Source organism: Ovis canadensis, chromosome 3, assembly GCF_042477335.2.
Source record: "Ovis canadensis isolate MfBH-ARS-UI-01 breed Bighorn chromosome 3, ARS-UI_OviCan_v2, whole genome shotgun sequence".
Taxonomy (NCBI): domain Eukaryota; kingdom Metazoa; phylum Chordata; class Mammalia; order Artiodactyla; family Bovidae; genus Ovis; species Ovis canadensis.
In genome coordinates, this window is record NC_091247.1 from 122,085,339 (window position 1) to 122,512,370 (window position 427,032).

The window sequence follows — 427,032 nt, forward strand, 5'->3', positions numbered from 1 at the left end:
CCTTGTTGATACAGTAAGCAGAAAACGTCTGTTCACATTAGTATACATGTCTGTGTGTGCTGCTCAATTCAAATATTTTTCTTATTTTATTTCTTAGCTTGTCAATTTTTTTCTTTTTCCATTTTCTTAGTGGTACTTTCACAGTGTGCCTATCAGAAGAAATAATTTGACAAGCTTTAACTTACCTGTCCCTACCTTTAAGGTTGTAGTATAATTAATATACTCTGGGATTTGGGGTTCCACTTAAAAAAATTGTTTTCATTAATAAAACAAACCTCTTATTCATGTCAGTTTTAAGAGATGAATCTGCATAAACTACTCATATATTCTATTCAATGAAGTTGGGAAAAAAAAAAAGAAACAGACCTGTACCCTAAGGCTCTGATACTCAAAAGGAGAACAGAGGCTCTCAATGGGAGTTGGGAGGTCACTGAGCTTTTTCTAGGCTGTTAATTACCATACAGTGTTTCAAGATTAACATTCACAGGACACACAAAATAACACGAGTGAAATCTAGATCTCTCAACAATTTCTTCATGTTAACCTATTGAGAACGTGTGTGGTCACAATACATAGAGAATAAGCAGGACTCTGATCAGAGGGCCTGGAGCCCAGGTGGATTAGGATTCACATCTATGCTAATATTGCCAGGTAGGCTCTCTGTCATCATTTTACATTTTGGTCCCTGTATGAAAGTGCTCATCTGATGGGCGAGGACATGCTGAAATCTGACTCAGCTTCCTCAAGCCGGGTCATGAACCCTCCATGATAAGAGGCTGTTTCTGCACAGAAGATGAAATTCCTTTTTGTTTGCACAAAGGCACCGGCCTCTTGCCAAACCAAACACTCATCTTTGGGACTGCATCTTTCTAGAGGGAGGGGCCTGTTTCTAATAACTCCTGAGGTAAGAAAAGGGAGGCATTTTCTAATCCATCCATCAGACATTGTGCCTTTTTCTAATATACCTGCCATTCAGTTCAGTTCAGTTCAGTCACTCAGTCATGCCCGACTCTCTGTGACCCCATGAATCGCAGCACGCCAGGCCTCCCTATCATCACCAACTCCCAGAGTCCACCCAGACCCATGTCCATTGAGTCGGTGATGCCATCCAACCATCTTATCCTCTGTTGTCCCCTTCTCCTCCCGCCTTCAATCTTTCCCAGCATCAGGGTCTTTTTTAATGAGTCAGTTCTTCACATCAGGTGGCCGAAGTACTGGAGTTTCAGCTTCAACATCAGTCCTTACAGTGAACACCCAGGACTGATCTCCTTTAGGATGGACTGGTTTGATCTCCTTGCAGTCCAAGGGACTCTCAAGAGTCTTCTCCAACACCACAGTTCAAAAGCATCAATTCTTCAGCGCTCAGCCTTCTTTATAGTCCAACTCTACTTGCCATTAGTAGGCACTTTTTGATAATTTGCACAAAGGTTAGCATCTCTCTGTTCCCAGCTTTCATTTCTTTCTAATTAAGTCTTAAAAATGGCTATATTGCTTGAAATGAAATCTTGCCTCTAGATCTTTGGGGGAAAAAAAAATTCAGAGTTTTTCACTAATGACTGCTAATTTGAAGGCTTGAAGTTCTGGCTAAAATATTATATTATTAGTTTATCAAAAATGTTATCTATTACCAAAAATACAGAGGTTAGCAAACCTTGAGAAGATGTAAAGAAAATTATGTCTCCTGAAAAGTATGGAATTTAAGTTTCCCGCCTTCTCAAATTTATTTTGTGTCAAAATTATGTGTCTGTTTTTTCTATTAAAACTGTAAACATATATAAATACATTTTAGTTTGTAACCCAATTTAATAGTTCTATATGTAAGTAAACTGTGGCGGATTCATGTTGATGTATGGCAAAACCAATACAATATTGTAAAGTAATTAACCTCCAATTAAATAAATTTATATTTTAAAAAATCCTTACCATCAGTGTCAGTGGCTCCATTATTTAATTCTTATGTTTGATTTATTTCTTGGCTGTTTAATTTCAATCTCCAAGTTATTTTTCTCAAGTACATGGATTGTATATCTTCCAACTTTTTACTCACAGGGTATTTATGACAGCTAAGATCTTGGGCTCGCAGACAAAGTACAAATTCCAATACTAACACCTTCTTTTCCTGTGATTCTAAGTAAATTTAACAATTTTGCACTTCATATTTTTCAAATTTCTTACTGGGCTAGTGTAAGGCTAATGGAACTAATGTTCGCAATGTACTTATTATCTTTTAAAAAGGATTTGTATATTAGCTGAGTATAAAAGTTAGAGGTTATAGTTTGCTTTCAAACTGTAAGTATTGTTTTACTGCATTTAGACATTGAGTGTTGCAAAAGAAACATTTGGTTCTAGCTGATATTTTGTTCTATCATGTTTCTTTCCTTTTTTCTTTTGAATGATTGCATATGAAAATTTTCCTTCAAGTTTTGAATTTTGATAATGTGAAAATGTACATAGGCATGATTTGTTGGTATTCTTTTGGATGTTTTGAAATCCTCCAGTATTCACAGAATCCTTTTCTAAAATTCACAAGAAGTATTTCTTCTACTGCTGGTATATTTTTATTTGTTATGCTTAACTTTAATCTGGTTTTATATTCAGGAATATGAATTATGTGTATGCTGTTTCTCTTACACTTGTGACATTCCTCTCATATGTCATAATCTATTTCTGTTTTTGCTCTCCATAACTGTAGAGGTTTTCAGGCTTTTCTTCCATAGTAGTTACTCATACTTGCTGTGCTTCCATCACCATGGATTATAATTCTATGAATACATTTTTAGTCTCCTTGCATTTATTCTTATCAAATTCCCCTTTTAACCTCCTTTAATGTTCAGGTTGTTTTCTATTTATACCACACCATTATTTTCCTCTCAATACTTTTCTCTATATTTCTGTGAAAATCATGTCTTTGCAAGCTTTAGAGAAAACCCAAACTTCCCTGATTTTTTTTTTCCTGAATTTTGCAACAGGGTGCTTGCACTCACGAGTCTGTTCTTCCTGTCATTATTTCTTACAATGGTATTCTTTGAAATATTTTTTCATAGTTCTCATAGCTTATTTTCATGTCACTTTTGCTGTTTAATAAACAGCAAATAAATTATATGGATTGCCCTTTGTTGTTGCTTAGTCACCAAGTCATGTCCGACTCTTGCGACCCCATGGACTGTAGCCCGCCAGGCTCCTCTGTCCATGGGATTTTTCCAGGCAAGAATACTCCAGTGGGTTGCCATTTCCTTCTCCAGAGGATCTTCCCAGCCCAGGGATAGAACCTGTGGTTCCCGCATTGGCAGGCAGATTCTTTATCACTGGGCTACCAGGGAAGCTCCATGGATTGCTCTCTATTACCACTTGAGGAATAGCGAAAATTTTCTTCTCCTATTTCCAGCTAAGTCAAATACAATTTCACTTCCCATGTTCTAGCTGGTATTTCCTAATATTTCTCAACTGTGCAGAAGTGACAACTCTTCCTTATATACTTTCATGCTTTTCTGATTGCTCAAATTATCAAAATTCGTGAAAAGCTACAATTTTATTCTTTCACAACAACTGTTTTTGTTGTTGGCCATTGTTCTTCATCTATGCTGTTTATTTTGTGATGGCCACCCATAAAATACTGATAGAATCTGTTGCTTCTTGAGAGCTACTATGTCTGAATACGTATAGAAAGACCAGAGAGACAGTTAAAGGAACTTTAACTACTTTTGAAAGATGCAGTTTTGTAATAATATGGCTCCTGAACAGTGTTTGGTATTTATAGATCTCAAAACCCTAAGTTTAGGCATAGGAAATGGGAGAGATGTAAGTTATTTCCTTTCCTTTCTCCTGGGAGATGTTGGTCTATCTATAATAACAGAATTTCTTCTGAAATCAATTTTGTTCTGTTAAACAATTTCAGTTTGTGAATTTTTGTTTTTATATTTTTGTTTCTTCCCTGTTTAGAGAAACATTAGTCAGGGATACATTAAAGTGCTGGTGAGACACCATTTTAAACTTGAAGATCCATTTAAATATTTTTTATAGTGCCCCAAATTTGGAAACACCTTAAATAATCTACAATACAGTTTGGATTTTGTTTTATAAGTTATGTGATATCCATAAATTGGATTATTATGCATAATTCAAGGCTATATTTTCATAAATTCTTTACTGAAGCAGCATGTTTTGTGAACAAATACAATATATAAAAGATAATTTCAATCTTTCTGAAAAGATATATATGCATTGCACAAATGATATCTTGGGAAGAAACAGATAAGTATGTTGAACACTCATTATCTTGGGCTGATGGCATTATGGGTAAATTTAAGGAAAATTATGGTAAATTTTCCATGTATACAGAGATATATACATCTTTTTTATACATCTGCATGCCAAAAATTTATACAAAATATATGCTTCTCTTTAAAAACAAGTGTTTCTTTGGGGATTAAAAAATAGATTTATTTCTAAAGGAAAAAGTGAAATCTTAGAAAAACAACTTTGGTAGATAGGATGAAAAAATAAAAATTACCCCAAAGAATAAATTTTATTACTTAAGCAGCGCATAAAGAATTCTACTCATTCTTTGCACTTTTCTTTAGAATTAGGCATTTTGAATAATATAAACCCCAAACAAATATTGTAACACTTAATAGAAGAGAAAAATTGAAAACTGGTTTGTTAAAGGAGTAAAGGAGTCTCTACTCTAATTCATGTGGAATTTGTGGCCCATATTTTAAAAGAATGATGTTTATTTATATTAAAAGAGAAACTCCCACCAGCCTTTCAAGATTTACTAATGTGGTAATTGCTCCTCTTCACTTAAGAATTAGAAAACACTGAGGAGGACCACTGCTTATGTCTATCATTGTCAAAAAATGACCATATTCAGCAGCTTGATTTTGGCTAAAATAGCAGGCATAGCCTGTGTGTTTATGTGCCACATGAAATTGGAACAGAACACTGCATTTTCTCCTCATCTGTGATGAACACTTATTTTTTGTGTCCTTCCTTTCCTGGATTGGAACTATACCATAATCATATACAATACTTTTTGCACTCAGATCTTATCACTGATTATACTTTAGCACAGTACAACCTCAGAAAGCAAACAGCAACTTTACACAAAATGTTTATACAATTTTGAAAAGATGTCTTAAGGAAATAAACTGACTATAATATTAAGTTAAAAAACACTTAGCCCAATATATAATTATTCAATTAGGAGAATAGTACAATAAAGTCAACATTTAGAAAATGATTTCCTAACTTTAGAAAGTACATAGGATATACATGTCTTGGACTTGTACTAAAGGTAGTACCTAAATGTCTGTACTTTTTTAGTTATATTCATTTCCTTGGCCTAGCCACAGCTGCTCTAAATTATATCAAATAAGGCAAAATTAATTATTTAGTCAATGAGCAAGGAGATCCTAAAGCTCTTTTTGTGATTAATGGTTAGGAGAACAGACTCCAGCATAGACTGGGTAAATTCCAGTGATGTTATTTACTAATCTGGGAGCACGAGCAATGGCATGAGTGCCAATCCAGTAGATTCCTTCAAAGAATTTAAGATAACCAGACTCTGAGGTGGGCGAGAGAGAATGAAATGCTGGGACTTGAATGCATTAGTCTCTGCTTCCCTTTCTCTGCCAGCTTCATCTCTCCCAGGTTGCACCCAAGGTTGTTCCACATGCAACTTTGATAACTGCATACAGCCTTGACCACACAGCTTTGGTGAAATGGTCTTTATTATGTTTGTTGACAAGGATAAATGGACATCTGCCTCTGAGCTCTAGTTAGGAAATCCTGTGCAATGATTGGTCAGGCTTGCTTATCAACCCGTTGATTACATTGACCACTGGGTGTGAATTAGCTTTCTATTGCCAAGAAATGAATTACCAGAAATTTGGTGGCTTGAAGCAGAATATTTATTAACTGACAGTTTCGGAGGGTCTGGAGTCTGGACAGGGTTTACCTGGGCATTCTGCTCAGGATCTCACCAGGCTGAAATTAAGTTTTTAGTTGGAGCTGTGATCCATCATGTGAGGTTTAGGGGCCTCTTCTTCCAGGCTCATTCAGGCTGTTGGCAGAAATTAAGTTCCCTGTGATTGCAGAAAACTGGGGCCTGTTTTCTTGCTGGCTGAGGCCTGGGGCACACTCTCAGCTATTGGAGGTGCCGCTATGCTCTATCACTTGGCCTTCTCACATCTCTGCTGCTTACTTAAGAGCCAGCAGGAGACTCCCTCTTTGTTCTGCTAAAATCAAGTCTTGTATAATGCAACACAGTCGTGGAAGTGACTGTTACAGGTCCCATCAACCAACAGGGGAGGGGGATAGTAGAAGATGTGACGACCTGGATCTGAGAATATTAGGTGTCTTCCTAGAATTCTGCTTACAGCAAGGCTTAGAGTATTATGCTTGGACCAGCCAGGATCGCTGGTCATCTCTATGAACTTACAGAGCTCTGTCATCCTCTACTCTCCTAGAAAGAGGGGCTAATTTATCCAGCTTAGAAGATTTAAGTAAGGATGCCTTTATGTTGGTCATTAATTTTTTTCTCAACTTTTTCAAAGTGTAAGGATAATGGACCTTCTCCTTTGGATAAAAAGCCCTTGCAGTAAGTCAGGATTTTACTGTGTGTGTCCTTTCCTTTCCCTCCATCTAAGATACTTTCTTCATCAAAGCTTCTCAGTAAAAGTTTACTGAACTGAATTCATTACATATATTAAATGTGTTGATAATCTCATTTGGAAATAAATTCCCACCCATCCTGGCATGCTTGTTAACAAATCTAGTAGGAAAGCCATAAACTTCATGAACCAGACTTCTGAACTACTTCACAACCACCCCCATCCTGGAGATGAAGATCCTTGTTTAGTTCCATTCCTCAACATGACATTTTCATTGTTTAGTCCACACAAATGGATATAGAGAAATATAAATTTTAATCTTGGCCAAAAACTCTTTATTGAACATAACATTTTCATTCAAAGTAAATTAATTTGGATTGTTTTGGATAATTAAATATTTTCATAAAAATAATGACTTTTCATATTGTATAAGTGAATATGCTAAAAGAGAATATAATAATTTAAGGAAATTTTATAATGTAGAAAAGACCAATCCTAGTTATAGAACTAAAAAGCTGATTTTTTTGGCATCACATTTAAGAAATCAAATACAGATGAAAAATGCTACTAATCCATCTTTTATTTTCTTTCTCTTTTAACTCATGCCAGCAAAATAAAGCTTATGAATTCTATAGCAATAATGTCTTTCCATTAAATAGTGATAGAAATATGGTTCACTTTGATTACATATCAGCTTATTAAAAGTGTTATTTTTGTGAGAAAGTTTGAGTAAAATCTGTTCTTTGAAAGCGGAAACTTAAAAAAATCTATTAAGAACAGGAGACATGAGATAAGGAAAGACAAAAAATAGTGCCAATAGTACTAATTTTTCCAGTTCAGAAGATTTAAAGAAAAATGTTTTTTTATGTTGATCTTTAATTTTTAAGTATGGTTCCATTTAAATATTAACACAGTACACATTTCTACAGTCTGGAATGGAATAGATTTTGGCCACTCTAAAGGTTAACACATACTTTAAAAAACAAAATTCAACTGAGCAAATTTTAAAGGTCTTATTGGCTTTACTTATGAATGCATGAAAGGAGCAGTACCCAATCTAGCAGACAGAAAGGAGCTCCAAGAAGCTGCATAAAATGGAAGATTCTTCTGGACAAAAGGAATCAGGAACAAGGAGATGACACTAGACAAAAAACAGATTGTGATGACAAGGGCCCTTTCCTTTTGGTGATGGCAGGGGTCTAGATGACGTAACTAGTGCCAATCAGGTGAGTCCTGATCCATGGATTTAAGATTCTATTTCTGGGGAAGATGAAACCACAATTAAGTATCAATTTGGTGATGTGCAGCGTAACATAAGTGACTCCATTTGGGGCCTGTTGTTTTGTTTTTAACAACATTTAGAAAGATTATCATGAACATTGCAAAGGGCTCGGAAGACAGAGTTCAAGACAAAACCAGAAGTTTACAGTAATATTATAGATCATGCATGAGTTTTCCCCAGAGTGTCATGACTCACGTCAAAACTTCTATTTGCTTTTTCCAAAAAACATTTTTAATGTTTACAATGTAGTAAATCCCGTGTCACCTAGAAAAAGGAGGTAGTAGAGTTTCATAATATTACTTCAACATGTATTTATTCAAAAAATATATATTGAGTGTCTACCTTGTAAGGTATTATGATTGACTCCATAGATAGTATGAAGATCAATGAAATATAAATCTTACCTTCAGGGAGATTACAGTTTGTAGCGGTGCCAAAATGTCCACAGATAACTGTATAAAAATATAATTCAGTGAATCATCCATTAGAGGCATTAAGTGCCAGAGAAGTAGAGAGAAGGGGATAGGACTCTTGTAAAGAGTACCTAGGAAAAGTTTCATGAAAATGGTAATGTAGAAGGGAACTTTTAAGGGAAAATACAGAGAACTGAAAATGCTTATAAAGTGAACAGAAAATGTTTCTGGAAGACTTCAATGGGCCGAGTAAGGAATGAGGAATGCTGAGGAGCCGTCACAGTCATTTTGATGGGAAATCAATATTAGAACTGACTTTTAGGAAGATTAATCTTAAGACAGTTGAAAATGGATTAAAGTAGGGATGGTAAAGAATCTGCTTGCAATGCAGGAGAGCTGGGTTCAATCCCTGGGTTAGGAAGATCCCCTGGAGAAGGGAATGGGCTTGGAGAATCCCATAAACAGAGGAGCCTGGCAGGCTACATCTATGGGGTGAACAAATAGTTGGATAAGACTGAGCTACCAAAAAGATAAGAGGCACGTTAAAACTGTCTCTTGTTATGTTAATAAGGTAATTTGGGGACCTAAGTATGGGACTGATTGTCAGAAAATCAGACATGTGATTAGATGGTTTGCTGACTTTCAAGCCTGCCCCCAACCTCTGGAGAGGGGAGGAGAGCTGAGGTTAAATCAATGGCCAATGATATAATCAATCATGCCTATGTAATGGAGCCTCCATAAAAACCTCAAAAGTCAGGGCTTGCAGAGCTTCTGGACTGGTGAACACCTGGAGATTTGGGGAGACTAGGTGACTCCAAGAGTGCATGGAAGCTCCACGCCCCTTCCCACATGCTTTACCCTATGCATCTCTTCAGTCTGGTTTCTCCTAAATTATACCCTTTTATAGGCTCAGACGGTCGTCTGTCTGCAATGAAGGAGACCCGAGTTTGATCCCTGGGTTGGGAAGATCCCCTGGAGAAGGAAATGGCAACCCGTTCCAGTATTCTTGCCTGGAGAATCCCATAGATGGAGGAGCCTGCCAGGCTACAGTCCATGGGGTCTCAAGGAGTCAGATACGACTGAGCGACTTGGCTTTCAGTAATCTAATGAGTAAACAGGTTTCCCGAGTTCTGTGAGCCACTCTAGCAAATCAGTTGAACTCAAGGAAGGGTCTGTGGCAACCGCCAATCTGTAATCGGTTGGTCAGAGCACAGTTAACAGCTGGGCTTATGAGTGCCATCTGGGGGTGGGGGGGTCAGTCTTATAGGACTAAACCCTCAAGCCGTGGAATCTGATGCTACTTCTGAGTAGATAGTGTCAGAATGGTTGAATTGTAGGACACCCAGCTGGTATCCCAAGGTTTGCTTGGTGTTATGGGGATGTGTCCCCCTTACTGCTGCTAACACACACACACTTACACACCTCACATGTTGGAATTCGATTCAGGAACCCGAAAGATTAGATGGCAGAGAAAGAGGGTCTGGATTTAGATAGTAATAGCCAGGAGGAGTAAGTTTATGCACAGACTCAGAGTACACAACACTCAGCCGCTCCTTCAGTAGAACTGAAGCTCCACGAGGGAAGGACTAACCACATGTGTTGCTGGTCCTCAGTGCTTCAGTTCAGTTCAGTTGCTCAGTCGTGTCCGACTCTTTGCGACCCCATGAATCGCAGCCTGCCAGGCCTCCCTGTCCACCACCAACTCCTGGAGTTCACTAAGACTCACGTCCTTCGAGTCCGTGATGCCATCCAGCCATCTCATCCTCTGTCGTCCCCTTCTCCTCCTGCCCCCAATCCCTCCCAGCATCAGAGTCTTTTCCAATGAGTGAGCTCTTCGCATGAGGTGGCCAAAGTACTGGAGTTTCAGCTTCAGCATCATTCCTTCCAAAGAAATCCCAGGGCTGATCTCCTTCAGAATGGGCTGGTTGGATCTCCTTGCAGTCCAAAGGACTCTCAAGAGTCTTCTCCAACACCACAGTTCAAAAGCATCAGTTCTTCAGTGCTCAGCTTTCTTCATAGTCCAACTCTCACATCCATATATGACTACTGGAAAAACCATAGCCTTGACTAGACGGACCTTAGCCGGCAAAGTAATGTCTCTGCTTTTGAATATGCTATCTAGGTTGGTCATAACTTTTCTTCCACGGAGTGAGGGTCTTTTCATTTCATAGCTGCAGTCACCATTTGCAGTGATTTTGGAGCCCCCCAAAATAAAGTCTGACACTGTTTCCACTGTTTCCCCATCTATTTCCCATGGAGTGATGGGACCAGATGCCATGATCTTCATTTTCTGAATGTTGAGCTAAGCCAAGTTTTTCACTCTCCTCTTTCACTTTCATCAAGAGGCTTTTGAGTCCCTCTTCACTTTCTGCCATAAGGGTGGTGTCATCTGCATATCTGAGGTTATTGATATTTCTCCCAGAAATCTTGATTCCAGCTTGTGCTTCTTCCAGCCCAGTGTTTCTCATGATGTACTCTGCATAGAAGTTAAATAAGCAGGGTGACAATATACAGCCTTGATGTACTCCTTTTCCTATGTGGAACCAGTCTGTTGTTCCATGTCCAGTTCTAACTGTTGCTTCCTGACTTGCATATAGGTTTCTCAAGAGGCAGGTCAGGCGGTCTGGTATTCCCATCTCTTTCAGAATTTTCCACAGTTTATTGTGATCCACACAGTCAGCACTCAGTATTTTCGACTAAATGAATGACTGGAATTCAAACACGAGGAAGGGGAGGGTATTGCGTTTACTTCTATGTGTATCATGTTTTTTTCTCTATACCTAGGTTCCTAGGCCAAATGAAAAGATAAGGCAGGAAAAAGGCCACACTACCTGATAGGATAACCCTTCAGGAAGGAGAACTTATTAGGAAAGCCCACTGGTTAACTTGCTACCAAGTTTATTGACCTACCAGAGTTGTTGTTGTCAGTTGGTGTTGTTAAGTTGCTTAGTTGTGTGTGACTCTGCGACTCCATGGACTGCAGTACGCCAGGCTTCCCTGCCCATCACCAACTCCTGGAGCCTACCCAACCTCATGTCCATTGAGTTGGTGATGTCATCCAACCATCTCATCCTCTGTTTTCCCTTTCTTCTCCTGCCCTAAATCTTTCCCAGCATCAGGGTCTTTTCCAATGAGTCAGCTCTTCACATCAAGTGGCCAAAGTATTGGAGCTTCAGCTTCAGTTCTTCCAATGAATATTCAGGACTGATTTCCTTTAGGATGGACTGGTTGGATCTCCTTGCAGTCCAAGGGACTCTCAAGAATCTTCTCCAACACCACAGTTCAAAAGCCTCAATTCTTCTGTGCTCAGCCTTCTCTATGGTCCAACTGTCACATCCATACATGACCACTGGAAAAACTATAGCTTTGACTAGATGGAACTTTGTCAGCAAAGCAATGTCTATGCTTTTTAATACACTGCTTAGGTTTGTCATAGAATTTCTTCCAAGGAGCAAGCGTCTTTTAATTTTATGATTGCACCATCTGCAGTGATTTTGGAACCCAAGAAAATAAACTGTCACTCTTTCCCTCGTTTCCCCATCTATATGCCATGAAGTGATGGGACTGGATACCATGATCTTAGTTTTTTGAGTGTTGGGTTTTAAGCCAGCTTTTTCACTCTCCTCTTTCACCTTCATCAAGAGGCTATTTCATTTCTCTTTGCTTTCTGCCATAAAGGTAGTATCATCTGCATATCTGAGGTAATTGATTTGATTCCAGCTTGTGCTTCATCCAACCCAGCATTTTGCATGATGTGCTCTGCATATAAATTAAATAAGCAGGGTGATAATATATAGCCTTTATATACTCCTTTCCCAATTTTCAATCAGTCTGTTGTTCCATGTACGGTTCTAACTGTTGCTTCTTTACCTGCATACACGTTTCTCAGGAGGCAGGTGAGGAGGTCTAGTATTCCTATCTGTTTAGGAATCTTCCACAGTTTGTGGTGATCCACACAGTCAAAGACCTAGTGGAGAGACTGATGTAACCACAAAAGGTGATAGTGTTTTTGATGGCTGCTTATTTAAAATGCAATTGTTTGCCTAGCAAATGTGTGATAAAAAAATATTGAAACAGATACACTTTATTTAATTCACTTGATGTGTTTTTATGTATTTTTAGCAATTTCCTGATTTTTAGCAATTTGATTGCGGGAATAGAGAGGAAGTTATCATCCTAAACATGTTTTAGAAGAAGAACCAAAAGGATTTTTGAGTTCTTAGGTAGTAAGGGAAAGAATCTCAGCATGTAGAGTTGGTGATTTTTTTTTTTTTTTTTGGTTGGCTTCCCTCTGCACAGGAAAGGCTGGGAGAAGGCAGATCATGAATTTAGTTTTGGAAAGATGGTTCTGAGTTGCCTATGGTGGACAGCTAGGTGTAAATGGTCAATGCAGACCAGTATATAGTTAGTGCTCTGAAGCGCTGGAAAGAAATGAGATCCAAGATGGAATGACTGGGAGTCTGAATATGGCTGAAAATCATAAAAGGGAATGAAATAACTTCAACTCTCGGAAGGTGAGACAGGGTGGGAATCGGGAGTGCTAGAACATGCACTTAGACCAACATCTTTTAGAGAAACAGAATACAAAGACACTGTAAGGGTCTAAATCAATTAATTAATTAATGCAGGGATGGGGCAAATATTAACATTAAGACACAAAAAGGCCACAAATCAACGGCCATTTCTGAGGTGCCAAGAGCAAAATCAGGATACTGTGTATAATCCTTGCACACACAGCCACCGAGGGTGTGTGCAGACCACCAAAGCCACCCTTCCATTGGCCCCACCGACCTGCCCTCACCTTCTTTTATGAAACCAACTCTTCCCACTCCCCCGCCAGGAATGGGCAAGGGCACCTGTTTCTTGCTCTCACTTCTTCCAGGTGCAGCAAGAGTCCCAGTAAAGCCGTGTCTGAATTCTTCATCTGGCCTCTTACCAATTTCTACTGATTATGAGACAGGCTGGGACCTGAAATCTGGGACCTGAGACCCTTTGCTCCAGTGCTTGCACATGGACAAATGTCTCCTTGTGCAACAAAATACGAAAAAACTCATAAGGAACTAGAAATAACCGTATGCATGTGCAGTTGGGAAAAAACATAAACAACGAGGTGTACACACACACACACACACACACACACACACACACACAATTCCACTTCTGAGGACTCAGGAGCAAAAGCAGGGCATCCACAGGGCACTACATATGCACCCAGCAAAGCGAGGAGCAGACCACCTAAGCCACCCCTGTCCTGACCCCTAGACCCTCGCCCCATGTAGGGAGCCAGCTCGCCTGACTTAGGGAGGGAGCAAGCAAGGACACCTGTTACTTGTTTTCTCCCCCTCCTGTTGCAACACAGGTGCCAATAAAGCCTTGTCTGAATTTCTTATCTGGCTTTTTATCAGTTTCTACTGATTAAGAAGTCCAAGAACCCTGGCTGGTAACAATTATAGAGTTTAAGGACCCTACTAGTAACAAAGGCATCTTGTGTTTTAGTCACTTTCGAGTTGGACTCTTCGCAACCCTATGGACTGCAGGCTGCCAGGCTCCTCAGTCCCTGAGATGCTCCAGGCAAGAATACTGGAGTGCCTATCCATTCCCTTCTCCAGGGGATCTTCCCCACCCAGGGACGGAACCTGGGTCTCCCACATTCTGGGCAGTCTTTACCATTTGAGCCACCAGGGAAGCCGGAAGACATCATGGGTCAAGACAATTTTTAAGTTGCAAATTTTAAGGGTGACTTGGCTAAGATGATAGAGGAACCAGGAGAGAGTGATGTCAGGAAAGCTAACTGAGAAGACCTCAGCATGGAGGAAGGGCTCCAGCAACACTGTAAAAACCAAACAAGCAAACAGCTCACACAACTGTTAACAATGAAGGAAGGTGGCTTCATACAAAGCCCAACGATGAACTTAAAACTGGGATTTTTTTCACAGTCAAGGCCAACTGACTTGTTTTTCCTGAGAGGCCAATCGTGTTCTTCTTCACCGCCCTACACTTTACTCCCTTTTTCCACGTAGTGTAAGTCTCCTTCAGAAATCGCTGATTTGAGGGACTCACTTCCCACTCCTTTTCCCCTCCCCCCTACTTGCTATTTCCTTGGCGACCATCACTTAACTAACCCAAGGAGAGAGAGGGCGTTGCCCGAGGGAACAGAATCCACCGGAGCAGCCGCTGAGAGAGCTGGAGAGGAGCGAGGGCTGGCTGAGCGGAGAGAAGCGCGGAGCAGGCGCCAGGTGGGGGCGATGGGCGGCTCCGCACCTCCCGGACCGGGTCTCTGGGGCGCAGCACGTGTCGCGCGAAACTTGCAAGGCGCGGGCTACGCGGCGGGGGCTCAAGGTCTGGGTGGTGTCGGGGCTGCGGGCGCACCTTGGCACCCGCAGGTTCCTCCTCTGAGCACCCATCGCGCTTTGGCTCCCAGGTCTCAGATCTTTTTCCTTTCTCCACCAGTCTAACCATTCTTGAAATCCCCGTGTTTTCCTTTAAACTCTGTTCTCTCCTCCTTTGTTCAAAAGTTCCGGAATATTGCTAAAACGGCGCGCCTCGGGGCTGCTGCTATTTTTTTCTTCACTTTGGGAGCAACCGCTGAAACTTAAGGGCTGAATTTGAGTGGGGGTTGGGGCTTCTGTCCTGGAGAAGGAAACGGCAACCCACTCCAGTATTCATGCTTGGAGAATTCCATGGACAGAGGAGCCTGGTGGGCTACAGTCCATGCGGTCGCAAAGAGTCGGACACGACTGAGCAATTAACACTGGGGCCTCTGTGGTGGCCCAGACGGTAAAGAATCCGTTTACAGTGCAGGAGACCCAGGTTGGATCCCCGGGTCAGGTAGATCCCCTGGAGAAGGAACTGGCAACCCACTCCAGTACTCTTGCCTGGAGAATCCCATGGGGTCGCAAGAGAGTCCGACGTGACGACTAACATACTTTTTGGCCTTGAACAGGCAGCTGGGAGCGATATTTGCACTTTGGTGTTTTTGTATAGCACACAAACCTTCAAAATTCTACTTGACTGCTTAGATTTGGGGGAGAGGGGGGTTAATAACACAGCCCCGCCAAGGGAACGCTTATAACAGCTTGCTGAGAAAAACGAAGAGGGCTAAAGCTTTGCAGTTTTGTGGACGAACCTGTGAATTGAATGATTAGGTATTTTTTAACCAGGCTGCATTTTATCTGAGGTGGACACCTGCTTAAGATTTAAGAACACCTAGAGAGGATTTTGTAGGAAGAAACCTGCTTTGAAAGAACGGGCTTTACAGAGCTTTAAGATTGATCCTGGGGACCTATTTGCTATTAATGGTATTTCTCAGTTTTAGACATGTGTAGTTCTTGAAAAAAAAAAAAAAAAGTGTTTTTGTTTTTCTTTTTCTCTTTATACCTCAAGTTGAATGTGAGAGTTAAGTCCCCAGTGATTAAGGTTCCTGGGAAAAGTTACACAAGCTTTTTGGATCAATGCATTTTTAAAACAAAAGAAATTGATTACTAAATTGTTCTTCCAATTTGTTTCAATTTCATCCACAGTATTTGAAATATTTTTCAAAAAGATGGTATAATTTTAGAATGTGAGAAATTACTTCCAGCAAAGTAGCAGTGTGTAGGTGTTCTAGATTTTCATTAATTAAGCTTAAATACTTTCACACAATGCAATGTAATTTTTGTATAATTGCCTGATAATTCGTTTGATTGCTAACACCTCCTTTGTATTAAATTATGGCAGCTCCTAAAAGAAAATTGTTTGGCTCTTTGTCATTTGTTGAAAAGTATTGATGTATCTAGTTTTCTTGGGTGGACAATATCATGAAGCACTTACTTATCAGTGCCTTAATGTTTGGTTGAATGAGCAGTCTAAATCGTAGAGACCTGACTTTAAAGTGATACATGCACAACCTAAGGAATGTTCAGTAGTTTAATTTTGAAGCTAAAAATATGCATGTTTGAGCTGAATATACTTTTGCAGATGGAGAAATCAATTATTCTACTGCTCTGCCTACAATATGTTGTTAAGGTAAGACATTTTTTAATGTACCCTTTTTGGAATAACTAAATGGGCTTCCCTGGTGGCTCAGAGGTTAAAGCGCCTGCCTCCAATGCGGGAGACCCGGGTTCAATCCCTGGGTTGGGAAGATCCCCTGGAGAAGGAAATGGTAACCCACTCCAGTATTCTTGCCTGGAAAATCCCATGGATGGAGAGGCCTGGTAGGCTACAGTCCATGGGGTCGCAAAGAGTCGGACACGACTGAGCAACTTCACTTACTAATGGGCAAGGAGTTATTGCATTGAGTCTATCTATTTTGGAAAATAGAATATAAGAGAAATAACACTAAATATTAGATTTAGTACCTAAGAAAAAATGTCTGCTAGGTTGCTCTGCAAAGATATGCATATTGGTGGCAGCTGTTTTCACTGCTTGCAGATTGTTTGGGGGGAATAATCACTGCAGGAGGAGAGATCAGAACTTGGTAAAAGACCCAGTAATAGTGAAACATTTTAAAGTTGTTTTGGGTAGGAAGTTTGAATATATCATTCTCTTGAGAGTTGAATTCTTATTTGTCATCTAGGGAACATAAAGGTCTCTGATAACGTGGTCTGGCTGTTTTGCCTCAATTGCTAATATTTTCTTTACCTACAAATGAACCAAGGTTTTGAAATTAGAGTCAGGTATTTTGCACTCAAACTTAGGTTCATTCTAAGTGTTGTCAAGAATCTGTTATCATCAAGGCGCACAGTTTGACGGGCTAAGACGGTGTGCTGGGACCTTGTTTCTTTATCCCCGTTGACCCCGGAATCACCGAGTTTCCTACTGTGTTTGTGTGTTAGTTGCTCAGTCGTGTCCAACTCTTTGCAACCCCATGGACTGGAGCCCACCAGGCTCCTCTGTCCATGAAAATTTCCAGGCACGACCACTGGAGTAGGTTGCCATTTCCTATTCTATGGGATCTTCCTAACCCCAGGATCCAGTACGCATCTCCTGCATCAGCAGGCGGTTTCTTTACCACAAGCCACCTGGGAAGCCCATGGTGTTTCCTAACATGCATCTAAAATTTGCCTGCTTTTATTCGACTTGCCTTTCTTTTACTTATTATTGTAGTTGATTTACAGAGTTGTGTTAGTTCCTTCTGTACAGCAAAGTGAATTGTTTCTACGTATATCCACTCTTTTTTTAAGATTCTTTTCCCATATAGGTCTTTACAGAGTGTTGAGTAGAGTTTCATGTGCTGTATAATAGGACCTTATTAGTTACCTGATGTATATATGCCAATCTCAACCTTCCAATTTATCCCTCCCCAACCTTTCCCCCTTGTAACCATAAACTTGTTTTCTACATCTGTGACTCTTATTACCGTTTTGTAGATAAGTTCATTTATATCATTCTTTTTTTGATTCCACATATAAGCGATATTCATACAATATCATCTTTCTCTGACTTCCTTAACTTAGTATGATAATCTCTACGTCCATCCATGTTGCTGCAAATGGCATTAGTTTGTTCTTTTTTTAGTGTTTACTTGCCTTTAAGTTTTTTCCCAAACTGTGCTTATAAATAGTGTATCCAATGGACGTTGTTTAATTCATGTGTAGAAATTATTTCTAAAATATTTTTAAATTATAATTTGGTATAGTCTAGGTTTCATTTTTGTAAATTTGCTTATGAAACAATAACCCAGAATGCATTTTAATTTTTCTTCAGCATTATTATTCTTTCTCATTTCAGATCTCAAGAAGTTTCCACTATATACCAAAGGATAAACAAACAACAGTTTTTATTGAATGGGATGAATTTCCTAAGGGAGGAAGTCCTGAATTTTATTTTTTAAAATACCAACTTGTTAATAATTTTGCTCAAGAAGTAAGGCATCTTTTATTTCATGGGTCTGATAAAAGTGAGCATAGTAAATTTGTTATAACTAAATGCCTCATCATAAATAGGAATTTAATAGCTATTGCAATTTCTTATTTTAATTTTACTAATATATATAATTCTAGCATTTTATGAAATATCTTTAATAACTAGGTCAAAATAGTATTTGACTATTTCATTAGAATGTTTATGAATTTGCCTTTATAGAATTTATATACTACACAGTATTTAAAAAATAATATTTTATATAAAAATAATTTATATATGTTTGCATTTCATATTGGAAAAACTGCTATGAAGATATACAGCAGTCAAACTTCTAATTATAATGTATCTTACATAGTTAATAAACATTTCTTAGGCAAATAAATCTCCTTATTTACAGAATGTTAAAAAGATTCTTGCAGAACCACAAAAGTTTCCAAAATCAATACTAACACTAGAAGAAAATGAAGATTATCACATCGTTATACAGTCTGTAAAATATGGACAAATTTTAAGTGAAAAGTCATTTCAAACTCGTAAGTAGTGTGTATGTGTTGTTCAGCTATCTTACCTAATCTTGAAAGGAAAAATGTTTTATTACCAGATAATTTGAATTTTACAATGATGAACAGATAGGTAATGGTAATCAAAAAAATCACATCATGATAGTATTTTGTTTGGTTATAATTTAGTTTTCAAAATTTAAAGGAAATTGAAGCTAAAGTAAGAATACAGTTTTCAGTTTTGGCATTTAATGTGTGCCAAAATGGTAGATAGGTATAGTGTAGATTGACACATAATCCAGATTATCCTTAAACTATAATGTGGACTGTAGTCTGCTGTAATTCATTCATTCTAAATAGAGTACCAGAAACTCCCATATAATCCAGGAAACATTTTATAGTTGGATCAAGTTTTTCCATCATGGTGAATCTTTGGTAATTCAACATACCTTGTGTTTCTTTCCGTTTTATTTGAAACTGTGCTAATTATTTGCCCTGATCTTTTAGGTGGAGTATCAGCTAGAAATATTGAAACAGTAGCAACAAGTACGAGTGTTTCTTTTAACTGGAGTGTGCTATCTTCCAATGACATTTTGGTGTCAATATTGCTTAATAATTCTTCACAAGTTATGCAGAATGTCATGTTTTATGAGTGGGATGACTTGAAACCTGCCACCTTATATGTTTTTACACTTGAATTTAAACAATTGCATTTGGATTTTATAAATATACTTCAGAGATTGGATATTCAAATTGAAACAGGTATGTAGATATTTATTAATTTATATATTTATTATGTATCTTGTAGATAAATTGGTAGCCTTTAAAAAGTGATTCAGTCAAGTATTAACCAGTGTAAACTACTTGTAAATGAACTAGCATAGTCCTCTTTTTCTAACTATATTATTCCAATATTTGATTTATTGAACAAGCCAGATTTAGCTGGTAAAGATAATTTTTATTCCACCACTTCTTTTAAACTGAACCAAGTGGGTGCTCTTTCCTTTAACTCTGACAATGGTTCATATAGATTTTCCAGGAGATACTGGAGGACAGAGGAGCCTGGAGTGTTGTAGTCCATGGGGTTGCAGAGAGTTGGACGTGACTTAGTGTCGAACAACATATAGAGTCCATGAATTTTTGGGTAACTTCAATATATCAATGAATGGTCTCATTTCCAGATATTAAATTATCATTAAAATATAGTATAACATAGAAATATTTCATTAGCACACCCAGAATGCAGTGGACCCTCATAAATAACAAAAGGTGAAAAGTACAGCTCGGCAGACTTAGAGTGCTAACTACCAACTCCTCTAGTCTCAAGTTATTGTTCAGAAACATAGCATCAAATTGGATGCCGGGACACTTAGAGAGATTCTAGTCCACATGGTTGCTTTATGGTATGTCAATGGATTGTAGCTCTAAGAAGCAAATTCTTTTAAGAATCTGTGTCAAATAAATCTATCTTTCCTGAAGGAGGAAAAATATATATAAAATTTTCATTTTATTTGAAGTTTCTCCATTACTCATCCCCGATCAGACCTGACCTAAATTTGAAATACTGCAAGGGGGAGCTGAATGTGTTCAACTTTTGGTGTCTTCCTATTTCCTGTTCCTTCTCTCACATGGTAGGAAAAGATTTGAGGACAGAGTCCTAGGTGGCTAATAGGGGCAATGCGCTTTCTGTGATGAGCTAAGAGTCCCATTTCAATACCCTGTACAGGAACAATAAGTGGATCACAATATCTGTTAAAATAAATCTTGTTAGTAAAAAGACAATAAGGTAGTTAAAGCATTTCCTCTCATACTTCTTCCCCAAGGAAAACAAGACAACAGTTCAAAATATCCTTTACAGAGTGAACCAAGTCAGAAAAAGAAAAAAATATATAACACATATATATGAAATCTAGAAAAATGGTTCTGATGACGAACCTGTTTGTAGGGTAGGAATCAGGCATAGAGAGTGGATTTGTGGCCATGGAGGGAGAGGGTGGGATGAACTGAGAGCGGCACTGACGTATACACACAAGCACGTGGGAAATAGATGGTGGGAAGCTGCTGCATAGCTCAGGGAGCTCGGCTCAGTGCTCTGCCATGACCTAGAGGGGCAACATGAGGGGGATGGGAGGGAGCTATGAGAGGGAGGGGAAATGTGTGTGTATGTGTATATGTGTGTGTGTGTATATATTTATCTGATTCAGATTGTTTTACAGTAGAAACTAACTCAGCATTGCAAAACAATTATACTCCAATTAAAAAAAATCCTTTTTATATCTTCCTAATATGTTGGGTTGGTCACTGATGCTTCATCAGCATCAGCATGGTTTTACTCTGAACAGGATGATATTTTCCTGTCTCTCTGTGGCATGTAATCTTCGAGAAAGGACTAAATGGCCAGCCATTCCAGTTTTTTTTTTTTCTTTATCTGGAAAGTGAACCCATTTGAAATCAAATGACAAAGAGCAGAATTCATAGCAAGCATGATGTCTTGTGTATGTGTGCGTGTATGCCGAGTCATGTCTGACTCTCTGCGACCCCATGGACCATAGCCTGCCAGCCTCTGTTCCATGGAATTTCCTAGGCAAGATTGCTGGAGTGGGTTGCCATTTCCTACTCCAGGAGAGTCCTCTAAATTTAAAAAAAAGCCTGTAATTTACTTAAAAAGTTCTCTAGCAGTATAAGAGTAAAGGAAAGGAAGGGTAACCTAAAGTAATTTAGAAAGAAAAATATTTGTGGTTTTGCGTTAAGTTGTAATTGGGCAGTACTTCTGTATAATTAATTCTTAAAGCTACTTAAAACTATTTTAGTTGGTAACAATTCACTTACTACTAGAATAAAGCAGCTTTAGCACTTTTATTGGTTTAGGAGAAATATAGGGAAAGTGCACAGTTAATACTATGAGGTTTTTAGAGTTAACCTCTGTAGATGTTAAATAGAGTTATGAAATGTTATATTGCTGAATCCATCTTTAACAAAAACATTTTTCTTTTGGTAGGTTCATGTTCACAAGGATGGGTAGCATTAAAAAATAGCTGTTACAGAATCAGCAAAGAGAGTAAGCCATGGAATATAGCCCAGCAATACTGTAAGCTATCCTTAAGTTCTGCACATCTGGTGGATATAAAAAATGAGGAGGAAAAAAAATTTGTATTTTCACATCTCAGGTCAAAGAATCAAATAATAATATGGACTGGTCTTAACGACTTTAAGGTCAGTAGATATAAAGAATATGTATTGTGATAAAATTGTTTTTACCTATGTTCATTCATTCATCTATTTCTTCTTACCTTAATTCAGTAAATATATATATATATATATTTTAATTTTTTTTTTTACTTTACAATACTGTATTGGTTTTGCCATACATCAGCATGAATCCGCCACGGGTGTAAATAAATATTTACTGAGTACTTCTTATAACCAGGGGATTCCCTGGTGGCTCAGACAGTAAAGAATCCACCTGCAATGTGGGAGACTTGGGTTCAATCCCTGGGTTGGGAGATCCACTGGAGTGGAACCCCCTCCAGTATTCTGGCCTGGAGAATTCTGTGTTCTATATAGTCCATGGGGTCGCAAAGAGTTGGACATGACTGAGCAACTTTCACTTCACTTCCTATAAGCCTGACACTGTTTCTCTTTATTTTTCCATTATCTTTCTTTTTTTAGAGTATTTATAGGTTCACAGCAAAATTGAAGGAAAGACAGAGATTACCCATGTACCCTCCACCTCCAGACACACATTGCCTCCCCCATTAGGAGCATCACCAACCAGGATGGTAATCTGTTACAACCCAGGAGCCTGTGTTGATACATCATCATCACTCAAAGCCTAGGGTTTCCATCATGGTTCAGCCTTGGTTTCATTCATTCTATGGGTTTGGATAAATATAATATGTACCCATCATTTTAGTATGGTACAGAGTATTTTCATTGTCCTAAAAACCCTCTTTTCTCTGTCTATTCATTTCTTCCCCACCTCCTCCAATCTCTTTTGTAGGCATTCATTTCTTTATCTAATTTTTTTTTTAATTTTGATTTTTCCCAGACCCCGTATTGAGTACGAGTGATCTTATTCATTTCTTATTTTTTTCCCACCTGAACCAGTTCTCAAATGTTCATCTAGCCCACTTTCCTCTTATGAGGTTCAGTTCAGTTTAGTTGCTTAGTCATGTCCGACTCTCTGTGACCCCATGGACTGAACACGCCAGGCCTCCCTGTCCATCACCAACTCCGGGAGTCTACCCAAAGTCATGTCCATCGAGTTGGTGATGCCATCCAATCATCTTATCCTCTGTCATCCCCTTCTCCTCCTGCCATCAGTCTTTCTCAACATCAGGGTCTTTTCAAGAGAGTCAGCTCTTCACATCAGCTGGCCAAAGTATTAAGGAGTTTCAGCTTCAACATCAGTCCTTCCAGTGAACACCCAGAACTGATGATCTTTAGGATGGACTGGTTGGCTCTCCTTGCAGTCCAAGGGACTCTCAAGAGTCTTCTCCAACACCACAGTTCAAAAAGTTTCAGACATCTATCTAGTTTTCTTCTGCTTATTTTTCCCTTTTGAAGTTTTCCACAGACACCTCAATATTGCCAAAACTGACTTTTCACATCCTTCCCATCAAACCTGCTCCACTTCCTCTCTTTCTTACCTCTGTGAACAATGCAATCATATGAACCTGAAAACTTGGAGGTCTCCATTTCACTTCTTTCACTGTAGACATCCAGGTTTTAGAGTTCAGTTTTACTAAAAGAGATACAGAACAATCTGAAAATTTTAGTCAATACCGGTGAGATAAGGAGTGAGTGACATTTTTCTCCAAACATTCCTAACCCTGTGGAATAGCTCATGAAATCTCATTTTGGTTAAAGTTTTGTAGGAAAGCTTGAGACCTAACACTACCTTTGTCTAACCTGTGTTTTCTTCTTGGTGTTCCATTTATTTTTATTTCCTGCCACTCTGTTCTCCATGAGATACTCTGATCTCTCGTGACCCAAGGCAAATTCGATCAGTTTTGATACCAGTTTTTCTTTAGAAGTTTGTGTAAGCTTGGGTGAAACTATTGGCAGTCTTTAAGTACATTTTCATCATTCCGTTAATGAGATTTATTTATCTTTTAATGGGCAGTGAAGGGAATTCTAATAAAGATTCCTCAAACCACAGTTCATCTCAGAAGTCCTCCTTCCAGTGTGCTAGTCTCTTTCCAGTAGGCCAGTTATATATGTAATTTCTTTCCTGCTTCTAGGTTGGTGGTACTGAACTGTTTAAATTAGAATGCTTTCTTCCAATAGTTAGGTTACTGGTTTTTGCTATGAAGTTAGATCATACACCCATGAGAGGCAAAGTGAGGCTCTCAAGGCATCCTTGTGATGGTTATGAATTTTTCTAAAGTGTCTAAGATACAGATTCTGCTTTAAGATACTTAAAAATAATTTGGAAAGTGAGTGAAACATCAAAGTAACTATTAAAAAAAAAACTTCCTTTGTAATAATAGCTGAGTCCTATAATATCTCCTAAGTGCTAAGTATAGTTCTATGTGATTTACTTGTGTGACAGAGGAAATTAGCACACCTGTCTGATCTTAACCACTATATTCTACAACCTTTCAAGCTGTTCTCTTGAGGTTGACATCAGAGTTAACTTCTGGGTCAATCCTTGTGATAGACTGAGAAAGTCATCACCCCTTTAAGTAAAGCCATGCTAAGTAAGTGTGAGTTTGTTATTGGATGTCATAGAAAAAGATTGATTCATCATTACATCCTAGTTTCCAAATGGGACTTGGCCACTCAATAGGAACTTAATGAAAGATTAATAAGTTCTATATTCTACTTTTGGAAGGATTACATATGTAATTCTCATTGAGTTCTTGCAACAGCCTTATGAATAGGCAATGTAATTATTCTCATTTTATAGATAAGGAAAATGAAATAACAGAAATATCCTGGGTCACGTAGCTAACAAATGGCCATGCCAGACCTCAAACCTGTATCTGTTTGACCAACATTCATGCCCTAATTGTCTGACCATACTGCCTCTGAGCCTCTGTCTGTTTTCAAAATGGCAGTACAATATATACAATACAGCAGGCTCTTTAAGGAAATTATATTCCTCCATTCTACTTGATGGAATTGGAATGTACTTAAAAATCTCGTTAGAATATCTGAAGGGAGCAGATCTTTTCAGTTTTCATCCATGCCACTAGCTTGGCACTGTGCTTGATGCTGGGGATGGCGTCATAATCACAGTATGGACATAGTCTTAGTTTTCGTAGAACTCATGGTCTCTAGGAATTATATTTGATTTTGAGCCACTGTTCTGTGCCTGGTCTTTGGCATTCATACTCTAAACCTGTTGACTGCCATGCAGAGTGGTCCTGATTAGCTCCATTGCACTGGTGAGAATATTTCATTTCTAAGAGGTTAGCAGTTGTCTGTTACTTAGATAGTAAGTGGCAAAACTGTTGATTAGAATCCAGGTATATTTTTGTCAAAGCTTCTACTTTCCCTACTACCCCTTTCAAGGAGAGTAGCCACTACCTAAAGACAGATTTATTACTTGTGAAAGTTGAGGTTGATGCTACTCACTACTGACATCCTTACCAGAATGGTAATAGAAACCTCTTCTGATGCTTAAGACTTATGTGATGACTTGAATCAAAATAATCTCTGAAGAATAAAGGGTCTGTGCCTGGCATTGTTTTGAGCACTTCGCATGCACTGCCTGTAATGCTCACAACAAATTAGATGTAGTTTCTATCACTACACCTATTTTCCAGACGAGAAAACAGAGGTTTAATGCAAAAATTTATTCTCCTGAAGACATGGCTAATGAATGGATGAAAATGAACTCTGCCTCCAGCTCAGAATCTTTATCATGAAAGAAATCTGCAAGAAAATATGAAACTGGTTGATTTAACAATCTTAGAAAATTTTATAATATAGATATCTAATAAAAATCTTTAAATACACATATTTGAAATGTGACTTTTCCTTTAAATTGGCTTAATTTGTACATCTTATTACAGAAAGAAGGTCATCTCACATGGACAGATGGATCATCTTTTGACCTTAAGGAAAATGAAATACTTTCTTTTCCACTACTACCCAAGAATGAAACAGATTGCTACATTTTACAGCAAAATTCAACTGGATCAAACTATTTCTTTACAGGATTTTTCTGTTATGTTCCGTTGCCATATATTTGTGAATATGAAGGTAATTATTTTTTTAGTGTTTGTCTATTCATGCATCTTCTTTTATTACTTTAAAGATAGAATTATAATTTCTAATAAAAATAGTGCTCTTCTATTTCTTTCAGCACCTTCTCTGCAGGAAAACCTTTTGTTCTATGTAAAGGATGTTGGAACAACTGAAGTTGTGTTTAGTTGGAATAATTTGAGTGCTTGGAATAATTTGAATAAGTGGCTGAAACTTGGGTATAAAATTATCATTAAATATTATTTAGATTGTACAGAAGAGCAACATTTTGAAAGCATGCCCCCAGATACTACAGAGAAAGCAATTACACAATTGTATCCTGGCCGTGTTTACAGATTTTTATTCTCTGCAATAAATGAATGGGAGGCAAAAACTACTTTAAGTCCAGTATTCACTGTTGAAACACGTAAGTCACAAGATATCTGAAAGTATAATTTTTCAAATATTTAATATCATCATTAGCATGTAATTCCTGAGGGCCTGCTATTTTCTTATAAGATTCTGAGAAATATCTCTTTAACCATTTAAAATTACAATGAATCTGTTTATGTGTTTGGCTTTCCTATTAAACTATACACCCAGAAGGGCAGGAACTATATCTTATTTACAGTAGTGAGACTGGTTCCCAGTTCACAGTAGGTAATAAGTTTGGGGGAAGCTGAATTTTTGATGTGCTAAAGCAGGAGATAAACAGACATGCATCCTGGATTATAAGGGACTTACAATGGAGAGAATTAGTAAGGAATAAAATTAAATGCAAACAAAATTGTATAGAGAAGTGTAATTACCCAAATTCCCAGTCCATGGTACATTTAATAAATGCTTTTTAGCATTCAGAGGGTGAGTGACAGGGGCAGAATTATGGAAGGGATAGGCTTAGATTCAAACTTGAAGGAAGAAAAGCACATCGTGAGCAAAAGTGTGCTGATGTGAATTTGCAGGAAAAGAACAGTGTGGACCGACTGGAGACCTTCGGGCATGAGGGTAATAGTGGTTTGAGCAGTGGGTAGCATCAGATTCGGGCATGCTAGCAGTCTCTGTTTTAGATGGTTGGACTTGACCTTAGAAACACGGGAAATCCATGAAGACTATGGTTTCTAAGTCTTGTTTTACCTTTTCCAAGTACTTTAGTGCATTATTTTATAGTCTGTGTCTCAGCATTTGGAGTAGCTGTAGTGAAATGAGAAAACTGAGCTTCAGAAAGGAGTACATTGACTAGACTAACATGGCTTGTTAAGCCACGCAAGAATCCAGGCACCCAGATGGTCTTCTTTTAACTGTTGAACTATTGCTTCTAAAGAAAGAATCAAAAAGAATGTGTGTGCATGTTTCTGTGTTGGGAGGGTAGGGAACGGATACAGGTTTGAGGCTGATAATTGCAAGGCGCCACTTTAGGAAAACTAATATGGAGGGATTAACTGGGGAAATAACTGGCACCGGATGAAACAATCTGGAGTTGGGAAATATTTCTGTAAGAGGATGAATGCCTGAGTTCCAGTGATGTTAGGGATGAAGAATGAATAATATGAAGTCCCCGCCCTCTTGTCGCAAGGCAGAAATAAAAGACATAACATGATGACTGAGTGTCAGAAGTAGCATTTTGGTGACGCTTGTAATAAAATTGCATAGTAGTGTGTGTCAAACACTTTTGACAAGTGCTTTACTTTCCACATTTTATTTAATCTTCATAATTACTACTATAATACCCATTTTATATTAAAAAAAAAACCTGAGGCTCAGAAAGAATAAGTAATTCACTCAGGAAGTTGGAGATATAAATTGGAAGTGTCAGGGCTCAAATCTAATTTTCCTTTTCTCTCCAAATTTAGAGTATCATGGAAGTACTGAGAAGTAAGAGGTTACTCTCCCAAACCGTATTACTAGTATAATGTCTTTTTTTTTTTGGTTTCTTCTCATCTACTAGGTCCATTATCACCCCAAAATGTCACAGTTACTCATGTGACCCCAACGGAAATATTTTTACACTGGGATGCTCCAGATCCTGTATCTTTTGACCATTATCTTGTGGTTATTTTGGATGCTGAAAATGCTAAATCAGAAGTGTTTGTTGAAAAACCCAACACATCCAAAACAATTGGAAATCTCAAATTTTTCCATCATTATCTGATCTATCTATTCAGTGTGGCAGAAAGAGGAACTCTAAGCTTCTTTGAGAAACCTATTTCAGCCGTTACAGGTATGGGCACATTTTGCTTTTTGATCAGTACAAACTGCATACTTTGAAATACTGTTTTGCTGAAATTTAATTGTGTTGATCCTTCATTAGTGTCTAGATGTTGAATCATGATTCTAAGCATGGATTCTAAATACTAAATTAACTTAGATTTAAATGAACTCCTTAAATATCTGCATTTTTCCTACCAGAGTTCCTAGAAGGAATATTTCTTACCATAGCCTTTGTTGGAAAATAAATTATCCTAAAAGATGAAGATTAGTTACCCAGTTCTCTTTGATAGCTTCAGACCCAGCAAGTAGGTCTGCACATTTAATCATGCTCTTTTCCTATGCAATGTTATGCGTTGACCTCTAGGGAGCAGTGTCACTCCAGGACTTTTGGTGAAGACGGTTCTAAACTACACTCACCTTGGCATAGCAGTTTTTGAATCATCGTCTAGAACATAATCATTAAAGTAACCTATCTTTTAATTAAGCATTCTGTTTACCCCTAAAGTCAGTCTTTTTTGAAAGGAGAAAACTCGATTCATGAAAGCACATAACTCAGCACACTGTATTGTCTGTGCAATGTGTAGTTAACACGTTTACATGCAAGGTTCTTTGAAATTTCACCAGCTAAAATTTAAACACGAGAACTGAAGGAGGAGGAATGGAAAGCCTGCATGGGCACAGCCACAGATTAACCTTCTCATCCTTGGGAATACTTGGGATTCTTTGACAATGACAATGATGATTATTTGTAAAGCAAATAATAAAATATATCATTTCATGCTTACTGAATGCAAATACTTAAGATACATGCATTCAGTGTTGCAAATCCTAATCAGAAGTATTTTTCCAGTTGGATACTGGAGAACAGATGTGTTCTTATCCCCAAGCTCAGACAAAGCATGTCAATTGATACATGCTTGATTGAGTTCCTGACACTTTAGGAAGATGCTTTCATTTTTAACTGACAGGCAGACTAGGAGGATTTCTCACAGATTGATTAATTTTTAAATCACATTAAAATCTTCCGTGGGATGTACCTATTTGTGCAGTAGACGGACAGGAGAAAGGTACATGTGAGCCTGCACATTTAATTGTGTGACTTGCCATATATGTTGACTCTAAACTGACATAGCAGTGCATGTTTAAGGATTTAGTAATCCAATGCTCTTTTACTTTCCTATGGTTGAAGCAATATTCCTTTTTTTCCCCATTCATTATTTACTCAATAGATTATGTTTTAGTGTTAGGAATTGCATTGGAGGCTAGAAATGCAAAGATGAATAAGACTAGGATCTACCTTCAGAGGACTTACATGTTAATGGAGTGAGACAAATTTTTTAAAATAATGATTGTGTGTTATAATTGCTATGAAGGCTTATGCTGTTGATACTATAGGAGCATAGAGAGAAATCTGTTAACTCAGACCGGGGTACAAGGATAACCGTGAGACTCTTTGTGGAGGAGTGATACACTGAGTCATGAGGGGAGGTGAGAGTGAGCCGAGCAGGAGTGGGGATCCAGAAGCGTGCTGCGAGGAGGGCAAGCAGCATGTGAACAGATGGAGAGGACTGGAGTAGAGGCATCCACCTAGCTCTTGCTGGGAGAGCCAGAGGAGGCTTTTTGAAGACTGGCAACTGAACATTAGGAAATGATGAGTAGATTGGCATGGCTAGAGTACAGGGGGCATATATCGAGGGTCTGGAAAATGTAAGCCAAGCACTCAACAGGAAGAGACTTGATGGAGTACATTTTATTCATTAAAATTTAACTGTTTTGGGTTAATGGAGTCTTTGAAAATGTGGAAAAAAATAATGGACTTTCTCCCATAAAAATGCACAGGCATGTATAGAAAACTCTTTGAGTAACTATAGGACTATAACAGACTCCTAAGTTTTGTAGGGGTGTGTGTAAGAAAAAATATCTGAAATTGTTTCACCGTGGAATCTTTTGAATGGTTTTTCTAATGGAACTATTCTGAACTTTCCTGATAATTTAATATGATCGATTTCAACACCTAGAGTCAAGCTAGCTTCAGTTTTGTGAAATGAAGTTACTATGAAATGAATAGACCCAGAATATTTTCCTAAGAAATTAAAATGTGTTTGATTTTGTTGATTAGGAACTTAACTTCAAAACATATTGAAAATCAACTTATAGTTTCTGAAAACAAAATGACTATGAAAATCACGGAGAGTTCTTTTTAAAATTATTTTTTAATTGAAGGATAATTGTTTGACAGAATTTTGTTTTCAGTCAGACATCAACATGAATCAGCCATAGGTGTACGTACATCCCCTCCCTCTTGAACCTCCCTCATATTTCCCTCCCCATCCCACCCCTCTAGGTTGATACAGAGCCCCCGTTTGAGTTCCCTGAGACATACAGCAAATTCCCATTGGCTATCCCTTTTACATATGGTAATGTAAATTTCCATACTCTCTCCATACATCACACCTCTCCTCCCCTCTTCCCGTGTCTGTAAGTCTGTTCTCTGTTTCTCTTTGCCTTACAAATAAATTCTTCAGTACCATATTCCTAGATTCCATATATATGCATTAGTATATGATATTTATCTTCTCTTTCTGACTTACTTCTCTCTGTATAATAGGCTCTAGGTTCATCCACCTCATTAGAACAGACTCAAATGTGTTCCTTTTTATGGCCGAGTAATATTCCATTGTGTGTGTGTACCACAAATTCTTTATCCATTCATCTGTTGATGGACATCTAGATTGCTTCCATGTTCTAGATATTGTAAATAGTGCTACAAGGAGCAGTGGGGCACATGTGTCTTTTTCAATTTTTATTTCCTCAGGGTATATGCCTAGGAGTGGGATTGCTGGGTCATATGGTGGTTTTATTCCTAGTTTTTTAAGGAATCTCCATATCGTCTTCCATAGTGGTGGGATCAATTTACATTCTCACCAACAGTGCAAGAGGGTTCCCTTTTCTCCACACCCTTTTCAGCATTTATTGTTTATAGACGTTTTGATGATGGCCATTCTGACTGGTGTGAGGTGATATCTCATTGTAGTTTTTGATCTGCATTTCTCTAGTAATGAGCAGTATTGAGCATCTTTTCCTGTGTTTGTTAGCCATCTGTATGTTTTCTTTGGAGAAATGTCTGTTTAGGTCTTTTTCCCACTTTTTGATTGGGTTGTTTTTCTGGTATTGAGTTGTTTGAGCTGCTTTTATATTTTGGAAATAAATCCTTCATCAGTTGTTTCATTTGCTATTATTTTCTCCCATTCTGCGCGTTGTCTTTTTACCTTATTTATAGTTTCCTTTGCTGTGCAAAAGCTTTTAAGTTTAACTAGGTCCTGCTTGTTTACTGTTGTTTTTTATTTCCATTACTTTAGGAGCTGGGTCATAGAGGATCTTGTTTTGATTATGTCGTTGAGTGTTCTGCCTATGTTTTCCTCTAAAAGTTTTATAGTTTCTGGTCTTACATTTAGGTCTTTAATCCATTTTGATTTTATCTTTGTGTATGGTGTTAGAAAGTGTTCTATTTCATTCTTTTACTTATCAGTTCAGTTCAGTCGCTCAGTCATGTCCGACTCTTTGCGACCTCATGAATCGCAGCACGCCAGGCCTCCCTGTCCATCACCAACTCCCGGAGTTCACTCAGATTCACGTCCATCGAGTCAGTGATGCCATCCCGCCATCTAATCCTCTGTCATCCCCTTCTTCTCCTGCCCCCAATCCCTCCCAGCATCAGAGTCTTTTCCAATGAGTCAACTCTTCGCATGAGGTGGCCAAAGTATTGGAGTTTCAGCTTCAGCATCATTCCTTCCAAAAAAAAATCCCAGGGCTGACCTCCTTCAGGATGGACTGTTTGGATCTCTCCCAGCACCATTTATCGAAAAGGCTATCTTTGCCCCATTGTATATTCTTGCCTCCTTTGTCAAAAATAAGGTACCCATAGATGTGTGGGTTTATGTCTGGACTTTCTATTTGTTCCATTGGTTTATAGTTCTGTTTTTGTGTCAGTACTGCACTGTCTTGATGACTATAGCTTTGTAGTATAATCTGAAGTCAGGAAGGATGATTCCTCCAGCTCCATTCTTTCTCAAGACTGCTTTGGCTGTTCGGGGTCTTTTTGTGTATGAATTGTGAAATTTTGTGTTCTTCTGTGAAGAATGCCGTTGGTAATTTGATAGGGATCACATCGAATCTGTAGATTGCCTTTGGTAGTATTGTCATTTTCACAATATTGATTCTTCCTACCCAGAAACATGGACTATCTCTCCATCTGCTTATGTCATCTTTGATTTCTTTCATCAGTGTCTTATAATGTTCTGTATACAGTTATTTTTTCTCCTTAAGTAGGTCTATTCCTATATATTTTATTCTTTTTGTTGCAGTGGTGAGTGCAATTGGAAAATCATGGAGAATCCTTTAAAAATTATTTAAGGTAAAGCTTCTCTGATAGCTCAGTCAGTAAGCTCATCTGCCTGCAGTGCAGGAGACCTGGGTTCAATCCCTGGGTTGAGAAGATTCCCTGGAGAAGGAAATGGCAACCCACTCCAGTATTCTCACCTGGAAAATCCTATGTACAGAGGAGCCTGGTGGGCTACAGTCTGTGGGGTTGCAAGAGTCAGACTAAACCACCAAACCAAGATAAAGCTATTGAACAGTTTAAAAGTGCGTAATTATCCTTACATATATGAACTAATTATTGATCATTGTAGCTGAGAACTATCAAAAGTTTAGAGGAGGCTTGTAACATAAGACAATGAGATTAAAAGGAAGGCATTACAATTTCCAGAGAATAGTAGTGAAAACTGTAAGGCATGATATTCAAATAAATTGTGTAAGAAGATAAACTAGTGTCTTTTGTTTGGTTATTACAAAAATAGTCAAGAACATTCTCCAATACTTGAATAGTAATAGCAAAGACACATTTTTTTCCCCTAAAATTTAGTCCTTTTCAAGACACGGTGACATGATTTGTTTACTTTGAACATGAATTAATACTAAATTGATATATTTTTACTCAACAGCATGAGTAATAACAGAAAATAAACTAAAATGTATGTATTTCTCAAAGGTATTAATCCACCTCAGAAAATTTGTGTAAAACCTGAAGATGTGGATGAAGACAGTATAACTCTCCAGTGGGAACCCTCGCAAGATAGCCATGAGGTCTACATTCAAATCAGATCCATAGCAAATACAGGAGAAATCAGGAAGCTTTTTGTAAAGGATGCTAATAGTTGCAAGATTGATCACTTAATCCCTGGAATGACATACGACATTGGAATGGCAACAGTAATGAATGGGAACTTGAGCGAGCTGGTAACTATTCAACAAACTCTAAGTGAGAATCGGATACTTTTCATTTCTTACCAGATATTTCCTGATTTGGGGGTATTATAAAATAGTTTCTGATAGATTTCTCTGGTAGCAGGTTTTACCTTTTTAAGTAGATTGTTGGGGTATTTCAGGATCTGGAGCAATTTCCATCCATTGTATCTCGCAAATGTCCCATGTTTGAATAAAGGAAGCACTGTTTATGTTTAGGAACTTCATCCCAAAGTCACACTGTCTAGGTTTGAATCTGAGTTCAGCTATTTCACTAATCCTGGGCAATGCATTCAACCTGTTTATGCCTCAGTTTCCAAATTTGTAAAGTGAAAGAAACTAATAGTGTAGGTTTCATGGGTTTTCCTGAGAATAACTGATTTAATAAATATAAGGACATAGAACAATGCCTGACATATAGGCACTGTTTGTAATTTTTATTGTCTCCTCAGAGGCATGCTATAGCATGCCAGAAGGAAATATTGACAGTGTATAAAAGGTTTAGGACCCCAAAATTTTTCATTTTTCAAATGAAATTAATTCAATGAACAATAATTATTAAAAATGTAATAAGGAAGAAAGAAAAGGAAAAAAGTAAATACATTAAATAATATTCATAGATATTTGTAAATTGTGATAAACCTTAAGGAAAGCAGAAAAATTAAGTCAATGAGAGTGTTAACTGAAAAAAAAAGCCCAACATAAGAGCAGTGAGTTGCAGTTTTATTCAGGGATCTTGGTGAGGACTGCAGCCTGGGAGACAGCCTCTCAGAGAGCTTAGAGGAACTTGCTCCAAAGAGGCAGGGGGAGGGGCCAGTATGCAGGTGATTTTGGCTAAGGGACCTATGCAATCAAGCATATGTCATGGTGGAAGATTACTACTAGTCACAAGGAACAGATATCTCAGTTAATGATTTTAGTGCTTTTCCAAGTGTGGGAAGATGTAAGAATATGGGGTCATTAAAATTTTTCCTGAAGCACATCCAGCTGTTTAAGGGCCTGTTTTGCCTGTTTTCACAAAGCGTAATGTGCTTCATTCTGTCCTTCACCCTGAAGTCCTTTCGGGGTGTGTTGTAGGTCAGCAAGGGCAGTGACTAATGACTTACTGTTCCCTTGCTAGAAGACACGCCATGACACACCTTGTCTACGAGAGGAACTGAAGAGGGATGGAGGGGCTGCTGTAGATGGACTGTAATAGGGGTTGCATTTGATGGAGGCTTAAATGATCAGGAGGAGCCAGAGCAGAACAAGGAGGAGGAAGGGTACTTGAGAAAAGAACAACTGTCATAAAGAATGTGAAACAAAGACAGACCTGGTGTCTGAGAACAGAAAGGCCAGGATAAGGAAGAGGGAGAGGGTTAGTAGGACATGATACTGAATGAGGATTCAGGGGTCAGAGCACAGGGAGCCTGCGGGCTGTGCTTTTGAGTTTGTTCTGAGGGCAGTGGAAAGTCATTGAGGGGGTTTATGCAGCAGAGGTGACAGGGTGAGGTCACCTTGTCACAAAAATGTCCTTCTGATATGGGCAAAGAATGATTTGTTTAGGGGCGAGAATGGAACTGGGAAACTGGTTCCAGGGGGTTGTAGAGTCTAGGCAAAAGATTATAGTGAGCAAGGTGGGGAAGTGCAGCTGGAAAGTCGTAGCCATGTTTTACGATATGAAAGTCCAAGCTTTCATGCTGGAGTGCTTATGATCAGTAAGTGAAAGTCACTCAGTCATGTCGGAGTCTTTGCCACCCCGTGGATGGTAGCCCGCCAGGCTCCTCTGTCCTTGGGATTCTCCAGGCAAGAATATTGGAGTGGGTAGCCATTCCCTTCTCCAGGGGATCTTCCCAACCTTGAGATCAAACCCTGATCTCCTGCATTGCAGGTGGATTCTTTACCATGAGTTACCAGGGAAGCTCCTGATCATGAGCAGAGGAAGGGAGAAACTGGGTGTTTGACTTGACTAATTTAGATGAATAGTGATGACTCTGAGAAAGGAAAGATCGCTGGACCTCACAGGCCTGTTAGCTAACAATAAGGGTAGTCTGGTGGGAAAAATGAATTAATTAAAAGAAAATAATGTGTTAGCAGTGTCTACATTCAGCCAGCATGAAATCTTCCTGTTTTATCTTTCAAAGACTAAACTGAAATTTATTTCCATAGTTCCATACTTAAATTTTTGAGAAAAACTACCTAAAGATAATTATCATAGAAAAGTTATGAAAAAGAAGACAATTTGATAATTAAGCAAGATATATTGCCAAAAAATCTATTTTATATCTACTAAACAACTCAACATAAATTTATATGCAGAATGGAAGTATAAAACTAAAACGTGTAGATAAGAAATGTACTGTTGTCTTAGAGCCACCAGTCATTACCAGAATGGGATTAGATTTTCCCCATATTGTCTCTGGGCCTAAGGTTTTGCTCCCTAAGATTTAGGTCACTGAATGTATTTTTAAACTGATTTTCACCTGTAAAGTCCTATTCTTGTTTGACTCTGGGGAACTTAGCCTATTTCAACCCATTTACCATCTAAAAACAAATCTTACCATCCTTTTCAGATAGTCAGTTCCTTTGAAATCTTATTTAGATTTCTATCTTCAGGTGCCAACATAGACATAGACTCTGCTTAATTCAGATACTTATTGATAAAGTCAGTATCTAGCATGAATGCTGAAACGTGGATTAACATATATAAATCTGAGGAAGGCTAATAGAATTTTAGGGCTTAAAGTTGAACTGTTTTAAAGTTCAAAAACAGATCTTCTGGCCAGTGCAGCAAGGATATACCATTCTTCTGATCATTGTGTAATGCACCTCTATAATCTCTGTCTAGCTTGGAGCAGTGTCTGTTACTCCAGAGTGTCACAAAGCAGATCTGCTCATTGATCCACGTGAAAGGCCATCATGTTTGGAAACGCCCGTTAGGTGCTCGTGATGTCTATATTTTCTCTCCTTCAAATACTCCACTGTTTCTTCCTTTTTTAAGAAAGACGTTATTTCTTTGGCTCTCTGGGTCTTCACTGCTGGGGGTGCTTTGACTGTGATGGGTGGGGACTACTGCTGAGCTGCAGTACACGGGGCTTCTCATTGTGATGGCTGCTCTTGTTGAGGAGCGCCGGTTCTGGAGCGCTCAGGCTTCAGTAGTTGCGGTTCCCCAGCTCTAGAGCACAGCCTCGATAGCTGGGCAGCACAGGCTTAGCTGCTCCATGGCATGTGAGATCTTCTCAGCCCAGGGATTGATCCCTTGTCTCTTGCATTTGCAGGCGGATTCTTAAGCTCTGAGCCACTAGGGAAGCCCTCCAATCCGGTTGGTCTTTCTATTCAGTTCTTAAACTTTATAATCAACTTTTGGCATCACCTGATTATTTATCATTCATCATTGTCGCTTGTGTCAAGATGAGCAAATATTAATCTATCCCAAGGTACATAGGTAGACATTCTCTCCTTGTATTCATTTAACAAATAATTACTGATAATTACTCTTCATTGGATTGGCCAAAAATGTTCATTTGGGTGCTCTCAATCTTATGGAAAAACCCAAATGAACTTTTTGGCCAGCCTGATATTATATCCTGTCTCTCTTTCTTCCATACACTTTGAGGCAGTCAAGCATAGAGGGACTTTTACCTTTTAATGAGCTTCTACATGTTACATGTAGAAAAAAATTAATTTGGACATTGCTTTTTCCTTTGACCCTTCTCTCTCCATCTGTCTATGTTATCTCAAAAGCAACTGTTGATAATGAAACTTGATCTCTGGTTACTAGTGTGCACCTGATCTATCAAATGTGCCCTTTGGGAGAAGGCTGTGCTTACGACAGCGGACCTTGGAACCAGATTACCTGGGTTAGAATCACAGCTCCACAAGACCAGTTCATGTCCTTTGGAAAGTCATTCAATCTTTCTGGCCCTCAGTTTTCTTCTCCCTAAAATGGGAGTGATGATAATCTTACCTACGTTATGCAGTTAATATAATTGAAAGGCTCAGACACCAAGCAAACACTCTGAGAGTCTTGGTGATTGTTACCGTTTTTATCTCTCTGCAGGAGCAGAGTGGCGGCACTGAGGAGCTTTGGCCGTCTGTAATGGGGAGTAAAGTTGTTCTAGCTGTTTGTGCATCTCTTTTTGTCAGAGCAATTAGTGAACCCATTTTTCTTGAAAGGAGAGCTGTAAGAGAGCTGGTGTTTGAGTTTTCTTTTTTTCCTCTCACAAAAGAATAAATTTTAAGAAAGACTGGGCATCTCTGAGGGTTCATTCTAACCAACCTATGGTAAAAGCCTTTGAATTTGGCCTGGTTTAGTTTATCTCATATTGAAAAAACCTCATACAGCCCTTAGGTTGCCACTTACTCTGAAGATGATTTTGCAGGAAAATAGGTTAGGATAGAGGTCCTGGTCACAGAGGTTGGAATCCAACTCATTGGAATCCAACACAGAGGTGGAATCCACTCGTTGGAATCTACCAGAAATGCCAATGCCTTTCTTTTTGTTTTTTTTTTTTTAAAGTGTAACCTTCTCCCATTCGAGGTTTCAGAAGTTTGCGGTATAGTTATGAAGAGAAGAAATAGCTGTATCCTGTTCTACACCTTTCCAGCCTTGGTGCCCCTGTGCTTTAACATATCACTTGTTAATACTGTTGGCTACCTCTGCCTGGACAAATGGAATTGATGTAAAGCTTCACACTTACCCACTGGAGGGAGTGTTTCCAGCTGTATCCTTTCAGAGCCTACAGTAAACGAGGCCTATTTGAAGCACTGACCCTCCCTAGAAAATGTTTTCAGTACCCAAGAAGCTGGAAGTGATTGTTTCCATGAGTATATCAGTCATTTCCAAATCCAAGATATTTAATTTCTGTTCAAAGTATCTTTAGACGTGTTCACAGATCACTGCCCATAGATTCAGATGGGCTGGAAGCTTGCGGGATATCATGCTAGTCTTGGAAAAGTCCTATTTACTGTGAGAGCTTTCCAAGCTGTAAGGAATTTAGAGAGGAAACCCACCAAAGATGTTAGTAATGACAGAAGAAGAAAAGTAAATACAACTGGAAAAAGAAAAACAGTAAAAGTGCCTTGAAACCCAGTAATATTCTCTATGGAGTGTGTTATGATTAGTATAGTGAATATTTCCTGATAACCACCAGGAACAGAAGAAGAAAGTTCTATTATTACAGCTGAATGAATTGATGGGAGATAGTGCACAGATTTTATGTTCTGTGTTTCTAATTATAGATGTGTGTTTAAATCCTTTTGGACGGTCCTGTCTCTGGGTAAAGTCAGATATTTAACAGTGACTTAGAACAAGTTCCATTGCATCAAACCAGATGTCACCAAAAAAAAAAAAAAAAAAAAAAACCAAACTGAAAAGAGAAGGCCATCTACTTATTCTCTGGAGAGGAAAAGCAAAAACTTTTTAGAATGTATATTTGAGAAGATATCTGTTTGGAAGACAGACAGACCTAAGTATATACTGGACAGTATCCCAATAATCTAAAAATAGAATTGAAATTAAAATTGATCTGAGGAAAAATAATGTGGATAGAAATTGTCTAAAATTTTAATCTGCTCTAAGTAGCACAATAAAGCTCTTTTACAGACGTCAGAGAGAAAATAAAATGTGAATGAATCCTTCCACCAAAAGTTTGCCAGAACCACGTTCCTAAAAATGAAATGTCTGCCCAAAATCCCTGTGCGGACAGAATAGCCTGACCTCTGGGGCATGGGCTTCCCTGGCGGCTCAGCTGGTAAAGAATCCGCCTGCACCACGGGAGACTTGGGTTCATTCTCTGGGTTGGGAAGATCCCCTGGAGAAGGGAAAGGCTACCCACTCCAGTATTCTGGCCTGGAGAATTCCATGGACTCTATAGTCCATGGGGTCCCAAAGAGTCGGACACAACTGAGTCGCTTTCACCAGAGCATGGCAGGCAGAGCCTCTCGTGGACAGTGATCAGCCTCGAACCTTGCCCGCTCCCTGTTGCTCAAACACACCCTGTGCTTGAACCACCCTGAGTGGCCTGGCTGTGCCTGAGCAGTTTAGAAGAAACCAGGGCACAGCGTGACTAAGAGACTTGCTAAAGACTAGTAACTGGAAGCTCGTTGCCAAGGACTAGTGATAAGAGCTGGAAGAGCTCGGTGTTCCCTGGATACGCGATGATGCCGTTTCCCCAGGCCTTGCTGATGGTTGCTCTTGGTCGGGGATTCCCTCCTGACTGCCTCCCTGTGCCCTGCACATTCCTTCTGGGAGACTTGCTCTGTCCTGTAAGACAGACACAACGTTGTCCTCGACTCTGCAAAGCCCTCCCCAGAGCTGTTAGTTCTGCTAGAGTTCCCTCTCTGTTCTCAGCAGCCTTTGTTCATGTCCCTCTAACCATGCGGGACTCTAGTTAGGGATCTGCTTGTATTTCTTAAATAATGACAACTTTCATGATATTTGGGTGATTCTTTTAGAACTGGACAAACACCATCCTAAGGATGAGACTAAATGTCTGAATCACGTAGCACACAAATGAATAGTATACTTAGGCTCACCTGTAGGTGCATAGGAGCACGCAAGTTCCGAGTTTGAGAATTATATGAAGGCAGGAATCTGGCCTTATTTACTTTCTTTGAGCAATCCTTCTGGTATGTAGGTTTTCAAAAGTATTTTCTTAATAAATAGATAAGAAGGTAAAAAACAGGTCGATCTCAGATTTTTATGTTGTTTTAGACTATTAATGAGAATCAAAAAATGAAAGTTACTTAGGTCCTTTCAATATATATGTATATGTGATCTGTCAGAATATCCTCTTTGTTTCTCTGTCCAATGCTAGCCTAGTAAATGTAAGTTGACTACATAAGCATTTAATTGTTTCACAAATTCTAGAACATGTTAGAGAAATATGGAAATTTTAAGACCATGCTAATTATAAATATCTCTCTTTATCTTTCAGAGCCCAAACCAGTTCAGATTGTTATTCCTTATGAAAGCCACAGTACCTCTGTAACCTTATTTGTTCAGATGCCTGATATTGGGGTGTTTGATGGCATACATATTGCAAGTGACCGAGGCCCAAACGTAACCAGGCTTTTGAAACAAGACAACAAAATAACTGTTGACAATTTAACCCCAGGCACAGAATATAATTTCTTTGTTTCTACAGTCAGTGGGACTAAATTAAGTAATATATATTATGTACCTGCAGTAAAAACATGTAAGTATTTTAGGAGTTGCCTAAGGTGCTTATCGATTTTGCTTTTGTGTGCCATTTCAAATTAATACTCTGTGTTTACTGTAATGCAATCAATTTCAAAGATTCTTTAAAACAATTGCAAAAACCTCATTACTGAGCCTGATCTGTAATTCCCGAGTATATAGATAGAGCTAACCTTGTTTAAAATTGAGAAGTTACAAAGTTTTTCTTATCTATTACCAAAAAACCACATATGCATATTAATTGGAACTTTCAGTGACTTAATCCAAGAGTGAGGAATGTGAGTAATTTTTAGGCAAATTATGAAAACTAGACCATACTTTGTGAGTCTGGGAGCCCTGATGGTGTCTCTTAAAACGCATGATAGGTGTACATTTATCATGTACACTTATCGCGTACACTCCCCATACTGCCGTTTGTCTGAAAAAAGCTAGTGCATATTTTCTTCATCTCTTTGAATATTTTAAATTATTATGTAGAATATGTGTACATACAAATACTTTATATTTTGAGATTCACATTGATTTTGATTTAAGTCACTCAAAATTCTACAGATATTAATTTTGAACATTTGGAATACTTGAAATTTGACCCCACCATAGTCTAATCCCAGGACCCAAGCCTGCTCAGGCTCCAGGGATGGGATGGCAGCCCAGCTCAGGGAGGTTGGAGGGATAAACATGGCTTTTTTTCCTTTTCTTTAATTTTATGCCGGTAGTGGGTTGGAGCAATATTGTGCTTGTTTTCAGTGTACAGCCTCCTGGTTCAGGGATGATATGTATGGGTATATCATAGCTATTCTCTTTTGGATTCTTTTGTCTCGGAAGTTATTACAGAAGCTCGAGCAGAGTTCCAAGTGCTGAACATTAGTTCTTTGTGGATGAATGGATGATGGATGGGCGGAAAGAACAAAAATAATCCTTGTGGATTATATATTACAGATACAGATTTCTGTGGATATGTTAGTCCACACACACCTAATTCATTCTTGGCCCTTCAGTTTGTTTGTTTGTGTTTTTTTTTTGAACTATATGTTTGAATTCTCAGAGTTTCTTTTTGTGTTGTAAATTAGTTCGTATGTATCTTTTTTTGTTTTGCCTAGAGGGGACACCATATGCTATTGTCTGCTGTGTGGCTGACTTCACTTAGTGTCTTCCTCCAAGGTCCATCCCTGTGGCTACCGGTGGCATCATTTCATGTGTTTTTGTGGCTGAGCAATAGTCCACTGTATGCACACATCGCGTCTTCTCTGAGCTTGAATGGGGTGGTGGGCATTTTGCTGGTTCTGTGTGTTGGCTGTTGTAAGTAGTGCCGCAGTGAATGTTGGGGTGCATGTGTCTTATTGAATTATGGTTTTCTTGGGATATAGGCCCAGGTGTGGGAATGTCAAATGCTAGGCTTAGCTCTTGTTTTTTGTCTTTTATAGTGACTGTGACAATACATATACCCACCAATAGTATATGTGGGTTCCCTTTCCTCCAGGCTTTCTCCTTCATTTATTGTTTGTAAACTTGTGAGGACAGCTATTCTGACTGGTGGGATTTGATTTCTCATTGTAATTTTGATTGGCATTCCTGTAATAATTAGGGATGCTGAGCATCTTGTCCTTTGGTAGTTTGGGTTGTTTTTCTTTCTTCCTTAAATGGAGTGAGGAAATTTTGCCTGTTGTGATTGGCTTTGTAAAAGTCGGTAGTGTTTGGAATTTATTTCTGTAATATCTGCCCCAGGACATTTCCTGAGGGCAGCTGGCATTAGCAGCCACCCAGACCCTGTAATTGGAAGCGGAAGTGTTAGTCTCAGTCGTGTCCAACTCTTTGCGACCCTGTGGATTGTAGCCTAACAGGTTCCCCTGTCCATGAAATTCTCCAGGCAAGAATACTGGAGTAGGCTGTTGTTCCCTTCTCCAGGGGATCTTCCCAACCGAGGGATCAAACTCTTGGTCTCCTGAATTGCAGCCAGATTCTTTATCATCTGAGCCACCAGGGATTGGAGGTTCCAGTAAGCACTGGTTGTCAAGTTGTAGTTACAGAGAGTGTCCACAAGGCGACAGCATAGCCTTAGGGAAAATCCTGGGCTGTAAATTAGAGCAAACACCCAAGGGCTTATGTCTCACTACTTCTTCTAAAGCTTCAACCCCTTATACGGACTAATCCCAACCTGGACCACATCACCCTGCAGAGGATGCTTAGCTGCCTGAGTTTAGGAGGCTGCACTCTCAGGAAGGAAGCTTGAGCTGGGAACCCAGGCACCAAGAGATGTGGAGGCTAGGTGACTTTTCCAAGGTCCCCAAGGCCAGGGGGTCAGGCCACCATCCTTTGGGTGCGCTGTGGACTCTGGTCCCAGCCAGAGCATACCATCCAGGTTTAAGAGAAGACTGAACTAAAGACACCCTGCCTGACTGTCTTGACCTCCACACAGTCCAGCCTTGGGACCCAAGCCTGCTCAGGCTCCAGGGTATAAGATAGCAGCCCAAGTCAGGGAGGTCAGAGGGGATAAACTAGGCATGGCTTTTTTTTTTTTCTTCTTCTTTTCCTTTTCTTTAATTTCAGGCTGATGGTATATTGGAGTATAGTTGATTTCTAATATGCTTCTCGTTAGTGTACAGCCTCCTGGTTCAGTTATGGTGTGTGGACCAGGTCAGTTCATGTGTGTGAACACATACAAACAGCAGACCTATTCATTTGGATTCTGTTGCCGTAGAGTTATTGCAGAAGCTTGAGCCGAGTTCCCTGTGCTGAACGGCAGGTCCTTGGGGATGGAAGGAATGACGATAACCCCTGTGGATTATCTATTACAGATACACATTTCCCGTGTGTGTGTTAGTCATGCATGCACGTGTGTGTGTGTGCTCACTTGCTTCAGCCATGTCCACCTCTTTGCGATCCTGTGGCTATAGGCCTCCAGGCTCCTCTGTCCATGGGATTCTCCAGGCAAGAATACTAGAGTGGGTTGCCATGCCCTCCTCCAGGGGATCTTCCCGACCCAGGGAACGAACCCCCATCTCCTGCTTTGGCACTTGGATTCTTTACCACTGAGCCACTGGAGGCCTCCATATGTCAGTCCTGACCTCCTAATTCATCCCTGCCCTTTACTTTTTTTTTTTTTACTTTACAATACTGTATTGGTCTTGCCATACATCAACATGAATCCGCCACGAGTGTACATGAGTTCCCAATCCTGAATGCTCAATTCTCAGAATCTCTTAAAATTAGTTTATTTGTATCTCCTTTTCCATTTTGCCTAGATGGAACATCATATGTCTCCCGATGTGGCTGACTTCACTTAGCAGGGTCCATCCCTGTGGCTGCCAGTGGCATCACTTCATGTGTTTCTTTGTGGCTGAGCAGTAGTCCACTGTATGCACACACCACGTCTTCTGTGAGCTTGAATGGGGTGGTGGGCATTTTGCTGGTTCTGTGTGTTGGCTGTTGTAAGTAGTGCTGTCGTGAATGTTGGGGTTAATGTGTCTTTTTCAAGTATGGTGGTCTTGGGATATAGACCCAGGTGTAGGAACGTCACATCCTAGGCTGAGCTTTCTTCATTTTTTGCTTTTTTTTGGCTTTCAGAAACTGTTCTTTATAGTGACTGTACCAATGCATTTTCCACAGTGTATGTGGGTCCCTCTCCTCCGGGGCTTCCATGGCAGCTCAGGGGTAAAGAATCCATCTACTGATACAGGAGACACAGGTTTGATCCCTGGGTGGGGAAGGTCCCCTGGAAGAGCAAATGGCAACCCACTCCAGTATTCTTATCTGGAAAATCCCATGGAGAGAGGAGCCTGGTGGGCTACGGTTCATAAGGTTGCAAAGAGTTGGACATGACTGAGCACATACATGTGTCCACTTGATGTAGAAATTGATGGCAAGTAATAATGAATGCCATACAAAAATTGCATGGTGTCCTAAAATCATTACATTTCTGACTGTAAATGTAAATAAGTGTCAAGGTTCTTAATGTATGCTTTTCCTGAGTAATCAGGAAATCATCTTCACATACGTTATTATACCATATTGTATTATGTATCTTTTCCCCCAAAATTGTAATCCTTACATTATTGTTTAAACTCAATTTTTGCACAAAATAATCTCAAGCTGATGTCATAAGTCATGTATTCTAATAGCATTTTAACATAACTATAATCAGCTCAGATATATGTTTATATTTTACTTTTACTTGTAATATTTGTGTACTTTTTATACTTATATTCTCTGCTTCTTATGAATCATTGTGGGCAACATTCTGTTTTACAGTTCTTGTCTCTAAAAATAAGTAATACTTGATCCTCTAACTATATCAATATTATTATATCAGTAGCAGAAATACCAGTATATAAGACAATACTCTAAAGCTGACATTTTTCACTTTTTTAAAAATAATTGTTTTCCTTTATGCTAGATGAAATCTTTAATTGGGAAAATGAACACTAAAATTCATCAGATAAAATTTGTTTTTAACTTCAGCTAATATTTGGTACAAAGAAATTCTTTTACTTCTTTGTCTAGCCCTCATATTTCTATCTCTGTTGTGTTTTAGTAGTTTCAGAAAGCTTTAATTTCATTTTCCTCCTTTGAATATTGTGCATTTGCTCCCATCAATTTGCTTTCACCTAGTTTTTGCTGTAGCATCAGAGTTAACTGCATGTAATGCTGTTTCCAGTGACTCTGACTACAATTGATTATCAAATTTTATAAGCTGTTAAATGGATAAACAACTATTTTTAATTAGGATAGAGATAATTCATTAATAAACTACATTGTCCTTTTTTGTGTGTGTGTGTTGTGCTTTTTACTCTCTTTGAAGGGACAATTAAAAGAAAAAGCTGGTTAGAAAACATCCAGGAGCAATTTAGTGTTTTCTGTGTTTTGCGTAGGTCTGGAAGCACCATCAAATATCCATGAGGGCAAAGTTACGGACTCTTCCATTGAGATTCTCTGGAGTCGAGCTGATGGGAATTTTCAGCATTATGAAATCACATGCGTAAACTGTGCTGCTGGTTTCATGGTACGTTATACGGGACTCTCAGAGGAATCAAACTTTCATGCTGAAACCAAGATTACTCATGCTTACATCAGATCAGATGGTCTGGTGTGCTACAGTCCATGAGGTCACAGAGTTGGACACGACAACATGTTGGACAGTAACATTAAATAACCCCCAAACTTTTCTCTTTTTTGCTTGTGTTTGCTTGTGGAATATTTCTTAAATGAACACTTGGTAAATTATTCTTTTGGATTGTCAGGTCCAGAAGGTATCTCAAGAAGCTGCAATATTCTCTAACCTGGATCCTGCCACGGTGTACACCTTTTCAATTCGCACTGAAAAAGAAGGTTTTAAAGACAGTTCTCCCTACATAAAAGAAATACAGACAGGTACAGCTTGTATAAACATTTTTGATATTATTTTAATGTTCAATTAAAAATTTCCACTTTTCAAAAATAATTAATCAGAAGGATTCCATAAAAGTGCTTTGTGGTATATATTATTTTCTTTTTTAAAGAAAAATTTATTTAGCTAGGTTTCATTGACTTCATTTTATAAGTTTCAATGTTCAAATATTCATTTGGTTCTTATAGAGAAGAATTAGTAAATAGTTCATTCTTTACAAATTTTCTCTATGGGCAGGCAGTATTGCCTCTTGTCTCTTTTTCTACTTCCCCTTGTATGAATTAGCACAGCCTCTTTTGTTATGTGTATTTCCAGACAGTAGAGTTGCTAACTGCCTGGGTTCTGGCCGGAGTCTCCCTTTGTGATTTAATGTTTGCATTGTTCAGTTAAACAGACAATGGAGTGTGCCATTTCCCCAGTGTTAGCAACTTATTCCCAGTGGCAGATGGTGACTTACTCCATGGTAGTCAAATAAAGGGTAATTGGAAAGGGTACGTGCACGTTTTCAAAGCTAGGTGAAGTAAGATTGTCAACTATTCAACTAAAATAACTATTTTAGTTATTCTTGACACTGATGGCATGGGAAGATTGATTTATGTGTTTAGAAACTGGTCACATCTGGTGTTCTTGTATTATAATAATAAAGAACAGACATGAGAGAGAATATCTTGGCAGTTTTTTTTACTTTCCCACACGTGGAAGAATTTTAAAGGAGAAATAAAATATATATTATATACTATATTAACATTTTTCTTCAGAAAAATAAGGGAAGCATTTCATATTTAGATGGCAATGAACTTTCCTGTTGACTGACCTTGTTACTATTTGGTATTTAACTAGAATGATGCCTTGAAAATCTTTATAAACATTTCTGAGGTTGGTGGTTACACTAAAGCAAGATATCACCTCTTTCTACATTATAGAGGCAGGGTAGATACTGAGTACAACACTGCTGGGGTACATATAAGTTCTGCTTCAAAGTTTAAAATGATTCTTCCTGGTTTTTTTTTTTTTTTTTTTCACTCTCTTGACTTTTAACTTCTCATATCTACCAGGAGGAATAAAGGAAATATCTCGGTTACCTTCAGAGTTGGCAAAGTCAAAGAAATCCAAAACAGTTTTAAAATAGGTGCTCTGTATGGTAGAAAATGTTATTTTATGTGTATGTTTTAAATGATATAGCCCCAAGTGCGGTTGAATTTGTGAATCATAGTAGGAATTCAAATGCAGTAACCATTAGTTGGCCTTCAGCCAGAAGTCTTCTGGATGGATATATTATTTCAATATCCAGTGAAAGCTTAATGAAAGAAGAAATCCTGCCTTCCACAAAAAGGTATGAAAACATTAAAAAGAGATTATGTTAAGTTACATGAAACACAAAATTAACATTTTATATGTGCTTTTAGAAAGTTGTTTTAGTAGCATAGTATAAATAGAATTTATAAGAGTTTGCAGGACAACTTTTTGGACTGTAGTGTGATTAGAATAACTAAATCTGATGTACAGTGCCATATTATGTACATGGATAGATAGTAATGAATTAATTCAGGATATCATCATGCTTGTATGCATGACATATACACTTTTTGACTTAAATTTCTCCACTTAAGAAGCTATGATTTCCAAATAGCCATTCGTGTTTAAGCATATAAAATTGTGCCCATAATAGAAAATTTAAAAAAATATATATAAAATTCCAAATATTTCTGAGCTAAATATCTTAATGGGTGATTTTTCTTTAATGTGTAGGACATTCACATTTAACAGACTTTCTCCGGGGACTGATTTTTTAATCAGCATTATAGCTACTAAGGGACTAAAGAGAAGCCACCCTACTGTCCTCATGGTTAGCACTTGTAAGTTCATTTGATATTTGATTAACTTTTCATGGGTTAAGGGAAAATAAGGGAAATTGTTGCACTTAAAGTCAATAACTAGTTGTGTGTGTGTACAGGCTCAGTTGTGTCTGACTCTGCGACTCCATGGGCAGCAGCCCACCAGGCTCCCTCCTGTCCATGGAATTTTTCAGGCAAGAATATTGGAGTGGGTTGCCATTTCCTTCTCCAGGGGGTCTTCCCAATCCAGGAATCAAATCTATGGCTCTTGCATCTTCTGTATTGGCAGACAGATTCTTTACCACTGGCGCCACCTGGGAAACCCCACTATCTAGTTAACCATCAATTAAAATAGAAGTGGTTTATGACACTATGGCTTGAAGAGATGGGGCATTTCGCTTTGGTGGAGAATGCCTGAATTATAGTCCTTTCTTTAATCATTTATTGTGACCTTGGGCAAAACTATGAAGTTCTCACCTAAACAATGAGAATAATTATTCCTGGTTGGGTATAAACTCTTGTTACTAAAATCAAATGCAAAGCTTTTTGTGAGAAGTTCAGAGTACTCTAAAACCCTAAGGTATTGTCGTCATGAAATACTTAATATTTCTCTAATATTTTGACTATATTATTAACGTTTTATGAGAAATGAAGCACTGAAACCAGAAGAACTAGATGGTGGTGTCTTTTCATTTGCATGTGTTGGATTCAGTTTGCATCCTCTGACCTTGTTAACATCGCTTGCATGTCTGCCTGCCCTGAACATACGCGGATGTTCCAAAGCGCTCTGTTACTTGTGGGTCACAGTCACGTGGATGTGGGCTCAAGCATGAGAGGAGGCTTCATATCAGGGTTTGCAGTGTGGAGGAAGGGAAAACACTGGAAAATGCAGCAACAGTCGAAACAATTCTGGAAAATAATCCAAAAAAGTCTGTGAGCACTATCGTACCCCAGCACGGTGACTGTGCTGCGCTAAGTTTCTTCAGTCGTGTCTGACTCTATGCGACCCTATGAACCCTAGCCCACCAGTTTCCCTGTCCATGGGATTCTCTGGGCAAGAATCCTGGCACAGATTGCCCTTCCCTTCTCCAGGGGATCTTCCTGATCCAGGGGTCGAACCAGCGTGTCATATCTAACCTGCATTGGTAGGCAGGTTCTTTACCCCTAGTGCTACCTGGGAAGGCCAGGTGCTTAAGTTACTGTGTTTAATCTCCCTGGGTGACCTAACCTGTAGGTTAAGGCTCAGAGGTGTGAGATTTAACCCAGGTATCTAACTCAGATGGAGACGACACTCTGCTGCCCCTCACAAAGATCATCCTAGCACATCAGAAATAGATGAGAAAAGGCATTAAAAAAAAAAAAAAAAAGCCTTGTATCGTTCCGTCTCAGGGAAAGCATCTTAGGTCGCTGCTTAGCTTTGTTTGTGTCATTACCGTAGTTACTCTCACCATTGCTGTTGTCTTCCTTGTCATCACTCTGGTTATCACAGAGTGCTTGTCCTTTGTCCCGAGCTTTGCGAAGCAGTTTCTGTGCTATTTGTCACCTAGTTCTCAATCACGACCTTCACAACCTTCATTCTACCAATCATGTTAAGATGCATTTTTCTTTTTTTACAGAGGAGGAAACTGAGGCTTACAGAATTTCAGTAGCTTGTATAGGATGATAGAACTTCGAACCCACATTTCCCTGACATCACACCCTGTCCTTGTAACCACTCTGCTTTAGTGGAAAGGCCACTCTGACACAGGAAGGACCCTGACTCTCCCGTTCTTGGCTCTTTGGCTTTGTATCACTATTCTACTTGGACCTCAAGCTTGTTTCTACCCTGAGATTAACAGTACATTCTGCGTTATAAGAGGTTTTTGCTTTGGCTATGTTTTCCCAAACAAATCTGGCAACCTTCCTCCCGTCCCCACACTCTCACCACTTTACAATTTGACTTTTATCTTCCACTGTCAATTAATATTTTTTGGTCTTTTTATGCCTCTCGTTTTTTGCAAGCCACCTCAAATCCATTTGGAAGCAGATGGAATATTAATAATGATATGAAAGAAACCTAGATATATCATGGGAATATGGGGGGATGGTAAATGGTTATTGATAATTCCAGCTGAAAGGGAATATGTATAACAGAAAGATAGAGTAAAAAGGATTGTCAATCAGTGACACAGGTTTAAATTTACCACTGATTGAATTCATATAAACTTAAATCTATAAATAAGAAAAAAATTCCTATAAAATTTGAATTTTAGAGATGAGATTATTCCAGTAAAATTTTAGCATTATATTTCTTCCAGTTAAGGGAAGAAATGCCACACTTCAGTTTGAAATATAAATTAGAAGTAGGGACGTACTACTGATTTGAAAAATGAGTTTCTAGAATCTCCTCAGATAAAATGTTTAAAGGAAAAAGGAGTTTGGAAACTTAAGCGGGTTAGATATATCTCTTAATTTATGCAGTGCATAAAATCTCAGTTAAAAATCTCACTTCTAATAATTTCATACTGAATTCTGCTATGAGAAAAATAAATATGAAATCCATATAATTTTATTGTGAAAAAAGGCTTTCTAGAAAATTTTTTCCTCTTCCACCATTGTAGAGATGAGGAGACTGAGACTCTCACATAGTGCCAAAGCTGATTAGAAAACCCTGATTACCCTGCCTCTCTTCCACAGTGTGAGGGTCAGGGTTATCAGTCCAGTGTAGATAACATGATGATAGAAATGTTTGCTTGTTTCTTTGTTTTTAAGATTTCTTTTCATATTTTACTTCCTTGTCCTAGATCCAGACCCACCGTCAGATTTACTGATTTTGGGGCAAGAAGAAAACACAATATATTTGTCTTGGAAACTCCCACAGGGTGGTTTTGAGAAGTTTCAGGTAAAGTTGCTGTCATGCATGATTTCACTCTTTTTTGTCCTTCCTTTTACAAATTATGATGCCTCTCCTTTACTGGAAACTTATTTTCCTCCAAAATAAGTTTTCTTTTTGTTGCTTTATAAGTACCAAGTTGTCATGGGAGTTTGTGAGATTTGAGTAAAAGCTGGCGCTTGACTTTAAATGTTTGGGTTTTCCAGTGGAGACAGATGCGTGTATGTGTGGTGCACGGTTGTGAGTAAAGGAATGATGGTGCTGAAGGACAGCGCTTCCGTGACAGCCGCGGTCACAGCAAAGATTCCAGAGGTTAGAGCTGGGTGGTGTGCTACAATCTTCCTTTCAGCTCCATCCTGCAGATGTGGTTGAGTGGAGACTTGCAGCCCAGGGGGTAGGAGAGAAAGAGGCACAAAGAAGCTGCTTTTTAATTGTCTGTGATATAAATGCGTGCATTTTTTTGTTGCTCTTTGTGGTAAATAATGTAACCTGGCATCAAGTGAGGATATATTATATACACCCTACATCCTGCATTGTATGGTTTTCAGGGTGAGTAAGCTTCTGGAGATAGCATTATTTTTTTTTGTTTGTTTTAAATTTATTTATTTATTTAAAAAAATTATTTATGTGACTGCTCCAGGTCGTTAATCTTCATTATGGCATGTGGGATCTTTAGAAGCAGCTTGTGAACGCTCAGCTGCAGCATGTGAATTCCTGTTGCGCCATGTGGAATCCAGTCCCCTGACCAGGGATTGAACCCAGCCCCCAACTTGCACTGGGGGCTCAGTGTCTTAGCCGCTGGACCGCCAAGAAAGTCCTTGGGGATATCACTGTTGCTTTGTAATCTATGGGGGCAAACAAATTTTCCACACTTTCATAGTAGTGGGAGATGGTGATTTTAGTTATAAAAGAACAGAAAACAAAATAGTTAAGAAATTTATCATATTAATGAAAGAGTGCCTCATGGAGACAAAGGCAAAGACTATAACTGGGTGTTTGGAAAAATCAGAATCAGATATTTAAGGCCGTTGAGACCACTGGGATTGTTTTCTTAATGTCTGTCTTCTACTTTCTGCTCATTAGCCTTAATTTATTTTCACTTATTTTTCCTGATAACCAACTTTCTCTGGTAAGCAATCCATATGATGAGTGGAAGAATGCCATGCACAACTTCTGAGCATAAATGGTATATTATGAGCCACAGAAAAGACAGATGCTCTCTAAATTCCCAAGGAAGGGACTGTGATTATTCCAAATATTAGACACCCAGTCCAGTTTCAGTCAACTGTTGTTGCAGGCCCCATGTCGTGTGAAAATGGTAGCTCTGGATCTGTGGATGGTGGGGGTTAGAGAGTCATTAGAATTTGAGCAGGTACAACAAAAGGTGTTTCCTGAAAGTGAAGAGCAATATAGAATTTAATAATTTATAGAATCAATATGTCTAAAAGGAACCAGAGCAGTAAAATTGCCAGACACTTGAACTAATTAGTACATCTGAGTTTTATATCCGAGTATGAATTCCTTAACAATTACAGTTCATAATGAGAAACAAGATAATAGTTATTATATGATAGACATAAAAAGAATCCATATTTATTTATTTATAGTAGCTGGTACTAAAGACAAAGAGGGCAGAATGTAGTGGGCAGAATAATGACCTTCCAAAGATCCAGCCTAATTCACAGAACCTGAAATATATTATATTACATGGTAAAGGGGAAGCAGATGGAATTAAATTGGCTAATTAGCAGGTTTTAAAATAGAGAGATTATAGAGAGTCTGGATCCAGATGGTGGAGTAGGAAGACCCTGAGCTCACCTCCTCCCATAGACATGCAAAAACTACTACATATAGAATAACTATCTCTGAGAGTCACGTAATGACTAGCAGAACAGATTTTCTGCAATTAAGGAGATAAAGAGTAGGCCACATTGAGATGGGTAGGAGGGGCAGAGATGCAGTCTAGTTAGAACCCACATACCCTGTGCAGTAACCCACAAGTGGGGAGTACTGTCCCAACCACAGAGGTCCCCCTTGAGGAGTGAGGGGCCTGAGCCCCATGGAAGGCTCCCCAGCCTGGGGGACATGCATGGGTAGAAGAGCCACATGACATCTGCCTTTGAAACCAGCAGGGCTTATATCTGGGAAATCCAGAAGCCTGTGGAATATCGAGACCCTTCTCTTGAAGAGCTCTCACACAAACTCACTGATTCTGAGTCCCAGGGAAGAGGCAGTAGCTTGAAAAACAGCTAGGTCATAAGAGAAGATTCGTTGACTAGTATTAGGGTGTGTGCTGGAAGGGCAGGGATCTGGTGGAACTTTCCTTGGGAATGGAAGTACTGGTAGGTGCAGCTCTTTTTTTCCCCCTAAACTCTCCTTCCACCTAGCTGGGCAGGTGCTGGCAGACACCATTTCTATCACTCTCAGTCAACCTAACCAACACCATGTGCTCTGCCCCAGTATTCCCGGAGGGTCAGTCTGCTCATCCATCAACCACGGCTAGATTCTCCAAAGTGACTCCTAACCTGTTCCATATAGCAGGTGGATCTGAACGGCCCCAGTGCCCCTCCTAAGCAACCCCTGCCTGCGGGATCAGTTTTGTACAACAGTATACTTGCAGCAGTTGCAACTGGGCCTCACAGCTAGTCACACTGGGAACTGGTCCCACCCACCAGTGGACCTGCAGTGAGCATGGCCCAACCACAAAAGGAGGGGATGCACAGCTCACATGGAGGATACTCCAGGGGCATCTGGCTCTGGTGACCTGGGAGGACTGTGCCACTGAGCATCACAAAAAACCTTCTAAATAAAGCCACTGTTTCAAGATTGGAAGATGTGACTATATATCTGATTGCTGTTGTTCAGTCACTAAGTCGTGTCCAGCTCTTTGCTACCCCATGAACTGCAGCACACCAGACTTCCCTGTCCTTTTCTATCTTCAGAAGTTTGCTCAAACTCATGTCCATTGAGTCAGTGATGCCATCCAACCATCTCATCCTCTGTTGCCCTCTTCTCTTGCCCTCAATCTTTCCCAGATCAGGGTCTTTTCCAGTGAGTGGGCTCTTGGCTTCAGGTTGCCAAAGTATTAGAGCTTCAGCATTGGTCTTTCCAATGAATATTTAGAGTTGATTTCCTTTAGGATTGACTGGTTTGACTTTTTTGCTGTCCAAGGGATTCTCTAACACCACAATTCAGAAGCATCAATCCTATTTGCTAGGTAAAGCTAATAAATAGAAACAAACAGCTAGGAAATCTTGGGGGACAATGGCAAACCTTGCAAATGAAGGAACAAGACAAGACTTCAGAATAGTAATTCAATGAAATGGAGACAGACAGTTTAACAAAAGGGCGTTGAAAGTAATAGTCATAAAGATGTGCACTGAACTGAGAAGAACTGATGGATACAGTGATAAATTGAACACAGAGGTAGAAAATGTAAAGAACTGGTAAGAAGTAAAGACTGCAATGACTGAAATCTAAAATACACTGGAGAGAATCAACAGTGCATTAGAGGATACAGAAGAATGGGTCAGCAGTCTGAAAGACAGGGTAGCAGAAATCACCCACTCAGGACATAAAGGGATTTTTTTAAAATGAGGGTAACTTAAAGAATGTCTGAAACCAGTATTTACTTTTTTCAAGGGGTCCCAGTAGGAGAGAGAAAGTTCCAGGAGACCTATTTGGAGAAGTTAGGGCTGACAAAAAATTTAACCTGGTAAAGGAACCAAGTCTAGAAAACACAGACACCCAATCAAGATGAACTTGAAGAGACTCACATCAAGACACATTGTAATTAACATGTCAGAAGTTAGAAATATAAAAGCAGCAAGAGAAAAACTTAAAAGGGAGCCCTCCTTTCAACTGATTAATTTTTAGCAGAAACTTTATAGGCCAAAAGGGACTGCATGATATATTAAAATTACTGAAAGTAAAAAAAAAAAAGAAAAAACTTACAACCAATAATACATTATTTGGCCAAGGTTATTAATCAGAAATTAGGAAAGATAAAAAGTTTCCCAAACAAGCAAAAGCTAAGGAAATTTATCACCGCTAAAGTAGCCTTACAGACATCAGTGGTAGTCCAGTGGTTTAAGAATCTTCTTGCCAGTGGAGGGTACGTGGGTTCGATCCCTGGTCCAGAAAGATTCCACATGCCATGGGGCAACTAAGCCTCTCCCTTGTCATACAGCCATTGAGTGCTCTTTCTTAAAAGTATTAATAAAATATCATTCCTTTGCTTAAGACTTTCTTTACCGTGGCTTACTAGGCTCTGCCTGTCCCTGGTGACCTCACTATAGCTCTTCCATTCTTTCCCATCTCAGGAAAGGACCATGTCCTAAAATCACTTGCTCAGTGATCTTTGATTCTTCCCATTCCCTCATCCCTCAGTCTAGCAGTGGGTTCTGCCACTTCTACCTATGAAATGGATCCTTAATGTGTCCAGCTCTCTTTATTTCCATTATACCACCCTCGTCCTCATTTCTTACTGAGATCAACAGCCTAGGTGACAGATGACAGTCTCTTACCTCCTCTTTTTTTTTTTTTTTCTTTTAAGATGTGTGTGTGTGAGTGCTCAGTCATGTTTGACTCCATGGACTGTAGTCTGCCAGGCTCCCCTGTCCAGGGGATCCTCTAGGCAAGAATACTGGAGTGGGTTGCCATATCATTCTCCAGGAGATCTCTCCAACCCAGGGATCGAACCCATGTCTCTTGGGTCTCCTGCATTGGCAGGTGGACTCTTTACCACTGCAACACCTGCGAAGCCCCCCACCTGTTTTTTTAAATTAATTTATTTAATTGGAGGCTAATTACTTTATAATATTGTATTGGTTTTGCCATATATTGACATGAATCAGCCATGGGTGTACATGTGTTCCCCATCCTGAAACCCCCTCCCACATCCCTCCTCATCCCATCCCTCAGGGTCACCCCAAGCACCAGCCCTGAGCACCCTGTCTCATGCATCAAACCTGGACTGGCGATCTGTTTCACATATGATAATATACATGTTTCAATGCTATTCTCTCAAATCATCCCACCCTCGCCTTCTCCCACAGAATTCAATGGACTGTTCTGTACATCTGTGTCTCTTTTGCTGTCGTGTATATAGGGTCATTGTTACCATCTTTCTAAATTCCATATATATGCGTTAGTATACTGTATTGGTGTTTCTCTTTATGACTTACTTCACTCTGTATAATAGGCTCCAGTTTCATCCACCTCATTAGAACTGATTCAAATGCATTTTTTTAAATAGCTGAGTAATAATATTCCATTGTGTATATGTACTACAGCTTTCTTATCCATTCGTCTGCTGATGGACGTCTAAGTTGCTTCCATGTCCTGGCTATTGTAAACAGTGCTGTGATGAACATTGGGGTACAGGTATCTCTTTCATTTCCAGTTTCCTCGGTGTGTTTGTCCAGCAGTGGGATTGCTGGGTCATATGGCAGTTCTATTTCCAGCTTTTTAAGGAATCTCCACACTGTTCTCCATAGTGGCTGTCCTAGTTTGCATTCCCACCAACAGTGTAAGAGGGTTCCCTTTTCTCCATACCCTCTCCAGCATTTATTGCCTGTAGACTTTTGGATCGCAGCCATTCTGACTAGTGTGAGATGGTACCCCATTGTGGTTTTGATTTGCATTTCAATGATAATGAGTGATGCTGAGCATCTTTTCATGTGTTTCTTAGCCATCTGTATGTCTTCTTTGGAGAAATGTCTGTTTAGTTCTTTGGCCCATTTTTTGATTGGGTCGTTTATTTTTCTGGAATTGAGCTGCAGGAGTTGCTTGTATATTTTTGAGATTAATCCTTTGTCAGTTGCTTCATTTGCTATTATTTTCTCCCGTTCTGAAGGCTGTCTTTCCCCCTGCTTATGGTTTCCTTCATCATGCAAAAGCTTTTAAGTTTAATTAGGTCCCATTTGTTTATCTTTGCTTTTATTTCCATTATTCTAGGAAGTGGGTCATAGAGGATCCTGTGTGATTTATGTCAGAGAATGTTTTGCCTATGTTTTCTTCTAGGAGTTTTATAGTTTCTGGTCTTAAATTTAGATCTTTAATCCATTTTGAGTTTATTTTTGCGTATGGTGTTAGAAAGTGTTCTAGTTTAATTCTTTTCCAAATGGTTGACAGTTTCCCCAGCACCACTTGTTAAAGAGATTGTCTTTTACCCATTGTATATTCTGGCCTCCTTTGTCAAAGGTGTCCATCAGTTCAGTCCAGTCACTCAGTCATGTCCGACTCTTTGTGACCACATGACAGCATGCCAGGCCTCCCTGTCCGTCACCAACTCCCAGAGTTCACTCAGACTCAAGTCCATCGAGTCAGTGATGTCATCCTCTGTCGTCTCCTTCTCCTCCTGCCCCCAATCCCTCCCAGCATCAGAGTCTTTTCCAATGAGTCAACTCTTTGCATGAGGTGGCCAAAGTACTGGAGTTTCAGCTTTAGCATCATTCCTTCCAAAGAACACCCAAGACTGAACTCCTTCAGAATGGACTGGTTGGATCTCCTTGCAGTCCAAGGGACTCTCAAGAGTCTTCTCCAACACCACAGTTCAAAAGCATCAATTCTTTGGTGCTCAGCTTTCTTCACAGTCCAACTCTCACATCCATACATGACCACTGGAAAAACCATAGCCTTGACTAGACAGACCTTTGTTGGCAAAGTAATGTCTCTGCTTTTCAATACGCTATCTAGGTTGGTTGTAACTTTTCTTCCAAGGCGTAAGAGTCTTTTAATTTCATGGCTGTAGTCACCATCTGCAGTGATTTTAAAGCCCAGAAAAATAAGGTCTGACACTGTTTCCCCATCTATTTCCCATGAAGTGATGGGACCAGATGCCATGATCTTCGTTTTCTGAAATTTGAGTTTTAAGCCAACTTTTTCACTCTCCATTTTCACTTTCATCAAGAGGCTTTTTAGTTCCTCTTCACTTTCTGCCATAAGGGTGGTGTCATCTGCATATCTGAGGTTATTGATATTTCTCCTGGAAATCTTGATTCCAGCTTGTGCTTCTTCCAGCCCAGCGTTTCACATGATGTACTCTTCATAGCAGTTAAATAAGCAGGGTGACAATATACAGCCTTGACGTACTCCTTTAACTATTTGGAACCAGTCTGTTGTTCCATGTCTAGTTCTAACTGTTGCTTCCTGACCTGCATATAGGTTTCTCAAGAGGCAAATCAGGTGGCCTGGTATTCCCATCTCTTTCAGAATTTTCCAGTTTATTGTGATCCACATAGTCGAAGGCTTTGGCATAGTCAATAAAGCAGAAATAGATGTTTTTCTGGAACTCTCTTGCTTTTTCCATGATCCAGCAGATGTTGGCAATTTGATCTCTGGTTCCTCTGCCTTTTCTAAAACCAGCTTGAACATCTGGAAGTTCATGTATTGCTGAAGCCTGGCTTGGAGAATTTTGATGTGCATGGATTTCTATTTTGCTCCATTGAGCTATATTTCTGTCTTTGTGCCAGTACCATACTGCCTTGATGACTGTAGCTTTGTAGTATAGCCTGAAGTCAGGCAGGTTGATTCCTCCAGTTCCATTCTTCTTTCTCAAAATTGCTTTGGCTATTCGAGGTTTTGTATGTCCATACAAATTGTGAAATTATTTGTTCTAGTTCTCTGAAAAATGCCATTGGAAACGTGATAGGGATTGCATTGAATGTACAGATTGCTTTGGGTGGTATACTCATTTTCACTATATTGATTTTTCTGATCTATGAACATGGTATATTTCTCCATCTATTTGTGTTATTTTTTATTTCTTTCATTAGCATTTTATAGTTTTCTTTATATAGATCTTTTATTTCTTTAGCTAAATTTATTCCTAAGTATTTTATTCTTTTCATTGCAATGGTGAATGGAATTTTTCCCTTAATTTCTATGATTTCTCATGGTTAGTATATAGGAATGCAAGTGATTTCTGTATGTTAATTTTATATCCTGCAACTTTACTATATTCATTGATTAGCTCTAGTAATTTTCTGGTGGAGTCTTTAGGGTTTTCTATGTAGGGGATCATGTCATCTGCAAACAGTTTTATTTCTTCTTTTCCAATCTGGATTCGTTTTATTTCTTTTTCTTCTCTGATTGCTGTGGCTAATACTTCTAAAACTATGTTGAATAGTAGTGGTGAGAGTGGGCACCCTTGTCTTGTTCCTGACTTTAGGGGAAATGCTTTCAACTTTTCACCATTGAGGATAATGTTTACTGTGGGTTTGTTATATATGACTTTTATTATCTTGAGGTATGTTCCTTCTATGCCTGCTTTCTGGAGGGTTTTTATCATAAATGGATGTTGAATTTTGTCAAAGGCTTTCTTTGCAACTATTGAGATAATCATATGGTTTTTATCTTTCAATTTGTTACTGTGGTATATCACATTGATTGATTTTGTGGCCTTTAAATAATCCTTGCATCCCTGGGATAAAGTCCACTTGGTCATGATGTATGATCTTTTTAATATGTTGTTTAATATGTTCTAGAATTTTGTTGAGGATTTTTGCATGTTGAGGATTTTTCTATGTTCATCAGTGATATTGGCCTGTAGGTTTCTTTTTTTGTGGCATCTTTGGTTTTCCTAAGGGTGATGGTGGCCTCATAGAATGAGTTTGAAAGTTTACCTTCCTCTGCAATTTTCTGGAAGAGTTTGAGTAGGATAGGTGTTAGCTCTTCTCTAAAGTTTTGGTAGAATTAAGCTGTGAGGCCATCTGGTCAAGGGCTTTTGTTTGCTGGACGATTTCTGATTACAGTTTCAATTTCTGTGCTTGTGATGGGTCTGTTAAGATTTTTATTTCTTCCTGGTTCAGTTTTGGAAAGTTGTACTTATCTAAAAACTTGTCCATTTCTTCCCAGTTGTCCATTTTATTGGCATATAGTTGCTGATTGTCATCTTTTATGATCATTTGTATTTTTGTGTTATCTCTTGTGATTTCTCCATTTTCACTTCTGATTTTGTTGATTTGATTCATCTCCCTTTTTTTCTTGATGAGTCTGGCTAATGGTTTGTCTATTTTATTTATCTTTTCAAAGAACCAGCTTTTAGCTTTGTTGATTTTTGCTATGGTCTCCTTTGTTTCTTTTTCACTTATTTCTGCCCTAATTTGTATGATTTTTTTCCTTCTACTAACCCTTGGGTTGTTAATTTCTTCCTTTCCTAGTTGCTTTAGGTGTAGAGTTAGGTTATATATTTGATTTTTCTCTTGTTTCTTGAGATAAGCTTATATTGCTATGACCCTTCCCCTTACCACTGCTTTTTCTCAGTCCCATAGGCTTTGGGTTGTTGTGTTTTCATTTTCATTTGTTTCTGTGTATATTTTGATTTCTTCTGTAATTTGTTAGTTATTCAGAACTGTGTTGTTTAGCCTTCATATGTTTGTATTTTTAATAGTTTTTTTCCTGTAGTTGATATCTAATCTTACCACCTTCTGATTAGAAAAGATGTTTGGAATGATTTCAACTTTTTTGAATTTAGCAAGGCTGGATTTATGGCCCAGGATGTGATCTATCCTGGAGAATGTTCCGTGTGCACTTGAGAAAAAGGTGAAATTCATTGTTTTGGGGTGAAATGTCCTATAGATATCAATTAGGTCTAACTGGTCCATTGTATCATTTAAAGTTTGTGTTTCCTTGTTAACTTTCTGTTTAGTTGATCTATCCATAGGTGTGAGTGGGGTATTAAAGTCTCCCACTATTATTGTGCTATTGTTAATTTCCCTTTCATACTTGTTAGCATTTGTCTTAGATATTGTGGTGCTCCTATGTTGAGTGCATATATATTTATAATTGTTATATCTTCTTGGATTTATCCTTTGATCATTATGTAGTGTCCTTTTTTGTCTCTTTTCACAGCCTTTGTTTTAAAGTCTATTTTATCTGATACGGGTATTGCTACTCCTGCTTTCTTTTGGTCTCCATTTGTGTGAAATATCTTTTTCCAGCCTTTCACTTTCCATCTGTATGTGTGCCTTGTTTTGAGGTGGGTCTCTTGTAGACAGCATATATAGGGGTCTTGTTTTTGTATCCATTCAGCCAGCCTTTGTCTTTTGATTGGGGCATTCAGACTATTTACATTTAAGGTAATTATTGATAAGTGTGATCCCGTTGTCATTTACTTTGTTGTTTTGGGTTTGAGTTTATACACTTTTTCTGTGTTTCATGTCTAGAGAAGATCCTTTAGCATTTGTTGAAGAGCTGGTTTGATGGTGCTGAATTCTCTCAGCTTTTGCTTGTCTGTAAAGCTTTTGATTTCTCCTTCATATTTGAATGAGATTCTTGCTGGGTACAGTAATCTGGGTTGTAGGGTTTTCACTTTCATCACTTTAAGTATGCCCTGCCATTCCCTTCTGGCTTGAAGAGTTTCTATTGAAAGATCGGCTGTTATCCTTATGGGAATCCCCTTGTGTGTTATTTGTTGTCTTTCCCTTGCTGCTTTTAATATTTGTTCTTTGTGTTTGATCTTTGTTAGTTTGATTAATATGTGTCTTGGGTGTTTTGCATTGGGTTTATCCTGTTTGGGACTCTGGGTTTTTTGGACTTGGGTGGCTATTTCCTTCCCCATTTTCAGGAAGTTTTCAAATATTATCTCCTCAAGTGTTTTCTTGTGGGCTTTCTTTTTGTCTTCTTCTGGGACTCCTGTGATTCGAATGTTGGGGCGTTTGACATTGTCCCAGAAATCTCTGAGGTTGTCCTCATTTCTTTTAATTCTTTTTCCTCTCTGCTTCATTTATTTCTACCATTCTATCTTCCACCTCACTTATCCTATCTTCTGCCTCAGTTATTCTACTGTTGGTTCCCTCCTGAATGTTTTTGATCTCAGTTATTGCATTATTCATTATTGATTGACTCTTATTTATTTCTTCTAGGTCCTTGTTAAACATTTCTTGCATCTTCTCAGTCCTTGTCTCCAGACTATTTATCTGTAACTCTATTCTGTTTGCAAGATTTGGATCATTTTTATTATCATTATTCTGAATTCTTTTTTAGGTAGACTCCGTATCTCCTCCTCTGGTTTGGTTTGAGTGGGCATTTATCATGTTCCTTTATCTGCTGAATATTTCTCTGCCTTTTCATCTTGTTTAGATTTCTGTGTTTTGGGTGGCCTTTCTGTATGCTGGAAGTTTGTGGTTCCTCTTTATTGTGGAGGTTCCTCCCTGTGGGTGGGGTTGGACAAGTGGCTTGTCAAGGTTTCCTGGTTAGGAAAGCTTGCATCAGTGTTCTGGTAGGTGGAGCTGAATCTCTTCTCTCTGGGGTGCAATGAAGTGTCTAGTAGTGAGTTTCGAGGTGTCTCTGGGTTTGGTGTGACTTTGGGCAGCCTGTGTGTTAATGCTCAGGGCTATGTTCCTGTGTTGCTGGAGAATCAGCATGGTATGTCTTGCTCTGGAACTTGTTGACTCTTGGGTGGAGCTTGGTTTCAGTGTAGGTATGGGGGCTTTTGGATGAGCTTTTGTCGATTAATGTTCCTTGGAATCAGGAATTTTCTGGTGTTCTCAAGTTTTGGACTTAAGCCTCCTGCCTCTGGTTTGCAGTCTTAGTCTTACGGTAGCCTCAAAACTTCTCCATCCATACAGCACAGAATATGAAACATCTAGGTTAATAGAAAGAAGATTCTCCACAGTGAGGTACATCCAGAGAGGTTCACAGAGTTATGTGGAGAAGAGAAGAGGGAGGAGAGAGATAGAGGTGACCAGGAGAAGAGGGGGAATCAAAAGGGGAGAGAGCAATGTAGCCAGTAATGTATTCCCTATGTGTTCTTCACATTCTGGAACACTTAGAGAGGTTCACAGAGTTACATAGAGAAGAGAAGTGGGAGGAGAGAGATGGGGGTGACCAGGAGGAGAAGATGGGGAGTCAAAAGGAGAGAGACAGATCCAGCTAGTAATCAGTTCCCTAAGTGTTCTCCATAGCCCGGAACACACAGAGAGATTCACAGAGTTGGGTAGAGAAGAGAAGTGGGAGGGAGGAGCTAGAGGTGACCTGGGGGAGAAAAAGGAGAGTCAAAAGGGGGAGAGGGCAATGAAGCCAGTAATCACACTCCTAAGTAAAAGTGGGTACTGAGACTGGATTCTTAAAGGTACAAAATTGATAAAAAAAAATACCAAAGAGCAAAGATTAAAAATCTAGAGTAAAGGTTAGAGTCTCAAAAATGCAATATTAAAAAAACAAAATCACAAAATTATAAGAAGTATATATGAAATTTGCTTAAAAAATACGGTCTTTTTTTTTGCAATGTTATAAAAATGAAAATTAAAGGAGTAATAAAGGACTCAATTTTTTTTTAATTAAAACAATCATAATAGTAAAGTATATCTTGGAATTTCTCTGGAGCTGTTGCAGCAGTGTGGGGTCAGTTCAGTTTCAGATAGTTCCTGTTTCCAGCTTATACTTCTTCTCAAGGTTTATAGGCCCCTTCCAATGTAGTCGGTACTAACTACAGGGTTTTAATCTGTTTTACCTATTACTTCCAGAGCAGTTCCCTCTGTTTATTTTGGCTTCTTCTGTTTGCAAGTTTCTTCAGTGTCTAATTTCCGCCCTGACACAGGGGGCCGAAGGTGGTCACTTATTAAAGCTCACTTATTCAGTTTGCTGTGGAGAGGGAGGAACACTACAAATAAATATCACTGGCCTGTATGGGGAGTGCTTGCAGTGTCTGGGCCACACTGGGTTTGCCTCAGCTCATGATGTGTGTGCTTTCCCGGTCTACATTGCTCAGGTTCCACGTTGCTGTGCAGGTGAACTGTCTGAGGCAGGCCCTGGGTTGTCTGCACTTCCCAGGTCTAAGCTACTCAGGTTCAGGTTCTCAGGTACTCCACAAAGGCACAGACTCTGTTGGGCCTGCATTATGCCCTTCGCAGGTCCGAGCAGCTCAGGCAACCAGGTGCTTGGCGAGTGCACTCTCCCCAGGTGGGCAGTGCGTCTTATCACCTCTCTGGTCCCAGCTGCTTGGTTTCCTGGGTGCAGAGTGGGAGTGCTTCCTCAGATGTGCTGTGTATCTCCTTGGGGAGCTGATCTCTTCGGGCGACCCTCCTGCGGGATGTCAACCATCCAGGATCGAAGCAAGACTTGGTTAGCAACTGGGAGCCTGCTCACAGTTTGGTGGAGGATGCCATCTCTGGGGCCAAGATTGCCCCTTCTGACTCTGGCTGTTGCCCACCTGCCTCTTTGTCTCCAGCGGGGGAAGGGGCCTGTCTGTAGCCGGCTAGCTCTTCTTTGATATTCGCTCAGTCCTTTGTTCTGTGAGCGGGCTGGCAGTGCCTTAGGTTAGAGCTTTCCATGGGAAAGTTCTGTCTCTCTCTTTCTCTTTTATTTTTTTCTCTCTCTCTCTGGCTATCCCACAGTTTTGGTTGCTATCTCACCTTAGCTCCCTCAGATTGCCCTCAGGGCTTTCAGGCTCTGTCCTTACTGTAAGCATGCAACCAGTGCCTCCCTGTTCAGCTCCCGCTTGCTGGTGGTGGACACGAACATCTGGGCTACTTATCTACTGGCAGTTGTGGTTAGGCATGGAATCTGTGGGTTTTATTTATTTATTTATTTTTCTTCCCCGTTATGTTGCCCTCTGAGATTCCAAAACTCCCCACAGACCCGCCGGTTAGAGAGTTTCGTAGTGTTTGGAAAATTCTGCTCTTTCACAACTCCCTTTCCAGGGTGGGTCTCCGTCCCTAACTCTTTTGTCTCTCTTTCTATCTTTTATATTTTGTCTTATCCCTTTGAAGACAATGGGCTTCCTTTCTGGGTGCCTGGTGTCCTCCATCAGCATTCAGAAGTTGTTTTGTGGAATTTGCTCAGCATTCAAACGATCTTTTGATGAATTTGTGGGGGAGATAGTGGTGGTCTCCCCGTCCTATTCCTCCATCATCTTATTAAGATATATGTGTTTAATTAAAAATTATTTACTTATTTTTGGCTGCGCTGGGTCTGTCTTCACTGCTCCAAGTGGGGGCTACTCTAGCTGAGGGTACAGGCTTCTCATTGTGGTGGCTTCTCTTGTTGTGGAGCCTGGGGCATAAGCTCTAGGTGCACGGGCTGAGGAGTTGTGGCTTGCAGGCTCTAGAGCATAAGCTCGGTAGTTTTGACGCACAGGCTCAGCTGTTCTAACACATGGTCTCAGTTGGTCCATGGCATGTGGAATCTCCCAGGACTAGGGATCGAACCCATGTCCCCTGCATTGGCAGGCAAATGCCTAACCACTAGACCCCAGGGAAGTCCTCTGTCTCTGTTCTTGATTTCCATATTATCTACTTTGCACATAGTGGCCAGAGAGAATGCAGGTGACAGAGATACAGTGTCTCTCATTGATTTAACAATCTCCTTTAGATTTCCATCACCCATCACTTAAAGTCTAAACTTTATGTGTTTATGTAGCCTTAAAGTGGTCTCCAAGAGCTCACCTGATTGGACCTTCATCTAATTATGCTTCCTGCTTGGTTTCTATGCTGGTAGCATATTGGGCTCTCTTTCTAGTTCCTTTAGCATGCCATGCACATCCCTGCTGCAGAATTTTTGTACTTGATATTCATTTTGCATGGGTATTTCGCCTTCAGTTTTGGTCGACTTTTTTCTATCATTGGATTCTCAGCTCCAGAATCATTTGTTGACTATAAGAAAAATGCACAATGTTAGAGTTGTGAGTTTCAGTTTTATTCAGAGAATTTATGAGAGCTATAGCTTAGGAAATAGCCTCTCCATAGGTCTGAGGGAACTGTTGTGGGGAAGTAGGGGAGAAGCCCTAATATATAACTTAGGGATAAGAAATACGTGCAGTCAAGCATACATCTCAGTAAAAGGTCACTGCTAGTCCCAGGACACAGATATACCAGTTAATGATTTTAGAATGATTTCTATGTATGGAAAAATGTAAGAATCTGGGTTCATAAAAATTCTTCCTGAGATATACATCTAACTTTCTGATGGGCTTGTTTATCCAAAGCACAGAATGCCTCATCTTGTTTTGCATCCCGAATTCCTTTCAGGGTGCGCTGTAGGTTAATAGCTGCAGTGGCTAATGACTTAATCCTTGTAGAACTAAACTGTGAGCAATTCTTTGTTTTATATTCTCATCTACTTGCTTGATTACCTACTCTAAATAAAACCACTCTTTGTTTCCTCTGAGATGTAGCTGATTATTTCATTCATTTGTTTATTGAGTTGATTGTTGTTAGGTGTCACCCTTAGAGTGTAACTTCCCTACAATGGGAAGCCTTTTTTGTCTTGTTTACTGTAAAATACCTAGTACTGAGAATAATGCTTTCCCTGTAATAGATGATCAATACATATTTAGTATATAAATAAAACTTTGTATAACAGTGTTACCATATATCAGTGGTCCCCAATCTTTCTGGCACCAGGGACCAATTTCACAGAAGAAAATTTTTCCACTGACTGGGGATAGGGGGTAGTTTTAGGATGATGCAGGTAATTATGTATGTATTATGTACATCATGTAACAAAGGCATTATATTTATTGTGCACTTTATTTTTAATTAATGCTGCCCCTGATCTGGAGGAGGTACTAGTCCATGGCCTGGAGGTTGGTACCCCTGCCATATATGATTGGGGTTTTGGAGGAGGAGTATCAATATTGAACACGGTTATCAGCAAAGGGTAGAACTTGAGATGAACTTTTGGGAACGGGTAAGATTCAGACTCACTGAAAAGAGAAGAGGATATTTTACATGAGCAAGTCTAGGGGAACATTCTATTTGTCATTTGTAAATGTCATTCAATGATTGGGGTGTCTTGAGCTATAAATGATTCATGAAAAATTCTATCCTTTCTGGAATGATTTAATTCATTCCTATACTTAGTATAGGTATTTCCTAGAGAAAATTCTAGGTATCTATAATATTAATTGTAGAATATGCACATTTTTTACCCTTATCTGTTTGTCCTAATTCTCATATTTCAAGGCAAATGGCTAAAAAGATGATCTTTTCTTGGGTTGGCTGAGGCCATAAAATTATTTGTTGTCAGATAAAATATATACTCCTAGAATTGCTTTTTGCTATTTTTATATGAACGCTTTTTTTGAGATTGTAATTTATGTATGAAGTAAAACTTATTTTAAAAAATCATGTTAATCTTCTGGATTCAGATTATATTTATTAACTATATTAACTATCTCTAATAGTTATTCTAGTCTTTCTCTACCAATGAGATTATTTGTTAAATTTTAATGCCTTAAGCAACAGTATCCTGGTTGCTTAGCAAAGTGTACATGCATAATTGGGATCATTTTCCTAATCATTTAAAATTAATCATTTCAAGTCTTCGATTCTGCTTTAAAAGTTGAAATAAAAGAACAAATTGCATTTTCTTCAGTTGGTTTCTATTAGATACACGGAGCCCACATAGTTGGAACTCGACAAACCTCTATTTTACAAATTTATTTTTAAAATTTTCATAATTTTATCTTGATCACTGCAATTGATTTCTTTTCCTTTCAGTCCTTCATTAATGCCTTGCTCTGATTCTTTGTACGTCGGAGTTTACCATTTCATCAAGGTTGTATTCTTCCTCTGCTACATGGTACTTTCTCCTACCATCCTTTTTCATATCAGAATTTCTCAGCATTCTGTTCACTTTTCCTATCTTACCATATGCCAGACAAACAAGGCAATTGCCAGTGACACCTTATAAATCAATAAGCAGTGATATGCTTCTAGACCTCATGATTATCTTTCTTCAGTAACTAAATACTCTTCCCACAAGACAGCGATAAACATGTCTGCCCAGGAAATTTGTTTCTGTGACGCTTACCACAAACAAGTGGTTTTTAAAGGAGAATATAATTAAAATTATAAAATGAATGTGATTACTTTCATTTAGATGTATCTTTCTTTTACACCTTGAAATATGGAGTAAAGAAGAGGAAAGTTTATTATAAGTAGCTTTGAATGAATTTTAAAAAATCCCCCAAATATTGGGACTATCAGATCAGTCCACTGAAAATTTCTAAAGGCAATGCCAATTCTGAAAGTTTTAATGAATAATTGGCTATACTGGAAGATGGTTATAATGAAAGATAAACTGACATGGAACTTGACACATCATTGGGTCAACAAAAATTGAAGTGCTTCCTCTATGCCAGGTGTTTATTTTTGTTGTTTTCTCTCTTGCTGTTTTTTTTTTTTTCCACTACTCCCTTGACTAACACTGACTGACTTCCATTGATACCTGTTTAGCAGCCCTTAAAATACAGTCTCTCTCCTGGGACACATATGTGAGTTCTTTGTGAGGGAGGTGGGGATTACCCACACTACCCACGTCCTTGACATGACAGACCCAGGTCCAGCTCTATCTTTTCCAGCCCTTCTCAGTTCTTCCCTCTTGTATTATATCCCACTACCTTTTGCTGCTTGGGTGTGTTTGCACAGAGGTGAAACTTCTTGGGTGAGGTACTGGTAAGTTGGTTCAAGTCTGATCACTCCATGTCGTCATACTTGACCCACGGGAGACTGTGGCATCTTTGTCAGGGCAAAGGTGGGTGCACAGATTACTGTCCGCTCTTACCAGTTTCCTTTTTCTCTGGGCAACCAGACACATGAGTGGGAAGCTGGCTGCCTCTTACCTTCCAACTAGACTGTCAGTCTCTCCAGCAGACATCCTCCATGCATGGTTACGATACCCACAGGGCCCTCCTCATTTAGCTGGACTGTGGGCAGAGGCACCCCCTTTCCATCCCTTAGGCAGCCAGGAGAAAGCCATGGCATCTTCCTAGGGTCAGAAAGTTGGGACTTCAGCAACATCTGCCTTCACTTCCTCTAGTCTTCTGCTTACCTGGAGTTGGGAGAACAGTTCAGTTCAGTTCAGTCGCTCAGTCGTGTCCAACTCTTTGCGACCCCATGAATTGCAGCACGCCAGGCCTCCCTGCCATTACCAACTCCCAGAGTTCACTCAGACTCATGCCCATTGAGTCCATGATGCCATCCAGCCATCTCATCCTCTGTTGTCCCCTTCTCCTCCTGCCCCCAACCCCTCCCAGCATCAGAGTCTTCCAATGAGTCAACTCTTCACATGAGGTGGCCAAAGTACAGGAGTTTCAGCTTTAGCATCATTCCTTCCAAAGAACACCCAGGGCTGATCTCCTTCAGAATGGATTGGTTGGATCTCCTTGCAGTCCAGGGGATTCTCAAGAGTCTTCTCCAACATCACAGTTTAAAAGCATCAAGTCATTGGTGCTCAGCTTTCTTCACAGTCCAGCTCTCACATCCATACATGACCACAGGAAAAACCATAGCCTTGACTAGACAGACCTTTGTTGGCAAAGTAATGTCTCTGCTTTTCAATATGCTGTCTAGGTTGGTCATAACTTTCCTTCCAAGGAGTAAGCATCTTTTAATTTCATGGCTGTAGTCACCATCTGCAGTGATTTTGGAGCCCCCCAGAATAAAGTCTGACACTGTTTCCTCATCTATTTCCCATGAAGTGATGGGACCAGATGCCATGATCTTCGTTTTCTGAATGTTGAGCTTTAAGCCAACTTTTTCACTCTCCACTTTTACTTTCATCAAGAGGCATTTTAGTTCCTCTTTACTTTCTGCCATGAGGGTGGTGTCATCTACATATCAGGTTATTGATAACAGGCATTTATGAAATGTTACAGAACAGTTTTTGTTTTCAGGTGAACCAACAGGTAAAGTCTCACTCATATCTATTATATTATGCATGTATATATGTATGCTGCTGCTGCTGCTAAGTCACTTCAGTCGTGTCCAACTCCGTGCGACCCATAGACAGCAGCCCATCAGGCTCTGCCATCCCTGGGATTCTCCAGGCAAGAGTACTGGAGTGGGGTGCCATTGCCTTCTCCGATATATATATATATATATATAAATAAATCATGTGTTTGTATACACACACATATATATATATACACACATACACACCTGTATGTGAAATTTAGAAACATTTGGAGGCTACTGGTCTTTTAGTATATAAACTCCTATGTTGGTTCACTAACATTATTGCTATGTGAATGTCACTAAGTTATCCAGCCTCAACTACCTCCACATTACTTCTTGGTGAAGATAGGAAGTATTATAACTCCTCTCTTGCAGTATTAATTTATGTGATGTGATTAGTGTGGAGTTCATGACAGATCCTTTTTAAATCATGAAAAATATGAATTTATCTCTTTCTCTAGATATCCTATTGTATGACATCTAGAAGGGAAAAACTATTCCAAGTAATTGTATATACCAACAAAACCAAAGTCAAAAATCTGACTCCAGGTGTGGACTACGTGTTCCACGTGAAGACGGTTAGAGGCAAAGATTACAGCGTATCTGTAATGAAAAATGTGGCTACAAGTAAGGAAATATCAGAAATAAAATTTTTCTTTATAGTTTTATGATAACTGAAAGTATTTTGACCCCAGATAATTAAAGCTATTTTTAAACATAAAGCTTGATAATGAAGGAATAATGATGATCATGATATGATTAAGAAGCTCTCAAAAATATGTGAACTTAAATTCTTTGTCTAAATTTATTGGGAACTACATAGTTTCTTAATAATCTGAAGCAAACATGTATATATATGTATATATGTATCATGTATGCCACATATATGGAATATATGTATATATATACACATATGTGCAATATAACATGTCATAATGTTATAAATACAGCTCATTTTCTATTGAGATAGGGGTTTGATAAAGAGGAAAACTTTTTTTTCCTTCCTTGATGTTTATAAATTCATTGTAAATAACTTTCATATTGTTTTTGAGTGGGGAGGAGTGGTAGTATACGTCACCAACAGTTCTTGTGAAAATCTATGATGCTTACAGGGTCTCTTCTCGGTAAACAAATGATAATGCAAGAAACAATATTACTTTACCAGATGAACTGATTAACAATGCAGCAATATAGAAATGCTGAAAACGTTGGAATTGGAAGAACCACATTTGAAAATGCCCTTACTTCTGACCTTCACTGCCTCTTTAAGTTACTCTATTTCATCTTCATCCAATATCTAGCTATCTGCTAGATGGTAGCTAACAAACCCGTAACTGTATCATATAAGGACACTTTTGAACACACAGGAGGCACAATTCTAGAGGAATGCCTATTGATGATGATCCATGATTTGACTAAGGAAAGATATTTGGGAGCTAGAGTCACTTAAAACTCATGTTTATATAATAGCCTATTTCTCTATTTGCAGAGCTGAGCATGTAAGACATTATACTTGAATAAATTCAAGGATTATTACATAGATTTAAAAATGATACTATTTATGTTTGCTTTATTTTTTCATATATGTACGCAGTTTTTGCTTATATATATATATTTGCCTTTTCAATAGAACCATCCAGAATTTGTGGCTTAACCTTGAAAGCTGTGAATACTTCTTCTGCACATTTAAGGTGGAATCCAACAGAGACCAATTTCACTCATTACAAGATTTATATATCAAACAGAACATTTGCAGAAGAATATCTTATTTGGGGCGTGATGACTGAGCACACAGTTACAGATCTGACTCCTGGTGGAATATATAACATCACAATATACAGAGTGAGAGGAAATGTTGAAGGGTCTGGCACATTTATCAGAGTCATTGCAGGTATATTTACAAATTCCTTTTGATATTTAAAAACTTCACATTTTGCATATTGTGCTGCTTAAGATAAAATTTCATTTCTTTGAAATTTGAAATTTTACAATGTATAGAATATTTCAGAGGGTAAAAAATACTCACTGTATTCTAAGGATTTGGGGGATAATATATGTAAGATATAAATTGGATAACAGAGTTTTGGCACATAGTCAGTACTCAATAAATAATGCCTAATACTATATACAGTATCACATCAAATGAGAGGTCCAGCTAGTAGAATTAGATGGTTGATTTGGATATCATCCATTCTCCTACAACTGTATTCTTTGTCTTTAATATTCTACTATATACTATACATATGAAAAATCACAGTCTTAGGGTGTGCGGAGAGGAGTAAAGATTATGAGCATGGAAATACATATAGTATAAGTCAAATTAAGAGGTGAAGCAATGGAAGTATTTCAGTCTTATTGTGGTTGCACAGCAAGGGAATGATTACCTTTACTGAATGGATGGAAAAGTCTCTCCAGGGCTGCAAAAAGATAAGGAGTTTCCTAAACAAACTAGAGGGCGTGTGGGGTGTGTGGAAAGGAGGATTCCGAGAGAGGGAACAGTCTGCTCAAAATTATGGAGGTGTAAATAATATGGTGTGTTTGTGGAATGTTAGCAATTCAGCATTGCAACATTTTGTTTCTATATGAGAAGAGACCAAAATCCTATTCTGAGTAATTTAAAGCATCATTTTTTATATCCAAATGAAGTTGTTAAACCTATTAATATTTAAATTTTCTTAAGAGAACAAGATTGCAGTAATAACTAATGAATAACTAATGAGACTATATTTAAATGATCTTTAAGGCTATGATATGACAGGTAATCCAAAGCAGACACATGATGATAACTCAGTCTGTAGACGTTTGTTACGTGGATGTCACACTGTGTTGGTTTCCTGTGGTTCTGTAACAAATTGCCACAAGCTTTGTGGCTTAAAATAACCCAAATTGACTGTGTCAGAGTTCTATAGGTCATAAGTCTGACATGGTTTCTAATTAGGCTAAAATCAAGATATTGGGGGGACTCTAGGGGAGAGTCCTTTTCTTTGATCATTCAGGTTATTTGGAGAATTCTGTTCTTGTGGCTGTAGGACTGAGGTTGCTACTGCTGAGTCACTTCAGTCATGTCCGACTCTGTGCAACCCCATAGATAGCAGCCCACCAGGCTCCCCCGTCCCTGGGATTCTCCAGGCAAGAATACTGGAGTGGGTTGCCGTTTCCCTCTCCAATGCATGAAAGTGAAAAGTGAAAGTGAAGTTGCTCAGTCGTGTCAGACTCTTGGCAACCCCATGGACTGGAGCCCACCAGGTTCCTCCGTCCTTGGGATTTTCCAGGCAAGAGTACTGGAGTGGGGTGTCATTGCCTTCTCCAAGGACTGAGGTTACACACAGGTTAAACCTTGCTGGCTGTCAGCTGAGATCTGATCCCCTTCTAGTGAATATCTCATTCCTTGGCTTGTGACCTTCTTCCTCTATCTTCAAAGACAATAAAACAGAATTGGGTTGCATTCATGCTTCAACTCTTTCAATTTTTACTGTTACATCAGACTCTTCTGCCTTCCTCTCCCACTTTTAAGGGCCTTATGATTAGATTGGGCCCACCTAGATAAACTAGATTGCTCTCCTTGTTTTAAGGTTCATATTCTTAATTCCATCTGCAAAGTCCGTTTTGCCTGTAATGTAATATATTCACAGGTTCCAGGGTTTAAGTTGTGGGCATCCTTGAAGGGGGCATTATTCTATGTATCTTATATTACTATTATTCTCCTAAATGTGATATTCGTGTGATAATGAAAACAGGCAGAGTTTGCAATTCATATACCAACCACATTCCTGTATTTGACACTTGTTAGCTGAGTACTACTGGGCAAGTTACTTAGGATTAAAGTTGTTGATCTCTGAGATGCCTTATGACTTTTAAATTTTTTATTACATTTTAACTTTTATATTATGTATATAATAACATTTCTTAAAAAGTGCATGTGTTAAATGATGTGTTGAATGTCTTTTTATGATAGGTAAAGTATATAATCAAACACATTAACACTGGACCCACTGGTGAAGTTTCAGTGAGTCTATGACAAGGTTTCTTAATTTCTGTGCTGTTGACATTTTGGGCTGGCTGATTCTCTCTTATGGGAATCTGTCCTGTACATTTTAGGATGTTTAGAAGAGTCCCTGACCTCTACCCACTAGATACCAGTAGGGTCCTCTTAATTGTGGTAATCAAGGAATAATTAACTATGACAACCAAATATTTTTCCTAGCAATCCCCAGAAGTCCAGAAAGTTGGCTTAAAGCTTACTCCTTGGAAGGAAAGTTATGACTAACCTAGACAGCATATTAAAAAGCAGAGATATTATTTTGCCAGCAGTGGTCTGTCTAGTCAAGGCTTTGGTTTTTCCAGTAGTCATGTATGGATGTGAGAGTTGGACTGTGAAGAAAGCTGAGCACCAAAGAATTGATGCTTTTGAACTGTGGTGTTGGAGAAGACTCTTGAGTCCCATGGACTGCAAGGAGATCCAACCAGTCCATTCTAAAGGAGATCAGTCCTGGTTGTTTTTTGGAAGGAATGATGCTAAAGCTGAAACTCCAGTACTTTGGCCACCTCATGCGAAGAGTTGACTCGTTGGAAAAGTCTCTGATGCTGGGAGGGATTGAGGGCAGGAGGAGAAGGGGATGACAGAGGATGAGATGGCTGGATGGCATCACCGACTCAATAGACGTGAATCTGAGTGAACTCCAGGAGTTGGTGATGGACAGGGAGGCCTGGCGTGCTGCAATTCACAGGGTCGCAAAGAGTCAGACACGACTGAGCGACTGAACTGAACTGAATGATAGTATCTCCTTATGATTTGTTTTTGCTGTTACATAAAACATAAAACAATCAGAGTACAAGATTAGAACAGTGCATAGTGTGTCATAAACTTGATACGAATTGCTTCTTACTACTCTGCATATCTGACATTTCCTTGGTCAGAACATATATTGTGCCCTGTGTTGTGTTAATCACTCAGCCGTGTCTGTCTCTTGGCGACCCCACAGACTGTAGACTGCCAGGCTTCTCTGTCCATGGAATTCTCCAGGGAAGAACACTGGAGTGGATTGCCATTCCCTTCTCCAGAGAAACTTCCCAACCCAGGGATTGTACCCTGGTCTCCTGCCTAACAGGCAGATTCTTTACCATTTGAGCTATATTATGCCCAACCTATGATAAATTATTAAAAGACTTCAATGTGATGTTGAAAGTTTATCATATACAGTGTTGGTACACGGGAAGTATAAATAAAAGTTAATAATAATGGTGTGTTTTTAAGTCTTCACTTTTTCTTTTAAAATATCTGTCCACTGTAGGCTTTGTTTCCTTAGCACTGTTCTGATAGGCTTGTGTGACTCTTTATGGGTATCTCAAGGTATGTACCATTGTGCTCTCATTTCGTATACACTCTTTAAAGAATCAAAATCTACTGAGGCTTGTCCTTGCTTTTCTATTTGGAATAGAAGCTTGCTTTTCTATTTGGAATCTCTTCTTACTCTCCGTCTCAAAGGTTAATCCACCACAGTTTGTATCAGAACTTAGTATGTGGTCCTTTTAACTCTTTTGAACTCTTTTCCTATATAGACATCATAGGATCATACTTGTGTTTTTTCTCAGCTTCTCAAAATGCAGTTGAGGTAAATTTACTGAAATACCAAAGGGAAAAGTTGAGAGATGCTTTAGAACTGCACTGTCCAGTATGCAGTGATTAGCAACACATAACTATTGAGCCTTGAAATGGGGCTAGTCCAAATTCAGATGGGCTCTAAGTGTGAGAGACACATGGGATTTCAAAGACTTGGTATGAAAAAAAGTGACTATCTCATTAATAATTTCCTATTGATTATATGTGAAATGATATTTTTTGAAATTTTGTGTTCAGTTCATTCGCTCAGTCGTATCTGACTCTTTGTGACCCCATGAATCGCAGCACACCAGGCCTCCCTATCCATCACCAACTCCTGGAGTTCACTCAAACTCACATCCATCGAGTCGGTGATGCCATCCAGCCATCTCATCCTGTCATCCCCTTCTCCTCCTGCCCCCAATCCCTCCCAGCATCAGAGTCTTTTCAAATGAGTCAGCTCTTTGCATGAAGTGGCCAAAGTACTGGAGTTTGAGCTTTAGCATCAGTCCTTCCAAAGAACACCCAAGACTGATCTCCTTCAGAATGGACTGGTTGGATCTCCTTGCAGTCCAAGGGACTCTCAAGAGTCTTCTCCAACACCACAGTTCAAAAGCATCAATTCTTTGGTGCTCAGCTTTCTTCACAGTCCGAGTCTCACATCCTAGATAAAAAATATTTTAAAAATTAACTTTACTCTTTTCTTTTTACTTGTTTAATGTGGTTTATATTATATTTTTATCAGAGTGCTGCTTTAGAGAAGCACAAGTCACATATCTAAACTTATTTAAGACTGAGTTAACCTGCAATAAAGGAAGCTGTTTCATGTAAAAAAGGAATTATTTGACAAAATGGTTTGATCACTGACATCTATTAAATTCTAGGGATTTAGGGTACTAAGGATTAATTTTTGGAAAATTCTGGTCTAAAAAATTAACTAGGCCTAGAATTACTCTTGCTAGCCCTAATTAAATTGAATGCAATGTGAGATATACATATATATATAAAACTCAAAGATATATATGATATATATGATATCTATTAACTGAACATAATGTGAGATATATATAAAACTCAAAGATATATATAAGATATATATAAGATACATATATATAACTCAAAAGCTACCACACAATTTGATTTTATTGGTTAGTAACAATTAAATTGAGAATGATGTTTTTCTTCATATTTTTCTACCTTTTCAGAGGTTAAATTCCATGAAATACAAATGATGGACTTATTATGGGATCTGTTTCATTAATTGAATCTTTCAGTTCTTATCCAGAAAGCTCCACTCTCACAATGACTTAAGTATCACTTCATCTCTACTCCCTTTTCCTGAGAGCAAGCCTCCCTCCTCTCAGTTCAGAACGACAGTATCCTACTAACTGGCTTCATGCTGCCACTTTTGCCTCTCACCAGTTTATATCCCATCTTCCAGGGAAATCTTTTAAAATTAAAAATAAGTCAGATTGACTTTCTGCTTAAAAATTTTCAATGTTTTCCATTGCATTTAAGGGAAAAAAAAAAAAACCCTAAAATTTTATTGCGGCATGCATGACCATCAGGCTGTTCTTTTTTAAATGATCCCACAACTCAGGCTGGTTTTCCTCAGTCATTTTATTTTCTGTCCATTTGCAGGGCGTCTATTCACTTTGCTTTGAGAGGCCTTTATGAAACTGTCCTGAAGCTTTCAGGCCTTCCCTTTTTTATCAGATTGGAAGATAGCCAGACAAATATATTCTTCCTCCTCTTAGTGAGACAGACTTCATCCTTGGCCAAGAGTTCTTCAGTGTGTAATTGTAGACCTTCCAGGAAACTACATCCTCTCTCCGTCACCGCTGTCTTAGTAAACTGCCCTTCACTTCTATATTCATTTTCCTTTCGAAGTCTCATCCCAGCTCTTTTTCTAGTTTCTTAAGACTTCTTAAATGTTAGATACTTTTTTAGGACTCTTGAAGAAATAGTATTAGCCCTCACAATCAGTAAGTGTGAGTAGTGGTTGGATGTCTGTCACGTTAAACTTTTGTCTGTTTTAACATGGACTGGTGAGGAGAATAAAGGCCTTTTCTCTCAGGCATGAGAATACAGAGGACATAGGTCTGTGTGCAGAATCATCCAGGAAAAATGCCAGCAGCTATGCCTACGAAGAAATTATGCCCATCACAAACTGGGTATTTCTCTGATCACCTTAGAAAGCACATCTTTCACCTTAGATAAGCCATATTTCTAAAGAGTTATTATGAAACTGTGGTGCTCACTGCATAGGCAGCTTGGAGGTGATGCCTAGAGAATGTTTGTGTCTTTGAGGATGTTATGTGAAAATTAATTGATCAATATTATCTTCAATCATTGGGCTTCCCACGTGGCACTAGTGGTAAAGAACCCACCTGCCAATTCAGGTAGAAGAGACACAGGTTTGATCCCTGGGTCGAGAAGATCCCCTGGGGGAGGGCACAGCAATCCACTCCAGTATTCTTGCCTCGGGAATCCCATGGACAGAGGAGCCTGGTGGGCTACAGTCCATAAGGTCACACAGAGCTGGACATGACTGAAGCGACTTAGCATGCACTAGTGAGATGGTTTTATTATAACCATTAAAGAAATTTTTCAAAGGAGATAAAGAAAAACCATTCTAAAAAAAATCCCCCCCCAATACACTAGGAAATGGCCCTTAAAGGTTTGTATTTTATGCAATGTGCCTTATCAGTTATATTAGGAAATGTGCAATTCATTTTTTAAATATATAGATTTTCAAATCACTTCTGGTGGAAAACGGAGTGTTAAAATGATAAACGGATTTCGAGGAAGAGTTCCAGACTCCTTTCTTTTGGAAATGGTGTTAGAGTGGATCTGTATCAGGATGTTTTTCACATGCTTTGCTTCACAATCTCCCTCCCCTTATATTGTTTGACTGGAATCTGTACTAAAGATAAGAGTGCAAACCTGATTCACTGGCAACCAATCCAAAGAACTTTATGCGGAAAACTCCCTGCAAGTAGGTACAGGCAGCATAAACAAAACTTTGGAAATAGTGAAAGAAAAGGTAGAAAAAAATATGGTTGCAATGGCTAGGACAATTACTAGTTATTGTTTAAAAATTATCTTGTTTTCATTTCCAATATGAAAACTTTTCTTTTAAAGAAACACCTAACTAAATATTCATCAGAAATGCTCATCTTTTAAAATGTTTGGCATATTTTGTTATTTTTTTGAATTATTTTCTGTTTGATAAATATCCAGGTAATTGCGTAAGTATTTTGTACCTACTTGTTTTTAAAATGATTTGATTTTTTACTTAGAACATAAGCTTTAAAAAACAATCTGGTCAGCCAACAGATTTTAGTAGATAAGGAATATCCCAGAAACAGATACATAAGTTGATATATTATTTCTGATAATTAAACTTAAAACTAGATATTTTAAAAGATATACGTGCCTAACACCTGCAGAGGTTTAGTGAGAATGTAAAGGCTCTGACACTTTCTAACAGTGTGGTTGTTTTAAAACTTGGCCCTTAAACCTTTGATTTTCCTTTTTCCTTTGAAAGTTTAGGAGAATAACTCTATTCTAAACCTCTATTTTTCAATACCAGAACCGGAAAGACCCAGGAAACTTACAGCTTTCAATATTTCTGCACATGCCTTTTCTCTGCACTGGAGCCTACCCTCTGGCCACGTGGACAGGTTTCATGTGGATCTTGTTCCTGACAGTGGCTTTGTTACTATCAGCGATCTTGGAGGTGGAGAATATCAGGTATTGTTTTCATTATCATACTTGGCCAAGCCAACTTGTATTTTATATTTAGCCCAAGTAGGAAAGTTCTTTATGAAACTCATCCACCATGAAAACGTCCTTCTTTGAGCCTCTTTAAAAGCATAAGATGAAGACAAAAACACTGATGCCGAATTGATGAGTGTAAGTTTCAGTGTTGGTGGACTGTTACCTTAGCAATGTCTGGTTTTTCTTTTTTTTTTAAGTCTACCCTGAACCTACAGCCAACCATCCAAGGGTTCATGAATAATTTAACAAAGAAAGGGCAGAGCTATTGAGTAATCCAGGCTCATTAATTGTGCACTTGCCAGGAGGATCTGTCTTTAAATCATTAATGCAGGCAACATTTCTCTCTAGAGCCATCAATGTGATTCGACTGCCTGAAAAATGTGATAATGATGGGTTTTCTTGTCATTTTTCTTTTACTTTTTATTGGAACTTCAGAGACACAGGTATCTTGCACACACTCTTAAATGCCAGGGCTAATCAATGGACTATATAGATTTCTTAGGACTCTTAAATAGTTGTGACAGTGAATTGGGATTGCTAGAAATACTGATTTAGTCTTTGATAATGTAGTATGTTTTGTAAGTTTTGACTGCATGTTATTTGGTAAATATTTCTGCCATAGCAAATGTATATTTTTACAATAATAGGAAACACATTGTGATAAATAGTACAGAGTTATGCAGTAAAGTGCTAACTTTACTTTTTTAATTGTGATAGATTTATTGTTTGAGCTTTCCTGCATTTCAGAATTTTTAACACAGTCGTCTGTTTTTGGTGTTTTAGGTTGATGTTTCTAATGCTGTTCCTGGTACACGGTACAACATTACCATCTCTTCAATTTCTGCTACAACATATAGCTCGCCTGTTAGCAGAACAGTGACGACAAATGTGACAAGTAAGTATATGTTTTCCATTTTCTTTCTTTCTTTTTTTTTTTACAAAGTATTTGGGCCCTTTATAAATCTATTGGATGGGACTATTTGCATTGGCAATATGTACACTGAATGCATGAAAACAGTTGAGTAATTAAAGCAAAATGGAAACTTAAGAAAGTGATCTGTTTAGAACCTGCATTCTGCTGGTTCTTTATCTTCCTTTACTTTCAAAGAGCAAAGATAATTTTTCCATACTTGTTGTGAAATGGTCAGAGACACTGTTAATGGTAATAGTTTAATACAAAACCATGAAAATAAACTCACTATACTTGCTCCAAAAGAATTACTCAGTTTGTAAGGCTGGTTCTTGTTTCCTTAGTGTTTATGTATAAGCCTTGCATCAACTGAGTGTTTATAAAAAAATGATTTGGCATTAAAACTGTATTTGGCATGTAGTATTTAGTAGCATTCCATTTTTCACATTCTTATAAAAGAATGTTTTTGGTATTCCCCATAGCATTTAATCATTTTTTACTCTTGGTAGCAAAGCTCTAGGGAAGATAAACTTACACTTACGAGACACTTAGTCTTTGGGAACTTTAAAAGTCTACAGTTTGTAAATATTTTTCTTACATATGTTTGTGAAAATACAATAATTGATTGACCTTATAACAACATGCATTTTTGGAAAAATAGAACCAGGGCCTCCAGTCTTCCTGGCGGGGGAAAGAGTCGGATCTGCTGGGATTCTTCTGTCTTGGAACACACCACCTAATCCAAATGGGAGAATTATATCTTACATTGTAAAATATAAGGAAGTTTGTCCATGGATGCAGGCAACATATACACAAGTTAGAACGAAACCAGATAGTCTGGAAGTTCTTCTTACTAATCTTAATCCTGGAACAACATATGAAATCAAGGTAATTATTTTGTAAATAGTATTAAAATATTTCATTCATTTTAAAAGTGAAGGAGCTTTATCCCAACAGGTCAAGCTTTTGCAGCAAGAGACTTGAAGAATGATCATCTGAATCATGTCCTCATTGCCCATCTGGGCTTTTAAAATTTAAACAGATGTTATAAGCTTTGTGTGTGTGAGTATTTATATAATGTATCTATTTTAGAAAGCATTAGTTTGGTGACTTTAAAAAAATAAAGTTTAATAGGTTTTACAAGCACATATACTCTACTTTTAAATCAAATTTTTAGTTAGCTTTGTTATTTTTCTCTTAATCTGCTTATATTTCCATGTTATTGTAATTTGGGATAATGGTTTGAAGGTTTCTGAAGAACCAGTTTCTCAAAGAACAACGAATTCAAATTGGTTCCATTCAACAAATATTTCCTGGATGCATATGACCTCTTTTATGTTTACAAAGAATTTATGCCTTTACAGCACTAAATATACGAAATCTAAGAACACTTTATTAAAATATTAAAGAATAGCATGCAAAAAGCAGTCTTTTGTTAGTTAGGCCATGGGAAAATGTTTACAGTTAAGAGATGTGGTGATGCTAGTGGTAAAAAAAATCTGCCTGCCTATGTAGGAGACACAAGGCGGACTGCAGTCCATGGGATCACCAAAAGTTGGATACGACAGAGCAATACACACACGCGCGGTATCTCCAGGGGATAGGAAAGAATACAGGCATTTTCTCATTCCTCCCTATTTTCAGTATAACGTCAATATGTTCTTTAGTCTCGACTCAAGAGAAAAGCTGTGTAAATATGTGATCATACATAGCTGAGATGACCATCTAAATGGAAGAAATGATAAGAAAGAGACACTTGCCTGTTTTTAAAATCTAATTGCAAGTATGCCCATTTGCAGAATCAAAATCATAATAACAGGAGAGTAGGCATACCAAGAGTAGGCACCCCCCAAATATTAAAGAAAAATACAGGCTTTTACTTATGCAGTGGTAAAAATCACAGATTTGATGGCTATTTCTCTGCAGTAACATGAGTTAAAGAGTAGGCAACCTTTTTCTAACTGATACCTGAGAATTATTTGGCACAGATATTTTCTATCATAAGCTCACATATTAAGTCAAATTAATTTATACGTTAAGATATACTATTCAAAATAATAAAGATTATCTTTTAATGTGATATAAGAAGCTGCTACTGATAGAAAGGTAATTTAGCCAACCTCATTCTGCTTAGATCTATTTTTACAGAATTTAAATTTTTATTCCTTTGAATTCTCTTATTTCAGGACTATAGGGAAGCCCCTATTCTCTTTTTCACCCCACACTTTATTAACCACTGTTGTAACTTTTATTCTGTTCGAATATATGTTAGCCATTGCAGAATTTCAAAGGGCATTTGACATGGTGCATTTGATACCTTCAGATGTCAATATCAAATCTACATGATATGGGGAAAATCCTGTTTAGTATTTTACATGTGTTATTTCATTTAGTATTCAGAATAATCTTATGACATAGATATATTGTTTCCATTTTAAAGTAAAGGAAAATAAGGTAAGCTTTTTATCTGAGAATTGGTAGAGCTGCAATTTAAACCAAGGCTGTCTGATTCCAGTTATAGCATTTGTAAAAGCTTAAGAATTCTCATTTATGACAGTTTCTCTGTCTGTTCTAGTGTATTTGACTAGCTATTTCAAGCCAGAATAGTTTCTATCTTTTAAATTCTAGAATATTTAGTCTAAATGATTACCTATTTATTTTTAAAATTTGCCTAATTAGATTGTAAACTCTAAAGTCAGACACTGTGTTTATGGTCTCATGTTCATTACAGAAATAATCATGGTGTCTTAGAGTGAATATAGTAGAAAGAAACTGAGCTTTAGAAATAAACACAACTTCAACTGAATTCTGATACTGCCACTTAGTCCTGTGACATGGGGCAAGTTACTTGACCTCTCTCAACCAGTTTTCTCATATGTAAAATATTGACAATAATTCCTTGTATTTTGATTATGTGGATAAAATGAGATATGTAAAATCCCTAGTCATTCTCTGAGTATACAGAAGGTGCTTTATAAATAGTAACTGAAATTGTTATCGCTACTAATAGACATTAAATTTGATTATTAATTTCTCTATCAGGAATCTGAGAAATCTGTTGATTAAGGCTATGTTGCAAATATTCACTTAAGGGAAATGGAAATACTGAATAGCTCTATATTTGCTTCTGCTTCGAGAGTATTGTTAAGAATTAGAGGGGAAAGTATCTTTATTGTTTATCTAATGGACGAATCAAAGTTTTATTATTTCAGACTCTGTTCAATTAGAGTATAAAGCTTGTGTAATTTTTGTGGTCTGTTCTAGGTTGCTGCAGAAAACAGTGCTGGCATTGGAGTGTTTAGTGACCCATTTCTCTTCCAAACTGCAGAAAGTGGTAATTTTCCTAAATCATTTATTCTGAATTAACTTAGTTAAGAGTTTTCATCATTTAAAATAAATAGGGATATAAACAAAATCTGGCACTAAAATGCATACAATTTTCAACAGCATGGTCATTAAATTACTTTTAGAGTCTTCTTGGATAGTGAATTTATTAATTAAAACATATATTATTCTTTCTGATGGTAAAAACACTAAGTGTTATCTGAGAAAACTTAAAAATACCTCATAATACAAAAAAAAAAGAAAGTTATCCATGGCCCTGTTATATAAAAACATACATTTCTGGCTGATCCTTCTTCTCCTATGAATATGTCTTTGTGACTATATATTAGTGAAAACAGGCTTGTGCCATTTGTGCAAATTTGCACCCTGCATTTTAAAATCAAATAATAAGTATTTTTATGACATTAGAGTTTTGGAAACATGGATTGTAATGGTTATCATATTATTCCATACCTTGCAGTCATTACCAAACCAACTTAAGCTACTTCCATTTTCCCAGTGACTGAGAAGAAATATATGACGTTATCCTTGATTGTAATCAATCAGTTCAGTCTAGTTCAGTTCAGTTGCTCAGTCATGTCCACTCTTCACGACCCCATGAATTGCAGCACACCAAGCCTCCCTGTCCATCACCAACTCCCGGAGTTCACTCAGACTCACATCCATCGAGTCAGTGATGCCATCCAGCCATCTCATCCTCTGTCGTCCCCTTCTCCTCCTGACCCCAATCCCTCCCAGCATCAAAGTCTTTTCCAATGAGTCAACTCTTTGCATGAGGTGGCCAAAGTACAGAGCTTCAGCATCAGCATCATTCCTTCCAAAGAAATCCCAGGGCTGATCTCCTTCAGAATGGACCAGTTGGATTTCCTTGCAGTCCAAGGGACTCTCAAGAGTCTTCTCCAGCACCACAGTTCAAAAGCATCAATTTCTTTGGCTCTCAGCCTTCTTCACAGTCCAACTCTCACATCCATACATGACCACTGGAGAAACCATAGCCTTGACTAGACGGACCTTAGTCGGCAAAGTAATGTCTCTGCTTTTGAATATGCTATCTAGGTTGGTCATAACTTTCCTTCCAAGGAGTAAGTGTCTTTTAATTTCATGGCTGCAGTCACCATCTGCAGTGATTTTGGAGCCCCCCAAAATAAAGTCTGACACTGTTTCCACTGTTTCTCCATCTATTTCCCATGGAGTAATAGGACCGGATGCCATGATCTTCGTTTTCTGAATGTTGAGCTTTAATACAACTTTTTCACTCTCCTCTTTTACTTTCATTAAGAGGCTTTTTAGTTTCTCTTCACTTCTGCCATAAGGGTGGTGTCATCAGTAGTACTGTATAATCAATCAATAGTACTGTATAATCTATCAAGAAGTCCTTCCAGAATTATATCAAAATATATCCTGAATCTCACCCCTCTTGTTAATCACCCTGTATAATCTATCATCATTTCTTGCCTGATCATTTGAAAGCCTCTACTTTGGTTTTCCTATTTCTAGCTTACCTGCCTATAGTCTACTCCCCCCACAAGAGTCACATCATCTTTTGAAGCAGAAGCTAGACTACCGTTATTTCTCTCTTCCCAACATGGCTCCTGTCTCATTCAGAGCAAGAACCTAAGTCCTTCCCATGACCTACAGTGCTCTGGGTGCCCTCAACCCTCGCTGAATCATCTCTCTCTATTCTCCGTCTCCCTCCATCCGCTCCAGTCACAATGAGCTTCCACCTTAGGGTCTTTTCTCTTGCTGCTCCTCCTGCCTGGAGCACTCCTTCACTAAATTATCCACAGGCGCTTCCTCAGTGGCTCAGCAGATAAAGAGCCTGCCTGCAGGGCAGGAGACACAGGTTTAATCCCTGGGTCGGGAAGATTCCCTGGAGGAGGAAGATGGCAACCCACTTTGCAAAGAGTCAGATGTGGCTAAGCAAATATCCACAGAACTCTCTCCCCAGCTGATGCACATCTCACTTTACCTTTCCTGACTACACCTTCTGAAATAACCCCTATTTCCTGCGATCCATCTTTATTGCCAACAAATTAATTTTTCTCCATTTGAATAGCTTGATGTATAACACATTTACTTGCTTTTTATTGCATATATTAGCCTAGTAGAATATAACATTTGTGATAAAAATAAGCTGTTATGGAATGGAGGTAATTTAGTTAGTAATTTGGCTGTTTATTCATAACAGCAAACAGAACCAATAAATAGAAAAAACAGTTAGTAAATAATGGCATCTCCAATCAGTAGCAAATATTTTTAGTGAAGTTTATCTTCTAGTGGGATAAGATAAACAAATGGGTTACTAAGTAATAGACTGAAGTGTTACTTGCTCAGTCGTGTACAACTCTGCAACTCCATGGACTGTAGCCCACCAGGCTCCTCTGTCCATGAAATTCTCCAGGCAAGAATATTGGAGTGGGTTGCCATTCCCTTCTCCAGAGGATCTTCCCGACCCAGGGATCGAACCCAGGTCTCCTGCATTGCAGGCAGATTCTTTAAACCATCTGAGCCGCCAGGGAAGCCCAAGAAATAGACTAGAGAAGTGCTATAAAAAGTTTCTATAATTTTATATAACTATAAATATTTTGTATATTTAAACATAAAAATCTTCCAGCAGTTCATTGCCAAAGGGATAAACTGAAATGGACCCTGTTTATCTCGGGAGGATTATGCAGTTGTCAGTGTTAAAAGAAGCACGTGACAAGCTTTATGTCCAGTTCTTATCTGAGACCCCATTGAGAGAAACGGGTGAATACACGCTCTATGCCGTCCGAAGAATGAAGGGAAAATTCTAGAGTTTATTTAAAATTAGAAAGTAATGATTCTTGAAATCTTTTACTGATATTGAACCTACTTGTATTCAGATTATTACCACAACTGAAAATTGAGAAAGTTATTATTTTTAAGATTAAATATTCATTAGGATATGAAAGACAGTTTATGACTTACACTTTTAGGGAAAATAATTGGAATAATTTTTGGATGACTTAACAAATAGTTTGGTCTTTTTTAAAAACACTCATCTTGGTAAAGCCTGGTACATTATGAGTTCAGATTATGATTCCAACTTGACAGCATTTTGAACTTTATATATTTTATATTCTGCTAACTGACATAATTTCTAGAGTCATTTTCTCTCTCAGCAAATTATGATTGGGACAAACTAAAACTCTAGGTTGGCAATAAACCTGGAACAGGAGTTTCATTCTGTTTATGACTTGCTGTGTTTTCTTGGAGAAATTACATAATCACATAATCACTCTTACCTTATCATTTAAAAAAATGTTGAGGTTAAAATGTAAATCTAAGTTTAGTTAGATCAGTTTTGTCCAATTTTTTCCCCCAAAGCCTCCTTTTAATTATTTATGTTACACAGAGCTCAAATTTAATGAAAAATTATGTGGAATAAATAAATTGCATTTATAATGATTAAGCCAGAAATAATTTCTCTCTCCATGAATAAAAATACTCCTGAAGTATTCCAATAGAGTTAGCCCAAAATACCATTCTAAGCTGATATTACATCCACGAGTACAAAATCTCAGCTTTTTAGAAATATCCCTTGTAGCTTCATTTTTAACTTGATGGATCCTTAGTAATATAGGAAAATTCTTTATAGTAGTCTCTGTATTTTTATTTAGAAAGATTTTTTTCTGGTTCAGGAAAATGTATGTTTTGTAGAGTGTACCTTTTGAAAAGTTTTAGTTAGTTTCACATACTTGTATATTTACTTGTTTAGCTATGACCTTATCTGAAATATGATGTGACTTTATAAATAGAATTTTTTGATCCTTTAGTATCATATCTTTACTTGGAGCAAGATGGATAAATTCCCTCTATAAAAATCAAGAGATGATGGGATTTTGGTACCTAAAAGTCCAGAGGTAGAAACTAGAATATTTAAAGTACAGGAAGACCTGTCAGCTACAAAAAAGAGCCAGAATTAGTCTTCAGACACCATCAAGTCAAAAAAAGAAAACATAGATTTTACTGGGGCAAAAATAATGTAAAGTTAATATGAAAACTTCTTTTTCACGAAATGTTTTTTTAACAGATTTAATTAATTTTTATCTATTATATTGAGTTTGCTTTAAAAGGTGTTTTGAAATCATACTTTGGAATTTATAAAGTTTGGTTACCTTATAAATTCAAATTTCTCTACACTTGAGCAGATTCTCATGATTGCTAAGGCCGATTTGGAAATGTGCCAGCTTGTATGCAGTCTGTTATTAATATAAACTTCAGGCATTTTTACAAAATTTACATACTTTAGACAAAGAAATTTAAAACAATGATTAATATTAATGGCAAAGGCTTTGGTTCTTATAATTCTATAGCATCAGATATTTGACAGACTTTTTGTTTTATTATATTTTATCTGCCTGAAAGAAATTTTAGTGCTAAATCTTTAGGGTTAGAGACTTATCTTGTCATTGTCCTTCTTAAGCTTTAATTCCATTGATAAATTCCCTTGAAGAAAAAAATTTCTATCCATTATGTCATCCATTATTAATGATTAGTCATCATCCCAAATTGTTATTATTTTGCTGTTGTTAAAATGTAGCTATTGTCAAGTTTCTTATTTACTACTCTTTAATTCATATCATTCACATACACCTCTCCTTCCCAGGGCCTAACTGTCTTATATAATTTATATGGCTTTCATTTTCAGATCACATCTTCATATTCCTCTCTACAGTGTACACCTAAACTCTAGTTATTTGATTTCTTAATACTAGGCATGTTTTATCTCAAACATCTTGTATTTTTTTTTCTTTTGGCAGTGACTTGCATGGTTGTTTTATATTCTAAAGGACATTGATTATTTACTTTGTCAGTTTCCCACAGCTAACCTTGAATTAACAGTCGTTCCAATTAAAATAGCCCACAGCTTATTATTATGCAGATTACTAATATTTAATAACAAGGTGTCATGAGTTCTGATGAAAGTTGATTTTGAGGGTGTATAAAGGTTAAAATATAATAATCACAACCAGTTGGTGGTATCACTTTATATTAGACACTGGTTATTTACTTACACTCCAGAAATGTGATTTTTGTGCAAATGGTTAGATAATTGTTTGAATTTGCCACTTCTTCATTATCTAAGAATTTGCTACTTCTTCATTATCTAAGGAAATTACATAATTCCAAAGTATATCAGATGCTAAGATAATCATTATTCAAATTTGTATAACCACAAACAACTATTGATTGAATATTTTTCAGACTTATTTGAAATAGTTTATTGATGGATTTATTGACTTATTAATCCTGAAAAAAGCTTATTTGCCTCTTAAACACAAGTCTGTGGGCCCAATTTCTGGTTTGTTATTTTAGGCAAAATCAATTCAAAAAGTATACCCAAATATATATTTTAAGAAGTATTACCCAAATAGATTTTATCCAATGTATTACATATTTAATTTTATATAACATGGGAATTATAACATCCCCAAATTATATAAATGTCATTCTAAGTTGTATAACAATATTTTTCTTCTCCTTCAATCCCTTACACGTCCCCAGCTCCAGGAAAAGTGGTGAATCTCACCGTCGAGGCCTTTAACTATTCAGCAGTAAACCTGATTTGGTATTTACCTCGGCAACCAAATGGCAAAATTACCAGCTTCAAGATTAGCGTTAAACATGCCAGAAGTGGGATAGTTGTGAAGGATGTTTCAATCAGAGTAGAGGACATTTTGACTGGGAAGCTGCCAGAATGTAATGTAAGTCTCATGGAACATTTTCTATGTCTCAAAAATTTTAGGTAAGTTACATTTTGGAACTCCCGGCATCTGGATACTATGTATTTCTCTGAGCCACCAGGGAAGCTTGACTATGTATTTTACCAAAGTGATTATTAGCTATTTGATTACTTATAGTATCGTATTATATACCCTTGACTATAGTCAAGGTAAAATCAGAGAAGAGTTTCAGAATTCAACAGTGAGATATAAACATCCCTTAGGGAGCTCTGGAAAGACTTGATAGGTATAGCATTTGTGATGGGCCTTGGAATAAGTAGGTGATTGTATGAGGGTGGAGGATACTTTATAAGCCTTAAAGTAGGAAAGCATAGGATATCATTGGGAAAAAGAGAATACTTCCATGTGACAGGATAGGAAGGGAACAAAATAGTAAAGTTTAAATTTGTGGAATTAGATTGTTTTTGTTGTATATTATCTTTAGTGAAGAATTTGTTACTACTCTAAGCACTAATGTGAAATCCTTGGAAGTACTGTAATTATGCTTTTTTAAAATTAATTTTGGTGATCACTGTGATACTATTGATGAAAAGACAGGAAAAATTACTTTTTTAAAAAATGCTTTAAGTTAATGGGAGTCACAAATATTTTTAATTTAGATATATTTCTAATATACATAAACACATACCCACACGTTCTTTTGGTGTTATCTTTTGAATATTTATGGGGAAAAATGATCATAATAGTAAGACAGTGATGTATATTTGAAATTTCACCAAAGGGGGAAAAATTTTATCTTTTTGGCTCTTAAATTTTTATTGTGGATTTAAACATTTTTTAATAATCATTTTGCTGTAGTTATACCTTTATTCAAAGTCACATGAAATCCTATTTATAAGAAAGATTAAGGTATAAATAAACATATTCTATTCTGAAACTGTGGACAATGGTATTAACCATATAACTGTAGATAATAAATGGGTATAATTAAAATCTAGCAGATTTGTCTGTAGCTATGATGAGTAGTACACGCACAAAATAATATTTGTAATATAAAGAAAAAAATGAATCACACTTATCTTTACCAAGTGATACATTATTTTCCCATTTATGCTTCTTTTATTTACTAGGAGAATAATGAATCTTTTTTATGGAGTACAACCAGCCCTTCGCCAACCCTGGGGAGAGTCACGCCTCCACCGCGCACGACGTATTCATCTAGCGCGTTGTCACAGAGTAAGACTAGCTCTGTGTGGAAAGAGCCTATCGGTTTTGTAGTGACACATTTGAGACCTTATACGACGTATCTTTTTGAAGTTTCTGCTGTTACAACCGAAGCAGGTTATGTTGATAGTGCGATTGTCAGAACACCGGAATCAGGTATGCGGGTTTTTTTTTTTTTCCGGTAGGAAAAAAAGTTAAATTATTCATAGAATAATCTTTCTTTCTTTTTGTTTTATTCATGTAGATCTTTTTGTTAAAGATCTTCCGTCTCTTTCAGTAACTTTTTTCTCCCTAATAACGGATAATAGGCATGCCATTTGGAGCATCTTCAATTTCAATACTCTTTTAAGATACTGACATAAGCACCTAAAAGAAGAAAGGAGATTTGAAAGAAAAGATTCTTGAGCTAATAACCATGCTCTGAAGATCAGCTCTTATGATTCTGTGACCTCAGGAATTTTTAATAATTGCCTCTGTTCGTCTACATTTTACATTATCATCTGATGATGACTTCTCTCACTGATATTGCTGTTACCAGATGTGGAGATAACATCTGCAGTAGCAGAAATATCATGTGATTAACATTCAGTATCAGATAAAAACAGTAGTTAGAAAATGCCTACCTACCTGCATCTTCTCTGTACTGCAGTTTCTTTATGTGATGAATGGAGACATCATCATTGTGGGTATGGTGTTAGTACTAAATGAGCATTATTAGATATTACTACTGCTAAATTCTAAGTACATACTGCTAGGTATAGTATTTGTATAATTAATTATATTATGTAGGCTGTGCTGTGCTTAGTGGCCCAGTTGTGTCCGACTCTTTGCAACCCCATGAACTGTAGCCTGCCAGGCTCCTCTGCCCATGGGGATTCTCCAGACAAGAATACTGGAGTGGGTTGCCATGCCCTCCTCCAGGGAATCTTCCCAACCCAGGGATCCAACCCAGGTCTCCCACACTGTGGGTGGATTCTTTACCGTCTGAGCCACCAAAGAAGCTGAAGAATACTGGGGTGGGTAGCCTAGCCTTTCTTGAGGGGATTTTCCTGACCCAGGAGTGGAACTGGGGTCTCCTGCATTGCAGGCGGATTCTTACCAGCTGAGATACTGTTATATCACTGTATTACACACTGTAAGACAAAATATAGAGTAGCAGACATTCAGTTATAGTAATTTTTAGGTTACTGGGCATTATTCCTGGTAGGGTAATTTCACTAAAGCATAGTATTTTTTTCTGATGACTTAGGTGTTAGGTCTTATCATTTCATTACATGTAAGTGTGAAGGTTTTTTACCTTGATTTAAGTAAAAATCTCTGAATAAGACCATTTACTCTTCCATACTCCTTACTTCTCATTATGAAAAAAAGAAATAATTTCATGAGAGTCACACAAAGTGAAATTTGGTTGACAAGTTTGTTTCAAAAAATATTTGGAATGTTTTGTGTCAGTTAAAGATGTTTTAAAATATTAGATACATGTATGAAAAATAGACCTCAATGGACATGAATTGGAGCAAACTCCAGAAGACAGTGAAGGACAGGGAAGCCTGGCGTGCTGCAGTCCATGGGGTCACAAAGAGTCCAATATGACTGAGTGACTGAACAACAACAAATTAAAAACAGACTTTTAAACATCATTATTATTTTTATGTCACCAATATTACATTGGAAGGTAGGTTATAAATTTCCTTTCAGAACCAAATACAGATATTGATAGAAGTAAAATCACTGCCAGTACATTCTGAAGGCTGAGTTACTACTTTGGCCCTTCCCCCTGTGTACAGCAGAGGGAAAGTGTTTATCAAGCCAGATGCTCAGGGCTTGTTGTTGCAATACATATTAATATATATGCTTCAGGACAACGTAACTGTACAAAGAACTGCATAGCAATGAAACACCCTGTGCAGTCATGTACAACATTAAATAAAAATAGTAATGGTTACAAGTAAGGAGTTTAATGATCCACCATTTATTTGCATTCTTCAATTATAGCCTATTTTTTCTTTAAGTTGAAAAAATGCTTTGATGTATGATATTTTATTTTTTCTCTGATTTTGTATTTTCTGTATATAATGTGCTTTTAATTCATTTTTTCCCCTATAATTTTAGTGCCTGAAGGACCACCACAAAACTGTTTAACAGGCAACATTACAGGGAAGTCCTTTGCAATATCATGGGACCCACCAACTGTAGTAACAGGAAAATTTAGTTACAGAGTTGAATTATATGGGCCATCAGGTAAGTCTTAATCAATTTTATGTTTATCTTTTGGAGTAAGAATTGTATAAAATATTTTACTATTTTCAAACTTTTTAAAAAGTATTGAACTATTTTTAAAAGACCCTTAGCAATGTTGAAACTCTTAAAACTTTTGTTTAAAGCTGTAAATAAGGATGGTAAAGCCTTGTCCATGTTCCATATTTCATGACAAAGGGCTGAAAGAATGAGAGAGAATCCTTCAAGAAGACAAACATTAGAGGAGATACATTTTTTCAAATATTTGATCAGGAGGACCTTGATTTGCTCTGATTGCAAATGTATTTATGAAGCAAAATGGGCCTCAGTTATATTAAATCAGATTTCTGCTTAGAACAGAGAAACCATTTCAAATAATTGGAGGTCTCTAAAAATAATATGAGCAACTTTATAGTGTAGTGAGGTCACATCTTTATGAAGAAGCAAGAGCTGGACATCTACTTGTCAGATATTTTGAGAGCTTCAAAAACTATACTAGTGGAAGTTAAGTAAGCTCTATAATTCTTAATCCAAGATTTTATGGTTCTATGAAAGAAATTTATTTCAAATAGTAATGCAATAACATAAACGCACATATTGTCATTTATTTGAAAGAATGGAAAAATAGACAAAGGTCCAAATTAATCATTTTGAAATTTCTAGGACTCTGTCATGAATCACATGAGTAACCTTTATTTCTCATCCCTGAGTACCTTCAGTTCAGTTCAGTTGTTCAGTCATGTCTGACTCTTTGTGATCTCATGGACTGCAGCACGCCAGGCCTCCCTGTCCATCACCAACTCATGAGTTTACTCAAACTCATGTCCATTGAGTCAGTGATGCCATCCAACCATCTCATCCTCTGTTGTCTCCTTCTCCTCCCGCCTTCAATCTTATCTAGCATCAGGGTCTTTTCCAATGAGTCGATTCTTTGCATCAGTTGGCCAAACTATTGGAGCTTGAGCTTTAGCATCAGTCCTTCTAATGAATATTCAGGTTGATTTCCTTTAGGATTGACTGGTTTGATCTCCTTGAAGTCTAAGGGACTCTCAAGAATCTTTCCAACATTACAGTTCAAAGACATCAATTATTCGGCCCTCAGCTTTCTTTATGGTCCAACTCTCACATCCATACATCACTACTGGAAAAACCATAGCTTTGACTAGATGGACCTTTGTTGGCAAAGTTTTGCTTTTCAATATGCTGTCTAGGTTTGTCATAGCTTTTCTTCCAAGGAGCAAGTGTCTTAATTTCATGGCTGCAGTCACTATTTGCAATGATTTTGGAGCCCAAGAAAATAAAGTCTGTCACTGTTTCCATTGTTTCCCCATCTATTTACCATAAAGTGATGGGACTGGATGCCATGATCTTAGTTTTCTGAATGTTGAGTTTTAAGTGAGCTTTTTAACTCTCCTCTTTCACGTTCATTAAGAGGCTCTTTAGTTCCTCTTCACTTTCTGTCGTAAGAGTGGTGTCGTCTGCATATCTGAGGTTATTGATATTTCTCCTGGCAATCTTGATTCCAGCTTGTGCTGCATCCAGCCCAGCATTTTGCATGATGTACTCTGCATATAACTTAAATAAGCAGCATGACAATATACAGTATTTAGGCTCCTAAAGTTCTGAAATGTTTCAGACCTAAAAATATGATAGTCCTTTTCTCCCCTCTCTGCTCAATACACAGACACACATGGATACCCAGATACACCTCTTCTATTTGGTGTTATTTTTGAAAAATTTGACAAGGTACTCTTTCATCTGTGAGGCTAAAAACTCAAGAAGGTTTATCTACTAATTATTGACTTTAGCAACATAGAAGTCATTAGCAATAGTCTCAGACAGGGGAAGGAGGAACAAGGAGAACACATATCATACCTGACCACCTAGTCACTTGAGGGCTCTGGGGGAAAAGGAATCAATCTGTCACCATCCTTGAGAAAGATCTACAGGGAACAGAATCAATGGTCTCCGGGGAGAGCTAGGCTTCAGTTACAGCAAGAAGGGGGAAAAGCTATTCAGAAATAAAGTTGAGGATTTAAGGAATTTTGATGATGGCCCAGTTAAGAAATTTTGCTCAGAAACTAAACTACAGAACATTTCTAAATATATTTTTTAAAATTTGAGTATGAAACACTGTCATTGTTTTTATATCGGTAAAACCTAACATATACCTTTAAAATATGCCAAAAAAATTGACAGTTCAATAGGGCTTTATATTATATATAAGTGATTTATATAAAAGTAATTTTAAACACGAAATATTTCTGGTTTTTTTTTTTTCCATCTTGGTAAAATTGACACTGGTGCAATTCTAAGCTAAATGTTTAACATATATTCACTTTTAAAATTGTAATAGTGGATGTCAGTGCATAGGTTAACACTTCAGTTCCTCTATACTTAATGTAAGAATGAGTACATGCTTGAAGAATACATAATCCATAGTTATGTTTTGCTTGTTGTAGGTCGGATTTTAGATAACAGCACTAAGGACCTTAAGTTTGCATTCACTAATCTAACACCATTTACGGTATATGACGTTTATGTTGCGGCTGAAACCAGTGCAGGGATTGGACCTAAGTCAAATATTTCAGTATTCACTCCTCCAGAAGGTAAGAACATCTCCTCTAGTGTGTGAATGAGAACTTTATTGAATACGTTAAACATTGCATTAGAAACTATTTGGTTGATATTTATCTAATTCATGTTATTTCCTTATCAGATAACTATCTAGTACATTCTGAACATGTGTTCCTCAGAACACTATACCCATAGCAGGCCTCATGATAAGACGGATCAAAGATCAAGTGAGCCTCACAGCAAACATTGCCTGCTGTGTCAGCCTGCATCTTCACGATGAGTACTACTGGCAAAATCTCAAGACTAAATACATTTAACATGACTTAAACCCCATGATTTATTGTATATTCTGTTTTTCCACAAAATAATGTTCAGAGAAATCCATACATCCCACAATGCCGATGGTGCTGTTGCCCTCAGTCACTGAGTCATGTCCAGCTCTTTGCGACCCGATGGACGGCAGCTTCTCTGTCCTTCACTGTCTCCTGGAGTTTGCTCAAATTCATGTCTGTTGAGTCGGTGATGCTATTTATAATCAAAAGAATATTCTAAGCAATTGAGGATTCCTGGAAGGCACATAATATAAATTTATCAGAATAGACAAATTATTTTCAAAATTTCTCCTGAAGAAACTTGTTATTTGTATATGTTAAATACCACAGTCCAAACACTGTAATGTTTAAAACATGTTACCATGCCATTTCACAACCTGTTTTCTGGGCCCGCACCAAATTTGCTCAATGCCTTTATATATTGTACTTGTTTAGGAGAATTCAACAATTTTTTTTTACAATCACACTAACACTTGATAAAACAGATTTTGTTTGTGTGGTAGCTAACATTCAGTAAGTCGTGAGTTAAACACACGTGTGCACACGAACACGTGCATACACACGCACAAACACGGTTGGGCATACCTTCATCAGATAAATCATTCAAGTGTTTGGCCATGAGAGGGCAGCAACTATTAGGGAATTTTGTACTTCTCCCCCATTTCAAAGAATGACCCTTGAGAATATTTTGCTATTGAAAGAATGTAAAATTTATGTTCGGAGAAGGCAATGGCAACCCACTCCAGTACTCTTGCCTGGAAAATCCAATGGACAGAGGAGCCTGGTGGGCTTCAGTCCATGGTGTCGCTAAGAGTCGGATAGGACTGAGCGTCTTCACTTTCACTTTTCACTTTTATGCATTGGAGAAGGAAATGGCAACCCACTCCAGTGTTCTTGCCTGGAGAATCCCAGGGACGGGGGAGCCTAGTGGGCTGCCGTCTATGGGGTCGCACAGAGTCGGACACGACTGAAGCGACTTAGCAGAAGCAGAAGCAGAAAATTTATGTTACATCGATTTCAAATGAAAATAGTAATGTGTACATGGTTTCAATACACAGATTAAAGAGAAGCACCGTATATAAAATAAACAAAAAATAATAAGTATTTTTATTTTTTTCATACCAAAATTTCTCTTTTGCATTTATAGCAGAAGAGTCTTAGCATGTATGGCTTCCCCCTTAGACCTGAAATTTCTCCACTTCTACCTAAACCTGCTCTTAGGAATTTTCAAGAAATCTAGACAGATTTATGTATGCTTGCAAAACACAAGATGCCAGCAACGTGGCCTTTATCAGACTTAGAGCGCTTGAATCTGGTCTTTTCTCAACCAACCCAATTGACCAATTTCTATTCTCATGTTGTATAAATAAATAAATTTAATCTTATTTCAAATCAAGCTGATTTTGGTGCTCCTAACCTGAATCCACAATTTAAAATGATTGTTTTATTGTCATCATTCTTGGCCTACAGCATTTGACCAAAACAGGGAACTAGATAATATAATGTGTGTGTGTGTGTTAGATGTCAAGTCATGTCCAATTCTATGCAACCCCAAGGACTGTAGCCCATCAGGATCCTGTGTCCATGGGATTTCCCAGGCAGTAATACTGGAGTGGGTTGCCATTCCTTTCTCCAGGGGATCTTCCTGACCCAGGAATTGAATCTGAGTCTCCTGCATTGCAGGCAGATTCTTTGCCGCCTGAGCCACCACGCGAGCCCAGATAATACACTGCCACATACAATTCCATTTTGTTTAGGATGTCACTTAAACATTTATTTCCCTTTCTTTATGTCTTTAGTTTTTAATTTACAAAATAATAAATATAATATTTAAGGACATTGTTCAACATACTTCACATGGGTTGTTTTTGATGCCAAGTTATTTTGAATAGATGACTCTATGGTGCCCTGTATACCCCATGATTTGCCTCAGTTTTGTCTTACTGCCTCCTGAACTGCTCATCGCCTGCTCACCACATCCAAGTGGCTCTCAGAACCCACTGGGAACTAAGGTGGCCTTCGTTGCTGTAAGGGCAAGCATGGCATGGTTCTTTCCTCTGCATGTCTGCTTCCTCTGTGCAGTTCTCAAGGAATAGTTCAGCCAAAGGGGTCTCAGTGAAACACTGGGGCAAACGCAGTGAACGTAGACTCTGACACACTAATTAATCCTGGTCCCACTGATTAAAAATTTGCCATAAAGGAACCTTTAAGCTGTATGAGAACAATCAAATAACTCATTAGAACATACACACTTTGAGTTATAATTGATACTTTAATTTTCTAGTATTCTTTTTATTCATTAACAGGTTCTTCGTATCCTAGTTACTCAATTTTCCTCTTCATATTTAAAAAATAGGCTGTAGTCTAATTAGGAAATCAATTAGGGCCAGCTTTTAAATTAATATATTTTAAAGCAACCTAGTTTCTAACAAATCTCCAGATATTCATAGAAAAATGAATTTATTTCTTATAGAAAATATGTGTTATCACATTATAACAGGGCTGATTTCATTAATACTGAGAATGATATGGTCTATTGTCTATCAAAGAAAATCAACATGATGTTGTGAAAGCTGTTATCCTATGTTTTTCATAATGTTTCTGCATATCCCTTAATATTTTACTGAGCAGATTTCTACTTAGGCATGAAGAGATGGTTTTGGAAAAAATGATGATAATCTCCAATGTTACAAAATATCATAGCTGCCATTCCAAAATGAAACAATCTGCTGAATATAGCACTGACAACAGATTTCTGCTTGTTATTTTTACGTGGGTTAAAAAAATCTTAAGTAAATTTTGCTGCTTCAAAATCCCCTAAATCTTCTCTATGACTAGTGTCAAATGTCTTTTAAGGAAGTTTACATCATGTCTTAAAAGCAAAAAAAGTATTGAAATCCATCTTTGCTCCCCCATAAATAGACTATTGAAGTGAAAACTTGTCCTCAGTAATTTCAATTTGCTATTTTCTGCAACTAGTAACATCTTTGTAGGGAGATCACTGAAGAAACTGTCAACTTTGTATTTTTCAGGATTCTCCATGATTTTTATTTTTCAAATTTTCAGATTCAGTAGATTTTTACAAAATTTACTTCCAATGGAAGTTTAATTTGCTAGATAAGGGCAAAAATTATTTTAATGTATTTTCTTTACCCCAATGCCATTTGTCTCCATTGTTTCCTAGGAGTTGTTTCTTTTAATTGGAGGATAATTACTTTACAAAATTGAGGTGGTTTTTGCCATACATCTACGTAAATAACCCAAAGGTATACTCCTAATCATTTGGAATGTATATATATATATATATATATATATATATATATATATTTTTTACCAATTATATGTATACTGTTTCCTGTTTATTAGTAAAATTTATAGATGTATTGACCTGAGAATGATTCATAGGTCATCCTCATAGACAACACCTTCAGAATTAATGCTGAACCATGAATAACTGCCTTGTGTGTTTGATTTTCTTTAGTTAATTTGGTATCAATATTAAAGGAGTTTGATCTAATCCACACTTCTCTGGTTTCCCCATAAGAATTTGTGGTGTAACATATCGAGTGTCTTTCCAAAGACAAGATACAATGCTGTCTCCTTCATTTCCTTTATCCCCTAAGCTTTTTCTTCTTTCATAAAAAAGAGATAGCCTTACAGTTGTTCTTACAAAAGTTTGGGGTACATTTTTAGGGTAATAGAGAACCATTTAACTTTGGATTGTGATTGTTAGGCATTAGTGTTATGGGGCAATACTTATTAAGTTATATTGAAAACTATAAATTAGAAGATAAACAATGTCTATTATTTTTAGGTTTGGCTAACAGAATAAGAGAGAGTACAATTTAAATATACTGTAGTGGATAATTTTTGTTGCATCAAATGGTACTGACCATTTCAGTTATTTTATAGTAGGTGGAGTTTAGTTATCTGATGACTCTGATCAATATAGTTTTTAAACTGGCTTCTTCAGTTGAGATTCTACATGAGTTCAAATTAGGTGGGAAAATGCCAGATCTCTTCTTTGATTTATATTATGCAGTACTGACTAAGACTTCATCTACATAGTGAAGTCCCTCAGTTGTGTCCGGCTCTTTGAGACCCCATGGACTGTAGCCTTCCAGGCTCCTCTGTCCATGGGATTTTCCAGGCAATATACTGGAGTGAATTGCCATTTCCTTCTCCAGGGGATCTTCCCAACCCAGGGATTGAACCCAGGTCTCTTGCACTGTAGACAGACGCTTTACCATCTGAGCCACCAGGGAAGTCCTAGCAACCCCAAAAAATGTCAAAGGAAGGTGGAATGGAGCTTTGCCATTTAAATAGCTGTGTTGTTTTCATACTCTGTGGTTAATTGGAAAGGTTCTCTACTCTTGAATGATGTAAATATGATAAATATGAAAGAAACGTAAGTTTAGCAACAAGGTATGGTAATAAAACTTATATAAGAGGTGACCTATACAAAGGCTTTGTATCTGTTTTCTTCCTCCCTCTATCCTTAAGTGCCTAGAACAGTGACCATATGATGAATCCTGAGTCTGTTGAATGACAAATGAATAAATCATTTATTGTGGGGCCTGGTAGGCTGCAGTCGATGAGGTCACTAAGAGTCGGTCGGACACAACTGAGCGACTTCACTTTCACTTTTCACTTTCATGCATTGGAGAAGGAAATGGCAACCCACTCCAGTGTTCTTGCCTGGAGAATCCCAGGGACAGGGGAGTCTGGTGGGCTGCTGTCTATAGGGTCACACAGAGTCGGACACGACTGAAGCGACTTAGCAGCAGCAGCAGTTTAGAGCTCTTCCTCCACCTTTCAAAGATTAAATTGTTTTTCCTTCAGATTAGAATACATGTGGGGAAATCAAGGTAATGAATTATCCTTCTGTATAGAGATACACCGAAATGATTTTAGCAAAGGAGATTGAAAGAATTGACAAGTTATGAGTGTACCCATGTAACATTTATCTCTTAATTTTGAGCACAGGTTTTACCCATACTGGACGCTGGAGACTGGACTGCAATAATCAAATAATAGGCTTCTAATCCAGAGTTCAGCTATCTAGTCATTCACTAGTCGACAAACAGTTAGAAATATTTACACTATTAAAATATCTAAGGAGTTTTTTTGTACTGATTACTTTATAGAGACCAAAAAACCCAACTCTTAATCTCTAAGATGAAGTACTACATGATTATGCTAACTTCATGTTTAACTTAAGCTTAATTAGGTTCATTAATTATAAATAATATTTATGGGAGTTAAGACATTAATTCCTTTCTGTTATCTTAAAGAAGAATAGAATCATTCTTCATTTGTATTTTACCCTTAATATGTCTTTCTTCCAACTGGAGTTTGCTAAATCTGTGAAATATTTTACCTTAGGGAAATAAATTTAATGTATGACCACATCCTAATCATAAAGAACAGTATTTTTATGCCACATTTTCTCTTTCTTCAGCCAACATATTATAAAGTCTTTTGAACCATTTATTCCTTGTTGTAATCTTGTATAGTGATAGGAAAGATTTAATGACACCCATTGTATAGATGGGGAGACGAAATGTGGAGGGAGGAATTGGCTATTTATAATCACACAATGAAATATAAGCTAAAAGTGGACAAGTGCCCAAAGTAGAAATTTTCTTGGTTGATTGGTCCTGTTGCACTGGGAGTTTTCCTAGTAGTTGCTCTTGATGACATACATACATTTATTTTATGTATTTATTTAGTAATTTGATGCTTTTATTCATTACAAAATGATCACTACTTGGTGACTTTCTAACGAATTTAAGTAGTTGGTGCCTTATCTAAAACCAATTGTTTTTCCTTCTTTTTCTTTACTTCTGCAAAGAGTAAGGGCATCTGAAATTTGAGATTCACATAATTTATAAAATCAGCAGACAAAATCAATTAGTTTTTCAAACAAATTAAAAATTGTCTAATAGAGTTTACCAGCTACATGTAATTGCATTCAGAGTATTCCAGATATTATCTTTTGGTAGGTTTTTATTTCAACTGGGAATTCATCAGTCATAAACAACTTTCCCTGGAAAGTTATTTTTATAAATTAATTTGTTCTGAACAAATGTTATGGCATTTTGATTTGGGAAAATTATGTTATTCTGTTTCTTGTGTACATGTGGAGAGCAATATATAGAAATTTAACATTAGTTATCTGTGTTTTTAAAGGATCTGATACAAATCCAATTGTTAATAAATCAGTAAATTGTTTTAGTCTGTTTTCTAACAGAATTGCTTATATGTCTTGAGTCATGAGCTGACTTCAGGAATTTTTAGAAATTTGAGAATGTATTTTTAAAGTTCCCTCCTCCTCTTCTCTTTTTTAGTTCCAGGTGCAGTATTTGATTTGCAGGTTGCAGAAGTAGAAGCCACAGAAATAAGAATTACTTGGAAGAAACCACGACAACCCAATGGAATCATTAACCAATATCGAGTGAGAGTGTTAGTTTCTGAGACAAGAGTGATTTTAGAAGATACTCTGCTCATCGGAAAAGATGAGGTACTGCCCTTGAATTTCTTATTGTGTTGAGCCCTTCATACCTGGTTTTGGCCCAGATAACTTGGGAGATTTGCCAACATGCAAACATAAAATATTTGACAAGCTTCAAAGTACAAAGTGAAGTAAATTTAGCTATGCTGATAATCTAGCTCATCATATTTCAATTGCAGACATTTATTATTAGCTAAGAGCTATTATTCTTTTTCTGCATATGAAAAATGTTAATTGGGCAATTAAGCGGGACTAAAGGTACTTCCATAAGTGAATGTTATTATGGTAATAAAGTTAATGAATTGTTTGGAAACTCCTGTTAAGATTTAAATACTCCTCCTAAGGTTGTGCTTGCAATTTGGAATAGTTGCCAAAGAAAGACACAATAACTTGAGTAACTGTTGTTGACAAATGGCTTTGACCCCCTTAGTCTTAGGAAGCCAGATTTCTCAAAGCTACCTCATTTAAAAACAAGCAATATGCATTTGACTAAAGAAATCAAATAAATAAGAGATGAAATCATTTCATAAATATAAAATAAGAGGACAGTGTTTGCTTCTAGTCACACTGGAAGCCTTCTTTCCCCACTTTGTTTCTATTTGAAAGTGTTGTGTTGGCCAAAATGTTTGATTGTGATTTTCTGTAAGATGCTATAGAAAAATCCAAATGAACATTTTTGCCAACCCAATATAGGCAGCACTAATTTTTCCTTCAGTGTCTTCATTTACCTCATCTAGACAGCTGTTCACCTGGGAAATCCTTCTAAGACTTTAAACTGATTGTATCCAGATATTGGTGGTTCCTGGGGCTCACAAAAAATACATCTAAGTGATGTATTTTAAGACCAGTGAGTGTAGCACACACTGCAACTTGGAGGCCCTACCTGCTGGTTATTCAGCAATTAGGTTCCACTTGTTTGGTCCAGAATCATTACTTTCTCTAGCTGTGCTCTTGTTTTTCTCCACATATATTGTCCATTCTATTCCTAGTCCCAGACTTCCTCCGTTTCTGATACCCACCTGAAAGTTACCTTCAGTTCAGCCACTCAGTCGTGTCTGACTCTTTGCGACCCCATGAGTCGCAGCATGCCAGGCCTCCCTGTCCATCACCAACTTCCGGAGTCCACCCAAACCCATGTCCATCAAGTCGGTAATGCCATCCAGCCATCTCATCCTCTGTCGTACCCTTTTTCTCCTGCCCCCAATTCCTCCCAGCATCAGGGTCTTTTCCAGGGAGTCAACTCTTCGCATGAGGTGGCCAAAGTACTGGAGTTTCAGCTTTAGCATCAGTCCTTCCAAAGATATCCCAGGGCTGATCTCCTCTAGAATGGACTGGTTGGATCTCCTTGCAGTCCAAGGGACTCTCAAGAGTCTTCTCCAACACCACAGTTCAGAAGCATCAATTCTTCGGCCCTCAGCCTTCTTCACAGTCCAACTCTCACATCTATACATGACCACTGGAAAAACCATAGCCTTGATTAGACGGACCTTTGTTGGCAAAGTAATGTCTCTGCTTTTGAATATGCCATCTAGGTTGGTCACAGCTTTCCTCCCAAGGAGTAAGTGTCTTTTAATTTCATGGATGCAGTCACCATCTGCAGTGATTTTGGAGCCCCCAAAATAAAGTCTGCCACTGTTTCCACTGTTTCCCCATCTATTTCCCATGAGGTGATGGGACCAGATGCCAAGATCTTCGTTTTCTGAATGCTGAGCTTTAAGGCAACTTTTTCACTACTTTACTATGTGCTTAGTGCATTCTGGCCAACCAGGACTCATTAGTACAAGTTGTTTGCCCTCTGGCCCAGGGTTAGAGTTTAATCCAATGTTGACTCCATTCCTCTTGTGTAAAAGATGCTGACTTATGCTTTCTCTGATACTTCAGTCGACAGCTCAGGCACAGGGCAAAAGCTTATCCCTCTGCTCCTGCTGGATGGCCTTAAGTTAGATACTTTACTTTTTTAGGATTGTGTGGCAGGTCTCCCACTTCTGCTAATGACATGTATTGAATGATAAGCCACGCCTCTTTTTCTCTTGAAACTAAGAGATTCAGGAAAGACTTCTTATGATATGATCCACAACCCCTGTGACATAATAGAGATCACATGAGCTTTGGTCTATACAAATCTGGGTTTACATTCGCAATTTGGTCACTTAGTGTGTTTCACTGGAGGAGGCAATGGCACCCCACTCCAGTACTCTTGCCTGGAAACTCCCATGGATGGAGGAGCCTGGTAGGCTACGGTCCATGGGGTCGTTAAGGGTCAGACACGACTGTGCAACTTCTTTTTCACTTTTCACTTTCATGCATTGGAAAAGGAAATGGCAAGCCACTCCAGTGTTCTTGCCTGGGGAATCCCAGGGACGGGGGAGCCTGGTGGGCTATCGTCTATGGGGTCGCACAGAGTCGGACACGACTGAAGCGACTTAGCAGCAGCAGCAACAGCAGCAGCAGTGTGTTTTACAGCAGAGAGGTTAAGTGCATGGACCTAGGAGACAGAATGCTGGGTTTAAACCTTGGTTTTGCCCTTACTGATAACCTTGGAAGAGTATACCTGACCTCTCTGAACTTGCTTCCTCTTTAAGATAGGGACTCTAAGAGTCTATATAACACCGAGTTGTTAGTGAGGATTTAATGGATTAATGTGGGAGGAGCTTAGAACTCTGCCTGGTGTATGGTAAGGCTGGTGACCTGAATAATTGTGACCTGTTGTAATTATTAATCACGGCATTGGACCTTTCACCTTCATTGGGACACAATATTAGTTTCCTTCAGTATCAATAAAAGGAGACATTATACTTTATTTCTGTGCTTGTATATTTCTTCATTCGATCAGGCCCATTGTTGATATTTCTGCTTTCCTGTGTGATTGGTGTTTGGGTTTGCCTTTCAGGAGGTTGACGTAGGGAGACACGTGGCAGAAGCTCTAAGTCCCAATGAGCCAGTGTCCTACCCTGACTCTGCCGTTTCCTCGCTCTATGACCTTGAGTCAACTTTTGGAGACTTGCTGCCCTCATTTGTAAAGTTGAGCTTATATGCCTGCCTTCTATTGATGGGTATGATGAGGAATAAAGGAGATAAAACCTCTGGCTTAGTATGTATCCTTTTCCTTGACCTTGGTGTAGGATAAGGAATTTTCTATTCACTCTTTAACTTCTCAGAATATAGCCTCCACACCGTATCCTAAGAATTTTCGAAATCCTTGAAGTCTTGATGGAAGTCACCAGTGACCTCTTACGTGTCAAATAAGGCAGATATATGTTTTTAACTGTCCTCATCTTCCCTGTGTCCTCCAAAATCCATTCCTTTACCTCCACCTCTCCAGCTTTTGACACAACCGTTTTCTCCCTAGTACTTGCTCTACCGTCATATACTGCAAATTTGCAAAAAAAAAAAAAAATTGGCCTTGTAGTATGAAAAATGACTGAATTAAGAGAGCTAGCTCTTTTACTATTTTCTAGCTCCTTCCTGATGAGGGTATTCCAGAGTGTTCTGTCTTCATCCACGTTAGAGTTTCAGTCACTGCTTCCTGTTTGTATGACTCTTTCACCTCGTTTTCCATGATGATGTTTCTGACACTCTGCTTCCCTAATTACAATCATCTGTGGGGAAGTTGTGCCAGGACTCATCACATTTAAAGTCATCTACCCCCATAAAACAACAAAACCATCTTTTTTGAGATAATAGGACTTGGTTCTTGATTGGAAAGAGGAGACAGATGATAGAAGTCCTGGGACAGTGATAGGGACCTGTTAGTTTTCCTACGTGACAGAAGAAGAAAGTCTGTAAGGGTAATTGATACTTTTAATGATCAATAACAAGGTCAGGAGAGAGACTGAGTTGAAACCCAGATAGGAAATAACAGGCATAGAATTCCCTATCCCCTTGGATTGGTCACAACACAGATCTCTGATCTGAGAGTCATTGTTGAAGCCTTTGGGAGGCTTTAGTGGCATTTTTATATGTCTGATGTCACTCTTTTTGGATAATGACACCATTATCTTGTCTTCATGAAGGCTTAGAATCTTGGAATTACCTCTGACTTTGGTTATACTTAGCATTTAATAGCCACTCAATGTTAAGGCCAGTTCAAAGTGTAACCTTCTTACCTCTATATTCCATTCTTGTGTCCTCACTCCAACTCAGGATTGCCTGGACTATTTTTGTTAGCTTACTACACTAGTAGTTTTCCATTGTATAACAGTTTGCCACAAGCTTAAAACAATTCACATTCATCATCTCGCAGTTTCTGTGGGTCAGGAATCCAGACAGCTTGTGTAGGTTCCCTGCTTAGGGTCTCATAAGGCTTCAGTTAAGGGTCTTTCCTTCCTATGTTGCCATATGGATGCTTACCTGGGGAAGAATCTACTTCTTGACTGACTTAGATTTTTGGCAGATTTAATTTCCTTTTGATTATAAAACTGAGGGCCTTGGATCCTTGCTGGCCCTTTGGCTAGAGACTATCCTTAGCTCCAGCTCACAGGGGTCCCCCACCGTTTCTTGCCACAGAAATTCCCCAACATGGCCCTCCACTTCATCAAGCCAGCAAGGACAGTCTGATGTAACCGTGGGAGTGACATCCCATTGCCTTTCCCTTAGTCCATTGGTTGGATGAAAATCACACTTCCCACACAAGAGGAAGGGATTATATAAAAGCATGAACAGCAGGAGGTAGGGATGGTAGAAGGATCATGAGAGAGGCATTGCTCTGCAGTCTGTGGGTTACAATCCATCCTGATTAAAGTATTAATGCATTTAAACTATAAAAGTAAATAAAAAAATGAGACTGGACTTGGAACATGAATATGCATCTATTTTAGTAATTAATGCTTTCCTATTGCAGCAGAAAGTCAGTTGATACTGTCTAAAATAAGTGACTCTTTGCAACACCATGGACTATACCGTCCATGGATTCTCCAGGCCAGAATACTGGAGTGGGTAGCCTTTCCCGTCTCCAGGGGATCTTCCCAACCCAGGGATCAAACCCAGGTCTCCCACATTGCGGGCAGATTCGTTACCAGCTGAGCCACAAGGGAAGCCTCAGTGACCCTTAATGGAAAAGTAAAACATATTATCTAGTGATTTTAGAAGTAACACCATAAGAACTGAAACAGAAATGATTAAAGGTGTTGCTTCCAGCAAATATACAAATATTGAATCATTATGTTGCACACTGGAAAGTTAATATGATGTTATATGTTGATTATATCTTAGTTAAAAATAAACAGTTGATTTCAAAATCTCAAAAAAATGTTTCTTCTAGAGAGTAAGACTTGCAGTTGGAAAGCTACAGACAGGAAAATATTATTTTCATTGAAAATCCTTCATCATCTCTTGTATTGTTAGCTACCTGCATACATCATGATGATGACACTTTTTTTTTTTCAGTCAACAAATCTTTACTGTTATCCCAAAAGTTAGAATGTAGAATACATATATTATGACAAAAATTATACTTTTTAAAAAGTATTAAAATATAATCCTATGCTAGGTTTGCTCTGATATCATTACCCTTATTGAAATTTTTTCCAGTGACCTCTCATGACTTGTTTGTTTCTTAATAGACAGGAGTTATTTAAGCATGCTGAAATATGTATAGGATTTTACTCTCATTATTTAAACACATATTTGAAAAAAAAACTGAAAATTTAATCTCAGGGTTTGAGGACTTTTATTTCAACTTCCAAGCTTATATATGAAGGTAATCAATAACATAATCCAGCTTCTGCTAAAATATTTGATCAACTATCCACGACCATGTAGTCAGCTCCTGTTCTATAAGCTTTAAGCCATGCTTCTTTGTGGTCTCACAGGCATACATTTATTAGGTAGCTGTAAAGTTCCAGGTACTATGACAGGTCCAGAACATACATAAATAAGAACCTACCATGTTCTTTAACAGTTTTGAACCGAAGTATTTGTTCTCTAGTGTTTACCAGTTTATCCCATTTCTTCTCTTCAGACCCACACGGTAGCTTAGAGTAGCTTAGAGTCTGGAATTTGCAACCAGGGAAATATATTACAGTCTTACCTCTGCTGTGACTAGTTTTATGAACTTGAACAGCTGACTGTAAAATGGAGATGATAATACCTTTTTCTTTGGGATATAATTAAGTGATCACACGGGTAAAAATATTTATCACTGTACTTGACACAAAGTAGCTTTTTTCACTTTCATGCATTGGAGAAGGAAATGGCAACCCACTCCAGTGTTCTTGCCTGGAGAATCCCAGGGACAGGGGAGCCTGGTGGGCTACTGTCTATGGGGTTGCACAGAGTCAGACACGACCGAAGCGACTTAGCAGCAGCAGCAGCAGCAGCTTTAGTGTTGGTGTCTCCATTAGTAGTAATAATATACAATGATTTAACTTTTAATCATTTGAAAATAATGGTCATGATTTCCCTAAGGCTTAATATCCTCAGTTTTTCATCAGTCATTCATATGATTGATTACTCTCCTGTGTATTTATTTTCCAGTTTATCAATGAGCTTCTTTCTCAGCTGAACACTATGTTCCACATATAGTTTAACGGAAGCCAAATTGAGCAGAATTATTTTCTCCTTTAGCATGAATTTTATGCTTCTATCAATGCAAAGAATAAAATTAATTTATTTGGGAGACTTATTCCACCTAGATGAAAGTATAAAAAATCCTAAAGTCCACTCTTCATTAATTGCTCCCTAGTTGAATTTCATACTCGGATCTCATTCTGTACTTCTGTACTTGTTTTTCAGATCAAATCCTGAGGGATTTTCTCCCCAAAGACATCTTGCTATATAGTGTCACAAATTTCTGAGATTTTTATAGATACATCCTTTCATCCAACATATTTCTCAAGTATATAAATGTTTGTCAGTGGTGAACATAAGAACGCAAGCCAAATGCTTGGCCAGTGGCTCCAGAATGAGGCTGAGAACAAGACTCGAAAGTAGTATAGGAATTCTAGAGATGTTTACTTTATTGAGCATTAGGAACATAGACAGAATCAAGCCTTAAGGATTTGTCACCCAAATAAGTGCAGAATGATACAGTTTCCATTAAAAGGCTTCCAAACATATACTAATTATAAAATTCTTTTTACCACTGGTTGAAAATAGTACAAATCATGTTATAGTTTATAATAAAATATGGAAGCATTTCTTAAGAATAAGTCAACGTTTTCATTAAACCAATTGAGTAGACTTCCAGAAAATGTAAATTGATAGATATAGTAAAGTTTTTGAAAATACAGTCATGTTAGCTATAATAAAGACTGTTACATGTAGAATCAGGTTGGTTTATTCAGGTGGATTAGGAACTGAACTCTGAAGACTTCTAATTCTTTCATATCAATTCCAAAGATTCCTAGGTAGCATATGAGAAGGCTTTCATGTTGATGAATTGTGACATTGCCTGACTCAGTTGTTCTCGATTGAGGGCAGTTTTGCTCTCCAGGAGACATTTCGCGATCTCTGAAGTTTTCATTGTCACCACAGGGAATATGTTTCTAGTGGGTAGGGACCAGGCAGGCTGGTCCCTACAATGCCCTGCACAGCTCCCTATGACAAAAAAATTCTCAAACATGGAATGTCATTAGTGCTGGGGTTGAGAATACTAGACTAACTCAATGAGGCCAAACTTGGGGGAGTTGTGATAGGCCTTTATTTCCTTCTCTATCAGTCATTTCCATTCCTATTTCTCAGCCACTTCTCATTATTTTCTTAAGTTCTGATTCTTTCCTATCATTTTTTCTTTTTTAAAAAAAATTTTTATTTTTACTTTATTTTGCTTTACAATACTGTATTGGTTTTGCCATACATTGACATGAATCCGCCATGGGTGTACATGTGTTCCCAATCCTGAACCCTCCTCCCACCTCCCACCCTATATCATCTCTCTGGGTCATCCCCGTGCACCAGCCCCAAGCATCCTGAATCCTGTATCGAACATAGACTTGGCGATTCGTTTCTTACATGATAGTATACATGTTTCAATGCCATTTTTTCTTTAATTTATTAATCATTTTTTCTTTAAATTATTTCTTTTTCATCCTTTGAAAAACCTAATCCCTGTTTTAAAGAGGCAAAGTGTAAGAAATATTCACAATGTGGCACACTTGGTGATAATTAGTAACATCCTGGATTTTTACAAAACCAGTTCAAATTTATAAATACAAATCACTTATAGTTAAGGAGGGTCCTTCCAGTGTATTTGGAAGAAGTTCAGATAGTCAAAATTTCTCAGTCACCTCTTAGGCTGGAACAGTAATTTGTCAACAGAGATGCTTAACTTAGTTAATTGATGGGATACTATAGCTTAACTCTCAAAAATGTATCTGATGTTGGTATAAAATATTGTGAGATTTAACGCAAAATCATAGTTCAGGGGAAATTCTTTGTGTTACCCCCTTGTACCCTCTGTAGTGCTTTGCACACTGGCTTCTCAAAGGGTGGTTGATTGATAGTGGAAACAGCTGTGTGGTTCAGGCATAAACTATTGACTGGAATACCAGAGCATCTCTGAATTATGTGTTTGTGATTCATGCCTTCTCTGATTTCCCAGTGGAAGTAAAGTTGAAGTGGGCCTTGGAAGGTGGAAGATCTTTAGTTTGTTCCAAGTATGGTTCCTTACCCAGAGTGATTTATCATAATATTTTTGAAGTAAATATTACTGATATCTCCCTGCTTTTCATCATGATACTTCCCTGCGTAAAGAAATAAGGTTTCGATAATTTTATCTTATAAATATAATTTGGAGAATTAAATATATCTTTGCATCTTTTCTTGATTTATTTCTCAGAAAAGTTAATGTTCAAATGATCTGCCTTTGTAACTAGTTAAGTAAGCAGCCTAAAAATTCCTTGCCTTCCTGATATTTTTCTGAGCACCTACTTTAAAAAAAAAACAAAAAACTAAATGCTTTATGTTCATAAGGAATTAAAAGCCTGTTTTGGGCTCAACTCAAAAAATAATTAAAAGATAGGTGTATCAAAATTTATAAATAAAATCTATATTTTGAATTAATTAGAAATTCTGAGGTTGCAAGAACATTGATTTGGAAGGAACAGAGTGATCATCTTCTTTGAAAAAAATCTTCCAGAAAAAAAAGGGCTTGGAGGTGAGTCTTGAAGAAATTGACCAAAAAAAGAGTAGTTCTTAAAACATTGTCTTTTTCCCCCCAATACTTCATTTTGGAAAATTTTTAAACTGGTATAAATGAAAGAAAAAAGAGTATAATGTGTATCCGTTAACCTATCACCTGGATTCTATAATTATCAACATGCTGTCTTTGTTGCCATCTCTCATTTTTGCTGTTGATGCAGGCGTGTTTTAAAATAAATTCCAGAGTTCATATATTTTTGCTCTTACATGCCTAACTAAGTATGGATTCCTAAAAAATACTGAAATTCTAATTCATTATGTAATTCCATTATCACAATCAACACAATTATTAATATTGTCTTGGTATCATCTAAACCTAGATTATTTTCAGATTTTTTCATTTTGTCTCAATCTGTTATGCTGTGTGGAAAGAATGGAGAGAGTTCTCTTGTTGTCCTAACGTAAAACTCTACTGTATATACTTGTACGCTCATGATGTTTTATTTCATGTCATTATTTGCTACTTTGGTGGACTTGATTCATGTGAGGTACATTACGGCATCTTGGAACAATCACAATTACCTAAAATATTCCTTAGGCCCAGAGCTTTACATAGGTCTGTCTTGAACTGTTTGAAAACTATTGCCATCTAATTTTGTTCATGTCTGTAACTTCATTTGATTAAAAGTTATTATTATTGACATATACCCAGTAGGCATGCAGGCTGCTCACACCTGGTGTACAAATGAGGACGTATATTGGCAAAGCAAACACATTTTAATAAGGCAGTAGGCTTAAACAACTTATTATTGGGTGGTAAGCAGCTAAAATATTTTAGTCATGAAACTTTGCATGAGGATGGCTATTTTTTTAGACCATTTTTAAGTCAGAAATAAATTATTTCCTTTTTTGCACTACACAGTATAGAGTTTTAAGATACGGAATTGATCATAATGGGCTACAATGATGCAGGATTTTAATAGTTTCAGAATGAAAATTTGGAGTGTAAGGGAGACAGTAGTCGTGGAAATAATATTGTCTTTAAAAAATTTATCATTCCAAAATTATTAGTTGTTGAAACTAGTACTTGATTGCAGCCATTATTAAATGTAACCATCGCTGTCTTTGCAAATATCTGTTTTCAGGTTCAGTATATAAACCCCATGGCTCCAGAAACTGTGAGCATAGTAGAGTCAATGGCAGGATTATTTGAGGGTTCAGCAGAGATGTCTTCTGATCTGTATTCACTTGCTTCAGTTATATATAACAGTCATCCACAAAATTACTTTCCTGTGAGGGGCAGAGTTGAAGACCAGCCTTCAACATTTGGTAGGTACATTTTTTTTGCTCTGTGTGAAATGTATTTAAACCACCAGTACTAGCTAGCACAGATATGAACCTTAGCTCAGAGTTCAACCCAATTATTAATGGTCCATGGGCTAGAGTCAGTTTTTTTTTCTTCAACTGTTGGATAACCTCATGCGGCAAATGGAAATGCCACACAGGCAGGAGCTGGCCCCTCCTAACCCATCTGACCTTCCTCCAGAGAAAGTAGCACCCTAGAGTCTCCAGCCAAGCTGCAGAGACAATCAGTTATTACAGTTGCCAAAGCAGGTGTGATGGGAAAGGATTAACATATCTTCAAATCATTCACAGGCCTCACACTCTCTGCAGCTTTTGACTAATAGGTTTTCAAATGTCACTGAAGGTAAATAGGTCAGAAAGTTACAACTCTAGTGCACGGGGTGATCAACAGGTGGAGGTGACCCCAATGACGTGGTGATGTCATTAGTGTATATACTTACTACTCAGGGTCAAGGGATCTTATTGTTTCTATAAGGAGAATGTCATATATAGTGAATTAAAAATATTTGGTTAGAAGAAGCAGATCTAAATTATCTCTGTTTTTTCTAAAATGCTAAGTGAGAAAAAAGGGTTTCTCTTGTTGTTTCTTCTCTAATTTGATATTTGTTCCCTTCCAAATTAAAATTTGTTATATTGATGGTGGAATTTGGCAAAAGTATCACATTGCATTCAATATGTGCTTATTTCATTTACTGACATGTTTTTCCTGGGCAAAGAAGACAATTTTTAGAAGACACTAAAAATTAAGAGGCCCATAATTTCTGATACGGATATTTTTTAAAATACTTCGTTTGGCCTAAGCACTAATTATCACTGTTGGAAGTGCACAGTCTAAGTTTAAAAAAAAAAAACTAGCTTATTTTTTGAAATAGGGATTTTTTTGAAATCCTTGTTCAGATATATTTATGTGGCAGTTTTATAAGTATGCTTGTTAAATCATTAATGGATTTAGCAAATGTGTGGTGAGTTTTGAGTCCAAATAAAATCTTATTTCCATGATTTTTATATCATAATTCAGCACTGACTTATAATATTTCAATTTGATATCATTGCACAGTTGTTTTTTAGGAAAAGAATTCCTAACCTGTCTTTTTTAGAAAGTTATATTTTCTCAAAACACTAATCTTTTATTCTGGGATAGTGTATAACAACTAGCAAAACTATATTATGAGCACAAAATGTCTATATATGTTATTGGAGTACATTCAGTATATTTATTATTATCTGTCTACCTTTCATATAAGGGATTACATGGAGAGATTAATGGATAGTGTGAAATTGGGTTTAAAATTTCACTGTGGAAGCAAAATGATTTTGATCACAAAGCCAAACACTTGTTAAATTTTTTAAAAACTGATTTCAAATAGGAACTTCAAGGAATCAGTATATCACTGACATTGCTGCTGAACAGCTGTCCTACGTTATCAGGAGACTTGTACCTTTCACTGAGCACATGATTAGTGTATCTGCTTTCACCATCATGGGAGAAGGACCACCAACGGTTCTCAATGTTAGGACGCTTGAGCAAGGTAAGAATATATTTCCTTTGAAATAGCTGCCTGCAGATATTGCTCTGGTACATTGTAATACTTTTCATTCATATTAATTTTTCATTCTTCTTCTCAAGTGCCAAGCTCCATTCAAGTTATAAACTATAAAAATATTAGTTCTTCATCTATTTTGTTATATTGGGATCCTCCAGAATATCCTAATGGGAAAATAACTCATTATACAATTTATGCAATGGAACTGGATACAAACAGAGCATTCCAGATGACTGCTATAGATAACAACTTTCTCATAACAGGTAGAACAGAATTTTGTTTTGACATTCTTATTCTGATGGAAAATGCACATCTCTCTATGCCATTAAACACTGCGGGGTACATGTTGCATCACTGCAAATTTTGTTGTGCTATGCTCCCACGGATATCTTTAAAAATACTTGCAGAAATAACTTCATTAAATGTTGTTTTTCTTTCACTATATTTATCTGCAAATAAAGTCATCAGACCGCAGGTATCCTAAGAATATACTTGACCTACGGAATTTTATGCCTGATGCATCAAAATAACTCAGTATTGAAGGCTTGATTGACTGAATGTGACCATCGGCTGAAGTAATTGAGCTGACGTGGTGTTTGTGCCAAATCAGCTACATTCCTTGCAGTGTGCCAAAAATTGCTTCTTCAGTCTCAGACCACTGCCTTGATATTTTAGGAGAGAACTAAAACCTCATCAAGATGGAAGGCTCCTATACCAAGGAAGTTTGGGAGATTGGGATTATAGGAGACTGATTTAGAGAACCAGTCTCCCAGATAAGTTATTTTCACTAGCCTTGATGTTAAACGGCACTAATCCAGGAATAGTATTCTAGGGACTTGGAACAAATGGCCTATTTTCCTTACAGGGTTAAAGAAATACACAAGATATAAAATGAGAGTGGCTGCCTCAACCACTGTTGGAGAAAGTTCTTTGTCCGAAGCAAATGACATCTTCGTGAGAACTCCAGAAGATGGTAAGAATGTTCGGTGCAGTTTTAATAAAAAGAAGCAAGTGGTGCTGCATGCTTACTGTCATCTCCCTCATGCTGCTTTAGCGTCTGAAGCAATAAACATGAAAAAACACACATATTGGTTTTTTTCCCCCAGAACCAGAATCGTCACCTCAAGATGTCGAAGTTACTGATGTTACTGCTAGTGAAATAAGTTTGAAGTGGTCACCACCTGAGAAACCCAACGGCATTATTGTTGCCTATGAAGTGCTCTACAGAAACGTAAATACCTTATTCATGAAGAACACCTCAACAACAAACATAATTTTAAGAGACTTAAAACCTTACTCCCTCTATAACATTTCTGTAAGGTCATATACCAGATTTGGCCATGGCGATCAGTTATCTTCTATACTTTCTGTGAGGACTTCTGAGACTGGTAAGTTTTTTTCCCCATACATATTAATGAAGTAAACATGGCCGATAATTGTCATATTGTTTTATATTTTACATAACCGGAAGTCTGTCATTCTGTTCTGTATAATCCAGGAATTTATATGATCTTTGTGGGAAGGTGTGAGAAAAGACTTGCTGTGTAAATTTTTAAAATCTGATTTACATATAAGGGATTAAAAGTCAGTGTGTTTTTTTTTTCCCAAAGGATGTATCTTGAGAAATCAGAAGTCCTTTCAGTGTACCTATAAATTAGGTTGCTTTGAAACTAGGAAATAGCAGAGACACATTCATAAGAATAGAATCCTATACTATATATAATCTATATAAATTCTGTATACATCCATATGCATCTATCTATAGATATATCTATATTTATACATGTGTATGTATAAATGTGTGTGTGTGTTAGTTGCTCAGTTGTGTCTGACTCTGCGACTCCATGGACTGTAGCCCCGCAGGCTCCTCTGTCCAAGGGATTCTCCAGGCAAGAGTACTGGAGTGGGTTGCCATTTCCTTCTCCAGGGGATCTTCCCGACCCAGGGTTCGAACCCACATTTCCTGCATTGCAGGTGGATTCTTTACTGTCTGAGCCACACATGTAAAGATGTAAGTAGATATATATCTATAGATGTATAATCCAGGTATCCTGGATTTCAGGCAGCCTCTTTGCCATCTGAGCCACCTGAGAGGCCCATAGATGTATATAGACTTAATACATGTAAATTCTATACATCTGTCTATGTATGTGTGTATATCTGTATACATTCTTGAGTATATATATATAGACAGAGGTGTAGAGTCTGAGCACAGAAAGGACATGCCTGGGAAGCCTTACAGGGGAGGTAGCATTTGACCTTAATCTTAAAGAATCAGGTGGAATGGACATTATATAGGTGGTTGTGGCCAGGTGTGTATCCCATATAAATGAAATAATATAAGCAAAGAATTAATTGTGTTTCAGTTTCAGTGTACAAGAGCAAATAGCACAAAGTAAGACATTTGATGATCTTAGTGCATGGTTTATATTTTGCTTATAAACACATATTGGAGCATCACTTTTAGGCCAACTCTGTAGCACATGCCTAGAATTAAAACTAAATGTAAATTACTGTTTTATCCCCACATTTAAAAAAAATAAATATTTGTTGACTAGCTACTGGTTGACGATTGGAGTCACTGTTCCTATACATCATAATTGGCTAAATATCAGCAATTTCTTATGGTTCATCCAGATGCTGTTGGTGAGGCCCTGTCTCTGACCTTTGAGGAATCAGGGATCTAGTAAACCAGCTTACCTTTGGGCAAAAGTACTCTCTTGAGACTGGTCACAGAAATTAATAAAATACATTGATATACAATTGACCATAGAGGATGACGCAGATGGTAAAGAATCCATCTGCAGTGCAGGAGATCTGAGTTCGATCCCTAGGTTGGGAAGATCCCCTGGTGAAGGGAATGGCAACCCACTCCAGTATTCTTGCCTGGAGAATTTCACAGAGGAGTCTGGGGGGCTACAGCCCATGGGGTCACAAAGAGTCAGACACAACTGAGCGACTGACACTTTTTTTTCCACTTTTCATTCTCTTGAGACTGTCACATGAATTAATAAAATGAAATGACATAAAACTGTCCGTAGGGGATGACAACAGTTGTAATGGCATGAATGAGTAATGAAAATAGTGTTTTTTAAAAATCATCATAAATTATATATTATGGTGCAAAATAATTGTTATTATATATATTAGCATGCTTCATTGCTTTTATAAATGTATGGAAAATAAGTATTTTTGAGAAAAGTCTCTACCTGGTTTCATTTTACACCATGTAAGGAAAGAAGCATATTTTAAGTACCTGCAGCATATTCTTCTATTGACTTTCACAAAATTTGTCTTTTTAATTCTACAATAAAGCAATAAGGTATTATTATCTGCATTCCTAATGAAAAACTGAGGTCTGCGAGGTTCATCCATTCAACAACTATTCAGCAAATAATTTATAGTATAGAAACCTTTCCCTGGGCTCTATTAGCACTGCAAAAGAAAGTGAATTCCCACCCTCCTAAAGTTGATATTAATGACTGGGTGTTTCACAGGCAATGGAATCTGCATCAGTGACTTTTCCTCTAGATCATGTTTAATACAATTGAACCACCAATTGGAGTTCCTTTTGCAACAGAGGTAGCTAGAATTTTAAACACCATCTCAAGGTGTCATTTGAAGCAGGATGTATTCAGGAGCAACTGTTTACTCCCAGGGATCAATGTTCTTGTTAAATGCAATCAATACACCCTCTACTCTTACTCTAGAGATCAAGATCCCACTTTTCAATACTGTTTCATGAGAAACTGAGAGCTGTGCTCACTCAGCTAACTAAATAAGCCAACTACAGCTAATTAATAGTGTTATGCTGCTAGTTACAAATAGGAGTAAATTATTTGTTCAGATGTTTTATCTTGATTGGGGAATTAGAGTTTATAATGCTTGAAAGTAAAATCCTGATGTGTCAAGCAGGAAAAATCAGTATAGGATTGATCGTGTGTGTGTGTTTTAAGTATAGAATGTGCAGTTAGTAAAAAAATGAGATTAGTTTATATTTTCTCACACTTAGGGCACAATAAGCACATAAAGAACTTTAAGTTCCCATACAGATTACCCTTTGATGATCTATATATGTATATTTTCTTTCCTTTCTTTTTTTAAGATATAATTTTCTTTACAGTAAGCCTTAACCACTGCCTTGAGTAAGTCTGAATTGGGGCAGTAACTACTAGGCGATTGTAACTTAGTTGTTGATCAAAACTTTGTGTGGGACTGTATAAATTTATTCATGTTAATGAAAGGCATTTTATTACTTTCTCTATGTGACATTAAAACTATCTATGCCAAACAATAATCTTCTGGCATACCCAAGATAACGTCCCACTAGTTTAGGATGATCATGAACTAAATTATTTAGTTTTAGTTTTTAATAGCTCTAGCTTATTCCAACTGATATAATAATTATTTTTCATTCATGAGTTATCCATTTTACGTGATACTTCTACAATTAGAAGCACTATGCTATTTCAGAAAAATTTAAATATGTGATTACTCTCCAAAATCACCAAGTCATTAAATCTATCTTGCTTTATTTTCCCTGAAGATCTAGCATGGGTTATCCCCTAAGGAGAAATGAACAAAAACGCATAGGATGTCAGCCTGGGGTCAGGGCTGCATATTTATATCCTGACTACTGGTCGTAGGCAGGTAAATCCACGGGGACGAGTTAGCAAATTCCAATGAGAATTTTTCAAAATCCCAAGTTCTACTGATTTATAAAGTTCAAGTATAGCATCACTAATTCCTTTTTTCCCTTGCAATTAAAGAGCTATTCAATTCAATCTTACTTTCCTTAGTGGTAAGTTTCTCCTTTGTTTTAAATATGTTCTGTACCACCTTGAGCATAGGTTTTCATTCACTGAACAGACTTTTTATGGATTCCATATCACATACTACCACTGAACTAGGCACTATAGTTACAGCAGTAAATAAGGCAGGATTTCTGTCTTTCTGGAACTTAACATTCTCAAAGGGTCAGAGAAGACAAGCCAGTAAACAAATAATATATATGATTTTTGATACTGGCAAATTCCTTGAAAAAAAAAATATCAGGGAAAGAAAAGAGAGTTATGGAAGAATGAGCAGGCAATTTGAGATGGAAGACTGAGAAAAGGCCTCTCCAAGGAGGTTATATTTGCCTAGAGATATTAATAATGTGTGAGATTTACTTAGATGAGGATAAGGAAGAAAATGTTCCAGAGGAGGAATAGCAATAACCAAGTTCCTGAAGAGGGAAGGCGCTTGGTGTGTCTGAGGGAGAGGAGACCATGTCTCTCATTTGAGCAGTGTGAGCTATGGGATAGAATTCGCAGATGAGGGAGAGAGAGGCAGAGGTGGGTCACACCTTCGTGGGCCCCATACTAAGGTATGTGATGTTTAATTTCAGTGTGAAGCTATTGGAGAATTAGGCGATGATAATTTGGTATGTTTTAAAAGATTTCTTCTGAATATATTGGATGTGGGAATAAAGAGGAAACTCAAGATTTACTGTCAGGTTTTTGGCCTAAGCATCTTGGTGAATGAGGTGCCATTTATTGAAATGAGGAAGTCTGGGGAGGAGATCAGGTTGGAGAAATCTTAGGAGTTCATGTTTTGAACATGTTTGAAATACTCAAGTGCCTGTCATGAAGGCAATTGGGCATATATGTTTAAAACTCACAGAAAGGATCCAGGGTTGAATATACAGTCTTAAAGCATCACCATATGTTGGGTGTTCAGAGCCAAGGATGAGGTAAAGTCACATGAGGGTAAGTGCAGAGAGAGTTGAAAAGAAGCATACTGCTGTGTCCTCGGGTAACAGGACACGGAGACTTTGGGAAGTCAAGGAGGAGCCAGTCAAGGACTGAGCAGGAGTGGCCAGTGAGGTCGGGGGAAAGTCAGGAGAAGGTCATGTCTTGGAAGTCTAATGAAGAGATATTTTAAATTAGAAGCAACTTGTTTCCTACGTCAAGTGCTGCTGACAGTGAAGTGTGGTTTAGTCACTAAGTCATGTCTGACTCTTGCTACCCCATGGACTGTAGCCTGATGGGCTCCTCTGTCCATGAGATTTCCCAGCCAAGAATACTGGAGCGGGTGGCCATTTCCTTCTCCAGAGGATCTTCCTGATCCAGGGAATGAACTTGCGTCTCCTGCATTGCAGGTGGTCTCCAGCATTGCAAGCAGATTCTTTACCACTGAGTCACCAGGGAAGCTCCTGACGGTGAAGTGATAGCACACAGTTGATTAGTGGTTTGGCAAGATGAAGGTCATTGATGACACCATAAGAGTACGTTTCCTGGTTAAAAATGAGGAGAAAATGCCCAACTGAAGTGGGATTAAAAGAGCATGATAGGCAAGAAACTGGAGAAAATGGGTAAAGGCAAGGTTTGAGAAATGTGGATATAGAATGGAGGACAGAATAGAGCAATAACTGATGTGTGTTCACGTGTATATGATGTGTGTGTGTGTGTGTGTGTGTGTGTGTGTGCTGTGCTCAGTCAGCCAGTCGTGTCTGACTCTTTGCGACTCCATAGACTATAGCCCACCAGGCTCCTCACTCCACGGGATTCTCCAGGCAGGAATACTGGAGTGGATTGCCCTGCTCTCCTCCAGGGGATCTTCCCAACCCAGGGATCAAACCAGGGTCTGCTTGCAGGTGGATTCTTTACCTGCTGAGCTACCAGGGAAGCCCCATACAATGTATGTGTCATGATAGAAATAATTCAGTGATGAGAGAAAAACTGAAAATACAACAGAGAGGAAAAAACGTCAAGTCTAAAGTCTAACTAGGTAGATGGAATGGAATTTAGTGCAGAAATGGACTAGGTTTTAGATAAGAAGGCAGTTGAAGATGAGTGGTAGGAAAACATATAGTCTTCTTTGACTGTTTTTATTTTCTTGATGAAATTAGAAGCAGGTTTATCAGGTTTGAATAAAGAGAGGGAGGAGATACTGGATGTTTGTGGAGAAAGAAGATGGTGAAAACAAGCATAACAGTAGAAGACTGAATTAACTGAAAAATAGATAGGCTGCCGAGTGATGGAAAAAGATTGAGATTTGAAGTTATAAATTAAAGTAAGGCTAGTCAGCATGGAGTGGTATTTTATTCAGACATGTTCACCTGTTGCATTGCGGATGTAGACTAGCCCTGAGTTCAGTTTAAACAACATTGAAATTTTGCCAGAAAAGTAAGATAGAAAAAGGAGTTGGTGGAGATTTCTAGGGAGTGACTCTAGTGATAGACTGTCTGAGCTGAGTAAGCAGGGAGCTGAGGATGTTAAGCATGGTGATGGACAGTAAAGACTTGATGAGTGTCAGTGACTTGTTGAACTGACAGTGTAGTGGTTGGTCAGCTGGAGACGTAGAGAGTTGCCAAAGAGAGGAATATTGGCAGTTATTGGTAATGAAGGCCTCAGGCGTTGCCATGAAGGCTGCTGATTAGAGGGAGGCGGAGGAAAAAAATATTGGAATTGTGGAGCTCAAGGAATATAGAGTCTAGGGAGTTACACAGGTTATTTCCATGATCCAACCAGTCCATTCTGCAGATCAGCCCTGGGATTTCTTTGGAAGGAATGATGCTAAAGCTGAAACTCCAGTACTTTGGCCACCTCATCCGACGAGTTGACTCATTGGAAAAGACTCTGATGCTGGGAGGGATTGGGGGCAGGAGAAGAAGGGGACGACAGAGGATGAGATGGCTGGATGGCATCCGTGACTTGATGGACGTGAGTCTGAGTGAACTCCGGGAGTTGGTGATGGACAGGGAGGCCTGGTGTGCTGCGATTCATGGGGTCACAAAGAGTCAGACACGACTGAATGACTGAACTGAACTGACATCTCACAGTGGTAGAGAGGAGGTCAGTTGTCAGGTGACTGAAATTTTAAGATGTTTGGAGAAATGGCAGAGAACCACTGGATGATTGTCTTACAAGAGGGGTAACACCTAGAGTTTTTCAGGAAGAGGAAAGAACAAACCTTGATACGGAAAGGTCTCTAGGCCCTATGGTTCCAGAGATGATGAGAGAAAAACAAATAGCTGCCAACCCAAGAGTGTTATGTTGTAGTATTTTCAAGTAGTTTTAAGATTTCACTTAGGGCCAGAAGGTTAAGGAAGCAGAATACTTGTTGAGGATTTTTGTCAATTTAATGCATTGGTTTAGGAAGACACTAGGGAAGATTTTGAGTTGGGAAGGGATTGTAGGATTATATTGTTATATCAAGCTGTGCATCGAATTAAAGTTCTTCCCAAAGTTTTGGAAATGTCAGCATTTTTATGGAAGTTTTTCCTGTTAAGTCTGCCTTAGATGCAATACACTCTATAACAGGTAACAGTGGGGGTGAGGGGTACTTTTCCATATTTTTAAGGATCTGAATTTTCTTTATTAAATTTTTAGTAGCATATTTATATCCATTGTATTTAGAATACCAGTAAAAAGGTTGAATTCTTTCTCTTGAAGGAAAAGAACTTGCAGTGGCATTATGAGTATTGGTAATAATAATATATATATCTAATTTATATTGTTTAAACCTCGTTAATCATTATTGTTCTATGAAGGCAATTTTAAACCATTATCTTTCCAACTATGGTCTTTCATCTCCTGCAAGTATTTTTCTGTGTAAATGCATTGCTTACAGTTTCAGCTAGTGAGGTTGCACTGATGGCTTTCTCTCTGTTTCTGACTGGCTGACTATGTTGGTATTTTGCTCTTGTTAATTTTTCTGCGTAGAGAATTCCAGTAGTTTTTCAATCGGTATCACTTTTCTGTCTAATTGTGACCTAAGTTGAAGTTGAGTTTCTTCAGAGAAAATGTGTGTTTGCTTCTGCTAATTGCTTTCGAGTAAGGGCAACTTGGTATTACAAATTCATTTTAATTTCTATTCTGAAGTAGAGGTCTTTTCAGGTTATATTTGTTGTTCAGTTGCTCAGTTGTGTCCAACTCTTTGCGACCCTGTGGGCTATAGCATACCAGGCTTCCCTGTCCATCACCAACTCCCAGAGCTTGCTCAAACTGATGTCCATTGAGTTGGTGATGCCGTCCAACCATCTCATTCTCTGTTGTCCCCTTTCCTCCTGTCTTCAATCTTTCCCAGCATCAGGATCTTTTCCAACAAGTTGGCCCTTCACATCAGGTGGCCAAAGTCTTGGAGCTTCAGCTTCAGCATCAGTCCTTCCAATGAATATTCAGGGCTAATTTCCTTTAAGACTTACTGGTTCCATCTTGCTGTCCAAGGGACTCTCAGGAGTGTTTTCCAGCACTACAGTTTGAAGGCCTCAATTCTTTGGCTCTCATGTGTTTTTGGGCTTCACTTGTAGCTTAGTTGGTAAAGCATTTGCAATGGTAAATGTAAACAGTCTGCAGTAGGTAAAGAATCTCCTGCAATACAGGAGACCTGGGTTTGATTCCTGGGTCAGGAAGATCCTCTGAAGAAGGAAATGGCAACCCCTTCCAGTATTCTTGCCTGGAGAATCCCATGGACAGAGGAACCTGACAGACTACAGTCCATAGGGTTGCAAGAATCAGACATGACCTAGCAACTAAATACCACCACCATCCTTTTTTATCGTATAGCTCTTGCACCTATACACGACTATTGGAAAAACCATAGCTTTGACTATATAGATCTTTGTCGGCAAAGTAATGTCTGTGCTTTTTAATATGCTGTCTAGATTATAACTTTTCTTCCAAAGACCAAGCGTCTTTCAATTTCATGGCTACAGTCACCATCCCCAGTGATTTTGGACCCCAAGAAAATAAAGTCTATCACTGTTTCCCTCGTTTCCTCATCTATTTGCCATGAAGTGATGCGACCAGATGCCATGATCTTCATTTTTTGAATGCCGAGTTGTAAGCCAGCTTTTTCACTCTCCTTTTTCACCTTCATCAAGAGGAACTTTAATTCTTCTTTGCTTTCTGCCATTAGGGTGGTGTCAAATGAATATCTGAGATTATTAATATTTCTCCTGGCAGTCTTGGTTCCAGCTTGTGTTCATCCAGCCCAGCGTTTCACATGATGTACTCTGCACCAAAGTTAAATAAGCAGGGTGACATTATACAACTTTGACATACTCTTCCCAATTTTGAATCAGTCCATTGTTCCATGTTGGTTCTAAGTGATTATATATGTTCCATGGATCTGGGCCACGTACGCTCATAGGGATAGGCTTACAGTTTCAACAGTGCAGAGGTTTTTTTTTTTTTTTCCTATTCCACCTCTCCATCCAGAGGCATGATGAGGAAAAAAGTTACTTTTCTGTCCTCTTTTTCTTGGTAGGTTTCCTTTTCACACCTTGTTCTGTGAGAGCGAGCATACCGCATCACACAAGTCTAGGGAGAACCACTCAGGTTCTCTTCAACTCTGCTGAAGAATTCAAAGTGCCCCCAGAATTGGCCCATATCGTGGGTCTTGTTGAAATTGCATTCTTTGGGGATCCAACACTTGATGCAGGGATATTTTTTACCCTTCTCCTGGCCCAGGGTTTTACCTTCTTTTTCTGGCTCTTCACACAGCAGTTAATACAGAAACTCAAAGTCACCAGAATTGACCATTACCCTGTAAGTCAGAGCAGGCTTTAGTTCCAGCTTTCATATCAGGACGCCTATTTTTACTGTGTTTTTTGTTTGTTTTATTTATTTATTTTTTTGTATTTGTTTTTGGTCCACCATAGATTTCTGACTTCTTTGCCAGCTCTGCAATTCCTTACAAGAAAAAGCTTAACCTTATGTAAAGTTTTACTCCTTTTAATTATAATGAGCATTCATTTAGTGTAGCTTTTCCACTATCCAGTTTTCTAGAATCGGAATCCCACATGTAGTATTAGTAGTTGATTATATGTAGAGAACCATTTTGTGGCCATTACATTCAATATAATAAAGGCATTAGTAGGTACAGGAAACTGGTGTTTTATTTACTGATAAATTGTATCCTTGGGCTTCCCTGATGGCTCAATGGGTAAAGAAACCACCTGCAATGCAAGAGAAGCAAGAAATGCAGGTCTGATCCCTGGGTCATGTAGATCCCCTAGAGAAGAAAATGGCAATCCATCCAGTATTCTTGCCTGGAAAATCCCGCGAACAGAGAAGCCTGGCGGGCTACAGTTTGGGAGGTCACAAAGAGTTGGACAAGACTGACTAAGCACGCACATCCTTGCTGCTGCTGCTAAATTGCTTCAGTTGTGTCCGACTCTGTGTGACCCCATAGACGGCAGCCCACCAGGCTCCGCTGTCCCTGGGATCCTCCAGGCAAGAACACTGAAGCGGGTTGCCATTTCCTTCTCCAATGTATGAAAGAGAAAAGTGAAAGTGAAGTCGCTCAGTCGTGTCCGACTCCTAGCGACCCCATGGACTGGAACCCACCAGGCTCCTCTGTCCATGGATTTTCCAGGCAAGAGTACTGGAGTGGGGTGCAGGAGACAGTTTTGTTACCAGGTTACTATATCTTTTCCTATTGTCTAGCAGAGGATCCTTGCCTTATCATAGATCATATTGTATATCAAAACTAATCTATTAACCATTTAGATGTTGTTATTAATGAAAGACAGAATAAATTTTTGAGTGTTTTCAAGTTCCCCTTCTTGTATAGTTAGCCTGTACCTGTGGGCCCTGAATCCACAGATTCAACCAATTGTGCACTGAAAGTATTTGAAAAAAAGTTGCAGAAAAAATGTTCTAAAAAGCAAAACTTAAATTTCCTGCATGCTGACAGGCAACTATTTACATAGCATTTCCATTGTATTTATAATTATTTGCATAGTATTTCCACTGTATTAGGTATTATAAATAATCTAGAGATGATTTAAAGTATACAGGAGGATGTCATTAGGTTCTATACAAATACTGTGCAATTATATATAAGGGACTTGAGCATACTTGGTGTTTGGTATCCATGAAGGGGGTCGGGGCATGGGGGCCCTGAAACCATTTCCCTGCATGTCCTTTGGGACCACTGTATCTGCATGTTCTGCTCAGTAAGACAGTTTGGTATAGTCTCAAGTATTTTGATAAAAAATATCATCCAATAAACTTTATTCTGTAGAGTTGCAGTATGAATTTTCTTCGAGATGAAAATTTTCTTGCACAGTTGCAAGTGCTATAATATACCCATATTTTTCTATGTTTAGGATATTTATTATAATTGCATTCTAGTGAATGTTCTGATATGTGTGTGTGTGTGTGTGTGTGTGTGTGTGTGTGTATGGGCTTTCCTGGTGGGTCAGTGGTAAGAATCCCCCTACAGTGCAGGAGCCACAGGAGATGCAGGCTCGATCCCTGGGTGGGAAGATCCCCTGGAGGAGGGCATGGCTACCCACTCTAGTATTCTTGCCTGGAGAATCCCTTGGACAGAGGAGCCTGGCAGGCTACAGTCCCTGGGCCACAAAGAGTCAGACATGACTGAAGTGACTTGACAAGTGTGTATATGTATGTGTATCCTAGACCACTGGGGTGAAAACATCAGCAGAATACATTATTAGCGTAGAATTGTTTATGCTGTGTGTATACATATATATAAAAATTTTTTTTTCAGTGCCTGATAGTGCACCAGAAAATATTACTTACAAAAATATTTCCTCTGGAGAGATTGAGCTGTCATTCTTCCCTCCAAGTAGTCCCAATGGAATTATACAAAAATATACAATTTATCTAATGAAAAGTAATGGAAATGAGGAAAGAACGATAAATACACCTTCTTTGATCCAGAATATTAAAGGTAAAAAAATATAATGTTGGATATTTACGTTTATTTTGACTGAGTGACCACAGATCGTTGGCTTATTGTTGTAAGTAAGTGTGAAGTGTAGTTTTATGCAGAGTGGACAGTTCTGGCTCTTTGGTTCAACAAGGTAGGAGTCTATTGCAGATCACATGAAAAAAGATTCAGTTCTTTTCCACATTTTCCTATATTGTTCTGTCTTCATAATAGGAGTTACTGTTCCAAGAACTACATTTTCACTTAGTTTTCACTTTTGGAAGGTTGTTAAGATACATTTCATAGTTTTTTTTTTTCCTGCATATAATTAAAGGTTATTTTGTAAGTCTTATCTATCTTATTTCTATTTAGGACTGAAGAAGTACACGCAGTATACAATTGAGGTGTCAGCTAGTACACTCAAAGGTGAAGGGATTCGGAGTGCACCCGTAAATGTGCTGACTGAAGAAGATGGTAAATACAGCAGTGAAGAGTTGATAAATTTTTAATCTGTCACATTTCAAAAAACATGTATATAAAATGAAGATATAGTGTAAGAATTCTCCTTGCCTTGAGTAGCACTTATGTGCTGCATCAGCTTTATATGGAGATTTCATTGTCATGGTTTAAAAGAAGCTTGCAAAGTCATATTTATGTTTAGTAAAATCAGGTATAAAATGCATTTTTTTATTCTTAAGTCATTCATATTCTGTAAAAAATCAGTAATTGTTTTTTCCATGGGAATTTTTAAGGCTAAAATTTTGGTGCAAATAGCTTGAACATCAATCTGGGTATGTTATGACCATGTTTTTCACTTTTAACATTCACAAAAATAGACATTTAATAAGTTTTGTAGTAGATTCTGTTATGTCAACCTGCAGCATTTTTTAAATTTATTTTTTATTGAAGGATAAAATGTTGCTTTACAGAATGTTGTTGTTTTCTGTCAAACCTCAACATGAATCAGCCATAAGTATACAGATATCTCCTCCCTTTTGAACCTCCCTCCCATCTCCCACCCCATCCCACCTGTCTAGGTTGATACAGAGCCCCTGTTTGAGTTTCCTGAGCCATACGACAAATTCCCATTGGCTATCTATTTACATACAGTAATGTAAGTTTCCATGTTACTCTCTCCATACATCTCATCCTCTCCCCCCCTCTACCCATGTCCGTAGTCTGTTCTCTGTTTCTCCATTGCTGCCCTGGAAATAAGTTCTTCAGTACCATTCTTCTAAATTCCATATATATGTGTTAGAATATTTACCTTTCTCTTTCTGACTCACTTCACTCTGTATAATAGGTTCTTGGTTCATCCACTTCATCAGAACTGAATCAAATGCATTCCTTTTTATGGCTGAATAATACATACCACAACTTCTTTATCCATTCATCTGTCGATGGAAATCTAGGCTGCCTCCATGTTAAGCTATTGTAAATACTGCTGCAAGGAACAATGGGATACTTGTGTCTTTTTCAATTTTGGTTTCCCTCAGGGTATATGACCAGGAATGGGATTGCTGGGTCATATGGTGGCTTTATTCCTAGTTTTTAAAGGAGTCTCCATACCATCTTCCATACTGGCTGTATCAATTTACATTCCCACCAACAGTGCAAGGGTGTTCCCTTTTCTCCACACCTTCTCCAGCATTTATTGTTTGTAGACTTTTTGATGATGGCCGTTCTGACCAGTGTGAGTTGATTTTGTAGTTTGTGGTTTTGATTTGCATTTCTCTAATAATGAGTGATGTTGAGTATCTTTTCATGTGTTTGTTAGCCATGTTTGTTTGTTTCATATGTTTTCTTTGGAGAAAAGTATGTTTAGTTCTTTCCCCCACTTTTTGATTGGATTGGTTGTTTTTCTGGCATTGAGTTGTATGAGCTGCTTGTATATTTGGAAATTAATCCTTTGTCAGTTGTTTCATTTGCTATTATTTTCTCCCATTCTTAGAGTTGTCTTTTCACCTTGGTTATAGCTTCCTTTGCTTCACAAAAGCTTCTAAGTTTAATCAAGTCTCACTTGTTTACTTTTGTTTTTATTTCCATTACTCTAGGAGGTGGGTCATAGAGGATCTTGCTTTGATTTATGTTGTTGAGTGTTCTGCTTATGTTTTCCTCTAAAAGTTTTATAGTTTCTGGTCTTACATTTAGGTCTTTCATCTATTTTGAGTTTATCTTTGTGTATGGTGTTAGGAAGTATTCTATTTCACTCTTTTACATGTAGCTGTCCACTTTTCCCAGCACCATTTATTGAAGAGGCTGTCTTTGCCATATTGTATATTCTTGGCCCCTTTGTCAAAAATAAGGTACCCATAGATGCATGGGTTTATTTTGGGGCTTTCTATCTTGTTCCATTGTTCTATATTTCTGTTTTTGTATCAATGCCGTACTGTCTTGATGAATGTAGCTTTGTAGTATAACCTGAAGTCAGGAAGGTTGATTCCTTCAACTTGATTCTTCTTTCTCAAGACTGCTTTGGCTATTTGGGGTCTTTTGTGTTTCCATATGAATTGTGAAATTTTTTGTTCTAGTTCTATGAAAAATGGCATTGGTAATTTGATAGGGATTGCACTGAATCTGTAGAGTGTGTTTGGTAGTATAGTTATTTTCACAGTATTGATTCTTCCTACCCAGGAACATGAAATATCTCTCCATTTGTTTATGTCATCTTTGGTTTCTTTCATTCATGTCTTATAATTTTCTGTGCACATTTCTTTTGTCTCCTTATGTAAGTTTATTCCTAGATATTTAATTCTTTTGGTTGCAATGGTGAAGGTACTTGATTCCTTAATTTCTCTTCCTGATTTTTCAATGTTTATTGAAATGCAAGTGATTTCTGTGTATTGATTTTGTATCCTGCAACTTTGCTAAATTCAATGAATAGCTCTAGTAATTTTCTAATGCTATCTTTAGGGTTTTCTATGTATAGTATCATGTCATCTGCAAACAATGAGAGCTTTACTTCTTCTTTTCCAATCTGGATTCCTTTTATTTCTTTTTCTTTTCTGATTGCTGTAGCTAGGACTTCCAAAACTATGTTGAATAATAGTGGTGAAAGTGGACACCTTTGTCTTGTTCCTGATCTTAGGGGGAATGCTTTTGGTTTTTTGCCATTGAGAATAATGTTTGCTGTAGGCTTATCATCTATGGACTTTACTATGTTGAGGTCGGTTCCTTCTATGCACATTTTTGAAGAGTTTTAATCATAAATGAGTGCTGAATTTTGTCAAAGACTTTTCTGCATCTATTGAGATTAGTATATAATTTTTCTCTTTCAATTTTTTAATATGGTGTATCACATTGATTTGCATATATTGAAGAATCCTTACATCCCTGGAATAAATCCAGCTTCATCATGGTGTATGAGCTTTTTGATACATTGCTGAATTTTGTTTGTTAAAATTGTGTTGTGGATTTTTGCACCTATGTTCATCAGTGATATTGGCCTGTAGTTTTCTTTTTTGTGTTGTCTTTGTCTGGTTTTGGTATCAGGGTGATGGTGGCCTCGTAGAATAAATTTGGTAGTGTTCCTCCCTCTGCAATTTTTTGAAAGAGTTTTAAAAGAATAGGCATTAGCTCTTCTCTGAATGTTTGATAGAATTCTCCTGTTAAGCCATCTAGTCCTGGGCTTGTGATTTTTCAGAGATTTTGGATCACAGCTTCAATTTCAGTGCTTGTGATTGGGTTGTTCATAATTTCTTCTTCTTGGTTCAGTCTTGTAATATTGAACTTTTCTAAGGATCTATCCATTTCTTCTAGGTTATCCATTTTATTGCCTTATAGGTGTTCATAATAGTCTCTTATAATCCTTTGTATTTCTGCGTTGTCTGTTGTAACCTCTTCTTTTTCATTTCTAATTTTGTTGCTTCTTCTCTCTTTGTTCTTGATGAGTCTGGCTAGAGGTTTGTCAATTTTGTTTATCTTCTCAAAGAACCAGCTTTTATTTTTATTTATCTTTACTATTGTTTCTTTCATTTCATTTCATTTCTGCTCATAAATAAATTTATCTTTCCTTCTATTAATTTTTTTTGTTGTTCTTTTTCCTGTTGTGTTAGCTGTAAAGTTAGGTTGTCTGCCCAATGTTTTTCTTGTTTCTTGAGGTGGGATTGTCTTGCTATAAACTTCCCTCTTAGAACTGCTTTTGCTGCATCCCTTAGGTTTTGAGTTGTCATGTTTTCATCATTATTTATTTCTAGAAATTTTTTAATTTCCTTTTTGATATCTTCAGTAACCTGTTGGTGATTATGTGTTGAAATGTGTTATTTAATCTCCATGTGTTTGTATTTCTTACACTTTTTTTCTTGTAATTGATATCCAGTCTCATAGCATTGTGTTTGGAGAAGATGCTTGATACAATTTCAGTTTTCTTAAATTTACTGAGGTTTGATTTGTGACCCAAGATGTGGTCTATCCTGGGGAATGTTCCCTGTGCACTTAAGAAGAAGGTGTATTCTTCTGCATTTGGATGGAATGTCCTGAAGATATCAGTGAGATCCATCTCATCAAATGTATCATTTAAGACATGTGTTTCCTTATTAATTTTCTGTTTTGATGATCTGTCCATTGGTGTGAGTGGGGTGTTAAAGTCTCCTACTATTATTGTGTTACTGTCAATTTCTCCTTTTATGTCTGTCAGAGTTTGTCTTATGCATTGAGGTGCTCCTATGTTGGGTGCATAGATATTTACAATTGTTACGTCTTCCTCTTGGATTGATCCCTTGATCATTATGTAGTGTCCTTCCTTATCTCTTGTAATATTCTTTATTTTAAGGTCTGTTTTGTCTGACATGAGGATTGCTACTCCAGCTTTCTTTTGCTTCCCATTTGCATGAAATATATTTTTCCATCCTCTCACTTTCAGTCTCTATGTGTCTTTAGGTCTGAAGTGGGTTTCTTGTAGACAGTTCATATATATGGGTCTTGTTTTTGTATCCATTCAGCTAGTCTGTGTCTTTTTGTTGGAGCATTAATCCATTTACATTTAAAGTAATTATTGATATATATGTTCCTATTGCCATTTTCTTAATTGTTTGGAGTTGATTTTGTAGATCTTTTTTCTTCTCTTGTACTTCTTGACTATATAAGTCCCTTTAACATTGTTGTAAAGCTGGTTTGGTGGTAGTGAATTCTCTTGCTTGTCTGAAAAGCTTTTTATATTTCCATCAATTTTGAATGAGATCCTTGCTGGGTAGATTTTTCCCTTTCAGTACTTTAAATATATCCTGCCATTCCCTTCTGGCCTGCAGAGTTTCTGCTGAAAGATCAGCTGTTAAGCATATGGGGTTTCCCTTATATGTTACTTGTTGCTTCTCCCTTGCTGATTTTAATACTCTTTCTTTGTATTTAGTGTTTGTTAGTTTGGTTAGTATGTGTCTTGGCGTGTTTCTCCTTGGGTTTATCCTGTATGGGACTCTGTGCCTCTTGGACTTGAGTGACTATTTATTTTTCCATATTGAGGAAACTTTCAACTATAATCTCTTCAAAATTTTTCCATATCCTTCCGGAACCCCTGTAGTTTAAATGTTGGTGCATTTGATATTGTCCCAGAGTTCTCTGGACTATCCTCAGTTCTTTTCATTCTTTTTACTTTGTCCTGCTCTTTAGAAGTTATTTCCAACATTTTATCTTCCAGTTCACTGATTCTTTCTTCTGCTTCAGATATTCTGCTATTGATTCCTTCTAGAGTATTTTTAATTTCAGTAATTGTGTTGTTTGTATGTTTATTCTTTAATTCTTCTTCTTGTTAATTGATTCTTGCATTTTCCACATTTTGTTTTCAAAGTTTTTTATCATCTTAATATAATTATTCTGAATTCTTTTTCAGGTAGTTTGTCTATTTCCTCTTTATTTGGACTTCTGTGTTTCTAGTTTGTTCCTTCATTTGTGTAGTATTTCTCTGCCTTTTCATTTTTTTTTTTAACTTTTTGTGTTTGAGGTCTCCTTTTCCCAGTCTTCAAGGTTGAATTCTTTCTTCCTTGTGGTTTCTGCCCTCGGGTGGTTTGTGTAGGGTGAGATTTGTGCTGAGTTTTTGTTTGTTTGTTTTTCCTCTGATGAGCAAAGCTGAGCGAGGTGGTAATCCTGTCTCCTAATGATTGGGTTTGTATTTTTGTTTTGTTTATCCTTTAGATGAGGTGCCCTGCACAGGGCGCTACTGGTGGTTGGGTGATGCTGGGTCTTGTATTCAAGTGGTTTCCTCTGTGTGAGTTCTCACTATTTGATACTCCCTGCAGTTAATTCTCTGGTAGCCTAGGGTCTTGGAGTCAGTACTCCCACTCCAAAGGCTCAGGACTTGATCTCTGGTCAGGAACGAAGATTCCACAAGTGGTTTGTTATGGCATTAAGTGAGATTAAAACAAATATCCAAAAATGAGAAACCAAAGTGAACCCCAGGAAAATGGCAGTTACAAAATCAGCCAAATAATACTTAAAATAATGGAATATATACATATACATATGAACCCAAATCAAATAGTAGATTGACCCAATGAACAAAGGAAATAAAAAATTATATTTACCTGTTAAGAACAAAACTAACTAAAGCACAAACTGGAAAACAAAACTAAAGCAAGGTGCCAAGTGGGGAATAAAGCAATGAAAAGAAAACAAACAAATATGTTGAGAGGAAAGGAAAGAAAGAAAAGAAAGAATAGATATGCAAAGTTAAATAGAAGTAGATGAAGATTTATATACATTAAAGATTAACTGCAAGGGGAAAAGAGCAGTAAGGAAGGCAAACAAAGGAATAAATGTTGAAAAAATAATAATGTTTGAAAAATTGAAAATTAAAATTATAAAGAAAAAAAAGAAATAAAAAAGAAAAAAGAAAAATTCCATAGAACTGCAAAAGTCCAATGTAGAGGCAGAGGTTTATAACAACAATAAAAAGTGTGACTGAATATACACATGTACATATATACCCATAAGCAAAATCAAAACAGTCCAACAAAAATAAAGTACAATAGATTGACCTGGTGAACAAAGGCAAGCAAAAGTTATATCTACCAGAATAAAACTAACTAAAGCACAAACTGAAAAACAAAACTGAAGCAAGGTGCCAGTTGAGGAATAAAGCAATGAAAATAAAACTAACAAATATGTTAAGAGGAAAGGAAAGAAAGAACAGATATGAAAAGTTAAATAGATAGAGATAAAGGTTTATATACATTAAAGATTAACTGCAAGGGGAAAAGAACAGTAGGAAAAGCAAACAAAGGAATAAATGTAGAAAAATATAATAAGTTTAAAAAATTAAAATTAAAAAAGAGAAAAATTCCATAGAACTACAAAAGCCCAATGTAGGGGCAGAGGTTTATAACAACTAAAAAATGTGACTGAGAAGGAAAAAAAAAGCTCAAAAGCTTAATTAGATTTCATATTGCCAATAAAATCAACAACTACAACAGAGGGGGGGTAAAAAGAAAAAAAAAAGTTCCAAAAGAATCTACAGAAGAAGTCAAAACATAAGAATAATAAGTCTTTTTCTTGAGTCCCTGCTGTCAGAGTCCTTTCCCTCGCTGGGAGTCACAGCCCATCTCACCTCCCTAGGATGCCCTCCAACACTGTGCTGAACTCTGGACCTGCTGTGGGGGCAGCTCAGATTCTAATCCGGTCCACCTTCTGTGTGTTCTTGCCTCCAGTGTCCACAGCTATCAGAGCTAGGGCGTTTTCTTTTGTCGGAGCTCTCAATGACCTTTTATATATTCCATAGACCCATAGTCTGCCAGTGGACTATGTGGATTTAATCTGCAGCTTTTACAGATGCTGGGAAGGTTTTGGGTCTTCTTCCTTAGCCACATTGCCCCTGGGTTTCAATTGTGGTTTTATTTCCACCTCTGCGTGTGGGTCGTCCACTGGGGTTTGCTCCTGTGGCTGCCCTGGATGGCTTAGGTTTGCCCCTGTGAGGGCCAGGCATGAGGTGGTGCAGCTGCTTGGATCACTGGGGCTCTGGCAGCACCAGGTACTCAGTGGGGTTGGCGGCTAGGGCAGCAGGAAATACAGTGCTCTAGAAGGGTATGGTGACCAGTATTGGCCAGTACGCTCCAGTATTCTTGCCTGGAGAGCCCCCTCTCTGATAGAGAAGCCTGGCAGGCCACAGCCTACCAGGGTCGCAAAGAGTTGGACATGAATGAAGCAATGCTGTGTGCATAGAGGCAAGACATTTTTTTGTCTGTGGCAGTTTTGCCCAAGTGAGAGTTGCGTGTGAAGGTGGTGCAGCTCCTTTCCTTGCAGGGACCCAGGTGATGCCAAGTGTGCAGGTGCACAAACTGCCTCTGCTGCAGGAGTTACGGCCCTGTCAGCATCTTTCTTCAAGCTTCTTGTAGCTGGTGATCGGAAGGCCTCTTTGGTCTGTGTTTCTCCGTACCCCACCTGTTCAGGCACTTGGAGGGCTCCCTTGCCTGGGTCCTTCTCTGTTGTTAGGTGCGTCCGGCACATAGAAGGGCCCCTCTGGCTGGGGTCCTGCTCTGTAGATCAGTGCATCAGTCACTTAAAGGGCCCCTCTGGCTGGGGTCCTACTCCGTAGTTCAGTGCATCAGGCGTTTGATGGGCCAGCCTCTCTATTGTTCAGCTGTTGATGCTGTTGTGTGGGGGGAGAGAGGCCATGGTGACGGCTCCACCCCCTGCATTGCCTTGCTTCCATGGCTGCCTGGCTTTCCTCCACAGACATTTCCCACCACAATCTTCTCCCTCACATCCCCTCGATCCACCTCTCTGCAGTCAACAGCCGCCCTCTTCCTGAGATTGCTCCACACTCCCTAATAGACTCCAGCTCCCAGCCGCTGTGCTTTCCAGGAGACCAGCATTCCTATAAGGGGTGTATGGCTGCCGCAGATCAGCTGTTTCACTCTCAGCCGTAAATGTTTCTTCTCTGACTCAGACAGTTGTCCCACTGTGGGGATCAGACCCTGGCTTCAGTTCCCCCACCTGCCGAGAGCAGGTCCAATCCTACTAACACGCCTGTTTTTCCCCCTAGTTCCTTCACCCTACCAAGTTTTGCATGGTTCTATATGTTATTTTCCACTGGTCAGGTACTCCTGTCTGCTCTTAGCTGGCATTCTACATGGACTTCTGTGTCTGACGGTGTGTTCCTGATGTATGCATGGAGACAGATGTACTCCACATCCACCTGCTCCTCTGCCATCTTGTTCTCTCCTTAAGTTGCTTTCTAATCTGTGGCTTTTAAAAGCAAAAACATCCCGGGAGAACAGAACTCATAACCTTTATCCTGTGCCAGGTATATTACATACATGTGTCATTTCATGCCCAGGGCAACCTTTACGGAGTCCAAGCTCGTTCTGCTCACTACACAATAAGTCAATGAATCCGAGACAAGGTGTTGGGATCAGGAAGGGCCTGCAGCATTTTTTATGTTATTAAGATTAGCTTGCTAATGAGTTCAGGCAATTTACCGGATTTCTCTCCATAATTTGCCAAGATGCTATTCCTGAATGTTGATAGCCTTCATTTTCAACTTTTAAGCTCACCTTTCTTCACTTGAATAAAATCAACTTTACTACTGAGACCACTTTACAATGCTGCTTCCCAAAGCTGTAGACATATTATCATGCTAAAAAGAAAATTACTTTTGAGAGATGCATTTTGGATTTGGATTTGCCTTTTATGTTTTTTACATTGTATATTTTGAGAATATTCTTCTTCTGCAAAAGTCAGTCCCATTGCCAGGAGGAGTAGTTCTGGATGTAACATGTGTTTGTAGAGTACCTTTTTTCACCCTCTCAAGCTTTCCCCATCTACCCATTGAATTGTGCTTTGTGGATGTTCAGATTACAGACATTCACCCGGCACCCCACTTTCTGTGTCTTCTGATGGGTTAGTCTTCCTTAGTCATTGCCTCTGCTTCCTTTGCTTGTTTCTTCAGCAGAACTTACCTGTCCAAATTTTCATTTTTTCATAGTTAGATTTTTCTTGCTCTCAAAGTGAAAATTTACCAAATAAATGAATTTTCCCCATGGGACAGTGGTTAAAGACGGCTAGGGTAGAAGGTTAGATTGTCTTCTTAGATAATGTCTCAGAAAGATGTACTAGATTATTTTAGCAATGCTCTATAGATATAGTACCCACTTCTTAATTTCTAATCTAATTAAATAGCCCATGTAGTAAGAATTTGAGGTTGTTTATGAAGGAAGCTAGACCAGGAGACAACATATGTTATTATTTTGAGCAGTCAGAGTTTATTACTGCTTACATCAATAGTTTCAAATTATACCTGGGCTGTTCAAAATACAAAGTCATGGTAAACATCCATCTAAGTCCTTGGCTCAGTCATTGACATAATTGCTAACAAACAGGGTAAAGAACAAAACCCCCTTATAGCAAAATTACAGCAAACCTAGAATGGATAAAGGCCTCAGAAGTTTGGCTTATTGTTGGGTATTAGGAACTCCTTATCTTCTTTAGAAGAGATCTAAATTTGACAAATGTGTAGACAAATGATTTTTATAATTATAATTACTGGTATAAGTGTTCATCATCACACACAAAAAGAATTTTAGCTGTTCTGAGGTGTCCAGGAAAATGTAGCAGATTCAGTGATGTTTAAGCTCTGACCTGAAGCAAGGGATTCCCTGGTGGCTCAGATGGTAAAGCATCTGCCTGCAATGTGGAAGACCCTGGTTCAGTCCCCGGGTCAGGAAGATCCCCTGGAGAAGGAAATGGCACCCCACTCCAGTACTCTTGCCTAGAAAATTCCATGGATGGAGGAGCCTGGTGGGCTACAGTCCCTGGGGTCGCAAAGAGTCAGACAGGACTGAGCGACTTTGCCTTCGCCTGAAGCAAGATAAGTAGAGGGAGGGTTAGGGATAGGAATGATCCTGCCTAGCAGAGAAAGTAAAAGCCTTACGAAGACCCTTCTTACCTATACTCCTATCTCTGTCGTGATGAGTTGGATAGATTGCAAAAGACATTGCATTTATTTATTCCAATTTTTCCAATGTCACTTTTTAAAATCACATTTCTGAAATGAAAGTGAAAGTCACTCAGTTCTGTCCAACTCTCCATGGTATTCTCCAGACCAGAATACTGATCTGGGTAGCCATTCCCTTCTCCAGGGGATCTTCCTAACCCAGGGATTGAACCCAGGTCTCCCTCATTGCAGGCAGATTCTTTACCAGTTGAGCCACAAGGGAAGCCCAAGAATACTGGAGTGGATAGCCTATCCCTTCTCCAGTAGATCTTCCCAACCCAGGAACTGAACTGGGGTCTTCTGCATTACAGGCGGATTATCAACTGAGCTGTTCCTGAAGAATGTAAAAGTAATGTTGACAAATGTTAAAATTTTACAAAGTTAAAACTTTGTCTGATATAGTAGATATGCAGTATTTTACTTAAAAAGGCATGTTAATCACTTTTTTTAGTAATAAAAAGTTTGAAATAAAAAGAAACTACTCAAGAATATATTGAAGATTAAGTATAAAACACCAAGAACTGATATTCTGCGTAAACATCTTAAAGCATAAAGCATATTATCAAAGACAAATGCTTAGTTACAACATACAGTGTTCTGTATCAGTGCTAGTTTTGATTAAAATTCTTTTTTTCCAATAATAAACAAAAGTTTTGCAGTGATATTTAGAAAAATATTACAGTTTTTTGTTTTAACAAATGAAAGAATTACCTCAGTTAGAGGTAATTCATATCTTGGGAAACAAACACCTCCATGTGATATATGGATTCTGTGATAATCAGGTTTGATAGCATTTTTATTGTTGTGCCAGCAAGAATAGCAACTGAAAGTATAAATACAGCTGCTACTGTTATTTTGTGAAACTTATTTCATAAAGCTTTTCTCTGCTCAATAAACTCTTTTTGGAAAAATTGTTATTATCAAAATAATAAAAACACATGTATGCGTACCCCTACACTATAGTTGGGGTAGTCAGAAGGAGAATATAATAATTCAAGCAGCATCTTCAAATTACTGGAAAAAAGTGATCTGTACAATACTAATCTATAAATTAAAACTGTTTAAAGAACTCTGAACTAATTCTCAGAATTTCTACTAGGTGTGACTTCAGTTTCTATGTATAACTAAAACAGTGATCAAAATTGTAGTAATTTATACCCCTTTACATGCAAAAAATGTTAATATTTTAAAACATCACTCTGCTATTATGTAGCAACTGTGTAATGGCATTCTAAATGTTTTATCTAAGTTGAAATATATACTTGATAATTAGTTTACAGTAATTTTTTAGTGTTTAAGGTATTTTTTAATGCAGAATGGCTGAAATATTTGAATCCTTACACTCTTCTAGCACAATTAGAAATAGGCCCTGAAATGTCTATATACTTGTTTATGTACTACATTGGTACTTCCTTTGTCGACAATTCAATTTTGAAGATTGAGTGAACAGATTTTGATGCTGTTTTGCAGTTTAATGACACAAATGAAATTGAGGAGTATTGTTTTCATTTGTGAGGTCAGTCAGTTGCTTCACAATGCTACGCTTATCACTTTACCACTTCTTGGATGTGTGATTTTTTTTTTCCCCCAATTCTTTTTACTGTTTGGGGAGCTCTTTTATTGTATATTTACTCACCCCAGTAGTTTTACTTTTATTAGAGGATGATAATTTACCAAGATATACTTGAATGGTAGGTGAATCACACTGTCATAACCCTTGTTCTTTTTTTCTCATGAAATATTTTTTTCCATTGAATCACAGAAACAGATGTTCTAACACCACCATGCAAAATCTTTTATCATCTCATTTTGAAAGTAAACAGCCTCTCCAGCCCATGGAGAAAGGCCCTGTACCCAATTCATTTACCAGAAAGTTCAAAATAAAACTTTTGTGCATTTCTATTTTAGCTGCTGCTTATGTATGTTTAATAAAATATTAATACATTATCTTATATCCTAACTTTTCAGCTCCTGATTCTCCCCCACAAGACTTCTCTGTAAAACAGTTGTCTGGTGTCATGGTGAAGTTGTCATGGCAACCACCCCTGGAGCCAAATGGAATTATCCTCTATTACACAGTTTATGTCTGGTAAGAATTTTTTTCTTTTTTGGAAATAGTTCTGAGAACAAGTATTAATCTGTAACATAATAGGAATGCAGTTTTAAAATTTCAGATAGTGAAGCTACATTAGAAATCTGATTATTAATAGGCTAGTTCATATCCTTTTATTAAGAAACAACTTTTTCCCCATATTATGTGGAGGTCCAAGCATAGTCAAATAATGTGAATTTTGTAATCAAAACAAAATAAATGTATTATGTATAATTACACTAGAATCCTGCTCGTCAGCATCATGGACTGCTCATGTGACTCCAACTATAACTATATGTGAAAAGCTTTCAGAATATCACTCCAGTATTCTCTATGCCACTCTCCTTTTAAGTTTCCTTCAGCAGAATATTTTAAACTAAAATTTAACTCAAAGATATTTCTCCAGAACTCTATTATTTAAGGTCAATTGTCCATTGAAATGTAAGCAGTGTAGTTATTTTTTTTCTGATCACTTTTACCCTACTTGCCTATTTATGAGTCAGTTGTGAAAAAAGACATAATCCTATAATGCTTCTCATCAATTAACAACATGGTATTAATATATTGTTTCATGGAAACTCAATAGATTAGAAGCCCTACTTTGATCTATTATAAATCCTGGTAAAAGGATTCACAAGTGATATAACATATTTCCTAATGTGTTAAATATTTCAACTTTGAAAATGCAATTTATATAATGCTTTATATAAACATTTCTTCTTTTATATTTCTTACTGGGAAGGTCCAGCATTGAGTGAAAGGCTATGTATGATGTTTTTAAGAAGTCTACTCTTCTCTTTCCTAAATTAAGACTCCCCCCCACCCCCAGTCCCTCTTTAAACCCTTTGCACACTGCCCCTTAGGACTACCCTTCCTGTATTCTTCATTGCCTGATTCCAATCCCTTTGCTTACTCTTTGGCAAAATTAGGAGTGGCATGAGGGATGATGATGGGAGGAGTAGCAGTGACACAGGCGACCATTCCCCTCTATCACCCTATTCCTTCATTTATCAGTTCAGGGTTTCATTTCTTCATTCAGTAATACTGATAGAGTAGCTATGTACCTGTGAACAAGACACACACAAGACCCCTGCCCTCAAGGAGCTTACATTCTAAGAGATAATTGGATTATATACCCATAAATAAACAAAAGAGAAGGAATCAGGGGAAAGAGGGTTACCTTTGATAGAAAGCTTCCAAAAGAATATATGCCCAAAGAAAAGGTCAAAAGAATAGACGGCCTTTACTTGTGATCTGAGCAAGAAGGAGCTTCTTGTCAGGTCAGGATCTGCAGGAGAAAGAAATATCAAGTGCTTAGGGTCTGTGAGGAAACACATTCGTTTTGAAAACCATAGAGAAGGTGAGTGTTGCCACAGATGGAGAGACAGAGGAGAGTTATACTGGAGAGTAGGAGGCTGGCAAAGGTCAGGAGCTACACCATCATAAGGATTTGGTTTTCATTTCAGTTGTAAGGGGAATTATTAAAGCACAATTGTTGAAGCATTATTCAGGCACTTTGGGTACTTTATGCAGAAAGAACTGTAGGGGGAAAAGTGCTAGCAGGGATATTAGGTGGGAGATTATTTTAGTAATCTGGGCTATGGATGGTCCAGGGATGGAGGAGAGAAGTGGCAGCTTTTTATTACACTTAGGAAGAAAAGTTGCTTGGACCCAGTGATGGATTGATTGGCTATGGGAATAAAATGAAACAGAAATCAATGGAATCTTATGGATTTTTGAATCAAAGGTAATACTCAGAGATTTATGACTCTGTTTTGCTGAGTTAGAAAAAAAATTGAAAGTGAAAAAAAGTTAATGAGAATCAAGACTTTTCTGGTTGGGTTTCGGGTCCTGCTCTGATAAACAGTATCATTACTCTGTATAGTGATCATGCTGTGTGAGTTCAACTCCCCGGTAGTACTTTTTTCTCTCTTCTTTCAGGGGGTGTCCCATTTCTGTCTCACTTCCTAAGGATTGTAGGTATAGGAGAGACCACGAAAAGTAGGATGAGGGGATCTCAAGTTTGGGATATCGTGACTTATCTCATTTGACTGTTGGGAACCATTCTGGGACTCCCTCCCCAACCCCCTGCCATCATAGCTTCCATTTTCAAGGTTTTTATTTTCTGTTTTAGCCTTGATCCAACCTCAGATTTATTCTAGTGCTCTGGATCTCTTAGCATGTCTGTCTCAACCCTCAGGTAGCTATATGCTCTGTTGTTTTCTCTGAATCAGTCTGTAGTGTGCAGGACTGGACGGTGGCTTCCGCACTGTTCCTTAGCTCCAGTGGTCTGCTGGAAGAGCCCTTAGATCTTACCGGACATAAGTGTTAATAATCACTGAACCTAACTACTGAACTAGGCATAAGTAATGCCATACTGAAGACATTTCCTCTCCATCCTAAGAAGGAGAAGCTCTATGCTGGCACTTCCTTTACAAATTATTCATTTGTCTTCACCACCTACCCTCAACTTATCTTCCTTGCTGGCTCAGATAGTAAAGAATCTGCCTGCGATGCAGGAGATCCACGTTCAGTCCTGGGTCAGGAAGATACCCTGGAGAACGGAATGGCTACCCACTCCAGTATTCTTGCCTGGAAAATCGCCATGGACAGAGGAGCCTGGCGGGCTATGGAGTCACAGAGTTGGACACAGCTGAGCGACTAACATTTTCACTTTCACTTTCACACTCAAGATTCCAAGGCAGCTTTGTCCTGTTCTTTCTTTCACTTTTTCTTAGTAGTGCAAAACGTTTTCTTTTCTTTTTGACTGCATGTAATTCTTCCTTTCTACACCATGAATTATTATAAAACTTTATGGCCTTTATTCATGCTGGACTGACTCTTACTGTGTAAAGAGAACATAGAAAATGCTTTTTCCTCAATAGAACTTGGCTTTATTTCTCTTTCTCTCTCTCACACACACCACACATAGGGAGGAGGCAAGTGTGAAAGAAGAGGCAGAGAGATTAAGATCCTGTCTGCTTCAAGATCTGGTTTGTTCATCGCTGTGTTGGAACAGGAAACTACCTGGCTCATAATTGAGACTAAATCACCAGATGAATGGATGACTGAATGCAGAGTATATTTTAAGAGTTAAAAATTTAGCAGAGATTTATTATGTTTTCATTCTGGCATAAAAGTAGTGATGCTTTTCCAAACAGTGGACACCTTCTGTTGACTAGAGTTAGGTCTTATAAAGAAAGAACAAAAAAGGAAAAACATCTTAACATGTTTAAGAATATCATCTGTAATAGACTGAAAGATATAAATGGTAATGAAGTATCTAAGATATTTTTAAATTTCCAGCATCTTCTTACCTAAGCTGGAAGCTTTAGCCTCTGTAGTTAAAGGGATATCATGATCCAGGGTCCTTTTTTATCACTGTTATTAATCAGTAATGGTTTCGGGGGGCTTTCCTGATGGCTCAGACAGTAAAGCATCTGCCTGCAATGTGGGAGACCCGGGTTCAATCCCCTGGGTTGGGAAGATCCCTTGGAGAAGGAAATGGCAACCCACTCCAGTATTCTTGGCTGAAAAATCCCATGGATCGAGGAGCCTGGTAGGTGACAGTCCATGGTTTTGTAAAGAATCGGACATGACTGAATGACTTCACTTTCTTTAATGGTTTTTTGGAACTCTTGCCATATCAGTTTAACTGGGGAGGGTAGAAGGAATGTATCGTGAGACCATGAGCACATTCTGAGTGGAGAAACATAGGTTTGAGTGGTGACTCCGTCACTAAATTATCCGTGGTGTTCTCTTAAAGTACTGTGTAAGTGGTCTCTATTTTTATTAGCAGAGTTCCTGTTTCAGGGGTTCATATTTCTCTCACAATACTCAATTTCCATTATTTTCGTTCTTTCACTAACTACCAAATTCTTTTTAAAAAACAACATCTTTCTGAAGGAAGCAAGCTGTTCCATCTCATGAGTTATGAAGAATGTCCAAGTAGATTTTTTGTGTTGAAACATATGATGAAGGCTGAGGAGCCAACTGAAGGCAGCGATGTAGTCCCCACACGAGAAGGTGAAAGCCTGGTTTAGGACGATATTGAAAAGTGCTAAGACAAATGCGGAGATTGATGCTTCACAGAAATCTCTAATGACAGCGCTCAGAGACCATTACAGAATCTGACAAGTGATTATGGGAGAAAACAGGAAGAGGCTGAATGCCTTAAGAGGCTTTAGCCTGGATAACTGGGGACTTGCTTCAACACTAGGGCTTCCCAGGCGGCACTAGTGGTAAAGAATCCACCTGCCGATGCAGGAAGCTCAAGAGAAGTTCAGCCCCTGGGTTGGGAAGATCCCCTGGAGTAGGGAATGGCACCCCACTCCAGTATTCTTGCCTGGAAAATTTAAAAAAACACATCTTTGGATATTTGCTATTTTCAATGTGCCTGCAAATTGCAGGTTACCTACTATATTTGCTATACCGGTGACTTCTTTGTCATGAATATTTCTTTACAAAATAGCTCATGAGGGTTATTGTGCAATCACTTTATAACCACTACTATGCGAGTCATATTTGATCTGTAGATAGTGTGTTCAGAAATCTTCTTTAGCACATTACATTTTAAAATTATGTGTTCTTCTAAGTAACACTTTTTCCTCAGTTATATTGGTAAATTATATTTATACATTTTCAAATGAGAAACAGTCCTTTCATTCCTAGGGCAACCACCATTAGATAAATGCATTTCTACTAGAGCCCTCTGAGTGTGTTCTTTTAATATACTTTGGATTGAAGTGTGGTATTATAGTAAACTGATTTATACAACATATTTATTTTATAGTTGAGTTCAACTTGGATTTGTTTAGCAATTTTATTTATATAATGTCAGTAAAATTTAACAGTAGTTTTCTTCCTTGTTCATAAAACTTTTCAGTGAATGGTCCATAAGATAGAGCTAAAAGACTGGAATGAAAATGATGTTGAAAATTCTAGCTTATACACAGACCTTGGCTTTTAAACTTTTCTCAGTTTTCCTGGCCTGAAGAATTTGTGTTCATTCTTAGGGGTTGAAATCTTTCTCCTCCAGCTGAAGTACAGTCCCTCATCTTGTCTTCTGGATCCTAATTCCTTATGTTGGCTTCAAGAGGATGGTTTGTAAGTGTATAAATGAGCTTCAACTTCATTCTCCATAGTGGCTTTTTCTTCTAATTTTATAAGTGTGTCTTTTCTGCTAAAGGCAAACAAGCAAGACAAAGTCAAACCAAATCAAATGAAATCAACCAGCTAAGCAAATGTTGAGAGTAGGAGTAAGAGTAACAATAAATGAATACCCCACTGAGACTCAGACTTTCTCTGAGATTCTAGAAAAGCTTTAGGATCATAGATGTGTAGCTCTTTATGCCATGCTAGTTTGATAATTGTTAACCTGGTGATACAATTCAGCTGTGTAAAGATTCTAGAGTAAATGCAACGTAGAAGACCAGTGTCCTTCGAGTGGGAAAATGAGTGAAATTGCTGGTTCATGTGAGGGGGAAAAGTATTTGAGAGAGTCAAGTAAACGCATTGAAATTCTCTATTTTGGGGAAAGGCATCTGGTGAGTGAAAAGACTGATGTAGAATATTTAGATAATAGCAGATTAAAGTTTTATATTAAGTTCATAGGGATATATAGGAATAGATGTTTCATTAGGCTAGGTTGCCCGCATGGAACAAAATATCAAATTATGAAATTTAGAATTAAGACCATGATCTTTCAAAGAGTCTCAAACTTTGTCTAGGAAACCATTCATGTTCACAGTTGGGAAAATAGGGAATTTTGTTTAAATATTTCCATATGGTGTTGGTATTCATGATCCCTCATAAGTAATTGTTGCTTGGTATAGTCTTGATGTGATAAGAAATGAGCAAAGGAATTGGTAAAAAAGAGCAAAGAAACTGCTCTTAAGCTCTAGAATTTCCTTTATGCCCTGATGTCAAAAGGTGGCCTGTCTTTTGAAAAGAAGTGTAAATTACCTAGGAAATAACTTTGTGTTAAATCTCCATTAATTTCATCTCAAGACATTTTCTTGTTACCAATGAGTGCAGATGAATAGAAATTTATTCAGAATAATTTCAGTCATTAAATCTTTTGATTTCTCATTCAAAAAGGCTTTAAAAATGTTCTAATTTATATTCTAGTTTATAGAATTTATATTCTAGTTTATAGAATTGAATCAGTAACGTGATAGCACTCAACACTCTCAAGAGGTTTTGTTTTGTGTTTTGTTTTGTTTTCCCCTCAGTGTGAAAATCTGCACTGTGTGAGAGGTTTGGCTGATTTTCTAAGTATTGTGTGCCATTTATGTTCCTGCCATTTCCATGTAGTTTATGACTTTGGACACCTAAGAGTTAGACCTGCCCTGCCAAATGAGCCTTCTTGCTTCCTCGCCCCATCCCACTCAACTCCTTATTCTCTTAAATCTTACTAACTCGCTCTCGAGCAAACATTTCTGCAGCTCTGGGGGCGGTGATTTATCCTGCTGTTCTTCTCTTTGGTCCCAATTAATTTCTTCACTCCTCTTTCTTTTTGTTCTTTGCTTTTAGCTAATAGGGGGGAAACTATTGTTATTAATGAATTTGTTGTTTACTTACTGCTTTCTCTATTTGGAGGGTAGGGCCTGTCCCTTTCTCATTTGCAACTAACATCATTCCTGACATAAAATAGGTGCTCACTAAGTCTTGTTGAATATTGATTATATATATATACTATTACTAAATATGGAAAGGATGGGGAATATGTGATTCCCCTTATGAAGATATCTCTTCTTTTGGAACACTATCTAAAAGAAAAATGTCTCCCTAACTCTTTAACATATGCTATTTTCCATTTAAGGGACTAAAAGTATATAAAAGAAAATTTGTAAGTAAATTATTCCAAAATTAGGACTGCAAATGACCAATAAGAAGATAATTCTTTTTCACTCATGGTCATAGATGTGCAAATTAAATGTTTCTGGTCAGTTGAACTTGCAGAAATTAAGATTACTATCCAGACTAGTGGTGAGTTTGCACACTTGTTGCTGTGACTCCAAATCATAATGATTTATCATTAAAAATTTTTTTTTCTGAAAACTTAAACATGCCTTGATTCCAAGGCTCTCTTTTTTTTATAGTTTTTTATTTTTTTAATTTTAAAATCTTTTATTCTTACATGTGTTCCCAAACATGCACCCCCCTCCCACCTCCCTCCCCATAACATCTCTGTGAGTCATCCCCATGCACCAGCCCCAAGCATGCTGTATCCTGTGTCAGACATAGACTGGCGATTCAATTCTTACATGATAGTATACATGTTAGAATGCCATTCTCCCAAATCATCCCACCCTCTCCCTCTCCCTCTGAGTCCAAAAGTCCGTTATACACATCTATGTCTCTTTTCCTGTCTTGCATACAGGGTCGTCATTGCCTTCTTTCTAAATTCCATATATATGTGTTAGTATACTGTATTGGTGTTTTTCTTTCTGGCTTACTTCACTCTGTATAATCGGCTCCAGTTTCATCCATCTCATCAGAACTGATTCAAATGAATTCTTTTTAACGGCTGAGTAATACTCCATTGTGTATATGTACCACAGCTTTCTTATCCATTCATCTGCTGATGGACATCTAGGTTGTTTCCATGTCCTGGCTATTATAAACAGTGCTGCGATGAACATTGGGGTACATGTGTCTCTTTCAATTCTGGTTTCCTCGGTGTGTATGCCCAGCTGTGGGATTGCTGGGTCATAAGGTAGTTCTATTTGCAATTTTTTAAGGAATCTCCACACTGTTCTCCATAGTGGCTGTACTAGTTTGCATTCCCACCAACAGTGTAGGAGGGTTCCCTTTTCTCCACACCCTCTCCAGCATTTATTGCTTGCAGAGTTTTGGATCGCAGCCATTCTGACTGGTGTGAAGTGATACCTCATTGTGGTTTTGATTTGCATTTCTCTGATAATGAGTGATGTTGAGCATCTTTTCATGTGTTTGTCAGCCATCTGTATGTCTTCTTTGGAGAAATGTCTATTTAATTCTTTGGCCCATTTTTTGATTGGGTCGTTTATTTTTCTGGAATTGAGCTGCATAAGTTGCTTGTATATTTTTGAGATTAGTTGTTTGTCAGTTGCTTCATTTGCTATTATTTTCTCCCATTCAGAAGGCTGTCTTTTCACCTTGCTTATATTTTCCTTTGTTGTGCAAGAGCTTTTAATTTTAATTAGATCCCATTTGTTTATTTTTGCTTTTATTTCCAGCATTCTGGGAGGTGGATCATAGAGGATCCTGCTGTGATTTATGTCGGAGAGTGTTTTGCCTATGTTCTCCTCTAGGAGTTTTATAGTTTCTGGTCTTACATTTAGATCTTTAATCCATTTTGAGTTTATTTTTGTGTGCGGTGTTAGAAAGTGATCTAGTTTCATTCTTTTACAAGTGGTTGACCAGTTTTCCCAGCACCACTTGTTAAAGAGATTGTCTTTACTCCATTGTATATTCTTGCCTCCTTTGTCAAAGATAAGGTGTCCATATGTGTGTGGATTTATCTCTGGGCTTTCTATTTTGTTCCATTGATCTATATGTCTGTCTTTGTGCCAGTACCATACTGTTTTGATGACTGTGGCTTTGTAGTAGAGCCTGAAGTCAGGCAAGTTGATTCCTCCAGTTCCATTCTTATTTCTCAAGATTGCTTTGGCAATTCTAGGTTTTTTGTATTTCCATACAAATCTTGAAATTATTTGTTCTAGTTCTGTGAAAAATATGGCTGGTAGCTTGATAGGGATTGCATTGAATTTGTAAATTGCTTTGGGTAGTATACTCATTTTCACTATATTGATTCTTCCGATCCATGAACATGGTATATTTCTCCATCTATTAGTGTCCTCTTTGATTTCTTTCATCAGTGTTTTATAGTTTTCTATATATAGGTCTTTAGTTTCTTTAGGTAGATATATTCCTAAGTATTTTATTCTTTTCGTTGCAATGGTGAATGGAATTGTTTCCTTAATTTCTTTTTCTACTTTCTCATTATTAGTGTATAGGAATGCAAGGGATTTCTGTGTGTTTAAAAATTTTTTTTAAAAACCCATCTGGTTCAATCACACTATTTGGAATTTAACCTGTAGAAATAAAAGTACTATTATGGAAAGATATTTAAATAAGAATGATTGCTGCATCATTGTCAGTAATAACTAAAGAGAAAAGGAGAGAAACAGCCTAAATGATAATTTATAGAGGGAAGGCTGAAGAACTATGATATATCCAAATTAAGCAACTTAGAAAAAAAAATTATGTAGATTATTATTCTTAACATAAGTGAAAAATCAAGATATATAATGCTGTTGTTTAGTCACTAAGTTGTCTGACTCTTTGCGACCCCATGGACTGTAGCCCATCAGGCTCCTCTTGTCCATGGTATTTCCCAGGAAAGAATACTGGAGTGGGCTGACATTTGCTTCTCCAGTGGTTTTTCCCAACGCAGGGACTGAACTCGTGTCTCCTGCATTGGCAGGCAGATTCTTTACTACTGAGCCACCAGGAAAGCCTTATATAAAACATACTTTTATAAATGGAAATAAAATATTTTTAAACTAATAAGAACAAAGCAGGTTTTTAAACTAAACAAGTTAAAACCAGGAGAAAAACATGATTGTAGCAGCATCAAAGTTGGGTTTCTCACGCATGGGATGGAGTGACCCTCTGAACTGTAGGATTGTTCATGAGATGGCTGTTCAGAGAGCAGAGAGCTCAGGCTTCGGCCCAGAGGTTTCCATGTGTTTCCTCCAGCCTGGCAACAGCATAAGAGCAAAGAGGGTGAAGCCAGATCCTTGGGAACAGTATCCATTTTCTCTTCTTTTCCTACTTCTGGTTCTCAGTGTAATAGCAAGCCATTTCTTATGAACTCAAGATACATTCTGAACTTGTATCAGTAGTTGAAGCTCCCACTGAAGTTTATTCTCAGATATTTTCCTACCATAGTTATTCAAATATCAGCCACAATTAACTTCAAAAGAAACAAACAAGCCCCAAACAGAAGACTTTTCAGTACCTGAGAAATTTTTGTTAGCACTGTTTTGTCTCTGGAGATAAGTTAGAGTAGATGTGTATACCATATCTGTATATGCTAACTGAGATGGACTACTGACTTTGTTATTCAGATAATTTATAAAGACTGCCTTCTTTTTTACTGAAATACCGAGATATTTAAGACAAAATTTATGCTTAACCTGCATTTTCCAAGTAATTGCCTTGATTCTGTATTATTTATGGAACATAATTGGGGTTTTCCTTATTGTGGTGGTGGTTTAGTCGCCAAGCTGTGTCCAACTCTTGAGACCCCATGGACTATAGGCCACCAGGCTCCTCTGTCCATGGGATTTCCCAGGCAAGAATATGGGAATGGGTTGCCATTTCTTTCTCCAGGGGATCGTCCCAACCCAGGGATTGAACCCAGATCTCCTGCATTGCTGGGGGATTCTTTACTGACTGAGCCACCTGGAAAGTCCTTTATATATTGTAGGCAAATACTTATCTACAGTATTTTGCTTGAAGATCAGGGCAAGAAGGTAGTCACATAGGGCAGCAGATATTTTTAAAAATATGCTGGAAGAGAAATTTTTTAAATAGACAATGCAATTAGGTTGCTTTAGCTAATTTCATAGCTTTAGATATCTGAACTAGATTAGCTATATTGTAATATTCTAATGATCTAGGAGTCTGGAATTGGGTTAAGTTTCTACAACAAGGCATCTTTCTCAGACTAATAGCCTAACAGCTATAGCATTAAGTTTTAAAAGATATTCTGTAGTCTCAGCAAAGTCAAAGAGAGAACTCAGTTCTCCCTGTGGCTTCTGGAAAAGAATGATGAAACTGTTTCAAATCACTAAATAGCTTGGCTAATCCTGCCTGTCTCCAATTGCATATTCTGAATCCATAATTCTCACTACGGTAAGCTTTCCAACAATTTTCAGATAACCATACTTGTATTTACAGTGAATTGATGCTTTTGTAATGGTAAAACTATGGCTGAAATGTCTCTCTGTGTATACCCTTAATTCACTTAAAATCTTTTATTCCCCTTAATGATTCAGGATTCATTTATTTTAGTGGTAGAGAAACAAAAGCATTTTATGTTCAGAGGGAATATCCATTTACCTCTTGGATGCCTTGTGTTTCTAAAGAAGAAAAAAGACATTACATTACATGAGATATGTATCTTTTCTGTGATATTAATCATATTTCCTTATCTAAATCCTTTAATAATTAATTGTATTTCCCTTAAAAATATAAATTTGTTCTTAAAGTTCACAGTTTTCAGTACAATTATATACATATTCTTTAGCTTAGATTCTAATCTATATCCAGTTCTATGGAATCTGAAGTAACATATCTGAAATGAACTGTAGTACCGTATTACTTAGCAACAGTATGCTCTTCAGACATTTCCCCCCTCTCCTGGGACTTTGGTACTTACTCGAAGAGTGTGAATCAATATTTACTTTATTTTCCAAAGTAATATTTGAGATACATTTAAGATTTTAGCTGAGTAAGATATATAAGCTCTACTTTTTGTTTTCTTATTATGTTTTACATTCATTATTTTAAATCTTGCTTCTAATTAAAGAATAACCCATACTCATTATTTTAGATATAGCTATTCAGATATTTTTGTTTATTTGAATTGGGTCTGAAATCAATGTTATTGTTATACAATATTTATAAAATGGATTTGATAGATATACTATATGAATAAAATTATGCCTACACTTCAAAAGAACAAATATTTATTTCAACAACTAAAACACTGGTATGAAAAGGATGCTATAAATACTTTGAATACACAGAATTCCCAGAGATCTATTAGAATCAGTCTAAGCAAATTCTAATATGAACATCCTATTAATACTTCTTTGAACTACTGAATATACTTGAAAGCAAAGGAAGCTTATGTATTGAATTATTCTGAAACATTCTTTTCAGCATTTCAGGATAAGTAGTATCTTTATCCTATTAGTCTGGATTAATAAATATGCATAAATGTTGCTTATTTTTAATGTACTTGCACTGAAAATATATATATAATGTTTAAAGGTCAGTTGTACAGACAATTTTTTTTCCTCTTAGGGACAGATCATCATTAAAAACTGTTAATGTAACTGAAACATCATTAGAGTTTTCAGATTTGGACCACAACGTTGAATATCATGCTTATGTAACAGCTAGTACCAGATTTGGTGATGGGGAAAAGAGAAGCAATATCATCAACTTCCGAACACCTGAGGGAGGTGAGTTCTTCTGGATGTAGCTCAAGTAAAAGAATATTCTATTCAGAAAACACACATTAAATATAGAGATGTCTTATTAAGCCTAATATCTGTCATAAGTTACACGCAAAATTGCTTTCTGGTCCCTCTAGCTCTGTGAAGTTGGGAAAGTTAGTTAATCTCTCTGTGCCTCAACTTCCCGTTTGTATGCATACGGTGTATCACCTACCTTAGGGTCCTTTTGAAGAGTAAATGAATTTATATTTGTAAATGCACTCAGCACAAAACTCAACGCTTAGCACTTAGTGTGCTTCTTTTTTTTTTTTTTTATTAATTTATTGTTTACTTTATCTTCAGCTGTGCGGGGTCTTCACTGCTGTGCCCGGGCTTTCTCTAGTTTCAGGGAGTGGAGGCTACTCTCTAGCTGTGGTATGTGGGCTGCTCACTGTTCTCACTGTGGAGCTTGGGTTCTGTCAGGCTCCGCAGACATGGTGCATGGCCTTAGTTACCCTGCAATGCGTGGAATCTTCCTGGACCAGGGATTGAACCCATGTCCTCTGCATTGGCAGGCAAATTCTTAACCACTGGACCACCAGGGAGGTCCTAGGGTTTGTTTTTTTTTTTTTCATGAAACAAAATAAAATACATGAAGTCAGCTCTGTGCCTTTGTCCCCCATTATTCAGTTTCAAAATGCTGAGTTAAACTAGAATTTCGTAGTATGCATTCTGTATTGGAAACTTGTCATATGTTCTTTTCAAATCCAAGGCATTGGCTTGATTTGGAACTGGGATAGTGTTTTATGGAGAAGAAATCCATTTGTCCTCTGCTTGGATATTCCTGTGGTAGAATGTTAATGGGGATGGCCGAATGAGCTTTACGGATTTCATTTCTGGCTTCTAATTAGATATTCTTAATTTTTAACAGTCATAACTTAGACATAGATAACATTTAGAACAGTTCAGACATTGTTTGGAGACACAGGTACACTTTTGTGTTCAACTGTTTGTTTTTTAGCACCAAGTGATCCTCCCAAAGATGTTCATTATTCAAACCTCAGTTCTTCATCAATACTTCTTTTATGGACACCTCCTTCAAAACCTAATGGGATTATACAATATTATTCTGTTTATTACAGAAATACTTCAGGTACTTTCATCCAGGTAAGACCCGAGTTTTCTCCTATTTCTTTATTTACATCTCTCAGCTCTGTTGATAAAGACTTGGCATAGTAGAAAATGTCTCTTATCTTACATTGAGAATTATGTATAGACATTTTTATAAAACTCCCATTGACATAGAAAAATGTGGAGAAATAAATATATTTTAATCTGTCTGTCTATGCATGCAGACATGCACTCAAACACACACACGTCTCTGGATCAGCTTCAAATGTGTTACCAGCAATGAAGCTGCCACCTTTTAAACATTCTGTATAGAAATGGGCTCTCAGTGCTGTTTCTCCAGAGAATTGATGGTTTCACTTACCCTCAATTGTTTTTCAGCTAAAAAGAATTCCCCTTTTGTTTGTATATAATAGTTTGCATGCTTGGATGTGTTTGTGTATTTTTCTTCAAGTCTAAAATTTTTCCATTGTTAGTAGGAGGGGGTTATCCTCATCATCGTTATCACTTAGTATCAGAGGTAATGAAAGTACCAAAATGCACTTATTAAACTTGTGATATTCAAGGTTGTAGGGCTGAATAATTTTCAGATGGATACATTCTGAAATACGAACAACAATAGTTATTACAATAGCTGAAGTGCCTTTCACTTAGAGAAATATTTTTAGTTTTTCAGCCGGATTCCTTTACTTCTCCAAAATAACTATTTCACTCTAGCATTTGAAAAGAATAAAACTCTGGACAGTTGTGACTGAATCAGGAATCGGAGAGTTGGAATATAATTTGGAAAACACTGATATAGAAGAAATAATGGCCATTTACAGAATATGTACCTTACTACTAGGAACTGTTGACTGAATGTTGATTATTACTCTGACCACTATTAAGTCATTGTATCCTTTTTAGTAGAAGGAGAATAGAGAGGAGTCTTATTATTTTTAAGTTGCCTAATTCAATTTGTGATTACTAACCCAAGTTTAGCCACTAGAGTTAGTTCTTGTGAGCAGAAGCCTCTCTAAAGCATGACTTGCTTTGATGCAGTTTAGGCTAGTGGTCAGCACAGAATTCTGCATGCTGTCTTAGGCCTTACCCAGCAATGAGTAAAAGACAGTCCAGAGGTTGGTTGGATTTTAATATTCTGCTCCAGGCCTTGTAAGAGTGAGGCTGCATAAGAAAGGACAATCTGTTTGTTTAACTCTGTACATCAAACAATTTTTGCTGCTTCTTTTTGTTCTACTCTATTTGGGGAAGGAAAATGGAAATTTAATGTGCATTTTTTCCCAGTTTGTTTGTAAATTTAATAATTTGTTATTATGTCATCAGGCCATTCAAATTGCAGATTTTTTTTTCATGCATTTAACCAATATTCAGTATTCAAAATTCAGTAGTTCTGAACCTTTAGCAAAGATTTTGTCTCTACTACAGTTTACTTCACGGCTTGTGTCTGATTCTGTTTTGGCTCTCTTTGTCCACATCTTAAGTAATCAAGGGCAAAAGTTTAACTATAATTTCAAGGTGATTTTATGAACTTTCTTATTCAAACCTGAGTATATAATATGATCCCATTTACGACTCATTGTCTTAGAAAATGTAATCTTTTATTAAGTTATCTTAAGAATGCTTTTAAGTATGACAGCTGCAAGAAGGCACAGGCTAATGATGTCAAAACATTTCTAATATTCCTTGAAGTTCATCTGTGCTTTAATTTATTTCTAAAATTAGTTAAATATAGCATAAAAATCTTCACTACTTAATTTTCTATTTTGGAATGGTAGAGTAGAAGAAATCATCAAAATGAAAATTACGTAGCAGGATAGATATATAGCTGTTTTCTTCCTTCTCTTCTTCCCACAGAACTTTGTAGTATCCCTTATGCATGACACATCATAGTCTACTTTCTATTCCTGGTGTCTGCTACTTGTCCTAGCTCCCTTACCCCATACTAGATAATGTGAAGAAAAGGACTGTGTGTGACTCTTGTCTTTCCATTCCCTGATATCCTCTGCTACTGTATCATAATGCTCAATAAATGTTTAATCACAGAACATAAAAATAATTATAGCAGATCAATGTTGTTTTCAGTAATTGGTTATGATTTGGAACACTTGAGTTGGTTGTGAAGTGATCTGTCCTTCTTCAGACTTTGTGGAGTTTAAGCTCCTTGCTGCAACTGGGCAATCCATCTTGTACCTCCTCCAATTGTGGTCCATTGTGTTTCATATTAACTCTTCTCCATTTTAACAATTACCCACTTTTGTCCCCTCAGTGTGCCTGACACAGTGTCTTTTATTCAGTTCAGTTCAGGTGCTCAGTTGTGTCCGACTCTTTGCGACCTCGTGAATCACAGCACGCCAGGCCTCCCTGTCCATCAACAACTCCCGGAGTTCACTCAGACTCATGTCCGTTGAGTCAGTGATGCCATCCAGCCATCTCATCCTCTGTCATCCCCTTCTCCTACTCCCAATCCCTCCCAGCATCAGTCTTTTCCAGTGAGTCAACTCTTGGCATGAGGTGGCCAAAGTACTGGAGTTTCAGCTTCAGCATCATTCCCTCCAGAGAAATCCCAGGGCTGATCTCCTTTAGGATGGACTGACTGGATCTCCTTGCAGTCCAAGGGACTCTCAAGAGTTTTCTCCAGTACCACAGTTCACAAGCACCAATTCTTCGGCGCTCAGCCTTCTTCTCACAACTCTCACATCCATACATGACCACTGGAAAAACCATAGTCCTGACTAGACGGACCTTTGTTGGCAAAGTAATGTCTCTGCTTTTGAATATGCTATCTAGCTTGGTCATAACTTTTCTTCCAAGGAGTAAGCTTCTTTTAATTTCATGGCTGCAGTCACCATCTGCAGTGATTATGGAGCCCCCCAAAATAAAGTCTGACACTGTTTCCACTGTTTCCCTGTCTATTTCCCATGAAGTGATGGGACCAGATGCCATGATTTTCGTTTTCTGAATGCTGAGCTTTAAGCCAACTTTTTCACTCTCCTCTTTCACTTTCATCAAGAGGCTTTTGAGTTCCTCTTCACTTTCTGCCATAAGGGTGGTGTCGTCTGCATATCTGAGGTTATTGATATTTCTTCCAGCAATCTTGATTCCAGCTTGCCCTTCCTCCAGCCCAGTGTTTCACATGATGTACTCTGCATAGAAGTTAAATAAGCAGGGTGACAATATACAGCCTTGATGTACTCCTTTTCCTATTTGGAACCAGTCTGTTGTTCCATGTCCAGTTCTAACTGTTGCTTCCTGACCTGAATATAGGTTTCTCAAGAGGCAGGTCAGGTGCTCTGGTATCCCCATCTCTTTCAGAATTTCCCACAGTGTGTTGTGATCCACACAGTCAAAGGCTTTGGCATAGTCAATCAAGCAGAAATAGATGTTTTTCTGGAATTCTCTTGCTTTTTCGAAGATCCAGCGGATGTTGGCAATTTGATCTCTGGTTCCTCTGCCTTTTCTAAAACCAGCTTGAACATCAGGGAGTTCACGGTTCACGTATTGCTAAAGCCTGGCTTGGAGAATTTTGAGCATTACTTTACTAGCATGTGAGATGAGTGCAATTGTGCGGTAGTTTGAGCATTCTTTGGCATTGTCTTTCTTTGGGACTGGAATGAAAGCTGACCCTTTCCAGTCTGGTGGCCACTGCTGAGTTTTCCAAATTTGCTGGCATATTGAGTGCAGCACTTTCACAGCATCATCTTTCAGGATTTGAAACAGCTCAACTGGAATTCCATCACCTCCACTAGCTTTGTTCGTAGTGATGCTTTCTAAGGCCCACTTGACCTCACATTCCAGGATGTCTGCCTCTAGGTGAGTGATCACACTATCGTGATTATCTTGGTCATAAAGATCTTTTCTGTACAGTTCTTCTGTGTATTCTTGCCACCTCTTCTTAATATCTTCTGCTTCTGTTAGATCCGTGCCATTTCTGTCCTTTATCGAGCCCATCTTTGCATGAAATGTTCCCTTGGTATCTCTCATTTTCTTGAAGAGATCTTTAGTCTTTCCCATTCTGTTCTGTTCCTCTATTTCTTTGCACTGATCGCTGAAGAAGGCTTTCTTATCTCTTCTTGCTATCTTTGGAACTCTGCATTCAGATGCTTATTTCCTTTTCTCCTTTGCTTTTTGCTTCTCTTCTTTTCTCACTTATTTGTAAGTCCTCCTCAGACAGCCATTTTGCTTTTTTGCATTTCTTTTCCATGAGGATGGTCTTGATCCCTGTCTCCTGTACAATGTCACGAACCTCCATCCATAATTCATCAGGCACTCCATCAGATCTAGACCCTTAAATCTATTTCTCACTTCCACTGTATAATCATAAGGGATTTGACTTAGGTCATACCTGAATGGTCTAGCGGTTTTCCCTACTTTCTTCAATTTCAATCTGAATTTGGTAATAAGGAGTTCATGATCTGAGCCACAGTCAGCTCCGGGTCTTGTTTTTGTTGACTGTATAGAGCTTCTCCATCTTTGGCTGCAAAGAATATAATCAACCTGATTTCAGTGTTGACCATCTGGAGATGTCCATGTGTAGAGTCTTCTCTTGTGTTGTTGGAAGAGAGTGTTTTCTATGACCAGTGCATTTTCTTGGCAAAACTCTATTAGTTTTTTTTTTATTAAAATGTGATAAATAAGTACTGGTTTGATTAATCAAGTTTGAGAAGTTTTTACTAAATACCTTCCAACTGTATTTATATTCTCAAACAATAAGCCTTAATTAGATCATTTGAGCCACAAGGCTTTCCCACCGCCCCTCCCCCTTCAAAATAAATAGATGAATGGGATAATCATCTGGATAACTGATCTGGTTCTAAATGTATTACATGTCTGTGCATGTTTACTCACACTCAGCATAAATAAATTCTGGTGATTCAGAGTAATTCGTTACTTAATTGTCATCAGGGTCATACATAATCAGAGTAAATTTTATAGCAAAAAAAATAGAAAGGCTCCATTAATATTTTAAGAGATGGATTATATGAGCCAGTTATACCATCTGTAAAGTATATGTGTTGGAAGATATTAAAGTTCCCAGATCATATTTTGTGTAAGATTAATAATGTCTTATCTTGTCTATTACTTTATAAGTCACCACAAAATGGAAGTAGATCTTTTATGACACTCACTGTCTCACTTCTGTCAAAGAACCACAGGACTTTGCGGAATTTAGTTGGTTGATACATCACGGAGCCATGCTAACTATAAATTTTAGTCGAATTGATCATCCTATGTTATTAATTTGAAATAGCCTTTTACTATTTATTACGTTTCTTTTATCATGTGCCAGAGATGGTGGTGTTTTATTTGCCTCATATAATCTAATCTTCAAAAGCCCTCTGTGAAGGCTTTTGAAGAGGTTCTTCCCATTTCACAGTTAGAGGATGACAAGTTTTGTGATCAGATGATTTATCTAGAACTTCTCTCCAAACTGAATACAGGTCTTTGGACTCTAAGGACTTTGTACAGATTGGAATGATTCAGATTTCTCTGTATAGAATTATATTATTATAAAATTATTCATACTTAATTCATATTTAATTACACACATGACTTTTTAAAAAGCCTATTTTTCTTTATTTTAGAGTTGATTTTGACCATGTTTTGTATTTAAAATTTGGTAAAGGGGGCAATGATTACAATTCCTTAATTATCATAAAATGGCTTGGAACAAATATAACTAGAAGTCAGGCAAGAGAATTTAAGATTTTTTCTTAGCTCATGTGAGAGTGTATCCAACTGCTTTCCTGTTTCTCTACATGAGTACAGAAAAAGAAAGGAAAAAGGGAAGGAAAAAGAAAAGAAAAAGAAATTATAACCATTTGAACTCATAGAGGTGAAGACTTTCATAATTCCTACATTGTTGATAGGAAGGAAAAAAAATTTTATAATATTCCCAAATTTGTTTAAAAATATATAGCCAAATTTTGAAAAATACTTGAATGTTTTGTAAGGGAACTATACTGATCAGCACATTGTAGCATTTTCAGTTCACTACTGGACCTTCCCCACTGCCAGCTAAGCTTGGAGCTTTAACTCTTTGCTAATCTGTGTATCATTTTAATAAAACTGCTACCACTGATTCCTCTTTTAGTACAAATATATTTCCAGTTTAATTATTGTGATAAAAAATTCTATGTTGATTTTCCTCAAAAATTAACATATTAAAACAATGAGGCAACCAATCTATGATACTTTGAAATGCTTATATATACTAAAAATATATATTCTGAACAATTAAAAACAATGTGTTTATTTTTCAGAATTTTACACTCCATGAAGTAACCAATGACTTTGACAATATGACTGTATCTGCAATAATAGATAAACTGGCAATATTCAGCTACTATACAGTTTGGGTAACAGCAAGTACTTCAGTTGGAAATGGGAATAAAAGCAGTGGCATAGTTCACGTATACACAGATCAAGACAGTATGTAAATGAAAAGCATTTGTTAATCTTTAATAGGATTAAATTTAAAACTTTATAATTTTTCAGAATCTTTTTCTATTTGTATGTATTGGTGCTAAAATCTATATTTTATTTAGGCACATTTAACTAGTCAGAGAAATTTGAAAATGCATTAATATAGCTGTAAACCTATTACAACAGTAACAACCTTTTCTATTCATGGAAACTGCTACCATCCATTTATAAAAATTCTGTCACCTTTATTGCTTCAAAAGATATCACAGCCATTGCTTCTGGACGTGAAAAATACTGTTGCATGTGTGGACAGATTTTCCAATACTTCATATCCATTTGCTCTAGAAATGACATTGTTCCTCTCTCTAGGAACTGGCTTTCTTTTCAGTCTTTGAACTCACAAAGGACTTTATGCAGCATTTTGTTCTTATTGTGTTTAAGACTAATATGCCTCAAATACCTTTTTTTTTTTTTAACTCTGACAGTTTCCTTTTCTGTGGATTCTGCAGAATCCTGTTTGTGCGGAGTATTCAGAAAACTATAATGATTGAAGCTCTTGTATTTTAGGTTTCTGTCTGAGAATACAGTGATGCATGGATCACTACCCACTTCTTCTTGTGGTTTTTCCTATGGTCCATTTATTTTTAAAAGGCTAGTCTCTTATTGAGAAACGATATTGACCTAAATTGCTGCTGAGAGTAAAATTTCATGTTTATTATTTGAAGATTATAAATTGACAGACACTTTAAGTATGAAGAGTGAATGCTTTCGCCATTATTCGGAATAATCTTTCAAATTGGTTACTCACTGATGAGCAGTGTAGCTATGATAGAATATGCAGAATATATAAGTTTGGGGGAGTTTTAGCTAAAATGTTTAGAGCAGTATGCGGTCAACATCATTTCAGGCATTCTTTAAATGGAGATCTCTCCCAAGATTTTCACCAACCTATAATGATTTATCAGTCAATATTATAGCACCATAAATAATAAACTCTGTGTACTATTCCTGGTGAGAGGTCCTAGGTGACTTCACATGTACAATAAGGATAATCTCCAGAAGAAAGAAATTAAAAATCTGAGTATACATGTATATATACACACTCATAGTCTCATATATATAATTTCCATCACATACTCAAAATCTACACAGACTCATAATACCTGTTTTGTAGGGAAAGAAAAGCCAAGAGAGTATTGTATAAAACAATTCACACATATTAGAGATGACAAGGTTTACCTTGAATGATTTGAACATGATTTTAATGTAATTATTTAGAAGGTATTTTGTAGTAGATGATGTTACCACGTGTGGATCTAAACACTGTGGAAGCTGGTGACGTAGTTGCCCTTTCAACAATGAGCCTCTGGTTTGTGAATTTACTTAAATTTTACCTAGGGTGACTGATGATTTTTATATTTTGCACATTACCTATCATAGTACCTGAAGGAGTTGTTGGAAACCTGACTTACGAGTCCATTTCGTCAACTGCAATAAATGTAAGCTGGGGCCCTCCGTCTCAACCAAACGGTCTAGTGTTCTACTATGTTTCTTTGAGCTCACAGCAGACTCCTCGCCACGTGAGACCACCTCTAGTTACATATGAGAGAAGCATGTATTTTGATAATCTGGAAAAATATACTGACTATATCTTAAAAGTCACTCCATCAACAGAAAAGGGATTCTCTGATACATATACTGCCCAACTACACATCCGAACTGAAGAAGATGGTAGGCTGGACCCTTTTATTGCCTATTACGCAGATAGTTGGTGTTCTCTTATTTATATTGCTTTCTGCTAGAAAATGTTATTCTTATCACTACATAGATTCTGTTTGTTCTTAAGTAATTAGCCTTTCAATAAACGCAATAAGGTTTATAGTTTCTTAAAATAATTACCTGTTGATAAAATTAAGTCCCATTTTTAATGAAGCCTCTTCTTTTTGATACTAATTCACTTTTGTTTCATTTAATATTCTTTTTTTCTTTTATAGTCCCAGAAACTTCACCAATAATCAACACTTTTAAAAACCTTTCCTCTACCTCAGTTCTTTTATCATGGGATCCCCCAGTAAAACCAAATGGTGCAATAATAAGTTATGATTTAACTTTACAAGGACCAAGTGAGAATTATTCTTTTGTTACTTCTGATAACTATGTAATACTGGAAGAGCTTTCACCATTTACATTATATAGTTTTTTTGCTGCAGCAAGAACTATAAAAGGACTCGGTCCTTCCAGTGTTCTTTTCTTTTACACAGATGAGTCAGGTAAGCCAGAATCCATGTTTCTTCCAATGATTTTACTGTTGCAGCACTTGCTGTCTCTTTCTAAGGAAAAGCATGGAAAATGAAAGGAGATTTGATTGTCTATTTGTAACAGGCTGACAACTATTCATCTGCTTTGCTGAACATTTTAAATTTGAGTTTCAGAACAAATTGTTCTGTTGAAAGCTACTTTGGAACTTCTGAGTTCCAAGTACAAAGCATCGCGACTTATGCTCTTTATTTCTGCAATTAAAATATGATCAGTTTACAAATCTTTCTTAACTAGTGTCTTCCAGAAGCTAGAGTCGCGATGATGTTTTTCTGCTAAAAATGTTATGAATGTAAGTTTTGTAATGTGTTTTCCTGCAGTGCCTTTAGCACCTCCTCAAAATTTGACTTTAGTCAACTATACTTCAGACCTTGTATGGCTGAAATGGAGTCCAAGTCCTGTTCCAGGCGGTATTGTTAAAATATATAGTTTAAAAATTCATGAACATGAAACTGATACTATATTTTATAAGGTAGGTTGATTATAACACTGTATGTTTATTTCAAAAACTTAGAAATTCTTGTAAAATATTTTGACATGCGGGGGGAAATAGACTGTTTTAAATAACACAAAAGCCATCTTTAAAAAAAAAAATCTCTTTGGTTTCCCGCAATTTAAGGATGCTTGAGGAAAAGACAGCCAACATTTGTCAGATATGGAAGTAAAGTACTTTCTAGAGCATTTTAATAGAATTTAAAGTTTTTAGATATCTGCAAGTTAAGAAATAATTACACCATTTTGTTAATGCTGCAAAAGTATACAGTACATTTTTTCAGACTATTTATAACCTGTTATTGTCTCAAGTGTAATATATGTCTGCAGTCATCCCCCTAAAGCTGCAAGGGTTACATTCCAGGACTGCCAATGCATGTCTGAGACCAAGAATAGTACTAAACCTCTATGTACTGTTTTTTCTTATACATCCATAGCTGTGATCAGTAAGAGATTAACAACCATAACTAACAACAAAATTTAAAAAATTATAATAAACTGTACTAAGAGTTAGGTGAATGTCTCTATCTCTCAAAACATCTTCTTTTACAAATTTAACACCTTTTCCATCTTAACTGAGCATTTATCATACACTATGGCCATAACTTTTCCAGTTTGAGATACAACAGCAGAACTTGTACAGTTTTTTCCCTTCTTCCCCAATTCACAGCATTTCATAGAAGCTTCGTTTTTACCACAAATCTTGGCAGCCTCAGCATACGACGTTTTTTCTTTCCTTATTAAGTCGAGAACTTTCATCTATTCACTTAAAGGAAGCACTTGATGGCTTCTCTTTGGCATCTCTGAATCGCCAGCATCACTACGCTTGTACTTTGGGGCCATTATTAAGTAAAATAAGGGTGTATTGAGCACAAGACTGTGCTACCCCACAGTTGATCTGATAACCAAAAAGCCCGTGGACTAGCAGGCAGGAAACGCTGGACACAGGGATAATTCACACCCAGGGCAAGATGAAGCAGGATGCCTGGAGACTGCATCACACGACTTAGACCAGCTCACAATGTACAAGTTATGAATTGTCTATCTCTTGAATTTTCCATTTAGTGTCTTGAATTACTTTGACTTTGAGCTTGACTGCAGGTAACTGAAACTGTAGAAAGTGAAACCATAACTAAGGGGAAACTACCAAGTGTTAAAAGAAGTACCAAGTGAATATTTTAAACCTTTTCAGAGATGTGTTTATCCTGGACTTCTAGTAACCTTCCCAGATATAGTATAATTTCACACTAATTGGTCTTTTAAGATATATCATTATTCTTTTCCTTCAATGCTAATTCATTTCCATTCTAAACACCCTTTCGCTCCTCCATTTTTAGGTTTCAGAATCAATGAAAAATACCCAAAGAATTAATGTAACAAAGGATCTCAAATATACCTGTATGATTTATAGCACTTAATTGCCAAAATATATTGTAACAGACTAGCATTCATTTGAGAAAGTGTTCTTATTTTTTTCCCCAAAGGCAAATGAAGTACTGGAATGCTTTTCAGTTACAGCATGGAGGATGCAAAAATCCTGCATAAACATCGTCCCCAGTATAATATGCATTATAATTTATTGCGGATGGTAAATTATTTTTATAGCATGTGTAGCTTACAAAGTGAATAACCAAAAAATCAAAAGCAGTGAGTAATACTATGGCATGAGGAATAATGATTTTTATTATCTTTAAATAAGGAATATGGCCATTCCTAGGATAAACACGTATGAATATTGAAGCGTGGATATATATGTGTGATCTTTCCCTCAGAGCAGAGATGTCTACCATCAACACCATTAGCATAGTCATGAACTAAGGACTCTGGCATCAAATTACTGGTTGGAGTAATTTGCAATAATTTCCAAATGGTTGCAACCCTGCCTTCAAGACTTACTGTGCTGCCTTAGGGCAGTTCCTTAACTTCTTATGACTCAGTTTCCTCAAGTGCAAAATGGGATTTGTAAAGAAGCAGCCATTAAAAATTGAGGCTTGTAAGAGGAAAATCTATATCAAACATTTAAATCAATCCCCAGTCTGTGAAAAACACGTTACCTATTGTTCTTTTTGTCATTGTTTGCAAAAGAATGAATTTCACTCAGCATTGTAATAACACTAACCCTGAAATGACAGTGCTTCTTTACCTGAATATGAGAATAAGTTATATTCTAAGATTTTTAACATCTGTTTTCTCAATAGAAATGCTCCCATTGAAATTTCTCTATAAATATGTTTATATTATAAACATGATATTGCTACCATGAAGTATTAAATATATCCTTTTTGAGGTGGAAAGAGCAGTTTTCCTTTAAAATCTGCTACTGCTTTTAGTTATTCCTTTCTGCGTCTGTTTCATCTCCTACGAACGCTCATAGCCTTAGTATCTTTCCCATCCCTCTGTATGTGCCCTTTGCCAGCGTCTTTCCTTTCCCAGCGTCTAGCACATCTGCTTTCCTCCCGCTGTGTGGCTTTCTTTCTGAGTGTGGTGTCCTGTTTTCCGTTCTGTTTTCAGCTCCCTCTGTGCCCCACACAGCAGTTTCTTTTCTCTCTTTTCTCTCTTACCTTCCCAGGGATATGTGTGTCTATGGAGGCATGATAACTCTTGGACCGCTCCAAATGTTCCTGCCATCCCAGTCAGGTCACTCACACATCCTGAAAGAGAAAGTTCTGCTAAAACTATGTTTGAAAATATTCCTTACTGATGTCTCCCTTTTATAGTTTAATTTGTCAGTCTGTCTACTATCCAATAAGCTACTCACACTTTTTATTATAATATCTTGAGTTCAATCATTTCTCTGTGTACTCATTCACCCCTTCTAACCCAAGTCAAAATTCATCTGCTTGTGTTTAATTTTTTTCTCTGTATACAGTTGTTGGTAGATTTTCCTAATGAATATAACAGTTCCTGGATGACAGGGACCACATCTTATATATCTTTATAATCTCCTGGTTATCTAACCATGAGCTTTGTAAATAGTAATTAAGAAACAATGAAAGAAAATTGTATAAGACAGTGAATTCATAAAGGATATCAATAACTTGTAAGAGATTAATTTAAAATATGATTCTAACTATGAGTGCCCTGAGAGTGAGTATTCTTGCTAAATTTCTGCCACTGAAATGTTTAATGTATAAGTCAAACTGTTTTATATTTTGGATCAGATATAATACAGTATTCTTAAAATTATACCACATAAGAGGTTGTCTTTTTTCCCCCATAGGATAACTTTTAATCTTAAGTGCTCCTTCTGTTAGGACAATCCTCTTTGAATGAAGTTTGTTTTTGATGGTTAAATTTTCTGGGAGAAACCATATCCTTTTTTGTACATCTGTGATAACGGTTTTGTTCATTTTTTTCATTTTCCTAAAAGATTGCATAAAATTAGAAATTTAGGAATTGTCTGGGAAGAACTTGTAATTCTGAAGCTTAGCTTCATAGGAGCAGAGGTTCTGTTTCATGCACTGCTGTGTTCTCAGTGCCTAGCATATAACAGCTGATGAATAAATTAATTTACAAATGGAATGTTACTGAGAACTAAAAAATGAATTTTGGTGAATTTAAGAAAAATAAAGTACCACTGACTGCTCATAAGTTGGATTCCAATTGAGGACTTTAATTTTAGCAAATTTAAAGGAAGTAATCATATGTAATTCTAAGTAAAAATCAGAGAGACAAAGTAAAAACAAAATACTTCAGCTTTAAAAAACAATGGCAATTATGAGTTTCTTCAGTGTTGATGAGTGTCCAGTTCATCCTTGTGCCATCAGCTGAGCATACCCTGGGGCATACACTAAAACTGTTTAATTCTTGAATTTTTAACTAAAAATACCCATGCTTATTAAATCATAGGTTAAACACAGAAGACATAATTTTATGAATTAAAAATATTTCTTCCAATTATAAATAAGTTTTTTGATGATGCATTGTGACTAAGAGATGTTTTTTTTTTTTTCCTGCTTTTCAGAATATCTCAGGTTTTCAAACTGAAGCCAAGCTTGTTGGACTGGAACCAGTCAGCACCTATTCCATCAGCATAACTGCCTTTACTAAAGTTGGAAACGGCAATCAATATAGTAATGTAGTAAAATTCACAACTCAAGAATCAGGTTAGACATGGTTTTCGGATGCTGAAATGTTTGATTTTGTATATAACACTTTCCCCTTTCCTTTCTCAGTTTACATGACTAAGTATCAATATTTAATTGTTCACTCAAAGAAGCTGAATTTTAGTGCTTTCAGGCTAGACTGGGTCTTGTTGCTGCAATCAAATACATTTATGCATGTTTTTTCATTTTGGACCAAGGAAGTTGAAATAAAAGACCAGTTTAGGAGCAAAGTATACTACTCGATATATATGAAAATTACCTAATTCCTAGTACTACCTGAGATTGCTGGGAGTGGGAAAAAAAGAGAAAAGCCATTAATCACTTTTAACTGGTTGATTCATATTTTCATGAAAACAATCTATGATTTTTTTGTATATTGTACAAAATAGTATCACAATAAATACAACAATGTATATTGTGACATTTGAAGAGTACTAGTCAGTATGTAAGCTTGTATTGCTCCATAGTTCATCTGTGACATGTGGTAGGGCTATGAAGACTATGAAATACCATTGGCCTAATTAAACAACTTACCTGTGTGTCGTGACATGCCATAGCTCGATTTTGTGTGTTGAATAGTGTTCATATAGAACTGATTTAAAGATTTAATACTTTTCCTTCTCTCAACTGGAAGCACATGTTTTTAAAGGCATCTCTTCCTCACTCTCTATTTTTTTTTTAGTTGATTAAGCACTTGATTCTGTGCTAGTCATTTCTTCCCTGTAGGTCTGGATGCATTTAGTGAATCCCTAAATTGAAATTGTAGACCACTCACTGATAATCATTTCACATTAATTTGTGAATATGTGATACTTTGTTTTCATGGCATGCCCCTAAGACATGCTTAGTAAATAGTATTTATAGTGGATAAAAGTGCACGTTCTGAAATCAGTGTCTGGATTTGAATCCAAGCTCTGCAGCTTACTAGTAAAACCTTGGCAAAGGCATATGACTCCTGAGCCTCTATATCTTTAACCAAAAAGAACATATTTTAGCAGTAGCCACCCATAGCTGTTATGAAAAAATATTTGAAGAGATCCATATAAAGCACTTATTAGAGTGTTGGACACACAAGTACTCAAAAAATTTTACTGAATTCAACTATTCCCATAATTCAGATGAAGAAGCCATGATTCAGGCAGTGAGATGAAAAGGGCTGAGAAAATTAGTGAAAACACTGAACTGGAACATCAGCCTCTGACCTCTAGTGAAAAGTAGACGTGGCTGCAGGAAATGTGGGTCATGAATTAGTGACTCTATGGGAAACGCTGAACCCGTAAGGAAAAAAGAAACATTTGAACCATTTACACACATAGTACACTGATAAAGATTTGAGGCTAATCTTGTAGACAGTGTTCTGTAAACCTATAAATATATTTTACCAGTGAAATAAAATAATTCCATAAAACACTATGGCCTGATTGGTTAAATAAAATTTCCAACTTGAAGTGTTATAATATCTGCTGGTGAATGAATTGTTTTTAGGTTTATAGAGTCAGTAAAATGGATGCTCATAAAATCTAGGTTTATAATCTAAACTTAAGCACATTATCAACTGTCTCTTGTTCATTTACTTTTGAAAATAATGGTATATGTTTTTGAAAATAAGAAAGCAAATAATTAAACATATGTAACTGCCAGAACCTTGGATCAACAGAGGAATCATCTTTTCTTTAAGTGCCACACACCCTCCCTAAGTTATTCTCCTTTAGTTCTGATGCCTTTATCTTACAGAGGATGAAGGATTTGTAAAGATAAGACAGAAATTTAGGTGAGAGGAGAGAACTGTAGGCAAGTCAAATATGACTTGAATGTTCTTTAAATAAATCTGCTTCCGCATAATGATAGGTTTTTTCTTTTTACTGCTTGTTGTTTGTAATCCACAAACTGACGATATGCAAATTTTCTTTATAGCATCCTCTTTTTATTGTAACAAGATAAGCTATGCCAACATGAGGGGACATTTAGATAATCAGATATTTCCCTAGAAGTACCCACTCTCTGGGTCCCTTTGGTGGGCCTGGGGTAGTTCTCTTTAACTCAGAGAAGGCAATGGCACCCCACTCCAGTACTCTTGCCTGGAAAATCCCATGGATGGAGAAGCCTGGTGGGCTGTAGATCTGCCAAATATAGTGCTTACTTCCAAGTAAATTCAAGGAAGTTCTAGAAAAAACTGGGATTGAATTAAAAACTGGGGCTGGTTTCCATCTTCAGTCTTTTTTTTTTTTTTTGGTAAGTACTGAGGGATCAGGTCTTCACGATTTTTACAAAAAAGTCATCTGAATATATAAGCAAAGTCCCAAATTTAGTTACATGTTCCTAGTACTGTTAGGCCACATAGGTGAGGCGCCTGCATCTACATCTATGTGTGCGTGCTTAGTTGTTCAGTCACTTCGGGCTCTTTGCGACCCTATGGACTGCAGCCCGCCAGGCCCCGCTGTCTGTGGGATCTTCCCATGGCAAGAATACTGGAGTGGGTTGCCATTTCCTTCTCCAGGGGATCTTCCTGACCCAGGGATGGAATTCACATCTCCTGCCTTGCAGGCAGATTCTTTACCCACTAAGCCACCTGGGGTGTTTTGCATTAGAAAGTTCCATCATAAAGTATGGCTAAGACTGCTCCTTCCCATTAAAAGATGAATCAGGCAGGCTTCAACCACTGCCTGAACTTGAAGCTGGCTATCCAGTTGCTTCTGAGTATTTGAGGTTGTGTTGATGTTGGGCCTAGGAGAATATTCAGTGGTGGATTCAGTATTGTAGGAATTAACATAGTTACATAGAAAATGGCCCATTTGATTCAGTCCATGTTAAGAAGTTTCTGAGCACATGTTGAAGGGCTCAGATGGTAAAGAATCTGCCTGCAGTGTGGGAGACCTGGGTTTGATCCCTGGGTGGGGAAGATCCCCTGGAGAAGGGAATGGCTATCCACTCCAGTATTCTTGCCTGGAGAATTCCATGGACAGAGAAGCCTGGAGGGCCACAGTCCATAGGGTTGCAAAGAGCTGGACATGGCTAAATGGCTAACACACTTTAAAGGTTGATATGTTACGTTTTCATTCTGTCTCTACTCCTAAACATGATTTTATCTAGCAATCCCATAATTAAATCATTTATCTGTTACATGTGTATAAATTTTAACTTTGGGCATTTGCTTATCTCTTAAGTTCCAGATGTTGTACAAAACATACAGTGTACGGCAACTAGCTGGCAGTCAGCTTCAGTGAAGTGGGATCCACCCAAAAAAGCAAACGGAATAATTACACATTATACGATAACAGTTGAAAGGAATGCTACAGACGTCTCTCCCCAAGATCACATGTATACATTCATGAAACTTCTTGCCAATACCTCTTATGTCTTTGAAATAAGAGCTTCAACCTCAGCTGGTGAAGGTAATGAAATGACCTGCAACGTCAGCATGCCACCTGAGACAGGTAACTAATGTGTAACAAGGAATTGACCTGAAAAAGGGAACTAGCCTTCAACACATAACTGTTCCTGGACTGTGTTTTACGTTTGTCAATAACATTTGTCATCTTTAGAGCATATTTGCCCAAAACTATATAAGAAATATTAAAAAACAGAACACATACTTTTTTATCCCACATATACGTAAGGACCAGCTGTGTGGTGCATTGAACCACCTCCACAGCAATGGGAGATTGAAAGGAGGGAAAAAGAGAAAATCTTTTGTGTTTTATAAGTATGTAGTTCTTATTATATAAACACCAAACATTGAATTATGTCTTATCATAATTTAAAATGGGGGATAAATATATAATGTCTTTTTTAAATGGATTTTTGTGGCATTCTTAATGCTTCCCTGAATTCCACAGTTGCAGTGTCAGCTCATTTTTTTCTATTTCCTTCTCTTTATAACAGCCTTCATCTTTATATTATTGGGATAAAGAAATCTAGGTCACTAAGCTCTAGTTTTCAAAGAAGAGAACTCTCACCCTCCCTAACAGTGATCCATCCTCTATCATAATCTCTTTCATCTTCTACCATCTCTAATGATTAGACTTCTTCGTATCAATGAAAGCCCGATTCCTTCCTGGTGATACCACTTCCCTGGAGGTCCTCCCTAGTGGGGACCTTGGGGGTTCACATAATTGTTGACCTCTGGCACATCTAGATCCTTTCTTGGAAATGTCTTTTAGCCCTTTCCTCCTTTTGAAATCAGCATCACCCAGTTTCCTTGACTTTTCTGTCTTCGAGGCTATACACTGCAGAGCTTCAGGACACAGTGTGACTTCTCTCTGATTTCAGCATCCAGGTCAGCCTCCTTTTCTTCTCATCCTTTAAAGAAACATTTCTTGAGACTTCAGGGTTTTCCCTGTTCATCTCAAAATATGTCATCGTGACTCACCTTCCAGGAGATGCCCTACTCTAAATGGACCTCACTGTTTGTTTTCACTGGATGCTGGCTGATGAACAGTGCTGGAGAAAAATGTAAATGGTTCTACCTGGCTGAGCTATTTTCTAACTCTCCCAACTGCCCTACAATCTGATATACGGTGTGTATATCCCTTGTTTACACTTCATCAATTTTCCATAGTAAAATTCTGCTCTTACTCAGAATATAATCTACCCCCATTATCATCCATCTTTAACGTTCTTATTCATTTTACTAATAGCATCAAAGATTTTGATTTTCTTTCCTTCAAAATTTACCCATATCTTTATTTATATCTCAAAATATCCTCCCTTGGGGATGTCACTGCCTTTCTGTTTTCAGGAATCTAGCTGCTCATTTTTGTTTCAAACTCATGTCTCCTCTAAAACGTAGCTCCATCAATTTGATCTACTTTCTCATACACTTTGTTTTCTTTCTCACTCTTTTGTGTGCATACACACACACCAACAACCCCACCAATTGTTAGAAAATTTCAACTGAGGCCCTGGTTGGTATATCAGCCCTAACTATATTCCAAGTGGAATTCATGAAATGTGGATTCTCCTTTTCTCCCTCACTTTTCTGTACCTGTTCTTTATAATCAATTGGGGACAAAGCCTCATATTTTTATGTGATTCTTTTTCCCACCTCTCCTACACATAATCAGGACTTATCAATTCAGTTTTTGCCATTTGCCCCTTCTTCTTCAACTTGACTGTCCCCATTTAATTTCAGACTTGCTGCTTCCTATAATAATACCCTAAAGTGGCCTTATCACCCATACTTATCCAGCCTGCTCATCAGGACCATCTTTCCTCCCACTTACTTTGATTGAATTGGCTCAGTATACAATCTAGAACCTTTATGTGCTGGCTGTTGAATTTTGTTTCCTAAAGGATAAGAATTAAATGTACAGATTTTAAGAATCTGAAGCACAGAGGTGGTAATGAAAATTGATGTGTGTAAGAGATGGCTCAGAATACTCCAAAAGTTTTACTTACTCTTGTATACAAGTCTTTAATGATATGCTAAGTATTAAGACTCAGAGAAGGCAATGGCACCCCACTCCAGTACTCTTGCCTGGAAAATCCCATGGACAGAGGAACCTGGTGGGCTGCAGTCCACGAGGTCGCAAAGAGTTGGACATGACTGAGCGACTTCACTTTCACTTTTCACTTTCATGCATTAGAGAAGGAAATGGCAACCCACTCCCGTGTTCTTGCCTGGAGAATCCCAGGGAGGGAGGAGCCTGGTGGGCTGCCGTCAATGGGGTCGCACAGACTCGGACACGACTGAAGCGATTCAGTAGCAGCAGCAGCAGCATTAAAACTACAGATTCCTGGACATCACCCTAGACTTGGCTGAATCTCTCAAGAGATGAAGCCTAACAATCTATACTTTTAAGCATCTCTCTGATGACTTTGTAAATTTGGGAGTGACTGGACCGGAAGACCTAGGGATTTTGATGGCAGGCGATATGTAGCAGAGAGGACAGGCAAACAGTGTCAGAGAGATCCAGAAAGGGGAGGCAGGTGTTTCCTCAGTGGGTGGGCAGCAGATCATCACCATACAGAGCCTGAGAGAAGGAAACATGTTCACAGCCAGGCAGGCGGTCTCCACCAGGGTGGTCTCGTACCAGGTAAAATGGTCCTGATCGTTGGGCGGGAGGTGGGTCTGAGATAAAGGGCAGCAAAAGACAGGACAGAAATTCTGAGATAAATGAGAGGTCTGAGACTCAGAAAACAAGACAGAGGACTCATTATTATTATTGATCCCACTGGTACTCCAGGTGGCTGTGCAGTCACAGGAATGAAGCAGAAGTGCAATGAAAAGAGACACACAATCAAAGTATGTACACTTGATGTAGAGCCGCCTGAACTTAAGGATGGGTCTTTGTACAAAAAGAAATCCTTTAATTAAAGATTTCAATTAGATTTTAACTCAGGATTAGAAGACCACATGAATGGAGGTTGCTGGAATTCTAAACCAATGAATTAGGCAGGTATTAGACATATTGTACTAAGTATTCTGTGCTCCCTCCCTTGTCATTAAAGATAGTGTTTCTCAAAGTTTGGACTTCCAACTCCCTGCATCAGGACACACCTGTACATCCCTGAGGCCCCTACTCTAGACCTATGGGATCAGAGTTTAGAAAATAAAATTCACAAATCTTCGTTTAAACAAGATAGGTGGGTGAGACAGTGCTGAAATTTGAGAACCATTCTATTCCACTGTATATGTATACTCTTTGCTTGTGGAGACTGTCTTACTTGTCTTTGTTTTACTAACAGTTCAGAGCAGAGAGACATGGGCATTCTAGGCACTCAGATTTTTGTAAAAGAAAGAAATGAATTGTGTTCTCATGAAATTCATGATTTTCTATAAAGGTTTTACTCCAGTCTGATACATTATGTCCACATTTCCATCAGGCAAAAGTATAGATATTTTCTCCACAGTAAATGTGAAAGTTTCTTTCAATTAAGGAGAGTCATTCATGTGAAATATGAGTATTGCTGCTTCAAAAATATTTAAATAATTTGTCTTTGAAATTAATTTCCAGATCTAATATGTAATTGTATTTATGATTACAATTTTTATGAGGTAAATAATTTACTTTTATCTGGGTTCACATGAATTGTTTGTAGATGAGACATTAGTAAGAACTCGAGATTCATTGTTCAGAATGGAAGCAGTTTTATAGCTGTTGCAAACTTCTAATTTATGGTGGTCTAAGATTAGTCACAGTGTAAAATCAGCTCTGAGTCATTGGCTTTGTACTTATTTTTGACATGAAGTAAAATCAAATTTGCCTCACACCCTTGTTGCCTAGTGTTTGACCTTAACATTCCTTCCAGAGATTATTGGGTAATTTTCTCAGTGTAAACTTGGTGATATCTGGGCACAGTTAAACATGCTTCATGATGATTGAATTTATGAGCAGATTAGTGTTCAGTGTCTAAACTGGTTCCATTGTCACAGTCAAACATGTTGAAATAGGGCATATATAGATGAAGGCAGCCAAACCTGGTGATTTTAACAGTGTTTTGTGTCCGAGTATGTTATATTTACCAATAAAAATATTATAGCAAGTTTATGTGGATACAAGACTTAACTTTTAAAATCTCAAATTGGTTCAAAATGCTTACTCTTCTCCATATTAGCTTCAAATCTTAGTAAATATGGTTATTTACTATTGAGTTTGAAAAGTTCTTTTTGCTGGAAGTTAGTTTTACAGTTTGGATTTATTCAAAGGTCTTCCAAGTTCAGTAATTTAGAATCCAAGAGGAAAAGAAGTTATATTCCTTGGATGCCCAAAACTTAGTAGAGTTCAGTTCAGTCACTCAGTCGTGTCCGACTCTTTGCAACCCCATGAATCGCAGCACGCCAGGCCTCCCTGTCCATCATCATCCTCGGTTGTTCCCTTCTCCTCCTGCCCCCAATCCCTCCCAGCATCAGAGTCTTTTCCAATGAATCAACTCTTCGCATGAGGTGGCCAAAGTACTGGAGTTTCAGCTTCAGCATCATTCCCTCCAAAGAAATCCCAGAGTTGATCGCCTTCAGAATGGACTGGTTGGATCTCCTTGCAGTTCAAAGGACTCTCAAGAGTCTTCTCCAACACCACAGTTCAAAAGCATCAATTCTTCGGCGCTCAGCCTTCTTTACAGTCCAACTCTCACATCCATACACGACCACAGGAAAAACCATAGCCTTGACTAGACGGACCTTAGTCGGCAAAGTAATGTCTCTGCTTTTGAATATGCTATCTAGGTTGGTCATAACTTTTCTTCCAAGGAGTAAGAGTCTTTTAATTTCATGGCTGCAGTCACCATCTGCGGTGATTTTGGAGCCCAAAAACATAAAGTCTGACACTGTTCCCACTGTTTCCCCGTCGAATTCCCATGAATTGATGGGACCGGATGCCATGATCTTCATTTTCTGAATGTTGAGCTTTAAGCCAACTTTTTCACTCTCCTCTTTCACTTTCATCAAGAGGCTCTTTAGCTCCTCTTCACTTTCTGCCATAAGGGTGGTGTCATCTGCATGGAAAGTGAAATATGCAGTTGTGGTTTTCAGGGTGTTCTTTTCAGCAGTGATTTATTTTTTTGTTTCCCTTTTAAAATTGTGTTTGTTTATTTTGGTCTGTGCTGGGTCTTTGCTGCTGTCCCTGGGCTACCTCTAGTTGCAGTGGGCAAGGACATCTCTTCTTGTGGAGACAGGCTCTAGGACGTGTAGGCTTCAGTATTTTCCATGCATGGGCTTATTTGGCCCACAGCATGTGGGATCTTCCTGGACCAGGGATCGAACCCATGTTCCCTGTGTTGGCAGGTGGATTTTTTACCACTGGGCCACCAAGGAAGTCTCAGCAGTGATTTCTTTACTAGTTTTTAATAGTAGGTATTAGGTAGGAAACTTATGACCAATCTAGATAGCATATTGAAAAGCAGAGACATTCCTTTGCCCACAAAGGTCCGTCTAGTCAAGGCTATGTTTTTTCCAGTGGTCATATATGGATGTGAGAGTTAGACTGTGAAGAAAGCTGAGCGCTGAAGAATTGATGCTTTTGAACTGTGATGTTGGAGAAGACTCTTGAGAGTCCCTTGGACTGCGAGGAGATCCAACCAGTCCATCCTAAAGGAGATCAGTCCTAGGTGTTCTTTGGAAGGACTGATGCTGAAGCTGAAACTCCAATACTTTGGCCACCTCATGCGAAGAGTTTACTCATTGGAAAGGACCCTGATGGGAGGGATTGGAGGCAGGAGGAGAAGGGGACAACAGAGGATGAGATGGCTGGATGGCATCACTAACTCGATGGATGTGAGTTTGAGTGAACTCCAGGAGTTGATGATGGACAGGGAGGCCTGGCGTGCTGCAATTCATGGGGTCGCAAAGAGTCAGACACGACTGAGCGACTGAACTGAACTGATTAGTTACCTAGAGGAAGTCCACTGAGCTTTCACATATTTAAGTGGATCAGCATTGAATAGGAAAGTTAAATTTCCCTGTTTTCCCCTTCTATTCTTGGTTCTTTCAAATATCCCTGTACTGCTTAATAGCATACATGTGAACTGTCTGTCCCCTTACGCAATGCCATGACCACCATTCACCTAAGAACTCTTTAAGAAATGTGTTTTTATTTACTTTCTTTGGTAGCTTATTTTGTGGATTTCTCTGAGCAGTGTCAAGATGACTGAGAAAAGTGTGATTATGACTAAATCTGACTTCCATTTACCAGCTTTTTTAAAAAGTGAAATATTTATACAATAGAGAAGAAATCAGACCATTCTTAAGTACCAGTTAGTAGAGTGAATGTGGGTGGTAAAAGTGTTGCAAATTAATGTACTAATTCAAAAGTTTACTTTTTCCATTATCTGCATCCCATTGACGTCACTCTCCTCAGATGAGGTGAGAAGTCAAACATGCAGGGAAATTGTGTGATCCTGTTTGTTCTTAAGCAAGTGAATTGCCACATTCTACTTACCAGTCAGTAATTGCAGAAAGCACAAAAGCCATTATAATTGCTTGTCACAGATCAAAGAGAAATAGCTACTATTATTGCTACTTTAATTGAAGTTCAAATGCTTTACAATATATTTCATACAGACCTAAATAGGATTCAGTTCAGTTCAGTTGCTCAGTCATGTCCAACTCTTTGCAACCCCATGAACTGCAGCACGCCAGGCCTTCCTGTCCATCACCAACTCCCAGGGTCCACCCAAACTCATGTTCATTGTGTCAGTGATGCCATCCAATCATCTCATCCTCTGCATCCCCTTCTCCTCCTGCCTTTGATCTTTCCCAGCATCAGGGTCTTTTCCAATGAGTCAACTCTTCACATCAGGTGGCCAAAGTATTGGAGTTTCAGCTTCAACATCAGTCCTTCCAGTGAACACCCGGGACTGATCTCCTTTAGGATGGACTGGTTGGATCTCCTTGCAGTCCAAGGGACTCTCAAGAGTCTTCTCCAACACCACGGTTCAAAAGCATCAATTCTTTGGTGCTCAGCTTTCTTTATGTTCCAAATCTCACATCCATACATGACTACTGGAAAAACCCTAGACAGACAAGGGGGAAAAACCCCTTGACTGACAGACCTTTGTTGACAAAGTAATGTCTCTGTTTTTTAATATGCTGTCTAGGTTGGTCATAACTTTCCTTCCAAGGAGTAAGCATCTTTTAATTTCATGGCTGCAGTCACCATCGGCAGTGATTTTGGAGCCCAGAAAACTAAGGTCAGCCACTGTTCTACTATTTACTCATCTATTTGCCACGAAGTGATGGGATCTGGTGCCATGATCTTAGTTTTCTGAATGTTGAGCTTTAAGCCAACCTTTTCACTTTCCTCTTTCACTTTCATCAAGAGGCTCTTTAGTAGTTCTTCACTTTCTGCCATAAGGGTGGTGTCATCTGCATATCTGATATGTTATTGTTATGTCTCCTGGCAGCCTTGATTCCAGCTTGTGTTTCTTCCAGCCCAGCATTTCTCATGATGTACTCTGCATATAAGTTAAATAAGCAGGGTGACAATATACAGCCTTGACGTACTCCTTTACCTATTTGGAACCAATCTGTTGTTCCATGTCCAGTTCTAACTGTTGCTTCCTGACCTGCATACAGGTTTCTCAAGAGGCAGTTCAGGTAGTCTGGTATTCCCATCTCTTTCAGAATTTTCCACAGTTTATTGTGATCCACACAGTCAAAGGCTTTGGCGTAGCCAATAAAGAAGAAATAGATGTTTTTCTGGAACTCTCTTGCTTTATCGATGATCCAGCAGATGTTGGCAATTTGATCTCTGGTTCCTCTGCCTTTTCTAAATATGATACTTTCCTTAAAAGTGAGCATGAGATGAAAAGTATCCTTTATACTTGTGGTGTGTTGGATATTTGACCAATATATTACTGATTTAATGCTTACTATGCCCAGGCTTCCCTCATAGCTCAGTCGATAAAGAATCTGACACAGTGCAGGAGACCCCGGTTTGATTTCTGGGTTAGGAAAATCCCCTGAAGAAGGAAATGACAACCTACTCCATATTCTTGCCTGGAGAATCCCATGGATAGAGGAGCCTGGCAGGCTATAGTCCATGAGGTTACAAGAGTCAGACATGACTTAGCATCTAAACCACCACCACCACCATGCCCAGGCTCTGTGTTTGTGGTTCAAGACCTGTTTGAATCCCAAATGGAATTGGTGATCTCAAATCTGTAGGTCCAAATAACTCTGCTGCTGATAAGTCACTTCAGTCGTGTCCTACTCTGTGTGACCCCATAGAACGCAGCCCACCAGGCTCCCCCGTCCCTGGGCTTCTCCATGCAAGAGCACTGGAGTGGGTTGCCATTTCCTTCTCCAATGCATGAAAGTGAAAAGTGAAAGTGAAGTCACTCAGTCGTCTCCGACTCTTAGCGACCCCATGGACTGCAGCCTGCCAGGCTCCTCCATCCATGGTAGTTTCCAGGCAAGAGTACTGGAGTGGGTCGCCAGTGCCTTCTCTGCCAAATAACTCTACCATATTGTAAAAACACATTTAGTAAATATACAGCAATTAAACACAAACCTTCAATTGTATGGGTTGAGTTGTGTGGACTGAAGAATCAAATAGGAATTCAGGAGAAGCACATTTTATTGAGGGTTGTAATGAAAAAGTGGAACAGCAATTGGATATTACTTGTTGGTAGCTTCAAAACTGCTTTATAGGAGAAGTTTAGATGCTGTAACCTAGTTAGAAGATGATGAAATGTTTTTTAATTTTAGAATTGCATAATCAGGTACTAATCTAATGTTTACTTAGGTTGCCTGATATAGATCAATAAACTAGCTAACTTTTCTAAATATTCTTTATTGTTGCTCCTCAGTATGCTTGAGAAATTGTCAGTTGTACATATCAAAAAAAATTCTTTTAATTAAAGCAGTCTTAGATGGTGGAGTTTAGGGAGATCTGAAGTAGAATAAAGGATTGTAACACAAGGGATCAGGCTGAGATGGAAGCCTATATAGACAGTGTTGTATTGAAGAGGAGAAGAAGTAAGATCAAATAACTCAAGTGGACCTTACTCTGCTTTGTGTAATCGTAGCAGAAGTTTGAATTCAATATTATGGAAAAATGGGAACTTTACTAAATTTAGAGTAGGAAGCAACATACATTGACTCTGAAAACAGTGATGCTTTTTTGGCCATTTCCTAAACACTGCAGTAATCTCTTTAGACAGAGAAAGATTTGTTCATTACAAATAACTTATTGAATCTCCAAAATCATGAAGAATAACATTCACAATCATTTTAATGGCCCATAAGGTCCTTTTACAACCCAGTATTCTCTTTCTTTTGAACTGTGGTATTGGAGAAGACTCTTGAGAATCCATTAGACTGCAAGGAGATCCAACCAGTCCATTCTAAAAGAGATCAGTCCTGGGTATTCATTGGAAGGACTGATGCTGAAGCTGAAACTCCAATACTTTGGCCACCTCATGTGAAGATTTGACTCACTGGAAAAGGCCCTGATGCTGGGAGGGATTGAGGGCAAGAGGAAAAGGGGCGACAGAGGGTGAGATGGCTGGATGGCATCACCGACTCGATGGACATGAGTTTGAGTGAACTCCAGGAGTTGGTAATGGACAGAGAGGCCTGGCATGCTGCAATTCATGGGGTCTCAGAGTTGGACACGACTGAGTGACTGAACTGAACTGATTCTCTTCCTAAGTAATGCATGTGTCTCCCCCTTCATCTTTTGAAGGTGAAAGTGAAAGTTGCTCAGTCGTGTTCAACTGTTTGCAACCCCATGGACTATACGGTCCATGGAATTCTCCATGCCAGAATACTGGAGTGGGTAGCCTTTCCCTTCCTCAGGGGATCTTCCCAACCCAGGGATCTAATCCAAGTCTCCCGCAATGCAGGTGGATTCTTTACCAGCTGAGCCACAAAGGAAGCCCAAGAAAGCTGGAGTGGATAGCCTATCCCTTCTCCAGTGGATCTTCCTGACCCAGGGATCGAACCAGGGTCTCCTGCATTGCAGGCAGATTCTTTACCAACTGACCTATGAGGGAAGCCCCTCATCTTTTGAAATTTACCCTCAGATGCTACAGCTTCAAAGAGGACCTGACATACTTATGATTGCACCTCTTCCCAGCTAGAATTTTCTGTGCTCTCCTGCTTCACTTTGTATGTGCCATTGTCTATGGGTGTCTGTCCTCACTACACTGCATGCCCCATGAGAACAAGAATTTTCCTTTGTGCAGTTCACATGTATTTTCAGTGCCCGGAAATGTGTCTGGCATATAGGGATACTCAATAACTATGTATTGTGAAAGAATGAATAAAACAATCAATATATAGGCCTAGAAGAGAGAGAGAGACGTGGTGAATACTCAATATCCATACTTTAGGTGCCTTAAGCAGAAAATTTCAGCCACAAAATATTTTTAGAAAATTATGTGGTAGATCTTTACGAAAGGCATGTCTTCTGTGATATATTTTTAGTTTAGCTTTTTATTTTGAGATAGTTATAGATTCACATGCATATATGAAAAAATAATATAGAGAAATCCCATGTTTCCTTTATTTAGTTTCTCCCAATGGGAAAATCTCATAAAACTATAGTACAGTATCACAGTTACCTTATTTATATCAATGCAATCAATATAGGGAATATTTCAATGAGGATAATTTTTCCTGTTGCCTTTTTATGGCCACACTTAACTCCTGTCTACCTTCCTTGTCCTTCTCATCTTAACCCTCAGACAACTACTAATTTCTTCTCTATTTTCTGTAATATTGTCATTTCAAGAATGCTATATAAAATTATTTTGTAATGATTCATATGTTCATGTAATTTTCTTTGTCGGATTGTTAATATGGTGGATTACATTGATTGATTTTCTAATACTGAACAAGCCTTTGGTCTTTGGAGTCAACCCCACTTGATTTTGGTGTACTTTTTTCTTTATTACTAATTTCTTTTTGCTAATAGTTTAAGAATTTTTGCATCTATATTCAAGAGGGATATTGATCTGTAGAACTGTGGAGGTTTTTTTTTTTTTTTCACTGTCTTTGTTTAGTTTGGGTATCAGGTGGTATCAGTTAGCCTCATGGAATGAGTTTGGGAATATTGCTTCCTCTGTAGTTTTTGGAATAAGTGTTAACTCGTCCCTAAATATTTGATAGAATTCTCCTGTGAAGCCATCTGATCCTGGACTTTTATTTGTTGGGAGTTTTTTAAAATTACAGTTTCCATTTCAGTATTTGTAATTGAAAAAGTTTTAGTCACTCAATTGTGTCTGACTTAGTTGCTCAGTCATGTCTGACTCTTTGAGAGCCCATCGACTTACCCACCAGGCTCCTCTGTCTATGGAAATCTCCAGGCAAGAACACTGGAATGGGTAGTATTCCCTTATCCAGGGGATCTTCCTGACTGAGGAATTGAACCCAGGTCTCCTGCATTGGACGGAGGAGCCTGGAAGGCTGCAGTCCATGGGGTCGATGAGGGTCTGAGGTCACTGAGTGACTTCACTTTCACTTTTCACTTTCATGCATTGGAGAAGGAAATGGTAACTCACTCCAGCGTTCTTGCCTGGAGAATCCCAGGGACGGGGGAGGCTGGTGGGCTGCCATCTATGGGGTCGCACAGAGTCGGACACGACTGAAGTGACTTAGCAGCAGCAGCAGCTCCTGCATTGCAGGGAGATTCTTTACCATTTCAGCCACCAGGGAAGCCCACTTGTGATTAATCTGTTCTTATATTCTATTTCTTCCTGATTCAGTCTTGAAAGATTGTACCTTTCTAAGAATTTGTACATTTCTCCCAGGTTGACCGTTTTATTGGCGTGTGGTTGCTTGTAGTAGTCTCTCATGATCCTTTGTATTTCTATGTTGTCCATTTAACTTCCCCTTTTTTGTTTCTAATTTTATTGATCTGAGTCCTCTCCCTTTATTTGTGTGATCCATCTCACTGTCTTTGTCTAGTTTCAGTATCAGGGAATACTAGCTTAATAATGGACGAGGAAATGGCAACCCATTCCAGTACTCTTGCCTGGAAAATCCCATGGACGGAGGAGCCTGGTGAGCTGCAGTCCATGGGGTCGCTAAGAGTCGGACACGACTGAGCGACTTCACTTTCACGTTTCACTTTCAAGCATTGGAGAAGGAAATGGCAGCCCACTCCAGTGTTCTTGCCTGGAGAATCCCAGGCACGGGGGAGCCTGGTGGGCTACCGTCTATGGAGTCGCACAGAGTCGGACACGACTGAAGCAACTTAGCAGCAGCAGCTTAATAATACAAACCTCTTCTAATTTCTGGAACAGATTGTGTGCGTGTGTAGTCACTTCAGTCATGTCCAACTCTTTGTGACTCTGTTCTCACCAGGCTCCTCTGTCCATGAAATTTTCCAGACAAGAATAATGGAGCGGGTTGCCATTTTCTTCTCCATGGGATCTTCCTGACTCAGGGGTCAAACCCTCGTCTCTTAAGTCTCCTGCATTGGCAGGCAGGTTATTAACCACTAGCGCCCCCTGGGAATTCTTCTTTAAATATTTGGCAGAGTTCTTTAGTGGAACCATCTAGGCATGGATATATCTTTTTGAGGAGTTTTGAAATTAAGTTTAAGGCTCTCAGGATGCAAAATGGGAGCTGAAATGTATATCAAATCAGTTGTAAAAAGTGGTACTTCTAAATAATACATTTGTCAAAAAGAAAAGAGAAAAAATACAGTAAACTAAAATGTGTTGAATTGATGTGAAATGAAAACACAGTATATCAAAATGTGTGAAACAGTTAAAACAGTGAAGAGAGGGAAATTTCTATCACTAAATGCATACATTGGAAAAGAAGAAACATCTCAGATTAATAATGTAACCCTCCCCCACCCCCGCCCAACTAGAGTCTAGAAAAAGAAAATCTCCTGAAGGATGTGAATAATAAAAACAAAAACAAAATCAATGAAATAAAAAACAGAAAGCAAAAGGAGAAATCAGTTAAACAAAGAACTGGTTCTTTGGAAAGATGAAATTGACAGGCTTCTAGTGAGCCCAAGAAAGGAAAAAAGAAGTCACAGATTACCAATATTTAGGAATGAGATCATTACGGACACTGCAGACATCAAAAGGATGATAAGAGGATAATACCAACAATGTTACACCTTGGATGAAATGAACTTACTCTTTAAAATCACAATGACCACAGCTCAGCTAACATGAATTATTAATAGATGCTTTGAATAGTCCTATAACTCCTAGGGGTATTAAATTTGTGATGGTTTCCTTTGATAGCATTCTGGTAGAGAAAATGAGAGCACCTCTCCATCACTGCTAGTTGTGGGGAGAAATCCAAGTTTCCCATTTGGTCTTTTGTTCACACCCAAGGGGAGGATGCTGGGTGAGCATGAGAAAGAGGGTTGCCCACTAGGCTTCCACCAACAAGAGTAGGAGTGCCTCATAACTGCTTTCCCCATATTCTCCACTGACACAGTGGACGGATCTTATTCCCTCTGGAAAGGGTGAAAGCTCTGGCTTGCTATTTTGCCTCACTCTATCAAGAATGGTGGGGATTACTGCCTAGCGAAGGGAGAAGACTAGTTTCTTCATTTGGCCTTTGTTGTCATGGGAGGAAGAGGGACCACAGCCTTTTTCTGTAGTTTTTGGGTAGAGCTGTTATTGTCTAAATGTTTCCTATCTTGCCCAGGCTTCACTGTTTTGTTTTTTGTTTGTTTGTTTGTTTCTGTTAGAGGGAGCAAGCTTTTACTGAGGCTTTTTCAGTCTGAGCTGGGTGCAATTGGAGATTGCTGGCTTTGGGGATATATGTGGCAAAAAGGAAGACCCAGGGAGCTCACTGCTGCATTGTTCCTTGGGTCCTGAGTTCCCTAGTTGCTTTGCCATCTCACCACCTTTCAGAATCTTATGTTTGTTTTATATTTAATGCCCATGGTTTTAGTTGTACTTTGTGGAGGGAACTAGGTGAATATATCTACTCCATCTTGGAAGCCTGAAGTTCATTTGTGAGGATTTGTTGAATATCATGTGTAGTACCCTTTTTATCCATATATTCAAGAATAAGTTAATATGTATGAAGTACTCTGTCAGGGGCTACTAGGAAAACTATTACAAAACAAAATTATTTTCTTATGCTTTTAAAATTTAGAATTATATAATCTTAGGTCTTCATTAGATTTCAGCGATAACCCCATCAGTCATTTTATTTTGCAAATTTGGGAAAGGAAGCATAGAGGCTCACTATCTACTGAGTTTGCTTTAGCTAATTATTAGTAGAACTCTTGCAAATACAGGACTCTTTCTACTATATTATGATACTTCACTTACCTTAGAAATCTACCCAATCATTTGTATTTATTGGAATGAAAATATTTTTTCTCATTATTTCACAATATCTAAATAGAGTCATAATGGAGTAGGGAAATTCAGGAACATAATATGAATTTCATTAATTTGAACAGGGATGTTTATGTTGTAAGTATATTTATATACTTCTGACCAAATATGGATTTAAAATTTAGGAAAACTCATTTTCTATGATCATATATGTGCCTAACCTATAATACTAAAAATACTATGAGTTAATAAGATCTATGAAATACTGAAGCCATTCTGGAAAATTTTAGTTTCTAGACACATATCACATTTTTTATCCTGGATCAATTCCAAAGGTGTAATGTTTGCCATGATGAATTTGTGTCATAGGTATCAAATTCTAAATTATAAGTTTAAAAGTCCTTTTAAATGTAATTCCTTTTTGTAAAAAAAAAAAAAAGAATCTGAGTTACTCTGCATAATTTTCCTTGACCCCACTGATGTTCTAATACCTTTCATTAAGTGGACTCCAGGCAACCACTGTTTTCTTCATTCCAGCTCCAGCTAAAGCCAGCTGTTCTTCAAGCAACATTTTTATTAACTTATTTAGGAATTGGGGCATATCTTATTACCCTATTTTCCATTCCTGTTCTATGCAGCTGTAGTTGATACTTTTCATAACAGCCTTTACATATCAACCTCCTCCTCAATTTCACCTCATTTTTTTCTTATTTTCTTTTACTTCCCTTTTGAAGTAAATTATGCATGTGTGTGTATATGCAAAAACCCCTCTTCTTTCTTTTTGGTAACCTTTTGATTTAAAAGCTCAGGAATGTGCTCCTTATATTTATGAGATTATAAACTTCAGGGAAAAACATTTACTAATGGTGAAAAATCTCTGAAATGTAGAATAAATGGGTTTTAATGATAGCACAATTTTATTAACAATATTACATTAATTTAGACAATTTTAAAAATTCAGTGCAGTATGAATATAAAGAAAAGGCTTTAAGCAAATAGTAGGTTGTACAAATTATTGTTAATCTCAACTTAGTGAATTTCAAATATTTTTCATGGTATATAAGAAAACAACTTTTGAGGAGGAAGCCATTTTATAAATATAAGATGTGCATAAATAGGAGCCACTCTATGATGAAACACTTTCAGAATTCAGATCAAGTAACATTTCTTAGTATATTAATTTTATTATTGTAATTTAAATATTCACTACCCCCTATTCACCACATCCTTGAATCACCCATTAATTCAGTGCCTGGACACCTTATTATGAATTATTACTTTAGAAACAATTTGTAGGTTTAGAAAGACAGTATAAATCCATATGGATCACAATAATGAAATCTATACCAATTAAAGGCTATGGTAAAATCCAGTAGCTCAATTTTCTGACATTTTTTTTTGTGTGTGAAAGTCACTCAGTCATGTCTGACTCTTTGCGACCCCATGGACTGTAGCCTGACAGGCCTCTCTCTCCACGGGATTCTCCAGGCCAGGAGCAGATTGCCATTTCTTCCATCCGGGGATCTTCCCAACCCAGGGATCGAACCCAGGTCTCCCACATTGCAGGCAGATTCTTTACCATCTGAGCCTCCAGGGCAGCCCTTCTGACATGTATTACTGATTAAATCGGTCTCCTTTAGATAAGGTTCTTTTACGTGTATCATTTTATCTCCTTTTGGCTGTCCTGGGTCTTTGTTGGGGCACAGGCTTTTCTCTAGTTACAGCGCATGAGCTTCTCATTGCATCGGCTGCCCTTGTTGCAGGGCACAGACTCTGCAGTTGTGGTGTGTGGGCTCAACAGTTGTGCCTCGTGGGTTCTAGAGCACAGGCTCAATAGTTGTGATACACAAGCTTTGCTGCCCCATGGCATGTGGAATTTTCCTGGGTCAGGGATCGAACCCTGGTCTTCTGCATTAGCAGGCAGATTCTTTACCACTGAGCTACCACAGAAGCTCTAGATAAGATTTTTTTTTAAGCCAAGATTCTATTAGTAATGTATTAAATGTAACAATTTAATATTAATGCTACTATTAATACTAATTAATAATACATTAATATTTGTTATGTATGGCAGCCTAAAAACATTTTTAAAGTTTAGACTTGAAATTGAAAACTGATTTTGTATTTAGGACATTATTACAGAGAAATTATTAACTGTGTGAGACATACTCCTTAGATACTGGATAGAATGCTATTATTATAAGTACTATTAGGAAATCTTCCTGAAGATTGAACAGTTACCAGAAGAGAATTGAAAGAAGTTGTTGACATTCTTGGACTAATCTGTAAGGCTTCTTTTCTAGTATGGACATATGAGAAATACAATAAAGCTCACGATTTTTTTCCATAATATCTAGATTTATGAAATATTAGTGTATCAGTATCTAGTATTTTAATTTTCTATGTAAATATATGACTTATTTTGAAATTATCATTACATTCTAATGGGAAAGCTTTTTTCTTATTTTAAACATTTTCTAATTATGGGAAATTATGTACAGTGAGAGGCACAGCACTTAATTGTACAGTTAAATGAGTTTCCACACAGGCGTACAGCCATTTTTAACCATTGCCATTCAACACCATATAGAATATTTCCATCTTCCACAGAAAGTTCCCTTGGACACCCACTCCTCAAGGCAACCACTATCCTATTTCAGTCAACATAGATTAGTTTCACTTGTTCTTCACCTATTGTACTTTTTTATATCTGGCCTGTTTCTTTCAACATAATTGTGAAATTCATGTTGTTGAGGGTTCAGCAATTTGTTTCTTTGATTATTGAGTCAATTTCCATCATTTGAATACTCCATTATTTGTATGTCTAGTGGCTTAGAGGGTAAAAGATCTGTGTGTAATGCAGGAGGTCTGGGTTTGATCTCTGGGTCGGGAAGATCCCCTGGAGAAGGAAATGGCAACCTCTCCAGTATTCTTGCCTGGAGAATTCCATGGATAGAGGAACCTGGCAGGCTATGGTCCACGGGGTTGCAAAGAGCAGGACACGACTGAGTGACTGACACTTTCACTTTCTTTTGATTGACACATGGACTGTTCCAAACTAAGTGTTATGAATAAAAGTGCTATTGATATTTTTATATAAAACTTTTTTTGGACTTCCTGGGTCATAGTCTAGATCCATGTTTTGGCTATTCATGAAACTAACAAGTGCTTGTATGATTTTAAATACTCACCCAACGGCATACTTCTCAGCATCAGCAGAATTTGGCATTGTCAGTCTTTATAATTTTAGATAGTCTAGCTGGTATAAAAGAACTTCTCTCTTATTGTGAGTTAAATTTTCATCTCACTGATGTTTAATGGTGTTAGTTCCTTTAACATGGTTATTGATCCTTCATATAAAGGCAGTTTTTGCTTTACCTGGTAGTGTGGGCCATAAAGATGAGTGCAAAGCTGTCGTAAAATGTGTGTGAAGCAACCTTAATAATCAGTGGGGAAAGTGATGATTGTTCCGTAGCCTTCAAAAAAGTTTGCCAATTCATTAAAAACTCTGTTCCTGTCAGTTACAAATACATAGGAAGTGAAAAAACGATAAAAGCAAAATTTAGTACACTGAAATATATTTCAGAAAGAGAGTGAAGTGCATACGGTCAACTATTTGATTTTTGACAAAGCTACCAAGGTAATTAAGGAAAAAAAGACTTTAACAAACAGTTTTGGAAAAATTGAGTAAATATATTAAAAGGAACTTTAGATCATGCCTCATGCTATGTTTATATACAAAATTCTAGGTGATTTATGCATATAAATATTAAAGTTAAAACTATAAATTTTCTAGAATAAAAGGATAATAATTTCATGATCTTGAAGTAGACATGGATCTAGACTATGACCCAGGAAGTCCAAAAAAAAAGTTTTGTATAAAAATATTGATAGCACTTTTATTCATAACACTTGGTTTGGAACGGTTCATGTGTCAATCAAAAGAAAGTGAAAGTGTCAGTCACTCAGTCGTGTCCTGCTCTTTGCAACCCTGTGGACCATGGCCTGCCAGGCTTCTCTGTCCATGGAATTCTCCAGGCAAGAATACTGGAGGGGGTTGCCATTTCCTCTCCAGGGGATCTTCCCAACCCAGAGATCGAACCCAGATCTCCTGTGGCATTTTTGTTGGGATTGCATTTAATCTATTCATGTATTTAGGGAGAAGTGTCATTTTAATATTAAGCAATCCATGAACATGGTATATGTCTCCATTTTTAGACTCTAATTCAGCAGTGCTTTGTAGTTCACAGCAAATGAATTTTACATCTTTTGTTTAAATTATTCCTATCTAATGTTTTATGATATTGGGAGAGTTATTTTAATTTTAGTCACCAGTTGTTTGAGGTAGAATCTAGAAATATGGGTGATTTTTGTTTTTTTGATATTGTGTCCTATAACCGCTAAATTTGTTTATTGGACATAGAAGATTGTTTGTATATATTGCTTTAGAATTTTCTGCATTTCAAAATATCATTTCATCTACAATTAAAGTAATTTTTAATCTCTTTCTTTCTAAAACCTATGATTTGTTTTACTTTACCACATTGCACTGGCTAGACTCTGATACTATATCAAAAGATGTAATAAAAGCAGGTATCTTTGCATTGTTCCTAATTGAAAGAGGAAGCATCTGTCCTTCACTGTTTTATATGATGTGTACAGTAGGATGTCTGTAGATGCCCTTGATCATATGCTTTTTTTCTCTTGTATTCTGTTACTATGGTAAATTGTGATTTACTGTGGTATATGATTAATTTTTATAATATTAAGTAAACTTTACTTTCCTGAGGGCTTCCCTGATAGCTCAGTTGGTAAAGAATCCGCTTGCAGTGCAGAAGTCCCCAGTTCAATTCCTGGGTCGGGAAGATCCCCTGGAGAAGGGATAGGCTACCCACTCCAGTATTCTTGGGTTTCCTTTTTGGCTCAGCTGTTAAAGAATCCACCTGCAATGCGGGAGACCTGGGTTAAATCCCCTGGGGAAACGATAAGTATTCTTACTACTACTACTCCAGCATTCTGCCCTGGAGAATTCCATGGACTGTATAGTCCATAAAGTTGCAAAGAGCTGGATACAACTGAGCGACTTTCACTTTACCTTCCTGGGATGGACCCCATTTGATTAGATGCATTATCATTTTGTATATGGCTTGACAAGTGTTTGTGAAATTTATTAATTTATCTAAAGAACTAACTTGAATTTTTTAATATTCTCATTTATTTTTTATTTCATTGAGTCTTGATCTCTGTTACTTTCTTCCTTCTAAATATTTTACTTTTAATATGCTCTTCTTTTTTATGTATTATGTATTTTTATGGTTAGGATATAGATCATAGTTTTCTTCTTTACTTACTTTTTCCTCCAGCTTTATTGAGGTATGATTGATGAATAAATATTGGATATATTTAAGGTATTCAGTGCAGTACATTGATATATGAATCCATTATGAAATGATTCCCCCATTACACTATCCATCAGCTCCCATATTTACCTTTTTGTATGTGTAGTGAGAACACTTAAAATCTACTCTCTTAACCATTTTCAAGTATACAGTACATCATAATTAACTATAGTCACCATGCTGTGCATTAGTTTCTTATAACTTATTCATATAACTAAAATTTATACCTTTTGACCAATATCTTTCATCACCTCTCTCTCCCCAGTCACTGGCAAGCATTGCTCCACTCTGTTTCCATGAACTTGCCTTTGTTACAGTCCACACATAATACAATCTTGTAGTATTTATCTTTTTGTGTCTAGCATATTTTTCTTAACATAATGATTTTAAGCCTCCCTTTTTTCCAAATATAAACATTTATAGGTATAAATCTCCTTTTATATAAAAAATTATATATCAAAAATTTTGACTCTTTCAATAAAGATATTCTCTAATTTCCTTTGAAATTTCTTCTTTGAGCCATAGTTTTTTGGTACTTTTCTAGATATCTACATATTATCAAATTTTAATTTATTGCCATTGTTAGAGAATATGTCTATAACAGTTAATTTTTAAAAATTAGTTGGGACACTTTCTATGGCTCAGCATACAGTTTATCTTATTGAATATTCTTCCATGCATATTTGAAAATAAGGTATATTTTTCAGTTGTTGTCCATAAATGCTCTATGTATTCAATATGATAATGTTTTATAAATCTACATTCTTATTACTTTTCAGTAAAAATTATACTATCAGTTATTGATAAGGAAATATAAAATATCCAAATATATTGTGGATTTGTCTATTTCTTCTTTAAGTCTGTCAGTAGTTCATGTACTTTAGAGTTTTATTTATTAAACACATACACAGTTATAATTGCTATAACTTCCTAACTGACCCTTTAATTATTATAAATTATCTTTTATTTTTAAAACCCTCCTTGCCTTAAAGATTCTTTAGTCTAAGATTAATATAGGCACAGGCTCTACTGTTTTGTTTTCTATGTTTTTTTTCCATCTTTACTTTTTAATTATTTGTATCATATTTAAACTATATGTCTGGTGTACAAATTTTCTCTTGTGGGCAGCTGATAATTGGGTCTTTCATTTTTATCTTATTTGACAATCACTGTCTTCTAAATGTAGCATTTAATCTATTTATATTTAAAGTAATTAAGTAAGTTGGAAGTGAAAATGTTACTGGCTCAGCCAAGTCCTACTCTTTGTGACCCCATGGACTGTAGCCCACCAGGCTCCTCTGTCCATGAAATTCTCCAGGCACAGATACTGGAGGGTGTTGCCATTCCCTTCTCCAAGGGATCTTCCCGACCCAGGGATCAAACCTGGGTCTCCTGCATTGCAGGCAGATTCTTTACCATCTGAGACACCCCTGGGAAGCCCATTAAAGAAAGAACAGAGGGAAAAAGCTAGAAAACAAATAGCAAATAGAACCAAACTAAATTGAATTAGTTGAGGTTAGTTCAATTCGCTATTTGTTTTCTACTCCTCTGTTCTTTATTGCCTTCCTTCTTTATTGCCTCCTTAATTGGAGGTTTTAGCTTTGTGTTTTAATTTCTCTGTAAGATTTTTATCTATACTTCTTCTTTGTCATTATTTTTAGTGGTTGATCAAGGGGTTACAATATAATTCCTGAGTTTATTGTAGTTCAAATAATATTGTACAACTTCATATAAAAGTATATGAACTTTGTAAAAGTACAATTACATATAGTCATACATTTGACATCTATATATTTGAAGTGATTTACATATATTTACATTTTAAGCCTCATAATTTATGGTATTACTTTTACTTGTATAGCCAGTAGACGTTAAAATAAATGAAGACCATGTGTTTTCCCGTATAATTATCATTATTGGTATTCTTCTATTCCAGTAGTTATAAGTTATATTTGACAGCATTTCTCCTTCAACTAAAGAACTCCATTTAGAATTTCTGTTATTGCAGGGATGCTGAAATGAAATTCTCTCAGGTTTTACTTCATTGAAAATAGATTTATTTTGTTTTCACTTTTTAGGAACTGTATCTGTGGATTACATAGTTCTGGGTTGATAGTTGCCCCTACCCAATATTTTTCTCTTTAAAGATGTATTTCATTTGTCTTCTGATTCTTATTATTTCTGATGAGATGTTAACTACTATTTCCATCACTATCTATTATGTATGAAAGGTTATTTAAGGGGGAATTTTCCAGATTTTTTCTTTTAAGCAATTTTATAATAATATGGTTAGTGTGGTTTCTGTTGCATTTATTTTGCTATGAGTTCCTTTAGTTTTCTGTATTGGTAAATTAATAAATTTCTAAAATTTGAGAAATTTGGGGCCATCATTTTAAAATTATTTTTCTGCCCTTTACTATTCTTTTCTTCTGGGATTCTAATTCTGTGCCTCTTAAAGGACAGGGCTTTATTAAAATTTCTAACTTTTTTCCCCTTTATTCTGTAGATCAGGTTTGTACTGATGTGCCATAATGTTCATTGACTGTCTTCTGCCATCTTTAATCTGGTATTAAACAAATTCAGTATCGTGTCAAGTATTATAGTTACAAACTCTGAAATTTTCATTTAGTTCTGTTTCCTTATCTCCATTTCTCTGCTGAAGTTCCTCATTTGCTTTGTTTTCCATTAAGTCAAATAAAATATTTATCATAGCTTCTTTAAATTAGCTTTCTGTTAGTTCCCACACCTGTGTTATTCTGTGATCTTTCTGTTGAACACTTTTTCCTCCTGACTATGAGATACACTTTTATGTCAGTAGAAATTTTCTTGTCTGCATAGTAATTTTTAAACCTAAATTTTATGTTGTTGGTGATGTTGTGCAGAAACTCTGGATTTTGTTATCTTCTTTTGAAGGGTGTTGACGTTTCATTCTAACAAGCCATTAAATTACTGTATTTTAGCTTTGTGAATGTGTGATTATGGTTTCAACGTTATCTGTGGAGAGAATTCCTTAATCAGGGACAATAGAGCAAAGTAAATGTATGATCGTTTGGGGATTTTGAAATGAGGCTTGCTACTTAATTCCTTAATATGGTGTGATTCAAATTCTGAATTTTATCCCGTCTGCACTGGGAAGCAACTAAAATTTCTAGTAAGTTTTTCATCTGTTTCTTTCCACTTTGCTTCTTGGCATGCCCTACATACTTTCACAATTATGAGAATGGCCAAGGATTTCTAGGGAGTTCAGACCCAGTGTTTGGGTCTGACCCCTTAGTGACTTCTTCCTTTTGCAACTACTCTGGCAATCCTGCATCCCTGACACTAAGCCAGAAGCTGTCCCTCCCTCCCCACAGAGGTCATGGTTGTTATCTGCAGAAGGATCAGTGTGACACAAGCTATTCTGGCATGATCAGAAGAGATCTCTCAAACTTATTAGGTTGGGATAATAGGATGTGTTTATATAACTTTTTGACCACTTCAGGAAAATTTTTGCATGATTTTGACAATTCTAGTCACCCCATGCACTGTTATGTGTAATAGCCTTACTGAACGTTTTGTGACTACATAAAGGAAGGGTTTACATTGCAATAATATACATGACTTTAAATGGTATTTTTGTTCTTAAATATTTTGGCAATCTGAAATGTAACCAGTTTTTCTGTTGGCTACATTATTTCATGGGCTTCCCAGGTGACTAAGTGGTAAAGAATCCGCCTGCCAATGCAGGAAACACAGGTTCAATCCATGGGTCTGGAAGATGCCCTGGAGAAGGAAATGGCAACTCACTCCAGTATTCTTGCCTAGGTAATCCCATGGACAGAGGAACCTGGTGGGTTACAATCCATGGGGTTGCAAGAGAGTTGGACATGACTTAGGGACAAAACAACAACAATATTATTTTATAGTGTCTCCAGTCTCACCCAGTCCTTTGATCCTTTCTCCTCTTGACTTTTTCCCCTACTTCTCTCCTTTTATTCTTTCTCTCTCAGAATCCTTGAACAACCCAAATCTTATAGAACTTTCCCCAAAATTTGATCCAGGAGTCTTTTTGTATATTTCACTCTACCAAGGATTTTCATACAGCCAGTCTTTAAAAAAGAATAGTTTTAAGTAGCACTTGACTGTAATCAGCATTGGTGACACTTGTTCATCAATCAATATTGGTGATGGCATTGGTGATATTTTCTTCTTGAAATCCATGTATTCACCCATGCATCCATGTATCCATCCATTAGTTTGTTCACATATTGATTTATTTGTTAAATATTTCTTATGTACCAATGCGTGCCTGACATTATTGGCTTACATGAGTTTTTTTTTTAATATGTAATTTCTTTTTCCTATTCTAATTTACCCTAGATTAAATATTGACTTGACAGAGACTCAATTTTTTTTTTTTTTTTGGTCATCTGCTATTCTGATACTGTAAGTACCATCCCCTTTAAATATTTATTCACCCTCATGGATTCAAAGCCAAATTGTTTCTCCCTACCTCTTACTCCTTTGTGGCTTAGCTGGTAAAGACTCCACCTGCAATATGGGAGACCTGGGTTTGATCCCTGGGTTGGGAAGATCCCCTGGAAAAGGGAAAGGCTACCCACTCCAGTATTCTGGCCTGGAGAATTCCATGGACTGCATGGTGTTGCAAAGAGCTGGACACGATTGAGCGACTTTCATTTCACAACTCTTCAAGATTTGAGTAGAATTCCTTAATTGCTTCTTTCTGTTAAAATATGTTCTTTTCTCTTGGTTTTTGGTGGTCTCAGAATTTCTTTATTTCACCTCTTACTCTAACCTAAGCTTTTCCTCTCAAGACAACTCTATATATTATGCTAACAAGATTTGAAACTAGCATTTTATTTATTCAGATTCCATCCTCAAGCAAATCAGCACTAACCAGTATATCATTCTCATTTCTTCTTGTGTCAATAGTTCAACTTAGTCTCCAGGTGTTATTAATATGAGTGGTCTTAACAGACAATTAATTCTGCTATATAATTACTCCCCTAAGAACTGCTTCTGATAAACTACTTCAAATCAAAGTTGTCATTATGATAGATATTCTCATGAGATGACTTGCCATATAGAGCTTTCAAACTAATGACTCTATAAAACAAATCAACTCACTTTGCCTCCAAGTAGAATGTGTCATCATTTTTCTTGTTGAGTTCTCCCCAAGAAAGTGACATTTTTACCCTGAAGTTTTACTGAGATATTTTTCTGAATCTTATGTTTTTGATAATATTTGGTTTAAAAACCATTATAGCTGTGGTCCATAGAATTTTGGATCCCCAATTGTCTACCTATAGATGCACCATGACAGACACTTAAAATTTTTTTTAGAAAACCTTAGCCTGTTTATAGATAGTTTCTCAGTTCCCTTTCATGAAAATGACATTTTCGTGATTTAATTTGGCATACTAATAAAAGTTCATCATTCCATATTCTCAGCTTTGTAGTATCACCTAAAATCATATTTACATAACAAATGTTGGGGAATTTTGTTTCAGCTACTGCAGAATCTATCTCTGGTTTAAGCAAGACTGCCAGAGAGAAGTGTACTTAAAACTGAGTAATTAGAACCTCTGAGGAAATAGGTTTACATAAATGTGTTTGATAATTATTCCGCCCATCTACACTGAGAGACAAAAGAAAGAGCCAAGTTAAACATACTAAGTATTTCCTATGTAAGGATGTTTTTGATGACATTGTTCGTTAAATTATATGGCATTGTTTGTGTGATTTGGTGGAGGTCAGGGAGAGGTGGGAGAGCAATACCTTTGATCTCAATACCAGAGTTTATTGCGTGTTTCCTGTTCACTTAATTTGCCTTTATTTATGGTCACAGAGATTTACCATCTTAATTTTTTTCCTTTGTATTATTTTCTGTTGCATGAGAGCCAAATCATAGCCTACTTCTAGGAAGTGTACAGTGTACATTTGATCTATTAACTTAATTCTTGGGTTTATTCCACTTGCTTACTCCCGTTTTTTCTCTGCCTACTATATCATCACATTTTTGGCCAATATTCTTTTGCCTCTTTCTTTTAGCTCTGTTCTTAATTATTCTTTGTTTTCATTGTAATTTACATTGTCTTGGATACATGTGGTATCTAACCAGTTTCTATTAACTGTACCCTTTCCTAATAACTCATTATACAGAGGCTCAGGGTTTATTTAAGTTTATACTTTACCAGTTAATCTCTGTCCCTTGTTCTCTGCATTCTGCAATAGTCATATAAGTTCATCTCTCAAAGTTGCAGTGCCTTTCAATAACACCACACTTAATACGACCATCCTCCCTCACTGCACCCCATTTTTTTCTTATGACTTCCTTACAATTTCTTTTCTCCAATCTGGTATGCTTCCCAGCCCATGACAGACATCGTGTTGCTACTTAATGTATCTCTCTCCTTATTAATCTACTTGAACATTATTTCTCCCTCATCTCTACTAGTGATCAATTGTTCCTTCAGGTTACACCTCCCAGACCTTCTCTTTCCTTGGAATTTTCCTTTTGGCATTACCTGTATGTGATAGTTTCTATTGGCTAAATTACTTTTATACACACACACACACACACACACACACACACACACACACACACACACACACACACACACACACACATATATATATATATATATATATATATATATATATATATATACCCTAAGACTTGGCCACACCACTCAATATGAATGCCTAGTAAATGATATTGATTAAATTCAAGTTAGTGCAAAATTTATCTGGTATGAGAAAATTTTTTTGCGCTTTGCAGGCATTTCTATATTTATATTGATCCATATTATTTTGGTGTTAGCAAATGTTACTTTTGTTTGTTTATGCTCAGATCATATATTGTACCTTGTGTTTTGTAGTTTATTAAAAATTAGTAGAGACAAAAATATTCCTAAACTAGGAAAGATTGTGTTGATACTTTGGTAAGTTTTATAGATATTTATAAATATAAAATTGTCAGACATTTGTTTTGCTTAAAAGAGAGTGTATCTGTGCTTGAAGATAAATATATGCAGTCATGACTGAAGAATTAAGGAAACGTGGTCTTCCATATTACCACAGCTAACCAGGTTAATGCTACCATCCTATCATAAGAGTGTAGCAACTTCTAATAACTGATATTCAGAAATTTAGAGAGTAATTATATTTTATACACATTTTCACCTTCTAAGTGAGATACACTAAGTAATCACTAAAAACTGATATGCATTTAAACTGTAACAAATTTTACTTGTATAGATCTGTAGACCTTCATTTCAACCGTGATAAAAGTATTTCTCTGATAAGAATAATTTATGAATAAAAATATAATTTACGGAATACCTTGGCAGAGAATGTTGATCGCTTCATCACAGTTCAGTCATGTTCAGAAAATCTAAGCAAGCTGCGTGATTATTCCAGGAAGCATGGAATGATGTGTTCAAATGAGTACCATCTGTGAATAGAAAAAGTTTGAGGTTTTTAGTCATTCTTAAAGAATGGAAATCTGATTCTCCATGCTAAAATGAGTGTAATCCTTTTTGTATCTGTAATTCAATAGGGCAGTTGCCTTGAAATAGTCTAGTTCAACACACAGTTCATCAAAAGAGAAGATGCTGGATATAAATGAAGTTTACTGCTAGTTATTTATATGCACATCTCAGGTAGCCTTGTTAAAAAAAAACTGTCTATGAAGTTATACTATATATTTGGCCTCAGATTAGATTTATTTCTGGTTCATATTTCTAAATACATTTGAGTGAAAAATGTGGACAAATTTTGGTAGCACATGAAAACCAAAGGACTGTGTTATGAACCATAATTTAGTCAAATATCAATACTTACTGAGTGGCCCATACATGTCAGACTCTGGGTGTCTTGTGCAAGGCCCATCCCTGTGCCTGTCATAAGGAAGGCAGTTGCAATTATTGTTACCCTTCCTTTAGTTAGGTTAGAATAACTTGTATAGGTCTTGTTTCTTTGTCAAGTTAAAGTACTGTCCTATCTAGACCTTTACTTCTCTGCAAAACTTAATTATAGAATGTAGAGCCTGTGGACCAATATTAATCTGCTGGATTTTTTTTTTTTTTTTTTTTTTACTGTGCCACAGACTTTGCCATTAAAGTCTTCTTTCCTGAAATCTGAGGGGATAAAAAAGTTAGAGAGCCATGTGCAACATCCCTTCTGCTGAAATACAGGGAAAGGGTAGCCTCTTCTGCATTCTCCAGCTCCTAAATAGAGAATGCATCCTTTATTCCTCCCACCTCTAGTTGCTTAGTAAACCCTCGGTAAAGGAAACAGGAAAGGAGTGGTTGATGATGGACTAGAAAGAAAGGAAATTGCTGATCATACACACTGGATCTTATGGGAGAAAAGCAGTCAATGGTTTTATTTTTTATTTTTACTTTTTTTTTAATGTCAACATTTTAATTTATTTATTTTAAAATTCCATCTCATTTTTATTTATTTATTTATTTATTTATTGGTCTTTATTTTTTTTTTAGTTTTTTTTTTAGTTTTATATTTTTTAAATTTTAAAATCTTTAATTCTTACATGCATTCCCAAACATGAACCCCCCCTCCCACCTCCCTCCCCATAACATCTCTCTGGGTCATCCCCATGCACCAGCCCCAAGCATGCTGTATCCTGCGTCAGACATAGACTGGCGATTCAATTCTTACATGATAGTATACATGTTAGAATGCCATTCTCCCAAATCATCCCACCCTCTCCCTCTCCCTCTGAGTCCAAAAGTCCGTTATACACATCTGTGTCTTTTTTCCTGTCTTGCATACAGGGTCGTCATTGCCATCTTCCTAAATTCCATATATATGTGTTAGTATACTGTATTGGTGTTTTTCTTTCTGGCTTACTTCACTCTGTATAATTGGCTCCAGTTTCACCCATCTCATCAGAACTGATTCTGCAAAGTAAAAGGCAATACAATAATCATCAAGTATTCCCACTGCACTTAGCGTAAAACTAAAAATCTTGAATCTAGCCTACAAGGCTCAACATTATCTGATTCTGGCCTACACCTATAACTTTCTATCTTCCCATTCACCTCCTGGTATACCCAGTAGCCTTTATGTATTTCCACTGTGCTATGTTTTCTTATTCCAGAGTCTTAACATGTTTTTCACCAGGGAGGCTACATCTTATCTGTCAGATCTCCGATTAAATTCTAATTCTTCAGGAACAGTCTGGTGACCGTCTATCTAAATCAAATCTCCTGTAATACCCTCTTATTCATTTGTCCATACTTTTAAAATATTTTTTAAATGCCTATTTTATTCCAAGAATTAGTCTAGACCTTCAGAGACACAATCTAACATGTAGGTTGGCATTTATGTATATATATAATATATACATAAATTTGGAGTAATTGCTCAATCTTTTTTAATTGATATGAATGCAGAATAAAAACCTTTATAGATCTTTGGTACAAATGTTGGAGTAAAGTAGAAATGAAAATAGAATTAGGCCTGCTTAAGGTGGATTTCCAGTATCGAACTACGATTTATAGGATGGTAGATATCAGTTTAAAGTAAGGAAGACTACAAACTAATAGAGTGCTCTGGAAACAATTTTTTTTAAAGCCCCTCAAGATTTTGAGTTTGCCTTTGTATGTTTAAAAACAGGTTAGATACCTAGAGATTGGTCATTTGTTAGTGGAAAGTTGTATTACTTTTCTATTGTAGGTCATGAATTATCACAAACTTGGTAATTTAAAAAACAACACCCACCCATTTATTAGAGAACAGTTCTGTAGGTCAGAGTCCTACTGGTGTGCTATGCCTGGATTCTGAGTCTCACAAAGTCTCACAAGGTCAAACCAAGGTTCCATGGGGTGAATTTTCATGTGGGGTGAAGGTTCTCTTCCAACCTACTATGGTTGTGGCAAAATTCAGTTTCTAACAGTTGTGGAACTGAGATCCCCAATTCCTGGCTGGCTTTTGGCCAAGGACTGTCCTTAGCTCCTAGAGAGGTCCTGAATTCTTTGTCAGGTGGTTCCTTCCTTCTTCAAAGCCAGCAGTTGAGAAATATTCGTACATTGAATCTAATCTCTTGCTTAAAATACTTCCTCTTTGGTAACTAGCAAAAAAAAAAAAAAACCTCTCTGCTTTTATTTTTTTAATATAAATGTATTTATTTTAATTGGAGGTTAATTACTTTACAATATTGTGTTGGTTTTGCCATACATCAACATGAATCCGCCACAGGTATACACATGTTCCCCATCCTGAACGCCCTTCCCTCCTCCCTCCCCGTACCGTATTAGTTTGCATTCCCAACAGTGTAAGAGGGTTCCTTTTTCTCCGCATTCTCTCCAGCATTTATTGTTTGTAGACTTTTTGATAGCAGCCATTCTGACTGGCGTGAGACGGTACCTCATTGTGGTTTTGATTAGCATTTCTGTGATAATGAGTGATGCTGAGCATCTTTTCACATGTTTGTTAGCCATTTGTATGTCTTCCTTGGAGAAATGTCTGTTTAGTTCTTTGGCCCATATTTTGATTGGGTCGTTTATTTTTCTGGACTTGAGCTGCATAAGTTGCTTGTATATTTTTGAGATTAATTCTTTGTCAGTTGCTTCATTTGCTACTATTTTCTCCCATTCTGAAGGCTGTCTTTTCACCTTGCTTATAGTTTCCTTCGTTGTGAAAAAGCTTTTAAGTTTAATTAGGTCCCATTTGTTTATTTTTGCTTTTATTTCCATTGCTTTGGGAGGTGGGTCATAGAGAATCCTGGTATGATTTATGTCAGAGAGTGTTTTGTCTATGTTTTCCTCTAGGAATTTTATAGTTTCTGGTCTTACATTTAGATCTTTAACCCATTTTGAGTTTATTTTTGTGTATGGTGTTAGAAAGTGATCTAGTTTCATTCTTTTACAAGTGGTTGACCAGTTTTCCCAGCACCACTTGTTAAAGAGACTGTCTTTAATCCATTGTATATTCTTGCCTCCTTTTGTCAAAGATAAGGTGTCCATAGGTGCGTGGATTTATCTCTGGGCTTTCTATTTTGTTCCATTGATCTATAGTTCTGTCTTTGTGCCAGTACCATACTGTCTTTATGACTGTGGCTTTGTAGTAGAGCTTGAAGTCAGGCAGGTTGATTCCTCCAGTTCCATTCTTCTTTCTCAAGATTGCTTTGGCTATTCGAGGTTTTTTTGTATTTCCATACAAATTGTGAAATTATTTGTTCTAGCTCTGTAAAAAATACTGTTGGTAGCTTGATAGGGATTGCATTGAATCTATAGATTGCTTTGGGTAGTATACTCATTTTCACTCTATTGATTCTTCCGATCCATGCACATGGTATATTTCTCCATCTGTTAGTGTTCTCTGTGCTTTTAAAGGATTTGTTATAAAATTAGGGCCCTTGGATAATCTCTATTTTAATACATTTTGTTTTAGTCTTTATTTTTAAAGTATTTATTTACTTATTTGCCTATTCCAGGTCTTAGTTGTGACATGTGGAATCTAGTTTCCTGACCAGGGATTGATCCCAAGTCCTTTGCATTGGGAGAGCAGAGTCTTAGCCACTGGACCACCAGGGAAGTCCCCTCTCCTTATTTTGAAGTAAACCAATTTGGATTCTTAATTATAGCTGCACTTTTCTTTTTTTTTTCATTAGTGTTTGGTTGACAAACTAGAAAAGGCATAGAAGAAGGAGAAAGTGAAGTCACTCAGTTGCGTCTGACTCTTTGCCACCCACCCCATGGACTGCAGCCTACCAGGCTCCTCCATCCATGGGATTTTCCAGGCAAGAATACTGAAGTGGGCTTCCATTTCCTTCTTCAGGGGATCTTCCCCACTCAGGGATCAAACCTGGGTCTTCTGCATTGCAGGCAGATGCTTTGCTGTCTGAACCACCAGGGAAGCCTGGAAGAGGGCATATGTACTGAAATTCTTAGGGAGATCTGTCTCCATAAAGGTCAGATGTAAAAAGACAGGTTGATGGAGATGATCTCTGAGCTGCCATCAAATTCTGATTCTGTGATCTTCTGATTCATCTGCCTGTTCTGTGGATTCTACTGTCAAAGTAGATCTAAAAATTCGCTTCTTTCCTATTGCTACCATCTTATTTCTTCTTTGCTGAACAAATCAAATGGTCTATGAATTTGTCCCTTTACCTATTTGCGAGTATGACTGGATTTGAAAAGATGTACTTCTGAACATCTCATGCTGACAGCTTGATACAGCTTTCTATTGCTTGACAAACGATCTATAATCTTGTGATGTAGCATGTCCCCAGACTCTTTGTTATTGCCAATGTGAATTATAAGCCATAGTTAAACTTGATTTGGATCACATTACCCTCCTCTTCTAGAATCTCTGCCTTCATAGTTAGTGAAATCTCTGTTCATATGCAACCTTTCCTCTTAAAAGTTTTTCTGAACCCCCGAGTTAGTCAGGTTTCTCTGCTTTGTGTTAGATTAGTTTGAAAATGTATCTTATCATAAAGTGGTCTGAATTAAAATTTAGTGGCTGAAGGATTTCAATAAATAATGGAAATTCTACTTTTTAGCCAATTATGAACTTCTTTCTCTGCAAAGGTACATTTTCCTTAAAAATAACTTTTTCACTAATTGCTCTTATACATAACTAAACATACAAGAGGGAGTGTGCTGTAAGTAGTCTAGTAAGTGTTCTGTTTATAAGGCCACTTTTTTAGAGGTTAATGTTCGATTAAATACAGTAAGATATGACAAAAAATATTAAATATTTGAAAACAGGCTAATTGTATATGATCATATAGCTTTAAGTAATTTACTATTTGTTTTCTATTGCATTAGACTTTTGCTTCTCTTCCAGTTTTGTGTGTGTGTACTCAGTTGCTCAGTCGCGTCCAACTCTGCTATCCCATGGACTCTAGCCTGCCAGACTCCTCATGAGATTTCCGAGGCAAGAATCCTGGAGTTGGTTGCCATATCCTTCTCCAGGAGATCTTCCTGATCCAGAGCTCAAACCCCATGTCTCCTGTGTCTCCTGCATTGGTGGGTGGATTCTTTACTACTGAACCACCTGGGAAACCCTTTTTCAGACTTAGGCAATATTAATATATAATCTATAGGTCTGTAAAACAAATAGAAATAAATATCAGATTTTAGGCTATGCCTATACACGATGATAATATCAACTATTCCAGTTTGTATCTTTTAAATAAAAAAAAAAAAAACCTTTTTTGACTTTTATTTGACTCACTTGACCAAATTGATTTGCTGTTTTCGAGCCATGGAAATAGAGTTGTGATGTACTATTATTGGATGAGACAATTGAATCCAGATTGATTTGGCTATTTATTAAAACTTTTAATGTTGATATAGCTGTTTGTGGGATACTTGTGTAATACAATTAATATTCACATTCAAAAAATTGTCTGTAGATAATGCTTAAAAAATTTAAGAGAACATTCAAATTTTTTAACTCAAGTCCAGACCTCTCTACAGAACTCCAGACTCATGCATACATCTATTATTTGACCTCCTCTGGGTATCTGATAGGCAATTCAAAGTTAACATGCTCAAAAGAAATCCTTAGTCTTGCTCTGCACCATCTGCTTCTTGTACAGTCATCCCCTTCTTGGTGAATAGTGACTTTATCTTTCTTTTTGCACCTGAGGACCTTAGAGCTTTCCTCTACTCCTCCTTCTCTCTTATACCTCATATGTCACATGTCGGCAAATCCTGTCAGCTGTCCTTCAAAATATATTCAGAATCTGAACACTTCATTTCTGCTGCTGCATTTCCGCTGCAGGCCATCATGATCTCTTACGCTGACACGGCAATAGCTAACTCATTACTCTCTTTTCACCCTATCTCCCTTGTCCATTCTAAACAAAACAGCTAGAGTGATTCTGTGAAAATGTATGTTAGAACTCATAATTACTCCTGTTCGAGTGAGTCACACCAGTGTTCTACACTTGGTCTTATACAATCAAGTCTTCAGTGTTTCTTTTCAGATCTCACCTCGTACTAGCCCACTGACCTCTTTTTCATTCTTCAAATATTACCAGGCCTGATTCCAACCTAAGAGTGTCATCATGCATTTGCCTCTGCTGGGAATGTTCTTCCTCAAAATATTCACATGGTTAGCTTCCCTACCTTCATCAGGAACTTCATGTCTCCTCGTCAGTGAGGCTTTCTCTCTGACGACTCAGCTTAAAATTTCTCTATCCTTGGGAACTCTTCTTCCCTTTCTTATTTTTTTCCATAACCATAATCATCATGTGGGCTTCCCTGGTGACTCAGTGGCAAAGAATCCTCCTGCCAATGCAGGAGATATGGGTTTGACCTCTGGGTCAGGAAGATCTGGAGAAGGATATGGCAACCCACTCTAGTTTTCCTCCCTGGGAAATCCCATGGGCAGAGGAGCCTGGTGGGCTACAGTCCATGGGTTCGCGAAGAGTCGGATACAACTTAGAGACTGAGCACGCACTCATGCAGTCGTCATGGAAAATACTGTCTGTTTTGTCGGGCTTCTTTGGTGGGGGTATTTCCTGAAATCTGAATGTGATATGTTTAGGAATGAATGAGTTTTTAATGAATAATTTTCTAACTCATTTATTTTTTAATTTTATCTTTAATGCATACATTAACATAATGTTTTTATGAATAGTGTAATTTTCATACAAATCATTGTTCATTCCTATCTCAGCCTTCTGAGCGAAGGTCCTTGCACACAGGTAAGGACAGGCATGGCTGAAGAAAGTGCTCGTGTCACTGAAGTCATTGTTCTTTTGTATTTCCCACTATAATACACTTACATTTCTTGTCTAATAAGTGGCTACTTGAAAACAAAACATAAGCTTGCGTATTTTGATTTCCTAACACCAGTCCCAGAGCCTGACACGTAGTATGCATATAATAAACCAGTAGATAATGTGAAATCTGATAATGATCCCAAGTAGGACCATATTATTGTAGATGATACCTTATTCTGTGTGTGTCAATGTCAGTGTGGTTGATGATATTCTAGAAAGAGTTTTACTAATTTTAAATATGTGCAACATAAAATAAAAATCACCCAATTATATAAATTATTAATTCAGTCAATAATGTTTCTTTATTTTATAATCAGCATTTACTGTAAGATGGGCTTATATCTATCTAGTCATTTAAATATAAGAATGTCTTTCTTGGGAATTGAATAGTAAAACTCAGACCATACCTCTGAAAATACATAGTGTTATATAACCATGCAATTTTTCCTTTGTACCAGTGTTTATATAAGGAACTAAAGTAAGTTTTTATAAGCAACTTGTAAGTAAATTTGGGAGCAAAATTAGAAATAAAAATATCACAATTGTTTTGTCCCCTAGCCCTTAGAATCATTGCTCTCTGAAGCATCACCTTAAGTTCCTGCTCATTAAATGTGGGCGTATTAATCTAAGGGCAGTTATAATAAGAGATCACCACTACATGCATAGTTAAAAAAAAAAAAATTGTAAATCCTGTTTCTTCATCCCATTTACACAGTGTTCATTAATTCTTTTTTTTTTCATTTTTCCCCTTTAATTTTTAGTTCCCAGTGTTCCCATGAATATTGCTTTTTCTAATGTTCAGTCAACTAGTGCAACATTGACATGGATGAGACCCGACACTATCTTTGGCTACTTCCAAAACTACAAGATTACCACTCAACTTCGGGCTAAAAGATGCAGAGAATGGGACTCTGAAGAATGTATTGAACATCAAAAAATTCAGTACCTCTATGAAGCTGACCTAACTGAAGAGACAGTATATGGATTGAAGAAATTTAGATGGTATAGATTCCAAGTGGCTGCCAGCACCAATGCTGGCTATGGCAATGCTTCAAATTGGATATCTACCCAAACCCTGCCTGGTCGTAAGTATTGTCCTCTGTATGTATGTATATATTAATTTTGGATTCAAGAAAAAGCTCTTTAAATGTTTTTCCATAGAAGTCATTCAGAATATAGGTAAAGATTGCTCTTGTTTTATATTAGTTTTATATTTTTAAATTAACTGGTTGTCCTACTTGCTTAAATAACATCATCACCATCATAGCATTTAATTTTTATTGAATTGAATCCTAACAGGAAATTCAATTTAAGCCATTATTAGGGCTTTTCTCAAACTGCAGAATTGTATCAAGGTCATAGAGTCTTACATTGCAACAAAGCATTATGGTCTTCTCTGTGGCTTCTCATCAGGCTGTACTGATGGCCACTGAGTACCCTTTGGCTTTGCCTACATTTTCCCTTCATATCTGGAAGCTCTGCTGCTTTTAAGTCAGGCTTTACCACCTTGTCAGTGATTGTAGGCTTACGCGCGTGCGCGCGCACGCGCACACACACACACACACACACACACACACACATTCATACACATGCACATGGAGTTTCATTGATGCTATTGTAGATCTTTATAAAGAGTGAAATAAACTTTGATCCAGAGCTTTTATTTTTTTGGTGGGGGGGGGGGGTCACTAAATGTGTCTCTTGTTACTATTCCCAAGGGTACCTAGAATAATGTTGGTATAGTAAATATTCAATGAATGTTTGTTAATGCAATTAAGCATTTGTGATAGAATCCAGACAACTCAGCCTTCAGTACAATTGTTCCCTCTCTCCTCTGGGGCACTTGGACTCGGTTTCTGTAAGGTCTGCCCTCTGGCTTTTCTCTTACCTCCCTGATAGCTCTTTCTCAGTTTCCTTTGCTTATTCTCTCTCTTTCTCATTTTTCAAATCTAAATGTTGGAGTGCTCAAAGATACATAGTTGGCCCTTTTCTTTATCAATGCATAATACCTAGGAGATCTTACCTTAAGAGACTTCATCCTGTCCTATGGCTTTAAAGTCTCCTTATATAGTAAGAAGAGGTGGCAAGAATGCACAGAAGAACTGTACAGAAAAGATCTTCATGACCCAGATAATTATGAAGGTGTGATCACTCACCTAGAGCCAGACATCCTGGAACGTGAAGACAAGTGGGCCTTAGAAAGCATCACAAAGAACAAAGCTAGTGGAGGTGATGGAATTCCAGTGGAGCTATTTCAAATCCTGAAAGATGATGCTGTGAAAGTGCTGCACCCAATATGCCAGCAAATTTGGAAAACTCCACAGTGGCCACAGGACTGGAAAAGGTCAGTTTTCATTCCAATCCCAAAGAAAGGCAATGCCAAAGAATGCTCAAACTACTGCACAATTGCACTCATCTCACATGCTAGTAAAGTAATGCTCAAAATTCTCCAAGCCAGGCTTCAGCAATACGTGAACCGTGAACTTCCAGATGTTCAAGTTGGTTTTAGAAAAGGCAGAGGAACCAGAGATCAAATTGCCAACATCTGCTGGATCATGGAAAAAGCAAGAGAGTTTCAGAAAAAGATCTATTTCTGCTTTATTGACTATGCCAAAGCCTTTGACTGTGTGGATCACAAGAAAGTGGAAAATTCTGAAAGAGATGGGAATACCAGACCACCTGACCTGCCTCTTGAGAAATCTGTATGCAGGTCAGGAAGCAACAGTTAGAACTGGACATGGAACAACAGACTAGTTCCAAATAGGAAAAGGAGTACGTCAAGGCTGTATATTGTTACCCTGCTTATTTAACTTCTATGCAGAGTACATCATGTGAAACGCTGGGCTGGAGGAAGCACAAGCTGGAATCAAGGTTGCCGGGAGAAATATCAATAACTTCAGATATGCAGATGACACCACCCTTATGGCAGAAAGTGAAGAGGAACTCAAAAGCCTCTTGATGAAAGTGAAAGAGGAGAGTGAAAAAGTTGGCTTAAAGCTCAACTTTCAGAAAACGAAGATCATGGCATCTGGTCCCATCACTTCATGGAAAATAGATGGGGAAACAGTGGAAACCGTGTCAGACTTTATCTTTTGGGCTCCAAAATCACTGTAGATGGTGATTACAGCCATGAAATGAAAAGACACTTACTCTTTGGAAGGAAAGTTATGACCAACCTAGACAGCATATTAAAAAGCAGAGACATTACTTTGCCAGGAAAGGTCCGTCTAGTCAAGGCTATGAGTTTTCCAGTGGTCATGTGTGGATGTGAGAGTTGGACTGTGAAGAAAGCTGAGTGCCAAAAATTGATGCTTTTGAACTGTGGTGTTGAAGAAGACTCCTGAGAGTCCCATGGACTGCAAGGAGATCCAACCAGTCCATTCTAAAGGAGATCAGTCCTGGGTGTCCTCTGGAAGGAATGATGCTAAAGCTGAAACTCCAGTACTTTGGCCACCTCATGCGAAGAGTTGACTCTTTGGAAAATACTAATGCTGGGAGGGATTGGGGCAGGAGGAAAAGGGGATGACAGAGGATGAGATGGCTGGATGGCATCACCGACTCGATGGACGTAGAGTTTGGGTGAACTCCGGGAGTTGGTGATGGATAGGGAGGCCTGGCGTGCTGCGATTCATGGGGTCACAAAGAGTCAGACACGACTGAGTGACTGAACTAACCATATAGTGATCATTCTCAAATATCTACTTTTAGGTCTGACTGCTCCCTAGAACCTAATCAGTATGTATCTGATGAACTGACATCATTGGGCAGATGTGTCTAATATCATCTCAAAATTAATGTGATCTAAACACTAAGGCTTCTCAGTATCCAAATGTAGAAAAGGAGAATCTTGCACTCTTCTTTTCCTCCTCTACTCTGCTAGTGACTTATTTTTACCATACTGTCTAAACACATCCCTCCTTTTGCACTATTAGTCCTGTCCTTCTTTACTGCTACCACTGCCTTAACCTAACTGACCTCCTTGGCTTTCATACTCATCTTTTAAAATGTAAATCATATGATGTCACTTGCTTGTATAAAGCTTTTCAATGAATCTCCATTGCTCTTGGAATACAATTGAAATTTCTTAATATGTTCAACAAAGCCCTTATGTGACTTGATTCTTACCTAACTCTCTAACCTCATCCATTATCATTTCCCCTTTATCCTTATTATCTTATCATATTCTCGTTATCATATCCTCATTATCTCATTATGATATCTCACTATGATATCTCACGATGATATCTCACTATCATATCCTCATTATCATATTCCCATTATCCTCCACTCATACTGGATAATTTTTGTGTTGCTTGAACACACTGAAGTCCTAGAACTTGGGGCTTTGCATGCCCTGTTCCTTTGCATTGGAATGCTTTTCCGTGTCCATCTTTGCGTGAGCAGCTTTTTATAATGTATACTTCTGCTTGAATGATTCCTACTCAGAATGAATTTCCCTGACCACCCCATCTAAAAGAGCCATGCAGTGTATTTCAAGAATATCATCTTAATGAAAATTTATAATTACCTGATCATTTTTATTTTTATGTATTTGCTTATTTTTAGAATTTGTCTTGATCATTACTATTTCCTTGTTGCCTAGAATGATACCTGTCAACAGTACACACTCCATAAATATCTCCTGAAGGAGTTAAACTTGATTGAATAAGCTAAAATGGATGCGGGAGCATGAACTCTTTTCCAAAGCAGGGAATAGAGAGGATGACAGTGCCATAACAAAGAAAAGGGAAATATGGGGGAAAAATCAAGCTGTTTAGTCAATAATTAGTTATGTTTACTCTGTTAACTTGGAGAAGAAATAACTCTTACAATCTAAGTGACTAGACAACAGAAAGAAACAGATGCTTAGAGATTAGAACATAGGTAAAGTGAGGAATTTTAGTTGCTTCAGCCAATAACAGTAATCAGAATTACAAGTGAGAGAAGAATGGGACACTGAATTAATACATGTTAAAGTCACAGGGACAACTGTGACAGGTACATCATACAAGTACCGTAATGAATGAAGCAGCCTGCTGATGTAAGGTGATTGAGAGAGGTGAACACCATGGCAGATTAACAAAAGGTGCTGTCTATGGGGCAACCACTACTCAGCCCTGGCTGATTACTGTCATACAGAAAATCATGCTATTAGGATGTAGGATGTATTCAGAGAAATAGGAAAGCTAAATTTTTTATGGTGAAAATACTCAACTTCTTGTTGTAACAAGTTGTTTTAAATGTAAAAACTTTCAGCTTTTCAAACCAGACACGTCAGTAGTCCAGATCTGGCCTGTGGGCAACTAGTTTGCTACCTTTGGTTAAAATGGGCTTCCCTGGCGGCTCAGATAGTAAAGGATCTGCCTGCAATGCAGGAGACCTGAGTTCGATCCCTGGGCTGGGAAGATCCCCTGGAGGAGGGAATGGCTTCCCACTCCAGTATTCTTGTCTGGAGAATCCCATGGACAGAGGAGCCTGGTGGGCTCCACAGGTTGCAAAGAGTCGGGCACGACTGGGTGACTCACATTCACATTACTTACTTGGGTTAAAATAGACCCTATGCCTGTACATCTGCAGCCACTGAGGCTCCCTGCCCTTCTCCTTCTGAGTATCTCCCTTGGATAGTAGCTGCTTCTTCCCCCTACAGCGAGCCAGGAATTGGAGTCTGTAAATGCCTCATCTCCTTGAGCACTCTAGACAGGGTGGTGGTAGATGTTCAGTTAGTACTACATGGCTTACCTGATCAATTCAAACGCTGGTAAAGGAAACTAGGAAGTTGGCTTTTTACAAAATCCCACATTCTTTCTTTTTAAGTTACATATTTAAATTTTTATAATTTTATTTATTTATTTATTTTTGGCTGTGTTGGGTCTTCATTGCCATGCAGGTTTGTTTCTCTGGTTGCAGCAAGCAGGCCCTACTCTCTGGTTGTGGTGCGGGGGCTTCTCACTGCGGCGGCTCCTCTGTTGTGCAGCACAGGCTCTGGGGCGTGCAGGTTCCGGTAGTCGTGGCGCGTGGGCTCAGTAGTTGTAGCTCCTGGGCGCTAGAGCACATTCAGTAGTTGTGGCGAATGGACTGGATTGCTCTGTGGGATTTTCCTGGATCAGGGATCGAACCTGTGTCTCCTGCCTTGACAGATGAGAATCTCACATTCTTAATCCTGAAAATTTGGGAGTCTTCCACTTGAGTGTCATTGCTTCTACCAGAGTCCCTTCTCTCCCTCTCCACCCTTAAGGTCTATGACCCACTCACTAGAATTTGGTCATTTTCAGCTCTCTGCTGTGCTACTTTGCTCATTCTGGTCTAAAGAATGGTGGTTCAGTTCAGTTCAGTTCAGTCGCTCAGTCGTGTCCGACTCTTTGTGACCCCATGAATCGCAGCACACCAGGCCTCCTTGTCCATCACCATCTCCCGGAGTTCACTCAGACTCATGTCCATTGAGTCAGTGATGCCATCCAGCCATCTCATCCTTGGTTGTCCCCTTCTCCTCCTGACCCCAATCCCTCCAGCATCAGTCTTTTCCAATGAGTCAACTCTTTGCATGAGGTGGCCAAGTACTGGAGTTTCAGCTTTAGCATCATTCCTTCCAAAGACATCCCAGGGCTGATCTTCAGAATGGACTGGTTGGATCTCCTTGCAGTCAAAGGGACTCTCAAGAATCTTCTCCAACACCACAGTTCAAAAGCATCAATTCTTCAGCGCTAAGCCTTCTTCACAGTCCAACTCTCACATCCATACATGACTACTGGAAAAACCATAGCCTTGACTAGATGGACCTCAGTCAGCAAAGTAATGTCTCCGCTTTTGAATATGCTATCTAGGTTATCATAGCTTTCCTTCCAAGGAGTAAGCGTCTTTTAATTTCATGGCTGCAGTCACCATCTGCAGTGATTTTGAAGCCCAAAAAAATAAAGTCTGACACTGTTTCCACTGTTTCCCCATCTATTTGGCATGAAGTGATGGGACCAGATGCCATGATCTTCGTTTTCTGAATGTTGAGCTTTAAGCCAGCTTTTTCACTCTCCTCTTTCGCTTTCATCAAGAGGCTTTTGAGTTCCTCTTCACTTTCTGCCATAAGAATGGTGGTAGACTACTTCAAATATTTCACGATTAGTGTGAGCCTTTTTTTAAAAAAATAGCATTATTTTTTTCATTTTATTAGGAGGTATTCCTTTGCCATTGGTGGTTGGTTGATTAGTTTGTTGGTTCTTGATGCAATGGAGAGGATAATCTTGGCTTTTTTCACTCCAACTCCCAGATCTTTACTTGATGACTAATCCAAAGAGTACCTTTGTGTGGAATACCAGTGTGAATTTTATCTGACACTTTTCCTCTCTTTTAGTCTGGTATCTCATTGCCACAATTTAAACTATCCATCAGAGAATAACTGGTCGTGAAAAATATTAATAGTTAAGTAGACTTTCTATACTACTTTTATCCCCTTTTCTTTTTCTTTATCCTTAAGAACTCATTTTCTATTCAGTTTATCAATAAAATAGAAAAGAGAATACAGTTGTGTTTCTACCACTGTGATTAAGAGAAAAGTGAAAATATTAGTATATTTCAGCATTTGTGACAACAGACAGATTATTTTTCCTGGCATTCTCAGACTTACAACTTTTCAGCTGACTATTCATATGGGGGTAGGAACAATAAATTAATTTTTAAAGTTATAAGAATGAATTGGTCACTTTTCATTTAGTTTCATAAATGAAGTTGACATTTTTCTAATGATAAATGAATTTTATAAATGTACAGTAAAAAACGTGTTATTAAGCCAAGGAGAGATACTCTGAGGTGGCATTTAATATGAAAAATGAAAACACACCATATATATATATTGTTAAAAGACAGTATATATAGTGAGCTAACATATTGTATAAGAATAAGAGAAACTAGAATAGTCAAGCAACAAAAATCTTGAAGAGCAGTAATATTTTTAAGATTAAATAAAGTAAATAAGGATTAGATGTTGATTCTGCATACCAAAGTTGAAAAGCATTACAGATATTTTGTAAGCAAAAGGTAATCTGGATGAAGAAATTTACCAAGTATCTTTTATCTGTTATTGATTCAAAAAAGTATTATGTCATTTTATAATATAGAAAAATTATGAAAATGAGTCATTTCTGTGAACTAAAGAGAACATTAAATAATATAAAATCAGCATTGAAACTTCATGCAGGTTATTCTAATGGCATCAAGTTGTGCCTAAGCACTTACTACCAGAACCTCTTGATCAAAACCTGGAGCTTCTTTGATAAGGAGCTAGTAATTGATGGCTAGTTTCAGGTCAAATGATTCAACATGTGAATAGCTCAAATAAAAAGACCACCCACTTGGAATAATATTATAAAATGTTCTAAAATGGCTTATGGAGAGCTCATAAAGAAGAGCACTCAAATTGAAGACGCAGGGAACAGTGTTAGAATGCAAGCTGAGAATTAAATGGGGTTGTTTTCTGAATCTGGATCAACCTCTGTACACTGATGTGAATAAAAGTAACAATATTCAGCCAACCCAAGCAAGCATTTCTTCCTCCCACCTACTCTGATCTAGATAATTGAAGCCAAATTGCTTTTCTGCTTAAATCATCTGTATAATAGCTATTGCTCTCTTCTTCACACTGAGTATGCATAGCTACAAACATAAGCACAGAGAATACAAATGGCAGAAATATTTAACTTGAAACATGAAAGGCTTCCAGATTATTTTACTCATCTCTTCCTTCTCTTGATTAAACTTAGACTCAAAAGGGATATTAGTTGTGTGTGGGGGAGGAATAGAGAATGGAAAGTTGTTAAATTTCTCTGCGGTCCACAATAGGTACTTATAATGCTGAGGAAGTGTACAATTTTAAAAGAGTGTGGGTGTGAAATTAGTATGGAATGAAATGGGACTCTCATAATGTGCATCTCCTATAGACCACCAAGACTGGAAACCAGCAAGAAAGGAAAATTCCTGGGGTAGCTCTTAGGTTGTGAAAACCACGGGATACCATACTCATGAGGAATTTTAACTACCCAAACATCTGTTAGGTTAAAAAAAAAAAATTCAGGAAAACATGCCTCATCAAAGAAGCTTCCAAGGAATGCAACTTTATGATTTAAAAAGAAGAAAGCCAAATAGAGGGCAAAGCAGTCTTTAACATCTTAAAAGATGAGACATTGTTGATGCATTATTATATATTCAATTGTTTTTCTTAATATCTTCTAAATGGTGTAATGAACTTACAATGTGAGTGCTATCATAATAGAGGGAGATATTCTACTTTCTATAAAGAGGCAATTATGGCTGATAAGAAATGTCAGCCATAAATAGGAAAATATAACTCATGACATGAAGAAGCCCAGTTGGTGGCAGTGGGTTTTTACAACAGGCTCTATCCTGTTGCCAGCAGAGGAAGCGAATATAATTTATTCTAGACCTGATGGTTGTACTTCTGAAAAATTAATTAGTTGCTGTCGAAAATCTTTTAAGTTAGTTGCCCAAGGCTCCCGAATGTGTAATTCAGGATGACATCTCTCTCCCCTAGACTATAGATTGAAGTTACTAGTATGACCAGTTAGGTCTCCAGAGGCATCTGGAGCCCCACATTACTATTCTTCCTGCCCCACTGCCTGCCGTCTCCTAGATGTTCTGTTTCAGTGTATTATACGTTGTTCATCTAAGTGTTCAAGTGAGGGATCTAGGAATCATTCTTAATTCTTTTTAGCCATCCCCACTCCTCAGTCCATACCTGAACCAAATTTCCCTTCTAAATATTTCTTGAATTTTGTAGGTTTCTCTGTTACGGGTCTCTAAATTCATACTGTTAAAATACACCTCATAGATTATTACAAAAAATATCTAAATGGTCTTTCTGTTCTCATTTTCTCTACCCTCCACCTAAACCTAGATTTTGAATATACCTATTTGTTATTTCTCTAAAATCTTTGGTGGTTTTCTGTTTCCTTTTGATATGCTCTATAAGATTACCAAAATCACTGCAGACGGTGACTGCAGCCATGAAATTAAAAGATGCTTACTCCTTGGAAGAAAAGTTATGACCAACCTAGACAGCTTATTAAAAAGCAGAGTCATTACTTTGCCAACAAAGGTCCATCTAGTCAAAGCTATGGTTTTTCCAGTAGTCATGTATGGATGTGAGAGTTGGACTATAAAGAAAGCTGAGCACCGAAGAACTGATGCTTGTGAATTGTGTTGAAGGAAGACTCTTGAGAGCCCTCGGACTGCAAGGAGATCCAATCTATCCTAAAGGAAATCAGTCCTGAATATTCACTGGAAGGACTGATGCTAAAGCTGAAACTCCAGTACTTTGGCCACCTCACGCAAAGAGTTGACTCATTGGAAAAGACCCTGATTCTTGGAGGGATTGGGGACAGGAGGAGAAGGGGACGACAGAGGATGAGATGGCTGGATGGCATCACTAACTCGATAGACGTGAGTTTGAGTGAACTCTGACAGTTGGGGATGGACAGGGAGGCCTGGTGTGCTGCGATTCATGGGGTCGCAAAGAGTCAGACACGACTGAGTGACTGAACTGAACTGATAAGATTACCTAAGATTTTTGCTTATATTCCCCACACACCCCTCACTGTTTCCCCGTTGTGCTCCAGAATCTTTGCTGCTCTTTCTTACTGTCCTTCCTGTCCACTTTTGGAGACCAAAAGGCCTTTTCTTTATGTTTCACGCCAAATATCTCCTCTGCAAAGCCTTCTGTCAATTCCTCTTTCTACTCCCACCTTCCAAAAGTTATTTCTAAACACTGAACCTATTGCAACATAATTATTTACCTCTTCTGTGGAACTCTGAGCTCCTTAAAGACAGAGCTGACCCGTGATGATGTCTTATGTATGTTTCTACTCTTTATGCCTACTCAGTATTTAAGACTGAATGAATGTGGCATTTGGACTCAAGGAAGGCATTGACTTTAATGTGAAAGTATTTCAATGTCAAAATTCTCCACTGCAAAATCATTCATACTCATTTTCTTCAAATTTTCTTTTCGTCAAATTGTCTTTCAAATATTTGCATGGTGCCTGTCAAAATTAAAATTCTCCCAGTCAGTTTCTATTCATGTGTGACATGCCCAGCTTCTTTTTCACAAACCAGTATATTTTATATTGTTGATATGTGTTTTTTCATTAACGTAAGTATGAATTACTGCTTACAGGGAAGAAGTGTGGACATAAATTGAGGATTTCAAACTGTGAAAGAAAATAATTTCTTCATAAATTTCAGAGTGAATTGAAGTTTTAACAGTACCTGAATAATTAACTGAGATAATAAATTGTTAATGAATTTATGAAGTGGAATAAAATAGGTTGATAGTTCATGAAGAAGGCAAAGGAGAACTGTCTAAATTTGGGCTGCTAAATATGTTTAGAAAAGATATTTAGGTGAAATCATAGTTTAAAGAACATAATAGTGATTATATAAAATTATTTTTAAAGGATTCAACTGTATATTTAATTTAAAAGAACATTTGTCAGGTTATTACCAGTTTTCCAGAATATAAATAAAAATATTTTAAAATCCTATTACATAAGCATGTAGAATATGTTTTTCAGTAAACTTGCTAAAAATTGCTAAAAGGATAAGAATGATTATTATATTTTTTTCTCAATCATCAGTGTTATAGAAAATTTGGTTTATCAAAAGGATAAAAGGAGAAAAAAATGTTTCTCCCAATAATATTTAGCAGTATTTTATCTTTTATTAATTTGATGAATTCTCCTACTTTCTCATCTCAAACTTCAAATCTCATGTTGAATTTATTCTGACTTTTCTGAGAACCCTCTTTCTCTTGGTTCAGAAAGAATTGTGAAGTAAGTTTCATTCTTGGTAATTTCTGGTCATTAGCCTCAGTTTGGGGCTGCCTTAGTGTTAGGCCCTGAGTTAACAGATTTTCAGGTCTCTTTTCTTCTGCATTTATAGAAGAATTAGGGATATGACTACAGGAAACTCCCATTCCTGAAGAAAGTGTAGGATTGCTATGTCTGGTAGGGTAGGGCACGTTTTGGTTGGGCCCAGTAACTGAGCTGAGACCCCTTGGCTGGATAGTTAATAGTGACAGCAGTAACTGAGCTTCGCAAGGGTTTACTATGTGCTGGTATTAGTCTGAGAGCTTTATACACATCAGTTTATTCATGAGCCTCATTCATTTCTAAGACAGAGCTTGTGCTCTTAGATCTTGACTAGCAAAGCCTCATGGTGGTGTGAAAGTACTAAGAGGTGGAATATGTTAAGTAGGATTACAAAGGGAAGATAGGTAAGATCATAATTTAAAGGAAATTACAGCATGCATATAAAATTAAGCTATATAATAAAGTATTCAACTCTGTATTTTTTAATTTTTTATTGAAATATAGTTGGTTTGCAATGTTGCATTAATTTCTGCTATACAAGACACAGAGAGCAGACTTGTGGAAACACTAGGGGAAAGAGAGGGTAGGACAAATTGGGAGAGTAGCATTGAAACATATACATCACCATATGTAAAATTAGATAGCCAGCGGAAATTTGCTGTATGATATAGGGAACTCAAATCTGGTGCTCTGTGACAACCTAGAAGGGTGGGATGGGGTGAGAGGGAGGTTCAAACGGGAGGGGATACATGTATACCTATGGCTGATTCATGCTGATATACGGCAGAAACCAACACAATATTATAAAACAATTATCCAATTAATAATAAATTTTAAAAATGTCTGCCATACAGCAAAGTGACTCAGTTATGCATGTATGTATATATTCTTTTTCATATTCTTTTCTATTATTTATCATACGATATTTAATATAGTTATCTGTGCTATACAGTAGGATCTTGTCGTTTATCTGTTCTATATGTAATAGCTTACATCTGCTCACCCCAACCTCCCACTTCATCCCTCCACCAATTTCCCGCACTTGGTAACCACGAGCCTGTCTATGTCTGTAAATCTGCTTCATGGATAGGTTCATTTGTGCATAGTCTAGATTCCACATATAAGTGATATAGTATAGTATTTGTCTTTCTCTTTCTTGCTTACGTAAATGTGATACTCTCTAGTTGCATCCATGTTGCTGCAAATGGCATTCATCCATCCTTTTATGGCTGAGTAATATTCTACAGTATACGTGTACCATAGCTTCTTTATCCAGTCATATGTCAGTGGACATTTAGGTTGTTTCCATATCTTGGCTATTGTGAATAGTGCTGCAATGAATGATGCGTGTATCTTTTTTTTTTAATTTTTATTTTTACTTTATTTTACTTTACAATACTGTATTGGTTTTGCCATACACAGACATGAATCCACCACGGGTGTACATGAGTTCTCAAACATGAACCCCCCTCCCACCTCCCACCCCATATCATCTCTCTGGATCATCCCCATGCACCAGCCCCAAGCATCCTGTATCCGGCATCAAACATATTTTTGAATTATAGAGTTTTGTCTGTATATGCCCAGGAGTAAGATTGCTGGATCTTATGGCAACTCTGTTTTTAGCTGAGGAACCTCACTAGTCTTTTCCAATGTGGCTTACATTCCCACTAACAGTGTAGAAAGGTTCCCTTTTTTCTACATCCTTTCCAGCATTTTTATTCATAGAGTTTTCAATGACGGCCACACTAACCAGTGTGAGGTGGTACCTCATTGAAGTTTTGATTTGTATTTCTCATTAATTAGTGATATTGAGCATCATTTCTAATGCTTTTTGGCCATGTGTGTTTCTTCTTTGGAGAAATGTCTATTTAGGTCTTCTGCCCATTTTTCAATTGAGTTATTTGGTTTTCTGTTGTTGAATTGTATGAGCTGCTTATCTATTTTGAAAATTAAGTCCTTGTTGGTCACATTATTTACAAATATGTTCTCCCATTCTGTAGGTTGTTGTTTTGTTTATAATTTCTTTACCATGCAAAAGCTTATACATCTGATGAAACCGATTCTATATTTAATGTCAAAAAATTTTCCCAGGGTGTTAAGCCAGTTAGGTTGTTAAAGCAAGTTTTCTAGAATATAAATAAAAATAATTAGAAGTCTGCATTTGCATGAATAACTGGATGTCTTTCAGCAAGTAACTAAAAACCAAACAGTTAAAGGAAATTTAAAGGATAATCAGTATGTGATATTACTAGCTTTGAAAACCAAATCTAAGAAAGACCTAGAGATACTATGCAAGTTTCTAATTATAATCTACCTGTCTCCATTCTCAAACAAATTGAATGGGACTTGCCCTAGTACACATGACCTCTAACTATATTTTTGGTTTCTTTTCTCTTTAGTTATACCCTTGGTAGTTATTATACACTGATCATACCTACATGTAGTGCATGGGAGAATGAAGCATCAACACTTTTCTCAGTCCTACCTCTTTGCTGTGGTGATGGCCTTATCTAAATCATTCCAGCTTGTTCCCACATATAGCTTCAAGGTACCATAGAACAGATGTTGTCTTATATTCTTAAGGAACATGATGACCTCTAACTAGTCTAGAAACTTTAGAAATAGAAGGGAGTGATGGTAGGGAGAATTCTCTACGTAGTTCATCCAGAATTAAAATACATGAAAAGTTCTGGAGAAGGGAATGGCAACCCACTCCAGTATTCTGCCTGTAGAATTTCATGGAGAGGAGAGCCTGGCAGGCTGCAGTCCATCCATGGGTTTGCAAAGAGTTGGACATGACTGAGTGACTAAGCACACCCAAACAGCGTTGGTTGTACAAACTCTCTCAACTCAATGCAGTATATGATATTCAACTCATTAAAATGAGTTCTTCAGGAATAAAAAATAAATAAATAAAATAAAATACATGAAAAGCACCAGCAGCCAGTGTGTGGAGTGTCTGTTGGCTGGATGCACATTCCCATGTTTATCACCAGCTCCCAAGCCCTTCACCTCTAACTACATCCTTAGTCTTCACAGAGGCAATAGTTTAATCCGCCTTTCCATCCTTGTTATCAAGAGTTCTAATCTGAAGGGCCCATGCCACAGCTTTTTCCAGTTGTGCGTTGATATTATAGAGCTGTGGCTCTTAAACGTATACCCCAGGCATTAGAATTGTTACGAGGACTTGTTAAAGCATGGAGTGCTGAGCCCTCCCCACATCTGATTCAGTAGGTAAGGGATGTGATCTCAGAATCTGCTTTTCTGACAACTTCCCAGGTAATATTGATGCTGCTATTGTGGAGACCACATTTTGAGAACCACTGTTATAGACAGTTGTTTTGTAAACATAATGCAATTCTAGAAAAACTCATATTATCTGATTATAAAAGCAATGGAACTAATATGAGAATATTCTCATTCTTACCTGGCATGGCTAGTATTGGAAGTAAGGCTTTTTCGGTATTTTCTATTTTTTTCCCACTTAAGCCAGTGTGAAATGATTCAGAAAATTACTCATTCAGCATCAAAGAAAATAGTCCTACAATGAGGTCTAATACTGTAGGCATCCACGAATCATCCTCAGTACTCATCAGTCTAATAGGTCAGATTCTTACGCATGTAATATTTGTCCTTTGTGCTACCATCTTGCTGTTGGGAAATCTAGCTCCTCCTGGAACAAAATCAGTCTTGTAAAATGGTCGGAAATATTTCACACACCAGCAGCAGTGTCTCATACTGGGCAGTGAAGTCACTCGGCTCTAGGGAAACATTCATCACCAGGAAGGACAGCCAACTAGTGCAGTATTGTAACCAGTGGGATATGTCCTGAGATGCTCTTGGCCCACATCAATATGGTCAGTTTCACTGCTGAACTCTTTCAGGGCACTTGATGCCCTGAGTTGTTTAACATGTAAGGAATCCACCCAAACCACCCAGCCAGTGAGATTCCCCTTAGACCTGAGAGGCATGTAAAACTGAAAGCAAATTCTTTCAGGCATTTCAACTTACAGTCTTAGAGGCTGTTGATACTTGTATAAGCTAAGAAAGAATGGGAGTCCTTTATTTGGTGATGACACCAGCTAGGACTCTGGTGGTCCAGTGTACCAAATCCTGAAACTAAAATACCCTGGAGTGAAGGACCTTTAAATAAACTTAAGTTGAACTTAAATTCAAATAGATGTGTGGGTAGTTAGAATCATAATGTGTATGGAACTCAAGATTTTTTGTCTTGTGAGCTGCTGTCATTTATTTATGTATGTTTATTCTTTAGGAAGGTCACTGCAGCATGCATTTAAAACCACAGAGAATTTTCTACATTTTCATCATTAAATTTACAGGGATCTGCTGCAGGCAAAATTACTAAAAAGCCTTTGAATGTGCTTATTCTAAAAGCACTGTATTAGACACACCAAAACTTGATGGTTCTTAATCAAAGTGGCATAGACTTGGGGGCACTCAAACTTTTATACAAACTAGGCAAAATGATGGTGTATCCAGACTCCCCTTTCAGCTAACACACTTAACAGGGGGACACAGATGGATGGGAAAGGTGACCCTGACCCAGAGAGGACCCACATTCCTGTGCAAGGATAGAAGCATGATAATCAGGAAATGATGGTTGTTAGTTACAGAAAATGCATTATTGTGAAAACCAGGGGGAAAGTGCTTATGAGAGGAAGTGATTGGATTATGGGGAATGAGAGAATAAGGATAGATCATTCCTACTGAGTAAATTGCTGTGATTTATAAGAGAAAGGGTATAGTGATATCTTGGCCCATTACTGACTAGATTCATTTCACAAACAATCCTAAATCAGAATGTGACAGTTTATGGGGAGACAAACAAAGTCTCCCAAAGATGCTTATATATTACTAAGTTTTTAAACTGGCATATTTTCAACTCCCCATACCTTTATTGCTTTCGGTTGCCTTTATTTTGGTAGTTGACATTCATAATGATGATTCTGTATCCCCCCATAATTTTGTAATATGTAACTCTAATAATAGTTTATTACACACTGGAATAGAAGAGAAAAATAATACTGAATTATTTTATTATGCATTTTTGGAATTTTAATAAGTTCCAAGAGAAAGTTGTCTAAAAGAAACTTGAAAATATTATTTGCTTAAAAGTACACTATAGTATTTGTACAATATTAAAATAATTAGGTGCTCTTCTATAATATGCTTTGAGCATTTTGGTGTTCTAAATATTTCTCTTAAAATATCCATGGATTAATCAGATGTTTATCTTTCAGTGCTCTACACAGATGAAATATATATTCAGTTATATACTATGTGCATATAGTATATTCAGATTTAAGTTTAGATAGGTATGTTTATTTTTTATTTCAAAATCAGAAGGTCTTTTCCCATCATATTGTAATTCTTCAAGAATATAGATTAATATAATATGTTCTAAGGGAAATATTTCATGAAAGATTTAACACAGGGAACACTTATGTAACAACACAGGAAATGTCATCAAGTTTGCTGAAAATGCAAATATTATTAACAGTGATTATTTCTTTAAAAAAAAAGAGAAAAAAGACTTCAGGCAAGTTCAAGAATTAAAGCACAGTTCAGCCAGGGGGTAAATGCCTTGCCTTTCTGTAATGATTGATTTGTGTACAGAACTTAAAATATTTAGTAGTTCAAGTAGTTAGTGTGTTCCATAAATGATCTCTGAATGTCGTTTTCCTCTCAGCTCTGCTTGGGGTGGCAGACACTCCCTGATGAGGGCTTTGATTGCTGGTACTAAAGAATGGATGCAGGGTTGGCATTTTACTATGAAAGGCGAGAAGCTGAAGTAAGGCATCACACTGTTTTCTGAGCTGGTCTACAGACACACTTGCAATACTAGCTGTAAGTTTCTCTTGGGAAATGTTTTGGATCTGTTCTCATTTGAGACCTCAGAGATCTAAAGTGCAGAGCAAAGACGACACAGACATAGAAGAATTTCCTGAAAATATTTCTAAAAACATGTTACCATCAACTTAACCACAGAAAAAAACCTTCGTCAACTTTCTTATCACAGGACATTTTCAGTAAACTGTCCGTGTTATTAGGGCAACGATAATGTACCACCTTGCCTGTCTGCTACAATGAGTGAGGTTTAACTATAGTCCCGACAGTCACTGAGTTGATATATGTTGTAAAGCTGTAGGAATCAGATTTCTGGAGATAATCTGTCCTCTTGATATAATGACTTTTTGTCCATCATCCTGGTAGGAGTGGATATCGAACATCAGAACCTATAGAGGCTTCTTCTAGTTCATGATGTTAGTTTATTAAACTATGGCTTTTTTCTTTCTTGTCTATGAAGGCAGTTCTTACAGAGACTTTAGCCATGGCATTAAAGACCCCGAACAATCTGGCTCCATTTCTTCTCCGACTCTCGTTCTGATTCACTTGGCTCCAGCCTCACTGGAATCTCTCTTTTTCTAGAATATACCGGGCACAATCCTGTCTCAGAGACTGTGCAGTGGCCATTCTCCTCCCTGTGACACTTTCTTCAAATATCCCCACGCTCTTTCACCTCCTTCACATCTTTGCATAAATGTCTCAGGTTTAGACAGGCATTGCCTGACCACCATATTTTTTAAAATAGTAACTCCTATCCACCTTCCCATTCCAATTATCCCGATTCATTTTTTGTCATGGTACATATCACACCATGTACATGGTACATACATATTTCCCAGCAGTATATAATTTAATTATTTGTTACATATTTAAATTTTTATAATATATTTTTCTCCCTCTCCTGAAATAGAGGTCACGTGACTTTGTAATTTTGTTTTCCCTCTAACTCAGACCTCAAAAATGGCTGCGTTGAGTATCAGATCAGTTCAGTTGCTCAGTCATCTCCGACTCTGTGACCCCATGAACCACAGCACTCCAGGCCTCCTTGTCCATCACCAACTCCCAGAGTTCACCCAAACCCATGTCCATCGAGTTGGTGATGCCATCCAACCATCTTATCCTCTTTCATCCCTTTCTCCTCCCGCCTTCAGTCTTTCCCAGCATCAGAGTCTTTTCATGAGTCAGCTCTTCACATCAGGTGGCCAAAGTATTGGAGCTTAAGCTTCAGCAACAATCCTTCCAGTGTATATTCAGGACTGATTTCCTTTAGGATGGACTGGTTGGATCTCCTTGCAGTCCAAGGGACTCTCAAGAGTCTTCTCCAACACCACAGTTCAAAAGCATCAATTCTTTGGCGCTCAGCTTTCTTCACAGTCCAACTCTCACATCCATACATGACTACTGGAAAAACCATAGCTTTGACTATATGGACCTTTGTTGGTAAAGTTGTTTCTGCTTTTTAATATGCTGTCTAGGTTGGTCATAACTTTTCTTCCTAAGAGTGAGCTTCTTTTAATTTCATGGCTGCAGTCACCATCTGCAATGATTTTGGAGCACAAGAAAATAAAGTCTGTCACTGTTTCCACTGTTTCCCCATCTATTTGCCATGAAGTGATGGGACTGGATGCCATGATCTTAGTTTCTCTTGTGTGTGTGTGATGTTACAGTTTTTTAAATTTATTTTTTAATTGAAGGATAATTGCTTTAGAGAATTTTATTGTTTTCTGTCAAACTTCAACATGAATCAGCCATAGGTATACATATATCCCCTCCCTCTTGAACCTCCCTCTCATCTCCCTCCCTATCCCACCCCTCTAGGTTGATACAGAGCCCCTGATCTTAGTTTTTTGGTTTTTTTTTTTTTTTTTTCTTTTTTATTTATTTATTTATTTATTTATTTATTTTTTATTTTTAGTTTTTTATTTTTTACATTTTAAAATCTTTAATTCTTACCTGCATTCCCAAACATGAACCCCCCTCCCACCTCCCTCCCCATAACATCTTTCTGGGTCATCCCCATGCACCAGCCCCAAGCATGCTGCATCCTGCGTCAGACATAGACTGGCGATTCAATTCACATGATAGTATACATGTTAGAATGTCATTCTCCCAAATCATCCCACCCTCTCCCTCTCCCTCTGAGTCCAAAAGTCCGTTATACACATCTGTGTCTCTTTCCCTGTCTTGCATACAGGGTCGTCATTGCCATCTTCCTAAATTCCATATATATGTGTTAGTATACTGTATTGGTGTTTTTCTTTCTGGCTTACTTCACTCTGTATAATCGGCTCCAGTTTCATCCATCTCATCAGAACTGATTCAAATGAATTCTTTTTAACGGCTGAGTAATACTCCATTGTGTATATGTACCACAGCTTTCTTATCCATTCATCTGCTGATGGACATCTAGGTTGTTTCCATGTCCTGGCTATTATAAACAGTGCTGCGATGAACATTGGGGTACATGTGTCTCTTTCAGTTCTGGTTTCCTCGGTGTGTATGCCCAGAAGTGGGATTGCTGGGTCATAAGGGAGTTCTATTTGCAATTTTTTAAGGAATCTCCACACTGTTCTCCATAGTGGCTGTACTAGTTTGCATTCCCACCAACAGTGTAGGAGGGTTCCCTTTTCTCCACACCCTCTCCAGCATTTATTGCTTGCAGATTTTTGGATCGCAGCCATTCTGACTGGTGTGAAGTGGTACCTCATTGTGGTTTTGATTTGCATTTCTCTAATAATGAGTGATGTTGAGCATCTTTTCATGTGTTTGTTAGCCATCCGTATGTCTTCTTTGGAGAAATGTCTATTTAGTTCTTTGGCCCATTTTTTGATAGGGTCGTTTATTTTTCTGGAGTTGAGCTGCAGAAGTTGCTTGTATATTTTTGAGATTAGTTGTTTGTCAGTTGCTTCATTAGCTATTATTTTCTCCCATTCAGAAGGCTGTCTTTTCACCTTGCTTATAGTTTCCTTTGTTGTGCAGAAGCTTTTAATTTTAATTAGATCCCATTTGTTTATTTTTGCTTTTATTTCCAGCATTCTGGGAGGTGGATCATAGAGGATCCTGCTGTGATTTATGTCTGAGAGTGTTTTGCCTATGTTCTCCTCTAGGAGTTTTATAGTTTCTGATCTTACATTTAGATCTTTAATCCATTTTGAGTTTATTTTTGTGTGCGGTGTTAGAAAGTGATCTAGTTTCATTCTTTTACAAGTGGTTGACCAGTTTTCCCAGCACCACTTGTTAAAGAGATTGTCTTTACTCCATTGTATATTCTTGCCTCCTTTGTCAAAGATAAGGTGTCCATATGTGTGTGGATTTATCTCTGGGCTTTCTATTTTGTTCCATTGATCTATATGTCTGTCTTTGTGCCAGTACCATACTGTCTTGATGACTGTGGCTTTGTAGTAGAGCCTGAAGTCAGGCAAGTTGATTCCTCCAGTTCCATTCTTCTTTCTCAAGATTGCTTTGGCTATTCGAGGTTTTTTGTATTTCCATACAAATCTTGAAATTATTTGTTCTAGTTCTGTGAAAAATGTGGCTGGTAGCTTGATAGGGATTGCATTGAATTTGTAAATTGCTTTGGGTAGTATACTCATTTTCACTATATTGATTCTTCCAATCCATGAACATGGTATATTTCTCCATCTATTAGTGTCCTCTTTGATTTCTTTCATCAGTGTTTTATAGTTTTCTATATATAGGTCTTTAGTTTCTTTAGGTAGATATATTCCTAAGTATTTTATTCTTTTTGTTGCAATGGTGAATGGAATTGTTTCCTTAATTTCTTTTTCTACTTTCTCATTATTCGTGTATAGGAATGCAAGGGATTTCTGTGTGTTGATTTTATATCCTGCAACTTTACTATATTCATTGATGAGCTCTAGTAATTTTCTGGTGGAGTCTTTAGGGTTTTCCATGTAGAGGATCATGTCATCTGCAAACAGTGAGAGTTTTACTTCTTCTTTTCCAATGTGGATTCCTTTTATTTCTTTTTCTGCTCTGATTGCTGTGGCCAAAACTTCCAGAACTATGTTGAATAGTAGCGGTGAAAGTGGACACCCTTGTCTTGTTCCTGACTTTAGGGGAAATGCTTTCAATTTTTCACCATTGAGGATAATGTTTGCTGTGGGTTTGTCATAGATAGCTTTTATTATGTTGAGGTATGTTCCTTCTATTCCTGCTTTCTGGAGAGTTTTTATCATAAATGGATGTTGAATTTTGTCAAAGGCCTTCTCTGCATCTATTGAGATAATCATATGGTTTTTATTTTTCAATTTGTTAATGTGGTGAATTACATTGATTGATTTGCGGATATTGAAGAATCCTTGCATCCCTGGGATAAAGCCCACTTGGTCATGGTGTATGATCTTTTTAATGTGTCGTTGGATTCTGATTGCTAGAATTTTGTTGAGGATTTTTGCATCTATGTTCATCAGAGATATTGGCCTGTAGTTTTCTTTTTTTGTGACATCTTTGTCAGGTTTTGGTATTAGGGTGATGGTGGCCTCATAGAATGAGTTTGGAAGTTTACCTTCCTCTGCAATTTTCTGGAAGAGTTTGAGTAGGATAGGTGTTAGCTCTTCTCGAAATTTTTGGTAGAATTCAGCTGTGAAGCCATCTGGACCTGGGCTTTTGTTTGCTGGAAGATTTCTGATTACAGTATCAATTTCCGTGCTTGTGATGGGTCTGTTAAGATTTTCTATTTCTTCCTGGTTCAGTTTTGGAAAATTGTACTTTTCTAAGAATTTGTCCATTTCTTCCACGTTGTCCATTTTATTGGCATACAACTGCTGATAGTAGTCTCTTATGATCCTTTGTATTTCTGTGTTGTCTGTTGTGATCTCTCCATTTTCATTTCTAATTTTATTGATTTGATTTTTCTCTCTTTGCTTCTTGATGAGTCTGGCTAATGGTTTGTCAATTTTATTTATCCTTTCAAAGAACCAGCTTTTGGCTTTGTTGATTTTTGCTATGGTCTCTTTAGTTTCTTTTGCATTTATTTCTGCCCTAATTTTTAAGATTTCTTTCCTTCTACTAACTCTGGGGTTCTCCAACTCTTCCTTTTCTAGTTGCTTTAGTTGTAGAGTTAGGTTGTTTATTTGACTTTTTTCTTGCTTCTTGAGGTATGCCTGTATTGCTATGAACTTTCCTCTTAGCACTGCTTTTATAGTGTCCCACAGGTTTTGGGTTGTTGTGTTTTCATTTTCATTAGTTTCTATGCATATTTTGATTTCTTTTTTGATTTCTTCTGTGATTTGTTGGTTATTCAGAAGTGTGTTGTTCAACCTCCATATGTTGGAATTTTTAATAGTTTTTCTCCTGTAATTGAGATCTAATCTTAATGCATTATGGTCAGAAAAGATGCTTGGAATGATTTCGATTTTTTTGAATTTATCAAGTTTAGATTTATGGCCCAGGATGTGGTCTATCCTGGAGAAGGTTCCATGAGCACTTGAAAAAAAGGTGAAATTCGTTGTTTTGGGGTGAAATGTCCTATAGATATCAATTAGGTCTAACTGATCTAATGTATCATTTAAAGTTTGCGTTTCTTTGTTAATTTTCTGTTTAGTTGATCTGTCCATAGGTGTGAGTGGGGTATTAAAGTCTCCCACTATTATTGTGTTATTGTTGATTTCCCCTTTCATACTTGTTAGCATTTGTCTTACATATTGTGGTGCTCCTATATTGGGTGCATATATATTTATAATTGTTATATCTTCTTCTTGGATTGTTCCTTTGATCATTATGTAGTGGCCTTCTTTGTCTCTTTTCACAGCCTTTGTTTTAAAGTCTATTTTATCGGATATGAGTATTGCCACTCCTGCTTTCTTTTGGTCTCTATTCGCGTGGTATATCTTTTTCCAGCCCTTCACTTTCAGTCTGTATGTGTCCCTTGTTTTGAGGTGGGTCTCTTGTAAGCAGCATATAGAGGGGTCTTGTTTTTGTATCCATTCGGCCAGTCTTTGTCTTTTGGTTGGGGCGTTCAACCCATTTACGTTTAAGGTAATTATTGATAAGTATGATCCCGTTGCCATTTACTTTATTGTTTTGGGTTCGGGTTTATACACCCTTTTCGTGTTTCCTGTCTAGAGGATATCCTTTAGAATTTGTTGGAGAGCTGGTTTGGTGGTGCTGAATTCTCTCAGCTTTTGCTTGTCTGTAAAGCTTTTGATTTCTCCTTCGTATTTGAATGAGATCCTTGCTGGGTACAGTAATCTGGGCTGTAGGTTATTGTCTTTCATCACTTTAAGTATGTCTTGCCATTCCCTCCTGGCCTGAAGAGTTTCTATTGACAGATCAGCTGTTATCCTTATGGGAATCCCCTTGTGTGTTATTTGTTGTTTTTCCCTTGCTGCTTTTAATATTTGTTCTTTGTGTTTGATCTTTGTTAATTTGATTAATATGTGTCTTGGGGTGTTTCGCCTTGGGTTTATCCTATTTGGGACTCTCTGTGTTTCTTGGACTTGGGTGATTATTTCCTTCCCCATTTTAGGGAAGTTTTCAACTATTATCTCCTCAAGGATTTTCTCATGATCTTTCTTTCTGTCTTCTTCTTCTGGGACTCCTATAATTCGAATGTTGGAGCGTTTCATATTGTCCTGGAGGTCTCTGAGATTGTCCTCGTTTCTTTTAATTCGTTTTTCTTGTTTCCTCTCTGATTCATTTATTTCTACCATTCTATCTTCTATTTCACTAATCCTATCTTCTGCCTCCGTTATTCTACTATTTGTTGCCTCCAGAGTGTTTCTGATCTCATTTATTGTGTTATTCATTATATTTTGACTCTTTTTTATTTCTTCTAGGTCCTTGTTAAACCTTTCTTGCATCTTCTCAATCCTTGTCTCTAGGCTATTTATCTGTGTTTCCATTTTGATTTCAAGATTTTGGATCATTTTCACTATCAATATTCGGAATTCCTTCTCCGGTAGATTCCCTACTTCTTCCTCTTTTGTTTGGTTTGGTGGGCAACTCTCCTGTTCCTTTACCTGCTGAGTATTCCTCTGTCTCTTCATCTTGGTTATATTGCTGCGTTTGGGGTGGCCTTTTTATATTCTGATAATTTGTGGAGTTCTCTTTATTATGGAGCTTCCTCACTTTGGGTGGGGTTCTATCAGTGGCTTGTCAAGGTTTCCTGGTTAGGGAGGCTTGTGTTGGAGTTTTGGTGGGTGGAGCTGGGTTTCTTCTCTCTGGAGTGCAGTGGAGTGACCAGTAATGGGTTATGAGACATCAAAGGTTTTGGGATAATTTTGAGCTGCCTGTATATTGAGGCTCAGGGGAGTGTTCCTGTGTTGCTGGAGAATTTGCGTGGTATGTCTTGTTTTGGAACTTGTTGGCCCTTGGGTGGAGCTTGGTTTTAGTGTAGGTATGAAGGCATTTGATGAGCTCCTATTGCTTAATGTTCCCTGAATTCAAGAGTTCTCTAATGTTTTCAGGCTTTGGGTTTAAGCTTCCTGCTTCTGGTTTTCAGTTTTATTTTTACAGTAGCCTCTAGACTTCTCCATCTATACAGCACCGATGATAAAACATCTAGGTTAAAGATGAAAAGTTTCTCCACCTTGAGGGACACTCAGAGAGGTTCACTGAGTTACAAGGAGAAGAGAAGATGGAGGGGGTAGTTAGAGGTAACTGGAATGAGATGCGGTGAGATCAAGAGAGGAGAGAGCAAGCTAGCCAGTAGTCTCTTCCTTATGTGCGCTCTATAGTCTGGACTGCTCAGAGGTATTTACAGAGTTATACGGGGAAGAGGAGAGGGAGGAAGTAGACAGAGGTGACCAGGAGGATAAGAGAGAGGAATGAGTAGGAGAGAGACAAATCCTGCCAGTAACCAGTTCCTTAGGTGTTCTCTACCGTCTGGAACACACAGAGATTCACAGAGTTGGATAGAGAAGAGATGGGGGAGAAAAGAGACAGAGGCCACCTGGTGGAGAAAAAGGAGAGGCCAGAGGAGGAGAGAGTGGACAAGCCAGTAATCTCGCTCTCAGGTAAACTTGGGTAGTGAAGTTTGGGTTTTTAAATGTACAAAATTGACAACAAAGATTAAAAATCTGGAGTAGAGGTTGGATTTTCAAAGATACAATATTAAAGAAAAGCAGAAGGAAAAAGGAAGAAAGAAAAAAAAAAGAATTATTAAAAAACAAACAAACAAAAAAAAAACCAAAACACCAACAACCATCCAAAGAGTATATATGGTGTTTGCCTTAAAAAAAAAAAAAAGTCTTTTTTTAAAAAAAAATAGTAATACTAGGTTATAGAAATAAAAATTAGAGGAGAAATAGAAGACTTAACAATTAAAAAAAAGCTCGGAAAAAAAGAAAAAAAAAGCAAAAGGCAAAAAAAAAAAGAATGATTTTAACAATATTAAAAAATTAAAAATATATCTGGCTCTTCTCTGATGTTATGGGCCGTGTGGGCTCACTTCCAAGGTGGTTTCCTCTGTTTAACTTCTTCTGTTTGCTGGTTTTTAGGCTCACTAGTTCAGTCGCGCTGTGGGGAGGGGGGATGCTGCAAACAAATAGCACTGTCGTGTGTACACAGTATCTCTGCCCCGCTTGACCTGTCCTTTCTCGCGGCGCACAAACCGCTCCGGCTCTACGATGCTCAGCCGGGAACCGTCTGGGGCCGGCCCTAGGCCGCGTGCATTTCCCTGGTCCAAGCCGCTCAGGTTCGGCCCTCAGGCAGCCCTCAGAGGCACAAATGCGGCTGGGACTGCGCTTTGTGCCCTTCCCAGGTCCGAGTAGCTCAGGAGTTTGGCGAGCGCAATCGCCGCGGCTTGTCACCTTTTCCGCCGCTGCTGCTCAGCTTTCTGGGTGGACCGCTGGCGCACCCCGTGAAGCAGACTGTGACTGTCCAGCACCCCCAGAAGTCTTAGCAAAGGAGCCTGCTTGCAGTTAGGTAAGTAAAGTCTCTCCGGGTCTGCAATTGCCCCTTTCCAGACCTTACGGCTCTGGCTGCCTGTCCCCGGCGGGGAATGGTCTGCAGCCGGCTTTTTCCGCTCCGTCCTTTGTTCTGTGCTCAGTCCTGGCGGTGTCTTATGTTTGAGCTTTTCACGTGGTAGCTATCCCACAGTCTGGTTTGCTAGCCCAGGTTAGATCGTTCTGGTTGCGGGTGGGGCATTCCTGCCCGATTCTTACAAAGCTCTGCAGCCCGCGCCTCCCGCGCGTCCCTGCCCTGCCCCCACTTCCCAATGGCGGATGCAGGCGTCTGTGCTGCTTTTCCGCTGGGGGAGTTACTGGTGGGCTTGTAATCTCTTGGTTTTAATTATTTATCTATTTTTCCTTCCTGTTATGTTGCCCTCTGTGTTTCCAAGGCTCGCCACAGCCTCGGCAGGGAGAGTGTTTCCTGGTGTTTGGAAACCTCTCTTCTTAAAATTCCCTTCCCGGGACGGGCTTCCCTTCCCGGGACGGAGCTCCCTCCCCACCTCCTTTGTCTCCTTTTTCGTCTTTTATATTTTTTCCTACCTGTTTTGAAGAGAATGGTCTGCTTTTCTGGTTGCCTGATGTCCTCTGCCAGCCTACAGAAGTTGTTTTGTGGAGTTTGCTCGGCGTTGAAATGTTCTTTTGAGGAATTTGTGAGGGAGAACGTGATCTTCCCGTCCTATTCCTCCGCCATCTTTCCCTCCCTCCCTGATCTTAGTTTTTTGAATGTTGAGTTTTAGGCTAATGTTTTCACTCTTCCTCTTTCACCATCATCAAGAGGCTCTTCGGTTCTTTTTTGCTTTCTGCCATAAGGGTGGTGTCATATGCATATCTGAGGTTATTGTTATTTCTCCTGGAAATCTTGATTCCAGCTTGTGCTTTATCCAGCCTGGCATTTCCCACGATGTACTCTGAATTTAAGTTAAATAAGCAGGGTGACAATATACATCCTTGATATACTCCTTTCCCTATTTGGAACCAGTCCATTGTTCCATGTCCAGTTCTAACTGTTGTTTCTTGACCTGCATAGAGATTTCTCAAGAGGCAGGTAAGGTGGTCTGCTATTCCCATGTATTGAAGAATTTTCCACAGTTGTGATCCACACAAAGGCTTTGGTGTAGTCAATAAAGCTGAAGTAGATGTTTTCTGGAATTTTCTTGCCTTTTTTATGATCCAACAGATGTTGGCAATTTGATCTCTGGTTCCTCTGCCCTTTCTAAATCCAGCTTGAACATCTGGAAGTTCTCGGTTCACGTACTGTTGAAGCTTTGAGAATTTTGAGCATTATTTTGCTAGTGTGTGAGATGAATGCAATTGTGCAATAGTTTGAACATTTTTTGGCATTGTCTTTCTTTGGGACTGGAATGAAAGCTGACCCTTTCCAGTCTGGTGGCCACTGCTGAGTTTTCCAAATTTCCTGGAGTACTGAGTGCAGCACTTCCACAGTATCATCTTTTAGGATTTGAAATAGCTCAGCTGGAATTCCATCACCTTCACTGTATTTGTTCGTAGTGATGCTTCCTAAGGCTCACTTGACTTCACATGCCAGGATGTTTGGCTCTAGATGAGTGATCACACCATCATGGTTATCTGGTTCATGAAGATCTTTTGTACAGTTCTTCTGTGTGTTCTTGCCACCTCTTCTTAATCTCTTCTGCATCTGTTAGGTCCATAGCATTTCTGTCCTTTATCGAGCCCATCTTTGCATGAAATGTTCCCTGGTATCTCTAATTTTCTTGAAGAGATCTCTAGTCTTTCCCATTCTGTTGTTTTCCTCTATTTCTTTGCATTGATCGCTGAAGGCTTTCTTATTTCCTTGCTAGTCTTTGGAACTCTGCATTCAGATGGATATATCTTTCCTTTTCTCCTTTGCTTTTAGCTTCTCTTCTTTTCTCAGCTGTTTGGTATACCTTGTCAGTATACCATTTTGCCTTTTTGCATTTTTTTTCCTTGGGGATGGTCTTGATCACTGCCTCCTGAACAATGTCGTGAACCTCCATCCATAGTTCTTCAGGCACTCCATCAGATCTAATCCCCTGAATCTATTTGTCACTTCCATTGTATTTGTCACTTCCACGTAAGGGATTTGATTTAGGTCATACCTGAATGGTCTAGTGGTTTTCTCTACTTTCTTCAATTGAAGTCTGAATTTGGCAATAAGGAGTTCATGATGTGAGCCACAGTCAGCTCCTGGTCTTATTTTTGCTGACTGTATACAGCTTCTCCATCTAAAGCTGCAAAGAATATAATCAATCTGATTTTCATGTTGACCATCTGGTGATGTCCATGTGTAGAGTCATCTCTTGTGGTGTTGGAGGAGGGTGTTTGCTATGACCAGTATGTTCTCTTGGCAAAACTCTGTTAGCCTTTGCCCTGCCTCATTCTGCACTCCAAGGCCAAACTTGCTTGTTGCTCCAGGTATCTCTTGACTTTCTACTTTTGCATTCCAATCCCCTATGATGGAAGGACATCTTTTTGGGGTATTAATTCTAGAAGGTCTTGTAGGTCTTCATAGAACCATTCAACTTCAGCTTCTTCAGCATTAGTGGTTGGGGCATAGACTTGAATTGCTAGGATATTGAATAGTTTTCCTCAGAAATGAACAAGGATCATTCTGTCATTTTTGAGACTGCACCAAGTACTGCATCTCAGACTTGTGTTGACTATGAGGGCTACTCCATTTCTTCGAAGGGATTCTTGCCCACAGTAGTGGATATAATGGTAATCTGAATTAAAGCCACCCATTCCAGTCCATTTTAGTTCATTGATTCCTAAAATGTCATTGTTCATTCTTGCTGTCTCTTGTTTGACCGCTTCCAGTTTGCTTTGTTCGTATAGCATTGGATTTTACTTCCATCACCAGTCACAACCACAACTGGGTGGTGTTTTCACTTTGGCTCTGTCTTTTCATTCTTTCTGGAGATATTTCACCATTCTTCTCTAGTAGCATACTGAGCACCGACTGACCTGGGAATTCATCTTTCAGTGTTATTTCTTTTTGCCTTTTCATACTGTTCATGGAATTCTCAAGGCAAGAATACTGAAATGGTTAGCCATTCCCTTCTCCAGTGGACCACGTTTTGTCAGAACTCTCCATCATGACCCACCCGTCTTGGGTTGCCCTGCACAGCATGGCTCCTATTTCATTGAGTTAGACAAGGCAAAAACTGCAGAACAATTATATGAAATAAATTCTCACACTGTTGAGAAAGTTCTAGGACCCACAACAGATTTGCCAACCTGGGGATCTGGCAAAGAGACTGAGAACGCCCAGGGAAGTTGACTGTGGAGGTCAGTGGGATTTGATTACAGAACTTACAAAGGACAGGGGAAACAGACTCTTGGCGGGCACAAACAAAACCTTGTGCACACCAGGACCCAGGAGAAGGGAGCAGTGGCCCCAGAGGAGACTGACCCAGCCTTGCCTGTGAGTGTCCAGAATTCTCCGGCAGAGGCGTGGGTTGACAGTGGCCTGTGGCAGGGTCAGGGGCACTGAATACAACTAGACCTTTTGAAGGAGGTCCCCATTATCTTCATTACCCCACCATAGTTTGTTCTCAGGTCAAACAACAGGGAGGGAATACAGCCCCACCCATCAACAGAAAATTGGGTTAAAGATTTACTGAGCATGACCCTGCCCATCAGACCAAGATCCAAGTTTCCCTCACAGTCAGTGTCTCACAGCAGGAAGCTTCCCTAAGCCTCTTATCCATCAGAGGGCAGACAGACTGAAAACCACAGTGACAGAAAATTAATCAAACTGAGCACATGGACCACAGCCTCGTCTAACTCAATGAAACTATGAGCTATGCTGTGTAGGGCTACCCAAGAAGGACAGGTCATGATGGAGAGTTCTGACAAAATGTGGTCCACTGGAGAAGGGAATGGCAAACCACTTCAGCATTCTTGCTTTGAGAACCCCATCAACAGTATGAAAAGGCCTTCAGTATAGATGTTCAGTACTAGAAGCTCTAAATGTTAGCTCTACAACTACCCTGATCACTTCTGCAGGCTTGGTGTCCTCCTCCTCATTGGCACGTAGAAGATGTACAATAAATATTTATTGTTTCAATAAATACATAAATATCACCTAAAAACCAACAGAATGTTTGAGCAGAAATAAAAAGGTAGGCTAAAATATTTTCCAGTCTCATACCACTTAAAATATGCAACCTGTCATAACAGTGTTCTTTTCCACAATGGTTCTTACAGAACTAGAGGGCAGGTCTGAGGAAAACATTAATAAAGGGTAAATAATTAAGATATTAATTATTAATGAATAAACACCTTCATAAAGTTTTACTTAGCTTCTGACCCATCCTCTTTTAGAGTCAAAGGCAGGAGTTAGGCCTTTGAAACCCACTTTTCAAAGCAGGTTTCTCCATAAGGAAAATATATAATGATGATGAGTAATGGAGTACCTGATCCTAAAGCCTGTCCACTCCTCACTTAACAGTTAAATACAGAGAGTCAGAGCTACTATTTGTTAAGCTACTGCTTGTTAAGGTGGGTATGACATTTCTAAGCAATATCCAGGAAGGAAAGAAGTGGCCACTCTTTTTTTCTGAACATGTATTTATTTTTTGGCTGCACTGTGTCTTCATTCCTTGTGGCTATACACGGACTCTGTCTAGTTATGGCGGACCAAAGCCCCTCTGAGTTGGTGCATAGCTGCTGGCTGGTGGCTCCTCTGGGTGCTAAGTGCCACACGGGCTCTCGGTGCACAGGCTTCAGCAGTTGCAGCACGTGAGCTCAGCAGCTGCCACGTGTGGGCTCAGTAGCTGTGGCGCGTTAGCCCAGTGGCTCTGCAGAATGTGAGATCCTCCTAGAGCAAGGGCTGAACCTGTGTCCCCTGCACTGGCAGGTGGATTCCCAACCACTGGACCACCAGGAGAGGCTAGGATTGCCACTCTTGAATATGGAGTGAATTATCCCCTGAGGCATCCAAAAGCAATTAGTTATGCTGGTGGCAGAGCCCTCTCATTGCTATCACTTGTTACGTCCAGGTATCTAAATGAATTATGCTACAATTTGAGGCAGTGTTCCTAAATCTAGGACCCTAAAATTAGAATATGACTGAAGATCTCAGTATGTGCAGCGTGTGTTTCAGTGCTGAGATTCCATGATCTCTTCTACACTAATCACCAGAGAAATCATGTACCGTATTCTGTCATTAGCACCTCAGCTCATCACACCTTGGAATCCTGGAGCATCCCTTCCTCCCTCTCTCCGCTGAGTATCATATAGACAGCATCTCTGAGTCAGTGTTCAGAGTATCGCACAAAATTCAGTAAAGGTACAAGTAGAAGGATGTTTCTCATCCGCAAAGCATTTTCCCACATATTTCTTATACATCCTCTATAGTAACATCTGAGTACTTCTTTAAACTATGTCGATGCTACTATTAAAAAGTACTTTGTGGAGTGAGATGAGAGATTCCCTGGTGGCCCCAACGGTGAAGAATCCAGGCTGAGCTGGGCACCTAAATTCCAAAACACATAAGACCATTTCTCTTGGAAATGTTCTAAGTACCGAGAACTCATTAATAGTCCAAAGACTGTCATTACTATGAGCATCCTAAATACTTACCTAGTGTTGAAATAAACCTTCTGGCTTTCTTCAGAGCCTGTGAGTCACCTGAGCCAGATATACTTGCCGTATTGATACTATCTCAATTTGTAAGGAATTACCCGAAATGTGTTAACAAACTCTCTTCATCTTGGTCCTATCTCCCTTGTTCTAGACTCCGTTTTCCAGTTGCCAATCCTTGTGAGTATCTCAGGCTTAATGAGTACAGATCCAAATTTAGCATCTCCTGCCAAGGTCTTGGAGAAGGCAATGGCACCCCACTCCAGTACTCTTACCTGGAAAATCCCATGGACAGAGGAGCCTGGTAGGCTGCAGTCCATGGGGTCACCGAGAGTCGGACACGACTGAGTGACTTCACTTTCACTTTTCACTTTCATGCATTGGAGAAGGAAATGGCAACCCACTCCAATGTTCTTGCCTGGAGAATCCCAGGGACGGGGGAGCCTGGTGGGCTGCCGTCTATGGGGTCGCACAGGGTTGGACACGACTGAAGCGACTTAGCAGCAGCAGCCAAGGTCTTATTCCTATCAAAACTAGCATCTGTTCTTGAAGGTGCTGTTGTGAATTCTATCAGCATTCCCCCAGTATTAATACGTGAATTCGCTTTTTGCTACACCCTCTGTCTCACAGCTAGTCAGCCCTTAAGTTCTTTTTATTAAATTTTCTCAGGACTCTGGGTTCATCTCCTCCTTTCTCTACCTACTGGCACTCTTCTTTCGGCTCTCATCAGCTCTTACCTGACATTTTGGAAATAAACTGTCTGAACTCACTGCTTCAGACTGCTTATCTTTTTCATAGCTGCCTGAGATTTCCTCCTAAGTCATTAGAAAAGTGCTTTCCTTCTCAAAACTTTCAGTGACATCCCATTGTTTAAAGGGTGAACTTCAAACCCTTTAACATAATCATCGGGTATTGCCTAACTTAGTTCCCAAATGACTAGTTGGCTTGCTCCCTACCCGACCCCTTCATGAACACTGGTCTTTCTGTGATATCTCTATTCTTTGAATGTAGGGATTCTGAAATTTTTTTGCACCGTGGGTTCCTTTGACAGTCTGGTGAAGTGTGTGGACCCCTTCCTAGAGTAATATTTTTCAGTGTATAAAATAATAAATATAAGATTACCATGGAAAGCCATGCTGCAGAAATAAAATTCTATCTGTCTGTGGACCCCGTTGTTTATATCTTTGTGGCTTTGCTTATGACCCTTTTAGCAGAGAAGTGCCCCTGAGCCTGCCCTTCTGATTATTGAAATCCTTCTCATGTTTCAAAGTTTCTTCAGTCCCCATCTCTGCAACTTTACCTTGCCTCCCCGCCCTTCCGTACTCACCATGGTGTCCTCTGCCCTCTCATAGCAGATTATTTGTATTTCTAATTAGTTCTTATCTTTCCTTTGCCCTTTGTAATAATATTTTGTATTAACTGACAAAAAGGACCAGACACTAATGGGCTACTTTCACACACTTTGTGCTTAATCACTTGTAACTCTTTTTTAAAGCACTGTGAAATCTGCATATGAAGAGGACACTGAGGTCCAGAAGTTTTGTTTGACCAAGATTATACAGCTTGTTGTTACAAATTTATTTCAGGAAAGGAATATTTTATCTTCTTCTTTATCTTCTCAGGATCTAAGGAATGACATTGATCAGTAATGTTTGTTTATGTGGATTTAAAAATCAGAAGTGCTGGGAAATACTCATCTCCCAATATATAATGCCCCTAGTATTGACGAGGGGCCATACTAGGATAGTGATGTGTACAGCAGTGTTTCTAGGTCAATGTCTATGTCAAACTAACTCTGACTAATTCCTTCTTAACAAACTGAAAACTCTTGTAGTTCCCAGTCGTTTCACAAATTAAAATTTAAACAAGTGTTTTCAGTAATCAATTACTTAAAATGTTATCCCTTGTTCTGCACTCCTGATGAAAAGACAATAATATTAAAAGTAGGACAAATTAAAGAATTTGTTTGGAATCAAAATGAATTCAGGAAATATTTACATTCGTAATGATAAGATCAGTTGTATAACCTATTTCCTGTGTTGTCCCCTCAGTGAAGACAATAAACCAATCCAATTTACATTTGTAAGAAAATACATTTTAAATATAATTCACTTGAACAAGTTGCATTTTTCTGTAGTCAAATACATTCCTGCAAGTTTCTTAAAACAACATTGTTAGGCTATTTAAAAATAAAACTATTCAAATAGATTTATTTTAGCAATTAGTAATGCTAGAAAAACTGAAGAGGAACTAAAAAGCCTCTTGATGAAAGTAAAAGAGGAGAGTGAAAAAGTTGGCTTAAAGCTCAACATTCAGAAAACGAAGATCATGGCATCTGGCCCCATCACTTCATGGGAAATAGATGGGGAAACAGTGGAAACAGTGTCAGACTTTATTTTGGGGGGCTCCAAAATCACTGCAGATGGTGATTGCAGCCATGAAATTAAAAGACGCTTACTCCTTGGAAGAAAAGTTATGACCAACCTAGATAGCATATTCAAAAGCAGAGACATTACTTTGCCCACTAAGGTCCATCTAGTCAAGGCTATGGTTTTTCCTGTGGTCATGTATGGATGTGAGAGTTGGACTGTGAAGAAGGCTGAGCGCCGAAGAATTGATGCTTTTGAACTGTGGTGTTGGAGAAGACTCTTGAGGGTCCCTTGGACTGCAAGGAGATCCAACCAGTCCATTCTGAAGAAGATCAGCCCTGGGATTTCTTTGGAAGGAAGGATGCTAAAGCTGAAACTCTGGTACTTTGGCCACCTCATGCGAAGAGTTGACTCACTGGAAAAGACTTTGATGCTGGGAGGGATTGGGGGCGGGAGAAGAAGGGGACGACAGAGGATGAGATGGCTGGATGGCATCACTGACTCAATGGACGCGAGTCTGAGTGAACTCCGAGGGTTGGTGATGGACAGGGAGGCCTGGCGTGCTGTGATTCATGGGGTCGCAAAGAGTCGGACACAACTGAGCGACCGAACTGAATGCTTTCTTTTCAAAATGTTGTTTTGAGATTAAAAATCATGTATATACGACGAGTAATTTCTCATGTGGAAGTTCTTCATGTATAGTAATTATTTTTAAAGGAATTACATCTTTTGATTTGGCAATGCCTTTTAGTATGCTGTGAACTATAATATATAATTCATTACCATCATCCTTCTTATGGTCTTTTCTGTCATCATACTGTGGCAAATACTAGTTTAAATGTAGAAAGGTAACTGAATTTTTTCTATTTTCATAGCTCCAGATGGTCCTCCTGAAAATGTGCATGTGGTAGCAACATCACCTTTTAGCATCAACATCAGCTGGAGTGAACCTGCTGTCATTACTGGACCAACCTTCTATTTGATAGACGTCAAATCAGTAAGGCCTGTCTTATCTTCTGTGGAAGGTAGTTTAGAGCATGATTAGGAATACAGGTTTTGCAACCAGACTGAATTTTACTCTCAGCTCTGTTAGAATCAAGCATTACTTGTTTATGTTTGTGTCCACATCTGTAAAATAAAGATAGATAATACTGCCTAGGGTACAGCATTTCTGTGAGGACTAAGTTAGTCAACATACATAAAGAACTTAAAATATTGCCTGATACCTAGTAAATATTCAAGAAGTGCAAACAAAATATTGTCGTCATAGTTATTGTTATTTATCTTCAGGGTATAGATGATACAGATAAATGAGGTTAAGTTGAGTTCAAGTTGACAGTAATATATCGGTTTAAAATACAATGAAAAAGAACTTAAAATACAAAAGAACGGCCAAGGCATTAGGAGACATAGCTCTAAAATAAGACACTATCAGGCTTAACTTTGAAAATGCCTGAAGCAGAACATGGAAAGGTAGTGGAAATATAAGTATAAAAAGTTAGCTTCATTCAAGAAAAAGCAAGTAGTTTAGGCATCCTTAGTGGAACACTTGAAAACAAAAGGCCTGAGAGATGAGGCTCGACTCGGGGGCCAACTTGCAACCTACTGTGGAATGTGGATCATGGTAAATTCAGTGGGGTGCCAATTGTGGAAATAAAGCAATACTGGGATACAGATTTCTATTTTACAGAATCAGTATGATCACATTGTAAAGCATAGTTTTAGACCAGTCCTGGGGGTACAAAATTAAAGGAGTCAGGAAACCATAAGAGTAAAACTGGGCAAGAAAAGAAAAGGAAATGAGTGAGGGTAACAGAATAAAAAAAAATTTAAATCTGCAGGATCTGGAGGAAAAAAAAAACCCATGGATGGAGAGTGAAAATAAAAATCAAGGGTGACTTTTTAAGATATATGATTTGGAAACTTGTGAGGAGGAACGGATTTGTAGAGGAAAGGCATGGACTCAGAACTAGATGTGCTAAGATGCCTGGGCGTCCCCAGGTGAAGACAGCCCATTGGCAGGGTCACTCATGGATCTGTAGCTCAGGAGAGGAAGCTTATATTTCCAGATTTGGGAAGCGCTGGTATTTAGATGATGGATGAAATAATATGAATAGATGAGATTAACGATGAAACATTTAGGGTAAGAAACTCTTCTGTAAGGACTAACCGGAAGAAAGTGTCCTGGGGAATACAAACATTTGAGTGAAAGGCACCTGAAAACACTGAATTGGAGTAGCCATGCAGACCCTAGGAAACGCAAGCATGGCAGTCAAGCCTCTTGCCTACAGCAGGGTGCTCCACAGTGTGACTAATGCAGAGTTGCTAAGCTAGGGTTAGAACTGGAAATTTCTCCTGGCATCCTGCTTGGGTTTTACTGGAGCTGATGAGCAGTCCCTTCTGGTGGCGTCTGAGGCATTAAATTCGGTAATCCATGGTGAATTCTCCTCCCCCCTTCCTGTATTTATTCATCTCTTCTTTAACTTTCATGCTTTTCTATTTTATATTATTTCTTAGTGGAAATAATTCTATCTCAAAAGACCTGTCATGATTAAAGGAAAACTTAAAGGATTATTGGTACATTTTTTTCTCCCAGTCAGTCTTAAGTTTATGATCCTCCTTTTCTAGAGCATATTTGTGAAGACTTAGTTCATAATTAGCCAAAAACAATCAATATGAATGACAAATGCTCTGGGAATATCATTAAAAGCAAGCTGTAAAATGTTAACACTGTGCTCTATTAACTAGAAGATACTTTATTAGGGAAAATAGCTCTCGTGGAGTTTGGTTGTGTTGAATAGAGGGAAAAGTAAAACATTAAAAAAAGGTGATTTATCACCTAATTCTCTCAGTATTCCTACTGAGATTAAAACTGAGTAAGGGAAAGAGAGAAACATAGAAAGATAACTATTGTAATTGCTTAGTTTGTTTCAGCTACATATTAGCCTCTTCATATGCATTGTATTATTGTATCTTATCTAATAACCTTTTGATGTAAATATTATAATCTTACTTTTGCATATAGGAGAACTGAGGCACAGAGATGATTAAAAACAAAGCAAACAACTTCTCAAACAGTTAAGACCTGGCTAAAATCAGCACAACAGGAAAGGAAAGTGGAGTCACTCAGTGGTGTCCGAGTCTTTGCGACCCCATGGACTGCAGCCTACCAGGCTCCTCCGTCCATGGGATTTTCCAGGGAAGAATACTGGAGTGGGTTGCCATTCCCTTCTCCAGGAGATCTTCCCAACCCAGGGATGAACCCAGGTCTCCTGCACTGTAGGCAGACGCTTTACCATCTGAGCCACCAGGGAAGTCAGGGAATCCACCAGGAAGACCTGGCTAAACCCAGCACAGTGGTGTGATGGAAATAGGAAAACACATCAAAAAGCAAGTAAAATTTACCAAATTGAAATATGTGCACACCAAAACACCTTTGGATCAAAGACAGCAAAAAATCAAACAGATCCTAACCCTTGACAGTTTCCCTAGGATTCTTGGAACTAAAGTGGTCTTCCCTTCATTCTTTCAACACAATTCTAGTTTATTTTTTAAAATTTTGTTTTATATTGGAGCATAGTGGATTAACAATGTTGTGTTCACTTCAGGGGTGCAGCAAAGTGACTCAGTTACCCATATACGTGTACCTGTTCTTTTTCAAATCATTTTCCCATTTAGGTTATTATAGAATATTGAATGGGGTTCCCTGTGCTCTACCGTAGGTCCTTGTTGGTTATCTAGATTAAATACAGTAATGTGTACTTGTCAGTCTCAACCTCCCAGAACAACTTTAAATGCATTCGAATGCCAGCGTTGTGCTGGGTCAAACCCACATCTTTTATGGCTCCTAGACCGGCAGGCGGGTGCTTTACCGCTGGTGCCACCTGAGAAGCCCAGAAGTCATTGGCTCCCAGGCCAAAGAACACGTGCCCTTGATTTAAGGTTTATGCTGCCCCCTGGCCTCTGCCAAATACCAGCCACAGGGGCATATAGCTCTTCCCTTAAAAGACGTGAAGCAAACATTGACACTCTTTAATAAAGACACATGGGCTTCCTGGGAGGCTCAGATGGTAAAGAATCCACCTGTAATGCAGGAGTCCTGGGTTCGATCCCTGGGTCGGGAAGATCCCCTGGAGAAGGGCATGGCAACCCACTCTAGTATTCTTTTTTTTTCTTTTGAAATATATTTTATTTTATTTTTTTAAATATAAATTTATTTATTTTAATTGGAGGTTACTTTACAATATTGTATTGGTCTTGCCATACATCAACATGAATCCGCCACAGGTATACATGTGTTCCCCATCCAGAGCCCCCCTCCCTCCTCCCTCCCCGTACCGTCCCTCTGGGTTATCCCAGTGCACCAACTCCAAGCATCCAGTATCCTGCATCGAACCTGGACTGGTGATTCATTTCAGATATGATATTATACATGTTTCAATGCCATTCTCCCAAATCATCCCACCCTCACCCTCTCCCACAGAGTCCAAAAGTCTGTCCTATACATTGGTGTCTCATTTGCTGTCTCGCATACAGGGTTATCGTTACCATCTTTCTAAATTCCATATATATGCGTTAGTATACTATATTGGTGTTTTTCTTTCTGGCTTACTTCACTTTGTATAATAGGCTCCAGTTTCATCCACCTCATTAGAACTGATTCAAATGTATTCTTTTTCATGGCTGAGTAATACTCCATTGTGTATATGTACCACAGCTTTCTTATCCATTCATCTGCTGATGGACATCTAGGTTGTTTCCATGTCCTGGCTATTATAAACAGTGCTGTGATGAACATTGGGGTACACGTGTCTCTTTCAATTCTGGTTTCCTCGGTGTGTATGCCCAGCAGTGGGATTGCTGGGTCATAAGGCAGTTCTATTCCAGTTTTTTAAGGAATCTCCACATTGTTCTCCATAGTGGCTGCACTAGTTTGCATTCCCACCAACAGTGTAAGAGGGTTCCCTTTTCTCCACACCCTCTCCAGCATTTATTGCTTGTAGACTTTTGGATCGCAGCCATCCTGACTGGTGTGAAATGGTACCTCATTGTGGTCGTGATTTGCATTTCTCTGATAATGAGTGATGTTGAGCATCTTTTCATGTGTTTGTTAGCCTTCTGTATGTCTTCTTTGGAGAAATGTCTGTTTAGTTCTCTGGCCCATTTTTTGATTGGGTCATTTGTTTTTCTGGAATTGAGCTGCAGGAGTTGCTTGTATATTTTTGAGATTAGTTGTTTGTCATGTGCTTCATTTGCTATTGTTTTCTCCCATTCTGAAGGCCACTCCAGTACTCTTGCCTGGAAAATCCCCATGGACAGAGGAGCCTGGCAGGCTACAGTCCATGGGGTCGCAAAGAGTTGGACACGACTGAGTCACTAAGCACAGCACAATAAAGATATATGGGCTCAGATATCACCCTGGATGATTCTACTGGGAACTGCATTTTCTGGCCTTTTGTTGTTCCTTTTAAATTTATTATTTAATTCAGAGATAATTGCTTTACAGAATTGTGTTGTTTTCTGCCAAACATCTACATGAATCAGCCATGGGTATACATATATCCCCTCCCTCATGAACCTCCCTCCCACCTCCCTTCCCATCTCACCCCTCTAGGTTTCGGTTTTTACAGAGCCCCTTTTCAGTTCCCTGAGTCATACAGCAAATTCCCATTGACTGTTGATTTTACATATGGTAATGTAATCTTCCATGTTACTCTCTCCATACATCCCACCCTCTCCTTCCTCCCCCATCTCCCTCCCCAAAGTCCAAAAGTCTGTTCTCAATGTCTGTGTCTCCTTTCAGTTCAGTTCAGTTGCTCAGTCATGTCCAACTCTTTGCGACCCCATGAATCACAGCACACCAGGCCTCTCTGTCCATCACCAACTCCCAGAGTTCACCCAAACCCATGTCCATTGAGTTGGTGATGCCATCCAACCATCTCATCCTCTGTCATCCACTTCTCCTCCTGCCTTCAATCTTTCCCACATCAGGGTCTTTTCCAATGAGTCAGCTCTTCACATCAGGTGGCCAAAGTATTGGAGTTTCAGCTTCAACATCAGTCCTTCCAATGAAAACCCAGGATTGAGCTCCTTTAGGATGGATTGGTTGGATCTCCTTGCAGTCCAAGGGACTCTCAAGAGTCTTCACCAACACCACAGTTCAAAAGCATCCGTTCTTTGGTGCTCAGCTTTCTTTATATTCCAACTCTCACATCCACACATGGCCACCAGAAAAACCATAGCCTAGACTAGACAGACCTTTGTTGGCAAAGTAATGTCTCTTCTTTTTAATACACTGTCTAGTTTGGTCATAACTTTCCTTGCAAGGAGTAAGCATCTTTTAATTTCATGGCTGCAGTCACCATCTGCAGTGATTTTGGAGCCCAGAAAAATAAAGTCAGCTACTGTTTCCCCATCTATTTCCCAGGAAGTGATGGGACCGGATGCCATGATCTTCATTTTCTGAATGTTGAGCTTTAAGCCAACTGTTTCACTCTCCCCTTTCACTTTCATTAAGAGGCTCTTTAGTTCTTCTTCACTTTCTGCCATAAGAGTGGTGTCATCTGCATAGCTGAGGTTATTGATATTTCTCTCTGCAATCTTGATTCCAGCTTGTGCTTCCTCCAGCCCAGCGTTTCTCATGATGTACTCTGCATATAAGTTAAATAAGCAGGGTGACAATATACAGCCTTGACATACTCCTTTTCCTATTTGGAACCAGTCTGTTGTTCCATGTCCAGTTCTAACTGTTGCTTCCTGACCTGCATACAGATTTCTCAAGAGACAGGTTAGGTGGTCTGGTATTCCCATGTCTTTCAGAATTTCCCAGTTTGTTGTGATCCACACAGTCAAAGGCTTTGGCATAGTCAATAAAGCAGAAATAGATGTTTTTCTGGAACTCTCTTGCTTTTTCAAAGTTCCAGCGGATGTTGGCAATTTGATCTCTGGTTCCTCTGACTTTTCTAAAACCAGCTTGAACATCTGGAAGTTCACGGTTCACATATTGCTGAAGCCTGGCTTGGAGAATTTTGAGCATTACTTTATTAGCACGTGAGATGAGAGCAATTGTGTGGTTTGTCTGAGCATTCTTTGGCATTGCCCTTCTTTGGATGGAATGAAAACTGAACTTTTCCAGTCCTTGACCACTGCTGAATTTTCCAAATTTGCTGGCATATTGAGTGCAGCACTTTCACAGCATCATCTTTCAGGATTTGAAATAGCTCAACTGGATTTCCATCACCTCCACTAGCTTTGTTTGTAGCAATGCTTCCTAAGGCCCACTTGACTTCATTTCAGGATGTCTGGCTCTCGGTGACTGATCACACCATCATGATTATCTGGGTCATGAAGATCTTTTTTGTACAGTTCTTCTGTGTATTCTTGCCACCTCTTCTTAATATTTTCTGCTTCTGTTAGGTCCATAGCATTTCTGTCCTTTATCGAGCCCATCTTTGCATGAAATGTTCCCTTGGTCTCTCTAATTTTCTTGAAGAGATCTCTAGTCTTTCCCATTCTGTTGTTTTCCTCTATTTCTTTGCATTGATCACTGAGGTAGGCTTTCTTATCTCTCCTTGCTATTCTTTGGAACTCTGCATTCAGATGCTTATATCTTTCCTTTTCTCCTCTGCTTTTTGCTTCCCTTCTTTTCACAGCTACTTGTAAGGCCTCCTCAGACAGCCATTTTGCTTTTTTGCATTTCTTTTCCATGGGGATGGTCTTGATCCCTGTCTCCTGTACAATGTCATGAACCTCCATCCATAATTCATCAGGCACTTATCAGATCTAGTCCCTTAAATCTACTTCTCACTTCCACTGTATAATCATAAGGGATTTGATTTAGGTCATACATGAATGGTCTAGTGGTTTTTCCACTTTCTTCAATTTCAGTCTGAATTTGGCAATAAGAAGTTCATGATCTGAGCCACAGTCAGCTCCTAGTCTTGTTTTTGTTGACTGCATAGAGCTTCTCCATCTTTGGCTGCAAAGAATATAATCAATCTGATTTCGGTGTCGACCATCTGGTGATGTCCATTTGTACAGTCTTCTCTTGTGTTGTTGGAAGAGGGTGTTTGCAATGATCAGTGCATTCTCTTGGCAGAACTCTATTAGCCCTTGCCCTGCTTCATTTTGTACTCCAAGGCCAAATTTGCCTGTTACTCCAGGTGTTTGTTGACTTCTTACTTTTGCATTCTAGTCCCCTATAATGAACATTGTTTTGGGGTGTTAGTTCTAGAATGTCTTGTAGGTCTTCATAGAAGTCTTCAGCTTCTTCAGCATTACTGGTCGGGGCATAGACTTGGATTACCGTGATATTGAATGGTTTGCCTTGGAGACGAACAGAGATCATTCTGTCGTTTTTGAGATTGCATCCAAGTACTGCATTTTGGACTCCTTTGTTGACTATGATGGCTACTCCATTTCTTCTGAGGGATTCCTGCCCACAGTAGTAGATATAATGGTCATCTGAGTTAAATTCACCCATTCTAGTCCATCTTAGTTCGCTGATTCCTAGAATGTTGACGTTCACTCTTGCCTTCTCCTGTTTGACCACTTCCAATTTGCCTTGATTCATGGACCTAACATTCTGGGTGCCTATGCAATATAGCTCTTTTCAGCATCGGACCTTGCTTCTCTCACCAGTCACATCCACAACTGGGTGTTGTCTTTGAATTGGCTCCATCCCTTCATTCTTTCTGGAGTTATTTCTCCACTGATCTCCAGTAGCATATTGGACACCTACTGACCTGGGGAGTTCCTCTTTCAGTATCCTATAATTTTGCCTTTTCATACTGTTCATGGGGTTCTCAAGGCAAGAATACTGAAGTGATTTGCCATTCCCTTCTCCAGTGGACCACATTCTGTCAGACCTCAATGAAACTAAGCCATGCCGTGTGGGGCCACCCAAGACAGATGGGTCATGGTGGAGAGTTCTGACAGAATGTGTCTCCATTGCTGCCCTGCAAATAATTTCATCAATACCATCTTTCTAGACTCCATATATATGCATTAGTAGATGGTATTTGTCTTTCTCTTTCTGACTTACTTCACTCTGTATAATAGGCTCTAGGTTCATCCACCTCATTAGAACCGACTCAAATGCATTCCATTTATGGCTGAGTAATATTCCATTGTGTATACGTACCACAGCTCCTTTATCCATTCATCTGTTGGTGGACATCTAGGCTGCTTCCATGTTCTAGCTATTGTAAATAGTGCTGCAATGAACACTGGAGTACACGTATCTTTTTCAATTTTGGTTTCTTCAGGGTGTATGCCTAGGCATGGGATTGCTGGGTCACTTGGTGGTTTTATTCCTAGTTTTTTAAGGAATCTCCATACCATCTTCCATACTGGCTGTATCAGTTTACATTCCCACCAACACTGCAAGAGGGTTCCTTTTTCTCCACACCCACTGCAGCATTTATTGTTTGTAGACTTTTTGATGATGGCCATTCTGACCGGTGTGAGGTGATATCTCATTGTAGTTTAGATTTGCATTTCTCTAATAATGAGCCACGTTGAGCATCTTTTCATGTGTTTGTTAGCCATCTGTATGTCTTCTTTGGAGAAATGTCTGTTTAGGCTTTTTTCCCACTTGTTGATTGAGTTGTTTGTTTTTCTGGTATTGACTTGTATGAGCTGTTTGTATATTTTGGAAATTAATCCTTTGTCAGTTGTTTCATTTGCTATTATTTTCTCCCATTCTGAGGTTGTCTTTTTATCCTTTTTATAGTTTCCTTTGTTGTGCAAAAGCTTGTAAGTGTAATTAGGTCCCACTTGTTTGTTTTTGTTTTGATTTCCATTGCTCTAGGAGGTGCCTCGTAGAGGGTGTTGCTGTGATTTATGTCGTAGAGTATTATTCTGCCTGTGTTTTCCTCTAAGACTTTTATGTTCCTTTTATTTTTAACTTATCAACTACTTAGTAGCTTCTCTGCACCAAGACAAAGATGGAAAATGTAAAGTCCTGCTTCCAAGTAACTCACAGTCTAGAACACCAGAATATAGATAATTATAGAGTATGATATATCCAGTCTTTTTGGAATATAATGTTACAAAGTAATTCAAGTTTCTGTTATAGGGTACATAATATATAGAGGAGACTGTACCGAGAAGGTTAAATGTAGTAGGCTTAGTAAAGACAGAAAATGAATTTTTGTACATGCTGTTTTTTGAGGGCACAGCATTCTTTTGGAATTTTACTATATATTTTATGGTACATCACATGCATTTTATTTCCTACTTTACTAACTGCAATCTGTTACCCATTTTTTAATCAAGGCATTAGAATAATTTAATTTTACTTTATAAGATCAGGTCTCATGACCTTGTAGTAGTGTAGAGAGGTCTGAACTCTTCAAAGACCTGGGATCAAATCCTATTGCAGTTACCAAGCAGCTATGGAATCTTAAGAAATTCAGCTCAACTCTATAAAACCAGAGTTGAAATAGCTCTGGTAGTCAGCTAAGGAACATGAAGAGCAGTCAGCATGAAGCTAAGTGGTGGGCAGTGATGAGTTGAGGACCTCTACCCCGTTATAAAGTTACCCATCATTCATCTTTAGATAATTATTAGCCAGCATACATTTAAGTCTAGTCTTAGGGGAACTTTAAAAAGCCTGATTTGTATGTGATATTTAAATGTTGACAACCAATTAAACACACACTTTCTACCAGAGGATACATGAAGCTGATCAGTTGGATTCCTATGCTGATCTGTTTTTCTGCCACCTTAGGTTAGATTATCTTCCCCCACTGCTCTCTCTCAAGATGGTTTGATCTGTTTGATTTTTTTTTTCAATACTGTTATTGTATCTGCTTCTTCTGTGCTTCTCATAGCAACATCTTTTTCAGTTAAGAAACTTAGAGAAGAGCATTTGAAGAACATACTGAACAAAAATACATCTTTCAAAGTTATAAGAAAGGTTCAAGTTGAAAATGAACTTGTTAGTGAGGACAGTGTGTCCAGCTTATTTTTAAGTGTTTCAAGTCAAGTATCTGATAGAAGCAGGCATAAGAGGATTTTGAATTTTCTCTTCATTTCAGAAAAACTCCTATTTAGTGCTAGAAACGTTAGCTATGTTTAGTCCCTACAGTGAGTAGGCCAGATTCTCCATCAAAAACAGACTGCTCCAATAAATAGTACAACTGTGTTTATTATACCTAAGCATACTCATTTGTACATGTTTAATAATTGCATCTACATTAATTGATTCCTTATTCAGTACCATGCATGGTGCTAGATCAGTTTTCCAAACTTCAGTATGACCAGCATTTTAAAAAATCAATCGGAATAAAATTTAAAAGAGCAGAAAATATCAAAGTGCATTTTAGAAGCTGTATTTCTTAAAAGCGGTTTGCAGTTATAAAGAATACAGATTCGCACACATACATCCTGAATGTGTATGGACATTATGTTGCCAAATGTGTTTCACTTTGTGGGTCATGATTAAAAAAAAACAACAACATAAGTTTCTTTGCTAACTACCTCAGATCTGTTTTTTTCTAAATCATCAAAATACTATAATTATTTAGATATTATCGCCCTGATCTTACATACGTAGAAAGTTAGAGCATAACTGACTTATCGAATGCTGTGGAAGTTACTAAGTGACCAGGTTGGGATCTGAACCCTTGATGACTATGTACCAACCTGTATTCATTCCTCTCTAAAACACTGGAGTAGAAGTTTCATTGACTACAGAGATGCTTTTTGCTTCTTCTGATTATTGTGGTTGATTTTTTTCTTTTACTTTCAACTGTTGAAATAACTGCTAGTTAGTAGACTCTTGAAGTAGCACTTTGGATTTCCCAGGACCATCTGACTGTAAATAAAAGAAATTTTAAATCTTGCCTAGAAAGATGTACCACTTGTAGCTTTCTATTAATAAGTTTTAGTGATTTGTAACTCAAGTGCTGCTTTCTCTGGTAGCTATTATTTTTTCCCCTATAGGTAGATAGTGATGAATTTAATATTTCCCTAATCAAGTCAAATGAAGAAAATAAAACCACAGAAGTTAAAGATTTGGAAATCTTCACAAGGTATTCCGTGGTGATCACTGCATTCACTGGAAATATCAGTGCTGCATATGTGGATGGAAAGTCAAGTGCTGAAATAATTGTTACCACTTTAGAATCAGGTAAGGTCTATTTTTCATCATTGCTAAAAATTGACTAAGTGTCTTTCTTATCTCACACTCTACCCTACAAAGCATATATGGTACAAGAAAATTTTAAGCATATAAGCATAAAATTCAATGATTCACTGGGACTGACAAAAGTGAAGCTTTCTATTTGTATTTTTGAGGCAAAATAGAATTATGTAGCACAGTCAATACTTGTAAATACAGAAATAAATTAGTTCATATTAAGGTATCTAAATGTATTTTTTGTGTGTTTATTTCAACACTAAGTATTTTAAAAGTTGGACAACCTTGCCTAAGAGATGATTTTTCCAACTATTTATAGTCAATAAAGCTTCACCTTAAATTCCGTTTTAATTATTTATGTCCCATGGTTTAAATGTACATTAAAATAATGATACTCTATTATCAAGGACTCAGTCGGTAAAGAATCTGCCTGCAATGCAGGAGACCCAGGTTCAATTCGTGGGTTGGGAAGATTCCCTGGAGAAGGAAATGGCAACCCACTCCAGTATTCTTGCCTGGAGAATCCCAAGGACAGAGGAGGCTGGCAGGCTACTGTCCATGGGGTCACAAGAGTCAGACACGACTTAGCGACTAAACTACCACCTCTCTATTATTAAATTATCTGGGCTTTCCAGGAGCCACGAATATGCTTGCCAATGCAGGAGACATACAGACATGGGTTCGGTTTAATCCCTGGGTCGGGAAGATCCCCTGGAGGAGGGCATTCTTGCCTGGAGGATCCTATGGACAGAGGAGCCAATTAACCCCTCAGCTATGTTTACCATATCTGTTCTCTTCATTTAGTCAAGCGGCATGTTTTATTATATAATCTAAGGACAAATGTCAGAATCCGTACAGATTGCCTCAAGTTGGCATGAACAGGGTCTGAGTGGATAGTAAGATTGTAACCTGGGAGAAATGACCATGGAAAGTCAACTTCCCAGAACTCGCTTGCCCCATCCTCCTTCAGACTCCTGATGTTCTTTGCCAGCAGCTATATCTCTGGAAAGAGCACATAAAGGATGTGTTGCTATCGTTTATTTGTTGCTATCTGTAAGGTATGTATAGGAGGGGAAAAAAAAGTCTTTTCATAATACTGTACACTCTATTATCTATAAACTTACGGTTCTAAATTGAAAGGTGCATCTTATCCTCAGCACCATAAAATTCTACTTGCTTCCATTTAGTGGCCAGGTATTGTTAAGGTATCCGTTTTACTTTCTGCCCTTCTCCCTTATCCTGCCCATCGGTGAGAAAAGTTGCTGCTAAACTTGTTCATGTTCATACCATAAAACTTTGATCAACAATCTTAATGTGACACCATTTCCAAGGATATTGTAGTTTAATAAATTTTTACTAAACCTCTAAGAGTAGATTTTAGATATGAAAACAAAGATATCTGGAGGGTAGGAAGTTCTTTCTAACACTGAGGTAATTTTTTCACGTATTCAACTTTAAAGCTGATCCTAATTTTAGGGAATCATCTCTCATAAAAAGAAATATATATATTCTTATATATCATAAAAATGTATAATAGCAATTGTGAAAATGTGTGTTGAACCAATTTAACTTTTATATCAGCTATACATTTCTTCACATTGTGATGTTTGCACAATAACATCTGCTTCTCTTTTTTCTGTTATGTATTTACTTATGTTTTGCTTGCCGTAGGGAACTATCTCTAGATATCTCTACAAGTGTATGTGAATATCTGAGCTATTCATACGTAAATATGAACAGCCTTCTTCATGGAAATTTGTTACCTAGAATGGAAGAATATATACATTTCAATGTGATTAAATATGTTCATGCAACCATTAAATTTATTTTAAAAAATACTGATTATATAGTTTGACAAGAACCAGTTCTCACATTTATGAAATAATTTTATCCTGTGTTATCTTTCATAATAATTTATTGATATTTAGCTAGTTATACATTAGGGCAACTTTTATTTATCAAAAATAAACAGGAATATCTAGAATATATAAAGAAATATTAAAATTCAACACTTACAAAGAATCCAATTAGAAAATTTCAGAGGGGACTTCCCTGGCAGATCAGTAATTAGGACTCCAAGCTGCCAGCGCAGGGTGCATGGGTTCAATCCCTGGTCAGGGAACTAAGGCCCCACATGTCACATGGCCAGAAAAATAAGAAAACTGACAAAGAACAGGAACTGATATTTCACCAGAGAGGAAATATGATTGGCAAATAAACTCAAGATATGTTTTTTCAGCACTATTATCTGTTAAGAAAAGGTAAATTAAAACCACAATGATACATCACTATGCATCTACTAGAACAGAAAAAATAATTTTTAAAATAGTAATAATACCAAATGCTGGAAAAACTCCAAAAAGACTGGATCTCTCATACATAACTATTGATACAATGGAAAAATATTTTGGTAATCTATAAAACTGAACATGCACTCACCATAGATCCACAAATTACAATCTTAGGCAATTATCACAGACAATTGAAAACTTAATGTTCATACAAATATCTTTATATGAATGTTAACAGGCTTATTAGGAATAATGACAAAATAACTGGAAACAACCCAAATGTTTTTATGATTAAACAAATTCTAGTACAATGGAACACTACTCAGCAGTAAAGACAGAATAAACTGTTGATATACACAGCAGCTCTGGATCTCAAGGTCATTGTGCTGTTGTCTTTTGCAACTAATAAAACTATGGAGATGGAGACTGACCAGTGTCAAGGAGTCATGAAGTGCAAACATAAGGGGAGAGCAAGAGGACTTTTCTTTATGGTGATGGAAGCGTTTTGTATCTTCTTTCTGGTGATGGTTACAGGAGTCTATACATGGAATTAAATTGCGTAGAACCATACAAAAATACAGGGAAGCATGAAAAATGGTGAAAATTGAATAAGACCTATAGTCAAGTTAATATGATTGTGTCAGTTCTGTTCCCAGGTTTGCTATTTAACTACAGTTATATAAGATGTCACCACTGGGGAAAGCTAGGGGAAGGTTACAAGGAACTGAATGTACGATTTTTGCAACTTCCTGTGAGTCTACATTATTTTTAAGTTCAGAGTGTCATAGAAGTTCATTCTGTGTAAGACACATACATATAAAAGGCTAAATATATAAGCAAATAAACTGGATCACTGTTATGGTTTCTGTGATTATAAATGTCAATGATTCTATAATGAACCTGCCATTTTGCTTTTCATAATTAAATGATTTGTGTAATACTCTTTGTAAAGAGAAATTTGAAGCAAATCAGTTTTATATGGAGGTCAAAATGAACACAAATTTTTAAATAATTTTAACTGCTAAATACTTTTAGTCCCTAAGGATCCACCTAACAACATGACATTTCAGAAGATACCAGATGAAGTTACAAAATTTCAGTTAACATTTCTTCCTCCTTCTCAACCAAATGGAAATATCCAAGTATATCAAGCTTTGGTTTACAGAGAAGACGATCCTACTGCTGTCCAGATTCACAACCTCAGCATCATCCAGAAAACGGACACATCTGTCATTGCAATGTTAGAAGGGCTCAAAGGTGGACATACATACAACATCAGTGTAAGTATGCACAGTTTTTAATTATTCATCTGTTTTACAAAGTTGATAGAAAAACTCAGCATTCAAAAATACTGCAGCTTATGTAATACTACATTTCTCTTGGTGGAATTGCTTAAAGACATGCCAAGTGAAAAAGATCTGGGGAAACAGAATTGCTGATTTCCTATTTTAATATAGCAAGTCATGTGAAAATATGTAAATAACAGAAAAGTTTGCACAATTATAGTGGAAATCAAAAATAAAGCATAAAGAAAATCCACACTAAAAGTTAAAGAGCAGTGATATATAGATAGTTCTGCCTGAAGGAAGACTGTTTCTGTGTGATTATAAATGGAAAATGGAAAAGGAAATAGCAAAGGCAAAGGGCAGAAATAACTATTTGTATGATTGAAATTCACATGTATTTCACACAACTATTACTAAAAGCATTTTATATCTTAATTCTAAATTATCCATTTTGGAAAGTAAATATATATGTGAGTTCATATACATCCACATAGACATAATACACATACAATTTGTTTCACCCTTTCACGATTTTTATAGCATGTCTTGGAATTTTCAAAAAGAACTATATAATTCAGAAAATCATCTATTAAGCAACATAGAACCAATCTAGCTGCTGCTGCTGCTAAGTCGCTTCAGTCATGTCCGACTCTGTGCGACCCCATAGATGGCAGCCCACCAGGCTCTGCCACCTCTGGGATTCTCCAGGCAAGAATACTGGAGTGGGTTGCCATTTCCTTCTCCAATGCATGAAAATGAAAAGTGAAAGTGAAGTTGCTCAGACGTGTCCAGCTCTTTGTGACCCCATGGACTACAGCCTACCAGGCTCCTCTATCCATGGGATTTTCCAGGCAAGAGTACTGGAGTGGGTTGCCATTGCCTTCTCCAAGAACCAACCTAGACAACATATTAAAAAGCAGAGACATTACTTTGCCAACAAAGGTCTGTCTAGTCAAGGCTATGGTTTTTCCAGTGGTCATGTATGGATGTGAGAGTTGGACTGTGAAGAAGGCTGAGCACCGAAGAATTGATGCTTTTGAACTGTGGTGTTGGTGAAGACTCTTGAGAGTCCCTTGGACTGCAGGGAGATCCAACCAGTCCATCCTAAAGGAGATCAGTCCTGGGTGTTCAATGGGAGGTTGATGCTAAAGCCAAAACTCCAATACTTTGGCCACCTGATGGGAAGAGCTGACTCATTTGAAAAGACCCCAATGCTGGAAAGATTGTGGGCAGGAGGAGAAGGGGACAACAGAGGATGAGATGGTTGGATGGCATCACCAACTCAATGGACATGGGTTTGGGTGAACTCCAGGCGTTGGTGATGGACAGGGAGGCCAGGCATGCTGTGGTTCATGGGGTCGCAAAGAGCTGGACACAAATGAGCTACTGAACTGAACTGAAATTCACCCTAAGCATTCAAGTAGCTCAAGTAACTAAATAGTCAAGTAACTAATCTTCCAACAAACTCTTGATATCAGAAAACCATCCTTAATAATTTGTGTTATTTCCCTCACTCACTGTATAATCTGACTTGCTAGGACTCTTGTTACATATACCATTAAATGGACCCCCATTCTAAAAGATCTGTTAGAGAGAAGGTGGTAGTTAAGAGAATGAACTGACCGAGATTCAAATCCTGGCCCTGCTAGTTTCTTTCAGGGCAGTTTCTGCAAATCTGTGCCTCTTTTTCCTTATCTGAAAAATCAGTAATAGGAATAGTAATTTCTATACAGGATATTAATAGTGATGGTAGGAAACAAATGGTTTGGCTCTCGCAAATAAAAAGAAAAATAGGACATAAAGCACAACTAATTCGTAATTTTTAAAATTATGAATGGGTCTTCATTGCCGTGCGTGGGCTTCTCATTGCAGTGGCTTCTCTCGTTGCAGAGCACGGGCTCTAGGGGTGTGAGCTTCAGTAGCAGCAGCTCACAGCCTCTAGAGGATGGGCTCAGTAGTTGTGGCACATAGCTTAGTTGCCCTGTGGCACATAGAATCTTCTCAGACCAGGCATCAAACCTATGTCCCTTGCACTGGCATGTGGCCTGTCATTCACTGTACCACCAGGGGAAGTCCACTAGTTCATAAAGAAAAAATCAATCTTTCGATTATTTGCAAGGTGCAGTTTTCACTGTCCTCAACACCTGAGAATTTACTAGGAATGTGTAACTTTCACATATCCTAACCGAATGAATCAAAACCTATAGGTTTTCCTTTAACAGCGTTTGTGAGTGACTTCTTTCCTCACTGCAACTTGAGAAGCACTGCCCAGCCTTATTATTCCACTTAAATGTTAGGTTGTAACGAAATATAAATAATTAATCACATTGTAGCATCACTTCATTTTGAATACTTTCTTTTTGAAGTTTACATACACCAATAAATATTTCCTTTATATATATTTTTAAGCTACATCTTATAGGCTTGGTTTATTTACTATACCTGCCACATCATATATGTTATTTTAATTCAATCAAAATACTTCTAAACTGTGCATAGGGTGGAGGGTGGACCAGTAATGTATGAAACAAATTTATTAATTCCAATAAAGATGCATTCTAAATTGTATTTATTGAATATAATGAAATTGGCAAGAACACAGTCATTATTTTATTAATATATATAGAGATACAGTGAATTAAGGAAGAGCCTGTGTCTGCAGCTTCCTGAGCACCAAGCTGATTGAGAGGATTCACATTTGTGTAAATCACCCTCTGCAGATACAAACAGAAATGCTTTATGTGTATATGCTACATTATGCAGGTTATAGCGTCAGATACTTAGGGGCAGGGGTGAAGCAGGGCAGAGAGGCCAACTTTCAGAGGGATGATTTAATACAGGAAAACTGGGAGGCTGAGGGAATAGGGTTTCATCTCAGAAGGAAAAAAAAGAGAGAGTCTTGAATATGGATTTAAAGAAAGCTGGAGTTACCTAGCTACAGAGAAAAGGAACAGATGTTAGAGTAGATGAAGAGAGAGTGTAGACACAGTGACTCTTCTGCTCTTTCCTCCTACGGGTTCAAACAGAAGCCACATCTTTCTTAGTCTCTGTGATAGGGCTGTTTAGGTCGCCGAGCCTTTGTTCTCAGGGCCTAGTACCATAGCATCAGTTGTAAGAACTAGCTTATTGCTAACATTCTTCCTCCATATATTATATAAATTTGAGTGCAAGAAAATATAATAGACTATATGAATTGTTTTTTAAAAAATAGAATTTTAAAATGACATAATCATAATTGCTTATATATACACCTGTGAAAATAATAACAAGATGTTTCTTTGTTTTAGGTTTATGCAATCAACAGTGCGGGTGCAGGGCCAAAGGTTCAAATGAGAATAACCATGGATATTAAAGGTACATGAGCTGCCTTCCCATGAAATGCTTTTGTCTTAAAAGTAATTATAATTTATTTTCTGTATTAGAGTTATGGATGTAGCTAAGCTTTTAAATGATGCATATACATATAGTAAGCATACATTAAGTAATAAGTAATATATGCTTATTAAAGCTGTAATTAAAATACCTAAATCATGAGGCAAATTACCATGTTAATTACAGAGACTGTCTGCTATATTTGTTTTCTGCTAAATTGAAATTTTGCTGAGACAAACTTTATAATTGTATTTTATATTTTTTCAATTTTATTGAAAAGGAAACTCTTTCTTTAAATTACCCATGACTGGACTTTGACTAGTTCTAAGTAGATTCTCTGACTGATCTTTTTTTGAAAGTCAGATTCTTTTAAGTTAATAAAATGGTATTTACTGAACTACCATAGAATCAACTTTATGATTCTGGCTATAAAGTAGATCTATCAATTCATCATTGACAGGGATTTTTTTCATAGAAAATATATAAAAATCTAGAGACTCCCTCCCTCACCAAATTCCACAAAACCCACAGAAGGTTATTAAGAGGAACTTAAGGCCACTCAGTTATTCAGGGTGCCTTCTCAAGAAAGAAACGTGCACACGGATTTGTCCCTTCTCTAAAAACCTGTGTGAAACCTGCAGAGAGATTTTTAAAAATACATATATTGAGCTTTAGTAGAATTCCACCTGATCCTCTTTCTAAAATGAAAACCATCTTCTCTCAGCCTTTGGTAACTACAGCGCAGCACAGTGATTCAATGCCGTCTTTAGGCGGGTCGAGGGTCACGTCGCTGAGGCTGAATCCTGGGTTGGCCACTTGCTACCTTGTTTGGCTTTAGACAAGTTTCTTAACACACCTCAGTTCAGTTCAGTCCAGTCGCTCAGTCGTGTCCGACTCTGCGACCCCATGAATCGCAACATGCCAGGCCTCCCTGTCCATCACCAACTCCCGGAGTTCACTCAGACTCACATCCATCGAGTCCGTGATGCCATCCAGCCATCTCATCCTGTGTCGTCCCCTTCTCCTCCTGCCCCCAATCCCTCCCAGCATCAGAGTCTTTTCCAATGAGTCAACTCTTCGCATGAGGTGGCCAAAGTACTGGAGTTTCAGCTTTATCATCATTCCCTCCAAAGAAATCCCAGGACTGATCTCCTTTAAAATGGACTGGTTGGATCCCTTGCAGTCCAAGGGACTCTTAACACCTCTAAGCCAGTGTAATAGAGATAATACTAGTTCCTACCTCATATTGTGAGGATTAAGAGAGAATCTGAAAAACCCACAGTATCTAGAAACTTGCTTTGTTAAAAATAAGAAATATTCACTGTAAGATGAAGCTGATAAATTTTATTTTTTCACCATTGGGTAGTTTATATAACTGTAATAGTATTTCTTTGTTATTCAGTGGCAGACTTACTCATATATTCAGTATGTAACAATAGATGCATTATATTTGTTTAGTGAAACTTCCCATTTCAGACATTTTGCTCATCCTCCAGTAAAGATGATTAGTTCTGACTTCCCACACTTTACATAGAGCAGATAGACTCATGACCAGTTATCTAGAGAAAATGGACGAGTACTGGTAGCAGGGATGGGGGGTCTAAAAAATTGAATTTTTCTCTCGTAATATGCATAATTTTATTAATGACATGGAGTAACACTGGATTAACAATTGTCATATCAGTTTGGACAGTACTGTCCAATGACAGATCCTGGAACTGGAAACCTTGTCTTGGGGGCTCCCCAGTGGCCTCCCTTGAACCTGGAGGCTGTTCCTGCCACATCCTTCCTTCCTTCCTTCTCCTCATTTACACGTCAGAACTGTGATCTTCCCACCTACTATTGCTCCCTGCTCCCCTATTCTCCACAAATATTTTCCCCAGTAAACTTCCTGCATATCTAACATCAGCATAACCCTGACATCTCAGAGGAGTGAGCTAAAGAATTGAGTCAAAAAGATTTGGTTCATGTCTTGATACTTCCCTTTCACAGCTATGTGGCATTAAGGCTGTTTTCCTCATTTATCAAATGGAAATGATACTGCCGATTTTATGGCATGGTTAGGAGTCTTTTTAAAAAGATTTTATGAGAATTGAAGTTTGATTAAGCAACTTACTGATGCTCAAACAGCTAGTGTGAGGAGCTCTAAGATGAAACAAGCAGAACCTCTACAAATATTAGTTTTGAAGATACTTGTATGCATTGATGGTAAAATGTGAATTATCATGACACTTTTAGAAATTATTCTGGAAATATGTGTTAAAGTTAAAAGTACATGTACCTTTTCTTCCAGAAATTCTGCACTTGGGAATATATTCTATAGAAATAAAAGAATCAGTGAGTAAGACTTAATAAGGCTGATTAGTGAAGCAAATGTTCAAAAACTGAAGGAAAAGTGAATTCCTATCACCCGGTGAATGATTGAATAAATGTGATGCAGTTGTACCATGACAAATAATACAGTTATTAAGAAGAATGAATTAACCCAGAACTTGCTGACTTGAAAAGATTTATACAGTCATTGTAATAAAAAGCAATATGTGGTATAATACTTAACAGAGCCCCATTAAAATGTATCAGTGAGAAAAATCCATTACGTATGACTTTATGTATTTTTATATGATTATGTGAACATAAAAATATGAAAGGATATCATCTAGTTGTTTGGGATGGATAACTGTGGGGTTGGAGGGCAGAGCTCCTGGTGTGACTAGAACAGAAATTAGTGAACCAGCTAAAGGAAGTAAGAGAAAAAAAAACACACTAAAATATTAGTATGATTTAATACATTTGTGAAAATTATATGTATATGTATATATAGTTTGAATTTCTTTAATACATGAAGAGGAATCCGACGTCTGAAAATCACACCTGGGCTCCATTATCTCAGGCAAGTCTCAAATATATAATTATATCATTAGGAGGTAATAATTGCCAAATATCTGCCGTATCCAAACAAAAATGTTTCATGTTATTTACGTTTGTCATCACTTTATCTGTAAATTACCTGCATTAAAGGAGAATTTAAAATGATTTTCTCTTTTCTGTAAGAACAAAAAATCAACAGCTAGTGATAGTTCTTCTTCATGTTTCCAGCTCCAGCACGACCAAAAACCAAACCAACCCCTATTTATGATGCCACAGGAAAACTTCTTGTGACTTCAACAACAATTACAATCAGAATGCCAATATGTTACTACAATGATGATCATGGACCAATCAAAAATGTACAAGTGCTTGTAGCAGAAGCAGGAGGTATCCTCACATGCCAGGTTATCTTGTTAAATTGTGGAGTGTGGACTGCTCAATGCTAAAGACATTTCAATTCAAAATTAGTATTATAAGATAGACTCTTGATTATTACAACATCTTTTGAGCTTAGTAGATTGTCAATATTATCATTAACTTTACTGACCATTAATTTATGCCTAAATAGTTTGTCAAAATTAAAAGACATGTGGTTAAAATATTTTATTCTATATGCTGGTAGGATTTTGGCAGGATGCAGTCTTGATAGCTTCTTTGAAGGTGGGAAAGTTACTCTTGACTGAAGAATGCTTTTTCTCTGAGATGTCATTCTCCACAATAGTGTCGTGTCTGATGGGATAGATAGGGTTACCTGCTTATCCTGGTAGATCAGTTGAATCATCCCTTGTGGTTCAGAAAGTGAAAGATGTTGCATCCAGATTTTTCTCATGCAGTTATAGAAATGCCTTTTATAAATGTGAAAATACGTTTGGATATGACTTGTAATAATTCTTCTTTTTTCTGAAAATAGCTCAGCATGATGGAAATGTAACAAAGTGGTATGATGCATATTTTAATAAACCAAGGCCATATTTTACAAATGAAGGCTTTCCTAACCCCCCATGTACAGAGGGAAAGGCAAAGTTTAGTGGCAATGAAGAAATTTACATCATAGGTGCTGATAATGCGTGTATGATTCCTGGTAATGAAGACAAAATCTGCAATGGACCTCTGAAACCAAAAAAGCAATACTTGTAAGTATAGTTTATGCTTCCTATGCATCATGACAGCAAGCTAGTTGACATTTTTAACCCATCCATCTACTCCTCCTCTCATTTTTTCCAGTAAGTACTGGATATCCATAATGTGTTGTGACCTGATGCATGATAAAGATCAACAAGGCATTGTCTTTTCATTCAGTAAAAGTACAGTTCTAGGGAAAGTAGGCAAACTTATAAGTAATTGTGGTTTGAAATAAGCAACTAAGGGCAATATGAATATTGTGCAAATTGGAGAACTCCGGTAGGAGAATTTAATTCTTCTTGTAGAGGGCTATGTGACTAGTGTGCGATGTTTTGTCTTTCTCATCATTCTGCCATGCATGCTGATGTATGTACCGCTTTAGAAACACTATCCTCGTCTTCCAGTTAATTGTGGCTCCCTTAACTTCAGTCATAACAATCATTTTCAGCTCTTCATATTATCAAACATCTAAATGGTGTATTAAAATATTTATATTCACTTTAGTATTTGGTATTGTGTAGATTATAACACTCTAATATAAAAACAGATGTTGATATTTTAGCTCTATTAAATGCTTTGCTAAATTTGGCTTATTTTTTCCTACTAAGTTGACTATCATATCATGACTATAATTTTTAAAAATTTAATTTCCAAAATATGATTTTTAATACTAAATTTGAAAAATACAGCTAGTTTCACTTTTGCCTACTAGTTAAAGCGTTATTAAATTCTTCATAAACATCCTAGGGCAACTTAACATTAGAAAGAGAAGTTAGAGCATTTTTTTTCCAAATGCCTATCATCTGTTATTAAGAACACTTACTTGGTTACTAAATTATGCCCTGAGATTAATCATCATACAATAACAGTTATAGATATGATATACTATAAAGTTTTATATCTAAGAATTATTGATTTTGCATAATTTTACCAAAACATTTCATATAAACCATAAAATCAAAAGAATTTGAGAACAGCAGAGGTTATTAATGTAGATTGATGTTATATTTTAAAATTCTTATATGTTCATAGTTTTAAAATAAGGTAAATTTTGGTTGTCTCTGTGGTGATAGAATTATCCAGCGATTTTTAAGGCTCATTTTCTTTGCACCCATTTTCTATGTTGTATGTCATGGAAGCATATAAAGTGAAAATATAGCTACGCACACTCAGAATTAATAAGCATTATTATTTGTTTACATGTGAACAAGGTAAGTTTTATATGATCATTCTAAATCTGACTTACTGGTATTTTCAAAGGTGACTGAACTATAATAGTTATGTTTAAATTGTGCTTTTGCTGACATTAAGTCATTTCATCCAAACAAATATATGAGGGAGATGATCTACTTAATCTGATTAACTGCTGACTATTCATGAATCTGGTCAAAGTTTTAGTCACACTCTGATGAAGTTGGAAAGGTCTGTGTCCAGGATAATTACTCATAAAGATACTATTTGTTCTGGTGGTGGCAGATTTCTAAGTTTATACTTTTTAAATTCATGTTCTCTGAACAAAAATGTATTTTTCCACAGCTACTTGTTTAAATTATACATAGGAAAAAAAAAGTCATATGTAAATTGTTTTTCTTCTTCCACAGATTTAAATTTAGAGCCACAAATGTCATGGGACAATTTACTGACTCTGATTACTCTGATCCTGTTAAGACTTTAAGTAAGACATTTTTGTAGTTTAATTTCATTTATAATCTCAACATGCTAATCATAGTTGTAATGTTCCTTAGTAAATGTATTCCATGACTGAATGTTCTCAAGTATAAAGTCATTTCAAGGTTAATTATGTTGACTAAGGAAAAAGTAGTATTTATAATACTCTTTTAAGTGATGGGCTCCATCTATTCAAATTTGGACATAGATTTCAATATGGTATTCAGTCTAGGCTGATGTGTATGGACATTACACTAAGAAAATATTTGGTTTTTTCATATGCAATCTTCTATGTAAAACATTTTTACTTCATAAAAATGAAAAAGGATTAAGGAAATTTTTCTGAAATAATCCTGAAAGTTAGAAGCTTATCAGTCTTTTTAAGTTTTCTGTCTGATCAGTGCTTTCATGAGTTTTTCAATTGTATCTACCCAGTCAGGCCTGGATAAAACATAAGTACCATTCAGTCAGATGCAGGCATATTTCTTCCTTTTCTCTTTCTTCCCCTCCTCCCCTTCCTACTGCTACTTCTCTTTCTCTCCTCCGCCTCCTTCACCATCAACATATCTAACATTAAATATTCTGCGCCAGACATACTCTGAGGTCCTTAGTATGTATTAACTGATGGATTCTTCACAACGATCCTTTAATTTAGGTCAGTCGTTCTCAATGGACTGATATTACTGTCTGGGGATTTGGCAGTGTCTGAAGCCATTTTCGGTTGGGTTGTCCTAAGTGTGGGGGCTGAGCTAGTGGCATCCTGTGGGCAGAGAGGTCAGAGGTGCTACTGCCTAGCCTCCAGGGCGTAGGCAGGCCCCTCCAGCAAGGAGTTATCTAACCCCTAATCAATGTGCTGAGGTTCAGAAACCCTGTTAGGTTGCTAACGTTAGCTCCATTTTACAGATGAGGAAACCCTGGCCCAGATTCAGTAATTAAGTGGCTCTACCAGCACAAATTTATAACCATTAAACTGCAAATGCAGGATTTAGATCTGGATTCAAATCTTGACTCTATTTTCTCAAGTGGTAATTTCTATTACCTTCAGTTTCCTTATTTGGAAAATGGTGATATTCTCTGCCTTGAAAGATTTATGTAAAACAACATGGGTAAACAGATTAACCTTTTATAGTTAATAAAAATGCTGAATGCTTAATAGCTTCTTTTTGATAGGTTATAATGAAAGATTTAAAAATTATACTTCCTTGGGAGCAATTCTTTCCCTAGGATTTCTCTGAGTAATTCGCAACATTCTATCTCCTGTGTATCAGTCTCTGAGCCTGTGGAACTCTGTGTGGTGTTCAGATCCACAGTATATATCATCAGTGCAATAGATTTCCGTGAGAGTTAAGATTGAGAGAAGATAAGAGAATGTTCCACTATTTTTAGTTAGAAAGTCCCATCTGGTTCTGGACCATTAATTGTATAAAAAGCCAGTTTCTTCGGCCTCCACTTAGTTAAGGAAACTTTGGATCTTGAAGAAATGTAGTATACCATTTGCTACATTAATGTTTATAAAAGAATAACATTTTATTGGCTATGCTGTCTGCCTAATTCCATAAATATCACTGGTTTATTTTTATATGACAATTCAATCATTTTAAACTTTTGTCAAGTGTTTCTGCATTTGAAGGATGTGTTTATCACACCTGACACTGCCTCAGTGAATATTTTAGTGGCATCAACATCATTTCCTTACAGGAAATGCTATAGGGTACAGCAGTCAGAAACCACATATTACCACAGCTAAATGCTGAGCCCAGTATATTAACTGATGGAAGATAAGAAACACAGTACAAATGGATTAGCTCATATGTCTTAGAGAAATGACATTTTGTAGATGCAGTGCTAAAAAGAGCTTACTTTGTGGTATTGTTTGCTGTGTATTATTCATCTCACAGCTTCTTGGGTTTATATAGATGACTGATATGAGGACAGCATGTTCAGCTGGTTATCTGGAATGTAAAGTTGACACATCTGGGTTAATAGGAATGAGAGAAGAGGGAAAGTCAAGCGTCAGGAACCACAGTGCACAGGGATGTGAGTCCTCAGATACTGGATGGGCCCCATTCAGCACTGGCCACAGGCAGTCTCAGGATGTTGCTCAGCAATGGTCTCTTCTTTCTCTTCCTGTCTCTCACAGCCAAGGCAGTGGCACGCAATAAATAATTCTAGAAGGCAGGAGAAATACGCTGGTAAGTTCTCTGCTTCCTCTCCTGGAATCACCACCACCACCCCAGTCACCCAGGTGCTAATGTCTGTGCGCCCTGGTAACCGCAGGAGTGTCAGAGGATATAAGCCAGAGAAGGAAGGGCAGAGCACCAGCTCTTACCAAGGGTAGAGTAGGAGGGCTGGGGAGCCGGACTGGACGCGGCAGGTGGAATGCCATTGGGTTGGTAAGGGGTAGTGACAGGGAAGGGTCATATGTATCTATGATCAGTTTTTCAGCGTTCATGTTATTTGTTGGAGAAGGAAAAGGCAACCCACTCCAGTGTTCTTGCCTGGGAAATCTCATGGACAGAAAGCCTGGCAGGTCACAGACAGTCGGACGCGACTGGGCATGCATAGACCCGTGACATAAAGACAGCTTTTCAGGTTCCTCCTTAGAGTGGCCCTCAGTGGGCTCTCTCCTGGCAGATAGCAGCTCGATAATAGGCTTTTGCTCTGTAATGCTCACTCTGACTGACTGCACAGAATTCTGCTACCTAGATGGTTATCTGTAGCTAGTAAAACAGTACTGGGCAGGAGTAGATGGAGTTTAAAGGAGTGCGACCCTCAGTTATGGTGAAAGGAAATATTCAGATTTGTAATGTGTCATGTACCACTGGAGCAGAATTCTTTGATCTAGAGCAAAGTAGCTCAGTCATTCTGCTGGTGAATGGATGTAACACCATCAATTTCTGGCCTCACATTATTATTATTTTTACCTAGCTATTGGATATTGTGGTTCTGTGTCTGTCCGGTTCACTCTGATGAGTCAGGTCAGAAAAGGTGCTGGTCTACAGTTGATATTCATAAAAAGCCATGAAGTCATAGTTTTTGGAAAAAGAACATTGCTGAGGAGGATATAGTAGAAGGACTCAAAAAAGAAATGAAGTTGACCATTTCTATAGTGGGCCGTGGCCAATGGCAAGAATGATTTCACGGCTGTGAGAGTGGGGGCCAGCAAACAGCAAATGCATTGGTATAACATCCCTGGGGTCATAAGAGGACCAAGGATGCACGTTGAGTCCTCTCCCTCTACTATGTCATGTGTTAGGATATAGAACTAGTGGCTCCCAGCATTTCTCACAAGCCTGCCCCATGCTTGGGTATATCTCACTCTTTAGCCAAAGAAGTTAGGTCCCATCTAGGTCATCAAACCACCACTGGATGTACAGTCATTCACTGGCATTTTGCACACCACGGGCAAGGAGCTTCAAGTTGAGCTACCTATCAGTACAGTCTTCAGGATTTAAGCACCTTTTGAAGGCTGTGTTTTGAAGTTAGTATAGGACAGGCATTTACAAGACTGGCCATTTTGATAGTGGCTGCAACTGTAGAGATATTATCATTGGGATGTTAAATTAGGGGCAAAGAATCACTGATGAACTAAAACGCTTAAGATTAGTGAAAAGGCTAGCATCGGGACAAGCGAGAAGGGGCCAGATAGGGCTTTGCTAAATACAGATGAATAAGGTGGAAGATGAGTCACACCTGGGGAAGTCTTGATGACCGTAGGAATAATGCAGAATGACAAGTGCCATCATTTTAATCCTAAAGATAGACTTACAACTTTTATTTGCATTCAGGACTGAGGCTTAGAATTTTTATTAACCAAATTCACAAGAATTCTTAAATTTATTTTTAAAAACTCCTCCTTAGGTATATAAGTTTATGGAAACTGCTTGCAGGCAAAGTTTTGATTTCACGGTTTCATTATAGAGGAGTCCTATGATTTGAGGAGCAGACACTCCATTATGTACCTCACTGGGCTTCATTAAAGCTGAACAAGAGGAAACAAACTCCATGGCAAAGGCACTCTGTGATTGTTTTTTTTTTTTCAGTCATAACACTCCTCATTTAATTACTGTGGTGACAATGGAAAGTTCTAGTATTCTCACTTGGGAAGAAAAATAAGGAGTCACTATATACTTTTTTTGTGGCAAAAGGAACAGGGGGAAGTTTTATGATGTTCACAGGCAATAGTAATGTGATAGTGAAGCTCGTAAACTCTGCAGCCAGACAAGCAAGTTACAGGCCATTTTGGCATATATGGAATTTGTGACTTTGAATTAGTTACTTAACAAATTAACCTCTGCAGTCTCATTTCCAAAAGTAGAATAATACCCAATTCATAAACTAACTGGGCTTCCCTGGTGGCTCAGACAGTAAAGAATCTGCCTGCAATACAGGAAACTCAGATTCAATTCCTGGGCTGGGAAGATCCCCCGGAGAAGGAAATGGAAACCCACTTCCAGTCTTCCTGCCTGGAGAATCCCATGGACAGAGGAGCCTGGCGGGCTACAGTCCATGAGGTAGCAAAGAGTCAGACACGACTGAGCAACCTATACTTTCATAAACTTAACTGGGAGATTAAATCAGATGAATGTACAGATTAATGAATAAGTTTATTAATAAATATATGAAACGTTTTTTACTTATGTGCCAAGCCCTTCATGACTGTTTTTCTCTATGGAGCCTCATGTATTTTTTCACTACAACCCTAGAATGTGATTTCCTATTTGTGGGTATCCCTAATACATTGCTAAGAAATCTGAAGCTGGGTCTTTAAGCAGCTTGCCCAAGGTTACAGAGCTGGGGAAGTACACCACCAGCTTTTAGACCCAGGCAACCTGACTTCAGGCAATGTTGTGTTGCCTAGAAATTACTAAGTGCCCAAGTAGCTTTCATTACTATTGCTAATTTTTCTGCTCCTGCATACTTCCTATCCTTGTTGTACCATTTTCTCCTCTCAGTGTTTTAAACTATTTCTAGCTATTCTCTTTTCACCTTCTCAGCTTTTTAAGGCTAACATTAATACATTAGTATGCTTTATTTTTACACATAAAAATGCAGTAATTCCTTTTGTTTTTTGTAAACAATAAGTGTGACTTTTCTCTACATCCTGGAAATAATTGTTTAGTATCTACTTCTAATATTTTGCATAGCTGATATATGAAAGTAACATTTATTTAGGGTATTTTAGTAGATATTTCTTAAATTACAACATAGAATGACTTCTGGTAAGTTCTTTGTACAGTATTCAAATATTCTGGATGTCTAGTACAGGGCTGAAAGAAAACTTTTTAACTGAAATTCTGCCATAATAAATGAGTTATAAAGCTCAAAGTCACATTCTCTTATATGTATCTGTATCAAGAGACAGACATTGTCCTAGGAGCTTTATAACTCCTTTAATTCAAGCTTCTTCTGAGAAATATAAAAGTAGCTTAAAAAGTCAGATCCATAGGCTGAGTTTAAGTAATGATAACTTTAATCAAAAGATGATACTTGTAAAAAATTAGTGCTTTATAATTATGATTTGCTTAATTACAGTAGAGCATTAGTTATGCAAATAAAATGATGTGACCTTTCATAGGATTTTAAGTCTCTTTGGGAAATGACTTGTACATATTATAAAAAGAATGCTCATACTTTCAAGCAGAAGAGTTCCATTTCCTGTGACAGCACCTAGAGAATAACTTCACTCTGTACTGGTGATGCTCTGTGGGTACATACGTAGCAGTGAATCAAAATTTGTACAGGACAATCACAGTACATTTTGTCCTTTCCTAGTAGTACATTTGTAATGCACGTGCCTAAAGGATTACCTACTGTTTATTAATACATTATATGTCATTTCTTCACTTCACTGGGCTGGTGCTTTGAAATGGTAATTTAATCTGAAAATTTCTATGGTCTATGAAATCATTTTTTTCCCACTAGATTACAGAAGGGAAGCAAAAAGCAAAGGAGAAAAGGATATACCTATTTGAACGCAGAGTTCCCAAGAACAGTAAGGAGAGATAAGAAAGCCTTCCTCAGTGATAAATAAGAGGAAAACAATAGAATGGGAAAGACTACAGATCTCTTCAAGAAAATTAGAGACACTAAGGGAACATTCCATGCAAAAATGGGCTCAGAAATGGTAGGGACCTAACAGAAGCAGAAGATATTAAGAAGACGTGGCAAGAATACACAGAAGAACTGTACAAAAAAGATCTTCACAACCCAGATAATCATGATGCTGTGATCACTCACCTAGAGCCAGACATCCTGGAAGGTGAAGTCAAGTGGGCCTTAGGAAGCATCACTACAAACAAAGCTAGTGGAGGTGATGGAATTCCAGTTGAGCTATTTCAAATCCTGAAAGATGATGCTGTGAAAGTGCTGTACTCAATATGCCAGCAAGTTTGGAAAACTCAGCAGTGGCCACAGGACTGGAAAAGGTCAGTTTTCATTCCAATCCCAAAGAACGGCAATGCAAAAAGATTCTCAAACTACCGCACAATTGCACTCATCTCACACGCTAGTAAAGTAATGCTCAAAATTCTTCAAGCCAGGCTTCAGCAATATGTGAACTGTAATCTTCCAGATGTTCAAGCTGGTTTTAGAAAAGGCAGAGGAACCAGAGATCAAATTGCCAACATCCGCTGGATCATCGAAAAAGCAAGAGAGTTCCAGAAAAACATCTATTTCTGCTTGATTGAGTATGCCAAAGCCTTTGACTGTGTGGATCACAATAAACTGTGGAAAATTCTTCAAGAGATGGGAATACCAGACCACCTGACCTGCCTCTTGAGAAACCTGTATGCAGGTCAGGAAGCAACAGTTAGAACTGGACATGGAACAACAGACTGGTTCCAAATAGGAAAAGGAATACTTCAAGGCTATATATTGTCAACCTGCTTATTTAACTTCTATGCAGAATACATCATGAGAAATGCTAGGCTGGAGGAAGCACAAGCTGGAATCAAGATTGCTGGGAGAAATATCAATAACCTCAGATATGCAGATGACACCACCCTTATGGCAGAAAGTGAAGAAGAACTAAAGAGCCTCTTGATGAAAGTGAAAGAGGAGAGTGAAAAAGTTGGCTCTGAAGATCATGGCATCTGGTCCCATCACTTCATGGCAAATAGATGGGGAAACAGTGGCTAACTTTATTTTTCTGGGCTCTAAAATCACTGGAGATGGTGATTGCAGCCATGAAATTAAAAGACACTTACTGCTTGGAAGGAAAGTTATGACCAACCTAGACAGCATATTAAAAAGCAGAGACATTCATTACTTTGCAAACAAAGGTCCATCTAGTCAAGGCTATGGTTTTTCCAGTGGTCATATATGGATGTGAGAGTCGGATTATAAAGAAAGCTGAACACCGAAGAATTGATGCTTTTGAACTGTGGTGTTGGAGAAGACTTGAGAGTCTGTTGAAGTGCAAGGAGATCCAACCAGTCCATTCTGAAGGAGATCAGTCCTGGGTGTTCACTGGAAGGACTGATGTTGAAGCTGAAAATCTAATACTTAGCCACCTGATGTCCTGGGTGTTCACTGGAAGGACTGATGTTGAAGCTGAAAATCTAATACTTTAGCCACCTGATGCAAAGAGCTGACTCATTGGAAAAGACCCTGATGCTGGGAAAGATTGAGGGCAGGAGCAGAAGGGGACGACAGAGGATGAGATGGTTGGATGGCATCACCGACTCGATGGACATGGGTTTGGGTAAACTCCAGGAGTTGGTGATGGACAGGGAGGCCTGGCTTTGTGACTCCATGAACCTCAGCAAGAGTCGGACACGACTGAGCAACTGAACTGAACTGAGATTCCAAGGTCTAGTGACTCAGTGCTACCTGATAAAGATGATTCTTTATTCATCTTCATGTTTCCTTTCTCAAGCATATCCAATTAGGAATGTGCATGTTAAAATTTATGAAACAAGCCATTTATATTTTAATGTGTGAAAAAGGTGTGTCTAAAATACTTTATGAGCTATTCTATGCTCATTTAGTGTCTTCTAAATTTAGGTGAAGATTCTAGGTGACCATGAAACTCTGATAAATGTTTTAGATTCAGTATTTATTCACATCCACCATGCAGAGAAGCCATAGAAACTCTTTTAGATTGTTAACATTTGTAAGCACCAAGCCAGGGGAATAAAGGTGAAACATTAATCCCCGTATATTTTACAAATAGTTAACCTATGTTGTCACTTGTTTTTAATACTTTTTACAGTAAAATTCTATAACTTAAAATTGATGATATTTACTAATTGTATAAAAAACAAAAACTTTATAGTTATTTGGTTTAATGCCTAATCCCCTGAAAAGTTTTAATTTCTACTTCAAAACTGAATTTTCAATCAGTAAATTTAAAAAGCATTTATTGAATATTTGCTCTGTGCCTGATATTATTCTCAGACTTTGTATACAGTTGTGAATAAAATAAAGACACCTGTCTTCAGGAATCCTACTTCTGGACCTGTAATAGGATAATAAATAATGAATTTTAAAATAAGAGGGTTATGGAGGAGGGGGAAAGTAGAACAGAGCGCAGAAGAGGCAGGAGGGGGAGACAGGAAGTGGTGGGGCTGTAACTTCCCATCTTAAGGGGGTAATGTCTGAGTCTGCTTGGGCTGCCATTTCGAATGCCAGAGACATAGCTTAAACAACAAGATTACTTTCTCACAGTTCTGGAGGTAGGCAGTCCAACACAGAGCTCCAGCGGGTTCTGGATGTGCTGAGCGCTCTCTTCCTGGCTGGAAGGAGGCCTCCTTTTCGCTCTGTCTTCCTGTGGCCTTTCCTCAGCATGCGCACACAGAGGGAGAGAACAGGCTTCTGGTGTTCTCTTCTTAAAGCGACACTAATTCTGCTCAACCCTTAAGACCTCAAATAACATTAATTTCATCCTTACTCAAATACTGTCACCTTGTACTTGTGTTAGGGTTTCGGCATATGCATTTTGGAGGGACACACATACTCAGTCTATCAGAGGCTTCATTGACTAGGTGATATTTGAGAAAATTCTTGAAGGTAATGACATGGCTCCCCAGGAAGATCTACAAGAGAAATCCCTTTCCAGGCACAGGAAGAAGCCGGACAAAGCCCTGTATCAAAAGGTGTATCCCAAGAACAATAAGGAGACAGTCTGGCTCCAAAGCAGTAAGCCAGACAGCAATTAGAAGGGAAGTCAAAGAGATAACAGGGAACCAGAGTGTTAATGAGGGACCAGAGACCATTAACCTATGGCCATAGGCCACTGGAAGGACTTTGGATTTTGCCTGTGAGAGATGAGGAGGATTTTAGGTAGAGAGGTAATATTTTAAAAGCATTATTCTTGCTTAACTGTGCTGAGAATACATAGAGGACAAGGATAGATACAGGAAGACTTGTTAGGCGTCCATACAATAATTCATGCAAAACAGCATGGCGGCCTTGATCAGGTTACTTGCAGAAGAGGTGGTAACAGGTGAATAGAGAGTACACGCCAGTTCTGAATAGTATGATGAGCCCCAAGTGCCTGTTAAGCTTGCCACACCTCTATTCATGCATTTGCCGTTGCACCCCTATTTTAAATTACAGGAAGCATTATCTTCCACCCCAAATACTTTAGCTTATTTCTCCAATAAGTCTGCTTTTATTGTTGCAGTTAGACAAAATTAATGTTAGATCCTTGATATTATATAAAACCACCTGCTTTCAAAACATCCTCTGATTTTCTTTATAACTTTTTTGAAACAGGATCAAATGAGAGGTTCACACATTATTTTTGATTGTTGTTTCTCTTAATCTGGGCTTCCCTGGTGCCTCAGATGGTAAAGAATCCACCTGCAATGCAGGAGACGTAGGTTCGATCCCTGGGTTGGGAAGATAGCCTGGGGAAGGAAATGGCAACCCACTCTGGTATTCTTCCCTGGAAAATCCCATGGACAGAGGATCCTGACGGGCTATAGTCCATGGGGTTGCAAAGAATCACACACAACTGAGTGACTAACATTTTCCATTTTCACCCCTTCTCAGTCTGTTTTCATCCAGAAGAGACTTCTTCCTCCTGCCTCCTCACTCCTATGCCAGACACTCATTTAGGCAACTAGATGAGCTGTCCTGTAAGTGGTTCCATGTTCTGAATTTGTCTCATTGCTCTTTACTGATGTCATTTTATTCTTGAACTCCTTTTCCTACTTTCTTATAAATTAGAGATAAGATCTAAAGGTCTGAACATGCACAATGAACATTTTGGCAGGAATACTTTACAAGCGTTGCTGTGTAGATCAAAATACCTCACGTCAGGAGGTATATGATATCTCGTCTCACCACATTTTCAGTGACGTTAAAATTGATCAGTTAATTTAGTGGTAGTGACAGCATGATTCTTCACTGGAAGCTTTTTTCCCATGTTGTAATCAGCAAATAATCTGTGAGGTGATAGGGACTTAAACATTTAGGGAATGTCAGACTGTCAACCTCCTAGTCATTTAAAGATGCATTTGTGATTGTTACCTGTCAGTTGTTTCATTAGGAATGCAAAATTAATTTCCAATTTTATTATTTCTTCCACATTTAAACAGAATTTTCCTCTAAAAGGGAGCTTTTTCTCCTTAACTAGGGCTTTTTTTTAATTCATAAAAATAGAAAGCCAGGGGGGGAAAAATGCTTAATTTTCTCCCTTTAATTTCAAAGTTTTAGAGTGAAAGAAAAGTCATTTAACTAAAACCAGAGGTTACAAAGTAGTATTTTTTAATTTTCATTTCTATTTCATTGAATAATATTAGAACTCATGGGTTTTTATACTGGTATTGAATATATTTTTATCAGTTTCAGTTTTTATTCATCGTAAAGTTTAAAATGTTCCATCTTTGGCCAGTAGGACCGCTTTCAGATGACCTTTTGTTCTTTCTATACCATTTGCCTTTGATAGTTTCTTAGCTTTCTTGCCCCATTAGATGTCCCAAATTCCTTCTGTGCCCTAATCACAATTTGGGATTACTATCGCTCCAATTTTCCCTAGTTTCTTTTAGTGAAAAGTGTGTATATCTAGAAGATAGAGTCAACAGGAATTCCTCAGGGATCTTGGATGTGTTCTGCGAATGAAAAAGTCAAGTATGACTGCAAGACCTGGGGACTGGGCAGCTAGAACAAATGAAGCTGCCATCAGCTAAGAAGAAGAAAGATGCAGCTGGAAAGAGGGACAAATAGGAGTTCAGTTTGGGACATTCTGATTTTTAAAATTTAATTACATTTCTATATAAGGTGTATAGTAGGCAATTGAATATACAAATTGGGAGTTCCTTAGATTACAGTTAAGTAGACATCATCATATAGATGAAAATTAAAATCATGAGGTTGCATGAGTGTACCAAGGGTATAAGAAAGAGGACCAAGGATTGAGCCCCAAAGTTAAAAGATCTAGAAGATAAACACATGTGTACATTTTGTTAACGTTATTGAGAAATAGGCCAAAGTATATCTTTTTGTATTTTAGACCCAACAAAGTATCCCATATCATAATAATTAATGATCATGTTACACTTTCTCTTCAGGTGAAGGACTTTCAGAACGAACTGTAGAGATTATACTTTCAGTCACTTTGTGTATCCTTTCCATCATTCTTCTTGGAACAGCTGTTTTTGCATTTGCAAGGTGAGACTATTTGCATTAGACTTATTCCTAAGATGCTTTATGGACAGTTAACGGTTTAATTAGGAGACAGAAGCCCACAGTGGTTACTAGAATGGGAAGCACTTAATAATAACAACTGTTAGCAAATACAAATAGTTCACTATTAAAAGGAGTAAATGGAAACACTAAGGGATCCGAAAGTAGCAACTGCAACAAAGCTGCTCTCTCTAGTCTAGGGGAAAGTGGACAACACGTGAACAAACTGGAAGTTGTCTTGCTCCCAAGTTTGTCATGGAATGGCCACCACAGGCACATACATCATATTACAGTAAGCAAAGATATGACAGAGAAAGCAGTGGGAGCTGGTCTGTAGAAGCTGCCCACCATTACTGGAGGGTAGGCAGCCTGGAATTAGTGAAAGCAGTCCATGCTGCCCGATTGTGGATGGGCTGAAGCTACTCAGCATCATTCACTGATGGGATGGAGAAGGCCTGAACTCTAGAAGCAGCTGGAACTCACTTAGGTGGACTACTGGCCTTCCACAGTGAATCATAATGCAGCCCTAGAACACACAAGGGAAGTATCTCCCTCTCCCCACTGCCTTGCAGGATGACTGCTGTCCTCTATGAAGAAGACTCAGCATCCCACCCGCTGGCCAAGGAGTCTAGCTCCAATATCTCAAAGCGGGACAAAGAAGTAGATATAGGCCTGAGAGACAAGTTTACACAAAAAGGGGTGCCAGGCTTTCTACATCTTTGAATGTTTATAACTCTGATAGGTTTACTTAAAAAGATTTTAATCAGGTTTGATCTTTGGGTTCGGATGATCCCCTGGAGGAGGCCATGGCAAACCACTCCAGTATTCTTGCCTGGAGGATCCTCATGAACAGAGGAGCCTGGTGGGCTACAGTCCGCACGGTTGCAAAGAGTCGGACACGACTGAGCAAGTAAACATAGGGGAAAGAACAGGGGAAATCTTAGTTGTGATTCTAAAATCCAGTTTCATTAGATAGATAGACAAGTTAAAGGGACCTTCCATTTGTAAAAATAACCATTATACTAATTTCTTAAGTAGCTCAGTAGGCTCTGTTTTATCTGAAGAATGTTGTCCTGTATTGTGTTTGCCAAGCATCCTCTATTTCATCTTCAATCTTTTAAATTATCATTTGAACTCATGTACACCTGTGGTGGATTCATGTCAATGTATGGCAAAACCAATACAGTATTGTAAAGTAAAAAAATAAAATTTAAAAAAAATTTAATGCATTAAAAGAAATTTTGAAGGGCTCTTGATATTTTTCTTCTACTAGATAGCGTTCTCAGGTTCACGAGAAGACGGTGAGAGTTATACTGTGCAAGCTATGGTCCTTGTCCCTAAGGGACACTCAACCGCTGTATTCACAATGTTATTCTGCTCCCAAATCATTTCTTTATAGGATGAGCTCCTCTAGTGGGCAGAAAATGGCCCCTTCTTACTCCCTGCAACTTCCCTTCATGTGGCTGTTCAGCCACCAGAGTTTGATCTCACCTGAACATCCCCTAGGCTTTCACACACTGCTGCTTTTGTTCAGTCAACCGTAAATGTGCTTCCTCCACCTTCTGCAACACCCAAGTCAAACTCTACTTTTTATTTCTTCTAAGTGCCAACAGTTGCAATCCCATATCATTTCATAACTGATCAATTACTGTTTTACAAGTTGTAATTTGAATATTTTTCCTCCGTATGCTTTTTCTATATTCCAATCCTTCTCAACTAAATTATATCCTTGAGGATAAGGACCATATGTTTTACTTTCTATATCACCCTCAACACATAAATCATAATAAGTATTAAATATTTGCACTACAAGATAGAAAAGCTAAATATTACTTTATATTTAACATCAATTTGATTTGCAGATTCACGTGACTTCTATTTTTGAAACTGAGTTTTCTGGTTCTATTTTATACTCTTAGATTATATAAAGAATATATAATTAGATATACATACTTGGCAATATTTTTATAAGACTTATGTATCTTATCATATGTAAGTGTTTTATTTATGTAAAAACAGTGGAAGGTTGTCTGTTTGAACTGGTGCTGATAGCAATGAGCTGTGTCCACACTGGCATATTCCTTTTTATGATAAATCTATGGGACAGCTTGAGGGAGGAGAAACAAGCTCACAACATCCGTCTCATTCACTCTATACTTTAAATGTGTCAGTGACTCAGGCCTTGAAAAACTAATTCTCATTAAAAATAGCATGTTAAAAAATGAGAGTAGAATATCTTCTGTGGAATTAAAACAGGGAGAAGAATTTGAGTAGCTGTAAATTTGCAACGAGTTCACAGAAGTGATCCCAACAAAGAAATTATTTGACTGACATCTTAAAAAGAAATCTAAATACAAACACATGCTTTCTATGCTAGTTCCTCCTTGGACTTTACTGCACTTACTTTTAGAATTCGACAGAAGCAGAAAGAAGGTGGGACATACTCTCCTCGGGATGCAGAAATTATTGACACTAAATTCAAGCTGGATCAGCTCATCACTGTGGCGGACTTGGAACTGAAGGACGAGAGATTAACGCGGTGAGCACACTCCTCTGGGCGAACAGTGGTCCAGAGGGCCCGGAGCCATGACCCTATTGTGACCTGTACTTGTTGGAAGTGTTTGTGGGGCTTCTATTTACACAGGTCACAGAGGTTTTCTTTCAAAGGGTGACCTCCATCTTCTACACACTTCTCACTGGTGTTCAGAGAATCACTTAATCTTCCTAATACTTTGAGTTCAATATGAACCTGGGCCTATAATGTTTGGCAAAGCTTTTTTTCCCTCCTGAGACAATATTTGTATACATTAAACTTTTAAAATTATGTCTAATAATTAACTACATATGATAGTATTTTTTTACATTGGATTTTTTCTGTCCACATTTTAAATTACATATTTATTCAAATTTGTAACTACTTGATATTTATCACTTTTTATAAAAGCCTTCCTTAAGCTCTTTAATGTAAAACATTATTGTATTCAATGTAAAGTTACATTAAACTCTAAATTATATATTAACACTTCATTTTTTAAATTGCTTAGTATTTAGGATTAAAAAGTAAAATTTATCTTTGAAAGGAAAATTTTTTAAGTATACACTAAGTATGTGCCATCAATGTGTTTTGGAAATAAGAGTACTTAATTGTAAATGTTAAGTAATTTTATATTCTTTTAAAATCATAAGTTTTTCAAAATGTTGGTGCATTTGAAAAACTTCTATTAAGATAATTTACCAAACTCTTAATAAAAACTATCATCAGAAAGTTTTAGATTCTTATGAGATTCAGTATTTTATGATGCTCACAGCATGTGACAATTGTTACAAAGTACCTGCACAGTTGTGTTGAACCTTTGGAAGTTATTACTATGAAAATATGGCATCAAAGGTCTTAAACTTAAAAAGGAATTAATCATTTATAGTTGTCATCTACCAAAGCTGGTCTTTGCCTAATAGACTGACTTTGCACAAGTATTTCTAGCATGTCTAAAAATATCTAGTATGTGCTATAATGGAACTGTCATCTGATAAGCAGGGTCCTTCCAAATGCTACAGAATGAAAGTTATTCGGTGTTATCAGTAAATTACAAAGTACTTTGGTTCGTTGGATGTGAAAATTCCTTTATACTTATCTACATTTGTTTATGTTCTAATACAGGTTGATCCTATCTAAAATGGATAGTGCTCCAAAGACTGTAAGATAGTTACATTTTAAACCACATAAAAGATCAATAGATCTGCAGGGTAACCTGCCCAAGCTAAATCCTATCATAGAAACAATAAAACATCAACAGTATTAGGCTATGCCTCAGTTTTATAAGGGTCCTGGTGCATAGTAAAAGGAAGTTTCTTCTCCTTTACCCCTGTGGGCCCAACTCCCTTTCCACATCCCTTTCTCAATTAAGGCCTGGGATCTCCATCTTTCTTCTACATGTGAAGCATAAAAGGAATGAAACTTCAAATCTCTGTGTAATTAATTAATTCTAGTTTTTGAACAATTTAGTTGAATCTGTTCATGTGAATTTCTAAGCATCCAAACATGCTTACAGTATTTTTTTAAAGTGAAAGCCAGTCAGTCGTGTCCAACTCTTTGTGACCCTATGGACTTTACAGCCCAAATTCTCCAGGCCAGAATACTGGAGTGGGTAGCCTTTCCCTTCTCCAGGGGATCTTCCCAACCCAGGGATCTAATCCAGGTCTCCCGCATTGCAGGGGGATTCTTTACCAGCTGAGCCACCAGGGAAGCCCAAGATTACTGGAGTGGGTCGCCCATCCAGCCTATCTCCAGGGGCTCTTCCCGACCCAGGAATCAAACCAAAGAATCTTTATTAATCGCCCAAAAGTCTCTAGTACGTGGATCTTTAGCAGTTATAATACAGTGGAAAAAGTCAGTCAGTATTGGAGAAAGTATTCTTTTTAAAGAAGGTTACCACTCTATAGAGGCTATGTGAGGTCAGATCCTCTAAGCTCTGTTATCACAGCTTGCCCCCTACTCCGCTGAACACAGCCATTATCAAAAAGGGATAATATATATATATTAAATATCTGTCATGACAGCTAATGGAAAAGGTGGGCAAAGACTGTATAGATTGTTTATTATTGGGTACTTAATATTCAAGGACAGCCTCATTTAACATTAACTCATTATTTTCCCGCTTCCATGTTTGTTTATATATGTCACTTTATTTGTAAATAGGTGCAGAATTGCCTTTAAAGTATATTTCAAATAATTTTAATCTACTTTTGCACATAGAAAACTGGTATATATTACTGCTAGTAATAAAGTTAGGAATTCTAGTTTTCAATGCTTTTTGCTTCTTTGTTATGACTCTAGTAATCATAACTGTAATACATTGGTAATTCTAATGTCACATACTAATATGCTTTGACTACAGAAATTAAAATAACTGTCTCCAGCTTTATTATTTACTGAAGGTTTTTCATGTTAATAAAGTCACATACATTAGATGATAAGACTAGAAAATATAGTAACAGATGCATAATCAGCTGTGTGCACATATGCATGCAGTCATTCCTCAGGGAGGCTCTAAGCTCTTTGCCTGTATTTCAGGTATGGGGAAGCCTAAACCTATCAAAAGCCACACATGTCTGATGAGGACTGAGCCACAAAGACGGATGGTAGATTCTGGGAGTGAAGAGTCAGGGAGTTTGAGTTAGCTTCCAAATTGCTGAGTAACTTATGCCACATGTCTGTCATTTATAAGAAGGAACTTAGACAATTTCCTTTAAATCTACCCAACTAACATATGCTCTTTCCACTTGAGGTTTAGGCAAATTTTTTTCCTTCCAAACTGCCCACTTTCTTCATGCTAATTGGACTGCCATTTTTATTCAGTGTTATATTTTGTCACTTGTCCATAACAAATGATAAAATATCTAATTAGCAGTTAAAATATTAATTTTAATGGAGTTATCTGATTGACCAAAAATGGTCATTACAATAATTGATATTAAATCAACTTTAGGACTTACTTAAGGTCTTGTAGTTAAGAAATTATATACGCATGTATAGCTATATACATTTTTTAAGATTCTTCCTATAATTTCCATATATGTAAACTCATATTATTTGATTATATTATACCTTGTTTCATTAAGGACCTGAAGATGAATTCTCTCATCGTTTTTCATCTTGAAAACTAATGAAACTCAAAGATTTAGAACTCTATAAATCCAAGAGAACATTCAGTGATATGCAAAGAAAATGTTTTAAATTCTTGTTTAGAATGATAATGATATCATTTCATTATACCATTTTGATATTTTTAGTGAACACAAGCTATATATATTAGGAAAAATATTTAATATTTGGGTTCATCTATTCTACATTCACCAGATTAGAAGATAACACTGAGATTTGCTATTTGATAAACAAATTCACAAAACAACGTTTTGTGATGGCTCTTTCGTCGTTAACACATTGAAGTGAGAAATGTTTCTAGGAGAAAATATTAGCAACATGAGCATACGTACACATTGGTAGCACAGACCTGTCTCTTTAAAATTACTGAGCCTGGATCACAGAATAAATCATGAGGAAATAAAAAAATACAAAGACAAATGAAAATGAAAACACTATGCTCCAAAACCCATGGGACACAACAAAAGCAATTCTAAGAGGGAAGTTTAATGATACAAACTTACTTGAGGAAATAAGAAAAATCTCAAACAACCCAACTTTATATCTAAAGCAACTAGACAAAGAACAGCCAAAATCCAAAGTTAGTAAAAGGAAAGAAATCACAAAGATTAGAGCAGAAATAGAGATGAAGAAAACAACAGAAAAGATCAATGAAACTAAAAGCTGATTCTTTGAAAATATAAACAAATGTAATAAAACTTTCACCATACTCATCAAAGAAAAAAATAAGAGGGCCCAAAATAATAAAATGAGACAGGAAAAAGGAAAAGTTACAATGGACACCACAAGTGTACAAAGGACCATATGAAATTACTACAAGCAACTATATGTCAATAAAATGCACAACCTGAAGAAATGGACAAATTCTTAGGTGCAACCAACTAAGACTAAACCAGGAAGAAACAGAAGGTATGACCAGACCAGTTACAAGTACTGAAATTAAATTGTTATTTAAAAATTCCCGACAAACAAAAGTCCAGGATCAGACGGCTTCACAGATGAATTCTACCACATATTTAGAGAAGATTTAACACCTATCCTTCTGAAACTCTTCCAAAAATTGCACAGAAAGGAACACTTTTGACCTCATTCTATGAGACCACCATCACCCTGATGCCGAAACCAGACAAAGATAGCACACCCACAGAAATTACAGACCAATATCACTAAGTCCGGAACAAAATACTAGCAAACTGAGTCCAATAGTATACTAAAAGAATCATATACCATGATCCAGTGGGATTTATCCCAGGGATGCAAGGATTTTTCAATATCTGAAAAGCGATCGGTGTGATATGCCACATTAACAAAGTGAAGAATAAAAATTAAATGATCATCTCAATAAATGCAGAAAAATATTTTGATAAAATTCAACATCCATTTATGACAAAAACTTTTTAGGAAGTGGGCATACAAGGAACATACCTCAACATACTAAAGGCCATATACGATAAATCCACAGCTAACATCATACTCAATGGTGAAACGCTAAACATTTCCTCTAAGATCAGGAATAAGACAAGGATGTATTTTAGTCAACATAGTTTTAGAAGTCCTAGCCACAGCAATCAGAAAAGAAAAAGACACAAATGGAATCTAAATTGGAAGACTGAAACTGTCACTGTTCGCAGATGACATGATACATAGAAAATCCTAAAGATGCTATCAGAAAACTACTAGAGCTCATCAATGAATTCAGCAAGGTTGCAGGATACAAAACTAATGTACACAAATCTGTTACACTTCTACATATTAACAATGGAAGATCAGAAAGAGAAATGAAGGAAGCAGTCCCATTTACCATCACATCTAAAAGAATACAATACCTAGGAATAAACCTAAGTAAGAAGGCAAAAATGCCTGTACTCCAAAAACTATAAGATGCCGATGAAAGAAATCACAGACAACACAAACAGATGCAAAGATATATTATGTTTGTGGGTTTGAAGAATCAATATTGTGAATATGACTGTACTATCCAAGGCAATCTACAGACTCAATGCAGTCCCTATCAAATCCCTATGAAATTTTTCATAGAACTAGATCAAAAAAATTTTACAGTTTGTACAGAAACACAAAAGACCCTGAATAGCCAAAGCAATCTTGAGAAAGAAAAACGGAGCTGGAAGAATCAGCCTCCCTGACTTCCGACTATTTTACAGTCATCAGGACAGTATAGTACTGGCAGCAAAACCGAACTATAGGTCAATGGAACAGGGTAGAAAGTAGAGATAAATGCATGCATCTGTGGTCAACTAGTCTATGACAAAGGAGGCAAGAACACATAATGGAGAAAAGACAGCCTCTTCAATAAATAGTGCCAGGAAACTGGACAGCTACCTATAACAGAATGAAATTAGAACACTAACACCGCACCCACACACACCCGCACACACCCACACACACCCACACACACACCTCAAAATGGATCGAAGACCTAAATGTAAAGCCAGATACTATAAAACTCTTACAGCAAAATATAGGCAGAACATTCTCTGACATAAATCACAGCAATATTTTTTGATCCATCTCCTTGAGTAATGGAAATAAAAATAAACAAATGGGATCTAATTAAACTAAAAATCTTTTGCACAGCAAAGGAAACCATAAACAAAACAGAAAGTGCACAGAAGAAAATATTTGCAAACAAAGTGACTGACAAGGTATTAATCTTCAGACTATACAAAAAACTCATGCAGTTCAATATCAACAAAATAAAACGAACAAACCAAAAACCCAATCCAAAAATGGGCAGAAGATCTAGACAGACATTTCTTCAAAGACGACATACAGATGGCTAAAAAGCACATGAAAAGATACTCAACATCACTGTTAGAGAAATGAAGTATCACCTCACACCAGTCAGAATGGCCATCATCAAAAAATCTACTAACAATAAATGCCAGGGATGGTGGAGAAAAGGGAACACTGTTGGTGGGAATGTAAACTGGTACAGCCACTGTGGAGAGCAGTATGGAGGGTTCCATAGAAACTAAAAAGAGTGACCATATGACCCTATAATCCCACACCTGGGCATACATCCTGAGAAATCTCTAGTTAAAAAAGATAACACGCACCCCAATGTTGACTGAAGCACCACTGACAATAGCCAGGACATAGAAGCACTCTAAATGTCCATCAACAGATAAAGACAACGTGATACCTACATACAACGAACTATTTAAAAGAATGAAATGATGCCACTTGAGGCAACATGGATGGACCTAGAAAGTATCATCCTAAGTGGAATAAGCCAGACAGATATCATAGGATATCACTTATATATGGAATCAAAAAAAAAAAGATGCAAATGAACTTATTTACAAAACAGAAACAGACTCACTGACATAGAAAACAAACTCATGGTTACCAAAGGGAAAAGGGAACGGTGAGGGATAAATTAGGAGTTTGAGATTAACATATACACACCACTATATGTAAAATACAGTATTAAAATATACACACTACTATATGTAAAATAAAATGACTTCCCTGGTGGCTCAGATGGTAAAGCGTCTGCCTACAATGTGGGAGACCTGGGTTCGATCCCTGGGTCAGGAAGATCCCCTGGAGAAGGAAATGGCACCCCACTCCAGTACTCTTGCCTGGAGAATCCCATGGATGGAGGAGCCTGGTGGGCTATAGTCCATGGGGTTGCAAAGAGTCAGACATGACTGAGCGATTTCACTCCATATGTAAAATAGATAACCAACAAGAACCTACTATATAGCACAGGGAACTATACTCAGTATTCACAATAATCTCTAAGGAAAAAGAATCTGAAAAAAGTATAATATTTATATATAATGGAATCACTGTGCTGTACACCCGAAACTAACACAACATTGTAATTTCACTATATTTCAGTTATTTTTAAAAGTTCCACTGAAGTTGAAAAAATGCAATATTTTAATTGTATAGATTATCTATATTCCTGGAAAAAATTCTATGTTAAATCTAGGACTAAATTCTTGGGAAAGTTTAAAGGAATAAAGATATAATTTTAAAGAGAAAAAACACTGCTCAGCCCAACTGGCCCTGTGGTTTGCTTTTAACTAATTTAACACAGATTGCCTTTCCAAAAGAGTTATAACACAAAATTAAATAAGCCAACAGAATTTTGAAAAGATAAGGGCTAATGATTTTTTAATTTTCACTGTCTCCTTTCTAAACTGAATTCAGAAGTCATGTTTCTTTTGGTGACTAAGTCAGAAAAAATAGAAAATATCAATCAGTGTCACTAAGATTATTTGAGAAATACTCCTTTTCTTCCAGTCCTCAACTTTTCCCCTCAAATTTTGGGCATCATCCCATACTAGTTATCTTGCCTATTTTAGTTGAGTGAATGTAATGGTGCATTATCTTAAGACCAAGGCCCAACCTAGTAATCATGAGCGGAATTAAAATTCTAATAAAATGAAGCAAACAACCGAATGGCTATTTTAAGACTATCTTTCATCAATAACTTGAGAAGTTTGCATGCTGAATTTTTATTAAATATATATGCATTCAGAAGTTTACCATTTAAAAGGATCCTATGAATGTGTTTTGTAAACTGTAAATCAGAATACATTCAGTATTATTATTGTTATTTATAATATTTGTAAAATTAAAAATGGCCCCAGTCTACGTTCACATATAGGATTTGCTAACATAATACTTGCTACTGTTTAGGAGCAATTACCATGTGGTCAATTCTGTATGTAATGATCTCAGCCAAGTCATTTAATCTTTTGTGGTTGGTACTCCTTATCTCCATTTTACAAATGAAAAATAAAAGATGCCTGGCGAATTTAAGTAACTGTCCAAGAGCATGCATCTAGTTAACAGGACAGCCAAGGTGACAGGAGCAGGTCAGTGTGATTCCGAAGCATCAACATACACCTATAATTCTGTGTGCATGCATTTCACTCTGAAGCATACTACATGCAATCAACACAAACACACTTGACAAGACAAGGGCCCGTGATATCCTTCTTCAAGTAGTATTTTCTATGCAGACTATTTTCTTCTTTCAAGTAGTATTTTCTTTTCTATTCTAAGAACTGCTTCTTTTGTGATTCTCCAGTGTAATGGGGAAAAGACTGATAGCATTTTAGTATAGGTTCAATCTTGCAGAAACTGAAAAGTATTTAGTAGTACAATTTCTGTGACTTCACTAAGAATACACAAAATTTGACCAATATATGAAATACTTTGTAAAATTGTTAGCATTTTAATTTCTATCAGTTCTCTGACAGATTCTGGTTGTTAATTTTACTTCTGTTTTGCAAGCAATGGCAAAAATATATGAATCCAGATAAGAAATGTCTGAACAAAACGTGAATTTGGGACAAGAAATGTCCAGCAGTAGAATGAATTTCAAGATATTTCATGCTCATGTTCTTACAGCAGCAAGTAAAAAACAATGCAGTATGTGTTTTTATACTAAAAAATTAATCTTTACTTCCAGATACTCTTCATTTTTCTTTAGACGAAAGGAGATTTTTGTCATCCAGTAAGTTACTGTGGTGATGCAGAGCTCTGCTGTGATTAATCTTTTCAGATGGTGTGCTCTATATTTTAAAATACATGATAAGAAGTGTTTTGTTGTTTAATATGCTATTTTTTTCCAAAGACAAAAAAACAGTTAAGAGTATTTGAAACTTTCTACTTACTAAGCGTCCTCTATGATATTGCATGCTATTATAAACTAACCTTATCAGAATGCACATTAACTCACAATGTGCATGGCCTGAGAAATTTGCTGTGTTATCCTGTTGTGTTAACTTTGATTGTAAAATAAGTTTTCACCTAGATTTCTTCACAAGTTTCCTGGCTTATTATTACGATGACACAAGAGTTCTCTGTCTGATGGGTAGACTCTGGGTTCACATTCCACACAAGCTCATTTCAACTACTACAGGTAGTAATCTGCCAAAAACACTCCTGAGCTAAAGATTTCAGTGATCACATCACACAGAAAATGCCATTTCCAACCAGCACTCAAAGCTGACCTCTCAGTGTTCCAGACTCACAAATGGTCTGGGTGAGAAACTCTGCCGAATGCCTTTCTCTGTCATCACTAAACAGAATCCTTTTATTATTTTTTTTTTCTTTTTGGCTTTATGCCATCAGTGGTGATACCTCAGTCACTAAGTTGTGTCCAACTCTTGTGACTCCAGGGACTATAGCCCTCCAGGCTCCTCTGTTCATGGGATTGTCCAAACAAGAATACTGGAGTGGGTAGCCATTCCCTTCTCCAGGGATCTTCCTGACTCAGGGACTGAATCTGGGTACCCTGCATTGCAGGAAGATTCTTTACCAGATTGCCATTAGTACCTCAGAGAAAAACGCTTCCATTTTTATCGAATCCTCACTGTCTCTCCTCTATAACCACATTTCTTCTCCTAGAATCAGTCAACAGTCCTCTGTTTGGTCAAAGCTCCTACTCTGATAGAACGATATAGTTTGAGTTAATCAGAATCTTTAAACACCTCTACGTAAATCAACACAGTTAAAATAGATATAGTAGTCTTTCAAATCTGGTTTTTTGAGGTTACCTTCTAACCCCTGAGAGAGTAATTTCTGTACTTACCTGCCCGCCTGTTCAGGCTGTCAGGACGTCCTTTTAGATGGTGTTACGTCATCTGTCTGCTCTCCATTAAGTCCCCTCCCTGAGAACCTTTGCCGATCTCCCCACAAAGCTGTCGGCAGTTTCTTTATCCTCTTTACTGCTTCTGCCCTCTTGCCCCTGAGGTAACCAGGTTTAGGACTACAATTTTAATTTAGAATACACAGTTTACAAAATAAGAATCTGTCAAGAGTTTGTTTTCACATGTGCTTAGTAATAAGGAAAATTCAACTCTTGCCACCCTGGAAATCTTACATCACCTCTTTGACAACAGCAAGAACGTTGCTTTCCTGTATGTATCTAAAAGTCCATTTCACCTTGTTTGGATGAAAGAAATATCAATCGGGCATCTACAAGTGCCGGGGTCTGTGAATACTGTGATAAAAAATTATATTACTCACTTATTAAGGTGGCATGTTTACCTTATAAGGTGAAATTTTAGAGTCAGCTGCACAGTCCTAGCCATTGGTTGGGATAATATTTTTTTTTAACCAGATATTAAGTTTATTACAAACAGCAATCAAATTGACTTTAGGACTTAATGTCAAGGTCATAATATTTTTAATTTGTACTAAAGACCAGAGAAAAGTCATTGGTGATTTGATAAGAGTCTGAAAGAATACTAAAGCCTGTAATGAATAAAAACAATGGAAAAAACAAAAATTGAATCCTTTTGAAAGCATTACAGTAAATTCTTTGGATAAGTAACAAAGTCATTGTAGAAATTAATGTGGACATTGGAAACATTAATGAATTGAAATACATAAACTAAAAACCTCACACTCAATATTTTACGAAACTTAGAAAAATCAAGTAACGTTTCACCAGATAGATTCTTCAAAAATTTTCGTTGAAAAGGAGGTACATATTAGTGTGAGAAATACATATTTTTATAGTGAAGGCAGTAAAATTTTTATCCTAACAAAACTGGTTAAGTAGAAAATACAGCTTCTCGCCACTGGTAATGCTGATTTAAGCTGCCCATCTATAGGCTATCATCTGTAGCTCTCTATCTGGACTATATTTTAATTCCCTATAGATTTCAACTAATTGACCTTGAGGGAAAGCTGAGTCTCTGTGACAATATGGTCTTCAATCACCACTGCCAACATAAATAAATGGTTCCTCTCTGGATCTATCAAGAGTAATCTGAGTGGAATTTAAGTTTTTGATAGACTTTGAAAAAAAGTGAGCCCAGACATGAAATAATACCCTTTTCAACAAAAGGGCATAGGATTTAAGCTAAGATTCATGTAATAAAACGTGTTTAGCCCTTTATATTAGAAATTGGTCAGTTATCTTATTGAAATCTGGACAATTCCCAAATTGATTTACACACTAATGAATATGATTTGACAGTATCCTTCACTATTTGTGAGTGAATAAGTTCTCTTATTCACTATAGTGTCTAAAACACTCTCCATGTAACGCTTTTAAGTTTTTTTAAATGTTAATAAAAAGTATTTTTGAGTCTCTATGTCTATAGATCACTTTATTTGAAATAGCACTCCTGAAATAACATTGTTGATTTTCATACACATTAATTTCTGTGAGTTTATGTTTATCTAACCAAATAATTTTCCATAAAGGAATTTAATTTATCAGTAATAAGTCAGTGCATTTTCTTTATAGTATAGGCCATCTCCTTTTCCACTTCCCTGCATAATTGTCCAAATTACTATTTTTTTTCCTGTTGACAAGTAAAACTTTAAAACTTCAAAGAAAAATAAAATTTAGAATGCAGCCAGTACTTGAGAAAAATACACTTATTCAATATAAGGCTAAGAATCAAGGCAATGACAAGGAGACTACAAACAAAAACAAGAAAAAAAACTAATTGTTATTTGAAACAGGTAATTTATGCCAAAATATCCTCTCAATTTTAAGCTGTCTAGGTAGGTATTTATTTCAGTTCACATATAACTGTGAGATAAGCACAGACTGGAAAATTTCGTAAAAATAGGCTATGAAACGCCTTGTTTCTCACATTATGTAAAAACAAATGTGAAGAATAGTGTACGTAAAATGACTGTGTTTAAGGGAGTGATCCTGAAAAGTAAATAAAGCCAAAACAGATCTTGTTTTATTAAATCTGTTTTCTAAATTACTTGTGTAGACAAGAGCAATTTTATTATTCGTGTAACTTCCTAAGTATCTAGCACCTGTAAACTTCTGCTGTGAGAGGATTTGACATGGCTTTGTTTAGACTTGTATACTGTTTATTGATGCATCTATTGATATTTGTTTAAGCCTTTGAGTAGCATCTCATGAGAATTCTCGATTAATATTTTTGTGGAAAATTCATTTAATTCAGATATTCTCTCCTAATAATCAGAGCACTTGTATTTAGTTTACTATGTATCTTAGTCTAAATTCATCCACAGCTGTATATTTAACAATGACTTATTCACTGTCTACTACAAACGAGTTTATGAGCAGCTTGCAGTAAGCCAAATGTTAACCATGCCCCTGCCTTCAAGTAATACATGAACCTCAAGGCATGTGTCCTTAATATATGTACTTATATAGCCATGATAGAAGATGGAAAGTGATTTGTCCATAAAAGTTTAGTTTCATAGAATGAAGAAATTATTTTCTCTGTAATAGAATAGGGTAAGGTCCTTAGAGGAGCTAACATCTGAATTAGCTATTAAGCAATCAGCAGCATCTGGTTGTGGTAAAACACCTGGAATGGAGAAACTAATAGAAAATATCTGTGGTGTAAACAGGGTAATATGAGGGGTAGCTATAAAGAATAATGTAAAAGATGCAGGCACAATTAGAAATGCTTTCACATGATAATGTGAAAAGAGAATTATTACAGCCTTTATACTATTAGGGATTAATCTATAATTTGAATTGAGATCTAGGAAACCGACCTTTTCATCACTCTTTATTCTGGGACTCTGATTAGGAAGAATAGGAAATCTCCCTGCTTAATTTAGCACAATCTAGTCTTCCTAGTTTTGAGTAAAATTTAGGATATTCTTTTAGAAACAAAAAAAAGTCATCCTTTTTATCAGTATCAATTGTAGAATAGATCTGTAGAAGGAACTTGAGTTTCACAATAAAACTAGAACTAGTAAGTAATTACAGCAGTAATGATAGCAAACAGCATTTACATATTGCTTCCAGAGTCAAGGGTGGAAATTTCCCAGCAATTTACATATATGAGCATGATTTACATACATTTGCCCTACTGTCTAAACTAAGAACTGAGAAAGGTTGAGGTGACTTATTCAAAATAATATAGCTGGTAATTGTTGGAACGGGTATTAAAGCCAAAAAGGGCACTGTATTTTGTAAGAATTCACAAATATTCACCCAAATCTAATAGCTAGCCAGGTACAGTTTAAAATCACTATCTCTATACACCCAAAACAGACACAACACTGTAAATCAACTGTACTTCAATACAGGAAAATAAAAACAAAATCCGTATCTCTAGAGAGATCTTTCAAATGTAAAACAATAAAATCAACCTTCTGTAGAGTTCTTCACTGGAAAGACACTGACTATAAAGATAAAATATTAATACTTTTTAAATAAGAACAGATCATTAGTGAAAATAGAACAAGGATTTGAATAATAATTATCTGATGCTTCAGCTATTTCTTGCTCTACAAACTAGCTCTATTTCAGGTTCTAGATAGCCCAGAAAAAAATATTTTTGCCAGTACTACCTCAAATAACCCTGGATCCTCTGGGAAAAGAAAATCTCCCCACTACAGGATGGCTATCTGACAATTCTTAAAAAGATGAATCAAAAGCTTGTCACTAAAGCAGATGTGATGTTTGAACTTCACCATTCATAAACCGAATAATGTTCCCTGATATTATAAAAAGTGATCTCTACACAACTCGAGAATTTCCAGCTCTGCATGGTAACAGAGACATCGATCTTGTTAATTCAAGTCTCTCGTTCATTTCTATCTTAAGCTCAGTTCTGAAGATTTGCCCAGCCTGACTCCCATTCCTTTCCTGTTTCTGAAGAGTATCGTGGCATCAGAACATTGGGGTACCAGGCACCTAAAGAGCTTGGGTAGTGTGGGTCTTTGTTCTTCAGTCGCCAAATCATGTCCGGCTCTGCGATCCATGGACCACACTGCACCAGGACTCCCTGTTCCTCACCATCTCGTGGAGTTTGCCCAAATTCATGGCCATTGAACTGGTGTGGCTCTAGCTCATGGTTGCCTTTTCTTGCTGGTCTTTGCTGAGGGGTAATTATTTTCTATGGAGATTAACTGCTGCCTGAGTTCCCACTGCATGTGTTGGAAGTCAGGACCTCCAATTCATATAGTTCGTCTTCCTATCCCCAAATTAAGGAATTTTCTGATTCAATATCTCATTCAGTCATCTCCATATCCATCCTTCTCCAGGGGATCTTCCCCACCCAGGGATTGAACATAGGTCTCCTGCACTGTAGACAGATTCTTTACCATCTGAGCCAGCAGGGAAGCCCATGTATCCAGTCAGTCAGGTTTTCTCTGCTGCCTCCTTAGAATCACTCTAAGGGGTTGTGAGAAGCCCACTAGCTTAGCCACCAAGACACTGCTCTGAAAGTGAAAGTGAAGTCGCTCAGTCGTGTCCGACTCTCTGCGACCCCATGGACTGTAGCCTACCAGGCTCCTCCATCCACGGGATTTTCCAGGCAAGAGTACTAGAGTGGGTTGCCATTTCCTTCTCCAGATCTTCCCAACCCAGGGATTGAACCGTGGTCTCCCGCATTGTAGGCAGACGCTGTAGCATCTGAGCCACCAGGGAAGTCTTTGTTCTAGTAACGCTATTTATCACTGTGATGCCATGCTGATTATGAGTTGCCTTACTAGGCTATACCCTGTGGAGCTGAGAAATACTTCCTTCTGCCTGGGGACACCTACAGCATTAATGAAGAATTCCATCTTTCTTCTTGATAACAGTTACTGCAGCACCCCTGTATTCTTCACCAATTCCTGTACTGTTATAAAATATACTCTGACTCATGTTTTCTTCACTGAACAAACCCCTTTGTGACCATTTTCATAGTATTTATTAAGCCACATTTTCCCATCCTATTTTTTCATTTGTCCTTTTCTTCAAAATCCACATCCTCTTATATTTGTCACTTAAGAAATGTGGTAAAATTATCCCTGATATTTAAAATTATAAACTTTGATAAAGGTGTATGTTCTTCATTTTATTTCATACTTTGTGCCTTGTGTTTTTTTTGCAGTGCTAATTTGTTGCGCATGACAATGTGTTATTGAAGATATGCCCATCTCTGAATTTGGGCGTCGTGCAGTCTAAATAACTGGACTAATGAACTGTCACAAAAATATATATCTAAAGTAACTGAAATGACTGTCATTTTTTATGGTTATATAGTCACAAATATTCACTCAGGAAATAAGATTTAGGCAATTTGATGTCATTTTCCAAATAATCACCCTCCTTTATTCAGCATTCTTCATGGACAAAGAAAAAAGTTACATTCACATTTACATTTTTAGGGCAATAAATACTATGCAATATGTTAAAAAGTGACTTGTACTGATGTAATGCCCCAAATGCCTAGCAATATAAAACATTACCTTCTTAGCTTGAGAGAAAAGCCAAATTATTATTTGGCCATATTTGGGTCCAAATAATATAATTTCAAAAATGATGTAGAATTTAAAATAATGATCACATATCAGTTAAAGGTATAGCATGTCCTAATTGCTTGTTTACCATGTTTTTCTCATTTTAATCTAGAACTCAAGAGCTGTACTCTCAACTCATAATGCGTTTAACACAATCTCTGTTGCAGGTTACTTAGTTATAGAAAATCCATCAAGTACGTTTGTTAAGTATCTTTTCTTCTTTTTGAATACCAACTCTAGATTCCCTGATTCAATGAATCTTAATGTGTGGTTCCTTTTTTGTATGTTTGGTAGAAAAACCTCCAAGCTGGATATAAATCATAAAAGCATGACTAATTGCATGGTAACTGGAGAAATGCTTTCTCTCTCTCTGGGGTGAAGCTTGCATGTCTGTATTTTAGCTTGGGAAGTAATACAGGGATATCTAAACTCCTCAGGGTTTAGAAACCATGTCATTATGAGAATGAGGTCACTGCAATATTTTATATCTTCTAAAACCTTGTAATGTATAAAATGTTCTCTGTATGACAAAGAGGTATTATATGCATTAGGATTCAATGATAACTTTATGCCCTTACATTTACTTGAAAAACTTTCTTCATTAAAATGTGCAATCATTCATTTAAAGTCACTTAAAATTTGAAGGATTTCTGCACCATAAAATACAGAGAAAGTGAACTCAAAGGGGGAAAGCTAGTTTTGTAAATATGACAGAGTGACTTTAAAGGGCTGTGTGGTTTTGAAACGTCCTGTGTCCTCTTAACTGGTCAACTATAAAGGCAGTGTCCGGACTAAAGGAAAAGAACTGAACCTAACATAACTCCATTTTATACCTTTCTTTGGAGGCCGATAAGCAAGAAATCCTTCCTGCAGCATGTTGAAGAGCTCTGCACAAACAACAACCTAAAGTTTCAAGAAGAATTTTCGGTATGTTGCCAGCAGTTGTCACAACATTGCCAGACCTCCAGTCGTTTCACGTGTCACATTTCATGTCCCGCTTAAGCTTGCAAGGCCATGAAGGACTCTGGCCGTGATAATCAATACCCAATTACCAGGTTGATTGTTTGGATAGTAACATGACACTGAGCAGCCTCTGGTGCAACCTGAACAGAATTATTCACCTACTGTGTCAGGAAAAGGTGCTGCTCCTCAGACTTCCCCCCAGCAAGGGCAACCTGGCCCCGTTTGTTCTCTTCTACCCAGATGTAGAAGCAACCCTAGAATGCTGGATGCATTCGTTTTTGTATGTGTGCAAGGTTTGGGTGGTACCATATATTTCAATAACTTTTAGATTTTGAAACTAAAGCAGCTCATTTCATATTTGCCTGCTTAGTTTATGTTAGTGGTATAGAGGAACCTGAGAACAGAATTTGATGTTTCCAGAAATTATAAGAAACAGTGTTTTTTAGAACTGTACAAAAACAGATAAAGAACACCTGTGCTTTACAGGCTTATTTTTAACTCATGGAATAAGTGCTCTATCACATTAAAGAGAATATATGAAGTTAAGAACTTGTCACTTTAAGACTATTTGAAAGTTAGAAGATAAATTTTATTGCTTTTAGCGTTTATATATCTACAAAATTGAAATTACATTAAAAACATAAGGCATTTCTTAGATTTACAAGCTATCTTAAAATTTGTGAGCCCCTTTCCTGACTTATTTTGTATGAGAAAAATAAAAACAGATTTCTAAATGTTACCAAATATTTCTGTTTTTTCATGAACGTTTTAGTGTGTGAACAAAGACTCAAACAATTGGCTTGGATAATTCAGGATTGTAATATTTCAGTCTCTCAGGGAGTAATAACAAAAATGTGAGAAGATTAATGGTATTTCCTACAGCTTTTTGGTTATGCTTCTTAAATATTGATCTGGACTTAACAAAATCAGTGGTACCATAAAACTCTTCTTAGCATTTACAGAGCAAGAGCTTTCAGCTTTTCAGGAACCAAAGGGTAGTTTCATTAGAATGTAGCAAATACAGTTCCATTATACATGACTCAGTATCTGAAAAGTTTTATTAGCAATAACATTTTCACATATACTGAGAAGGTTTCTAGTTTAACTATTTTGGAGATCATGGTTTTAAGTACTTGGGTTTTATATATATATATATATGTTGTGTGTATATACTAAGTAAATGTATATAAATATGTAAGGACATGGCTTTTTTAAATTGCTTTTCATCCTACTGCTGTGTCAATTTTTAAAGCAAAACTGTTTTAATAAACAAATGCATCTTTGATGCATATATTTGATAAACCTTGTAACTCAGGTCATATTCACTTATACCTTAAATATCAGTAAGCTCTTCCTTGCACTAGGCACTGATATATGTCAATTCAGCATTTTATAGCTAGGTGACTTTGGGCAAATTACCTAAACTCTCTATTCTTCAGTGTCCTCCATCTGTATCTATCTTACTGAGTTGTGAATACCAAACTGATTGAATGATGTGTAATACCAAGAACAGTGGCTGGCACAATAAGCATTTGTTATTACAGTGATGATTTCTACCATAAAGAAGTTCATATTTATAAGAACTGCAGACATGTCTAAGAAATCACACATACACACTGTCCTGATAGAGATACGCAGAAAGAAGTGAGCTTCAACTCTGTCTGGAGAGCAATCAGAAAAGACTTTACAAAAAAGTGACCGGCCAGATGAACTTTAAGACAGAGCAGAGGCCCAATGAGCAGAGAAAGGGGGAAAGGTATTCTAGAGAGAAATGAGGAGTGCGAAAGCGTAAGGATGCAAAACAGTCTCACTCAGCTGTGATCCACCAACCAGCAGAAACTGTAGGAGAAAGAGCTAAGTATTTAGGAGAGTTGGTTGAAGCCCCGTGTGCCCTGATAAGAAGGCCACTGAGTGTAATATTACTAACCAAACAATCGACCTGGTAACTAAATATTGATTATCAAGGCCACAGTCATTTCACTCTATACATGGAGACTTCTGTAAACACAGAATAGAAGGTGATTCCAATTCACCTTTCTTTTCCCCTCTATTTGTCTCATATAAATATGCTGATATATATTCCCAAAACCTAACACAAGGAAGCTGCTCTAGGATTCCTCATTTGGTTAAAAAATTTTTCAAAGCCTTTGGTGCCAGAACACCAGAATTCAGATGCGTAAACTTGTCCCTCTTCATTAACACATACATACCTGCAAAAGACTGTCCAGAATTCTCAGAGGAAAAATAAGGAAGAAGGGAAAAAATTATCCAATTAAAAAAATAATTTTTAAAAATGCTGAAAAATTGCAAACCCCTCAGTTATAGCACTTTTAAGGGAATCTGGTAAACTGAGACATTTCTAATATGGAAAACCCTAAATTTCATAAATGTAAATCAGCTTGATAAAATTCTCTTGAACAGCTTTTTAAATGATCAACAGATATCATGATTTTCCACCAAAACATCAATAACAGAGTTCCCTGACACTCCTTCAGTGTCTGATATTTCTTAATCACACCTTTGGATTCTGCTATCGATTTAACAATGCCCACTGAGAACAGGAATTGACCTTTGGCATCTTCTCAAACTGACCACTGTTGTACCAATTAATAGGCATGAAATCACACTGCCCAAGGAGAAAAAACAAAAAATAAATCACCAACTCCCTTCCCCTACTAAGCAGATGTTGAAATATTAAATAATACACAGGGAATATTTGATGAAACCATAAGTAAAGTAAGAAAGGAGTCGCTAGCACGGTTGCCTCACCTCAGACTTCACAGAGGGCAGAGAAACCGTGCCAGGGAGAGCAGGAGCCCAAGGACCAGCTCTATGCAGGGTATTTTCAGTGTAAGCTCATCTGAGTTCCTTACTGTTCACTTGACCCTGCTTCTGCAGTTATGAGAAGTGTTTTCGTTTTAAAAATAAAAGGACTTAGAATAGTCTTTTACTAAGTGGAACTTACGTGTTGACCTCTGAAATAAATCTAAACTTTGCAATGACTTCAATCCGCAGGAATTACCAAAATTTCTTCAGGATCTCTCTTCGACTGATGCTGATCTGCCCTGGAACAGAGCAAAAAACCGCTTTCCAAACATAAAACCATGTATGTGTATATACTGTTTCTGGTTTTAGATACTGAAAGCTTTTCAAATGAGTGCAAAATGCACTTTAGCATCTTCTTAAACATGTATTTCATATTAATTGAATTATAATAATGCATTTTATTAGCAACAACTTATAAATTGTATTTCTTTGGCTTTGTTAATATTGACTAAAGTTAATGTACAAGGGGTTTCAGCTTATTCACACAAGGTTTATTCATGCAGGTGTAAGAAACTGTAGCCCTAGCACTTTCTGAGCTTTGTAATGTAACCCCAGGAACAAACCTCTCTAATATCTTCCTATAGACCTAGTTCTCAAATGAAGAGAGAAAGTTCATGTGTAACTGTGCACATTACTTTCCTTAAGAGCTTGGCAGTGCTTTGTAAAGGAATATAAAAAAGTGCATTGCAAAATATTTGTTGAAGATCAGAGTAAATGTGTGATTACCAGGGTTGGTTTTTTACAACGGAGGCAGGCTTGTGCTTTACCACAGTCAACATTTTTCAATCAGTAAGAAACCGTAGTACATGCTACGCTGTTCCTATGTCCTTAAATGTCATTAAAATGAATGTGTATACTGATGTGGAAAACACAGACCATATTATTGATGTAAGATTTAGCAGTAATGTGAAAGAAAAAACAGCATTTCTCTTTAAATGCTATATTTTTCAACATGTTATCCTACTAAGTATATTCTGATTCAATACATTTTTATATTATAAAATTAAAAAGTGATATGTTAAGTTCTGAAATGTCAATATTGTTTCAAAGTCTAGAGTTTTAAAATATTCCTAATTTTTGAGTTAGTGTATATATATATTTCTATGTTCTATGTCTTTTCAAAACTGTATTGGGGAAAATTCCATACATATAAAAATTGAACTCTTCTGTCTAGAACGACACAGACTTTGAGAAATATGGTAAAAGGTAAAATCATAAGGATATGGATAGCCCCCCCCCCAAAAAAAAGTGGACCATATTGTGTTATTTTAGAATTAGAGGATAACTGAGGCATGAAGTAAACAAATTTAGGGAAACATGATCTAGAAGTCAGTAACTTAATGGAATCTGTTAACTCCCAAGAATTAGAAAAGGATGAAAATACAAATAGCTTTAATCACCTAAAATCCTTCCTGGAACAAAACAAATCATAGGTAAATGACTTTAAGAATAAGTTGACAAATAAGGCATCTTCGTAGGAAATGAGGAATGTTAGTATTACATCCCTAAATTCCTCTGGCATGACCTTTCCTAATAAATCCTTTTGTTTTGCCTTTTAGAGAGTTAACCTGGGTGGGATACATCCTAAGTTTAGGAAATATGGAAAGTGTCAGGTTTTATATGCATCCATATCTAAATGTCCTTCAGATTCTCTGCTTCATGCTTAATGATACTCTGTGAAAATAAATACTATAGTCTGATTGAAGGACAGTTACTATGGAATATTTAATATCTATTTATAATAGTGTATGTGGCTAAAGTAATGTATATCACTGTGTATCATTATATATAGGTAGATAAAACATATCTAGCTTATTTCCAAAGACTGAAGCATATCTGACTTTAAATATATAAAAATTTGACATGTGAGATTTTTTATATGTAACATTTTGATCTTTCGTTATTAAGATTTCAGTGTATTATTTTCTGGGTTCACATAATGGCCATTAGAGTTATACAGTGCCAGCTTGCTAGCACTTAAAGCATAAGGAGAATGTAACTAAACAAACATCCTTCAAATAAGGAGAACTCAGGAGCAAGGCAATCCCAATAGCCGAGGCCAAGACAAAAATAACTAGTGATGGCTACGACAATAAATAACTGTAAATCAAGGATGTCTGGGAATATCAGAAGGATTGCATACATTTTTTTCCACCTTTGCTAGAGCCAAAGGGATAATATCCAACTGTTTTCTGTTTTTTGATTTCAGTACAGAAAACTTAGTAATTTTTCAAATAATATTCTACATCCACATCTAATATCCTTTAATGGGTTTTGGGGGTAAAGTTTTTTCTTAACTGTCCTCTTAAAGAACTGGAAGTTCTATAAGAAATAATTTGATTAGGCATAATTTTATACTTTTCAATAATTTTATTAAGAATTTATTAATTCAACTAGTACATACTACCTGCTGTATAGTAAAATGACTAAAAACATGGGCTCTAATCAAACTTCCTGGGTTGCATTTCTGTTTACGTAACAACTATTTTAGTTACTGGATATTATTTAGTAATGTTGACCGCATAACTTTAAGGGTTAGATAAAATAATCCTGTAAATCACTTTGCCCAATATAGAACACAGGAAGCTCTCAATAAATATTAGTTCTTATGATTGTTAGTAATCAGTAAATTGCTTATTTTTAAAAGCCTCTAAGTTTCTGGGTGACTAAAATTTAGTTACAGGCCCTTAGGGTCTATGGTCTGGAGATAACAAACCTATTTCCCTAATCTGGGTCGGAAGACAAGCTGTAAACTCACATCCTCTCATACAGGCAAACAGACCCATATGCTCCCAGCTGCCTCCCACCATCACACACACACACACACATAGAAAATGCAAATTTAAACTAATATATTCTCCCCTTGTGTTTGCAGAGAAGCCATAAAGCTGAAGAAATGTTTTTTCTCCCATAGAGAATGAATTCATTTTAGTAGAGTCTGAATTTTAGCTTGAGCCAGCTAAGTGAGATTCACTGTTTCCCCTGAGTAATGTAGAAAGAAGGATTTCAAATATCACAGTGCATTTTAGAACATATTAGCTTACAGGGCTTTAAGATACTAGAATTAGCAGCAAATGTGTGCAGAAGAGATTTCCAAATCTCTGTTTGACAGGACACTGTGACCTTGACAAGTGTTCCAACACTATGAAGAAGAGTTTAGCTTGCTGTTGACTGAGTGCAGTTGACTCGGATAGTTCACTCAGATATTGAGTGAATAGAAGACTGATGGCCTCCCCTTCTTAGTTGCATGACTGGCCACAGCGTCATTAAAATTGGCACATCATACCAAGTTCAAAATCTTTGGGACAGAAATGGTTCACGTAATCTGCTTGAATGATCCCCCTTCTTTAGATTCAAACACATTGTTTGGATCATTATACTTACTTAATGATACAGCAAAATCATTTGACATATAACATGTGCTTAATTCTAAGAACTTGAGACCATGTTCTGTGTTCCATACACAGCTATACGTTGTGTAAACATTCATATTCAATCCTCAGAGGATTCTACAAAATAAATATTATAACTATATGTTATAGCTGAGGTAACAAAGAAACAGAGAAGGGAAACAATTCGCCCAAGGCCATAAACAGCAGATGGGCAGAGCGTGTGGATTCCCACTCAAACCCACGTTCCCATTTTCGCTCCACTGCTCAGCACCTTCCCAGGAAGGTTTGTTTCAAAACCTGAGAAGAATTTAGTAATAGATGACTTTGTATCATTTCCTTGTCTAGTGAAAATCAGCACTGGACGTTTCAACTGTAATACCAATTTGGCAACGATTCTCGGGGAAAAATAATTTTTGATACTTGTCTTTGAAGAAAAATAATGGGAAAAGGGTTATCTCATTTTGCTAGACTGTAAAACAGTCTAAATATCAGTAATTCAAAGTCTGGTGTGAAAGAAAAATAGGCATCTAAATTAAAGAGCTCCAGAAATAGACCTAAACACAGAGAAAACTAGTGTATGATAAAGTGGTATTTTGAATAAGGGGAAAGGGTGCACTATTTATTGTTCTAAATGGAAACAAACAATAAAACAGATTTTCCCTTATCCTGTCCCCAAATAAAAGAATCCCAATGGATTAAAAATCAAAATATTTAAAACAAGCAATAAAACCTATTAAAGCTCTGGAAGACACTATGAATGACTGTGTGAAGATAAGAATATCGGTATGACAAAGCCTTTTGTATGTATCACGCAGAAAGCCACAGTGAAAAATGAGAACTTTGATTACAATATATATAAAATTTACGTATGGCAAGATATCTAACAGATAGTGAGTCAAAGACAAACGACAAACAAAAAAAATTTCAATACATGTAACATTTTTAGTATAAAATATTTTTTAAAATAAAAAATAGTATAATATGAAAAGGCAATTATAGAAAAGATATTTAAAATGGCCAGTACACAAGCAAAGAAGCTCACTTTCACTCATAGTTAAGGCAATCAAAATAAATACTAAGATAAATCAATTTGTCTCTCTCAGAAGGTCATAAATTAAAATGTTTAATAGTATCTTATGATGGTGAAAGTGGGAAGAAACAATTGTTCAAACTGTTCAAACACTTTTGTTCAGAGTGAACTGATATAATTTGAGAACAATTCATCAGTCTTTCAAAATTTGAGAAGCACAATATGATTTTGGAATTTTACTGCTGGTAATGTATTCTACAAATAAACTCCAACATATATGGAAAATTTCAGTTATTTATTCAGCATTTTACAATAACAAAATGATATGATTTTCAATCATCCTGAAGAGATAAATAAGTATGTTATATTCACAATGAAATACTATACAGCCTTTTAAAGTAATGAACTGTTAGGTTGGTAAAGGTATTTGTTCAGGCTTTTCCATAGCATGTTATGGAAAAATTTGAGCAAACTTTATGGCCAACTCAATAGATATTGTTATTCGCACTAATATGGAAAGATATGGCTAAATAAAATTTTTTCCAGAATAGAGGGACTAGCACCCCATTTGTGGTTAATTTTATATGACTATGTATAGAAAATCCTGGAAATAAATATGAGAACATATTAACAGTCATTGTCTTTAGGTTGTGGAAATATGGAATAAAAAGGAACTACTTTAAAATTTTATAGCCATCTGTAATTTTCAAATTTTATATCAGAAACTTCTTTGTATTTTATAGAAAAAAGTAATTTAAATAGCATTAATATCTTATCTTTCCTTCTAGATAACAATAACAGAGTGAAGCTGATAGCTGATGCTAGTATTCCAGGATCAGATTATATTAATGCCAGCTATGTTTCTGTAAGTTGCTATTTTATATACCTTTTTTTATAAAACATAAATACTGCAATAATGGTACTCTTCCAACTACTGAAAACAAGAAATGCATTACAACCTCCACAGATTTAATGTACCAGTTCCTTACAACATTAGGTATACCATGTTTTATACACGGGGAAACGGAAGCTCCAAATAGAGATTGCAATTTACCCAACAATCATTTCGCTAATAAGCAGCAGATGTCCAACTTCAAACTACATATCCCCTGGACCTTCCACTGTTTCCAGTGTTTGTCAGAAGATCCTCTGTATACAATGAGGTCAGCCAGTTTTTCAAGGAAATTAGTCAAATGGATAGTCATATCCATATAATATAAAAACCCATTGCGCTCTTCTTCCCTTAGAGATTTTCATTCCTTCAAGGGGACTATGATGCCATGTTCTTTACACCCTCTGCTACTTAGAGAACGTGTACTCTTTTGCAGCCACTCAATAAACATATCTTAAGTGAACCAATGTGGGGTAAACTGTGATAAACATCACAGATAATAAATGCTTGCCACAGAGGATCGAAAATGGAATATAACCAGAGTGTTTCAAGGAGCTCTTTCTCCATAACTCTTGCTCTCTCAATGCTCACCACTATCTTAGGAACACAGAAACCCTATATGCACCCAAGACCTCCACTTGGGTTGACACAACCATGAAATCTCAAAGGAGGAACGGCTCCTGTGGTTATTTAATCCAGTCACTTAGAAAATCTTTCTGAAAAATTACTGATAATTAGAGATTAGCCTCTCTTGGCCCTGACTCACTCACTTCCTCCCTAAGGCAGATGATTCTATCTCTGAAGTAATCAAATATACAGTTGTAGTTTATTTTTAGAATATTGCAAATAAAAAGCTTAATTTCAGAAACAGTTCACCATGTATAAACACACTAAAACATAGTCAATGCAAATTCAGATTAATAATAAGTACAGTATTTTAACAAAATGACAACTTTTCTAAAAGGTAATAGGCAAATCAGTGACTTGGTTCACCCAGAATATTTAACTAGTTTGAATTAAGACTATGAACTCTTCTCTAGACGGCAAAGGAAAGGATGGAGCAACACGTAAGCAGAGCCCCACTGGGACCAAATGAAACGGCAGGCCTGGGTGAGACACTGAAGCAAAATGTTTGAAGATGTTTTATTGTAAAAAAAAAGAAAGAAAAGAAAGAAAAAAAAATGATGACTGATCCTCCATCCTGATGTCCCTGGGATTCTAAAATACCCCACTGACGTCTGAATCTTCGATATTATGAAAAAGAAAACCTAAAATCCCTAACGCTATCCTTACAACTGTAATATAGCAATCTTCTTCCCTGTTAATAAGCCACCTCTTCTAGAAAGAACTGTATGCATAATTTGATCAAACATAAGTGCGGAGCGCGTCATGAATTTGTCTGTCATTCCTGTGCAGCGCCCACGCTAATCCTCTCTGTATCTCTCCAAGTCTAGTGCATGTGCTTGCTTACAGTATATGCGCTGCCGAAGCAAGCGCATACAGTTTTTTAAACACAGGATGTGTACCCTTAAATCTTCACCGCTGACTTCAACTCTAATAGGTAGCAAGGTTAACCATGGTTCTCATTATGATTCTACAGATACCTGAAGCTTTCCTGTACTGCCCATAAGCCCATTTTAAAAAAATTGTTTTTCTTTTTCTTTTTAAAAAAATATAAATTTATTTAATTGGAGGTTATTTTATAATATTGTATTGGTTTTGTCATACATCAATATGAATCTGCCACAGGTATACACGTGTTCCCCATCCTGAACCCCCCTCCCTCCTCCCTCCCCGTACCACCCCTCTGGGTCATCTCAGTGCGCCAGCCCCAAGCATCCAGTATCCTGCATTGAACTTGGACTGGCGACTTGTTTCATATATGATATTATACACGTTTCAATGCCATTCTCCCAAATCATCCCACCCTCTCCCTCTCCCACAGAGTCCAAAAGACTGTTCTATACTTATGTGTCTCTTTTGCTGTCTCGAATACAGGGTTATCATTACCATCTTTCTAAATTCCATATATATGAGTTAGTATACTGTATTGGTGTTTTTCTTTCTGGCTTACTAAAAAAATTTTTCTTCTTCTTCATCGTCTTCTCGCCTAGGCCTGCCATTTCATTTGGTCCCCCTGGGGCTCTGCTTTTGTATTGCTCCATTCTTTCCCCAACATCAAACATAACCTGTCCTGTGTCCCACTCCCCACAAGCCTCTGTTAAGAGGGAAAAGAATTCATTCATCCTAAATTTTACTTGGGTTAGTAATTACTCCAAAATGGCAATTATATATTGACTCTTATCTACCAATTAAGTAGACACAAATGAATACCTCATAGCCTAAAAGGTCCAACTAGCTATGGGATGACAGTATAGGATATGAACATGATTAGGGAGGCAACCAGACAGTTTTAGGAGGTATAAATGAACCACACAGATTACATAAACGAAGGAATATTAAATGAACTCCCAGTGTTCCCTCTACATAAACAAAGCAATATTAATGAAGTCCCGGCGCTCCCTCTAAATATTATCAGTTGTTGGGAGACAATCATAAGAAGAAGATAATGCACAGTGGACAATAAACTAAGTCTGAATATATGCAGAATATATACAGTCTTCTGTGGCCAGGGGATGTCGTACTGTGACAACCCTTACAACAAAGTCGCCATGACCCATATGTAATGATATGCGTCATCCTTACCGAGCTGCACAGGAAGCAGGTGCCGATGGAAAGCACTTTACAGTAAGGCAAGTTTCAGTATTACAGTGGGCAGTATATTCATTGCTTCTACTTTCAGGGCAATCTCCTTTGTCTGGGATGTCAGGAGAAGATGGAAATAAACTCATAATACTGTAGTGAGCTCTCACTTTTCCATCCCCAAGTTTAGGCAGTCTTCACTTCACAAACAGTACAGACTTCTCAGAGTGAAGGACACTGCAGTTTCTCCCCACTCCCCAGCTTTCTTCCATGGCACTTCCATGTGAAACTTCATGAACATTTGATCCAGGAGCCAAAGACAGAGGCCATCTACAAATGGACTCTAGATTCCTATTTCTTTGGATGCTGCAGGAAAAGGGAAAACTATAGAGCATGAGAAGAAAGCAAAATAAGTAGTGTTTAGATGGGGGGAAGAAATGAAACCTGAAGAAGGGAAAAGGGAATACCAGTAGGTGGTCTGAAGTGTGTGCTTTGAGACTAGGAAACACCAGGCCAGGATCTGTAATTAGATTCCTATTTGTTTACCTCTCGGGCCTTGGCTGTTGTTGGGAATTATACTCCTAAAGCCAGGACTCAACGAGAAGCTGGAAATTTTTGACTAAGGATGGACCATGGGAGAGAGGCAGAGAGGAAAATAAATACTGCATCCTTGTAAATAGCCAATAGTTGCACAAGTGAGTTTACAAATGTTTTCAAGAGAGCGAACAAGAACATTATGTAATAAGAGGAAGACTCCAACCTGCTAACCCAAATTATCTCCCCCGTCAACCTAAGATGCCTGAAATTACTTCAATTTGAGGATAGCTTTTACTATAGTTAGACTGAAGATTAAGGGCTATGATACATATGAGCCATAATCATATCAGAAACATCAGATTTGATCTATGCTGATAGAAGATGATAGTACCAAATGATATTGGATCCCTGAAACAGGGAAATGCAAATGACTAGGAGAAATATTTTATAAATTGATAAATTACACTTAATTGTCCTCACCCTTAAGACACTTTCTTCATTCGGCTTTTAGGACAACATTCTCTTGATTTTCCATCTACGGCTTTCACTCTCATCTCAGTCTCTTTGTTCTCTTATCTCCTTGACGACCAAACACTGAAATTATCTAGAGCCCATTCCTTGAATTTGCTGCTTCTTTTCAAACTCATTTCCTTGATGACCTCAACCATTCTCGTGATTTTAAGTAAGATGTATTTGCTGACTACTTAAAAATTATGCCTCTAGTTTGGACTTCTTTCTGAACTCCAAACTCATATACCCAATTGCTGTGATGACATTCCCACTTGAATATCCAAATGGGATTTCAAGTTTAATATGTCCATTGTGAATTCCTGATTTTCCTATTAAGTCTGCTTATGCTAGGTATGGGGGAAAAGGAACCTACCTACCTACACTGTTGGGGGGAATGTAAATTAGTACAGCCAGTATGGAAAACAGTATGGAGCTTCCTTAAGACACTAAAATTAGAGTTACCATATGATCCAGAAATCATACTCCTGAGCATGTATCTGGAGAAAACTCGAATTTGAAAGGATACATGCACCCCAGTGTTCACTGTGCACTGATCGAGGAATGGATAAAGGAGATGTGATGAGTGTGTATTTATGTATCACATATATGGTATGTATGTGTGTATATATAAGTACATACAGGATATTGGCCATAAAAAAGAATGGAAGGGTATTTGCATCAACATGGATGGACCTAGAGATTGTCACACTAAGTAAAATCTCTCAGAAACAGAAAGAGAAATACCATGTGATATTACTTATATGTGTAACCTAAAATATGATACAAATGAACTTACTTACAAAACAGAAATAGACCCACAGACATAGAAAACAAATTTATGGTTACCTAAGGGGAAGGTGGGTGGGGAGGGATAAATTAGGGCTTTGAGGTTAGCAGATACAATGTATTATAAATAAACAACAAACTCGCATAGCACAGGGAATGATTTTCCATAAACTGCAATAAACGGTAACGAAAAAGAATATATATTGTATATGTATAACTGAATCACTTTGCTTTACACCAGAAACACTGTAAATCAACTATATTTTAATTAAACAAAATTTTTAAAGTATGCTCATACTAAAGTTTTTTTTTCCCCCATCTTTATTTAGAATCGTTACTGACTCCTATCTTTCTTATACCCAGTATCTAATCCATAAGCAAGTCTCTTGGCTCTGTCTTCAAAATACACCAGATTTTATTATTTATCACAGTGCCCATTCCTATCACCCAAACTGCACTCCTTGGTTGGATTGTTGCAATATTCCAACTACTCTCCCTCCTTTCCCTTTTTATACCATTATCAGCTTGTTGTATAGAAACTAGAGTGGAACTATTAAACACACTATATATATGTTCAGAATCTTTCAATGGCTTTCTCTATCATCCAGAGTAAAAACCAAACTCTTAAAACTACCTGCTCCAGGGCCTAAAGCACTGCTCCCTTCCCTGTCTTGTCTCCAGTGTCACCTTCTACTACTGTCCCCTCTTGCAGTTCCTACAACACCCCAGATACATCTCTCTTTTAATGCTGTTACGCTTGACTTTCTACCTGGAACACTTTCTCTCCAAATCTTGAAGGGCTTACCTCTTTCTGCTTCAAGTCTTTCCTCAAATTTCACCAATGAGCCTTTTCTGAACACCCTGTTTTCTGAAATTCTCTCATAGCACTTATCACTTAAAAAAAGCTATGTAAATCACTCATTTAATAGACCTGTTTACAGATTTAATGTCTACTTCCCTTAACTAGAATAAGACAAATCAGGGTAGGAACTTTAGTCAATGATGAATCCTCAGTTCCTAGACTAGTGCCTGGCACACAGTAAGCACTCATGAATATTATTTGAATGGAGGAATGTGCATTTTAAAAGCTGTAAAGAAATTAAAATATTAATGGTGCTTCATTCTGGATAGTGAGATTACAGATGAAGTCCATATTTTTTAATATATATTTCTGAATTTTCCTAACATTCTACATTGATTGTATAGTACTATTTAAACTAAAAAAAAAAAAAAAACACCCTTTACAATGTAAATAATTACATGCTGAAGTATTTCAACTGAGACTGGAAACACAGAAATGCTTTAGCACATAGTTTTTGTTTGTTTTTAGCAGACTCAAAGTTTTGTTCCAGAAACTGTCACTGACTAGCACTGTGATTTGGGAAAAATCACCTGAAGGGGCTCATCATTCTTTACAGCAAAACAGACTGGTTGGATTGGATTTTAGGACCACTTGAACTTTAAAATGTATACTATTCTGTATAATACTATATTCTCTGGCTACTGAGCCAATTCAATTTAAAAATAAAATTCACCCTTAAATCTCATTCTTCAAAATATTTTGATGTTTGAAATAGATGTAATTCCATCACTTTTTAAAAACTTACACACCAACTTTAAGAAAAATCCACGGATGCTACTCACGTGGCATGCTTACATTCCAGGTGAATAGACAGAGTTTGAGAACGACTCGATTAAATGTATAAGAGTTGTCATAACAGGGTTGAGACAAATCTCAGGTCCTCCAATGGTTAAATGAATCTTATTATCTTCACATTACTCTTGGTTTTAAGCTCTGGAGAGTAATTACTAATACCATCATTAATGCAGATAATTTCTTGCAGGGATATATGAAAACATCTGCACGTTCTTTAAATTTATAACAATAGCTAGTGGAGTGGGTAAGACAGCTGGCTCTGGATCCAGACTATCTTACTGTGAGACCTTGAGCAAATTCACATTTCTTAGCTTCCATCTTCATCTGTAAAATGAGGATAATAACAATACTAATCCATAAGGTTTTTATGAGAAATAGGTTAATTGAAAGATGTCTAACATATTGTCTGCCATAAAACATATTATTATTATTCAGCCTTACTGCTCCCTGGTGGCTCAGACAGTAAAGCGTCTGCCTGCAATGTGAGAGACCCGGGTTCGATCCCTGGGTCGGGAAGATCCTCTGGAGAAGGAAATGGCAACTCATTCTAGTACTCTTGCCTGGAAAATCCCAGGGACAGAGGAGCCTGGTAGGCTACAGTCCATGGGGTCGCAGAGAGTCAGACATGACTGAGCAACTTCACTTTCATTCTCACTCTTTTATTCAAAGTTAGAAATTAAGAACAGGTAGTTGTATATTACATTATGAGGTTTAACTTAATGTTGGAAATGTTGAGTATCTTTTAGCATTCAAAAATATACAGTATTTTAGAATATTAGGTAATCTTACAACTAGTATGTTTTTCATGTCTCAAAAGCTAAAAAATATTATATATATGTAAATATTGATGCAATGTTGTAATTATATCATTCTAGGGCTACTTATGTCCAAATGAATTTATTGCTACTCAAGGTCCATTACCAGGAACAGTTGGGGACTTTTGGAGAATGGTGTGGGAAACCAGAGCAAAAACATTAGTAATGCTAACACAGTGTTTTGAAAAAGGGCGGGTAAGTTATTTGAAAAGCTTTTCACAAAACCTTTATTTTACGTTTGTGTTAATTTATGTGTGATGCTGGGTTTCCCAGGTAGTGCTAGTGGTAAAGAACATGCCTCCTAAAGCAGGAGATGCAGGAAATGAGAGTCCAATTCCTGGGTCAGGAAGATTCCCTGGAGGAGGGCATGGCAACCCACTCCAGTATTCTTGGCTGCAGAATCCCTTGGATAGAGGAGCCTGGTGGGCTACAGTCCATAGTGCTGCAAAGTCAGACACGACTGAAGTGTCACGTGTGTGACAATTTTAGCTAATACTCTGACATATCAATGACTTGGGCATGTATAAGACAGTTGTACCTTAGTAGCAATAACTTTGAACTATATATATATATATAATGGTTCTTATAACTGGTGAATTTTCTCTTGACTACAGATCAGATGTCATCAATATTGGCCAGAGGACAACAAACCAGTTACTGTCTTTGGAGATATAGTGATTACAAAACTAATGGAGGATGTTCAAATAGACTGGACCATCAGAGATCTGAAAATTGAAAGGGTAAAAAAAAAAAAAAAAGGCGGGGAAGTCAAACATGATGAAAAATATTGACGCTCTAAATGTCTAAAGTAAAGTTAGTTTCTAGACATATTTCTGTATATTCAGTAATGCTTTTCTATTATCTTCAAAATAGAAGTTTTGATTTTGATTTGATCTATGTCATTATGTTTAACTCCAAATTACTCAGAGTTTATATTAACTAGTTAATATCAAATTCTTAGGTAAATAAGGAAAAGAATCAGGAGAAAACAACTAGATCACTAGGTTTATCTTATTTTATGAAGAAACTGTAAAATTTTATTTAAACCAGGAATTTCTAAAATCACGTCTCTATCTGTATCTTAATCGTTGGATTTTCTATTTAATCCAGACTGAATATAGACTCAATAACATAGAGATCCCACCTTTATTATGTAAATACCTATACACATAGAAAATGATATAAGGATCTTTTTACTTTCTGACATTATCAGATACCCAATACCAGTGTTATAATTTGTGAGTGTGTTTATTTAAGTGGTTAGGTCAAAACTGTTCAAAATCTACTATTCTGGTGTTACAAACGTTACACTACCTTGAATATAATTACCCTACATAATCATCTGTTTGCAACAATCATGCTCACTGTTTGCATTCATACTGAAAGGTAATTTTCTGTAGTGTAGCAATAGCAGAAGACTTCTCTTATAGGAAATCAAGAAACCACAGTTTCTCTGTTTGTAAACTATCATTTTAAAAGATCGCCTTGAAAACCTGGGGAGTCAGCTACATTCAGACTTCGCTGTGATACTTAAATAACTCTATCATTCTGTCTAGCACGGGGATTGCATGACCATTCGACAATGCAACTTTACTGCTTGGCCTGAGCATGGGGTTCCTGAGAACAGCACCCCTCTAGTTCACTTTGTGAAGCTGGTTCGAGCAAGCAGGGCACATGATACCACACCCATGATTGTTCACTGCAGGTAAGAAAGGTTTTCAGAACCTTTTATGAAATACTCGAAACGGGATTTAAACCCAACGTGACCTTTATGTTATCATGACACTAGTGATTTGCTAGTAGAATATTAATGTAGATTCAGTCCAGCTTTTAGTTGTCAGATATTTTACTGGTTATAACAAATCAAGATGTAGTTTTATAAAAGGTTAGATGGCAGAGATCAAATGGCTAAAAGAAAGACAAAATACATATCCTGGTACAAGAATTTTTATGGAATCTTTACTGGATTATACCTCTCAAAATCCTTAAAAAATATAAAAAATTGTAGCCCACTACTGATGTGAATGAGTCTGGGAGTGTAGAATCTTTTGAGTTTTATGAATAAATTCTTGATCCTTCATTATTTCAATTGAGATTAGTCTACTAGAATAACTTAAACTCTTTTGTAAAAACAACTTCCGAGATTTGAGTTACAAAGAATCAAGAAAATGAACTTTAAAATAAAGATCAAATTAAGTGACCACCCAAAGCATGATTCCAAACTTTTGCAAACTATTCAAATATCTTTCTTTGACCTAGCTCTTTGAACATGATAAGTATAATAAATTAAGGTTTTCACTTTTATTTTCATTGGCATTTTATACCACTGAAACATCAATACTCCCCCTCAAAAATTAATAAAGCTCATAACTGTTTAGAATTCAGAGTTCTGGACATACTGATATGATTTATGCTTTCTAACATGTTATATCTAAATTAATCTCAGCATGAGTCTCTTCAACACTTGTACTTTGTAAATGAGAGAAAAAGAGGGTGATAGACAATACTGTTTTATGATTCTACTTATATGAGGTACCTAAAAAAGGGGTAAATTCATAGAGACAGAAAGTGGTCTCCAGGGACTTAGAGAAAAGGAGAGTTACTGTTTAATGGGTATAGAGATTCTATTTGAGATTATGAAAATAGTCCAGAAACAGATATTGGTGATGGTTGCATAAGACTGAATGTGCTTAATGCCACTAAACTGTGCACTTAAATACAGTCAAAATGGTAAGTTTTGTCATGTATTTTTGCTACAATAAACATATAATGATTTTTAGCCACATTAATAAAGTAATTATTAATTACAGTAACTCCAAAATCAATTGATGGATAAATAGTCTAATGGGGATATACTATAATTAATGTAGTTAATATTTAGGAAAATATTAATCCATCCAGTTTTTAAACTTTTATTTAGATGAAGAAGCTCAACACATAATTTAATTGAGTCTACATTTTCTTTTCCAGGAATATTTTAGATTTTTTAAATTGTAATACATACATTATGAGATATCTTTTCACATTTAAAAACATATAAAATTAAAAGCCTCATTCTTACCCTCCCAATTCCATATAGTATAAATACAGTAACATTTTGCTTTTAAAGTCAGTGATTGATTTTAAATTGGCATTACTGATGATTAAAGTGGATAGTAAGCTGCCTGTAATGTCTTCCTATTTTACATATATACTGCCACTGGATTATAATCGTGGATTTTAAAATTCACTAGAAAAGTAAAGTACCTTCTCTCTTTTAGACTCAAAAAGTGTAGCCTCATCCTTTGTGACTTATAGATAAAAATGCAGGAAAAAGTATGCTTATATTAATAATCTTTAAGTATCATTTCAAAACTTTCTCCTAAATGATCATGTCCAACCCCAACTTCTCACCTTAGCTTTTGACCTATATATTTAGCTTCCAGTTCAACATGACAACCTGTTAATAAATGACCACAATATTCTAAAAATGTGTCCAAAACAGAATGCTTGGGCTCATCTCCAAACTCACTCCTCCTCATCCCATCTTGGCCAACAGCAGTCCATTCTGTGTGGCCCAGAAACCCTAGACTCACCCTCGACTCTCTACTTCCTCTCACTCTACATCCATTCCAGTAGCGAATACTCTGGTCCCTGCCCCCCATCACCTCTCCACACTCTCGCCCCACCCTGGTCTCCTTGCTTGTCTTTGAATATGCAGAACACCCTCCCACTCGGATCTGTTCTCTTCCCTCACCTTCTGGCCATAATGCTCCTCTCCCATGTACCAACATGGTGCACTTCTAACCCTATTCAAGTTTCATTGTCAGAGAATCTTTCTCTGATGACCCTGTCCTACCCTATCACCTTTTATCTCCTTAATTTTTATCTTTCACCATAGCACTTATTGGGCATCCCAGGTGACGCAAGTGGTAAAGAATCTGCCTGCCAATGCAGGAGACAGACGCAAGAGATGCAGGTTCGATCCCTGGGTTGGGAATATCCCCTGGATTATGAAATGGCAACCCATTCCAATATTCCTGCTTGGAAAATTTCATGGCCAGAGGAGCCTGGCAGGCTACAGTCAGTCCATGGAGCTCCTAATAGTCGGACATGACTGAGCGCGCACACACACAGCACTTATCGCCACTGGGCATACCTTATACATGTTTCTCTTCTGTGTGGACTCCATCATCCCTCTTCTAGAATCTAAGCTCTATAAGTACTGGGGACTCTGTGTGGTTTGCCCCTGTACCCCAGATGCCTAGGGCAGTATCTGACACTCAAAGTATACTGAACGATGTAGTGACTGATTACTCTGCTGAGGGCTATATGTGTGTTATCGTGTTCAGAGTTATGTTGTAATGCTATTCTTAGGCTGACTCATAGGCACTGTGACAGCCGACTATTCTTAACCTACAGAAGTAGTTTCTGTATTGTTTCATATTTTTCAAAGTGACATTTGTAAGACTAGGTGACCTTTCAAATGCCTTTTTTTTTTTTTTCAGATTTTCTTCCTAGATTAACCATTTAAGTACACAGGAGTCTTGTCTTTCTAATTGGAATTTTTGAATGAATCTTGTCAGGTTTAACAATTAACAGTTTATATGGAGCACATACTGTCCTTCAATATTAAACTAAATTCTTAAAAGGAAACCACTTTCCAATGTCATTATCTATGGAAGGAAAAGGAAATTCTAGGGAAAGTGAATAAGAACACATAAGAGTCTATTTTCTATGTTTAGCATCACTACTGGTAACCATATATTCAAAGTTTCTGGTATTAAGACTTTTCAGTGATTTTTAAAAATATTTCCTGTACTTCTCCAATGACACTTCTTAAAACGTTATGAAAGAAGAGAAAAAGTTCAACTGGTTTTTAAAAAAAAAACTCCAATATTTGACAGCGTGTTAAAGATAATCATCTTGCTCCTTCTAAACAGTCTTGGGAACAATATAAGTACAAAGAAACTCCAAAGAAAATCCACTTCCACATAAGAAAAGAAACTATATGTAATTTATTGCTACCACAGTTCATCTTCTTCATCACCATCCACATGAATAACCCTTTCTGCTGAATAATTTGCATGTAATTTCACTCTTCCTACAGTGCTGGAGTTGGAAGAACTGGAGTTTTTATTGCTCTGGACCACTTAACGCAACATATAAATGATCATGATTTTGTGGATATATATGGATTAGTAGCTGAACTGAGAAGTGAAAGAATGTGTATGGTACAAAACCTGGTAAGACAATCCAAAACCGCAAGCAGTGCCAGCTCTAGAATTATTCCTGGGAGGACCTTAGGGGCTCCAATCTGGTTAGACATGGACTATGGCTACAAAGCAGACACTCTTTTCTTATGTTATAAACCTCTAGGGTGGGGGCGAGGGCTTGGGGCTGGCAGCTGATGGAGATTATAGGAGAACGGACCCACATGTCCCAGTCGTCCTTCAGCACCGTTACTGATGCTGCTGACTCACCCTAACTTGTTTATGCTGATAGGCATGTAGAAAATAATTCGTAAAAGAGATTTGTCTTTAGTGTTTGGGAAGCACAGAAAATGAATCAGATTAATTTCTCTCGTAAACATGCTAGAAGCTGTAATTGGGAAAAGTTTAAAATATTAACTATAATGTTGGTCTATGTATTTCCCTTGTCCATATTTATCCCTTTTGTATAGTAGTACTAATACTATTTGTTACAGAATATTATCAGCTATCTGGGAGTCTTTGTTTGGTTGTTTTCGTTTGAAAGCAAAAGTATTTTTAAAATCTAGATTTCAGTCATAAAAGAAATCACATAGTACAATGGTAAACTGAGACCCCTCTGCTGAGTGTCTAGTAGGTTCCAGGTACTATACTAGATCATTTTCATGCAGTATCTCATTTAATTCTTTATTTGTAAAGCAGGCCCAATGAAACTAATCAATTGACTAGGTATTACCGACTCTTCTTTACAAATAGGGAAGCAGATGTTCCAAGAATTTAAGTGATATTCAAAGGTTATAAGTGCCAGAGCCAAAATTCAAACCCAGGTCTGTCTAATTATACTAATAGGTTCTTCTCATATCTTTGGATGGATATTTTTATACTATACAGATTTTTCTCAGAGTAAATATGCAGATCTTCTATAATCGTATTTTCTAGGGCACCAACTAGAAAACATAAGTGGCTATATAGTTAGAGGTGGGAGAAAACAGGCTCTTTGCTAAAATAAGTTTGAGAAAATTTCTTAGAGCCTCTATGCTAATGTGCACTGACATTTATAAATACAGAGCCCTTGTGGAAACAACATTTCCCAAACTTATATAACAATGGTGTCCTTGAACCCTTTTGACCCCAAAGCATGTAACACCATGTCATGGAACATTAATGTTCTTAGGAAGATGTGGCTCTAGACCAGACACAACCAAACTTTTCAAAATGTACATCCCTTTCAGGAGAAAAGTTTCGGCATTCAATTCCTAGGCTTCTCTGGTGGCTCAGACGGTAAAGAAGCTGTCTACAATGCAGGAGACCTAGGTTTGATCCCTGGGTGGGGAAGATTCCCCAAAGAAGGAAATGGCAACCCACTCCAGTATTCTTGCCTGGGAAATCCCATGGACAGGGAGCCTACAATCCGTGGGGTGGCAAAGAGTCAGACATGACTGAGCACCATATGCACACACACACACAAATGAATATATGTATTTTAAAGATGTAGTTTGAGCCACTATGTATATTAGAAAGTATACACAAATAAATCGAAAACCATGAGGTAAAGGTCAAAGAAGCAATTCTGACAACTTTGCTAATAGTGATGGCATGGCTCAGTCCATAAAGAATCTGCCTGCAGTGCAGGAGACCTGGGCTTGATCCCTGGGTTAGGAAGATCCCCTGGAGAAAGAAATGGCTACCCACTCTGGTATTCTTGCCTGGAGAATTCCATGGACAGAGAACCCTGGCAGGCTATGGTCAGTGGGGTTGAAAGGAGCTGGATATGACTGAGGACTTGAATGCAAAAGTGGGAAGTCAAGGGATACCTGGAGTAATAGGCGACTTTGGCCATGGTATAAAAAATGAAGCCACGCAAGGCTAACAGTTTTGCTAAGAGAACACACTGGTCATTGCAAACACCCTCTTCCAACAACACAAGAGACTACTCTATACATGGACATCACCAGATGGTCAATACCGAAATCAGATTTATTATATTATTTGCTGGCCAAAGATGTAGAAGCTCTATACAGTCAGCAAAAATAAGACTGGGAGCTGACTGTGGCTCAGATCATGTACTCCGTACTGCCAAATTCAGACTTAAATTGAAGAAAGTAGGGAAATCACTAGACCATTCAGGTATAACCTAAATCAAATCCCTTATGATTATCAAGTGGAAGTGACAAATATTCAAGGGATTAGATCTGATCGACAGAGTGCCTGAAGAACTGTTGGATGGAGGTTTGTAACATTATACAAGAGGTGGTGATCAAAACCATCCCTAAGAAAAAGAAATGCAAAAGGCAAAATGGCTGTCTGGGGAGGCCTTACAAATAGCTGAGAAGAGAAGAGAAAGCCAAAGGAGAAAAGGAAAGATATACCCAACTGAATGCAGCATTCCAAAGAATAGCAAGGAGAGACGACAAGAAAGCCTTGCAAAGAGAATAGTAGAGAGAAATAGATGAAAAACAATGCAATGGTAAAGACTACACATCTCTTCAAGAAAATCAGAGATACCAAGAGAACATTTCATGCAAAGACGGGCACAATAAAGGACAGAAATGGTATGGACCTAACAGAAGCAGAAGATATTAAGGTAGGTGGCAAGAATACACTGAAGAACTGTACAAAAAAGATCTTAATGACTCAGATAACAATGATAGTGTGATTACTCACCTATAGCCAGATATCCTGGAATGAGAGGTCAAGTGGGCCTTAGGAAGCATCACTACAAACAAATACAGTGGAGGCGATGGAATTCCAGCTGAGCTATTTCATATCCTAAAAGATGATGCTGTGAAAGTGTTACACTCAATATACCAGCAAATTTGGAAAACTCAGCAGTGACCACAGGACTGGAAAAGGTTAGTCTTCATTCCAATCCCCAAAAAAGGCAATGTCAAAGAATATTCAAACTACTACACAACTGCACTCATCTCACACGCTAGCGAAGTAATGCTCAAAATTCTCCAGGCTAGGCTTCAACAGTACATGAACCAGGAACTTCCAGATGTTCAAGCTGGATTTAGAAAAGACAGAGGAACCAGAGATCAAATTGCCAACATCCACTGGATCATGGAAAAAGCAAGAGAATTCCAGAAAAACATCTACTTGTGCTTCATTGACTACACTAAAGCCTTTGACTGTGTGGATCACAACAAACTGTAGAAAATTCTTCAAGAGATGGGAATATCAGGCCACCTTACCTGCCTCCTGAGAAATCTGTATGCAGGTCAAGCAGCAGCAGTTAGAAGCAGACAAGGAAAAATGGACTAGCTGCAAGTTAGGAACGGAGTACGTCAAGGCTGTATATTGTCACCCTGCTTATTTAACTTATATGCAGAGTTCAGTTCAGTTCAGTTCAGTCGCTCAGTCGTGTCCGACTCTTTGCAACCCCATGAATCGCAGCACATCAGGCCTCCCTGTCCATCACCAACTCCCGGAGTTCACTCAGACTCACGTCCATCAAGTCCGTGATGCCATCCAGCCATCTCATCCTCGGTCGTCCCCTTCTCCTCCTGCCCCCAATCCCTCTCAGTATCAGAGTCTTTTCCAATGAGTCAACTCTTCGCATGAGGTGGCCAAAGTACTGGAGTTTCAGCTTCAGCATCATTCCTTCCGAAGAAATCCCAGGGCTGATCTCCTTCAGAATGGACTGGTTGGATCTCCCTGCAGTCCGAGGGACTCTCAAGAGTCTTCTCCAACACCACAGTTCAAAAGCATTAATTCTTTGGCTCTCAGCCTTCTTCACAGTCCAACTCTCACATCCATACATGACCACAGGAAAAACCATAGCATTGACTAGACGGACCTTAGTCGGCAAAGTAATGTCTGCTTTTGAGTATACTGTCTAGGTTGGTCAAAACTTTTCTTCCAAGGAGTAAGCGTCTTTTAATTTCATGGCTGCAGTCACCATCTGCAGTGATTTTGGAGCCCCCCAAAATAAAGTCTGACACTGTTTCTACTGTTTCCCCATCTATTTCCCATGAAGTGATGGGACCAGATGCCATGATCTTCGTTTTCTGAATGTTGAGCTTTAAGCCAACTTTTTCACTCTCCTCTTTCACTTTCATCAAGAGGCTTTTTAGCTCCTCTTCACTTTCTGCCATAATGGTGGTGTCATCTGCATATCTGAGGTTATTGATATTTCTTCCGGCAATCTTGATTCTAGCTTGTGTTTCTTCCAGTCCAGCGATTCTCATGATGTACTCTGCATAGAAATTAAATAAGCAGGGTGGCAATATACAGCCTTGATGTACTCCTTTTCCTATTTGGAACCAGTCTGTTGTTCCATGTCCAGTTCTAACTGTTGCTTCCTGACCTGTATACAGATTTCTCAAGAGGCAGGTCAGGTGGTCTGCTATTCCTATCTCTTTCAGAATTTTCCACAGTTTATTGTGATCTACACAGTCAAAGGCTTTGGCATAGTCCATAAAGCAGCACTGAGTGCAGGCGGCTGCAAGCCCGAGGCCAGGGGCGGCAGCTGGGAGGAGCCACCCACGCCCGAGGCCTGGGCCTGTGGCCGGGAGGAGCAACCGGAGGAGCAGTGGCTACGCAGGCGCAGGAGGGCCTAGGGGAGCTATCCCACGTTGAAGGTCAGCAACGGAGGCAGTAAGGAGATACCCCTCATCCAAGGTAAGGAGCAGTGGCTGTGCTTTGCTGGAGCAGCCGTGAAGAGATACCCCACGCCCAAGGTAAGAGAAACCCAAGTAAGATGGTAGGTGTTGCAAGATGGCATCAGAGGGCAGACACACTGAAACCATACTCACAGAAAACTAGTCAATCTAATCACACTAGGACCACAGCCTTGCCTATATGCAGAGTACATCATGAGAAATGCTGGGCTGGAGGAAGCACAAGCTGGAATCAAGACTGCCAAGAGAAACATCAATAACCTCAGATATGCAGATGACACCACTCTCATGGCAGAAAATGAAGAACTAAAGAGCTTCTTGATGAAAGTGAAAGAGGAGAGTGAAAAAGTTGGCTTAAAGCTCAGCATTCAGAAAATGAAGATCATGGCATCCGGTCCTATCACTTCATGGCAAATAGATGGGGAAACACTGGAAACAGTGACAGAGCTTATTTTCAGGGCTCCAAAGTCACTGCAGATGGTGATTGCAGCCACGAAATTAAAAGACTACGCTTGCTCCTTGGAAGAAAATCTATGACCAACCTAGACAGCATATACATTATCATATGCAAAATAGATAGCCAATGGGAATTTGCTGTATGGCTCAGCAAACTAAACAGGGGCTCTGTAAAAACCTAGAGGGGTGGGATGTGGAGGAAGATGTGAGGGAGGCTCAAAAGGGAGGGGCTGTATGTCTATCTATGGCTCATTCATGTTGAAGTTTGACAGAGAATAACAAAAGTCTGTAAAGCAATTATCCTTCAATTAAAAATTAAATTTGAAAAAGAATCTCAAAAAAGAAAAAAAAAGCAAAGACATTACTTTGCCAACAAAGGTCCATATTATAGTCAAAGCTATGAATTTTCCAGTAGTCATGTCACACGATGGATGTGAGAGTCGGATTGTAAAAACGGCTGAGCGCCAAAGAAATGATGCTTTTGATCTGTGGTGCTGGAGAAGATTCTTGAGAGGCCCTCGGACTGCAAGGAGATCCAACCAGTCCATCCTAAAGGAGATCAGTCCTGAATATTCATTGGAAAGACTGATGCTTAAGCCGAAACTTCAATACTCTGGCCACTTGATGTGAAGAACTGACTCCTTAGAAAAGACCCTGATGCTGGGAAAGACTGAAGGTGGGAGGAGAAGGGGATGACAGAGGATGAGATGGTTGGATGGCATCACCAACTTGATGGACATGAGTTTAAACTTGCTCCAGGAGTTGGTGATGGACAGGGAAGCCTGGTGTGCTTGCAGTCCATGGGGTCACAGAGAGTTGGACACAACTGAGTGACTCAACAAAGTGACTAAAACTTATATTATCATTAGGTATTTTCAAAAGATAAAATAAATACTTAGCAGAAAATAATTCTGTTTCAATAATGGTCCCAAAATATATATTTTAAATTATTTATTGTTTTTATAAGTATCTAGCTCACTGCAGATGGTGATTGAAGCCATGAAATTAAAAGACGCTTACTCCTTGGGAGAAAAGTTATGACCAACCTAGATAGTATATTCAAAAGCAGAGACATTACTTTGCCAACTAAGGTCCGTCTAGTCAAGGCTATGGTTTTTCCTATGCTCATGTATGGATGTGAGAGTTGGACTGTGAAGAAGGCTGAGAGCCAAAGAATTGATGCTTTTGAACTGTGGTGCTGGAGAAGACTCTTGAGAGTCCCTTGGACTGCAAGGAGATCCAACCAGTGCATTCTGAAGGAGATCAGCCCTGGGATTTCTTTGGAAGGAATGATGATAAAGCTGAAACTCCAGTACTTTGGCCACCTCATGCGGAGTTGACTCATTGGAAAAGACTCTGATACTGAGAGGGATTGGGGGCAGGAGGAGAAGGGGACGACTGAGGATGAGATGGCTGGATGGTATCACGGACTCGATGGACGTGAGTCTGAGTGAACTCTGGGAGATGGTGATGGACAGGGAGGCCTGATGTGCTGCGATTCATGGGGTCGCAAAGAGTCGGACACGACTGAGCGACTGAACTGAACTGAGCTCACTGAGAGATCTGATTACATTGTTGCTTTCACCTCATAGAATGGCTATAAGATGGTTATTCTAGAGGTATGAAAAATATCAGTCCTGCCATTTTCTTGTCATTCATGTGTATTTTGCTGATAAATAATATCTATGACCCTGAGTCTTTTTGTAGGAATCTTTTAAAGCCACTTTATTTATGTGTTGGCTTGGTAAAACTAGGTCCTGTCATCCATATACATTCCTTTAAATGCTGAAAGGGGACACATGAATGAAGCATCACTCTTCCCTTACAAAACTTTAGAAATGGACTGGGACTTATGGCCAGGCTCAGTTTCATGAGTATGCAATCTATTCAAACTCATAGGTCCCCACCCTCAAAAGGGCGTTGCACTTGATTTGATGCCTGCTGTCACTGATTTGAAAATCTTTATTACTTTTGAGGAAAAGTGTTAGTCAACTCTTTGCAACCTCATGGACTGTAGCCCATCAGGCTCTTCTGTCCTTGGAACTCTCCAGGCAAGAATACTGGAGTGGGTAGCCATTCCCTTCTCCAGGGGATCTTCCAAACCTGGTCTCCTGCATTGCAGGCAGATTCTTTACCATCTGAGCCACCAGGGAAGCCCCAGTTTTGAAGAAGGAAGCTCACATTTTCACTTTGTAGTGAGCCCCACAAATTTTGTAGCTGGTTCTTATCCAGGGATCTTTTAAGGGCTTCAATATCAATACAACTATTAGTGATTATTAGAACATAAGAATAGGATAAATAGGTAACATTTTCCTCCATGTTCCTAGGTGTACACAGGTACATGGCAAGCAATATTCTTGGCACTGATCAAGATGTAGATTCAGTCTTCAAATAATAAAAGTTGGGTTTTGTCATGCTGTACAGCTTCGTGGAACCAGACTTTGTAACAAGTGTGTTCAAGAATGCCTGTGAATAATTTCACACAATTTAGTATTCCATATACACTTCATACATAAACTTCATCCATTGTGCTGGAATAACCAGCCAGAGGAAACTGCTGTAGGTTGCGTAGGGGAATGGAAAGAGCATGGATTTTGGAGTCAGAGAATTGAGTTCAGATTCCAGTCCTGCTCATTTCTGGCTTTGTGACTTTGTTTCGTTAACTTCTCTAAGCTATTTCTCTTTTGTCAAATAGCTGTGTTACACGATTTTATTGTCAGTATTAAATAAAAGAAAGTATCTGAAAGCACCAAGCGTGCAGTAAATGCCCAGCCTGCAGTGAATGTCTGACAGTAGAGTTGTGCCAACTGCTTTTTGGCATAAAAGAGGGGGCGGGTCATTAAAATCCTGATACAAGTCACTGAATCAATAGGAAGAAGTCATGAACATTAGTTGGGATACTTGAGATAAATGCATCTTCATCTTCCCTGATGGCTCAGCAGGTAAAGATTCTTCCTGCAATGCAGGAGACACAGGTTCAATCCCTGGATGGGGAAGATCCCCTGGAGGAGACAGCAACCTCCTCCAGTATTCAACAGAGGAACCTGGCTGGCGTCACAAAGAGTCAGACACAACTGAGCACAAGGCACATCATCAGTATCCATAAAAATATGGATAGATAACCTTCCCCTGGTGGCTCAGATGGTAAAGAATCTGCCTGCAATGCGGAAGACCTGGGTCAGGAAGATCCCCTGGAGAAGGGAAAGGCTACCCACTCCAGTATTCTTGCTTGGAGAATCCCATGGACAGAGGAGCCTGGTAGGCTACAGTCCATGGAGTTGCAAAGAGTTGGACATGACTAAGCGATTAACACTTTCACTTCCACCCTTTCCATAAGAAGTCATAAAATTAAGGTATATCCATGTTTACTAAATAATTAGCCTCCACTTTGTAAACCATATAAGTCACAATTCTCAGACCCCTGCTTAAAACATGGTATGCACAGCTAGCTGTCTTTTACCTGACTTTGTTCCCAGAAGCGAAGGTCTCTACTGTCTTTTCTCTGTGATGAAAAAAAGGGAAATGACCACACCTTGGCTCCAGTCCTTACAAATCAGCATTGCCTTGCACAAGAGTGGTTTCTTATTTTCTCATGTTGCACTTGGGAATGATCCCAACGTCTGTGAAGAACGCTGTCTCAGCACAGACTGCAGTAACCATGGCCAGGGGTGGGGAGGTGGGAACCTCGGCAGCATGGCACCATGAAAAGACACCCGAGGGCTTTACGCAAGGAGAACCAAAAGTTCTTTCACTGTGTACCAAGCCACAGTTCACAGCAGCCCCAAGAGATCTGAAAGAGCCTTCTCAGAGAATACTCTGCAGTGAGATAATATCCTGAGATACTATTCCTGCCTCAAATAAGGTTAGTCTGGATGAAATCCCATTCCTGCTCTGGATCTCTTGAAAACTGACTGGTGTAAACTCCTGAAGAAGAAGAAAAAAGAATTATTTCTGGTGCCTAGTTTTTCTTTTTGCTGCCAGATCGATCGAGCAATTGATCAATTTATCTATCATCTATCTATCTGGCTGGCCTTAAATCTTATAACATAGCCTTTCTGATCCCCCAGATGAGAAAACCGAACATCAGAAAAACTTAATTCTTATGGTAACAGGACTATCTAGGGTAGAAACTGGAATTGAATTCTTCACTGGCTCTTTGGCAATAACACACCACTGCAGAGAGATCTTGGAACATGTAGCGCTGCCCCATGGAGCTCAGCCTGCCCTGCTGCCAGAGTTTACACCCATCATTCTTTCCAGTGGAGAAGATGAGATCCGGACAGTCAGAAGTTTTGCATATCAAATGTGACTTCAAGTTCAAATGTGTGTTTTTTTTAATAACGGAAATCATAAATGTACATGAATGCTGTTTTCAAAGAAACTATATCATGTCAATATATTTCTGCTAATAGTGCTACTCACTGTGTGATGTACATTTTAAAATACTCTTTTAGAATTACCTTGAGAAGAACGTTAACAGCAATTTTAATAGAATTTTTATTCCCTTATTACCCTTCCTTTCTCACCAAAATTGAATTATGTAACTTGATCATCCTTCTTACATACAAACTTGATCTCGAATGTCTTCCGTATGCTCTCCAAATCAAGCCTGTCCTTAAATGGGAAAGATCGACTAACTGTGACAATTACACGAAGCTAAGTCAACAAACATTCATTACGCAACTACCACATTCCAGCCACTATTACCAGCAATGGGAATATAGCAGTGAAGATGAGAGTTCTGTCCTCACAGAACCGGCATTCCACTGACGAGACGTCTGTGCAAACATTTTGTAATCCGCGAAGAAATAGGTATTCCCGATAATGACCAGCAATTTCTGAAGACTGTCTCAATAGTATAATTCGAAAAAGGTTTTCAGGTACAGTGAGCAATAGACATAACTTAAGATGGTCACTTAGAGGACATTCTATTTAAATCAGTTATGTGTGTTATGTGTGTTATCTTAAACATTTAGTTATACTCCTTTAAATTCAGGTGCCTTTCCTATGTGAAAATGAGGGTGCTTTTCTATGATTGTAACCTTAACTAACCTTTGGAAAAGTCCAAACCCAGACATGCTAACAGGTCATTGAGTTATATTGAATAAACTTAAAGAACTCAGGTGGTACTGAATCTATTCCAAACTTTAGATGAAATGTTACGCATCTTTGGATATCTCAACGGTCAACTGCCTTGTATTTACAGAGACCAGATCCTTGACATTAAGTAGGCCAAATGTTGGGTGATTAACAGAATTGTTAACCATACTCTACACGTGCCTTCGGTGACAGCTTTTGAAACTAAATTTAGCATCTACATTCCAAAAGCCATTCTAACAAGAAAAGTATAAGAAAAATTAATCATGCCCAAAAGCAAAAACATAAACAAATTTAAATAATATAATTTTTTTAGTTTTTATAATCACAGCAAGAAAGAACATATGAAAAATTGGTATTTAATAACAAGTACTAAAAAAAAAAAACAAAAACCTGGAAGCTATTAAAAAAACCCACAGGAGTTCAGCAAACCTTATGTTTGAAATGATAGAAAATCATTTATATACTTGGTAAATTCTGTGCCTTTAACTTAGCTGTTTAACATTTGTCGAATTCATTATTACTTTTAACTGTAAAAGTATACCTCCTTGTAAGAAGAATCCCCACCCCATCTATTTATTTAACCACCCTTTCTTTGGTGTCTAGGCACAGTATATCTTTTTACATCAGTGCGTTCTGGATCTCTTATCAAGTAAAGGGAATAATCAGCTCATCTGTTTTGTGAACTATTCGGCACTTCAGAAGATGGACTCTTTGGATGCCATGGAAGGTAAACAGAGGCACTGTACATCAACTTATGAGTTTACCACCTATAACAGGAGCATTAATTCAATAATCACCATTCACTGAAAATGGTTTAGAGGCTTGGCTAGCAAACATACCAATTTTTAATTTCTCTCTAATCCAAGTTAGGATAATAGCCTTTCTAAGTACATTATATTTTTATCATGAAACATTTAAATCTTCTGAACTGTTAACTTTAATTCTCTCTTACGGCATGTTTTTATGTTATAGGTGATGTTGAGCTTGAATGGGAAGAAACCACCATGTAAATATTCAGACCAAAGATTACAACTGGAAGATATTTTCAAACCCCAGGGGCCAAAATTATCCCCTTATTCTTCTGATTTGAAATGTATAGCCTTAAGTAAATCTCTATGCTGCCCTTACTGTGCCTTGCTAAACTTATATTTAATGAATAGTCCTAGGAAATAGCTAATTCAAGATAGTTGTCTGTTTTGTACAGAACATTATAAACTTAAATTGTTTAAGAAGAGATACCCCAGAGATTTCTGAAGCATTCTGTATTTGAGGAATGAGTCAAATATAAAATTATATTTAACGTTTCAATGTGAATTTTCCCTACATATTGGATTCACTCTTGAACAAAAGCTGTAAATGTTGATTCAGGAGTGTTATTCTGGCCTCCAGGGTGTTGACTTTTCTCGTGGATAACTTCCAGGACTGTCCTAATGATCTGCACTTCCATGTATGCTCCTGTGTTTTGAATCCTCTGTTTTATGAGTGCTGAGATACCATCTCGTGATCTCGAACAGCTGACAGTAACCCCTTGACACTCCCCGGATTACTTAGCCTTTATACAACACACAGTAGCTCTTCGGATACACTTAGGGCTATTTCAGTTGCACTGTAATATTTAGCTTGAAAAAACAGAAGGAAAAATTAAACCGTGCAATTGATCATACGAAGTTGTCTGGTACTTTTCTACCCTGTCTATATCTGTATGTTTTCAGGAACAAGCTGTACCACTATATTGTTTGGTTTAAATGTATCAGTATTTGTCCATAGATATGTATTCAACCTAATAACAATTTTGAAGGATTTTTTCAGCAGAAATGTATGAAAACAGTAATAAAAAGGTAATGTGTCTCAAGTTTGAAAACCCATGATATGCTGCTGTGGTGCCAACAGACACTTCTGAATAGATTACATAAAATGGTCTTTATTTCATTTCCTAAGGCTGATTATTGAGGAGTACATTTGCTGGAATGGAACACAAAAAATTAACTAGACCGTAGCATATTAGAGATTTTTTTTAAAGAAAATAACTCACCCTCCTTTTGTTAGATAGCAACAATGTGCTAAGTTTTGAACTATATGAAATTATTGTCATAGATTTTAATTAAGGGTCAGAAAATAGTATTATTTTATTTCTTCTATGATAAGAATCATAGTATGTTTATTTCTGCTGGAATACATATATAGAAACTGTAATGGCCAATAAAATTGAATTTTAAGGAATTGAGTTACTTTGCAGCATGATTTCAGAGGTCCTTATAAACAATTTGATTTTGTATCATATATTAAGATATAATTAGTGATTATCTTAACATGAAGTATATTATATATAATTACAATAATAAGTAATATATGACCATTTCCCAAGGTACTCAAAAATAGTAAATAATTTTAAAAATTGAATTTATCATTCAAGAAATTAAATCCTTTAGTTTTCCCAGCAATTCCGCTTTCTGCTTTTTAATGGCAAGAGTGTGTAAATAAATATATTAATGTTCCAACCAGAAAGTAAACCAGAAAGTTTACTCTATATAAAGTTAGAGAAAACAGTAAGAAATGATGAGAACTCTAAAATACTCAAACTGGCATTGAGAAGTTCTTCAATTTGCTTCATGTGTCACTCATTGAAAACGTGTGGTAAGCCACTACTTATGAATGTGAACTTTTGTATTCATGGAAGACAGACCTGTGGAACATACTGGAAGTCTACTTTTAAATGTATTAAATAAGAAAAGAAATAGTTCAATCCACAAGCAAGTCCATTTTCGATAGTATCTATATAAAGCAGAGTCCAGAATAGAGTTGACCCATGTGTATATGCATATAAAACAAAGTTTTGCAACAAAGCCTCCTCTAAAAGAGCACTTAGCAGTCTTTACTGCGCATACAAATCACGTGGGGATTGTGTTAAAATGTAGATTCTACTTCAGCAGGTCTAGGATAAGACCTAAGACGCATCACTTCTAGAAAGTACTCAAGTTATATTGCTGTTTGATTTCAGGCCATACAATGAATAACAAATCTCTAAAAGACAGGATTAGAATAACTTTATTTCCACCTGAAATTATCTGAAACATGTCTAAAAAGATTCGTCTTCATTATATATAAAACACCTGTAACAGAGCACCTGTTAAGTGTATTGTTCACTAGTTGGTCACAAAAGTGTAACTGAAACTAAATTGAAATTCACATATTAAAGATAGCTAAATTTTCTCTTAATTATACTGTGAAAAAAGGCTAGTTTACAGCCAAGTTTTATAGGTGGCTACTAAGTGCAAATTAAAATAATGAGGAACATCTGTATTTTTAGATCAGATTTGTCAAAATACATTGAAGATATGTACAATAAATGAGCAACATGTGTCTCATCTGAACCAAATGAAACTGGAGCCTCTCAGAGTTGTTTGTCAGAAATGAGAGCAGCTGTGAGTATCACCTCTACATTCATGCTGCTTTAAAATGCATAATTTTCTTCTTTCACTTCATAGGTGAAATGTATAATAAGTCTTTTGAAAAAGCTAATGAAACCTTGCCCTCTTTGTAGAGGAGATGGCAAATTCAATCTTCACATCTGGTATCAAACACTAGATTTTAAAAATGAAATTGAAGTTCAGCACTCTCTACGTCATGACATTATTGGAACAGGTCCATTTTTGTAGGCCAACTTTTAGAAAACTCATAGTAAAAATTTTGATGATGCCAGGAACACAAAATGATCTGAAATTCTCAACTGCCTGATACTAAAAAGTGAAAATGTGGAATAAAAATGTTTATAAAGCAAAATCTTGGCTTGCCTTCTTAGGATCACTAATACTGTGTGGTAAATGACATCATCAACACGCATAAAGATACCATTTGGAATCAAAACTCATATACCCATCCGTTCATGAAGATGTTCTACGGAATAGATGAGACCACACATATGAAAGTGTTTCAGAAAGTACAAGGAATCGCACAAAGATAATTTTTTACAATATTTTATCCCGGCTGCGCAGTGTGCATGCTAATCAGTAAGCTAACGCACCCCGCTTTACGACTGTATTGCACCTCGCGCTATTAGTTCCACACTTGTATATGTCCCATGCACACGTTAAAGAGAAAATTACAGCAGATATATTGACTTCTGATAAATAAGACCAGTGATGCTTTCTTTTCATGAATGATTAAGAGCATTCCCAAGGAATGCCTGGATTAAAGTGAACAGATAAACATGTATACAAATAACAAAATATGATTTGGAAAACAAATGAAGACAATTTCCCTTTCAGATGTTTCAAATGGACATACCAAATCAGAGTCTGCAATACAGTCATTTGAAAATAAAATTAATTCAATAGACAGTGAAAGTGAAAGTGAAATCGCTCAGTCGTGTCCAACTCTTTGCGACCCCATGGACTGTAAACTACCAGGTTCCTCCATCCATAGGATTCTCCTGGCAAGAGTACTGGCTGCTGCTGCTGCTAAGTCGCTTCAGTCCAACTCTGTGCAACCCCATAGACGGCAGCCCACCAGGCTCCCCCGTCCCTGGGATTCTCCAGGCAAGAGCACTGGAGTGGGTTGCCATTTCCTTCTCCAAATGAAAAGCATTATTCTCCCTTGTTAATGGGATTGTTTCTTTAGAATTGCAAGCTTGAATTATTTTCATTTTTACTAAAAGTACTAGATTGAGAACTCATTTTAGTAAATTAGAAACTTTTTAGAATATTTTTACACCCATATACTACTTTTATACGTGATTAATCCTTATAAATTCCTCTAAGATTCTAAATTCCTCTGCTGTGTCCATTATCACAGATAAACATAATAAAAGCTTAACAGATGCACCTGAGACCACATTTAGTAAAGATGGAAGCTGCATATCATAATCATGTCACTGAAAGCCAATGATAAAGATAAAATTTGTAAACCTCACAAAGAAAATAGACCTATTGAGGAGTTCAAGATAAGAAAATATCCTGGCTTCTATTTAGAAACAATGCAAGCCAACTGACAATGAAACAACATATTCTAAGTCCTCAAAGTACCACCTAAATCTGATTAAGGGCAAATACAAAAAGCTACAGCTAATGTCAAGTGAAAGTAGCTCAGTTTGTCCAACTCTTTGTGGTCTCATAGACTGTAACCCACCAGTCTCCTCTGTTCATGGGTTTCTCCAGGCAAGAATACTGGAATGGGTTGCCGTTTCCTACTCCAGGGGATCTTCCTGACCCAGGGATCAAACCCAGGTTTCCTGCATTGCAGGTAGACTTTTAACCACCTGAGTCACCAGGTGAAATATTAGAGGCCTTCACCCTAAGAGCAAAAAAAGGCAAAAATGCCCACTTTCACAACTTCTGGGAATATCTCTGGAGTAGGAAATGTCAACCCACTCCAAGATTCTTGGCTTAAAAATTCCATGGACAGAAGAGCCTGGCACACTACGGTCCATGGGGTTGCAAAGGGTCGGACATGACTGAGCAGCTGAGTATGCACTCACAACTTCTATTCCACATTGTACTGATGTTCCTAGTCATTACACTAAGGCAAGAAAAAGGTTTGTAAATGAAGAGACAAAACTGTCCATATGCGTGTAACTATTTATGAGGAAATTCCTGAGGAAACTACAAAAATCACTATGCATAATAAATAGCTTTAAAACATATTACAGAATATGAGATCAAGATACAAAAAGATCAGTTTTATCTTGACAACTGAACAACTGGAAATGGTAATTAAAAATGCCCTTAAGGATAGCATCCATAAACATGAAATGCTTAGAATAAGTTTAACAAAGTATCTGTAAGAAACACACACTAGAAACAATATTGATATGAATTGAAGCAGGCTTAAATACAATTTTTATAATGCATGTCCATGAACTCAGAACATCAGTTCTCCTCATACTGACCTACGGATTAAATGGAGTATCAATCCCATAAGGCTTTTTTTCTAGAAATCTTTCTAGAAAACTTGCTTATAATTTATATAGAAATGATGCAAAAAAAAATAAACTAGAATAGCCAAAGTATTCAAATAGAACACTGCTGAGTGATTTACACTGCACTGATGTGTACATCTATAGCATTTCTATTAAAAAAAATACAAAGTTAAAAAACGGATTCTCACAGAGCTGGTCAGTTAGGTGTCAACAAAGATGACAAAGTAATTCAGTGGAGAAAAGACTGTCTTCCCAATAAATAGTGCTGGAATGGCTGGGTGCCCACTTGGAAAAGCATTAGTCTTCATCTTCAGCCTCATCCCCAGCCTATATAACACACACAAATATTAACTTGAAATTCAACACAGACCTAAATGTAAAGCTTAAACTATAAAGCTTCTAAGAAAAAAGTTAATAAAATCCTCTTGACTTGGGGACATGCAAAGATGTCTTAGAGTACAAAGAAATAGAACATAAAAGAAAAAATTGATATATTGTACTTCATCAGAATTATAACATTCTGCTCTTTAAAAGACTATGCAGAAAATGAAAAGTCAGGCCACTGTCTGGGAGAATAGGAGAAAATATTCACAAATGTGACAAGATACAAGTCCTGGGATTGGTATCCAGAATGCATGTACATTTACAGATTAACACACACACAAATGGACAATACATAAAAAGATGCTCAACACCATTAGTCCTCAAGAAAATGCAAATGAAAATCAGAATGAAGTAACCATACTAATAAAGTTAATTAAAGTGAAAAATGACAGGTAATATCAAGTCATGCTAGTACAAATTCGGAGAAGCTGCTATGGTATATGGTCCAACTACTCTGAAACACAGACCATTTCTTACAAAGATAATACCCTATTGCCATATTACTCAGTATTGCCACTCCTACTCATTTATCCAAGGAAAGTTAAAATATATTTCCAGAAATGGACTTGTATTAATAGTGCTCTTAGCAACTTTATTTACAATGGCCAAAAATGGAAAGAATCCAAATACCCACCAGCAGGAATGAGCAATTAAGTTGTGGCATTTTTTGACAAGAAAATGAAATAGTGATACATATGAGAACAGGAAAAATATTCAAAACCATTATACTGAATGAAAAGAAGACAAAGATAGGGGAATACATACTGGAAGAGAGTCCATTTAGATGTAGTTCTTTTTTTTTTTTACTTTATTTTATTTTACAATACTGTATTGGCTTTGCCATACATTGACATGAATCCACCACCGGTGTACATGTGCTCCCAAACATGAACCCCCCTCCCACCTCCCTCCCAGATGTAGTTCTTGAGCAGGTAAAATTAATCTATAGTGATGGAGATCAAATCAGTGGTTACCTGGAGTGGAGTTTATGTGGGGAATTGACTGCGATGGACAAAAAGGAACTTTTGGAGGGTGCTGAAAGTTCTGTATCTTGAATAGAGTGTTATTTATACAGGTATATTTATTTGTTAAAATGTTTTAAGTTGTATACATACAATGAATGCTTTTTTCATGTAAATTATAATTCAATAAAGTTGATTAAAAATAGAATAATGAAAAAATTATCAAGATATTTACAGTAAGCTACTCATATGTTTTTAAAATACAAGCAGTGCATATTTAATGGGTTAACAGATTATAGTATGTATGTAAAATCATAAATAGTAATGTAAGGGCATCAGAATCGTGATTTCCTCTGACATGGGAGGAACTCGGGGAGGAAGATGAACTGCCATGAAATCAAGGGGACCCCAAGGGTTTCAAACACATTTGTAAATTTTGTTTTAAAGTCTAAAGCTTATATGGCCACAGAGATTTGTTAAAATTAAGTAATGAATAAAAAATATTATTCTTTAAAGTTTTGTGTTTGAAATATTTCATAACTTTAAAAGTGTGAGTATAATTTAAACTTTCATAACTTATTACAATGACATAAATATTTATGTACTGTTTTCACTAATCTATCAAAGTATCCTGCTCATCTGCTTGAATGAGGGCAATATGAAGAGAAATGTTTACTTTATTTACTCCATTCCCAAAGGACTAGCAATCAGTGTTTTAACATTAAAAATAAAACCTGACATACTGCAAGTGCTTTCCGCAGAATTCACTAGTTCTTATTCACTTAGTATTTATAGTTCACTAAAAACTATATTCGTATTCACTTAGTATTTATAGTTTCAGGTGAACTGCTGTGGAAGATATGAATCCACTTGCTGGACTCTTATAGTGGAAAACAGAGCTTCATCAGTCTAAGGGTACCACATTCATAAAGTTGGTGCATACTAACAGGATCAACATCTACGTCTCTGGGCTATTACCTCAGAGTTTTTACTTATTTATATTTTAAAGGATACACTTAGAATTGTAATAGGAATCATTTGCATGACATAGACTTACAATTCTATTTACCATGAATAATAACAGTTTTCTTTAATGAATCATTATGTGCCAAGCATTCTTCTAAGGATTTTATAAATATTAATCTCCTGACAATTCGTGGTAGTAGGTATCATGATTTGCCTTTTACAAATGAGAAAACAAAAGCAAAAAAAAAAAAGGTTAAATAACCTGCCTGGGTTTACACATCAAGTAGGTGAAACAGCCTAGAACTGAAACTGGAAATCTGACTTTAGAGTCTATAACATCGGCTACCACACACCACTGTATTACCTAGAGACCACCAGATGCACAGTAGCTTTGATCTCACCTATTTGGACACAGAACATATATACGAACTCTCATTACTTTTATCCTCAGGAACAGACATTTCTGGATATCATCTAAAATAAGCCCCTTTATGCAAGTTACTCATGTAATATGGTCAGCCAGTGGCAGTGCTACTCTTTGAATTCAAGCATCAAGTTTGATATTCTTTCTGCAATTTGCTGCCTCCTCCAATATGTATTGATCCAAACCAAGATGTACTGTTTGTTTTCCCAAATCTCAGGAACTTGTTGCCAGATTTCTCTCCCTAGCTCTCAGCTCTATTATTTTACCCATCCATTTGGCAGCCTGACATTGCCTATTAAGTTAAACTCATAAAGTGTTTTTCCCACAATCTTACTCCAATTTTCCAGACCTAAGCCAAACTATGATACTTCCTGCCTTAACACACCCTACACGTTATCAATACCATGCTTTAGCTCCTATATTCGCAACAGATCTTATCCTCCACTCATGTTCCCCCTCTTCCTAGATGGTCAGCTGCTTGTGAATAAGGGCTAACTTTTTCTCACAATTTTAACCTCATTGCATTTCGTATAACATCATCTTCTGTATGAGATGAGCCTGAACTAATATATGCAACTGGAAAGCTTCCCTTAGAAGAAGTAAAATAACGTGGCCTACACGGCAGTGTATTTTCCTACCAATCTCCATTTGCTAAAATATCTTAACAAGGAGCAAACAAGCACTACTGGATCAAAGATAAATGCAAGTAGGGGAGCAGGGACAATGAGCAGACAGTAATTTATCGTTTATTCAGGATCACCAGTTACCCAGAATGAAACTAAGATCTTAACAGTATGCAGACAAAAATCCTTTGAACAACTGAAAGTGACATAAAGGAATTCTGTACAATCGGACAACATACTAAAAACGAGTTCAACAGTATTTTTCGTCTTATAGACACTTCAACAAACATGATTTCCCCGTACACAGCAGTTTGTAACCAGCAAAGTTAATGGCCAATATCCTTATATTGTGTGCATACCAACACACATCTCACTTCCTAAAAGCATGTTAAAAGCATGTAAGCCTTCAAAACATAAAACTTGGGGACCACTTATAGAAATTCAACATATTTCAACAGCCACTGGAATATTACACCCAAAGTACTCAAACTTCTTTTTTTTACATTATATTTACTCCATTTAACACGTTTTCTCCCCACCCCCCCCAAAGACTCCATCAAAACTAATTAGACTATAAAAGCAGGGAGACACAGTTTCAAAAGAAACTTGGAACCAAATATTCCACGAGGTGAGACAGGTGCTGAGATGCAGAGGCAAGTCTGGACTCAGCTGCCAATCTGTACACACACGGAGGCAGCTACCAGGGCCAGAGAGGACAGTAAGCAGCAACAGGTGGCGAGTCCAGCAGGCAGGACACACGCGGGTGGGCCGAGAGGAGGCATCGCATCATAGCAGGCAGGTGGGGCAAGGCTGAAGAGAAGCCAGGAGCTGGCACCGCTCAGATCCAGGAAAGTCGGAGGAAGAGAAGCGGGTCATGAGGGGTCAGGGTCCTACTGGCCAGCCAGGCTTAGAAGCATTGCCCTTCCTCAGGGGCAGACACAAAGTAGAGAGACTCAGCCTCACTTTCTGAAGACAGATAAATAGACAGAGACACATGTATCTCGGGATCACTCCTCAGTGTGGCTTAACAGTACTAAATAAATGGGAATTGCATGAAAAATACATACAGGCTTTAAATAACTAAGGCACTAGAGAAAGATTTGAGAGACAAAGATCTCATCAAAATCAGGTACCAAAAATATATACTGCTTATCTAACCAAAGCAATAAGAAAAACAGAAATAACAAGTCAAAATTGTCATTATTGGACACAAAAATATTGCATACCTAGAAGGTATAAATCAGTAGACTGAAAGGCTTTAATAAAGGTTCTTGAATACAAGTGACCACAAAATAAATATTCAAAATGGATAACAACCAATTAATGAGTGATAAGAAAGAATGGGAAAAATTAGTTCACTGATAACATCCAAAACATAAAGTACAAAGGCTAACCTCAGAGGGCACTTCTGAAGAAAACTATAGAACAGGGAAACCTAAGATATGATCAGATTTTTCAGTAAGGGAAGCCTATTATAAAAAACAAGATTATTTTCAAATTACTTCATAAGCTTAACATGGCAACTTAAAAATCTTTAAGTGTTAGATTATTTCATATTTATGAAAACATCTTAAGTTCACATTATGAAAACATCTGAAAAAATAAATAACAGAAATAAACTTTTGTGATTAAGAGTGATGAGAAAACTTTCCTTTCATATGTTAAAATATTTTATAAGAATAAAGTTGAAGTGTGTAACTAATATAAGAAGCAATACCTAATGAAACAGACAAGTTTTCAAATACAGGCCACATCATAAGATTTTAATATATCAGAAAGTATCACCCACCAAGGAAGAAAAGATATGTTGCTATTCAGAAATGATGCAGGGAAACTGGCTGTCGGCCGGGGGGGGGATGAAATCATGTCAAATTTAACCCCCTTGCGATAAACCAAGATGGATGTTGGAGTGAATAAATCTTAGTATGTTCCATGCCTTATTTCCTTTGGTCTTAATTTCCTTTAAAAAATCATAAATAATTTCACCTTCTCAGGATAAACACCAACTTCTAATGCCAAGTGGGTCATATTAACCAAATGTTGAAACATTTACATTTTCTCCAAAATTTATAAGAATTCTAACAAGTATGTCCCTGAAACAAAATGTATCCAAGAGGAAATAGTTCAGTCCAGTCACTCAGTGGTGTCAGACTCTTTGAGACCCCATAAAGAGCAGCAGCCAGGCCTCCCTGTCCATCACCAACTCCCGGAGTTCGCTCAAACTCATGTCCGTCGAGTGGGTGAGGCCAGAAATAAGAGGTATCCAAATTGAAAGGGAAGACGGAAAACTGTCATTATATGCAGATGATACAATACTTTAAATAGGAGACTCTGTAAGACTTCACACAAAAACTACTAGAAGTGTTAAATTCAGCAAAGTAGCAGGATATAAGATTAACACAGATAAATCTGTTGCATTTTTTTACACTAATAATGAAATATCAGAAAGTAAAATAAAAATCACTTTTAAAACAAAATATTTGAGGGCAGATTTTTTTTCTTTATACCATATTCTAGCTAATAAATAACAGACTATCACAACCTCTCATTCCGTAATGTATCTAAGCAAAGATCATGAATGGCTGCTAATGGTAAAAAAAAAAAAAAAAAAAGAGAGAGAGAGAGAAAGAGAAAGAGAGACAGGTTTGTAGAATAAAAAAAAGTACAATGTAATCTTGCCAGCCCTGTCTCCCCCATTGAGTCTGAATCCAATCAAGCATCTACATCCAGCTAGCAATTGATGAAATTATAAACATTAGAAAAACATGTTAAATTATGCCCCAAAATGCTATCAACAAAATTCAGTGTTTGGAAAACCATACAGGACAAATGACTCAATTCTTTAAAAAAAAATCTGGAAAAGATATAAAGCTGTAGAGGAGGAACCATAGAGACTTAAAAGATTTATCAACTAACCACATTGTGAAGGCTTTCTTATGGTACCAGTTTGGCTCCACACACAGAGTCGCACATTTAAGTTTCTACTGCAACATTATTCATAATAGCCAAAAAAACAGATAAATAAATGTGGTACATGCATACAATGGAATATTATTCAGCCAGAAAAAGGAATGGAGTATTTATTCAAACATCAACCTTGAAAACTTTACGCTAAGTGAAGGTGTTACTCACCGGTTTGTTTCACACAACTCACAGCAAGCCAAAACGGTGAGACGCCGAGGTTTGCAGCAAAGCAAGGAGATGGGCAAATAGGTCTCAAATCATCCCGGAGAAGCCAAGAGAATCTTTGTACAGCACTGGCGTAACTAAGCTACAGGCCTCTGCACATTTTAAAGGTCACAAGTGCGCATATGCCTCCGCATGCCCACGCATGCCCAGACCAGCGGTCAGCGGTCCTTTCTAGCCCTATGGAGCGCAGCTCCAACTAGACACAGCTGACTCTTGGCTCAGCCTGGACTAGATGCAGGTGACTCCAAGTTCCTGGAAAACAACTCAGGCAGGCATCTTATTGTTCAGGCTGCATGCTGCCTGGAGGACGTGAAAGTCTTAAAACCTTGATCAGAGAAGGTTAAGTGAAGTGCCATTTCACCCATGGTTTCTAAAGAAGCCAGACATATTGCAATTATTCCACTTAAACTGAATATCCAAAATAGGCATATCCATAGAAAGTTCATTAGTGGTTGCCAGGAACGGAGTGGGAAATGGGACGTGACTACTAATGGGTACAAGGGTTCTTCTTGGGGTGATGGGAATAGTGGTGAGGATTGTACAACTTTGTGAAAATACTATAAACCGCCTAATGACACATTTTAAAATGGTGAACTTTAGGGCGTCCCTGGTGGCTCAGTGGTAAAGAACCTGCCTGCCAATGGAGGAGACAGGCGTTCGATCCCTGGACTGGGAAGATTCCACACGCCTCACAGCAACTATGCCGGTGCCCCGGAACTACTGAGGCCCGGGCTCTAGAGCCTGCAAGCCACGACTATCGAAGCCCAAATGTCTAGCGCCTGTGCGCTGCAACAGAAGAAGCCACTGAGAAGTCTGGGAACCAGAGCGAAGAGTGACCCCCCCAGTGACAGCAACTAGAGGAGGCCCACGAGCAGAAATGAAAACCCAGCCCAGCCATAAACAAATACGTTTTCATGAAGCTATTTAATAAGACAGTTTGGGAGTTAATGCCATTGGCTAGAAGTATGACCATTTCACTCTCAGAGTTTAGGCCTGAATTACCTGTAATTTACCAAAAAATATTTAATAAGTGAGTTCATCAAAAGATCGTAATTAAGTCACATGAAAGGAGAGGTCTGCTCTACTAAGAAGTTTATTGAGGCCTGATTATTTCAACAGCACCTTATACAGACTACTGTGGTCATTTTAAAGTTGTCGCAAATGTATTGAAGACAAAGTGAAAGTCAAAGTGTTAGTCAGTCGTGTCCGACTCTGCAGCCCCATGGACTATAGCTCGCCAGGCTCCTCTGTCCATGGAATTATGCAGGCAAGAATACTGGAATGGATTGCCATTCCTTTATCCAGAGGATCTTGCCCCAGGGATCAAACTCAGATCTCCTGAACTGCAGGCAGATTCTTTACTGTCTGAGTCACCTTTCGTGTGTTACATGATATGAAACATTTAAGATACCATTAAAAAAAAATAAGTGTTAATATTAGACTAAAAAGTGTTGTACAAAATTAAGTTATTTCAAGGTAAATTAGAATATTTTTATTAGTATAAAGCTAAGACTTTATTAAGAAGAAAGTTGAAGGATACAGAGGGGAGTTAAGGATTACTGGTTCCAGTGGGTTCCATACTATTCTACCTCAGGAACCCAGGCACCTCTGAACAAGTAAAGTTCAGGAAGTGAAATGGTGGCGACTGGAGAGTGTCCAGGAGAATGGCCAGCACTAAGATACCACGTGTCCCAAGGCCTTCACTGTCAGGGTCGGCTGGGAGACTCTCATGACTCGGAAGCCAGGAACAACGAGGATGACCAGGTATTCAGGAACTGGGTGACTGGGAACAAGCAACCCAACAATACTTCTAAAACAAGTGGCCAATAAATTACCATGATGTCTTCTTACGTAGCACGAGTGCCTAAACACAAATTGATGCTCTCTAATTTGGTTGTGACAGTCAGGCTAAGCAATTAGTCACTTAGATTTAGTATCCAAGGCTTGGAGAAGGCGATGGCGCCCCACTCCAGCACTCTTGCCTGGCAAATCCCACGGACGGAGGAGCCTGGTGGGCTGCAGTCCAAGGGGTTGGGAAGAGTCGGACAAGACTGAGTGACTTTCCCTTCACTTTTCACTTTCATGCATTGGGGAAGGAAATGGCAACCACTCCAGTGTTCTTGCCTGGAGAATCCCAGGGACGGGGGAGCCTGGTGGGCTGCCGTCTCTGGGGTCACACAGTCAGACATGACTGAAGCGACTTAGCAGCAGCAGCAGCAGTATCCAAGGCTTAGCAATTTCAGCTCCAAAAATAAAGCTTGTTATATATATATATATATATATATATATATATATATATATATTTTTTTTTTTTTTTTTTTTTTTAAGTAGAGTGCCTATTATCCCATAAAGTTTCCAGGAACTTCTACTAAAATAAGATGAGCATTGTATCTTTCACTGATCTGGATGCACAATGTTTTGGGCAAAGCACCAAATCACAAACAGAAATAGAAATAAAAGAAACAAGTATCTGATAAGGAAAGATGCTATTTCACCTCAGGGAAGACGATGAGGGTTTTGACAATTCTCACTCAGCAGCTCTTACACAGTACCCGCTTTCCACCAAGTAGTCTTCTAAGCACTGATGATTACATAGTTCCTGCTCTCCAGGGTGGACTACATGAGCAAATAAGCACTAGAGGGCAATGTGATAAGAGCTTGGTTATGAATAAACACAGGAGCAAATACTGTAATCAATATGAGACATAGGAAAAGAGGCAGTTGTGAAAAATAGAAATCGCCTGATGATCCGCACTCCATACATAGTCCCTTGTGAGTATTTTCTTACAGTCATAAACTTTGAAATAGGAACGTACTAGACAAAATCGAGTGCCCCCAAGTTTCCTGTGATTCTGTGCTTTTTCACCAGATTCTATTACCAAGGAAGCATACAATTAAAAAGACGTGATTTGGGCTAAGGCCTTTGATTTTCAAAACGTTGTGAGCTGTTTTATAAAAAGAGTAGATTCTGATAGAAGCCACGTGGTCAGTTCTGAACTCAGAATGATTTTATAGCCCTACGTTTCCCCTTCTGGCTTTTCCTTTCCCTCTCCACTCTCTCCCTCTCTCCCCCCCTGCCTCTCTCCCTCTCCTTCCTCCTCTGGCTCCATTATTTGTCTTTATTCTAGATAGACTATTAAAAGCCCCAGAGCCCCAGAAAAGTCTTGCTGCCCACTTCTGAAAGTAGAGCTAAATTACTGCACCCTCAGGAAATCTCACACTAATCTTATAAGATCGTGCTTCATTTTTTCCTGTGGTTGAAGTTATTGCTAAGATAATGCATTTATAAAACATTTTAAGTAACATACCACTGCCAAAAATAGTATTATAGTATTATCATATGTCCAAAAGCTGATTTTAATCATCACTTTAATCTTCAAAAGATAACTTATTCCATAGAGAAGACTGGGATTTTCTTCAAAGTCAGAAAAAAAAAAAAAAGCTTTTTAGTGAATTGAAATGAATAAGATTAAAGAAAAAATTCTGCTCTGGGAGCTTTAGAAAGCTATATAAAATACCAAACACTCTAAGAAGTAAAAATAAAGTTTGAAACATAAGAAGTCTAGCTGTTGTAGAATCATGTAGGGAACATTAATGAATGAATAGCTTGAAATTACTTAGTTAAAGCGGCATATGTTCTTAGTGTTATTATATTGTAAGAGGAAACAAAATCTGAAAGATTAAACCATGTTCACTGATTTGAATACAAAGGTAAAATAAAACAATCGAATATCACATTACACTTATCTTTAAGCATAGCAGCCACACACACACACACACATTTGCTACCTTCTGGAAAACATCAAATACAAACATTTCCAGGAGCAGAACAACAGACTGGTAAAGTGTAAAGTAGCCCTGGATTCTTGCATTCTTTCCTGGTGACGTGCTGTTTCTCACTAACCCAGAGCAAAACAACACACAAGAAAAGAGCTTGCACCACGGAAAAGTCGTACAGTCAGTCCCACTTCGTTTTATCACAAAACAAATACTGTACTCTTCTGCAGCTTTTCCTTCTATTATTCATTTTTATGCTCTTTAATTCTCAAAGTACTGAGGGTTTCCCAATCATGAACAGAAATTAGCAAGGTCATTCATATTTCACAAGGGGCTACAAAAATCATTCTCTGTTTCCTGGGTTCTGTGAGTGCTTCCAGTCATGGCAGGGAAATGACCTCCCTCACACAATGTGTGCACACACACCTCCCAATTGGAAAAAACAAAAAAAAATCTGTAAATTAGAGATCTATTGGACCCAGTCAGGTTGGGTGTGTGGAACAGTGCAAGTTAGGAAAGAAAGCACTGGCATGGATTACCTGATATCAAGCCCATTCAGTCTTGCTGGAGAGAACTAACTGATTCTGTTCTTTTGACTTTTTAAGGGCTCAGCTGAAGTCTCCCTCGCTGAGAGTGGAAATGAAACAGATGGTAAACTACACTAATGACTCTGCGACACACTTGCAGGGCCTGGTGTTATACCGTCTCCTGAACACAGAAAGAATAGTCAACAAAGAGCCATACCAGAAGAGTTTGCAAAACCGTAAATTGCCACAACAGCTGAGAGAATCGTCCTATTGAAAGGAAATTAATGAGCGAGTGTCAAAATGGGCAGTTGGTGTCAACTCCTAGAGGATTTGAAAGTGAGAAGTGGACTTGAGGAAACCATGTTAATAGAGACCTGGTTTGTATGAAAAGAAAATCATACTTCACCAAATATCCATCATAAGAGTCATGCTTGTCACAAGTCACATTAGTCTGTGTTTTGAGAAAAGAATGCTTTCTTAAGGGCTATGTAAGCACCTTACCTTGTTGAGCTCCAAAAGCATATGCTCGCGTGTTTCCTTGAAAACAAATTTAGAAAGAAATTCTACACTCGGCTGATGTGGTAATTCTTGGAACAAAACATACCCATCTTTTTTTTTTTAAAGGAATCTTTCAAGCCCAAACTATTTTTTTAACAACTTTCAAAAAGAAGCAAAGAACAAGAGATGGTAAATGGCAAATAGAAATTAGAGATTGTGAAACTTTTATAAAGAGAGATTTATATTAAAGAATTCAAAGAAATTAGGCAAGATACTAGAAAATATCAAGCAACAGCAATTCTATTACTATTTGAAAACATGTAAAGAATTATTCTGAAAGGACCTATAATATATACTTGCTGTTACTTAAGAATACTCAATCCTACTATAGAGTATAAAAGAGTAGATGAAACTAAATATGAAAGCAAAGAATTGGTAAAACAGGTTACAGACAAAGTGAGTACAGGCTATGCTTGTCAACATAGAAAGGGCTGGAGGGCCAGTTAAGTATCAAACAACCAAATGTGCCTGGGAAACCCTGTATTCAAGAAGTCTTAAAATGACTACTTATTGGTGAAATCCAGTTTGGTCCACATGATCGGCTAGCTGCCCAGTAGATATAGTAGATACAGCTCCCTATAGGCGAGCTGTAGTTTTGACTAGGTATACAGAGCATCCGTGTATTTGTTCAGACACCTTCTATCTGGTGAAATTCGTTGCTCATCCTCAATTCTGGTCCTTGCACTGGTCTACTGGGCAGACTGAAGGGGAAGTAAGAAAGATAGGACATAAATGCATTGTATAGGCTTCCCAGATGGCCCTAGTGGTGAAGAATCCACCTGCCAACGCAGGAGATAGAAGAGATGCGGGTTCAGTCTCCCGGTTGAGAAGATCCCCTGGAGGAGGGCATGGCAACCCACTCCAGTATTCTTGCCTGGGAAATCCCATGGACAGAGGAGTCTGGTGGGCTACAGTCCATGGGGTTGCAAGGAATCAGACATGACTGAAGCGACTTCGCAGTAACTCAAGACTTGGATAGTAAGGTCTCTCCACCCCACCTTTACCCTGTTGTAAGTGTGCTAAACTATGCTGTCTTTCTCTTTCCTTCTTACTGTGTATATTTTAAGTAAGCAATAGACCATGGGTTTCAAGCATTTGAATTTGAGCAGCCATTTCATGACCTCTGGGACAGGCTGCCTGTATATGGCACTGTACATGGAAAATACCATTGCATCATTCTTTCCCAATGGGTCAACAGAGGTCCAAATCTCAGCCAACAGCTATCCACAGTACCTCTTTTGGTCACTAGAAAAACGGAAGTTATCCTACGGGTGGACAGATAAACACTGAAAGGTCCTCTAAGTTAACTTGCCCTTAGACTTTTCTTTTTCATTGCAACTTCTTTTTGTTTATATAACTCAATTTATGAGCTGTAAGAGGTGCTTTAAGAGCCAGAATTTAGTTAATAAGCATGTGATTTGGGGAGAGTAATTTCTCATTGTTTTATTCCCGATTAAAAATGGAGATAAACATATTGGGAAAACATCGTGAAATGAAGTGAAAGTCACTCAGTCGTCTCTGACTCTTTGTGACCTCATGGACTATACAGTCCATGGAATTCTCCAGGCCAGAATACTGGAGTGGGTAGCCTTTCCCTTCTCCAGGGAATCTTCCCAACCCAGGGATCGAACCCAGGTCTCCCACATTGTCGGCGGATTCTTTACCAGCTGAGTCACACAAGTGAAACCCAAGAATACTGGAGTGGGTAGCCTATCCCTTCTCCAGGAGATATTTCCAACCCAGGAATCAAACTGGGGTCTCCTGCATTGCAGGCAGATTCTTTACCAACTGAGCTATCAGGGAAGCCCAAAACATTGTGATATATAATGAAATCATTTATCTAAAGTGCTTCAACACAGGAATTGCCACTTTTTTTTTTCAAAATTGACTGATGGCTACAACTTTACAAAATAAATTATATATAGCTACTCTTTATGCTATACTCTAAAAGTACAAATCCTGGAATATTACAGTGTCAAACAGCTTTTAATCTCATATAGTTTATACTTACACAGAAAAAAAATTAATTACTTAATAAAAAGATTGTGCTTACATTGTGAAATTATATAGCATGCCTTTTCCAATCACAACACCTAGCCCAGATCTTGAAATTAGGGAAGACAAAACTTAACATGATTAATTTTTATGTGACTAGCAACACACTGAAATAATTCCTGTACTTAAAAAGCACCAGGTTATGTACAATTTAAACATTTTATCACTTTTGGCATGCTTCTGCCACTTACCATCCTAAAAGCTAACATGTATTTATCTCAAGGTGAGATGTCTGAACTTCTGAAAAAGTGTGAAATGTGTGTGTACGTCTGATTAAACAACTGCTTTTTTCCAAACCGGTAGAGAAACTTTATGGGATAAATGTGTTTGTACAGTGGTGACTATTTGTCACAGTAGGCTCTGACATAGGCTTTAAAGCACCAACTATTTTGGACAATATGTCATAACCAGCCAGTTGGAGGGCAGTAACAAAATACTTGGCTAACCATTCTATACTAGAGACATCTGTTTAGCTTAGCAAGCTGGTAACACCAGACCCTACTATAATTTGGATCATCTGAAGATCACAATCATTTAGTTTCTGAAAGATGTAAACAACATTGAAAGGCCATTCCATATATCTTAGACATTTTAATCAGTTATTATGGAGCATCATGAAAAAAGTTTATGATTACATAAACTACTAAGTTTAAGTGAAAAAGACCATATATACATGATATTATATTTATATTCTTAAAATTATTTAATATAAAATTTACATTATATAATATTATATCATATAAAATTTTGGCCATATATAGGACAAAAAACCCAAAGTATGACTTATTGAGGCAAGCGGTAGACGGGTGATTTTTCTTTTCTTCAATCAAGTGAAATAATACCAGTTTGTATTGTTTACTGTGTGCTGGACACTGTATATTAGTTGCTTATTAACAGTTTTAATCATTGAAACCAACTTATAAGGTAATATTATTTCCATCTTATGGACTGCTGCTGCTGCTGCTGCTAAGTCACTTCAGTCGTGTCTGACTCTGTGCGACCCCATAGACGGCAGCCCACCAGGCTCCCCCATCTCTGGGATTCTCCAGGCAAGAACACTGGAGTGGGTTGCCATTTCCTTCTCCAATGCATGAAAGTGAAAAGTGAAAGTGAAGTTGCTCAGTTGTGTCCGACTCCTAGCGACCCCATGGACTGCAGCCTACCAGGCTCCCCCGCCCATAGGATTTGCCAGGCAAGAGTACTGGAGTGGGGTGCCATTGCCTTCTCCCTTTTATGGACTAGCTGAGACTTAAGTTAAAATTACTTGCCCAAGGTCAAATATTAGTGAGAGCTGAGTGGCAGAGCTGAGTTTAGAACTTATGTCTAACATCAAATCCCATACTTGTAATCACTATAATTCTCTTTAAAGAAAAAAGTCTATACATCCTGTACTCTGTTCATTGCTCATATCCATGAATAGATTCTACCCATCTATCCTGGATAGATGCTTACAGCTTGTTCTGATTTGCCTGGGGATTTCCCAGGCTTAGTCCCGAAAGCAGGACCTTCAGTGTACTTGTCCTAAGCAAACCTTTGCCAGTTGGCAACCCACAGGGTAGGAACACTTAACCTAGAAACATTGTAATGTTTCACAAATATTGCTCTAAAATCCCTCAATCTGAGCGAAGACAGGGAGTGCGCAGAATTATAAAGGAAGCTTCATTTTGTAAGCACCAAGGAATGAGTGTTTCTGGGGTAGAGGAGAAACGCTCCTATTTACTGTCTCTTTCCCTAGATGTTGTACCTAGAAAATAAATGAGCTGCAGCTTCTTTCAGTAGCCCTCTGTGCTTAGTGCATGAACTGAACACAAGTTTTTGTGGAAATTGTGTTCTATATGGGGGTTGAGAGCAAAGAGTAAAAAAATAAATTTCTTGAAACATCTGAAGAGCAGCCTCTCTGGTTCCTCTCTGCTTATCTTAGACACATTTCTTCAGAGCTGCTTGTAAAAGGCTGCTGCCCAGCCCAGCTTTTCTCTGCCCAACTTCTCACTGCCACTACCTGGAGGTTGCAGGGGATTTGCCTTTGGGACAAATGGAGAAAGCGGCGTCCACACAGACACACTATCATGTGTAAAACAGATAGCTCTGAAAAGTTGCTCTGTAACACAGGGAGCCCAGCCGGGTGCTCTGTGATGACTTAGATGAGTGAGATAGGGGAAGGGGAGAGAGGCTGACCGGAGAGGGAATCTACGTATAATTGTCACTAATTCACGCTGTTGTACGGCAGAAACCAACATACTGTAAAGCTATTTTCCTCCAATTCAAAAAAAAAATGTTTATAACTACAAATAAAATCCTTCTTGAATTTTTTAAAAAAGCTTCCCTTCTCCTCTGTGTGGTTTGCCCCCCCACCTTGTCCTCAGCAGTAACTCGAACGTTCCGTCAGTCTACATGTAAGCTATATTTACCACGGTGTTTGGGAATCTCTGGGCACAAACTGTCTGAAGATTAGGTAAATTACAGGTGCCCGGGCTCATGTTACTCATTTAGCAGCCACAAGTTGAGAGCATTAATCTGCCTCTTCTGAATTTTCCCTTTCAGTCAGCGGCCCTTCCTATTCTTTAGGGCCACTGCCTGGCCTTGCTAGCTGACCCCTCTTCTCCCCACAGGCTGGACTTCGTGCCGTTCATTTTCCTCCTCTCCTTCTCCTCCTCCTCCAGCCCTCTTTCTTTTATTCCCTTTCCTCGTCTTTCTTTCCACTGCGGAAAAAGTATAACTATTTTCTATCTGGCCCTCAGTTCTGCTTTTTCAGCTATAACAGAATCTGCTTTTTTGAACCCGGTCTCACTGACTCAACGGACATGAGTTTGAGCAAACTAGGGGAGACGGTGACGGACAGGGGAGCCTGGTGTGTGATAGGCCACGGGGTCGCCAAGAGTCTGACAGGGTTTAGTCACTGAACAACAAAGGCAACAATCTAGCCAAAGTCCCTAGGTATAAGCCACGAAAACCTCTTCATCAGCTTCTGACTAATGCTGTGTCTACTTCTTCCCTGAACTTTCTCCTACTCTCACCACTTCCCTAATCGCCAGGTCTGTTAAAAATCTTCAAATCTGCTCCCTAGAAATACCAACCCCACATCTTGGGAACTTCCCAGACCATTCCATCCATTCGTGACAGATTCTTCATTGTTACACACTCATAAGAAACCACATTCTCTTCCTCCAATTTCCTAGTCACTTGTGTAATTTTTAAAAAAATCAGAGTCTGCCCCCCTAGTAAACCAGAAATTTGTTGAGGGCATAAATACACGGAACACAATTACTGGAGTCACTAGTGCTAATATTCCCTGGTGGCTCAGATGGTAAAGAATCTGCCAGCAGTACAGGAGACCTGGGTTGGATCCCTGGGTCAGGAAGATCCCATGGTGAAGGGAACAGCAACCCACTCCAGTATTCTTGCCTGGAGAACCCCATGGATGGAGGAGCCTGGCTGGCTACAGCCCATGGGGTCGCCAAGAGTTGGACACAACTGAGCAACTAATACTAGTGCTAATATTTTCACTTCTGTTACACAATTAACACAAATCCCTAAATTTATCCTAAATATCTGTCCTAACCGATCTGCATACTTCAATTAATTCCCTTTGGCTATTTCAATCAGAAGCCGTAAGATTGGGAAGGAAGGAAATTAACATTTTTGAATGCCCACTCCATAATATGGACTCAACATATATTTTTCCATTTTATGCTAACAACAAATCTATGATGTATATATTATATATGCCATTTGATCTCTTTTAAAATAAGCCTGGAATGTATAATTATGAATGGCTAGAACTTAGTTTCCGACTTATCTGAGACTCTGCTTTGCCGCCAGATAAAACACCTTCCCAAAGGCTCGCAGCGGAAACCCACTGTTGGCTGGGCCAACTATAATCCTTTCCCTCCTACACTTTTTCACAGAGAGGAAAAGCTGGACATATTCAAGATTTTGTGGAGATGATGGGAAGAAAATGCATCTACAAATAACTAAGCATGAAATAAGAATAATTTGAAAACTATTTGAAAACTCTCAATTCTATTACTGACTTACTTTCACATTTTGTTATGAACGCTAGGCCCCTGAAGTGACTTATTGATATTTAATTTTATTATTTTCTTATTATTTACTTTTCTCATAATTAAAAAATGCAGTTGAACTATCTAAAGCTTGGAGGATAAGCCCGTTTTGACCACTTGTCGAGATCTGTGTCTCCCATGTTGTACTGAGAAATAATGTAATTGCAATTACAAGCATCTCACATTCTGTAAACAGTTTGAGTTCCAAGAGTTCACTAGTTAGTTGTTTGGAATCAGTGTATTTTCCCATTACCTAATCTAATAAAAAGTGGTTATTTCCCAAGTTGGCATTTCCTTTTTTCTCTCTTCCCATCCCTACCTCAGCCCTCAAAACAACAAAAAGGGGAAAAATCTGTTTGAACAAGGTGAATAACAAAACTAATATTATTGGACTGAATTCTAGAGAATGTTGTTAAAGGGGTTTTGTAATTTAATAAGAAATGACAATTCAGTAGTGATAGCTGAATTCACTCAAAGAAATGCTACCCCTATCTGGAAGCTGCTATTGATTAGCACCCCAAAGCTTTTTCCTCTTCTTTCTAGAATCTTCTCTGTCTATATTTTGAATTCACTGTTTCTCCAGTGGTGATATTTACATAAGGGAAAAATATAGGAGAAAGTGCACTTCCATATTCTTTAGCAGGTTCATAATGCATAGACGGTCTCAGATCTGCCCGAAACATCTTAAAATCAGAGGTAAGTCTGAGAATCGTTATCACCTTACACGTTGCTTCTATCATCTAAGCAACAAAATTCTGAGAAGCAATATTTTTCTAACCTCATTTTTTTCTGTAAACCTAATTGCAGTAATAAAAATACTTTTCTTTTATTGGTATGCAACATTTTTGAAGTGATTTTGCATTTTTAAAAACTTTATCCTGACATTTGAGAATATGATATCTTTGCCATTATGTACTTTATGGGTGAAAAACTGAGAATCTGAGATATTGCTGCTGCTGCTGCTGCTGCTGCTAAGTCGCTTCGGTCGTGTCTGACTGTGCGACCCCATAGACAGCAGCCCACCAGGCTCTGCCGTCCCTGGGATCCTCCAGGCAAGAATACTGGAGTGGGTTGCCATTTCCTTCTCCAATGCATGAAAGTGAAAAGTGAAAGTGAAGTCACTGAGTCGTGTCCAACTCTCAGCAAACCTATGGACTGCATCCTACAGACTGCACCCTACCAGGCTCCTCCGTCCATGGGATTTTCCAGGCAAGAGTACTGGAGTGGGGTGCCATTGCCTTCTCCAATTTGAGATATTAGGTTGACTAAGTTCTCAGAGGTCCAAAGTAATTGTGATCTAGGCCTTCTACACCCCAATTCAAGTGCTATTTCTCCTATTTTTTAAATTGTTAGTCAATCTCACTCACCCTTCTAGATTTCATCTCCATAAGAAAAGGGATCATTTTTCACTGCTTTATTCTTGGCACCCAAGACACTATCTGGCACTCAGTAAGTAACTCAAAAATGTTGAATAAATGAATTTTAGATATCATTTTCTTAATAATCTTAGCAATAATGCTATATAATTTTACTGCTTAAAATGACTTTTCAAATTGTCTTCTCGTTAGGAGATGCAGCACAGAGTGAAGTTAAGAGCACAGGGTAATTTTCCATAATATATTTATGGCTATTCCATGAATTCTTGGAGCCTCCAATCTGTAGTCTCTACTGCTGGTATTAGCAACCAGGGGACTGGCAGAAATAGGAGAAACTGCACAAAAGTATTAGATTCTTACTCTTCCCTGTACTTCCTACTTTTTTAAAAACTGAAAAATGGTTCTCATACTTCATAAGGAATATACAGCTGCACAATAACAAAAATGTAAAAACAGCATAAAATGGCAAAATTTAACATCTCAGGTCTATGGCTTGATAGGGAAATATGAAGATTTATCTTCTGGAGTAAGTGACTTAATTCAAAAATGTAACTAGTTTCTACATTGTCTGACCATTGAGTCCAAGGACATTGTTTTCAGCCTATTCATTAAAAAAAAAAAAAAGAAATCATATTGAGCATAGCCTATAATTATCACTGCTTGGGGTAGAAGAAGAAGATATTATGTTTCCATCTGGTTTTTCAGGCACTGACTCTAATGGCCAAAACCAGAGGTGACTGTCATCCGAAAGGCAATTTATAGTTGGACAGAGTCTTCCAGAGCTCTGGGAAAGAAAGGAAAGGGAAGGGAAAAGGAAAGGGTATAACAAAATAAAACAATTTCAATAGGAGGAAAAAGTATCTGCCACAGCTGTGCTTCATTTCCTTCATAAGAAATGGTCTTAGCCTTGACACAGCCTTATGCTTTCCATGATAATTAATGTTCATCAAGCAGCTAATATAAGGTTATATGCTTCACACGCATGGGATCAGTTAATCGAATTGTCCCCAAAATTCCATAAGGCAACCACTGTTATCTTAAGAGAAATAGAAACCTAGTATTACCTAGGCACACAGAAATAGAAACTAACTTAGCTAGAACTTGAAGGGACTTCTTTGGAACTTAGGGGCCTTGCATGTCATCCTTATCTTGTACTACCTCCCCAGCCACCATACTTGTGTGCACTGAACCACAGGCAAGCTGCAGTTAAACACACTCTTCCTTGGTTTGCGTCTTCATTGCTACCTTTCTCAGCTGAATCCTATGAAACAACTTCTCTGCATCAAAGGGTGCCAAGAAAGCGAATGAAAAAGCCGTGAGCACACAGTGTAGAATAGGAGCCTTACCAGAGGAAACTTAGAGTGCCACACTGAATACTGGAATATCAAATAGCTATGAGTCTTATTTCCACTAAAACTATTACTCAAGAGACATTATTCATTCATTGCATCCCCATCCTCAGTCCCACCCATTACCTTATAGGTACTATTGGTCCACCATGGAGGGGTATGGAATTTGGATCTTACGTTGCCACCCTCCAGAAAAAGATAGCCAAGGAAGGAATCTGAGCACCCTCTAGCCACCCCTTCCAGCTCCCAAACTGTCATACAACCTTAGTAAAAGAGAGGAAAGAGATTTACCTGCTGCTATGGAGGCTGAAGCCTGAAAGTCATGTATAACCTTGGAAGGACTGTAATGGTTTTATCACAGGAATAGCATCTTTTTGAGAGGCAGGAGAGAGAAAAGAGCTGAACCACTCTGCAAATATTAACCAAGCTATTTTGGAGCAATAGCTATTGCCTTTGAAATCTTTCATCATGGGTCTATACTTAGAATTCAGATGAGCCTGGGGGAGGGGAACAGTGCAGTGTTAATCCCCAGTTGTTCTGAACTTGTCCTGTAAGCAGGTTAGCCTCTAAAGTGTCCCAAATCGAAGTGTTCGCTGCTTTGCTTAAATTTAGGGGTCTATGCATTTCATTTTAACCTGTCCTGGGTATAGGTTGTCACATCATTCTGAAGGTGACACTTCTCGGTTTTCTTTCAAACTAGATGTTCTAGAGAGCACTGGCTGTAATCACATTGAGAGACTGATGCTCCATGACAGCTAAAAGTTGGATTGAGTTTCAGGAGCTACTATATATAAAGCTGGGGCCACTTATGTCACCGCACTAATTAAATGCCATCTGGGTAACAACCCAGAACCTTCTGGGTTTTTGAGCCCATCACCCCGTTCAGACCAAGTCAGAGGCCAAGGAAGAGAACATGATGATGGACCTTTTTGAAACTGGCTCCTATTTCTTCTACTTGGACGGGGAAAATGTTACCCTGCAGCCCTTAGAAGTGGCAGAGGGCTCTCCTCTGTATCCAGGGAGTGATGGTACCCTGTCGCCCTGCCAGGACCAAATGCCCCCAGAAGCCGGGAGCGACAGCAGCGGAGAGGAACATGTCCTGGCGCCCCCAGGCCTGCAGCCTCCCCACTGCCCCGGCCAGTGTCTGATCTGGGCTTGCAAGACCTGCAAGAGAAAATCTGCCCCCACCGACCGGCGGAAGGCCGCCACCCTGCGCGAGAGGCGGCGGCTCAAGAAAATCAACGAGGCCTTCGAGGCACTGAAGCGACGGACTGTGGCCAACCCCAACCAGAGGCTGCCCAAGGTGGAGATTCTGCGGAGCGCCATTAACTACATCGAACGGTTGCAGGACCTGCTGCAGCGGCTGGATCAGCAGGACAAAATGCAGGAGTTAGGGGTGGACCCCTTCAGCTACAGACCCAAGCAGGAAAATGTGAGCCCAGATGCTGCCGCCGGGGCCGGGGAACGGATAGGCTGATTAGGTGCCTTCCTCCGGGCCTTAACCTCCAGCTGCGCGGTCTCCGTTCCCGGCCCCCTTCCTCGCCCGCCCCTCCCGCTCCCTCGCTAATGAACCCCCGGTGACCCGTGAACACGGGGGTGCCTGCAAGAGGCAGGAAATTCGTACCCGGCCTGAGGAAACAGGGGAGACACCCCCGCCAACGGCCCCCTAACCCACCCCCGGAACCCATGTTTCTTGACTAATCTGCTGCCTCGGTTTTCCTCCAGCTTGAGGGTGCGGATTTCCTGCGCACCTGCAGCTCCCAGTGGCCAAGTGTTTCGGATCATTCCAGGGGGCTCGTGATAACTGCCAAGGAAGGTAAAGTAAAAGGGCATAGGGCTACTAGAGAAACTCCCGGGAAGGGGCTGGGGAGCTCTCTGGGGGTAGAAAGCAATGCTCGGAGCCGAGCGGGAACCGGGATGTGCCCTGCGAGCTGGCGTTCCCAACGCGGGGACCGCGCCTCGCGCGGGGAGCAGGGCTGCCTTCCTTCCATGGGGAGTATGTTTATGTGTCTGTGTGTTTTCTGCTCCCAGGAGGGACAAGCATTGATTCATCGGCCTCGAGTAGCCTTCGATGCCTCTCTTCCATCGTGGACAGCATTTCCTCGGAGGAACACAAACTCCCCTGCGTGGAGGAGGTGGTGGAGAAGTAACTCAGTGGTCCGGACGTTCTCCACGGAGCAGGAAGATCCCACCCTCCCTGCTTCGCCTAATCCTTTAGATCACGTTACATTAATATTTAGGAAGCCAGACCCAGGAGTTTATGATAGGGAAGGAGACATATTCACAAAGAAACTTTTTGGAAACTGCTGTGCACGCTCGATGAAAAAGCCTTTCGGCTTTGGGCTTGTATCTTGGGAACCGCGAGTGGCTTAGATCTAGCGGTTTTACTTTTTGTTTGGTTGGTTTTGTAATATATTTACTTTCATTATGATGATCCTTTTGTGCCATGTTCAGAAGAAGTTCATTCCTGTTTAAAACAAAGTGGGAACGTTGCATCTAAATGTTAGTGGTATTGAATGTATTTTTGTAAATAACATTAGTACTTTCATTTTTTATGTAAACCTAAGAAATATATTTTAAATGTGGAGTGACATATTGTATATAAAATGTGCGAGGATCCTGGTATTGTAATATTAAAAGATAAGTTTCTATATGAACAAAAGTTGGTCTAATTTGATTCAACTGAAAAAAAAATGTTTAGAGGGCATAAATAAAGGTGAACCACACTTTAATTTAGACACCACCCAAACCCATTTATTTGGGTGTTTACCTATGGGTCGATTTAAAAGGAGGAAAATGGGTTGCTTTCCTGTGTCTGAATTAAACTGTTCACTTTTCTGTCTCATGTAGATCTCACGTTTGTGGTTAGAAGTGAAGACAATTGGGAAAGAATCCGTCCTTTTCCCTTTTATCAACATCCCGTTTCTTCTTTTAGTTAAAACACAGAGCCCTTTACCTGGAGATCTGGGTGAGATTTATCAAAATTAACAACTGAATCCTTCAATCCAAGAAAGTCTCATCCTTACAAGAAATAACCACACACACCAAAAAAAAAAAAAATCAGCTAATTTTGCCCCAATTACTTTCCCTCTTTGACACTTCAGGCAGTGCCCCTCCTGAGGAAGAACTCATATGGTGTACCAAGGGCTGCCCTGGCCTCTAAGCAAGGTCTCTGATCCCTGCCTGGTTTTCTTGAACTAGACTGGTGGCTTGAAGACTGGAGTATCCTCTAGGCCTCTTGTGGTTTGGGTTTGTTTTCCAAATATAAAGATAAAAGAAGGGGGACGATCTGTCTCCTGAGGGCGGGTAGGCGTCTTTGATGGAAGGTTGCTTCCAGAGAGGTAAGGGTTAACTGGCTGAGGGCAAAAGACCACAACACACATGAAACCTCTTAGCTGGACTAAACAGGGAAGCCCCAGAGAGGCCTGAAGCCCCAGGAGCTCCTCACAGTGAGGGTTTTACAACGTGTGCCAGGTTTGTTTATCCTGTAACCTCAGGAAGAAACGACCACCAAGAATCGCAGTGGGAAGCAAAGCCTCGGAGGCGGGCAAGTCATTGCCTCGGAATCGCTACTTCTCCCTCTCATTCTGTAGACGGCAATTTCACTCCCTCCTCCTCCTCCCTTAACTGCTTCCTTTCCTCTTTTTCTCCACAGCTATTGCCCAGTTCAAAAATGTTAAAAATCAAATCGAACTCAGCATTCCCTAGTCCAACCTTGCTACCCAATGCCCCAGCCTGGACCTTGACGCCCACCACACGAGTCCCAGATGCCGCCACAGACCGCGCCCCCTGCAGGCAAGAAGCGGTATCTTGCCCTTTTAGCATTTCAAAAGGCCTCTGCCTGGGTATAACAGTTACGCAAATTTCTGGGCGCATGAATAATTCCAGTTTCTCCTGAAACACTTTTAAAATGTAGAAAGCTACATAGAGGAAACTGATCTGGACATATGATCCCTCTCAAAACTGTGAAAGCAGCAGGTGGGAGGGTGAGTGGAGGCAAACTGCTGAACGTCTGTCTGTGGGCTGATAACTGAATTGAATCGTTGCTGCTCCTCTCTTTGTCGTTTCCTCATGATATAATTCCTGGGGTTGTGAAGATTCACTGTGAAGTCTTTAACCAAAATGGGACACAAAATAAACATTAAATGTTAGCTGTTTTTATTTTTCATTAGTAACTAGATTCACCATCAAGAAGCTTTTCTTCCACTAAAAGTCACAGTTCTTCAGAATCAGCTGTCTAACTTCTCTTCAGGCTCTGGCTGGGATGGTATTAATAACAATGAGACCAACAGCCGGATGAATGAGCCATTCCTAACACTTTACCTATTAACTCATATAATCCTACAAAGATCTGTGAGAGAAGTCCTGCTGTTATTTCTTATTATGAGAAAAGGATACTTTGGAGCAGAAAGAGGTCCCCTCTCTGGCAGAGAGCCAGGATTTTGAGCCAGTCAACAACAATGGCTTCCAACTTACTCCCTTAATCATGTATCATGAAAGAGAAGCCTTGAGAAAGAAGATACATTTATGGTCTGTAGGATAATTTGACTGAATTTGATAACTGTTTTTCAAAAGCTCTTTCTCGAGAGTAATTAGCTAGTAAACTCCAAATTAGAGAAGTCATTTAATTAAAATGCATGTGGTGAAGCATTGCAAATTATCTAATCTGAATACATGTGAATGAAAATGTCTTGATTGTATGTATACCTCTTAATCATGCTTTTTATGTATCTATGATTTTTTCTGAGAATCAATAGTGATTTCCTAATATATATATGGAATATATACATATATATATACACATGCACACATACAAACACCTCTATATTTTAGAAAATCAGATTCACGCCACAACTGAAATAAGTATCATAACCAAGCAGGTAAACTCATTTAACTTTACAATTACACATATATTTATAATAAGATTTGTGTTATAAGCTGCTCAGCAGCACAATGTTTTTTATCAATTCATGGACTTTACTTGCTGATAGATTTTATTTGGTCTTTGCAAACCAAATCCTCTTTATCTTTCTTAGTTGAGTAACCTGAGAAATTGTTTGGAATAAGTTTGCCCATAGAAAGTCTCTTCATTAAATAGAGCAAATATTTCCCAAAGACTTCATGTGACCTCCACTGCTACAACTGACATGGTAGGCTTCCCAATGAATCCTTGGTGTGTTTGCAATTAAAATGTTTTTATTTGATATTAATGATGGTAATCTTGACTAAGGCCAAAGCCAAAACAAACAGGGCTGTGGAAACAGAAAATCAAGATGTTAATAACTCGGTAAAGATAAGCAATTTGAGATTTAAACTGAGCCTCATTTCAGAGGTTATTAAGTATAAAATAACAAGTGATTTTTCTCTTATATGTTACCGAAGAAATAATCTGTAGAACATCAAATGTTAGCTTTCTTAAACTAACTTTAATCATCACACCTGGATCATTGAATTTCAAGCCTGAACATAGTGGAAATACCCTTTGTCTAAAGGACTCTCTTTTTTTTTTTTTTCAGACTCTTTCATATGATTTGGGGGTGGAGGTATGATGCTAAAAATCAGTGATCCCAACTCCTCTTGAGATTGGTAGAGAAGTCTTGGGTTGCTATAGTGACCTTCACCCTTATTAAGATATTTAAATTCAAAGTTAGAATTTACCCATCTGTGCTTTTCTCTTAGTAATATTTTGTCCCTTTTATTCATCTCGAAACTTTCCTCCTACAACACCTTATCTGGAAAAAATATTTTAAAAAATTTTAGTTTAAACTTTGACTGTCTCATCTCCAAATCTAATGCATTTGTAAATTAGTGATAACATGGTATTTCCTTAAAGAGCTAAGCCATCAAGGCATTTCTCCAACAGACTCCTCCAGCCACTCCCTTAGAGTCAGCAGTATTACAAAAGATGACCCTCCTTCGTAGAGGTTTCATTCTGAAAAAGCAATTTTTTGCAAGCCTAGTTCACAATCAGCCTGTGAGATGGAATGCCTATGCCATGTGCTGGAACAAAGACAATGCTGCAAGGACTGCCTACTTTCTCTACTCTCAAGGCTGCTTAAAGTCCTTACTTAGGCCTTTGATCTCTCCTGGGAGTCTTCGAACTAGGCAGAGGCCGATGTCTTCTTCAGCTGTCTTCTCCACAAATTCTTCCAGCAGCTTTGGCAGGTACTAATGTGTTTACTTAGGTGTGCCTGGTTCCCGGAACTAATAGTGGTTTGAAATTGTTCGGCACATTGTTATGTCAAATATAATAAGCAAAATTTCAAGAACAACTTCCATAATCCAGGAGTTGGTAAGGGTCTCAGATAGGGGCAGAAGTGAGTTGAAATGGACTTATCTTCCTATGTATATTTAATTTCTCCTGCTGAGAGAAACACGGAGAATTTTCAATCATGCAGAATTCCTAGGGTGGGCAACTTTTACTAGAAAAGGAAGCTCTGAGCATCATTTTGCTGGTGTGGTCTGTCCATCAACACTAGGATTGTTGCCATAATGCTCAAACTAAAATAGGCTCTCAAAAAAAAAAAAAAAAGTTGATGATTACTTAAAGGTCTTTGCAATTAAAACCTGCTCGTAAGTCTAAACTGTAAGAAAATTAAGTATGTGTTTATTTTGCTTCAGAATGTAAAATAACACAAAAATTTAAAAACCATTATATCTGCTTCATCAGAATCTTGGTGAGCATTTATTTATATGACCCAGCTGGGCTGACTTTTCCTCTCATCTTCTGCCTACTGTGATATTTTCCTAGCAGAGTCAGTGGTGGAACATGGAAGACATCCACGTGAAGAAATAGGGTAAAACAGATTGTATTTTCATTCTTTTCTATGAGAAGCAAAAGCCAATATGGTCTGATTTTGAGAAGAGGCCACCCTCTTCTCTTGAGTAGAAGAGCAATGGTTAAAAAGTCAATTTTAACGTTTTCTTTTATACTTCTCTGTTCAATTTTCCCCCACCAAAAAAAAAAAAAAAAAAAGCCTGTTTTTGTCTTACTCAGTTTCCCATTTTCCCCTCCCATGGTCTCTCCTGGGAAAAGAACAGGGGAGTTATCTCCTGATTTGGGGGGGGGGGGGGGGCGGGGCAGGCGTCTCTGAATGCGTTGGCTTCCTGCCTTCTTTGTAGCCTGCTTCCCATTTTTTGATCTCTTTCTCCTCTAGCCCCTGACAGAGGTCTCAAAGTTTTGTCTTGGTTTTTAACTTTGGTGCTCTGAGATCCTCTTTTCAGCGCTTAGGTCCCAAGGGTCCTCAACCCTGGACCCTGTTCCCCCCGCCCGCAGCAAGTTCCATTAAGCCGCCGGGCGCTTGTGTTTTCTCGGCTTCTTTAGTTCCACTGGCCCGCGGCACTCTGGTAAATTTGTTTTGAGATCACCTTACCAAAGACAGCCTTAACCTCTGGTTCCTGACAGGGCCTCCTGAGTGACAGCGTCTTCTCAGGCCGGGAGCCGAGGGAAAGCTCCCCGGACCTGCGTTTGCGAGCGTCTGCTCTGGAGCGCTAACAGCGCGCACGGAGCCCGGACTGATTGGAGAAGGAAACGAATGGAATTCACCTCTAGGAGCTCAAGCCCTCCCGAAGCGATGCCTAGTTTCCAATTCTGTGTGACCTGGGGCAAATGACTTACTTCCCGAGCTTGGCTACCTTCTTTTAATAATGGGTCCAGTTACAGTTGCCACAGAATTGTTGGAAGTCATAACTGAGGGCATACATAGCAAGTGTTGGGAACAGTGCTTCCCAAGAGAAAACTCTTGATAATTGTTTGCTTACAAATATCCTTTGCTTAACAACTTTGGGGACAAAGCACGTTAGGTGCCTTGTGGAAAGAAATCGAGAAAGACAAGCCAGAAGCATAACTTCTATCTTCCACTGAAACTTGAAGGAGCAAATTTATGTGTGTCCAAATCTTCAGTTTGCACACAGGTCTGTATTAGCTTTGGCCAGTGTGTGACAGTGGTCAAAGAAAGTGCTACTATCGCTGTTGACCAGAGCCTGTGGTGCCTGGCTGAGAATTTCTGGATGAGAATATCTACCCACTACTGTGCTTCTGAGGTCACAACATGCACACTTTGGAATGTTTCCACTCCCCTGGATGGGTCCTTTAGGAACTCAGTTCTTTTACCTGGTGTAGCCCTGGGTACCTATTCATTTCAAAGGCATCTACTTGTTAACAGTTCTAAAAATAAGGGGCAGATGACTTCCCACTGCCCAATTAAGCTGTCCATTGGTATGAAAAGGAGCCAGATTTTCAAGGGGTGGGGTGGTGATGGTGGTGGTAGAGGTTGTGTCTTTGTTTTGGAGATGACAGAACTTGGGAAAGGGGACAGCGGCAGGCACGTTTGTAGCAAACTTCGGTGACTGACATTCTCCTACCCCTGATTTTTGGGGGCCTTCACTTTGGAGAGCAGATTTCACCTTGAGAAAGTTAATACTTCTTTGGCCCCTGAATATGGGGAAATCTGCCTTCCAGGGTTGCTTTTGGGAAATAATTTTAGAAAAATGTAATAGAAAAGAAGGCCTCCTCAGCCCCTGTTAATTCGGAGTCACAGTTTACTGGACTGTGACCCAAGATCAAGGTGCGAACTCGCTTCTTTTAATGAGTCCAGAAGCCTGGTCCAAAACCTCAGAATATTCAAGTCTGTTTGTGAGACCCTGGAGTAATAGTTTTTTCCCATATATAAAAACTATCCTCTCCCCAACCCCTACAGCAAGTGATTTTGATAGCGAGTTAAGTCAGGGTGGAGGAGGGTTGACAAAAGCTGATTAATGGTTCACTGTCACTTAAATGGAAGCCCTCCCCTCCCGCCTCTTAGCCACGAAGTTTCAAAGACCCTGCTGTGATTGCTTTTCTGTAAGGCTTTTGTCGCCAAAGTGTGTGAAGTTACTCCGGTCGAAGGAGTTGGAAATTTTACACGAGCCAAGAAAGATTGCCCTGCCGGCAGCTGGGACGCATCTGTAACGGTGTTAGTTTGCCTGAAAGCAGAAAATTAGCGACCCCGAAGCCCAGCTTGGCTGTTTAGACTGTGGAAATGACAGGGCGGGGCAGAAAGAGGGAGAAGGGAGATGAGCCCCTGGGAAGGAGTTCATCTCTAAAACCTGGTTTCTTAGAACACAAATCTTAGAGACGCAGTCAGGGTGGATCTTCCGCCTGCGCAGGTCTATCACAGGAGGAGGCGCTCAACAAACAGGCGCAGAAGCGGGAAAGAGAGAAAGCCAGGTGTGTTCCTGGTCACCTGGCCCTCCTGTGCCCACGCCCTTCAGATGAGCAGAGAGAAAACTCAGAGCGAGCTGTTTTTGGAGAAAAGGAACCTCCCAGGTTACCCCTCAATAACACAAAGCCTACATACTGGCAATCTGATGAGAAACAAAACATTTAAAAAAAAAAATCTAGAGCCACTTCATTATTAAAAGTGCCACTTGAAGTTTTTAGCAGCTGTTATTTGGCCTACTGGCTGAAAAAATTCCTGATACAACTAAAGTTCACGAAAAAGAGAACTACCTGAAAATAAAGTTGATCCTTCACGTCTCAGATTGGGAAGGCGGGTCCGCTTTTGGTGTCAACTGAAATGGGGAGCTCTATTTACCGATTTTCTTTTTAAAAGTGAGAGCAATTGTACGAAGTTGGATTTCCTTCGTTCCTTTTGTCTGTGAGACCCTCTAAGTGTCCCTTGGTTTAGGTAATCTAAAGAGTGCAAGTAAGCGGATTGGGGAGCCATCACCTCCGCCCCAGCAGAAACGCAGTAAAACCATTAGCGTCAAAAGGGGCAGTAAACAGCAAACTGTCTCTAGAGAAAAGCCGGAGGTTTGCCCAGACAGCCCTGGCGGGGGTTGCGGTGGGATATGCTAATAGTGCGGGGCCACAGCGGCCGGCCTCCCTCCCCCAAGAATATATAAAGAGCCCCAGCCCCAGCTCGGCAGACCCGGGCCGCCAGGCGTCTGCCCTTGTTAATTACCAGAGACACGGACCAGGGAGCTCGGCCCGGGATTTCCCGGCCCTCAGCGGCGCCAGGCTCCGGTTTCTCCCCTATCTATCTCGCTGCTGTCCAGGCCCACCCCCTGCCTCTCTGCAGACGATGGACATGATGGACGGCTGCCAGTTCTCGCCCTCTGAGTACTTCTACGACGGCTCCTGCATCCCATCCCCCGAGGGCGAGTTCGGGGACGAGTTTGAGCCGCGAGTGGCTGCTTTCGGGGCTCACAAGGCAGACCTGCAAGGCTCAGACGAGGACGAGCACGTGCGAGCACCCACGGGCCACCACCAGGCCGGCCACTGCCTCATGTGGGCCTGCAAAGCATGCAAGAGGAAGTCCACCACCATGGATCGGCGGAAGGCGGCCACCATGCGCGAGCGGAGACGCCTGAAGAAGGTCAACCAGGCTTTCGACACGCTCAAGCGGTGCACCACGACCAACCCTAACCAGAGGCTGCCCAAGGTGGAGATCCTCAGGAATGCCATCCGCTACATTGAGAGCCTGCAGGAGCTGCTAAGGGAACAGGTGGAGAACTACTATAGCCTGCCAGGGCAGAACTGTTCTGAGCCCACCAGCCCCACCTCAAGTTGCTCTGATGGCATGGTAAGAGATGGCTCTGTACCTGCTAGGGCTTTCCCAACTTTTACAAAAATCCTTACATCTCATTTAGACCACTGGTGGATAGTTGGGTATTGGGGGGTGGGGCGGGGCCCACCACATTTAGAAGAGAAGAGAGATGCCACATTTGGACCGATGCCAGCACACAGACAGCTGTTGAACAGAATTTTGTCTTGACTTCCTACCTACTCTAGGTGCACACTGAAGGAGCAGGTTGTCACTTGAGATAGCTGGCTGTGAGTGATCAGTCAGATGTTTCCTCCATTACTCAGTTTATTTCCAGTATATTGCCTTCTCCAATATACTACCAGTGGACCTTGACATACACTAACATCTAAAGGCAACTGTCTGAGGCCTCCACTGCCCCACGGTTTGTAACTGAAGGGAGAAACAGAAAGAAATGCCTGCATGGCCCCAGCCCCTACTCTGCTGATGCCTGGCTGAAAGTTGTCATGCATTCTTTTCAGAGGGCGTTTGCTCCAGCGCTGCCAGGTTTTAATGTGTTTCTGCCTTGGGAAAGTGTTCTCTCTCTGAATTAGTGTGGCTTCCTTTTACTCCAATCCATTTTGCATGGTTAACCCAGTGTACACTGCTGCTGAATTCCACCCTCTTCTTTCTGCTGCCTCTCTCCTCTTCTCCAAGCGCAGAGATTGACCTCAGTGCCCTTGCGATTGGTGAGGCTAGCCCTTCCTAAATCAAGGCAATAAAGGTGATTGAGAGTGGTCAGTTTATGGAGCTGGTGGGCAAGCACTGCCTCACCTGAGATCAGAGCACCTTTTGCCAAGACCTGAAAACAAACGCCTTTTTCTGTGTCTTTTATTATAGCCTGAATGTAACAGCCCTATCTGGTCCAGAAAGAGCAGCAGTTTTGACAGCGTCTACTGTCCTGATGTACCAAATGGTAAGAACCAATGACTTCAGAGGAGTTTAAAGACCAGTCCAACTTCAGAATTTAGCCTATCAAAGTAGAGTCTGTTCTTCCATGCAGTACTGGGAAGAGAACAGAATGGTGTTTATGGGGGTTTTGGCAGGGCAAAATAAACGCATATCTTCTGCTCAAAATCCTCCTAACAGATACATCCATGCACATACACACAGACGTGAGCTTTTGCTTGAAATATTACCCAGGTGCTTCTCCACTCCCCAACTTCATCCCCATGAATTGCTAGATATTTGTTGCAAATTTCTACCAGGCTTTCTGTGACCACCTGACCTTTGGGTTTCGAAGGAGCTGACCTGCAGTTTAAGCGGCAGCATAAGCAAGGATTTTTTTTTTTTTAATGGTTTTCTCCTTGTGTCCTTAGTATATGCCACGGATAAAACCTCCTTATCCAGCTTGGATTGCTTATCCAGCATAGTGGATCGGATCACCAACTCAGAGCAACCTGGATTGCCTCTCCAGGATCCAGCCTCTCTCTCCCCAGTTGCCAGCACCGATTCTCAGCCTGCAACTCCAGGGGCCTCTAGTTCCAGGCTCATTTATCATGTGCTATGAACTAAAAGTCTAGATCAGTTCTGTCAGAAGGCCTATTACACAGGAGGAAGGAGGCACCAAAAATCCAAAAGCAAGACAACCTGTATATAAACATTGCTGTTCTGTTGTAAATTTGTAAATATTATCTTGCCACTTTATAAGAAAGTGTATTTAAAAAGTCACTATTGCAATTAATACTTTCTTTTTTTCTTCTTTTCCTTCATCTTTGCTTTAGATATATAGTTCCAATGATATTATTTCTTATAGGGGCCGTTCATCAAAGGTAGTTTGTTGCAATGCTTAACTTATATATTTTTATAAATATTGCTTATCAAAATATTACCTCTGATGTTTAGTGCTTTATTTTTTTTCTTTAAAACATTAGAATAGATGTAAATCAGTTATAGGGGAGTTTTAAATATATTTAACTGTTTTGCTTTTTCTCTTTAATCCTTTGATTTATATTGTGTTAAATAAAATATAACAATACTGCCTAATGGTATATATTTTAACATTTGCTTATAAGAAATACATTTTTAATCTAGGCACAAAATAGTACTTTGTGGATGATTTCAAGATATAAGAGATTTTTGGAAACTCCACCATAAATAAAATTGTTTAAGTGAAGAAATATTTGGGTTTATGACTTTGTTAAAAGAACCCCCTAGTGGAATTGGCAGTCATTGATATGATGCCTAAAGGTGGGGCTGAAACAGTCGGTTTTGTAGATAAATCTGAATAGCATCGCACGGACTCAGTTTTAGGTCCTGTTGGTATCACAGATGAAAATATCACATTTCTACTTCAAGCATATTTCAAAGGTGCCTGCTAACTAACATTTTTCTTTTATCTTAATGTTGTACCATATGACATAAAGTTGTGTGTATCTGGAGCAAAGGTAGAAGGTATTCGGGACAAAAACAGATTTTTAAACAAAAAGAGTGTACAACATTACATCATTATAGTATCCATAGTACATTAGGAATCATGAGTTAAGGTGATGTATATCTATTTTCCTGAAAACATCTTGATACATTAGTATATTAATATTGTCAATAAAATATTTAAAGGTATTGAGCTGTTTTTCCCTATCACTAAAGTGCTGGCAGAAGAAAATTTACACAATGTATAGTAAAGTGAAGCAGACTCTAATTACCTTCTTCCTTTTCACAGACTTTTTTGTTTTATTAATCATATTTTATGATTCTGTGTTGTGTGTGCATGGTGGACATGTACCGTTTTGTTCATCACTTAAAAATCTCCTTTAGAAATGAATTGAGATGAAAATACAGCAATTTAGTGGAAAATTAGGTAGTCAATCATTGGAATAATTCTCACAACGTCATTACCTTTGAGAGAGATGAAAAGGAAATATCACTGAAGCATCTGAGTTGGCTGTTCATAGAGAGCAGATAAAGAGAATTGTCTTCTCTAATCGGTTCAAAATTTCTAAGGGTTTGCAGTTACATGTATCCATCAGCCAAAGCGTATGAGCCCTGCTGGAGTTTGGCAGTTGAACTGTTCTCTGGAAGGTTTGCCCTTATTTTGGATATGATTTTTCTCCTGCTTGTCCAGTCACCAGAGTTAAAAGAATAGACATTATTCCATAAAGAAAAGGAGAGAAGACAGGATGGGTTCAAAAAATACTGTAGCTACTGTCACTCTGTTAGCAGCATGCCCTGATACGGATGCTGACTTTTAGCACACAGGTAAGTCTTTCTTTATCCATGATTTGATAGTGTGAGGATTTGAAGTGGAGAGAATTCAAGAGGGCATTATAAAGGTTCACATATAATTTCAATTTCAGTTTGAGTGATTCACTTTTGTTAGACAGTGTCTCTTACTTCTATGAAGAAATTGGAAGTTTGTTGTTCCTAGTAGAGCTGGAAAAAAAGGAACTATCTAAAGACTCTTTTTTTTTTTTAAGTTCAATTTTAAAATACATGACCATATTCTGTTGCATTTTTAAAAAGTTAGCAGAGAATCTATGTAATTTTTAATTCAAGTGAATAAAAATTAATTTTACTACCAAACCCCAGTTGCTTGCAAATGTATTTTATATTCTCAGTTAATATAATAATGCCTCAAAGTATTTAGTTTTTCAGTGCTCTGGATTCAATACAGATGGTGATCAATGTATGATTAAAGACAACACTTTCCATGATAGCTTTGCTTAATTAATCTGATTTCCAGTGGACCAACAGTGAAGGCTGGTATCTGCTCAGTAAACAACTCAGCACAACACACATCACAACCAGTCATATATACTTTTTGACAAGGGCCTTTGGGAATTGGTTACAGTAATCAAGACCCAGAAAAATCTTCCCTTCTCCAACAAAGGAGGGGAGAAGAGCAGAGAAACAGTGATAGTGACAAAATATTCAAGTAAGGAGAGGATTTTGCCATCTTACAAATTATTTGGAATGAACAGGTGGGCTGCCACTAAGACTACATCAGACCCACCTCAGCTGGTGGAAAACATGCCGCTAACAGTCAATTTATAGGAAAACAGGAAAATGTTCCCTTTCCCATTTGTAGTCTGATTGGGAGGGGGTTTTCTGGAAATAAGAGTCAAAAGAGATTCCTTTCTCCTTATGCCTAAGAAATGCAAGTTCACTGGGCTACATAGGAAAACTGAGTCCAGTGAGGTTATGGAAATTGGGAAGTACTATTTAGAAGCAAGCTGCTATATAGATCAAGGTGTCTTGATTGCTCGTACTTTTTTTTCATTTGAAAAATGCAAGTCAGATAAAATTATTGGCTCTATTATAGCCCTAAATTCTTCTTTAAGGTGGCTTTCCTAATCTGAGAGTGGTATTTCCTGAAATTATCTATTTGAGGTTACAACAGTTACTAGATTAATGAAGTAATTCAATTCTCTGACTTTGAGAGGTGGTATTTCTGGGGATGGTATTAGAGTACAGCTATTTGTAACTTCAGAAAAGCCCTGCTCAAATGGCAAAGTACCCCTGAAAATATCACCACTGAATATTCCCACACTGTCACAAAAAGCACAGAACTTATTTCTTTAAGAATTCTGGTTTGATTTTAGTGGACTGATGATTTAATTGTTTAACACAGTACATTTGCTGAGCAAAGGATCTAAAATTTAATGCAGAGTCTAAACTGGGTCTAAAATTATTAACGTATTGTTCTCCTTTTGATTTTACTTGCCACAATGATAGCTTATGATAACACTAATAGTTGTCACTAAAATTGTTATAGTATTAAAATCTTATAAAAATAATCCATTGTAAAGGGAAAGCCAAATCTTACCTCCTTTTATGCTACTTAATTCCCTTCATTACAGATTAAGTGAACACTAATGATAAACCAGCAACTAAAAATTACTGAGGGTGTATTACTATGCAAATAAAGAAATAGAGGCTTATGGATTTTAATGTTTTCCCAAGAACACTCTATTGGGGCCTCTTCATAGAACATACTCCAGGAGGCTCAGGTGGAAATCATAAGGCACTTTATGATCTAGCATGGAAAGTCCCAGAAAATTATGTCTATTGCATTCTTCTGGTCAAGAAAGTTACTAAAGTCAACCAAGAATCACTGAGAAGCCAAGTAAACTCCACTTTTAATGGATGAAGTAGTAATGAATCTGTATCCATATTTAATCTACCGTAATGACTAGGATATACTTGCAGTCACAATTTCGTTACCATTCTTCCATTCTACTGACGGTAATCTGGCCATGCCTCTATCACTCTCCATCGCCATTACAACCTTCAAAATAATTAGACTGTTCCAGCCCTGGATGTCTTCCCTGATCTTTAGACTTGTATATCCAACTACACATCCAACTGATCTTTAGATTCTCAATATCTCTGAATGTCTCAGTGTTACCTCCAGGTAAACACATTCCAGATTAAGCTCATGCTGCTCTACTCTCTCTCTACATCTTAACCTGGTGCCCTGTCGGTGGGGATTCTCTCAGTGAGTGATAGATATCACCAGTTATACAAACATGAAACTTAGGACAGACTCCTGATATTTCAATCTCCCTTACCTCTTGTCTAATTCATTACAAAATCCTATGAAATTTTTCTCCGTAAATACCTCTCAAATCTCTATCCTCAATCCAAACCATGGCTATTTCGATCCAGGAGTATCATAAGATTTTAACCTGTCCCTGTAACTTCCCTGGATCCCTCATTTCTGGAGACAGCATGCAAGTCTGTCCATGAGGACTGTCCCTTTCCTCTCCTCAGACCATGTGGTTCTGGTGGGGTTAGTTGAACCTCGTGAGCCTGACCACGAGTGTGTCCTCTTCCTTGGCCATATGATTATTCCATGAATGGATATGTGACCAAGTAGTTCAGTGTCAGTCCTGGGATATTTGCTGGAACTGTAGGGGGAAAGCTCTATTTTTGCTAGGGCAATAATATGAGAGTTTTGTTCTCTAGGCTGAAGCTGCCATGTCACTCCAGGAGAGGAGATCCTGCCTAAAAATAAAGTCAGGACAACAGAAATCAGACCTATGAGGTAGAGTGAAATACTCCTGAAAACATGATTAAATATATGGATTGCAAAATGCTGGCGATCATGCTTGAAAAGCTTGGTGCCAGCAAAGATTTTTTTTTTTTTTTTAGAGAGTATGAGTAGGAGCTTTGTTAACTGAAACAAGGTATCTTGCATAATGTCATTCTTTGATCTTTGACTACATACTGCAGTCTTGGAAGAAAAGCTATGACAAGCCTAAGACTGTGTGTTAAAAAGAAGAGACATCATTTTGACAACAAACATCCATATAGTCAAAGCTGTGGTTTTTCCAGGAGTTATGTACAGATGTGAATTGGACCATAAAGAAGGCTGAGCACTGAAGAATGGATGCTTTCAAACAGGTGCTGGAGAAGACTCTTGCGAGTCCCTTGGACTGCAAGGAGATCAAACCAGTCAATCCTAAAAGGAAATCAACCCTGAGTATTCACTAGAAGGACTGATGCTGAAGCTTAAGCTCCAATACTTTGGCCACCTGATGCAAAGAGCTAACTCACTGGAAAAGACCCTGATGCTGGAAAAGATTGAGGGCAAGAGGAGAAGGGGGCCACAAAGGATGGGGTGGTTGGATGGCATCATTGACTTAATGCACATGAGTTTGAACAAACTCTGGGAGATGGTGAAGTACAGGGAAGCCTGGTATGCTGCAGTCTGTGGTGTTACAAAGCGTCAGACAGGACTGCATGACTGAACAACATACTGCAGCCAGAGCAAGCATCTCAGAATACTCATCCGATCATGTCCAGCATCCCCTTCCCCTCCCAGCTTACTGAACATAGGATTTGCACAGAACATGCTCGTTAACATGACCCTCAAGCTCGAGTGTGTCCATATTCTGTCCACCTCTCTAGCTTTACCTCTTTCTGGTCAACTCCTTGCTCTCTCTACTCCAGCCACATAGGAGACTTCTCAGTCACTACATCCCTCTTGCCAAAGCCACTCTGCACACTGTCTGCAGGGCTCCTTTCCCTTCCACTTCTAGCCCATTCCCACTCCTTTCAGATCTCAACTCAGGCATCAAGTCTAAGCAAGATCTTCTTGAATTCTTTCACAGTATCCAGTCCTCTTGCTCTAGGATCTCAACATACTATATACCTCTTCTCTGTCACATGATTCAGAACTGCAATTGTGTCTTAATTTCTGTGATTACTACTATTTGTTTCCTCTACCTTAAGAGCAAGGACCTGTTTTTGCTCAACCCTGGACTATATGAGAACTGATGTTGCTGAAGGTTTTGTTGCTGTGCAATGTATCCTTAATTTTCGAACTCTCTTTGCAATTCCTTGACATTATTTTCTATTTTTCTGCTCTTCTCTTAATTTTCTGTTTTATGTCAGTTTCTTATACCGACCTCTCTTATGCTGGCCAATCTTCAGATGTTTATTTCTTATGGTGCTATTGCATGTCCTCTTTTCTTTTGGTTCACTGTGGACCTTTCCTACCTACCTGTTCTTATGGTAGAGATGCTTCTACAATTGCTTCAGTCATTCATGTCCTAAGGGAAGCTGCCCCACATGCATCCTGCTTCTCCTGGTTATCCTTATTAGTAACTGTTAGTCAGGGATGTGGATCTTACATGAGGGCAAGGAAGCAAAAGACTGACCAACATTTATGAAGTCCATAGCTTGTCTCAATTCTGCACTGAGATAAACAAATACTTATTGTCCTGAGTTCAGACTAAGAAAGAAAAATAAATCACCATTTAATAGTGGGACCTAAACTGAAAGGTCATGATGTTGATGAGACTGGAGAGTTTGTGATAGCCATACTGAGGCTGAAATTATTAGACAATCTGAGTTAAGTAAACCAGAGAAGCCAAGTGGTAGTGGGATACAGTGAACACAGAAACAGAACTATTTCTGACCTTCATGAGGCCTGGGCAAGAGTTGAAGTTGATTCCCACCTAATTAGCTGAGGGGACTTAAGTAAGTTACTTAGACTCTCAAAAGCTGTTTACTCACTTATAAGTGAAGTCGCTCAGTCGTGTCTGACTCTTTGTGACCCTGTGGACTGTAGCCCACCAGACTCCTCTGTCCATGGGATTTTCCAGGCAAGAATACTGGAGTGGGTTGCCATTTCCTTCTCCAGGGGACCTTCCCAACCCAGGGATTGAACCCCGGTCTCCTGCATCGTAGGCAGACACTTTTACCATCTGAGACACCAGGGAAGTCCCGTACTCACTTACAGATATGGATAATAATAGAATAAATCACAAGAATTTTTTTGAGAATTACATGACATAAGGCATACAAATGCAGTAGGAAATGGCAACCCACTCCACTATCCATGCCAGGAAAATTCAATAGACAGAGGAGCCAGGTGGGCTACAGTCCACGGGATTGCAAAGAGTTGGACACAACTGAGTGACTGGGAAAGATTGAAGGCAGGAGAAGAAGGGGATGACAGAGGATGAGATGGGTGGATGGCATGACTGACTCAATGGAAATGAGTTTGAGATTGAAGGCAGGAGAAGAAGGGGATGACAGAGGATGAGATGGGTGGATGGCGTGACCGACTCAATGGAAATAAGTTTGAGTAAGCTCCAGGAGTTGGTGATGGACAGGGAAGCCTGGCATCCTGCAATCCACGGGGTCACAAAGAGTCAGACATGACTGAGAGACTGAAATTAACTGAGCAACTGACCATGCAAAAGGCGTACAAAATGCTTAGCTCAGTGCCTAACACATAACACAAACTCAAAAAATAGTAATAAAAGAAAAAAAATACAATGATTGAGACTTAGCATGAAGACTCATAAATGCTTAATGTGGGGATCTTTAGAATTATCTTGATTCCAGAGATGTCCTCCTGCTTTTGTGACCATTGGCTCAAGTGAAAGTGAAAGTCACTGAGTCGTGTCTGACTCTTTGCAACCCCACAGACTATACAGTACATGGAATTCTCCAGGTGAGAACAAAGAGTGGGTAGTCTGTCCCTTCTCCAAGGAATCTTCCCAATCCAGGGATCAAACCCAGGTTTCCCACATTGCAGGTGAATTCTTCACCAGCTGAGCCACTAGCCATCATAGTCAACAAGAGTCTGAAATGCAGTACTCGATGCAATCTCAAAAACAACAGAATGATCTCTGTTCGTTTCCAAGGCAAACCATTCAATATCACAGTAATCCAAGTCTATGACCCAACCAGTAATGCTGAAGAAGCTGAAGTTGAACAGTTCTATGAAAAACTATAAGACCTTCTAGAAGTAACACCCAAAAAAGATGTTCTTTTCATTACAAGGGACTGGAATGCAAAAGCAGGAAATCAAGAGCTACCTGGAATAACAGGCAAATTTGGCCTTGGAGTACAAAACAAAGCAGGGCAAAGCTAACAAAGTTTTGCCAAGAGAATGCACTGGTCATAGCAATCACGCTCTTCCAACAATACAAGAGATGACTCTACACATGGACATCACCAGATGTCAACACTGAAATCAGATTGATTATATTCTTTGCCACCAAAGATGGAGAAGCTCTATACAGTCAGCAAAAACAAGACTGGGAGCTGACTGTGGCTCAGATCATGACCTCCTTATTGCCAAATTCAGACTTAAATTGAAGAAAGTAGGGAAAACCACCAGACCATTCATGTATGACCTAAATGAAATCCCTAATGATTATACAGTGTAAGAAAGAAATAGATTCAAGGGGTTAGATCTGATAAGAGTGACTGAAGAACTATGGAGGGAGGTTCGTGACACTGTACAGGAGGCAGTGATAAAGACCATCCCCAAGAAAAATAAATGCAAAAAGCCAAAATGGTTATCTGAGGAGGCCTTACAAATAGCTGAGAAAAGAAGAGAAGTGAAAGCCAAAGGAGAAAAGGAAAGTTACACCCATCTGAATGCAGAGTTCCAAAGAATAGCAAGGAGAGATAAGAAAGCCTTCCTCAGTGATAAATGCAAAGAAATAGAGGAAAACAATAGAATGGGAAAGACTAGAGATCTCTTCAAGAAAATAGAGATACCAAGGGAACATTTCATGCAAAGATGGGCAGAATAAAGGACAGAAATGGTATGAACCTAACAGAAGCAGAAGATACTAAGAAGAGGTGGCAAGAATATACAGAAGAACTGTACAAAAAAGATCTTCATGACCCAGATAACCATGATGGTGGGATTACCCACCTAAAGCCAGATATACTGGAATGTGAAGTCAAGTGGGCCTTAGGAAGCATCACTACAAACAAAGCAAGTGGAGGTGATGGAATTCCAGTTGAGCTATTTCAAATGCTAAAAGATGATGCTGTGAAAGTGCTGCATTCAATATGCCAGCAAAATTGGAAAACTCAGCAGTGGCCACAGGACTGGAAAAGGTCAATTTTCATTTCAATCCCAAAGAAAGACAATGCCAAAGAATATTCAAGTGAAGTCGCTCAGTCATGTCTGACTCTTTGTGACCCCACACACTGTAGCCCACCAGGCTCCTCCATCCATGGAATTTTCCAGGCAACAGTACTGGAGTGGGTTGCCATTGAAAGAACGTTCAAACTAACGCACAATTGCATGCATCTCACATGCTAGCAAAGTAATGCTCAAAATTCTCCAAGCCAGGCTTCAATAGTATGTGAACCGTGAAATTCCAGATGTTCAAGCTGGATTTAGAAAAGGCAGAGGAACCAGAGATTAAATGCCAACATCCACTGGGTCATCGAAAAAGCAAGAAAGTTCTAGAAAAACAACTCCTTCTGTTTTATTGACTATGCCAAAGCCTTTGACTGTGTGGATCACAGTAAACTGTGGAAAATTCTTAAAGAGATGGGAATACCAGACCACCTGACCTGCCTCCTGAGAAATCTGTATTCAGGTCAAGAAGCAACAGTTAGAACTGGACACGGAACAACAGACTGGTTCTAAATAGAAAAAAAAAGAGTACGTCACAGCTGTATATTATCACCCTGCTTATTTAACTTATATGCAGAGTACATCATGCAAAGTGCTGGGCTGGATGAAGCATAAGCTGGGATCAAGATTGCTGGGAGAAATATCAATAACCTCAGATATGTAGATGACATACTTATGGCAGAAAGTGAAGAAGAATTAAAGGGCCTCTCGACAAAAGTGAAACAGGAGACTGAAAACTTGTTTAAAACTCAACCTTCAGAACATTAAGATCATGGCATCTGGTCCCATCACTTCATGTCAAATAGATGGGGAAACAATAGAAACAGTGACAGACTTTATTTTGGGGGAGGGGCCTCCAAAATCACTGTAGATGGTGACTGCAGTCATAAAATTAAAAGACGCTTGCTCCTTGGAAGGAAAGCTATGACCAACCTAAACAGTATATTAAAAAGCAGAGACATTATTTTGCCAACCAAGGTCCATCTAGTCAAAACCATAGTTTTTCCAGTATGGATGTGAGAATTGGACTATGAAGAAAGCTGAGCACTGAAAAATTGATGCTTTTGAACTGTGGTGTTGGAGAAGACCCTTGAGAATCCCTTGAACTGCAAGGAGATCCAACCAGTCTATCCTAAAGGAAATCAGTCCTTAATATTCATTGGAAGGACTGATGTTGAAGCTGAAACTCCAATCCTTTGGCCACCTGATTAGAAAGAACTGACTCACTAGAAAAGACCCTGATGCTGGGAAAGATTGAAGGCAGGAGGAGACGGGGCCAACAGAGGATGAGATGGTTGGATGGCATCACTGACTCTATGGACATTAGTTTGAGCAATCTCCGGGGGTTGGTGATGGACAGGGAAGCCTGGCATGCTGCAGTCCATGGGGTCGCAAAGAGTCGGAGTCGACTGAGCGACTGAACTAACTGGCTCAAGTGATTCCCTTACTTTTCATGTGTCATATATGAGCTACATTGAGTGGATCTGCAAATGAAAGAATCAATAAAACATTCTCCATGTATTAATCTACACATTTTTCTTCAGAAGGCCATTCATATATTCAGTGAACAACAGACTCTCTCTCGATGGCAATCTCAAAATGGACAAAATTGATCTTATCTTTTACTCCTACAAATCCTATTTCATTTTATGATACCACATGCATAAGTAAGCGTGCTAGAAATTTTAGAATTTTGATTCCTCCCATCCCCTCAAAACCATTAATTTAGTTTCTCTAGATCATAAAGCAAAAAAAAAATTGTTAAAATTATAGAAGTAGTGGCAGTAGAAACAATCATGTATTTCCATAAAAATAAGCATAATTTCCCACACTATAATTTATTAAATCAGTAGTTGCCTACACACAGTGGAACAGGATTCCTTTTCTCCTCAAAAAGTTACAAACTGGACAGTTTATAATCAATGTATTTTAGGGTACGTATTAAATGTAAATGAAGTTTAGGAAGGAACATTTATTCATCACTTTTTTTCCCACTAGAAATTGAATTTTACATGGATTTCTGATGTTGATCATGAGTAGATAAAAAATAATTACCTCCATTCATGTTCCTAGTAACAGATATCTAAGTCTGATGCACAAAATACATAACTAAGCATAAAAATAGCTCACAGAGTTGAGTATTATCCACTCAGGCTATAGATGAGGGAGGGCTTGCACACAGAGAGGCAAATAACATGATAATTTATAAGCAGAGTTTTTGGAAACTATTACATTCCTATGAAGCAACTAGAATTCAGTGAAAACCTGAGGCAAGGCAAAAGGCTCTTGAGCAAGTAACTAAGGTCTTGAAACTGGTGTTTTAGTATTCTAGTTTGTTTGGAATGGACAGACTGTAAAGTTAAGAGGACTAATTAACAGGATACTGTAATAGCCCAGGCATGAGGGAACATTTCCTTTAGCCCTTGCTGAGTTGTCCAGCACAAAGGTGGTGGTGGGGTTCTCAATGAAAACTGTCGACTGATTGAACCACTGAGGTTGTGTCTGCATGATGCCAAACATCTGGATATAAAGACTAAAATCCAGTCATCCAGATGGTAAGGTTACATGATACATCGCCATCAAACATTTAGAACTTTTAACTGATCGACCGCCCTTCTTATTTTTCATCCAGACAAACAGCATTGAGTTAACTCAGCTTGAGCATTTACCAATCATTATTCCTTGCTTTTTTTTTTAATTAGGGAATGGTTACTCAGGTTGCCAATGCTGATGAATCATTAAAATAGGAATAGTGGTAAACAGGTGAACACTGAAATAAAGGAGAACTAGTGAACAGTGAGGAAAGTAAAAGCTTCATATGATCAGCGATTCATTTTAAATACGACTTGTGGATGTACTCTTTTTATTAGAAAAATTTTCATTGGGTTGGGTGTCCCAGGCTTCCAGCATTTCAGCTAAGAAACTATTATTTTTTCACATCAAAGCTAACTCTTTGAAAATATTTCACAGACAATTAAATGTTAACACGCTCCTTCTGTGCACAGTTAAAATGTGATATAAAAACGAAGCACTGCAATATCATATTCAGTTCACTAAAAGTAGATTTTATCCTCCTAAGTAACTAATTTGAATATAATAATGTATTATAATAATAATGTATATTTTGGAAATATAATAACATTTTTGAAATGCTAACTTTGATGAAATCATTTCTGTAATTAAATAATGACAACAGAAACATACCTTTGTTCTTTGAAAACTGTCTCCAAACTAAATATAACTTGAAAATAAAGATATTAGTTTATCATTGAAGACAGTGCCTTTGAATAATATTCATTCTATGTCCAAATGCTAACCTGACTTGTAAGTCAAAGTTTGAGTAAAACAACTGGCAAACTGGATGTTTTGTGTGATAATAAAGAAACTGATTGGTATGGAGTTGGCCATTTTTTCTTTCTTGAAGAAATTACTGATTTTTAAAGTTACTTTTTCAATCACTTGGGATTTTGTGAACAGGGATAATACTGTCTTGGAAGATAAAACTTTCTATACAGGAAAGTGACAAAGAATTGAGATGACTTCCTGTATAACAATACCCACAACTCCATTGATTTAAGCTGTCAATACTTTGTGGAAGGAATGTAAGTTTGTGGGTAAAGAACACTAAAAGTATGTGGGTTTTGAATCTTTTCTACTAGGTCATGAGTTCTCCCAGTGCAGAACTATTCTGTGTATCCCCAGCACGTGGACTTGCTTCAGGCATATAAAGTGTATAAAATAAAAGCTCATTGAAGTTTTGTATTCTCATATTAATCTGTATTCTTGTGCAGAACCTCTACTGGAGGAATTCAAACTTCTTCACATATCTAATTGTAGATCAGAACATCTATCCTGCTTTACATGTTATAATCTCTTTCAGAAAGACAGGATATATGACACGAATAGTCTCATACAAATTTAGAATCAACTCAACACGAAGAAATGAGTATCTGCTACAAAGACATCTCTTTACAATCACAGGCTTAATAACAGAGCAAGAAATGATTGCATAAGAACAGTCTGCCAACATTTAAACGGCAGAAAGAAACGTTTATAAAGTTACATGAAGAGTTTTGAAAGTCTTCAGGCTTGTTATGCTGGAAGGATAAATGTCTTTTATATTGATATATTGGCAACTCAAAGCATCTAAAAGCTTTTTCAGAATTACATATAAACACGAATCATTTCACCCACCTCTAGGCTGGAATGTGACAGCTGGTTCAAGTAAGCATAGCAACACCACACAACAATGTCAAACAGGATGAATGGCTTAACCAATCAAAAATAGAGCATCAAAGTAAAACTGCTCAAATTAGACTTCTGGCCAGGCAGAAAGGTTAAGTGTTCTGTACTGGTATAAAGTCTCCAGTATACTTGATGACCACGAAAGGCATCTTGGTATAACCAACTCAGTTCATGATGTGATTCAATAGCTCAAGAAGTCTTTAGTACTGTCCCATGGAAACTCTTTGTGGTTTTCTGATCCCACATAAAGAATGTAGAAAGCTATGTGTATGGTAGTTAAGGGAATGACCTGTGAAGTAAGAGTGACTTTGGTCGAGTCACAAGTTGCTAGCTTACAAGTTGATCAAGCTACATTCCCTGTGTTTTATACTCCTCAGTCATAACAGAGTTCTTAACACCCATTTCTACAAGCTGTTTTTAAGGTTAGTTACTGGTGACTCAGATGGTAAAGCGTCTGTCTACAATGCAGGAGACCTGGGTTCGATCCCTGGGTTGGGAAGATCCGCTGGAGAAGGAAATGGCAATCCACTCCAGTACTATTGCCTGGAAAATCCCATGGACAGAGGAGCCTGGTAGGCTACAGTCCATGGGGTCGCAAAGAGTTGAACACGACTGAGCGACTTCACTTACTTACCTCACTTATAGATATATATGTATTCACTCTGAAATCAATTCTTAGTATATAGAACCCATACCATACATGAAGAATATTGTTTTGCCTATTAACACTCAGCAAAATTCATACAAAATGCCAGGGATTTTGAGAATTATTTCCTAATACACTAAATTATTCTTAACCTAGGGATCTGACAAGTTGTTGGTAGCTTGGTTTAACTTAAAACATTATAGCATTAGAGACAGATTAAAATAAATACCATAGCCAGAAGTTATATTTATGTGGAACTAGAGAAAATATAAGCATACTGATATTTTTCCTTTTTTTTTCCTGCCTAGCAACAAATGTTTAATCAAAATTCCAAGGTAAATTGTTTCAAGCTCAGTTTGACAAACTCTAGAGTTTTCAAACAGATATTACTGTTTAAATAGGAAGTTACATAATGTTATATTAAAGTTATTTAAATAAACTAACCAAAATCACTGTTTTTTTTAATTTTGATTAGTTTACAAATTCTAATAAAATCTTATTTTCATAACTCCAGAGACTATATCTCCTCCATTCCATCTTCTTTCTAAACTTCGGCCTTATTCTTCAAATGGATAACTAAAGAGAGAATTTTAAAATGTTTTCACAGTATAAATTCTGAAATGTGAACAAATATGTGAGCATATGATACAAAAGTGCTACAAAAACTAGTTCTTAATAATCCTTAGAGAAAAATATCTGAGTTATATATGGAAATAACATACCCGTGATTGGTATACTGCAGTCACAGTTTTCTCCAATCTACCTATGTTAATATAGCTACTTCACCATACGTGGGAATATAAATCTTAACTCTTGCTCAAGTGTGGTAGGCAAAATCACCCCTTCTGAAGTCAAGGTATAACAAAAGTAGAGTGGCAAGACTTAGAGCTTGCTAAAATGAAAATGCACAGGATTCTAACTATTAGTGTAATCCTCTCCGGAGGTTAATTCATAAAATCATGGCTATCGAGTTTCCTGTGGTATATTTACTGTGGCATTTGGGAACACTGACAAAGGGCTGAGTATCTCCGGTATGCCCATTGTAGCTTTACTCACTGAGCCATATCACTTGCTGGTCAGTTATATAAAAGATTTCTATTTTTATGTGTGGTATCTTTTTCAATTACTTTATGTATTAGCTCCCAGTAAATGTTCAGTCAAAAGGAATGACAGTTTATAGAATGTTACAAACTCCCCCATGCCGGACTTGTACTGTATATTCTAAGTATTAATGTACCAAGAATGAGAGTATGTTTGGATGAGGGAACTATAAATTTAATTGCCTCATTATTTTTTACTTTTTAGTTTTTTTCCAAGTCTTCTAAATAGACACTTTAATAAAGAAACCACACCAGTGCATAACAACCTATACAAACTCTTCTTGTATCAATATTACCCTGTCTGTTGGCTTTTGAAAGCAGCGCTAATGTTTCATGTGTGTCTGCACACAGACATATCTACTCTCATTAGATCTGACCCAAAGAAGAAAGGGTTGAGATGGATTGGGAGAGCAGGGAGGTATAGGAAGTGTAAATGAAGGACACTTACCAGACTTGCTAAAAACCCATCAATTTCATACAGAACCCTGACAAAGGGCTTCGTGAAGGCTAATTGGAGTATACGTCTTTCCCTACTGCCCCAGGGATCATTTAGAGCGCCCCTATAAAACTGACACTTCCCACATATTATTCATACTCAAGACATTTTTGAGGAACACCATGGTAAAGACACAGGAAAATAATGATTTCAATCCAAGACCTTATTCCAGCTTTATTTCAGGGCCAAGAATAGGTGCTCATAATTTGCAACTCCACTATCTCTGACTCAATATTTAGCCTTTAGCAAGCATTGTTTTTAGCTTACTGAAGTATGACAGTTTATACCAATCCCTCTGCATAATTTGTATTAATTTTTACAATTACAAGACAAGCTTCATTCCTACAGCAATACTTTAATTAACATTTAGATGTACATTTATTACAACTTTATCCTCATGTATTTTTTATTTCCAGTGGACAGTTATCTCCCCCTGAAAAAAATAGGTGGTCAGAGCTATTTGGAGAATATTCCAGAAGTCCTAGGAAAATATTAGTCTTCGTTGAAGACTGGAAATGAAGGGCATGTAAACCTTTAACAGAATTCTAAAGTAATATGAAGATGCACCCTTTATGTTACTTTCCATAACACATTAGAAGTTTTTCTAATAAAAATGATGGGCTGGCTATAAATTAGTGATAAAGAAGAGAAACTCAATGATGAAAAATTTTTTCATGGGAATTGCTGAAGTAAAATACAGGAGATTATCAGAGATGAAATGGCATGGCTTCATAGAAACTCTGACCAGAGGAGGGAAGAGACACGGAGCCACCTGGAACACATTTCTTCATCGTTCTTTTCCTCTACCAAATCCCTTCCTATGTTTTTGCTCTTGATTTTACTGTAGTGGCATATACCCTCACATTTCAAACATTCTCTCGGTGAATTATGAACCCTAAATAGCTCTGAGTAATATCTCTAATGCTTGCCTTCTAAAGGACTTAAGCTGGGCTGCATAGTTTATAGCTGATAAACTGGGAGTCAATCTTTCATGCAATGATGTATTCACCGTACCAAGAACTATTTCCATTGTAAATTAATTCTCGAAATGTTGGACCATAAATGTCATCAGCATCATTACCCAAGCTGCTCCCAGAAGCAGTGACTCTGTCAGTCTGGTGCAGGTGCTGGCCTTGAAAAGCAAGGTGCTCCAAACCAAACACATTAAACCATGACTCCATTCTTAAGGGTAACTGCTTTCAAAGGCCCCTTTGCTTTATGCTGCTTGGCAAAGAGATTAATGGATGCCATTTCTGATATGCAACTGGCTTCAGGGTTTGGTTATTTTTCCGCCCTTTTAGAAGGAGGTACCTTTGCGTGTCTCTTTAACAAATATATTTCCCAAATGTTTCTTCTTTAGAAGGCTATCCTTGCTCAGTCAGAATTCACCCCTCATTATGCCTCTGCTTGGAATATACGAACCTAAAATATAACCAGTTGTCAGATCTTTATTGAGTTATCAATGTGCAGAAAACTTATGTGGAGGCATAAAAGAATCAGGCAATACAGGGCTGCCCAGGAGGAAGTTAGGTTTTTGTAGGATGAGAAGCAATCTGACTGTAATGAATCAGGCAACAAATAATATACAAAAACAATCTCAGGTTATTAGTTACTCTTTGTACATTCTTGCAGCATTTACTAGGGGAAAAGGAACTGTTCCTGGAGAAATCAGAGTAGCATGAAGGTTTAACTTTGGACATACATCTTCCTAAATAGTACATCTTCAGAATATTAAGCTGATTCCACAATGGCTAGGCAGAGTTGAGAGAATTTAAAGGTAGTTTTCTTGTTTGTCTTTAGAAGACAGTCTTTCTTTTCAAACTGTTTAGGCTAATTCAGTGAAGTGTGCATGAAACGTAAATCTCAGGATGTATCAGTCTGGTGAAAAGCCTTAGGAGCTAAAGAAGAAAACTGTTACTTCTTTTAACTATCTTCTGATTCTGTATCCCAGGTAAGGACTAAAGAAGTGTTCTGTTCCTTTAAGAAGTTTAGTTGCTAAGTTGTGTCCTACTCTTGCAACCCCAAAGACTGCAGCCTTCCAGGCTCCTCTGTTCATGGGATTTTCCAGGCAAGAATACTGGAGTAGGGTACCATTCCCTTCTCCAGGGGTTTCTTTAAGAATCTGGTTGGGAAATGTTAAAAACCTGAAAGCAAGTCTGATTGAATAATTCTAAATTGGTGCTCAATAACTTCATAATAAGTGGACAATTGGACCCCCTTAACTTCTGACATCTATTTATACACCTACATCCTGTAGGACTTTAATGCTCTGCCTTGTTTTAATTTGTTGTTCAGTTGCTCAGTCATGTCCCACTCTCTGTGACCCCATGGACTGCAGCACATCAGGCTTCCCTGTCCTTCACCATCTCCTGAAGTTTGCTCAAAGTCATGTCCACTGAGTCCATGATGACATGCAACCATCTCATCCTCTGTCATCCCCTTCTCTTCCTGCCTTCAATCTTTCCCAGCATCAGGGTCTTTTCAATGAGTCAGTTCTTCCCATCAGGTGGCCAAAGTATTAGAACTTCAGCCCAGCATCAGACCTTTCAATGAATATTCAGGACTGATTTCCTTTAGGATTGACTGGTTGGATATCCTTGCAGTCCAAGGGACTTCCAAGAGTCTTCTCCAACACCACAGTTCAAAAGCATCAATTCTTCCATGCTCAGCCTTTTTTATTGTCCAGATCTCATATCCATATATGACTACTGGAAAACCCATAGTTTTGACTATATGGAGCTTTGGAGGCAAAGTAATGGCTCTGATTTTAAATACACTATCTAGGTTTGTCATTGTTTTTCTTCCAAGGAGCAAACGTCTTTAATTCCATGGCTGCAGTCACCATCTGCAGTGATTTTGGAGCCCAAGAAAATAAAGTCTGTCACTGTTTCCACTGTTTCCCCATCTATTTGCCATGAAGTGATGGGACCGGTTGTCATGATCTTCGTTTTTTGAGTGTTGAGTTTTAAGCCAGCTTTTCCATTCTCCTCTTTCATCTTCATCAAGAGGTTCTTTAGTTCCTCTTAGCTTTCTGCCAGAAGGGTGGTATCATCTAGATATCTGAGGTTATTGATATTTTTCCTGGAAATCTTGATTCCAGATTGTGCTTCATCCAACACAGCATTTCGCATGATGTACTCTGCATATAAGTTAAATAAGTAGGGTGAAAATATACAGCCTTGATGTACTCCTTTCCCAATTTGGAACCAGTCTGTTGTTTCATGTTCGGTTCTAACTGTCGCTTCTTGACCTGAATACAGGTTTCGCAGGAGGCAGGTTAAGGTGGTCTGATATTCCCATCTCTTCAAGAATATTCCAATTTGTTGTGATCCACACAGTCAAAGGCTTTCATGTAGTCAATGAAGCAGAAGTAGATGTTTTTCTGGAACTCTCTTGCTTTTTCAATATTTATTGACCATTTACCTAAGGAGAATCATTGCCATCATTCCTTTACATGCATTATTTTACACATTATAAAGCTAGTTAGATTAAGAAATTTACTCAAATGTTAGACTAGCATTCAAGCTCAAGGTGTTCGACAGAATCCCTTCCTTTTTTCCTATAGTTAGATTATTTACATTCAAAAGAAGGCAGGGTAAATCTAATTATATCTTATCTAAATAATCTACATTTTGGTCTTTTTTTTCTTTCCACTTTTCCAAGTTCTGACCGCCTCCTCTTCATTATCTCCACCCCATCTCATCAATTCATAATTTTAAGGCCAACATAGATGTGATGTCAGTGCTAGTTAACTTGTGACATCAATAAACGGGTAAAATAAGTGCAAAGGAAGAATTAGTTATTCTGGGCACCTTTTTTTCCCTAACAAGTTAACATTTTTCAAGTGTTAAAAAACATTTTAGGAGCCCTTTAAGAATGAACAAATTGTGTTATCTACTGTATTTTCAAGATATTTACAATAACATGTGGAGGAAAGAAACAAGACATTTTTTTGTCTTTGAGCTTCAACTTGACTCTAACAATGATCTTCAAGCACTAGTTACTGAACTCACTGATTAATAACACTGTAGGAAAAAGAAGCTCAAAACACTCTTTGATCAGTCCATCAATCAAAAATATTTACTGATGTTTCTTAAAAATTCAATGATGAAATGATGAAAGGCAATTGGATCTATATGTTTAGAGTTTTAAAAAGGGACTGGGATGGAAGTAAAATTTTGAGATTTAAAATTAGCTGAATATTCACTGAAGTGATGAAGATACCAAAAGGAGTGTAGCTTAAAGAGAAAATGATTAAGAAGGATCCTTTTAAGGATCTGAAGACTGCCAATATTTCAAGGAAAGGAAGCAAAACTGATGAAGGAGGCTGGGAAAGAGCAGTCGGAGAAATTTAAGTAAATTAGGAAAGTGTTGTATGAAAGCCATGGGTCCAAATATAATATATGAGGTGTGTTGTACTATGTTTGGTTTTGTGGCAAGTTACAGTATCAGTTGATCTTGATTTGATGGTGCAGTCAACACGAGCTTATTGCCGAGCCTGTGCTCTGTAATGCCTTTTGCTCTCATGCTCAGTTGCCAAGTCATTCCCAACTCTTCTGTGGCCCCATGGACTGTGACATGTCAGGCTCCTCGTTCATGGAATTCTCCAGGCAAGAATACTGGAGTGGGTAGCCATTCCTTCTCTTGGATCTTCCTGACTCAGGGATTGAATCTGGGTCTCCTGTAGTGAGTCTGGGTCTCCTGGGTCTCCTGAATCTGCAAGGAGATTCTTTACAGTCTGAACCACCAGGGAGGCCCTCAAAATGCCTCTAGGTAGATAGCATTCAGGAGCAGTCAGTCAGTCAGTCAGTTCAGTCGCTCAGTCGTGTCCGACTCTTTGCGACCCCATGAATCGCAGCACGCCAGGCCTCCCTGTCCATCACCATCTCCTGGACTTCACTCAGACTCGTGTCCATCAAGTCCATGATGCCATCCAGCCATCTCATCCTGGGTCGTCCCCTTCTCCTCCTGCCCCCAATCCCTCCGAGCATCAGAGTCTTTTCCAATGAGTCAGCTCTTCGCATGAGGTGGCCAAACTACTGGAGCTTCAGCTTCAGCATCATTCCTTCCAAAGAAATCCCAGGGCTGATCTCCTTCAGAATGGACTGGTTGGATCTCCTTGCAGTCCAAGGGACTCTCAAGAGTCTTCTCCAACACCACAGTTCAAAAGCATCAATTCTTCGGCACTCAGCCTTCTTCGCAGTCCAACTCTCACATCCATACATGACCACAGGAAAAGCCATAGCCTTGACTAGACGGACCTTAGTCAGCAAAGTAATGTCTCTGATTTTGAGTATACTGTCTAGGTTGGTCACAACTTTTCTTTCAAGGAGTAAGCGTCTTTTAATTTCATGGCTGCAGTCACCATCTGTAGTGATTTTGAAGCCCCCAAAATAAAGTCTGACACTGTTTCCACTGTTTCCCCATCTATTTCCCATGAAGTGATGGGACTAGATGCCATGATCTTTGTTTTCTGAATGTTGAGCTATAAGCCAACTTTTTCACTCCTCTTTCACTTTCATCAAGAGGCTTTTGAGGTCCTCTTCACTTTCTGCCATAAGGGTGGTGTCATCTGCATATCTGAGGTTATTGATATTTCTCCCAGCAATCTTGATTCCAGCTTGTGTTTCTTCCAGTCACAGCGTTTCTCATGATGTACTCTGCATAGAAGTTAAATAAGCAGGGTGACAATATACAGCCTTGACATACTCCTTTTCCTATTTGGAACCAGTCTGTTGTTCCATGTCCAGTTCTAACTGTTGCTTCCTGACCTGCATACAGGTTTCTCAAGAGGCAGGTCAGGTGGTCTGGTATTCCCATCTCTTTCAGAATTTTCCACAGTTTATTGTGATCCACACAATCAAAGGCTTTGGCATAGTCAATAAAGCAGAAATAGATGTTTTTCTGGAATTCTCTTGCTTTTTCCATGATCCAGCAGATGTTGGCAATTTGATCTCTGGTTCCTCTGCCTTTTCTAAAACCAGCTTGAACATCAGGGAGTTCACGGTTCACATATTACTGAAGCCTGGCTTGGAGAATTTTGAGCATTACTTTACTAGTGTGTGAGATGAGTGCAACTGTGCGGTAGTTTGAGCATTCTTTGGCATTGCCTTTCTTTGGGATTGGAATGAAAACTGACCTTTTCCAGTCCTGTGGCCACTGCTGAGTTTTCCAAATTTGCTGGCATATTGAGTGCAGCACTTTCACAGCATCATCTTTCAGGATTTGAAACAGCTCAATGGGAATTCCATCACCTCCACTAGCTTTGTTCGTAGTGATGCTTTCTAAGGTCCACTTGACTTCACATTCCAAGATGTCTGGCTCTAGCTTAGTGATCACGTCATCATGATTATCTGGGTCGTGAAGATGTTTTTTGTACAGTTCTTCTGTGTATTCTTGCCCCCTCGTCTTAATATCTTCTGCTTCTGTTAGGTCCATACCATTTCTGTCCTTTATCGAGCCCATCTTTGCATGAAATGTTCCCTTGGTATCTCTAATTTTCTTGAAGAGATCTCTAGTCTTTCCCATTCTGTTGTTTTCCTCTATTTCTTTGCATTGATCACTGAGGAAGGCTTTCTTATCTCTTCTTGCTATTCTTTGGAACTCTGCATTCAGATGCTTATATCTTTCCTTTTCTCCATTGCTTTTCGCTTCTCTTCTTTTCACAGCTATTTGTAAGGCCTCCCCAGACAGCCATTTTGCTTTTTTGCATTTCCTTTCCATGGGGATGGTCTTGATCCCTGTCTCCTGCACAATGTCACAAACCTCATTCCATAGTTCATCAGGCACTCTATCTATCAGATCTAGGCCTTTAAATCTATTTCTCACTTCCACTGTATAATCATAAGGGATTTGATTTAGGTCATACCTGAATGGTCTAGCGGTTTTCCCTACTTTCTTCAGTTTGAGTCTGAATTTGGTAATAAGGAGTTCATGATCTGAGCCACAGTCAGCTCCTGGTCTTGTTTTTGTTGACTGTATAGAGCTTCTCCATTTTTTGCTGCAAAGAATATAATCAATCTGATTTCGTTGTTGACCATCTGGTGATGTCCATGTGTAGAGTCTTCTCTTGTGTTGTTGGAAGAGGGTGTTTGCTATGACCAGTGCATTTTCTTGGCAAAACTCTATTAGCCTTTGCCCTGCTTCATTCCGCATTCCAAGGCCAAATTTGCCTGTTACTCCCGGTGTTTCTTGACTTCCTACTGTTGCATTCCAGTCCCCTATAATGAGAAGGACATCTTTTTTCAGGAGCAGATCCCTTATAAAATGGGTGGCAGGGGAGTGAGCAGCACAGGGCTCTAAGAAGGAGCTGAACTTCTGGTTTCACTCTGACATGGAAAAACCTGGGAAGTCATATACCTGTCCTTTGTTTGCAGAGAGAAGATGACTATATATAAAACTTAAATATACAAATTACTAAAGTTCAGGTAGGTGGCTAACTGTAAGATCAATATCTAACAATTCCTTACTGCTTGGCAGAAACTTATAAAACTGTCCTATAAGACATGCAGATGTATCTGACTAAAAATAAAGGTATACAATATTAAAAAACAGGGGACTATGATTTTGTAATGTCAATTTTAATCAGATTTAACCTCGAGTCAATATAATTTAATTGGGAAATGATATGACATAACTTTAACATTTACGCTGAATGACCAGGATACAAGTGAAGAAGCCAAATATGGGGTTACATGCTCTACTTGATATTAATATTTACTATGAAAGTTATAGTAATTAGACAGTTTGGTATCGATTCAGAAGCAAATAGAGCAGGGAGGCAGAGGAAGTGTCATACCCTTAATGTGTAAAAGTGGTGGTATCATAAATTCAGTGGTGAAATGGCTCTTCGACAAATTGTGCCTGGACATTTTGTTATCCCAGGAGGAAAAGAAAGGGATAGAGGAAGGAAAGAAAGGAGGGAGAGAGGAAGGAAGGAATGCTTCTAGGTAGAATACAAATATGAAAAGTAAAGCTTTCAGCAGAACGTACAGAAGAATATCTTTATGATGTTCAGATAACAATGGATTTCTTACAAAAGGCCCATAGCATAAAAAGAAAAAGCGATACATTTTTCTACATTAAAATTTTAAGTACTGTTCATCAAAACCTTGATATGAAAGTGAAAATATAAGCCGCAAATAAGAACGTTTTATAACACATCAACCAATAAAGGATTGTACCTAATATACTTACATAAAAGTATACTATTATATTTTTATATATTCATCTTAAAATATTTCAAATAAATAATGAAGAAGACAATCAAACACTGGACCAAATATATAACCCTGAGAAATCATTAAAAAAGGAAATTGGTAACCTGAATGGCCAATAAACATAGAAAGCTGCTCAACTTAATTTCTAATCAAAGAAATACAAAATGAAACTATAATTGGCTCTCATTTTATGCATAACAGATTGACAAATGTTGAAAAATCTGACAGTCTCAGGTGTTGATAAGGATGTGGGCTATTGGGAGCTCTTAAATGCTGTTGGTGGGAGTATAAATTAGAATAACTATTTGAGAATCACTTGTCCCTCAAATAATTATCTTAATCATGCACATTGTTACGATAAAAAAATCTCATTCCTAAGTATACAAACCTTAGGGCAGAAGTCTTCAGGCTGAGTCACTCATGTATCTCAAAGTATATGAAGACTTTTCAAGATAATGTCAAAAGAACAGATTTTCAGATACTTAATTCCCATATGCCCACTTGTTTAAACCATGTGTGCATGAGAACACATCTCAGCAAGTTTCTGATGTGTTCTTCTCCATCTCTCCTCTCACAACAATCTGTCTTCCATTTTATGAGCCAAAGATATCCTCTCATCCATCCTGAATCTTACTAGGGTACACTGACCCCAGGTATAAAAATCATCAGGATGCCAAACAATGGAACAAACTTAAATACTGTTGTATATTCAGTGAATGACTGTAATGACTGACTTAGACAGCCTTATGATGACAGGTGGTTTCTAATCACTCCCTTTCACTTATTTAATGGAGGATCTCATTAAGGCACTTATTGATAGGTCATTAAAAATAGTGTTTTATTATAGATCACTGTGTGATTTTGACATATAACTTAGAAACAATTCAATGAACTAAAATACATTAGTTATTAGTCAGTTACCTTCTCCATTCATATTTAAATGAATAAAATGTCTTAGTGCTTATATTTATTAAAAAATGGATCTGAATCTTGTTTTATTTAGTCATTCTTGGCTACATGAATTGACAAGAATGACTGCCTCAGAACAAGTATGTACTTCATTAAGGGATATTTGGGCTTCCCTGGTGACTCAGACTTTCACTTAAGGGATATTTACAATATAATTTTACTTTTTATGTTTAAGAATTATCAAAATATGTAAACATTAGCTATTTTCATCAATTATGCATTACTACTAGTTATAAAATCATAACTTAATCCCACATAAAAATTTTAAAAGAGTTTTATAGTCAGAGGAAGTCTCATTTTTTAAATTTAAGTTTTATATGTACCTTTATTGCAGAAAATTATAAAAGTAAGATCAATAAAGCACACTGAATCATAACAATTACAATGCATTAAGATTATATGAGCAAAGTAAATAGAAGCAAGAAGTTTGAGAAAAAAGGGATGCTTTAATGTTAATATATTTTAAAGTGGAGTCAAAATATGAAGTAGAATGCAATACTACTTCACAGCATTTTAAAGAAAACAATACTTACTCTTACTATATATAATCAGATCATACTATATATAATGAGAATAAGTACTGTTTTCTTTAAAACACTACTTCAGTTATATGTGTTTGTATACATCTATGGGCTTCCCTGGTGGCTCTGTGCTAAAGAATCCACCTGCAGTGCAGGAGACCCAGGTTCGATCCCTGGGTTGGGAAGATCCTGTAGAAATGTGTGAGTATCTATGTGTATAACGAATCATGATGTAAAATAATTTTCATGTGAAAGTAACAGCAAAAATCACCCCGATTCAGGTCATTCTGATGCACCAATCCACATAATCAGAAACAGTAACCTAGGAGCAGAAAGAGTGAAAGATTAAAGGACTTTGTCCTACCAAACAGGTATTTTAACATACCTGCACGTGTATGTGTATGCATGCATAAAATTATTTAAGATCTCAGAATATTTATTTGGGAATCAACCTGAACTCTTGAGGAAGAATTGATAGTGAATAATACAGTTTTTAGGAGGCCCTGGAGTGCAAGACACAGTCAGTAGCAAGAAGAACCCTAAATTTTAGAAATAAATTTCAAGAAAAAGAAACAAAAACACAAATATACCACCATAGTATGAATTAAGTTGATGGGGAGAAAAATCCTACGAAAGCAAACAGATTTAGTTCATTCAAAAACGCACTTAGGTGAACATTGAGTTTGAGAAGTCTCTTGAAAGAGTCTTATAACAAAAGGACTACCCTGGTGGTCCAGTGGTTGGAAGTCTGCCTGCCAATGCAGGAGACACGAGTTGCATCCCTGGTCCAGGAAGATCCACGTCCAGTGGGGCAACTAAGCCTGTGCCACGATTACTGAGCCTGTGCTCTAGAGCTTACAGGAGGTGCCTGCTGAGCCCATTGCTGCAACTGCTGAAGCCTGTTTACCCCACAGCCCGTTCTCCACAGAGAGAAGCCACCTCAGTGAGAAACCCAAGTACTACAACTAGACGGGAGTCACCACTCACCACAGAGAAAGTCATACAGCAAGGAAGACCCGGCTCAGACAAAAGCAAATGTTAAATAAACAAAATAATAAGCCTGATGAAGAGAAGGTTAGCAAGTTGACATCTCCAGAAGTAGATCTCAAAATAGGGTTTCATGTACAAGTAGTTTATTGAAGAAGTATTCCCAGAAAAATGTGGATGGAGCGAGAGAATCAGAACAGGGAAGGGGACGAAGCCAAGAAAGGGTGCTATTTCAGACAAAGCTCCAGTCATGCCTGATCGCATCGGGATCTCTGGAATGTAAATTCTATCTCGGAATTTGTCCTCATTGCAGGCAAAGGATCTGGGCTTTCATATAAGAAGTCGGTCATTGCCTAAGGGCCCTGCTGGTGACTTCCCAGGAACTTCCTGCTCTCTGCATTTGCAGGGAAAGTGGTTCAAGACAGGGTATGCACTTTGTGTGGAAACAAGGCACATAGAACCTGGAGATGGACATACAAGATCAGGAATGTGAGGGGACCTGGGTAGAGTTAGAGCACCAATGATAATGTCCACTATCCTTTGAAACAGTTTTCTCTCGGTAGGAGACAATGCTATAGAAAGGGCTAGTTGGGGTTTATCAGAAGGGTAAACTAGACCACAGAGAGGAAGGTTCCAGGGGCTTCTAGGGAAAATGAATAAAAATAAAATCAGCCATCCACCTGTCCCTTCCATAAAATAATTTTTTAAAATACGAGAATGGGAACTGAGCTAGACTGTTGTTATTTAGTTACTCAGTCATGTCTGACTCTGCAACCCCATGGACTGTGTAACCCATCAGGCTGCTCTGTTCATGGGATTTCCCAGACAAGAAGATTGGAGTGAGTTGCCATTTCCTCCTCCAAGGGATCTTCCCAACCCAGGGATCAAACTCCTGCATGGTAGGCAGATTCTTCACTGCTGAGCCACCAGGGAAGACCCCCCCCCCGCACCCCCCAGATAGAGTGTTTAAGAGTATATTATTCTAATCTTCTATATTTTCTTTAATGTTGTAGGAATGAAATAAATTTGGCATGCCAGTCATAATATATGTTAATTAAAACTATGGTCCACGGGGTCGCACAGAGTCGGACACAACTTAGTGACTAAACAATGGTGCACTTCATAAGCTTTAAAAAGGAACTGTTTGGCTTAATTCAGAGGGCTAGGAGAGGGCATGCAGGAGAATCTATTTCCTAAGCCCAGCCTGAACTCATGCTATGATGAATCTGTCAGTTTGCTGACTGTATCTCTAGCTACAGAAAAGAAGACATTAGGAAAAGTACAGAAGTACAAAGGAAGGTATTCTTCAGGTTTATTGAAATAAAATTGACAATAAAGATTGATATTTAAGGTGTACTACTTAATGGTTTGATATATGTATACATTATAAAGTGATCACCACAATCAAGATAATTTAACATATTTGTCAATCCACCACCTCACATAGTTACCGTTTTCTTTTTTCTTGTGGTAAAAATCTACCTCTTAGATTTCAAGTTTACAAATATTTCTTGGCTGCTTCCAGCACCAGGTGAGAGAAATGCAAGTCTGGAATTTATGACTTTATAAGGATGCAGATATAAAAATGAAATACCAATAGGAGTTGTAATCTAATAGAGGAAGATATGAATAATGGTACGTATTAAATAGCAGTTTGATGAAAAGGTTTAAAAACTCACTGTCTTTGGAATGTGCTCAGTTGCTTCAATCATGCCCAACTCTGCAACCCCGTGGACTAAAGCCCACCGGGCTTCTCTGTCCATGGGATTTTTACCGGTAAGAATACTAGAAAAGGTTGCCATTTTCTCCTCCAATTTCTTTGGAATAACCAACTATAATTTTTATCTGTAACTTTAAAGTGATCAAGGTTGGCTCTTCCAACCATATACTAGCTGGAAATGCTTTGGGCTGAAAGAATGGTTAAAGAAATAGGACAGTACAGTGGTCAAAGAACAGGCTATGAGCATGAATCTTGTAGATTCAAATCTTAGGTAATAAATTTACGCAGACTAGTTAATTTCTCTGCGTCTCAGGATCCTCTTCTAGAAATGCAGACAATAATGGTGAGAACTGTAAGAATTAAGGTGAATACTTGTGAAGTACTGGAAGTACACATGTATATAAAAGGGTACCTGAAATACAGTGAGTGATATATAAAGAAATAACTTAAAATTTGTCTTACAGAAATAAGAAAATGGTTTTATTGATACATATTTTTTATTAATTCCTAGAATAAATTTTATTTTAATAAGTTTTATTAATTCCTATAATAAGATACCAAAGGAGGTAGAGACTGTGTTCCCTCCACCTCTGACAACAACCCAGGCTTCATTTGTAGGAATGGGATAATAAATTCTGTGCCTATTCATTTTTTATACAAGTAGAATACCACCTATTTTTTTGTTTGTTTGTTTCACATCTTGCTTAAAACAAAATTCAGACTCCTTTCCATATCAGCACATGTAGGCCTTCCTCGTGCTCTTTAAAGTCAGTACAGTGTTCCCTTATATGACTATACCATCATTACTTTACACTTTACAAACTAATGAGCACTTGCTTGTTTACAAACCAAGTGCGATGTGTACTGTAATGTATATCATTTTGTATACAGATCTTTGGATATTTATATGAACATATTTGCATAGTAAAATTGAGATGAAGCGCTTGATGTGACCCCACTTTGTGTAGACTATTATGGTAAGGATTAAGAGGAATTCAGGAAGATGGGAAAAATGATTGAACATGTTAAAATGAGAAATTTAAATATATTCCACATGACATAGAACATTCTGTGGTTAAATTAAGTAAATGAGAATCCCAGGGATGGGGGAGCCTGGTGGGCTGCCATCTATGGGGTCGCACAGAGTCGGACAAGACTGAAGTCATCAGCAGCATGCTAAAAACTATGACTGAATATTTTAAATTCGATTTGACTAACCCTATAAGGAAATCTGCCATCAACAAGTTCTTCTTATCTCCATGGACAATCATTAAACAACTATCTCAGTGCTTGCTATGTGTCAGACACTATGAATTCAGTACTAAGTAGAACATCAAAAGGTTCAACCTCTGTGATGCTTAGAAATTAGTATATCATGAAATATAAATAGTCCTACAAAAAAGGAATGTTTGGAGAGCAAATGAGATCATGGCAATATAAAACAGAACAATGAAATTTTCGAGAAGGACTGAACAAAAAAATTAAAGACAGTGGAAAAGAGAGAAAATAGCACAGAAAAGATTAGACATTTTATTGAACCAAGTCAAGTGTTTTAACATGCAAATAATAAGAATTCTAAAAATGAAGAATAAAGAAAGCAGTAGAAAGAAAAATATGAAAAAAAAAAATTCCTCAGAAATAAAGAACAGGGTTTGTCAAGTTGAACTGACATTGGTACACAATGGGTGAGTATTAGCCCAAATCAAATAACATCAGTGTTGCAGTTTGAGAAGATGGAGGGAAAGAGAATATTCTAAGACCTTCCAACAGAGCAGAGATTTATTCACATGATCAATATCTCAAAGGCAATAAACATCTTAAGAGTAATATTAAAATCTAGAAGACAGAAAAACAATACTTTCAAAATTATGTACTGCTGCTGCTGCTGCTGCTGCTAAGTCACTTCAGTCGTGTCCGACTCTGTGCGACCCCAGAGACGGCAGCCCACCAGGCTCCCCCATCCCAAAATTATGTACAATTATTTTTAATCTAGATTTCTTTTTCAATTAAGTGTGAAGGTAGGAAAAGGGCATTTTTAATAGGCATGCATGGCTTCAAAATTTCACAGTCTTGCAAAAAGTTTCTAAAGGAAAAAGGTAATATCCATGAATAGGAGAAACAAACACAAGAATGAGTTAAGGGGAAACTTTAAGGGGACAGCCATTCTTCTGACCAATCAGACTGAAGCAAGTCAGAATTCATCAGAGTAAATATCTTCAAAGAGAAAACTGGAGAATACCTTCTGTTTTTAAATGTATCGAGAAAAAATAATATAGGAGAGTGGGGATGGATGAACTTAATATAAAAAATGTACCCCAAAAATCACACAAGAATAAAAGAAAACAAATTCCATGGAAAACAAATATTGTGCAGAGGGGGGGAGAATAATTTATGTGATTTGTGGCCTCTCCGTGAGCAGCATTTACAGAATCCCAAGACTTAAGTCTAGGAGGATGACATCATAGGCTGGTAGGTGGATTTTAATTCAGATACTTGAGGTCAGTTCTCAACTGATTTTGACCACAAAATGTCAACAGTTTATTAGTTGATTGGATGGACTGAAAATATGGCCACAATATTTTGCTGCATATCAACTGTGGGCTGATCTTGTAGCTTGTTTTGGCGAATAAAATGTCATGTAAGTGATATTGTACAGGTTCTTGAACCTAGGACTCATGAGACCTTGTAGCTGTGCCCCCTCACACTTGGAAATCCAAGACTCCGTAAAGAAGCTCTATCAAGCCTTTTTGAGATAAGAGTGCATGGAGAGAAAGTGCCTGTCATTCCAGCTGCGTCAGCTAAGCACAATCCCCAAGCAGTCCACCAATTGAATACAGTCCCATGAGGAAGCTCCAGTGAGACCAGCAGAAGTCACCCATTCAACTCACAGAATCATAAAGCAATAAACTTCTGTAGTTTTAATCTACTAAATTTAGGAGGGGGGGGACACACTGATCTGCAGCAATAAACAACAGATAGAGCAGACTGTATATACTTGCCACTTCCAGTAACACCTCTTCCCTTCCCAGCTCAGTTTTATCAATCTTACTCTGAATATTGCTAACTGCCACTTTTCCCAAGAGATTTCCTGAAGAAGAAAAATTTCCATTATTAAAACTTTATGTTAAAAAATGTTTATTTTTTGGTTTCATATTCCCTTCTAACGTACACTCAGTATGTTGTACTGAGTGTACATACTGTAGATCTGGCTTTTTTTTTTCTCTTTTAACATGAGATGTAGCCTCTGATTTCATTTCTGGTCATTACTTTATTCTATCACTTGACCTAGTTGCAAAATCTTCCAACTGTGACATTTATCTCATGCCTCTTCGTCTTGAAGACACTGTTCCCTCTCTCTGGAAAAATCTCCCTTCCTAATTAACCTGGCAAATACTTGGCTAAACACAGTGATACTGCTATTTCCTTGCAAAGTTTAAACATTTGCAATGTGGGATTCCCAGTGACCAGGTCTAATTTGTTTTTACTCAGCATATTCAAAAGTTCCTTATTTCCATCTCCCACTAGAATCTGTGCTTCTCATGTTGTGATTCTACACTAAATGACCAAGTCTCCACTTCCTCCTGGGTCCACGCATAGTGGCTGTTCTCACTGCTTTTCGTTGTATTATTTTTCAGGCTTGTGAAACCAGCATGCTTGGGAGGGTTATCACCTTTGATCTCCACATTTGCTCAACCACAGACTCTCCTTCAGCAGATTCCTGAACTGATGCTGCTGTCGAAATTTTGAAGCTCACGTCTCAAGTTCCAGTAAAGACCAATACCTCGGCCATGTACTCCCCAAGATGCTGTCTTCTTGAAGCTTTTGAAAGTTCCAGATCTTTCTCATGTACACTTTTCTACACAGCTATTATATTTTATTTTCCCTTTGATATTCTTCTACTCTGCTTAGTCCAGCTTTTATAATTTACGTGATTCTTAAGGTGCTCCCTTTCCTAGTTTAGAGAGGCGGAACTGGCACTATTGGCCAAATTTGAATGCGTTGTTCTTTCTTTTCCTATCTTTGTTTTCTGGCTCAGACTTTTATCTTTCATCCATATTTCTCTAGATTTTGTTTTCCTGGTGTCTGCTTTAGACAAAAACATCAAGTTTATGGGGCTGCGAAAAAACTCCCATAATTCAAACAAATTATATCCACCTTTATTTTCCCCAAGTCAGTTAATCTCACTAGGAGATGCTCTTCTATCAGGCAAACACTCAGAGCAGTCATGGACTCTATTCTCATTCTGCCCAACTTCCCTGAGTGTATCCTTTTGTCTGTGTCTTCCCTTGGATTCATGATGTTATATCCTTTTTGGACAGAGGCAATATATGCAAGCTTGTTGACAATAGCTGTCACCTTGAAAGTTTACCAAGTAATTCTTGAGTTTCTATATCAGTGTCCCTAGTTTTCTCTTCTCAATAGGTCCAAATCCTCTATATTAAAACTGTTTGGTACAGCTATTCAGAGCTGTGTGTGTCCAGGTGGGCTCACTTTGTGTAGCTTTACTTGAGTAACTGTGCTGATCAGTGTCAGCAATTTACTGGATCCTTCTCTTGGTGTAGCATTTTAACCTGCTCGTTAAGATCTTGCCTCTTCTCCTCTATTAGACGTTACCTGATCCAAACTGAAGAAGGCTAAGCGCCGAAGAATTGATGCTTTTGAACTGTGGTGTTGGAGAAGACTCTTGAGAGTCCCTTGGACTGCAATGAAATCCAACCAGTCCATTCTGAAGGAGATCAGCCCTGGGTGTTCTTTGGAAGGAATGATGCTAAAGTTGAAACTCCAGTACTTTGGCCACCTCATGTGAGGAGTTGACTCATTGGAAAAGACTCTGATGCTGGGAGGGATTGGGGGCAGGAGGAGAAGGGGAAGACAGAGGGTGAGATGGCTGGATGGCATCACTGACTCGATGGACCTGAGTTTGAGTGAACTCCGGGAGATGGTGATGGATAGGGAGGCTTGGCGTGCTGTGATTCATGGGGTTGCAAAGAGTCAGACTCGACTGAGTGACTGAACTGAACTAAACTGATCCTAGTTACTCCTTGTGAGTAACAGAAATAATTCCTTTTATTTTATACTTTCTCAAGAAATGAGATCAGGAAGCATCTTCTTTTATTTTTAAAAATATTTGTTTATTGTAGCCTTGACGATCTAATGCCATTTTTCTCTTTCTGTCTAGAATATCATCTATGATCATAAAATTAAAGAATGTTTTCTCTTCCTCAAGTTTAGTTATTTGCCTTTCTTCTTTATTTGTATTCTTCTCTTGATCCTTTCTGAGTATATACCTGAACCCTACATTTCCAAACCATTTCTTGATTTCTTGGGAGCTGTGATTCCAAGATATGCTGTTTCAGGCACAGGGCTCTTTAATTACTTTCATAACTTTTAGTTTTGAAATGTTTCTTTGGGTTCTTTTCTGCCTCTGACAAAGAAGAAGGAACATTCTCTTTAAGGCAAAAACTACTTAAAATAATTTCCAAAATTGATCAACCTAATATAAATAAGATCAGCTTGGGTCTCTGAAATATAAACTAAGCTTAGAACTTCTGTAATGAATAAAGGCCCAGCCATTTTGAGACCACGTGGTGATGGTAATGGAGGGTGCACGTGCAGGAACATGTGGATAGGGAACATGAATCAAAAATGTCAGCTCTTCCTCCTCTAGGAATGCAGTCAAGGCCACAAAAAGAAGGATGGAATTTCAGGCAGCTGATCTAGCACTGTCTGTTCCGGCCTGGCACTAATAATTTAAAGTTCGAAATTCATTAGTATAGTTCATTTGGAACTCAAGAGCCTCTGCTATTCAAAGTCCCAATCTGAAGGCCTGGCTGAAAAAGCGGAATATAAGGGCAAACATTCTGTCCTTATCGAAGGGCAGAAAATAACAAAGGCATTTTCCGTCTCTTTTTCAGTGCCGTGGCAGAATACTGCTTACAGTCAAGCTACACAGCAGCTTGCATTCTAGAGCCCAAGCGGTCAACACGTGAGAAGGCCATCGTGGCCCATTTTTGCTGAGATACAGTCAGCTGACTGAGGATAAAGCCACCTTATGCTGCAATGACCTGTCAAGATCAAAACCACCATGGAGCCTGCACTCACAAAATCCCGAGTCCTAAAGCCACTCACCTAAATCATGCCAGTCTAAAATAAAGTCAGCTGTGCAGGTATGCGTGCAGCTCAGTCATGTCTGACTCTTCACCACCCCATGGACTTAGCCCACCAGGCTCTTCTGCCTGTAGGATTCTCCAGGCAAGAATACTGGAGTGGATTTCCATTTCCTCCTCTGGGATCTTCAACCCAGAGATGGAACTCGGGTCTCTTGCGTCTCCTGCATCGCCAGGGGGGTTCTTATCACTGCTGCCACTTGGGAAGCCTATGTGACCTTTAGAGCATGCCGTGGTAGGACAGATTTGACTACTAGCTAGCTTTGACAAAATGAACACTTGATTAAGTAAATCGCCACCAAAATTGTAAGCTCCAGCTGGAACACCAGAAGTAAGAGCAGACCACGGTTATGTTCTCTGGCGGCAAACAGATCCCCAGGGGAATCCAGAAGATACAGGCCACGCATGCTCCACGCCTTCCCTCCAAGCTCTGCACAGCCAGCCGCTCCCTCTTTATAAGAGGCCCAGGATTCTACTGTAGCAGTCACACGATACAGCTAGTTCTCACCTGAGGGTAATTTTGCCCCCGTGACAGTACACGGAGAAATTTTCGGTTGTCAAAATTGGAGGGTGTTACTGGCATCTAGTGGGCAAAAGCCAGGGATGCTCCTCGTCATCCTACAAACCACATCCTTCTATGACAAACAGCATTCAGGCTCAAAACGTCAGTGGTGCTGAGGCTGAGCACCACAAATATAAAAGTTGGGAAATGATTTTTCTCTCTAATATCAAATTCGCCATCTCACCGACATTACACACAGGGGAGTCAGACATGATGCTCCACATACAGCCTTGCTGAGAGGAAGGGGAAAGACACTAGAGGGTAACAGAGCAAATACCCTTTCCAAACTTAGGCATGCACTTGAAATTCTTAAAAGGAGCTATCTACATGGCAAAAGTTTAGTCTATTTTAATTCTAACATTTCTGTTTACAAAAATATGAAGCTTTATTTATATTAAAAATGTCCACAATGGATTTCTATAGTGATAAATTTTAAGGAAGATGTCACTTTCTCTACTTGAGACATCAGTCTGAGGCCAAGTCAGGGAAAACAGAATAAATCCTGACATGATTCTGAGCCTCCCCAAAACCCCAGGGAGCCTGTATCCCTCATTGCAAGATTGTAAAAGGTACTGTTCAGATTCTGAAAGCCCTGCTGGGGATAAAGAAGAACTTACTGCAATTATTATTATTTATCTTCCAAATGGCAACAGAATTCTCTCTGCTCTGCAGAAAATAAAGGAACACATGACTCGGCGTATTCTTCATCATGAGTTCTCTGGTGCCTGTATTTCCCCCTTTTGTGTGGCATAACTGGGAAGACAGAATTGCCTCATTCCTACCATATTATTAACTCTAAATCACATCTGAAATGAAAGCCCTGCAAGGAGGATTTAGATAACGGCACATCAAAGAATAAATGCAGTCTAAAAATATGTGGTTTAAAACCTCATTCGCAATGTGCCAAGTATTATTTTTCTTGACATGCTCTCTTGCTTGCCTTTGCAAAACTATAATCAGAATGATTCCTCACTCATATTCAATGGTGAAGAGGGTGGGGATTTTGTGACCCAGCTGGAAAATTTGTAGAAACTAAGGAAAGTCCAGTTCAAAGAACTGAGTCATAAAAGTCTAGAGCAAAGACAAAGTCATGGTCATCTAAACTAACTTTCCTATTTTTAAAACCACAGAAACCGAGACCCCGCCCCCCAGATGGAGATATATCGTGCTGAAGATCAGAGGCAGATATATCGTGCTGAAGATCAGATGGAGAGATATCGTGCTGAAGATCAGATGGTGATATATCGTGCTGAAGATCAGAGGCAGATATATCGTGCTGAAGATCACAGGGAGATATATTGTGCTGAAGATCAGACGGAGATATATCGTGCTGAAGACCACAGCTCATTAATAGAAGAGCCAAATGTCTCAACCAGTCCTTTCTTCACTCTGTCACTTTCTCATCTACTGGATTAACTTTTCATCAAATATTCACTGAACATCATTATAGGCCCTTTGGAAATCCAAAAATGAAGCCGAGATCTCATAGAGCTAACAGTTGAGCCAGAGGAAGGACTTGTATACTGATAAGTACAAGAGCAGGCACTGTGATACATGAGAGACAGAGGCACTAAAAGAGAAAATCAGAGAAAGGAAATTCAGACCCCTATAGAAACAAAACAGATGATGTGAACATGTGAAAGAGTCTGTGTATGACTGAAGGGATTAGTGAGGATTGGGGCAAATGCAGAATCCAGGGAGTTTACACTGTCAGCTCTAATTATCACCAAGTAAGAATGCAGGCCTGTTTTTTTTTGTGTTTTTTTTTTTCAAGAGAAACTAAGAATCTCAATTGTTGTGTAAAACTGTCATTTTTAAAATGGTGTCAACTGAATGAAATTGTGCTAAAGTTTCTAATTTTGTATGTGTATTGTCAGGAAAAGGGAGGGAATGATAAGGAAAAGAGAGGAAAGGGATAAACTAGACATGATTAAAGGCTGTGGGGCTGAGATGGCCATTCAGGTAGAATGCTAAATGTTATACAAGTTCATGGCCGACCTTGTCCTGGCAACCCCTTTCCTCGGGATCCTGTTATATGCCATATGATTTTGGTGGTTTTGTTTTAGAGTGAAGTAATTACTGAACTGTCTATTTTGAATGTCTTTTCATTATCTCAATAATAATGCACATTTTCTGAGTCTAACAGGCTTCATATGTACCCTGGGTACAAGCATTCGCATTTTTCTTACCGATTGAGATGTGAGACATCTCTCTGCAGCTTTTGTGACACTCCTTTAAATCTTAGGTGGGCAGTGAATCTCTTCTATGACAAGTTCCTACTGAAACTACAAAACAGATGGGACTTGGCTAGAAATCATAAAGAACAGAGAGAAGCCAGCCATGAATTACGTTTGCCAAGAAATCCTCCAAAGTTATTCTGAATTAACTAGCATGGAATATACTGAAGACCCAGAAGACTGAAAGAATAATCGAGTAGCTGTTTTTGCCAAAGATTAGTGAAAGCTTTTTGATAGATATGAAGCACCTGCTTTCCTTCTCCCAAGACAGAGGTGGATGAAGCTTTCCTTTTAGACACAGAGTAGGTTAGGGTACAGTGCTTCCCTTGTGGCTCAGCAGTAAAGCCTCTGCCTGCCAGTGCAGAAGACTCAGGTTCAATCCCTGGCTCTGGAAGATCCTCTGAGAAGGAAATGGCAACTCAGTATTCTTGCCTGGGAAATCCCATGGATGGAGGAGTTTGGTGGGCTACAGTCCATGGGGTTGCAAAAGGGCTGGACATGACTTAGCAACTAAACAACAACAAACAGCTAAGGTCTAGGATGGGGAAACGGTTGGTACTCATGTCCTCTTTGCCACCCTCGACAGGAGGCGCAGTGCCATTCAAATGTGAAGTGTGGTGCAGTAATGGCGCCACATCGAAGACACAGATTCTGTCCTTTGTGACATTTAAAATAGGATATGGGCAGGAAGTAATGCTATTTCAGCCGTGTATTGATGTAGCAGGAGACAGAAGTGATACTGACTTTAAATCAAGGGAAGGAAAGCACAGCCTAACTCAAATTATGGATGATTCTTTATTTTCCATAACTATTCTGTTTTTCGATGAAGAAACCATACAACCACTGGGGTTAACCTTTACTGAGTATTTACTGGGTGCACAGTATTGTCTCTCTGTTGGGATCTATCAGATGAAAGATGCAGTTCTTAACATCTGCCAGGCTCCTCTTCAACTTCTCAACCTTACAAATGATGTTTCTTCTTTCTGTAATACGATTCCCTTCTACTCGTTCTTCAGACCTCAGCTTAAACGACCTCTTCTCCTGAAGGCCTTTCCTGCTCCTGCAAGGCTGGATTAATAGCTCTTTCCTATGAACCCTCATAAATGTCTGTGCACATCTCTACTACAGGCCTGCACTTCCTGCGTCCTCTCTAAACGGTAACTGCAGCCAGTGTTATTCAACCAGCGCGCCTTCTTACTCCTCACAGTGCTGAGCATACCCCCACACAATCAATGGATGATTGTTACGAGAATGAATACACAAAAGAACAAAGGAATGAATAAATATATGGATAACTGAATGCATGGGTGAACGAAACATACTTGAGAATATACTTGAGAGCGAATGGCTTACTTCCTCTAAAGGAATCAGGAAAGACTTTACAGAGAAACATTTGTGAGGACTGTAATTCATTTAGAAGAGTTTCCTTGAGGGTCTGCTCAGTACTGTACGCCTCTCTAGGGCATACAGTCCAGAATAAAACCATCAAGGCCTCTGCTCTCAGAGCTTACAGAGTAGGACTAAAGAGACCATAAACAACAAACTGATAAACAGATGATAAATAATAAGAACATTTCTGATAGTGATACATACTATGATGAAAATAAAACAGCATATGTGAGAGGGCATGAATAAAGGCAAAAATGAGTACAACTTTTCCAGAGTTTAACAAATCAAAACTATAATTTTGTCAAATGATTCTGCTCAACGCTCAAGCCTGCAGCTTATTCAGTGTTACAGCTGTCTTCTGGAAGGAATGCTGCTCTCGCTGGGGACGGTCTTCAGTCTTTTGCTGCCCCATCCTCTGCCTGCTTTAACGTTTCTTCCCTTTTCTACCCTCCCTCAACAAGATCCCTTCCTCCTACTCATTTAAGCCTAAAATCAAGCTCCAAATTTCTTATCATACAAGCTGTACCCTCTTTTGTCTCTTGAATCAAATGATGCAAGGAGAAGACAAGAAAATGAAGAAAAAAGTGTGTTATGTTTGGGCTTAGAGTTAAAAATAGGTTGTGGGGGGAGGCAGTCAGCAGGCACTGAAGCAAAAGTGTCATCTTCTTGGATGCGAAAAACGATACTGTGGCTTTCGACATGGACATGCAATAAAGCTTTGGGTAGCATGAGATGGATGGCAGTCTGAAGTCCTTCTGCAAACCTATTTAACGATAATCAAGGAATGTGGATGCTAGTCAACCCAGAATACATATTACAATCTAAAAACATCGAATGGAAGCATTGAAGTGTCAACAGAGTTGTCAAAATTATTTCTTTGATTGAATATGAGCATATTCAATTCAGGCATTTCGTGACTCATACCCATAGGCATTGTGGTTCTGTTCTATAAAAATCCCAAAACTTATTATAAGAACTATGGATGAGTCAAATTCCACTCACATTTATTTCTCAGTAAGCTGTGCTCTTCCAAAAAGTAATGTATAGATTTTAGATACTCAGACTAACAACAGCTCACATTTGTTGTCTGAAGCATCACTGAGCATGAATTATAATATCCATTATTCTAGCTTCTGCATCTCTAAGGCAGAATATTCAGTTTCATGGTAAATTTAAGATGCCCATATTACATGCGGAATCTCTCAATATAACATGCTGCTTCCAACTTGGAATTTTTTAAGTGGAAAAAATAAGCATTTTAAGAAAGCCATGCCAAGAGAATAGATCTTAAAAGTTCTCATCACTAGGAAAAAATAATTGCAACCATGTATGCAGACGGATGTTAGGCTTACTGTGGTGATGAGACACGGGTTTGATCCCTGATCTGAGAAGATCCCATATGCCAAAGAGCAACAAAACCCATTTGCCACAAATATTGAGCATGTGCTCTAGAGCCCCAGGGTGTACCAAAGCCCGTGCGCCCTACGGCTCATACTCCACACGAGAAGCCACTGCCGTGAGAAGCCCACCCTGTAACCAGAGAACAGCCCCCACTTGCCACAACTAGGGAAAAGACTGAGCAGCAACGCAGACCTAGCAGACAAAAATAAGTAAACAGATAAAATTATTGTTAAAAACGGAAGAAAAGAACAAATGCAAAAAGGGGAGGAAATGAAAGCTGTTTTCTGTTCCACTAAAACACAATGACAAGTCCTTTCTATTTACTGATTCACTCAACAAATATTAATAAAAACCTGCTATGTAAACTGTCATTGTGCTCATTGCTGGAATGCAATGGGACTTACTTTCTAAGTAGGAAGATATTGCGCACATAATGATTCAGATAAAAATTAAATTACAAAGGATGCAATGGTTAAAAAGGAAAACCATATGGTGCTTTAAGAGTAAGTGACAAACGTCAGGGAAGGCTTCCCTGAGGAAGAAATAAATGCTGTGAGATTTATGGGAGTTAACTGGGTGAATGGAGGGTAGCTGGGGCGTGGGGTCAGGGAAGAGGTTTCCAAGCAGAGGAACTGCATAGTTCAGTTCAGTTCAATTGCTCAGTCGTGTCCGACTCTGAGACCCCATGAATCGCAGCACGCCAGGCCTCCCTGTCCATCACCAACTCCTGGAGTTCACTCAGACTCACGCCTATCGAGTCAGTGATGCCATCCAGCCATCTCATCCTCTGTCATCCCTTTCTCCTCCTGCCCCCAATCCCTCCCAGCATCAGAGTCTTTTCCAATGAGTCAACTCTTTGCATGAGGTGGCCAAAGTACTGGAGTTTCAGCTTCAGCATCATTCCTTCCAAAGAAATCCCAGGGCTGATCTCCTTCAGAATGGACTGGTTGGATCTCCTTGCAGTCCAAGGGACTCTCAAGAGCCTTCTCCAACACCACAGTTCAAATGCATCAATTCTTCGGCGCTCAGCCTTCTTCACAATCCAACTCTCACATCCATACATGACCACAGGAAAAACCATAGCCTTGACTAGAACTGCATAAGTTTCCATCAAAAGGGCCAGGATGGATCAAAAGGATCATTGCGAGGTAAAGGTGTGTTGAAGCTAGACCTTGTAGGATCCTGGTAGCCACTTTAGATATTTTGGTATTTGTCTTAAGAAAAGCAGTACACCCTTGAAGAATCTGAAGCAGAAGAATGATAATATGGTCAGTCATGTGTCATGTTTGAAATAATGTTTTGTTAAGTATGCCTCATCCTTCATTTTAAATGAATAAAAATATCTTTTGCTGTGCTTAAGGTGGTAAACAAACTTCCCCACCAAAAGTGTTCCTTGCTTATAAACATGTTTTTCTCACTAGTTGTTAAAGTTGTAAACATGTTTACCTCATTTTGGGTGAGCATAGAGCACTTCAGTTAAGAAGATAAACATCTGCTGTGCTTCAAAGACGTAAACATATTTTGAAAAGTAAAGAAAGTTCTGGAATATAAAGGGTGATATAACTTGCAAAAACATTATACAATCAATGATGAGGCTGACCAATCAAAATGAGGTTGATACAACTGCAAACTAATCAAATACGAGGCCCTTCCAGAGTGCCCAGTTCCCCCAGTTAGCATATAGGTCTCCTGGCCAGACTATGAAGCACATTGACTCCCTGAGGCCTCCAGAATGTGCAGAGCCACCTGCAAATTACCACATGCAGACCGTCAGGTGAGCCTTGCAACAAGACCAGGAGACAAATCTGCTGGAAGCGCGCAATGGCTGAGCTAGTGAGAAAGACTGTCAGTCACTGGACAGGTATCTTGTGCCCTCTACCCCATTCCACTTTGCTTGCTTGAGGATGTTGCTTAGCTACTTTACAAAATCTTTAAAAAGTGAAAGCTTTTTGAGCTCAGTGGTGTTTATCTGCAATTTCTCTTGGTCTTTTCAACTCATCAAATCCCCAAACCTAGGTCCTTGCTTTGACCTGAGGTGTATTCCCATAGACTAAAAAATGACATGCCTTTAGAAAATCTCTTTTTAGATGAAGAACTGCCTCCCAGGACAGCCTTTACTTTTTTTTTTTTTTTGCTGGTTTTTCCTCCTCTCTCTGATCTAAAAATGTTAGAGCAACTCAGGCATCAGTGTCTTTTTATATTGATATAATTACTCCCTTAGTGAAATCATTCAATCTCATGGCTTAACACATTATCAAATGGTGAAGGCTCCCAAACTTCTCCCTCTAGTCTAGCTTTTTCCCTCTGAACTGTAAGTTCAAAAATCCGACTGTCTGATGGACCTTTCTACTTAGATGTTTAATAGGCACCTCAAACTACACATGGACAGACACAATTCTTCATCTTCCTCATGCAGTAAATGACAATTCATTGCTTCAGTTACTCAGGCGAAAAAAGAAAAATAAACTCTTTGTGTAATTATTGACTCTTATTTCATACGCTATAACGACTTATCAAAATATCCTATTGGCTCCACATTCTAAATATACCAAAACCCAAAGAACTTCTTATCATCTCTATTGGTACCATGTTGGTTTAAATTACCATTTTCTTACACAAGATTACTGCAACACTTGCTTACCTAGTCTCCTTGCTCCCGCCTTGCCTCTTACAGTCTATTCTTAACATATTAATCGGAAAGTTCCCGATGAAGCATACATCTGATCATGTTATTCCTCTGCTTAAATACTTCAATATTTTCTCCCATAATTTAGCATGAAAGTTAAATTCCTTGAAGTGATCTACAATGTCCTTGAAGAGGCATTTCCATGTTATTTCTCTTATCTTACCTGTACTGTTCTTTCCCCTCCTTGTTGTTTATTGCACACATTTGTTCACGCCTACCTTGGGACTTGAACTTAAGTTTTTCTGTACCTAGAATAATCTTCCTCCAAATACCCATGTGGCTCACACCTTCATTTCCTTTAGGCCTTAACTCAGATGTAACCTTCTCTGAACACAGAGGTGTTTGACATCCCTAATCCTTGCACACATCTTACCCCTCATTTCCTGCTTTATTTTTCTCCAGTATTTATCACCATCCAACATCATCTATATTTTACTTATCATTTTTTGTTACCACTGGTATAATCTTGATTATTTTAGTTACTTAACAAAAACTTCCAAAGCACTTTCTATATGTCAAACACTGTGTTATATAAACACTAAGTGCTTTACAAGTTTTAATGTCTTTAATATGATTATTATGAGATAGGGACTACTATTATCCCCATTTTACAGTCGAGGAAATGGAGGCATAGAAAGGTTATTTACTTTTTTATCTTGTTCATCATCTGTCTCTGCCACTAGAATGGGCCTTCCCCAGTGGCTCAGTGGTAAAGAATCCGCCTGCAATGCAGGAGACGAGGGAGACATCCCTCGTCAATCCCTGGGTCAGGGAGATTCCCTGGAGGAGGAAATGGCAACCGACTCCTGTATTCTTGCCCGGCAAATCCCATGGACAAAGGAGCCTGGTGGGCTACAGTCCATAGGGTTGCAAAGAGCTGGACACAACTAAGCACATAATACCACTAAAATATAAGTCCCTGAGGACATTTTTTGTCCATTATATTTCCTCTGATTATCTCCAGTGGCCTAGAAAATTGCCTGACCCTTAGCTGTTGCTCAATAAATTGATGCTGAACAAAAGAACTTGGATTCAGGGCATGGAATAGGGCAGTGTGACGTTTATACACTTTTAAAACTCATTACATTGAAATAATGTCATATGTATTAAGAAGTATGTCTATCTACATGAATTAGCAGAATGAGGGAAGAAAAGAATGGGAATGGGAAGTACAGGGGGAAATAATAAAATATGAAATAAGAGAAGCGCATTTCAGGGACCGATGATGACAGTGTGCCATGAACTGGGAAATATGAGTCACCCAATTTTCCACACCCGGGTTCCCGAAATGACCACACACAGCATCAGGAGTCACTCTTCCCAGAGAGTGGAGGATGACTTGTTGGGGAAGGAGTCAATGTAAATTATCCAGATATGAATCCTTAGTGATTGTCCAAGCGAGATATGGTAGATGGGACTAGAATAACAGTGGAGATGGAGACAAGTGGATGCATTTAAAAGACACTCGGGAGGTAAAAGTCTATAGGATCTGATGCTGAATTGGCTATTGGATGAGAGGAAAGATAGATGTCAAAGATGATTCTAGGTTTCTGATTCTGATGTTATCATTCACTAAAAAAGTGAATATTAGCATGGGAATCTCTTCATCATTTTTGACCTGGTTATATATTTATAATACTTATTATCTATATAAAATGCATTCAGACAGCAATGTTTAATGTTAACACTATAGCATTTTTTATCAATAGATGCTTAAATTATGTCTGATATGGAATTCATGTTCTATATTTTCTCATTCATTTCACATAAAATGATGAATTAAATTGAGTCCAGTTAGCACTTTAGATTATAGAAAGTTACTAGATTAAAAAAATAATCTTTAAAGCTCAGGGCTTTGGCCTTTGAAAAGCATTACTTAAATAAATTGAGGTAGTGACAAATGAAGAGTATAGAGTCTGATAATATAAAACCCACAGCAATTACTGGTAGTTGGCAGAGGTCAGTTTAGTTGAAGCATCTTGCAAGCATCTTGTGATAAACACATACAGAAATTTAAACTGAAATTTAAAAGTGAATATCTCTAAGTATTTAATCATTCCTATCCCTATCTTTCTATTGTATGCTGTACCTTTATGATAGCACTTATCACTTTCTGCAGTGAATTATAATTATCAGTGTTACAGGTCTTGTGTCTTCTACTCAATTATAGCCTCTTACTGAGAAAAGACAATGCCTCATTGTTTTTCTCCTACTTGTCACCCACACATTGCTTATATATAATGGCCACTCAATACGGACTCAATGTTTGTAGAATTCAACTATCTTTTAAATTATCAAGCTTAACTTCTGCTGAGACTTTTTAAAATAATCTGGATCCAAACCAGTTTTCCAAAGGAAATGAAAATGACTTTATAAGCACGAGCTTGGATTTGACAACCCTAACTGCTAGACTCTGAAGCATCATACGGCTGTACTAACGCATGCCTCTTTCAAATAATTTTTCATGTTCTTTTCTTTTTTATTCCCCCCCATTTTTGTTACTGTTACAGTTCTGTCTCAGCTACATACAAAACATGACTACTGTATTTCAGCATCTGAAAAGCAGCTCCTTGGCAAGAAATGATAATAATAATCTGTGTTAACAGAAGTTTGACTTTTGCCAATCTCACATAAAAGAGGAAACCAAGGGAATTTGTATGTGGAAGTGCTTAGAATAATGATCCGTAAATCTTCAATGTATCTTAATTCCTCTCTACATACTACTTTTCCCCCTACACTCCAATTTAGTTTCGGGAAATAATGAGTATTTGAGGTAGTTGGACACATCAATAAATAAAACAAAAAGGAAAACACCTGCCTCTGTGAAACTTACAGTCAAATGGAGGGAAACAGAAAAAAGAAAATAAGCAGCATAAAGGATGGAGAGAGAGACAGAGGGAGAGACAGAATATAGACACAAATGCATGCTGTTAGAGGTAATGATGCCAAGGCGCAAACGATTAAGTAAAACAGGGAAGTAGGGGCTGGGGATGTGAGGGGTGCGGACAGGAAGTGGCAATGTTAAGTCAAGTGGTTAGAGTAAACCACACTGTGAAAACAAGACCCGAACACAGTTTTGAAAGAAAGATCTGCAGGAATAGGTCCAAGAGGGGTTAATGTTTTGGGCAGAGAGTATAGCTAGCTCAAAGGCCTGGAGGTGGCCATGCCTGATATTATTGAGGAACAGCACAGAAGCCAATGGGGTTGAAGGGGGTTGAGCTAACGGTAGGTCTCAAGGCAGAGGAGTGAGAGCTGGGTCACAGGAAGCCTTGAAAGACATTGTAAGAACCTTGGCTTCAATTCTAGGTGAAGAGTCATCACAGAGTTCTCAGCAGAGGAATGACACAATCGGACTTGGATATTTAAAGAATCTGGCTGCTGTGTTGAGAATAGATGGGGGTTGGGGATGTGGAATCAGAGAGACTGGTTAGGAAGTTATTACAGTAATTCAAGTGAGAGATGGTGGCTGGGACCAGGATGATGGGAATATAATTAGTGAAAAGTGGTCAGCTTTAGGATATACTGTGAAGGTCCGGGCAACAGAATTAGCTAACACACTGAATGTAAGATGTGAGAGAAAGAGGGGAGTTAGGGGGTCCCTCCAGTGTACATGGCTTACAAAACTGGCAGGTTGGAGCTGTCGTAGATTATTATGTGAGGGTGCTGAACAGGGAGAGGTGGCCAGTTCAGTCTGGATGTGCTGGATTTGAGACGTCTATCTGAAGATTCACCTTTGAACTTCTTAATTGAAACACAGCTTTGAGATTACCATAAATAGAATATTTGTCTGTCTAATCAATAACGTGTATTCACAAAGTAAGAGGTTCCTTTGTAGAAAGGATTAGATGGCTTGTGCAGGGTTCCAAAGCATGACGATTGTTGTCATGAACAGTTGTTCTTCCAAACTGCAATCTAGGCATTAAGTCATAGCTTTGGTCCGAATCCTCTGACCTATTTAAGGGAAAACCTGTCAGGGGTAATGATTCCAGTCACCCGAGAAGGGGCTTATGAAAAGCCCCTTGTAATGAAGACATACAACTAGCACTCATTAAGACTTTGCATCATGCCAGACACACTGTCCCATGATCTCAGTCAAGGCTCACACCCATCCTGTGACTAGGTCCTGGAACTATTTCCCAGCTTACATAAAAGGAAGAGAATTCACACAGAAGTTAAGCATTTTGCTAGTAAGGCACAGAGCTGGGATTTAAATCCAACGTTCTGACTTTTGAGTCTAAAAGTTTTGCACCTTCTCCCTGCAGCCTAAGTGTTCAAGACCTGTAAAAATACAGTCAGCACTCAGAAGGTACCTTTGAAAGCCAGTCACCATGTCTTTTATGGCAACTGAGGTTAGAGCAACAGGTGCTGCGAGGGTGGGAGGAGCAAGCATGTGACTAGTTGGCACTCAGGGAAGATGGGGGTGGGGTTACAGAGAGCATAAGAGTTAAAGACCTGGGTGGGGGGAAGATTAGAACTCCCAGATATCAAAGACAAGTTTTTCAGCTTGATTCTCCCTAAGATTAATTGTCCTCTGGAGAAAGCCTGTTTCAATAAAACCCAGGGGAGGTTTTTATGACATTAAGTGATTGTAATCATACCTTGGATAGATTGCAGATTCAGCTCCACCCCACCTCAAGTCACAGATTTTTTTTAAAAAGCGACTCAAGTCACAGAATTTTTAAAGCAACTCACAAATTCGTTTGATTTCCCAGTGTGTATAAAAGTTATGTTTATGCTACTGAGTGTACAGTAGCATCATGTCTAAAAAAAACAACATACCTTAATCAAAAAATACAGTTGATTGCTAAAAATTACTAACCATCATCTGAACCTTCAGTGAGTCATAATCTTTTTGCAATAGCAACATCAAAGATCACTGATTACAGAGCACCATACGCATATACTAATAACAGTAATCAACAAGTTTGAAATTTCAGAACTACTGAAAAGTGACACAGAGGCATGACGTGAGCAAGTGCTGTTGGGAAAACGGTGCCAACAGACTTGCTCATCTCAGGGTTGCCTCAGATTTTCAATCTGTAAAGAAAGCAGTATCCACAAAGTACAGTAAAATGAAACACAATAAAATAAGGTATGCCTGTCCTTTAAGTTAATGAAAAGTACATACATGGTGAACTTGTGTACGAAAGGATACTTTGTTTAAAGTTACCTAGAAAGAAGAATTTTATACTGAAATTTTATTGATTTTACAGTTGGTGAATTGGAGTCTAATTTAAAATCTGCCAATGGCTAAACCCTTTATTAGCACTTACACACTAGGTTTACCTGAGAATTCCCTTTTTCTCTTTTTACAGCTAGTTTTGCTATCACTTCCCTGGTGGCCCAGATGGCAAAGAATCTGCCTGCAAACGGGGAGACCTGGGTTCGAGCCCTGGGTTCGATCTCTGGGTCAGGAAGATCCCTGGAGAAGGGAATGGCAACCCACTCCAGTATTCTTGCCTGGGAAATCCCAGGACAGAAGAGCCTAGCTACAGTCAGGCTACAGTCCATGGGGTTGTAAAGAATTGGGCATGACTGAGCAACAAACGGTTTCATTTTTCACTTCATTATGACGAAAGAGAACTTCTAGGGCAGACTCTGTCGATAGATTAACTATGGTGACATCCGCAGTGTACACGTCAGGTAGTTCCAGGAAGCAGCCCGGGTACACAGGACATCATTCCTTTTATTAGCACTTGCTCACCTTCAGAGAGACGAAATCTCACTTCTTTAACCCAGACCTACACAGTAAATGACAGTTGATAAAATCTTTAAAAATATTTAAGATGGAAAATGGTTGAGGTGTTTGGTTTTAGCATCTGGCATCGTTTGTTTTTTAAATGAAAGAACCACTGTGCTTATCAATCACTTTATGTCTTTGGCGTTATTTACATTCCTTTTGTTCTGTTTTTGACATTTTATGTTCAAGTGATTGAAGAGCCTTTCTTGCAAGGCATTCGTCTGCTACCTGGTGGTCAGACAGAAAATTGCACTTTCTTATTTTATTTTATTTATTATTTTTAGAAAATTGCGCTTTCAAACACTGAAAAATTATATGTCTTCTGAACCACATTATAAAATATTAATATTATTATTTTTTCTAATAAAATTTTTATTTTCTAATAAAATAAAATATTTCAGATTGGCATTCAGAAGTCCATCGTCTCTCATCTTATCAGCAGGTGGGTCCTGCATTAGGTTAAATCATTGTTGTTGTTGTTGTTGTTTTTAACTTCACTGAGGCTTCAAATATCCCTTTCATTATAATATCCTAACATTTATAGAGAGAAATTTTTGTTTCATTTTTATTGTACAGAGCTATCCTCTGGGACATCAGGTGTTAGGGAACCAAAACGCAGACAAGAGAGATTGAGTCATTCTTGGAACCGGGAGGAAGACTGGTGTTTCACAAGATGTTTCTGAATTGCTGGAATGGTAGGTAAGATCTAGGCTTTTCACTGGTTCATATTCTTCATAATACACACACACACACACACACACACACACATACAGGAACAAAAAGGAAAGGCTTTTCTTGGCAGTAATTATTCACTCTTTATGATTTTCCGTTTTGATATACAGGCCCAAAGCAGTGTGGCAACTGTTCAGTCTATTCCAGCATTCCTAGAAAGACAACTGCATCAGCTTCTCCTCTCTAGGTTTTCTCTCCTATAAGTTAAGTCCCGAAATCCCCCAAATCATATGCACACCCAACAGGAGGTAGGCTTACCCTACCCATCTGCAAGTAACTCTGAAAATCTGTAAGCAGAGGAAGGATGACTGTGAAACTAATGAGACTTAAGCTTTGGGCTCCTCACAGCAGACAGCCCTGCGAGAGGCCCTAGCAAACGTTTTCATACCATCGTGTGCTTCTATATGATTTGCAAAAAATAAAGTCTTTTAATGTAAGCTGTTAAAACCATTTTTCACTATGACTGGTCCTTCTTTATATTTCCCCTCCAGTGGCCTTGGGCATTTTGAGTTTAGGCCAAGAGTACATTGAGTTATAGGTACTCCATCTTATCTGTAATTTATAAAGACAGCTTGGAATGTTTCAATAAAGTGAGAAATTATAAACTCTTGATATGGATATTTATGGATATCATTTTGTCACTTTAAAATGTATTTAATGATGAACTGAGAGGACATTCCAGTTCATATGACTGAAATATGAAAAGAAAAGGTCACAAAAATGAGTGATTAAAATCAATACCATTTAATCTGACATTGAAGAGAAAATTATAGCAACAGAAACAATAAAATCAGATCCTATCCAGAAAAGCAATTCATTAAGAGGTAAAGATAAGCTTGAATGGAATTAATAAGTAAGCTCTTGGCTTGCTAGATAATCCAATCAAAAAAATGTTTTAATATTTCATATGAACAGAGGGGGAATAGATTTGTTTTTTGTAGATTTGATGAGAAATACTGACAGAAGAAGAAAACTTTAAAAGCTTGTAATGCACTACCACTATATTACAGGGAGGACACCAATATCAACGTGTTTACAGACTGTTGTCCAAAAATGAATCAACTGCCAGGTATTTACGCAGCAAGGATGAGATTATTTGTGATCAGCAGAGAATTGCAATTTGGGGTCTGCAACCATGGTGAGCCACATGCAAGTCCCTGAATAGCAAGAGAAGAACACAGAGATAAATAAAAGGAAGTCTGGAGGGCTATGGCAGAGTCCAGAGCTTTTCACTGGCTGAAGCCCTCTGCCAAGAAAGAAGGGGAGTCTTTCCCCTTCCAGACGGGCTCTGCTATACTTGCAGGCCATGAGATCTCCTGTCCTGGTTTCCAGACTCTGTATAACTGAGGTTTCTCTTTGTTAATTTTATATAAGAGTATTGTCAATCCAAATAGAATTAATATTAAGATAAATCACTGAGCAAAAACTGTCCTGTGAATTTATGACTTATATATGACAGAAAGTTTTCCAAATTAATCACAGCCCTAAAAAATTAATTTGATGTTCCAAATATGTTATAAAGTTGTAAGAAATTCATCTCAACTTCCAAAAATTTAAAAAAAAAAAAACACCAAAAGTTTAATCAGCCAGATTTCAAGGGGATGGCTGAAAGATCTTTTTTCATGGAAAATATTTTTAAATCAATGTTGTATCATGAGGCAATTCAAAGAGTAGACAGCAAAAAGGAAAAAGAGAAAGAAGAAAAAGAACAAAAGAGCAAGAAAGGGAAAGTTAGGAATTATGTAATATCTGGATTTTATGGTATTCCTCAAGTTGTGAAACTTTATAATTTCTTGTGATTTCTATTCTCACACTAAATAAATATGCAGCTTTTCACATAGTTTTTAAATTACTTTTCTTAACAAGTTTTGTTTCCCAACTCTCCTCAGTGTAAGTTTCAGGCCCCTCAAAACCAGCATCTACCCTCATACACACCTTCACTATAACTGTTACCAAGGATACATTTCTTCTCAATTCTTCTAAAGCAAGGGCTCTTTCTCACACACACTCAACAGTAATTAATTTCCTCTAAGAATAAAAACCAGGGGGCTTCCATCACTAATTTTTGGAGATATGCAAATCAAAACTATAATGAGGTACCACTTCATACTGGTCAGAATGGCCATCATCAAAAAGTCTACAAATAAATAAATGCTGGAGAGGGTGTAGAGAAAAGGAAGCCCTCCTACACTGTTGATGGGCGTGTAAGTTGGTGCAGACACTACAGAGAACAGTATGGAGGTTCTTTTAGAAAACTAAAAATAGAGTTGCCATATGATTGAGCAATCCCATTCCTGGGCATAAATCCAAAAAAGATGAAAACTCTAATATGAAAAAATACGTGCACCCCAATGTTCATAGCAGCACTATTTATAATAATCAAGATATGGAGGCAGCCTAAATTTCCACCAACAGATGAATATATAAAGAAGATATATAAACATATATATAATGGAATATTACTCAATCATCAAAAAGAACCAAACACTGCCCTTTGCAGCAACATGGATTACCACACTGAGTCAGACAAAGACAAATACCATATGATATAACTTACATGTGGAGTCTAAAAAATAATATAAATGAATTTATTTACAAAACAGAAACAGGCTCACAGACGTAGAAAACAAACTTATGGTTACCAAAGTGGAATGGGGAGGGGAGGATAAGTTGGGAATTTGAGATTAACAGATATATACTAACACACACCACACACGTGTGTGTGCTATGCTAAATCACTTCAGCTGTGTCTGACTCTTTGTGATCAATGGACTGTAGCCTGCCAGTTCCTCAGTCCATAGAATTCTCCAGGCAAATTTACTGGAATGGGTTGCTGTGCCCTCCTCCAAGGGACCTGCCTGACCCAGGGATAGAACCTGAGTCTCTTATGCCTCCTGCATTGGCATTAATGCCACTTGGGAAGCACACACACAGACAAAACTGTATTTGATATCTTGTAATAACCAATAATGGAAAGGAATCTGAAAAAGATTCTAACAGATCTATAACTGAAATCAACTTTGCTGTACACCTGAAGTACTGTAAAAAAAAAAAACAACTATACTTCAATTAAAAAAAGGTTTAAAAAAATCCAATTGTTTCCAAAAACTATTTCATTAACATAACAAAAGACACCTTTGTTCTCATCACAGGAAATGCCAAGGGTTATAGGGGCTTTATGCCAGGAAGGAGGTTAAAGACCAAATACAGTCCTAACTGTGTATTCAAGAGAGATTGGTTCTAGGACGCCAAGGATACCGAAACCCAAGGACGCTCAAGTCTCACGTAAAATGGTGTAGCATTTGCATATACATTATGCAGCAGATCATTTGGTTCACTTTAAACCACCTATATTTTATTTTCAATACCTATTACAATGTAAATGTTATGGAAATAGTTGTAAATAAAATGTAAATGCTATGGAAATAGTTGCAGGTATATGGCAAACTTGAGGGTTACTTTTTTTAACTTTACGAAAACTGTTTTCCCAATATTTTCTATCTGAAGTTACTGAATCCTTGGATGCAGACCTAGAAGATATGGAGGGATAACTGTATTTTTTGTTGTAAGTAATATCATTCAGGGCTGTGTCACAGGACCCAGAGGTAAGAATCAGATCGGAAATACACAAAGTGCAGTGAATATTCAATTTACCAATATACTCAGCTTATGGCACCCAATCACACAACCTTGCACAAAGTTAGTCACGCAAAAAAAAAGAGAAAACAAGGTTACGAACCACTCTGGCGAGAGACCCGGGAAGTGGCGTCTCAGCCTGACAGATGGTCTCCAGCTCAGCAACAGGTCTCACGCTCATCCGGAAGGTGCCTTCTGTACTGACAGAGCTTCTGGCAGCATCCCTTTGGAACAGCTCTCGATAGCTTCAAGTCTGCTCAATTCATTCATGGCCTCGTTGTACGAGTCCGCTGGTAGGGTGAAACAATTATGCCCTCTGGGGTCTTGCCTCAGTGAGATCCCCTTCAGTTTCAGTGAAGTCTTTCCATGGACATTATTGGACAAATTTATTATCTAAAACAACACCCTCACCGTCCTCTACTGGACGTTTCAAAACAACTAACAATGGCAGTCCACACTGGCCGCTGTGACTCTGTTTTGAATTATTGTTGTACTCAGCTAAAATCTTCTGAGTTTCACACACGATGAGTAGAAATCATAACACAACAGAAATCACATCATAACAGGCTCCTGTAACCACAGAAAGGGAAAGTCGCTCAGTCCTGTCTGACCTTATACAGTCCATGGAATACTCCAAGCCAGAATACTGGAGTGGGTAGCCTTTCCCTTCTCCAAGGGATTTTCCCAACCCAGGGATAGAACCCAGGTCTCCCCCATTGGAGGCAGATTCTTTACCAGCTGAGCCAAAAGGGAAGCCAGTAGCCACAGAACCAGCCCCAAACCGGCTTTGTCCTGTTCCTAACAAGATGCTGCAGTGTTTCGGTGTTTTGCAGAAAAACAACAAAATTGCAAGTCACATAGCTGGAGCATGCATGGAGGAAAAATTATAACCTTAAACACTGCTGCTGCTGCTAAGTCGCTTCAGTCGTGTCCGATTCTGTGCGACCCCATAGACGGCAGGCTAAACACTACCTGGAACCAAATTTTTGGGAAACCAAAGGTCCAGAACTTGACCGGAGCCTGAAGAAGTGAATGGTCTGAAACCTCAGAAGATTGTGTGCTGAAGCCTCTTTACTATGTTGTTGTTTAGTCGCTGAATGGCCAAATCCCAAAGCTCTCCAGTGGGAACCTGCCCCGCCAGTGCTTCTGCATACTAGCCCTGCTCTCCAATTCATAATATGCTTGACCTCATCCCAGACTGGGAAGACATATTTGAGCCCCTCCTCCCGTCTCCTTGCAGGTGGACCTCTCAAACACCAGTGCCACAATACTGGAGTCTGTGAGCCTCTGGCAGTGAACCCTTGGTTCGGTCACACTGTTACCTGATTGATTAAATTTTGAAGCGAGTCCTTTGTTAGGACTTTAATCTGAGGTAAGCACTCACAATGGAGAAGGAAATGGCAACCCACTCCAGTTCTCTTGCCTGGAAAATTCCATGGACTGAGGAGCCTGGTGGGCTACAGTCCATGGGGTCGCAAAGAGTTGGACACGACTGAGTGACTTCACTCACTTCACTTAAGCACTCACAGAGGATTTTTTCAAAGTTCAAAATTATTTATTTTTTCATTTTTTTTATTTTTTAATTTTTAGTTTTTTATTTTTTAAATTTTAAAATCTTTAATTCTTACATGCATTCCCAAACATGAACCCCCCTCCCACCTCCCTCCCCAGAACATCTTTCTGGGTCATCCCCATGCACCAGCCCCAAGCATGCTGCATCCTGCGTCAGACATAGACTGGCGATTCAATTCACATGATAGTATACATGTTAGAATGTCATTCTCCCAAATCATCCCACCCTCTCCCTCTCCCTCTGAGTCCAAAAGTCCGTTATACACATCTGTGTCTCTTTCCCTGTCTTGCATACAGGGTCGTCATTGCCATCTTCCTAAATTCCATATATATGTGTTAGTATACTGTATTGGTGTTTTTCTTTCTGGCTTACTTCACTCTGTATAATCGGCTCCAGTTTCATCCATCTCATCAGAACTGATTCAAATGAATTCTTTTTAACGGCTGAGTAATACTCCATTGTGTATATGTACCACAGCTTTCTTATCCATTCATCTGCTGATGGACATCTAGGTTGTTTCCATGTCCTGGCTATTATAAACAGTGCTGCGATGAACATTGGGGTACATGTGTCTCTTTCAATTCTGGTTTCCTCGGTGTGTATGCCCAGCAGTGGGATTGCTGGGTCATAAGGTAGTTCTATTTGCAATTTTTTAAGGAATCTCCACACTGTTCTCCATAGTGGCTGTACTAGTTTGCATTCCCACCAACAGTGTAGGAGGGTTCCCTTTTCTCCACACCCTCTCCAGCATTTATTGCTTGCAGAGTTTTGGATCGCAGCCATTCTGACTGGTGTGAAGTGGTACCTCATTGTGGTTTTGATTTGCATTTCTCTAATAATGAGTGATGTTGAGCATCTTTTCATGTGTTTGTTAGCCATCCGTATGTCTTCTTTGGAGAAATGTCTATTTAGTTCTTTGGCCCATTTTTTGATTGGGTCGTTTATTTTTCTGGAGTTGAGCTGCATAAGTTGCTTGTATATTTTTGAGATTAGTTGTTTGTCAGTTGCTTCATTTGCTATTATTTTCTCCCATTCAGAAGGCTGTCTTTTCACCTTGCTTATATTTTCCTTTGTTGTGCAGAAGCTTTTAATTTTAATTAGATCCCATTTGTTTATTTTTGCTTTTATTTCCAGCATTCTGGGAGGTGGATCATAGAGGATCCTGCTGTGATTTATGTCTGAGAGTGTTTTGCCTATGTTCTCCTCTAGGAGTTTTATAGTTTCTGATCTTACATTTAGATCTTTAATCCATTTTGAGTTTATTTTTGTGTGTGGTGTTAGAAAGTGATCTAGTTTCATTCTTTTACAAGTGGTTGACCAGTTTTCCCAGCACCACTTGTTAAAGAGATTGTCTTTACTCCATTGTATATTCTTGCCTCCTTTGTCAAAGATAAGGTGTCCATATGTGTGTGGATTTATCTCTGGGCTTTCTACTTCATGACCAAGTGGGCTTTATCCCAGGGATGCAAGGATTCTTCAATATCCGCAAATCAATCAATGTAATTCACCACATTAACAAATTGAAAAATAAAAACCATATGATTATCTCAATAGATGCAGAGAAGGCCTTTGACAAAATTCAACATCCATTTATGATAAAAACTCTCCAGAAAGCAGGAATAGAAGGAACATATCTCAACATAATAAAAGCTATTTATGACAAACCCACAGCAAACATTATCCTCAATGGTGAAAAATTGAAAGCATTTCCCCTAAAGTCAGGAACAAGACAAGGGTGTCCACTTTCACCGCTACTATTCAACATAGTTCTGGAAGTTTTGGCCACAGCAATCAGAGCAGAAAAAGAAATAAAAGGAATCCAAATTGGAAAAGAAGAAGTAAAACTCTCACTGTTTGCAGATGACATGATCCTCTACATGGAAAACCCTAAAGACTCCACCAGAAAATTACTAGAGCTAATCAATGAATATAGTAAAGTTGCAGGATATAAAATCAACACACAGAAATCCCTTGCATTCCTATACACGAATAATGAGAAAGTAGAAAAAGAAATTAAGGAAACAATTCCATTCACCATTGCAACGAAAAGAATAAAATACTTAGGAATATATCTACCTAAAGAAACTAAAGACCTATATATAGAAAACTATAAAACACTGATGAAAGAAATCAAAGAGGACACTAATAGATGGAGAAATATACCATGTTCATGGATTGGAAGAATCAATATAGTGAAAATGAGTATACTACCCAAAGCAATTTACAAATTCAATGCAATCCCTATCAAGCTACCAGCCACATTTTTCACAGAACTAGAACAAATAATTTCAAGCTTTGTATGGAAATACAAAAAACCTCGAATAGCCAAAGCAATCTTGAGAAAGAAGAATGGAACTGGAGGAATCAACTTGCCTGACTTCAGGCTCTACTACAAAGCCACAGTCATCAAGACAGTATGGTACTGGCACAAAGACAGACATATAGATCAAAGTTCAAAATTAGAATGTAACAATTATGATAGGTTTATGGGTTTATTGAAGAATCTCTATACCTTGTGGGGTTTTTTGTTTCTAATCTTTTTTTTTTCTCCCCCAGCAATGTTTTGGTGACTTTCTCCCTTGCAGTCCTTATTGGCAATATCATGGACAGAATCACAATTTTCTGGTAGCTTATTTTATTGAAATTAAATCTGATTTTATTTAAAATTGCCATCTTTATGTTTGATACACAATTCTACAGAGTGTACATAAGCTGATGTTCAAAGTGTGGTTGATAGATTCTTTCTGGCCCACGAGGTTTGCTACTGGTCAGAGGCAAAGTCAGTGAGAATAAGCATTTAGCAGCTTGTAAGGTTACCTGACAGGGCTTCCCCAGAGGCTTAGTAGTAAAGAATCTGCCTGCAATGCAGGAGCTGCTGGAGACTCGGGTTGGATCCCTGGGTCCCTGGGGCTACAGTTCATAGGGCCTCGAAGAGTTGGACAGGACTGAAGCGACTTAGCACGCACGCACATAGTGACCTGACGTTGATGTAACATCCAAGCCCCTCCTCTAAGTTCCACACTTCATCACACGGACAAAGTAACACTTCTGAGGCCCTCATCTGTGAACCTTGAGGGTCAAAGGGAATTGGGATGAAGTGGACATTTGTCTGCACCTTCTTCTCAGGTACCACAGTCCCTGCAAATCCTGCTGGCACAAACCTTGCATGGGGCCCTACAATCATCAGTCTCTTTGTTTATGTATGTGCACACTCCTCAAGGAACCTGTCTCAAAATTCTCCCAAGAATGCTCTCACGGCACTCAGCTGTAGATGCAAAGGCAACATTGGGGAATGATAGATTTCTGCAATCTTCCAGCTGGGGAGTGAGTTTCTAGCAATTTGTTTCCCTTAAAGTCACCTCTACTCTTTATGAGAGATTGTCTTGAAGCTCCCCTCTCTCACATGGCTTGGCCTGGTTAAGAATGGAGGTGGAGATTGAAAGCTTTCTCTCCAAAAACTGCATTTCCTACATCTCTCTTTCCCTCTCTCCCCTGTTTGGTGGTACCTGAGGGGTTGAAGTGAGCTGGGCTAGTTCTACTACCTCTTAGAAAGTCTAAGGTTTTCTTTAGATTATGGGAACGTATGGTAATTTCTGATTTCAGCTTTGGACTTTAGCCGTAACATCCTATTATATCTGCCTTAGTGGATTGCATTCTGTTTGAGAAGAAAAGGTTGAAACCACCTGTGATGATTAATTTTATGTGTCAACTTGACTGGACTAAGCAGCTCCCAGAGACCTGCTAAAATGTTTCCTGGTGTGTCTGTGAGGGTGTTTCTGGAAGAGGTTAGCACTGGAATCAGTAAACCAAGCAATTATCACTCTGTGATAATTGGGGTAGTCATCCAATCCATTAAGGGCCAGAGTAGAACAAAAAGGCAGAGGAAGGGTGAATTTGCTCTCTGCTTGAATTGGGACATCTGTCTTCTGGCGTCTAACATAGGTGCTCCTGGTTCTCCAGTTTGCAGACGGCCAGGCGTAAAACTTCTCCGACTCCATAGTCACAGGAGCCAATTTGTACAAGAAGTCTCCTCTTATACACATCTACATTACTGGTTCTGTTTCTCTGGAGAACCCTGATTGATACACGATTCTGTTCGCTGTTGCTTTCTACACAGGCAGCTGGGAACCCAAGCAGCAGCTATGCACAGTAGTCTGACTTCTGATGAGGGACAGCAATCCAGAGTCCAGAAAAATTCCTGACCTTTACTCAGCTGCTTCCTTTTCTAATAAGGAAGCCACATCTAGACTTCCATATATATGCAGGCAGTCTGTTTCTCTGAAAGACTTTGCAAGGATTAAAATGTGCTAATATCCATGAAGCTCTTAGAACAGTACTTGGAACATGGTAAGCACTTAATAAATGCTACCTGTTAACTCTGTTAACTTTGTCTACTGAGGATGCGTTTCCAAGCATCTTATTTCAGTGAAAGGGTACTCGTGGATTGACTGCAAAAATGGCTCAGTTTTCTGTCCCTCTGTGTGTGCATGCCCTTTGAAATGAACTTCTCTTTTCAAAAGTTAAGAGTTCACCCCTATTCCTTGAACGTGGGATGGTCTTGTGACTTGCTTTTGTCAGAAGAATGTAGTGGAGGTGACATTGTGTCAGTCTGACTTTTAACTCTCAAAAAAGGCTTTGTGGACTTTTGCTTTTGCTATCTCTTTTTTTTCATTTTTTAAAAAATTTATTTTAATTGGAGGTGAATTACTTTATAATATTGTGGTGGTTTTTGCCATACATTCACATGAACCAGCCATGGGTGTGCATGTGTTTCCCATCCTGAACCCTCTTCCCACCTCCCTGTTATCTCTTGGTTTCTTTTCTCTTGCCAAGCCCAGACCATCCTGCTGGAGGATAAGACACCATGTGCAGGACTGCTGAGGCACCTCAGTTCGGAGTCAACCAACCTAGAACCTCAGCTACTGAACTGATGGTCAACTGATTACAGACACTCGGAGAACCGCAGCCAAACCTACAAGGACATCCTGTCAGAGCTCAGCGTAAGTTGGTGGGCTTCAGAATTAAAACTGATGCATGATTCTTGTTTTAATCCAAGATTGGAGATAGTGCTCCGCCTCCAATCAATGTCTGTCTCAAAGCTATTCCAGTCTCCTTCCATACCTCTCAAATCCTACTCAGATTTTACCATCCATTTAAATTGGTATCTAAGAAGATTCTTCGAATTCACTGGGTATTGTGTTATCTCACCTGTAGGTGAACCCCCTTTTTGATATTCGTGTTACTTTGTGGTTCTTTTCCTAACTTGTCTTGAATAGAACTGTTAGTATGCTACTCTTCCTGGATTTCCTGCAGCTAACAAATGATACCCAGTAGACATGTGGGTATGACCTAGGCTAGCCAGTCATGCCTCCTGTTTCCTATAGTGCCTCAGGAAGTAAGCACCAGAGCCAAGCATGGCCATTCAGAATTTGCCTACATGATACAGACTGTAAGAATAAGAATCCAGTTTCCTTTTTAGATTAAGAGCTATAAGGACCTATGCCGGATGGTGCAAAGACTAAGGGAGGAACAGACAAGGAAGAGAAACCAAGCTGCAAGGAGAACAGGGGTCACAAACAAAAAGAGGAGAGACAAGCAGAGCTTAGGAAAGAGCTGAGGTGAGAATTCTGTCAACAGTGAGATCTCAGACCTGACCTGCTTTGCCAGTAGTGAATTCTTTTTTCACTCAAGCTCTATTGAATCTTGTTTTGTTTACTTGCAATGAAACAGAATCCTCCCAATCAACCTGTGAATTGAAGAAGGTTAATAGGAATCATCATCCTAGGGCTTTATCATTTCTAAGTAGGTTGACAACATCTTGTGTTGTCTAAATTGGGGCACTTCTGAGAGTTAAAGGTGGTGATATTAGTAATTATTCTGAGAAGACAGATGTTAGCTGAGACTGTCCCTAAATTTCCTAGGGGGGAAAAAAATGATCCTGGGTCTGCAAAGCTAAGGACCAGATGCTGGAAAAATGTTATCAAAAATTCAGGTGTAGACCCGGTAAGGGTCACCTTCTGTGGCAGCCATTAGCCTCTCACTCTTACAGCTCTTTTAGATACAATACAGTTAATGAAAAAAAGCCCATAGGAAGCAAGATTTATTGGACAGGTAGCAATTAAACTCTTTGAAATTTGAAATTGTATTCATGTAGCATATTTCTTGAAGTTCTGTTTGTAATCATTCTAACACAAAGAAAGGACAAAAAAACAAAAAGAAGTGCAGTTCCAAGTGTGGAAAATTTCCTTTAGGATACTGTGGGTTTTCCTTTGGGGTTGGGAGGAAGGGATTAAATAAATATCATATTTAAATTAAATGTTGAACATATTGTTATATAAATGTGACACACAGATAAAACTTCATGCTTGCCACACCAAAACAAAACAAAAAAACACTACAATATGTGACTAATACTAGTGAAATGTTATGATTTTGATTAACTTTTATTTTTCAGGGTAAGCTAAAGCAGTTGAGACAATAATAATTATTTTCCCAAACCCCCATTCCAAATGCAGTGATTTGGGGGAGTCTGGAGGTGGGGAAGGGCTAATGAAGAGTAGGTAGCTCTGTGTTCCTTTGGAGAGCAGCCATGGAGAGGACCGTTAATATAGGCCTAGAGTCCAGTAAGAAGCGGTCCTATGGTGCCCATCTTGTTTGGCTGTTGACTTGAAACCCATTTTACCCTGCATCATTTCTCCCACGGGGCAAGCAACCAAATATGTGGGGATAAACCAGCAATAAAGCATTGTGTACGTGTGCAGAGGGAGGGAGTGGTGGTGATGATGGTCATCTACCATTGTTGACATCAACCTCCAGATTCAGGGTTTTTTTCCAGTGAGTTGGTTGTTTGCATCAGGTGGCCAGTATCAGCATCAGGTAAAGCTTCTGTATCAGTCCTTCCAATAAATATTCAGGGTTGATTTCCTTTAGAATTGATTGGCTTTATCCCTTTGCAGTCCAGGGGACTCTCAAGGGTCTTCTCCAGCACCACAATTGGAAAGCATCAACTCTTCAGTGCTCAATCTTCTTTACGGTCCAACTCTCACATCTGTACATGCTACTGGGAAAACCATAGCTTTGACTATACAGACCTTTAGTGATGGTTGGCAAAGTGATGTCTCTGCTTTTATATTTATGTTCTATTTTTTTTTAAAATAGAAGTTTCTCAATAATTAAGACTTTTTTCTCTTTAAAAGTTCTGGTGTTGAGTTCTCAGTTCACATGTACTTCATGAGTGAGCTCCTGAGAATTGAGATAAGCCCCCAAAATAATCTGGAAGCCACTCTGTGAAGCTGACAAGTGAAAAGTAATTTCTTTTATGAAATATTAAGCACCCGTGCCACACGTAATTACTCATTTCAGGGGAAATCAAGATGATAAAGACACAATTGGATATACATAAGACAAGCAAAGAAAATCACTAATGAGGAGCGCAGACACCACAGTGAGATTTGATGATGGAGAAGATAACATCAGACCTGGAAAAATTAGAAAAAACTTCTTGGAAGAAGCGCCATCTGAAATGGGCCATGAAAGTTGAGGATTTTTTTTTTTTTTCAGGGGAAGGAGAGGCATTTCAGAAATAATCAAAAGCTCAGGGGAAGAAACGTTCGGGAGTTTCCAGGAATAAGTAGTGGTCAACTTGGATGGCAAGACAGAGAATGGGCAAAAACAGTGCTATCTAGTCGGGAAATATGCATCTCAAACCATGCATCAGGCCCAAGTATGGTTTGAGATGCGTATTTCCCAACTAGATAGCACTTACCCATTCTGTCTTGCAGCATGGGGCTTCCCTCACAGCTCAGTTGGTAAAGTACCCACCTGCAATGCTGCTGCTGCTGCTGCTAAGTCGCTTCAGTCATGTCCGACTCTGTGCGACCCCATAGATGGCAGCCCACCAGGCTCCCCCATCCCTGGGATTCTCTAGGCAAGAATACTGGAGTGGGTTGCCATGTCCTTCTCCAATGCATGAAAGTGAAAAGTGAAAGTGAAGTTGCTCAGTCGTGTCTGACTCTTCGAGACCCCATGGACTGCAGCCCACCAGTCCCCTGCATCCCAATGCAGGAGACCCCAATTCGATTCCTGGGTCGGGAAGGTCTGCTGGAGAAGGGACAGGCTACCCACTTCAGTATTCTTGGGCTTCCCTTGTGGCTCAGCTGGTAAAGAATCCGCCTGTAATGTGGGAGACCTGGGTTCAATCCCTGGGTTGGGAAGATCCCCTGGAGAAGGGAAAGGCTACCCACTCTGGCCTGGAGAATTGTTGCTAAGGGTCAGACATGACTGAGCAACTTTCAAAAAAAAAAAAAAAAAAGTTAGCATAGGGCTTCCTTAGTGGCTCAGTCGTAAAGACACAGCATGCCAATGTAGGAGACATGGCTTTGACCCCTGATCCCGGAAGATAACCTGGAGAAGGAAATGGCAACCCACTCCCGTATTCTTGCCTGGAGAACACTGTGAAGCCTGCCATGCTACAGTCCATGGGGTTGAAGGAACCAACTGAACCAATGTTAGCATCTTAGCCTAACCCTGCACATTCTCTCTCTCTCTCTCTCTCACACACACACACATACAACCATCACCACCACAAGCAAATATTTTGGAATTTTTAGGTCATAATCTAATATAGTCCTGGATCTTCACCACAGAACACTGTAGTCTCTCAATGCATTTAATTTCATCTTGAAGAAAAAACTTGTAATATTTTTCAGTGTCATAGAACCCCATGATGGTATTTCATAGACCATGTACCAGATTTCCATACTATCACATTTCATGTTCTATGTTTTGCCTTTGTGAGGGGAGGACACTATAAAGTTCTTTTCCATCATCATGTTAGTATTCTGGTTTAGAGAGTCTTGAGTAGAAATCTTTTTTTTTTTTTTTTGAGGGACCTCTTGGAGGATTTTGAGCAAAGGAGTAAATGCAGGGGGAGTTATCAAGCATCAAGATATAGAGAAATATATATGGGTATACATGCTAATTGGGAAAACAGTTTAAAGCTCACAAAAGAGTGGGTTACCATTTCCTTCTCTAGGGGATCTTCCCAAACCAGGGATTGAACTCAGGTCTCCCGCATTGCAGGCAGATGCTTTACCATCTGAGCCACCAGGGAATCCTATTTATAGGTAGGAATATTAAAAAATGTGTAAGAGAAGACAGTTGGAGACTTTTCCAAAGTAAAAATCTGAAGAATCTAAGAACTGATATGAATGACAAATAAGGAAGATCAGTAAATCTGTACAGAGAATAGCAGTATCTCCAATAAAAATAGAGGTGTCGAGAGAAGTAAAGTATGGCTTTGGACAAAAGGCTTATGAGTTTCCTTAGTGCTGAAGTTAAACTTTACAAAACTTTAATTATTTAAAGGAGTAATTAGTTGGTAATAGGAAAGAATGAGGAGATAATAAAAAAGAAGACTCCTTGCTTCCACAAATAGGAACCAGCATTTAAGTTGCATCATATGCTCATTTACTGTGACGGGCCAGAGAGAGAACAAATTTCAATAATGAATATGATTCCTCTTGTTTGATGACTGAGATGTGAGCTGTGAGTTTACTGTTCCCAAAGGTGCCAGTTCTTGCTCACCTCTAGAAGTATGGACACTGATCTATATGATTGTGGTAATAATGTTAGCCCAATCTCAATTTTTGCCATTCACATTGGTTTTAGAACCTAACCCCTGAGTAGCATGATCTCACAGTGTGGTCTGTAAAGGAGAAAGATGACAAACTTAACATCCAAATAATCAGGTGTCTGGAGCATTTAAAAATCCCTCTATATTCATGCTTTAAAAGAATTTAAATTTGATAATGAAGACAGTACTTCCAATCTGGTATCTAGTACTTTTACTTCCCAGCAGCATAATACCACTTTGGTCAGGTTAAACCACTGCACAATTTTGCAGCTCTTTCAGAAAAATAATGAAAACAATTAGAAAGACACAATCACATGCAATGGTGAGAAAATAGTATTACTATCGCCCAATCTTTCCCCATAAACGTGAAATATCCTTGACTCATCTCCACACTGTGTATTTATTATAAGCCCTTATAGCAAGGGATTTTGTTTCTTTCAGGTTTTTTTTGTAGCACCAAATAGACACAGTGGCTAACAATAATTCTGAAAAGTCATTGCAATATTTATCGCATGTCAGAAACTGTCTGAATCTATATGTTTATCCATTTCCCTGGCTTGATATATTCTTCATGAGAGTAAGCTGCAACCTAAGATTGAGTTCCCACGCTGTTTCTGCCACTGATGTGGTTTGCTGATCACACTTTACTAATCTCTTTGTATACTACAATTTCTTATATACAGTGACACGTTTATTTTACTGTAACGGTATCCCCCAAGCCACAGAAAATGAGAAGACATATGAGCTCTTGTGTTACACTGTGTGGGTTCAAATCCCAGTTCCATCTGCTGTATGACCTTGGGCAGGTCACATGCCTGTGCTTCAGTTTTCTTGTCGATAAAATGGAACCTACTGAAGAGAGCTGTTGAAGCGATTCAGTGATGGAGTCAGAATTTAGTAAGAGCTATGGGTCAGTTATGAGTAAATTATTACCTACCTCACTGGCATCTAACTATGGTTTTGGATTCTTTGAGCAGCATATTTGTGTGGTATTTTAGAAAAACAAGCTTACATAAATATGTGCAGAGAGCCTTTTATGATTTCCATGGCATAAGGGATTTCATTTCTCCTATCAGCTGTGAAGAAAGACCCATGAGATGGTAAACTCTAGTTAACTGCTAGAGCAAGTGTTGAGTTCCTCACAGCAAACTCCAAGGGGTGGCTAGA

General features: G+C 38.1%; 4 protein-coding genes, 1 long non-coding RNA gene and 2 other non-coding genes across 7 annotated transcripts; 5 read left to right on the top strand and 2 right to left on the bottom strand.

Annotated features, from left to right (window-relative positions):
* The first annotated feature begins 13,324 nt into the window (after positions 1–13,324).
* LOC138436298 (fibronectin-like) lies at positions 13,325–49,123 on the top strand. Its single transcript, XM_069581940.1, has 16 exons — positions 13,325–13,378; positions 14,327–14,542; positions 16,263–16,310; positions 18,018–18,152; positions 18,550–18,685; positions 19,160–19,414; positions 21,651–21,865; positions 25,675–25,864; positions 25,968–26,273; positions 27,792–28,064; positions 33,105–33,374; positions 40,276–40,536; positions 45,407–45,537; positions 45,776–45,905; positions 47,104–47,254; positions 47,671–49,123. The coding sequence occupies exons 1-16, from the start codon at positions 13,325–13,327 to the stop codon at positions 47,789–47,791; spliced, it is 2,892 nt and encodes a 963-aa protein (XP_069438041.1). The 3' UTR covers positions 47,792–49,123.
* On the top strand, positions 16,357–16,428 carry TRNAW-CCA (transfer RNA tryptophan (anticodon CCA)). The gene has a single exon. It is a non-coding gene; the product is annotated as a tRNA-Trp (tRNA).
* A 1,422-nt stretch (positions 49,124–50,545) lies between the features above and the next one.
* On the top strand, positions 50,546–326,353 carry PTPRQ (protein tyrosine phosphatase receptor type Q). Its single transcript, XM_069584123.1, has 47 exons — positions 50,546–50,637; positions 69,773–69,938; positions 70,942–71,202; positions 78,506–78,666; positions 79,477–79,588; positions 80,265–80,491; positions 82,868–82,937; positions 88,478–88,677; positions 89,787–90,036; positions 91,993–92,121; positions 94,581–94,727; positions 101,378–101,550; positions 111,765–111,948; positions 113,352–113,513; positions 113,612–113,791; positions 114,394–114,501; positions 114,635–114,916; positions 126,033–126,215; positions 126,567–126,668; positions 139,084–139,204; positions 151,292–151,452; positions 152,447–152,592; positions 158,814–158,982; positions 160,417–160,707; positions 160,971–161,246; positions 161,613–161,764; positions 165,749–165,890; positions 169,055–169,324; positions 204,524–204,847; positions 239,249–239,370; positions 250,323–250,509; positions 253,845–254,089; positions 257,383–257,449; positions 260,564–260,722; positions 261,246–261,468; positions 263,059–263,132; positions 274,645–274,744; positions 277,170–277,298; positions 293,501–293,582; positions 296,634–296,724; positions 301,655–301,731; positions 308,827–308,961; positions 309,381–309,506; positions 310,323–310,471; positions 313,856–313,991; positions 324,737–324,860; positions 325,106–326,353. The coding sequence occupies exons 2-47, from the start codon at positions 69,785–69,787 to the stop codon at positions 325,141–325,143; spliced, it is 7,401 nt and encodes a 2,466-aa protein (XP_069440224.1). The 5' UTR covers positions 50,546–50,637; positions 69,773–69,784; the 3' UTR covers positions 325,144–326,353.
* Positions 260,239–350,737, bottom strand: LOC138437224 (uncharacterized). Its single transcript, XR_011255831.1, has 3 exons — positions 350,590–350,737; positions 264,986–265,293; positions 260,239–261,445 (listed from the first exon to the last, which is right to left on the bottom strand). It is a non-coding gene; the product is annotated as an uncharacterized lncRNA (long non-coding RNA).
* Positions 303,130–303,234, bottom strand: LOC138438442 (U6 spliceosomal RNA). Its single transcript, XR_011256373.1, has one exon. It is a non-coding gene; the product is annotated as a U6 spliceosomal RNA (small nuclear RNA).
* Positions 350,738–351,067: 330 nt separating the features above from the next.
* On the top strand, positions 351,068–352,960 carry MYF6 (myogenic factor 6). The gene is made up of 3 exons (XM_069580644.1): positions 351,068–351,730; positions 352,024–352,114; positions 352,330–352,960. Exons 1-3 carry the CDS (start codon positions 351,212–351,214, stop codon positions 352,446–352,448), a joined length of 729 nt encoding a protein of 242 aa, XP_069436745.1. The 5' UTR covers positions 351,068–351,211; the 3' UTR covers positions 352,449–352,960.
* A 6,952-nt stretch (positions 352,961–359,912) lies between these two features.
* MYF5 (myogenic factor 5) lies at positions 359,913–364,385 on the top strand. Its single transcript, XM_069580645.1, has 3 exons — positions 359,913–360,863; positions 361,704–361,779; positions 362,183–364,385. The coding sequence occupies exons 1-3, from the start codon at positions 360,363–360,365 to the stop codon at positions 362,371–362,373; spliced, it is 768 nt and encodes a 255-aa protein (XP_069436746.1). The 5' UTR covers positions 359,913–360,362; the 3' UTR covers positions 362,374–364,385.
* Positions 364,386–427,032: the final 62,647 nt, after the last annotated feature.

Coding starts and splice junctions, on each gene's coding strand:
- LOC138436298 (XM_069581940.1), top strand. CDS start 13,325: ATGTCTCCTTGTGCAACAAAATACGAAAAAACTCATAAGGAACTAGAA. Junction 26,274..27,791: donor AGTATTCACTGTTGAAACAC/GTAAGTCACAAG, acceptor CTCATCTACTAG/GTCCATTATCACCCCAAAAT. Junction 45,538..45,775: donor ACTGTGCTGCTGGTTTCATG/GTACGTTATACG, acceptor TTGGATTGTCAG/GTCCAGAAGGTATCTCAAGA.
- PTPRQ (XM_069584123.1), top strand. CDS start 69,785: ATGACATCTAGAAGGGAAAAACTATTCCAAGTAATTGTATATACCAAC. Junction 114,502..114,634: donor CGTGAGAACTCCAGAAGATG/GTAAGAATGTTC, acceptor TTTTTCCCCCAG/AACCAGAATCGTCACCTCAA. Junction 254,090..257,382: donor GACATACATACAACATCAGT/GTAAGTATGCAC, acceptor TCTTTGTTTTAG/GTTTATGCAATCAACAGTGC.
- MYF6 (XM_069580644.1), top strand. CDS start 351,212: ATGATGATGGACCTTTTTGAAACTGGCTCCTATTTCTTCTACTTGGAC. Junction 351,731..352,023: donor ACAGACCCAAGCAGGAAAAT/GTGAGCCCAGAT, acceptor GTTTTCCTCCAG/CTTGAGGGTGCGGATTTCCT. Junction 352,115..352,329: donor CGTGATAACTGCCAAGGAAG/GTAAAGTAAAAG, acceptor TTCTGCTCCCAG/GAGGGACAAGCATTGATTCA.
- MYF5 (XM_069580645.1), top strand. CDS start 360,363: ATGGACATGATGGACGGCTGCCAGTTCTCGCCCTCTGAGTACTTCTAC. Junction 360,864..361,703: donor CAAGTTGCTCTGATGGCATG/GTAAGAGATGGC, acceptor CTTTTATTATAG/CCTGAATGTAACAGCCCTAT. Junction 361,780..362,182: donor CTGTCCTGATGTACCAAATG/GTAAGAACCAAT, acceptor TTGTGTCCTTAG/TATATGCCACGGATAAAACC.